Source organism: Sciurus carolinensis, chromosome 6, assembly GCF_902686445.1.
Source record: "Sciurus carolinensis chromosome 6, mSciCar1.2, whole genome shotgun sequence".
Taxonomy (NCBI): Eukaryota; Metazoa; Chordata; class Mammalia; order Rodentia; family Sciuridae; genus Sciurus; species Sciurus carolinensis.
This window is the reverse complement of record NC_062218.1, coordinates 52222445-52742836: the sequence shown is the minus strand read 5'-3', so window position 1 is coordinate 52742836 and position 520392 is coordinate 52222445. Positions and strand designations below refer to the sequence as shown.

Here is a 520392-nt window from a genome sequence, read left to right as displayed (position 1 = left end):
TCAGTCACTTTAAAAACCTCTAAACAAGTATGGGGTTTGGGGAGCTTCTACATTAGGGAAGACATCAGGTGCTGGGAGGGTGACATACCTAGAAAGGACATGGAAGCTCTGTGCATCCCACTCTCATACCTTGCCCTGTGAATCTCTCCTATTTGTTCCTGAGTATCCTTTAAAATCAACTTGTAATAGTAAGTAAAGTGCTTCCCCAAGTTCTATGAGTCGTTCTAGCAAATTATTTTTAGTCGTTCTAGCAAATTTTCCCAAGAGAAAAGGAGATTGGAATCCCTGAGTTTGTCACCCAAGTTGAACAGAAGAGTAGGTAACCTGGGGGCCTAACACTTTTGACTGGCCTCTGAAGTAAGGGCAGTTTTGTGGGAATGAGCCTTTAAATCTGTGGAATCTAATGTTAATTCCAGGTAGTTAGTGATGGAAATGAATTGAATTGTAGGGCACCTTGGTGTCAGAGAGTTGGTGGTATTGAAGAGACATCATGTATTTGGTTGGGGAGTAAAACAAAACCTAACAGGTGGATATTTGAATGGATATTCAGCTGCATTTGCATATTACTTCATAAAAGTTTAAGAGTCAGTTTTCTTTATCACAAACTAGGGGAGGGAGCCATCAGTTCTCTTCAGACCTCTACATACTGTTATCCTCTAGGGCTTTAGGTGACCCAAAGAGCAGTATGAAAGGGATCGTTCATTGGCTGAATCTCCTCAAATATAAGAAGGTCAAAGAGGTTAACCCTTAGCCTGACCATTCCTCTTTCCCTTGGTCTCAGTTTGTTCTCTACTGCATATGTGTAGGGATAAGAAGGGGCTAAGAGATATTAATACCAGTGCCTGGGATTTGGTGAGTGGTTAGCAAGAAGGACTTTAAAGAGAAATTGATGATACCTATTTGTAAATTCTTTAAGTCCTGTGATATAAATTCCTTTCATTATCATTAAATTGCTTCCCTCCTCCTCCCCCCACCAGAGAATCTGCTCTAGTCCGTGGTTGATGGGGTTTTAGAGAACGAAAGGAAAAGACACTACCTTTTACATGTGTGCAGACAGGATGGAGAGAATGAGGCACTGGAGCTCAATCTGCTGGAAGCCTTTTGCCACTATTCTGTTATTTCATCCCTTTTCACTGCAAGAAAATTGTGACTTACACCAGATCTGAAAATCTCAAAGCTCTGCAGTGGTAGATTTCTACTCTAGCTACAACCATCCAGTTCCTGCCCTCATCCCATTCTTCTGCTTAGAGATAATTTCAACAAATTAAAAGGGGAAAAAAGGCAGCAAAATTGCACTGCCCCGTTTCCATGCCATATTTCTTGTAGGAGTTGGGAGAGGGAAGAAAACCAAGGAATAAATGGGACAAATGCAGTGCCACATCTAAAGGACTATAGACTTGGACACCTCCTGGGGTATTAAGTGGAAATTGTCATTTGCAGGTGCCCCTTGGCCTTGACTGCCAAGAAGAAGGTTAAAATGCAGTTGGAAATCTCAAAAACAAGGGTACATTTGCTGGTTACCCAGACCCAATTTTTTTGGCATATCTCTGACAATAGGTTCCCTACAGGTATATGGCTTTGACAAGGGTCACAACCTTAGATTCACCCAATGTAAGATACACCTTACATTTCATGCTCTCTCTATGTAAATCTAAGAGAATTCATTTTAATTTGGAATTTTTAAAAAAGAATACCATGAGAGAAAATCAGTTTAGCGTGAACATGAACCATGGGCACTTTTCTTCACATTGGTGCAGTGAGGAATCATGTTGGGATCCAAGAATGAACAACTGAAACTGGTCAGGCCTCTTGTGAAAGGAGATACTGGGAGGCAGATTTCATTTAGAAATACAGTTCAAGGGGGTTAAAAATAATGAAAAAGGGCCTTATTTGAATTGGTCTGTGACACAGGCTGAGAAAAATATATTAAGATGCTGAGTTCCAGAAGCTGGGGAACATCTGAAGTGAATGATCAAGCTCTTTTCTATTAGTGTCAAAAGATAAGATATTAAGTTATTGGGAAAAATTTAGTGCATAAATTGTCTACTAAATGATTCATTTCTACTAAAAATAAGGAGGCCAATGTGTTGGGAACAATTATTTCTTAATTTCACAAATATTTGTGAGTGTTTTTAGTAGGGGCACATCCAGGTTTTAGTGTTACTGGAAGTTTTGCAATTTGTGGGCCTTTCTTTAAGAAAAAGATTTCAACGATTTAAATACCAGACTGGATACATGGTCTTAGAAGAAGCCTGTGCAAGTGAGGGTCCCTGAAGCTTAGGCGTCTACCTTTGGTATCTCACATATGCACACCATGTTCAGTTTTTCCCCTTTTTCTGATGATCACATTTCCTTTGAGAATTTAGTCTTTTCTCATTTTTTTTTTTTTTTTTTTTTTTTTGTCCACATGGCTCTGTGAGTGGGCATGTGACTTAGGTTTGGCCAATAAGAGCACTGCATCCCTATAGCCATGATGATTAGTTTAATAATGAATATGAAATCTAAAGTGGACCAATGAAATTTAACCTTGAGACTTTTTCCTGAGCTATCAGGTTGAAACATATGACACTGTCATTATTCATATGTTCATATGCATGGTTCCTACAATGCATCCATATCTTTTCCTTACTTTGAACTATAACACCTGAAATAGGTATTGACAGATATGTGTGGGAGCTTTTCAGAGGTTGACTAATAGCAGGAGCAAAGGCACAAGAGTGGAGGGCATGAGGAGTCTGACCTGAACTGAGGATCAGGAAGAGGGGCTCATGTAAACATGTTTTGGGTGAGGTCAAGCAAGTAGGATAAACAATCTGGTTCCTTTGGTTTAGGAAATAATGGAAGACAGTACCTGAGCAACAGAGAAAACCTAACAATTTTCTTTGGATGACAAAAATGTGACTCTGCATTGGGAAATATATACTCAAGCACTAATTTGATGTCTACCGTGATCTTCCTATACTTTTGCAGAAGTGGACTTTGAGTCTGAATTCCAGTGTTCTCAGGAATCAATGATACAACTATGGGCAGATGGGAGTTAATAGTAGCTAAGAATGGCATGGTTCACATTACTTAGAGTTTTTAGAACAAAACTGGTTTAGTCCTGATGCTGGATTGGGAGAAATCATGGGAAAAAAAAACAAGACAATTGCCATTTTTTGATTAAGCAAATTAACAAGAGGCAAGTGATGTTTTAAGAAAATTAATTTGGCAGTGATATGTGGCTTGGATTGGAATAAAGAGTAAAACCATTTATTAAACTATTATAATACACCAAGTAGAGGAGAAACCCTACTGTGCTGGTAAGAACCAGGGAGATACTTAAGAGGGTTTTAAGGTCAAAGAATTAACCCACAATGGGACTAACTGGAAAATATCTGAACTATTCAAGTTTAAAAAAAAATTAAAAAGAAAACAGCAACAGAAATTTCAATCTCTCATAGAAATAACAAAACTCATTGACAATTATCCCCGAATTTTGCATCTTGCTCTGGCTCAGTAGAGGTTTTTCTGCCTGATGTGTATCCAGTACAAGTACCCATCAGTTTATGCCTCCAGTCTGCCTCATCTGTGAATTTTACTGAAACTTGCCATTTGACTAGCTCTCTTTCTCCAACTGCAGCTCTGACTTAAACCTAATCTGTATCACACCATCCCAGACACATCATTCACTCTTTTGCTGAACCTATTTCCTTCTTTTGGCCTCACTAATCCTGTCTGCAGTGGTCACTCTTCCAGCAAAATCTGGTTCCTTTAAGGACACTTGTGGACCTGCCAAGTGTGCTGAAGCACACGTTGGAGGAACACTGCAGGGGACAGACTGTGTCTGTAGAACTAGCTCCTTAACTGTCCTTTGACCTATCTGTGTTCTGGCTCATTTTGGCCATTTCATTTCCTACCTTTGCTTCATTCTCTGGTTCATCTTTACTTCTTCTCTCTTTCATGGTTCCTACAATGCATCCATATCTTTTCCTTACTTTAAAAAATTACATTGCAGAAAAGAAGAAAGTCCTCTTTGACCATCATCCCAGTCTCATTCTTATCCTGCCTCCTCAGATATAATTCTTCTAATAAGTTACTATGTAAATATTCCAGATCTTCTATTAGGATGTATACACTTCTATCTTCCTGAGAAAACTGTATAGTATTTTGGTGTTGTTTATGTATGTCTATTTTTATAGAAATGATATATTCTATATCATTTTGCAACATACATTTTCTCTTTCTTCTCACCACTAGGCCTTTGGAGAGGTTTCTGTATTGGTGCACAACTACCTCAATCTTGAACTTCTGTACGATGTTCTAGACTAATAGATGCATTATAGTTTACTAAACCACTTCCCCTGTTGGCACATTTATATTATTTCCAGCATTTTAATATTATTAATAGGGCTCCAATGAAATTCTTAAGACCACCCTCTTCTTCATATAAGTATATACTTCAAAAGTATATGTGAAAAGTGAAAGTCTGGGTCATAGACTATGAGCATTTATATTTTAATGAGATACTTGAAATTTCTTCCCAAAGTGGTTGTACCAAATTACGTGCATGTTGGTTATTTATGAAAGTTCTTCTTTCCTCACAAACTGGCCAGTTTGATATCATTATACTTTTAAATGTGTTCCAACTTGACTTTCCTATTTCGATGCTGTATTCTTTCTCTTAGCTTTCCAGTTTCTCTTCCCAGGCTTTTGCTGATTTAGTAACTCGTAGCAGAGAATTTCTATGACTTTTAATTGGTAGTATCCCACCTGCACCCCCACAACCCTCTCATCCAGTATGGCCCTAAGACTCATGCTCACATAAATAGACATGATACAGATAGGTATAGCCTATCCTGGAAAGACTAGGATTTTAAATTGTTCACTTTTAGGGAATATAGGCATTTTCCTATTTTTAGGGATGAGAGAAAAAAATTAAAAGATGAATTCAAATTTCCTGATCTGAGAAATTATGAAGGTGGAATTTTCCCTGATAGCATTGGACAATTGAAAATACCAGACTAGGTTATAGATTTGAGCTAGGGATATAAAGTTATAAGTCAGAAATAAAATGTGGTCAAAGAAGTAGGAGAATGGATATGTTTACACAAAGAAACAAGTATAGGGAAGAAAAAAGGCAGAGACAAAGTCAGCAGAGGAATGAAGAAGGGACTGTCAGGACTTTTCAGGAAAAGTCACTAAATACAGTGTCCCAGAAGCAAAGGATGGAGTCATTTTCAAGGAGTGAGCTGTATGTTGCCCCAGAGGTTTCAAGGAGTAAAGGTCTTAGAAAACTACATCTGGGTAAGAGGAAGTTTTTATGAAAAATTGGATATTTACAGTTGAATAGAAGGAGCAAAACCCAAATTTTAAGTGAACCACAACCTTAAGGAAGTAGAAGAAGCAGGGCAAGGTCCACAGGTATAAGGGCAAGGGGACACAGGACAACAGGCAGGGAATGGAAGTTCTGACTAGTGTGCGTGTGTTTTAAAAGGATGTGTTTGCAAAAGAAGGGAAGGTCCAAAGGATAAGTAAAGATAGACATTGCTTTAATAGCAAGTCATAATTATCGGGGGGAAATGTGTCAGAAGACAAGAAAGAATATGGTCCAAGATACAAATGAATGGAAATCTACTATTTTTTAAATTTTTTGAAATAAGAAGAGTCTTGGACAATATTCCTGAGTCCTTAATAGGAATTCAGTGTTATTGATCTCAGTTTAATACTGATAATAAAAACATAAAGGGCTGTGAACCAACACTAGCAGCTGGGATTGGGAATTGAGGCATTAGAACTCTTGAATTTTCTTTTCTTTTTTAAAAAATTTGTTCTTTTTAATTATATGTGATGGTAGAGTATATTTTGATGTATTTATACAAACATGGAGTACATCTTCAAGAAGCATTAGAACTCTTATATTTTCAATCCAGTTACTGAAATTCTGGTGCATTAGAGGGAGGGTGATAAGGGAGATTCAGAGTCTTCTAAGGAGCCAGCTCAGTACCTGGCTTGTGTCTTTTCTCTTAAGCTGATTTCTAAAACTTCTTTCAACAACCTGTTCTAGCATCTAATAAACCTTGTTGTAAGGATATTCTTCTTCATGTGTATTTTAAATTTCTCCTTGGAGAATTTCCTTAGTAAATATAAGAAATTAAGAGTTGGACTTGAGATAGAGAGATGAGGTAATTTAAAAACTGTTTTCGAAATGATGGTGTAGCTGTCTTCTTTTTCATTTTTTGTTTGTTCTTTTTAGATATACATGAGAGTAGAGTATATTATACATACATGGAGTATAAATTTCCATTCTTGTGGTTGTACATAAAGTGAAGTTACACTTGTTATGTGTTCATATATAAACATAGGAAAGTTCTTTTCAATTCATTCTACTGTCTTTTCTATTCCCATCCCTCCTCCCTTCCCTTCATTTCCTTTGTCTAATCCAATGAACTTCTATTCTCCTCCCCTCCCTATTGTGTGTTAGCATCCTCATATCAGAGAGAACATTCAGCCTTTGGTTTTTGGGGATTGGCTTATTTCACTTAGCATGATAGTCTTCAATTCCATCCATTTACTGGCAAAAACCATGATTTTATTCATCTTTAGGGCTGAGGAATATTCCATTGTGTGTGTGTGTGTGTGTGTGTGTGTGTGTGTGTATCACATTTTCTTTATCCATTCATCTGTTGAAGGGCACCTAGGTTGGTTCCATAGCTTAGCTATTATGAATTGTAGGGGATGCACCCTCATGACAACCTCTTCCTCATACGTGGCACTGCCTGATCCACCAACAGTTTACCGGGACTTCTTTGTACTGCCACTCTCCCCCGGAAACTGAAAAATGTGTTCTTACCCAGCAACTCCCTGATTGGCCTGCTCATCTCCACCCCCTACTGTCTCGGATTGGTTAGCAGCAGTTCCGTGAATGTGATCAGCTCGTGCTTGCCATTTAGTCCTATGGAACTCTCTCCCTTGTGAATTCCCCGTGCCTTGCTGACCTTTAAGCTGATTGGTTCCCACCTAGCCCCCACCCTACATAAAAGTTGTGTAACTCCCTCAATAAACGAGTTCCTGCTGTGCTTCGTGAGCTAACAGACCTCCCGGCTCTGGTGGGTTTCCATTGCCGCTGACACTCATCATCCTGCTGGGCCCCATATTCTCCTCAGGCGGGCCCTGAGGAGGTACATTGGACCTTGTTGCTCGACAGGGAGCAACAATGAATTAACCTGTATATCTAAGTCTTTTAAACTCTGACAGAAATGGGAAGAAAACTCGGTTGGAGAGAGTGTCTCTTATCTCCAAGCATGGAGGATCTAGGGTCTCTCCTCCCTGAGAGAACTGGGAAATAAAAGAGGCCTTCTTGGGGACTGAGAGATGGAGGGTTCAGCATCAGGTTAGGATTGATTCCAGCCCCTTCTATAGACTCATTCTGTCCTCTCTCCATTTCTGGAAATTGGAAGGACTTATCTGATGTTTCTGTTCTGGTAGTCTGGCAGAAGTAGAGTGTGTTTGACTTCCAATTTGGCAGCAGCTGCAGCCACAGTACTTCTGGCTTCTTCAAAACTCCCAGTGCGGCGTCTACCAGCTCTACTGGTTTGTTACATGACCATAGGTAAAATGAGGCCACTGTCCTCTTCTTGATAGTAACACTTGCATCCTTAAAGATTCATATGATGTCACTTTTCAGGTTTTTTTCCTTCCAGGCAAAGATAAATAAGTTCCTTTCCCCTTCCTTGGAAATGAACACAATCATTTTCATTATTTCCAAATACTTGAAACTAACCTCTACTTTTGAGAAGGTTTCTAATAATACCATGATTGAAGTAAAAGTAATTTTTGTACCTTCATATTATATCTAATTAATACCTTGAGGTTCTGATTACTACTTTTAAAATTAAATGATTATTCCAATAATTTATGTTGACTTTCTGATCTGAGAGACAGATAAAATATTCTTGTTTTATATGACAACAGTAGTAAGAGAAAAGATGTAATAATATACATTTAGACCTGGTCTAAAAAGAGATATGAAATAAATAAAACAGAAATACCTATCAATTAATATAGAAATTTCAAAAGGAAAGACTTTTGTTATTACCTAATTATGTTTCGTGTGCATTTAAAGGAGCTAATAAATCCTCCTTTTATGAATATAAACTTTCTTGTTACACTATAGTTACAATTGCAATAAAAATTATGAAAAGTTCTTATATAAGTAGACTGAGAAGTACTAGACATCTGGAGGATGTTATGTGAATTTGGCACAGTCCAGGAATATATTGAATGATTGATAGATAAGTCTTCTTTATAAGGCTAAAAGACAATTGATTACAATGAATTCATTATAATGCTAAAACTTATTTTAGTGTTTTTACAATAAACTCAGATCATCATTAACAAAACTCGGTTGAATATCTGGTGTCTTCAGGACACTAGGATATCCAAGAAATGATGACTATTCCAATAATTTGTGTTGACTTTCTGATCTGAGAGACAGATATAAAATATTCTTGTTTTATATGACAACAGTAGTAAGAGAAATCCAAGAAATCAGATGACACAGTTCCCACTTTTAGAGTCATATGAACTGATATCTAAGATACAAATATTAAATGTCATAATTCATGCCTCCCTATGAGGCCTTATAATCCAGGTGAAGAAAGAAGTCCACATAGGACTGGGGCAAGGAGAATTGACCCTTGTTGGGGAACTGTCTTTTATGTTTTTTCCAGAGAGACAGGACAAAATTGACGTGATTCTTATCAGCTTGAATATCTAGGGAGGTGTCATCTTGTTGGAGATTTTTTTGTTGTTCAAAAAACATGACTCATGTTATCATAGGCTGTGTGTTGGAAGATGTTGGTCAAAAGATAAAAAATTTTAGTTAGGAGGAATAAATGCAAGAGATCCACTATAAGACATGGTGACTGCAGTTAATAATGTATTCTCAAAAATAACTAAGGGATTATATTTTAAGTATTCTCATGCAAAAATGATTTAAGTATGTGTGACACTGATGCTAATTAGTTTGATTTAACTATTCCACAATGTACATATATTCTGAAACATCATTTTATACTTGACAAAGTTATGCAATTTTTACTTGTCAATTAAGAAAAATAAATAAATTAGGGGAAAGAAAAAATTAAAATTGAGGAACACTCTACAAAAATCTGACTAATGTTTTCCAAAAGAGTCATGGTCACGAACAACAAGGAAAGAATGAGAAACTAAAAACAGACTGGAAGAGACTCATGAGACATCATGACCAAATCCAGTGTAGTATCCTTGATTGGATCCTAGATCAAGTAAAGGTCATTTATGAATAATTTATGAACTTTGGAATCTGTACTTTGGTTAATGGTGGCATACCAAAGTTAATTTCTTAATTTTTATAACTATACCATGGTTATGTAAGAGGCTAACATTGGGGGAAGTTGGGCAAAGGGCTTGCATGAACTTTCTGTGCTATTTTTGCAGATTTTCCATAGGTCTAAAATTATTCCAAAATAGAAAACATATACCTACTACATGTTAATTTCTGGGAATACAAAGAGAAATAAGAAAGATACCTGCCTATGAGGAACTTACAGTAACAGAAATAGAAATGGCAAGAAACATATGTAGGGTGACAGAATCATCTGTGAGAGGAGTCTGTTGGCAGTGAGTCTCCCAGGAGACAGGGGAGCAGGGCAGTAGGCTAACAAGAGCTCAGCAAGTTTCTTAGGCCACAGAGCCACAGGCTGGCATTTGAAGACAGCTGAGGTAAAATGCAAAGAGGAAGATCAGTGATGCCGACATTCTTAGGAACAGAAAAAAGTTGCAATTCAATGACCTCATTAATATACAAACTCATCCATTGCCAGGCTTCTAGCTTTTGGCAAAAAGACTGGTTTTATTATTTATTTATTTAAAAAAATTTTTAGTTGTCAATGGATCTTTCATTTTATTTATTTATATGTGGTGCTGAGTATTGAACCCAGGGCCTCCACACATGCCAGGCAAGTACTCTACCACTGAGTTACAACACCAGTCCTAACAAGACTGGTTTTAAATCTTGTGTATTCTTGTGTACCACCTGCCTCAGGAAAGGAGGGAGCTAGGAGTAGAGCTGAGTTGGCTCCTGACACACGGTGACTTAGTTGGTTGTGGTTGGAGAATGAAGAGCTTACACTTGGTTCCTAATGAGTGGTCAGAGTATGAAAGATTGGAGGAGGGAGTCAGAAGGTTAAGAAAAAAAGAAAAGATTTCCTGGACAGATAAAATTTCAAGTGAATCTGGAAGAAAAGAGGTGGAACTTAGATAAGGAAAAAGAGTGGGAAAGCAGTCAAAGTAGCTGGCAGGGGGTAGGAGGTGGGGCAGGGGGATTGGTATGAACAAAAAAGCACAAGAGGAGGATTCAATGCACATACTTATGGGGAAAGAAAAGTAGATCTTCTTTTTGGCTGGATCAAAGGGTTTATATAAGTAAATAATAATCAAGAAGATTGGAAAATGGTTTGGAGCCAGATTATGATAGATCTTAAAATATCAGGCTGTTTTGGATTTCATCCTATGAACAAAAGAGAAATTGATTTTTTTTATTATTTTGGAAGAGAAAGTCTAACAATGTTTTGAGAAATATCAATGTGTAGAATGGATGAGATCAGGGTGAGAAAGATTATTGCTGTAAAATAAGGGAATCTGGAATTAAAAAGCAGTGGGAAAAAAGGGCAGGGACTGAGAAAGACATTACAAAAGAAGACTTGCTAAGACTTTGAACTATCGGAAGTACGTATGTCTTCAGAGTTTCATATTTATGAAGCTGAATTTCTCCTGAAGTATCAAAATCCAATATTAGCTGGATATAAATGTGTTAAATTGACATAATAATGGACTTTTTAGGGAAATGGTCCTGCAGATAATTTTATTTACCCCATTTGAAATTCAGTAAAGAGGACTTGAAATGTATGTCTGAGGATCCTTCTGGTAGAAGTGAAAGTTTAAGTGCTTAACTTAATAGAAGATTCTTCAGGAGAATGTGAGGAATAGTGATTGTCAACCCAGGCTATATGTTAATGTCGTCGGTGCCGTGGGCAGCTGTTGCTTCTGCCTGCCTTCCCTGTTGTGGTAACAGAACACCTCCTTTCATTTTAAGAGCTGCCTCTCTTCCTTTCCATAAGATTTTGGCAAGAGGGTCTACAGTTATGGAGTCCTACTTCCCACACCATAAAGGAAGGCCTGTAACTCAGTCAGGACAATCATATCCCTTAGATCTGGAGACTAGTCCAAAGGTAGAGAAAAAACTGAGTGTCCTTTACTATTTAACATGTAGACCAAGGTAAGAGGACCTAACTCTTCTGTTGGGAATCACTTAGCTATGCAGATGATGGGAGGAAAAAACTGGCAGTCTCTCTTTTCCACAGTATGAAGAAAGTTTGCCTAATGACAAAGCCAAGGAACTCAGTGACATCCTTTGGATCCTAGAACCAGACATTCCCAAATTTGGTCCTATCACAGGTCTGTGAGCATGGCTAGCAAGACACTTCTAGGGCTTGGGAGAGGGGAGGAGCACTGAAAAAGGCTGCTGATTATCAGTTGATAGAGTCATCTTGTTCATTTGGTTGTTTAGATCTTAGTTCAGTACTACATTTGTGATCACATGACAAGGATAAACTACATTTGTGATCACATGACAAGGATAAACTACATATGGGATCACAAGGATCTTGCAAACACATTGTATCAATGTCAGTCTTCTGGTTTTGATATTGTTCTAAGATTATGTAAGATGTAACTTTTGGGGGGAAACTGGGAGAAGGGACACAGTCCCTTTCTGTACAATATGTTTAACTACCTGGAAATCAATGCTTTAAAACAATTTAAATTTTTATTTATAAGACATCTAAATGTAAAGACAGGCTGGAAGTTAAAGGATAATAAATATATTCCATGCATAGATGCATTCATATCAGACTTTAAAATAAAAGCATTAATATAAGATAATGAGAGTCACTCCATGGTGGTAAAAATTTGATTTTTGTAATGGATAGGATGCTATCTAATAACAAAATCTCAAAAACTGACTTAATTAAAAGGAGAAATAAATCCACAATTATAATATGAGATTTCACCACATAATTTTCAATAATTATAGACAAAATTGTTAAAAATTTAACAATGAAAATCTGAAGGACAATAAATTGACATATGCTCAGATTCTACAACTATAAAATGAGTATATTTAGGACAGTTAGCCCCAATCCTGGCCATAAAGCAATTCTCAACAATTTTCAAAACTCTAGAAAAATAAAAATTTCATTTCTTAACTACAAAACAGAAATTACAATAAAAAATAATTAAAAAATACCTTAAGTTTAGAAATTTTAAAATACATGAAGTATTAGATAACTTACAATGGAAATTTAAAAATATTTTTATTAAGTGATATGAAAATACTATATGTTATTTGATCCATCTAAAGTAGTAATTAGAGGGTGATTTAAAGCTGTAAGTGTTTAAATAAAACAGAAGGCCTAAATTAATGACCTAAGTATCCAACTCAAGATGTTGGAATAATAATAGCAGAGGGGAAAGAAACTCAAAGAAAATATTAGGAAGAAAATAATAAATATAAGAATAGTAGTAAAATGGTAAATAAACTGACAATAGAAAGGGTCAATAAGACAAAGTTGATTTTTGAAACTGATATATTTGACAAACCTGGCACACTTGAGAAGGCATGTAGAAACAACATTAGTGACTGAAAAAGTAGACCACCTTTGCAGATGTTAGATATAAAGACAATAAGAGTACTTTATGAAAAATATTTATGCCAATACAGTCCAAAATTAGATGACATGGACAAGTTCTTATAAAAATTTATTTTAAGAAATTTGAGGTCAGAGCTCAAAAGAAGAAAGTTATGATAGCAAACTTATATAATGATTTCATATTTATAAAGGAATGAGAACAGTGCTTGTCCACATAGTAAGAATTAAATGAGAAAAATTATTGTCATTGTTTTTATTGTTGTTGCTATTGTCATATGGGCAAGTGGTTTCACCTAGCATTCCTCTGGTCAAGTCTTGCTTTAGGTCTTGGTACCCTCATGTTAGCAAACCAACTTTGGGATCCGCCTCTCTCCCATTGGGAAAAGGCATCAGGAGTCTGTGTAGTATATCCAACAGATATATCTGTTTAATTCTGACACCTTCAACTATCCCTGCCTCCTCCCTACCACAGAAATTTTTGTCTTTGGAGAAATAGAATGGTTTTGTTAATATTGTCTGAGGAACAGAGACAAAAAAAAAAAAAATTAAGACAAAATTCTTTTCACAAAGAAAATACACAAATCCTAAATGACTTTAAAGGCAAGTTTTACCAAATAGTGAAGCAAAAAATAATTCCAACCTTACACAAACTATTCCAAAATATACAGAGGAAATTGTCCTGACTTAACTTATAACACTAGCATAATTTTGACAAGGATAGTACAGGAAAGAAAATTAAAGGTTACTTTCACTCATTAATATACACACAGGGGCTGGGGAGATAGCTCAGTCGGTAGAGTGCTTGCCTTGCAAGCATAAGGCCCTGGGTTCGATCCCCAGCACCCAAAAAAAAAAATATATATATATATGTACACGCAAAGATCCTAAACAAAATGTTAGCAATCAAAATCTGTATGTAAAAATACTAATATAACATTACCAATTTGGGTTTATTCCTTGTATAAAAAGTTAATTTAATAAGAAAAAACAATCTGTATCATTTTTCATATTATCAGCTTAAAGAAGAAAAATCATATGATAGTTTATCAGATAAAATCTTGACAAAAATCTGTAGTAATTCAATTTAAACACTCTGAACAACCTAGGAAATAGAAGAAAAATTACTGAATGGTATAAACAGTAACTACAAAATCTTAGAGCAAACCTCATCTACAGTGTTGAAACACTGAAAACATTATCTATAAAATTACAAGGGTTGCCTGCCATAACTACTTGCATTGTATTAGATATACTTACCTACTATGATAGTATAAGAAGAATAAGAATTGAGAAAGAATTATTCTATGTATACATTTGCATAATCTACAAATAAATTTTTAAAGGTAAAAGAAAAGACATGCTCATAGTTAACAAATTAGGAGAAAACAGAATAAAAAGAAAATAACCATCATAATCTTAACATCCAGAAGCAATGAGGCAGCATATTGGTATATTTTTTTTAAATTTTTTCTATGATTTTAAAAATCTTAGAAATGGTCTTTGATCTTAAAAACCATAGAAATGTTAATAAACTTAACATGTATTATATGTGTGCAGTTTTATAATCTTGCTTTTCACTCAATCTTGCATTTTTGCTTATCATTTAAAATTGTTTAGAAAGTCATTTTATTGACTGTGTAATATTCTCTTTCATGGTTGACAATAATAATTTATTTTACAGTTGTTTTGGGAGTTTTCAAACATTTCTACTGTAAATAACCTAGTAATAAAGGTCTTTGTCTTCATTTTAGAGTATGTCCACAGGAAGCATTTTTAAAATAGAACCTTTAAGAACACATGGATGTTCAAAAACTTGTAATATTCCCCAATTGATCTCCAAGCTGTATCAAATTAATTAAACTGGAAGCATCAGATTTGTTAGTTTTCAACTCATTAACCCTAACAATCACTTAATATATCATTTTAATTTATCTTGGCTAATGAGGGAGTTAAGAATATGCTGTCCCACAATATGCTGCTTTGGCATATCAACTATCTTGAATTAAAGGCACTTGAAAAAACAGCAGGTGCAAGATCATGCTGATTTTCATTTTGTTTCTTAAGAGAAGTAGATGAAATTTCCATGTGAAAGAAGTCCTCTCTATACCAAAAGGAAAATAATATTCTTATCATCATCAATGAAAGGTTGAAGACAGATATCTGTACAAATAAACCTTGTTAAACTCTTAATTTAGCCTGATCTCCTTTGCCTATCACATTTCACAGCCAAGTGCTCTCCATGCAATTCAGTATATAAATGATTGACTAACCACTCTTTGCATCTTCATGTCCTTATGAGGGTTCCCGTGTTACATAAAAACTATATTAAGTACATTTTGCATGCATTTCTTCTGCCATTCTATTTTTGATTTTCAGGGCTAGCCAGTAGCCTAGGAGGTTGGAGGTGGAGTTTTGCCTCCCCAATACTATTTTGACAATACAAATTTTTAAGTAGAGCAGATTTACAGAAAAATTAAAAAGAAGATACAGAGATTTTCCAAATATCCATTGTGTCCATATGTGTAATTTTCCCCATTATCAACTCTCCCATCAGAACGGTATATTGGCTACAACTGATGAACCTAAAAACTAAGAATTTTCATCCTACTTTACTTGGTATTTTATTGATTACTAGTGAAGATGAGTTTCATTTTTCATGTTTCTGATCCACTTGTGTATATTGTGTATGTTTTCTTTTCATTGTCTTTTCCTGTTTATATGGTAGTTCAATTATATTAATGATTTAAAAAATTGGTTAAGTTCTGATTATAGTAAGAAGATTATAATTTTTCTATATTTGCAGTAAACCATTTTCCTATTTTGATTTTTTGCTTTTCATGCACAAATAATAATTTTTCTTTGTTTTTTGAAAAATGTATAATAAGAAAAACTGGTCATCACATTTTATTTTGCATTTCTCTTTTTTTAGTGAAATTATTATTTTATTCCAGAGAAATTGAGAAATTTTATAGCATCATACATATACAGTAAGAGAGAAAAAGTAAAGGTAGGTTGAGTTGGCACAGTCTTTTTTAGTATTCTAGTCACTTGGTTAAATAAGGGATGAGAGAAGTGTCCACATTCCTGTGTTTAATCTTTTTAATCAGGTGCATTAATTATTACCAAATGGAAATGGCCAATTACATGTTCCTATTTCTGGGCAACGGCAGCAGTGATTTTCCTGAGGGCAGTATGAAGAGTATGTGTACATGAAGGAATAGAGAACATTTTTTTTTTCTTTTTCTTTTTGACTAAAGTTCTCATCTAGAAATTAAAAAGAACTTTATTCTCTTAACTAATGGGCTTAAAATAGTCCACTTGTTTATCAAAGACATAATTGTGTTTCTTTTAGAGAGATAGATTGAAGGATTACCAAGAATTCCTGTCCATATCTTTATATGTTGCTTTCTGTTTTTGTCACTATTCCTTCCTATTAAGAACTGTTCCCAAAATTTCTAAAATGATCAAAACCAATATAATACCCAAGAAATGTAGGCTTCTTACTTAAATACGAGGCCAAGAATCCAACTCCAATTCAACCTTCCATCTTTAATGTATTGTCATCTGTATTGTTTGACTGCCCTCAAAGATAAAAGAATATCACCAGAAAAAAAAGATAGAATGCAAATAATATAAAATTAATAACAGGAATATCCTGCAAATTAAAATGTAAACATATAAAGTCCTCCCTGTTATCAGATTCCCTTGGGGAAAGTTAAACTCCCATTCCATGTAAATGCTTGGAGTAATTAGAAGTAAATCCCTTCTAGTTTTTATTCTTCCTCTAAAATAGCTTTTTTATATCACTGACTCAAAGCTCTCATCTCTGTATACAGTACACTGGAAAAAGTCATTGTATTGCAGGTAAAAATAAATGAAAAGAGATCTACACTCACATACATGCTGGCAAAATTTTTCAAATATTAGGATAAAGAAAAAAGATCAAGTGCAAATGTAGGGAAAATAGATAAATTCCAAAATAACACTGAGTTATATAGTTTTTTTTTCACTGTCCATACACCTTCTTTTTATGTTTACATATAAGTCAATTCATGGTCACATATTAAAGACTAGGTTTTTTTTCCAGTTACTCTGGGAATTTAGTAGGGATTTCCTAACTATATTTTTCAAATACATACATTTTGTCATGACAATCCTTTCAGCATGAAGCAAGTAATATTTGACAAAATATGACCAGTGAATAAAGGGCATTCAAGTCAGTGAGCTAGCTACTTCAGAGTCAGTAAATCTGAGAACAACCATCTAACCATACACTTAAGTCAGTCATTTACTTTTACAACTAAGTAATAGATCTTCATAAGAATGCTTTTAGCTAAGCAATAGATGTGTTAAGTGTATTTACATATTCCAGACATCAGTTTACATTTTGTTCTGAGAATCTCATTCCACTGAACTAGGTTACAAAGCCCAGCATGTACTGGGTTTAACACCCTGTACTTCTCTAAGCATAGACGTTATTTTCACTATATTTAGTTTTTTTTAAATTTAATTTTATTGTAAACAAATGGGATACATGTTGTTTCTGTTTGTACATGGAGTAATGGCATACCATTTGTGTAATCATACATCTACATAGGGTAATAGTGTTTGATTCATTCTGTTATTTTTTCCTCCCCCCCACCCCTCCCACCCCTCTTTTCCCTCTATATAGTCCCTCCTTCCTCCATTCTTGCCCCCCTCCCACCCTCCATTAATGTGTCATCATCTGCTTATCAGCAAGATCATTTGTCCTTTGGTTTTTTGAGATTGGCTTATCTCACTTAGCATGATATTCTCCAATTTCATCCATTTGCCTGCAAATGCCATAATTTTATTATTCTTTATAGCTGAGTAATATTCCATTATATATATATATATATATATATATATATATATATATATATATATACCACAGTTTCTTTATTCATTCATCAATTGAAGGACATATCTAGGTTGGTTCCACAATCTGGCTATTGTGAATTGAGCAGCTATGAACATTGATGTGGCTGTATCTCTATAGTATGCTGATTTTAAGTCCTTTGGGTATAGACCAAGGAGTGGGATAGCTGGGTCAAATGGTGGTCCATTCCAAGCTTTCTGAGGAATCTCCACATTGCTTTCCAGAGTGACTGCACTAATTTGCAGCCCCACCAGCAATGTATGAGTGTAACTTTTTCCCCACATCCTCGCCAACACCTGTTGTTGCTTGTATTCTTGATAATCATCATTCTAATTGGGGTGAGATGGAATCTCAGGGTGGTTTTGATTTGCATTTCTCTTATTACTAGAGATGTTGAATATTTTTTCATATATCTGTTGATTGCTTGTAGATCTTCTTCTGTGAAGTGTCTATTCATTTCCTTAGCCCATTGGTTGATTGGGTTATTTGTATTCTTGGTGTAGAGTTTTTTGAGTTCCTTATATATTGTGGAAATTAGTGCTCTTTCTGAAGTATAAGTGGCAAAGATTTTCTCCCACTCTGTAGGTTCTTTCTTTGCATTGCTGATAGTTTCCTTTGTTGAGAGAAAGCTTTTTAGTTTGAAACTATCCCAGTTATTGATTCTTGCTTTTATTTCTCATGCTATGGGAGTCCTGTTAAGGAAGTCTAATCCCACCCAAGCCGACATGTTGAAGATCTGGACTTACTTTTTCTTCTATAAGATGCAGGGTCTCTGTTCTGATTCTGAGGTCCATGGTCCATTTTGAGTTGAGTTTTGTACAGGGTGAGAGGTAGGGGTTTAGTTTCATTCTGCTGCATATGGATTTCCAGTTTTCCCAGCACCATTTGTTGAAGAGGCTATCTTATCTCCATTGCATATTTTTGGCACCTTTGTCTAGTATGAGAGAATTATATTTATTTGGGTTCGTGTCCATGTCCTCTAATTCTGTACCATTGAACTACCTGTCTATTTTGGTACCAATACCATGCCATTTTTGTTACTATTGCTTTGTAGTGTAGTTGAAGTTCTGGTATTGCGATACCCCCTGCTTCATTCTTCCTGCGAAGGATTGCTTTAGCTATTCTGGATTTCTTATTCTTCCAGATGATTTTCATGATTGCTTGCTCTATTTCTGTAAGGTACATCATTGGGATTTTAGTTGGAATTGCATTGAATGTGTATAGCACTTTTGGTAGTATGGCCATTTTGACAATATTAATTCTGCCTATCCAAGTTATATAGTCTTGAAAGAGCCAATATGTGGTGTAAATATAACACAACAGAACTAATGCTGGAGATATAGCTTAGGGGTACAGAACCTAGAAGTCTTAAGGCCCTGGGTTAAATCCCCAGCAGTAAAAATGATCATCATCATCATCATCATCATCATCATCATCGTCGTCTAGATCTTAAGTCCTAGACTTCATTAATGAAAGGACTATGAATGTAAAAAGAATGGGTGTGAATCAGTTTATTGCAGCACAATTCACAATGGCCAAGCTATGAAACAAATACAGGTGCCCATTAATAGATGAATGGCTAAAGAAAATGTGGCATAGATATACAACGGAATATTACTCAGTCATAAAGAATAATGACATTATGGCATTTGCTGGTAAATGGATGGAGTGGAGACTATCACGCTAAGTAAATAACTGTCTCAAAAAGTCAAAGGTTGAATGTTTTCTCTGATATATGGAAGCTAGTCTAAAATAAGGGGGGGGGGGGATATAAAAAAGCAGAAGAAAGATTATTGGAGTTGATGAAAAGAAATGAAAAGAAGGGCGGAGGAAAGGGAGAAGGAAAGAACATCGGAATGAATATGACCTAAGTTTCCTATGTATGTATATGAATATACTACAATGAATTTCATCATCATGTATATCCACAAGACACTAATTTTTTAAAAATCTATAAGTAGCAGAAAGAGCAGGTGAGTAGAGTGAAGGAAAGGGGGAGTGAGGAGGGAAGAGAAGGGGGAAATACTGGGAACTGAATTAGAACAAATTATATTTCATGCTTTTATAATTTTGTCAAAATGAATTATAATGTTATGTATAATTAAAAAGAACAAGAAAAAAATGGGTGTGAGCATTGAAAACAGCCCAGACAAAGCTAGAGGTGAGCAAGAGTGGTACACCTGGTTTTTAACTTATCTTGAAAATGAAGTTATATGATATAAATAAAGCAACACAATGATAATCTAGACCTCAAATCTCAGACATTGTTATGAAAAACAGAAAATCAGGGGACAAGAGGGAATGGAATTAAAATTGCTACAATAATGGCATACCAAAAGAGGGAAGTAGTATTTAACCACTGATGTTGTTTAGAATTGCTGGTGCATGGTAATAATGAAAAACTGACCACTTTTAAGTTGGTTTTATGCTCATTTTTCAATTCTCTATATCATTTAAATTTCCTGGACCCACTCAGACTGCTCCCATTGACCATCCTCTACTCTTATGATATAGGTCCCAAATAGAGAATTTAGATATATTTCTTACTGTTAACTTAAGAAATATAAGTTAATATATTAACTTTAAATGGGATCACTAATGGAATTTAAAAGAATTTCCAAGCATGGAACTATTTAAAGAGGAGGAGGGTAATCTTCTAATAAGTGACTGGGCTGAAATAGTTCTGTGAATAATACCACAGATAGTAATTATAACTGGATATTTTAAAATATAATAAATTAAAGACATTGGAAAACTTCCGAATAGAAACCAGGGGGAAATTTTTCTCCAAAAACTGCAATAAGAAGGGTAAGAATTGCATAGTTGTAGACTGGTCTGAGAAGGGCTTGACCTAATGGTTCCTCCTAACCCCAATGACAGTGAGTTAGAAAACTAGAGATGTGAACCAGGGTCTTATCAATGTGAGGTGCCAGATCAGATTTCAGAGCTTGAAAAGTACTCAGAAATTTAAAGAGAAAATTCTTAATGGGATAATAACAAAAGATCAAGATCCGAAATCTGAGTATAAACCCTGCCTATATTTCTAAACTACTCACATGTGGAGTAAATTCCAAGGTAGACAGCAAAAATCAGGAAGAGATGTGAAAAGTATAGAGAAAAGTAAAGAGTGAGAGCTGTTAGTTTACTGTCTTTTTTTTTCTCTCTCTCTCTCTTAACTGAATGCATTCTCCCAATAGCATGAAGCGTAGGCAGATAAAGCTGAAAATTAAGGACTTGAAGCATCAAAGAACTGAGCCAGAGTATCTTAAAATTGGGGAGCAGGGGAATGGAATCCCTAGAAACCAGGAAAGTCTAGGATAAGCTCTCAAATATGAGAGCTGTCCAAATCCTTGGATGACTGTTATTTCACACAGGCACTGAGTATCACCAGTAGCCAGGCTAAGTAATCTGGCAATAACTACAAATCATAAGATTAGAAGTTGCCTAACACAGGGAAGACAATGTTCACAATCTGAATCCAAGCAAGTAGAGTACCCAGTAAAACAAACAAACAAAAGCAATGTTCTGAAGAAAAAAAAATAAATCCTTGACAGCTGTCAAAAAAAAAAAAAAAAACAGAAAAAGAAGAAAGAACAATGCCCAGATAAACAGAACAGAACTCCAAGACACCACAACATATTATTATATAATGTCTAGTTTCCAATCAAATATTATTCAACATACAAAGAAACAGGATGAGTGACCCATACTCAGAAAAAATAAGGGTCAAAGAAAACTGGCCAACTGAGCTCAGATGTTGATTTAGCAGAGAACAGGACTTAAAAGCAATTATTATAAATATTTTCATACAATTTAAGAAAATATGTTCAATAAACTAAATGAACTGGGTCAATATTTTTTGACAATTCTAATCCTTTCCTATTCCACATAAATTTTAGAATCAGTTTTTCGATTTCTGCACTAAAGACTGTGGGAATTTTGATAGGGATTGTGTTAAATTTATAGATCAATTTGGAGAGAACTGACACTCTACACCAAGTACTCAAATCCATGAATATAAAATATCTCTCCATTTAAAACTTCTCTAATTTTTCTTAGCAATGTTTTATAATTTTTGGAGTACAAGGCAGCCATTTCTTTTAAATTTATTACTAAGTATTTGTTCTTTTGTTGTTGTTGTGAGTAGAATTTTCTTAATTTCTTTTTCAGATAGGTCATTGGTAAAACAAAAATTAGTGATTTTTTAAAAATTGATCTTGTATCTCATGACTTTGCTGAATGCCTTTATTAGTTAAATTTTAACTTTAAAGATAGTTAATTTGAAAACAGTTTTAGATTTACAGAAATATTTTGAGGAGAGAGCATTTCAGTTTACCCCACTCAAACAAATGTTTTACATGACAGTTTATTTTGACATAATTGTAGAAGCATGAAATATAATTTGGTCCAATTCAGTCCCCAGTACTTCCCCTTCCTATCCCTTTCCTCCACCCCTCATTCCCTTCCCTCTACTCCACTGATCTTTCTGCTCTTTACTTTTAGTAGTTTTAAAAATTATTATCTTTTGGATGTACATGATGGTGAGATTCACTGTGGTGTATTCGTATATGCACATAAGAAAGTGAGGTCAGATTCATTCCACTGTCTTTCCCTAGGTTATCCCTCCTTCCTTTCCTTCATTCTCCTTTGTAGAACCCCCTGACAAAAATGTCAGTGTTTGGCCAACATTTTCTTCTAGCATGTGCAGGATTTCTTGTCTAATTCCTAGCTCTTCGATCCACTTTGAATTAAGTTTTGTGCAGGGTGATAGACAGTAGAATTTCATTCTACTATGCATAGATTTCCAGTTTTCCCAGAACTATTTGTTGAAGAGGTTATCTTTTTTCCAATGTATGTTTTTTGCACCTTTGTCTAATATGAGGTAACTATTTATCTAGGTTTGTCTCTGTGTCTTCTATTCTATTCCATTGGTCTTCATGACTCTACCATGCTGTTTTTATTATAGCTCTGTAGTATAATTTGAAGTCTGGTATTGTGATACCTCCTGCTTTTCTCACCAGGAATTGTTTTGGCTATTCTGGGTCTCTTATTTTTCCAAATGAATGTTTCTTTTTCTATTTATGTGAAGAACATAATTGGAATTTTGATGGGAATTGCATTGAATCTATATAGCACTTTTGGTAGTATGAACATTTTTGCAATATTAATTCTGCCTATGAACATGGGAGGTCTTTTCATCTTCTAAGGTCTTCTTCAATTTCTTTCTTTAGTATTCTATATTTTTCATTATAGAAGTCCTTCATCTCTTTTGTTAGTCAGATTCCCAGGTATTTTATTATAGATGCTATTGTGAATGGAATAGTTCCCCTAATTTCATTTTCAGCAGATTAATCCTTGGTTTATAGGAATGTGTTCAATTTATGAGTGTTGACTTTGTATCCTGCTGCTTTGATGAATACATTTTTGAGTTACAGAAGTCTTCTGGTGGAGTGTTTTGGGTCTTCTAAATATAGGATCAAATTGTTGGCAAACATAATTTGAGCTCTTCTTTTCCTTTTTGCATCCTTTTAATTTCCTTCCCTTCCCTAATTGCTCTGACTAGAGTTTCAAGGGCTATGTTGAATAGGAGTGGGCATCCCGGTCTTGTTCCAGTTTCTAGAGGGAATGCTTTCAGTTTTTTTCCATTTAGAATGATTTTGACCTGGGCTTTGCCATATACAGCCTATGCAATGTTGAGGTAAGTTCCTTCTAGCCCTAGTTTTTCCAGTGTTTTAAACATGAATGGGTGTGTCAAATGCTTTTCTGCACCTATTAAGATAATCATGTGATCCTTGCCTTTGAATCTGTTTACATGGTGAATTACAATTATTGATTTCCATGTGTTGGACCAACTTTGCATTCTGGGGATGAAACTCATTTGATCATGGTGCATTATCTTTTTTAATGTGCTTTTGCATGTAGTTTGCCAATATTTTATTAAGAATTTTTGCAAGTATGTTCATCAAGGACATTGGTCTGAAGTTTTCTTTCCCTGATGTGTCTTTGTCTGGTATTGGTATCAGGATGATACTGACTTTGTAGAATGTGTTTGGGAGAGTGCCCTCCCTTTCTATTTCATGGAATAATTTGAGAAGGATTGGTATTGGTTCTTTGAAATTCTGGTAGAACTCAGCTGAGACTCCATCTGGTCTTCAGTCCTTTTAATTTTAGTATTGGGGTATCTTAGAATTTTCTACATACAGAATAATTCACACGCAAATGAAGTTTTCCTCCTCCTCCTTCATATTTTAGTTTGGATGTCTTTTTACTTTTTTGCCTCATAAACTAACTGGGAACATCCAGTTTAATGCTGAATAGGAATGATGTGAGTAGACAGTCTTGCCTTATTTTTAATACAGTTGTAACTTATGAAGATGCCCCTCTGTCAGCTAGGAAGTTCATTTCTCATTTGTTGAGTGTTTAATCTTGAAAGGCCATGGGATTTTATCAAATGCTCTTTCTGTGTCTATTGAGGCAACCTGGTGATTTTCATCATTTATTCACTTAGTTTGGAGTATTACATGGTTGTCCCCTTGTATCTTTCTCCCCTTTCACCTTTTATTTTTCTTATAGTGTTTTCCAGGATGTCCAGTAATATGTTAAGTGGTGATGGTGATTGGGGTCAGTCTTGTCTTATTCCCGGTCCTATGGGGAATATGCTTAAAGAATTTCATTGTTGGCTTACCAAGATAAAACAGTCATTTGCTTCAATTGTTATGAATTTTTAATACTTAATTTTATCAAAGACTTTTTGCATCATTTGCCATAATCATTTATTTTTCTATTTCAATATATCAATATGGCATATTACATGAATAGATTTTCCTGTTGTTAAGCCATTAACATTCTTGGGATAAATGCTAAACAATGTCATTTTCAAATGTACTATTGGATTTACTTATTTTTAAAAAAGAATTTTATACCCACAGTTATAAGTAAAATGAGTTTATAAGTTTATCTTTCTGTGATCTGGTTTTAGAATCTTCTTAAAATTTTTTTTGTAGTCATAGATGGACAGCATGTCTTTATTTATTTTTATGTAGTGCTAAGGATAGAATCCAGTGCCTCACAAATGCTAGGTAAGTGCTCTGCCACTGAACTACAGCCCCAGTCCTGGTTTTGGAATCTTGATTACACTAATCTCATAAATTAGACTGAAAACTTTGTACAATTCACCGGCTAAACATTCTTGGCATTTGGGAAGGAGAAAGTTTCACCACCGTTTCAGTTGAATTTCACTTAATTGTTCAAGTTTTTCTTATTTTATCAAATTTGGCACCTTCTGTTCTTCTAGATGTGTCCATTTAATCAAAGTTCAATTGAGCAAATGACCAACTGGCAATATTTCAAGGGGTTGCAGCACTCTGTGGTATATTATTGATTGGATGGATCCCATGAGTCCAGAATAAGAAGTATAAAATGTAATTCAACTGAAGCATTAATTTTTTACTTGTTCTATTCTCACAAGCCATGTCAGAGCCCATACCACAACAGAAAACTGTATTTCAGAGTCATAATATTAGAGGTCATAGAAAACTACAGATGAAGAATCATGAGGTAAATAGAAAAGTCGTGAACTGCATGGATTTTTGAGTAAAAGTGACATAAGGAAAGGTCATTGGGATTATGGTAGAGGCAGAAAAGGGACCTCAGGGTTATAACAAAGAGTGAGATGATATAATCTTGAATGGTCTTCCTAAAGGCAGGTCTAGTTTGTTTTATAATGAGTCTCATGAACAAGTGCCTGGTATAAGGATATTTAATTATTTTAAATTAATGTATAAAACAAAGGACACACTCCAGAGACACAGGAAGAACTATGGATTTGGGTGAGAAAAAGTTTTACTTAAAGGTTTTATTTGAAGAATAGCCTCCTATGTCCCTGTCAGGAGGGAAGAATCTTTATAGGAATCAGAGTTAAAAATGTTTAGAGTACAAAATTTTAAAGAAATGAACTGAGACTACACTCCCAGAGCCATGAGTTCTGCTGGTGTGAATCCCCTTTGCTGCATCCTGAAAAAGGTTTCCGTCAGGTCCTCAACGGCCCGCGAGCCACAGGACAGCACTTCGGTGGCGCAAGGCCCGGTGTGGCTGGCGCAAAGGCCGCTGGCGCGCGACGCCACGCCCCGCCCCGCCCCGCCCCGCCCCGCCCCGCCCCGCCGGCGCCACGCCCCGCCACGCTGCGCCACGCCACGGGCACGCTACCGCACGCCACGTGCTGCCCACGCGCGGGACACCCGGGCCTTCTGGCTAGGGGCAGAGGAGGCTGAGAGAGCTGGTGTGGTTCTCTCCCCTGGGGAATGGAGGCCACGGAGGAGGCTCCCGTAGTGGCCCTGCTTCACTCCTCAGAGCTGTTTTCTTTCCCAGGAGACATCGGCCCCTGCGACTTGACCATCCTTCATTTCAACGACGTGTACGACGGAGACCTGAGGCCCGAGGAGCCTGTAGGAGACGCCTACAGGTGTGGCTGCCATCTCCCCACCAGATTCTGGAGGGGCAGTGCGGGGCGGGGGTGGCCTCTGAAACTCTCCAAGAATGTCTAGAAGCTGGCGGGGCTTCTCTGACAAAGACCTCTTGCATGGGCTTCAGCTCCCTGCTTGCTCTAGTTAGTAAATGGGGTGGTAGTGGCGGGTAGTGGCAGGGCTAAGGTGAAAGATTCTGGGATTAGTATCTTCACGTGCCACCAGGGGGATGAAAACCATTTCTTGAAATGTGCACTGTGGGAATGCCCTTGTTTAATCCAAACCTGGTTTCTGACCCAACTTTTCCACTATTTGTGTGATCTTGGAGAAGGACTTATTGAACCTATTTCATCATTTGTAGGGAGAGAATTGTTTTATTTCTCTTCACGACTTAGGTAATTTTTGGAAAGCAGCTAACACAGTGTTTAGTCTATTCTAAGCAATTAATAAGTGCCAGTTTTTAATTCCCCCCCTTGTCTGTATTATAGAATTGTCAGTTCTCAGTGAGATATCTGCTACTTGGGAGGGACCTATATTTTTTAAACACATATTTCCTTCCTCTTTTGCCAAGACAGCTACAGACTGGTGGCCCTAGAGTGAGCAAGACAGGAAGACATTTGACAGGAATTTAAAGACTGGTAGGATGTGAATTAGCTGAGAACAATTAGGAATTCCTCACAGTGATTCAAAGATGGAAAATATTGGGGAATGGGGAAATAAAATGGGTGCTAAGGTAAGGCAGTGTGGCACTAATGTAAAGGAACATAAAATTTGGGTCATAGAAAATGTTGAATGTTTGGTAAGTAGTTGGAGAACTAGTCTTGGTTTTTGCAGATGATCGAAAGTGTTAGTAACATGATCCAAGAGGTATTTTGGAAATAATAAGGGGAGTTTTGGATATAAAAGATTAGAATATCTATTAAGAGGAGAAATCACTGGGGCTCTTTGTGTGAATATAATTATAAGATTGGGCAGTAAGAACAAAAGGAACAAATCAATTTGGGAGACAGCAAATACAATAAAGAAGACATGACTAGTCAATGACTTGTGAAAGAATATATATAGGTACATGTATATACACCGAAAGGAAGAAGGAATGGAAGGGATCTACCATTGTTTTGTTGTTTAATATTGAGTAGCAAGAGTATTAAACTATTTCTGAAGGACTAGCTAGTTTGTTGAGAATTGGTGTTGGAAATGTTAATTTGAGATGATTATTGACTATGTAGGCAGAAGTGAATAGTAGTATTTCTCTTTCCACTATTTTAATCCCCACCCTCCAACTTATTTTTCACATGTGTGGCTCTTCTGTGTCTTGGGAAGAAAATCCTATTCTTTAAATTTAACATCTTCTCTATGGAGACGTTCACTTGTTGTATAAGCCATTTTGAGGGCTACTCAGTATCCCTTCATAGAGGTAGGCTAGTTTCTTCTTTCACTGGTGCTTACAGTCTGCCTGTGTTTTCAGTCAAGATTGTCTACTCCAAGTCACAATAGGATGTGTAATTGGAAACATTCTGAGGAACAGGTAGGAAGCTACATATACCCTGGTCTTTAAGATTTATGGATTAATATCAGAATGTGAACTACTCAGCAGGAACTTTGTTTTTATTATCATGTTTTTCTCAGCACCCACATTAGTGTCTGGTACAAATAAATACTTTTTAATGGAGGAGGATGGAGCATGCTGGTAAAGTTTAACCAATAGTATGGTTCTGAATAGTGACTGTAATTTAATCTGACTATGTTGGTGGTGGTGGTTGTGGTATAAATGAATTGAATTCTATTTATTCTTGATCATTTATTTTTAATAAATGTTTTAAGCTATTTTAGATTTACACAAAAATTATGAAGATGATACAAGAGTTTGCCTATTCCCCATTACTTACATTTTACATTAGTACAGCATATTTGTTATAATTAGTGAACCAAACTTGATAATTGTTACTAACTAGCATCCGTACTTTATTTGATATCTGTAATTTTCATGATGTCCTTTTTGTGTTTTAGGATCCCATCCAGGATACCACATTATATTTGTTGTTCCTGACTCCTTGGGCTCTTTTAGGCTATGGCAGTTTTACTAGACCCCCTTTGTTTATAATAACCTTGACAATTTTGAGGAATACTGATGAGGCATTTTGTAGTATATTCTTAATTTGAGATTTGTCTGGTATTTTTTCTTAAAAGATTAGACCAGGTTTATGGTTTGTTGTTGTTATTGTTGTTTTTAATGGGAAGACCATAGAAGTAAAGTCACATTTTCATCATTTTTTTCCAGGGGTACATATTACCAACATGATTTATGATTGTCAGTATAGATAGTATTGTCAGTGTTGATCTTTGTCAGGTTTCTCCACTTCAGAGTCATTCTTTGCCCTCACAATCTCCATGCTGTACATGAAAGAAGTGACTGTGCACAGCTCATATTTAAGGAATGAGGAGTTATCAAATTATTTGTAGTACTTCTTAATGGAAGATTTGTGTTTTCTGTATTTTTTACTTATTCAGTCATTTATTTATATCAGTATTTCATTAGTTTCCTATGATTGATGTAACAAAATACTACAAAATGGGTGGCTTTCAATAATAGAAGTTTTTTATCTCACTACTTTGGATGCTAGAAATCTGAAATCAAGGTGTTGGTAGAGTTGGTTCCTTTAAGGGCTCTGAAGGAGAATCTATTCCATGCTTTCACCTACCTTCTATTGAAGGCCAGGAATCATTGGTATTCCTTGGAATACAAATATATTACTCTAATCTCTGGTCTGTTTTCACATAGTATTCTCCCTTTATGTCCCTGTGCCCAAATTTCTCTTGTCTTGTAAGGACACTAGTCATTGAATTAGGGTCTACCCTAATCATCTCATCTTACCTTAATTACATCTGCAAAGAACCTGTTTGCAAATGAAGTCACACTACACTCATACATATGGGGGATTAGGACTTCAACATAAAAGGGAACATAATTTAACCTTTAATAAATACAGGTTCATGAAGGTTATTAGTTTTTAATAGGTTACCTTTCAATTTTTGTGGAAGCCCAAGGAAAAGCCATGGTTTGACTTTTGAGGGATTAAACACAATGTATGTCAGACACCAGAATTGGATTTGGAAAATGCATTCTTTGTATGTGTGGTGTAGTTCAGTACAAGCTCTTAGTAGTTTATTTATTTTATTTCATTCCATGCTTTTTATTTAAACCTATTATTCATATACATATTCATCATAGTAAGGAGATGGTTTTAGTGTCTTTGGTGGAGGTGAAGAGATCTGAAACAGCAGTATCTTTGCATTGTCAGAGGTATTGAGATACTAGTAAATAGAACACATTAGTGACTGCCTTTGAAGGAACAAATGAAAGTACTCATCTGATTTCTGGACTATTCTGATGATAAAAAGAAATGTGAACTCACTGAGTGAACACTCTTGTGTGGTTGGCATTCCTGGGAATATTCTGTTCATTATTGTGCTCGTGGGCTGCGTGGTGGGTGGACGCATTGCAGCAGGTCCCAGCTGCTGACGCAGGGCTCTGTCCTTGTGAACCCACTGGGTGTCGGCTCACTGGGGCAGGCAGCAGGTGGGCGCTGGGTTTGCCCTGCAATGTGGCCTTCGTCTGGGGCCTCGGGCTGCCTATGACCAGCACACCCTACTACCTTGTGGGGCGCCTTCCTGGGCAGTTGGGTGCAGGACACACCTGTGGGGGAAGGCAAGGGAGATGACAGCATCCCCAACTGTCAGTCTGTGATCCTAGCCAGCCAATGGTCTGCTCCTCAGCCTGTGCTCGGCAGCCATTGGCTTAATCCCTAGCCCTCAAATGTTAACTGCTCAGCAATTGGCCACATAGTCCTTAGCCCAGGAAATTCAACTACTTAAGCAAAGCTCCCTTGCCATGCTCTCTCTCAGTACACTCTCTCTCTCTTCAGGGCAGACACTGTTCATCTGCCTAATAAAAGCTCTTGCGTGAGTTCCCACGTTGGAGTGGTTTGTCTGGGTGCCTTTTCACTCTAAAAAATTGCAAAAAGAATCTGTGTATTTAGATTGATGGTATCTCTGGACCATTTTGACTTTGGTTATAAGATTAAAAAGATGTCATTACTCACATAAACTGCACTATATACAATGTTAGGGAATGTTTTAGGCAGTGGGGATATAGCAGGAAACAGAAGAGAAAAAAAATCCAGCTCTCATGAGTGCTTGTGTTTTAGTGGGAAGTAAGACAATAAAAAAGAAATCATGTATTGTATCAGATGGTAATAAATTATATGGAGGAAAATAATACAGGGTAAGCAGAATGGGAAGTATGAAAGTTGAGGTTGGGGATGGCTACTATTTTAAAAAAAATATTAATTAGATGAGACTTCACTGTTTGGGTGTTATTTGAGGTGAAATGTGAGTAAAATGAGGTACTATGAGACATTTGGTTGTGTATGAGGAGTGTTTGAGGTTGAAGAAATTGCAAGAGCAAAAATTCTGAGGTGGAAATGTGCTTAGAGGGTTTCATGACCATCAGGAGGCAACTGGCTGGAGCTGAGAAAGCAAAGGGGATCTTAGTAGAAGATGAGATCAGAGAGGTAGCAGAAACCGCATCACAGATGTATAGTCATATTGACAATATTGGTTACCTTAAATAAACTGGAAATCCACTGGAAGTTATAGGTAGAGGAATGGTATAAACTAAAAGGTATAAAGGAATGGTATAAATTAAAAAATCTTTGCTGTATTGCAAATGGACCTTATGGAGAGGGAGAGATGCTGGATATATAGCTATGGACAAAAGTGAGCACAGTTACCATAATCCTAGCCATCATGGAACATACTAGAATTAGGCAGATAAAAAAGAAACCCTCATAAATAAAAGTAAAATGGTCACATAATTAAGTGCAGTGATAATGCATAATAGGGCACCTCCTTAGTTGGAGAGGGGTTTGGGAATGTTTCTCTTGAGGGTGGGTTATAGGGTGAGTAGGAAGTAATTAGACAAAATATGTACTATTTAGAGCATGTGCTTGTTCACTTGGGAGGTTTGAGCTATCACCTATATTGCAGATATAAATAGGCAGTTCTCAAAACATAGTCCAGGGAGCCTTACAGATCTCTATGAGATCCTTTAATGTGAACCTCATAGCAAAAACTGTTTTCATAGTAGTCTTAATAGATGTTATTTGCCTTGTTCAACTCTCATTTTTTTATGAGATTGAAAAGTTTATTTATATGTGGTTTGAGATACTACCACATTGAAACCAATTGTTAATAAACTGTTTTACTAAGTTTTGGTGTAGTATCAAAGAAAAATACCTACAGTTTTCTGGAAAGTTTATTGAAATACTTTTCCAGTTACTTTTGTGAGACCAGGTTTCTTCATATGCTTCAACCAAAGCAACCCATTTCTGTAGATTGAATGCAGCAGTAGATATGAAACTCCAGCTGTCCCTGGAAGTTTGCAGAAGTTTCCTCTTTTCGTGTATGTGTTTGAAAATGTATTTGTTATAAAAGTACATGTACTGGGTTTATTGATATTTAAATAAATTAATAGGTATATATATGTATATTTCTGAGTTTTAGTTTTTGATATGGTCAATAACTGCAGCTATCACCCATATAAAAAGACTTTTGGGTCTCTTAACTATTTTTTTAAGTATGTAAAGGGGTCTTGACTGAAAAATTTGAGAACTTCTAATTTAGGTTGTAAAGTTTGCAGTGGCAGGGTCTATTTCTATTCAACTTTGTTCCCTAAAATCTAGTAATGTATAGCAGTTTGTAAACTCTGGCATTAACAACTTCATACATTCTGTTCCTAGATTTATAATCTAGCCCCAACCTCTTTTTCAGTCCTATATTTTTGTGTGCATGTTGAGAAAACCCATTTAATGTTTCCTTGAATAATACATTCTGTGTCTAAAATCAAAATCATCAGCTTTTCTCCAGAACACCTCTTATAACTTTGATCTCTTGTTTAATATATTGACCTTATCCCAAATAATTTACATGGCCTTTCCAAAGAGTAAAACCATAGTTATGACCTATTTCTATAGATTTTTTTTCTTTTTCTACTTCATTTTATAATGTTGGTTCACAAATTTTGCATGCACTAGAGTTGCCCAGAGGGCTTGTTAAAACACACTTTTCTGTGCCTGACCCCAGCATCTGAGAAGGGGGCACGAGAATTTGAATTTCTATTGTTTCCAAGTGATGCTGATGCTTCTGGTCTGAAGAAATACCTTAGGAACTGCTGATCTTTTCCATATTCGCTGAAACACTAACACTAATCATCACATATGGCTTGTATTTTTAAATTCTGTAATCTTGCTCATACTTTTACTCTTTTCTACTTATCTGATTCCTAAGATTTGGACCAAATCCTATGACTTTTACTTTCCATCTTAAATACAGCTGTCCTTAAGTTCATCTGGATTCTGGTATTGCTCAATTTTTGTACTCATAATTTTTTCTTTACTGCCTTGCATAGTGCATATGTATTATTTTCAGTTGTTTTTCCAATTTATAAAAAGGGAGATGGGGAGATCCAAGATGGTGGACTAGAGGGAGGCTGCGTTCCTTGTCGCTCTGTAACTCTGGTTTCCAGCAGAGGATATCTGTTTCTTGGTGAGGCAGTTTTTGCTGCTTATCAATCCCCTGCTGTTTACCCCATTTGTCTACTGTGATCACCTGCAGTCTGCCAGCATATCGACGCCTTTTTTGAGTGCAGATTGCTCACTGTCAGGCGCCTATCATCCACCATTTGCCTGCCTCTTGCCTGTCCATCACCTGTCTTTCACCTACCCATCACCCACCACCTGAGGTTCACCTCCCGATCGTCCGACAGCTGCCAGCAGACTGACTGCAGACTGCCAGTGGAGCGCCAGCTGTCTGCAGTTGCCTGGAAGTTCTCTGTCACAGTACCTACAGGTTTGGTTACACATGGCTGTTGCCATTTTGAGACAACAGCCAGGCCCTGTAGGACCCCTGGCCGGACTGACTGAGCCCCATCTTCAGGATCCCTCAGCCCGACCAATCACGCCCTGCCTCTGGGGCCCTCACATTGACTGACTGCTCCCTGCTTCCAGGACCCCCAGACCAACTGATTGCACCTGGCCTCCAGGATCCTGCAACCACAGCAAACACAGCTGACCTCCAGGACCCTTGCTGACCAACTGCACCTCGTCTCCAGGACCTCCAGTCGACCACGTCCACACCCCGAGCTGCACCTCCCCATTTGCCAATACATTTGGAAGCCAGAGTGGCCATCTTGGATAATCCTGGAAGCCATAGCTCCCATCTTTAGGTGGGCAAATCCCATCCTGAGATGCCTACTGGAGACTTGAAGCTCATTGTCAGGTACCATGCATCAGGCTACTGAAGACTGGGATGTTTGAATACTATATGACTGTTGCAGTGTAGGTTTTCTTTCTTCTCCTTATTGAACAATTTTAAGTTTTTATTTCTTTACTTTTTTTGGCTCTCTTTTCCTTTTGTTTACTTGTTCCCTTAGAATCTCTTTCTCCCTTTTTGCATGCTAACATCCAGTTTCTTTTGATTACACTCTCACCTTTTCTATTATCTAGAACTTCTGTGTATTCTTTTCTTATCCCATTAACAGCTATATCCTATATCCCTCTGCATCCTCTTTGTCCTCAATTAGAAACTGCAGACATTATTGCAAATCTGTTTGTTATACTGAAGATAATATTTGAACTCATTCTGCTTATTATGACAATTTTGTTATTGTCCTCATAGGGGCTATTTGGTCTCAGATTGCATAGTGTCTGAACTGGGCACTACTAATATTGATCTCCCCTTAAAGAAAGGGTTTTGGAAACCTATAGGGCCACTATAAGCCTATAGGGGGAAATCTGGAATACCCCAGATCTGCATTGCTAGAGGGGAAGATACATGAACAACATGAAAAAACAAGGGAAGAAAATGATCCAAACAAATCTAGATTCTATATTAATAGAATCCAATGACAGTATGGTAGAAGAAATGTCAGAAAAGGACTTCAGATTATATATGATTAAGATGATTCGTGAAGTAAAGGATGAGATAAGAGAGCAAATGCAGGCAATGAATGATAATACCAGTAAGCATTTGAAAGAGCAACTGCAGGAAGCAAAAGATCATTTCAACAAAGAGATAGAGATTCTAAAAAAAAAAAAAAAAAACAAAAAAAAACAAATGGAAAGCCTTGAAATGAAGGAAACAATAAACCAAATAAAAAAGTAAATGGAAAGCATCACCAAAAGACTAGACCACTTGGAAGATAGAACCTCAGACAATTAAGACAAATTATTTAATATTGAAAATAAAGTTGCCCAGAGAAGATGGTAAGAAATCATGAACAGAATCTCCAAGAACTATGGGACATCATGAAAAGACCAAATTTAAGAATTATTGGGATTGAGGAAGGCACAGAGATACAAACCAAAGGAATGAACAACCTATTCAATGAAATATTATCAGAAAATTTCCCAAACCTGAAGAATGGAAATGGAAAATCAAATACAAGAGGCTTACAGAACACCAAATGCACAGAATCACAACAGATCCACACCAAGGCACATTATAATGAAAATGCCTAACATTCAAAATAAAGATAGGATTTTTGAAGGCCGTGAGAGAAAAGCATCAGATTACATATAGGGGGAGACCAATACGGATAGCAGCAGACTTATCAACCCAGACCCTAAAAGCTAGAAGGGCCTGGAACACCATATTTCAAGCTCCGAAATAAAATGGTTGTCAACCAAGAATCCTATACCCAACAAAACTAACCTTCAGATTTGAAGATGAAATAAAATCCTTCCATGATAAACAAAAACTAAAAGAATTTACAAATAGAAAGCCTGCACTACAGAATGTTCTCAACAAAATATTCCATGAGGAGGAAATGAAAAACAACAATGTAGGTTGGCAAAGGGAGGAACTACCTTAGAGAAAAACCACTCAAAGGAGAAACCAAGCTAAGTTAAAAACCAAAAATTAGCCCAAATGACTGGGAATACAAATCATATCTCAATAATAACCCTGAATGTTAATGGCCTAAACTCATCAATCAAAAGACATAGACTGGCAGAATGGATTAAAAAGAAAGACCCAACAATATGCTACCTGCAAGAGACTCATCTCATAGAAAAAGGTATCCACAGAGTAAAAGTGAAAGGATGGGAAAAAACCTATGACACACATGGACTCAGTAAAAAAGTGGGGGTTTCCACCCTTATATCAGATAAAGTGGACTTCAAGCCAAAGTTAGAAGGGATAAAGAAGGACATTTCATACTGCTTAAGGGATCCATAAATCAGGAAGACATAACGATAGTAAATATTTATGCCCCAAATAATGGTGCATCCCTGTACATCAAACAAATCCTCAATTTCAGGAATCAAATAGACCACAGCACAATAATTCTGGGTGACTTTAACGTACTGCTGTCACCACTAGATGGATCTTCCAAACAAAAACCAACCAAAGAAACCATAGAACTCAATAACACAATCTATAACCTAGACTTAGTAGACATATATAGAATATTCCATCCATCAACGAGCAGATTCCCTTTCTTCTGAGCAGCACATGGAACCTTCTCGAAAATAGACCATATGTTATGCCACAAAGCATCCCTTAGGAAATGCAAAAAAATAGAGATACTGCCTTGTGTTCTATCAGATCAAAATGGGCTGAGAGTAGAAATCAATGACAAAATAAGAAACAAATTACTCCAACACCTGGAGACTAAATATTATGCTACTGAATGAAACATGGATAACAGAAAACATCAGGGAGGAGATTAAAAAAATTCTTAGAGGTCAATGAGAACGACAATACAACATATCAAAATCTCTGGGACACTATGAAAGTGGTACTAAGAGGAAAATTCATTGCATGGAGAGCATTCCAGAAAAGAATGAAAAGTCAGCAACTAAATGACCTAACATTACAGCTCAAAGCCCTAGAAAAAGAAGAACAGAATAACAGCAAAAGTTGTCTAAGACAGGAGATAATTAAAATCAGAGCTGAAATCAATGAAATTGAAACAAAAGAAACTATTCAAAAAATTGACAAAACAAAAAGTTGGTTCTTTGAGAAAGTAAACAAAATAGACAAACCCTTAGCCACACTAACAAAGAGGAGAGAGAAAACTCAAATTACTAAAATTCATGATGAAAAAGGAAATATTGTGACAGACACCACTGAGATACATAACATAATGAGAAGCTACTTCGAAAATCTGTATTCCCACAAAATAGAAACCACCATAGACATTGACATATTTCTAAAGACATGCTCCTCCCAAACTGAACCAGGAGGACATACACAATTTAAACAGATCAATATCAAGCAATGAAATAGAAGAAGCCATTAAAAGCCTACCATCCAAGAAAAGTCCAAGACCAGACGGATTCTCAGCCGAGTTCTACAAGACCTTCAAAGAAGAACTTATTCCAATACTTCTCAAAGTATTCCAGGAAATAGAAAAGGAGGTACCCTACCAAACTCATTCTATGAAGCTAATATCACCCTCATACCCAAACTAGGCAAAGACACATCGAGGAAAGAAAATTTTAGATCAAAATCTTTGATGAATATAGATGCAAAGATCCTTAACAAAATATTGGCAAACCATTTCCAAAAACATATTAAGAAAATCATGCACCACGATCAAGTGGGGTTCATCCCTGGAATGCAAGGATGGTTTAACATCCATAAATCAGTAAATGTAATTCATCATGTCAATAGACTTAAGGATAAGAATCATGTGGTTATTTCAATTGACACAGAAAAAGCGTTAGGCAAAATACAACACCCCTTCATGCTCAAAATACTGGAAAAAATAGGGATAGTAGGAACATAACTGAACATTGTAAAGGCTATTTATGCTAAGCCCATGGCCAACATCATTCTTAATGGAGAAAAACTGAAAGCATTCGCCCTAAAAACTGGAACAAGCCAGGGATGTCCTCTTTCACCACTTCTATTCAACATTGTCCTTGAAACTCTAGCCAGAGCAATTAGAGAGACTAAAGAAATTAAAGGGATACGAATAGGAAAAGAGGAACTTAAGCTGTCACTAATTGCTGATGACATGATTCTATATTTAGAGGATCCCAAAAACTCCTCCAGAAAACTTCTAGACCTCATCAATGAATTCAGCAAAATAACAGGTTATAAAATCAACACGCATAAATCTAAAGCATTTTTATATGCAAGCAATGAAACATCTGAAAGGGAAATGAGGAAAGCAACTCCATTTGCAATAGCCTCAAAAAAAAAAAAATACTTGGGAATCCATCTAACCAAAGAGGTAAAAGATCTCTACAATAAAAACTACAAAACATTGAAGAAAGAAATTGAGGAAGACCTTAGAAGATGGAAAGATCGCCGATGTTCTTGGATAGGCAGAACTAATATTGTCAAAATGGCCATACTACCAAAAGTGCTATACAGATTCAATGCAATTCCAATTAAAATCCCAATGATGTACTTTACAGAAATAGAGCAAGCAATCATGAAATTCATCTGGAAGAATAAGAAACCCAGAATAGCTAAAGCAATCCTTAGCAGGAAGAATGAAACAGGGGGTATCGCAATACCAGATCTTCACCTACACTACAAAGCAATAGTTACAAAAACAGCATGGTATTGTTACCAAAATAGGTAGATCAATGGTACAGAATAAAGGACATGGACACAAACCCAAATAAATATAATTCTCTCATACTAGACAAAGGTGCCAAAAATATGCAATGGAGAAAAGATAGCCTCTTCAACAAATGGTGCTGGGAAAACTGGAAATCCATATACAACAGAATGAAACTAAACTCCTATCTCTCACCCTGCACAAAAGTCATCTCAAAATGGACCATGGACCTCAGAATCAGACCAGGGACCCTGCATGTTATAGAAGAAAAAGTAGGTCCAAATCTTCAACATGTCGGCTTAGGATCAGACTTCCTTAACAGGACTCCCATAGCACGAGAAATAAAAGCAAGAATCAATAACTGGGATAGATTCAAACTAAAAAGTTTTCTCTCAGCAAAGGAAACTATCAGCAATGCAAAGAGAGAACCTATAGAGTGGGAGAAAATCTTTGTCACTTATACTTCAGATAGAGCACTAATTTCCACAATATATAAAGAACTCAAAAAACTCTATACCAAGAATACAAATAATCCAATCAACAAATGGGCTAAGGAAATGAACAGACACTTCACAGAAGAAGATCTATAAGCAATCAACAGATATATGAAAACATGTTCAACATCTCTAGTAATAAGAGAAATGCAAATCAAAACTACCCTAAGATTCCATCTCACCCCAATTAGAATTGATGAATGGATAAAGAAACTGTGGTATATATATACAATGGAATATTACTCAGTTATAAAGAATAATAAAATTATGGCATTTGCAGGCAAATGGATGAAATTGGAGAATATCATGCTAAGTGAGATAAGCCAATCTCAAAAAAACCATAGGACGAATGATCTCGCTGATAAGCGGATGATGACAGGTAATGGGGGATGGGAGGGGGGCAAGAATAGAGGAAGGAGGGACTGTATAGAGGGAAAGAGGGGTGGGAGGGGTGGGGGGAACAGAATGAATCAAACACCATTATCCTATGTAAATGTATGATTACACAAATGGTATGCTATTACTCCATGTACAAACGGAAACAGCATCTATCCTGTTTTTGTTTACAATAAAAATAAATTATAAAAAAAGGGAGGTATTAACTATACTGAAGAATACAAGTTCTTAAGTATAGAACTTACTTAATTTTAACTAATGTAATCACATAGATAAAAAGTATTTCTAGCATAGTACACTTCATGCCTTTCCAGTCACTACTCTTTTCTCTATGCCTTTAGATGGTATAGCATATAATCATTTGGTTGCTTTTTCTTAGCATTGAGATTGATATTGTATCTATCAGTAATTTGTTCCTTTTATTGTTGAGTTGTATTCTAATGTGTGAATATACCACAATTTATTTGTCTGTTATAATGTTGAAGGCCATTTGGATTGTTTTCTTAACATTTTCTTTTATGAAATCACTACTATCAACATTCTTGTATAATATTCTTGGTGGACAGAAGCATTCATTTCTGTTGGGCATATGCCCAGAAGTAGAATTTTAATGTCACATACAGACATATGTATAGTTTTAGTAGATACTGCCAAACATCTTCCCAAAATAGTTTTGCCAACTTATGTGTCCATCAGAAATGCACCAGAGTTTTAATTGCTCTGTATTTTTGCCATTTAGTATCATCTGCTTAATTTTACCATTGTTGTAGGTGTATAGTGATATACCATGTGGGCTTAATTTGCATTTCTTTTTAAGTGATGATATTGAGCATTTTTTCTTACGTTTATTGGCTAGGTCCATTAGTTCTTAAAGTTAAGGTTTAAAAAAAAACAATTTTTAAAAATAGAGTTGCCTGTCTTTTAAAAATCAACTTGTAAGAATTGTTATTATATTTTGGATATGACTCCATTGTTGAACATGCTTTAAATATATATTCTGTAGTCAGTATTTGTCTTTTTACTCTTCTAATGGTGTATTTTGATAAACATGTTCTTAATTTAAACTAAGTTAAATTTATCAATATATTCTTTAGTGATTTGTGTTTTCTTCTGAACTTCTTAAGAAGTCTTTAAAGTTATGAATTGTGATTTGTGTTTTTCTCTGAACTTCTTAAGAAGTCTTTGCTTTAAAGTTATGAAGGTGATGTTCTGTGATTTCTTCTAAGATTAGATCTCTGATTCACCTCGAAGTTATATTTATGTGTGGTTGAGTTAAGGGGTCAACTTTTTGCTTTTGTATCATGTATTTTTTAAAAAAAATTTAGTTGTAGATGGGCACAGTGCCTTTATTTTATTTATGTATTTATTTTTATGTGGTGCTGAGGATTGAACCCAGTCCCTCACATGTTTCTGGCAAGTGCTCTACCACTGAGCCAAGCCCCAGCCCCTCATATTTTTTTAAAAATATTTTTTAGTTGTAGGTGGACATAATATCTTTATTTATTTTTTATGTGGTACTGAGGATCAAACCCAGTGCCTGGCACATTCAAGGCAAGTGCTCTACCACTGAACACCTAGCCCTTGTATCATATATTTTTTACAATTACATTCATATATCTATAGTTGCACTATTAGTATATTTATCTTTTTTTTTAATTTATCTTTTTTTTAATTAAAAAAGCTGTCCTTTCCCACACTGAATTACAGAAGTTCTTCTGTAGTGTGTGTCTACTTTGTTCTCTTCCATTAGTTGATGATACTATACTATCTTAATTACCATAGCTTTATCGTATGTCTTGATGCTCAGCAGATGTATTTCAGTTTACTTGTTCTTCAGTATCCGCTTCTCTATTCTAGGACCTTTGAACTTTTATATAAATTTTATGTTGAAATTTATGTAGTCAATTCCTAACAAAAAAGTTTTCTGCCTAAAACATATTCTTAGTTTGATGATAATTTTTTGTCATGAATAGATTTTGAAATTTGATACCTTTTTGGATCTTTTTTAGATAGGTGCAGGAAAATCATGATTTTTATCCTTAATATAATACTTATTTTTTAATATTCAACTATTCTTGCATTCTTGGAATAAACCCTTCTTGGTTATGATGTCTTACTTTTTTTACATATTACTGAATTCAATTTACTAACATTTTAAGAATTATGTGACTGTATTCATAAGAGATATTGTCTTAAAATTCTATATCTTTCAGATTTTGGTATCAAGATGATGCTGACCCTATAAAATACGCTGGAAAAATCTTACTGCTTTTCTCTTCTCTGGAAGAATTTGTATAAGAGTAGTCTTTTTTCCTCTTAAAAATGTTTGGAAGAATTCTCCAATGAAGAAACAGGACTAGAGGAGTTTTGTTGATGAAAAATTCTAAATTAAGGTTTCAGTTTCTTTAAAAGAGACAGGAAAATTCAGATTTTTATATGTTTTGTGTCAGTTTTATTATATTTTTCAAGGAATTTGTTTTGTGTGAGTTTTCCAAGTAATTGACAGGAGGGTTGTGTGTATGTGTGTATGTGTGTGTGTGTGTGTGTGTGTGTGAGAGAGAGAGAGAGAGAGAGAGAGAGAGAGAGAGAATGTGCTGGTATAGAATCAGGGACTCATGCATGCCAGACAGATGCTCTATCACTGAGCCATATCCTAGTACCCCCCAGGGGTATTTTATCTTTTATTTTCTTAAAAATTGGAGAATCTATATTGATTTTTAAAAAATTTTTGTTCATAATAATTTTTTCTCAGTTTTGCTAGGGTGTATTTTATGAATTTTTTCAATGAATGAAATTCTAGCTTGACTGACTTTTTGTTTTATATTTTTATTTTCAATTTTTTCTTTATACTTTATTTCAGCTTAATTTGGTATTTGTTTTCTAACTTTCCTTGAGGTTTAAATTTGATTACTATTTACAATTTTTTTCTGCTTTTCTAGTATATACGTCTTACTATAAGTTATTATCTAAGTACTTCATCGCTCTATTTCACAAGCTGTAATGTGTCGTATTTTCGTTATTATTCATTTCCGAATTCCAGTGAGATTTTTTAATTTGATCCATAACTTATTTAGATTTGTGTTGCCTAATTTCTAAACATATAGAGTTTTTCTACTTATCTTTTATTATTGAGAGCTTTTTAAATTTCATTATGGTAAGGGAGAATACTGTACATTATAGAACTTGGATATTTGTTTAATGATCCAGCATATGTTTTTTTTTTTAATTCATATTCCCTGAAACAAGCACATTGTGTTATTGGATATAGTCTTCTGTATGTCAATTTTGTCAAATTGGTTAATCATGTTTTTCAAATATTTTGTATGTTTATCAGATTTTTTGTTTGCTTATTCTATCCAGTACTGAGAAAAGTATTTTTTAATTGACAAGATAATGAATTTCTTCATTTTTTCCTATCATCTTTGTCAGCTTTTGTTTTATCCTTCTTGAGACAGTGTTCTTGGGTGCCTACTAAAGTATTTTACATTTTTCTTTGTGTAAACACTTTAATAACAAAAAAGTAGTATACCTTTTTAATCTATAGTAGTATATTTCTTAAGTTCTTCTTCTTATTTTAATATAGCTACAGCAGTTTTCTTTTTATTAGTGTTTATATATTATATTCTTTACCATTTTTTCAACTTTCGGTATCTTTATATGTCAAATGCATCTCTTTTTTTTCTGCACCATGGTTTTACTTTTCCTGATTTTTACATTCACATTCCTTATTCTTTTTTAAAATTTGTTGTTTTTAGATATACATGACAATAAGGTGCATTTTGACATATACATGCATGGGGCACAACCCATTAAAATTTTGATCCCACTGTTGTACATGATGTGGAGTTACAATGGTTGTGAATTCGTATGAGCATAAGAAAGATATGTCTGATTCATTCTACTGTCTTTCCTTTTCTCATCCCCTCTTCCTTTCCTTCATCCCCCTTAGTCTAATCCAATGAACATCTGTATTTCCCCTATCTACCCTCCCTTGTTATGGGTTACCCTCCTGTATCAGAGAGAACATTTGACCTTTGGTTTTTTGGGACTGGCTTCTTTCACTTAATGTGATAGTCTCCAGTTCCATCCATGTACTGGCAAATGCCATAATTTTCATTCTCCTTTTTAGCTGAGTACTATTCCATTATATGTATATACAATGTTTTCTTTATCCATTCATCTGTTGAAGGGCACCTGGGTTGGTTCCAGACCTTGGCTATTGTGAATTGAGCTGCTATAAACATTGATGTGGCTGTGTCACTGTAGTATGCTGATTTTAAGTCCTTTGGATATAAAGCAAGGCGTGGGATAACTAGGTCAAATAGTGGTTCCATTCCATATTTTTGGAGGAATCTCCATACTGCTTTCTAGAGTGGTTGTACCGGTTTGCAGCCCTACCAGCAATGTATGAGTGAACCTTTTTCCCCACATTCTCACCAACATTTATTGTTCCTTGTATTCTTTGTAATTGCCATTCTGACTAGAGTGAGACCTCAGTATAGTTTTAATTTGCATTTATTTAATTGCTAGAGATGTTGAACATTTTTTCATATATTTTTTGATCATTAATATTTCTTCTGTGAAGTGTCAGTTCTGTTCCTTAGCCCATTTCTTGATCGAGTTATTTGTTGTTTTGGTGTTAATTTTTTTGAGTTCTTTATATATCCTGGAGATTAATGCTGTATCTGAGGTGCATGTGGTTAAGATTTTCTCCCATTCTGTAGGCTCTCTGTTCATATTTGTGATTGTTTCCTTTGCTGTGAAGAAGCTTTTTAATTTAATGCCATCCCATTTATTGATTCTTGGTTTTACTTCTTGTGCTTTAGGAGTCTTATTGAGGAAGTCTGTTCCTGAGCTGATATGATAGAGAGTTGGGCCTGTTCTTCCTTCTAGTATGTGCAAGGTCTCTGGTCTATGCCAAGGTCCTTGATCCACTTTGAATTGAGTTAAAATACATCTTTTGCAAGTAGATTATAGTAGGGTTTTATTTTTTTGCTTAATCTTTTTATCTCTTACTTAATGGGAGTATTTAGTCCCTTTACATTTAAATGTATATATTCTTCATTTGTTATAATCTAACTCGTTAGTCTTCTGTTACTTCCTGAATAGTGTATGAAACTTACAATACTTTACTTTCCTCCTAGCCTTTGTGTTCTGATTGTTATATAATTTACCTCTTTAAGTGTCATTCATACATGACATTATTAATTTTTTTCATTTAAATATTCAATTAAAAAGTTATAGCCAGTCCTAGTGGTGCACACCTATAATCCCAGTGACCCAGGGGGCTGACGTAGGAGGATCGCAAGTTTGAGTACAGCCTCAGCAACTTAGAGAGACCCTAAGCAATTTAGAGAGATCCTTTCTCAAAATAATAAATAGGAAGGGTTGGGGACATAGCTCAGAAGTAAAGTATCTCTGTCTCTGTGTTCAAGCCTTAGTACAAAAAAATAAATTACATATTTACCTTTTCCAGTGCTCTTCATTTCTATGTATAGTTCAGTTGCATTTACTTGGAATCATTTTTTCAACCTGAATAATTTTCCGTAATATTTCTGGAAATACAGATTCAATGACAATAAATTTTCTTTTTGTCTATAAATGACCATGTTTCACTTTCATTTTTAATAATTTCTTGTTGACCATAGAGTTTAGATTAGCAGGTATCTTTTTTTTTTCGAATACTTTTTCTAGTCTTCTGGGCTCCAAAGTTTACATTGTAATGCCAGCTATCAGTAATGTTGCACACCATCACCACAATCACCCAACTAACCCTGCTCTACTTTAAGTTTTTATCTTTGTTTTCTTAGCAGGTTGATTATGATGTGCCAAGGTAGTTTTTCTTTGTATTTATCTTTTCTTTGCCTCACTGAGGTTCTTGAACATGTGGATGGGTTCTTTTTTAATCAATCTTGGAGAATTACTGATCATAGCTCTTCAAATATTACTTCTGATTATAAACTCTTTTTCTTCCCCTCTTTGAATTCTAACTATTTGTATGTTGTGTATATTAGACTTTGTTTTCTGTTTAAGGCTTCTGCATCTTTTATATTCATAATCTCATTTATCCATAATTGACAGATATCCCCAAAACAGTCAGTGATGGATTGTCTACCTCTGAGAGGCTTTCAACTTTATGGAATTTCAGGTCATTTAATTCTTTCTACTTCCTTAGTTCTTTGATGTCTTAAAAACTTTTATTTGTTTGTCAAAATGGTAATGTAATCTGCCAAAATTCCTACTGGAGACCAGAAGTCCTACTTCATCCTTTTCTAGGTTGTTTAGTCTTAAATTTAGGTAGCATTCTTTATAGTTTTTGTAGCATAATACTTGGTGACTGGTCTGAGATTTTGATTTGGAAATCATAAAATATAGACTACAGTTGAGACCATGTGAGTGAATACTTTTTTTAACAGAGGAATGTATGCTAGTCTCCCCACCCCTGCCCAAGCATGATTTAGCTTTCCATGGTTCCAATTACCCATTCAACAGTGGTCTGAAAATATTAAGTAGAAGTGTCCAGGAATAAATTATTCATATTTTTAAATTGCATCCATTCTGTGTATCATGAAGAAATCTCTTACTGTTCTGCTTCATCCCCCCACGGGTTGAATCATCCCTTTGTCCTGCATATCCATGCTTTATGTGCTGCCTACCTGTTGATTGTTCAGTTGCCATTTTTTTTTTTTTTTTTTTTTTGGGTGCTGAGGATCGAACCCAGAGCCTTGTGCTTACAAGGCAAGCACTCTACCGACTGAGCTAACTCCCCAGCCCCTCAGTTGCCATCTTAATTCTCAGATAAACAATCATGGTATTGCAATACTCGTGTTCAAGTAACCTTTTTCAAAAATAAGTAAGTGCAAGAAAAATGATGCTGGCACTTGGGATATGCCAGAGAGAATTCCCAGAGCTTGCAAACCTTAAATTGAGTCTGAGGGAAGAAGGAATACTTTCCTGTATTTGGTTGGGAAAGAATTCTGGTTTTGAAGAAATAGTATGTATGAAATAAAAGTTTGAGGGAACTTTACTATAATTCCTGTGGCTAGAGGACATTTTGAAAGAGGGGAAAAAGCTGGAAAGACATGTAGGAATCAGGTAAATCTTTAAAAGGGTTTTTAAAATTGCAATTGGAGCCACAACAGTGAGTTGCTGGAGTGGATTGGAGATAGTCATTGAAATAGAAGAGCCTCTACAAGGTGTTAAAAGTCATAAAAAGGATGTCAGAAAAGTGGAGAAAAAAGGAAGGTAGAAACTACATAAATGTAGGGAGGTAAATTTTGGTTTTCATTACATAAAACAACAGATCAGAATCGTGCATAGATTTTTCAAAATCTATGGTCAGTTCTTGAAGTGAGTGTTCTTATTGGATATCAGGACTTGATGGCATGGCAAGCGGTAGATTTAGATAACATTGAGGCTTAAAAGGGAAACTTTGTCCAGCCTGAAATTAGTTTGGGAATGCCTCTTTTCTCTCTACTCTCCTCACTCCCTGTTCTGTTTATTGTGGAAATCAGAGAATGGGTAGTGGCCACTAGAGAGGGCTGGCTTAATAACTGCAGTCCTCAGGGGACGTTCAGATTTCAATGAAAGCAAAGGGATGCATTGGATGAAGGAAGTATACAGTAATTAGTCTTGAGAAATTTGTTTACCCTTGGAACATTAGATTATAAGGCTATAAAGAGGCATTCTCTTACATCAAACTCGATGCAATAAATTTAATTTTAAAAATTTAGTTAGACATCAGATAAACCTCCTTTCATCTGGTCCCCAGGAGACTTAATTTATATTTAAGGATTTGTATGTTTAGCACAGTTTGTTTTGCTGTGTACTTTAAAGTGTCTTCTTTTAATCCATGTCACATAATTTAATGGTATCTTTTATGGTATAATACATTTCATGTTTAAATGGAAAATTATTTAAGAAATTTGTTTTTTAACTTTTCAGAATGCAAGTATGCTAAGAGGTGAGGTTTGTTGGTTATAAGAAGTGATCTAATTAAAAATTTTTGTATGTTTTCATATTTTAGTTTTAATTTTAAGGAAGATCATTTTGCTGTTTAAGATGCTTTGTTTCTTTATGAGAAAGACATGAAATTATAACATATAACTTTTTTTTTTTTAGATTTGCAACAGCTGTGAAAATATTTGATTTCTTGAATCCACTCTTGATTTTTAGTGGTGACTGCTTAAATCCTTCAGTTTTAAGTACAATAACAAAAGGAAAGCATATGATGCCTATATTAAATGAATTGGGAGTATATTTTGCAGTTTTTGGTAAGTATTTATAAGATTTTTTTTTTACTCTTACTTGAAATTAGTTTACATTCTGCTTCTAGAATATTCTATGGACTAGGAATTAAATAACCCTGTTACAATTTATAGACACAAAGACAGAGCCAATTATCAGGATTGTTCAGTAAATCTGAAAATTTGTAATCAAACCTGGGTTTGACTATATGGTAATATTTTGGTAATACTATGGTAATACTGGGTAATACTATGTGGTAATTAAGTGTGCCTGTACAAAAGTGAAAATTGTTATCAGAGTAGTTAAGATCATGGTCTTTGAGTTAGCTGGGCCTGGGTTTGAATCCTGGTTCCACTATCCTCCAGTTAAGTGATTAAAAAAAAAAAGTGAGTAATCTCTCAAAGCCTTCATTTTATCATATGTAAAATAAGGAAAATAATGGTGCCTAGCCTAACAGTATTGTGAGGATTAAACAAGGTAATGTATATAAAGAAAATGGTATTTACCAGGTACATAGTAAGCATTCAGTACATTTTTTTTAAATGGACAGATAACAGGTAAGGAGCTGAAAGGTTATATTGGTGAAATTTGTTAGATTTTGATGAAAAGATAACAGTTTGGACATTATTTGGTCTTTGTTGAAATAATTAGGGAATTTAGGTAAAGGCAGAGATTTATAGGGATATATATATCTAACCTCCATCCCATTTTGGGAATGTGTAGTAGTTAATAGTGGTTATATTTGGAAGGTATAAGAGATTGTTTTTCATTTAGTGAGCTTTTCTAGATTTTTTAATAATGAATCAATGAGTTCATTGATTTCCACCTAATTTGAGCATTTGTTCTCATTGGTTCATCACACTATAATATTTTTACTTTAAGAAGAAAACATACATTATGAACATTTTTCCATGTTATGAAATAGTCTTTTATTATGGTGAAATACAACAAAATTTACCATTTTAACCACTTTAGTAGTATTAAGCACATTCACATTGTTGTGCATGAAATATTTTTTTGTAACATCAATGGATGTATTGTATTTCATTCAATGGATGTTGTTTCATTGTTCAACAAATTTATTCTTAGAGACTCAGGTTGTTTGTAATTATTATTATTTTTTTAAAATTTTTTTATTTTTTGGGTGCTGGGGATCGAACCCAGGGCCTTGTGCTTACAAGGCAAGCACTCTACCAACTGAGCTATCTCTCCAGCCCCTGTAATTTTTTTTTTTAAATATGTTTTTGGCTGCCACTGGACCTTTATTATATTTATATATACACTGTGCTAAGACTCAAACCCAGTGCCTCACATATGCTCTCTACCACTGTGCCACAACCCTAGTCCTCTAATTTTTTTGTATTTATAATAATACTGGGAGTTTGGAGAGGCCTATCTAGGAAATAAAAGGATATTGAATGTTTTAGATGGGTATTAGGGAATGTTCATTGTAAGACAGGTAGAATGACAAAGCCAAGTAGTTAACAAATGGTTGCATAGAATCCTTTCACTCACGGCATCCTTTTTAAACTCTTGAGTTTGGAAAGTTTTGTTTCTTTGGGTGTCAGAGAAGATAAGGAATCACAGAAAAAAGGCAGAATTGATTGTAATAGTAAACTGTTCTTTGTTTTGTCTGCCACAGATTGAGGGATATTTCTGGAACTCTATCGTATGACTTAAGAAGTCAGAATCTAGAATGTTCCATGTTTAAATCCAGTATATATTTGGTAATAATTTTAGTTCATACTTTGAATCTGATCGTAAGTTCTGACTTTCTTCTAATTACCTGTATTGTGAAAGAAGGAAACTATGATTGTTGAAAACCATTGTGCTAGCAGCATAGCGTGAGCTGTATATTGTTTGTTTGACTCCCCTTTCTGAAGAATGTACAGATTTTCCATAAGTGATGTTATTTTCAGTTTATTTGAATTGTTTGTAACAAATCTATATTTGTTTGTTTTCAGTATTCTTTTTATAGAGTTTCAGGTGGTTTCTATTCTAAGAAGGTGAGAAAAATCTCAGTTGGTTACATTCAGCTTATCAATTTTGCTAAGTATTATTATGTGTAGTTTGTTTTGATATTTTAAATTATTTTTAATGAACTCAGTGCAATTTTGAGAGTATAAAAAAGTACTAAGATATGGAAAATAATCACTCATAATGCCATCATTTTATGTTAACATTTTGTGATATTTCCCTAAGTGTGGCTAGTTCAAACTGAGGTGTACTGTAAGTTTAATATACGCACTGAAAACAGAAGAATGGAAAATATATCTAATCATTTTTTGTATTGATCACATGCTAAAATGATAATATTTTGTGATATTATGTTAAATAAATTCATATAAAATTACTTTTACCTATTTCTTTTTCAAATGTGGCTGCTAGAAAGCTTAAAATTAATGTACGTTGCTTACATTGTGTTTATGTTAGTGATAGTGTGGAGTATAGCATAGAGAGGTATATCTAAGGCTAAAAGGGGAAGGGAGGAGTCCTGTGGAAAGGTCAGCTGGTAGATTACATGACCTTCAGTAGACTGTTAACAGCTAGTCTACGATGACAGGAAAGGAAGGAGGAAATCTAGAGAATATATACTTTGACCCTCTTCACTTTCCTAATCAGTTCTTAAATTTCTGTCTGTGCCTTCCATTCATTTAATCTAATAGGAAGCTAGCACATAAAGATGAACCAGCTAATGAAGTCCACAGAAGCTGAACTACGTGAACCCAGAGCAGGATAGTAAAAGGTAGAGAGTAAATATGAAGGAATCTGCTGAATATTTCCAGCATAATCACCCCATTAAAATGTATTGTAAATATATTATTAAGGACTGTACATCCTATTTTATGTGTTACATTATATTGTGAATGTATTAGGAAAAGTTACAGGGTACTGTATGGGAATTATTCAGGATATATAGTTGTATTTGATATAAATTAAATGAAACAGAATTGTTGGTTGGAACAGCAAACAGTTAACTAACAGAATATTTTTAATGTGTGCACCCAGAATTTGAGAAACTGTTTATAGTTTTTTATTTGTATGACTTTAAAATTTTTTATTGCTGCAATATAATTATACATAATAGAGGAATTAATCATGCCATTTTTGTACCTGAACAAGATATATTTTGATTAATCTCATTTTTCAGCACCTCTTCGGAAGCTTTATCTCCCTTCCTCCTTCCCCTAACACTGTTCCTGTACCCTACCAATCTTCCTTCTCTTATTATTTTTTAAAATTCGTGCATTATAATTATATTCGAAAGCAGGATTCATTGTGGTATATTTATACATAGATGTAGAATAATTTGGTAGATTTTGTTCCCTAGTGCTTCACCATGCCCTCTACTCTTTCCTCTCTTGGGATGCCTCTCCTCTATGCTATTGGACCCCTTCTATTTTCATGAGATACCTTTTTTATTTATCCTTTTTTGTTTTCTCTCTAGCTTCCACATATGAGAGAAAACATTTGACCCTTGACTTTTAGAGTTTGGTTTATTTTACTTAGTATGATGTTCTCCAGTTTCATCCATTTACCAGCAAATAACACAATTTTGTTCTTTATGTATAAGTAAAGCTACATTGTATGTATAATACATTTTCATCTGTTGAGAGACACCTAGGCTGGTTCCATAAATTGGATATTGTGAATTGTGCTACTATAAACATAGGTATATATGTACCAATATAGTATGCTTTTAGTTCTTTTGGATAAATACCAAGGAGTGGGATAGTTGAGCTATATGGTGTTTTCATTCCTTGTCTTTTGGGGAACCTCCGTACTGCTTTTCAATGTGATTGTACTAATTCAGAGTCCCATCAACATCCTCACCAGCATTTATTATTTATATTCTTGGTGCCATTCTAACTAGAGTGAGGTGGAATCTCAGTGTAGTTTTGATTTGCATTTTTCAGAGTGCCAGGGATGTTGAACATTTTTTCATATATTTTTCTTCTTTTAAGAAATGTTTGTTTTGATCATTTGCCCATTTATTGATTGGGTTATTTGGTTTTCATTGTTATGTTTTTTGGGTTCTTTATGTAGTCTGGATATTAATTCCCTATTGGAATCAGTTATCATTTCCTCTTCTGTGTATTTACTCTCTTATGATGTGTTCTCATCATATTTCTGACTTCAGAATCTAATCACTCTGTCATTTCCCCTGTATCAACCTGCTTTAAGCATCTTTGTTTCTTCTCTGGATTATTACCAGAAAATAGTTTCCCAGATTCTGCTTTTGCCTTCCCATAGATAATCTCACCATACCATCCACCATCTGACATTTTGAAATGTCAGATAATGTTCTTTTTCTATTAAAAAACTCTAATGTCTCCTGAAGTTATTCAAAGTAAAACCAAGTCTTCATTGGATAATCAGACCTTATTATCTAGGATTCCGTTACTTTTTGGATTCATATAATATTGCCTTGTTACTCACTCACTTTGCTGGTGCTGTCAGTCTTCTATTTCTCAGTCACTAATGGTGTATTCTCAACTTGAAGTCTGTGTTTTTGCTGTTCCCTCTCTCTAGTAAACTCTTTCTCTCACATATTTACATGGCTGGATTTTCTTGTTTAATTGTGGACTCAGTGTGACCTCCTTTGAGGACCCTATTTCAAATTACACCCTTTTCTTTTGAATTCTATCTTCCTTTCTTGTTTTACTTTTTAAATTGTTATTGGCTTCTAATATTTTACTTAGTTATTCTTTGTCTGTCCCCCTCATTCAATGAGAGTAGAAACTTTTTTCTGCTTTTTTGCTGTATTTTTAACACCAAGAGTAGTGTCTGGCATGCAGGAGTTGCTCAGTAGTAGTTCTTGAGTATATGAATTATCATATCCATTTGCATGGTCTTCATTGTTTTTAAGGACATGAGACTACCCCAGGTTGCTTCATAAATTACAGTCTTATATAGTTCAGTATTAACTTATATTAATATAATATGGTTAAATACAATAAAAATCGTTCAGAATTATGTTATACAGTCTTAAATGGTTCAATGCAGTTTCAATATTTATGGCTTAAGTAAGAATGGGGATATTACATGCCACTATCTTAACTATCTTCTAAGTGAGGGTACTCATAATAAATGAAATCGTGATATTTATAGCAAACTGCTAGATATTACCTATTTTTACTGTATGTCTTGTTTTTTTAAAAAAATAGACTTTATTTTTTAGAGCAGTTTTAGGTTTGCAGCAAAATTGAGAAGAGTTTTACCATTTATCCCCTGCCCTGTATAATTTCTTCAGTTACCAGCATCCTTAATCAGAATGGTATATTTGTTATAGTTGATGAACCTACATTGACATATCTTTATCACCCAGAATCCATAGTTTACATTAGGGCTTATTCTTAGTGCTATATATTCTATGAGATTGGACAGATTTATAATGACATGTATATACCTTTATAATATCATAAAATAGTTTTGCTGCCTTAAAAATTTTCTGTGTTCTGCCTAATTCATCCTCCCTTCCCCTCTAACCCATGTTAATCATCAATATTTTTCCCTTCTCTGTAGTTTTGCGTTTTCTAGAGTGACAGATAGTTGGAACTGTACAGTATGTAACCTTTCTAGATAGGCATCTTTTGCTTAGTAATATGCATTTAAGTTTCCTGTTTTGCTCTCTCTCGCTCTCTCTCTTGGGTTTTTTTTTTTTGTATTGGGGATTGAATCCAGGAATATTTCATCACTGAGCTAAGTACCCAGCCCTTTCACTTTTTATTTGGAGACAAGGTCTTGCTAAGTTGCTTAGAGCTTTGCTAAGTTGCTGAGGTTGGCTTTGAACTTTCGATTTGCCTGCCTCAGCCTCCCAAATTGCTGGGATTACAGGCATGGGCCACCACACCCAACTCCCATATATTTTAATGTTTTGATGATTTAATAATCCATTGTCTGGATGCTTTATTTACTCTTTCACCTACTAAAGGACATCCTCTTTTCTTTTTATTATAATTAACACATTAATTGTAGGAATTAATGGGTTTCCCTGTGTCTTTTATACACATGCATATATTATGCATTGTTTATGTCTGTTCTCCCTTCCACCCTCTCTTACTCGCTCTTCTTTCCTCCATCTTCAAGACTTCCCCTCCCCAGAGTACTTTTTCCTGTGTCATTTTACTTTACATGTTATTCTCCTATTCCATTCATTTTCCTGCATATGACAGGATTTCCTTTTTCTTTATTGCCAAGTAATACTCCATCGTGTATATGTACGATATTATCTTTATTCATTCATCCATTGATGGGCGTATGGGTTGATCCCATATCTTGGCTATTTTGAGTAGTCTGTTAATAAACAGGATCATTGCACAGGTATATGTAGATATTTCTTTTGTATGCTGACTTTGTTTCATTCAGATATAGGCCCAGGTGTAGTATAGCTAGATCCTATGTTAGGTCTATCTTTAGGTTTTTTTTTTTTAGTTGTCATTGGATCTTTTTATTTAATTAATTAATTAATTTATTTATTTATATGTGGTGCTGAGGATGGAACCCAGGGCCTCACACATGCCAGGAAAGCGCACTAAGACTGAGCCACAACTCCAGCCCCTATTGTTAGCTTGTAAGGGAATCTTTGTACTCTTTTCATAGTGACTATACTAATTTATGTTTCTGCCAATTGTTGGGACTAATGACACGTTAACTAACTCAGGCTGACTCCTTACTTCCTGGTGAGTGAGCAAGATCAAGGCCTCAAAGGCGGTTTCAATAGTTAATGACGATAAATCGGACCACCATCAGGGATTGATTAACAACAGTTCCGCAAAGGTGATCAGCTTGTGCTTGCTATATAGTCCTATGGGACTCTCACCTGCGTGAACCTCCCATGCCTTGCTGACCTTTAAGCTGATTGGTTCCCACCTAGCCGCTGCCCTACATAAAAGCTGTGTGATTTCCTCAATAAACGAGATTCCTGCTGCTTGTCCTGTGCTGACAGACCTCCTGGCTCTGGTGTGTTTCCTTTGCCGCTGACACTCATCATCCTGCTCAGCCCCGTATTCTCCTCAGGCAGGCCCTGAGGAGGTACATCGGACCTTGTTGCCTGACAGGGAGCAACAGCCAATAGTTTATAAGAGTTCCTTTTTCTCCACATCCTTGTCGGCATTTATTTTTTGTTGTTTTGATAATAACCATTCTAACTGGGGTGAGATGGAATCTTAGTGTAGTTTTTTCATATATTTATTTATAAATTTCTTTCTTTATATTTATTTTGGCTATTTGTACTACTTCTTTTGAGAATGGTTATTTTCCCATTTTGTTTGAATTGTTTATTTTTTGTTAAGTTTTCTGAGTTCTTTATACATGCAGAACATCTTGATGGTTCTGTTTTGACAGTTATAAAATAGCTGTTTTTCAAGTGTTTATGTAGATATAAATTTTTAACTCTTTTGAGAAAGTATAGGGTATGATTGCTGGATTATATGGTGAAAATATGTTTAGTTTTGTGAAAAAAAACTGCAAAACTATCTTTAGAAATGGCCATATCATTTTGCATTCCCAACAGCAATGACTGAATTACTTTTGCTCCACATCTTTGTCAGAATTTGGTGCTATTATTAGTGTTCTGGATTTTGGTTATGCTAATAGTTGTGTAGTAAGACTGTCATAATTTGTATTTCTGTGATCACATATGATATATTGCATCTTATCATATGTTTTCTGACCTGTCAAAGGGTTTGGCTCATTTTTATTTAGGTTGTTTCTTTTCTTATTGATGAGATTTAAGAGGTCTTTATATGTTTTAGCTAGCAAACCTTTTTCAGATGTCTTTCACAGATTTTTTTCCCCTAATATTTGGGTTATCTTTTCATTGTTTTGACAATGTCTTTTTCAGAAGAGAAATGTTTATTTTAATGAAGTCCAGCTTCTCAGTCTGTTTTGTTTTTAATTTTATGTCTAAAGAGTCATGGTCATCTCGTTTACTTCTGTGTTAACTTAATTTTAAAAGCTTTATACTTTCTGCATTCCATTTTCATTAATCATAGTTAAGGATCTTTTCTAGACTCATTTTTGCAGGTGAATGTTCAGTTTTAGCACCATTTGTTGAAAAGACCATCTTCTCTGTTCTGCTGTCTTTGTTCCTTTCTTGAGGATCCATCTACTGTATTTATGTGAATCTTTTTTAGGGCTTTTATTTGTTGTATTGATCCATTTGTCTGTTTTTTCACCAATGACCTTGTCTTGAATACTGCATGTAATAAGTTTTTTTTTTTTTTTTTTTTTTTTTTAGTTGTAGGTGGACACATTACCTTTATTTTATTTAGTTTATTTTTATGTGGTGCTGAGGATCAAACCCAGTGCCTCACAAGTGCTAGGCAAGTGCTCTACCTCTGAGCTACAACCCCAGCCCCATTTAGTAAGTCTTGAAGTCAAGTTGTATCAGTCTTCTTCAATATTGTGTTGGCTATTCTGTGTCTTTTCATGCTCCATATGAACTTTAGAATAAATTTGCTGATATCCACAAAATAATTTCTTTTGATTGGGATTTTGATTAGAATCTTATTGAATCAATAGGTCAATTTGGGAACTAATATGTTGGCAATATTGAGTCCATACATGGATGTTCAGTATATCTCCATTTATTTCTTTCTCTGATTTCTTTCCTTATGAAGACTGTATACATATTTTATTAGATTTATATCTAAGTATTTCCTTTTGTGAGGTGCTAATTTAAATGGTATTATTTTAATTTTAAATTCTAGTTTTTCATAGCTGCAACATAAGAGAGTGATTTACTTTTTTTATTAACATTGTATCCTTTCACCTAGTCATAGTTTCTTGTTAGTTCCACTGTTACATCTTCATAAAATTTGTGAATACCAAAAGTGTTATTATAGGGAATTGTAAGTGGTTATTTAATTGTTACAGGTTGAGTGTCCTTATCTAAAAAAATGGTACCAGAAGTGTGTTGAATTTCAGAATTTTTTTGAATCTTGGAATTTTGGCACATACATAATGAGATATTTAAGCATTAAATTAATTTTTTTCATATATACCTTAAACACATAGACTGAAGATAATTTTATATAGTATTTTTCTACTGTGTTTTGACTGTCACCTGTCACATGAGGTCAGTTCTGTGATTATCCTTATTGTTCCCATCCAGATTTCTGACCTTAAATCCTATTTGTTTTCTGTCTCCAAAATCCTATGGCATCATGTTAGTGCTCAAGATATTTAAGATCCGGGAGAATTTTATATTTTCAGATTAGGGATGCTCAACCTGCTTATCATTACCCATAAAGACCCCAACAAAGACTTTTCCCAAGAAATGATGAGAGAAGAAAGAATTGTGTGAGAGGTATTGGTGGTAAAATTTTTCAGTTAATTAAATGATTACAAAATCCTCAAAGGTATAAAAAGGCAATATAATTCATAAACTTCTGTGGTTTTTTTTAAAAAAGTACAGATATATTGACATAATTTTCCAACACATTTTCAGAAGGAATGAAACCAACTTACATCTGATTTCCCTAAATAGTTGGTTTCACATATCATGCTACTTACTTAATTTAAAATACATATAAATGTTTTACTATATTTTTCAAACATCCTACTTTATGTAAATCTAATGTCTTAAAGTATTACATGATAAAAAGGTAACAGAAAATTGTTAATATTATTGGAGTTTTTTTTCCCATCCTATTTTTTTAATTTACAAAGGGATCTATTACAGAATTAGTTTTAGTAGTAATATATATTGGTGACTTCAAAAAAAATCACTGATTTTTATTTTCAAAATCACCACTTATTTATCCTCATAAGGAGCACAGCTATTTCAGGAAATGTAGTAGAGCTACATGAAGAATTCTCTTTATTTTTCACAGTGTGATGGATTTTTTAATAACAAATTCATTTTAGTTGGGATTAAAGATATCTTTATGAAGTAGGTAAGTGTATCTACACTCACTAAAAATAAACTTCAAATTTATATGTTATTAACCTAGGAGTAATTATATCATTGTATTTCCCCTATATTATAAGGTTTCTTTTCCTTCCTTCTTAATAGGAATAGGAAAAACATTGAAATGAATCTGACATAACTTTCTTATGTACATGTATGAATACACCACAGTGAATCTCAACACATACCTCCACAAGACTGGGATCCTAATTAGAATAAGATATATTCCATGTTCGTATAGATATATCAAGATAGATTTTACTATCATGTATAACTAAAAAGAACAAATAAAAATTAAAAAAAGAATTTTGATAATACAATGCTATCTGAATTACAAAATATTTCTGTAAAATGAAGGCCTCTAAAACTTTCATTTGTAAATGGAAGTTGGAGTAATTAAGTGTGTATGTGATAAAATGCTTGCTCTTAACACATAGTCTTGCAAGTGTTGAAAATTCTATCATTTGGAGAACTGCAATAATTAAACATGAAAATGAAATAACAAAAAAACTTTTGTTTTTTAATAGGAAACCATGGGTTTGATTTTGGAGTGGATATTTTGAAAGAATACATGAAACAAATGCAGTTTACATGGTTTCTCAGTAATGCCTATGACAGATTTACTTCTGAACCTTTTGGACATCATGCAGTGAAAAAAATCTTTCAGTGGAACAATATAAAAATTGGGTTGATGGGATTAGTTGAAGAAGATTGGCTAGATACCCTGGCTACTGTTAATAAGTCAAATGTAAACTATAAAGATTATGTCGAAGTTGCTAATGAAATAGCAATAGAACTTAGAGAAGAAGGAGCAGATCTTGTTATTGCAGTGACTCATATGAAGTGGGGAAATGATACCAGGTTTCCCCAATAAGCAGAAGGGGTCAGTTTGATTCTAGGAGGCCATGACCATGATTATGGAATCAAGAAGGTGAATGCAACTTGGATTGTCAAAAGTGAATCTAATTTTAAAACCTTGACAAAAATAAATGTGAGACTCTTTGGTACATGTTTTCAATATGTATTTGAAAAAGTGGACATTTTGAGTTACGTGGAAGAAGATTCATATATTAAAGCAATATTGTAAGAGATTTTACCTAAAACATACAGGTATATGAATTGATTATATTATTTAGGTACAGACTGATCACATGAACATTGATTGGACAGTAATGAAACATCATAGTATGTAATTTGTAAATAACCAATACCACAGATGGCACTTTCTTCACACTACTTAAATGTTTTTGCTGTATTAGATTTTGACTTTCATCTTCCACTTACATTTTATTTTGGTTTTATAAGTAACAGGAATTTAGATTGACTTCAGTATTTAGACTTATTTAACTGTCACTATGAAATCATTTTTCTGTACTTAAATTTTGCAAGAATTTATTCTTTAGTGAGGGGATTAGTACTCAAAGAAGCACTGGGTTAACAAAATTACAGGTGACTTTTATATCAGCTTATAATGAAAAACATTCTTTTCTCCCTTCTTTCTTCTTGAATACCTCAAACTTAAGAGTTAAACTTCTATAGGCATTTGAAAGTCTTGTCTTTTTTCAAGTACCCTGTACATATTGGACAAACCGTAGTTCCTTAGAGGTGTATGTGTGTGTTACATTTGTAAGAACTAATGGGAAATATAAACCAGGTTGTGTTTATGTCTTTGAATGTGTTGTTTCAAATAACCTTTAGTACCTGAATTGGTTCTGTGGGAATAGAGCTCCCTATTCTGATTTTGGTTGGAGTATTAATGGATGACTTTATTTTGGATGATCTTGGTGTCAGGAACTGCTTTTTTATAGCAGTTTTCTGTTTCTCTAATGTGTAGGTGGTACCTCTTAAAATTTACGATAACCTGACTCTTTAAATGACTTTGAAAAATGAATTATTGTTGGAATATGTATTATTTTGATATCTGTTTAGTACTATATTTGGAGAGGAAGAATTTATACATAGATTATCTGATTTTGGAGGTAAAGAAATGATTGAGTGGAGAAAAATTAATTTAAAAACTGAGAAATGTTTATTTTAGACATTTTTTTTCTTCTTTTAATATATGTTAGAAGAAGTTCTTCGCCCCATTGACATGGAATTAGATGGTCGTGAAATTACTGTGAGAAGATCTGAAAGCAATCTTGGGAATTTGGTAACTAATGCAATGATAGAAGCTACTCGTGCTGATGTAGCACTACTAATTCAGGTGATTTCATTATTTAATTTAAAAAATAAACACAGAATGACTAAAATTATATTTTTAAATGTATAATAACAGACCTTTTTGATACATACAAAGTCTTATTTCAAAATTCATTCCATTAACTTGATGAGATCAAGTTATGTTCAGGTACAGCATTTAGTGTTATGTATTCTATTTGAAAATCAAAGTGTCAATTTTTAAATTTTTGAATTTTAATGAGATTTGATGAAGATGTGTCCTCATCATTATCTCTTAAACTTGGTGTGCTATCAAGCCTTGATGATATGAGAAGCAGTGGACTGAAATCTTTCACCTAAGTTTTTGTTCTTTATTACTTTTCCCTTCCTACCTGAGCAATAAGAGGAAATGGTGAGGGAAATCTTGTAGGGTGAATGGGGAACCTGTCCCTAACCTAACCATTTTTTGTGCATTGTTAATTTGAAGTTGGCATATCTTGTGTTAAGAGATATATAAGAATCTCTGTAGAAAATTTCTACAACTTCTTTGAAACAAGCCTTGATCCATATACTATAATCCAGACACTGTATACTCACAGTTACTATTGGGTGGATGACTTCAGAAATGTAGAATGTAACATCATTTAACATCCTAGCTATAAATTTCTTTTAATGCCAATTCCACTGAAAATACGAGTATCTTAATCTTACATATGAATAAACAAGGTTAACTTGTGGAAATATTTCATAAGAGTAAAATTTGTTTAACTTTAAAATTATTAACAAAGTTTTTGTTGTTGCCAGCGGTGGAGATCTTTAAAAATAGATGGTCTTTGCTTTGGAATTTCTTAGGCATGGTCCTATCTGAAAGCAGGAAGTGAGGTAGTGGCTTTTCAATTGTCATATTCTGTAATTTAGGAGGAAGTGGTAGCTACCATGAAATTAATCTTTAAAAAATGAATATGCTAGACATAATGACATGATTAAGATAGAAGTAAACATGTGAAGGAATTGGAAAAATAATTAGGAACTTTTGTCAGTGTGGTATATAACACTGAACTTTTGAACTTAAGTCATCAAGGTGATATTTTTATGGAAGGAAATAAATCAAGATGCATATTACTTTTTTCTTTCAAATTACTGTAGGTACACTCAGATCTGATTGAATACATCCAGCAGGGAATTTCACTTTGTATGATCTTTTGGTTGTTCTTCCCATAGTGGACCCAGTTTTAGTTGTTTAGTTGTTAGAGTAACAGGTTCACAGCTGCTTGAAGCACTTGAAAATGGGGTGTACAAGAACCCAGCTCTTGATGGGAGGTATGTGTAAACATTTTTACTAAGTGACATACTCATTATTTTTTATAGAATGAAACTAAAAACACAGTTTCAATATGATTTAACATTTTTAAAATTTAAAGTTTAAATTTTACACTGGGTGGGTACCTCAGTGGTAGTGCCCTGGCCTAACATATGTGAGGCCCTTGAGTTCAATCCCTAGTACTACCAAAAAATAAAATGTATACTTGAGTAGTTTTAGTTTTAGTTGTACAATTATTTTCACAATTTTAGAGTGTTTCATCACCCTCAAAGCTTTGCTCACTCAAACCTCCCTGTACCAGGCAAATACTTTTCTACTTTACTATCTCTGTAGGTTTCCTATTCTGTACATTTCATATAAATGAAATTATATAATATGTGGCTATTTTACTGACTTCTTGCTGTTAGTATGTTTTCAGGGTTTATCCATGCTACAGCATGTGACAGAACCTTATTTCTTTTTGTTGCTGAGTAACCTTCCATTGTATGATAATAACAAATGCATCTATTCATCAGTTGACAAACATTTGGATTGTTTCTACTTTTTGGCTATTATGAATGACAGTTGATGCACAAGTGTTTAGACATATTTTCATGTCTTTTGGGTATATACTTAGGAATAGAATTTCTTGATCATATGGTTAGTCCAATTTTTTTTGAGAAACTGAGATTGTTTTCCAAAGTGGCTACATCATTTTACATTCTCTAGCATTGTATGAAGTTTTAGTGTCTCCATTTCCTTGCCAGTACTTTGTAACCTTTTTGATAATAGCAATCCTAGAGAAATGGTATCTCATTTTATTTAGATTTGCATTTCTCTGATGGCTATTGATGTTGAGGATCTTTTCATGTGTGTATTGGCCATTTGTATATCTTCTTTTGAGAACGTCTATTTTTATATTTTGCCCTTTCAAAAGTGGGTTGTTGGATTTTGCTATTGAGTTATATAAGAGTTCTTTTTATCTTTTAGACAAAAATATTTTCTCAGATGTGATTTGTAAACTAGAGCACAAAAGTTTTTTTTTAATTTTTGAGAAATAGTTATTTTTCTTTTGTTACTTGTCTTTTATTGCTGTTTTATGAAACCATTGCCTAATCCAAGATCACAGAAATTTATACCTGTTTCTTCCAAGACTTCTATAATTTTAGCTCTTTCCTTTGGGTCTTTGATCCATTTTGGGTTGATTTTTGTGTATGGTGTAAAATGGCGGTCCAACTTTTTTCTTTTACATGTAGATATGCAGTTGTTTGAGGTTATTTGTTGAAAAGTGTGTTTTTCTCCACTGTATTGTCTTATTACTCCTGTTACAAGAGTTTACTGTATGTGTCAGGGTTTATTTCTGGCTTTTCATTGGGTTCTATTGATCTATCATGTCTGTCTTTCTAGGTGATATCATACTATCTTGATTACCTTTGTAGTAAGTTTTAAAATCAGAAGCTATGAATCCTTCAACACTGTTCTTTCAGGATTATTTTGACTGTTTTTGGTTCCTTGTATTCTTAAATGAATTTTAGAAAATGGTTGTCAATTTCTGGGAAAAAAAAGGCAAATGGGCTTTTGGTATGAATAAAGTTGAATCTGTAGCCCAATTTGGGGAGTATTGTCATCTTAACAATGTTAAATCTTTCAATTCAGCAGTGCAGAATGTTTTAACAATTGTTTAGTTCTTTTAATTTCTTTATATAGTATTTTGTAGTTTTCATATTATAATTCTTATACTTCTTTTATTACATTTATTCCTAAGTATTTTATTTTCAGGTCTTTTGTAAATGGAATTGTTTTCTTAATTAATTTTTACTATTCATTGCTAATATATAGAAAGAAAATTGGTTTTTACATTGAGTTATTGAATCAGTTATGTTTTAACATCAACATTAACACTGTGTTGCTAATATGGTGAATAAACACAAGGAAAACTTGTACTATAAATGGTTTCTCTGTGTATAGTTTAGGTGAAGTGCTTAGGAAGCTCTGTAAGCATCTTTTTCAAAAGTAGAAATGCTTATTTTCCACATTTAGTGCAGTTAAGAAGACTACACAGCTAGTATCATTATTTTTCTAAGTAATCTCTTGATAATTAAGTGGAGGCATATATCCATCCCAAAGTGGGGCAGGGGTGGGTACCAGGGATTTAACTCAGGAGCACCCAACTACTGAGCCACATCCCCAGCCATATATATATATATATATTTATATATATATATATATATATTTTTTTTTTTTTTTTTTTTTTGTATTTTATTTAGAGGCAGGGTCTCACTGAGTTGCTTAGCTGAGGCTCACTTTTGCCGAGGCTGGCTTTGAACTTGTGATCCCTGTCTCAGCCTCCCAAGCTCTGGGATTAGAGGCATGCACCACCATGCCTGGCTTCAATCATGGTTTTTAACTGAGCCTAGTTTAGAGCCTAGCCTCTAAACTTTATTTAGATTGTTGACTTCCTTTCAACCTGTACTTAAATTATTTGATCTTATAGCTCCTTATCTTATGCCCTCCTTTCCAGTGTTATTTTCTCTAGGGAAGTTTTGGAGATGAGTAGAAATAGATTTTATGAGATTTGCATATATTCTGGTTCTGAGGCAGTTCTTTCTTTTGGAGTTCCACTGGTATAAATTTATTCTATATCATTTGATTTTTAAATTATCTACTGTACCAAAAATAGTATCTTGCATATAGTAAGGCATTTCTTAGACTGGTAACTGATTTTATAGGATTGCATGGAATTAGTGAAAGTACCCAGAAACCACTTCAGATGCGAAAACTCACACAAGAGATTTTATTAAGCAAACAGGCAGTGTCTCCCTGCAGGGTGGAGAGAGAAAAAATGAGAGGAAAAAAGAGAGAGAGCATGTGCATGTGATTGAGAGAGTGAAAGCCAGGAGGAGAGAGCATGAAAGCGAGGAGAGAGAGAGAAAATGGCAAGGGAGCTATTCATAAGTAGTTTGCAGGCTAATAACAGACCAATGACTGATAAGAATGTTCACAGGCTGAAAATCTGGACCAATGACTGCCAAGAATGTTCACAGGCTGATGAGTGGACCAGTGGCTGCTGAGAATGTTCACAGGCTGACAAGTGGACCAATAGCTGGCTGGGGTGTTCACAGACTGACAATCTGGATTGTAAAATGGTGTGGGGGAGGGAGAATAATAGCAGATCTGATGCCAACAATTAGGAGGAGGCAAATTAATATTTTGGCCTATTTTTCTGGAACAATGGCTAAGTGGGGAGGTCCTGTAGGAATATAAGGGATTTTTTTTTTTTTTGAGTTAAAACTTAAAAAGAAAAAAAAATTGAAAAACTCTATCCAGTAGCTCAGATTTTACCTTGGTCAAGTGGGTGTTAGCCAAATATTAAGATGCTAGTTTGGTAGGGTTAAGAGAATCCAACTATTATGTATAACTATAATGCACCAATAAAAATTTGGAAAAAAAAATGAGCTAAGAAGCTTTGAATGATTTAAAAAATGATATTCAGAACTATGCAGTAATAACAAAGAGATAATATGTCATCCACAGAGAAGTGATTTCTAGATCCTTATCAGTGATGGCTGATCTGAAATTGTTGACATGCTTTTATTTGCTTGGAGGTGGCCCTAACTTGCATTATTCTGTCTGTTGGCATTAGTTAGGTTGGGAAGGAGAAACTGACACAAATGCCAAAATCAAGCCAGGTTCAGGCACAAAAGTGTCTCAGGTTATCATAAATAATCATGAAAATTCTGTGTACATAAACTTTTATGTGTAGTCCTAATTACTAATATATATTGGCAGGAAAATACTCAGTGATTTTGACTCTGGGTCTGTTATTATGAAAAGCCATATTTTTCCATCTAAGGGTTAACTATTTTTTTTTATATATATATTTGTACCAGGGATTGAACCCAGGTATGCTTAACCACTGAGCCACATCCCCATCCCTTTTTTAATATATATTTTTATTTTGAGACAGGGTCTCATTGGGTTGTTAGGGCCTTGCTAATGTGCTGAGGCTGGCTTTGAACTCATGATCCTAGTGCCCCAGCCTCCTGAGCTGCTGGGATTACAGGTATACGCCACCACACCCGGCAAGGGTTTACTCTTTAAGTTCAGGATTTTAATTTTTTTCTTTTGATTGAAACGTATTAAGATATACTGTGTTCCTTTCTGCCTTCACATGTATCACTAAAGTTTATCCTCAGTAGTGACTCAAGGTCTTCATCATTAACCTTGTAATGTACTAAAGATTTAAGTATATGCATTATCAGTGATATAAGCTCTTACAGAAAGAAATCACTTAAGTTGGAAGAGTAGCCACTTGGATTTTGCTTTCTAGAAAAAGTTCCAAATGTCAGGGTTTTAGAATTTTAATACTTTATTGAGATATAATTCATATATCAATACCCATTTAAAGTATATAATTGAGTGATGTTTTTAGTGTATTCATGTTACATAAGCATTATCAGAGTCAATTTTGGAATATTTTCATCATCCCAAGAAGAACCCTATACTCATTAGTGGTCACTCCCCACTCCCCACCTCCCTCAGACTCCCCATAACTATGCAGTAATCACTCTACTTTCTGTATAGATTTGTCTATTCTGGACATTTCACATGAGTGTAATCATATAATATGTGGTATTGTGATTGGACAGACAACAAATTACCATTATTTAGACCACTCACGTTATGGTATATTGTAAACTAATACAGGCACTCCAAGAATCCCTTGTTGAAAACCATTTATATGGAATAATAAACTATGAATTTGAATTTAAATATGCATTTTATGTGATAGATTTTGTTATATCTTTGAAAATATTTTTTATATTTGAAATATTTATATCTTTGAAAAATTGTTTTTACTAACTTCTTTTATTTTTTTTTCTCTTTTTTTTATTTTTTATTTTTTTTACGTTTACATAGGGTAATGATGTTTATTTTATTTTTCCCCTCCCCTCCACCCCTCCCACCCCTCTTTTCCCTCTACACAGTCCTTCTTTCCTTCATTCTTACCGCTCTCCTTAGCCTAACTCTAAACCTAACCCTAAACCTAATGCTAGCCCCTCCCACCCCCCATTATATGTCCTCATCCGCTTATCAGCGAGATCATTCGTCCTTTAGTTTTTTGAGATTGGCTTATCTCACTTAGCATGATATTCTCCAATTTCGTCCATTTGCCTACAAATGCCATAATTTTATCTTTCTTCATTGCAGAGTAATATTCCATTGTATAAATATGCCACAGTTTCTTTATCCATTCATCAACTGAAGGGCATCTAGGTTGGTTCCACAATCTGGCTATGGTGAATTGAGCAGCAATGAACATTGATGTGGCTGTATCTCTGTAGTATGCTGATTTTAAGTCCTTTGGGTATAGGCCAAGGAGTGGGATAGCTGGGTCAAATGGTGTTTCCATTCCAAGCTTTCTGAGGAATCTCCACACTGCTTTCCAGAGTGGCTGCACTAATTTGCAACCCCACCAGCAATGTATGAATGTTCCTTTTTCACCACATCCTCGCCAACACCTATTGTTGCTTGTATTCTTGATAATCGCCATTCTAATTGGGGTGAGATGGAATCTTAGGGTAGTTTTGATTTGCATTTCCCTTATTAATAGGGATGTTGAACATTTTTTCATATATCTGTTGATTACTTGTACATCTTCTTCTGTGAAGTGTCTGTTCATTTCCTTAGCCCATTTGTTGATTGGATTATTTGTATTCTTCGTGTAGAGTTTTTTGAGTTCTTTATAGATTCTGGAAATTAGCACTCTATCTGAGGTATGGTTGGCAAAGATATTCTCCCACTCTGTAGGCTCTCTCTTCACATTGCTGATAGTTTCCTTTGCTGAGAGAAAGCTTTTTAGTTTGAATCTATCCCAGTTGTTGATTCTTGCTTTTATTTCTTGTGCGATGGGAGTCCTGTTAAGGAAGTCTGATCCTAAGCCAACAAGTTGAAGATTTGGACCTACTTTTTCTTCTATAAGATGCAGGGTCTCTGGTCTGATTCCGAGGTCCTTGATCCATTTTGAGTTGAGTTTTGTGTAGGGTGAGAGATAGGGGTTTAATTTCATTCTATTGCATATGGTTTTCCAGTTTTCCCAGCACCATTTGTTGAAGAGGCTATCTTTTCTCCATTGCATATTTTTGGCCCCTTTGTCTAGTATGAGAAAATTGTATTTATTTGGGTTTCTGTCCATGTCCTCTATTCTGTACCATTGATCTACCTGTCTATCTTGGTACCAATACCATGCTGTTTTTGTTACTATTGCTTTGTAGTAGAGTTGAAGATCTGGTATTGCAATACCCCCTGCTTCGCTCTTGCTACTGAGGATTGCTTTAGCTATTCTAGGTTTTTTATTCTTCCAGATGAATTTCATAATTGCTTGCTCTATTTCTGCAAGGTACATCATTGGGATTTTAATTGGAATTGCATTGAATCTGTATAGCACTTTAGGTAGTATGGCCATTTTGACAATATTAATTCTGCCTATCCAGGAACATGGGAGATCTTTCCATCTTCTAAGGTTTTCTTTAATTTCTTTCTTTAGTGTTCTGTAGTTCTCATTGTAGAGGTCTTTCACCTCTTTTGTGAGATTGATTCCCAAGTATTTTATTTTTTTCGATGCTATTGTGAATGGGGTAGTTTTCCTAATTTCTCTTTCTGAAGATTCATCACTTATGTATAAAAATGCATTGGATTTATGAGCATTGATCTTGTAACCTGCTACTTTACTGAATTCACTTATGAGTTCTAAAAGTTTTCTGGTGGAATTTCCAGGTTCCTCTAAATATATAATCATGTCATCAGCGAACAGGGATAGTTTGAGTTCTTCTTTTCCTATTCGTATCCCTTTAATTTCTTTGGTTTGTCTGATTGCTCTGGCTAGAGTCTCAAGGACGATGTTGAATAGAAGTGGTGAAAGAGGGCATCCCTGCCTTGTTCCAGTTTTTTGGGGGAACGCTTTCAGTTTTTCACCATTTAGAATGATATTAGCCATGGGCTTAGCGTAGATTGCCTTTATAATGTTTAGGAATGTTCCTACTACCCCAATTTTTTCTAGTGTTTTGAGCATGAAGGGATGCTGTATTTTATCAAATGCTTTTTCTGCATCTATTAAAATAATCATGTGATTCTTAACTTTAAGTCTGTTGATATGGTGAATGACATTTATTGATTTCCGAATGTTGAACCAACCTTGCATCCCTGGGATGAAACCCACTTGATCGTGGTGCACTATCTTTTTAATATATATTTGTATGCGATTTGCTAAAATTTTGTTGAGAATTTTTGCGTCGATGTTCATTAAGGATATTGGTCTGAAATTTTCTTTCCTCGATGTGTCTCTGTCTGGTTTAGGTATCAGGGTGATATTGGCTTCATAGAACGAGTTTGGTAGGGTTCCCTCCTCTTCTATTTCATGGAATAGTTTGAGGAGTATTGGAATGAGCTCTTCTTTAAAGGTTTTGTAGAACTCGGCTGAGAACCCATCTGGTCCTGGACTTTTCTTTGTTGGTAGACTTTTGATGACCTCTTCTATTTCATTGCTTGAAATTGGTTTATTTAAGTTGTGTATGTCCTCCTCGTTCAGTTTAGGTAGTTCATATGTCTCTAGAAATTTGTTGATGTCTTCGAGGTTTTCTGTTTTGTTGGAGTATAGATTTTCGAAATAGCTTCTAATTATGTTTTGTATTTCACTCGTGTCTGTTGTGATGTTTCCTTGTTCATTCCGAATTTTAGTAATTTGAGTTTTCTCCCTCTTTCTCTTTGTTAGTGTGGCTAAGGGTTTATCAATTTTATTTATTTTTTCAAAGAACCAACTATTTATTTTGTGAATTTTTCCGATTGTTTCTTTTGTTTCGATTTCGTTGATTTCGGCTCTGATTTTAACTATTTCCTGTCTTCTACTACTTTTGGTATTGGTCTGCTCTTCTTTTTCTAGTGCTTTGAGCTGTAGTGTTAAGTCGTTTATTTGTTGATTTCTACTTCTTTTTTTGAATGCACCCCATGAAATAAATCTTCCTCTAAGTACTGCTTTCATAGTGTCTCAGAGATTTTGATATGATGTGTCTTTGTTCTCGTTTACTTCTAAGAATTTTTTTATTTCCCTCCTGATGTCTTCTGTTATCCATTCATCATATAATAGTATATTATTTAGTCTCCAGGTATTGGAGAAGTTTCTGTTTTTTATTCTGTCATTTATTTCTAATTTCAATCCATTATGATCTGATAGAGTACAAGGTAGTATCTCTATCTTCTTGTATTTGCTAACAGTAGCTTTGTGGCATAAAATATGGTCTATTTTAGAGAAGGATCCATGTGCTGCTGAGAAGAAAGTATATTCGTTCTTTGTTGGATGGTATATTCTATATATGTCCGTTAAGTCTAAATTGCTGATTGTGTTGTTGAGATCTATAGTTTCTTTATTCAATTTTTGTTTGGAAGATCTATCCAGTGGTGAGAGAGGTGTGTTAAAATCGCCTAGTATTATTGTGTTGTGTTCTATTTGATTTCTGTAATTGAGAAGGATTTGTTTGACGTATGTGGATGAGCCAATGTTCGGGGCATAGATATTTATGATTGTTATGTCTTGCTGATTTATGCTTCCCTTAAGCAGCATGTAATGTCCTTCTTTATCTCTTCTGACTAGTTTTGGCTTGAAGTCCACATTATCTGAAATGAGGATGGATACTCCAGCTTTTTTGCTGTGTCCGTGTGCATGATATGTTTTTCCCCATCCTTTCACCTTTAGTCTATGGGTGTCTCTTTCTATGAGATGAGTCTCTTGCAGGCAGCATATTGTTGGATTTTTCTTTTTAATCCAATCTGCCAGTCTGTATCTTTTGATTGATGAATTCAGGCCATTAACATTCAGGGTTATTATTGTGATATGATTTGTATTCCCAGTCAATTGACTCATATTTGTTTTTGACATGATTTGGTTTCTCCTTTATTTGGCTATTTTTTTAGACTAGTTCCTCCCATTGCTGATTTGCATCGTTGTTCTTCTTCTCTTCCTCATAGAATATATTGCTGAGAATGTTCTGTAATGCTGGCTTTCTTTTTGTAAATTCCTTTAGCTTTTGTTCATCATGGAAGGATCTTATTTCATCGTCAAATTTGAAGGTAAGTTTTGCTGGGTATAAGATTCTTGGTTGGCATCCGTTTTCTTTCAGGGCTTGGTATATGTTGTTCCAGGCCCTTCTAGCTTTTAGTGTCTGGATTGAAAAATCTGCTGATATTCTTATTGGTTTCCCTCTGAATGTAATTTGATTCTTTCCTCTCGCGGCCTTTAAAATTCTGTCTTTATTTTGTATGTTAGGTATTTTCATAATAATGTGCCTTGGTGTGGGTCTGTTGTAATTTTGTATGTTTGGAGTTCTGTAAGCCTCTTGTACTTGGTTTTCCATTTCATTCTTCAGATTTGGGAAATTTTCTGATATTATTTCATTGAATAGATTGTTCATTCCTTTGGTTTGTTTCTCTAAGCCTTCCTCAATCCCAATAATTCTTAAATTTGGCCTTTTCATGATATCCCATAATTCTTGTAGATTCTGTTCATGATTTCTTACCATCTTTTCTGTTTGGCCAACTTTGCTTTCAAGTTTAAATAATTTGTCTTCAGTGTCTGAGGTTCTGTCTTCCAGGTGTTCTATCCTATTGGTTATGCTTTCTATGGAGTTTTTAACTTGGTTTATTGTTTCCTTCATTTCAAGTATTTCAGTTTGTTTTTTTTTCAGTATCTCTAACTCTTTATTGAAATGATCTCTTGCTTCCCGTATTTGGTCTTTTAACTGTTGATTGGTGCGATCATTTAATGCCTGCATTTGCTCTTTCATCTCCTCCTTCAAATCCTGCATTTGCTCTTTCATCTCCTCATTAGCTTCCCTGATCGTTTTAATTACGTACATTCTGAACTCCCTTTCTGACATTTCTTCTGCTGTGCTGTCATTGGGTTTTATTGATGTAGTATCTAGGTTTGTTTGGGACATTTTCTTCCCTTGTTTTCTCATATTGGTCAGTTGTCAGTGGGACCCTGAGATATTGCAGTTTTCCGCTATTGGCTTATAGTGTCCCGGTAGATTTCCAGTGTATCACCTCCCAGCCTTCAGTAGCCTGATGTCTTGGAGGAATCTGATAAAGCAGCTCATCCGAAGAAAACTGCCCTAGCCCCCTACTGGTTCCAAGGTTTGGAACTGGCTCTGTGCGGAAATGCTCTCACTGTGGGCCTGCACCGTGCAGCTGGCTGTGTGGGAGGAGCCCACTGCCGGAGTGTGGAAGGCTACCTTGGGAAGACTAGCTGCCCTGCCCGGCTCCAATAAGCCACCTCTATCTGGGCCTGCCACCCGGGCCGAGCTTTACCCAGTGGGCAGACTCACCTGTGGCTCTATTTCAGTCCGAGTCTCTCAATGCCTCCCCTTCTTACTTCCTGGGTTCTGGAGCGACTGGGGGTGCAGTCTCCCTCTAGGCCGCCATCTTGTATCGCCCTAATTTCTTAATAAATTGTAGTTTCACAGGAAGTTACAAAAATACTATAAGGGATCTTATGTGCCTTTTTCTCATTTTTTGCCATAATTGCCTCTTACATAGCTGTAGTATATAATCAAAGCCAGGAAACTGATAATGGTGCAATGTATTTGTATAATTATGTGTTATAATGTGCAGTCACCAGCACAATTGTGACACAGAACCAGTCATCACAAGTATCTCCCTATGTTGCCCCCTTTTTATTCACTCATTCTTTTCCCACTCACCATCCCTAATCTCTAGCAACCCCCATCCTATTCTCCATTTTATAATTATTTTCATTTTGAGAATATTTTATAAAAGAAATTGTAAGCAGTGTGACCTTTTATATTTGCTATTTTCATTCAGTGTCCTGCAGATCCATTCAAGTTACTGCATGTGTCTGTTTATTACTGAGTAGTATTACATGTTATAGATGTGCCGTGATTTAACCATTCATATGATATCGAGAAGTATTCCAGTTTTGGGCTACTCAGATAAAACTGCTATTATTATTTGTGGATAGGTGTTTGAATATAAGTTTTCATTTCTGTGATTAATACTCAGAAAATGTAATTGCTGGAGCATATGGTAAATATATGATTATTTTCTTAAGAAAATGCCAAACTGCTTTCTAAAGTAACTACACCATTCAACAGTATATGAAGATCCCTGTTGCTGTGTAATTTTGTATTATCATTATTTTAAAATTTAACTTTAAAATAGATATCCAGTCATATTGTGGTTTTAATTTCATATCCCCAGTGAATAATACGAACTTTTAAAGTGTTTATTACCAGGTTTATCCTATGGTGAAATGTCTATTCATATTTTTTTGGGTTGTTTTCTAATAGTTTTTGGTTTACTGTTGAGTTTTAAAGTTTCTTCATATATTCTTGATGAGAGTTGTTTGCAAGCTTATGTGGCTTGTAAATATTTTCTTCCAGTCTGTAGCTTGTATTTTCATCTTCTTAATAGGGTTTTTCCTATTGAGTTTTTTTTTCAATTTATTTTTATTGTAAACAAATGGGATACATCTTGTTTCTCTGTTTGTACATGAAGTAGAGGCATACCCATATATGTAATCATACATTTACCTAGGGTAATTGTTTTTGATTCATTCTGTTATTTTTTCTCCCTCCACCCTCCCACCCCTCTTTTCCCTTTATACAGTCACGCCTTTCTCCTTTCTTGCCTCCCCCGCCCCGTTATGTGTCATCATCCACTTATTACCCAGATCATTCGTCCTTTGATTGTTTGAGATTGGCTTATCTTACTTAGCATGATATTCTCCAATTTCATCCATTTCCCTCCAAATGCCATTATTTTATTATTCTTTATGACTGAGTGATATTCATATAAATATATATATATATGAATATTATATATATATATATATCTCACAGTTTATCCATTCATCAGTTGAAGGGCATCTAGGTTGGTTCCACAATCTGGCTATTGTGAATTGAGCAGCTATGAACATTGTTGTGGCTGCATCACTGTAGTATGATGATTTTAAGTCCTTTGGGCATAGGCCAAGGAGTGGGATAGCTGGGTCAAATGGTGGTTCCATTCCAAGCTTTCTGAGGAATCTCCACACTGCTTTCCAGAGTGGATGCACTAATGTGCAGCCCTACCAGCAGTGTATGAATGTACCTTTTTCCCCACATCCTCAACAACACCTGTTGTTGCTTGTATTCTTGATGATCACCATTCTAATTGGGGTGAGATGGAATCTAGGGTAGTTTTGATTTGCATTTCCCTTATTACTAGAGATGTTGAACATTTTTTCATATGTCTGTTGATTGCTTGTAGATCTTCTGTGAAGTGTCTGTCCATTTCCTTAGCCCATTTGTTGGTTGAATTATTTGTATTCTTGGTGTAGAGTTTCTTGAGTTCTTTATATATTCTGGAAATTAGTGCTCTATCTGAAGTATGGGTGGCAAAGATTTTCTCCCACTCTGTAGGTCCTCTCTTCACATTGCTGATAGTTTCCTTTGCTGAGAGAAAGCTTTTTAGTTTGAATCTATCCCAGTTATTGATTCTTGCTTTTATTTCTTGTGCAATGGGAGTCCTGTTAAGGAAGTCTGATCCTAAGCCGACATGTTGAAGATTTGGACCTACTTTTTCTTCTATAAGATGCAGGGTCTCTGGTCTGATTCCAAGGTCCTTGATCCATTTTGAGTTGACTTTTGTGCAGGGTGAGAAATAGGGGTTTAGTTTCATTATGTTGCCAATGGATTTCCAGTTTTCCCAGCACCATTTGTTGAAGAGGCTATCTTTTCTCTATTGCATATTTTTGGCCCCTTTGTCTAGTATGAGAAAATTGTATTTATTTGGGTTTGTGTCCATGTCCTCTATTCTGTATCATTCATCTACCTGTCTGTTTTGGTGCCAATATCATGCCGTTTTTGTTACTATTGCTTTTGTAGTGTAGGTGAAGTTCTGGTATTGCGATACCCCCTGTTTCATTCTTCCTGCTAAGGATTGCTTTAGCTATTTTGGGTTTCTTATTCTTCCAGATGAATTTCTTGATTGCTTGCTCTATTTCTTGTGAAGTATGTCATTGGGATTTTAATTGGAATTGCATTGAATGTGTATAGCACTTTTGGTAGTATGACCATTTTGACAATATAAGTTCTGCCTATCCAAGAACATGGGAGATCTTTCCATCTTCTAAGGTTTTCTTTAATTTCTTTCTTTAGTGTTCTGTAGTTCTCATTGTAGAGGTCTTTCACCTCTTTTGTGAGATTGATTCCCAAGTATTTTATTTTTTTCGAGGCTATTGTGAATGGGGTAGCTTTCCTAACTTCTCTTTCTGAAGATTCATTGCTATGTATAAAAATGCATTAGGTTTATGAGCATTGATCTTATATCCTGCTACTTTACTGATTTCACTTATGAGTTCTAAAAGTTTTCTGGTGGAATTTCCTGGTTCCTCTAAATATATAATCATGTCATCAGCAATAGGGATAGTTTGAGTTTTTCTTTTCCTATTCGTATCCCTTTAATTTTCTTGGTCTGTTTAATTGCTCTGGCTAGAGATTCAAGGACAGTGTTGAATAGAAGTGGTGAAAGAGGGCATCCCTGCTTTATTCCAGTTTTTTAGGGGGAATGCTTTCAGTTTTTCACCATTTAGAATGATATTGGCCATGGGCTTGGCATAGATGGCCTTTATAATGTTAAGGAATTTTCCTACTATCCTTATTTTTTCTAGTGTTTTGAGCATGAAGGGGTGCTATATTTTATCAACTGCTTTTTCTGCGTCTATCAAAATAATCATGTGATTCTCGACTTTAATGTCTTTTGATATAGTGAATTACATTTATTGATTTCCGGATGTTGAACCAACCTTGCATCCCTGGGATAAAACCCACTTGATCGTGGTGCGCTATCTTTTTAACATATTTTTGTATGCGATTTGCTAAAATTTTTGAGAATTTTTGCGTCGATGTTCATTAAGGATATTGGTCTAAAATTTTCTTTTCTCGATGTGTCTCTGTCTGGTTTAGGTATCAGGGTGACATTGGTTTCATAGAATGAGTTAGGGAGGGTTCCTCCTCTTCTATTTCATGAAATTCTTTGGGAAGTATTGGAATGAGCTCTTCTTTAAATGTTTTGTAGAACTTGGATGAGAACCCATGTGGTCCCGGACTTTTCTTTGTTGGTAGGCTTTTGATGACTTCTGTTTCATTACTTGAAATTGATCTCTTTAAATTTCGTATGTCCTCCTGGTTCAGTTTAGGTAATTCATATGTCTCTAGAAACCTGTTGATGTCTTTGAGATTTTTCTATTTTGTTGGAGTACAGATTTTCAAAATAGCTTCTAATTATGTTTTGTATTTCTCTCTTGTCTGTTGCGCTATTTCCTTGTTCATTCCACATTTTAGTAATTTGGGTTTTCTCTCTCTTTCTCTTTGTTAGTGTGACTAAGGGTTTATCAATTTTGTTTATTTTTTCAAAGAACCAACTATTTTGTCAATTTTTTGATTGTTTATTTTGTCTCAGTTTCATTGATTTCAGGTCTGATATTAACTATTTCCTGTCTTCTACTACTTTTGGTGTTGCTCTGTTCTTTTTCTAGGGCTTTGAGCTGTAGTATTAGGTCATTTATTTGTTGATTTTTTCTTCTTTTATTGAATGCACTCTGTGAAATAAATTTTCCTCTAAGAACTGCTTTCATAGTGTCCCAGAGATTTTGATATGATGTTTCTTTGTTCTCATTTACCTCTAAGAATTTTTACAATTTCCCTCCTGATGTTTTCTGTTATCCATTCATCTTACAATAGCATATTATTTATTCTCTAGGTGTTGGGGTAGTTTCTGTTTTTTATTCTGTCATTTATTTCTAATTTCAATTCATTATGATCTGATAGAACACAAGGTAGTATCTCTTTCTTCTTGTACTTGCTAACATTAGCTTTATGGCATAAAATATGGTCTATTTTAGAGAAGGATCCATGTGCTGCTGAGAAGAAAGTGTATTCGCTCTTTGTTGGATGGTATATTCTATAAATGTTGGTTAAGTCTAAATTATTAATTGTTTTATTGAGATCTATGGTTTCTTTCTTCAATTTTTGTTTGGAGGATCTGTCCAGGGGTGAGAGAGGTGTGTTAAAATTGCCTAGTATTTTGTGTTGTGGTCTGTTTGATTTCTGGAATTGAGAAGGTTTTGTTTGATGTATATGGATGAGCCACTGTTTGGGGCATAGATATTTATGATTGTTATGTTTTGCTGATTTATGGTTCCCTTAAGCAGTATGAAATGTCCTTCTTTATCCTTTCTAACTTTGACTTGAAGTCCACATTATGTGATATGAGGATGGATACTCCGACTTTTTTGCTATGTCCATGTGCATGGTATGTTTTTTCCCATCCTTTCACCTTTAGTCTGTGTGTATCACTTTCTGTGAGATGAGTCTCTTGCAGACAGTAAATTGTTGGATCTTTCTTTTTAATCCAATCCTCCAGTCTATGTGTTTTGATTGATGAATTCAGGCCATTAACATTCAGGGTTATTATTGAGATACGATTTATATTCCCAGTCATGGCTCATTTTTTTTTTTTTTTTTTTTGACACTTGGTTTCTCCTTTATTTTGGTGTTCCTTTAGGGTAGTTCCTCCCTTTGCTGATTTACATCGTTGTTCTTCATCTCTTCCTCATGGAATAGTTTGCTGAGAATGTTCTGCAATGCTGGCTTTCTTTTTGTAAATTCTTTTAGTTTTTGTTTATCATGGAAGGATTTTATTTCATCATCAAATCTGAAGGTTAGTTTTGCTGGGTATAAGATTCTTGGTTGGCATCCATTTTCTTTCAGGGCTTAAAAATGTTCTTCCAGGCCCTTCTTGCTTTTAGAGTCTGGATTGAAAAATCTGCTGATATCCATATTGGTTTCCCCCTGAATGTAATTTGATTCTCTCGCAGCCTTTAAAATTATCTTTATTTTGTATGTTAAGTATTTTCATTATAATGTGCCTTGGTGTGGGTCTTGTTGTAATTTTGTGTATTTGGAGTCCTGTAAGCCTCTTGTACTTGATTTTCCATTTCATTTTTCAGATTTGGGAAATTTTCTGATATTATTTCATTGAATAGATTGTTCATTCCTTTGGTTTTTTTTCTCTGAGCCTTCCTCAATCCCAATAATTCTTAAATTTGGCCTTTTCATGATATCCCATAATTCTTGTAGATTCTGTTCATGATTTCTTACCATCTTCTCTGTTTGTTCAACTTTGTTTTCAAGATTAAATATTTTCTCTTCAATGTCTGAGGTTCTGTATTCCAGGTGTTCTATCCTGTTGGTTATGTTTTCTGTGGAGTTTTTAATTCGGTTTATTGTTTCCTTCATTTCAAAGATTTCTGTTTGGTTTTTTTTCAATATCTCTATAACTCTTTATGAACTGATCTTTTGCCTCTTGTATTTGTTCTTTTAACTGTTGATTGGTGCGATCATTCAATGCCTGCATTTGCTCTTTCATCTCATCATTCAATTCCTGCATTTTGCTCTTTCATCTCCTTATTTGCTTCCCTGATTGTTTTAATTATGTACATTCTGAACTCTCTTTCTGACATTTTATGCCATGCTGTCATTGGATTTTATTGCTATACCATCTAGATTTGTTTGGGACATTTTCTTCCCTTGTTTTCTCATATTGCTCAGCTATGTACCCCTCTAGTAGTGAAACTCTGGGATATTGCAGATTTCCTCTATTGACTAATATTGTCTCTGTAGATTTCTAATAACTCACCTCTAGCCTTTAGTAGCCTGAAGTCTTGGAGGAACTTGATTCAGTGCTCCACTAGGAAGCTGCCCCTCTAGGGGTGGTGGCCTTCAGGATGGGGTATATTTCCTGGTGGGAAAGTTTTGCCTGGCAGCTGTCCTCTGAGAAGTTCCCTTCGGTCCAGAACTACCACCTGGACTGGGAAGTCCTCCTCTGTGATGTTCCCAGAGGTCCTGACCTACCGCCTGGGCTGGGGAGCCCGGCCCTGCGAGGGACTCCGTCACTGAGTGACCCTCCTCTGCTAGGTTCCCTGGGGACCGGAGCTACCACCTGGGCCTTAGACCCTCACTTTGTGTCGAAGCCTTTCACTGTATGGCCCTCCTGTGCAATGCTCCAGGTTGACTGGGTTCTCGGATCCAGCAGGGGAGTCTTACTGGGCCACTCTACTCCACAAAGTGCCTTTCGTTTTGGGATTCCCATCCAGGGAGCCCAACCAGTGGGAGAGACTCACCTGGTGGCTCTGACTTGGTCCCGAGTCTCTCAGTACCTCCTCTTTTTGACTCCTGGTTCTTGTCAAAGGTCCTCTAGCTTCCTGTAAGTGTCTCAGGAAGGGAGCTGCCCTTCCAATGATGATGGCCACGCCCTCAGGAATAATTCAAAATGCCTGCACCAGCCTATAAAGAAGCCTCTGGCTAGCTCCCTGATGCAGGTGGGCTACTTGTCTGCCGTTTTGCTCAGAGATGGTGACAGACCTCGGTGTGATGGTTGGGCGGGGTCGCTCAGTGATGGTGTCTGTCTTCGGCTTGGTGGTTGGGTGGGTTGGCTGCCCGCCGCCTAGCTCTGCAAGGCAGGCAGGTTGGGTGCCCACTGGCTACCTCCGAGATGCAGACGGCCTGACTCACCCACCAACTCGCTCCAAGACTGCGATTGATCAGTGATGGCGCCAGTCCTCGGACGCTTAGTGGATTTTTGATAAAGTTCAATTAATTGATTTTTTAATACATCTTACTTTTGGTTCATGTCTGTGAACTCTTCACCAAACCTTTGTTCTGAAGATATTCTCCTATGTTTTCTTCTAGAAGTTTTATAATATTATGTGTTAGGTTTAAATCTGTGATTCATTTAAAATGTTAAACATTTTATAAGGTGTGATAGTTCTATTGAGTTGGTTTTTTTGTTTGTTTTTGCCTGTGGATAACTTACTTTTCTGGTGTCATTTACTGTCTTTTCTTAATTGAATTACTTGTGTACTATTGCAAAAAATTAGTGATTATGTGGTCTTAATTTTGTGTTCTGTATCTATGTCCATTGATCAATGTGTTCTCTGTCAACACCACATAGACTTGATATATATTATATAAGTCTTAACACCATTTTATTTTTTCTCAAAATTGTTTTAATGATTTTAATTCATTCACCTTTCCATATTAATTGTAGAATGAATTGTCTACAGCAACAGAAGGTATTGCTGAGATTTTTAATAGGAATTATGTTAATCCTGTATCAGTTTGGGGAGAAATGACATCTTCATTGTCGTGAATCTTCCAGTCTACAATTGTGGTATGTCTCTACATTTTATTTAGTTTTTCTTTGATTGTATTTTGTAGTTTTCAGCATACAAGTCCTGTACATATTTTGTTAGGGTTACACCTGAGAATTTCATTATTATGCACTGTTGTAAAGAGTTTATATTTTAATTTTGGTTTCAGTTTGCCTATCGGTATATAGAAATATCATTGAATTTTGAATGATGATCTTATACCTTGCAAACTTACCAATTCCAGGAGCGTATTTGTATGCTCCTTCAGATATTCTTTGCTAACCATGTGTCATTATAATTTTGCTAATATGCAAAAATTTCTTCATTTACAGACTTTTCTTGTCTTGTTGCACTGGCTTAGATGACTAGCACTAATATTCAGTAGAGTTGGTGAGAGCAGATATCTTTGTCCTGATTTTAGGGAGGAAAAATACTCATACTTTCATCCTTAAATATCATGCTAGCTATACATTTCTTGCAGATGTCCTTTGTCAAGTTGAGCAAATTCTCATGTATTCCCAGTATTCTGAGATTTTTAAATTATGACTGTTAAATTTTTTCAGATTCTTTTTACGCATGAATTCATAGAATCATGTAACTTTGCCTCTGAAGCTGTTAATTTGCTAGATAATGTTAGTTGGTTTTTCAAATATTGAATCAGTTTTACAGCCGTGGAATAAACTGCACTTGGTAATGGTATATATTTATTTTTATATACTACTGAATTATAATATTTTGTTAAGGATTTTATGTAAGTATCTAATATGAAGCATAATAGTTTATAGCTTTTTGCATTATCTTTTTCTAATATGGAGAAATATTGACTGTATAATATGAAATGTGAAGTATTTGTCCTCATTTTATTAAAATTGTAGAAGTGTGTCAATCTTAAGCAGTTGGTATAATTTTTTAGTAAAATGCTTTGGGCTGATATATTTCTTGTATTTTTTGAAACTTATCTGTTGCAAGCATAATACAGTTCATTTATCCATTTACCTAATTGTGGGCATAGGAACTATTTTCAGTTTTTCCCTTTCAAGCAGCAATGCTGTAGTATGTCACACTCACACACAATATTGTTCTGTGTAAATGTGCTGACTTTTTCTAGGACCTACACCTGGAAATTAAATTACTGGGCATGTACATATTCAGATCTACAGAATTGTCCTCCATGGTGCACATAAAAATTAACTCTTCTTCAGTTTATGAGTTTCACATTTTCTCATTTGATATTGTCAGTTACTTTAATTTTTGCCAGGCTGATCATGAAGAATAACTCAATAATTGGCTTCTACATAAAATGTAATGAGAATTTTGGCACAGTTTCCAGAGCACTTGCTTTAACCCTTTTTGTTTTCTACTAGCTACACGATTTGTTCATTTTCTGTTACTATAATAAAATACCAAAGACTGGGTAACTTATAAAGAAAAAATGTTGAATATTTAACACAAAGGTTTGGTGGCTAAAAATCCAAAAAGCATGGTGACAGCTCAAACAAAAATATTTTCCCCATGTCCCTACATGTTAGGTCAGTTATGTTTTCTGCCACTGTATCACTTACAGTGGAAAATAGGTGTACTTTTCCTCATTGTGTGTAATCAGGACTTGTGTGGTGTGTGCTGGGGGTTAGGTATTATATTAGTGATCTAGAGACATAATGGAAGCCAGACATTGTGGGTAATTTAATTTTTGTTGTTTTTAAAGATTAAAACAAGCAGTAATAATTTTAAATTTCTTTATATTTTTAAATTTCTTTATATTATCTATGTGAATTTATCTTAATCTTAAAGCTGTATTTATTATTTACTATGTGATAAAGCTTAGAAGGAAGAACACTTTTAATTATTAGGATAGTTGTATCTAATCAGTACCAGTTAGGTAATACTGTAGTACTGAATATTCAGTTTATTAATTTGTTTTTTATGAATAAAATAATAATGATTGCCTAATACCTGCTGCAAATTGGTACCCAAACAGGCCAGATCCTTCTGGTTTGAAACCTCAAGGGGAATGGACAGGTACGGCAGGAATAGAAAAGAGAGCAGGCATTGGAATCTATATGAATAATCCTTGAAGAATGTCATACAAGACTAAGTTTATGAATGTAGAAAGCAAACTCTGCAAAGGAGTAAACACATTCTGCTTTTCCCATACTATCCTAGTAATGATCTGTCAATTTAGTAAAAATTTTTCTGGACATTTCTTAATGTCAAAGTAGTAATAGTAAGTAGAGCCAGATATTTCTTAAATTTAAAATGAACTCAATTAATAAATGGGCCAATAGTTTTAAGTTTTAATATGCTGTCTGCTCTATCACTGTATACCTTTAGTAACTTGAAGAAGGAATTCGAGACAACAGTGGTCTCAGAATAGTGTAGAGTTATTGGAAAATAGAATGCTTTTTTAAAAGATATGTTTTTTATTACTTTATTGCAGTTACACATAATAGTGGCATTCGTTTTGACATAATCACATATGCATGGAATATAATTTGCTCCGTTTTCAGTCTCTAGTACTTTTCTTTCCCTTCCCCACTCCTTCCTCCTTTGCTCCCTCTCCTCTACTCTACTGGCTTTCCTTCTGTTTATTTACTGTTTTTTAATTAGTGCTTTATAGATACACATAAAGGTGTGTTCCGTCCAGTGGAACCGGCACAGAGAAAGGAGACACCACCAATCTTTAGTTGACGAGATTTATTGCGTCCTCCCTGTTTTTCTGCCTCCTTTCTTCTGCCACTATCTCCCTTCTCCTACCCTCTCCCTCTCTCCTCTCCCAGGCTCCTAGCTTATCAGCCAATTATAGCAAAGCTTTCTCTCTCTCACGCAGGAGAGCATGCAGAGGAGTGTTAGCATAGCACTATATGGATCACGAGCTGTCCACGCGCAGCTTGATATTAGATAGCCAATCCTAGAGCTTGGCGTTAATACGTCATAAGTCTCCAAGGAACTAGTAAGCAAGCAACCTTTTTGGGTACTTCCTTATTTTGGTAGCCAGTGCCCTTTGGCTCACTGCCAGGCACCATCTTGTCCAAGACGGCCCTCAGCAAAGGTGAATTCACTTGGTATGTTCATACATGTATATAGCATAATGTGGTCAATTTCATTCTGCTGTTCTTCCTTTTTCCAGTTCCCTTCCTCCTACTCAATCCCCTTTCTCTATTCCACTGATCTCCCTTCTGTTTTCATGGGATTCTCCACCCCACCATATTTTCCTTATTTGGTTCTAGATTCCACATGTGACAGAAAATATTTAACCCTTGACTTTCTCAGTATAGCTTATATCACTTAGCATGATGTTCTCCAGTTCCATCCATTTACCAGCAAATATCATAATTTTATTCTTCTTTATGGTTGAGTAAAACTCTGTTGTGTATGTATACATATATAGTTTCTTTATTCCTATATTGAAAGGCACCTGGGCTGGTTCTATAACTTGGCTATTGTGAATTGTGCTTCTATAAATATTGATGTGCCTGTATCAGATTTTTATTTTTTTTGGATAAGTACCAAGGAATATGATAGTTTATCATATGGTGATTCCATTCCTAGTCTTTTGTGGAATTTCTATACTGCTTTTCAAAGTGGTTGTACTCATTTGCAGTCTCACCAACAATTTGAGTGTATCTTTTTACCCCACATCCTTAACTGGTTGCATGGACTACAACACCAGAGGAAGGTCTGGTACACTGTCTCACCACCACAACCCAGATGGAGGCCTGTACACCACAATCACAGGAAGGACTCAGTCTACACTCCGAGAACTGAGGAGAACATCTTTATTTGGGAGAAATGGAGCACTTTTCGCAGAGGAAGCTGCTTTGTCTTTACTGCATATAACATTGTCTTTTATATGCTTGTAGTTAAGCTTGCCATATATCTTAAAGATTAAGATATGAGTAAGCAGTTACTAGCCTATTTCTTAGCAGATTATATGTTGGTAACAGAAAGTAAAAAAACAACCATGTGAACACAGAAGGTGACAGTTTCACAGACCATATAAGAACTATCTTACCACAGAAGAACATCCTCTTCACAGAACACAGGAAAGGAGTATGGGGCCCTGAGCCAGGAGAAGGGGCCCACATCTCCCCACTCCTTATATCTCTATATTCTGGATGATCCTTGTTAACATTACAATTTTGTGATTTGAATTTTGTAACTTAGAAAAAATTTTACAGATAAAACTTTCCAAAGAATCCAAACATCTAACAGGAATAGGCTAACCATGACCAAATTTAACAGCATGTCAACAGAAAACAAATGCTGAACCTTATTCACTAGCAATCTACTTAAAAGATGAATTAAGAACGTAAGGGGCAACACGTGATTGATAGGAAATTGAACATCACAATTTCTAACATTTTCTCAAGGATGGCAACTCTTTTAATCAATAAGTCCTCTTTAGGATGATAATTTTCTCAGTAAGTTTAATAAGTCCGTTTGTTGATATTGGAGCAAAATGGCAGTTCAAGTCCATTGTAAGGCTTCTTTTGTCTGCTGAAAAGCTTGTGTTGAGGCGACTCTTCAGATGGGGTAATGCAGCATAACGCTAAAAGGAACTGTGACCTATATTTTTAGTACTTAATAAGACATTAATCATCATAAAAAACAACAAATTACCCCTAACAGGTTTATCACACTTAAATAATATAAGGCTAAAGCATTCTTTTATACCCAATTCCAGTAATTTGGGGCCATTGTATTCAGGCCTACAGAAAATAGTAAGGCAATTAATATTATTACTCCTAACATAACAAGGTGACATCGTGACCACTGGACTCCTTGGTTCCCTATTGAGTTTAATAGACAGGTTCAGTCTGAGTGGGTGTTTGGCTTCAGACCTCCAGGTGATGGATTTCTCAGTGGTGTCTGCTCTTTTTCTTATTCCTGTAACTTAAATGGCAGAGAGGGATCCTAATTTTTAATTTAAATAAAAATTTTGAAATAATTATGTTTGTGTTTTATTTCCCCTTCTTCCCCCCTCCTTAAGCAAACCATCCATGGCTTGCCTAATGGGGTTATAAAGAACATCAATAACAAGAATTAGCAACAGTAAAAATATAGATCTGAAATCATACCATACAAAATCAAAATTGAGCATTGTTTTATCAAAAGAAAACTAAAGAGTAGATCTGAATGTAAGTGCCACAGTCCTCAACATTTATAGATAGTTAATAACATTAACAACCTTAAATATTTAAGACACTATGTGTAGGATCGGTTTACAATGTATCTGAGATTATTAGTGCAATCTTAAGAGCAAAGTTTAGGCAACATTTTTACCATGTAAAAGACATTTATAAAAGTAGAGAACAATAACTTAGTTTAAAACACACTAAAAATGAGATTTTTAAAGCTCAAAGTTATTTAAAATTGTAACCAAGTCTGCATGATTTAAAAACAATTTTTTTGTGCCATGGCTAACTTTTGTTAAATATCATGTTTTTATATTTAGTCATACACTTGTAACATTGAGCTTTCTCCTAATTCAAATATAATGAATAGCTCAACCAAAAGTTAAGACAGCTACCACATTATATCTCCTGTTTGGGATCACAGTAATGTATAACAAAAACCAATCTTTGAATATAACTTTAAATGAGCTAAAGTTTGGCTTATTTTTTGAACCACTCTAACTTGTAGTAAGGTGGGGTCTTCACAAATCTTAAGTCAAATGTTCTAGTTCTGAAGCCGATTTTTGCCTTTTTTTTAAATGTAATTTTTTAAAGTTTACATATATTGTTTCCTGAATATGCATGACTATTAGCTAACATACTATAATATTTTTATTAATCTTTAGAAATATATTTCCTTTTACATCTAAAACATAAATCAAGTAGAGGCTGAGAGAGCTATTAACATCCCCTTTTTGTGGTAAAATGTTTTTACTCTTGATCTTTATACAGATTAGGCTCTCATCTTAGAAAGTACCTTTGCATATAAAACTTTCTTTTACCTCAGGGCATGAAGCAACATAAAATTTTTTTCATATATCCCATTGATAATAGGTTCTATTTAAATGATATGAATAAATCTCTGATAAAATTTTGCTATTATGAGCTTTAAAAGTATCATCGTAGATAAGATTAGTTTGGGTAAGAGCAACATGACAAATTCTGTGCTTTAAAAGCCTTATACCTTGGAATTATGAACATATCCAACATATAATAATACTATTACATTGATGTTCTTATATAAGCTGAGTTTAGTTTCTAAAGAAAAAGTTTAGACCCTGACATAGTAGAATGTTTTAACATTTGTTGCTTAACTGTAATTGTATAAACCCTAATTTTTGTTAAAACCAATTGTTCTAAAGAAATAAACTTAAAAGACAGTACTAAATGTAAATTAGCATTAAGACATTTTTAACAGTCTAACATATGAATTAAAACTTTTGTTTATATCAGCATGTTAGTATTTGACGCTAGGGAAGAAAACTCAGATAGCTCTGGTTGTCTCACATACATATAACCAATTTAGTCACACACAGACTTGCTGAAATTTTTCCTTTACTTATAGACTTACTTAGATCCTCATGTACTTCATCAGATAAGCACCCTCTTTACCCAGAAATGTTTTCTTCTGCCTTCTACCAAATATATTTTTGTATGTAGAACCTTACATTTTTTCTGTTTTCTGTTGATCCCTTTTTGTTCACATTTGAAACAACCTTTATGAAATTTTTTGATTTTGATAAATTACTCCATTTTAATAAGATGAAGTTTTATTATTTATAGTTCTCTTAAGCAAAACCCAGTTGAAACCTTTTGAACCCCTCATATATAGAATAACATCTGTTTACCAATTTATAAAAACACAATGTTTTAGTATATCATCCCATGGAATTTAAGGAGTTAAGATTACTTGGTTTTTTAATTAAAAGTTAGCATTTTAACTTTGTAAATTAATCAGATGTCTTTTGTATCAAACACATTTAAGTAATTTCAGGTATGTTAAATCTAATTTACTCATTTACTGTAAAAACTAAAGTATTAAGTGTATTGAGCAGCATATGTGTTGTCTCCCTGTTGAGGAAAAGTCCTAGAAACAATTGATTAGACATTTTAGACATCAACATTTTATTAGACCCATTTGGAGACCTGTGTAACAAAGACATTTTATTCTTATTAGTTTACCCAATTTAAATTAAACCTTTTTAAACCATGTGAACAAAAGATATTTGGATTAATTTTTTTTACATTTTTTACATTTTAATTCATGAGCACTCATATATTAATTTTGACATCATGTACATGATATTTGGATACACACATATAAATAGACAACATGTCATCAGACAACATGATATACACATAATACAAAGGTAAAGGCCGTATAGCTTCTGTAAGTAAATTTGCATTGCAATGTAACAGATATTCAAAAACTCCAGTTTAATAAAAATAGGACGGACCAAAAATTAATGTGATGAGCTCAAAAAACCATGGGAATTTATGAAACACAAAAATCTTGGAAAAATATGATACGGCCATTAATTATTTTTGTATAAGTATCACGAACATCCAGGGGGCCTGGTTGGGGGCCTCATGGGATGCCAGGGAGAAGTTAGGTCCTCTGGATTCTCATGCAAAAGCATAATAGGGTCAGGTATTTTTTCTCTTTTCTTGTTTATCTCCATATTATCTTTGCTGTCTTGCTTTGAATCTAGGGCTGATAGGATGGCCAAATAAATAGCTTGATCCTTTGGCATTAGTCCTCCCTTATCATGGGCATTTTGATTACTATTCTGGAGCACTCATTCCCAAAGTTCAGCAAACAACTTCTCTTTAGGGAACCAGGAATTATCCTTTAAAACTCTCATAAAAATTGAAACAGTCATCATGATTTATCTAAAGACCCTGAGATGTTAAAATTATCTTAAGGTTTTTAAATCAGGCTCCATCTTATCAGGGCTGTTTTCCATGTTGCTGAATTACCAGCAGTGTTGTTGAATGGGCCCAGTGCGACTTGCTGAATCACCACCCTGGCCAGGGAGTTTCCTTGAACCCAGGTCCTTACCTCCAATCCTCGGGAAAATGCCCCACGTTGGGTGCCAATTGCTGCATGGACTGCAATGCCAGAGGAAGGCCTGGTATACCAGCTCACCACCACAACCCAGATGGAGGCCTGAACACCACAATCATGGGAAGGACTCAGTCTACACTCCAAGATCTGAGGAGAACAGTTTTATTTGGGAGAAATGGAGCACTTGTCACAGAGGAAGCTGCTTTGTCTTTACTACATATAACACTGTCTTATATGCTTGTAGTTAAGCTTGCCATACATCTTAAAGGTTAAGCCTTGAGTAAGCAGTTACTAGCCTATTTCTTGGCAGATTATTTGTTGGTAACAGAAAGTAAAAAACAACCATGTGAACACAGAAGGTGACAGTTTCACAGATCATGTAAGAACTGTCTTACAGACCACAGAAGAACATCCTCTTCACAGAACACAGGAAAGGAGTATGGGGCCCTAGTCTCTGAGCCAGGAGAAGGGGCCTACACTTACAAGCATTTCTTATTTGTATTCTTGATTATAGCCATTCTAACTGGTATGAGATAAAATCTCAATGTAGCTTTGATTTATTTTTCCTTGTTTGGTAGGGATGTTGTACATTTTTCATTTATTTGTTGGCCATTTGTATTCCTCCTTTTAAGAAATTTCTGTTTTGATCTTTTGCCAATTTATTGAGTTATTTGTTCTTTTGGTATTAAATTTTTTGAGTTCTATATTCTAGATTTAATAACTTCAGAGGAGTAGCTGCCAAAGATTTTCTTTCTTTCTCTAGGCTGCTTCGCCACATTTTCTTTGCTATGTAGAAGCTTTTCATTTGGTCCCATCCCATTTATTTTTTCTTAGTTTTATTTCTTGAGTTTAAGGACTTATGGAAGTCAGTGCCTGCACCACTGTGTTGTAGTGTTTGATCCTATGTTTTCTCCTATAATTGTAAATTTTCTGGTATAGTTTCTAGGTCTTTGTTCCATTGAGTTGATTTGATTTTTGTACAGAGTGAAGGGTAGGAATCTAGTTAGATTCTTTTACATATGGATAACCAGTTTTTCCATTTAACATTCTTGCTTATCTTTTTTCCACCATGTTTTGGACACTTTTGTCAAATATTCAGTGACCTTATGTATGTGTGTTTGTCTGTGTTTTCTCTTTTATTCCATTGGTTTTCAAGTCTGTTTTTGTTACTATAGCTCTGTAGTATAATTTGAGATCAGTATTGTGATACCTCCAGCATCACTCTCCTTGCACAGGATTGCTTTGACTATTCTGAGGCTTTTATTTTTCCAAATGAATATAGGTCTGCCTTTTCTAGTTCTATGAAGAATGTTGGTGGGGATTACATTTAGTCTATGATCTTTTTGGCAATATGACCATTGACAATAGTAGTTCTACCCATCCAGGAACATGGGAGATCTTTCTTTATCTTGTAAGGTCTTCAAATTCTTTCTTCAGTGTCTACAGTGTTCACTGTAGAGGTCTTTCACCTCCTTGGGTAGATTTATTCCCAAATACCATCATCATCATCATCATCTTATTATTATTATTATTATTATTATTATTACAGTTCTCATGAACAGGATACTTTCCCATATTTTTTTTCTCAGCAGATTCATTATTGGAGTATAGGAAGACCATTGATTTTGTATGATAATCTTCTATCCTGCTACTTTGCTGAATTTGTTTATCAGCTCTAGAAATCTTGTGGAGAATTTTTGTTCTTCTAGATATAAGATTATGTCATCAGGAAACAGATAATTCAATTTCTTTTTCCTATTTGTATCCTTTTAATTGTCTTCTTTTGCCTGATAGCTCTGTCTAGAGTTTCAGGAACTATACTGAATAGGAATGGGGAGAGTGGACACCCTTGCCTTGTTCTGGAATTTAGAAGAAATGTTTTCAATTTTTTTTCATTCAGTATGATATTAGCTTTGGGTTTTCTGCATAGAGCCTTTATAATGTTGAGTAAGTTCCTTCTATCCCTAGTGTCTCTAGCATTTTTAACATGAATGGGTGCTGAATTTTGTGGACATTTTCTGAAGGTTCCAAATCCTGATGCAGTCCAAATCAGGAAGACTTAATAAGAGTCTCCCCATCTTGGCATGGAGTATCATAAATAACTGTCAGTTTTGGTCTAACATATTATTTTTCATATTGTATTGATAAATGTTCCATTATTATTCAGTATTTTAGATTTCAATAAGATTGATTATATTTCTTCTAATGTTGTAAGCATTAACTGGAATCATTCTTCTTTTGCTCTTTTTAGTCTCTGTTTTCCCTCATGTATTACCTGCTCCTACCTCAAATCCCCCACCCCTATTTTTTCTTCTTTTTATCCTAGTTTGTATTATTTTTTCTGTATTTCCTTTCTTTTTCTTTGCCCATTTTTCTTTATCCCCCTTTCAACTATACATAGTATAATAATATCTTTAATAGTTTCTCAATCTATTCAAATACATTATTGCAATTTTAGACTTGGATTAGAGGAACTGTGGAGAACATTTCAGTAAGTTTAATTTCCCTAAGGTTTATTGGCTTATGGCTTTCCTCTGAAGTAATTGCAGTTAATAGGGTTTAGTATTTTAAAGTGGTGCTGGATTGTGGGCATAGCAAAGAATACACATTGAGTAGGAGTTATCAATACTTGGATATTTGCCCAGCCTGCAGAACTTAAGAGAAAGAAACTCACTAAATAGTTCTTTGCATAAAAGTAGAAAAGATCATGATTCCAGCAGATGGGTAGACATACAAACAATATGAAGAAGCAGGGGAATTATCCACCTCAGATATTACATAACACTTCAACAACTGATCCATTGACACCACAGTGGAGTAAAGGTCAGATAAAGAATTTAGAAAGTTCTAGTTAAAAATGTTCAGTGAACTGAAAGAAGATGTAAGGAATGAACTAAAAAAATACAGGAAGTAAAAGACCATTTCAATAGAGGGCTAAGTTCTGAAAAAGATCCAAACAGATATCCTGGAAATGAAAGACTAAATAAATCAAATTAAAAATGAAGTTGAAAATATCACCAATAGATCATATCACATAGAAGAGAGGCTTAGGTCTTGAATACAAAGTATATAATCCTGAAAATAAAGTTGTCAATAGGGAAAGGTGTTAACAGACCATGACCAGAATGCTAAAAAATCTGGAATAACATTGAGAACAAATCTAAGAATCATTGGTGTAGAAAAAGGCATTAAAATGCAAACCAAAGAAATGCACAGCTCTTTCAATGAAATATCAGAAAATTTACCAAACCTTAGGAATGAGATGGAAATTCAAATACAAGAGGCATTTAGAACTCCAAATAGACAAGATTAAAAGATCCTTCTAAGATACATTGTAATGAAAATTCATAATGTAAAGAGCAAGGATAGACTTTTTATAACCACAAGAGAAAAATGACAGGTCACATTTATGGATAAACCAGTTAGACTTTCTGCTGATTTCTCAGCCAAGACCTTGAGGTTCTTCCCTGGCTGCTTGGGGTTATCACTCAGGTTATCTTACCCTCTGTAGGTCCATATATCTGAATGAGAATTGAAGTGGCAACTCTGAGACCCTCCTAGAGGTGCTGGGGTACAGGAACTGCTTGCTGGGTTGCTATGATTTTCTTGCCAGCTGATGCTTATTAGTCAAGAGGCCAAAGTCAGTGTTCTTGAAGGATGCTGTATCTGCTGTCTGTTTCTGTTGGGTGCAGGGCTCAGGGCTGTCATGCTAACTGCTGTGGAATGTTGAATGCTGACTCCTCTCTGCTGAGACTTGTTTGTTATGACCTTATCTAAGGACTCAGTAGTTGCCTGCAACTCTGGGGCCTGTGACTAAAGGCTTTCTGTTGGTGATTTTTGGCACAGAATCTTCAACCCTGGCTGCTGCAGATTACTGAGATTTTAATTGTCAGTTGGGCCATCTTCACCTGAGCTTCCATGAGGCTGGGTTGGACTTAGCAGTGATTCGTAAATAAGTAAGGCTCCATCTTGCTCCCCTTATCTTTGGTGAGGGGGAGGGAGTTTCAGTAATCATCAGCCTACAGGGATCTCTCTACAAGTTCCTTGTAAATGGATTACTGAGACAACCTGTTTCAGAGGCATTCTGTGTGATTTTATTTGTTATTCTCTGTAGGTGGGGAGGAAACTATATTAACTTAATTTCTTATAGGGAGGTTGACTTGCTGTGGACTCTACAGAATGGCTTCCCTGCCTAGCTTAACTTTCTGCCCACAATTTGGGTTGAACTTTGTGAACTCCTTCACTGTCTCTGTTGCACCTGTACTGTTGCTTTAACGGTTTGCTTTTCTTTCTGTTGTTAAAGAAGTAAGCCTATGGAATTTTCCTCTCCCTTTTTCTCTCTTTGTTCCCCCTCGCTCTAACCTCACTGTGGTCAAGGGGCAGAATCAAAGAATTCTTTCTTCATTTTCTATTCCAGTAACCAAATTCCAGGTCCCTCCAAGTCTCAAGTGTTCCAATATTGAGTGTTACTCTTGTCACCCACCTGTCTGGTCAGCTTTCTTTCACTGCTTTATTTCTGAGCTGTAGAGTTACAGGTTGCTGCCTAAATCCACTCTGCTATCCCCTGAGTCAGAATAAAATTCTTGGCATTCTTTTTAAATAGAAGAAACTAGAATTGCTATAGAAAATTCTATCATCCCCCCCGTTGTTTTTTTTTAATCTTATACATTTTGCAAGTTCTTCCCAATTGTATAATCTCTAACTTAAATACACATTGGCAGTTTCAGCAGCATAAAATGTGCTCACTTAAATGTTAATGATTTCTCTCACTTAGTATGTCTTTTACAAAATTCCAAGAATATATTTTAAATTACAGATTTCCTCAAGTTGCTGGAATACAGGTTGGATTTGATCCCAGATGCAGAACCAGAGGATCATAAGAGATACTGTAAAAGTTCAAGGACAATACTTACAGAAAAAAAAAAAATTACCCTCCTTTCTATTAAGGAATATATTGCAAATGTGAGATTAATTTCTTTTGAAAAGGTTTTAAATAAATGTATTATCTTATTACTACATATATTAATTTTCATGCATATAAATCAATTTTCTTTTGATGATTTCAGACCCTCTGTAATTCAAATAAATATTTTCCATTGTATTTATATAATTAATGAAATTTATTTTATTATATGTAGGTATGATTTCATTGTTTTTATTATCAGATTTAAAAATACAGAACATCTGAAATTCATGCTTATTCTCTAAATCATTGGCAAATATAGCTGAAAGTGCCTAAATAAAAAAATGCTGTAATAGGCTGTTGAACTTTAAATTTAATGATAGTGCTCGCTTCGGCAGCACATATACTAAAATTGGAACGATACAGAGAAGATTAGCATGGCCCCTGCGCAAGGATGACACGCAAATTCGTGAAGTGTTCCATATTTTTGGATGCCAACCAAGAATCTTATACCCAGCAAAACTTAACTTCAGATTTGATGACAAAATAAAATCCTTCCATGATAAACAAAAGCTAAAAGAATATACAAAAAGAAAGCCAGCATTACAGAACATTCTCAGCAAAATATTCCATGAAGAAGATATGAAAAACAAAGAAGCAAATCAGCAAAGGGAGGAGATATCCTAAAGGAACTCTCAAATAAAGAGGAACCAAGTCGTGTCAAAAATAAGCAAATAAATGAATAAAATGAGTCAAATGACCGGGAATACAAATCATATCTCAATAATAACCCTGAATATTAACGGCCTGAATTCATCAATCAAAAGACATAGACTGGCAGATTGGATAAAAAAGAAAGATCCAACAATATGTTGCCTGCAAGAGACTCATCTCTTAGAAAGAGATACCCAAAGACTAAAGGTGAAAGGATGGGAAAAAAACTTACCATGCACATGGACCCAGCAAAAAAGCTGGAGTATCCATCCTCATTTCAGATAATGTGAACTTCAAGCCAAAGTTAATCAGAAGGGATAAAGAAGGACATTTCATAATGCTTAAGGGAACCATAAATCAGCAAGACATAACAATCATAAATATCTATGCCCCAAACAGTGGCTCACCCATGTATGTCAAACAAATCCTTCTCAATCTCAGAAACCAAATAGACCACAATACAATAATACTAGGTGATTTTAACACGCCTCTCTCACCACTGGACAGATCTTCCAGACAAAAATTGAACAAAGAAACCATAGAACTCAATAACACAATCAATAATTTAGACTTAACAGACATTTATAGAATATACCATCCAACAAAGAGTGAATACACTTTCTTCTCAGCAGCACATGGATCCTTCTCTAAAATAGACCATATATTATGCCACAAAGCTAATGTTAGCAAATACAAGAAGATAGAGACACTTCCTTGTATTTTATCAGACCATAATGGATTGAAACTAGAAATAAATGAAAGAGTAAAAAACAGAAATTACTCCAATACCTGGAGATTAAACAATATGCTATTATATGAGGAATGGATAACAGAAGATATTAGGAAGGAAATTAAAAAATTCTTAGAGGTAAACGAGAACAAAGAAACATCATATCAAAATCTCTGGGACACTATGAAAGCGGTACTTAGAGGAAGATTTATTTCATGGAGCGCATTTAATAAAAGAAGTAAAACTCAAAAAATAAACGACCTAACACTACAGCTCAAAGAAAAAGAAGAACAGACCAACACCAAAAGTAGTAGAAGACAGGAAATAGTTAAACTGAGAGCTGAAATCAACGAAATTGAAACGAAAGAAACAATACAAAAAATTGACAAAATAAATAGTTGGTTCTTCGAAAAAATAAACAAAATTGATAAACCTTTAGCCACACTAACAAAGAGAAGACGAGAGAAAACCCAAATCAATAAAATTCGGAATGAACAAGGAAATATCACAACAGACACGATTGAAATACAAAACTTAATTAGAAGCTATTTTGAAAATCTATATTCCAACAAAATAGAAAATTTCGAAGATACCAACAAGTTTCTAGAGACCTATGAATTGCCTAAACTAAACGAGGAGGACATACACAATTTAAATAGACCAATTTCAAGTAATGAAATAGAAGAGGTCATCAAAAGCCTACCAACAAAGAAAAGTCCAGGACCAGATGGGTTCTCAGCCGAGTTCTACAAAACCTTTAAAGAAGAGCTCATTCCAATACTCCTCAAAGTATTCCATGAAATAGAAGAGGAGGGAACCCTCCCAAACTCATTCTATGAAGCCAATATCACCCTGATACCTAAACCAGACAGAGACACATCGAGGAAAGAAAATTTCAGACCAATATCCTTAATGAACATCGACGCAAAAATTCTCAACAAAATTTTAGCAAATCGTATACAAAAATGTATTAAAAAGATAGTGCAGCATGATCAAGTGGGTTTCATCCCAGGGATGCAAGGTTGGTTCAACATCAGGAAATCAATAAATGTAATTCACCATATCAACAGACTTAAAGTCAAGAATCACATGATTATTTCAATAGATGCAGAAAAAGCATTCGATAAAATACAGCACCCCTTCATGCTCAAAACACTAGAAAAAATAGGGATAATGGGAACATTCCTTAACATTGTAAAGGCCATCTATGCTAAGCCCATGGCTAATATTATTCTTAATGGTGAAAAAACTGAAAGCATTCCCCCTAAAATCTGGAACAAGGCAGGGATGCCCTCTCTCACCACTCCTATTCAATATCATCCTTGAAACTCTAGCCAGAGCAATTAGACAGACCAAGGAAATTAAAGGGATACGAATTGGAAAAGAAGAACTCAAACTATCCCTATTTGCTGATGATATGATTATATACTTAGAGGAACCAGAAAATTCCACCACAAAACTCTTAGAACTCATAAGTGAATTCAGTAAAGTAGCAGGATACAAGATCAATGCTCATAAATCCAATGCATTTTTATACATAAGTGATGAATCTTCAGAAAGTGAAGTTAGGAAAACTACCCCATTCACAATAGCCTCGAAAAAAATAAAATACTTGGGAATCAATCTCACAAAAGAGGTGAAAGACCTCTACAATGAGAACTACAGAACACTAAAGAAAGAAATTAAAGAACACCTTAGAAGATGGAAAGATCTCCCATGTTCCTGGATAGGCAGAATTAATATTGTCAAAATGGACATACTACCAAAAGTGCTATACAGATTCAACGCAATTCCAATTAAAATCCCAACGATGTACCTTACAGAAGTAGAACAAGCAATCATGAAATTCATCTGGAAGAATAAGAAACCCAGAATTGCTAAAGCAATCCTTCGCAGGAAAAATGAAGCAGGGGGGTATTGTAATACCTGAACTTCAACTCTACTACAAAGCAATAGTAACAAAAACGGCATGGTATTGGTACCAAAATAGACAGGTAGATCAATGGTACAGAATAGTGGACATGGACACAAACCCAAATAAATATAATTTCCTCATACTAGACAAAGGTTCCAAAAATATGCAATGGAGAAAAGATAGACTCTTCAACAAATGGTGCTGAGAAAATTGGAAATCCATATGCAACAAAATGAAACTAAACCCATATCTCTCACCGTGCACAAAACTAAACTCAAAATGGATTAAGGACCTCGGAATCAGACCAGAGACCCTGCATCTTATAGAAGAAAAAGTAGGCCCAGATCTTCAACATGTCGGCTTCGGACCAGACTTTCTCAACAGGACTCCCATAGCACAAGAAATAAAAGCAAGAATCAATAACTGGGATAGATTCAAACTCAAAAGCTTTCTCTCAGCAAAGGAAACTATCAGCGATGTGAAGAAAGAGCCTCTACAGAGTGGGAGAAAATCTTTGCCAATCATACTTCAGATAGAGCACTAATCTCCAGAATCTATAAAGAACTCAAAAAAACTCAACACCAAGACTACAAATAACCCAATCGACAAATGGTCTAAGGAAATGAACAGACACTTCACAGAAGAAGACCTACAAACAATCAACAAACATATGGAAAAATGTTCAACATCTCTAGTAATAAAAGAAATGCAAATCAAAACCACCCTAAGATTCCATCTCACCCCAATCAGAATGGCGATTATTAAGAACACAAGCAACAACAGGTGTTGGCGAGGATGTGGGGAAAAAGGTACACTCATACATTGCTGGTGGGGTTGCAAATTAGTGCAACCACTCTGGAAGGCAGTATGGAGATTCCTTAGAAAACTTGGAATGGAACTACCATTTGACCCAGCTATCCCACTCCTTGGCCTATACCCAAAGGACTTAAAATCAGCATACTACAGAGATACAGCCACATCAATGTTCATTGCTGCTCAATTCACCATAGCCAGATTGTGGAACCAACCTAGATGCCCTTCAGTTGATGAATGGATAAAGAAACTGTGGCATATATATACAATGGAATATTACTCAGCCATAAAGAATGATAAAATTATGGCATTTGCAAGCAAATGGATGAAATTGGAGAATATCATGCTAAGTGAGATAAGCCAATCTCAAAAAACCAAAGGAAGAATGATCTCGCTGATAAGTGGATGATGATACATAATGGGGCGTGGGAAGGGTTAGTTTTAGGGTTAGAGTGAGGGTTAGGGAGGGGGGCAAGAATGAGGGAAGGAAGGACTGTATAGAGGGAAAAGAGGGATGGGAGGGGTGGGGGGAAGGGGAAAAAATAACAGAATGAATCAACCAACATCACCCTATGTAAACGTATGATTACACAAATGGTATGCCTTTACTCTATGTACAAACAGAGAAAGAACATGTATCCCATTTGTTCACAATAAAAAAATAAAAAAAACAAGAAAAACAAACAAAAAAATTTAATGATAAATACATCTGACACAATTATATATTTTGTTTATGACATATTTAGTCATGTGGAATAAAACTTTGATGACTAATGTATAAGGACTTTGATTTACTGGGTTCTTCCGTATTTGAGTCTGGAACAGTGAATGTGATGGCAAGAAGCTTGTTAGAAATACAGATTCTGTATTACTAGTTATTTGATAGGTTTCAAATGGTTTCAGTAATCCAAGTCTCAGCATACCTCCCAGTTGATGGGAGGCTGTTTCACAGCTATATTTAGATATTTAGATATTTTTTGTAAGGTGGCCCATTCTCTTGAGGCTGCTAGGCAACAGAGCTAAGGACAAGTTCAGGGGGATCATGGTAGATCCCAGTAGTGAGTCAGGAAGAAGTGAGTCAGGAATTTAGAGTATTAATTTACCAAAAGGGAAATATGTGTCTTGGTATAAGTGTATGATATTCATTTCAGTCCCAACAGTTAATTTAAAATGGTTCATTTATTCATATTTTAGACTAAAAATTAAATGTTTTGATATTTCAGGGGAAGGTTGTCCTCGAATGTTTGACACAGAAACTGCACAAGTACTTTCTACAGTAGTCATGAATCACTTTGAGTCAATAAAAATTTTGCAGGGAAGAAGTGCCTTTCAGGTCATCGAATGAGTTTGATTACTACTACAAACAATCACCATCACTAACAGATAATATATAGATTTATTTTATTAGAAATACTTATTTTTGAGTAATTTTTTTGTTACCTCCTGGGCATGGAAAATAATGTTTGACTTTCTAACTTTAGTATGTTTTGGGAAATATGAATAAAATAAACCTGAGCTTTATTTGCCAAGGTAAAAGCTAGATCTGAGGAAATTATAAAGAGTTATCAGAAAGGCATAAACAAAAATTCAAGCCATGAAGCACAAATAAGTGAAAATTTATATATTTTTCAAATTCTACTTTTACAATCTTAACTGCTTTTTCCTTCTTCTCACTTATAATTAGTGAGATTGGCATTTTGTACAATATCTTATTTTTTTTCTACCTGATAAGCACTGTGTGTTGGCATATAGATTTATTTTATTGATTTGCTTTAGAGATTTTATTCTTTTAAAAATGTCAGTTAACTAATTCAAGACAAGAGTGGGCTAAACTCATAATGGGTTTTTATAATTGGTTAATTGATAAAATAAGTGTCTTACTAAATATACCCAGTTTCTGAAAGTTATTTTCATAGTTCTGAAAGTAAAATGCATCATTTTATTTTTAATGCAAGAAAATAAAGTTTTTAATGACCATACTTGGAAATAACCACACTTTGTTTCCATTTGGTTTCTTTGAAGCATGAAATATGAAGATAAAATTTAAAATATTGCATAATAAAATGTATAATCAGATACATCTTTGCACTTAAATAAAGTATACATTACACTGATAATCCTCTGTAGAACATATAGTAATACTTTGAGAGCTCTTTTAAAAAATTAACAAAATAATTTTACATATTTATGGAGTGACTTGGATGTTTCCATACATGGTGTAATGTTCAGATCGAGGTAAACATAATATGTCTCTTCAAACATTTATCATTTTTTTTGTGTACTCTTTTATGTAAAAATGAATAACATCCTTTTGATTATGTATACATGTAGTACATGATGAAATTTTATTCATGGTTATACAGTTGGTTGTAAAGAATGAATATTCAGAGAAATTTTGGTTAAATAAAATTTTTTATATAACTTCTAAGTATTTTTGTGGTCATTATGCATTTAAACTGGTTTTACTATACTTATAGCTTTTGAGGAAGAGTCAAATAAACCATCATCAATAATTGCAGCATGTGACATTGAAGGACGAATTTGCCATATTTCTCAGGACATGAAAAAACATTTGCGACAACTTAGAACTGCAAGAAAACAAGGCTTAAGAACTTTTCCCACTGTTAGTGATAATACATCTGAGAATTCTGATTCTGATTGAAATATATGGGTGGTGTATTGTTTTAGTCAATGCCAAAGTGAATCTGACCAATTAACATGTAATTTTAGCATTATTATGTAATTAGCATAGTAATGTAAGTGATTCTTTTATATTCTAGAATTGATATTAATTCAAGAAATATTGTTCTAATGTTCGTTTCATTTGATTCTCACCAAGTCATGTAACTTTTGACTTTTCTGTAGTTATGCAGGAAACTATATATGTACACTTGTGAAAAAGTTTGAGATTTAAGTATATTACATGCTGTTTCCAGATTAAATTACTTCCATGTTCACCTTTTACAGTATTTATTTATATTATCTTTTTTCTCTTAATCTTGCTTTGCTTATTTTTCTTCTAAAATAGTATCCTTTTCCTTCCACTTTCAGTTTAGGACCACTTTATTTTGCTATTATGACTCATTTAATCCAGATTTTAAAACATAAGGTAACACTGATTATTACTATTTGTGGTAACTAATGAAGTTGTAAAGTATAGTGGCAATGGGATAATAAATATTTTAGAAGTCCTGAGTTTTTCATCTTAAAGAAATAGACAACAGTGAGTATCAAGATGGTGGACCAGAGGGTGACTGCATCTCCTGGCTCTCTAGAACTCAGGGTTCAAGAAGGGGAGGTATTGAGAGACTCAGAAGAACTCAGAGACGCTGGGGTGAGTCGCTCCCACCAGTTGAAACTCGGCCTGGAAGCAAGCCGGGACAGTGGGCAGCTTCTTGGAGCAGGGCAGGGCGGCAGAGGTTTCACCAGCAGCCCGGCTCCATCTGGCAGCAGGCCCGTTCCATGGCCAACTTCTCAGAGCAGACCCGCCCAGTGAGAGGCGTTGCGGGGGCAACCAGCCCCAAGTGGCGAGCCCGGGTCCAGTCCTCAGACAGCTTCTCGGACCAGGCAGTGGGGCCTGAGGCTTTCCTGGGCAGCCTGGCTCCATCCGGTGGCAGGCCCGGTCCACAGCAGGCTTCTTGGAGTAGGCCCACCTAGTGAGAGGCTTTCTGAGCACACCCATCCCCAAATCCCACATCCAGCAGGGGAACAGGGTCAGCATTCTTCTGCATTATCAAGTTCCTCAAAAACTTCAGTCTCCTGAAGGTTAACAAGTGATATGCTAGAAATCTACAGGGACACTATAAGCCAATAGAGGAAATCTGCAATATCTCAGAGTCCCAGTGATATCTGACCATTATGAGAAAACAAGGAAGAAAATGTCCCAAACAAACCTAGATGCTATATGAGTAAAACCCAATGACAGCATGGCAGAAGAAATGTCAGAAAGAGAGTTCAGAATGTACATAATTAAAACAATCAGAAGCAAACGAGGAGATGAAAGATCAAATGCAGGCATTGAAGGATGAGATGAAACAGCAAATGCGCAAATACAGGCATTAAATGATCACACCAATCAACAGTTAAAAGAGGAAATATGGGAAGCAAAAGATCATCTCAATAAAGAGTTAGAGATACTGAAAAAAAAAACAAATCCTTGAAATGAAGGAAACAATAAACCAAATTAAAAACTCCATAGAGAGCATAACCAATACGATAGAACACCTGGAATACAGAACCTCAGACATTGAAGAGAAAATGTTTAATCTTGATAAAAAAGTTGACCAAACAGAGAAAATGGTAAGAAATCGTGAATAGAATCTACAAGAATTTTGGGATATCATAAAAAGGCCAAATTTGAGAATTATTGGGATAGAGGAGGGCACAGAGAAACAAACCAAAGGAATGAACAATCTATTCAATGAAATAATATCAGAAAATTTCTCATATCTGAAGAATGAAATAGAAAATCAAGTACAAGAGGCTTATAGGACTCCAAATACACAAAATTACAACAGACCCACACCAAGGCACATTATTATGAAAATACCTAACATACAAAATAAAGACAGATTTTAAAGGCTCAAGAGAAAGGAATCAAATTACATTCAGGGGGAAACCAATAAGGATATCAGCACATTTTACATACAGACTTTAAAAGCTAGAAGGGCCTGGAACAACATTTTTAAGACCTGAAAGAAAATGGATGCCAACCAAGAATTTTATACCCAGCAAAACTTACCTTCAGATTTGATGATGAAATAAAATCCTTCCATGATAAACAAAAACTAAAAGAATTTACAAAAAGAAAGCCGGCATTACAGAACATTCTCAGCAAAATATTCAATGAGGAAGAGATGAAAAAAGAATGATGCAAATAGGCAAAGGAAGAACTAGCCTAAGGGAATAGCCAAATAAAGGAAAAACCAAGTCGTGTCAAAAAACAAAAATGAGCCAAATGACTGGAAATACAAATCATATCTCAATAATAACCCTGAATGTTAATGGCCTAAATTCATCAATCAAAACACATAGACTGGCAGATTGGATTAAAAAGAAAATCCAACAATATGCTGCCTGCAAGAGACTCATCTCATAGAAAGAGATACCCACAGACTAAAGGTGAAAGGATGGGAAAAAAACATACCATGCACATGGACACAGCAAAACACCTGGAGTATCCATCCTCATTTCAGATAATGTGAACTTCTAGCCAAAGTTAGTCAGAAGGGATAAAGAAGGACATTTCATACTGCTTAAGGGAAGCATAAATCAGCAAGACATAACAATCATAATATCTATGCCCCAAACAGTGGCTCATCCATGTACGTCAAATAAATCCTTCTCAATCTCAGAAATCAAATAGACCACAACCACAATAATACTAGGTGATATTAACACACCTCTCTCACCACTGGACAGATCTTCCAAACAAAAACTGAATAAAGAAACCATAGATCTCTATAACACAATCAAGTATTTAGACTTAACAGACATATATAGAATATACCATCCAACAAAGAAGGAATATACCTTCTTTTCAGCAGCACATGGATCCTTCTCTAAAATAGACCATATTTTATACCTAAAGCTAATGTTAGCAAGTACAAGAAGATAGAGATACTACCTTGTACTCTATCAGATCATAATGGATTGAAATTAGAAATAAATGACAGAATAAAAACAGAAACTACTCCAACACCTGCAGATTAAATAATACGCTATTATATGATGAATGGATAACAGAAGACAATAGAGGGAAATAAAAAATTCATAGAAGTAACCGAGAACAAAGACACATCATATCAAAAACTCTGGGACAATATGAAAGCAGTACTTAGAGGAAGATTTATTTCATGGAGTGCATTCCATAAAAGAGGTAAAATCAACAAATGAACGACTTAACACTACAGCTTAAAGCCCTAGAAAAGAGGAACAGATCAACACCAAAAGTAGTAGAAGACAGGAAATAGTTAAAATCAGATCTGAAATCAATGAAATTGAAACAAAAGAAACAATAGAAAAAATTAACAAAATAAATAGTTGGTTCTTTGGAAAAATAAACAAAATTGATAAACCCTTAGCCACACTAACAACGAGAAGAAGAGAGAAAACTCAAATTACTAAAATTTGGAAAGAACAAGGAAATATCACGACAGACGTGAGTGAAATACAAAACATAATTAGAAGCTATTTTGAAAATTATACTCAAACAATCAGAAAATCTTGAAGACATCGACAGGTTTCTAGAGACATATGAATTACCTAAATTGAACCAGGAGGACATACACAATTTAAATAGATCAATTTCAAGTAATAAAATAGAAGAAGTCATCAAAGCCTACCAACAAAGAAAAGTCCGGACCAGATGGGTTCTCATCCAAGTTCTACAAAACCTTTAAAGAAGAGCTCATTCCAATACTTTTCAAAGTATTCCATGAAATAGAAGAGGAGGAACCCTCCCAAACTCATTCTATGAAGCCAATATCACCTTGATACCTAATCCAGACAGAGACACATCATGGAAAGAAAATTCAGACCAATATCCTTAATGAAATCAACGCAAAAATTCTCAACAAAATTTTAGAAAATTGCATACAAAAATATGTTAAAAAGATAGTGCAGCATGATCAAGTGGGTCTTCTCCCAGGGATGCAAGGTTGGATCAACATCTGGATATCAATAAATGTAATTCATCATATCAACAGACTTAAAGTCAAGAATCACATGATTATTTTGATAGATGCAGAAAAAGCATTTTATAAAATACAGCATCCCTTTACACTCAAAACACTAGAAAATAAAGGGATAGTAGGAACATTCCTTAACATTGTAAAGGCCATCTACGCTAAGCCCATGGCCAATATCATTCTAAATGGTGAAAAACTGAAAGCATTCCCCCTAAAAACTGGAACAGGGCAGGGATGCCCTCTTCCACCACTTCTATTCAACATTGTCCTTGAATCTCTAGCCAGAGCAATTAGACAGACCAAGGAAATTAAAGGGATATGAATAGGAAAAGAAAAACTCAAACTATCCCTATTTGCTGATGACATGATTATATATTTAGAGGAACCAGAAAATTCCACCAGAAAACTTTTAGAACTCATAAGTGAATTCAGTAAAGTAGCAGGATATAAGATCAATGCTCATAAATCCAATGCATTTTTATACATAAGTGATGAATCTTCAGAAAGAGAATTTAGGAAAACTACCCCATTCACAATAGCCTCGAAAAAAATAAATACTTGGGAATCAATCTAACAAAAGAGGTGAGAGACCTCTACAATGAGAACTACAGGACACTAAAGAAAGAAATTAAAGCAAACCTTAGAAGATGGAAAGATCTCCCATGTTCTTGGATAGACAGAACTTATATTGTCAAAATGGTCATACTACCAAAAGTGCTATACAAATTCAATGTAATTCCAATTAAAATACCACTGATGTACTTTATAGAAGTAGAACAAGCAATCATGAAATTCATCTGGAAGAATAAGAGACCCAAAATAGCTAAAGCAATCCTTCACAGGAAGAGTGAAGCAGGGGGTATTGCAATACCAGAACTTCAACTCTACTACAAAGCAATAGTAACAAAAATGGCATGTTATTGATACCAAAACAGACAGGTAGATGAATGGTACAGAATAGAGGACATGGACACAAACCCAAATAAATACAATTTTCTCATACTAGACAAAGGTGCCAAAAATACGCAATGGAGAAAAGATAGCCTCTTCAACAAATGGTGTTGGGAAAACTGGAAATCCATTGGCAACAGAATGAAACTAAACCCATATCTCTCACCCTGCACAAAAATCAACTCAAAATGGATCAAGGACCTCAGAATCAGACCAGAGACCCTGCATCTTCTAGAAGAAAAAGTAGGTCCAAATCTTCAACTTGTTGGCTTAGGATCAGACTTCCTTAACAGGACTCCCATTGCACAAGAAATAAAAGCAAGAATCAATAACTGGGATAGATTCAAACTCAAAAGCTTTCTCTCAGCAAAGGAACTATCAGCAATGCGAAGAGAGGACCTACAGAGTGGGAGAAAATCTTTGCCACTCATACTTCAGATAGAGCACTAATTTCCAGAATCTATAAAGAACTCAAAAAACTCTACACCAAGAATACAAATAATCCAATCAACAAATGGACTAAGGAAATGAACAGACACTTCACAGAAGAAGACCTACAAACAATCAACAAACATATGGAAAAATGTTCAACATCTCTAGTAATAAGGGAAATGCAAATCAAAACTACCCTAGATTCCATCTCACCTCAATCAGAATGGCGATTATCAAGAATACAAGGAACAACAGGTGTTGGCGAGGATGTGGGGAAAAAGGTACACTCATACATTGCTGGTGCAATTCCAAATTAGTGCAGCCAATCGGAAAGCAGTGTGGAGATTCCTCAGAAACCTTAGAATGGAACCATTTGACCCAGCTATCCCACTCCTTGGCCTATACCCAAAGAATTTAAAAGCAGAATAGTACAAAGATGCAGCCACATCAATGTTCATAGCTGCTCAATTCACAATAGCCAGATTGTGGAACCAACCTAGAATGCCCTTCAATTGATGAATGGATAAAGAAACTGTGGTATATTTATGCAGTGGAATATTACTCTGCCATAAAGAATAATAAGATTATTGCGTTTGGAGGCAAATGGATGACACTGGAGAATATTATGCTAAGTGAGATAAACCAATCTCAAGAAACCAAAGGAATAATGATCTTGCTGGTAAGTGGATGATGACACCTAATGAGGGGGAGGGGTCAAGAATGGAGGAAGTAGGGACTGTATAGAGTGAAAAGAGGGGTGGGAGGGTTGGGAGGTGTGGGAGGGTAGGGAGAAAAATAACGATGACTCAAACAACATTACCCTATGTAAATGTATGATTACACAAATGGTATGCCTTACTCCATGTACATACAGAGAATCAATATGTATCCCATTTGTTTGCAATAAAAATTAATTAAAAATATATAAAAAAATAGACAGCATACTTTTTCTAATGTAGTTTACTTATATTATCATTTCAATTAAAGCAAACTTTCCTATGAGGAAGCAATGAGAAGGAAATATGTAGTATTTAACAGTAAGCCATAATGAAAAAATTTACTTCATAATTATTTAAAACCAGATTGGACCAAATTAAAAATGAGAAATTGGTTAATTGATAAAATTATGGTCTTTTCTAAATATACCTTATCTCTGATAGTTTTAAGTTCATAATTTTTAAAGTAAGTCTTCCTGCCTTTTTTTAGTTAAGAGCTATGCATATAGTAATCAGGGAATGGGGCATTTTTATTTTAGGGAGGCTATCTGTACCTTTTTCTAATTTGTAGAAGGAAAAAGACATGCTGAATTAGTGTGTTAAGTTGTGAATAATAGTGATCATGTAGTAAATACATTAGCATAGTTAACATAAATGGGTTTTTCTGGTAGAACGAACTCTAGTGATTCAGTTTTCATTTAATTTCCTTTTATTTTTAGTTTATTAATCATATGCAGAAATGAATATGCTGAGATACGTACATACTCCTCATTATCTCTGATGAATCCCTGATAAGAGAAAGTAGACAAGAGTCTACTTTCTATTGTCTACTGTTTCCAACCGTAATTTTGAATTTCATTTGATATGATACCCAGTGGATTCTGAACTATATTTTAAAATTAGAATCATGAAGAAATCACAAGGACTTTGTCTGAAGTTCTTAGGATATGTGGTAGTCATTTACGTGGGGTTTAGTCATGGTCAAAACTCAAATTGATTTCTGGGATGTGGCTCAGTAGTCCAGTGCTTGCAAAGTTGCCTAGCATGCATGAGGTTCTGGGTTCAGTCCCTAGTAATGAAAAACCAAAACAACAACAAAAAACTTGAGCATTTATAAATGCTTTATAAATGTCCATATTTATAAAGTGCATTCATTCATTAAACAGATACTTACTGAATGCTCTACTGTTTTTATTCATTGAATGCATGAGCGGACTTTGTATGGATGTGTTATTGCGTTTTACTGTTTGCAGTATTATTTATTATAAAAGTTTCTGAATAGATAGAAAGGTAACCAAGGTTAAAACCCTTTATGGCACTAACACAGATGAAAAGTGAAATGAGCATTGGTAAGAATAAAAAGATAGTATATCTTTTAAAATAGGCTATTCATTGACTATGTTATAACAATATTAACTTTAGCAATTTCTTGTATTATTTCTGAACACATACATGTTACAGATTAAATAATTTTGCTTGGGAAAGATGACAAGTATAAAGTGGCTCTTCAGATTGTGCTAATCAAAGTAGGAATTTAAAGCTGTTTGCTCAGGAAACTAGCAATTATGGTGCTTTCAAAAGTCAATTTTAATTCATATTCAGAGAAAGCTGAGAATTTTTAACTTTCTTTGGAAATCCTTTCAGTATAACTATATAGTATAAAATGTTTGATAGTTTAAAACATCTAAGAGAATATTTTATGCAAACTTCTGAAACCATTTGTAATGGCATACTTATTATATATCTTTAATCCTTAAAGCAGAACTTTACTGAGGCCTCTTAAAGTTTTCCTCTAATTATCTTGAATTGACAAGATCTGCGGTAGTTTGTACTTTCCATAGCCATAGAAGTTATTACTCTATTTCCTGAAGTTTTCCATGTTTACTGTTTTTCTTCCAGCACTTTTTTTAACTTCTTTTCCATTTTATTTCTGGAAGTTATTATATATGCTGGCATTAAAATGGAAAAATTGCAAAAAAGTATGCAGAGAAAGAGGTTCATTTCATCCATAGATCCTTCTTTCCTCACTGTAGTAATATTTCATTACTTATGAGATATTCTGTATATATCATAGTGGTTTTTCTTCTGTTGTTCTTTTAAGATATACATGACAGAGTGTGTTTTGACATATTATACATACATGAAGTATAACTTATTCTATTTATGATCCCACCCTTGTGGTTGTACATGATGTGGAGTAACACTGGTCATGTATTCATATATGAACATAGGAAAGTACGTCCAATTCATTCTGTCTTTCCTATTCCCATCTCCTTTCCCTTCCCTTCAGTTTCCTTTGTCCATTTCAATGACTTCTGCACCCCACCACATGCATGTTAGTATCCATCTATCAGAGAGAACATTTGGCCTTTGGTTTTGGGGGGATTGCTTATTTCACTTAGCATCATAGTCTCCATATTCATCTATTTACTGGCAAATGTCATAATTTCATTCTTTATGGATGAGTAATATTCCATTGTGTATGTGTCCTTTATCTTTTCATCTGTTGCAGGGCACCTAGGTTAGTACCATAGCTTTGCTATTGTAACTTGAGCTGCTAAAAACATAGATGCTGATTTTAAATCCTTTGGGTACAAGCTGGAGTGAGATAACTGGCTCACAATGGTGTTTCCATTCCAAGTTTTCTGAGGAATCTCCATACTGCTTTCCATAGAGATTGCATCAATTTGCAGTCCCACCAGCAATGTTGAGTGAACCCTTTCCCCACATCCTTGCCAAAATTTATTGTTACTTACATTCTTAATAACTGCCATTCTGACTGGAATGAGATAGAATCTCAGGGTAGGTTTAATTTGTATTTCAAGGAATTAAACAGGCACTTCACAGAAGAAATATGAATGGTCACGTGCATGAAAAAAATGTTCAACATCTCTAGCAATTAGAGAAATGTAAATTTAGTCTTACAGCACTTTCTATTAGTCCTCAATTCAGTGTCAAGATGAATTTTTATTTACTGACCCAAGCTATCTGTTGGGATTAGGCTTCCTATTGGGAGCAGGGGTGCTGCTGCTCCCAGTTGATGAAAACTTCTAATTTTTGATTATTATTCTTTTAATTGTATTGTCTTTTTTATGGCAATGAAAAAGATATGTGTTAATCCAGTTAAAAGTACTGAAAAAGATTTAATGTCGAAAAAATATACAAATGGGTGGAAATAGGGTGATAGAGATCATTAGTTCTCAAACTTTAGTACATATCAGAATTAACATAGGAAGTTTTTAAGAATTCCTATACCAATTAAGTGAGAATATTTGGGGCAGAACTAAATATTGTGGAATCAAATAATAGTAGCCATTAGTATTTTAAGAACTACTCAGGTGATTCTATGCGGCCCATTTGAGAACCAGTAACAGATCTGTGGTTGGCAAACTTTGACCTCTGAGTCAGATCCAGCCAGTGACTTGATTTTTTTTTAAAGTATAAAAAAGTTATTTTAAATATAATAAGGTGGATTTAAAAATGTGATACATGCTGTATATGGCCCACAAAGCTAAAATATTTTTGATCTATAACTTTACAGAAAGTTTTTGGCTGGTAATGGAGATTATTGTGTTTTCTTAGACCAGCAACATTGGTAGAACCCAAGAGCTTTTTAAAAATACATAATTTCAGGCATTGTCCTAGACTTAATCAATCTGCATTGTGATTCACATATATGTTAAAATCTAAAATGACATCATTAAGTATTAAGATCCCTGATACAACCTTTATTGACATAGGTATTCCCTGCTTTTTGGACTGCTATAACAAACTACCTTAGATTGGGTAACAAGCAAATTTATTTCTTACAGTTTTAGAGGTTAGGAAGTTCAAGATCAAGGTGCCTGCTGATTTGGTACATACTGAGAGCTTGTATCTCTTCTCATTTGTAGTATACACAAACTTTCTTACCTGCCTTTTTCTGTGTCCTCAGTTGGTGGAAGAGGCAAACAAACTCCTTTGGGTCTCTTTTAACAGATGGATTAATACCATTCATGAGAATTCTGCTTTCGAAACCTAATCACCTTCCAAAGTCCCTACCTTGTCATGCTAACATACTAGGGATTAGGTGTCAATGTCTGAGTTTTGTAGGGACCCAAGCAGACTGCAGCAATAGGTAATTGATTACACAGATGAGACATTATTCAATTTGATGACACTTGTTACCAAGGATGATTATCATACTTCTTATACCACTACACAGTGATTTCTTAGAGTGATACATTAAAAAATGACCACCAAGTCTTTGCTACTCCCATTGAGAATCTCATTCCCCTTTCCTTGAATGTGGACTGCTCTTGATTGATAGAAAGCAGCAGAAATACCAGTACAGGATTTCTGAGGCTGGTCATAAGAAACTGCAACTTCTGCTTGGGTTACATGGATGCTCCTTCTGAGTCCTGAGCCACCAAATAAGATATCTGACTATCCAAGACTACCATGCTAGACAGGCCATTGGTTAGGTGCTCCATTTGAGTGTTTCAGCTGAGTCCAGCTTCTCATCTATCACTACCTAAGCCCCAGTCATGTGGGTGAGACTGTCTTAGATCTCCCAGGCCTTCTATCTGCCAGTTGAATACTACCAAGTGACTTTTGTTGATGTCCAGTGGAAGAGAAGAATCATCCAGCTGAGCCCTGTCAGATTCTGTTGTGGTTTGGATGTGAGGTGTCCCCGAAAAGCTTATGTATGAGACAATGCAAGAAGGTTCAGAGCAGAAATGATTGGGTTGTGAGAGTCTTAACCCTATCAGTGAATTAATCTCCTAATAGGGATTAACTGAGTGGTAACTGAAGGCTGGTAGGGCATGGCTGGAGGAGATGGGCATTAAGGGTGTGACTTACAGGTATATATTTGTATCTGGCAAGTGGAGATTTCTCTCTCCTCTCTGATCATCATTTGAGCTTCTTCCCTCTTCCACACTCTTCCACCATGTTGTTCTGCCTTACCTGGATGCCTGAGGAATGAAGCTGGCTGGCTGTGAATGGAGATCCCTGAAACCATGAGGCCCCAAACAAACTGTTCCTCTTCTATAATTGTTCTGGTCAGATCTTTTAGTCACAGCAGCAAAAAAGCTGACTAAAACAGATTCTGAGCCACAAAATTTTGAGAAATCACAAAAAAAATTTAAGCCATTAAATTTGGGCTATATTGTTAGCAGTAGGGCAAATACTCAAATGTACAATATCTCTGTAGTAAATCATTTTGGCTAGGTGAAACTTCATTCTCTGTAATTCCTTTTTCAGTATGTTTCTGGATAAGGAGATTTTCAGAGACATTCTCTCATAAGAATGGGAGGATGGAAGGCAAATAGCCATTCTGTAGTATACCTGAACCTTCCTCTGATTATTTGTTAATCTACCTGCTAATGTGAAGAAATTTTGCAGGTGTAATTAAAGTCCCTAACCTGTGAGATTTACCTGGCTGGGCCTGATTGACTTAATCAATTGAGAGTCTACAAAATAAACTTCTGCAGACTAATGGTGTTAGCCTTTCTCTAAGGCTCTAGCCTTGTGATCTTTCCATTCTGCTGTCTGGCTGTGGATTCTGGATTTACTTAACCAGTCCCAAAACTGTAAGCCACTTTATTATATGTATGTGTACACACATATATGTATATACACAGATATCTCCTGTTGGTTCTGCCTATCTGGTTGGACCCTGAGAAAGACTTTTAGCCCAGAAGTGGTTCAAGAGGAACAGATTTTAAGGATGAGTTTTCTGAATTGGTTCATTTTCTGGAATTGGTTCTCTAATCTGTTAAGATTTAAAAGCACTAATAAGTATATCCAGTAGAGAAAAAGACCCTTGTAGTCCACACATGATGGGCTGAGACATTTGCTCCAATTATCACCTTTGGATCCTGTGAGTGCCTATAGAAGGTAAGACTCAGGATACCTAAGTACAAGCTGCTTGAAAATATTTTAGACAAAATAAGGAGCTGAACAGAGTTTGTTGATTACTCGTAACCTATCCAAGGAAATAAAGCAAAGAAAAAGATGAGCTCAGGGCTTTAAATTCCTAGCTAATGATCTGAAAACATCTTTATCTGACCTTGAAGCAGTAACTATAAGGCTGGGGTTCCTGAAAATAAAAGCTAGAGTCTTCTCCTGTAATGGCAAACTGAATTCTTAACCACTCTTGTTAGTTTGGTCACTGATTGGGAAGCAACAGATTCCTACAAACAGGAGTGGGGAAATATGGGTAGCTAATGATAAAGTTGAGGTTCTCAACCACCCTAATGAAATCGTCTTTGCCAATAGAAGCAGTCCTTTCACCTCTGTCTGAGGAAGTGTGGCGGTTAAACATCCTGGGTGTTTCTGTGGGGGTGTTTTATGGGTGAGCTTCCTATTTAAATGTGAATGAGTAAAGTAGATTTCCCTCCATAATATAGGTGGGCCTCATTCATCAGTTGAAGGCCTAACTAAAACACAAGATGACTAAGAAATCTCCTGCCTAATTTCCTTTGAACTGGACCATCACCTGTTTCTGGTTCAACACTAACTTTTCAGCCTTCCACTTGAATTGGGTTATTGGCTCTTCTTTCTGGTTCTACAACAGCTGTTAGTCTTTGTACTTAAAATCATTTGACTATCTGTTAATTGGGTTATTTTATTTTGGTGTTGAAGTTCTTTATATATTCTGGATATTAATCTCTGTTAGAAGAGTAGCAAAGATGTCTCCCATTCTGTAGGTTCTCTCTTCACCTTCTTATTTCTTTTCCTGTGCAAAAGCCTTTTTAATATGATGCTATCCCACTTATAACTCTTGGCATATTCCCTGAGCTTGGGTCCTATTGAGAAAGTCATTGCCTGTGTCTTTTACTGGAGTGTTAACTCTACATTTTGTTCTATGAATTGCCTAGTTTCTGGTCTAAGTTCTAGGTCACTGAGTCATGTTGAGTTGTCTTCTGTGCAGGGTCAGTGATAAAGATCTAGTTTCATTCTACATATGGATAACCTGTTTTCCCAGCACCATTATTTAAAAAGTCATCATCTTCAAGTATGTTTTTGGCACCTTTATCAAGGATCAGATGAATGTATCTGTGTTCATTTGTATCTTCTATTCTGTACCATTGGTCTATGTGTCTGTTTTTATGCCAATACTGTGTAGTTTTGTTACTATAGTTCTATAGTATAATTTGAAGGCAGGTATTGTGAATTGTGATGCCTCTGTCATTGCTTTTTTGGCTTAGAATTGCTTGGTGAGTCTGTTAATTCTACCAATCCATGAATATGGCAGATCTTTCCATCTTTTTGTAGTCATCAGTTTCTTTCTTCAGTGTTCTATTGTTTTCATTGTAGATGGCACCTCCTTGGTTAGATTTACTTCACTTTGTTGTTATTTTGAGACCAGTGTGAATGGAATTTTATGTGAATGGAATTTTTCTTCATTTCTTTCTCAGTAGATTCATTATTAGATACAGGAAAAAATTTGTTTGTTGATCTCTCCTGCTACTTTGCTGAATTTATCAAATCTAGAAATTTTTTGTGTCTTCTAATATAGGATGTTATCAGCAAACCAAATTTAAAATTTTTTTATAGTTGTAGATGAACAGCTACATCTTATTTCATTTACAGCATGCCTTTATTTTGTTTATTTTTATGTGGTGCTAAGGGTCAAGCCCAGTGCCTCACATATGCTAGGCAAGCACTCTGCCTCTCAGCTGTAGCCCCAGACCCAGCAAACAGATAATTTGACTTTCTCTCTCTCTTTATTTGCATCCCTTTAATTTCTTTCTCTTGCCTGATTACTCTAGCTACATTTTCAGGAACTACATTGAACAGGAGTGATGATAGTGGACATCCTTGCCTTGTTTGACTTTTTAAAGGAAATGCTTTCATTTTTCCTCCATTTACTATGATGTTGGTTTTGGTTTATTAATATATAACCTTTATGATCTTGAGGTAGGTTCCTTTTATTCCTAGTTTATTTTATTCAGTGTTTTTACCATGAATGGGTGCTAAATTTGTCAAAGGTTTTCTTTACTTGTAAAAAAAAAAATGACTATTTGGTGAATTACATTTATTGATTTGCATGTTAAACATCCTTGCATCCCTGAGATAAAAAAAAAAAATTGGTCATGATGTAGAATCTCCTTAATGTGTTATTGATATGATTTGCTAATATTAAGGATTTTTGCATCTAAGTTCATCAGGGATATCAGTCTGTAGTTTTCTTTCCTTGATGTATCCTTATCTGATTTTGGTATCAGAGTGATACTGGCTTCATAGAATGAATTTAGAATCGTTTTCTCTCTTCCTATTTCATGTAATAATTTGAGGAACACTGGTATCAGTTCTTTAAAGATCTGGTAGAATTCAGCTGAGCATTTATATTAGGGTTTTCTAGAGGAACAGAATCAACAGGAAGTATGATTATAAAAAGGGGATTTATTAAATTGACTTATAGGACCAGAAGCTGGATAGTTCACAATGGCCGTCTGCAGCTGGAGAGCTGGAAGAACCAGCAACTATGCAGTCTAAGACACAGAAGCCCCAGAACAAGAAAGATCAACAGTGCTACCCTAGTCCGAGACCAAGGCTTCTGAAAACTACCTGGAGAATCGCTGGCAGAGTCTGCTTTGGAAGAGTGAAGAAGTGAGAGTCTGATATCCTCAGACAATATAAGCAGCAAACAAGAACCTGTTCAAGAAGAGTTGAGCTTGTATCTGCATCTGCTTTCTTGTTCTTCCAACTTTTATTCCATCCAAACCACCATCCTATTGGGTGGGGTGCTGCCCATGCCTAGGAAGTGTCTTCAGTTCGCTATCCCACATTCCAGTCATTCCTAGACACGCCCTCATTGACACACCCAGAAGCCTCTTAATCATTGGCATCTCTTAATCCAATCAAGTTTACAATTCAAATTAACCATTACAGCACCAATCTGGTCCTGGGATTTTTTGTTTTTGTTGTTGTTGGAAGGCACTTTATTACTGCTTCTAACTCATTGCTAGTTATGGATTTGGTTCAGTTTTCTACATCCTCTTGGTTCAATTTTGGCAGGTTGTGTGCATGTTGAAATGTATCCATATCTTCTAGGCTTTTCAACTTATTGGAGTATAAGTTTTTAAAATAGTACCTAATCTTCTGAATTTCAGAAGTGTCTGGTGATAACTCCTTTTCATCTCTAATTCTGGTGATTTGTGCCTTCTCTATCTCTTTTGGTTAGTGTGGCTAAAGGGTTCTCAATCTTGTTTATCTTTTTAAAGAACCAACTTTTCATTTCATTGATCATTTGTAGTGTGTTTTTATTCTTTATTTCATTGACTTTGGCTGTGATCTTTACTGTTTCCTTCCTTCTGTTGGTTTTGATTTGTTCTTGCTTTTCAAGGGCTTTGAGATGCATCATTAGGTTGTTTATTTGGGGTCATTTTGATTTTATTATGTAGATTATAAATTTTCCTCTTAGAACTGCCTTCCTAGTGTCCCAAACGTTCTGTTATGTTGTATCACTATACCCTTGATTCTAAGAATTTTAAAATTTCTCCCTGGTTTCTTTAATAGCCATCCATAATTCAAAAATGAATTGTCTGGTCTTCACATGGTTAGTTTCAGTAGTTTTATTTTATTTTTCTAATTCTGATTTTATTCCATTATGATTGGATAAGATGCAAGGAATTGTATTTGTTAAAGAGTTGCTTTGTGGCCTAAAATTTGGTCTCTTGGAGAAGCTACTCAGCAGCTGAGCAAAAAGTATATTCAACTGTTAATTAATTAATTAATTTAATTTCTAATATTTTTAGGTCTGAGTAGTCTTTATTGAGTTTACGTCTAGACAACCTACTACTGGTGACAGAATTGTGTTGAATCACCCAGTATATCATTCTGGGGTCTTCATGAGTTTTTAATTCAAGTAGTACCTGTTTTTTTGTAATTAGGTGCACTAATGTTTAGGGCATAGATATTCATTATTTTTTATTGTCTTGTGGATTGTTCCCTTTACCAGTATGAAGTGACCTTCTTTGTCTCTTCTGGTTAATTTTGACTTGAAGTCTGCTTTATTGGATATAACAGTAGTTACTCCTGCTTAATTTCAGGCTCCATTTGCATGGTATATCAATTTCCATGCTTTCACTTTCAACCTGTTGTCTTTTCCTATGAGGTGATTCTCTTGAAAACAGCAGAGTCAGGTTTTAGGTTTTAATCCATTTCACCAGCCTATGTCTTTTAATTGGAGAGTTGAGACCATTTACATTCAGTGTTGTTCTACAAAAATGTTTTTAATTCCTGCCATTATGGTTTATTTCTAATGTTCACTTGATCCTGCTTATCATCTGCTTAGCTACTACTGTTCAATGAGATTTGTCCATTTGAGAAAGCTCCTAGGTTTTTAATTTTTTCTTTGTAGTATGTCCTTCAGTATTTTCCATAGTGCCAGGTTAGATGTCATGAATTTTTTTAGTTTCTTTTATCTTGGAAGGTTTTTATTTTCTTTGATTCAGAAAGATAGCTTTGCTGGATATGGCGATCTTGGCTGACATTTTCTTTCAGAGCTTGAAATACATCATTCCAATCCTTCCTAATTTTAGACTGTGTGCTAAGAAATCATAAGTAATTTAGGGGGCAATTCTGACCTAACATGATGTTTTTCTTTTAAGACTTTTAAAAATTCTATCCCTGTTCTCTATTGGGCATTTTAATTATAATGTGTTGTGGTGAGGTTCTTTTTTTGATCTTGTCTATTTGGAGTTCTGAAAACATCCTGTATCTTGTTGTCTATCTTAAGGTTTGGAAAAATTTCTATTATTATTTTCCTGAAGAGCTTATCTATGCCATTAGCCTACATCTCACAACTGTCTTTAATTCTAACGATTATTCAATTTGGAATTAATGTTGTCCCAGACTTCTCATATATTCCTGTCATGGTTACTCACTTTTCTTTATTGTAATACAGTCTGAATGTTCAAAGCTTGCCACTTTGTCTTCCATCTCTGAGATTCTGTCTTTAGCATGATGTACTCTTTTGAGAGACTTTCAACTAAACATTTATTTGACTTATTATGCCTTTCATTTCCAGAATCTCTGTTTGGTTCTTATTGAATTTCTCATTCATATCCAGTACTGACTTCCTTGATTCATTCAGGTGTTTTTCTCTTAGAATTCATTGATCATCTTTATAATCATTCTTTCAAATTCTACATCTTATCTCTCTTATTCTTTGCATTAAAGTACTAGTGTAGTTTGTGCATGGTTAATTTGTGTGTGGAGTACATTGTACTGCCTATGGGCTGGTTTTAACTCAGCCACAAAGACTCCACCCTATGAACTTGCAGTGTACTAGTATTCAGAGCATCTCACAGAAAACGGAGAAACAGACAATAGCAACAATAGAAGTAAACAGTGTTCAGCCTTAAAATAAACACCCATGCTTGTAACAACATTTGTAACACTAAGTACTAGAAAACAGGAATAGTACAGTCAGCAATTGCTAACAGTAAAAATAATAAATAGCATCAACTAGCCTGGCATTAATAGCAGTGTCAACTATGTCATTCACAGTTCTAATAACTGAAAGAACATGAATGGGGAAGGCAAGAGTTGTATAAACCAAATAATTCTAAAAGATGGTAAAAATACAGTTAATTTAAAGGAAAGTAATAGGAAGGCAGAAGAAAGTTTAGAACATTCAGAATGTGAACATAGAGAAAGCAGAAGAGATGTAGCAAATGATGGTTATAAAGAAGAAAAGAAAAAATAAATTAGAAAAATTAAGTAATGGGAGAGAGAGACGAGAATTTGGCTGTTAGAGGAAGAAGAAAGAGAAACAAGAGAAACTATCAAACAGAAAAACCCCAACAAATAAAAAACCCTAACCCTCAAAAGACAAGGAAAATAATAATCATGAAAAAATGCAAAAAATGAGGAAAAAGCCAATGAGGAAAAAGCCATATATATATATACATACCATGAACTAATTAGCATGGCAAGAACACATACATGAAGGAGGAGGACCACTGAGGTGGTCAAAGCTGTCAGGATGGATGGTGACTGCCAATGCCCAACTGAGACAGGTGGGAGCGGGGTAGGAGAAGATGGGGAGTGTGAGAGAATACAAAAAGTCTGGGGTTAAATGTCTTCCTCTTTTTGTGTTGCTCACTGAGCTGCCAGCTAGAGTGGTCTAAATTGAAGCTGGTGGAAATAGTTTTCAACTTCCCTTCTCACCAGTATAAGGTAACATGGAATGGGAAGTATTTTGTGGAGTTTTGTCTGGACAGACAGACCAGATTGATGTACTTCCAGGTTGGGTGAATGCACAGTTCTATGTGGGGAGTTGCTGGGACTGGAACTTAGCTCCAGTCAGGCATTAGAGACATTTTTTGGGTGGTATCTGCTTTGGAGAGACTAGATCGACAAACCCTGAGGCCAGGGAGTCTGGTTCTTAGGAGAGTTCAGAGAATTATACTTGTGGGACAGAGAAGCCAATTCACCACAGGTCTCATACATCCCACTGCCTATGAATATGGCCTTTCCAGGCTTAATGCCTAAGAATAATCATGCCTGCTTGTTCAGTTCCCTCTCCTTCTTCAGCTGGTAAAATGAGCCGCCAGACTGAAAGGGAAAGTGAACTGTACTCCTCTCCATATCTCTTTGTTTGCATCCTCCTTGATACAATCTTCTCTATGCCTGTTTCGCTCAAGTTCTGCTCAGCACACTCTAGGCCATGTGGTAGGATCTTGCCAGGAGAGTATGGCAATATTTGCTATGTTTCCTCAGGTTCCTCAAGCTGCATCATGACCTTCTCAAGATGACTCCCTGCTTGTCATTACAGAGCACTTTTAAAACACCAGTTCACTGTGCCATCTCTGGATCAGCAAAATTGAAGCAGTTTTCTGTTCTACAGGTTTTTCCATGTCAAAGTTGACTGCTGTGTTTCTTTGTTATGGCTCCTGAGACGAGACAGCTCTGCTGCCACTGCCCCAGCCAACTTTGCTCCAATGTACTCTTTCTTGTTCATTGTTCAATGCAGCGAATTTGAGTCTATAAGAGACTCCCAACTATTCAATATTGAATTTCAGCGAATTCCCTATCACCCACCTTCCTGAGAAGTAGTACTCCTGCTGCTTGAATTCAGAGCCATGGAGCAACTGGAAATGCGGCCTTCCTCTAAACTGCCATCTTGAAACTCCTCACACTTTCTAAATTCTTTATTTGACATTTCCTCCACTGTGGTGTGAATGGGATCAATTGTTGAAGTGCTATGGGCTGTTTGGCTGGTTTATTTCCTTACTTGTTTGAATGTCCACCATCGTCTGGAAACCATAAAAACTAGATCCCTATATACAATTGAGATAATGGGATTTTGGGAATGAGGGGTCAAATGGTGGCACTCAATTGTAAAGATAAAATGGGCATTTTACCATAATGGACAAGAGCGGTAAAAATAGTAATCAGAATAGTTTGACTTATAGAAATTATGGCATTTATGAATTAAGATGTCCTCACAGTACAAACAGGTGGTCAGTCTATTCTTACTTGATGGGGTTCTAGGTTTAGATCTAGAACAAAGACCTTTTAAAAGTTAGTTTTTAATAACAGGAGGGAAAAGATACATATTTATGTGTGCTTGCTTTCACTAAGATATCCTTAACTAAGTAGTATTTTCATTTTTAGAAATGAAGAAACAGAAAATCACAGGGGTTAAATAACCTGCCCAACATCAAACAATCGGTAAGTTTTGACTAGTCTTTGCAAAAAACCTTTTCTTAAAGAACTTTTTATTTGTTCCCTAATTTTGCAAACTGAATTTGAGCCTGAGAGAATCCTGCCAATGTCTGTTTTGTTATGCATAGTTCTACAAGTAAGGGAAATAAGAAATGTTAAGCAAATTTTAGTCACATAACCCAGGGTGATAATGAGGTCTCTTGATTTTTTTTTAATTGTAAACAAATGGGATACATGTTGTTTCTCTATTTGTATATGGAGTCAAGGCATACCATTTGTGTAATCACAAATTTACATAGCGTAATGTTGTTTGATTCATTGTTATTTTTTTCCCTTCCCCCCACCCCTCCCACCCCTCTTTTCCCTCTATACAGTTCTTCCTTCCTCCATTCTTACCACCCTCCTTATCCCTAACCCTAAACCAAACCCTAACCCTATCGCTAACCGCTCCCACCCCCCATTTTATGTCCTCATCCGCTTATCATCGAGATGATTCGTCCATTAGTTTTTTGAGATTGGCTTATCTCACTTAGCATGATATTCTCCAATTTCATCCATTTGCCTGCAAATGCCATAATTTTATCATTCTTCATGGCAGAGTAATATTCCATTGTATATATATGCCACAGATTCTTTATCCATTCATCAACTGAAGGGCATCTAGGTTGGTTCCACAACCTGGCTACGGTGAATTGAGCAGCAATGAACATTGATGTGGCTGTATCTCTGTAGTATGCTGATTTTAAGTCCTTTGGGTATAGGCCAAGGAGTGGGATAGCTGGGTCCAATGGTGGGTCCATTTCAAGGTTTCTGAGGAATCTCCATACTGCTTTCCAGAATGGCTGCACTAATTTGCAACCCGACCAGCAATGTATGAGTGTACCTTTTTCTCCACATCCTCGCCAACACGTATTGTTGCTTGTGTTGTTGATAATCAACATTCTAATTGGGGTGAGATGGAATCTTAGGGTAATTTTGATTTCCATTTCTCTTATTACTAGAGATGTTGAACATTTTTTCATATGTCTGTTGATTGCAGGTACGTCTTCTGTGAAGTGTCTGTTCATTTCCTTAGCCCATTTGTTGATTGGATTATTGTATTCCTGGTGTAGAGTTTTTTGAGTTCTTTATATATTCTGGAAATTAGCGCTCTATATGAAGTATGAGTGGCAAAGATTTTCTCCCACTCTGTAGGCTTTCTCTTCACATTACTGATATTTCCTTTGCTGAGAGAAAGCTTTTGAGTTTGAATCTATCCCAGTTGTTGATTCTTGCTTTTATTTCTTGTGCTATGGGAGTCCTGTTGAGGAAGTCTGATCCTAAGCCGACATGTTGAAGATTTGGACCTACTTTTTCTTCTATAAGATGCAGGGTCTCTGGTCTGATTCCAAGGTCCTTGATCCATTTTGAGTTGAGTTTTGTGTAGGGTGAGAGATAGGGGCTTAATTTCATTCTGTTGCATATGGTTTTCCAGTTTTCCCAGCACCACTTGTTGAAGAGGCTATCTTTTCTCCATTGCATATTTTTGGCCCCTTTGTCTAGTATGAGAAAATTGTATTTATTTGAGTTTTGTCCATGTCCTCTATTCTGTACCATTGATCTATTTGTCTATTTTGGTAACAATACCATGCCGTTTTTGTTACTATTGCTTTGTAATAGAGTTGAAGATCTGGTATTGCGATACCCCCTGTTTCGTCTTTCTACTGAGGATTGCTTTAGCTATTCTGGGTATTTTATTCTTCCAGATGAATTTCATAATTGCTTGCTCTATTTCTGTAAGGTATGACATTGGGATTTTAATTGGAATTGCATTGAATCTGTATAGACTTTAGGTAGTATGGCCATTTTGACAATATTAATTCTGCCTATCCAAGGACATGGGAGATCTTTTCATCTTCTGAGGTTTTCTATAATTTCTTTCTTTAGTGTTCTGTAGTTCTCATTGTAGAGGTCTTTCACCTTTTTTTGTGAGATTGATTCCCAAGTATTTTATTTTTTTTGAGGCTATTGTGAATGGGGTAGTTTTCCTAATTTCTCTTTCTGAAGATTCATCACTTATGTATAAAAATGCATTGGATTTATGAGCATTGATCTTGTAACCTGCTACTTTACTGAATTCACTTATGAGTTCCAGAAGTTTTCTGGTGGAATTTCCGGTTCCTCTTAATATATAATCATGTCATCAGAGAACAGGGATAGTTTGAGTTCTTCTTTTCCTATTTGTATATCTTTAATTTCTTTGGTTTGTCTAATTGCTGTGGCTAGAGTTTCAAGGATGATGTTGAATAGAAGTGGTGAAAGAGGGCATCCCTGCCTTGTTCCAGTTTTAGGGGGAATGCTTTCAGTTTTTCACCATTTAGAATGATATTAGCCATGGGCTTAGCGTAGATGGCCTTTACAATGTTAAGGAATGTTCCCACTACCCCATTTTTTTCTAGTGTTTTGAGCATGAAGGGGTGCTGTATTTTATCGAATGCTTTTTCTGCATCTATTGAAATAATCATGTGATTCTTAACTTTAAGTCTGTTGATATGGTGAATGACATTTATTGATTTACGGATGTTGAGCCAACCTTGCATCCCTGGGATAAAACCCACTTGATCGTGGTGCACTATCTTTTTAATATATTTTTGTATGCGATTTGCTAAAATTTTGTTGAGAATTTTTGCATCGATGTTCATTAAGGATATTGGTCTGAAATTTTCTTTCCTTGATGTGTCTCTATCTGGTTTAGGTATCAAGGTGATATTGGCTTCATAGAATGAGTTTGGGAGGGTTCCCTCCTCTTCTATTTCATGGAATACTTTGAGGAGTATTGGAATGAGCTGGTCCTTAAAGGTTTTGCAGAACTCGGCTGAGAACCCATCTGGTCCCAGACTTTTCTTTGTTGGTAGGCTTTTGATGACCTCTTCTATTTCATTGCTTGAAATTGATTTATTTTAGTTGTGTATATCCTCTTCATTCAGATTAGGTAATTCATATGTCTCTAGAAAATTGTTGATGTCTTCAAGGTTTTCTGTTTTGTTGGAGTATAGATTTTCAAAATAGCTTCTAATTATGTTCTGTATTTCACTAGTGTCTGTTGTGATATTTCCTTGTTCATTCCGAATTTTAGTAATTTGAGTTTTCTCCCTCTTTCTCTTTGTTAGTGTTGCTAAGGGTTTATCAATTTTGTTTATTTTTTCAAAGAACCAACTATTTATTTTGTTAATTTTTCCAATTGTTCTTTTGTTTCAATTTCGTTGATTTTGGCTCTGATTTTAACTACTTCCTGTCTTCTACTACTTTTGGTGTTGGTCTGCTCTTATTTTTCTAGGGCTTTGAGCTGTAGTGTTAAGTCGTTTATTTTTTGATTTCTACTTTTTTTGTTGAATGCGCCCCATGAAATAAATCTTCCTCTGAGTACTGCTTTCATAGTGTCCCAGAGATTTTGATATGATGTGTCTTTGTTCTTGTTTACTTCTAAGAATTTTTTTATTTCCCTCCTGATGTCTTCTGTTATCCATTCATCATATAATAGTGTATTATTTAATCTCCAGGTGTTGGAGTAGTTTCTGTTTTTTACTCTTTCATTTATTTCTAATTTCAATCCATTATGATCTGATAGAGTACAAGGTAGTATCTCTATCTTCTTGTATTTGCTAACAGTAGCTTTGTGGCATAAAATATGGTTTGTTTTAGAGAAGGATTCATGTGGTGCTGAGAAGAAAGTGTATTCGTTCTTTGTTGGATGGTATATTGTCTATATGTTGGTTAAGTCTAAATTGTTGATTGTGTTATTGAGATCTATAGTTTCTTTATTCAATTTTTGTTTGGAAGATCTATCCAGTGGTGAGAGAGGTGTGTTAAAATCGCCTAGTATTATTGTGTTGTGGTCTATTTGATTTCTGGAATTGAGAAGGATTTGTTTGATGTACATGGATGAGCCAATGTTCGGGGCATAGATATTTATGATTGTTATGTCTTGCTGATTTATGGTTCCCTTAAGCAGTATGTAATGTCCTTCTTTATCCCTTCTGACTAGTTTGGCTTGAAGTCCACATTATCTGAAATGAGGATGGATACTCCAGCTTTTTTGCTGTGTCTGTGTGCATGGTATGTTTTTTCCCATCCTTTCACTTTTAGTCTATGGGTATCTCTTTCTATGAGATGAGTCTCTTGCAGGCAGCATATTGTTGGATTTTCTTTTTAATCCAATCTGCCAGTCTATATGTTTTGATTGATGAATTCAGGCCATTAACATTCAGGGTTATTATTGTGATATGATTTGTATTCCCAGTCATTTGACTCATTTTTGTTTTTCGACATGATTTGGTTTCTCCTTTATTTAGCTATTCCTTTAGACTAGTTCCTCCCATTGCTGATTTGCATCGTTGTTCTTCTTCTCTTCCTCATAGACTATTTTGCTGAGAATGTTGTGTAATGCCGGCTTTCTTTTTGTAAATTCCTTTAGCTTTTGTTTATCATGGAAGGATTTTATTTCTTCATCAAATCTGAAAGTAAGTTTTGCTGGGTATAAGATTCTTGGTTGGCATTCGTTTTATTTCAGGGCTTGGTAAATGTTGTTCCAGGCCCTTCTAGCTTTTATGGTCTGGATTGAAAAATCTGATATTCTTATTGGTTTCCCCCTGAATGTAATTTGATTCTTTTCTCTCACGGCCTTTAAAATCTGTCTTTATTTTGTATGTTAGGTATTTTCATAATAATGTGCCTTGGTTTGGGTCTGTTGTAATTTTGCATATTTGGAGTCCTATAAGCCTCTTGTACTTGGTTTTACATTTCATTCTTCAGATTTGGGAAATTTTCTGATATTATTTCATTGAATAGATTGTTCATTCCTAACCAAAGGAATGTTGTTTCTCTAAGCCTTCCTCAATCCCAATAATTCTTAAATTTGGCCTTTTCATGATATCCCAAAATTCTTGAGATTCTGTTCATGATTTCTTACCAACTTCTCTGTTTGGTCAACTTTGTTTTCAAGATTAAATAATTTGTCTTCAATGTCTGAGGTTCTGTCTTCCAGGAGTTCTATCCTATTGGTTATGCTTTCTATGGAGTTTTTAACTTGGTTTATTTTTTCCTTCATTTCAAGGATTTCTGTTTGGTTTTTTTTTTTTTTTTCAGTATCTCTAACTCTTTTTTGAAATGATCTCTTGCTTCCCGTGTTTGCTCTTTTAACTGTTGATTGGTGCAATCATTTAATGCCTGCATTTGCTCTTTCATCTCCTCCTTCAAATCCTGCATTTGCTCTTTCATCTCCTCGTTTGCTTCTCTGATTGTTTTAATTATGTACATTCTGAACTCCCTTTCTGATATTTCTTCTGCTGTGCTGTCATTGGGTTTTATTGATATAGTATCTAGGTTTGTTTGGGACATTTTCTTCCCTTGTTTTCTCATATTGGTCAGATATCAGTGGGACCCTGAGATATTGCAGATTTCCTCTGTTGGCTTATATTGTCCCTGTAGATTTCCGGTGTATCACCTCCCAGCCTTCAGTAGCCTGAAGTCTTGGAGGAACTTGATAATGCAGTGCTTCCGAAGAAAGCTGCCCCTAGCCCGCTACTAGTTCCAGGACTTGGAGCTGGCTCTGTGCAGAAAGGCTCTCACTGGGCGGTCTGCTCCGAGAAGCTTGCCGTGAAAGGAGCCTGCCGCCGGAGGGAGCCGGGCTTCCTATGGAAGTTCCTGGCTACCCTGTCCTGGTCTCTGAAGCTGCCTGCAGGCCGGAGTTCGCCGCTGGTGGGACTTGGAGCTGGTTCTGTGCAGAAAGGTCTCACTGGGGGGCCTGCTCCGAGAAGCTGGCCGTGTGGGAGGAGCCCACCCCGGAGTGAGCAGGCCTACCTGGGGAAGACTCTAGCTGCCCTGCCCTGCTCTGATAAGCCGCCCCTATCCGGCCCTGCTGCTCAGGCCGAGCTTCACCCGGTGTGGGAGAGTCACCCCATGGCTCTATTTTAGTCCAAGTCTCTCAATGCCTCCCCTTCTTGAATCCTGGGTTCTGGAGCGACTGGAGATGCAGTCACCCTCTAGTCCCCATCTTGGATCGCCACATGGAAAAAAAAGCAGGTCTCTTGATTTTTGCAATTATAATAAATAGTTAGAAATAAAGGTAAGGAGAAATGACATAGTATATTTTATTTTTTATTTCTTGATGTGGTTTTATTAGATGTATCATCTCACATTTGTTGTATTTGTATAGTCAGCATAAAGATTTGAAGGCCAGTGAGTAATCAAGAAAATAGGAAAAAAAATTTTGTTTTTACTGAAAAACAGGAAGAAATTTGAATTATGGGTTTTAAATAAACTCTATGGAGTTTGCCTGGGAAATCACTGCAATATATTTTAAAGTTCTTAAAATGTTGTTCATATTTTGTTGTAATTTTTTAATCCATTTAAAAATATCCATTTGTAAAGATTTATCTGTGCTTCTAAATTGTATTCAGTTGTCTGCTTTCCAGACTTGATGATTTCTAATTTATATTATTTTCTTTCACAGATGTTTTAGACATAGTAAGAATAGTATTAGCATAAAAGATAGAATAAAGATCTGTTCCACTCATCCACATTTCTGTATTTCTTTGAACATCACATACCATCAGTCAAGTGCTTTTATTCAAATACAGTCATTAATAATTTGGCCAAATTTTGACTTTTCTTAGACTTACCTAATGAAGTCCAATCTGTCCCCTTTTTATTTTATTTTTCTGAATGGTGGTAGTATTGTCGTGCCATGAAGATTCATCTATTTGTATAAAATATGCTTATATAACAATTAGATAAATGATGCCACACCACAGGAATGTTGGATTAGTAATTCATAATAAAAAATTTTGTCCTTGGTTTCTCAAAAACTACCTGAATAAATGAATAAACTTGAGTGCCCTTTTGTTTTACTTTTTTAATTTGTAAAGTTGGGATATCTGTCCAAATCCTTCCCATAGTGGAATAATTCAGATTTTTTTCTTATAATAATGAAAAATTAATTATAAAGATTACTGTAATACAAAGAAAAGTTTTTTCTATAAATCCATAAGTCTATTTCCAACAATTCTTTATTCAAGATATTAAATCAATTACAATAAAAAAATTTAAAAGCTAGTGTTTATTGCACATTTACAATATATTTGACAATCTCCTAAATAAATCACTAAATTAATTACATTTTGGACGTGCATTGCTCTTTTAGATTACTAAAAGTCAGTTATATTTTTTGCTTCTTTATGTGATTCATCCTGACATTGGAAGTGTTAATATGGCTTTCAAACTATCTATTGGTGGGGTTATTTTCATAGTTTGCTTGTATTTACTAATCTGTTGCTTATAATAATTAAAAATTCATATTGAAGCTATTATTAGGTCCATACAAAGTACAGTCAGTTTTTTTGGTAACAGAAGAGGGCATAAGTAGAGCTAATTGGAAACCAAACTGGAATATACCCTGTTAGATTAGTTCCCAGAGAATATGGTTTATCTTTGATGCATATCATTTGGCTAAGAATAAGTAGTCATTGATTAAATATCTTGTCAACAAAGATACTATCTACCCAGATTATCATTTCATTTTGTATTTTTACTATTTTTAAGTCGGGGGAAAACTCAGTCTTTACAATCAAAATAATATAAGCAATATTGTAAAATTAGACCATCAAATCCTAAAACCATGAACTATGAAATTAACAGTGCATTTTTGCTTAGTGCTGGATAGAAGTTTGCTACATGAAAAACATTAATAAATAAATCCATTATTTTCAAGCTTTCTATAAACACCAACAATTTATATAATGCAACATTATAAAAACTTCAAAGCACATTTTAAAATGTTTCAGCAATTATTGTTTACAACATTTATGATTGTTCCACTGAAGTAAGGTATGACAATTCCTAAAACGGAAAGAAAAAATAGCAAAGAAAGCAGAAAACAATGAATCCAATGACCCAGTTTACAGAATAAATATAGATGATCACCATATCCATATCAAACCACCATCCACGGCTGTCGTCCTCAAAGTGCAGGTAATCCATCCTGTGTGCACCATGTGGGAACTGCCTTCTTGTAACTGGAGCTGTGCGTCTGTGGAAACCTAGATTATGAACAAAGTATTTTAAACCTCATTTAATTCAGATAAGTGCTCAGAAAGGAAGCTGCATTATGAACACAGTATGATGAACAAAGCATATCTTGATTTCAATGAGTGATATGTTGTGTTCCTGGCAATTTTTTTTAAGGACAAGCAATTATCTGAAGTCTCTTCCAGATCAGGGTATTAAGGGAAGGAACAGCAGACTATTTGAGTTGTTACTTACTTGGACCAAATTATTCATACCTTTAGTCTCACATTTCTCATCTATACCATCTGAGCATGTCAAAACTTTGTGTGTAAAATGTCATTATTTTCACTTGAAAACATTATGAATTTCAGTTATTACAACTGCTATGATAACTTCTAATCATCAACTTAACCTGTGTTCTTATGCCTTGAGAACATCAGTCTGATTATTTGAGCAAAGTTCTATGAGAAAAATGTCTTTATTTTGTTTAGTATTGCATAAATGTACACTGTATGGCCCTCCAAAGAAATTTAGCTTTAATTTTCATCTCTGCATCCATGTAGGAGATTGGTTATTACATAAAATGCAAATATCAAACGTATAGTCCTTTCTTAAATTTCTGAGAAATGTTATATCTTGTGACATGTTGAACTTTTTTCCTCTGTATATTTAGATTTTAATTATTTAGAGCTTGCTCAGTGGTAAGCTGTTTTTGTTATTTGACCAATATATAATATCTAAGGCATTCAAAAGATAAAATTTAATTTTCTAGGGATTGCCTGATTATTATTATTATTATTATTATTAGGCTGCATTTAAAAAATTTTGTTATACAAAAATTTTGGCAGAATATACATGCAGTGTATAACTTACTCTATTTGGGATCCCACTCTTGTGTGATAACCTGATCATTAACTTTTTGTTATGGTTTGGATGTGAGGTGTCCCCCAAAAGCTCACATGTGAGACAATGCAAGAAGGTTCAGAGAAGAAATGATTGGGTTGTGTGAGTCTTGAACCAATCAGTTAGTTAATCCCCTAATAGGGATTAACAGTGGTACCTGAAGTGTTAGGGTGTGGCTGGAGGAGGTAGGAATTGGGGGCATGGCTTTGAGGTATATATTTGTATCTGGCAAGTGAAGTCCTCTCTCTCTGCTTTCTGATCATCATGTTAGCTGCTTCCCTTGGCTACACTGTTCTGCCATGATGTTCAGTCTTACCTCCAGACCTGAGGAATGGAGCCTGCTGTCCATGGAATGAGACCTCTGAAACTGTGAGCCCCCAAATAAACTCTTCCTCCTCTACAATTGTTCTGATTGGGTCCTTAAGTCACAGCAGTGAAAAAGCTGACCAACACCCCCCCCTTTTTTTTCTTATTTACTGCCTACTTTTAACAATTTCTGTGTTTATTAGTATAAGAATGAGATAATACAATAAACTGAACAGAAAAAAAAGTAATTCTGGTATATCCTAGCAACTCTGGTGGTAAAGGTTCTGTGAGGCTTTGGCTTGAAGGTAATTCTGTTTCTTTCATTTTAACAATTGACTAATGTTAAATGTTATGCTCTACATCAGGTAGCTTACTCAGACTCACCTGGGCATCAGTATGGATAAAAGTCTAACTTCCTTAATCAAGAACATTCCTATTTGTTGCTTATATGTTTAATTTTATTATACTCATTTGTATTATGTATATTTAAAACATGAAAGGATGAGATAAAATAAGTGAGTTTAGAATACATCATCAATTTCAAATAGTGTTGTGATCATTTCTAATTGGTTTTGTCTGACTTCCTAGCATATTTGATTTCTTTATTTTTTCCACATTTTTTAAATTGGTGCATTATAGTAGTACATAATAGTGGAATTTGTTGTTATATATTCACACACACGATATAACAATGTAATTTGGCCAATATCATTTTTCTTTATGGCTGAATAAAACTCCACTGTGTATATACCACATTTTCTTTATCCATTCATGCTCTTTGGTGGACACTAGGCTGATTTCATAGTTTGGTTATTGTGAATTGTGCTGCTATAAACATGGGTATGCATGTATCACTCTAGTATGATGACTTTAATTTTTAGGATAAATACCAAGGAGTAGTATAGATGGATCATATGATGGTTCCATTTCTAGTCTTCTGAGAAAGCTCCGTACTGATTTCCACAGTGGTTGTACTAATTACAATCCAACCAAGAGTATAAAAGTGTTCCTTTTTCTCCACATCCTCTCTAGCATTTATTATTGTTTGCATTCTTGATGACTGGCATTCTGACTGGAGAGAGATGAAATCTCAAGTGTACTTTTGATTTGCATTTCCCTGCTTGGTGGAGATAATGAACATTTTTTCAATATTTGTTGGTTATTTGTATTTCTTCTTTTGAAAATTGTCTAATTCATTTGCCTATTTGTTAATAGGGGGTGTTTTTGGTGTTAAGTTTTTGGAGTTCTTTTTATATTCTAGATATTAATCCTCTGTCAAAAGAGGAGCTGGCAAAGATTTTCTTACATTCTCCTGGTTCTTGCTTCACATTCTTGTTTCTTTTACTGTGCAGAAGTTTTTAAATTTGATGCCATCCTATTTTTTAACTCCTGGCATTTTTTACTGACTTTTAAGGGTCCTACTGAGAAAGTTGTTGCCTGTGCTTAGATGCTGAAGTGTTGATCTTACATTTTCTTCTGTGAATTGCCTAGTTTCTGGTCTAACTCTGAGATCTTTGATCCATTTTGAGTTGACTTTGGTGCAGGGTCAGAGATAGGGATCTAGTTTCATTCTTCTAGTAAGAGATAACCAGTTTTCCCAGCACCATTTAATAAAAAGGCTGTCTTTTTTTTCAATGTATGCTTTTGGCACCTTTGTCAAGGATCAGATGACTGTATCTGTGTGGGTTTGTTTCTGTGTCTTCTATTCTTTACCACTGAGCTATATGCCACTACCAAGTAGTTTTTGTTAGTATAGCTCTGTAGTATAATTTGAAGTCAGGTATTGTGATTCCTCTAGCATTGCTTTTTTTTAAAATTAGAATTGCTATGGCTATGCTGGGCATTTTATTCTTCTAAATGAATTTTAAGATTTTTTTCCAGTTCTGTGAAGAATGTCATTGATATTTTGATGGATATTTCATTGAATCTGTATATTGTTTTTGGTAGTCTGGCCATTTTAACAGTATTAATTCTGCTATCCATGAACATAGGAAGGCTTTCCATTTTTTTGTGTTGTCTTCAATTTCCTTCTTCAATGTTCTATAATTTTCATTGTAGGGGCTTTTCACTGCCTTGATTTAATTCCTAGGTTTTTTTTTAAATTTTTTTTTTTATAATATTATATATGGGACTATTGCCCGATTTCTTTCTCAGAAGATTCACTGGTGGTATATGGGGAAGCTACTGAGTTTTGTGGTTGATTTTTTTTAACCTACTATTTAGTTGAATTTATTAGCTCTAGTAGTCTTTTGATCTTTAAGTATAGGATCATATCATCTGTAAACAGTGATAATTTTGACTTCTTTCTTTCCTATTTTTATCCCTTTTCCCTAATTGCTTTGGCTAAAATTTCTAGCATCATATTAAAGGGGAGTGGTGAGAGTGGACCTCCTTGTCTTGTTACAGATTTTGAAAGATATGTTCAGTTTTTCCCCATTTACTCTAAGGTTGGCTTTGGGTTTTTTGCATATACCCTTTATGATGTTGAGGTAGGTTCCTTCTATCCCTAGTTTTTTCAGTATTGTTTTTTAAATCAAAAATGGGTTATGAATTTTGTCAAAGACTTTTCATTGATTTAATTTTTAATTACTAATGTTTATAGCTTACAAAAAAGCCAAATTACCTTTGTTTTCACGTTTTTGCTTTTGTTGGCTGGCATTATTTGTATTGTCTTCAAGCTGATTTCTTTATATGATTCTGACTGATCCTATTATGCTGGCAATATAGCTATAACTAGATAATATAATCCACTTAAGTGGGCATTTATAAAGTTCAATATATTGCAACATGTGGAAAATAAGCAAACTACTGAAGTCAGTCCTTCTGTGTTGTTGAATTTCCAGTTTCTCCTCAGCTAACATTACATACCAAGGTGACATGTAAGAATGTTAGTATCAAACTTCAGTAGATATTACAGAAACTTATATTTTTCTATTTATATACACAAAAATTTTAATGTTAAATTTCCACATTTCAATGAAACACCTTGCACCCAATCTTGGATATTCTATTTGGAAGAGCACCGGTTAAGAGAATTTCAATCCTGACAGAATTTGTATTTTATATCTAACTACTGTTTTCAAAACTACAGTTAATATTTGAAGAGGGAAGGGGAAAGGAGATGTGAGGAGAGTTTTTCCTCACATTTAAATGTTACTCTAATGTGTCAACACAAATATTCTCAAAGTAGTTTATATACCTTTTCAAAAGCTTCTTCACAAATATAGGCTAGAGATCAAATAACATTGTTATTGGAAATTATTATAAAATATATGATTTTTTTTCTGTGTACAGGGATTATTTATAGGCTTTAGCTTCTTCAGATTCAAAATCTCAGCTATTTTGATCATAGGAGTAATGATATGAATTGTATAGTTACAGAAAACAGTAGAGCTGAGAGTAGATAAGATACAAAAGATGAAACATTGTAAGCAGGATGATACACATGCTGGTTTCCCCAGGACAGCTCCATTATTCTCATATTCTCATTCTGTCAACTAATTTCAGGGTAAAAGTATCTTTTTTAGTGCCAATTTCCTTTCTTGGTGGAAGGAGGGAGGGAAAGAGAATGACACTGGAATAGAAAATCCCCAGATGTGAGGCCAGAAGGCAATGTTGTGTCATTCTGGTTTAGGCAACAGAAGTTTTTATATTTATTTTTCTTGCGGGGGGGATGCAGCAGTTGTGGGGACTAGAAACCAGGGTCTTGTGCATGCCAGGCAAGAGCTCCACAATGAGTCACACCCCAGCCCAGCAAAGAACTTTTTATAGTGAAGTGGATGATCATTGGCTAATTAATTTCATTTAATTTTTTTAAATGAAGAGGGAACAAATAGGTATTTATAATATGTTTTGGGATTTCAAAAGCTGTAAATTGCATGGAATGTTAGTCATTTATAAGTCAAAGTTAGACTGAAAGAAAACCACATCACAAATACTGTTATTTTTTGGGAATCAGATCAACTGTAATAATAGAAAAATTGTCACAATACCAACCACAGTGATTAATTGCAGGTTCCATTATAAAATGATAATGAAAATATTGAATTCATTGGGCTGTTATAAGGATGAAATGAATTAATACATGTTAAATACATAGTGAATGTTTAATAAATGTTAGATTTTCATTATTTTACTATAATTACTATTGTTACCTGTAGTTTCATTATAAGAAGAAAGTTACCTTTTCCTGCTGATACTTGCTTTTCATGCTATGGCTATCTTTTCTGAATTGGTAAGATATTTATTCTTTGTACAAAGAGGTACATAATTGTTTCCTTTAAATATGAGTTGATTTTTTAAGTTGTTAACTTTAAATAGAGATATCAGAATATCATATATTGAAACTACAGAATTTATTAAATATTTCAGTGAATGAAGACTTAAAAGATATTTTAAGACATGGTATTTTTTTAAAGAGTTCAGTCTAGCCAGGTGTGGTGGTACATGACTAATCCCAGTGACTGAGGAGGTTGAGGCAGGAGGATCACAAGTTTGAGGCCAGCCTCAGCAACTTAGGGAGGCTGTAAGTGACTTAGTGAGACCCTATCTCAAAATAAAAAAATAAAAAGGGGTATGGATGTGGCTCACTGGTTAAGAGATAAATTTGGCTATATTTATTTTGAATTATTTTAGTTTAAATTAAATAAATTTAAATTAAATTAAACTTAATTTCTTCTTAATAAAAGAAAGAAATAATAAGGGAAAGAATTTTGCTTGATAGGCTTGAATTTCTGAGGACTACAAACCACTGTAATGTCTAACGTTGTTTTTTTTTCTTTGGTCCTCCAAGAACCAAATTTTACCCCTATTTAAAATGCATGGTCTAGCCCTGCATGGTGGCGCAGGCCTGTAATCCCAGTGGCTGGGGAGGCCAAGGCAGGAGGATCAGGAGTTCAAAGCCAGCCTTAGTAAAAGCGAGGCATGAAGGAACTCGGTGAAACCACGTCTCTAAATAAAATATTAAATAGGACTGGGGATATGGCTCAGTGGTTGATTGCCCCTGAGTTCAATCCCCAAAACAAAAAGCCAAACACACAAAAAACCCCCAAGAAAATAAAAAAAAAAAAAAACATGATCTAGGAGACAGTATACCTAAAAACATTATGATAAGAGTCATTATATATATTTTAATATCTAGAAACATGTCATTCCAGAAAATGATGTAGACTGGAGTTAGTGAAGTGAGAAGTTTTGTACAAGGAATTCACTTCTATAGACTTCACATAATCTACTATTTGTGATAAGTTGATAATTATTTGGTACTAAGACCAGGTTTAAATAGTGCCTAATATTTTCAGTCTGTTTAAACTATCCTATTTTAAAGTTAAGAGCACAAAAAAGGCACATACCTCATATTTAATTTATTTATGCCATGCCTTGTTTTTTTCTGACATATATTCTATTGGGAAAAATATTGCAGTGAAAATTATACTTTTCAAGAAATGTAAAGATTTTGATTCAAATGCCAATATCCAACATACTCATTATTAAGTCAAAGTAATTTCTATCAGGATGTTCATATGGTTTTCTTCTTTAATTTGTAAATGTGATGAATTCAACTAGAATTTTCTAATATTGAATAATTTTTAAAAGTCTATTAAAATGATATTTTCTCATATTTCATCATTCCTTCATACCTAAGATAAATTCCATATGAATATACTGACATCTACACTGATTGACTCAGTCTGTTAATATTCTACATGGTATTTTATGTATGTGTAAAAGGCAGATTAGCCCAAATTATTGTTTTATGCTATTTTTGCATGATTTGTATATTATGATTTTATTGGCTTCATTAAACATGTTAAGCTATTAAGTGACAATTCCCCATGGATATGTGTGTGTCCACACATCTTACAAGGAGAGGTACTAACTGCCTTTGTCCTAGACTATCTTTTGAAGGTATATGTATAGCAAATTTTATAGAAAACAAAGGGTCTTCCTTCAGAACAGAGGACAGGTTTGTTCATAGTTTTGGAACATAGTACATTTAATGCCTATTATAAAAGATTTGAGTTTCAGAAGCTCAAGAGTTCTCTAATGTAACTCACCCACTGCATGTATAGATATAATCTAGTCCTATTTTTGATACCCTGTGGGAAATGGGGCTCTATCTATCACAAATGTTGCCAGTCTGGCTAATGCTGTGTGATAAAAATTACTTTGTCTCTGGCCCACGAGTCTTGTGTTTTCTGCCAGTACACATGAAACTGGCTGAATTATTTGCAAATGGGGTAAATTTCTGACATTTAGCAGTTTTTGACATTAGTAATTTATGGTATCTATAGTCTGAAATAGTTTGCATAGAAATAGAATCCTTGGAGGTTTGGAAAAATTTAACCTGAAAAAATGATTTGGTGTTTTTTTCCTTTTTTTTTTTTTTGGCGGGGTAGGGGTGGGGTGGTACTTGGGATTCAACCCAGAGCCTCACAAATGCTAGGCAAGTGCTTTACCTCTGAGTTAATCCCTAGCTCTGTAAAACCATTTGGGCCCATATTATACAGTCTTTTCAAGCACAGGGGCAGATTTTAATACCAGTTGATATCTTTAAGGGTTGTTGGGTTTGCTCATGTATTCTAGTTCGTGAGTCATTTTTGGTAATTTTATACAAAATTATCTTGTATATCCAATTTTTTCAAATGAATTAAACTAAAAATTTCATAGGTTTGATATACTTCAGAATCTTCACAAATACTCTAGTCTGAGTATGTGGTTTATTTGTATTTCCCTGCTCCTTAATCAGGCATGACCAGTGAAAATGACTGTCTAATGAACAATGTGTGTTGTTCATGGGTAGAAACATTTATCCGTTTAAGATGCTGCAGGGGTCCTTCTTCTACCACAACAACCAGCAATGCACTAGACAGAGGGTGCTCTGTCATTTTTGAGTCTCAAAAGTTTAGGATGATATGGAGCAGAGCACGAATCAGGTCAGGGAAAGTTTTTCAATGTTACTATAAATTTTGATTGAAAATAATAAAGTAACTTATAAATCTACTCAAGTAAAGGGTGACAAAAAATGAAGTTGAATCTGATTGGTTTCTTACATGACAGAAAAAAAAAACCCTTTGGAAAAATTAATTGTAATGAAATATAAGAACAAGAAAAGTCTGTTAAGAAAATCTCCAAGTTGCTATCAGTTTAGAAAAGACATAAAAAATTACTAGCATTCCAGAACCCAAAAGTTACTTCTGTTTCTTCTTAAAATTTATTTTGTGAAAAAATTTGACCTCAGAAAGATTTTTCTCTCATATTTTAGGAAAAAAAGTCTATGATTTTTTTTCTATGCATATGGAACAAATTTATCTTCTCAGAGACAGACTGTCAACAAGTTATTTTGCTAATTTTTTGCTATTTCTGCAGCTTGCCCTGTGCCTTCAGGGGATACTGAATATATTTGTTGGGTGGATAGACGAATGCTTACATATAAGGATAGACTTTAAAATAATAGAAGTAACTAGCATAGTTTTGGAGAATGTCTTAAATCAAGCCTCTGCAATGTATTTTTAACAGAAATTGAATATCATGATGAAAAAAAATGTGAAAGGTATCATAGAGGGAAAAAAATTCTTTACAGCTTAATTCTGGGAGCCCTGAAACCAGTATTAAAAAGGAGACACAGCCTCTTATTCATGTGTGCTGGAACAGACAAAAGGTAAAAAGCACAGTATTTTACCCTTCTGTATTCTTCATATTACATAAGAATTTTGTTGTGTCAAAAGTTGATTGACATAAGTAGGTCTTAGCAGGGGTGGAGTGATATATTTATAGTCACAAATAGGTATAGAGTTGCTGTGCTAATATAGTTGAAAAGTTAGCAAATAGATTTTAAATGTCATTTTCATCTTCTATGTCTTTAGGCCCTCGGAGTCAAATGTATTAACCCTGCAAAAATTACCCTTTTATACTGAAAAATTTAAGATTTATAGCAGATTACATTTAGCTCTAGATTACTCACTTAAACTTTAATATAATTTATAAAGTTTATATAAAAGCTAAATTATCATATTTAAAAATGTTTTGATTCTTTAATCAGATGAGAAGTACAATGTTTAAAAAAAAATCTTTTGTTGGGTTACATATATATAAAAGCTTCACATTTTAACCATGTAAGCATACCATTCAATCAGTGGCATTAATTACATTCACAAGATTGCACAACCATCATTACTGTATATTTCCAAAAATTACCTAAACAAAAACAACAGGCATTAAGCAATGACTCCCCATTCCCCTCTTTCCTGAGACCCTGGCAATCTCTAATCTTTCTGACTCTATGAATTTGCCTATTCTAGATACCCTCACCTCAGTGCAATCATAGGATACTTGTGCATTTGTGTCTGGCTTATTTCTCTTAACATAATGTTTTCAAGATTTGTCCATATTACAGAACTGCTTATGTTTTTATAGCTTTTGTTTCTTTTTCTCAATTTCTACACATGAATTCTGGCTTATATAATTCTATTTCTATTTGACTACAGAGATATGAATTAGACTAAGCATAATTTGCTTTTATTTATTTCTGTTGCTGCCAGAGTAGGCCCATAATAAACATGAAAAAGGTAATTAAATAGGCAAGCGCTCCACCACTGAGCCACAACCCCAGCCCACACTGGTAAAATCTTAATAGTAATCGTAGCCTCATGATTTAGCTGTTAAATCTAAACTAATTTCTAAAATATTATAAGTCTCTCTTGTCAGGAAATTATGCAAAAAACCCCCCTCATTTATGTTATAAAACCGAAACAAACTGTGTTGAATCCTTTTAATTATCAATAAGTCATTCAGCATAGATATGCTCTCCTATTTTACAGATTAAAAAACTCAAGAAAGAAGACCTAGTCAATGAGTTTAGATGGTATGTCATGGGTAACATATAAGTAAGTGACAGAGCTAAGTTGTTTGCTGTTTATTTATCTATGACAGTAGTGTAAATTTCAAATCTATAAGACAATTTAAAATTTTTCTCTCAGTAGCCTGACATTTTATACAAAAATATTTCAAATTTGTTTTTGAGAAGACAGTTGTAAAAATCATTAAATCTATTATCTGTGGATAAATATATTTACTTAAAGGTATTTAAAATCCTTTGACATTAACAATGAGGAATCTTATTAATGCTTTAACTTCTTTGTAACCTCACTTATTCTCAAGTGATGGTATGCAGACATTTGGAAATATACAGAGGCTTCTGGTCAGGCATAGTAATGTTCAGCATTGTGGGGTTAAAAATGATCAATAAATATCATTTTAGAAACACTGGAGGGGTCAGGGTTTTTTGACATATTTTTAAAACTAAGGAATTAAGAAGAAAATAATCCATGCACTGTTAAAATAATAACTAGACCTCCACGGCCATCTTCAGCTGCTGCCATCACCATCTTTAATTGGGGCAGCTTCCATCTTGGGACACTGACAGGGGCCTGAAAGCCCAACATCAAGGTACCTACAGGTTTATCGCTGCCATAGCCACCAACTTGACACATGGCTGCTTCCATCTAGGGACAACAGCCAGGGCCTGGAAGGTCCCTGTAGGCTTGGTTACACCTGATATCACCCTGCTAGATGTGCTAATAGCCACCATTTTGCTGCAGAGACAGGAGAGAGGTTGCAAGGGGTCAGTAGGTTGGAAGAGGATGTGAAGGCATCTTTATACCAGCTCGCCCAGGCAATTCTTTTAAGAATTGGTGCTGGGAAAACTGGAAATCCATATACAGCAAAATGAAATTAAATGCTTATCTCTCACCTTGCACAAACCTCAACTCAAAGTGGATCAAGGACCTTGGAATTAGACAAGAGACCCTGTGCCTAACATAAGAAAAAGTAGGCCCAAATCTTCATTGTGTCAGCCTAGGACATGACTTCCTTTACAAGACTCCTAAAACACAGGAAATAAAATCAAAAACCAATAAATGTGATTGATTCAAACTCAAAAGCTTCTTCTCAGTAAAGGAAACAATCAGTAACATGATCAGAGAGCCTAGAGAATGGGAGAAATCTTTACCACACACACATCAGATACAGCATTAATCTCCAGGATATATAAAGAACTCAAAAAACTTAACACAAAACAACAACCCAATCAACAAATGGGCTAAGGGGCTGAGCAGATACTTCACAGAAGATATACAATCCATCAACAAATACGTGAAAAAATGTTCAACATTTCTAGCTGTTAGAGAAATGGAAATCAAAACTACGCTAAGATTTCATCTCACTCCAGTCAGAATGACAATTATCAAGAATACATGGAACAATAAGTGTTGGTGAGGATGTGGGGAAAAAGGAACACTCATACTGCTCGTGGGACTGCAAATTGGTGCAGCCATTATGGAAAACAGTATGGAGATTCTTTAGAAAACTTAGAATGGAACCATCATTTGAGCCAGCTATCCCACTCCTCAGTCTATACCCAAAGTATTTAAAATCAGTATATTACAGTGATGCAAGCACATCAATGTTCATAGTAACTCAATTCACAATAGCTAAACTGTGGAACCAACGTAGGTGCCCTTCAGTAGATGAACGGATAAAGAAACTGTGGTATATATATACAATGGAATATTACTCAGCCTTAAAGGAGGATGAAATTATGGCATTTGCAGGTAAATGGATGTAGTTAGAGAATATCATGCTAAGTGAAATAAGCCAATCCCCAAAATCAAAGGACAAATGTTTTCTCTGATATGTGGATGCTGATCCATAATGGGGTGGGGGTGGGACCAAGGCAAGAATGGAGGAACTTTAGGTTGGGCAGAGGGGAGGGAGTAGAGGGGAGGGTGCATAGGGATGGCAAAGATGGAATGAAGCATACATTATTACCCTATGTTTACATGTAAGATTGCACAAATGGTGTGATTCTGCATTGTGTATAACCAGAGAAATGAAAAGTTGTGCTCCATTTGTGTACAATGAGTCAAAATGCATTCTTGTGTCATGTATAACTAATTGGAACAAATACAAAAAATAATAACTAAATCTTATTTGGATAAGTCTGTCTTACATAGCTGGCAAAGCATCATTTAAATAGTAATATACATATTAAACAAAAATTGTATAATAATTTATATATTAAAATGAATTGTTATCACTTAGAAATTAGTTTTATAAATAGTTGTTTAGTGAATTAGAATTTTTTACTTATTTAGGGTTTTTACATTACTAGTTGTTAAGTACTTTTGATATTATTCTAATAGGCAATGTTGTTTAGAAAAGTCAGATTCCACTAATTTAATGACAATTCAATTTAGGAAAAATCTTCTTTATATGCTTCAGAGATTATTTTCCATTTTAAAGGTTAAAAAAAAAGTATTATTGCTTCAGCTATGTCTTATCTTTTGCAATTCTACTAGTGTTCCTAATAGTCAATGCCCATTTAACAGGAAATCATATTATCAAATTCAGCTTGAAAACCTCATTAGAGATCTACCAGTTTTTATATAAATTTTTAAAAGTGACTTATTAACCTATTTGATACTCATGCACACACACACACACATACATGAAAATGCTTAGGACATACCATAAAAAAGAATGTAGAATGAAAAAACAAAAGTATTATGCCTATTTCAGAGTGAACTCAAAGTTTCAAGTCATTTAAATTCTCTCTTAAATTCTCATTGGAATATTTTGAGAAATTATCTGATGGCCTTTTTCTCATATTAGAAAAAAAGCATCAAAAGAAAACCAGCCTCTATGGTATATATTAATGTTCTCTCTTTGCTATGTTAGGAAAAAAGGATATTTAGATGTAGGATTGAAGGAAAAAAACTGAACAGAAACTAAATATTTACAGATTATAATATAAAATATAGTATTTATATGTAACCTTGCATTATTATACTCAATCTACCTATAATACATCAGCACACATGGGAAATCATAAGAATTTATATCTTAATTGATAATATAGTAGTACTAGTAATACTTTAATTATACTGGCAAAATAATGGTCTTTTCAAAACTAATATTTATTAATAAAACATTTATTATAATAAAATTTTAGAAAAGTTAAAATTAGCAGAAATATTAGCAGAAATATTCTGCTAATAAAAATCACTTAATTTCCAGTATAGTTATGAAGTTTTTTTGTAACCAATACTCTGTTTGAGTTCCTGAAATCTTAAGCTGCTTTGGTTAATTATAACACAAGCTTTATATTAGTGAGGTAAAGACTCCCAAGTTTTAAACTGGTTATTTGCAAGTTTCAATAGCAAATTACAAATACTAAAATGTTTCCATATTACCCTATTAATTTTAATGGGCTAATACTGTAATAACTGTTGAGATTTATGAGTATATATCTCATTTTATATTCCTTTGTTTTAAGCCATAAAAACCATGGCTTAAAAATCATGTATGTAAAATGCATCATGTATGTAAAAATGAAAGATGAAACTACAGCTGTGCTAGGGTAAAACATGTAGTAGCTCCACTAGCTGGCAGGAAAGGACGTAAACTTTCAAGCTTATCTTGAAATCATTAACAAATTCCTCATGTTCCCAAAGTTCCAAAGAGGAAAGAAGTTGGACCGTCCCTCTTTTCTTCTTCATATATTGTTGCTTTTCATTTTGGAACTTCTTTTCCTCTTCAAGAATTACCTTGATATTACATTTTAGCCACTTACTTTTTCTTTCTTTCTTTGCAGATTTCAAAATGTATTTTATGGATGGAAAGACAAGCAAATTTAATGTCTTAGATACAATATTGAAATACTGTGAATAATTATGGGCTCTCAAATCCCATGGCATTTTCCCCGGAATAGTGTTGCTTTCAGCATATTGACTAAATTCTAATTTGTGCAATTACTTGCAGATTTCTTCAATTTGTACTGTAGCTTCAATCAACATTATATTTGCTAAAATGAATGGACAATTGCCATGCACTATTAACTGTCAGTGTATTATGCCTGAGTTAACTGTGTTTTGGTATAAAACAAACAACTGTTCATCTTTTATTTTTAGCATTGCAATTCTTCAGATAAATTTAATTTTTCATAATAATTCAGTTATATCATGGCCTAGAAGTCAGAGAATAATTAAAAGGATCTTTCAAGGTACCTTTCCATTTTGAGTGTACCATTCTTTTTTGCCTTATGTTCACAAGTCCTATCAGCTTCTAGAACAGTGTATATTAATCCTGATAATTTGGCTGCACCCTGAAATTACCCAGGGAGTTTTAAATAATATTAATGTTTGGGATTCATCTCCAGAGATTCCAAATTAATTTGTCTGGGATATATCCAAGGCATTGGGATGCATTTAAGGTCACAACTGTGAAAGAATGGAAGCTCATACCCAGAATTATTTTGCTTCGAAAAACAAAACAAAATCTTAGCTCCTTTGTTCCCTCATCCAATAAATAAATGCAAATATTTATCTATTTACTATTAAATATTTATTAAAATTTATTTATAAGACATATTTATTTAAAATTTATAATAAATAAATATTTATTTAAGTATATTCTTTTCATCTGTTAAAGTTAACTGAGGGCTTTGGGATTTTCCAAGATGAGATGTAAAATTGTTTCACAACAGTGGTTTTATTTTGTAGTTGTTCCATTTTGGGGAGCCCAGTTTCTGAGGTTCAGGATTAAAATTATGATTGCTGGTGGTTCTCTCTTCTGGAAGTTCTTCACTTCTTTATTAATATCATCAAGCTAAATATTCACTTGAATGATTGAAATGAATTTGAGTAGCTTACATTTTACTTCCCCTAAGGAACAATTGCAAACTGTCAATATCTTAGAAATTGGTTATTAGGTATCATTTTGAAAAATATTTTAACTGTGCGAATATAATCATACCCTTACTAAAAAGTAGAACAAAAATTCCTTCTATGACTTCAGGATTTGGGGTTCTAAAATAAATTTATAAAATTTGTACATGTTCAGAATGACCTATGATCCATAATGGACTTTGGCTAGTAATATGAGCAATATCAAATTACTGCCCAATCTTTTTTCTTAATTTTTTTTAGTTGTAGATGAACACAATACCTTTATTTAATTAATTAATTTATTTTTATGTGCTGAGGATCAACCCAGTGCCTCACATGTGCTAAGCAAATGTTCTACCACTGAGCTACAACCCCAGCCCCCCAATCTTCAACATATATGCAGGAAAACAAATTGTGTATAATGCATACCTTTTCGTATGTGTTATGACAGGTGTTATGTTATTGGTAGGAAGTGACCCAGCCTTTAAAGAGAAATCTGTTTTCAAAGCATTTATATCTGAATGCTGAGGGAAACATCACTAAAAAATTACTTAGAAGAAATTATAGACTGTATCGCTTCAACCTATTAAAAAACTTATTTTAAATTCATTTTATTTAATGTGTAGCTCCCTATTGTTTGATTTTTCCCTTATATAAAATCTGAGGTTATTGTATTGCTTTGTGATAAACTTATGCATGGAGGCTAAGAAAGATCCCTGTGGAGGATAGTAATCTTTCCCAGTGGGGAGGTTGAGGATCAACCTAATAAAATATGTACAAGTCATATTTATCAAGAAAAAGGACTCACATAGTACAATATATGGATATTTCTGAAAACCAGAGAGCACACTTCATATACCCCAATGTCCAAGATCTTCCTTAGCTAGAGCAAAGTAAGAGAAGGAAGGTGATGGTGGTGTGTGTGTCAGGGGTGTTGGTATTGACATCATAAATATATGGGGAAAATCAGTGGCATAGAAGGAGAACAAGATGGAGGGAGGAAAGATGGGAAAGGGGGAGGGAATATGGAATGCATTTAACAAAATCATCTTATATGCATACATAAATGTACCAAAGGAAATTTCATTTTAATGTATATGTGGAAAGTACCAATTAAAAACAAACAAACAAACAAATAAATAAAGGAGTGATCCTAGAGAATGGCAAATAGAGGGAGGAAGAAGGGGAGGAAAAGAATGAGAAATGTGAATTTAAATCAGATTCCTTGCATGTATGATTTTGTCAAAATGAACGCAACTATTATGTGTACTTATACTGATCTAAAAAAAAAACCAGATGCTTCCCGGAGCTGGGCAGGATGGCACCCAGACTTCAAAGCTCACTGCTTTCCTCACATGAAAAGGAGGTAGGGGAACTCAGGTGGATAATGCACTATGATGATGCAGGCTAGAAGCCCATTAAGGGAGCTATAAACTATACCTTGAAAACTATAATCTGTATTTTAATGGATAGCTCACTAGCCAAATGAGAAACAAAAACTGCTTTTCAATACAGGCAATCATTGACAGTCCCAAAAATACAAGACTTGTGGTAAACTGGTCTGAAGAATGACGGTTCCTTATTTCCTCCATATTCTACATCTTAGGATCTACATCCAGAGTAAGAGGTAGAACTAAGTCTACACACTGAATCATTGGTCACTTATTCAATTAATCCAGCTGCATGGATAAAGAACTCAGAAGAATGTATAATTTCTGTCACTGAATCTATAATAGCTTATGCCAATGGGAAGTGAATTGGCCACAGATGGTCACTTTTGGGTTTAAGAGAGGAAGTACCAGGGCACCCACTGTGCTTCAGTATAAGAAATAAAATAAGTAAGAGGCAAAAAAGAGTGGGGCAGAGCCACTTGCTACTTGGTTGAATTCATTTATAAGTCCTAGAAGTTTTCTGGTGGAGTTTTTTTGGGTCTTCTAAATATAGAATCATGTTATCAGAAAACAGAGGTAGTTTGAGCTCTTCTTTTCCTATTTATATCCCTTTCTTTTGCCTAATTGCTTTGGCTAGAATTTCAAGAACTATGTTGAATAGAAGTAGTGAAAGTAGGCATCCCTGTCTTCCTGTTTTTAGAGGGAATACTTTGTTTTTCTCGATTTAGAATGATGTTGGCTTTGGGTTCATTGTGTGTCATTTTACAATGTTGAGGTATGTTCCTGCTATCCCTATTTTTGCTAGTGTTTTTAACATGAACAGATGCCATATTTTGTCAAATGCTTTTTCTGCATCTATTGAGATAACTATGTGATTCTTGTGTTTAACTATTTATGTGATGAATTACATTTATTTATTTCCATATGTTAAACCAACCTTGCATCCTTGGGATGAAATCCATTTGATCATGTTGCACTATCTCTTAAATATGTCTTTGTATGTGAATTGCTTGCATTTTATTAAGAATTTTTGCATGAGGATATTGGTCTGAAGTTTTCTTTCCTTGATATGTCTTTTCTGGTTTTAGTATCAGGGTGATACTGGCTACTTAGAATGTGTTTGGAAGAGTTCCCACCTTTTCTGTTTTGTAGAATAGTTTGAGGAATACTGGTATTAGTTCTTCTTTAAAGGTCTGGTAGAATTCAGCTGAGACTCCATCTGGTCCTGGGCTTTGAAAATGTTTTTAAGAAGCATGCACATTTATGGTTTTATGTTTTCTTGTTGAATTGTTCCTTTTATTACCTCCAAATGTTTCTTTTTATTTCTAGTAGTCCCTGTATAAAGTCTAATTTTTTATATTAACTGAGCAATACCTGCTTGGTTAGTATTTACAAGGTACTCTATATTTTTACTTTCAACTTTTTCAACTTTTCTATGTCTTTGTATTTAAATGTTGCCTCTTATAAAAAATATATTAGTTGGTTCTTATTTTCTTTCTTAATCCATCTGCCAGTCTCTTTCAGTCTGAATATTCACATTTATTTCATGTATCTCATCTTTGTTATTATTCTCTTATTACCTTACTATAGATTAGTTAGGTATTTTTATTCTATTTTCTCCACATTGGTTTTGTTTATTTTAGAATAGTTTTAGATTTACAAAAATGTTATATAGTAAAGGGAGATTTTATATAGTCCATGTTCCATTTTCTTCATTACTGACATCCTTTGTTAGTACAACACATGCTACAATTAATACACTGATAAATTATTATTAATCAAAGTCCTTATTCGGATTTTGCTAGTTTTTATCTAATGTCCTTTTTCTGTTCCATGATTCTATCTAAGATGCTACATTATATTTAGTTATCATGTTCCCTTACCTCTCCTAGCTATGACAGGTTCTCAAGACTTTCCATTTTTTTAAAGTTGGCAATGGACCTTTATTTTATTTATTTATTTATATGTGGTGCTGAGAATTGATCTCAGTACCTCACATGTGCTAGGTAAGTGCTCTGCCATTGAGCCATGACCCCAGCCCTTTCCATGTTTTAATAGTTCAGATATTTTGTAGAATGTACTTCACTTGGAATTTGTTTCCCCTATGATTAGCCTGAAGGTATGAGATTTTTAGGAGGAAGTCTGGAGAACTAGAATATCTAGTAATTCTTAAATTATATGTTCCTTCATTTTTCTTCCCACAGTTACTCCAGGGATTACATATACAATTGTAATTTATGTTGGTATATATTAAATTAGTACTTTTACTAAATGATATGAGACCCTTTCAAGTTTAACTTCATTTACTACCTTCACTGTTTTTGCTATTACTATCTTACATTTCATTTTCTATGTTCAAATTCATAAGATATGATTACTGTTGATTTATTTTTTAAAAGTTTTTTAGTTGTAAATGAACACAATGCCTTTATTTGTTTATTTTTATGTGGTGCTGAGGACTGAACCCAGTGCCTCACACGTGCTAGGCAAGTGCTCAACCACTGAGGCACAACCCCAGCCGCTACTGTTGATTTAAATAGATAACATTTATTCACATTTACTCATGTAATCACCCTTTCTGGTGTTCTTCCTTGTTGAGATCATTTTCCTTCACCCATTGGATGCCTGAACATGACTTTTATTTTTTTTCCTCATCTTTGTTTCTAAAGGAATTGTAGGTTACTAGATTTTTTTTTTTATTCAGCACATTAAAGATGTTATTCCACTGACTTCCAATTTTCCAATTCTGTTCAGAGACCAGTAATCCTTGCTTATTTCCTTGAAAGTAACATTATTTTTTTCCCTGTATGTTTTTAAGATTTCTCCTTTATCTTTGGGTTTCAGTAGTTTGTGATATCTCTAGATATGGTTTCTTTCTAATCATCCTAATTAGGTCATGCTGAAATTTATCAATAGATGATGATGTTTTTCAACAGTTTTGGATAATTCTTGACAACAATCTTTTCATTTATTATTTTATTCTCCCTTCTTTCTATTCCCTTTCAAGGACTTCAATTGTACATATTCAACAGACTGCATTCCACACAATCTGCTATGAAGTCTACCTAATACATTCTTAATGCAGATATTGTACTTCGTAGTTCCAGAATGTCTTTGTCATAGCTTCCATTTTAATTGACATTTTATGTCTCTTTTATGTATTCTGTTCATATTTTTCTTTATTTTCACTGACTTTTTTTTGAAAATTTTGCTTTAAATATTTCTTTGCAGAAGGGGAAGACCACACTTCTTCTCAATGAAGAAAAATATTTTTATAGTCAAGTAGGTTTTATTTTTTATATCTCTTATGATAGAATTCATAGTGAATAAACATCTCAGATTCCTTTCCACTAGTTCTTTCTGTTTTTCTGAATGGAGCACACTGATGCTTCAGTAGAACCCAGGGCCATTTTTTTGGCTTTTTTTTTTTAATTATTATTTTTCTTCCTGTATTTCAGGAAGCTATCTTGGTTATTATCAAGTACATAATTTGCTCAGTAGGTACATTTATTCTTTTAGCAAGAATCTTGCCCTTCTTTGTTTACAACAATGACAACAGCATGCAGGGTAACACTGTGTACACTTCCAGTTTTGTCATGGTGACACTGGTGAGGCATTTCTTTTTGAACAGTATGCATTCCCTTGATGTCGGAAGTATCACCTTTGTGGTAGATTCCCATGTATGTGGCTAAAGGAACAACTCCATGTTTTCTTTAAATTTTTTTTAGTTGTAGATGGACATAACACCTTTATTTTATTTATTGACTTTTACTTGGTGCTGAGGATTGAACCCAGCATCTCACATGTGTCAGGCAAGCACTCTATCACTAAACTACAACCCCAGCCCCAATTCCATGTTTTCTAAAAGGCCTAGAGAACATAATTTGTGACCTTTCCTCCTTCTCTTTGTGTTATTCATTTTAGCAAATTATTGGAAGATGGTGGTTCCAGCAGAAAGGAAGAATTTTTCCCCTAATAGTTACTTTAATGCGACATTTGATAATTCCACCATTTGATAATTCCAACATCTAGATAACCTAGGGATCTATTTCTATTTTGTGCTTTATCTCTTGATTGTTAGTCACATTTTCCTAATTTTTTGCATGTCTTAAATTTTACTGTATAAAGGGTCTGAGAGATTTAAGTTGGTATTATTTCTCTCCAGAGAGGGTTGAGTCTGTTTTTAAAATTATTTATTTATTTTAAAATTTTTTTAGAGACTGCATTTTGATTCATTGTACACAAATGGGGTACATCATTTTGTTTCTACGGTTGTACACGATGGAGATTCATACCATTCCTGTAATCATAAATGTACATAGGGTAATGATGTCTGTCTCATTCCACCATTTTTTCATTCCCCGCTCCCTCTCATTTCCTTCTATATAAATTTCCTCCATTCTTCTCTCACCGAGCCTTTCTTTTGTCAGGGTAAGAAGGCTTATTACCTTGATCCAATAATTAATAAGGTTTGGGGGACACAGCTTTCATTAGACTTAGTCAACTTTTGAGTTCAAATGCCTTAGGCATGTTCTATACTGTCTTTATTGCAGCCTCATTTCTTTAATGGAACTTTATCTCCAAAGCATTATGTAGTGCACTAGGGGGGACACTTGGAAACTTGTAGTGTTTTTCCATTTCATTGTCATTTGCATTTTTTTTTTCAGGTCTTGACTTTTACTTGAGCATGGTCCTCTGGGTTGTCTGGTTAACAGTTCAGCAGAGCTCTAGCTCCTCTAATATGAAAGTTCTATTTTTCAAAGATGGATTTTGTTCACTAGCCTTCCATCCTCCATGGCTTTAAAATACAACGAATGTCTTAAGGTGGACTTTTACTGTGAATTTGTTACAGGTCCCTCACTTAAGAAGAGTTTGATTCTTAAACTATGAGCCTGGAAAGACTTCATTCTGCCTTTGTGAGCCATCAACTTGGTCTTGTTACTGCCATAACTCTTAGCAAATATCTCATGGTGGCCGTATGGTTAGACTTCGTTTCCAATCTGAATGTCAGTCCACATGGTTATCAAAACCTCTGGTTATTTTTCTTCCCCCTATAGAGTTTTCTACCTATGATAGAACTGATCCTCAGATAATTCCAAGACTCAGAAAATATGTCCAGTGGGACAAACAGCTGGGAATATTTGTTTTCATAGGGGGCTCTTACCATACTGGAATTTTAATTCATCTGGTCTTGAACTTCACAGTTCTCTGATTTATTTATAAATATGACTTTTGGTAATTTATCATATTCTCTCAGATATTGCCATAGAGAATTATGGCTTGACATTACATGATTTACTACATCCTACTCTGAAGTAGAAATCTCCAGTGCTATTGACAGGAGCAATAAACTTTATAACTCCTACTCCTCAGGGTTCTATGGCTATTTTCTGTTATGCGCAGAATCTGGTCCCATGTATCCCTTTACTGTGGTCTTCTCATCTGGCAATGCCATTTCTATTGCTTTTGATCAAATGAGATAGCTACTTTTCCAGTGCTGAAGTAGGAGAGAACAGCCCTGAACTCATTTTTGCCACTGTTTCTCAAATATTTAACAAGCCTACAGGACAGAAGAAGCCCTCTATAGTTTTTCATAACATTTTCTGATAATTTGGGATAAAAGGTTAAGGACAAGAAGAATAACCTGCAGCCAATGCACAGACCCAGCTTCACCCTTACTGTACCTTTGCATGGCCTATTTCTATGTGCTAGGGCTGAGTATCCACTGTCACTCACAAGGGTACTCTACTCACCATGATTATAGAATAAGATGAAGTCACTTCAAGTGCTCCCAGAAACACAGTAGGTTTTCTATCATATCATTTAAGGCACTTAATACCCACCTCCTCTATCTTCATATTTTAGCCCAAGTCTGACCACAGTTTTCCACGATGCCTGCTACAACAAGGCAGTCACACAGTAGTCAAAATTTAGAATGTGTGAACATTTGTGAAGATTTTTGAAGAATTAAACAATACATTTATTAGATATCAATGATTCAGTGAGTCTGCCTATGGTGAGCTCCTTCACTTCCTTTCTAGCCTCTAGTCATCAAAAGGTTCAATAATCCAGTGAACAACATCAGTCACCTTATCACATATTTGAACGTTTAAACTTGTTGTCATCTAATTCTGCAGGATCATGAGAGAAAGCATTAGGACTAGGACAAAGCATTAAAATAGTGAACTTAGGGCTAAGGTCAGGATTATCCTTTCTCACAAGGAGAATTTGTTTTCTGTGTTAATCTCAGAGGTCCTGGGGTCAGTGGGTTGATTTTTAATGCATGTACACATGTGTGCATTTATGTTATATATGAAAGTGTTTTACAAGGCAGCATTTCCTACTGACATCCAACTTCATATGGAATTAATCAAATTCTACATATATGAAACAATGAAGAGAATGAACTTTGTGTCTGTATGTGTGAGTGAAAGAGGAAGAAGAAATGAAAGAGGAGGATCGAGAATAAAATACTGCTAGTAATTTTAAAAATAACTAATATTTATGAAGTGGTGATATTTGAGAATTATATTTTGCATTATAATTTGCATTATAATTCATTTGTATAAGCTTAATATAGAAGCAAATAAAGATACTTTGAGTCCACTGCTCAACTGAACAATAGTTCAGTTAGCCTTAGACAGATCATGAATTCAGTGACCCCAAACCAAAATAACACTGGGTAATGTGAAAAGAAATGGAAACCCAAATAAATGTGAGCTTTACAACCCTTACCAGGTGCTTGTTTCACTGATGACACTGTCAATCACAGTTCTTTACCTCGAAGTATTTATTTCCAGGCATTACATCCTCAGTTTATCAGTACCCAGAGGACATAATTTCTAGCCTGTTTTGTATCTCTGAAACCAGCCATAAGGTTCTTTGAATCCACTGGGAACAGCTGAGGGAATGTGGATTTAGTGTGCAGATTAAAGACTTGTGGGGGTGCTATTATGTGTCTGCATATGTGAAGTATAGTCAGTAGAGAAAGATTATATTAAAATAGACTTGAACCAATAAAAGAACATTGTGAGAAGACATTTCAATTCAACACAGAAATTTGTCTATTTGTTAAGATGATAAGCTTACTTTTTATGGTGGTGAACTCCCTGTCACTGCTTCTAATAAGAAGTGTAGAAGTCTGTCTTTGAATGTGATTGTTGAGGTTGTTCTTAAAGTGGCAGGGGAAGTTACACATGCATTCTTTCTGTCAGAATCAATGATTCACATTTTAGTGGAATAGCATATAATGATTTTTTTAAAAAGTAGCTTAGACAATGCAGATCTTGTTACAGTATTTGCTTCTGAAATAAATTTCAAACTCCTTAAGTGAATCTCAGCAAAAATAACCTGATTCTGCCACAATAAAAAGAAAGAAAAAGACACTTCAGAATTCATAGGCATTTTCAAAAACTTATGTGAAAAAATTGTTGCAGTTTCAGAGAAAGTGTAAAGGCTAATATACCTTCTGCTAACAGGCAGCACCAAGTTTACAGCACATTTTAAAATTCTCCAACTTACCTCTAACTTTCTGAGGAGGCATATTTCTGGTCTACAATCAAACTCCTATTTTTTGAGTATGTGCTGCTTTGTTTTCTATTGGAGTCTAGCACTCTCTTCCATGTAGATATTTTTTGATTTATACTGAACATGTTTAAACTTGCAAAACCAATCTAACACTTTCAGAAAAACTAATGACCAAATAAAACAATTCCCCTTGGCCTTCCTGAGAAATGGACGGGCTTGTCATAAATATATCTCAGACACCTGCATTTCAGCTGCATGTATTTGTTAACGGCCAGAAAAACTAGGACATGAATTTTTAAATCCTGATTTTCTTCTTTTGATTTCTTTGAGCTGAATTTAGAAAAAAACAGAAATCAACAATGTGGAATTCATCTTTTTTTTCCCCCCTTTCTGGCAAAAAGATTTTAATAAAACCTCTCAGCTAGTTTGCTTTGTTTATGTATCTGTGTATGTCACACAAACACACACACAAAATTCTGTACATAATGACATAGTACATTATACACACACACACACACACACACACACACACATATGGTTTCTTAGGGCATAAGTTCATAGGGCAGGACTGGAAACCACGACAATTGGTTAGTAATAAACAGGATGTAATGCATAGAAATAGTAGATACTCAGGGGCACGAACTAAGACTAACACAGTCATCAGTGCAACTAGACCTGATGTAAGATGGATAATGCTAGCTCACATTTTTTCAGAATATTTTTAATTCCTTTTTATACTACCCATTTTATGTGTAAATAATGAAATATGTATCTTTAAGATGAAAAGAATTAAAACATGTCTGCTTTCTCATTAGTGTATCAAGATAGTACTTCACAGGATGAAAAGGAATAGGACTATTACAGTTAAGTGTGAGCTAGTTTTGTGGGTGAGTTCAAGAAGAGTTTTATGTGAGTTTTACTGGTTAGGAAATCTACATTCAATTTGTGTGTGTGTGTGTGTGTGTGTGTGTGTGTGTGTGTATGGATAAAATTGTGGAGCCAAAGTAATTTATTGGAATGTTTTATTTTTTTAGAGATACCCTTTCCCACCTTATTTCTTCCCACCAACTGTAAAAAACTGAACTGAAAAATAAATTTCTTAGGTAACCTATTAACATAGTATAGATGGCATGGTTTGCTGAGTAGTGATAACTCACAGACCCTCATTTTCCAGTATGATCCTGATTTTGTATAATTACATTATTTTGAATCATGATGCCCCAATCATTGTGTAATTTAATATGACAAGAAAAATTAGAAATGAAGACTAACAAAAATATGTGATGGGAGGAAATGTTAATAGTGTTAAATAATGAAGATGGTAAAAAGGATAACAAGTTAATGACTTAGAAAATTATCTTAATATGGTACAAAAAGAACAATAATAAATCCAGAAAGTAAAGGTAAGCATTTGATTAAGAAGAGAAACTAATAAAATAGAACCATGAAGATATTAATAGTCAATTTTAAAAAATGATAATTTAAAAGGAAATAAAATCAATGAATATATGGCAAGACCAGGGCAGGGATGGCAGTGGGGTTGGGGGGAGGGAAAAAAATAGGGCATGTGTAAAAAAATAATAATACAAAGAGAGTGTAATAATAGCTGAAGAAGAGAGTAAAAGATATTAAATATATAAAAACATTATCCCAACAAAATTGAAAATAGAAAAAGACACATTTCTATTTAAAACAAAGATAGTATAAAAAGATACACTTTTATTCATAAATAAAAATGTAAAATTCTGAAACAAAATACTAGAAATCAAATCTAGCAGTGAATATAAATGACCAACCTGAGTTTATCCCAGAGATAGAGCAGGAATTCAACATAAGAAAATCAATTCTAATGCAGTAATATAATTTCAGTGCATTAATACAGTGTGGAAGTCAAGTCATATGCAGCATTCAAGCAATGCTAAAAAAATTCACTAATCTAAAATGTCATTCAAGAAAAAAATTAGTAAATTAGGAATAGATGAGAACTTTGTTAAAACCTAATACAGGGTATCTACCCCAAACACAGAAAAAATAATTATACTGAATGGTAAATATTAAAGCATTCCATTTAAAATTATGGCTGCTACTATTACTAATTTTGTTCAAAATAAAACAGAAATCCCAGCTCAAAAAGTTCATCAAGATAAAAGAGAAAAAAAAGCATATATGCATTAGATGTTTAATTGTTCAGTTTAAACATAGCTTAACAAAGATATTAAACTGTATTTATTTATATGATTATATTCACTGAAAGCACCTAAGACCATTTAAATATTAAACTTAATTAGATAATTTAGTATGGTTGTTAAATATGCGATCATAATCCCACATTAAACTATATTTCTATAAGACAATAGTAAGTAATTTTACAAATGTAACAATACTGTATAATAACTATTTGGGAAAATGGGCTTTTACTTGAAAAAAGATGTGAACCTTTTGTAACACAGTATAAGGGTAGACTCTAGACAAAGACCTACATGTGTAAGGTAAAACCATAATGTAAACATAGAAAAAGTCTAAGTGAAAACCTGTGTGGTCTGGGAGTGTTGAAGAACTTTTTAAAATGAAATTTTAAAACAAATTGTAAAGCAAGAATTTGATTCAGTTACATCAAAGTTAAGAATTTCTTACAATGTAGAACATGGTAGACAAATAACATAGCAAAGGGTCCCAAAATAGCTAAAATACTTATGAAACAAAACAAGCTAGAGGGAAGATTTAAAAACTTACAAAGGTTTGATATTTGATATAACAATAGGCAAATACACCAATGGAACCAAATGAAGACCTCAGATATAGAGCACATGGGAATTTAAATATGATAGATTGGCACCATACATCAATGGAGAAATGATTAATAAATGGTGGTAGAAAAAAATTAAATAGCAAAAAAACCACAAAGAAATTGGATATCTACATGCCACATAGCAAAAAAATAAGTTCGTAAAACAATATAACATGTCAATTCCAAAGACCTTTAAAACTATTTGAAAAATATATAGGAAATTATCTTTGTGACCCTGAGAATAGAAATTTTTTTAAACAGTACAAACTATAAAAATGAAGAAAATGAAGAACCATAATACATTAAAAGACATAATGAAATAAAAAGACTTCAAACAAAGAAGAGAGTGGCCATTCATATAATTAACAGAAAAAGTAATCACCAGATAAATATTTTAAGACTTTTAAAACTTAACAAAAATGTCATAGAAAAGTATAAAATTTGTTAACAGATATTTAAAAGGTGAAGAAACTAGATAAAGCCAGGTTCAATTCATATTAATAATCACAGTAATGGAAAGTAAAATCCCACTGTGATCCAAGATGGTGGACTAGAGGGAGACTGCATTCCTTGTCACTCTGTAACTTGGGTTTCAAGCAGAGGAAAATCTGTTTCTCTGTGAGGCAGTCTTTGCTACTTATCTATCCCCTGTTTTTTACCCCATTTGTCCACCTTTATCACCTGCAGTCTACCAGCATAGCGACTACTTTTTGAGTGTAGATTGCTCACTGACTGCTGCCTATCATCTGCCATTTGCCTGTTTGCCTGCCTCTTGCCTGCCCATCACCTGCCTTTCAACTATCCATCGCCCGCCACCCAAGGTACACCTGCCTATTGTTTGCTGGTAGCCTGCAGATTGCCCACAGATCGCCAGCAGATTGTCAGCTGACTGCTAGTCCACTGTCACAGTAACTGCAGGTTTGGTTACAAGTGGCTGCCACCATTTTGGAACAACAGCCAGGACTGTAGGACCCCCGCCCAACCAACCACACACCACATGGACTCAGCGCCCATGCCCCATGCTGTAGCTCCCCATTTGCCAACATGTTTGTAAGCCAGGGAAGCCGTCATGGATTATCCTGGAAGCAGAAGCTGCCATCTTTAAGTGGGGCCAGTTCCATCCTGAGACACCTGCTGGAGACTGGAAGCTCATTGTCAGGTACCTTTCATGAATCAGGCTTCTGAAGACTGGGAGGTTTGAATAGTGTATGACTGTTATAGTTTTAGATTTTTTCCTCCTTTTTGAAAACTTTTAAGTTTTTATTTCTTTATTTTTCTAACTCTATTTTTTTTTGTTTACCTGTTCTTTAGAGTGTTTTTCTCCTTTTTCTCATGCTAACAACCAACTTCTTTTGATTCTGCTTTCACTCTTCCTATGAACTAGTACTTCTATATATTCTTTTCTTATCCCATTAACATTACATCCTGCACCCCTCCCCATCCTCTTTGTCCACCATTAGAAACTGTAGACCTCATTGCAAATCTATTTGTTATACTGTAGATAATAATTGAACTCATCCTATGTTCATTATGACAGTATTGTTAACATCTTCACAGGGGCTATTTGGTTTAGGGCTGCATATTGTCTGTACAGGGTGCTGCTAATATTGGTCTCCCCCTTAAAGAAGAAGTTTTGGAAATCTGGAGGGTCACTATAAACCTATAGTGGGGAAACTGCAGTACCCCAGATCTGTACTGCTAGAGGGGAAGATACATGAACAACATGAAAAAACAAGGGAAGAAAATATTCCAAACAAACCAAGATTCTATATTAATAGAATCCAATGACAGCATGGTAGAAGAAATGTCAGAAAAAGAGTTCAGAATATACTTAATTAAAATGATTCATGAAGCAAAAAATGAGATGAGAGAGCAAATGCAGGCAGTGAACAATCACTTCAATAAACAGTTGAAAGAGTAATTACAGGAAGCAAAAGATCATTTCAACAAAGAGAGATTTGGGGGAAAACAAACAAACAGAAATCCTTGAAATGAAGGAAACAATAAACCAAATAAAAAATTTGATGGAAAGCATCACCAACAGACTAGCTCACTTGGAAGACAGAACCTCAGACAATGAAGACAGAATTTTTAAAAAATATTTATTTATTTTTATGTGGTGCTGACGATCAAATCCAGTGCCTTGCACACACAAGGCAAGCACTCTATTGCTGAGCTACAGCCCCAGCCCGACAAAATATATAATCTTGAAAATAAAGTTGACCAAACAGAGAAGATGGTAAGAAATCATGAATGAAACCTCCAAGAACTATGGGACAGTATGAAAAGACCAAATTTAAGAATTATCGGGATTGAGGAGGGCGGAGATACAAACCAAATGAATGAACAACCTATTCAATGAAATAATACCAGAAAAATTCCCAAACCTGAAGAATGAAATGGAAAATCAACTACAAGAGGCTTACAGAACACCAAATGCACAAAATTACAATAGATCCACAGCAAGGCACATTATAATGAAAATGCCCAACATCCAAAACTAAAGATAGAATTTTAAAGGCTGAAAGAGAAAAGCATCAGATTACATATAGGGGGAAACAAATATGGTATCAGCAGATTTCTCAGCCCAGACCCTAAAAGTTAGAAGGGCCTGGAACAACATATTTCGAGCTCTGAAGAACATGGTTGCCAAGCAAGAATCTTATACCCAGCAAAACTTACCTTCAGATTTGGAGATGAAATAAAAACCTTCCATGATAAACAAAAGTTAAAAGAACTTACAAAAAGAAAGCCTGCACTAAAGAACATTCTCAGCAAAATATTCTGTGAGGAAATGAAAAACAACACTGTAGGTCAGCAAAGGGAAGACCTACCCTAAAGGAAAAGCCAATCAAAGGAGAAACCAAGCTAAAACACAAAAATAAGCCAAAATGACTGGGAATACAAATCATATCTCAATAATTACCCTGAATGTTAATGGCCTGAATTCATCAATCAAAAGACATAGACTGGCAGATTGGATTAAAAAGAAAGATCCAACAATATGCTGCCTTCAAGAGACTCATCTCATAAAAGACAGCCACAGACTAAAGGTGAAAGGATGGAAAAAAACATATCAGGCACACAGACTCAGTAAAAAAGCAGGGGTTTCCATCCTTATATCAGATAAAGTGAACTTCAAACCAAAGTTAGTCAGAAGGGATAAAGAATGACATTTCATACTGCTTAAGGGAACCATAACTCAGGAAGACATAACAATTGTAAATATTTATGCCCCCCAAAACGGTGCATTCATGTACATCAAACATATCCTTCCCAATTCTAGGAATCAAACAGACCCACAACACAATAATTCTGGGTGACTTTAACACACGGCTCTCAGAATACATGATAAAATGCTTTCCCCTCCAGAGTCCTAACAATAGAGTATGTTAGCTAACTTTGGATTTTTGCCAGTGGAGAGAGAGAAAACAGTCTTTCAGCCACAGTTTTAATTTACATTTCTCTTCTTTAATGAGTGAAGTTAACTATCCTGTTGTTTATTAATAGCAAATTTTATTTCCTTTTTCTGTGTTTGAAAGGGTTATGATTTTGTCAATTTACATGTCAGGAAGGATAGTTCTTTGTGATATGAGCTGTAAATACCTCCCTTAGTTTTCTTTTATAAAAGTTTGTTTATGATGCTTCTTTCCATAAAAAAATGATTTTTATGTAACAAAAAGTACCAGTGAAATCATTAATGACTTAGGGATTTTGAATCATGAAAGGTTAGATAGTTCTTGCTAACTTCATCCAGATTTGTAAGGAAAAAAAATTTCAAGTTTTCTTCTCATTATTTAATGGTTGTGTTATTTAAAACAAATATCTTTGGTACATATGGAATTTATCATGGTATATGAGGTAAGGCAAGGATATTACTTTACTTATCTCTATAACATTTATTGACTACTTTTTTTTCCCAGTGATTTGAGATGATGTCCTCTTTATACATTCATATTGTTTTCAATTACATGACTTTTCAAAAAGAAAAAACCCACTGTGATATTGTTTTATAGCTATCAGACTTGCAAAATCTAAAAGATTGAAAAGATGAAATATGATAGAGAAAGGTACTGACAAATCAGTACAGTCATTTAGGGAAATAGTTTGGTTTAGGTAATCAGTTTAATGATGTACTTTTTCTATGACCTGGCAAGTTTCTATTGGCATTTATTCCATAGGAACTCTTACATTCCAGGAGATATGAAAATGTTTAGAACAGCATTGTTTACAATAATGAAAAGGTCAGACAATTCATTCACAGGAAAATGGATAAATTTTAGTATATTCATAGAATCGACTACAGTATAGCAGTAAAAAATAAATGAATGTGGCTCTATTTACTGAAATGAATAGATTTGAGAAACCTAATGCCGAGTGACAAAGCATATGTGGAATATGTACATTGTTACCACTGCAAAATTTCAAAAGAAGCAAAAAATAAATAATGTTGATTAAGCATATATGTGTATGTATAAAGAAATGATAAATAAACTTATAAATAATAAATTTACGGGGAGGCAAGAGGTAAACAAAGAAGTATAGAAGGTGCTTCAATAATACTGGTAATTGAGAGATCTGGTTCCCAATCCTGTGGTATGATTTTATAGGCCTACCCACAGACAGCGACAAAGAATGTAACTGATAGACCTCACAGCAGAAAGCTGCCCTTCCCATGCCAGACTTGGTGCACAAGCAGCATTTACAGTTTCCACAAGGAGTGGCGAAGCCAGTGAATGCTCTTTCACAGCATCTTCATTCCTCGGTTCTTTTATCTGAGACCTTGGGCAGAGGTCTTTTCAGTTGCCTCTGCTAAGGCCTCTTTAGGGGAATTAGAAGAGGATACCTTGAGGGTACTTTTCTCCACTGTGACTCCATACCTAGTTTTTTTCCCCAACTAGTGGCACTTCCTCCATATTACTCTCCCCTGACTCCAGGATCCATAAAACTGTTGGAAACTTAGTTTCTGTATAGTGAGTCAATCCCTATGTCTGCTCTGCTCTACCTGACCCTGGATCAATGTACTGTTCCATGGAGAAAATGGAAAAGGGGAATAGGCATTTCCTCTAGGTTTAGACTCCTGCTTATGCCATTGTAGTAGGTGATTTAAAGCTTAATTCTATCCTTTTTGGCCTATTGCTTTACTTGGCTACCTGACAGTTCAGTTCTTGCCCAGTTCAGCTGAGCTCGTGATACTAAAATACTTCTTAAATTGAATGATGTAATAAAGTTACTTTGAACCTCGCCATAAAAATGTATTATAAAATCAAGTTCTATGGCACTCTTCTATTCCACAAAGGACAAATAAGACAAAAATCACAAAGGAGCAATTGTTTGAATTGTTGCTTCAGTATTACTTCAGAATAGAAAAAGACAAAGTGTGGGATTATTGTATTTTAAAAAACTGAATATACTGCAGAAGACAGGATACAAAGAAACCTCTTAAAGAACAAAAACCAAATTGCAAATATTCTCCTTTTGGTATGAATTCTTTATGTAAGGCTGATATTTGATTTTCTATTATATTTTGGGCTATGTTTTAAACCTATTTATACCAAATCCTACCTAACATTTTTAGTTACTAACCACATTGTAAGGAGTTATGTGCTTAGAGAGTGTCCTTAAACTACTCTATGCATTCAAACCACTGTGCAAAGTTATAGTGGTCCTTAAATTATTTCCTTCAAACATAAGAGATTTAGTGTATCAATTTATTTTTTGCCTCCACCATACAGGCTCTGCATGTATCTGCTTTGGGTCTTTGTCATCACTGTATCATCTTGTTGTTTTCTTATGTAGAAGTTCTCCTGTTTCTGAAGATCATGAGTCCCCTATCTGGACTTTCCTTATCAGGTTCCATAATATCGCAAGTTGTAAATACTAAAACTGCACAATAGTTCATGCTCTTAAAAACCATGGATTTATAAAATATGACTTTATATTTTATATCCATGTGGTATGGTCATACAGTAACACATTCTTTAAGCTCAAAGAGGCATAAGACACTGCCTTATCCTTATTTTGATAATTTTATATATTTATGTAGTAAATTAATTACAAATTACAATGTGCTTTCCCATTAGTTCATTCACTCATTACAACTAGTATATTAATTAAGTGGGGCAGATAAAATTATTTACACTTTACAGGTCTGAGGACAAGAAACAGAATTTTCATGACATCCCTGAAATCATATAGCTACTTAGACCTGAACCTAGACACTTGTATTCCCAGACCATTGTACAGTTCTGTGACACCCTCTATATCAAGGCTCTGTCACTTTCTACTTGTCCTACAACTATAAGATATTAAAACTAAATAAATTTACCTTATGATAACTGCATTAATAAAAATTTTTAAGAGTGCTAGTGCTTTTGTCAAATACAGTTTTTATCAAATCTGATACTTTTGGGATACCTGTTTATCATCTATATATTAACTACTAATGGGTCAATTTATTTTTTATGAATTTTTAACTGATATACATATTAATGAGATATGATATTATGTTTTGGATACATGCATATATTGTATAATGTTTAAATCAGGTTAGATATATCTGTCTCCTCAAACATTTACCATTTCTTTATTGTGAAAACATGCAAAATCTTTTCTTCTAGCTTTCTGAATATACAGTATATTATAGTGTGAGTAATAGCATACCTGAACTGCTTACTTTTATCTAACTGTAACTTAGAACCTACTGATCAACCTTTCTCCATCCTCCTCCCCTGTTATTCTCCCCAAGAAAGTCAATTTAATCTTGGTTTATCTCAAATTTTTTTCAATGGATAGACTTCATTTTCTTTATATGTATATTTGTAACTTTTAGTAAGGAGATACTTGGCAAAATCATTACATAAATTAGATTAATACAGAAATGTATGTCAACTAACATTTCTAAGACAGGAAGAAATTAGGTATAAGAACAAATCGACGAAGTTACCAGAATTTTTTTTTGACAGGGGAGGGGTTAGGTATTAGTTTCCTTACCTCCAAAAAGATGGAAAGCTTTTCTGCAGCTTGGTAGAGGCCATTTTGCAGAGCTGGATTTCTGAAAGCTTTGTTTAATTTTCAAATATTCTTTCGTAAAAAATGTTTTTGTAGCATTGTTCAGTTCTAGAGTAAAGCAAAAGAAAACAGTATCTTAAATATTAATTGGAGTAAAATGGAAAGAACATGATAGGTGATTGCTACAGTTATTTTGATAATAAATTCAAATCTCTTTAAATCTATGAAGGCAAAAGTAGATTCAGAAAAAAATTCAAAAGGATTTTTAAAATTCTAAACAAATATAACTCACCCAAAGTCACATATGAAGAAACTTGGATATACTTATATACAAGGAACATGTTTACTGAGTAGCTTTGACATCAGGTACTATGCCAGGTATGCAGGATACAATGATAAGTAAACATAATCCCTGCCCTCCTTTTTAGAAAACTACAGACTAAAATATGTAAATAAGCAGGTGGATGATAAAAGGGAAGTCATTTGTAATAGGTGTAGCAATAGAATAGCTAGAATGAAAGCAGGGCTTGGGAGTGAGTAAGAACAAAAAAACATTTTATGTAGAACTTTTTACTTCATAATCTATTCTATTCTATATGTGAAGTACTGAGCATCTTACTGAGTCTAATGTTGCAGATTGGAAAGTTATAAAAATTTAAAAATAAATTCTCAACCTTTCAGAAGTTTTGCTAGTGATTTAAAAAGGGTATTCATCTGAAGTATACACAGATTGGTCAGAGACTACACATAATCTACTCTTGAGTGGAGTCTCTGAATAAAAGCCAAAGAAAGAAAGTCAAGATCAGTGTCACACCATTCAATAAAGTTCTTCGGTCAGTGCAGAGTTGGTAACTGACCTGAGAGTAAGTTAGGCTTTTCATCAGTCAACCCCTCTTACTTTCATCCCATAGTTATCTCCTGACACACCTCCTCAAGCTTGGCACTTCAGCATTACATTTTCTTATTTTTCCCAATCACTACCTTAGATTAATTCTTAAGAAATTCAAAGAGAAAACTAATTCACAGTTTACATTCAACAATAGGAACGATATAAAAAATGAACTACTCTAAGCAAGTTAAGGTTATGTTCTAAGATGAAGCTTCAAATACCTTGATGAGCCTACACCCATGAACGAATAATTCAGGCATATATAAGGTGGGGAAAAAAGTACTTGGGTATTCTGGGAAGATGGTGGAATAGAGGAGGTCACTTTTCTGGCTGCTCAGTGGTATGAAACCAAGAAAGCATATAGGCAGCTTCTCAGCAAGGTGTGTAAAAAAAATAAATAAAAAGGGGAAGTAATACTTCCCAGTAAACATTCAAAGCAGACTGGGGACTCAGGAGGCTGAATATAATAAACTAGGGAACAAATCCCCAGTGGCACCAGATGGGGTGGTCCCCTTGAGAGCAAAGTGGAAGGAATTAAAGGAACCTGCGTTTTTAGGAGGCCTATGGCATATTTGGGTATGGAGAGATCTGAGATCAAAGACACTGCCTGTGGGACTAACCTAAAAGGAATGCTACACACTATCCTTGTGTGGGAAAGCTGCCCACAGACAGAGAAAGGAATCATTTTGCAGTCACTTCATGGGGCTGGGTGGCTGTGTGGGCTGTGTCTTGGCAAACTTGGGCCTGGTGAACTCACATCACATGACACAGAGAGTGTCCAGGACAGGGTCAGATGCAGACAGGGGTTTAAATGACTCCCCTCTGCATTCAATTCAGCAGCTAACAGGACTGACTGGGAGGGATGCATTGGTTCTGTAATTTGAAAGGGAGGGGGTGGGAGTGATTGAGGTCGAGGATTTACTTGAAAGACAGAAACTCAGAGTGTGCAGGTGATAAAAGGGACAAAGGATTGGTTCCTTTGCGGGACAAGTAGAACCCAGGGTCACCCAGCACAAACAGGAGACTGCTGGACCCTGGAAGCACACTGAATTAAATTCTTCAGACCAATCACCACTTAAACGAAAAACCTGCAGCCTACCTAGACCTAAACCCCACCTCTAGGAACTCTCTCTAGGATTTGCTCTCACATTCCATTGACTTCATCCTGGGGGTGGAGCAGACATCATATTCCAGCCCACCCCACATAACACTGCTGAGAAGGGAAGCCAAGAATTTTTTGAACTCTAATAGAAACAATTATTTACCTTTCATCATGAACTTTCTTCTTCCTTCTTTTGTTTTTGAGCAGAATGGTTTGTAGACACGTGCGCACATACACACACATATGTTTGTCTCCTTTTTTTTTCATTCTAGCATTCTTTAAAAGCAGTTATCATCCATGATTCCAGTCTTTTGAGGGCTAGGATGTTTGATTAATATATTTTGGTTTTGTTTTGTATTATTTTATATATATATTCTTTTCTTTTTTTCTCACTTATCTGTTTCCTTGATTCTCTTTCTCTATTTTGTCTGTTAACAGTCAATCTGTATTGATTTCTCATTCACTCTTCCTTTAATATTTTACTTCTATATACTCTCCTCCTCTCAAATAACCATCACCATCTAACATTACTTCTGTTTTAACACTGTTCACCACTTCAAGTTATAAACCCTTTTGTAAACTGTTTTTACAGCGAGCAATAACTGATCACATGATTTCTGTTCATTGTGACAATTAAAATTGTAGATGTCATAGAAGGAACTACTTGGTTTAATGCTGTATATTATTTATACTGGTTGTTGTTATTATTTGTCTCTCCCAAATAGAAAACTTTAGGGACACTATAAACTACTGCCTCAGATCTATACCTATACTGGTAGATGGGGGAGACACACAAATAACATGAAAAAGTAAGGGAACAAACTACCCTGAAATCAAAATACTTCAATAAAAGAGTTCCACCCAGTGGAACAAATGTCAGAGAAGGAGTTTAGGAAGTTCATCATTAAACTGATCTGTGAGGTAAAGGATGAAGTAAGGAAAAAAAAAGTATTTTTTTCAGAGAGAAAATATGGGAAGTGAAAGATCACTTCAATAAAGAGATACAGATTCTGAAAAAAAAAGTCAAGTGGAAATCCTAGAAATGAAGGAATCAAAAATCCAAATTAAAAATTCAATGGAAAGCATCACCAGCAGATAAGGTCACATGAAATGGTTTCAGGCAATAAATAAAAAATATATAATCTTGAAAATAAAGTTGACCATGCAGAAAGATACTAAAAGACCATAAGCAGAACTTCCAAAAAATATGGGATAACATGAAAAGAACAAATGTAAGATTTATTGAGATAAATGAAGGCTTAGAGATACAAACCAAAGGAATGCACAATTTTTCAATGAAATAACATCAGAAATTTTCCCAAATCTTAAAAATGAAATAGAAAAATCAAATACAAGAGGTTTACAGGACCCCAAATATACAAAATTACAACAGACCCACAACAAGTCACATTACTATGAAAATGCCTAACATACTGAATAAGGATGGAATTTTAAAGCCTGCTAGACAGAAAGACAAGTCACTTTAGAGAGAAACCAATCTTGATCATGTTGATTTCTCAACCCAGACCCTCAAAGCTAGGTGGTCTTGGAATAATATATACAGAGCTCTAAAAGAAAATCAATGCCAGCCAAGAATACAATACCAGAAAAATTAAGCTCTAGAATTGATGATGAAATAAAAACCTTCCATGATAAACAATAGTTAAAAGAATTCACAACTAGAAAGCTTAGACTACAAAACATAAAATGAATAAAATATTTCATGAAGAAATGAAAAATAAAAATGAAACCATCAAAGGGAAGTACTGTACTAGAACAATGCTCAATCAAAGTAGAAACTAATTCCAATTAAAAACCAGAAATAAATTAAAATGATAGGGAATAAAAAAATCATATCTCAATAATAGCACTGAATGTAAATGGGCTAAACTCTTCAATCAAAAGACATAAAATGGCAGATTGGATTAAAAAACAAGAACCAACAATATGCTATCTCCAACCTCATAGGCAAAAAAATCCACAGACTGAAAGTAACAAGATGGGGAAAAGAGCATATCATTTACATGGCTCTTGTAAACAAGCAGGGGTTTCTATCCTCATATGAAATAACATGGACTTCAGGCCAAAGTTAATCAGAAGGGGCCAAGAAGTTCATTTCACTCTGCTTAAGGGAATTATACATCAATAAGATATAACAATTGTAAATGTTTATGCCCCAAACAATGGAGCATCTACATACATCAAACAAACCCTTCTCAATTTCAAGAATCAAATAGGCCACAACACAATAATACTGGGTGACAGTTACACATCTCTTTCATTACTAGATAGATCCACCAAATAAAAACTAAATAAAGAAGCTATTGAAGTAAAAACTACAATTAATATTTTAGAATTAACAGATACATAAAGAATATTTCATCCATCAATGTCTAAATACACTTTCTTCTTAGCAACATAAGAATCCTTCTCTAAAACAGACCATATCTTAGGCTTAAAAGTAACTCTTAGCAAACACAAAAAAAATAGAAACAATACCTTTCCTTCTATCAGATCATAATGGAATGAAATTAGAAATGAACAATAAAATAAAAACCAGAAGTTACACTAACACTTGGAGACTAAATAATATGATACAGAATGACAAATAGCAGAAATCAGGGGTAATAAAAAAAATACTTAGAGGTAAATGAGAATAACAATACACCTATATCTCTGGGACACTATGAAGGCAATTCTAAGAGGAAGGTTAATTGCAATGAGCTCATTAATTAAAAGAATAGAAAGTTACCAAATAAATGGCTAACATTACATCTCAAGCATAAAGCAAGAACAGCAAGTCAACCCCCAAAGCAGTAGATGACAGGAAATCATTAAAATCAGAGCCAAAATCAATGAAATAGAAATAAACAAAACAAAACAAAAAAATTAATAAAATAAAAAGTTGATTCTTTGAATAAATAATGAATTTGATAAACTGTTAGCCAAACTAATGAAGAGAAAGAGTAAAAAACTCAAATTATTGAAATTTGTAATGAAAAAGAAATAGCACCAAGGATACTACTGAAATACAGACAATAATCAGAAACTATTTTGAAAATTTATACTCCAATGAAATAGAAAATCTTGAAGACATCAAATTTCTAGACATATGACCTACCCAAATTGAATCAGGAGGACACAGAAAATATGAACAGATCAGTTTCAAACAATGAAACTAAAGACTCCATCAAAAGCCTGCCAACAAAGAAAAGCCTAAGACCAGATGGATTTTCAGGTGAGTTCCCCTAGACTGTCAAAGAAAAATTAACACTGTCCTCCTCAAATTATTCCATGAAATAGAAAAGGAGGGAACCCTTTCAAACTCATTCTATGAAGTAGTATCACCCTGATATCAAAACTAGACAAAGACACATCAAGGAAACAAAAGATCAGACTAATATCCTTGATGAACATAGATGCAAACATTCTTAAAATCCTGGCAAATTGCATACAAAAACATATTAAACAGAGAGTGCAAAGTGATCAAGTAGATTTCATCCCAGGGATGCAAGGTTGGTTCAATATACTGAAATCAATAAATGTAATTCACCACATAAATAGAGTTAAAGACAAGAATCACATGATTATCTCAACAGATGGAGAAAAAACATTTGACAAAATACAGCATCCATTCATGTTCAAAACACTAGAAAATCTAGGAATAGTAGGAACCCTCAACATTATATAAACTATATATTATGAACCCAAAGCCAACATTATTCTAAATCAGAAAAATTGAAAGGATTCCCTCTAAAAACTGGAATGAGACAGGGATACCTTCTTTCACCACTTCTATCAAACAGTCCTGGAAACTGTAGCCAGAGAAATTAGAAGAAAGCAACTAAACAGATACAAATAGGAAAAGAGCTCAAACTAACCCTATTTGATGACAACATGATCCTATATTGAAAAGACCCAAAAACCCATCAGAAATCTTCTAGAACTCATAAATTGAATTCAGCAATGTAGCAGGATACAAAATTGAACACCCTGAAATCAACTGTGTTCCTATACAACAATGATGAATCAGCAGAAAGAGAAATTAGGAAAACTGTCTCATTCACAATAGTCTCAAAAAACAAAACAAATCAAACAAACAAACAAAAATCCTTGTAAATTAATCTAATGAAAGAGGTGAAAGACTACAATGAAAACTATAGAACACTAAAGAAGGAAGACCTTAGAAGATGGAAAGATCACCCATGTCGTTCAAACTATCTGTTTCCTGATGATGTGATCCTATATTTAGAAGACCCAAAAAAAAACTCCACTGGAAATCTTCCCAGAACTTACAAATAAATTCAGCAAACTAGCAGGATACAAAATTAATATCCAGAAATAAATTGAATTCCTGTACTCCAATGACTAATCAACTGAAAGAGAAATTAAAAGAAACATTCCATTCACAATAGCTTCAAAAAATAAAATTCTTGGGAATCAATGTAACCAAAGAGGTGAAGGACCTCTACAATTATAACTACAGAACACTGAAGAAAGAAATAGAGGAAAACCTTAGAAGATGGAAAGACCTCCCATGTTCTTGGATAGGCAGAATTAATAATATCAAAATAGCCATACTACCAAAAGTGCTATACAGATTTAATGTAATTCCTATTAAAATTCCAATGATGTTCTTCTTAGAAATAGAAAAAGCAATCATGAAATTCATTTGGAAAAACAAGAGGCCCAGAATAGCCAAAGTAATCCTTTGCAAGAAAAGTGAAGCAGAAGGCATCACAATACCAGATCTTAATTTATATTACAGAGTTTAGTAACAGAATTGGCATGGTATTGGCACCAAAATAGTTAAGAAGACCCGTGGAACAGAATAGAAGACACAGGGACAAACCCACATGAATAGTTACCTTGTACTTGATAATGGCACCATAAACATACATTGGAGAAAAGATAGCCTCTTCAACAAATGGTGCTGGGAAAATGGGAAATCCATCTCTTATGGAATGAAATTTAACCCCTATTTCATACCCTGCACAAAATTCAAAGTGGATCAACGACCTAGGCATTAGAACAGAAACCCTGTGCCTACTAGAAAAAAAGTAGGCCCAATACTCAAACACACTCAGTAACTGACTTCATTAACAAGATGCATGAAGCACAAAAGTTAAAATCAATAGTCAATAAATGGAATGGCATGAAACTAAAGCACTTATTTGAACATGAACAGAGAGCCTACAGAATGGGAGAAAATCTTGGCCACCTGCACTTCACATGGAGCATTAATCTCCAGGATTTATAGTGAACTCAAAAAACTTAACACCAAAAAACCAAATAATCCAAACAAATGGGCAAAGGAACTGAACAGGTACTTCACAGAAGAAATACAAATGTTCAATATATGAAAAAAACGTTCAATACCTCTAGAAATTAGAGAGATGCAAATTAAAATGACACAGATTTCATCTCACTCTGGTCAGAATGGCAACAGTCAATAATACAAGTAACAATAAATGTTGGTGAGGAAGTGGTGAAAGGGGTACACTCATATATTGCTGGTTGGACTACAAATTGATCAAATAACTCTGGAAAGCAGTATGAAGATGCCTCAAAAAACTAGGAATGGTACATTATTTGCCCAGTGACAACACTCCTTGGTATATATCCAAAGGAGTAAAAATCAGCATACTACAGTGATGTGACCACATCAATGCTTATAGTAGTTCAACTCACAGTAGATCAGTTATGGAACCAACCAAGGGGCCATTCAAGAAATGAATGGAATAAAATGTGTGTGTGTGTGTATATATATGTGTGTATATATATATTTATGACTTTTGCTGGTAAATGGATGGGTCTGGAAACTATAATGCTAAGAGAAATACACTGGAGGTAGCTGCTTCAGATGCCCTGAGGTGTATTCTCTGGGTGCTGCTGCTGCTCACAGTACCCTGGATGCCCAGAGATCTTTTCCCCGGGTGTTGCTGTCACAGAAACCGCTGCCATCACCCAGAGGTTTTCACTTGGGGCACAGCTGCCTTTGACGCCACTTCTGCAGGTGCCCAGAGGTCTTTTCTCCGGACACTGCTGCTGCTGTTGATGCTGTTGCAGTGCCTGTCACCTGCAGGTCTGCTGCCCTTGATGCTGCCTTGGATGCCCAGCTGCCATCTACACTGCTGCTGCCACTGCTGCTGCTACTACCAACACCACTGTCACCAAAGCCACTGCCACTTCCTGGAGATCACCTGGAGATCTTCTCTCTGGGTGCTGCCATCTACACAGCTGCTGCTGCACCACTGCTACCTCAGTCACCCCACTGCCACTGATGACTATAGCTGCTGCTGACCCCCTGCCTTCTGCCACCAACCCCTGCTACTACTGCTTCTACCACTTCCCAGAGGTTCACTGCCAGGGAGACTCCTGGTTTGTTTGCATGCAGTCACATCCATTTTGAGACAGTCCAGAGTCTGGGGTTTGTTTGGGTTGCCAGTGGATTTGCTGCCACAGCCATCTCGGGGCACAGCCACCTCTTTGGACACTGGCCAGGACATTGGAGGTTCAGTGTCAGGGTGCCAATGGGTTTAGCTATAACTAGGGTCTTCATCCTGGGAGTGTGGGTTGGCGCCATCTATTTACTGTATCTCAGCATTACTCATCCCTGGTGGTCTCTCTCCAAATTCCAGTGGCACGAGATCTTGGGAATGCAATGTGGAGGAACCAAGGACATGTGAGGCCAAGATTGGTGAGGTAGTGCCTGGGTCTACCAGGGCCTATCTGGGTCATGCAGTCTTGTGGAAAGTCAGAGAGAGAGAGAGAGAGGGCTGAGAAGCTTTTGGATGCTGGCAGAGATAGTTGTTCAATTTTCCACCAAGATTTTTACTTTGATTTTTTTTTCTCTTCTCTGGGATCTCTCTCCACCATATTTGGAGCAGGGTGTTTTTTGTGCATCAGTTTATTGAAGACAGTGATATATGTATGGTGCTTTGCAGTTCTGCTATATATCCTTATATTTTTAATTTTTTCCCCCTCTTTATATGTATTCTTCCTCTTGCTTGTCTGCCTTCCTAGATTTCCTTTCTACCTTTTCTCCACCAAACAGCCAAACTCTGTTGGTTCCTCTTCCACTCATCCTGTGGATTTTGGCTTCTGGCTTCTCTCTTTTTCCCTCATGAACAACATGTCCTGCACTGTTTCTGTTCTTTTTTTGTCCACTATTTGAGGTTGTTAATCTGTTAGGCAAATTTTCTGTTTTTATTTTGGATAGTGATTGAACTCATCATTGCTGTTTATAGCAAGAGGGCAGTGGTCAACTTTGTGGAAGCTATTAGATTTAGGAATGTATATTGTTTGCACTGGGTGCTATTGATATTGGTCTCCCTCTTAAAGGCAGGATCCTCGAAATCTTCAGTGACAATATAGGTCTACAGGGTAGAATCTGTATTGCCTCAGATCCATACAACTAGATGGGAAAACACACAAGCAACGTGAAAAAAAAAAAAAAAAAGGAACAAAATGCCACAAACTAACCAAAATTCCCCAATAAAAGAAGCAACTGACAACACAATAGAAGAAATGTCCAAGAAGGAGTTTAGAATGTACATTGTTAAACTGATTTGTAAAGTAAAGAATGGTATAAAGAGTGAAATCAAAGAGAAAATACAAAAAGTGCAAGATTACTTCAATAAAGAGTTAGAAATTGTGATTAAAAACAAAAACCAAGCAGAAATCCATGAAATGTAGGAATCAATAAGTCAAACTATAAATTCAATGGAAAGCATCACCAAGAGACTAGACCATTTGGAAGACAGAACCTCAGACAAGGAAGACAAAATATTTAATATTGAAAACAAAGTTGACCATGCAGAGAAGATGGTAAGAATTCATGAACAGAACTTCCAAGAAAAGACAAAATTTTAAGTTATCAGAATAGAAGAAGGAGCAGAGATACAAACCAAAGGAATGAACAATCTTTTCAATGACACAGTATCAGAAAATTTCCCAAATCTAAAGAATGAAATGGAAAATCAAATACAGGAGACTTACAGGATCCCAAATGTACAAAACTAGAGCAGACGCACACCAAGACACATTATAATGAAAATGACTAAAATACAGAATAAGGATAAAATCAGAAAGGCCGTGGGGGGAAAAAAAAAAGCAAAATAGATACGGGGAAAACCAATTGAGATTTCAACTGATCTCTCACCCAGACCCTTAAGGAGGTCAAGAAACAACATTTCAAACTCTATAAGAAAATGGATGCCAACCAAGAATTTTATATCCAGCAAATTTAAGTTTCACATTTGAAGATGAAATAAAAATCTTCCATGATAAACAAAAGTTAAAAGAATTCACAATTAGAAAGCCTGCATGAAAGAACATTATCAACAGAATATTCCATGAGGATAAAGTGAAAACCAGGAAAGGGAGGATCTATAATAAAGGAATAGTCAAAATACAAACTAAATCAAAGTAAAAGCCAGAAAAAACTAAAAAGACCAGGAATACAAGCCATAGCTCAGTAATATCCTTGATTACTCTTATTTTTTTATTGTAAACAAATGGGATACATGTTGTTTCTCTGTACATGGAGTAAAGGCATACCATTTGTGTAATCATAAATTTACATAGGGTAATGTTGGTTGATTCATTCTGTTATTTTTTCCCTTCCCCCCACCCCTCCCATCCCTCTTTTCCCTCTATACAGTCCTTCCTTCCCCCATTCTTGCTGCCCTCCCTAATCCTAACTCTAACCCTAAAACTAACCCCTCCCACGCCCCATTATGTGTCATCATCCACTTATCAGCGAGATCATTCTTCCTTTGGTTTTTTGAGATTGGCTTATCTCACTTCAGCATGATATTCTCCAATTTCATCCATTTGCCTGCAAATGCCATAATTTTATCATTCTTTATGGTTGAGTAATATTCCATTGTATATATATGCCACAGATTCTTTATCCATTCATCAACTGAAGGGCATCTGGGTTGGTTCCACACTCTGGCTATTGTGAATTGAGCAGCTATGAACATTGATGTGGCTGTATCTCTGTAGTATGCTGATTTTAAGTGCTTTGGGTATAGGCCAAGGAGTGGGATAGTTGGGTCAAATGGTAGTTCCATTCCAAGTTTTCTAAGGAATCTCCATACTGCTTTCCAGAGTGGCTGCACTAATTTGCAGCACCACCAGCAATGTATGAGTGTACTTTTTTTGCCACATCCTCGCCAACACCTGTTGTTGCTTGTATTCTTGATAATCGCCATTCTAATTGGGGTGAGATGGAATCTTAGGGTGGTTTTGATTTGCATTTCTCTTATTACTAGAGATGTTGAACATTTTACCATATGTTTGTTGATTGCTTGTAGATCTTCTTCTGTAGATCTTCTGCTCATTTCCTTAGCCTATTTGTCAATTGGGTTGTATCCTTGGTGTTGAGTTTTTTGAGTTCTTCATAGATTCTGGAGATTAGTGCTCTATCTGAAGTATGATTGGCAAAGATTTTCTCCCACTCTGTAGGCTCTTTCTTCGCTTTGCTGTTAGTTTCCTTTGCTGAGAGAAAGCTTTTTAGTTTGAATCTATCCCAGTTATTGATGCTTGCTTTTATTTCTTGTGCTATGGGAGTCCTGTTGAGGAAGTCTGGTCCTAAGCCGACACATTGAAGATCTGGACCTACTTTTTCTTCTATAATCTGCAGGGCCTCTGGTCTGATTCCGAGGTCCTTAATCCACTTTGAGTTTACTTTCATGCACGGTGAAAGATATGGGTTTAGTTTCATTCTGTTGCATATGGATTTCCAATTTTCCCAGCACCATTTGTTGAAGAGGCTATCTTTTCTCCATTGCATATTTTTGGCACCTTTGTCTAGTATGAGAAAATTGTATTTATTTGGGTTTGGGTCCATGTCCTCTATTCTGTATTGATCTGTCTATTTTGTTCTCATTTACCTCTAAGAATTTTTTAATTTCCTTCCTAATATCTTCTGTTATCCATTCATCATATAATAGCATATTGTTTAATCTCCAGGTGTTGGAGTAATTTCTGTTTTTTACTCTTTCATTTATTTCTAATTTCAATCCATTATGATCTGATAGAATACAAGGTAGTGTCTCTATCTTCTTGTATTTGCTAACATTAGCTTAGTGGCATAATATATGGTCTATTTTAGAGAAGGATCCATGTGCTGCTGAGAAGAAAGTGTATTCACTCTTCGTTGGATGGTATATTCTATAAATGTCCGTTAAGTCTAAATTATTGATTCTGTTATTGAGTTCTATGGTTTCTTTGTTCAATTTTTGTCTGGAAGATCTGTCCAGTGGTGAGAGAGGCGTGTTAAAATCACCTAGTATTATTGTATTATGGTCTATTTGTTTTCTGAGATTGAGAAGGATTTGTTTGACATACATGGATGAGCCACTGTTTGGGGCACAGATATTTATGATTGTTATGTCTTGCTGATTTATGGTTCCCTTAAGCAGTATGAAATGTCCTTCTTTATCCCTTCTGACTAACTTTGGCTTCAAGTCCACATTATCTGAAATGAGGATGGATAACCCAGCTTTTTTGCTGAGTCCATGTGCATGGTAAGTTTTTTCCCATCCTTTCACCTTTAGTCTAGGGTATCTCTTTCTATGATATGAGTCTCTTGTAGGCAACATATTGTTGAATCTTTTTTTTTTGATCCAATCTGTCAGTCTATGTCTTTTGATTGATGAATTCAGGCCATTAACATTCAGGGTTATTATTGAGATATGATTTGTATTCCCAGTCATTTGACTCATTTTATTTATTTATTTATTTATTTATTTATTTATTTATTTATTTATTTTTGACACGACTTGGTTCTTCTTTATTTGAGAGTTCCTTTAGGATAGCTCCTCCCTTTGCTGATTTGCTTCTTTGTTTTTCATCTCTTCCTCATGGAATATTTTGCTGAGAATGTTCTATAATGCTGGCTTTCTTTTCCTATATTCTTTTAGCTTTTGTTTATCATGGAAGGATTTTATTTCATCCTCAAATCTGAAGGTAAGTTTTGCTGGGTATAAGATTCTTGGTTGGCATCCATTTTCTTTCAGGGCTTGAAAAATGTTGTTCCAGCCCTTCTAGCTTTTAAGGTCTGGATTGAAAAATCTGCTGATATCCGTATTGGTTTCCCCCTGAATGGAATTTGGTTCTTTTCTCTCACAGCCTTTAAAATTCTGTCTTTATTTTGTATGTTAGGTATTTTCATTACAATATGTCTTGGTGTGGGTCTGTTGTAATTTTGTGTATTTGGAGTCCTATAAGCCTCGTGAACTTGATTTTCCATTTCATTCTTCAGATTTGGGAAATTTTCTGAAATTACTTAATTGAATAGATTGTTCATTCCTTTGGTTTGTTTCTCTAAGCCTTCCTCAATCCCAGTAATTCTTAAATTTGGCCTTTTCATGATATCTCATAGTTCTTGGAGATCCTGTTCATGATTTCTTACCATCTTCTCTGTTTGTTCAACTTTGTTTTCAAGGTTAAATATTTTGTCTTCAATATCTGAGGTTCTGTTTTCCAGGTGTTCTATCCTATTGGTTGTGCTTTCTATGGAGTTCTTAATTTGGTTTATTGTTTCCTTCATTTCAAGGATTTCTGTTTGTTTTTTTTCAATATCTCTAACTCTTCATTGAAATGATCTTTTTGCTTCCTGTATTTGCTCTTTTAACTGTCGATTGGTGCGATCATTCAATGTCTGCATTTGCTCTTTCATTTCATCGTTTGCTTCTCTTATCATGTTAATTATGTACATTCTGAACTCCCTTTCTGACATTTCTTCTGCCATGCTGTCATTGGATTTTATTGATGTAACATCTAGATTTGTTTGAGGCATTTTCTTCCCTTGTTTTCTCATATTGTTTAGGTATCAGTGGACTGCGGAGATGTTGCAGATTTCCTCTATTGACTTATAATGTCCCTGAAGATTTCTAGTATATCCCCTCTTATCCTTCAGTAGCCTGAAGTCTTGGAGGAAGTTGATACTGCGGTGCTCCACAAGGAAGCTGCTTCTCTAGGGGTGGTGGCCTTCAGGTGGGGTATATTTCCTGCTTGTGGGCAGAGGTGCCTTCACTTGTTGACCAATGGTCAACCAAAGGGGAACTAGGCTGCGGGCTGAGGCAAGGCCCGTTTGTGCCTGTGTCTCTGGTTTTACCGTCCTTGTGTGAAAACCTCACCTGGCAGGGAAGACTCACCCGGTAGGGAGGTCTCGATGGTCAGTTCCCCTCCTAGAGGTTCCCCTCAGTCCACAACTACCGCCTGGGCAAGTCAGCCTTCCAGGCAACGTTCCCAGGGGTCCAGACCTACCTCCTGGTCCTGGGAGCCTTGCCTTTCGTAGACAAGTCTCCTTAGGCTGTCCCTCCTCAGAGAAGCTGCCCACAGTCCTGGAACCTTCGCTCTGCCCTTCAGGTTGTCTCTGTGCAGCTCTTCCACCAAGAAGCTGCCTAGGTCCCTGGACTGTGCTTTGCACCTAATTGCCTGGCTATGCGACCCGTCCTCTGAGCAGCCACCTGGAGCCTTGTACAGATGCTCCGAGCCCCAGCGACCCGCTGCTCGTCTCTTCCTCCAAGCAGCCACCCGGTGTTCTGTGTGGTTGTTTGGAGACCAAGGAACTCACTGTGCACCTCCTCCTCCTCAGGGCAGCCCCCACCCCTGTTGTTCAGGAGGTTGCTCTGAGTTCAAACAGCTCGCTGCCCAGCTCTTCCTCTGGGCATCTGCCGGAACCCCGGCAGGTTGCTCCGAAACCAAGCGTTGTGCTGAGTGGCCTCCTCTGCAAAGTTCCCAGCTGTCCATGTTCACTGCTCCAGCGGGGGGAGGCGTATCTTGCCACCTGGGCTGGGCAGTCTTCCTCTGAAATGTTCCCGGGGCCCGGACCTACCTCCTGGACCTGGGAGCCTCATCCTTCGCAGATGAGTCTCCTTAGGTTGCCTCTCCTCAGAGAATCTGCCCACAGTCCTGGAACCTTTGCTCCGCCCCTCAGCTTGTCTCTGCAGCTCTTCCACTGAGAAGCCACCTAGGTCATGGGACCCTGTTCTGCACCTAATCGCCTGCCTATGCGGGCCTTCCTCTGGGCAGCTGTCGAAGCCCGGCGGGTGACTCTGAAACCAAGCGCTGTGCTTATCCTTGATTATTAATGGCCTATGCTTATTAATCAAAAGAAACAGACTTCCAGATTGGATTAAAAAATAAGACTCAACAATAAGCTGTCTCCAAGAGACTCACCTCATAGGCAAAGACATCGACAGACTGAAGGTGAAAGGATGGAAAAAAACATCAGTCATATGGATTTCATAAACAAGCAGGGTTTTCCTTCCTCTATCAGATAAAGTAGACTTCAAGCCAAACTGAGTCAGAAGAGACAAATAAGGTCATTTCATTCTGAAGAAGGAAATTATAAAGTGGCAAGACATAACCATTGTAAATATTTATGCCCCACACAATGGAGCATCTATGTACATCAAACAAACCTTTCTCAATTTCAAGAATCAAATAGATAACAACACAATAGCACTGGGTGACTTCAACACATCTCTCTTACTACTTGACAGATCTCGTAAACAAAAACTAAATAAAGAAACAATAGAACTAAATAATATGATCAATAATTTAGACTTAACAGACATATATAGAATATTTCAACCATCAACAAGCAAATACACTTTTTTCTCCACAGTAAATAAATCCTTCTCTAAAATAGACCATACCTATGCCACTAAGAAACTCTTAGTAAATGCCAAAAAAAAAAGGGAGATAAAATCCTGCTTTCTATTGGATCATAATGAACTGAAATTAGTTCATTGATGGAATAAAAATAGAATAAAATAGATGGAATAAAAATCAATGATGGAATAAAAATAGAAGTTACTCTAACACATGGAGACTAAATAATACACTATTGAATGGTGAATGGATAGCATAAGAAATGAAGGATGAAATGAAAAAATATTTAGAGGTAAATGAGAATACCAGTACAACATACCAAAATCTCTGGGACACTATGAAGGTAGTACTAAGAGAAAAGTTCATTGCATTGATCTCATTTATTAAAAGAATAAAAAGCCAACAAATAAATGACCTACTATTATAACTGAAAGCCATAGAAAAAGAAAAATCAACACCAAAAGCAGAAGACAGGAAATAATTAAAATCAGAGCTGAAATCAATGAAATTGAAACAAAAGAAACAATTGAAAAAATTGACAATTTAACAAAAAGTTAGTTATTTGGAAAAAAAAAATCAAAACTGATAAACCCCTAACCACACTGAAGAAGAGAAAAAGAAAGAAAATTCAAATTATTAAACTACATGATGAAAAAGGAAATATCACAACAGACACAAGTGAAATACAGGACATAATAAGAAACTATTGTGAAAATTTATACTCCAATAAAACAGAAAATATTGAAGACATTGGCAAATTTCTAGAGACATATGACCTACATAAACTGAATCAGGAGGTCATACATGATTTACACAGAATAATTTCAAGTAATGAAATAGAAAATGACATTAAAATCTTAACAATTAAGGAAAGCTCAGGACCAGATGGATTCTCACCCAAGTTCTACAAGAACTTCAAAGAAGAATTAACACCAATATTCCTCAAATTATTCCATGAAGTAGCAAAGGAGGGAACCCTCCCAAACTCATTCTATGAGGCTAGTATCATCCTGATACCAAAACCAGACAAAGACACATCAAGGAAAGAAAACTTTAGACCAATATCCTTGATGAACACAGATGCAAATATTCTCAATAAAATTCTGGCAAATCACATATAAAAACATATTAAAAACCACACCATGATCAAGTGGGGTTCATCCCAGGGATGCAGGGTTGGTTCAACATACGGAAATCAATAAACAATTTATATCAATAGAGTTAAAAACAAGAATCATATGATCATCTCAATAGATGCAAAAAAAGGCATTTGACGAAGTACAGCACCCCTTCATGTTCAAGATACTAGAAAAACTAGGAATAGTAGGAACATAACTCAACATTGCAAAAGTCATATATGCTAAATCCAAGACCAATATAATTCTAAATGGGGAAAAATTGAAAGCATTCCCTCTTAAAACTGGAACAAGGATGCCCTCTTTCACCACTTTTATTGAATACTGCCCTTGAAACTCTAGCCAGAGCAATTAGACAGACCAAAGAAATTAAAGGGATACAAATAGGTAAATGATCACTATTTGCCAATAATATGATTCTATATTTGGAAGATCCAAAAAATTCCACCAAAAAACTTCTAGAAGTAATAAATGAATTCAGTAAAGTGGTGGGACATAAAATCAATACCCATAAATCAAATGCATTCCTACACACCGGTGATGCATCCACTGAAAGAGAAATAAAGAATACTATCCCATTCACAATTGTCTCAAAAAATTTTTGGGGAATCAATCTAATAAAAGAGGTGAAAAACCTCTACAATGAAAACTACAGAACACTAAACAAAGAAATTGAATTCGAAGACCTTAGAGGACTGAAAGACCTCCCATGCTCTTGGATAGGCAGTATTAATATTGTCAAAATGGCCATACTACCAAAAGTGTTATACAAATTTAATGCAATTCCTATTAAAATCCCAATGACATTTGTCACAGAACTAGAAAAAGCAATCAGAAATTCATTTGGAAAAATAAGTGACCCAGAATAGCCAAAGTAAATCTTAGGAAGAAAAGTGAAGCAGGATGCATCACAATTGGTACAGAATACAAAACACAGAGACAAACCCACATAAATACAGACATACTAGACCAAGGTGCCAAGAACATTCAGTGGAGAAAATATAGCTTATTCAACAAATGGTGCTGGGAAAAATGGAAGGTCACATGTAACAAAATGAAATTAAACCTATATCTTTACCCTGCATGAAACTCAACTCACTGTGGATCAAAGACTTGGGCACTAGAATAGAGACCCTGTGACTACTAGAAGAAAAAGTAGACCCAAATCTTCATTATGCCAGCCTAGGACCTGACTTCCTTAACAAGGCCCCTAAAGTGTAAGAAGTTAAATCAAGAATCAATAAATGAGTTGGACTCAAACTGAAAAGCTTCTTTTCAGCAAAAGAAACTATCAATAATGTGAAGAGAGAGCCTATAGATTGGGAGAACATATTTACCATATGCACCTCAGATAAAGCATTAATTTTTAGAATAAATAAAGAACTCAAAAAACTTAACACCCAAAAAACAAATAACCAAATCAATAAATGGGCTAAGGAACTGAACAGATACTTTACATCAGAAAATATAAAGTCAATTAACAAATATTTTTCAATATATGAAAAAATATTCAACATCTCTAGCAATTAGAGAAATGCAAATCAAAACTACTCTAAGATTTCACCTCACTCCAATCAGAATGGCAATTATCAAGAGCACAAGCAACCATAAATGTTGATGAGGATGTGGGGAAAAAGGTACACTCATACATTGTTGGCAGGAATGCAAATTGGTGCAACCATTATGGAAAGAAGTTTGGAAAGTCCTCAGAAAACTTGGAATGGAACCACCATTTGACCCAGCTATCCCACACCTCCATTTATATCCAAAGGACTTAAAATCAGTATATTACAGTGACAGAGTCACATCAATATTTATAGCAGCTCAAATCACAATAGCTAATCTATGTAACCAACCTAGATGCCCTTCAAGAGCTGAATGGATAAAGAAATATATGAAATATATATATAAATGGAATATTACTCAGCTTTCAAGAAGAATAAAATTCTGGCAATTGCTGCTAAATGGATAGAGTTGGAGAATATCATGCTAAGTGAAATAAGACAAACCCAAAAAAACAAAGGCTGAATGTTTTCTCTTGATATGCTGATGCTAGTTCCCAATAAGGGAGTTGGATATACAGAATAGTTACTTTAGTTTAGGTAGAGGGAAATGAAGGGAGAGGAAGAGGAATGGGGTAAGAGATGATAGAATAAAACAGACAGGGGCTGGGGAGATAGCTCAGTTGGTAGAGTGCTTGCCTTGTAAGCACAAGGCCCTGGGTTCGATCACCAGCACCCCCCAAAAAAAAAAAAAAAAAAACAGACATTATTACCTCATGTACATATATGACTGCATGACTGATGTGTCCTACAAAATGTATAATGAGAAAAATAAGATCATACTCCATTTATATATGATCTATCAACATGTATAAATGCATTTTACTGTCATGTACAACTAATTAAAACAAATTTAAAAAATTTTAAAAAGTAATACACTGATTCCCTAAAACTAAAGGTCGAATGTTCTCTCTGATACGTGGATGGTAACAGAAAACAAGGTGGGGAGTGAGGGAAAGAACAGAAGTTCAGTATATTAGAAAAAGGTGAATGAAAGGAAGGGAGGGGGAATAGGAGAGTGTGATGAATAAGACAGAACTTTCCTATATTCATATAGGTATATTTCATCAGCAAAACTCCACATCCTGTGCCACCACAAAACTGGGATCCTAATTAGAATAAGTTATAATTCATGTATGTATAATATGTTAAAATATACTCTACTGTCATGTATATTTAAAGAGAACAAACAAAAAATACATTTGCAAATGTATTTTAATAGTCTCTACACTTACTATGTATAATTGGATTGTAAGTTTACTACATTTTTTTTAATCTTGCATATTTGTAGAAGTTAAATCATTGCAGGTTGAATGGTTTCATGCAGCAACACACAGCTCTTTTATTCAAGTCTACTCTGCTCACTGCCCACAAAGAGTCCCTGTATTCAAAAGGATCCTGGTACTATCACCTGGCTAAAAGTAGTCACAAGTGCCTTTTACACTGATGAAGAGAATGAAGGGAATTACCAAATGATTCATTTACAACAATGATCTTACAGCACTCACCCTTAAGCACTGATGACTATAATTTGGGGAATCTTTTGAGAAATCAAAACCCCCATGAAATAAATTGTATTTTGTTAACAATTAACTATTGGGAAAACTGACTTAGAAATGAGACATTGTGGGAGTCAATAAAGATTTCATGTGAGAATATAAACCAAGGTGAATAGTTTGCAACTGAAGAATTGTTATTATTCCTCTTCTTTCCCTTCCTCTGCCCCCTTGTTCTGCTTTCCCTCCTTCACCTCCTGGGAATCTTGTAGTAAGATCCTAAAATGTTGCTGTAATAACCAGAGAATGCCATTGCACAAATATTCTCTTATACTGAAAACTTATTTATAAATGTAATCAAATTCTAGTACAATAGTTCAAAAGGACATTAGAAGAATCATCCAAAACCTATACTTTTGTAAGTGCCACAAACTTTTTGTAGGGAGCAGATAGAAAAAAGCAATGATGTCTATGACATTGTTTCCTGCTTCAAAGAATTATACAATGTATGTTTAAATTATTTAGCAAATCCACATATGAAAAAACTAGAGCTTGAAAAGGTTAAGAAATATCTTTATAATATGTAAGGAAACTATGATCAGAGAAATTATTAAGATTTATGAGATGGGAATAGTACCTTTATATATACCTGTATGCCCATAATATAATCTTATGAGATTGACAATTGTGGATGATTTATTTACTATATTTGATATGAATGAATGAACTTTGGAAAAGAAAGGATCTGAAGTTCTTATCCCACCACCGTTGGGCCAATTCAGAACTGGGTTCTAATGCTTTTCAAGGATGGTACATTCCATAAATCATGGAACTTTTTTTTTTTAACCCACGTTCTGCCCTGTCTTCTGCAAACATTTATTTTGTACCTGCCATGTACCTGGTACTTTTCTGATCTACCTAGAATTACAGAGATGAATTAAATGTAATTCCTGTGTGTAAGGCATTTCCTTACATTGGTGATTCCAAAACACCTGGCTATGCACCTAAAGTACTTTGTTAAAAAGAAAAATTTGAAGACTTCACCCAAATTGAAGCAGAATTGCTCTGCATGTGATATAGGACTGTATGCTTTCTAATGAGCTCCTTAAGTGATTCTGATGCATAGCTAGATTTGACAACCACTGATGAAATGATCTTAATCCCTTTTCTGTTCTAAAATTATCTGAATTTATTTAAATATTTTAAGCCTTATCTTATTCCTGTATAATAGGGTGTTTTTCTTTCCATAGCTTTGTGTTGCTCCATTTCAGTGGCATTTGAGATTGGAAACATAGGTTTTAGCAACAAATAGAACATTCAACACAACATTTCCTAAAATAATTGAAAAAAACATTAAGAAAAATCTGGAGGCAGTATAAAAGGTGATGCAAAACATCTGTATCCTCTTATCAGCTAAAGTTACCTATTAGGGAGTTTATGCATCTTATTAATATATGTGATCTTATTAGATATAATAAATATTTAATATTGTTGAATATGCTAGAAAAAGATAAAAAAACCAAGTGAATATCTTGGAAAACTCTTAAGTCTATTCAAATGATAACACTTTGCTAAATGTGGTGGCAGTAGAAGTGGAAACAGCAACATCTTTGTGCGATGCTATCATTAAAAAAGTATGTGATTGTGAGGATAAAAGAATTCTAGTCTTCTTGATGTGACTGAGTGTAAAAGTCAATTACCCATTACATACAAACAGAATGCACATTATTGCAGGGTGTGATTACATAAACTTTCATGGTATTATATCTAACAATAATGAAGGGACAACTAAGTAAGTATTATGATAATTTTGAACTATAGATTATACCAATAAAGTGTACAACTTTGATTTCAGCTTTATGTTTAAATGTTGTTAACTTTATTTTTAAACTAATAAAAAGGCAATCCAAAAGTTAGACAATAAGTGGCCTGATAATGTTAATTCAGGGGGACTTAAGAGTCTTATTCAGAAGGGGAATATGCTAAGATTATTATAAATATGACATAAGTGAACCCAATAGTATTATGTTCTTTTTTTTTATTGTAAACAAATGGGATACATGTTGTTTCTCTGTTTGTACATGGAGTAAAGGCATACCATTTGTGTAATCATAAATTTACATAGGGTAATGTTGTTTGATTCATTCTGTTATTTTTTCTCTTCCCCCCACCCCTCCCACCCTCTTTTCCCTCTATACAGTCCTTCATTCCTCCATTCTTGCCCCCCTCCCTAACCCTAACTCTAACCCTAAAACTAACCCCTCCCACGCCCCATTATGTATCATCATCCACTTATCAGCGAGATCATTCTTCCTTTGGTTTTTGAGATTGGCTTATCTCACTTCAGCATGATACTCTCCAATTTCATCCATTTGCCTACAGATGCATTAATTTTATCATTCTTTATGGCTGAGTAATATTCCATTGTATATATATACCAGTTTCTTTATCCATTCATCAGCTGAAGGGCATCTAGGTTGGTTCCACACTCTGGCTATTGTGAATTGAGCAGCTATGAACATTGATGTGGCTGTATCTCTGTAGTATGCTGATTTTAAGTGCTTTGGGTATAGGCCAAGGAGTGGGATAGCTGGGTCAAATGGTGGTTCCATTCCAAGTTTTCTAAGGAATCTCCATACTGCTTTCCAGAGTGGCTGCACTAATTTGCAGCACCACCAGCAATGTATGAGTGTACTTTTTTCGCCACATCCTCGCCAACACCTGTTGTTGCTTGTATTCTTGATAATCGCCATTCTAATTGGGGTGAGATGGAATCTTAGGGTGGTTTTGATTTGCATTTCTCTTATTACTAGAGATGTTGAACATTTTACCATATGTTTGTTGATTGCTTGTAGATCTTCTTCTGTAGATCTTCTTCTGCTCATTTCCTTAGCCTATTTGTCAACTGGGTTGTATCCTTGGTGTTGAGTTTTTTGAGTTCTTCATAGATTCTGGAGATTAGTGCTCTATCTGAAGTATGATTGGCAAAGATTTTCTCCCACTCTGTAGGCTCTTTCTTCACTTTGCTGTTAGTTTCCTTTGCTGAGAGAAAGCTTTTTAGTTTGAATCTATCCCAGTTATTGATGCTTGCTTTTATTTCTTGTGCTATGGGAGTCCTGTTGAGGAAGTCTGGTCCTAAGCCGACACATTGAAGATCTGGACCTACTTTTTCTTCTATAATCTGCAGGGCCTCTGGTCTGATTCCGAGGTCCTTAATCCACTTTGAGTTTACTTTCATGCACGGTGAAAGATATGGGTTTAGTTTCATTCTGTTGCATATGGATTTCCAATTTTCCCAGCACCATTTGTTGAAGAGGCTATCTTTTCTCCATTGCATATTTTTGGCACCTTTGTCTAGTATGAGAAAATTGTATTTATTTGGGTTTGGGTCCATGTCCTCTATTCTGTATTGATCTATTTTGGTACCAATACCATGCCATTTTTGTTACTATTGCTTTGTAGTAGAGTTGAAGTTCTGGTATTGTGATACCTCCTGCTTCATTTTTCCTGCGAAGGATTGCTTTAGCTATTCTGGGTTTCTTATTCTTCCAGATGAATTTCATGATTGCTTGTTCTATTTCTGTAAGGTACATCATTGGGATTTTAATTGGAATTGCATTGAATCTGTATAGCACTTTTGGTAGTATGTCCATTTTGACAATATTAATTCTGCCTATCCAAGAACATGGGAGATCTTTCCATCTTCTAAGGTTTTCTTTAATTTCTTTCTTTAGTGTTCTGTAGTTCTCATTGTAGAGGTCTTTCACCTTTTTTGTGAGATTGATTCCCAAGTATTTTATTTTTTTCTAAGCTATTGTGAATGGGGTAGTTTTCCTAATTTCTCTTTCTGAAGATTCATCACTTATGTATAAAAATGCATTAGATTTATGAGCATTGATCTTATATCCCACTACTTTACTGAATTCACTTATGAGTTCTAAAAGTTTTCTGGTGGAATTTCCTGGTTCCTCTAATATATAATCATATCATCAGCAAATAGGGATAGTTTGAGTTCTTCTTTTCCTATTTGTATCCCTTTAATTACTTTGGTCTAATTGCTCTGGCTAGAGTTTCAAGGACGATATTGAATAGGAGTGGTGAAAGAGGGCATCCCTGCCTTGTTCCAGATTTCAGGGGGAATGCTTTCAGTTTTTCACCATTTAGAATGATATTGGCCATGGGCTTAGCATAGATGGCCTTTACAATGTTAAGGAACGTTCCCACTATCCCTATTTTTTCTAGTGTTTTGAGCATGAAGGGGTGCTGTATTTTATCAAATGCTTTTTTCTGCATCTATTGAAATAATCATGTGATTCTTGACTTTAAGTCTGTTGATATGGTGAATTACATTTATTGATTTCCTGATGTTGAACCAACCTTGCATCCCTGGGATGAAACCTACTTGATCATGGTGCACTATCTTTTTAATATGTTTTTGTATGCCATTTGCTAAAATTTTGTTGAGAATTTTTGCATCGATGTTCATTAAGAATATTGGTCTAAAATTTTCTTTCCTCGATGTGTCTCTGTCTGGTTTAGGTATCAGGGTGATATTGGCTTCATAGAATGAGTTTGGGAGGGTTCCCTCCTCTTCTATTTTATGGAATACTTTGAGAAGTATTGGAATGAGCTCTTCTTTAAATATTTTGTAGAACTCGGATGAGAACCCATCTGGTCCCAGACTTTTCTTTTTGGTAGGCTTTTGATGACTTCTCCTATTTCATTATTTGAAATTGGTCTATTTAAATTGTGTATGTCGCATGGTGGCCTAGAGGGAGACTGCACCCCCAGTTGCTCCAGAACCCAGGAGTTCAGAAGGGGAGGCATTGAGAGACTCGGACTGAAATAGAGCCACAGGTGAGTCTGCCCACTGGGTAAAGCTCGGCCCGGGTGGCAGGCCCAGATAGAGGTGGCTTATCGGAGCCAGGCAGGGCAGCTAGAGTCATCCACAGGCAGCCCTGCGCACTCCGGTGGTGGGCCCCTCCCACACAGCCAGCTTCTCCAGGTTCTCGGAACGGAACTGGCCCGCTAGTGAGAGCCTTTCTGACCAGAACAAGCTCCGAGTCCCGGAGCTAGTGAAGCGCAACGTACTCCGGCACACAAGCAGCTTCAGGGACCAGTATAGGGCAGCCAGAGACCTCCCCAAGTAGCCTGGACCCCTGCGGTGGGAGGTGCCTTTCAAGTCTAGCTTCTCAGACCAGACCGCCCAGTGAGAGGTTTTCTACATAGAACCAGCCACAAGTCCCCAAACCAACGGAGAGCTTCAATCTGTAAGCAGCCTTTGGGTTCAGGGCAGGGCAGCCAGAGACCTCTTCAGGCGGCTCTGCCCACTCCGGCTGCAGGCTCTCTTCACGGGGCGATCCAAGATGGCGGCCTAGAGGGAGACTGCACCCCCAGTCGCTCCAGAACCCAGGAGTTTAGAAGGGGAGGCATTGAGAGACTCGGACTGAAATAGAGCCACAGGTGAGTCTGCCCACTGGGTAAAGCTCGGCCTGGGTGGCAGGCCCAGATAGAGGTGGCTTATCGGAGCCGGGCAGGGCAGCTAGAGTCTTCCCAAGGTAGCCTTCCACACTCCGGCAGTGGGCTCCTCCCACACGGCCAGCTGCACGGTGCAGGCCCACAGTGAGAGCATTTCCGCACAGAACCAGTTCCAAACCGTGGAACCAGTAGGGGGCTAGGGGCAGTTTTCTTCGGATGCGCTGCTTTATCAGATTCCTCCAAGACATCAGGCTACTGAAGGCTGGGAGGTGATACACTGGAAATCTACCGGGACACTATAAGCCAATAGCGGAAAACTGCAATATCTCAGGGTCCCACTGACAGCTGACCAATATGAGAAAACAAGGGAAGAAAATGTCGCAAACAAACCTAGATACTATATCAATAAAACCCAATGACAGCACAGCAGAAGAAATGTCAGAAAGGGAGTTCAGAATGTACGTAATTAAAACGATCAGGGAAGCTAATGAGGAGATGAAAGAGCAAATGCAGGCATTGAAGGAGGAGATGAAAGAGCAAATGCAGGCATTAAATGATCGCACAAATCAACAGTTAAAAGAGCAAATGCGGGAAGCAAGAGATCATTTCAATAAAGAGTTAGAGATACTGAAAAAAAAACAAACTGAAATACTTGAAATGAAGGAAACAATAAACCAAGTTAAAAACTCCATAGAAAGCATAACTAATAGGATAGAACACCTGGAAGACAGAACCTCAGACATTGAAGACAAATTATTTAATCTTGAAAGCAAAGTTGGCCAAACAGAAAAGATGGTAAGAAATCATGAACAGAATCTACAAGAATTATGGGATATCATGAAAAGGCCAAATTTAAGAATTATTGGGATTGAGGAAGGCTTAGAGAAACAAACCAAAGGAATGAACAATCTATTCAATGAAATAATAACAGAAAATTTCCCAAATCTGAAGAATGAAATGGAAAACCAAGTACAAGAGGCTTATAGAACTCCAAACATACAAAATTACAACAGACCCACACCAAGGCACATTGTTATCAAAATACCTAACATACAAAATAAAGACAGAATTTTAAAGGCTGCGAGAGAAAAGAATCAAATTACATTCAGAGGGAAACCAATAAGAATATCAGCAGATTTTTCAATCCAGACCCTAAAAGCTAGAAGGGCCTGAAACAACATATACCAAGCCCTGAAAGAAAACGGATGCCAACCAAGAATCTTATACCCAGCAAAACTTACCTTCAAATTTGACGATGAAATAAGATCCTTCCATGATAAACAAAAGCTAAAGGAATTTACAAAAAGAAAGCCAGCATTACAGAACATTCTCAGCAAAATATTCCATGAGGAAGAAATGAAAAACAACGATGCAAATCAGCAACAGGAGGCACTAGCCTAAAGGAATAGCCAAATAAAGGAGAAACCAAATCATGTCAAAAACAAATATGAGTCAATTGACTGGGAATACAAATCATATCACAATAATAACCCTGAATGTCAATGGCCTGAATTCATCAATCAAAAGACACAGACTGGCAGATTGGATTAAAAAGAAAAGTCCAACAATATGCTGCCTGCAAGAGACTCATCTCATAGAAAGAGACACCCATAGACTAAAGGTGAAAGGATGGGGAAAAACATACCATGCACACGGACACAGCAAAAAAGCTGGGTTATCCATCCTCATTTCAGATAATGTGGACTTCAAGCCAAAACTAGTCAGAAGGGATAAAGAAGGACATTACATGCTGCTTAAGGGAAGCATAAATCAGCAAGACTTAACAATCATAAATATCTATGCCCCGAACATTGCCTCATCCACGTACTTCAAACAAATCCTTCTCAATTCCAGAAATCAAATAGACCACAACACAATAATACTAGGCGATTTTAAGACACCTCTCCCACCACTGGATAGATCGTCCAAACAAAAATTGAATAAAGAAACTATAGATCTCAACAACACAATCAACAATTTAGACTTAACGGACATATATAGAATACACCATCCAACAAAGAACGAATACACTTTCTTCTCAGCAGCACATGGATCCTTCTCTAAAATAGACCATATTTTATGCCACAAAGCTACTGTTAGCAAATACAAGAAGATAGAGATACTACCTTGTACTCTATCAGATCATAATGGATTGAAATTAGAAATAAATGACAGAATAAAAAACAGAAACTTCTCCAATACCTGGAGACTAAATAATACACTATTATATGATGAATGGATAACAGAAAACATCAGGAGGGAAATAAAAAAATTCTTAGAAGTAAACGAGAACAAAGACACATCATATCAAAATCTCTGGGACACTATGAAAGCAGTACTTAGAGGAAGATTTATTTCATGGGGTGCATTCAAAAAAAGAAGTAGAAATCAACAAATAAACGACTTAACACTACAGCTCAAAGCACTAGAAAAAGAAGAGCAGACCAACACCAAAGTAGTAGAAGACAGGAAATAGTTAAAATCAGAGCCGAAATCAACGAAATCGAAACAAAAGAAACAATCGGAAAAATTAACAAAATAAATAGTATTGGTTCTTTGAAAAAATAAATAAAATTGATAAACCCTTAACCACACTAACAAAGAGAAAGAGGGAGAAAACTCAAATTACTAAAATTCGGAATGAACAAGGAAACATCACAACAGACACGAGTGAAATACAAAACATAATTAGAAGCTATTTCGAAAATCTATACTCCAACAAAACAGAAAACCTCGAAGACATCAACAAATTTCTAGAGACATATGAATTACCTAAACTGAACGAGGAGGACATACACAACTTAAATAAACCAATTTCAAGCAATGAAATAGAAGAGGTCATCAAAAGCCTACCAACAAAGAAAAGTCCAGGACCAGATGGGTTCTCAGCCGAGTTCTACAAAATCTTTAAAGAAGAGCTCATTCCAATACTCCTCAAAGTATTCCATGAATTAATAGAAGAGGAGGGAACCCTCCCTAACTCGTTCTATGAAGCCAATATCACCCTGATACCTAAAACAGACAGAGACACATCGAGAAAAGAAAATTTCAGACCAATATACTTAATGAACATCGACGCAAAAATTCTCAACAAAATCTTAGCAAATCGCATACAAAAATATACTGAAAGGTATGGCACCATGATCAAGTAGGTTTTATCCCAGGGATGCAAGGTTGGTTCAACATTCGGAAATCAATAAATGTCATTCACCATATCAACAGACTTAAAGTTAAGAATCACATGATTATTTCAATAGATGCAGAAAAAGCATTCGATAAAATACAGCATCCCTTCATGCTCAAAACACTAGAAAAAATTGGGGTAGTGGGAACATTCCTTAACATTATAAAGGCAATCTACGCTAAGCCCATGGCTAATATCATTCTAAATGGTGAAAAACTGAAAGCGTTCCCCCTAAAAACTGGAACAAGGCAGGGATGCCCTCTTTCACCACTTCTATTCAACATCATCCTTGAGACTCTAGCCAGAGCAATCAGACAAACCAAAGAAATTAAAGGGATACGAATAGGAAAAGAAGAACTCAAATTATCCCTGTTCGCTGATGACATGATTATATATTTAGAGGAACCTGGAAATTCCACCAGAAAACTTTTAGAACTCATAAGTGAATTCAGTAAAGTAGCAGGTTACAAGATCAATGCTCATAAATCTAATGCATTTTTATACATAAGTGATGAATCTTCAGAAAGAGAAATTAGGAAAACTACCCCATTCACAGTAGCCTCAAAAAAAATAAAATACTTGGGAATCAATCTCACAAAAGAGGTGAAAGACCTCTACAATGAGAACTACAGAACACTAAAGAAAGAAATTCAAGAATACCTTAGAAGATGGAAAGATCTCCCATGTTCCTTGATAGGCAGAATTAATATTGTCAAAATGGCTATACTACCTAAAGTGCTATACAGATTCAATGCAATTCCAATTAAAATCCCAATGATGTACCTTGCAGAAATAGAGCAAGCAATTATGAAATTCATCTGGAAGAATAAAAAACCTAGAATAGCTAAAGCAATCCTCAGTAGCAAGAGCGAAGCAGGGGGTATTGCAATACCAGATCTTCAACTCTACTACAAAGCAATAGTAACAAAAATGGCATGGTATTGGTACCAAAACAGACAGGTAGATCAATGGTACAGAATAGAGGACATGGACACAAACCCAAATAAATACAATTTTCTCATACTAGACAAAGGTTCCAAAAATATGCAATGGAGGAAAGACAGCCTCTTCAACAAATGGTGCTGGGAAAACTGGAAAACCATATGCAATAGAATGAAATTAAACCCCTATCTCTCACCCTACACAAAACTCAACTCAAAATGGGTCAAGGACCTCAGAATCAGACCAGAGACCCTGCATCTTATAGAAGAAAAGTAGGTCCAAATCTTCAACTTGTTGGCTTAGGATCAGACTTCCTTAACAGGACTCCCATAGCACAAGAAATAAAAGCAAGAATCAACAACTGGGATAGATTCAAACTAAAAAGCTTTCTCTCAGCAAAGGAAATTATCAGAAATGTGAAGAGAGAGCCTACGGAGTGGCTCTTTGCCAACCATACCTCAGATAGAGCGCTAATTTCCAGAATCTATAAAGAACTCAAAAAACTCTACACGAAGAATACAAATAATCCAATCAACAAATGGTCTAAGGAAATGAACAGACACTTCACAGAAGAAGATGTACAAGTAATCAACAGATATATGAAGAAATGTTCAACATCCCTAGTAATAAGGGAAATGCAAATCAAAACTACCCTAAGATTTCATCTCACCCCAATTAGAATGGCGATTATCAAGAATACAAGCAACAATAGGTGTTGGCGAGGATGTGGTGAAAAAGGAACACTCATACATTGCTGGTGGGGTTGCTTAGTGCAGCCACTCTGGAAAGCAGTGTGGAGATTCCTCAGAATACTTGGAATGGAACCACCATTTGACCCAGCTATCCCACTCCTTGGCCTATATCCAAAGGACTTACAATCAGCATACTACAGAGATACAGCCACATCAATGTTCATTGCTGCTCAATTCACCATAGCCAGATTGTGGAACCAACCTAGATGCCCTTCAGTTGATGAATGGATAAAGAAACTGTGGCATATTTATACAATGGAATATTACTCCGCAATGAAGAAAGATAAAATTATGGCATTTGTAGGCAAATGGACGAAATTTGAGAATATCATGCTAAGTGAGATAAGCCAATCTCAAAAAACTAAAGGACGAATGATCTCGCTGATAAGCGGATGAGGACATATAATGGGGGGTGGGAGGGGTTAGCATTAGGTTTAGGGTTAGGTTTAGGGTTAGAGATAAGGAGAGCGGTAAGAATGAAGGAAAGAAGGACTGTATAGAGGGAAAAGAGGGGTGGGAGGGGTGGGGGGAAGGGGAAAAAAAATAAACATCATTGCCCTATGTAAACGTATGATTACACAAATGGTATGCCTTGACTGTATGTACAAATAGAGAAACAACATGTATCCCATTTGTATACAATTAAAAAAAATAAATATTAAAAAAATAAATAAAAAAAAATAAAAAATAAATAAATAAATAAATTGTGTATGTCCTCCTTGTTCATTTTAGGCAATTCATATGTCTCTAGAAACTTGTTGATGTCTTCAAAATTTTCTAGTTTGTTGGAATATAGATTTTCAAAATAGCTTCTAATTATGTTTTGTATTTCAGTCGTGTGTTTTGTGATATTTCCTTGTTCATTCCGAATTTTATTGATTTGGGTTTTCTCTCGTCTTCTCTTTGTTAGTGTGGCCAAGGGTATATCAATTTTGTTTATTTTTTCGAAGAACCAAGTGTTTATTTTGTCAATTTTTTGTATTGTTTGTTTCAATTTCGTTGATTTGAGCTCTGAGTTTAACTATTTCCTGTCTTCTACTACTTTTGGTGTTGGTCTGTTCTTCTTTTTCTAGGGCTTTGAGCTGTAGTGTTAGGTCGTTTATTTTGTTGAGTTTTACTTCTTTTATTGAATGTGCTCCATGAAATAAATTTTCCTCTAAGTACTGCTTTCATAGTGTCCCAGAGATTTTGATATGATGTTTCTTTGTTCTCATTTACCTCTAAGAATTTTTAAATTTCCTTCCTAATATCTTCTGTTATCCATTCATCATATAATAGCATATTGTTTAATCTCCAGGTGTTGGAGTAATTTCTGTTTTTTACTCTTTCATTTATTTCTAATTTCAATCCATTATGATCTGATAGAATACAAGGTAGTGTCTCTATCTTCTTGTATTTGCTAACATTAGCTTCGTGGCATAATATATGGTCTATTTTAGAGAAGGATCCATGTGCTGCTGAGAAGAAAGTGTATTCACTCTTTGTTGGATGGTATATTCTATAAATGTCCGTTAAGTCTAAATTATTGATTCTGTTATTGAGTTCTATGGTTTCTTTGTTCAATTTTTGTCTGGAAGATCTGTCCAGTGGTGAGAGAGGCATGTTAAAATCACCTAGTATTATTGTATTATGGTCTATTTGTTTTCTGAGATTGAGAAGGATTTGTTTGACATACATGGATGAGCCACTGTTTGGGGCATAGATATTTATGATTGTTATGTCTTGCTGATTTATGGTTCCCTTAAGCAGTATGAAATGTCCTTCTTTATCCCTTCTGACTAACTTTGGCTTGAAGTCCACATTATCTGAAATGAGGATGGATAACCCAGCTTTTTTGCAGAGTCCATGTGCATGGTATGTTTTTTCCCATCCTTTCACCTTTAGTCTATGGGTATCTCATTCTATGAGGTGAGTCTCTTGCAGGCAACATATTGTTGGATCTTTCTTTTTGATCCAATCTGCCAGTCTATGTCTTTTGATTGATGAATTCTGGCCATTAACATTCAGGGTTATTATTGAGATATGCTTTGTATTCCTGGTCATTTGACTCATTTTATTTATTTATTCATTTATTTTTGACTCGACTTGGTTCCTCCTTTATTTGAGAGTTTCTTTAGGATAGCTCCTCTCTTTGCTGATTTGCTTCTTTGTTTTTCATCTCTTCCTCATGGAATATTTTGCTGAGAATGTTCTATAATGCTGGCTTTCTTTTCCTATATTCTTTTAGCTTTTGTTTATCATGGAAGGATTTTATTTCATCCTCAAATCTGAAGGTAAGTTTTGCTGGGTATAAGATTCTTGGTTGGCATCCATTTTCTTTCAGGACTTGAAAAATGTTATTCCAGGCCCTTCTAGCTTTTAAGGTCTGGATTGAAAAATCTGCTGATATCCGTATTGGTTTCCCCGTGCATGTAATTTGGTTCTTTTCTCTCACAGCCTTTAAAATTCTGTCTTTATTTTGTATGTTAGGTATTTTCATTACAATGTGTCTTGGTGTGGGTCTGTTGTAATTTTGTGTATTTGGAGTCCTATAAGCCTCATGAACTTGATTTTCCATTTCATTCTTCAGATTTGGGAAATTTTCTGAAATTATTTCATTGAATAGATTGTTCATTCCTTTGGTTTGTTTCTCTAAGCCTTCCTCAATCCCAATAATTCTTAAATTTGGCCTTTTCATGATATCCCATAGTTCTTGGAGATTCTGTTTATGATTTCTTACCATCTTCTCTGTTTGTTCAACTTTGTTTACAAGGTTAAATATTTTGTCTTCAATATCTGAGGTTCTGTCTTCCAGATGTTCTATCCTATTGGTTGTGCTTTCTATGGAGTTCTTAATTTGGTTTATTGTTTCCTTCATTTCAAGGATTTCTGTTTGTTTTTTTTTTTTTCAATATCTTTAACTCTTCATTGAAATGAGCTTTTGCTTCCTGTATTTGCTCTTTTAAACTGTTGATTGGTGCGATCATTCAATGCCTACATTTGCTTTCATTTCATCGTTTGCTTCTCTTATCATGTTAATTATGTACATTCTGAACTCCCTTTCTGTCATTGGATTTTATTGATGTAACATCTAGATTTGTTTGAGGCATTCTCTTCCCTTGTTTTCTCATATTGTTTAGGTATCAGTGGACTGCTGAGATGTTGCAGATTTCCTCTATTGACTTATAATTTCCCTGAAGATTTCCAGTATATCCCCTCTTATCCTTCAGTAGCCTGAAGTCTTGGAGGAGTTGATAATGCGGTGCTCCACAAGGAAGCTGCTTCTCTAGGGGTGGTGGCCTTCAGGTGGTGTATATTCCCTGATAGTGGGCAGAGGTGCCTCCACTTGTTGACCAATGGTCAACTAAAGGGAACTAGGATGCGGGCTGAGGCAAGGCCTGCTTGGGCCTGTGTCTCTGGTTTTACCATCCTTGTGGGAAAACCTCACCTGGCAGGGAAGACTCACCCGGTGGGGAGGTCTCACTGGTCAGTTCCCCTCCTGGCGGTTCCCCTCAATCCACAACTACCGCCTGTGCAGGGCAGTCTTCCTAGGCAACGTTCCCAGGGGCCCGGACCTACCTCCTCGGCCTGGGAGCCTCACCCTTCGCAGACGAGTCTCCTTAGGCTGCCTCTCCTCAGAGAAGCTGCACGCAGTCCTGGAACCTTCGCTCCGCCCCTCAGCTTGTCTCTGTGCAGCTCTTCCACTGAGAAGTCGCCTAGGCCCCAGGACCGTGCTTTGCACCTAATCACCTGGCTATGCGGCCCCTCCTCTGAGCAGCCACCTGGAGCTCCATACAGACGCTCAGATTCCCAGCGACCCGCTGCCTGCTTCTTCCTCCAGGCAGCCACCCGGTGTTCTGTGTGGTCGCTTCAAGACCAAGCAACTCACTGTGCACCTTCTCCTCCTTCAGGCAGCTTCAGGAGCAGTTGCTCTGAGTCCAAACAGCTTGCCAGCAGCTCCTCCTCTGGGTTTCTGGAGCCCCGGCGGGTTTCTCCGAAACCAAGAGTTGTGCTGAGTGGCCTCCTCTTTGATGCTCCCAGTTGTCCGTGTTCACTGCTCCAGCAGGGGGAGGCGTATCTTGCCACGTGGGCTGGGCAGTCTTCCTCTGCAATGTTCCCAGGGTCCCGGACCTACTTCCTGGGCCTGGGAGCCTTGCCCTTCGCAGACAAGTCTCCTTAGGTTGCCTCTCCTCAGAGAAGCTGCCCGCAGTCCTGGAACCTTCGCTCTGCCCTTCAGCTTGTCTCTGCAGCTCTTCCACCGAGAAGCCGCGTAGGTACTGGGACCCTGCTCTGTGCCTAATCGCCTGGCTATGCAGCCCCTCCTCTGGGCAGCCGCCAGAACCCCGGCGGGTTGCTCTGAAACCAAGCATTGTGCTGAGCGGCCTCCTCTACAAAGCTCCAAGTTGTTCGTGTTCACTGCTCCAGCGGGGGGAGGCGTGTGTTGCCGGGCAACTCTACTTCACAAAGTTCCCTGCATTCCGGGACTACCACCCCATCCGGGACGCCTGCCCAACAGGAGAGACTCACCCAGCGGCTTTGAGTTGGTCCCAAGTCTCTCAATATCTCCTCTTTTGAATCCTGAGTCCTGGAGCAACATTAAATGCAGCCACCCTCTAGTCCGCCATCTTGAAAAACCCTCAGTATTATGTTCTAATTTAAGAGGCTGGAGATATGTGTCCAGGCATCTCATTCAGATTATTAAATGTCTTGTTTACACAATTCAAATTATTTTTCATTATTATAAAAGCATTTTTTGCAATTCCTTTCTTATTTCTATGTTGTTTAATACATAATTTTTCACTTTTTCCAGAGAAGCAAAGTAGAAAAACATGATCTAAGGAAATTTGTAACATTATAATAATATTAATAACAACAAGGTTAACTTCCCAAGAGGTTTGAATTATAAATTTAGAAGGGGTCCTTATCCTGAGTATCCAATTCTCCCACATTTCAGTAGGTGCTGTATATGCTTGTTCATAGGCATTATTTGGTTCCAGAAAACAATGAGTAGTAAAATGCATTTGAGTCCCAGCTATGTAAAAAGGGAGAGTTATAAAAGAAACAATCTTTACCACCAGATGCTAAATTGTCGAAACATAGCTTTTGGTTTAATAATATCTTGTGAAGTGATCTTTAGAACTTTTTGAGTAGCCTCTTCTCACTCATCCCTTAATGTGCTGATTTTACTGTTTTCTAAGGTATATAATGTAACATAGTTTTCTTTGTAATGTTGAACAAATAAAGAGTAAGGTGAGTTAGGATGCTGTGTCAAGGACATCTTAGATGCTTCCTTTAGTGTTACTGTATCTGGCATAGAATGTACTTTGTTATTTTGAGATGAAAATCCACCAAACATCTCAAAGGTATTTTTAGGACTTCAGGGCAATACAAATGTGACTTCCTTGACCTTCTTGCAGAGGTACAAAGTAAGCATTGCCCCAGCATCCTAACTCACCTTACTCTTTTTTTTTTTTTTTTTTTTGGGGTGCTGGGGATTCAAACCCAGGGCCTTGTGCTTACAAGGCAAGTACTCTACCGACTGAGCTATCTCCCCAGCCCCTCACCTTACTCTTTATTTGTTCAACATTACAAAGAAAACTATGCATCCCTGCCCTATTGACTAAATGCCAGTAGCATCCTCCAGTTACTGTGATAGTCAAAATAGCCTGATAAAAAACACAGGCCTATTTAATGCTTAAAATTCCAGGTAAGTTTAAATATAATATCCTTAGTCTGTTTGGGATTTTTACAGAAAAGGTAGAAAATTAACTGTTTCCTTTTCCTTTTATCAATGGAGAGTTCCTCAGTATATCTGCTCATTGGCAAGTCCCAAAAGTGATGAAGCTGGAGGGTAGGGACATGGTCAAAATGGAATGGAAGGCTGAAGAGAAAAGAAATAATGGAATAAGGATGGGAATCTTCTTTGCTAAGGTTTAGGTGCATTGTGAAAGGGAATGGGGATGAAAAGCATGATTTCACAAGGAGTATATTTGTTTTACTGATCTTGTGGCTCCCCTAGCAACACTTGAAACACTTTCATCTTCTATGTAACTATGAGCTGGGGTCATTCCATATGGACTTTGGGTCTGAGTAAGAATGCTTACACGAGGATCCTCCAGAATAGTTCACATTGGAAGAAATGACAAGCATGGTATGAAGACTACAGTCAGTCAATTCAAGGAATTGAATTACCTCCCAAGACAACTATGATTTCCTTGGTTGAGGGACTCCTCCTTTTCACTTGGATGACCCCACTCCTCACAATGTTTGTTTATATTATGGTTTGTTTATGTGTTGCCAGCCTTTGAGGCTCACTCCACCTGAGGAAGGCTATTCTTCATGGTTTCTTTCCCCAATTATCTTTTAAAGTTCTAGTTTTGAACTGTTTTGCTTTATCCTACTAGAGTTATGGAAGTATCAACCTCTCAATGTTTACCACTAAGAAATCTATTGTTTTCAACAATATACTTTGGTATGAACTTTCTCACAGTCAGTCCTATTAGAGCTGCAGAGTTCTCTGTTCTTTTTGTCTGACCACCCTCTACCCTCACTTTACTGGTGCTGGGAACAGGGAAAGTGGTGAGTTTCTTCCAGAGTGACAACCCTGTTCTATGAAAGAGACATAAACAGGAATGGTAGCTCCTGATGTGTTTTTGGCTTGGCTTGGCTCTCCTGGCTTAGAATCTTTACCTGTGAGCAAATTGGGGTAAAGATTAGGGTTCAAAATACTTAGATTGCTGTGCCTAAAGTGGCATTTCCACCTGTATGTGGGGGAGAGGTGGAGAAAGGAGCTCCAGTCCTGTTTTTTGAGCCTATCTGCAATAGATCTTCTACAACACGAAGCTAGAAGGATGAAGTATGTCGGTGGTCTATTTCTCCTAGGGTGAAACTGGAGTCCTAAACACTATAGACTAGAGATGGGAGATTGAATGGAGGGAGCCCCATCTTTCTAGATATACCCACCTAGTGTAGAGTTTCTGTTACACTGAATTGGCAGTAAGGGGTTTGAAAGTCATTCCTGTCTCAAATGCTCCAGGCTATTTGTACTTAAGAGTGGTAGCTTTTAGTAGATATTTTTGAATAAATCCTTCTCCATTTGCTGTATGTTTTTAGGTTACTCTCCAGATACTGATTTTTTAAAATTCACTTTTATCAGCTAAATGGTTATGTTGGTGGGGTGTGGGGCTATATTGACTTCTCATACCACCATTCCAGAATATACTTCAGTAGTTCTTGACTTTTCAACTTTAAATTTTACTGACTTCCTTCTAAGAAGGTTGAAGTTTTTTTAAACTTCATCTTCCCTTCATTCCTGCCAAATTTTGTGAATTATATCATTGCTTCTAGTTTTTTTATGATTATCTGTATAATTAAGTATGCTTTTATCAGTTATGTTGCTCTTAGTTGAAACAAGAAATTTATCCAAATTGCACCAATAAGTAAACTTAATATTTTATATAACAGGAGATTCACAGCTAGGTTGAGCTCCAGACTTATCTGACTCAGTTCTTCAACAATGTAACCAAGATTCCATATTCATGTCTTTCCTCCATTCTGTCATCAAAAATAAAGGCTTCATACTAAGGCTGTTCTGTGCTTTCTCATAAGATATCTTTCAGCAAGTCTGTTACCTCTTACACATTTTTTGTCCATGTCCAAAGAATGGCTGTTCCATTAAATGTCCTAAACATAAAACCAAATTTTTTTCTCACCTGATTGGCCCAAACTGGGCACATTCCATTTGTGTACCAATTACTGGCAAAGAGGACAGATTACCAAGGAGTACAATGGGGTATGCTATCAGGAGCCACCTGGTCTATGTTGGCAGAGGTGAATATTCAAGGTTAAGTTAGGAAGAAAGAAGGAAGTTGTGGATACAAATTAGCAAACAACAGTGCCTATTATAAATTTGATTCTTTTTTCTATGAACTTTCAATAGTATATCTTGACCTCCATTTAAAAACCAGATATTCATACCTCTATCCTTTCCTCTACATATCTTATCCCACTTCAACTTCTCAAATTTAACAGCATTAACTACTTTATTGGTATACATTTAAGCAAGATTGCATAACTAGTAAATATTATAGATCAGGTTTAAATCATTTTGCTAAAGAACACTGAAAGAAATCTGGGATTAATTTCATTGTATTTCTATTCATTGAGTTACTATAGTAGAATTATGTTATAATGGACCCCTTATACATTGACAAAATCTTGAGTTCCTATCAAGAATGACAGTAACTGTTGACAATAACTATTCCCTGGTTTGCACACAATTAGAATGGTAGTTGAGATCACTCATCATTCAGTAAATAACTCTCAGGTTCAGTAAGGTGGTAGGTAACAGAAGAATCCAAGACTAGAAGACTAAGTTTCCCCAAATATCAATAAAAGCAGCCAAAATCAAACATTTAGTATATCAAGCAACAAATATATAGGCATAAAGAGGAAAAGAAATGTGCACTGTTGGTGGAAGGAAATTATAGAACTTTATTGAGAAATAATCACGCAATATTATTAAAATATCCATTAAAATGTCAATTATCCTCTTAAAATTAAGTTTAATTCACTTGTGAGTTATTAAAACATAATGCTAGAATAATTATGAGTGCTGTAATGGTATAGGACAAGAGAGAAAGAGGAATTGAAAGAACGGTTGCCAAGAAACACACACAATTTATTCATGGTTAGTATGCTTTCTAAACACAATTTACTCTCATAAAAAGAATGGATTGTTTAATGGATCTTGCTTGGATACAGGCTTAAGGAATGGAAAAAAAGTACTTTATTCTTTCTTTAATATAATTTTTTAGTTGTAGATGGATATAATACCTTTATTTTATTTATTTATTTTTTAAATGTCGTGCTGAGGATCGAACTCAGTGCTTCACATGTACTAAGTAAGTGCTCTACCACTGAGCTACAACTCCAGCTTCTCAAAAAGTACTTGATTCCTTTTTTGGGGGTGTGGGTACTGGGGATTGAACTCAGGGGCACTCAACCACTGAGTCACATCCTCAGCCCTGATTTATTTAGAGACAGGGTCTCACTGAGTTGCTTAGCGTCTTACCTTTGCTGAGGCTGGCTTTAAACTTGAGATCCTGCTGTCTTAGTCTCCCTAGCTGCTGGGATACAGATATGTGCCACAGCACCCAGCAGAAGCACTTGATTCTTGTAAGCAAACCATGCACCACAACAAATAGACTAGAGATAAATGTGAAGGAATGAGACAAAATGCCACCTAAAATAATTAGAGGTAAAGATTTAATACCTGACTTTGAAATGGGAAATAATAAAGACAAGGTCACTACATGGGATTACATAAAAATAAGTTCTGCACAGTCATGAAGTATCTGAAACAAAATCAAAATGCAAATGGCAAAAAGGGAAAATTATTTTCTGTGTATGACAAAAGTTGATACCAAATATTTAAAATTATTTGTGGTCAGGGATATAAAAAGGAAAACTGGGATGGCCAAGACTATAAAGACAACAAGCCCTTATGTACTGCTACTTAAAATAATTCAGGAGTATAATTTTGCAATAAATAGCCTTAATTTACCTACCATTTCAACTTCTTAAAATTTATCCCAAGGAAATACTCTGTGGTGAAATCAAATATTTATCCACAAATATCAGTAAATAAATCCATAAAGGAGAAATAAGAACATGATATAATCATAGAGCTTTAAATGAAGCAAATTAAAGATCATAGGTATAATGTGTGCTTTTTTGGAAACAACAAAACTGTAAATACACAAACATAAAATGTTTTGGAAGGGAACTCATTAATGCTGTCTTTAAACAGTAGAAATATGGGTGACTTTGAGCTTATAATTTACTTACAAAATTTAAAAAGTTCATTTTACAAGAAAACTGGACCATATTTTTTGGCTACTACTAATGTTTCCCTAATTTATACTAAGATATATCATTAGCTTTTATCAAAGAATATCATAAGAAACAATGTCAGACTGTATTTTCTCTGAGGATGTTTTTGAGGACATTGCCTACTCCATCTCTCAATATGCCCTAGAGAAATTACACAATAATTCCAAAATTAAAGCAGCAGGAAAAGGAATTTGAGGAACTAGTATTTTCTTTTAATGGAAGCATGAAAATTAATTAATTGTGAACCCATTTTTATTTTTCTTAGGTAGTCTGAGCATTTTACGCCAAACATTTCATCTAATTATAGATGTAATGCAACATAGCTTGTGTACATGCCCACCTATGCTCACCTTGTCTTTATATTCCCTTCCAATTCACGATTCTTTTGTCTTGCTATTTTAATGAATGTATTTTATACATCATCTCAAATTCTTCTGAGGTAGGGTGTAAATAATTAAGTATGATATTGCTGTTAACATTGTTATTAGTCTCTAAATGACAGTACACAACTGAACACAGTCTTCACTGGAAAAGACTAAGTATTTCTAATATGATTTATTTTAGAAGTACTATTTTGAAAAAAGGAAAATATGAAATTGCTGTTTCAATAAGTAACCAAGAGAGACTTTAGTCATTACTATTTTAAGACCTAAAGAGAAAAATATTTATGATCCCTGCCAGTGTTAAACCAGATTCTAGAAGGCAGACACAAGATCTGTTTCAATAGGGACACTAAGTCTAAACACCACCCAGCTGCTTCCAATCAAAACAAGTGTTTAGTAAATGTTCTCTTTTATAGCTGTCCTGAGATAACACTGAGAGTTATAACTGGTTTTTCTCTTTTGTTCAACCCAAAGCACCCTGCTAGGGACGTGGTATTAGAAAAGAAACTAAAATTTCAGTCACAGACCAGAGAAGAGGAACTTCCAGTAAACTTCTGCCTTTACATGGAAGGGTTTATTTCCTTTCTTCACCCTTTGCTTGGCCTTCTCCATAAGAGGAGTAAATGATGAAAGCCTAGTGTCCTGACCACACTGCTCTAAGTGGGTGAAGTCACTGTGCTTGGCATAATTATTTTGTTTCTAGATCTGCCTAAAGTTGGTGCACTGATTTTGTGCAGCAGTCTATATGCATAGGTAGATGAGAGATGTGTACCTTTAATTCCCCTTCATGGTTTGATTATTAGGCCACTAAAGCAGGTTTGCAAACTTGGATGCAGCTGAGTGAGTAAGGGCACCCAAAGTTTAACTTTAAAATAATTTGATTCTCCTTTGAATAGGTGGGGCCCGGAATTTCTTTCAGGAAAGAAAAAATGTACCATTTATTCTTTTTAGTTTTACTATTAGTGAAGTAATACTTTGATACCTATTAGGCTCCTTTTTGGTTGAAGTGAAAATCTGGATAGAAAATTCACCCCCTAATATTTAGCACACAGTAGTGTATTCTATCATTTTACCATAGTTCTCTGTGTTCCATAGTCATTAGTTTTTCTCTGTTCATTAATATGTTTGAAATATTGTATTATAGTCTATCTTCAAATGATAATTAGGTAAACAAATCGTTGTTCCAGTATTTTGCTTTTTAAGAAGAAAGACCCTAACATTAGGAAGGCTGAGAAGATCTATTGTTTGGGCTAACGGTTTAGTAATTGTCCTCAGATATTTACAGATTTATTCTCTGTGACTCCAGAGGAAATAATAAAGGCCACAGAATCAACAGTAGCAGAAGGCAGATATGAAGCATAAATAATCAGTCAACAGTGTTGTTCAAATGAAATTTCTTTGACACTGGAGATGTTCTTATTTTAAAGACCCAATAACAACTAGTTAAGATGTTTTAGAATCCGAGTGTGGACTTAGGACATTACACAGATGATCCATTCTCATCTGATTCTCACACTGTTCTGTGAGTTGGGTAATAAGCCTTGTTTTATAAACTAGACAGCAACAAATATATATGATATGTGCTGTAATAATTTTTTATAATTTATAAAATGCTTTAGAAGAACAAAAAGGAAGTTAGAAGAAATAATAATCATGTTAATAGAACAGAAGAGTTACCTGTCTGGAAAAACACTCTTGAAATAATTGTCCGACATAATGGGCAGGGAGTGCTTGCAGGATTGTCTTTGGCCAGAGTTCGTAAGCAGGGCTCACAGAAGATGTGGTGGCAAGGGTAACACATGTAAGGGTTGAAGTAAACATCCAGACATACTGCACAGATGTAGCTGTCCTTTTCTTCTGCATATTCATTGTCATCATCTGTACTCATCTCATTATTCAAAGTCTGCAAAACATAAGAAAAAAGTTTTTTTGAGTTCAGTTTAAGACAGGTTTTCTTGAGAGAGACTATATTTTTTGTTAATATATGTATAAGAAGCAAAAAATATCTCTTTTTGAGACATGTTCAAAATGATAGGAATGCTACATTTCAAGGTGGGAAGAAACTGAAAATAAGAAGCCTAATTATACTCTAGTATAATGCTAAAGTATACCTAAACACATAAGGTATATTTGTACTTCTTTTTAACCATTTAAGTAAGCATTAGGTATATCAGTCTCAGGATTAGAGAGTCTCCCTCTACATGCTTTTACCATGAAAAAAAGCTTATTTTCACAAGGTCTCAGAGCCTTAATATGGGCATCCACCCATGATGGAAAGTGAGGCTGGGAGGATACCTTACTTCATCCTCATACTATGCATGGAGAATGTTCTATCCTATCCTTTGCATCTTCTTGTACATCAAAGCCAAAAAAGAGCCAAAGCTGAGGGAATGTCAAGAGGTAGACATGGCCAGTAAACTTGGGGTAATTATGGGATTAGTTTTGTAGCTAGGAAATATATTGAACCCCTCCCATCTCCCAAACGAATAGTTAAGAGGTGGCTCAGAAATTAGTAGCACAAGATCTGGCAGGAGAATTCCTATTACTTAACCACATAATTTCCACATCTGTGAAACTGCTGAGAGCATTAAATGAGGCAATCCATTTAAAAGAATTTAGCATAATGTCTGGCACATAGTATATATTTAATAAACATTAACCACAGCCATTTTCCTCCCACTCTCCTCTATCCCTTCTCCCTTTTCACCATAAGTTCTGTAGTTTTTGTTAAAGCCTTAAGAACATTTTCCTCAAATTAGCCTGGCCTCAGTCCACTGAGGCATAATAGGAGTGTTATGGTTTAGATATGAGGTGTCCCCCAAAAGCTCCCATGTGAGATGATGTAAGGAAGTTCAGAGGTGAAATGATTGGGTTTTGAGAGCGTTAACCTAATCATTGTGTTAATCCACTTGAATAGATTAAGTGGGTAGTGACTGCAGGCAGGTAAGGTGTAGTTGGGAGGGAGCAGATCATTGAAGGCTTGCCTTTGGGGTATCTACTTTATCCACTGTGAGGGGAGGCTTTCTCTCTCTACTTTCTGGTTTCATGTCCCAAGCTGCTTTCCTCCTCCATACCTTTCTGCCATGTCTGGGCTCAGAACCATGCAGCTGGCCATCTATGTATTAAGACCTCTGAAACTCAATCTTAAACTTTGCTGCCTCTAATTGTTCTTGTCATGTCTTTTGGTTACAGCAGCAAAAAAGTCAACTAAAACAAGGAGTTTGCAGGGTATATTTATTTTCTCCTTACTTTGGGAAATCAATGATTAATATTTGAGTGGACCTTGGACTTAAAAAATATAAGTTACATGAAATATAAAGCTTATGTAAATGAGGTAAAAAACCGATGAGAATACAGAAAATCCTTCTGCTATGGCTTCAATGTTTGTCTCCTCCAAAATTTATGTTGAAACTTAAACTCCTAGTGCAACAGTATTAAGAGATGAGGTTTTTAGGAAGTGATTAAGTCATGAGCGCAGAACCCTCATAATGGGATTAGCAATCTACATAAGGGCCAAAGGGAACAGTATGCATCCCTTGCTTTTCTGTTTTTCTGTCATGTGAATACACAGTGTTCATCCCTTTCAAGGAAGAGACATTCAAGGTGCCATTATTATGAACAAAGACTGGGCCCTCACCACACATTGACCTTGCTAGGACCTTGATCTTAGACTTTGTAGCCTTTAAGAATGTGAAAAATAAATTTCTCTTCTTAAAAATTACCTAATTTGTGGTATTTGTGTGATAGTAACAAGTATCTTGGTCCATTGTGCTGTCATAACACTACTAGATAAACTATTATTTGATTTATCCCCATGGTTTTGCTCCCCCTTAGATTTTCTTTCTTTCAATTGTTGGCTGTAAAGGTTAATTAGGGTCCAGCTATAAAGGTTAGGGAAGAGCAATAAAGAGGCAAGCACACAGTATGGCGTGCAGCAAGAAGTGGCCCCTGTGGGGAAGTCGGTTCAGTTTTATTATCTATTCCAGGGTTATATCAAGTTACATTAGGTTACAGAGTGCAGTTAGCTTTACACATGTGCAGAACATATAACTTGCTTGCTTCTCAGAGTCCACTAGTACCAAATGTTTTTATAATAAGATAATGTCTCCAGGTCTCAAGGACAGAGAAGTTGCAGAATGTTTCTAAGCCAAACAGTGGGTGTTTACTGTCCAAGGAGTTTGCTCAATCAAGGACATCACTCCTCTGTACCCTGACTGGTCTGAAAGCCCAACAGTTGGTATTTTCTTTTATGAAGGATACATTTGGGTTGTTAGTCAGTTTATTTTTAATTGGACTGTCTGGTTTTTCTTATAGACATACAGGCATTCTGATTTAATCTATTTTTTTGTTGTTACTGATTACATGTGCAGAATTTTTTTTCCTTTTCACTGGTTTGCTTTTTCACTCTTTTCTTGGTGTCCTTTGATGATACCAAGTTCTTCATTTTAAAGTAATCTATTTAATCTCATTTTTTCCTTCATAGTTACTGCTTGCTGTGTTTTATTGAAGAATTCTTAAATCTTTAAATGCTAAGATAGCACTATTTTGCATTTCACAACATTTCATAGCCCTATATTATACCTAAAATTGATTTTTATGTGTGGTGTGCCTTATAGATAAATTTCACTTTTCTTCTTTATTATATAGCTATTAATTGACCTGGCCTATTTATTGCAAAGACTTTCCTTTCTTGTATTGCTCTATAGTGTCACTTTGTCAGTAAGAGGCCAAATAAGGTTGGGTGTGCTTTTGAGATTTTCATCCAGTTCCGTTAGTTTACTGTCTTTTCTATGTCATAATTTAGTAAGCCTCACTCTTTGGTTGAAGAATTTCTTTCATCTTATCCTTACTTTTCAAGAGTGCTTTGACTATTCCTGGCCTTTTCATGAGTATATAAAACTTAGAATTACCTTGTTGGACTTTTTTTTAAAGTTCAAATTTTTATTGGAACTATATTGAATCTACAAATAAACTCAGGAAGTGTTAGAAATCTTTATAATACACAGTACATGAGTCTAGTATATTTCTCCATTTATTAACAAAAGATTAAAAATGTTATCATGGTAGAAGTCTATCTCTATTTGAGTCAATATTTTCTCTCTGCCTTTACTACTTTTTATTGGCTAGTCTATTTATTTTTTAATTTGTTCAAATTTGTTGTACATGACAGAAAGTGTTTATACATTTTGATATCATGTTCTAATATCTTTCACATCAAAACAAACATGTAAAACAAAACAAAACCAAAAAACCCTTCTTAGTTCATGCTATATTCCTGCTCCCTTCCACAGCAAAGCTTCGCAAGTCTTGATTATACATGATTTCTGCTTCTTCATTTCCTATTTATCCATTCTTCAACCTACTCTAGTCTGTTTTTTATTCGTAATACTCTGCTAAAATTGTTTAGAACAAAAGTCTGGCTTTTGTACACTAACTAATCTCTGGTGTAGCTGAATCCAGGATACTTTCCTGATCTACCTTCCTCAATCTCTCAGCAGCAGTTCGTAAGTAGATAAGGGTCTCTTTCTTTAGACTTCTTACAATGATCTATAGCACTCTGAATGATCCAGCCTACTTTTTCATCTATCATACTGAGCTACTTTCAATCACTGCTGGTATTCTAACACTAACAAACACATCACTTTCCTGTCTTAGGACCTTGAGACATGATCCTTTTCTTACAATGATTTATAGCACTCTGAATGATCCAGCCTACTTTTTCATCTATCATACTGAGCTACTCTCAATCACTGCTGGTATTCTAACACTAACAAACACACCACTTTCTTGCCTTAGGACCTTGAGACATGATCCTTTTCTCCTTAAAAAAAATCATTCTCCATAAAATAGATTACAAACTAGAAAAAATCCTTCTTTGTTCCATGAGCATCCCTATTCATTTCCTCCATAAGGGCAGAACATTTTCCTACCTTCCAAATTTTAGTTCTTATGTGTGACTTGCTTTGACCAATTAATCATTAACAATGATGCAATTAAAAGCTTAAAAATGCTTATGAATTGGTGATGACCTTCCTTTGCTCTTCCTGGTAACCTTGAGGCCAATGCCATGTGAACAAAGCTAGGCTGCCTTGCTAGATAAGTGACGCTTGGTCCAGTTACTGCCATAGTGACTGCTGACAACAAGCCAACCATCAGACATGTGAATGGAGTCAAGATTTTCAGCTTATTACAAATGTATAAGTGAGACCAGATAACACCAGGAGACATGAGACAATTCATCACAGCTGGGCCTAACTCAAGTTGCCAACCCAGAAAACTCTTGATTGAAAATATGTGTTTTTCTAAAGCAACTGAATTTTAAATTTTAGAGTAATTTATTATAAAAATTCACCAACATATCCTTTTCTATACATAGCTAATATTACTGAGACCTTAAAATCTTAGCTTACATATCAAGTTTCCAAAGATGATTTCACTGGTTGTTTGATGTAAATTACTTCTCAAGTTGTCCTCTGTCACTGTTACTTGTCCCTGCTTTTTTTTTCCTTTATAACTCTAATTATTTTTCTTTATAGCTTTTAAGTTTTCCCCTTTATAAGCTCTTATTATCTTTATTTGCCTATTTTTATTTATCCCCCAATATATATGTATATTAATTGTTCTAAAATTGAAGTTATCACTCATTTGATACTGATTATGTATACTCTCATTTTCAAAATTCTCATTGGTTCAGTGTACAGTATTATGTTAATTTGTATCCTATTGAAGATACCTCTATTAAGTGTTCTTATGTATTCTTGTGGACCTTTAGGATATTTTCATTCAGATAATAAGCATTCTGTGAAATACAGTGCAGTGTATACAAAGTTCAAAACAAGAAGATATGAAATAAATGTCCATCATCAACAGAAAACTTATAGCTATAATTTGAACAATGATAAAGAAAAACCTAATGGAAAGGCAATTGGATTAGTAATTTTTGCTCATTGTTGACATAAGACTGTTTCTTCCTGAACATAAAAGACACTTGATAAATGAAAGTTGTGAGTGCATTGGTATTGAACTGGGGATCCTAGTAGCCTTTGAACCTACTTGCTTACTTACCTAAATTTTATTTCATAGTGCCAGTTTATTATGTTCCTATTAGAGCCTCAGGATTGTGCTTTGAGACTTGAACTAATTAACCTTGAAAAAAAAATCCATGTCATTAAAAAAAAGTATAAATTGAGAAAACTCATAATATTCCAAACTATGACACAAATATTTGAGTTTTATTTATATGAAGGATTTTCTATCTTACAAATACAAAATTCCACTAAAATATACTTAAAAAATAAATATTTTGCTTTTTAAATATTGACAATATTTTGAATATAAACTTAAAGGTAGAAGTTTGAAATAAGAAAATAAAGTAGAAATTATTCATTATTTGAAATAAATGAATCAATCAAGAAAATAGAAATACATAAAAAGACAATTAGGATCAATGTGTTTTAATGGATTAGATTTTAAAAGACTCAAAAGGTTTTTATTAATCAGGAAAATTGTACATTTCTGGTAAAAACAAAACAAAACAAAACAATGATAAATTGTTCTTCTTATTCAGAAGAACAAAAAAAGAAATCTCAAAAGTAGACTTTCACTGGTGTTTTATTCCCTGTGTTAAGGGAAATAGGTTTGTAAAATAAATTTGCTGTCTGATAGTTGTACATTTTTTAAAAAAAATTCACTCATTAATGGATCAACATTAACTTTTTTAATGAAAATTTTTATGGGTCTGCCTATGAACTCACTCTTATCTCCTCAACATTTTAATCTTGATTGATAGACATTCCAAAAATCCTAACCAGAATGTGGTGAGGAAATAAGATAGTTTGCTGGTTACTAACAATCAAAATCCTTTTTGGAACAAGCAATGATATTAACAAATAATATATAAAGATATAAATTAGGCTAAAGCAACTGACAGAGTCAAGATTTTTGACAAAGCCTGAATAGGTCCCTGGGCTAAAATTAAGATGGAATTTGTCAGGGATAAATATAAACCCCTCATATCAGACTGCACATATAGGAGATGAATGAAACCTTAGCTTAAAGAAGTTTTATGTAGGGCTGGGGAGATAGCTCAGCTGGTAGAGTGCTTGCCTCACAAGCACAAGGCCCTGAGTTTGATCCCCAGTACCACAAAAAAAAAAAAAAAAAACCAAAAAGTTTTATGTAAAGAAGATTTGAGGATTTTGACTGCCTAGAAGTTTAATAAGTTATGTGTTTACTTAAAAGGCAAATGAAACTTGAACTGCAGAGTAGTGTGGGTTTATATGCCTGTCATTATGTGATGATTGTGCAATATTTTGAGTGACACAGACTTTAGAGCCACTTTGAAAAACAAACTAGAATCATCTATAGAAATATTGAAGGCTGGGCAACATGAGTTCCTTCATGTGAAGCTTGCATTAAAGACTAAGGATATGTATTAAGTAAAACATTAAGAGAAGTTAAGATAAGCATGTTCAAGTATTTCTGTGTGAGACAGAATAAATTTCCTCTGTGTAGTTCTTGTGACTAGATCCAAAACCAAATGGATATTATAAGAAAACAGAATGAATAAAATAGCTTTAAAATAAATACCCATTCATAAACCAAAGGAATATGTACATGGCATAACATGCTTGTCCTTATAACGATACTGTTATAAGGACCAGAAAGTCAAATATTTATCTTGTATTTTCTTAACAAATACTTTGGGTTTTTGAAATAAGATGATGAAAGTTGTATAGTGGTTCCTTGGTATCTTTGAAGTGTCAGTTGCAGGACCTGTCTGTGGATACACAAATCTACAGATGTTCAAGTCTCTTATAGAAAGAGGTGTAATATTCCCTTCCTATGTACATCCTCCTATATACTTTAAATTATCTCTAGATTACTCACAACACCAAATACAATGTAAATGCTATGTAAATAGTTGTTACACTGTATTGTTTTAGGGTATGATGACAAGAAAAATGTATGTCATGTATGTAACTGAATATGTCTACATACTCAGTTCAGATGGAATTTTTTCAAATATTTTGAATCTGTGACTGATTGGATCTGGGGATCAGAACACAAGGATATAAAGGGCTGACTGTACATATTAATTCATTTCTTAAATTTGAAAACCCTATGAGGTACCATTCATTGTCATCAGGTTTTAGATAAAAGGATACTAAGAGATAAAAATGTCACTAGATGTAACTACTGGTGGTGAAGTTGGAATTTCAACCCCAAAAGTTGAGATCTCAAAAAACGTCCTTCACTACCACATTTTTAAGTGAGTTAACATGTAGTAGTCTATCCTCATTCATGGTTTCAGTTATTCAAGATCACATATAGTCTGAAAATACTAAGTAGAAAATTCCAGAAATAATTTGTAAATTTTCAACTGCAAACCATTTTGAGTAGTGTGATAAAATCGCATGCCATCTCAAACTATCCTTCCTTGTACATGAGTCATCCCTTTGTCTGGAATATCCATGCTGTGTACGCTAACTACCTGTTGTTCACTTATTAGCTCTCAGTTATCAGATTAACAGCCATGATACTGCAGTGCTTACACATTAGCCTAACACTAGTCACAATGGTGTTGTCATTCACCTTACTTTGCCTCTGCACAGAGGCTTCGTGTCATCTCAGATAATCACAAGAGTAAGATATTTGAGAGTGAGAGACCACATTCACATAACTTTTATTATTGTATATTATTATAATGTTCTATTTTATTATTAGTTACTGTTGTTAATCTCTTATTGTGCCTAATTTATAAATTAAACTTCATCATAAGTTATATGATACAGGAACCAACAGTGTTATGTAGGTTTTGGTATTATTCATAGTTTTAAGCATTCACTGGGAGTCCTGCAATATATCTCCCATGAACATTATTTACCATTATTGTTCAAAGTAAAGTACTAATATGTATTACTTTGAATAATACTGGCAAATAATTAATGTTCATTAAATGCTTTTTGATAATGATGTAGGTTAAAAGATGGAAGTACATTTAGAGAGGATCTACAGGGAAGTTAGAAATAGTAACACATCATTATCATTATTCAACAAATGAATGTAATGGGTGCTCAGTTGCTTGACCATTTATAGCCCCATGGATATTATGCTACAAAAGTCAACCAAACATGATCTTTTCAGCTCTTTTCTCAAGAATAACAAAGTAATAAATATTATAAGCAATTAAACTTTAAAATTAGTAAAAATTAGTATAAAATTTGATAAACTGAGTATTAACAAAAAGGACAACAAAGTAACAGTGACTTTTAACTCATTATAATACATGTGATTACTGTTATGTTTGGCCTTATTCCTTCATTTCCCCCACTCCAAAAGCAACACTACAGCAGATTAAGAGCAGATTGCTGGGTTAATCTGTCTGTGGTCTGCCACTAATGCCTGTGTGATATCATGTAAGTTGCTGAACTGCTTGGGTTACTTTCCTCATTTGGAAGGTGGCTATACTAACACTGGCTAGCTCATAGAGTGGTAAGAATTAAAACAGTCAATGTCTAAGAGGGATTCAGAACAGAGTCCAGAATATAAAAAGTACTGTAGGAATTTCTGTAGCTGTTACTATATCCTATTCTTCTAAAGATGACTTTCAGCATTAAGAGTTCAAGTTCAGTGCTCACCATCTCCCCTTCTAAACAACACAAAATGAATTTTCTTCTCAACCCCAAGTACAAAGACAGTCTTATGCCTGTACTTTAGGAATATTTTTTCTAAAACTGAATTAATCTATGTTAGTTTTAAATGTTTTATCCTTCTCCTTATTTAATACTGCTTTTTCAATATCCCATATGGTCCTTTCCTCTTATGTTTTACTCTAGTTTGTCCTTGAAACTCTTGTTCCAGGATATTCATGTGGGCAGCAAATTTTAATAGAGACTACTTTTACATGTTTGAAGTTCTCTTGTTCTTCACATTTGAATTCTATCCAAGTATACATTTCTAGATTGAGCCAGGTACAGTGGCGTACACCTATAAACTCAGTTACTCCGGAGCCTGAGGCAGGAGGACAGTGAGTTCAAGGCTAGTCTAGGCAACTTAGTGAGGCTGTCTCAAAATAGAAATAATAGGGAAAAAAGGGGCTAGGCTTATAGCTCAGTGGTAGAGATCCCCTGAGTTTAATATGCTGTACCATGAAAGAAAACAATTCTACACTAAAAAAATTTCACTCAAAGGCCTGGGGCGGTGGTACACATCTGTAATCCCAGCTATTTGGGAGGCTGAGGCAGGAGGATTGCAAGTTCGAAGCCAGCCTCAGCAACTTAGGAGGCCCTAAGCAACTCAGTGAGACCCTGTGTCTAAATAAAGCATTTTAAAAAGGGGCTGGGGAGATGGCTTAGTGGTTAAGTGCCCCTGGGTTCAATCCCCAGTCCCCTGCACACACACACAAAAAAAATTCACTTAGAACTTCAAAGATACTGATCCATTGTTCAGTAATGTGTATTCAGGACTGCATATAAAAAGTCTGGCATCAATCCTACTTTTGTTTCTCCTCAAAGTCTTTACGACTTTATCCTTGGATTTGAAGAATTTCATTAGATATATATTATCTATTCCCTCTGTTCCTATTTAATTTTCATGGTATACAGACACAAAATCATTCATTCTTTGATTCAGCAGATATTCATTGAGTGACAAGTACACACTGGATACCATTTCACGTGTTGGTGAAGAAGTAATGAAGAAAACATAAAATTCACTTCTTCAGAAAGCTTGTTTTTGAGCTTATATTTTGCCCCATCTGTCATACACCATGGTACTGTGTTTTTAATTTTATAAATCATGTTTTTAATTTTCACAAGTTCTTTTTTATACTTTAATTGATTTTTTAAAAATAGGACATTATTCATTCACTCCACATACAATATCCTCTAGAAATCTTGGATAATAATTAGAACTTTTTATACTATTCCTTTTGTCTTCAAGGTATGTTTCCCTTTAGATCAGTTTTTCTGTTTATCCTTTACCTTACTGGTTGGTGTTCCTCAGAAGTCTGATAATACTTAACTTCTTTATAGGTCAAAGTTTAGGTTTACTAATAAAGGTGACTGACACAGATTTCTTCAGTCATGTATGTCTGTTTCTGCAGAGATCACTACTCTGAACAGCAGAGCTGACTACAAACTCTGTCTAAATGGTTGAAATATGTCAACAAATATGCATGTTTCGGGTACCTGAGTGGATAGTAGGCATACAAGGCGAGAATCCACAGTATGACTAAAATGTAGACTGTTTTCCTATGGGGTGAAGAACTTATTTTATGTCACCCATGAGAAATGTTTTCCATATCAATCATAAGTCTATTTCCAGATTCTGCTTTGCTTCTTCCACCAACCCCATAATCCAGCATATCCTTGAGTTGATTTAGGAAGCATTGAAAGTATTATCCAGGGGTAAATGTCACAGAAAATTTTTCATTTTGAGAAAAGATGAATGGCAGGACCAATAGCACAACTATTCAAAAGGTAACGTAGTAATCAATTATTACAATGTTCATACTATGCCTCTAAAACTTTACCACCTGTCAAAATCACCTGGAAAGCTTGTTAAACCACATAGTACTGGGTCTAACCTCAGAGTTCCAGATTTAGTACCTGGGGTGGGCTGTGAAAATTTGCATTTGCATTTGTAATGCACATTACAAGGCTATGCTGATGCTGTTGATCAAAATCTGGGAATTAAACACTAACACAGTATTATCTCTAGTACATAAAAATTTGCCAGTTTTCATAAAGATGTCTTTTACAATAACCATCTTTTCCAGTTTAGGACTACACAGCGATTGCATTTCAGCAGCTTGGACTCTTATTTTTGACTTTTTTTATTTATTTATTTTTATTGTAAACAAATGGGATACATGTTGTTTCTCTGTTTGTACATGGAGTAAGGCATACCATTTGTATAATCATAAATTTACATAGGGTAATGCTGTTTGATTCATTCTGTTATTTTTTCCCTTCCCCCCACCCCTCCCATCCCTCTTTTCCCTCTATACAGTCCTTCCTTCCCCCATTCTTGCCCCCCTCTCTAACCCTCACTCTAACCCTAGAAACTAACCCCTCCCACGCCCCATTATGTATCATCATCCACTTATCAGCGAGATCATTCTTCCTTTGGTTTTTTGAGACTGGCTTATCTCACTTAGCATGATATTCTCCAATTTCGTCCATTTGCCTGCAAATGCCATAATTTTATCATTCTTTATGGCTGAGTAATATTCCATTGTATATATATGCCACAGTTTCTTTATCCATTCATCAATTGAAGGGCATCTAGGTTGGTTCCACAATCTGGCTATTGTGAATTGAGCAGCAATGAACATTGATGTGGCTGTATCTCTGTAGTATGCCGATTGTAAGTCCTCTGGGTATAGGCCAAGGAGTGGGATAGCTGGGTCAAATGGTAGTTCCATTCCAAGTTTTCTAAGGAATCTCTATACTGCTTTCCAGAGTGGCTGCACTAATTTGCAGCACCACCAGCAATGTATGAGTGTACTTTTTTCGCCACATCCTCGCCAACACCTGTTGTTGCTTGTATTCTTGATAATCGCCATTCTAATTGGGGTGAGATGGAATCTTAGGGTGGTTTTGATTTGCATTTCTCTTATTACTAGAGATGTTGAACATTTTACCATATGTTTGTTGATTGCTTGTAGATCTTCTTCTGTAGATCTTCTTCTGCTCATTTCCTTAGCCTATTTGTCAATTGGGTTGTATCCTTGGTGTTGAGTTTTTTGAGTTCTTCATAGATTCTGGAGATTAGTGCTCTATCTGAAGTATGATTGGCAAAGATTTTCTCCCACTCTGTAGGCTCTTTCTTCGCATTGCTGATAATTTCCTTTGCTGAGAGAAAGCTTTTTAGTTTGTATCTATCCCAGTAGTTGATTCTTGCTTTTATTTCTTGTGCTATGGGAGTCCTGTTGAGGAAGTCTGGTCCTAAGCCGACATGTTGAAGATCTGGACCTACTTTTTCTTCTTTAAGATGCAGGGTCTCTGGTCTGATTCTGAGGTCCTTAATCCATTTTGAGTTTAGTTTCGTGCATGGTGAAAGATATGGGTTTAGTTTCATTCTGTTGCATGTGGATTTCCAATTTTCCCAGCACCATTTGTTGAAGAGGCTATCTTTTCTCCATTGCATATTTTTGGCCCCTTTGTCTAGTATGAGAAAATTATATTTATTTGGGTTTGTGTCCATGTCCTCTATTCTGTATCATTGATCTACCTATCTATTTTGGTACCAATACCATGCCGTTTTTGTTACTATTGCTTTGTAGTACAGTTGAAGTTCTGGTATTGAAATACCCCCTGCTTCATTTTTCCTGCGAAGGATTGCTTTAGCTATTCTGGGTTTCTTATTTTCCAGATGAATTTCATGATTGCTTGTTCTATTTCTGTAAGGTACATCATTGGGATTTTAATTGGAATTGCATTGCATCTGTATAGCACTTTTGGTAGTATGTCCATTTTGACAATATTAATTCTGCCTATCCAGGAACATGGGAGATCTTTCCATCTTCTAAGGTGTTCTTTAATTTCTTTCTTTAGTGTTCTGTAGTTCTCATTGTAGAGGTCTTTCACCTCTTTTGTGAGATTGATTCCCAAGTATTTTATTTTTTTTGAGGCTATTGTGAATGGGGTAGTTTTTCTAACTTCTCTTTCTGAAGATTCATCACTTATGTATAAAAATGCATTCGATTTATGAGCATTGATCTTATATCCCGCTACTTTACTAAATTCACTTATGAGTTCTAAGAGTTTTCTGGTGGAATTTCCTGGTTCCTCTAAGTATATAATCATATCATCAGCAAATAGGGATAGTTTGAGTTCTTCTTTTCCTACTCGTATCCCTTTAATTTCTTTGGTCTGTCTAATTGCTCTGGCTAGAATTTCAAGGACGATATTGAATAGGAGTGGTGAGAGAGGGCATCCCTGCCTTGTTCCACATTTTAGGGGGAATGCTTTCAGTTTTCCACCATTAAGAATGATATTAGCCATGGGCTTAGCATAGATGGCCTTTACAATGTTAAGGAACGTTCCCACTATCCCTATTTTTTCTAGTGTTTTGAGCATGAAGGGGTGCTGTATTTTATCAAATGCTTTTTCTGCATCTATTGAAATAATCATGTGATTCTTAACTTTAAGTCTGTTGATATGGTGAATTACATTTATTGATTTCCTGATGTTGAACCAACCTTGCATCCCTGGGATGAAACCCACTTGATCATGGTGCACTATCTTTTTAATATGTTTTTGTATGCGATTTGCTAAAATTTTGTTGAGAATTTTTGTGTCGATGTTCATTAAGGATATTGGTCTGAAATTTTCTTTCCTCGATGTGTCTCTGTCTGGTTTAGGTATCAGGGTGATATTGGCTTCATAGAATGAGTTTGGGAGGGTTCCCTCCTCTTCTATTTCATGGAATACTTTGAAAAGTATTGGAATGAGCTCTTCTTTAAAGGTTTTGTAGAACTCGGCTGAGAAACCATCAGGTTCTGGACTTTTCTTTGTTAGTAGGCTTTTGATGACTTATTCTAATTCATTACTTGAAATTGGTCTATTTAAATTGTGTATGTCCTCCTCGTTCAGTTTAGGCAATTCATACGTCTCTAGAAACTTGTTGATATCTTCGAAATTTTCTATATTTTGGAGTATAGATTTTCAAAATAGCTTCTAATTATGTTTTGTATTTCAATCGTGTCTGTTGTGATGTTTCCTTGTTCATTTCGAATTTTGGTGATTTGGGTTCTCTCTCGTCTTCTCTTTGTTAGTGTGGCTAAAGGTTTATCAATTTTTTAAATTTTTTTCAAAGAACCAACTATTTATTTTGTCAATATTTTGTATTGCTTCTTTTGTTTCAATTTCGTTGATTTCAGCTCTGAGTTTAACTATTTCCTGTCTTCTACTACTTTTGGTGTTGGTCTATTCTTCTTTTTCTAGGGCTTTGAGCTGTAGTGTTAGGTCGTTTATTTGTTGAGTTTTGCTTCTTTTATTGAATGCGCTCCATGAAATAAATTTTCCTCTAAGTACTGCTTTCATAGTGTCCCAGAGATTTTGATATGATGTTTCTTTGTTCTCATTTACCTCTAAGAATTTTTTAATTTCCTTCCTAATATCTTCTGTTATCCATTCATCATATAATAGCATATTGTTTAATCTCCAGGTGTTGGAGTAATTTCTGTTTTTTACTCTTTCATTTATTTCTAATTTCAATCCATTATGATCTGATAAAATACAAGGAAGTGTCTCTATCTTCTTGTATTTGCTAACATTAGTTTTGTGGCATAATATATGGTCTATTTTAGAGAGGGATCCATGTGCTGCTGAGAAGAAAGTGTATTCACTCTTTGTTGGATGGTATATTCTATAAATGTCTGTTAAGTCTAAATTATTGATTGTGTTATTGAGATCTATGGTTTATTTGTTCAATTTTTGTTTGGAAGATCTGTCCAATGGTGAGAGAGGCATGTTAAAATCACCTAGTATTATTGTATTGTGGTCTATTTGGTTTCTGAGATTGAGAAGGATTTGTTTGACATACATGGGTGAGCCACTGTTTGGGGCATAGATATTTATGATTGTTATGTCTTGCTGATTTATGCTTCCCTTAAGCAGTATGAAATGTCCTTCTTTATCCCTTCTGACTAACTTTGGCTTGAAGTCCACATTATCTGAAATGAGGATGGATACCCCAGCTTTTTTGCTGGGTCCATGTGCATGGTAAGTTTTTTTCCCATCCTTTCACCTTTAGTCTTTGGGTATCTCTTTCTAAGAGATGAGTCTCTTGCAGGCAACATATTGTTGGATCTTTTTTTTTATCCAATCTGCCAGTCTATGTCTTTTGATTGATGAATTCAGGCCATTAATATTCAGGGTTATTATTGAGATATGATTTGTATTCCTGGTCATTTGACTCTTTTTATTCATTTATTTGTTTATTTTTGACACGACTTGGTTCCTCTTTATTTGAGAGTTCCTTTAGGATAGCTCCTCCCTTTGCTGATTTGCTTCTTTGTTTTTCATCTCTTCTTCATGGAATATTTTGCTGAGAATGTTCTATAATGCTGGCTTTCTTTTTGTATATTCTTTTAGCTTTTGTTTATCATGGAAGGATTTTATTTCGTCATCAAATCTGAAGGTAAGTTTTACTGGGTATAGGATTCTTGGTTGGCATCCATTTTCTTTAGGGCTTGAAAAATGTTATTCCAGGCCCTTCTAGCTTTTAAGTTCTTGTTTGAAAAATCTGCTGATATCCGTATTGGTTTCCCCCTGAATGTAATTTGGTTCTTTTCTCTCACAGCCTTAAGATTCTGTCTTTATTTTGTATGTTAGGTATTTTCATTATAATGTGTCTTGGTGTGGGTCTGTTGTAATTTTGTGTATTTGGAGTACTGTAAGCCTCTTGAACTTGATTTTCCATTTCATTCTTCAGATTTGGGAAATTTTCTGAAATTATCTCATTGAATAGGTTGTTCATTCCTTTGGTTTGTTTCTCTAAGCCTTCCTCAATCCCAATAATTCTCAAATTTGGCCTTTTCATGATATCTCATAGTTCATGGAGATTCTGTTCATGATTTCTTACCATCTTCTCTGTTTGTTCGACTTTGTTTTCGAGGTTAAATATTTTGTCTTCAATATCTGAGGTTCTGTCTTCTAGGTGTTCTATCCTATTGGTTGTGCTTTCTATGGAGTTCTTAATTTGGTTTATTGTTTTCTTCATTTCAAGGATTTCTGTTTGGTTTTTTTTTCAATATCTCTAACTCTTTATTGAAATGGTCTTTTGATTCCTGTATTTGCTCTTTTAACTGTTGATTGGTGCGTTCATTCAATGCCTGCATTTGCTCTTTCATTTCATCGTTTGCTTCCCTCATCATGTTAATTATGTACATTCTGAACTCCCTTTCTGACATTTCTTCTGCCATGCTGTCATTGGATTTTATTGATGTAACATCCAGATTTGTTTGAGGCATTTTCTTCCCTTGTTTTCTCATGTCGTTCAGGTATAAGTGGACTGCTGAGATGTTGCAGATTTCCTCTATTGACTTATAATGTCCCTGAAGATTGCTAGTGTATCTCCTCTTATCCTTCAGTAGCCTGAAGTCTTAGAGGAAGTTGATACTGCGGTGCTCCCCAAGGAAGCTGCCTCTCTAGGGGTGGTGGTCTTCAGGTGGGGTATATTCCCTGCTAGTGGGCAGAGGTGCCTTTACTTGTTGACCAATGGTCATCTAAAGGGGAACTAGGCTGCGGGCCAAGGCAAGGCCTGTTTGTGCCTGTGTCTCTGGTTTTACCGTCCTTGTGGGAAAACCTCACCCGGCGGGGAAGACTCACCCGGTGGGGAGGTCTCGCTGGTGAGTTCCCCTCCTAGAGGTTCCCCTCAGTCCACAACTACCGCCTGGGCAGGACAGCCTTCCCAGGCAACGTTCCCAGGGGCCTGGACCTACCTCCTGGGCCAGGGAGCCTCACCCTTCGCAGACCAGTCTCCTTAGGTAGCCCCTCCTCAGAGAAGCTGCCCGCAGTCCTGGAACCTTCGCTCCGCCCCTCAGCTTGTCTCTGTGTAGCTCTTTCAAGAAAAGGTGCCTAGGTCCCCGGACTGGACCGTGCTTTGCACCTAATCGCCTGGCTATGCGACCCGTCCTCTGAGCAGCCACCTGGAGCCTCGTACATATGCTCCAAGCCCCAGTGACCCGCTGCTCGTCTCTTCCTCCAGGCAGCCACCTGGTGTTCTGTGTGGGCGCTTGGAGACCAAGCTACTCACTGCGCATCTCCACCTCCTCAGGACAGCCCCCTCCCCGTTGTTCAGGCGGTTGCTGAGTCCAAATAGCTCGCCGCCCAACTCTTTCTCTGGCAGCCGCCGGAGCCCCGGCAGATTGCTCCAAAACCAAGCGGTGTGCTGAGCGGCCTCCTCTGCAAAGTTCCCCGCTGTCCGTGTTTACTGCTCCAGCGGGGGGAGGGGCGTCTCGCCGAGCCACTCTACTTCACGAAGTTCCCTGTGTTCCGGGGCTACCGCCCCATCCGGGACGCCTCCCCAATGGTAGAAACTCACCCGGCGGCTTTGCGTTGGTCCCAAGTCACTCGCTATCTCCTCTTTTGAATCTTGAGTCCTGGAGCAACATGAAATGCAGCTGCCCTCTAGTCCGCCATCTTGAAACCCCTCTATTTTTGACTTTTAATGAAACTACTTTTACTGTCCAAAATGTGGTTGGGATTATTGGTTGTGGTGTGCTTCAAAAGCATAAGATCAAGGTTTCAATCTCTATTTGACTTTTATACAGCTAGATTTTTTATTTTGAGAAAAGATTTGGGTTTACAGAAATTTATGCCAAAACTACAGGAAATTTCCACATAGCCCCCAAAATAGAGTTTTGCGTATTATTAATATCTTGCATTAGTGTGGTGCATTTATCACAACTGATGAACCAATATTGACACACAGTAACTGAAGTTCATAAGGTTCAATCTTTGTGTTGTAGAATTCTGTTGGTTTTGAAAAATATATAATGACATCTACTCCATGATAATATCCTTTAGAATAGTTTCACTGCCCTAAAAATCTTGTGTTCCACTTATTTATCCCTCTCATCCTCCTCCTCAATGGCTGTCAAATACTAGTTTTTCTTTTCTAGATTGTTATACAGTTGAAGTCACACAATATATAACCTTTTCAGAACTGCTTCTTTCACCTAGCAAAGTGCTTTAATTTAAGGTTTCTCCTAATCGGTTTTTGGTCTGAAAATTACTACAGGTCTCTAACAAAAACTACTCTCAGTTCTATAGCAGCTTTTTCTTTGGACCTTCAAGGAAAGAGAAATTAGTTTGCTTCATCTTCAGAAAAAATGCAAATCTGATTACATTCTACCTTCTAGAAATGACTGCTGCTTTGTTTACTAGCAGTGAATACACTTAAAAATGTCCCTTTTAATGTAAGTCTTTCTTTAAAACTATCAAATAAAAATATAAAATTCTGCTTTCATTTAAAGTTATCTCCAAGAATGAGGTGAATACAATTAAAATAAATTAAAACGTGCACCTATTATATAGTATGTTTGTATATGCATATGTATTTCAGTATAAAATTAATAGACTTTAATATTATTCTCTTGGGATATAAAATAGTCCAAAGAAATAAAGTCTAAGTAATTCAAATTGTCTTCTCCACCACTAATACATATACATTTCATATTTTAAAGATTATGTTGGGTTGAGAATTAAGTATGTCAGATTTATATGTTTTTATTTCTAATTTAACAATTAAATACAGAGGTAACCTTGGATATAGCTATGTCACCACTTTTTTGCCCTTTGAGGGAGGCAGAGACAATTTCACCAAAAAGTCACTATTGTAAACCCTAAATATTAGAGTGTCTTAGAGTATGTTCTGAACAAAATATGCATGCATGAATGAATATAACACTTGCCATAACTGTCCATTCTAGGCCTCTTACAAGAGAAACACTTTCAGGAAGGGGCACCTCACTATAGTATTTCTGTGTAAATTTATTAAGTCACATTCCTCTGGAACAAAATTAAAAGATAGGGGGGAAATGCTTAGGAAGTATAAAGAATCCTTTAGGAAAATGATTTTAAATGTGTGCTCCAAATCCTTTAGGGGATTCAGGAGGACAAAAATATTTGGATAACAACACTAAGATGTCATTTTCCCTCTTCACTGTATTGACAGTTGTACTGATGATGTAGTACAATAGTGAGTTAAATTGCTAGGGCCTTAGTGCAAATCAAAGCAGTGGAAAAACAACTAAGCTATCGTATTCTTTACTACCATGCACTTTCAGGGGGAAAAAAGCAAGTGTCCATAAGGAACAGCTTTGAATAATTCAGGAAAATACTAATTACATTAAGTTTTTACTCTTAAATCTACGTTTTTTAAAAATGGAGTATGACAAAAATAGAAGATGCACATAAAAATTTTCTGCTGCATCCCAAAGCATAATGATTATTTTGAAAAAGTATCTTTGTTATTGAGGTGAGCTGAATTAGCTAAAACCAGAATTTTAGAAAACTTTTATTTGCTTTTGGCTTCCCAATACTTAGAGACTTTTCTGAAGAGATAGTGATATTAAAAAATATTTTTGATATTTCATAATGAAGTATTTCAATATTTAGAATAGCTGTATAACTCGATGAAAGAGTATTCTCTTTCTCTCACTTTTTCTTTCCATTTTTTTTGTTGCAATTTATTATTTCTAACTAGTAGATATTGACTAGAATCTGCTTTTATAATATTTATTTTACATACATGTTACTATCTTCATAATGTCTGGTTACATCTTTTCATAGTATAATAAAGATATTTTATCTTTCTAAAGTTTATGAGATATGATTAGACAAGTCATACTTTGCCTACTGAAACACCAAACAGATGAGATGTGAGAATTCCACATACAGTGGAAAACCCTTTCCCATATATAATCTTTCCAAGAGAAGTATAGAAAATGGTATCTCCTGTTGTCTAAGTAGACAACATAGGTCTTAAGAGGAAGATTATAGCTCCAACTATACCTGGGACAGGAGACCACCAATTGCAAAAACATTACATGCACAACAGCACCTTTAACTCATTAACTCTTAATCATTTTCCTTTTCTTTTGCTTGTTTTTTCTCTCCAGGATCTTATAATAAAAGCTATGGCTCCTCTCCCCAGAAAAATTCACATACTTTTATATATGCTATTTTTCATGAACATTTAGGGGGGATAACAAAGACTTTGAAGTTTGAGCATGGACCTGATTTAGAACATCTTGTTTAGCACTTGGCTGTAATTGCAGTTTTGAGTCAATAAGATTTGCAACAACTACCTAAAAATATAAATGCTATTTGAGCATCTTTAAAAATATACCCCAGATATATTGGGTGAGCAAGATGGCAGCTCATAGGAGCTCTCCAAGAGTGAATTAAATCAGCAGATTTGCAGTGGTAAACAGAGTAATCTATCCTTTCAAAGAATCATTGGAGGCTGAATACTGAGAACATGCTGTGCCTTTGTATTGAAGCTAGGAAATACTGACAGCACAGGATTACAGCAAAAATATTCTCATATAAAAGAGGAAGAGAAATCCATCTCAATAGGTGCCCAAGTGTCATACCTCTCTGAAAACATGAGAAAACAGGTAAATAAGACTCCCTGCAAAGTTTACAATGCCCCAACAAAGGAACTCACAGATATTAAAGGGAATAAAATTGCATAGGAAGAATACAAAAATTGATTATTAAAATGATTAATGAGCTACAGGAAGGGTTAAGTAATGGATTAAGGGAGAAAAATGCCATTTCAATAAAGAAATAGAGATTCTGAGATGAACCAATTTGAACTCTTAGAAATGAAAGACACAATAAATCAAATAAAAACATCAGTTAAAATATCACCAGCAGATTTGATTATGCAGAAAGCACAACTTTAAACCTCCAAGAATAACTAGAATACTCAAAACCAGTGAAGAAAAATAAACGCATGAAAGATCATGATCAGAATATATAAGAACTCTGGGACAACACTGAGACCACACTTATAAAATCACTGAAATTGAAGAAGAGATGAAGATACAGGATAATGGCATAAAAACATTTTTAGTGAAATAGTAGCTAAAAATTTCCAAAGCTTAGGAATGAGAAAGATAGATATCCATCTATAGGATGCATACACAACCCCAAACAGACAATATCATAAACGAACTTCTCTAAGACATATCAGAATCAAGATGCTTAACATAGAGATTAAAAATATAATTTTAAAAGCTTCAGGAGAAAAACATCAGGTCACATGTAGAGGTAAACCAATAAGCCTTAATTCTGACTTCTCAGTTCAGACTCTAAAAAGAATGAACTTAAGACTCTGAAGAGAATTTGAGATGAAATAATTCAAACTCTAAACAAAAGAATTACCAACCAAGATTTCTGTATCCAGTAAACTATCATTCATAAGTGAAGAAGAAATCAGAAGATTCCAAGATGAGGATAAACTAAAAAAATTTAGACTACTAAGCCAGCACTACAAAAAATATTTTAAGCAATACTACATGTGTAAGAACCTAAAAGCCTAGAACTCCCAAATGGATGATCCTCACTAGAACAGTAGTTAAGCAAATGAAAATTAAGACTGAACTGAATATTTTTAAATATTTGAAACAAATCCAATGGCAAGATAATAAATCTGAATGTAAATGAATTCAACTCTCAATTAAAAGACAGAGTGGATTAAAAAATAAGGTCCAACTGTATTCTATTTACAAGAGATTCATCCTATAGGCAAAATACCCACAGACTGAAAGTAATAGGATGGAAAAAGATATTCCATGCAAATGGAGTCCAAACACAAGCAGGAGTAGCTAACTCATATTTGACAAAGCAGATTCCATGCAAAAATTAATCAGAAAAGACAAGGAAGGCCACCAGTATAGTGGTAAAGAAAAAAATCCAACGAGAAGACACAATGATAAATATTGATATCCCAAACATCAGTGCACCTAATTATATAACAGACATTTTTGACGTTAAGTCTAGACAGAACTCAAAACAATAATGCATAATGATTTCAACATACCCTGCTCACTGACAGAGTGGTCATTCAGCTACAAAATCAAAAAGACACTTCTGACCTAAATAATATCTATAAAAAATGTACCTAACAGGCATATATAGAATATATAATCTAACAATAGCTGAATTCCATTTCTTCTAAGTAGCTCATGTAAACTTCTTCAAAACAGACCATATTTTAAGTCATAAAGCAAGTCTTAGCAAACACACACACACAAATTGATATAATACCTTATATCTTATATTAGATCATAATAGAATAAAATTAAAAATCAGTATGAAATTATACAGGAAACACAAACACATTGAGATGGAACAATACTTTTGAATGAGGAGTGGATCATGGAAAAAAAAACAAAAGGAGAAATATAAACATTCCTAAAACAGGAATAGAGATACAATAGGCCAAAATCTCTAGGGCACTATAAAGGCAGTTTTAAGAGAAAAACTTACAGCATTAAGTGCCTACATTAAGAAAAAAAAACTGAAAGAACTAAAATAAACAATCTAGTGCATATCTGAAAGCCCTGGAAAAGAATGCACAAATTAATTACAAAACAAGAGGAAGACAGAAAATAAGATTAGAGCCAAAATTAATGAACCGGGAATAAAAAGCAATACAAAGGATAAATATAAGAAAGAGTTAGTTCTTTGAAAAGATAAGATTGAGAAACCCTTAGCCAAACTAACCAAAAGAAACAGAGAGAGAAGACCCAGTCAACAAATTAGAGATAAAGGGAGGGGAGGAGGTATAGGGGTAGGAAACATAATAGAATGAATTGGGCATTATGACCCTATGTACATACACAACCAGTGTAATCTGACACCATGAATGGGAAATTATACTCCAGAAGATAAGAAGTTACACTCCATTTATGTATGATGTGTCAAACTGCTTTGTATTGTCATGTATAACTAATTAGAACAAATTTTAAAAATTAAAGATAAAAAGGGAGTCTGGATATCACAGATATCCAGAGAATCATTAGGGTCTTTCAAAAATGTATATTCCAATACACTGGGAAACCCAGAAGAAATGGGTATGTTTCTAGACACATATAACTTGCCAAAAATAAATAAAGAGAATGTAGGAAATCTAAACAGAAAAATAACTGTGATGAAATAGAAGCAGTAATTTAAAAAAAAGTCTTTAAACAAAGAAAAGTCCAGGACCAGATGGATTCTCAGCTGAATTCTACCAGGCCTTTAAAGGAGAATTACTGCCAATCCTCGTCAAATTATTCTATGAAATATAAAGGGAGGGAACACAGCCAAATTCATTCTGTAAAGCCAGTATCATCCTGATACCAAAAACAGATAAAGACACATCAAGGAAAAGATCTACAAACTAATATCCATGAGGAATAATGATGCAAAAAGGCTTAATAAAATATTATCAATTCATACTTTAAAACACATGAAGAAGATTGTACATCATGATCAAGTTGAATTTATCCCAGGGATGCAAGATTGGTTCAACACATGAAATTCAATAAATGCTATTTATCATATAACTAGACTTAAAGACAAAAATCATGTGAAAATCCAAATAAATGCAGAAAAGACCTTTGACAAAATACAGCACCCATTCATGTTTAAAACACTGAACTCAGAATAGAAAGAACTTACCTCAACATAACAAATACTATATATGACAAAACCAAAGCCAATATCATGTGGAATGGAGAGAAACTGAAAGCATTTCCTGTAAAATCAAGAATAAGGCAAGGGGACTAACTACAGTTGTATCTCAGTGGTAGAGCACTTGCCTAGCATGTGAAACACACTGGGTTCAATCTTCAGCACCACATAAAAATAAGTAAAGGTACTGTGTCTATTTACAACTAAATTTTTTTTTTTAAAGAATAAGACAAGGATGTCCAATCTTACCACTCCTATAAAATATAGTTGTTGAAACTCTGGCCAAAGCAAACAGGCAAGAGGAGGATATTAAAGAATATGTAGAAAAAAAGAAGTCAAATTATCTGTTTGCTGATGACATGATCCTATAATCAGAAGACCCAAAAAATGTTACTGGAAGACTTCCAGAGCTGATAAACAAATTCAGCAAAGGAGCAGGATACAAGATCAACATGTAAAAATTAATAGCTTTCCTATACTCCAACAATGAATATACTGAAAAGGAAATTAGGGAAACAATTCCATTAATAAAAGTCTCAAACAAAAATAATATAAAATCAAATACCTGGGGATAAATCTAATTAAGGAAGTAAAAGACCTTTACAACAAAAACTACAGAATAATGAAGAAAGAACTGAAGAAGATGAAAAGACCTCCCATGATTTTGGATGACCATAATTAACACTGTCAAAATGTCCGTATTGCCAAGGTGTCATACAGATTCAGTGTAGTCCTCCATCAAAATACCAATGACATTCTTCACTGAATGAGAAAAAATAAAACAGCCTAAAATTTATATGAAAGAATAAGAGATGTACAATAGCCAAAGCAGTCCTCAGCAACAAGAGTGAAAGTGTCATATCAAAATACCAGATCTCAAATTATACTAGAGAGCTATCAGTAATAAGAAAAAGCTGAGTATTGCCATAAAAACAGACATGAAATCAATGGCATAAAGTAGAAGACACAAAGACAAATGCACACAGATACAGTTATTTGATTCCTGATAAAAGTACCAGAAACATATGATGGAGAAAAGATATAACTTTTTAACAAATAATATTGAGAAATGTGGATATTCATATGTAGAAAAATGAAACTCATCCCTATGTCTTACCCTGCACAAATGTCAAATCAAAGTGAATCAAAGATGCAAGAAATAGAACAGAAATTTTGCAATTGCTAGAAAAAAAAAAAACACAGGGTCAACACTCCAATATATTGGCAAAGGCACCCCAAAAGCTCATGAAATAAAACCTAGAAACAGTAAGTGGGATGGCATCAAATTAAAAACCTTCTGCATAGCAAAGGAAACAAGAGCATGAAGAGAGAGCCTACAGAATGGGAGAATGTGTTTGCCAGATACTTTTCTGACAAGGGATTAATATCCAGAATACAAAAGAACTAAAAAATGTTAAAACACACACACACACACACACACACACACACACACACACACACACAAACCCAACTAATCAATAAGTGGGCAAATGATCTAAACAGACATTTCTCAAAATAAAAAAAAAAAAGAAATACAGATAGCCAACAAAGATAAAAACATGTTCAACATCCTTAGCAATCAGTGAAATGCTAATCAAAACTATTCTGAGATTTTTATCTCACTTCAGTTACACTAACAATCATCAAGAATACTAATAACAGGTGCAGTGGCATATGTGCAATTCCAGTGGCTTGGGAGGCTGAGGCAGGAGGATTATAAATTCAAAGTCAACCTCAGCAGTGAGCCCCTAAGCAACTCACTGAGAGTCTGACTCTAAATAAAATATATATAAAAAAGGGATTGGGATATGGCTCAGTGGTTGAGTGCCCCTGGGTTCAATCCCCGGTACCCACTCCCCAAAAAATACAAATAATGATAATTGTTGTCAAGGATGTGGAGGAAAAGGTACAATCATACATTGTTGCTGGGACTAATTAGTACAACCACTTTAGAAAGTAGTTTGGAGATTCTGCAAAAGAGTAGGAATGTAGCCATGATATGACCCAGCTATTCCTCACTACTGGTATTTATCCAAAAGAACTAAAATTAACATCTTATAGTGATAAATACACACCAATATTTATAGCATGCAATTTACATAGCAAAGTTATAGAACCAGCCTAGATGACTGCATAAATAAAATGTTGTATACTCAGTCACAAAGACGAATGAAGTTGTGTCATCTGCTGATAAAAGGATGGAACTGGAGAACATCATGTTAACAGAAATAAGTCACTGAAAGTCAACGGCTGAATGTTTTCTGTCATATGTGAAAGGTAGAGAGAGGGGGAGAAAAAAGTAAAAAAGGGATTTTATGAAAATAGAAGAGAAACCAATAGATTAAAGGAAGGAAAGGGCATGCAGAAGTATTATGGAATTAAATCTACCAAATCATGCTATGTCCATGTGCAAAAATACCACAAGGAATCAAATATATGTATATGTATACATATATATATACACACACACACACACATATATGTATATATATATATTATAATGCTCTACTATAACTTCTACTATTGCTACTAATAATACTAAAAAATAGATGGGAGATGAGTAGACTAGAGCCAGTGTATCAGGGAGAAGAAGAAAGGAAGAAAAAAGGAAAGTAGTGGGATATGAGATTGATCAAGTTATGTGCATGTATGAATCCCACTATTAGGTATAATTATAACGTACCATAAAATTGTTTTAAAAAGCTGGGCATGGTAGCACATGTCTGTAATTCCAGCGGCTTGGTAGACTGAGGTAGGAGGATCTGTGAGTTCAAAGCCAGTCTCAGCAAAGGTTAGGTGCTAAGCAACTCAGCAAGACTCTGTCTCTAAATAAAATACGAAATAGGGCTGGGGATATGGTTCAGTGGTTGAGTGACCCAGAGTTCGATCCCCAGTACACCCCCAAAAAAATATTTAAAAAGACACCTCCAACTTACCCATATTTAACTATATGGTATTTTGAACTAAAACTATTTTCCACTCCCTGTTGTCTACTTCTTTAAGCAACCCAACACGTCACAAGTAACAGCAATGAATAATAGGAGGCCAGTTCTGATATGTCAGTTGCCCTATTTTAGAAACTGACCTGTCTGAATGTAAGTGCCCTCCACATTCTCTCTATAGCTGTCTTAAATAGCTTGTGGTCATATTAGGAGTAAAGGTATTTCATTCTAAATCTACTACAAATACACCAATATTCATAGTTCTAGAAGTGGTCGTATTTCTTTTTCAGGAAGAGTCAAGCAATGGAAGCAAGGGAAGAGAAGTAACTAGAAATGGTTACTAATAACCCTGCTATAATTTCTATGTAACTTTTGCCCATGAATCAAAAACCTTGAATACCATATTTAACCAGTATATTCCTATAATTTAGAAGAACACTTGGCACATAGAAGATGCACAGTAAATATGAGAGCACTTGCCAAGTATGTGTGAGGCCCTGAGTCCCATTTCCAGTAAGCAAAAAGAAAACAAAACCAAACCAAATACCTGGCAAGACCCTAGAGGAATACTTCAGGTAAGTAATATCTACATATATGATGTGTTAGTTGGGGATCCCCAGGAAGTAGAGGCAGAGGTAAAATTTTATCTGATACTACTTTATTGGGGGGGGTTTATGGGTGGAAAAAGGAAGAGGAACATGAGGACGTGGATTTTGGAGTAGGCCTTTAAATGGTATCAAGTACAGTCTGGAAGGGCCTATGAACTATGTACCAATGTAATGTATGACCTACAGTGTGTTGAGGGATGAAGGGAGAACAACTTATCTCTAGGTGTTTATCTGTTATTGGCTCAAGATTTCCTCATAGAGCATTACTACCTCATTACATACTGAGAACCAAGTGGGTGGGTCTCACGGCACCTCACACTTCAGTGGCAAAAGAGAAGCCCTGGGAGGTGAGCGCTGTTACTTTGATTTCTAGAGGAGTAGCTATACAGAGCCCACCCTGAATGGTATTCCAAGGAAGTTTCTAGAACAAGTGGTCACAGGCCTACAGACAGTTGAGACTAGAATTTTTAGAAGCACAAATAAATATACAGTGGCATATTTACATAATGAACTACTATTCAACCATGAAAAGAAGTTATGTGTATATCCACCATTATGGATAAATATCAAAAACATAACACTTAATGAAAGGAATACATCCTATTTCTGTAAAATTCTGTAAGTCAGATTAATTTACAGTTTAAAAGATCAGAATAATGGTTGCTTATAAGAGACGGAACAAAAACAATGGGAAGGAAAATAAAGAAATGTTCTGAAATGAGGGTAATACTTTATGTCTTGATGGGAACTAGGTTACATAAGCATGTACATGTGCTACAATTCATTGAATGAACATCTAAGATTTCTGTATTTCATGATAGGCAAAATTTATACCAAAAGAAAAATATAAATGAAAAGGTAACACATTCATACATGGAATAATTTATCAGAAATGAACTATGGCAGCACAATTAACATTTTTTTTGTAAAATTATGCAGAAAAAATAAGATATATTTTATATGAGAAGAAATTTTTTTTATTTAAAAGTCAAAAGGTGAAAATTTTGGCAATTCCTTCAATGGGAAGTAGGAAAGGATATAGATTGAAAGTATTGGTTAACTGGTCTTTAACTTTTAAAAGTTTTAAAAATAACATTCTAGATAACAGCCGTTCTAATTGGAGTGAGATGAAATCATAGGGTGGTTTTGATCTGCATTTCTCTAATTACTAGAGATGTTGAATACTTCTTCATATATTTGTTGATTGCTTGTTTATCTTCTGTGAAATGTCTGCCCAGTTCCTTAGCCCATTTATTGATTGGGTTCTTTGTATTTTTGGTATAAATTTTTTAAGTTCTTTATCAAGAATACAAGCAATAATAAGTGTTGGCATGCATATGGAGAAAAAGGCACACTCATACATTGCTAGTGGAGTTGCAAATTGGTGCAGCCACTCTGGAAAGTAGCATGGAGATTCCTCAGAAAACTTAGAATGGACCCACTATTTGATCCAGTTATCACACTCCTCTATTTATACCCAAAGGACTTAAAATCAGCATACTACAGTGATGAAGCCACATCAATGTTCATAGCAGCTCAATTCACAATAGCTAGATTGTGGAACCAACGTTGATGCCCTTCAATAGATGAATGTATAAAAAAACTGGTGTATACACACAATGGAATATTATTCAACCAAAAAGAAGAATAAAATTATGGCATTTGCAGGTAAGTGGTTGTAGTTGGAGACTATCATGCTAAGTGAAATAAGCCAATTCCAAAAAACCAAAGGCCGAATTTTTTTTCTGATAAGTGGATGATGATACATAATGAATGGAGGAATGTTGGGTTGTGTGGAGGGGTGGGGAGGTGGAGGGAATGAAAGATAATGGAATGAGACAAACATCATTACCCTAGGTACATGTATGATTACACAAACAGTGTGATTGTACATTGTGTACAGAGAAATGAAAAGCTGGACCCCATTTGTGTATAATGAATCAAAAAATAAAAGTAAAAAAAAAATCAACAAATCCTCCTGAAAAATTCTAATTTAAAAAATTATATTAACAATCATTTAAAAACAAAAATAAAACACATGGTTTCCATAGAAATTTTATAATTTATCTTAATATGTAAATAGATTGAAATGCATTTAGTATATAGTAATTGACTCCATCCTCCCAGATATTTTTTTCTTCTCTGTCTGAAACATAGAAAAAGACAAAGTCACTGGTTAAGAAACCAAAACTAAAATCAAAACTGGCAACTGGTTAGAAGAGAGAAGGCTATAATCTTTGAAGTTTTTTTTTTCTCAATTCCTCTAGGTTATGTCTAAGTACACAGGTCCATGCAGCATGCACACATAGCTACAAATACACGTTTAAAAATATATTTGTATTATAAAGTTCAAAGAATGCACTGATAATTATTTAGTAGCAATATTTTACTTCAACTTTCTACTACATATCACCTTTCCAAAAAAAAAAAAAAAACTCAGTACACACTAACATTTAACTGAATATTAGTATGTGGAATAATGCTGTATCTAGCAAAAGATGTTTGAGAACTTTCTTTGAAATGAAGCTGAGACTAAAGTGCAGAAAATGTAGAAAGTCATAGTAAGTAGATGACTAATAAATCACCTAGCCCCCATTTCCCAGAAAAAAATACCATGAAAAATAATATATATGTATTTTTGGTACTGGGCATTGAACCCAGGGGCACTTAACCACTGAGCCTTGTATTTTTACTTTGAGACAGGGTCTCACTAAGTTGCTTAGTGCCTCACTAATTTGCTGAGACTGGCTATGAATTTGCAATCCTGTTGCCTCAGCCTCCAGGGCTGCTGCTATTACAGGCATGTGCCACAGTGCTCAGCTATGTGAATATTTTGATACTCTGTCATTTTTTCTTTTAATTTAAAATACATGCAATTATAAGGCATTTAAATTTAAGATTCTATATTCTCATGAACTATGGTACATTAAGAAATACCCCCCACAATAAATAATATATATCATGGTTGTATAATGCAATTTTAGATTTTCTATGGTTTGCTTAAATATTAGCACTTATTAGTTATTCAGAATACTTGTCTTTTATCTTTTTAAGTATTCTATATAACTTTGTACCTGTTATTTCTTCTGTCTCAAATACTCTTCCTCTGTTTCTATGAATGGCTGGCTGATTTCTCACCCTTTAGATCTCATCTCAAATATCATTACCTTTAAGAGTCCTTTCTGGAAGGCCCTGCCTAAATTAAAACAGCATCTCCTGCCTCTCTACCCAAATAGCCAGATATCAAATTAACTGTCTCTGAGGGTAGAAAACAATAAGCAAGTCACTTGATCTATTTAAGTTCCATCTTTCCTGAATGTAAGTGATGATGTTTTTTTCTAATCTACTGTGCAATATTCTCATGGCTATTACAATCCCACATAATATGTAAAATGTTTTCTGATCTAAAGTTGCTACATCAATATAATATGCTATGATTTTTCTATTACAGGTAAAACACACACACACACCATTTGCCCAACAGGATAAGGACAAGAATACCTCTAACCCAAACTAAGTTTTCTGGTTCTTTTTGACTTCAGCATCTGTGGATAAATTTCTGCTGTTGCAATCAAAATATCCAGAGATTTCACCATGAAGAGGATCGTATGATTACAACAATGAAGGTATGAGACCAAGAGCTTGGCACAGGCTTTAGCTCAACAGAAAAGTTTATACCAATAAGGAAACACTTGTATTACAATTTAGAAATCTATTTCATGTATTCAATAGTTTGGTGGCATTAGGGGAGGGTTGTAAATTTCATAGCCCACTAAATTACAATTTAAATATAACATGAAGATCCAGTGTTCATATGATTTCTAAAATTATACCTACTTTCTAATTTGCTTAATGGCAAAATTTCTGAAAAATAATGGGTGAATGATATAATCAGAATAATATTCTCATGAGAAAGAAAGAAAAAGCAGGGGGTATTTTTTTTTTTTAAGTACTGAGAATTGAACCCAGAGCACTTTACTACTGAGCTACATTCCCAGCCCTTTTTATTTTTTATTTTGAAAAAGGGCTCACTAAGGTGCTCAGGCTGGCCTTGAAGTCCTGATCTGTCTACCTCAGTCTCCCAAGTAGATGGAATTACAGGTGTGCACCACAGCACCTAGCAGGGAGTAGGTTCTAACAGGATGTAAAGAGAATTTCCATCAAGTCTTTTTCTGTCATTTCAAGTTAATATAAATAGCAATAAAATGTTTGAGGCAAAAGTAGATTACACAATATGCTTATTCAAAACAAAACACTGAGTTTCCTGAGAAAGTTGGCTTCTAAAACCTACAATTATATCTGCATAAAAGTATAACTTTATCTTCTCCACCTTATTATGTTCATTGATGGTCTAGATTTAGCACTTCCTGTCGTCCTGAAGACTTTGTCCTGATTATGAATTTGTTTCCCAGAAAGGAAGCACATCCAGTATAAATAATTGTGTGCTTCTCAGTGTAGATGCTAACTTTTACTTTGATTCATTTGATAAAGTTTATTTGGTGAAGTACTATCATATTAACTATACTTAAGTTATAACTTAAAGTTAAAACCAAAGCACAAAACAAACAAAAAACATTTGGAAAACATACAGATTCAGAGTGTAATCTCAGAACACCTGAACAGGACCTAGAATCATCTTGCACCTGGAATGAAAAAAAGTTCAGTGAGAAGGAGGCATCTGGGGTGCCTGGGCCTGGAGAATACAGCTCCAGGCTTCTGTGGCAGCAGCCTCAGGGGCAGCTGTGCCCTGCTCCCCAGGGAAGACCTCAGGCGAAGACAGCATCTTTGGTGGAGTGACATAGCCACATAATGTTTATAGCAGCTCAATTCACAATAGCTAACCTATGGAACCAACCTACATGCCCTTCAACAGATGAATGGATAAAGAAAATGTGGTATATATATATCTGATGGAATATTACTCAGCTTTAAAGAAGAATGAAATTCTGGCATTTACTGGTATATGGACGAAGATAGAGAATATCATGCTAAGTGAAATAAGCCAAACCCAAAAAACCAAAGTCCAAATGTCATCTCTGATATTCCAAAGCTAATTCACAATAAGGGGTGGAGATAGCGAAGAAAAGAGTTACTTTATATTAGGTAGAGGGGAGTAAAAGGAGAAGAAGGGATATGGGGGAAGGAATGACGGTAGAGTGAAACAGACATTATTACCTTATGTACATGTATGACTGCATGACCAATGTGATCTTGCAATATGTATAATCAGAAAAATGAGAGGTTATACTGTATTTATGTATGATCTATCAAAATGTATAAATGCATTCTTCTGTCATGTACAACTAATTAGAACAAATGAAATTTAAAATTTAAAAATTTAAAAAGAGTCAATAAAAACTGTGAGCTTATAAAATATCACATAAATATCCAAAGTTGTGGTTGGTTTGAAAAAAAAAAGTGTGAGAAAGTTTACCCCCCTGTTTGCCCAGGAGCATTCAAGAAGTACCCTGACCCTGTCCGACCCCCGCCCCCAAATTTGCTAGGCAGTTTAAATCATATTATTCTGGTTATTCTGAATAAGGATATGTATTTTTCAAGGTATTAATATTTTTATCATGTTATTATAGACACTAAGTTAATTGCAGATACTGACAGGTAGGCAAACTCACCAGAGAACATCTGTGTTCTTTGATAACTCAGAAATAATAGAGAATCCTCCATTTGACACAGTTGGTTAACTAAATATTCTAGAAGTTGACTAGATATGAGCTCATTGTAAAAAATTACCCAAAGTAGAGGAATTTAGTAAGCCACTAATAACTACCACACTATTTGCACTAGGTTTCCCTTCTTCTGACTATAGAACCTGATTTTCAATTATTAGATTTACTAATATAAAAATAAATCTAGACTTTTTTTAGATTAGCCTTTGAGGCTTTCTATCTTCCTGCCCTAATTTCCATTTCCAGTGCTTCCTTTATTATTCTCCTACAGGTGATTGGCTCTGCAAGTCACAGGTCCTATGTTTTCAGAACTCTGTAACTTTCCTTGCCACCCCTGATCCTCCTTCAGAAACCCCATGACTCTTTGCTGTATGGTTTGTGAAATTCACACTTAGCTTCTCAGATATATAATAAGACCCTTTACTGGGTTGTACACTGAGAAGTGGGTGTGGTTTTCTTCTGTATTATCTTTAAGCCTCTAGAAGAGAGCGCTTTGCACATAACAGGAGTTGACGGTTACTGAATGAATAAGTCAAATACAGCTTAAATGGGAAAGATGAACATTCTAAGCAATTTGATAATTTGAAAAATTCAATGTGCCACACAAGAAAGTGAAAAGATTTAATAATTGAGGAGTTACTCAAACCTGAATTTTTCAGTTCTCATTCTGTTTCTTGGGCTTTTTGCCTTTTGACCATTCTGTAACTATTCGTATCTTTCTCTAATCTGATGAATACCCTGTTTTTTAATTTATGGTTAGTGTATTGGAAGTAAAGGCTCAGGTTTGTATAGCCTTCGAGTTCATGAATTATACAGGTTTAATCTTCATGTTTTCTGGCTACTGTGTGTTATCTGTTTGGAAAACTAAAGTCTTTGTATAGCTCATATCACAGAGCAATGGCTCTACTGCCTTTAGCCTGGGACCCGTAGGGTTCTCCACAATTCTGGTTATCAGGACCTCAAAGAGTGATGCCTTCCTAAATACATACTTGCTAATCAAAATGACATCGTATTGCTAAAAAACACATTTTTAAGGCTATATGTTATTGTTGAAAACTTTATGGATTAGAGAATTTCTTAATAATCTTGTCACTAATAACTATGTCTTGATGTTAAGTTACTTCACCAACTACCTTCATTTGCAAAATATTGAAGAAGAACAAAGTGTCATTTAAGCAACTCACAAGTTCTTATACCTAATGACTTAATGGTCTGGTTGTTAATTCATATAAAATTATGTTTATGAAGATAATTCAACATTTTAAAAAACACAGTTAACAGCACATTTATATTTATTTTACTATTTTATAGAATTTTATGAAAATGAGTAATTTTCTAGCTGTTTCACACTTGGTTTCTGTTTGTGAGTTTATCTTGCAAAATTTGTTACCAGTTTCCTTTTGTTTAGAAATGTTCCACATTATACAGATATAAAACATTTCTCTAATTAATGAGTATGTACAGGATGAATAATGCACTTACAACTCCCTTATTTCCGTCTCCAATTATTCAGGTCAAAAGCAGTTACCTCATTTTAGTAGAAACTAATTCAGGGAAGATTTCATATTATTCATTGCAATGGAATGGAAATTTTAACTACCTTTAATTGGACTGCCTGTTTAAAACATAGAGGACATGTATCATACTTTGTGGGAACTAGAAATTACATGAATAGATTATATTATAAAAATTTCCAAAATTTATACCTATAATGTCTTTGTATCAAAATCTTCCAAATGTCTAAGTTTTGAAGGAAAAAGGGCATTAAATAAAACTTACATAGCCCTGCAGAAAACATTATCATGGCAATAATAGTGTCACTTAAAAAATACTGAATGTATTTTATGATATCAGGATAAAAGTGGACTAGGTTACTATCTATCTGTTCTATGAATTGGCTTTCCCATTTTATGATGTTCAAATGAAATTACTTGAAAAATAAAATGTTTAAACAAAACTTGATAGGTATTATTCATAATGTTAAAAAATTACTCAAGATTTTTCAAGATGGCGGAATAGAGGAGGTCACTTTCCTGGCAGTTCTATGGATTGAAACCAAGAATGCAGACAGCTTCTCAGCAAGGTGGATGAACAAAAAAAAGTGGGGAAACTTCACTGGAATTTAAAACTGGACATTCATATCGAGGACTCAGAAGGTTGGATATAATAAGCCACTGTTGTGGTTGCATGGGAATCACCAACCACAGTGGTCCCTCCATGAACACAGTGAGGATAGAGAATTAAAGGAACTCACATTTTGGGAAGGCCCAAGGCATGTCTGGGTATGGAGTGTATAGAGATCAAGGACGTGGCCCGAAACCTGAAAGACATGCTGCACAATACCATGTATGGGGAAAGCAACTGCCATTATCATCAGGTAGTTTGTGGAAGGCAAAGGAAGGAAATATTTTGCAGCTGCTATGTGGGGAACAGCAGCTAAGGGGGCTGACTCCTGGCAAACCTGAGTTTGGCCTGAAATACAGGCCCAGTAAAAACACACTGCACAACACAGAATGTGCTTAAGCAACCAAGAGAAAATCAAACATTGAGAGAGGTTTATACAGGGAACAACTGGTCATGGAAACCCACCGGCTCTACCCCTTCCCCTCCAATCAGGCTGCTTACAGGACAGGCTGGCAGAGACACCTCTGGTCAGGAATTCAGAGGGTGGGGGTGGAGAGATTGAAGACTGAACCTGAGATCAGGAGACATGGAGTCCTAGGATGACTTAGGGGACTAATAATTGGGTCCCCCACCACACAAGTGGGACCCAGGAGAGATCCCTGGAATAGTCTTCCAGGGTGGACCAGGAAATACTGGGCACTGAGGTGCGCTGATTTAAAATCTCCAGACCAATTAGCATTCAGTGAAGAGCCTGGAGCCCACCTAAGACTAAATCCTGCCTCAGGAATTCCACCTACGGGATTACTTCTCTCATTCCAGCAGTCCAGAGTGTGGAGCATCACACTCCAGATGACCCCATATAAAACTGCTGAGAAGAGAAACTGAGAATCTTTTGAACTACAAAGGAAAGAATTCTTTGAATTTTTATCAAGATCTTTTTTTTTTTTTTTCTTAAATTCTTTTTCTCTGTTTAATTATGACCTTAATGGTACATGGACATTTAAATATATTCACATTTTTTTTCTAATTTCTAGCATTTTTGAAGCCAGTTATTTTTCATGGATTACTTTTTTGTGAACTATGATGTTTAATTAGTATATTTTAGTTTTTTCTTATTCTTTTAATTTATATATGTGTGTGTGTGTGTGTGTGTATACACACACACATATATTTTTTTCTCCTGTGTCCCTTGATTCTCCCTTTTCTTCTGCTAACAGCTAATCTCTATTATTCTTTCACTCTTCTTTAATTTTTTACTTCCTCTTCTCTCCTCCTCTCATAATCATCACATACTATATATTTCTGTACTGTCCTTGTCCACCATTTGTAATTATAAACCCTTTTGCAAACTTGCTGTTTTTATTGTAGGCAATAACCCATCATATAATTTCTGTTTGTTGTGACAAATATCACTGTAGACATCATTGTAGGAACTATTTGGTTTAATGCTGTATATTGTTTGCATCGGTTATTGTTCTTATTTGTCTCCCCCTAAACAACAAGGTACTGGAAACCTTCAGGAACACTATAAGTCCACAGGGTAGAAACTGTACTGCCTCAGATCCATACTGTTAGATGGGGAGACAAAAAAACAACATGAAAAATCGACGGAACAAATTGCCCCAAGATATTCCAATTATAGAATCTATCCACAACACAATGGAAGAAATATCAGAGAAAGAGTTTAGAATGTACATAGTTAAACTGATCTGTGAAGTAAAGGACAGTATAAGAAATGAAGCCAAAGGAGAAACTAATTCAAATTAAAAACTAGAAATAAACCCAAATGACCAGGAACACAAATCATATCTCAATAATCACCTTGAACATTAATGGCTTAAACTCATAATCAAAAGACAGACTGGATTAAAAACAAGAGCCAACAATATTCTCTCTCCAAGAGACTCACCTCATAGGCAGAGACATCCATGACTGAAGGTGAAAGGATGGGAAAAAACCTATCACTCCTATGGATCTCATAAACAAGCAGGAGTTTCTTTTCTCATATCAGATAAAGTAGACATTAAGCCAAAGTTAATCAGAAGAGACAAAGAAGGCCATTTCATACTGCTTAAGGGAATTACACATCATTAAGACATAACAATCATAAATATTTCTTCCCCAAACAATGAAGCATCTATGTACATCAAACAAACCCTTCTCAATTTTGAGAATCAAATAGACCACAACACAATAATCCTGGATAACTTTAACTTGTCTCTGTCACCACTCTGGATAGATCCTCCAAACAAAAACTAAATAAACTACAGAAGTAAAAAATACAATTGATAATTTAGATTTAACAGACATATATGGAACATTTTATCCATCAATGACTGAATACACTTTCTTCTCAGCAGCACACGGATCCTTCTCTAATGGAGACCATGTTATGTAAGCTATCACATGTTGGAATACAATTGTAATATGACCTTCATATATTTTTGGCATCAGTAGGGTTATTTTGATTACTCCCTTTCCAATGATATTAATTTCTTGCTATTTTCTTGATTAGACTTGTTTTATTTTTATCAAACTTTAGCTGTATTATTTCTTCTGTTTCATATACTTCTGCTTCTACTCTTACTTTCCCTTCATACTACATAGTTTGAAAATAATTTGTAATTGTAACTTCTTTCTGATACAAGTACCTTAAGTTTTATTTGTTCATCTGAGTACTGTTTCATGCCAGAGATCCTGATATTTTAAACTTTTATAACTACTTAATTCAAAGCACTTTTTATTTACTTCTCTTGCACTTTCTTCCCTGACCTTTGAGATATTTGTAAGTGTGCTATTTAATTTTGAAACACTTGACATGTGGGGATGGGGTTCAATATATCTTAAGGAGATTGATTTCTAATGTAATGAATCATGCAGGAAACACAGTCTGCATGATTTCAAATTCAAAAAAGAAATTCTTTTATACTAATGTATTGGTTACATACATGTCAAACTGATCAAATTGCATACTTCAAATATGTGCATTTATTGTACTTCAATTTTACCTCAATAAAGCTATGGAAAAACAAAAAGAAGTGAAGATTGTAAAGCAATGAGAGATTTCCCACCTATCATCTTAGTAAATAATAAAACATTTGAACTCTAATAAAAATTACTCAAACATATATTCTTTTGTCTCCCGGGGATTCCATGGAAGATGAAGTATAATACTTGATTCAGCAAGTGGAAAGTAATCTCATTTGTTCAATTATCCCCTGAGAATGGCTGGTTATCCAATCAATAGCAGGGACAAATGGTTTTAATTCATTCTAGGCTGGTATCAATGTTCAAAGGCCAGATAAGTGGCAACAAAGGTTCCATGGCAGTGATGATTATTATGGCATTTCAGGGATTCCATGTTCTGATGGCATGGATCATACCTGATAGAATCATTTCTCACCCCTCCTCTAGCAGAGATTAAGCACCTCATAGTTAAAAGGCGGAGCAAGGCTGGTACAGGCAATGATTTAAATTACCTACATTTATACCAAATAGAATTCCAAAGCAAAAAAGTCTAACTACATTTTCATGATTCAGTTTCTCCCAGAATTTTACCATTGCTGAAACTGGAAAATAATTTAACCAGATGTCTTAGTCTTTTGTCCTGCTTTATCAAAATACTATAGGGTAATTTATAAAGAAGAGGAATTAATTTCTTACAGATCTAGAGGTGGCAGATCCAAGATCAAGGTGCAGTCTGGTGTCTGGTGAGAACTTCCCTCTGCTTCTAAGATAGTACTTTGGTGTTACATCCTCACATGGTAGAAAGTAGACAGGCAAGAGGGGCAAACTCTCTAAAGCCTTTTTAAAAGGTATTACTTCATGAAGGAAGAGCCCTCATACTGTAAAATCACTCCTCAAATAGTTAATCTCTTAATGTAACATCACAATGGGGATTAAGGTTCAACATAAATTTTGGAGATGACACCACTTTCAAACCATAGTACCAGATATGTGTCTTTCATCAGAAAATCTTCCTTCCTCTCCCCTATCCCCAAAGACTTTAATGCTTAGATTGATGGTATCAATCTGTGGTATCTTTAAAGTGCAGGAAATATGATAAATTTGTCACTTAGCCAAAAGAACAAGCAGTTACTGTATAATGATAACATTTATTTAGTATCTCCTGTGTATTAGGCATAGTGTTAAATGATTTTATGTATAGTATCAAGTTTAATTCTCATGAAAACTACTATTATTCCTGTTATGGGCTAAATGTTTGTTTCCTCAAAAGTCTTAAGTTGAAGTTGTAAGCCCCAATGTGATGATACCTGGAAGTGAGGCCTCTGGGAGGTAATCAGGTTTATGTTAGGTTATGAAGGTAGGTATGTATGATGGGATTAGTGTCCTTATAAGAAGAGGAAGAAAGACATCCCTCTTAGTCTCCACAGAAATATATCAAGGAGGGGGCTGGGAGATAGCTCAGTCGGTAGAGTGCTTGCCTTGTAAGCACAAGGCCCTGGGTTCGATCCCTAGCACCCAAAAAAAAAAAAAAAAAAAGAAAAAAAAAATATATCAAGGAAAGATCATGTGAGCAAATAGTGAAAAGGCAGTTGTCTATAAGCCGGACCTCTTCAAGACCTATCTTTTGATACCTTGAGCTTAAACTTCCCAGTCTCCTCAACTATGAGAAATAAATACCAGTTATTTAAACCGACTTAGTGTATGGTATTTTATTATACCCACACAAGCAGATTGACAATCTCTATTTAATAGATTGGGAAATTGAGACCCAAATTGATTGATTAAGGATAAGATCAAAATACCTTATCTAAACCACAGCTCTGACTTCAAAGCTTAAACTCTAAACCACTTCTCCATAATAAATCCATGAAATTAGTACTAAGTTTTCAATGACATATTTTTTCTCTATCACCTTTTTCTATATACAACCTAAATTCATAATTCTGGCCCAAGGCACAATCACCTATTACTGAGATCACTGTAAGAGCCTCCTAACAGGACTCCCTGCTTCTACCTATTACTCACATTCTTTCTTCCCTCCATTTTCTCTATAGGCTATCCTTAGCATACAAACTAGCGGGACTTTTAAAAATTTTTTAGTTGTACATGACAGTAGAGTGCATTTATACATTTTGATAGATCATACATAAATACAGTGTATCTCACATTTTTCTGATTATACATATTGCAGGATCACATTGGTCATGCAGTCATACATGTACATAAGGTAATGTCTGATTCACTCTACTATCATTCCTTCCCCATACCCCAACCCCTCCCATTACTCCCTTCTACCTTATATAAAGTAACTCTATTCTTCCCTATCTCCACCCTCTATTGTGGATTAGCTTCTGCATATCAGAGAAAACATTTAGCCTTTGGGTTTTTGGGTTTGGCTTATTTCACTTAGCATGATATTCTTTAAGTCCATCCATTTACCAGCAAATGCCAGAATTTCATTCTTCTTTAAAGTTGAGTAATATTCCATTTTATATATATATATATATATATATATATATATATATATATTTACACACACACACAATTGATCAACAAATATATGAAAACATGTTCAACATCTCTAGCAATTAGAGAAATGCAGATCAAAATTACTAAGGTTTCATCCCACTCCAATCAGAATGGCAATTATCAAGAATACAAGTACCAATAAATGTTGTCGAGAATGTGGGGGAAAAGGTACACTCATACATTGTTGGTGGGAATCAAACTGGTGCAACCATTATGGAAAGCACTATGGAGATTCCTCAGAAAATCTGAAATGGAACTATCATTTGACGCAGTCATCCCACTCCTTGGTTTATACCCAAAGGACTTAAAAATCAACCTTTTAAATGTCATAACATAACATAGACTGCTAAAATCTACAAAGCAACAAAACCACTAGGAGTTTAAATAACCACAAACCATGTACAATACCTCCCAGCCACCATCTTCCTAATATTCTCCCATGTATAAACATAATATTTAAATAATTTTTTAAAATTAGGATTATTCTTTCTTGACATGTACTTTCTTAATAAGGAGATACACCATATATAAATCTCTTTCTTAAAAACCAAACTACTGGGGGAAAAAAAGAAAAAACCTTTCCTTGAATGCTGTATTTCCATCTAGGCACAATCATTTCCTTTCCATCAGTCAAGATCTGACTCATTTCTGTCTATTCTTTCCCACTACCCATTATTAAAATAAAATTGCTCTAGCCAAATATCTCTGATCCAATTGCCATAGTGGACTATTTTTAGTTCTCATTAATAATTCTTGATAATTCTGCAGGATTAACATTATTGGCCAATCTTAAGATTGTTCAACTCATGGACATCCCTAATATGAATCTTCTTAATTTCAAACTGTGTTTTCTTTTCTGTCTCTTCTTCCTTTGGCCAGTCATTAAATGTTGGTATTCAACCTTAGACCTCTTCCAACAATATGTGTTGTTCTTGAAAATCTTATCTTTGATTCCATGGTTTCAATCACTACCACTTATGCAAATGACTCAGTAATCTCTAGCTTGGCCCAGATCACTTTCCTGAACTCCTTAAACAATTAGTCCATCAGACAGTTACTTCTTTGTGGATTCTGCCACACAGAAAAGCATAACATGTTCCAAGGTAAATTAACTTTTCCTTTAAACTTGAACATCACCTAAAATCTTAGTGACTGTCAACCACAATCCAACTATTACACACCAAAGAAAGAAATTGAGCAACTGTTTTATATTTTTCCTTTATCCTCACTTCTCATATCATCAGCTATCAACCCATATATAAATTCCACTCATTTAAAAGTTCCTATATTTTACTACCTTTCTCTCTTAGCATTATAACTCCCTCAGGTTAGCCCTTAGAGTCTCTTGTCTGGATACCACAGCTCCTCCTCTTTCACAATATGTACAATCTGTACTCAAGATCACTGCAAATCTTTCAAACTGGAATCTGGAACACATGCTATCTATGTCTGTTAGAGGGAAGGGAAACTTTTACCCTCTTCTCCTAATCCAGAGAAACTTCCATTTAGCCTCAGATAAAGAATTTACAAGTCAGATAAATCAGTTTACAAGTCATCAACTGGTGGATGAATTCACTATGTTAAAAGTGTAGGCACAGTAACCATCTTCTCCTTTTTTTCTTTTCTTTTCTTTTTTTGCAGGTGACACTGATGCTCAGAAATCTCACACTTTAAGGCTGAGAGGTCAGCTGGTTAGCTGATAGCACTATTGATATTGGAACTTTATTTTCGAACTACAAAAGTCAAGTAAGTTTATGGCAACAAATGAAACAACACATCATAATAACTTGCAATGGCAAAGAAAACAGTTGCAGATACTATTGGTTGATTAACCTAATACCTTTCGTAATCATCTCCTCCTTTATAGAACCATTCTCCATTTCAGGACCCAGAAAGTCTAAATAATTAGTTAGGCTTTCTTACAGTTAGGGTTGGCCCATCGTTGGTTAATAAGACCAAAGGAAAACTACACTGGAAGTCCCTGAGAGAGAATTAAATTTCCTGATGAAAGGGAAGAAATTCTTGACACTATTCCTTTCCCGTCCTTGAACATGACCTGTTCTGACATCAGAATCTGTGTCAGCCACCTTGCAACACGAGGCATGAGAACAGAAGGAAAGTAGACATGAAGGTAGAGTCTGTATCCTTGACTATCTAGACAGACACTATCTCCAGACTTATTAGATGAGAAAAATAAACATTGACTTGCCAAGTTCCTGTCAATCATGTCTCTTGTTACTTGCAGCAAAATCACATTAACCATCTCCATCCTACCTTCCCAGAGGGAACCATCCTTGAGGCAACACTGGTGAATCTTTCATGTCTTTTTCTGACTAGTACAAAATATAACAAAATTCTGCTGCTACTTTTCTCCCTTACCAATATATCATATAATTTAAAATATACTGACCTATTTTCCCTTACTTTTAACCTATATACACATATGTTTTGTACACATAAAATTATCACATATCTATTTTTTATATTTCATCTTTTCTTTTCTTTTGCTTGCTTTTCCCTTCCCTGCTCTCTTGGTGTTACTTCTCCTGCTCTCTCCTGTCTTATTCCTTATAGTATTCCATCTTTCACCTTTTCATTTCTGATCACTCTCCTTTTACTACTCTACTCTTTAAAAACATTCCACTCATCCTTAATGACTCTACTATTCTTTTTGCACATCTACAGTGCATTATGTTTATTACCATGTTCCCTTCTATTACATTTATAAGACATAGGCATGAACTGTGTTTTATTTATTCTTCCTTAATTTCTGAACCTGGAGGAATAAATAGAAGTTGGAAAGAAGGCGAGAAATGGAGAAGAAACTTGAGGCAAGGGAAAAAACACGAAGTGTGTGGATGAGCACTTTTCCATCAAGAAGTGGAGGCAAAGATGAGTCAGTTCTTGGACAGCTAAGATGAGTCAGTGGCTAGTGGCCAGGGGTTGGCAAACTGTAACCTGTGTTCCAAATCCAGTCTGCCACCTGTTTTGTAAATATAATTTCACTGGAACACTGCCATGTTCATTTGTTTGCCATGATCATTTGATACTATGATCTACAAGCCTACAGAAGAGGCCATTACTTGTCAGTCTGAGGAGTCTCATCATGTACCCAAATGTAAAAGAGCCATGCTAATTTCCACAAATATTTATTGAGAAGTTAAGCATTATTGCAGACCTTGGGAATTATTCTTATTTGATCAGGCTTCCATAACAAGATAGCATAGACTGGGTGGTTTAAACAACAGAAATTTATTTCACACAGTTTTGGATATTGTAAGTCAGATCAAGATGACAGTATGGTCAGACTCTGGAAAGGGCTCTCTTCCTGATAGGCAGATGGTCACTTTCTGTGTTCATATGTGCATGCAAGGGGTATGAAAGAGAAAGAGACAAGACTGTTCTCGTCTCATCTTGCAAAGCCACCAATCCTAATGAACTTGGATTCTACCCTCACTGAACTTTTAACTTCTACACATCTTACCTACAAATATTAACACTGGGGTTTGGAGCTTAAACATATGAACATCGGGGAGATAAATCCACTCCATAGAAAAACGCTGGTAGAAGGCTGTAATGAAAACATCTAGTGAGTAAGACTTAACAACTAATTCTTTTAAAAAGGAGAAAAAAACAGAGAGACATTTTGAAGAACCTGAGTGCTAAGTGGCAGAAAGAGGTAGTAATTAAGACAAAGATATTGAGAACCTGAACTAAAGTGGTTGCATTGGGAATTTAAGATATTTTGAAAGCAAAATCAGCAGAATCTAATTTTCACTTCAGCAAATGAGGATACGTAGGTTTTATAATGAGCAATTTTGATTTTTTCTTTTAAGTCTTAATCCTATCTCCTGAGTTCACACTTTTATTTTGATTTACATTACCCTATTTCTTTTGAAGATTTTAAAAAAGAAGTCAAAGATCTCAATTTCTCACTTTTAGGCAGGTAAAAAGTCCCATTGGGATTTCCACTGAGAAAGAACACTACTCCATAACAAAAGTTATTTTTCGACCTCCAAAAATCCTTACACCTGTAAGCTGGTTCCAGATCCACTAAGTACAGCTATTCCTAAATCATGGCAAGTCACACATTATTCACAAATGGTAAAAAGGTCTGTTGGTCTTCTCTTCTGTATTAAATTTTTAGGTCCTCTTTTCCTGCCCTATTAATTTCCCCTTTATTATTTTTATTTATAGCAGAAAAACATTAATATATTAACCAGTGTATTTTTTGTTCCCATTTTTTGTTTATTCATTATCCTACTTCTCCATTCAGGCAAAAGTAGATAATGTTTTACTACTTAAAGGAAAGAATAACACAACAGTATGTAGATAACAAAGAAATTAAATAACTAAATTTTTGGTATGTGATTTTCAAAAGCCTAGCACAAATGATAGATTTAGATTTTTATTGCTCCTCCTATCCCCATCTGCTCATGTTCAACATATACTAGATAAAAATGTTCTGGGGTAGGGACAAGATACTGGTGTATCTTTGGGAAAATATTCCAAAACATTCATTTGCCTAGAGCAGGTGGGAGGATGGTGGTCAGGATAGAACATTTCATTAGGTTCAGAGTTTTGTCAGTAAGGGAAGCCCATGCTGCCATCTCCTGAATACAGTCTATGGAGAAAGTCTGACAGCTCAATAGGCATCAGTCAGGCCAAATATTCACCCCATTCCAAAATCCTGACACTTGAAAAGGCCCTAGAAATTAAGAAAACAGATCTATGGGAATAGGAGAGAAGAAAACCCTGTAACAAGATTTAGTTGCTAGTCCCCAATAAAAAGGAGCTCAAACAGAAGTTAAAAGAATTCAACAAATATCCATTATGTCCACTGTATTAAATATGAATCATTTTTATTTTAAAATAAGGAAAAAATACAATTCCTAAACATTTAACATTGTGGACTATAATTCATTCTCAAATTCTTTCCTCTTTTTTCATTTTACTATTTAACCTATTCACATAAACTTGAACTATGTCTACTTTTCTCTAAATCATTTTCTATTGCCTTTTTCATATGCCTGACACAAAGTTCATACTATCACAGAAAAAGCTTAGATATTAAAGTTACCCCAAAATAACGATGGAAGTTATTTTAAATATACAAATGTATATATTACAGAATCCTTTTAATTTCTAGTTCTTAAATGTAAATTATCATAAATTTCATTGTTGTGTCATAAGAATTTGTATTTCTAGTTCAGAATATAGTTTCAAATTTGCATAAATACATATTCCAACGTTGACAGTTTGGGATTTCTAACATATGCTAGCCTTCCATATTAATCATCAAAATATATATATATTTTAAGAAACAGAAAATTTTTATATAGCCAAAAAAAACCCTTTAATCAATATAGAGAACCAAGTCAATGCAGGAAGTCACCCTCTAGGGATAATTAATAAAAATGCTAGATGAACGATTTAAAAATGTGATATAATGTTGCAGAAATAGGTTGGGAGTCAAAACTCTAAGATCTATGTATAGTACCAAGCTAGAAAGGTTGTTGTTGACTCAGGAAGATGGCATAATAGCTGGTTACTTTGAAAAAAGATAGAATAGCAGTCAACAAAAGAATACCAGCCTCCAGCCCTATACTACTCAGAAGTGTGAAGCTGGCTTGGCACTGCTAAAGAGACTTGGAAATTCTGAACAGAAAAAAATAATATTAAAATAAGTCCGTAAGTCAAACACAAAACTGGTCCTCATGGACTTGACTCAGTTCAGAGCTTCTAAGATTCACACAGAAGCAACTTCCACTAAAGATAAGTTAAAGTTAAAAGTTAACTTATCTTTAAGTTAATAATTAAAAGTTTTGAAGTATGCCAGAAACAAACTGCCAATGAAAAAGTATAAGATGTCTGAATATAATTCACTTTTGAAGAATTACATATAACTGAGAAATATATTAAAAAAAAATATAAAACAGATGGTTAAATGAGAATTTAAAAGAGAATTTAATATAGTCAATTAGGCAAGAAAAGGATATAAGAGAAAAAAGACAAAAGTGGAGTTGATAAAATAAATACCTGAACACAGACTTTAAATATGAAAAGTAAAGTTAAAGATGACAGGATTGGTAAATTGGAAAATAAAGAAAACATGGAAAAAATGACCTTAAAATTCTTAGCTTAGAGAGACAGGTTTCCTTTAATCTCCTAAGCATGATATAGGACTATAAAGATTTTTATAAAATCTCTTAATTCAGAACTAAAATCATGGCTTCTCTGAAAATCTTTTTCTGCATATTTTTCTAATAAACTGTATTATACTCTTAGAGATTGGCAGTTTATAACTCTAGTGTCAATCTATGGAAGATTCTAATGTTTTCTCTGACCCCTATTAATTTACTGTCTCTCTGATATGAACTCTTTTATGAAACCATTCCAACTTCTTCCAAATTCTTCCTAGATCTATAGTTTCTCTCTCTCTCTCTAATGACTTCTCAAACAAAACAGAAAACAAATAGGATTCCTAGTCTTGTCTTTTCTTCTCCCAGCTATCTCCCTCTTCCTCCTTCCTGTCACAAAACTTCTCAAAGAACCCTCCATACTTTCAATTTTTCTTCCTTTTGCAAACATTCTTTAACTCTTTTCCTGGTGTTAGTAGACCCAACAGATAATTTTCAATCTTATCCTTTCTTGATCTCTTGGTGACATTCCCGATTGATAGGTCCCTTCTGAAACATTTTTAAATGCCTAAATATGTGTAACATCTCTTTGTCTTCATGATAAAATATCCCTTTTCTCTCCCTTTCTGCTTATTCCCCAAGCGCATTTTTCCTCTAATTTCCCATAAAGTTGGAGTCCCTTAATGCTTGGCCTTAAGCTACCGTTCCCCACACCTTTCTTCTCAATCTGTAATTTCCTCAGGTCATGGACCTATACAGTTTCTATCAGAACCTGTGAACAGATGATCTTTGGATTTGGGGCTGTGGTACTGATAGGACATTCTCTCTCTCTCTCAGTGTGTGGGTGTGGTGAGGTGTGGCAGGAGGTGGGCGGGGAATGCTGGGTATCAAACTCAGGGCCTGTGCATGGTAGGCATGTGCTTTCTACTGAGGTATACTCCCAGACCCATGATCCCTCTTTTTGACCTCTAAAATTATATACTGAAAACAGTTTTATTGTGGTGTCTTAAAGGCACCTTAATTCAATATGCCTATACTGAGTTCATTATTTCTCTCCATAACTGAGATACTTCCAATTCTCTTTAATTTATTAAATCTATCCAGTTCCACAAGCTATTGCCCTCAGTGTCATTCCTGATATATCTTCCAAATTCATCAGTAAACACTGCTCATTTTAGTCCCTGAATTTCTTGAGTCCATTTCTGTCGCTATGTCTTTACAATCACCACTCTCTCTCTCACTTGAATTATATAAATGAGCTGCTAACTGGTCCTTAACTCCCTTCTTGCACCATTCTAATTATTTTTTGCATACCTGCCAAAATATTCTTTTCAAACTGTTATTTTTTATAATGCCACTCTGTGATTTAAAAGTCTCCGCCACCTTCTACTGCCCTCAGGCTAAAATCAACATTTGTACCATGGTTTTTCTACCACCCCAACCAACTTCTTCTCACACCACCTATACCATTGCCCTCTAAACTCCAACATATCATTCTTTTACTTCCTTAAGTATGCCATTTTCCCTTAGGAAACAGACTAGGACATGTGTGGTCTGTTTATCTGAAAAGTTGATCCTCATAACTCTCCCTAGTTAACTCCTACTAATCTATTATATCTTGACAAACAAGACAATTTTTTCAAGACTTACTTGATTCCTCAATCTAAAATATGTCCCCTATTTATATTCTCATAGCAACATGTGCTTCTCTTTCACAGTGCTCAATCACAGTTTGACTTTTACCTATTTGTATATGACAGCATGATTAATGTGTCCACTCTCATGGTCTCAAAGCTCCATGCCTAATACATTTCCACTTATGTAGTGGCCCTCAACATTTGTTGAATGGATTGCAATAATATATTTTTAATAGTCACCAAGGTTTACAAATTATTTGACTTTTAAATTCCTTATTTTTAGTCTATATTTTTACATATTTAAATCTACTTGTATTCTGATTTTTCTTGATGAGGGAGTTATAGTAAGGGAGTTGGGAACTATGCAAAAACCTGGAGATATTCCTGAAAATGTGTGAAATCCTCCTTTATTAGAGTTACAGTGAGAATACAACAAAATAATAACTGATGCTTTAGTTTGCCAATAATAGCTTAGTTTTGTTTTTCTTTTATCAAACTGAACTTCTAAGCAAGTAGAAATAATCTTGAGACAAATTAAGATTCTAGGATACTCAGCAACATGTGACTGAGAAAGTCATGTGGTATTCCCTCTGTTGTATCCTCTATGTGGTGTCCCAGTTTTAATCTCCTCTCCAGGAATAAGCAAGGTTTTTTTTGGTAAGTAATTGTAACAGGCAGAAAGTAGAACAATCCAGTTTTCCAAAATAATTCTTCAAGTTTAGGAGATATTCTATTCCTAATATTGGGAGTTATATAAAAAAGAACATTAGACACATACATTATTCTAGTTTGATGGAAATCAATAAAAATAAATTCACATATATATTCACTTCAATCTTTCAAGAATGATGCAGTATATAATATTCTAAATTTTCCTAGATGCCCTTCAACAGATGAATGGATAAAGAAAATGTAGTATATATACACAATGGAATATTACCCAGCCTTAAAGAAGAATGAAATCATGGCATTTGCAGGTAAATGGATGGAGTTGGAGAAGATAAAAAAACCAAAGGCCAAATGTTTTCTCTGATATGCAGATGCTAATTCACAATAGGGGTTTGGCTGGGGAAGAACAGAGGTACTTCAGATTAGGCAGAGGGGTGTGAAGGGAGGGGAGGGGGTATAGGGTTAGGAAGGAGAGTAGAATGAGTCTCTTTTAATATTCCTAAAACTCTATGATTTATTCCTATTGAATAGCTTCTGAAAAACAATGAAAAATCCTGACACTGAATCTCTAAAAGTTCAGTTGTGAAAGTGTAAATTCTTAACTTCATATTCCAAACTTTTATAACACTGTGAATATCTTCTTCCTAGAATTTATTACAATGCAATTTTCTGTTGATTCATGTGTCTCCTTCACTAAATTATAACTTCTACAAGATCAACAATTATGTTCATCTTTTGTCATCTTTGTTTCCTAGCACAGGCCTTATGCACATAAGCACTTAAATTATTTATTAAATGAATGACTGAATAACATTAGTAACTGATGCAATAACATAATTACTTTTCAAATTTTGGTCACAAAATAAAAGTATAAATAAAATGAAAGTGATAATGTGTATTGTGTTTAATATTCAAAAATCAACATCTACATATATTGTATCATCTATTCAACATTAAAAGGAGGATTCGGCATAGTTAAATGAATATTCATACAGCCTTAACCATTGTGATTTAAGAAAAACTAATTTAATACAATAATCTGGGTTCAAAGCCAGTAGTGGTTTTTTTGTAATTTCTACAAGCACTAATTCACTTAGTTCAAAGGTACAGATTGATGATTTGATCCACATGAAATATCTGATTCTTTCAAATTAAGTGTTTTATTGCCCAACCCTGCTTTGTCTCTTTTAGCATTAGTAGCATTAATGTCTAAGAATTATATTTAAATAATTCAGAAGTAGTTATAAGACTATTAAGCTGATATCTCAATGGCAAGAAGTAAACAAAAATGCATCAGAGTTATCTTGTGGTCATAATTCAAGCACTTCTTTATTTTCATCAAAGTATCTGAATTTTCCTTCAGATAAATTTTTAGTATGAGCAAAGGAAGTTGAAATTATATCCGTTCCTTAGTAACTCAAAACTTAATTGGAAGAAATAGACAAATAGCTAACAAGTAAATTACAGGAAAGTTGTAGAAACAAAAATTTAAATTCTTTTTTGATCTTAAACAAATTATTTAATCTAAATCTGTTTGGGGAATAATACTACCTACCTCATAAAAGCTGCAAGAAATCAAATGATACCACATGTATAAACACCCTGACACAAGACCACATTAAATGACACCTTTAAGGTCATAGGCATATTAGCAAATCTGATCCAGAAGAATATGTTTTGCAATAGTATGATTACTGGTTAGATCGCTACAGAGAGAAGTGAACAGTGACATTACTCAATGAAGATCCCTTTTCCCAGCCCAGTTATTTACTGTCTAACTGAAAAGAGAAGATCTAGATGAACCCTGTTTTGACAGTGTAAAATTTGGTACCACTGAAGCCCACTATTTAATTTTGCCCTACTTGGGCAGGGCTGGTTATCAATAACAACGCTCCTCTCTAAAAATACAATTACAGTGGTTTTACCCATTTATTAGAAAGAGATCTTCTCATAAATCACTGTGAAATACACTAATTCTTTATAATCCTCCTTTAAAAGTAGATTTACTTCTTATTTTTGTTTGTTGCCCTTTTGTTTGTATGGTTGTACTGGGAAGAAGCGGGAGAGAGGAGGTAACTTAGCAAAAGACTGTAATACATAGGATTTACTTACACATGGATTTTAGCCAGAAAATGAAGGCCTGCATTGTTTGGTGTAGCAAATGTCTGTAATAACTAAAAATGGATGGCCACCTTTAAGTTCCAAACTAAACTTTTATAAGTAGGTCAACATTTCCTATATATACCAAAACCTCACATGTGTCATTGGAAAAATCAGTCCTTTTTCAAAACTAAACTTGAAGTTTGAAAATAAAGGCAGAGGTGAACAACTGTGGTACTAATGAAAATTTCCAAAGACACATGTGATTTACTCTGATGTTTCACAGCTTAGCTGGACAGTGGTTTATTAGAAGAGCAACTTGTCTCAACCTATCAAGGTTTTTCAGTATGGTATTTTGAGAATTATTTCCACTTCTACTAAGAAACAGGCAAATAAATTTTCAGGTTTTCTACCTGGGCACACAGAAATAGTAAAGAAGAGACTGCAGAGCTCTCTGATGCACATGAAAACACAGAAGTATCTTAAATTACTGCATGTGGGCTGCTGCTGCCCAATGACATCCCATCACAAGGGACATTTTAGAGAGAACAAAAACATCACACATTTCCTCTTTAAAATTATGACACAGAGGTGTGATAATTTTCAATGGGGGCTATATAGATGAAGAAAGCTAAAAAACTGTAAAAACATGTTTTAAAAAATGACTACAGAAGGATAGAGTTAATGTGACAATTGTCATTGGGTAGTCTGTTTGAAATCATTCCTCAGAGGAAGTGATGGATGAGGCTATTTAAAAGGAACAGAAAGAACACAACAGAGACAACAATTGGCATGAGCAAATGGGAGAGGCCCCTGGGTCATTCCCTAGTACTGGGGGAGGGTGATGGAATGGGGAAGAATGGTAAAGTAAGACTATGGATGTGGGAAGTGGCAATCTGCATACAGGGATCGATCATATGGTAGAAATATTAGAGAAAGTAATAATAGTAAATGTGAGTTGGCAGTTCCCCGATAGAAAATTTTATGTGTTATAAATCAGTGTACGTTTCTGGGAAAGGTTCCTGTAATGAAAGAAGTGTTTGAGTAAGAATGTTTAAGGAAGAGATGGCTAACTGCACATAACTGATAGAAGTTAAAAGGGACTAAATGCAGCACCCTGAGGCTTTTGCTATAGTCCAAATATTAAAATGACAAGGGGCTGGCCAAATTTTTGACTACAGTGATGTAAGAAATGAGCAAAGCAACAGCAAATTTTGCTTAGAAGGAAATTAGAATGCATTGGATGGTTTGAAATTAATCGCATGGTTCCTAGAAGTTGAATATTTTAAATCTTACTTTTGCAGTGTGTTAAGTCAGGATTTGAGCAGTTGCATGGGAGAGAGCAAAACAAACAGCAACCCACTGCAAGCATGGAGATCTGGGGGCATCATGCAGTCCCCGGGGGGCAAAGAACAATCAGATGCGGGCAGATAAACCTTAGCAGCATCTTGCACCCCACCATCAATCAACAGAGTCCCCAGCCAGCCACAGGGGGACACTAAACCCTAACTTTCTCCTACCTTTTCTGGCCTGTAAAGACCATGGGCAGCCCCAGTCACATGCGATTTTCTCCGGCTCTCCACCTTCACCTGTACCCGGAAGGCTGGCAATTTCACCTAGAGCCAAATTCCAATAAAGGTTGCTTTGGCCACTTCTGTTCCTATTTGGCCCTCACCCTCCAGCATACACTGTGTTCTCTTTTTCATGTATAAGAGATATTCTTACTTTTAAAAATTAAAGATTCAGTAGTAGAGAGCTTGCCTCACATGTATGAGGCCACTTGGTTTGATCCTCAGAACCACATTAAAATAATAAATAAAATAAAGATATGTGGTCATCTACAACTAAACATTTTTGAAAAAATTAAAGACTCGAGGCTCTTTCCACGGGGCGATCCAAGATGGCGGACTAGAGAGTAACTGCATCTCCTGTCGCTCCGGAACCCAGGATTCAAGAATGGGAGGCACTGAGACTTGGACTAAATAGAGCCACGGGGTGAGACTCCCCAACTGGGTGAAGTTGGACTGGGCGGCAGGCCCAGATGGGGTGGCTTCTCAGAGCAGGGCAGGGCAGCTAGAGTCTTCCCCAGGTAGCCCTGCTCCTCTGGCGGTGGGCTCCTCCCATAGGGGCAGCTTCTCGGAGCAGAGCCCCCAGTGAGAGCCTTTCCAGACAGAGTCAGCTCCAAGCCTGGAACCAGTAGTAGGCTAGGGGCAGCTTTCTTCTGAAGCACTGCATTATCAAGTTCCTCAAGACTTCAGGCTACTGAAGGCTGGAGGTGACTATACTGGAAAACTACAGGGACACTATAAGCCAATAGAGGAAATCTGCAATATCTCAGATTCCCACTGACATTGACCAATATGAGAAAACAAGGAAGAAAATGTCGCAAACAAACTAGATACTATATCAATAAAACCCAATGACAGCACAGCAGAAGAAATGTAACGAAAGGGAGTCAGAATGTACATAATTAAAACAATCAGGGAAGCAAACGAGGACATGAAAGAGCAAATGCAGGCATGAAGGAGGAGATGAAAGAGCAAATGCAGGCATTAAATGATCACACCAATCAATAGTTAAAAGAGCAATACGGGAAGCAAGAGATCATTTCAATAAAGACTTAGAGATACTGAAAAAAAAACAAACAAATCCTTGAAATGAAAGAAGAAACAATCAACCAAGTTAAAAACTCCATAGAGAGCAAAAGCAATAGGATAGAACACCTGGAAGACAGAACCTCAGACATGAAAACAAAATATTTAATCTTGAAAACAAAGTTCAACAAACAGAGAAGATGGTAAGAAATCATGAACAGAATCTCCAAGAACTATGGGATATCATGAAAAGGCCAAATTTAAGAACTTATTGGGATTGAGGAAGGCTTAGAGAAACAAACCAAAGGATATGAACAATCTATTCAATGAAATAATTTCAGAAAATTTCCCAAATCTGAAGAATGAATGGAAAACCAAGTACAAGATGCTATAGGACTCCCAAATATACAAAATTACAACAGACCCCACCAAGGCACATTATAATGAAAATACCTAACATACAAAATAAAGACAGAATTTTAAAGGCCACGAGAGGAAAACATTAGGGGGGAAAACAATAAGAATATCAGCAGATTTTTCAATCCAGACCCTAAAAGCTAGAAGGGCCTGGAACAACATTTACCAAGCCCTGAAAGGAAAATGGATGCCAACCAAGAATCTGATACCCAGCAAAACTTACTTTCAGATTTGACAATGAAATAAGATCCTTCGATGATAAACAAAAACTAAAGGAATTTACAAAAAGAAAGCCGGCATTACAGAACATTCTCAGGAAAATATTCCATGAGGAAGAGATGAAAAACAACTATTCAAATCAGCAATGGGAGGAACTAGCCTAAAGGAATAGCTAAATAAAGGAGAAACCAAATTATGTCAAAAAACAAAAATGAGTCAAATGACTGGGAATACAAATCAACATCACAATAATAACCTGAATGTTAATGGCCGAATTCATCAATCAAAAGACATAGACTGGCAGATTGGATTAAAAAGAAAAATCCAACAATAAGCTGCCTGCAAGAGACTCATCTCATAGAAAGAGATACCCATAGACTAAAGGTGAAAGGATGGGAAAAAACATACCATGCACACAGACACAGCAAAAGGTTGGAGTATCCATCCTCATTTCAGATAATGTGGACTTCAAGCAAAACTAGTCAGAAGGGATAAAGAAGGACATTACATACTGCTTAAGGGAACCATAACTCAGCAAGACATAACAATCATAAATATCTATGCCCCGAACATTGGCTCATCCATGTACATCAAACAAATCCTTCTCAATTCCAGAAATCAAATAGACCACAACACAATAATACTAGGTGATTTAAACCACCTCTCTCACCACTGGATAGATCTTCCAAACAAAAACTGAATAAACGAATCATAGATCTCAATAACACAATCAACAATTTAGACTTAACAGACATATATAGAATATACCATCCAACGAAGAGTGAATACACTTTCTTCTCAGCAGCACATGGATTTTTCTCTAAAACAGACCATATTTTATGCCACAAAGCTACTGTTAGCAAATACACGAAGATAGATGATACTACCTTATACTCTATCAGATCGTAATGGGTTGAAATTAGAAATAAATGACAGAATAAAAAACAGAAACTTCTCCAATACCTGGAGATTAAATAATACACTATTATATGATGAATGGATAACAGAAGCACATGAGGACGGAAATAAAAGAATTCTAAGAAGTAAATGAGAACAAAGACACATCATATCAAAATCTCTGGGACACTATAGTACTTAGAGGAAGATTTATTTCATGGGCGCATTCAACAAAGAAGTAGAAATCAACAAATAAACGACTTAACGCTACAGCTCAAAGCCCTAGAAAAAGAAGAGCAGACCAACACCAAAAGTAGGAGAAGACAGGAAGTAGTTAAAATCAGAGCTGAAATCAACAAAATTGAAACAAAAGAAACAATCGGAAAAATGAACAAAATATATAGTTGGTTCTTTGAAAAAATAAACAAAATTGATAAAACACTTAGCCCCACTAACAAAGAGAAAGAGGGAGAAAACTCAATTACTAAAATTCGGAATGAAAAAGGAAATATCACAACAGATACGAGTGAAATACAAAACATAATTAGAAGCTATTTTGAAAATCTATACTCCAACCAAATGGAAAACCTCGAAGACATCAACGAGTTTCTAGAGACATATGAATTACCTAAACTGAACGAGGAGGATATATACAACTTAAATAAATCAATTTCAAGCAATGAAATAGAAGCGGTCATCAAAAGCCTACCAACAAGAAAGTCTGGGACCAGATGGGTTCTCAGCCAAGTTCTACAAAACCTTTAAGATCAGCTCATTCCAATACTCCTCAAAGTATTCCATGAAATAGAAGAGGAGGGAACCCTCCCAAACTCATTCTGTGAGGCCAATATCACCCTGATACCTAAACCAGACAGAGACACATCAAGGAAAGAAAATTTTAGACCAATATCCTTAACGAACATTGACGCAAAAATTCTCGACAAAATTTTAGCAAATTGCATACAAAAATATATTAAAAAGATAGTGCACCACGATCAAGTGGGTTTTATCCCAGGGATGCAAGGTTGGTTCAACATCCGTAAATCAATAAATGTAATTCACCATATCAACAGACTTAAAGTTAAGAATCACATGATTATTTCAATAGATGCAGAAAAAGCATTCGATAAAATACAGCATCCCTTCATGCTCGAAAAAATAGAAAAAATTGGGGGTAGTGGGAACATTCTTTAACATTGTAAAGGCCATCTACACTAAGCCCATGGCCAATATCATTCTAAATGGTGAAAAACTGCAAAGCATTCCCCCTAAAAACTGGAACAAGGCAGGGATGCCCTCTTTCACCACTTCTATTCAATATCATCCTTGAAACTCTAGCCAGAGCAATTAGACAGACCAAAGAAATTAAAGGCATACGAATTGGAAAAGAAGAACTCAAACTATCCCTATTTGCTGATGACATGATTATATATTTAGAGGAACCGGGAAATTCCACCAGAAAACTTTTAGAACTCATAAGTGAATTCAGTAAAGTAGCAGGTTACAAGATCAATGCTCATAAATCCAATGCATTTTTATACATAAGTGATGAATCTTCAGAAAGAGAAATTAGGGAAAACTACCCCATTCATGATTAGCTTTACAAAAAATAAAATACTTGGGAATCAATCTAACAAAAGAGGTGAAAGACCTCTACAATGAGAATACAGAACACTAAAGAAGAATTAAAGAAAACCTTAGAAGATGGAAAGATCTCCCATGTTCTTGGATAGGAAGAATTAATATTGTCAAAATGGCCATACTACCAAAAGTGCTATACAGATTCAATGTAATTCCAATTAAAATCCCAATGACATACCTTACAGAAATAGAGCAAGCAATCATGAATTCATCTGGAAGAATAAGAAACCCAGAATAGCTAAGCAATCCTCAGTAGAAAGAGTTGAAGCAGGGGGTATCACAATACAGATCTTCAACTGTATACAAAGCAATAGTAACAAAACGGCTGCATGGTATTGGTACCAAAACAGACAGGTAGATCAATGGTACAGAATAGAGGACATGGACACAAACCCAAATAAATACAATTTTCTCATAATAGACAAAGGTTCCAAAATATGCAACGGAGGAAAAGATAGCCTCTTCAACAAATGGTGCTGGGAAAACTGGAAAACCATATGCAACAGAATGAAATTAAACCCCTATCTCTCACCCTGCACAAACCTCAATTCAAAATGGATCAAGGACCTCGGAATCAGACCAGAGACCCTACATCTTATAGAAGAAAAAGTAGGCCCAAATCTTCAACTTGTTGGCTTAGGATCAGACTTCCTTAACAGGAGTCCCATAGCACAAGAAATAAAAGCAAGAATCAACAACTGGGATAGATTCAAACTAGAAAGCTTTCTCTCAGCAAAGGAAACTATCCGTAATGTGAAGAGGAGAGCTTACAGAGTGGGAGAATATCTTTGCCACTCAGACTTCAGATAGAGCACTAATTTCCAGAATATATAAAGAACTCAAAAACCTCCTATACCAAGAATACAATAATCCAATCAACAAATGGGCTAAGGAAATGAACAGATTCTTCACAGAAGAAGATGTACAAGCAATCAACAGATATATGAAAGAATGTTCAACTTCTCTAGTATTAAGAGAAATGCAAATCAAAATTACCCTAAGATTCCATCTCACCCCAATTAGAATGGCGATTATCAAGAATACAAGCAACAATAGGTGTTGGCGAGGATGTGGGGAAAAAGGTACACTCATACATTGCTGGTGGGGTTGCAAATTCGTGCAGCCACTCTAGAAAGCAGTATGGAGATTCCTCAGAAAGCTTGGAATGGACCCCACCATTGGACCCAAGCTCTCCCACTCCTTGGCCTATACCCAAAGGACTTAAAATCAGCATACTACAGAGATACAGCCACATCAATGTTCATTGCTGCTCCATTCACCATTGCCAAATTGTGGAACCAACCTAGATATCCTTCAATTGATGAATGGATAAAGAATCTGTGGCATATATATACAATGGAATATTACTTCGCCATAAAGACTGATAAAATTATGTCACTTGCAGGCAAATGGATGAAATTGGAGAATATCATGCTAAGTGAGATAAGCCAATCTCAAAAAACTAAAGGACGAATGATCTCACTGATAAGCAGATGATGACACATAATGGGGGGGAGGGGGCAAGAATGGAGGAAGGGGTGACTGTATAGAGGGAAAAGAGGGTGGGAGGGGTGGAAGGGTAGGAAAAAAAATAACAGAATGAATCAATCAATATTACCCTATGTAAATTTATGATTACACAAATGGTATGCCTTTACTCCATGTACATACAGAGAATCAATATGTATCCCATTTGTTTACAATAAAAATAAATTAAAAACACACACACACACAAAATAAGCACATACTATAGCAATAATATATTATATATTTACCTATATTATCTAGAATATATTTTAATGTTTCGATACATTTTTCATGTAATTACTTCCTTATCATTGTGTTTTATTTTATGCTTTTAAAACATTTTTTAAAAATAAGTGCTAATAGGCTTACCAGTCTACCAAAGAGAACAATGGCACAAAATGGTCAAGAACACATGTTTAGGCAAACATTTGTTTTCTATAGTTCATAATCTTTTAAATAGGCTCTTAGGGTGAGTAGTGTATCAGAATTCAGAATTTAAAAATTTTAGACAGCTGGAGAAGTGGAATACTAACACCTTAACACAATCTATAGTAGTAGTCTAGAATTTAACATTTTAACAACTATTTAGCAAAACATGAAAATGCATATCAAGTTTTAAAAAAATGAGATCGATATACAGCTTTCCACTAGCTTACGTCAGGTTTTGCTGCCAAAGACATTCAGATCATGGCAAATTTTGAGATCCAATGAATTATGAAAAGAAAATTAAATTCATTTTCAGGTTTTTGAATTTTGTTTTGCCCCTATATTTTTTATTAGTGCATTATAGTTGTACATAATGGTGGGATTGTTTTTACATATTTGTACAAGTGTACTATTAAACAATATAATTTGGCCAATATCATTCCCATTTCTTCTTCCTCTCCTTTCATTCCTCACCCTGGTCCCTTTCTTCTATTCCACTGTTCTCACTTTGATTTTCATGAGATTCCCCACTATCTTCCTTTTCCTTTTTCCTCTTTAACTCAGAGACAAATGACCCTGATTTTCTGTGTTTAACTTAGTTTGTTTAACATAATGTTCTCAAGATCCATCAATTTTCCTGAAAATTACATAACTTCATTCTTCTTTATGACTGAATAAAACCCCAATGTATATATATACACCACATTTTTTTATTCATTCATCTGTTAACAGACATCTAGGCTGGTTCCATAGATTGGCTATTGTGAATTATGCTGCATAACATGGGTATGCATGTATTGATATAGTATGCTGATTTTAATTCTTTTGAATAAATGCTAAGGAATGGTGTAGCTGGTCCATTCCTAGTGTTCTGAGGAATCTCCCTACTGATTTCCATTGTAGTTTTACTAATTTACAATCCCCAAAATGTAAATGTCCTTCTTACCCATATCCTCTCCAGCGTTAATATTTTTTTCAATTTTTTTTTTGTGTGTGTGTGTGTGTTTGTGTGTGTGTGTGTGTGGTGCTGGGGATTGAACCCAGCCAGGGCCTTGTGCTTGCGAGGCAAGCACTCCACCAACTGAGCTATCTCTCCAGCCCCAATTATTATTTATATTCTTGATGACTGTCATTCTAACTGGAATGACATAAAATCTCAGTGTAGTTTTTACTTTTCATTTCCCTAATTGCTAACAATGTTCAGTGTTTTTCATGTATTTGTCGGCAATTTGTATTTCTTCTTTTGACAAGTTCTGTTTAGTTCATTTGCCCACTTATTAATGGATTATTTGGGTTTCTATCCTTCTTTTTCTTTCATTTTTGGTGTTCAAGTTTTTTTTGAGCTCTTTATACTGGATCTTTATCTTCTCTCAGAAAAGTAGCTAGAAATAATTTTTTTTCCCATTCTGTAGGCTCTCTATTCACATTTTAAATGATCTCCTTTGTGTGCAGAAGCCTTTTAACTTGATGCCATCCCACTTAATAACTCTTGGCATTATTTCCTGAGCTTTAGGGGTCCTATTGAGAAAGTTGTTGCCTGAGCCTATATATTGGAGTGTTGACTCTACATTTTCTCCAAGGAGTTGCATAGTTTCTGGTCTAATTCCTAGGTCTTTGATCCATTTTCAGTTGATTTTTGTGCAAGGTGAGAGATAAGGATCTAGTCTCCTTCTATATATGGCTAACCAGTTTTCCCAGCACTGTTTGTTAAAAAGGCTGCCTTTTCTCCAATGTATGTTTTTTACATCGTTGTCAAAGATCAGATGACTGCATGTGTGTGGGTTTGTCTCTGTGTCTTCTATTCTGTACCACTGGTCTATGAGTGTTTTTACACCAGTAACATGAATTTTTTGTTACTGAACCTCTTTAGTATATAATTTGAAGTCAGGTATTAGGATGTCTCCAGCTTTGCGTTTTAGCTTAGAATTGCTTTGGCTATTCTGGATATTTTACTCTTCCAAATGAATATTTGGACTGCTTTTCTAGTTCTGCAAAGAATGTCATTAGTATATTTAAGGGAACTGCATTGACTTTGTACATTGCTTTTGGTAATATGGTAATTTTAACAATATTAATTGTTTATCATGAATATGACAGGTATTCCATCTCCTTGTGTCTTCTTCAATTTCTTTATTTAATGTTCTATAATTTTCATTGTAGAGGTCTTTCACCTTCTTGGTTAGGTTTATTCTTAGGCATTATTTTAAGCTATTACGAATGGAATTGTTTTCCTGACTCCTTTCTCAGCAGATTCATTATTTATGAATGGGAAAACAATCAATTTTTGTGTATTGATATTGTAAACCGCTACTTTACTAAATTTGTTTATTAACTCAAGCATTTTTTATGGTGGAGCATTTTGGATCTTCTAAGTATAGGATCATGTCATTTGCAAACAGTGATAATTTGACTATTTCCTATTTTTATCCTTTTATTTCCTTTCCTTGACAAATGGCTCTAGCTAAACTTCTAGTACTGTATTAAATAAGGGTGGTGTGAGAGGACACCCTATCTTGTTCAGATTTTAAAGGAAATGCTTTTAGTTTTCTATATTCACTGTGATGTTGGCTTTGGGTTTTTCATATACAGCCTTTATGATGTAACATAGGTTTCTTCTATTAATGATAGTTTTATCATTAATGGGTGCTGAATTTTGTTGAAGGCTTTCTTTGCATCTATTGAGATGACTATGTGATTTTTAAATTTTATTTTATTCTACTTATGTGGTGAATTATATTTATTAAATGATTTGCATAGATTAAACCATCCTTGCATCCCTGGTATAAAACAAACTTGGTCATGATGTACAATCTTAGTATGTTGTTGAATATAATTTGCTAATATTTTATTAGGAATTTTTACATCTAAGTTTATCAGAGATATTGGTCTGTCCTTGATGTGTCCTTATTTGGTTTTAGTATGAGGATAATACTGGCTTTATATAAAGAATTTGGAAGTGTTCCCTTCCTTTTTATTTCATGGAATAATTTGAGGAAAACTGGCATTAGATCTTCTTTAAAAGTCTGTACAATTTAGCTGAGAATCCATTTGATCCTGGAATTTTTCTTTTTTTTTGGGGGGGGGGGAGGCTTTTTTATTACTGCTTCCATCTCATTGCTAGTTATTGGTCTGTTTAGGTGTTCTATGTTCTCTTGATTCTTTTTTGGCAGGTCACATGTGTCTAGAAATGTGTTTATTTCTTCTGTTTTCCAATTTATTGGAGCACAAGTTTTCAAAATAGTCCCTTGTGTTCCTCTGGATTTCTCTGATATTTGTAGTGATTTCTCTTTTTCACATCTAATTTGAATAATCTGAGTCTTTTTTACTTTTGGTTAGGTTGGCTAAGGATTTATCAATCTTATTTATCTTTTCAAAGAACAAGCTCTTCATTTCATTGATTCTTTGTATTAAATCTTAATTTCATCTCTAATCTTAAATTTCCTTCCTTCTACTAATTTTGAGTCTTCTATTGTGTATACCCCTGGTCTATGTGTCTGTTTTCATACCATAGCTCTGTAGTACAATTTAAAGTCAGGTATTGTGATGCCTCTAGCATTCCTTTATTTGACTTAGAATTGCTTGGACTGTTCTGGGTATTTTCTTCTTTCAAATACATTTTAGGACTATTTTTTTCTAGTTGTATAAAGGATGTCATTGATATTTTGGTGGGGATTGTATTGAATCTGTATATTGCTTTTGACAGTATGGCTATTTTAATAATATTAATTTTGCTTATCCACGAACATGGGAAGTCTTCCATCTTCTTGTGTCTTCAATTTCCTTCTTCAGTGTTCTATAGTTTTCACTATAGAGGTGTTTTCATTGCCTTGATTTATGCCTAGGTTTTTTTTTTTTTTTTTTTTTTTTGCCATTGTGAAAGTGATTATTTCTTTCTTTCTCAGCAGATTGATTATTAGAATATAGGAAAACTATTGAGTTTTGTATGTGGATTTTTGAATTAGCTGCCTCTCCAGAGGCGCATATTTTGCTGGTTTTTTGGTTGGGTAGAGACATCTTGTTCGTATACCATGAAGATACCTTTGGAGAACCTAGAGAGCATTAGAAGAAAAATAAAAAAGTATTTGCTGCTCACAAAAATGCTATAGGACTCCTTTTAAAGGCTTTAATTCTTTTTTTTTTATTATGATAGACATTTATTTAAAGTAATATATATGCAGACGAAATAACTTTTAAATTGTATGTTTCAAGTTTAACCAACTTCATAGAAATCTATGAGGACAATTATATCCACAGATTTCAATTACATGATTACTTCTTTTCCCATTCTTCTCTTTCTTTTCTTTCCTGAATAACCTCTTTGAGATACGGTTCAAGATAGAATTTATCCTCCTCATATTTGTCCACTGCTCTTTAGGCAAGATCTGTTGCCTCATGGTCAGGTCCAGGGCTCTCTTAATGCGAAACATCCTGTCATTATAAAGGTTCTCGGGAAGCCTTCTTATGGCTTCTTTCACATCTTCATTCTCATATATTGTATCATCTTGCATTAACCCTAGTTTATTGAATCCTGCAGCATTATAATACCATTTTCACATACCATCCAGCCACCGGCCTGATGCTGCAACAGCAGGCCTGGTCGCCATTTTTCAGCTTTAATTCTTAAATGAAGGCTAAAATAAACTTTCTGCATGAAAGCTAGAAAATAAAAATCCTCTGCAACTCATGGAAAGGTCTCTTAAAAGTGCATGTTTCTCATTCATCAATATCACTGTTTCTGAAAATTAATACTTCCTATATATTTTCCTACTTTTCAATATGAAACAATTGAGGCTATGTTCATGATTTAAAGATCTGTTTCTAGTAAACAATATATTTTGAATTCATGTTTACTGGTTGTTTGGACTTTGTGACAGGTAATGGGAATGATCAATTTCCCCGTAACAGGTTCAAAGGGTGAGGGAGAGGTGTTAATTCTGGTTGTTCAATTTTTAAACATGAGAAGAATAATGTACAGGTAAATGGGAATATTTACAGCATCCAGAACAGTACCCCCTACACAGCTGACACTTATAATTGATGATTCTGTCATTCTCCTGCTTTTACTTATCAATGTATGTAACAAAGGGAAGACAATAATCTTGAAGAGTAAATAATTCAACAACTTCATATTGAGTGTTTAAGATACATATATTATTTTTCCCTTTTCTCTTCATACTTATTTGATTAAAATAATTTGTATTCCTTTAGTAAGTTACCACTTAGTAAGGAAGATAATGGAGGAATACTACTTCAGATGTAAAATATGCCAAAGGTAATCTAAACATAGAAAATCATTTGGTAAGTATAATAATAAAATGGCAAATCGAATTCTCAAGACATGTTCTTAGAAACAGGAATAATATTGGCCAAGGTCAAGAATAATATAGCTTTGTTTTCTAGTCAGTAAGGGTCGCAAGTTGGGCTGGGGACCTAGCTCTGTGGTAGAGAGCTTAAGCTACCTAGCAGGTGAAGGTCCTGGGTTCCATCCCCAGAACAAGGGGAAAAAAGATTCTCAAGTTGCTTTAACTACACATGATGCCTATGCAACAACTCTACTTCTATTTTCATTTTAACTTTCTTTCACCTCAGTTTAGGTTCCAGAGCCAAGCTTCCTATGTTCACAGGTTTGTTCTATCACTGGTTGAACAACCTGGGACAAATGACTTAACTGTTTGGGTTCCCTCAACTATAAAACAGGAAAAACAGAAGTATCTTTTTCATTATCAATGATGGAATATATACTTTGCTAATTTATATTTTATTACATTAGTTGATTCTAAAATACATTTAAAAGTACAATTTGTAGTATAAAATATCAAGAATTTATTAACATAATTCATGACTTAAGATGATTTCTTTTCCTTAGTTATGTTGCTGTAGTACTTTCATGACTGGAAGGGAATAATAACTGAGATCAAACATATAAGTAGACAATGACCAGACTACATATAAAAATAGAACTCTGACCACAGCCTGTAGCAACCAGTCTAGGAAGTCAAACAATAATTCCTATAACAACTGCCCCTCCCCCTATGGTCATGACTTGACTAAAAACAGACAGTTTTTCTATCTTTTGGTCCCACTTCCAACTTAGGGTCAACCTACAACAGGAAAATACACACCCTTGTGATCAATCACATAGGATGCTCTGTTTCTAGTTAGCCCTCCTAGAGTTTCCCCATCACAACAGATTTGAATCAAGATATACCTGCAACCTTTCCTTTTTCCACTGTAATGATTTCCCATATATCTGCCTACCTTTAAGGGTCTGCCAAACACTAGGGATGATGGCTGACTCCCTAGCCACAGCAAATTCAGAATAAATTAACTTTGTTTGTTCCCATTTGAATGGTCTTATTTATTTCTATATAGTATTCACCTGTAAGAGATTAAAAAGAAATTGGTACTTATACCATATATTTATAAATATTCAATCAGATCATAATATTTTCAGCAACAGGACTGAAGGGACAGGGAAATCAATGGGTTTGTTGTGTCTGATTATGAGGTTTTTTAAGGGGGAAGGGGAAACATTCTATTATCTCACAGAATATATTAAAAATATTCTAAATCCAAATTAACAAAAAATACTGGTATTAGAGGTCTGTAGAAGAACACAATTGACAAACGAAGTCACTTCTGCCCAAGATTGTTGTTGTGGTCAGAAATATGGTATGCTAAGAGATCTCTGAAATGATTTCTGATCTTAGAACAACTAGAAAGTCAAAACTGTTAAATCTGCTATTTCTACATGTGCTTAAATAAATCTGTATGACATCAATTAAATATATCTACTTTGTGTTCTTTCCTCTTTGGAACTTTAGAATATTTATTTGCATTCAGTATGCATTCAGAATGAGCATGACTACTGAATTAAACTCAACCCATAATACAGTAATACAGAGGAGACTAAACCAATCTAAATAATTTGATCATGAGGGAAGACATATACAGTGATACAAACAACAATGCTTGCTACATGGAAATCATTGTGCTAAAGAATTGAATATATACCTTACACCCATCACATTTTACGTATGAGGAAACTGAAGCTCAGAGATGAGATGTTACATAAACCTGACCTAATCATACACCCAGTTATTTGTGGACCAGGATTCAATCTTAAACTGATCTGATTCCAAAGCCTTTGCTCTGTAACAATATATTGAACTACTACCCTAGAAGTAGTTCACAGGCTGGGGCTGGGGCTCAGTGGCAGAGCTCTTGCCTACCACATGTGAGGCACCATGTTCAATCCTTAGCACCACATGCAAAAATAAACAAATAAAGCCTGTTGTTCATCTATAACTAAAATAAAATTAAAAAGAAATAAGTAGCCATCAACAAAGGGAAACAGGCAAGTTCATATGATAAAACAGGGTCAACAATGAATAAAAATGATGGGTTGGTTATTTTCTGAGGACTCCTGGGTTTAAGTGACCCACCCACCTCAACCTGCCAAGTGCTAATATTAGGTAGCAGTTAGACATGGGCAGTGTCAGGAATTTAATATAATTCTTAGTACAGAAGAAATTAGTTAATCAACATCCCTGTCTCAGTGACACCCTAAAGTCTGACAAGATAGTTATTTCAGAATCCTTGTCTCAGTCCTAAAAAACTATTCCTTTTACAAGAGAACAGAGGTTAAGAATCAAAGGGTTTTGTAGTATAGTTGAAGATCTGGTATTGCGATACCTCCTGCTTCACTCTTCCTGCTAAGGATTGCTTTAGCTATTCTGGGTTTCTTATTCTTCCAGATGAATTTCATGATTGCTTGCTCTATTTCTGTAAAGTACGTCAGTGGTATTTTAATTGGAATTACATTGAATCGTATACCACTTTTGGTAGTATGTCCATTTGACAATATTAATTCTGCCTATCCAAGAACGTGGGAGATCTTTCCATCTTCTAAGGTGTTCTTTAATTTCTTTCTTTAGTGTTCTGTAGTTCTCATTGTAGAGGTCTTTCACCTCTTTTGTGAGATTGATTCCCAAGTATTTCTTTTTTGCAAAGCTATTGTGAATGGGGTAGTTGTCCTAACTACTCATTCTGAAGATTCATCACTTTTGTATAAAAATGCATTGGATTTATGAGCATTGATCTACATCCTGCTACTTTACTGAATTCACTTATTAGTTCTAAAAGTTTTCTAGTGGAATTTCCTGGTTCCTCTAAATATATAATCATGTCAGCAAATAGGGATAGTTTGAGTTCTTCTTTTCCTATTTGTATCCCTTTAATTTCTTTGGTCTGTCTAATTGCTCTGACTAGAGTTTCAAGGACAATGTTGAATAGAAGTGGTGAAAAAGGACATCCCTGGCTTGTTCCAGTTTTTAGGGGAATGCTTTCAGTTTTTCACCATTTAGAATGATACTGTCCATGGGCTTGGCATAGATGGTCTTTACAGTGCTAAGGAATGTTCCCACTACCCCAATTTTTTCTATTTTTTTGAGCATGAAGGAATGCTGTATTTTATCAAATGCTTTTTCTGCATCTATTGCAATAATCATGTGATTCTTGACTTTAAATCTGTTGATATGGTGAATGACATTTATTGATTTCTGGATGTTGAACCAACCTTGCATCCCTGGGATAAACCCCACTTGATTGTGGTGCACTCTCTTTTAATATATTTTTGTATGCGATTTGCTAAGATTTTGTTTAGAATTTTTGCATAGTAACAAAAACAGCATGGTATTGGCACCAAAATAGATAGGTAGATCAATGGTACAGAATAGAGGACATGGACACAAACCCAAATAAATACAATTTTCTCATACTAGACAAAGGTGCCAAAAATATGCAATGGAGAAAAGATAGCCTCTTCAATAAATGGTGCTGGGAAAACTGGAAATCCATATGCAACAGAATGAAATTAAACCCCTATCTCTCACCCTACACAAAACTCAACTCAAAATGGATCAAGGACCTTGAAATCAGACCAGAGACCCTGCATTTTATAGAAGAAAAGTAGGCCCAAATCTTCAACTGTTGGCTTAGGATCAGACTTCCTTAACAGGACTCCCATAGCACAAGAAATAAAAGCAAGAATCAATAACTGGGATAGATTCAAATTAAATAGCTTTCTCTCAACAAAGGAAACTATCAGCAATGCAAAGAGAAAGCCTACAGAGTGGGAGAAAATCTTTGCCACTCATACTTCAGATAGAGCGCTAATTTCCAGAATATATAAAGAACTCAAAAAACTCTACACCAAGAATACAAATAACCCAATCAACCAATGGGCTAAGGAAATGAACAGACAATTCACAGAAGAAGATCTACAAGCAATCAACAGACATATGAAAAATGTTCAACATCTTTAGTAATAAGAGAAATGCAAATCAAAACTACCCTAAGGTTCCATCTCACCCCAATTAGAATGGCGATTAACAAGAATACTAGCAACAATAGGTGTTGGCGAGGATGTGGGGAAAAAGGTACACTCATACATTGCTGGTGGGGCTGCAAATTAGTGCATCCATTCTGGAAAGCACTGTGGAGATTCCTTAGAAAACTTGGAATGAAACCACCATTTGACCCAGCTATCCCACTCCTTGGCCTATACCCAAAGGACTTAAAATCGGCATACTACAGAGATACAGTCACAACAATGTTCATAGCTGCTCAGTTCACAATAGCCAGATTGTGGAACCAACCTAGATGCCCTTCAATTGATGAATGAATAAAGAAACTGTGATATAATATATATAATGGAATATTACTCAGTCATAAAGAATAATAAAATTATGTCACTTGCAGGCAAATGGATGAAATTGGAGAATATCATGCTAAGTGAGATAAGCCAATCTCAAAAAACTAAAGGACGAATGATCTCGCTGATAAACGGATGTTGACACATAATGGGGGGAGGAGGGGCCAAGAATGGAGGAAGGAGGGACTGTATAGAGGGATAAGAGGGGCGGGAGGGGGGGGTGGGAGAAAAAAATAACAGAATGAATCAAAATTATTACCCTACATAAATGTATGATTACACAAATGGTATGCCTCTACTTCATGTACAAAGTGAGAAACAAGATATATCCCATTTGTTTACAATAAAATGAATTAAAAAAAAGAATCAAATGGCAAGTATATATTTGCTCAAAAGGTCTAATTGCTAAATATCTCAGGCAAGAACCCATATAAACAACACAGACCAGGATTCCCAGACCTAGGAAAGCTGGATGATTAAGATCGCAGTCTACCTACATGAATTCTGTAAAACCAGTCCAAATTAAGACCTGTCACTAAGGGCCAAGATGAACAAGAGTTGCCCTTAGATTGTTAACTTATGTAGTCTGTCAATTCAGATCCCAGAGGTAATATTTGGGTAGGATCGTCTAACAATCTTCCTCCTATCTCAATAAAAGCTGGGCCACGAAGAAAAGAATTGTAACTCTCCCCTCTAAGAGGGCCTCCTCTTTCCCTCGAGAGTATTTTTTCTCCTTTCTTCTTTTGCTTGAAATTCTCTTATGTAAGAACACAAAAATCCAGAACACAACACAATCCAGTGGTGTATTATCTAAGGTAAAATCTCATTTCTGGTATAATCTTCTTGCTTCCATGACTCAAATAAATAATAAGGTAAAACAACAGGTTTTCTACTCTTTGGTTAAGCACCTTTGGGTTTATGACTGTCAAGATTTCTTCACGTCACTCCCCCTGCTTTTTTCTCACTGCCAAACTTACTTGCTTTCCTTTGGTGAATGCTCATATCAGAGAAGTCACTCACCTGCCTCATTCATATGCCTTTTCCCTGGGTAGAATCTTGTCTATTCTCAATTAATCCCAAGTAAACCTCAGGATTTCCTTCTGGTAGATAATACCTATGAAGGTGGTTTTAATTCCTTTTTGCCCTTTCCTACACTTGACCTTTGCAATGTTGTCCCTATTTCTCTATCCTGCTTTCAGATCACTTATGGTGATACAGGCATTTGCCTTCCTCGGGCAATTCACCAATCTAATAGGAACCACCTCCTCCCTAATGTCAAATCTCCATCATCGTTGCTTCTAAGATCTTTTACATAGTTTTTTTCTGATCAACATCTGCATCCACCATAAAAGACTTCTCTATTGGGTTTTTGTCTCCCTAACCCCTCAGGAATTTTAAAAGTTTCATCCAATTTGTTTTCTAATACACTTATGAGGTCAGCATAATTCCCAAGAATCAGATTTCTTCCTTATTTTCAGCACCTTAAGTGGGGCCCTTCAATTTCTCTTCAGGATCAAGTCCTTAAGTCCCTTTGGCATAGAACATTTGTTTTCATTTTAAGTCCCTTTGGCATAGGTCTGGGTTGCCTTACTATACTTTTTTTTTTTTTTTTTTTTTACATACTCTCACAGGAAGGTACTCTGCTAGAGCTATTCTTTTCTGCCTCACCTGCTTAGTCAACTCTTGACTGCCCCCAAAATATTTCATGCTAGGATTCCCATGAGAAAATTCCTTCTGACCCTTTTTCTCCTGTAGAATTTGCTGTTCCTCCAATATCCTTCTTTGATACCATTGACCAAATTGTTCTTTCTAAATTGGTTCCTCTTAATTGTACATGACTGTTGTACTCATTTTATATAATTATAGAAGTATTGAATATCTTATTCTAGTCAATACTGCATTCATATAGATGTAGATGATGATGGGATTCACCAAAGGTGTATTCACATTACGTACACAGGAAAATTATTTTGGGTTCATTCCACTGTCTTTCCTTTTCCTATCCCTGCTCCCCTCCCTTCATTTCCCCTTTGTCTAATCTACTTAAGTTCTACTCTTCCCTTCACCCCGCTTATTGTGAGTTAGCTTCCACATATCAGCAAAAACATTCGACCTTTGGTTTTGGGGGCACTGACTTATTTCACCTAGCATCATAAACTCAAGGTCCACCTTACTTGCAAATGTCTTAAAGTCATTCTTTATGTCTGAAAATTATTGCATTGGGTATATATACCACATTTTCTTTACCCATTCATCTGTCGAAGGGCACGTAGGTTGAAACCATAGCTTAGCTATTGTGTATTGAGCTGCTATAACATTGATGTGGCTGTGTCACTGTAGCATGCTCATTTTAAATCTTTTTTGTTTTTTGTTTTTTGTTTTTTTGGCGGTGCTGGGGATCGAACCCAGGGCCTCATGCTTGCAAGGCAAACACTCTACCGACTGAGTTATCTCCCCAGTCCCTCATTTTAAATCTTTGGATGTAAACTAAGGAGTGGAACAGCTGGGTTAAATGGTGGTTCCATTCCTAGTTTTTTGAGGTATCTCCACATTGCCTTCCAGAGTGTGTGCACCAATTTGTAGTCCCACCAGCAATATGTAAGAGTACCTTTTTTTCCCCACATCCACACCAACATTTATTGTTACTTGTATTCTTGATACTTACTATTCTGAATGGAGTAAGATGAAATCTCAGTGTTGTTTTGTTTTGTTTTGCTTTGTTTTTGGTGGTGCTGGGGATTGAATCCAAGACCTTGTGCATGCTAGGCAAGCACTCTACCAACTGAGTTATATCCCCAGCCTGCCTCAGTGTAGTTTTAATCTGCATTTCTCTAATCACTAGAAATGTTGAACATATTTTCACATATTTGTTGACCATTTGTATTTCTTCTGAGAAGTACCTGTCCAGTTCATTTGTCCATTTATTAATTGGGTTATTTGGCTTTTGTTTGTCTCAGTGTTAAGTTTTTTTTGAGTTCTTTATATATCCTGGAGATTAATGCTCCATCTGAGGTGCAGGTGGCAAATGTTTTTTCCCATTTTGTAGACGCTCTCTTCACATTCTTGTTTCCTTTGCTGTGAAAAAGCTTTTTAGTTTGATATCATCCCATGTATTTTTCTTGATTTTAATTCTTGAGCTTTAGAAGTCTTGTTGATGAAGTCAGTTCCTAATTCAACATGATGGAGATTTGGCCCTACTTTTTCTTCTAGTAGGCATAGGGTCTCTGGTCTAATGCCTAGTTCTTTGATTAGGGTGAGAGAAAGGGATTTAATTTCATGTTGCTACATATGGATTTCCAGTTTCCCCAGCATCATTTATTGAAGAGACTATCTTTTCTCCAATATATGTCTTTGGTGCCTTTGTCTAGTATGAGAAAACTATATTTAGGTGGGTTTGTCTCTGTGTCTTCTATTCTGCACCATTAGTCTTCATATCTGTTTGGGGGCCTATACCATGCCAATTTTGTTACTATGGCTTTGGAGTATAATTTAAGGTCTGGTATTGAGATGCCTCCTGTTTCACTTTTCTTGCAAATGACTGCTTTGGTTATTCTGGGCCTCTTGTTTTTCCAAATGAATTTCATGACTGCTTTTTCTATTTCTAAGAAGAACATCACTGGAATTTAATAGGAATTGCATTAAATTTGTATAGCACTTTTTGTAGTATGGCTGTTTTGACAATATTAATTCTGCCTATCCAAGAACATGGGAAGTCTTTCCATCTTCTAAGTTCTTCCTCTATTTCTTTCTTCAGTGGTCTGTAGTCTTCACTGCAGAGGTCCTTCACCTCTTTTGTTAGATTGATTCCCCAAAATTTATTTTTTTGAGGCTATTGTGAATGGAATGTTTTTTCTAATTTCTCTTTTAGCTGATTAGTCATTGAAGTCCAGGAATACAATTCATTTCTGGGTGTTAATTTTGTATCCTGCTCCTTTGCTGAATTCATTTATAAGTTCTAGAAGATCTCCCATGGAGCGTTTTGGGTCTTCTAAATATAGGATCACATTGTCAGCAGATAGTTTGAGCTCTTCTTTTTCTATTTGTATCTGTTTAATTTTTTTCTTTTGCCTAATTGCTCTGGCTATAGTTTCCAGGACTATGTTGAACAGAAGTGAAAGAGGGCATCCTTGTCTTGTTCCTGTTTTTAAAAGGAATGCTTTCAAATTTCCTTTATTTAGAATGATGGTGGCCATGGGTGTGTCATGAATAGCTTCTAAAATATTGAGGTACATTCCTTCTATCCCTACTTTTTCTCCAAGGCCAAATTGTGATATCACTACTGCCTTTACACACATCTCAGCTATCAGACTGTGAGCTCCCAAGTATTATTTTCTTATTTTTTCCCAACCCTTGTTCACAGTGATCAATATACCTGAGAAGAACAACTTAGAGAAGGAAAAACTTAGAGGTTTCAGAGATTCAATTCATGGTTGGCTGAGTCTATAGCTCTGGACTCAAGGTGATGCAGGACATCATAGAAGGGTGTGGTGGAGGAAGGTAGCTCAGGACATCAAAACCAGAAAGAAGAGAGAACTCCACTCACCAAAAACAAAATATAAACCCCCAAAGCACACCCCAGGTGACGTACTAACTACAGCCATGTCCTACTTGTCTACAGGTAACCATACAGTTAATTCATCACAGAGGACATATCTAAACCACAACAGGAGTAACTTACACATAGTAAGTGTTTAGAAAATGCTGAATTACATAAATACTCAATACTCTTTTGTTTTTTAGATGAATAAGGTTTAAGGATATTTAAAAAATTAAAGATCCATAATTCACCTTATAGCTTATTAATATGGGAAAGATATTTTCAGAAAACTTAGTTTAAAACAATTGTGATCTTTAGAAATTTAGAGAACATGACTTATAGGAAAAATGTAGAAAGGTACATTTTTGGAGCTGACTTTTGAGATTGTGGGTTCTCCTTTCCTAAAGATTAAGAATTTAGATATAATTTTAAATGGTTCAGATATGTTGATCAAATGACTTTCTAAGGGTCTCCTATATGAACTTTAAATTCGTGAAATTACATTTAATTATTAATGGCTAGAGAAAAATATACAAATTAAAGTTTTCTTTACTGTTGTTCTTTTTCCCTCTCTCTCTATATATACACACAGATATACATATGTATTATATATGCATGTGTATACATATGCATTTATACATACACAGATATCTATCTACTTACCTACCTATCTGCACACAGTGGGGAGCAGGAGGTCCTGGGGGTCAAGGGCCTAGCACATGCTAAACACTGAAATATACCACAGTCCTGTTCTTTACATTTTCTTAGCTACTTCATTTTATGCAAGTTACTTTAAGCTTGCCATACTCTGTAATAAGTCCATTCGAGTATACAATATCCAAATGAAAAGATTACATAAAAAGAATTGATAATCTTAAGAGAATGTCCCTGTAATTTTACTATACATTGCTTTAATACTGTCATTTCAAAAGTCAATTTGATAAACCAATTTAAAAATTCATTTTCTCCAGCTCAACTCTCCTAAATGCCTTTTTAACATAACATATTATAAAAAGCATATTGCAAAATGCCAGAGGTTTTCTGATTTCCCCAAGGCATAAAATACATTTTGGCACTTAAGTAAATTGTTAACAATTCTTGTATGAAGATCCATATGTTACCAGAAACAGGGCACCAATATGGTTCTGCCAGTCCCTGAGGAGAAGGTATTATTAGATGACACATCACTTCCATAATTTTCTTTCATCTTCATCTTGTCATCAGGCCTTACTCATCATCATTCCAATATCTCTTCTTAAATAGCAACTTCCTTGAAAATGGATAGGTGATATTGAAAGGTCTGGCTCTCTACGGTACTTGTTCTCTTTAAACTTAAAAACAACTTGCCTTCTTAATCTTGATTTTTCAACCTTTTATATAACTGAACAACATTTACAAATATATACCATTTAGTGGTAGAATTTGGGCCTAGTTTTCAAGCTCAGAATACCCAATAATCCAACTTTACCCATAGGGTAATATTAGTATAATCATTAACCACATGTGAGGTTCTGGGAGTAGAAGGCCCACCCCTAGAAATAAGGATAAATTCAATATAAAAATAATTTTAACTTTGATAATAATCACTTGAATTTATCAAATGCTGCTATAGATAAGGAACTATCCTAAAATTAAAAGGTGTAATCTCATTTAATTCCTAAATAACCCTGGTGGGGGACACTACCATCTCTAATTTACAGATCAAGACATAGATACCCCAGGCATTGAATTAACTGACAACTAGTAACTGAAAGAGCCAGGACTCAACAGAATTGGTCTGATTTTAGAGTTCAGGTTCTCAGTTGCTAGGCTAAAGTGCTTGACCTCTTAGATTACCAACCATTTGATAACTAATTTATAGCACATTGAGATTTATAAAGTAGATAAATAACACTTCAAAAATGAACATTTGTTTTTGCTTACTGCTTTTGAAATGATTTAATTTATAAGAAGTCATTTACATAAATTTTCCTTTTTATTCATATAGGTATATGAATAAAACTCATATAATCAATACAACTCACTCAGTCAACTAGTATTTATTAAACTAGGCACTTTAATGGACCAGTGTGGGAAGCCATTCTTATTTAGCAGAATCAGACTAGGTTGAGGCATGTGAGGCAGAGGCCTGGCTTCTAGGAACTGCTGGGAAGCATGTGGCACTCCGTGGGATTGGTTCCTTATCTCCTTCTGAAATTTTCCCCCTAAGAGGATGGCTCCCTTAAATCCACACTATCCTGTTCATCACAGAAGAAGCTCCTCCCAGTCCTTGCTCCCTTTACCTGTATATTATAAATAAAGGAGAGTTGGGCGACTCCATGTTGTTGGAAGAGGCCAGAGCTGGTAAGGTCGGACCCATCACACCTCCTCTCTCATAAAAAGAATATTGGCTCTTGTGTGTTCAATGAGTAGATAAGTTTTTTTTGGGTAACAGAAAAATCACCAACAGAAAAATCACCATCCTCCTCCAGCAGTTAACTCTTTCCTCCTCCACGCAGGACGTGGCAGAGAGAACCCCCACAGACCAGGCATGGTTCTAAGTACTAGAGTTACAGGAAAAACTCCCATGGACCTTACCTTCTAGGATAATTTCAAGATAAGCGCTATGAAAAACAATAAAATAGGGATAGGCGAAAGCTAATGAGGAATCAAAAAGTCTCAGAAGATAGCATTTGATTAAAATCAAGAAAGTTACCGGGCACGATGGCGCATGCTTGTAATGCCAGTAGCTCAGGAGGCTGAGACAGGAGGATCACAAGTTCAAAGCCAGTCTCAGCAAAAGCGAGGCGTTAAGCAACTCAGGGAGACCCGGTCGCTAAATAAAATACAAAATTGGACTGGGGTTGTAGATCAGTGGTCAAGTGCCCCGAGTTCAATTCCTGAACCAAAAAAATAAAATAAAATAAAATTCAAAAAGTTAGCTATGCAGAGATTGGGAGAGGAGCAGAGCCAAAGGCCTAAAGGTAGAAATTACATTTGAATATAACTAGGAAATAGTGAGAGGGATAGAATACTCAAAATTAAATAAGCTAGTGAAGAATGGTGCAAAATGTTCAAGGAGACAGATAGCCAAGGTTACTGCGCAGATAATTACAGTTTCGAGACATATTAAGGAATTTTTTATTATTCTATGACACATACTTTACATGGCAATGGAAAGTCATCGGATATATTTGAGGTAGGATACAAGGCAGAAGGATAGGTAGAAAGGAGCATTTGGGACAAATCATAAGTGGCCATGGTTTAAAGTCCAGAGTTAAAGATTGCTTTCACATTAATAGTGCTGACTGATCACAAACAGCACTATTAAATCAACTGATAGCCCTTATTCATGGGTACACCAAAATAGTACTGTTTAAATTCACAATGCATCGAAAACAAAAAGAAAATTCATACTGTCCCAGTAATGATCAACATGTCATAACTCTAATATAAAGTAGAAAGAAAAATACCATCTTAGATCATATTCGTGTGATAAATTTTACATGAATAAATACACCCACACTTTGAGTATGTTTCTTTCTCTCCATAAAATTAATCTGTGCCTCACACTGACCTTTAAATTCCTTTCTGTGATGATGTCAAGCACCCTTGCAGCCTGAGTTAAGGTCCATCTGATTTTGAAGGATTTCTTTGGGATTGTGTTCCAATGACATATAGATAGAGGGGATAAACTGATATAATTTACTGCTTTAAAACTATCCTGATTACTATGGGATTGAAGTGGGGAGTGGAATGTGATGGGGCAAGAACAATAATAAGAAAATAAATTGAGCTAGTGCAGTGGTATAGGCAAGTGAGTAACGGTGACTTGATAAATAGAAGATGATCAAGAAAAACAAATGGATTCAGGACATCATTTTGAAGCTACAATCAACTATATTTGGTTGACATAAAAATGTATATTTTTGTCAGATTATAGGAATTTGCTATTTCAAGAATGCCTATGACAACTACTTGGAAATAATTATTTATCTTTATTTCAGCCATAATATAAATTCAGATTCTGACATATCAGGTTTGTTTAAAAGAATAATATACCTATATTATTTTAATGCAGGATTTTTTCCTACTTTTATGCTATATGAATACAGAAGTTATAAGGGCACTCCACTTACTAAAAGCACTTTCAGGATAAAGACTTGAGAGAAATGTGAAAGCTATTCTAGTACTAATTACATTATTTACCCTAAGCTCTTACAGATCTTCAGTTTTTACTTGTGCATAAAACACCCAGCACCCCACTGCCTTTACCAGGCTCACAGACAAATAAGGTAAAAAATGTAGATCTAGGGTCTCCAATCAGATACTATTTTCCTAGTCTAAAAAGTTACCTTAATAATATTTTGGTAATACAATATTAAAACCTAGGGAATATGATTTTAATCTTAACTCATTTCTTCTAAACTAGAAGAGATAGCTGTGAGAATGTCAAGTGTTAAATTAACCTATTTATTTATTTTTGGTCTTTGAAGAAAAAGAGGTATTAGAATTCTAGTTCACAGATAATTCTACATCAATTGTGATGGTTAAATGACAAAAGGGATATAAATGATGTGACATAGAAATGAAAAGCTGAGTTAACCTATTTCTCATGAAATATTCTACAGAAGATATAAACTCCATCATGTATTTTGGGCATTAAGGAAAAACTTATAGAATGGTTATAATTTCATAAGAGTTTATAATCTAGCAAGTATGAATTTCAAAGTTATCAAACTTAGATGTGGAAAATATAATGATCTCTCAACAAGTGAATCTAACTTGCCTCTTTAGCTCTCTTTTCCTCTCTGTATACTAAAGGGCAACCTTCAAGGTAAAATATTCTCTTCCAGTTTAAAGCTCAGTTTCTTTGTGGGAGTCAGTTTGAGAATTCTTTGAATCTCATCCTTTTCCTTCTCCCATCCTGATTCCTCAGAGGACTTGGGGAGGTACAGAACATTTATGAATGAGGTCATCTGAGGGGTGTGTGTGGGTGAAGTGGGGAGGACTGAGTAGGTTCTTATATGACTTCTGTCAGTATTGGCTCCGCTGAGAACTTGCTCTTCATTGTAATCATTAATATACCCCAGGATCTAGTGCTAAACCAAGTCTGTGTACCCACAAGTCCTCTAGCTACCATGCCCATCAGTTAACTATATTATGAAGCCCCTTTAGAGCCACCATCCTCTTCTCAGATATGTCTTTGTCATCTTTGAGGCATAGAAAACTTGCAAGTTTTTCCAACATCAGGACTAATCAACTGTGGTCACATGTCCTCATGCCCATTCATTTCTATATCTAATTCAATAGTGGTCACTGCAATAGACTGCTTTTCTATAAAAAGTAACCTCCCCAGGTCCTACTTTTTAAAAAGTCTATATATTTAATATATTTAATGACTAAATGTAGTTAATTAATGGTTGCATTGATTCACAGTTATCACTTTTGTGGTGAGAATTCTTGAGAACTCAGCATTTTTAAATAATATAGCATATTATTAACTATAGTCACAACATAGTACAATAGATCTCTTAAACTTAATTCTCCTAAATTCTGTATCCTTTATCAAACATATACTCTATATCAGTCTCCCAAAACAACCCAGCTTCAGGTAACCATTCTATTCTCTATGAGATCAACCTTTTTGGATTACACATGATTGAAATCATGCAATATTTGCCTTTCTCTTCCTGGCTTATTTCAATTACCCTAATAACATCGAGTCTCATGCACATTGTTGCAAATATTAGGATTTCCTTCTTTTATGGCTGAACAGTATTTCACTGTGTATATGCAACCTATTTTATTTATCCATTCATCTACCGATGAATATTTAGAGTGATTCCCTATCTTGATGAGTGTGAATATTATTTCATTTCCCTTGGATACATACCCAGTAGGGGGATTGCTGGATCATATTGTAATTCTATTTTTAATTTTTCAAGGAACCTGCACACTATTATAATGGCTATGTTAATTAATTCCCACCAGCAATCTGTAAGGGTTTCCTTTCGTCCACATCCTCACCAACATTTAATATTTTTCATGTATTTAATAACAGTCATTCTATATTTCCATGGTTTAATTTGTATTTCCCTGATAGTAACATTGAACATTTTTTCATGTACCTGTTGGCCATTTGTGTGTCTTTGAGAAATGTTCATTTTGCCCATTTTTAAACTGGGTTACTTATACTTTAATATTTACTTGTGAAAATTTCTTATATGTTTTAGATATTAACTCCTTATCAGAAGTATAGTCTGCAAATATTTCCTCCCATTATGTAGAATGTCTGTTCAGTTTGTGAACTGTTTCCTTGTGGTGCAGAAAGTTCTTTAGTTTGATATAATTCTATCTGTTTGCTTTTGCTTTTGTTGTATGCTTTTTGGGAGGGCTGTATTCAAAAATTCATGCAATATTTTTTGTGCTTTCCCCCACATTTTCTTTCAGCATTTTCATACTTTCAGGTTCTACATTTAGGACTTTAATTCATTTTGAGTTTATTTTGGTATATGATGTCATATAAAAGTCTAATTTCATTCTTCTGCAAATGGATATCCAGTTTTCCCAACACTATTTATGGAAAAACTGTCCTTTTTGCACTGTGTGTTCTTGGTACCTCTGCTGAAAATCAATTATAATTATAAATGCATAGATTTCAGGGCTATCTTATCACATTGATTTATGTGTCTGTTTTGATGGCAGTAGCAATCCGTTGCTATAATATATTTGAAGTCAGGTAATATCAAGCCTCTAGCTTTGTTCTTTTGCTCATGATTGCTTTAGTTATATGGAGTCATCTGTGGTTCCATATTTTATCTATTTCAATGAAAAATGTCACAGGAATTTGATAGAAATTGCATTGAATTTATAGATAACTCTGGGCAATATAGACCTTTCAACAATACTAATTCTTCTAATCCATGAACAGTGGATAACTTTGCATTTATTTGTATCTCCTTCAATTTCTTTCATCACTGTTTAACAATTTTCAGGGTAGTGCTCTCTCACCTCCTTGTTTAAATTTATTCCTAAGTATTTTATTTTGTAGTCTGTAGCTATTGGAAATAAGATTGTTTTCTTGATTTTGAGGGGTGGTGTTGGTAGTTTGCTATTAGTGTGTAGAAACACTACTGATTTTTGTATGTTGATTTATGTCCTGTAACTTCATTGAATTCATTCATTAGTTCCATTTCTTTTTCATTTTGTTTTGTTTGTGGAGTATTTAAGATTTTTAATACATTAGATCATGCATGCAAACCGGAACAAGCTAATTTCTTCATTTCAAATTTGTATGCCTTTAATTTCCTTATTTTCCTAGCTGCTGTGACTAAAACTGCTAGTGCTACTGAATAGGAATAGTGATAGTGAGTCTCCTTGTCTTGTTCTGGTTAGAAGGAAAGTTTTACACCTTTCCATGTTCAGTATGATGTCAGTTGTGGGCCTTTGTTGGGATAACATACCTTCCTCCCATACCTAATTTGTTGAGAGTTTTTATAATAAAATGATGTTGAATTTTGTCAAATGCTTTTTCTGCTCTACTGAAATGATCATGACTTTTCTTCATCATTATGTTATCATACTTATTCTTTTCTATATGTTGAGTAGTGATTACATTTTTGAGATTAATTCTATTTCATCAAGGTAAATAATCTTTTAAATGTGTTGTTAGATTTGGGTTGATAGTATTTTGTTAAGGATTTTTGCATCTAAGTTCATCAGGGATATTGGGCTATATTTTCTTTCTTTTCAGTTATTTTTCTTTCTTTTTCTGGCTTTGATATTAGCTGGTCTCATAAAAAAGTCTGGATATATTCCATCCTGTTAAATTATTTTGAAGATTTTGAGCTTAGTTTGACTTTAAATGCATGGTAGAATTTGGCAACAGAGCTATAAGGTTGTTGGTTTTTTTTTTAAAAAGATTTTTATTTGTTCTTTTTAGTTACACACTAAAATAGAATATACTATGTCAATTATAACAGCATGGAATGTTGTTATAATTATTAATTCATTCTAATTCATTCCCCAGTATTTCCCCTTCCTCTCCCTTTATCCCACCCCATTCCCTTTCCTCTAGTCTATTGATCTTTCTACTATTTAGTCATAGCTTTTTTAAAATATCAGTGTCTTATGGCTGTACATTGTGGTGAGATTCATGGTGGTGTATTTACATATGTACATAGGAAGTTAGGTCACATTCATTTCACTGACTTTCCCAGTTCCTCCCTTCTCCCTTCCTTTCATTCCCCTTTGCTGACTCCTCTGATCTTATATCTATGTTTTTATTCCCCCCTTATTTTGGATTAGCTTCCACATATCAGAGAAAACATTTGACCCTTGAATTTTGTGGGACTGGCTTATTTCACTTAGCATGACAGTCTGCAGTTCCATCTATTTCCATAAAGTCATTATTCTTTATAGCTAATACTCATTGTGTATATATACCACATTTTCTTTATCCATTCATCTTTTGAGTGGCACCTAGGTTGCATAGATTAGCTATTGTAAATTGTGCTGCTATAAACATTGATGTGGCTGTGGGACTGTAGTATTAGGCTTTTCTTTGATAAGAGAATTACCACTGATTTAATCTCCTTACACATTATGTCTCTTCAGATTTTCTATTTGTTCAATATTCAATCTTGGTACTCTGTATGCATCAAGGAATTCACTCACTTCTTTTATATAATCCAATTTGTTAGTATATAATTATAACAGTAATGCCTAATTCTTTTTATTATTTGAAGTGTGCAATTAGATCAGTTTTGATATATATGTAACCAATACAATAAGTATAAACAGAATTTCCATTATTTTTTTTAAATTGAAATCATGTAGACTGTTTCCTGCATGATTTATTACATTAGAAATCAATCACCTAAAGATATATGGAACCCCTCCCCCACATGTCAACTATTTCAAAATTAAATGGCACACTTATAAATATCTCAAAGGTCAGGGAATAAAGTACAAGGAAGTAAATAAAAAAGTGCTTTGAACTGAGTGGTTATAAAAGCTTAAAATATCAGGATCTCTGGCATGAAACAGTACTCAGATGAACAAATAAAACTTAAGGTACTTGTATCAGAAAGAAGTTACAATTACAAATTATTTTCAAACTATGTAGTATGAAGGGAAAGTAAGAAGAGGTGCAGACGTATATGAAACAGAGAAATAATACAGCTAAAATTTGATAAAAATAAAACAAGTCTAATCAAGAAAAAAGCAAGAAATTAGTATCAGTGGAAAGGGAGTAATCAAAATAACCCTATTGATGCCAAAAATATATGAAGGTCATATTACAATTGTATTCCAACATGTGATAGCTTACATAACATGGTCTCCATTAGAGAAGGATCCGTGTGCTGCTGAGAAGAAAGTGTATTCAGTCATTGATGGATAAAATGTTCCATATATGTCTGTTAAATCTAAATTATCAATTGTATTTTTTACTTCTGTAGTTTATTTAGTTTTTGTTTGGAGGATCTATCCAGAGTGGTGACAGAGGCAAGTTAAAGTTATCCAGGATTATTGTGTTGTGGTCTATTTGATTCTCAAAATTGAGAAGGGTTTGTTTGATGTACATAGATGCTTCATGTTTGGGGAAGAAATATTTATGATTGTTATGTCTTGTTGATGTGTAATTCCCTTAAGCAGTATGAAATGGCCTTCTTTGTCTCTTCTGATTAACTTTGGCTTAATGTCTACTTTATCTGATATGAGAAAAGAAACTCCTGATTGTTTATGAGATCCATAGGAGTGATAGGTTTTTTCCCATCCTTTCACCTTCAGTCATGGATGTCTCTGCCTATGAGGTGAGTCTCTTGAAGAGAGAATATTGTTGGCTCTTGTTTTTAATCCAGTCTGTCTTTTGATTGATGAGTTTAAGTCATTAATGTTCAAGGTGATTATTGAGATATGATTTGTGTTCCTGGTCATTTGGGTTTATTTCTAGTTTTTAATTTGAATTAGTTTCTCCTTTGGCTTCATTTCTTATACTGTCCTTTACTTCACAGATCAGTTTAACTATGTACATTCTAAACTCTTTCTCTGATATTTCTTCCATTGTGTTGTGGATAGATTCTATAATTGGAATATCTTGGGGCAATTTGTTCCGTCGATTTTTCATGTTGTTTTTTTGTCTCCCCATCTAACAGTATGGATCTGAGGCAGTACAGTTTCTACCCTGTGGACTTATAGTGTTCCTGAAGGTTTCCTGTACCTTGTCGTTTAGGGGGAGACAAATAAGAACAATAACCGATGCAAACAATATACAGCATTAAACCAAATAGTTCCTACAATGATGTCTACAGTGATATTTGTCACAACAAACAGAAATTATATGATAGGTTATTGCCTACAATAAAAACAGCAAGTTTGCAAAAGGGTTTATAATTACAAATGGTGGACAAGGACAGTACAGAAATATATAGTATGTGATGATTATGAGAGAGGAGGAGAGAAGAGGAAGTAAAAAATTAAAGAAGAGTGAAAGAGAGAATAATAGAGATTAGCTGTTAGCAGAAGAAAAGGGAGAATCAAAGGAAACCGGAGGGGAAAAAATATATATATAGTAAATATTAAAAAAAAAAAGAATACCAAAAAATTAAAATATACTATTCAAACAGCTTAGTTCACAAAAATAGTAATCAATGAAAAATAACTGGCTTCAAATTGCTAGAAATTAGGAAAAAAACAAATATGAATATATACAAATGTCCATGTACCATTAAGGTCACAATTAAACAGAAAAAGAATTTAAGTGAAAAAAAGAACTTGATGAAAAGTCAAAGAATTCTTTCCTTTGGAGTTCAAAAGATTCTCAGTTTCTCTTCTCAGCAGTTTTCAGTGGGGTCATCTGGAGCGTGATGCTTCCACACTCTGGACTGCTGGAATGAGAGAAGTAACCCTGTAGGTGGAATTCCTGGAGGCAGTGTTTAGGCTTAGGTGGGCTCTAGGCTCTTCACTGAATGCTAATTGGTCTGGAGATTTTATTTTTTTTTTATTTATTTTTTATTGTAAACAAATGGGATACATGTTTTTTCTCTGTCTGTACATGGCGTAAAGGTATACCATTTGTGTAATCATAAATTTACATAGGGTAATGTTGTTTGATTCATTCTGCCATTTTTTCCCTTCCCCCCCTCCCCTCCCACCCTTCCCCTCCATCTATATAGTCCTTTCTTCCTCCATTCCTGCCCCCCTCCCTAAACCCAACTCCAACCCCAACACTAACACTTCCCACCCCCCATTATGTGTCATCATCCACTTATTAGCGATATCATTCGTTCTTTGGTTTTTTGAGATTGGCTTATCTCACTTAGCATGATATTCTCCAGTTTCCTCCATTTGCCTGCAAATGTCATAATTTTATCATTCTTTATGGCTGAGTAATATTCCATTGTATATATATATACCACATTTTCTTTATCCATTCATCAATTGAAGGACATCTAGGTTGGTTCCACAATCTGGCTATTGTGAACTGAGCAGCTATGAACATTGATGTGGCTGTATCTCTGTAATATGCTGATTTTAAGTCCTTTGGGTATAGGCCAAGGAGTGGGATAGCTGGGTCAAATGGTGTTTCCATTCCAAGTTTTCTAAGGAATCTCCACACTGCTTTCCAGAGTGGCTGCACTAATTTGCAGCCCCACCAGCAATGTAAGAGTGTACCTTTCTCCCCACATCCTTGCCAACACCTGTTGTTGCTTGTATTCTTGATAATTGCCATTCTAATTGGTGTGAGGTGGAATCTTAGGGTGGTTTTGATTTGCATTTCTCTTATTACTAGAGATGTTGAACATGTTTCCATATGTTTGTTGATTGCTTGTAGATCTTCTTCTGTGAAGTGTCTATTCATTTCCTTAGACCATTTGTCAGTTGGATTATTTACATTCTTGGCGTAGAGTTTTTTGAGTTCTTTATAGATTCTGGAGATTAGCGCTCTATCTGAAGTATGATTGGCAAAGATTTTCTCCCACTCTGTAGGCTGTTTCTTTGCATTGCTGATAGTTTCCTTTGCTGAGAGAAAGCTTTTTAGTTTGAATCTATCCCAGTTGTTGATTCTTGCTTTTATTTCTTGTGCTATGGGAGTCCTGTTGAGGAAGTCTGGTCCTAAGCCGACATGTTGAAGCTCTGGACCTACTTTTTCTTCTATAAGATGCAAGGTCTCTGGTCTGATTCCGAGATCCTTAATCCATTTTGAGTTTAGTTTCGTGCATGGTGAGAGATATGGGTTTAGTTTCATTCTGTTGCATATGGATTTCCAATTCTCCCAGCACCATTTGTTGAAGAGGCTATCTTTTCTCCATTGCATATTGTTGGAACCTTTGTCTAGTATGAGAAAATTGTATTTATTTGGGTTTGTGTCCGTGTCCTCTATTCTGTACCATTGATCCACCTTTCTATTTTGGTACCAATACCATGCTGTTTTTGTTACTGTTGCTTTGTAGTAGAGTTGAAGTTCTGGTATTGCGATACCCCCTGCTTCACTCTTTCTGCCAAGGATTGCTTTAGCTATTCTGGGTTTTTTATTCTTCCAGATGAATTTCATAATTGCTTGCTCTATTTCTGTAAGGTACATCATTGGGATTTTCATTGGAATTGCATTAAATCTGTATAGCACTTTTGGTAGTATGGCCATTTTGACAATATTAATTCTTCCTATCCAAGAACATGGGAGATCTTTCCATCTTCTAAGGTTTTCTTTAATTTCTTTCTTTAGTGTTCTGTAGTTCTCATTGTAGAGGTCTTTCACCTCTTTTGTGAGATTGATTCCCAAATACTTTATTTTTTTCGAAGCTATTGTGAATGGGGTAGTTTTCCTAATTTCTCTTTCTGAAGATTCATCGCTTATATATAAAAATGCCTTAGATTTACGTGCATTGATCTTATATCCCGCTACTTTACTGAATTCACTTATGAGATCTAAAAGTTTTCTGGTGGAATTTCCTGGTTCCTCTAAGTATACCATCATATCATCAGCAAATAGGGATAGTTTGAGTTCTTCTTTTCCTATTCGTATCCCTTTAATTTCTTTGGTCTGTCTAATTGCTCTGGCTAGAGTTTCAAGGACGATATTGAATAGAAATGGTGAAAGAGGGAATCCCTGCCTTGTTCCAGTTTTTAGAGGGAATGCTTTCAGTGTTTCACCATTTAGAATGATATTAGCCATGGGTTTAGCGTAGATGGCCTTTATAATGTTAAGAAATGTTCCCACTATCCCTATTTTTTCTAGTGTTTTGAGCATGAAGGAGTGCTGTATTTTATCAAATGCTTTTTCTGCATCTATCGAAATAATCATGTGATTCTTGACTTTAAGTCTGTTGATATGGTGAATGACATTTATTGATTTCCTGATGTTGCATCCCTGGGATGAAACCCACTTGATCATGGTGCACTATCTTTTTAATATGTTTTTGTATGCGATTTGCTAAAATTTTGTTTAGAATTTTTGCGTCGATGTTCATTAAGGATATTGGTCTGAAATTTTCTTTCCTTGATGTGTCTCTGTCTGGTTTAGGAATCAGGGTAATATTGGCTTCATAGAATGAGTTTGGGAGGGTTCCCTCCTCTTCTATTTTATGGAATACTTTGAGAAGTATTGGAATGAGTTCTTCTTTAAAAGTTTTGTAGAACTCGGCTGAGAACCCATCTGGTCCTGGACTTTTCTTTGTTGGAAGGCTTTTGATGACTTCTTCTATTTCATTACTTGAAATTGGTCTATTTAAATTGTGTATGTCCTCCTCGTTCAGTTTAGGCAATTCATATGTCTCTAGAAACCTGTTGATGTCTTCGAAATTTTCTATTTTGTTGGAGTATAGATTTTCAAAATAGCTTCTAATTATGTTTTGTATTTCAGTCGTGTCTGTTGTGATATTTCCTTGTTCATTCCGAATTTTAGTGATTTGTGTTTTCTCTCGTCTTCTCTTTGTTAGTGTGGCTAAAGGTTTATCAATTTTGTTTATTTTTTCGAAGAACCGACTATTTATTTTGTCAATTTTTTGTATTGTTTCTTTCGTTTCGATTTCGTTGATTTCAGCTCTCAGTTTAACTATTTCCTGTCTTCTACTACTTTTGGTGTTGGTCTGTTCTTCTTTTTCTAGGGCTTTGAGCTGTAGTGTTAGGTCATTTATTTTTTGAGTTTTACTTCTTTTATTAAATGCGCTCCATGAAATAAATCTTCCTCTAAGTACCGCTTTCATAGTGTCCCAGAGATTTTGATATGATGTTTCTTTGTTCTCGTTTACCTCTAAGAATTTTTTAATTTCCTTCCTAATATCTTCTGTTATCCATTCATCATATAGTAGCATATTGTTTAATCTCCAGGTGTTGGAGTAGTTTCTGTTTTTTACTCTTTCATTAATTTGTAACTTCAATCCATTATGATCTGATAGAATACAAGGTAGTGTCTCTATCTTCTTGTATTTGCTGACATTAGCTTCGTGGCATAATATATGGTCTATTTTAGAGAAGGATCCATGTGCTATCCTATTGGTTATGCTTTCTATGGAGTTCTTAATTTGGTTTATTGTTTCCTTCATTTCAAGGATTTCTGTTTGGTTTTTTTTTCAATATCTCTAACTCTTTATTGAAATGATCTTTTGCTTCCTGAATTTGCTCTGTTAACTGTCGATTGGTGTGATCATTCAATGCCTGCATTTGCTCTTTCATCTCATTGTTTGCTTCCCTGATCATTTTAATTATGTACATTCTGAACTCCCTTTCTGTCATTTCTTCTGCCATGCTGTCGTTGGATTTTATTGATGTAACATCTAGATTTGTTTGGGGCATTTTCTTCCCTTGTTTTCTCATATTGTTCAGGGATCAGTGGGTCATTAAGATGTTGCAGATTTCCTCTATCAACATATAATGTCCCTGAAGATTGCTAGTATATCCCCTCTTATCCTTCAGTAGCCTGAAGTCTTGGAGGAGGTTGATAATGCAGAGCTCCACGAAGAAGCTGCCTCTCTAGGGGTGGTGACCCTCAGGTGGCGTATATTCCCTGCTAGTGAGCAGAGGTGCCTCCACTTGTTGACCAATGGTCATCCAATGGGGAACTAGACTGTGGGCTGAGGCAAGGCCTGTTTGTGCCTATGTCTCTGGCTTTACCGTCCCTGTGGGAAAACCTCCCCCGGCCGGGAAGAGTCACTCGGTGGGGACGTCTCGCTGGTCAGTTGCCCTCCTAGAGGTTCCCCTCAATCTACAACTATCACCTGGGCTGGGCTGCCTTCCTCTGCAACGATCCCAGGGGCCCGGACCTACGTCCTGGGCCTGGGAGCCTCACCCTTCGTAGGCAAGTCTCCTTAGGCTGCCTCTCCCAGAGAATCTGCCCGCAGCCCTGGAAACTTCGCTCCGCCCCTAGGCGTGTCTCTGTGCAGCTCTTCCAGCAAGAAGCCACCTAGCTCCTGGGACCCTGCTCTGCACCAATCGCCTGGCTATGCAGCCCCTCCCCTGAGTCACCACCTGGAGCCCCGTACAATCGCTCCGAGACCCAGAGACCCGCCACACACCTCCTCCTCCGGACAGCCGCCCGGTTTCCGATGCAGTCACTAGGAGTCCAAACAACTCACTTCAGGTCTCCTCCTCCCGCCAACCACCCGTAGCCCTAGGCAGTCACTCCAAGTCCAAGTGACCCGCCCTGTTCCTCCTCCTCCTCCTTGGGGTAGCTCCCCGGGTGTTCAGGAGCGGTGGCTCCGAGACCAGGTGACTCACCACGCTCCTCCTCCAGGCAGGCCACCGATGTTCAGGAGCGGTCGCTTTTAGTCCAATCAACTCACCACTCGCCTCCTCCTCTGGCAACCGCCTGTGGTTCTGATGCAGTCACTCCCAGGCTAAGCGTCCCACCGCTCTCCTCCTCCAGGCAGGCCACCAGTGTTCTGGAGCAGCTGCTCCAAGTTCAAACAGCTCATCACGCAGCTCCTCCTCCGGCAACCGCCGGCGGCTCTGATGCAGTCACTCCCAGGTCAAGTAACACGCCGCGCTCCTCCTCCTCCTCCGGGCAACCTCCCGGCACTCAGGAGCGCTCGCTCTGAGTTCAAACAGCTCACCACGCAGCTCCTCCTCTGGCAACCGCCCGTGGCTCTGATGCAGTCACTCCTAGACCAAGCGTCCCGCTGGGCCTCTCCTCCTCCTCCGGGCAACCCCCCGGTGTTCAGAAGCGGTTGTTCTGGGTCCAAACAGCTCGCCACGCAGCTCCTCCCCAGGCAGCCGCCCGGAGCCCCAGCGGCTGCTCGAGTCCAAGCACTATGCTGAGCCGCCTCCTCTACGATGATCCCAGTTGTCCGTGTTTACCGCTCCAGCGGGGGGAGGGGCGTCTCGCCGAGCAACTCCACTTCACAAATTCCCTGCGTTCCGGGGCTACCGCCCCATCCGGGACGCCTCCCCAACAGGAGAGACTCACCCGGCAGCTTTGAGTTGGTCCCAAGTCTCTCACTATCTCCTCTTTTGAATCTTGCGTCGTGGAGCAGCGTGAAATGCAGCCGACCTCTAGTCCGCCATCTTGGCCCGCCTCCCCTGGTCTGAAGATTTTAAATCAGCACACCTCAGTGCCCAGTATTTCCTGGTCCACACTGGGAAGACTGTATCCTAGGGATCTCCCCTGGGTTTTACTTGTGTGGTGAGGGACCCAATTCTGAGTCCCCTACGGCACCTTCAGACCCCATTTTTGCTAGTCTTGGGTTCAGTCTCCAATCTCTCCTGTCCTGCCCTTCTGCATTCCCCTCCAGTTAAGTCTCTCCCAGACAATATGGCAAGCTGCCAGACTGGAAGGAAGGGGTAGAGCTGGTAGAGGGGGTTTCCATGACCAGTTGTCCCTGTTTAAACCTCTCTCCTCATCTGATTTTCTACTGGTCACTTAAACACTTGCTATGTCATACAGTATGTGTTTATTTGACCTATATTTTGGGTGAAACTCAGGTTTGTCAGGAATCAGCCCCTTCAGTTGCTGGCCCCAGTGCAACAGATGCAAAATTATTCCTTCCTTTGTCCTCCACACATCACCTGGAAATACGATGGCTTCTTTCCCTGCACATGGATATTGTGCAGCAGGTCTTTCAGGTTTGCTGGGTCATGTCCTTGATCTCTATATGCTGTGTACCAAGACATATCTTGGACTTCCAAAATGTAAGTTCCTTTAATTCGCTTATCCCTCTACTATGCTCATGGAGGGACCACTCTGGCTGGTGCTTCCCAACCAGCCACAGCAGTGGCTGTGCCTCCGGGGATTTCTTCCTTATTTTATTATATTCAACCCCCTGAGTCCCCAGTCTGCTTTGAAATCCAGTTTTAAATTCCAGTAAAGCTGCCCTGCTTTTAGTTGTTCACCACTTGCTGAGAAGCTTCCCATCTGCTTTCTTGGTTTCATTCTATGGAGCAGCCAGGAAAGTGACCCCCTCTATTTCTGCAATCTTGCAAACCTCCTAATGTTTCCTTATTGAATTTCATTCTGAATGTGGAGTGTTGAAACTTCCTGCTGTTCTTGTATTATAGTCCACCTCTCTATTCAGATCTATTCATACTTGCCCTATATATTTAGGTGCTCTGATGATGGATGTATATATATTTATCATTATTATATTCTCTTGCTGAATAGACCCCTTTGTCATTATATAATGACTTTGTCTTTTTTTAGTTTTTGACTTAAAGTGTATTTTAGATCTGATATTAAGTATAGCTACTCCTATTCTTTTGGTTTCCCTTTTCATGAAATATCATTTCCATCTTTTTACTTTCAGCCTATGTTTATCTTTACATGTGAAGTGAGTCTCCTGTAAGCAACAGTTTTTTTTTTTAATCCATTCTTCTACTCAATGTCTGTTGATTCGAAAATTTAACTCATTTAACCCACTTAACCCATTTACATAAGGCAATTATTGATTAAAACCAATATGGCCATCTAGCAGTTTCATAGATCCCTTGTCCCTTTCTTCTTCTCTAGGTATCTTCCTTTGTTACTCATTATTCCTAGTGGTATATTTTGATCCCTATTATTTTTTGTGTATCTACCATAGGTTGTTGCTTCATAGTTACCATGAAGCTTACATCCTAAGTATCTAAACATCTTCCAAATATAACAGGCTATTTGAGGTTAAAATAAATGTGATCTGCACTTTTGAAATGGTTTGCATTTATCCTAGTCTTCACACACTAACATCTTCTGGGAAAGCCCTGTGGTAGGTGTAGCACTAGGTTGGGACAAAAACCAAGTTAAGACATGGCCTGCATAGTACTGGGATTACTGAGGGGAGTCCAGAGCCAAGATCAATTAAGTTGGTCTCGGTGGCAGGATGTTGGCTAGAGATTGAGTCTGTTATAACTACAGTTGTATGCTCCCACCTGCACCACAGGGTCTAGAGGCTTATGCTGTGGGTACCAGTCTGGAATATACAGCCATGTATATCTGACTAGCTCTTGGTATTGCCCCAATAGGTCCAGTGTCCAGAAATCTAATGTAATGTGTTATACTCACTTTCTTCTGTTTCCTGAAAGCAAATGTTCTCTCTCTCCATGCTATGCTGCCTAGAGCTGGGGGAGGGTGGGCACAGATATAACAGAAAGCAAGCACTGACCGCAGAATTAATAAAGAAGGAAAAATCTGAACTCGAAGACAAGTTATTTGAAAATATGCAATAATACAGGTAATGTAAAATGGTCCTTTGTATCTTCAATGAATCTTTTCTTTTTATTGTGCTACTATCAAGTAGTGTGATTGCTCACCTAATTTCTTTAGCTCTTGTGTAGGTAATTTTGTGTGGGGTAGTTGTAAAAAATGATGTTTCTGTGGGGAAGATGAAGATTACTGGGGTATTCTACTCTGCCATCTTGCTCAATTTCTCTTCTAACATCTTTATTTAAAGTGATCTTTTGCTATATACATACATAATAAATCCTGGACTGTCAATGACATAAATTTATGTTCCTTTGAAACTGAACTCGTTACATGATATAAGCAAACTTAATCTTTGTAATTCATGTGCTTAATGTTTGAGCCTTTGCTTTAGCAATTTCAAAACTATTCTCCTCTTTTGCTTTGTAATAAGGTAAAGCAAATTACTCTACTTCATGTTTAAATTGGCTCTTATTAGTATACTTAAAATTACTTCTTATGATGGAATGAGGGAGATGTGAAGGGAAATTCATTAGTATCTAACCATCCTATTGTTTAACTGCATTTTCTTTCTTACTCTCATCAATTATGGAGACTGAGTAATCCCACAATAGGTCATATGCAAGGCAGAGAAACATGGTAGCTGGCAGTCTGGCTCAGTTCAAGTCCAAAAGTCGTAGAACCAAGGAAGCTGATGATGGAACCATTAGTATGAGGCTGAAAGCCCAAAAGCTACTTACACAAGCCTCAGAGTCTAAAGGCCATAGAATGCAGAGTTCTGGATGTCCAAGGGCAGGATATGAAGGGTATCCCAGATTCAGAAGAGACAGAGCTCTGCTTTCAACAATTCTCATTGACCTTTCTGAATGTTCTATAATTCTTCTACTCTGTCCCATTCTTAATATCAATGCCCATAGTGACAAAGGTATGGGATCTTTTTCAGAAGGACCCACTACACCATTACTCATTGATTTGGCTTTTTTCTCCCAAATCTCAAGGTAAAGGGAGATGTGGAATTGATCTATTTACCCTATATAAAGATTATTCCTATCTGTCCTCTAAATGCAAGGAAAATGAGTTTCTACATCAACCAACAGGTCTTTTCCATTGCTTTTGGCATAAAGTTCTCATCTAACTTCTTCAGGGTTTAATCTTTGTATTTCATTCTCCCAATTTTTCTTCTCTCAAAAATCTCAGTTCTTATAAATCAAAAGCTTTTGCTTTTAAATATATAGGGAAGAACAGTGGAATAGAAGGAAAAACTGAACAAATTCCATGCATGTGTGATTTTGTCAGTATGAATCCAATTACTACATATAACCATAATGTTATAATTAACAAAAGTTTTTGCTTTTAAGAATATTGTTATTGCAGAGAATTAAAAATACCATCATCAATAAGAACAAAGCAATCAAGCAAAAAATAAAAAGCACTAAAAATTAAAATGGTAATTAAAATGAAAAGTTAATTAGAAATTCATTAGGTTGCTTGGATTGTTAAAAAACTAGAATGTGACTACTTCTTACTGTTTTAACAATCAAAGGCATAATTAATATAATAGTTACTACAATAGAAAAGAAATTTCTTCCACGTGCCAAGCTCTGAGTTGTGCGTTAAGCTTTCAAATGCAATAAATGGAATGATTGACTACTTGATGCCTAAACAAGTGGAGATTTATTTTCTCATGCACTGAAAGAATTCTGAACTCATAGGTTGCAAGATGGCTAGCATAGATTTAGGCATTGTGTTGTTTAAGACAGAAAGAAGAGCCTGAACCAAGAACATTTGTTCCTTTTGCATACAAGGAAAAACTTTCCCAAAAGGGCCTGAGATATACCTAATTTCTCATTGACCTGAATGATGCCATACAGCCAGTTCTAGCTATAAGGGGAGAGAGACAAAATGAGTAAAAATTTAAGGCTTATTTGTCTTTTGTGGGGGCAGGTCCTTTACAGTAGAAGCAAGCAAGATAGAATGATGCTGGAAATAAGTGTTAAGTTAGCAAACGGTATCTGCCTCAATACAATATCTGCCACAATTGATTTGATATAGGTTCAAAACTATGTATATGTTAAAAAAAACCACAATGGAAAGAGGCACAAATAGAAATCTAATTTACATCTATTTATAAAATATCATTCATTTTTACAAAACTCCTATTTGTAGAGTATTAATCACAACCCAAAAAGCCTTTTTTATTTTTTCTTGTGAAGTTTACAATCTAGTGGGGATAGAGAAATAATAAAATAAACATATATTTATTAGCATTAAGTACTATGAAAACTAAATAAATAAGGAAACAGAGAATGTATGTGAGTGTAGGCAGGTCACTGTTTTAGACAAGGTAGTCCAGTAATGTTTCTCCAAGGAAGTAACATTTGAGTAGAGATGTGAATGAGGTGACTCATGCAGATATCTGGACAGAGCACTGAGGGCAGAAGGAACAATAAGTGCTTAGGGTACTCAAGAAATGGAGAAGAGGCCAGTAGTAGGCCACTCTGTAGTTCAGCAGAGTGAATGAAGGGGTGAGTGATTAAGTAATATCAACAGAGAAGGCAAAATATTGAGGAAAGATATAATAAACATCACTTTTAGAAATACTCATTGGTGAAAAGTTCTAAAGTAGCTTTGTCACAATGTTTCTTTTGTGAAGTTAAAGCTGATGACTATCAGGTTTTCCAGTACATGTTAATATGTTTGACCCTGTTAACTCAGTTTAGAAATGAGGAATCTGAAATTCATACTAGTTAAGGCTCTTAGAGGCTCTATCATAAACACAGTGTGTCCTGATTATTAATAAAGCATTTGGCCTCATGGTACTTATCATATAATTTGCTAGAAATGCTGGATAAAGCAAAAATTATGAGTTTTACTTCATAGAGGATCCACCAGAGCCTTTGTTATTCTGATGTATATTTTAAGTCTCAAAAAATAAGAGTGTTGAGTATTTCTATATTCATCATACTATGGAAAAACTGATTAACATTCTGTAGAAAGTAAACTTGGAAATGTTGCTAAATATTATATAGTTCTATGTGTATATATTGTGCTGAAAATTAATATGGAAAAGAATACAAGTATCTCCTTCTACTCAAATCTACTTGGTTCCTGAGTACAGACAGTGAGGAGCAAGAATACACAGAGAAAATATGTATTTCCGAAAGTGCATTCAAATCTTTTTAGTTTACAGATTTCAGTATTGAAGGATACCTGTATATGGATGAGCTGTACTATCATCTAAGATTTGAAAAGGTAATATTTAAGAATATATTATATTATATTCCACAATTATAATCAAAGTGGAACTTTTATCATGTTTCTCATTTGAAATGCAGATGTGCTCTACTTAAAATGAGGAATTTTTTAAAAATCAGGAAGTTAAACGTAAGCATTTTCAAATGAAGATAATACCTGCTTTTAAGATTATAGTTACTTATTCATATCCAGGCAGGTACTTTATATAATATTCATTAGTATTAGCACATCTTTAAGAACAAGATACCAGATGTATGACAGAGCACCATATTTATAAGATCACTAATTTTAAAATATTCTATTTGCCAAATGAAGCCACATTAATAATTCAGATAGCTCTAAAATGCCACAATCAATACAACAGCTTTTAACTCAACTGAGGAACAATATTTTAAAAGACAATTGCCTCATACTGTAGACTACTCCATTCTTGCTTTGAATCAGACACATTAAAAAGAAAAAAAAACAAACTTTGCAAAGAAAGGGCAGTATTTACTGATAGGAAAATGTAATATACAGCAAAACTAAGCAATTACTATCAAGAACAAAGAAAGTTATCTATAAAGTTGTAACACCAGGGAACAAAAGTAATGATTCTCAAACATTAAAGAACATAGAAATCACCTGGAGAATGTATTAAGGTGCAGATTCTGATTCCACAGTCAGAAGAGAACCCAAGATAGTATACTTTTAACAAGTTGTTAAATAATGTTGATGACACTTATCTATGAACTCCACTTTGAGTAAGTCATAAAGTATACAATTAAAAAGTCTCTACAACTGGGATGCTATTGGGAGAATTATACTACATGGGTCAAAATTATACTCACTTTCCTTAAAAAAAAAATTATGTTTGATAGAAGTAGTAATGGTGAGCTTTCCAAAAACAAAATCAAACAAATAAAATCCCTGTAAAGTACTAATCCTCATAGTAAAATTAATCTCCAAAATTTTAAAAATTTCAACTAGCCAAGAATGGGGGAAAAAGACTAATTTGAATAATTGGAACATCAGGATCTCCTTGATAATGATTTGATGAATGTAACGGAAAAGCACGGGTAATAAAAACAGAAACAAGTAACTGGAATTTATCAAACTAAAAAACTTCTCCAGAACAAGTGAAATAGTCAACATTGTGAAAAGGCACAACCTACAGATTAGGAGAAAATATTTACAAACCATATACCTGATAAGGGGGTGATAGCCAAATTATATTAAAAACTCCTACAACTCAACAGTGAAAAATGAGTAAACCAATTAAACAGTTAGTACTAAAGAGACATTTCTTCATAGAAAAATAAAAAGACTAACAAGTACCAAAAGGATGCTCAATGTCAGTAATTATCAAGGAAATGTAAATGAAAACCACAATGAGATTTTATCTCATGGCTATTGGCATGGCTATTACCAAAAACTAAAAAGACTAGTGTTAGTTATGATGTGGAGGAAATGGAACCCTTGCACATTGTCAGAGGGAAAGCAAAATGACATACCTTCTATAGAAAGCAGTACAGGGAGGACAGCACTGAGCCCGCCCCCGCATCAAGGACAGAGGCCAGTAGCTGAGCCAGCCTGCCTGCCTGCCCCCCTACTCCTGAGGGACACTGTGCCTGCCTCCATGCTCACTCAGTGCACCCTTTCTGGGAATTCCCAGCTTCTTTGGAGGCTGGTGCAGGCATTTTGAATTATTCCTGAGGGTGTGGCCATCATCATTGAAAGGGTGGCTCTCTTCCTGAGAGACCTACAGGAGACTGGAGGCCCTTTGACAGGTACCTCCATTTACTCACTTACATCCTACACCCTTTACTATCCTCTTGTTCACAACTAGAAATACTGTAAATACTAATCAAACTGATCCTATTCATTATAATAATGTTAAACACTTTATAGGGGCTATCTGGTTCAGAGCTGCATTTTCTCTGTATTGGGTGCTACTGGTATTGATCTCCCCTTCAAAGGAAAGGTAGTGGAAAACTACAGGGTCATAATAAGCCTGCAAGGAGGGAACTTCAGTATCTCTGATCTTCACTGCTAGAGGGGAATATATAGAAAAAATATGAAAAAAAAAAACAGGGAAAGAAATTGTCCCTAACAAACCAAGATGCTACTGTGATAGAATCAAATGACTTTAAGGCAGTAGAAGTGACAGAAAAAGAGTTTAAAATCTGCATACTTTAAATGATCTGTGAAGCAAAAGACGAGATAAGAGAGCAAATGCAGGCAATGCATGACCATTCCAGTAAATACTTAAAAGAGCAAATGCAGGAAGCAAAAAAAACACTTCAATAAAGAGATAGAGATTCTGAAAACAAAAACAAACACAAATACTTGAAATGAAAGAAATGATAAACCAAATTAAAAACTCAATAGAAATCATTACCAACATAATAGATCTTGTGGAAGACAGAATCTCAGACAATGAAAGACAAAATATTTAATCTTGAAAATAAAGTTGAACAAACTGAGAAGATGTTAAGAAGTCATGAATGGAACCTCCAAGAATTATGGGATATCATGAAAGGACTGAATTTAAGAATTACTGGGATTGAGGAAGGCACAGAAACCCAAATCAAAGGCATGAACAACCTGTTCAATGAAAATAATATCAGAAAATTTCCCAAACTGAAAAATGAAATGGAAAATCAAATATAAGAGGCTTACAGAACACCAGGTGCACAAAATTACAACAGATCCACACCAAGACACATTATAAAGAAAATACCTCACATACAAAATAAAGAGGATTTTAAAAACTGAGAGAGAAAAGCATCATTTTACATATAAGGGGAAACCAATAGGGATATCAGCAGATTTCTCAGCCCAGACTCTAAAAGCAAGAAGGGCCTGGAACAATATATTTCAAGGTCTGAAAGAACACGAATGCCAACAAAGAATCCTATACCCAGCAAAACTAGCCTTCAGATTTGATGATGAAATAAAATCTTTCAATGATAAACAAAAGTTAAAAGAATTTACAAATAGAAAGCCTGCCCCACAGAACATTCTCAGCAAAATATTTCATGAGGAGGAAGTGAAAAGCAACAATACAAGTCAGCAAAGGGAGGAACTACCCTAAAGGAAAAGTCAATCAAAGGAGAAACCAAGTCAAGTTAAAAACCAAAATTAAGTCAAAATGACCAGGAATACAAATCATATCACAATAATAACACTGAATGTCACTGGTCTAAACTCATCAATCAAAAGACATAGACTGGCAGATTGGATTAAAAAGAAGGACCCAACAATACACTGCCTTCAAGAGACTCATCTCATAGAAAAACATCCACAGACTAAAGGTGAAAGGATGGGTAAAAACATACCAAGTACATGAACACATTAAAAAAGCAGGGTTCTCCATCCTCATATCAGATAAAGTGAACTTCAAACCAAAGTTAGAAGGGATAAAGAAGGACATTTCATACTGCTTAAGGGAAGCATAAAACAGCAAGATATAACACTTTTAAATATTTATGCCCCAAACAATGGAGCATCTATGTATATCAAACAAATCCTTCTCAATTTTAAAAATCAAATAGACCAAAACACATTAATAGTGGGGGACTACAACACACCGCTCTCACCACTGAATAGATCCTCCAAAGCAAAAACTGAACAAAGAAACAAGAGAACTAAATAATATAATCAATGATATAGACTTAATGGATATTTATGGAGTACTTCATACATCATCGAGCAAATATACTTTCTTCTCAGCAGCTCATGGATCCTTCTCCAAAATAGACCATATGCTATGCCACAAAAAAGTCATTAGTAAATACAAAAAAATACAGATCCTACTCTGTATCCTATCAGACCATAATGGAATGCAATTAGAAATCAACAATAAAATAACAAACACTACTCCTACACCTGGAGACTAAATAATATGCTATTGAATGATGCAATGATAACAGAAGACATCAGGGAAGAAATAAAAATATTCTTAGAGATACACGAGAACAATGACATAACATCAAAACCTCTGGAACACTCTGAAAGCAGCACTAAGAGGAAAGTTCATTGCATTGAGCTCATACATTAAAAAAATAAAAAGTCAACAACTAAATTACCTAACATTACATCTCAAAGCCCTAGAAAAAGAAGAACAGATCAACACTAAAAATAGTAGAAGACAGGAAATAATTAAAATCAGAGTTGAAATCAATGAAATTGAAACAAGAGAAACAATTCAAAAAATTGACAAAACAAAAAGTTGGTTCTTTGAAAAAGTAAACAAAAATGATAAACCCCTAGCCACACTAATGAAGAGAAGAAGAGAGAAAACTCAAATTACTAGAATTTGTGATGAAAAAGGAAAGATCACGACAGACACCATTGAAATACATAACATAATCAGAAGCTACTTTGAAAATCTATACTCCAACAAAATAGAAAATATCAAAGACACTGACAAATTTTTAGAGACATATGATCCTCCCAAACTGAATCAGGAATGTATACACAATCTAAACAGATCAATTTCAAGTACCGAAATAGAAGACGCCATAAAAAGCCTACCAACCCCGAAAAGTCCAGGACCAGATAGATTCTAAGCTGAATTCTACAAGACCTTTAAAGAAGAACTGATACCAATATTCCTCAAAGTATTCCAGGAAATAGAAAAGGAGGGAACCCTTCCAAATTCATTCTATGAGGCCAGTTATCACTCGTATACCAAAACCAAAGACACATCAGTGAAAGAAAACTTTAAACCAATATCCCTGATGAACATAGATGCAAAAATCCTTAACAAAATACTGGCAAATCACATACAAAAATATATTAAAGATAGTGCAGCATGATCAAGTGGGGTTTATCCCAGGGATGCAAGGTTGGTTCAACATCCGGAAATCAATAAATGTACTTCATCACATCAAAAGGCTTCAAGTTAAGAATCACATGATTATTTCAATAGATGCTGAAAAAGTGTTTGATAAAATACAGCACCCCTTCATTTTTAAAACACTAGAAAAAATAGGAATAGTAGGAACATACCTCAACATTGTAAAGGCTATCTATGCTAAGCCCACAGCCAACATCATTCTTAATGGAGAAAAACTGAAAGCATTCCCTCTAAAAACGGGAACAAGACAGGGATGCCCTCTTTCACTTCTATTCAACATCATTCTTGAAACACTTGCCAGAGCAATTAGACAGACCAAAGAAATTAAAGGGATACAAATAGGAAAAGAAGAACTAAAGCTGTCACTATTTGCTGATGACATGATCCTCTATTTAAAGATCCAAAAAATCTCCACTACAAAACTTCTAGAACTAATAAATGAATTCAGCAAAGTAGCAGGATATAAAATCAATACACGTAAATCTAATACATTTCTATTCATAAATGATGAATCCTCTGAAAGAGAAATTAGGAAAACCACTCCATTCACAGTAGCCTCAAAAAAATAAAATACTTCAGAAGTAATCTAACAAAAAAGGTGAAAGACCTCTACAATGAAAACTACAGAACATTAAAGAAAGAAATTGAAGAAAACCTTCGGAGATGGAAAGATCTCCCATGTTCTTGGATAGGCAGAATTAACATTGTCAAGATGGTCATTCTACCAAAGGTACTATATAGATTCAATGCGATTCCAATTAAAATCCCAATGACAATCCTCATAGAAATAGAGAAAGCAATCATGAACTTCTCTGGAAGAACAAGAGACCTCGAATAGCCAAAACAATCCTAAGTAGAAAAAGTGAACAGGAGGTATCACAATACCAGACATTTACTACACAGAGCAATAGTAACAAAAACAGCATGGTATTGGCACCAAAATAGACAGGCAGATCAATGGTACAGAATAGAAGACACAGAGACAAAACCACATAAATACACTCACCTCATACTAGATAAAGGAGTCAAAAACATACAATGGAGAAAAGATAGCCTGTTCAACAAATGGTGCTGGCAAAACTGGAAATCCATAAGCAGTAAAATGAAATTAAAACTCTATCTCTCATCCTGCACAAAACTCAACTCAAAATGGATCAAGGACATAAGAATTAGACCACAGACCCTGCACCTAATAGAAGACAAAGTAGGCCTGAATCTTCATCAAGTTGACTTAGGATCAGACTTCCTCAACAAGACTCCCAAAGCACAAGAAATCAAAGCAAGAATCAATCAATGGGATGGGCTCAAACTAAAAAGATTTTTCTCAGTAAAGGATACAATCAAGAATGTGAAGAGAGAGCCTACAGAGTGGGAGAAAATCTTTTCCACACACACTACAGATAGAGCACTTATCTCCAAAATTTATAAAGAACTTACAAAACTTTACACCAAAAATACAAAGAACCCAATCAATAAATGGGCCAAGGAACTGGACAGATGCTTTACAGAAGAAGACATACAGGCAATTAATAAATATATGAAAAAGTGTTCAACATCTCTAGTAATTAGAGAAAAGTGAATTAAAACAATGCTAAGATTTCATACTCCAATTAGAATGGCTATATTATCAAGAACACAAACAATGATAGATTTTGGTGTGGATGTGGGGAAAAAGGCACACTTTTACATTGCTGGTAGAGTTGCAAATTGGTGCAGCCACTCTGGAAAGCACTGGGGGGAATCCTCAGAAAAGTTGGAACGGACCCACCTTTTGACCCAGTTTTCCCAGTCTTTGGTTTATACCCAAATGACTTAAAATGAGCAAACTACAGTAACACAGCCACATCAATGTTTATAGCAGCTCAGTTCACAATAGCTAGATTGTGGAACCAAACTAGATGCTCTTCAACAGATGAATGGATAAAGAAACTGTGGTATATATGCATGGGATATTATTCAGTTGTAACGAATAATAATATTATGGCATTTGCAAATAAATGGATGGAATTGGAGAATATCATACTAAGTGAAATAAGCCAAGCCCAAAAAACCAAAGGTCAAATGTTTTCCCTGATAAGTGGAGAATGATATATAATGGGGGTGTGGGGGTGGGGAGGGAAAGAAGAATGGTGAATTTTAGATTGTGTAGAAGGAAACGAGGGGGGGTATAAAAATGGTGGAATGAGACAGATATCATTACCCTATTTACATGTATGATTACACGAATGGTATGAATCTACATCGTGTACACCTATAGAAATGAAACGATGTACCCCATTTGTGTACAATGAATCAAAATGCCGTGTGTAAAAAATTAAAAGATAAATAAAAAGAATAAGAAAGCAGTACAGAGGCCTTCAAAATCTTAAACATAAGACTTACAATATCCTACTTCTAGGTGTTTATATTTTTGAAAGAATTAAAATCAGGATCTCACAGAGATATTAACATTACTATGTTCACTGCAGCACTATTCACATTAGCCAATTATGGAAATAACAGAAATCTCAATCAACAGATGAATAGATAAAGAAAAGTTGGTATACAGATAGAATATCACACAGCTTTTAAGAAGAAAATTTTGCGATATACAAGTGTATAAACCTTAAGGACATTATGCTAAAGTGAAATAAGCTAGTCAAATACAGCATGATTCCACATATATGAAATTAAATTCAAGGAATCAGAGTGGAATGGTTATTTCTAGGAGCTTGGAGGAGAGGAAAATGTGGTGTTACTATTCTACTTTATGCCTATAAAGTTTCAGTTAAGTAAGATGAATAAGCTCTAAAGTTTCACTGTACAATGTTGTACTTTAAGTCAATAATGTACACTTAAAATTTTAAGAGAACAGATCTCATGTTAAATGTTCTTAGCAAAATAAAAACTGTTTAAAAGGACATAAAGGTCAATGAAAATATGAAAAGAAAACAAAACAGAAGAACATCAGGATCCCTTATTTGGGAAATGCTAACCTCTGTGGCCAAAAACTGGAGAGGGTCAGCTAAAAGGCATGTCAATTTTTGATGAAAGAATGATAGTATAGGAAAAGGATGGCATCAAGAGCATATTTCTATTTGTATGCCTCAAATTTCTCTAGAAATAAACCAGAAGGTGTAAACAGATGGTTAGTAAATAATATTAAACTAATTTAAAATTAGAATAACCTGTGGCTCAAACAATTCTAGAAAGGATGACCAACTTCCATTTCCTAGTAAATTTAATTAGTACTTTAGATAATTCAGGTTTGAAAAAAGTGTCTTTGTTAGGACATTGCTTAAATTCTACCTGGGTATAGCTCCTCTGCCATTCCTCTTAGGTTTCCCTTTTTCCCTTTAGATATCATATTATTTAAAACTCTCACCAGATTACTCTGATATTCTACTTTCTGGTTTCCTGGTCTCCAGACAACTGTCTATCTCTACAATGTGCCTCCCTGTTGCCTAAAAATCTCTTCAGCATAGCCTACAAATCTGACATTGAGTTGTCCTCCCCACACCCACACCTGTTTCTTACTCTTTAGTCTACTCATATTGAACTATGTGAAGTTCACAGAAAGAACCAGACTATTCATGCTGCTCTATTTTTCCTCACATTACTTTCACTACCTGGACTGCTCTTCCCTACTTTATCTAAGCAGCAACAACGTTTTTACCTTCCAGGAAAATATCTATATCTTATTAGGCAGTTCAAACATCAGGTCTCCTGTAACATTTTAAGTTCTTAGCAGATGGAACTGATTACTTACTCTTTTGTACCCTTACTGCATCTGATAAGATGTTCACTATTACACTTTATTTAAATTCTGCTTTACAATTGTCTTCCTTCATGAGTCTAGATTTTGTAATTAAAAAGGTCATACATAATTAATTCCCATATACAATCTAGCAGAGTGCTTGACACTGGCAAGGGCTTGATCAACAAATCTGCATTGAATTCCTCACCAGAACTATCCATTTTTCTCTGCCTAGCTCTTTGTGATGATTCTACTCAGAAGCACTATACAATGCTGGGATAAATGTACCAGCAGCACACAAACCAAATGCCTTTTAATACCTACAAACTGACTAATTTTGAGCACAGACATGAGTTGGGGGTGCCAAATTGAAGAGACACAGACAATCCATCAACAGCTTCTGAAGAGTGTTCCTTGAACTGTGGCTTCTGACACATAAGGGAGTCAAGAAATAAGTTTAGTGTGTCAAAAGAGTTTGGAAAGCTTTATATTAAAAAGCAACAAAAATTAAAAATAAAAAACTCTGAGAATGACCATGCATTCTCAAGGCAAACAAGACTATACCTTTTGTTTTTGCCAGTCTTCTACATGCAGAATGTACTATCACATTCACACCCTAAGGTCAGAGCAATGACATTTTATGACTTTGCAGCAAAAAGTGAATGAGATCAACATACTGGGTCCTCACATACACTCTAAGTATAATAGGGCCGTGATCTGTTTCTCTCCCACTACCATATGACCAGATTCCCTAATATGCTCCTTTGGCACATTGTTCTCCACAATATTCTTAGAATATGGAGTACTAAAAACCAGGGTCCCTCTTATAGGTCTCTGGTTCCTTCCCTGACCCTAACCTGCCTAACCATTGAGCAACCAGGTTTATTAGCCCACACATTCCTCATTACTACTATCCACCCTCCTTAACCATTTTATTATTTTCTTTCTAGATCTTTTTCACAATGAGCACATAATGGCTTGGCCTATATCTGGCCTTCAACTTAGTATTACCTACCAAAGAGATGGTCTATACAGCCTGGCAATTCCAAATGATTCTTCTGTTCCCTGCTTGGTGTGATATCCCAGCAACAGTGTGATATTGAGGTATGCCAACCTACTCCTTGGATGTACCTTTCTTCTTTTGTTCTTTTTAGATATACATGACAGTAGAGTGTATTTTGACATATTATACATACATGGAGTATAATTTATTCTAATTAGGATTTGGAAGCACTTTTCATCAAGTGTGCTTTAAATCTAGACTATTAAATTCCATAAATGTGAAGGACAAAGGTATTTGTTAATTTTGGTCCTCTGGAACTATCAAAAGATATGTAACTGTTTCAAATTTATAACTAAGTTAACAGCTATATAGAATAAAGTTGCACTTTAAAAACTACAATGAAGTTGATTTTTCTTTATAAAGCTCAGGGGTGGACAATAGTTCAAATTTCAAGTATCACTAAAGACAACTCATGGAAAATACTCTTTTGCATAAAAATAGCTTGTGTACAGAGACACATACATATTCACGTGTGTGTGTGTGTGTGTGTGTGTGTGTGTGTATCTTTAACTCCATAATAATTAACTGTCCCTTAATAGTACTTACAAGCTTCATTTAATTTTTATGCAGAATTTATCTTTTTGAGTCAGGTTTAATATTATACAACATCACTGAATATTTTTATTTCATTGAGCAGAAGTACTCTTTGTCAGTTTAACAATAATAAACAACTTACATCATTCCGTTATCTAAATATCACCTTTAATATCTGAAGCCAGCTTGAAGTTTTAACAGTCTTTCTATAGCCACTTTTCAGAAAGAATAGATTCAGTCCTGAGATAATGATAATAAATGAAAAAAACCCTTAAAAAGTTGTTCATATCTTAATAAAAGTCAGAGATATACTAAAGAAATTTTATTTTAAAGTAAAAATTTAATAGTACTTGCTTTTCGATATTTGCTTCTTTAGCAGTAATAAAAAAACATGCTTGATGAAAACTGAACAATATAAATTATGATTTACACAATGCCTAAAAAGTAAACATTTTATAAAATTAGAACATTAGAAACATGTGGGAAGACATTCAGAAACTCTAACATTTATGCACTGATCCATATATAAAGAAATGTAAATGAAAGAGTAACCTTGTAAAGAAAAACAAAGCAACAACACATAAGCATCTTCTATGAGACAGACTCAAAAGAAGACTCATACAAGCAATCCATAGATGGAAGACAGATCTCGCTAAATGAGGCTGATTGGCACTAATCTAAAGAGTTGCATTGGTAAGCATCAATTTTTATGTGAGCAGAGTGGTGACTGGATTAAAAAGAACATGATAATGTATTTAGAGATGAAAATCATTTACACACTTTTAATTTAAGATCAAAAGGTCTGCACTGCTTCAGAAAGCTCATTTGTAGATCGAGTCAACAATAATCCTTTGAATATGTCAAAGTTAAAATATTATTCAAATGCAACATAGTATTAGGTACATGATTTTGAAATATTAAAAAATGTTTCTTTGCATCTCAAAACTACCACTTGACTTGCTACCATGGCTTGGATTAGAGTAGTTTATCTCCCAAGGTCTTAGTTTTCTCATCTATAAAATAAGCATCACTATATGATAGTTATTTTACAAGATAGAAATAATGAATGTAAAAGGTCTTGCACTTTTCTGTCTTTAATCACACCACTAATAAACAGCAGGTTCAGAATTTAGGATGTGGGACTTAGTAAAACAATTACATATATATAATATATATTTATATGTAGTTCAATATATAATTTTACAATGTAATATAATTATATATATATAAAATTAGTGTAGTATGGAGATTCCTCAGAAAACTTGGAATGGAACCACCATTTGACCCACACCTCAGTTTATACCCAAAGGACTTAAAATCAATATATTATAGTGATACAGTCACATCAATGTTTATAGCAGCCCAACTCACAATTGCTAAATATGGAACCAACCTAGATGCCCTTCAACAGATGAATGGATAAAGAAAATGTGTATACATATGATGGAATATTACTCAGTTTTAAAGAAGAATGAAATTCTGGCATTTGCAGGTAAATGGATGGAGTTACAGAATATCATGCTAAGTGAAATAAGTCAATCCCAAAAAACCAAAGACCAAATGTTTTCTCTGATATGCAGATGCTAATTCACAATAAGGGTCAGGTAGGGAAGAATAGAGTTACTTTATATTAGGTAGAGGGAAGTGAAGGGAGGGGAAGGGGAAAGGGAAGGGACATGGGGGTAGGAAAAGAGTAGAGTAAAACAGACAGTAGTACCTCATGTACATACATGACTGCATGAACAATGTAATCATACAATATGTACAATCAGAAAAATGAGAAAGTACACTCCATTTATGTATATCAAAATGTATGAATACATTCTACTATCATGTAAAACAAATTAGAACAAATAAAAAAAATTTTAAAAATTAGCGCAAGTAACCTTGGCAGTATTAGCACTAGCATCGTTTTTTTTTTTTTTTTTTTTAACATTCTTGGGGAAACATATTTAACAAAATTATTCTTTTATAGTTCATTAAAATTTTTTTATCTTTAGTACTAGCTTTGAAATAAAAAACTTTATTATGTGTGATGTTTTTAGAACGATAAGAGTAAATAATTCCATTTGAGAAGATTCTGCCCCATACCCCAACACACATACCCTCAACTTGTTCTGAATTGTTATTTTTATTACTTGAGGATTTAAGATTCAGAGTGACCTTTAACAAAATCCTGGAACTCAGTTTTGAAAGAGAGAAGGAAAAGAGGATTAGAAACTACTTTGTATCCCACCCAACAAATGATTATTTACTACTTATTTTGTGGATGGGTCTATTAAATATTAAGATGAAAGACAGGCCCTGTGCCTGTGAGGCTCAACACAAATTTTATAATATGTTACATGTTATAATCAAGGGTACTGAGAAAAAGAAATAGCTAATTTGCGTAAGTTGATCAAAGTTTAATATCTGAACTGAGTCTTGAAATATGAACAACCCCGTAAATGGAAAACATAGTAGGAAAAAACTATTACTTTAATATACACCGTATCCATGAAGACTACCACATTAGTTATCTATTAGTATATGTTAAACAAAAACTTATGTATTTAAAACAACATCAATTTTACTTGTTCCCAATTCTGTTAGTGAGAAATTTGGGCTAGCATTTGCTATTGTTGTTCACCTGTGTTAATTAGATTCCCATCTCTATGACAATATACCTAAGAAAATGAACTTAAAGGAATAAAGATTTATTTTTCACAGTCTCAGAGGTTTTATTCCAAGGTAAAGACTAAAGATACATTGCTTTGGACCTAAGGCAAGGCAAAATATCATGGTGGTAAGAGCAAGGGAGATTTCTCTCCTCTAGGCATCCAGGAAGCAAAGACCAAGAGTGAGAGAGTAGAAGGTGATGAGAACAAGATACAACTTTCCAGGACACACCCCAGTGACCTATTTTCTCCAACTAAGCCCTACCTACTCAAGTTTACACCACCTCCCAATAGTGCCACACTGGGAACCAGGGCTTCAACACATGAGCCTTTGGGGGACACTGTTTTTCAAAAGATAACATTTATCATCATCATTATTATTATTGACATTCTTTGACTCCAGAGTAAAAGAACTAGCTCTTAAGTCAATTTTTAAGTATAGCATACCACTTATGTTTATTAATTTTCATTCATCAATTTTGATCTTATCAGGGAACATTTAGAAAAACACAAACTAAAATATCCTACTAATCCAATATACTATGTTTAAATTTTTTCTTCTCTTAATCTTGTTTTTATAAAATCATCCATAGAACTCTTCCTGCTAAATCCTATAGGGCCTATTTTATTTCTTTATTAAATGTGTGCATACATACACTATAAGGTGAGAAATTTAGTAAAAAGTACCAAGAATAATTTAAAATCACTCTTTTGCCCATAATTTTATGACTGTACATGTTATCATTTGGTTTCATGCCATCAGTGGTTTTCTTGTTCACTTTTATTTCACTGTATTCATATATATAATGTATTCATGCATATATATACACATATATGTACATATGTGACTTTCATATGTAACCTCAGCAACATAACACTTTAGTAGCAACAAAATATATCTGAGTTTGGACCATTTATGAAACCCTTCTGAAGTTGGATGTTGGGTTATTTCAGTGTATGTGCTTTATAAAAATGCTATCATAAACAAAAATTTTTTTTTTATCTTATAACCTTTGGCTGATATAGTCTATTAATATCAAGGACTAAATGATCTCTTAAGCTTTAAATCCAATTGACTTTAGAACATCTCAAAGTTAATAATCCTGGATTATTAGAAACAACACATTAGAAACAACTCTGGTGCTTTCAAAAATTGTCTAGTGTTCATCCCAGACTTATAACAGCACAATCACTGGGTATGTTATAAAAAGTTCCCTTGATGATTCTGATGCAGCTGCTTTACAGATGAGCATTTGAGATTATTTAAGGCATGAATAAACCAATTCAAACAGGTTAAAATCTCCATATCTTCCTTAAACATGTTTCAGAGGTCAAGTTATATCAAAAGGCTAGAAATAGTCAGGCACAGTGGCACATGCCTGTAATCCCAGCAGCTTGGGAGTCTGAGACAGGAGGGTCCCAAGTTCAAAGTCAGCCTCAGCAACATAGCGAGACCTTGTCTCAAAAAAAAAAAAAAGAAAAGAAAAGAAAAGAAAAAAGGGCTGGGGATATAGCTCAGAGGTTGGGTGCCCTAGGTTCAATTCCCTGTACAAAAAAAAAAAAAAAATAGGAAAACAAGGGCTACAAATATAAACCTCTTGCCTCTGGGATGCTTACGAAGAAGCCATTACATTCTCAATATTTATTAGCATCCAACAGACAGGAAATCTCAGGCATTCAGTATGACAATAATTACCTATTAGGGGCAAATCAAGCATATAAGCATGCACAAAGATTTTTTACTTCTCAAGTATGTAATTCTAAACTTTGATAAAAATCTATCATTGAAAAGCAATATATCCTAACAGATGAATCTTATAACATAAAGGAACATTCTCCTACAATTTTAAGGATGCTAAAATAAATACTGCTCTTTGACCTTACATACCCAGAATATAGGAACACCTTGGAGACTGCCAGTTTGGTTTCAGACTACCACAATAAAAACAACAATAAAGCTAGTCAAATGAATTTTGTTTTGGTTTCTTACTGCATATAAAATTATGCTTAACTATAGTCTATTATATGCACAACAGCATTATGTCTGAAAAAACAATATATCCACCTCTGAGGATATTAAGGAAAAACAAACTCACCTCAGTTTCTCTTTGTATATCCTCACAACACAGATCACTTCTGTGATCTCAAATTGTTTAAGTATTTCTTCCACCAGGAAGGAAGCAAGCAATTCTGCAATGAATACCACTTGGGCATTCTCAAATTAAATTCTCACACTATCTATCTAGAAATAGTGTCAGATCCCACAGATTGAGAACTCGGTCCCACCCACTTCAGATGCCACTTACAAAGTCCAGGCCTCTGAATCTTCTAACCCCTATTACAGGGGTTAGATTAATTTGCTACAATAGCTCACAGAATGCAGGAAAACAGTGTTTGCTGGTATATTATAAAGGATATTTTAAGCATTCAAATAAATAATAATAGATAATAATAAATAATAATAATAATAATAATAATAGATACATAGGGCGAGGTCTGAAAAGCCCTCAGCAATGGCACTTCTATGCCAACAAAGCCAGAATGCACCACCCTTCCAGCATGTAGGTGAGTTCTCTTTCACCTTCCTATAAGTCTCCATTTTTCATCTGTCCAGAAGCTCCCCAAAATCTTTTTTATTATTTTTAAAGAGACTTTATGGGCATAAGTGTGATTGAAGATTAGAAAACCGTGTCGAAATGCAGTTGAACAAAAAGGGTAATGATGTAATGCTAATGGACTGAAAGGGGAAACCAAGCAAGGGGTATCTGTTCAGATTCTTCTTAGCCTCTGTACAGAATTCCTTTCTCCTAGGTACAAGCAGGACCACTTCTAAAATGGAGAATATACTATCAGGTAAGACAGGTCAGAGAATTTATTTATGGTAAGCTCCAAGACAGAAAGACAGTACATCGGTACTTGCATATTTTTATTTTATATGACCTGTCTTAGTTAAGCAAAATTCTAGTTTCTATGGCTGCCTTGGAGAGAAAAAAAATTATATGAAAACAGGGTAGGAGAAGGTCAGAGAAAGACTTTGCTTTCTGAGGTCTAATGTGCTCCAACTTGATAGTTGTTTTAGTCAGCTTTTTTGTTGCTGTGACCAAAAGACCTGCAAGAACTGTTTTAGAGGAGGAAAAGTTTATTTGGGAGCTCATACTTTCAGAGTTCCCAGTCCACAGTCAGCCAGCTCCATTCCTCTGGGTCTGAGGTGAGGCAGAACATCATGGCAGAATAGTGGCAGAGGAAAAGCATCTGGGGGCATGGCACCCAGGAAGTCAGGAGAGAGCTCTGCTCAACAAAGATAAAATATTTATCCCAAAGGCATACCCCCAGGGACCCAAGTGCTTCAGCCACACCCTACTTGCCTACAGTTAACACTCAGTTAATCCCTACTAGGGGATTAATTCACAGATTGGGTTAAGGCTGTCATAACCCAATCATTCCACCTGTAAATGTTCTTGTGTTGTCTCACACATGAGCTTTTGGGGGACATCTCACATCCAAACCATAACAATATCAAAAAACTATCTTTTACCTTTACTTCTCTGAAACTGTTTCAAAGCTACTTCAGGAACCAAGAGCAAAAGGCCAATAAAAGACATGCTCATTTAAGAAATAATGACCATGAAAGTTATGAGGCAGGAACCATAAATAAAAACCAAAAAATATACATCATAATATCACAACACCTTAATTAAAAAATACTTAATGCTAATGCTTATGATCATGTGAGCCTTCAGTAAATCATAATCTTTCTGCTGATGGAGGATCTTGCCTCAATGTTGATGCCTGCTAACTGATCAGGGTGGTGGTTACTGAAGGCATGGTTGGCTGTAGTCATTTCTTAAAATAAGAAAACAAAGTTTTCCACATCTATTGACATTTCTTTTTCAAAAGATTTCTCAGTAGCATGTGATGCCATGCAATTCCTTACATAATTGAGTCAGTCCTCTCAAACCATGCCACTGCTTCATCAACTAAGTTTATGTGATAAGACTAAATTCTTTGCTGTCAGTAGATGGTGGAAGTAGATTCCATGACAAAAAAATGATGCTTCTTGCTCATCCATAAGATGCAACTCCTTATCCATTCAAGTCTTATCATGAGATTTCAGTAATTCATTTACACCTTCAGGCTTTACTTCTAAGTCTCATTCTCTTGCTATTTCTCTACCACACCTGACATTACTTCATCCAATTTCATCCTGATGGCTTCAAGGTCATCTATAAGGATTGGAATTAACTTCTTTCAAACTCCTATTAAAGTTGATTTTCTTTATATCCTCCCATGAATCATGGAATGTTCTTAATGGAATATAGAATGGCAAATCCTTTTAGAAAAGTTTTTAATTTACTTTTCCAAGATCCATCAGAGGAATCACTACTATGGCAGTTATAGTCTTACAAAACGCATTTCTTAAAGAAGATATGAAAGTCAAATTACTCCCTGATTCATGGGCTACAGAAAGGATGTAGTAGTAGCAGGCATGAAAACAACACAAATTTTTCTATATAACTCAATCAGAGCTAGAGCTCTTGGGTGACCAGACACACTGTTAATGAGCAGTAATATTTTGAAAGGAATATATTTTTTTCTAAGTAAGTCTCCATAGTGGGTTTAAAATATTTCAAAAATCAAGCTATAAACAGATGTGTTGTCATCTAGGCTTTATTGTTCCATTTATAGACCACAGGCAGAAGGAACATAGTAAAATTCTTAAGGGCCCTAGCATTTTTGGAACGGTCAACCTAAACTCACGAGGTGCATTGTAGAATCAGTCAGTCATTTGAAGCTAGGCTGTGAAATTCTCTGGTTATGAAAATCCTAGATGGGGAACAACATATACAAAGCTCTCTGAAAGAAAATGTATGCCAACCAAGAATCTTATATAAAGCAAAATTAAGCTTCAGATTTGAAGATGAAATAAAAACCTTCCATGATAAACAAAAGTTAAAAGATTTTACAAATAGAAACCCTGCACTACAGAACATTCTCAGTTCAATACTCCATGAGGAGCAGATGAAAAACAACAATCCAAGTTAGCAAAGGGAGAAACTACACTAAAGGAAAAGCCAATCAAAGAAGAAACCAAGTCAAGTCAAAAACCAAAAATAAACCAAAATGACTGGTAGTACAAATCATGTCTCAATAATAACTCTGAATGTTAATGGCCTAAACTCATTAATCAAAAGACATAGACTCAGTTGGTTCCACAATCTAGCTATTATGAATCGAGCAGCTATGAACATTGATGACTGTGGTATATATACACAATGCAATATTATTGAGCCATAAAAAAGAATAAAATTATGGCATTTGCTGGTAAATGGATGGAATTAGAGAATATCATGCTAAGTGAACTAGGCCAAGCCCAAAAAACCAAAGGCCAAACATTTTCTCTGATAAGTAGATGACGATATATAATGAGGGGGGTGGTGGCAGGGGGAAGAGAAGAATGAAGGAACTTTGGATGGTGTAAAGGAAAATGGAGTGGATGGTGGTGGGGGAAGGAAATATAGTAGGATGAGACAGACATACCCTATGTACATGTATGATTACATGAATGGTATGAATCCACATTGTGTACAACCATAGAAATGAAGTTATACCCCATTTGTGTACAATGAATCAAAATGCAGTCTGTAAAAATAAAAAAAAAAATTTTTAAAAAGAAGGAAAAAAAAGACATATACTGGCAAATTGGATTAAAGAAAAAGACCCAACAACATGCTGCCTTCAAGAGACTCATCTCATAGGAAAAGACATCCACAGACTAAAGGTGAAAGGTTGGGAAAAAATATACCACACACATGGACTCAGAAAAAAAGCAGGGGTTTCTATCATATCAGATAAAGTGGACGTCAAACCAAAGTTAGTCAGAAGAGATAAAGAAGACCATTTCATACCGCTTAAAGGAATCACACATCAACAAGATATAACAATCATAAATATATTTGCCCCAAACAACGGAGCATTTACATACATCAAATAAACTCTTCTCAATTTCAAGAATCAAATAGACCACAACACAGTAATAATGGGTGACTTTAACATACCTCTCTCACCACTGGATCTTCCAAACAGAAACTGAACAAAGAACCTACAGAATTCAATAATACAATCAATAATTTAGATTTAACAGACATACATAGAATATTTCATCCATCAACAAGCGAATAACCTTCTTCTCAGTCGCACATGGATCCTTCTCTAAAATGTTCATATGTTATGTCACAAAGCAACTCTTTGCAAATACAAAACAAAAGAGATACTACTCTGCATTCTATAGATCATAATGAAATGAAATTAGAAATAATGATAAAATAAAAAAATAGAAGCTACTTCAATACCTGGAGACTAAATAATATGCTATTGAATGAATAGACAGCAGAAGATATCAGGAAGGAGGTAATAAAATTCTTAGAGGTAAATGAGAACACTGATACAACATATAAAAATCTCTGGGACCCTATGAAGGCAGTGCTAAGAATAAAGTTCATTGCATTGAGTTCATTCATTAAAAGAATAAAAAGGCAAAAAATAAATGACCTAACTTTACATCTCAAAGCCCTAGAAAAAGAATAAATCAACACCAAGACAGGTCTAGTTTTTGGCCTAAGCTTTAAATATGCTCCCTAGGCTTGATCATTTCTAGCTTTTGATTTACAGTGAGAGATGTACAACTTTTCCTTTCACCTGAATAGTTAGAGGCCATTGTAGGGTTCTCAATAGACCTAATTTCAATATTTTTGTGTCTCAGGTAATAGAGAAGTCCAAGGACAGGGAGAGTGAAGGGGGAATGGTCAGTAGAGAAGTCAGAACACACTAATTATTAAGTTCACTGTTTTATATGGACATAGTTTATGATATCCCCAAAGAATTATGACAGTAATAGCAAAGAGCACAGATCACAATAACAGACATAATGATAATGAAAAACTCTTGACATGTTGCAAGAATTACCAAAATATGACAGAGACACAAGCAGGTCTATGGTTGGATAACATGACACAGAAAGACTTACACATGCAGGGCAACCACAAACCCTTTAACACATAAAGATGCAGTATCTATAAAGTGCAATAAAGCAAAGTGCAATAAAATGAGGTATTCCTTCAGTTGTAAAGGTTTTTGCTCTCTTGGAGAGCTGAGACATATTTTATTTTCTTTCCTCTTTAGATTTAACTCAAATAATGAACATATTCATCTAATCTAGGCTAGATTATGGCACTGCACAAAGGTAAGGAACTATAAAAAATGCTCCAGAGTCTGCTGGTAGACTAGAATTCAGCAATTCAATCCTGAGTAAGCAGAAACTCTTGAACATATTACAATATACACTATTTCCCCCAAAACTATTATTGATTAAAGGATAACTCAAAATTATAGTCTCTATACTTAGCATATGACTTTAGGACCTATAAAACTAATGACTGTAACTGAATGAGGATTCAACTGGTTATCAAACTCAGGCAAATGTATGAACTTTATAACATCTGAGAAGAAACAGTATCTTTCCTACTGCTCTTAGTTGACTCAAAGAATACAAGGAAAACTGGACTTTTAGGATACTTGGCTCATAAACAAGTACAAAGAATGAAACATACAGGCAGCACAGGTGAAAGCTATCATCCTTACCATTAATATTATTCTGGTCTATGGCTGTTATCATTTCTATGGAATGAAATGGACCCTACTAGTCTGAAGGTCTCAGTACAGCCTTGTGCTACTTGGGAGTTATTTATGTACCAATAAGAAGTGGTTTATTGTCTAAAGTGTCTTCACTCTGACTTCACTCCAGGCAACACTGAAAGGTAGGTTAATCTTGGCCATACCTTTTACCTAAGCAGCCTTGGCTTTCATGGGATTTTTCTGTTTGGGGCCCAATAAAGCTTTTCAAACAATGTCTATGCCTCTCACTTTTCCTGATCCAGCTCCCCCATTCAAACTTAACCACCGCAAGACTGTGAGCAATGAAAAAAAAAAAAATTTTTTTTTCTAGAAGCCATCAAGACCCATAGATAGTTACCTCTTCTATTTCAATGCTGGCCTGATTCAAAGATGCTAACAAAATCATCTGTGGTAAGCAGAATAATGCCCTCCCCCAAAATGCTCACATCCTAATAAATGAAACCTGTGATCATGTTCAATGGGAGTGGGGAATTAAGATTTAAGACAGAAACAAGGTTGATAATTAGCTGACCTTGAAGAGATTTTCATGGATTAATTGGGTGGACCTAATGTAATCACAGGGTCCTTGAACAAGGAAGAGATAGATAGAAGAGTCAGAACCTGAAAATGGTATCATGAGGAAGACTCCAGCAACAATTGCTGGCTGTGAAGATGGAAGGGTGAATGGTGGACCAACTCTAGAATGTAGAAAAGGCAAGAAAACAGATTCTTCCCAAAGCCTCCAGAAAGGAATGCAGCCTAAATAAACCTGATTTTAACCCAGTGATACCAATTTTGAGCCCACTGCTGACCTCCACAGTCAGAATAAATTAATGTTTTAAGCAATTAAATTTGTTACAGCAGCATAAGGAAACAAGTACACCATCTACACATACAGAGGAAGCTAGGACCTTCATTTTCTTAAAACACACACTTGATATTTGTCCTACTAGATTATGCTGCTGTTTTACAGTAGAAGTTGCCTCATTTGTATGTGCTAGTGTAATCTAAAAAGATTACAAATTGTTGTGGCTGGAAATAAAAGGGAGATCCAACAATCAGAAATAATTTAATGTACAATGTAAAAATATCTTTGAATGTTTAATTGGACAAAAAAGTATAGTAAATGAAAGGAAATCATTGACTGGTATACTGGTGACTGATCTAACCAGCCTTTTATTCAAGAAAGGAGGAAGAATGGTTTATCAAATGCAAGTTAATAAGCTCTGCTAAACATCAATGTATGAGTGATTCTCTGTGACTTACTGACTACACCATTATATTCTCAGTACTCTACAATGAAACAATACTTGTCACTGATTTTATCCTGAATTTCAGGAACATGCCTACTTCTAGAAAGTTACACATGACACTTGAAACTTAAAAATAGAATGAATAACATATTTACAGACCCATAAAAATGTTATCTCAAGTATTAACCAAGGGAGCTGTCTCATTTTCTCAAAACAAATATTCCTGAAAAACAGTGTAGCAAAAGTGCTAACGAATTCTTAGCTGATGGAAGGAAGAGCAAGCCTTACTATAATTCGGTAAACTCCTTCTCACAAGGCACAGAATCTCTTTTGTAATCTGTCAAGAAACTCAAAATACACCATTCTATATTCTACCCCTGTATATGAATTTCTCTGATGGAAAGAAATGGTTGTGATTATTTTCGTCCTAGAGGAAATTTGGTGCCCTCTGGTGTTGGAATAAAGATGATTCATTTAACCTTTACAAACAAGCACTTCAGAGATCATAAAAGCACAGAATTTAAGAGCTGATTATGATTAGCACTTTTAGCTTAGCACACATAATCATTGTTTAGTGGAAATCTGTGTTTACACATTATTAAATATTCATTTTTTATTCTGATGGCACATTAGAAAAACATTATTTAAAAGTTAAATTTCTTAGGTAAAATACTTGCCTATATTATTTATATTCCCCTCTAGCTTTATGCAAAGGAGAACAACAGTGAACCATCTAAGATTCTGTGGCAAAGTAATGGATAAAAAGGTCATGCATGTTGTTATTAGAGTGGTATAATTTATAACTGATTCTTCAATGTTTTATTACCTACTAGAGACATACAAAATGGGACAATAACATCTGTGATAACATTGCCCAGTTTAAGAAATAAAACATGACAGCACTGTAGCTTTCCATATAGCACCCCAGATCACATTCCTCTTCCCCTTAATAAGTAATCACTCTCTCTTAAAATTGGTATTTAAATGGTTGATTTTAAAAGATATTTTTTCAGTTTTCTGCAGTGTCTGTAACACTGCCACATTGTCTGTCATATTGCTTCTAAAATTGAAAATTAACTTTAAAATATTAGTTTGCAAAAGGAAGCCCAGGCAATACCAATTACAGTTGATCACATCAAACACAGGATTTGGGGCTGGGGCTACATGTAGCTCAGTGGCAGAGCACTTGCCTAGCATGTGTGAGGCATTGGATTCAATCTTTAGCACCACATTAAAAATAAACAAATAAAGGCATTCTGTCCATCTACAACTATTAAAAAATTAAAATTTTTTTTAAAAACACAAGATTCCAGGCACTACCCATTTTGGGGGTACATGGAAGCTGATATTGTCAGACTGCCATGTGTGAAAACAATAGGTGGGACTTTAAGGAGATTTGAACAGGACAAGGAGGAGCTTGTCAGTAAGTAAATGGTTTAAAAAATATACAAGAGCAGAAACAGCAATGAGGGAGAAAAAGAAATTTTTTTTTACTTGTTTGATTTGTAAATGAAGCTAAATGTGGAGATTTTGAATAAAACAAGAAAACAGTCTTCTTGGTGCACACAAGGTCAAAAGTGCTGAAGTTATCACCTAGTTCTGCTCATCAAACACAGCTGGCACTAAGATCTGTCCTGTAAGGATAAGTTTCAGCTTTCTGTATCATTCTGGGATTAGCTCACTGACAATTCTGATATTTTTCCAATCCCCAAACAAGTTATCCTTACACAAAACTTGGTGTCTTAGTCCATTTGTGCTGCTCTAACAGAATATCTGAAACTGTGACTTATAAAGAATAAAAATTCATTTTTCTTACAGTTCTGGAGGCTGGGAAGTACAAGAGCAAGACACTGGCATTTAGTCTGATAAGGGCCTTCCTTCTGTTGCTTCACATAGCAGATGGTGGAAGGTCAAGGGGAAAGCAAGTCAAAAGTTGCAAGAAGTCTTTTTATAAAGACCTTATTCCCATAAATGAGGAAGGAGCCCTCCTGGCCTAATCACCCCACCTCTTAACACTATCTCATTAGGAACAGCTGAAGTTTGAAGGCAACACGTTCAAACCACAGCACATGGGGAAGATAGTGTGCTTCTTTGTTGTTCTCCCTTTCCACCCCAGGGACTCAGGAAATCACAGTGCCTCTCCTCTCACAAAGCTTGCCCTTCTCAAAGTTTCTGTATGTTTTAGTGACCTAATATCTCATGTAAATCAGGTAATATCAGTAAAATACTTCATATTGTACCTAAAATACAGTAAAGCTCATCAAAGCTCACTCGCTATCATCACTCTTACCGCCATACCTTCTCCCTTCTGTTGCTCCTAATTAAAATTCTCATTTTCTCAATTCCATGCTAAGGAAAGTTATCTGAATATATAAAATGTTACTTGGACATAAATATTCATACTATCTCCAGTGCTGGCCAAAACACTAAGAGGATGTCCAGTACCAGCCCAAGTCCCATACAGATACCACTACACCCCAGAGGGCCTCTGCCAAGCTGTGGCTCCCCATCTACCAACATGTTGGGACACTTCTGCCACCATCTTGGATTATCCCCCACGATGTTACCACCATCTTTAGTTGAGGCAGCTTCCATCCTGGGACACCTGCAAGAGACTAGAAGCTCATTATCAAGTTACCTACAGGTTAGTCACTGCTGCTGCCACCAACTTGGGATATGGCCACTTATATCCAGGGATATCATCCAGGGCCTGAAAGATGATCACCAAGGGCCTGCACTTGGTTGCATCTAAGGTATCCTTGTCAGGTGTGCTAATAGCCACCATATTGCAGAAGCAAGAGGGAGCCTTGCAAGGGGTTGGTAGATGGGAAAAGAGTGTGAGAGTATCTTGATCCCAGCTCATCCAGCCAACCAGCCTGGCACCCACCAGGATCCCAGAAACAACTTGGGAGTACTTGCTGAAACCCAACATCAGGATGGTCCATGACTCTACCAAGCACCTGGTCCCACTGGTTTGGCAACCAACAGGGCCCTCTGGCTCCTCAATCCCCAGTCTCCCAACCACCCCTGGTCACCAACCGGCCCAGTGCCTGGAGCTACATGGCTGGCACACAGCTTTCAACACCTGGTGCTGATTTGACCAATACAGAACAATTTTCCAAGATAGGTGCACAGGTTCTGGCACTTAGTCCTCAGGTCCTTCAGAGAGAGAGGTTCCTGATTAGGACATCGAAAGAACAAGGACAGGAGGAAAAAAATTCAGACACTAAATTATAGACCAGAAATTATAGGGCCCACAAGTGAGGGAACTGGCTAAGACCAGGCTCCTGTGTCACAAGAGGGGACCCTAAAGGAGAGTCCTAGGATGCAGTCCTGCCTCCAGGAGTCCGTCTCCAACTCTAATCCTCCCACCTTAGTAACTGTCATCATCCTGAGAGTGGAGTTACCAGCAAACTCCAGACAACCCCAACTATCAGAAGAGAAGGGAGGCAGAGAAGATACTGAATTCCAATGGAAACAATTGTTCAATTTTCCTTCAAGCCTTTTTTTTTATTTTCCCCATTATTTTTTTCTTTTTTCTTTTTTAATTTCTGGCTCTCACATCCCCATCATCTTTGAAATCAAGTACCTTTCATGCATCAGGCTACTGAAGAATGGGAGAATTGAATAGTATATTATTGTAGATTTATTTTTCTAACTTTCTTTATTTTCCTCTTATTTATGTTTCCTCAGTCACTTTCTCCCTTTTCTCATGCTAAAACCAACTTCTTTTAATGCCACTTTCACTCTTTCTATGATCTAGTACCTCTATATTCTCACTTCTTACTTCATTAACATTACATCCTATACCCCTCCCCCATCCTCTCTGTCCACCATTAGAAATTGTAGACCTTGATAGTTTTCCAATCTTCTGTCTGTCCTACTCACTTTTCTCTATCCTCCCAGCTTTCCATTCTCTCTAGCATGCACCCTTTCTTTTCCTTTCTCTTTTCCTCTCATTTTCTCTCTTACCCTGCAGGGAGACACTGTTTGCTTAATAAATTCCCTTATGTGAAAAAAAAAAAAAAGAAGAAATTGTAGACCTCACTGCAAACCTATTGTTTATGCTATAGATAATAGTCAAACTCATCATCTCTGCTTATTACAACAATTCTATTAATATCTTAATAGGGGCTATCAGGTTTAAGGCTGCATATTATTTGCATTGGGTGGTTAATATTGATATCCCCCTTAAAGGTGAAGTATTGCAAACCTGCAGGAAAACTATAAACCTATAGGATGGAAACTGTAATACCTTGGATCTGCCCTGCTAGAGGGAAGATACATGAACAACATGAAAAAAACAAGGGAATAAAGTGCCCCAAACAAACCAAGATGCTATATTAATAGACTGCATTGACAGCACAGTAGAAGAAATGTCAGAAAAAGAGTTCAGAATGTACATAATTAAAATGATCCACGAAATAAAGGATGATATAAGAAACCAAATGCAAGCAACAAAAGATCACTTCAATAAAGAGAGATTCTGAAAAAAAAAAACCCGAAATCCTTAAAATGAAGGAAACAATAAAACAAATTAAAAACTCAATAGAAAGCATCACCAACAGACTAGATCACTTGGAAGACAGAACCTGAGATAAGACGAAATATTTAATCTTGAAAATAAAGTAGACCACACAGAGAAGATGATAAGAAATCATGAACAGAACTTCAAGAATTATGGGATAACATGAAAAGACCAAATTTAAGAATTACTGGAATTGAGAAAGTCTCAGAAATACAAACCAAAGAATAAACAATCTATTCAATGAAATAATACCAGAAAATTTCCCAAACCTGAAAATGAAATGGAAAATCAAATACAGGAGGCTTAGAGGACACCAAAATTACAAAATTACAATAAATTCACACCAACGCACATTATAATGAAGATGCCTAACAAACTAAAAAAAAGAATTTTAAAAGTCATGAGAGAAAAGTATCAGATTATATATAGGGGGAAACCAATACAGATATCAGCAGCCCATATCCTAAAAACTAGGAGGGCCTAGAACAACATATTTCAAGCTCTGAAAGAACATGGATGCCAACCAAGAATCTTATACCCAGCAAAACTAACTTTCGGATTTAATGATGAAATAAAATCCTTCCATAATAACCAAAGTTAAAAGAATTTACAAATAGAAGCCCTGCACTACAAAACATTCTCAGTAAAATATTCCATGAGGAGGAAATGAAAAACAACAATGAAAGTCAGCAAAGGGAGGAACTACACTAAAGGAAAAGCCAATCGAAGGAGAAATCAAGTCAACTCAGAAACCAAAAATAAACCAAAATGTCCAGGAATATAAAACATGTCTCAATAATAACCCTGAATGTTAATGACCTAAACTTACCAATCAAAAGACATAGACTGGCAGATTGGATTTAAAAAAAAAAAAAAAAAGAACCAGCAACATGCTGCCATCAAAAGACTCATCTCATAGGAAAAGACATCCACAGAATGAAGATGAAAGGATGGGGAAAAAAAAATTACACACACGGACTAGGAAAAAGAGCAGGGGTTTCCATCCCCACGTCAGACAAAGTGAACTTAAAGCCAAAGTTAATCAGAAGAGAAAAGGAAGGACATTTCATACTGCTTAAGGGAATATAAAGCAGCAAGACATAACAATCATAAATATTTATGCCCCAAACAATGGAGCATCTACGTATGTCAAACAAACCCTTCTCAATTTCAGGAATCAAACAGACCATGACAATAATACTGGGTAACTTTAACACACATCTCCCACCACTGGATGAATCTTCCAAACAAAAATGAACAAAGAAACCATAGAACTCAATAATACAATCAATAATTTAGACTTAACAGACATGTATAGAATATTTCATCCACCAACAAGCAAATATACTTTTTCTCATCAGTATATGCATCCTTCTCTAAAATAGACCATATGTTATACCACAAAGCAACTCTTAGCATATACAAAAAAATAGAGATATTACCTTGCATCCCATTAGATCATAATGGAATGAAATTAGAAATCAATGATAAAATAAAAAATAGAAACTACTCCAACACCTGGAGACTTAATAATACCCTATTGAATGAGGATGCATGGATAGCAGAAGACATCAGGGAGGATATAAAACAATTCTTAGAGGTAAATAAGAACATGGATACAACATATCAAAATCTCTGAGACACAATGAAAGCAGTACTAAGAGGAAAGTTCATTGCATCGAGCTCATTCATTAAAAGAATAAAAAGTCAACAAATAAATGACCTAACATTACATCTCAAAGTTCAAGAAAAAAGAACAGATCAACATCAAAAGTAGTACAAGATAGGAAATAATTGAAATCTGGGTTGAAATCAATGAAACTGAAACAAAAGAAACAATTGAAGAAAATGACATAACAAAAAGTTCGTTCTTTGAAAAAACAGACAAAATTGATAAACCTGTTGGGGGCTGTGCCATGCTCACATCGGCAGTGAGGAGGTTAATTAACATAAGCACACTCAGGTGATTTATCACTGGCCGTATTCAGTTAAGTTCACGAGCACAATGTGTGCACAGGTGTTCCCGAGCACGCCTGCTTGGGCCTGCTCGTTTTAACCCTTGCCGTGATAGGGCAGCTGGCTCCTCGCCTGATCGCAAGTGGCGTGGCCCCGCCCTCCGCCTCCTGGAGGGAATATAAGCGGGCAGTGGGCAGGGGCGCGACAGTAAGGAGCAGCAGCAGGCAGAGAAAAGTGGCAAGAAGAAAAGAAGCAGCGAGTAGGGGCAGCAGCAAGCAGAGAGAAGCAGTGCACCTTTAGCACATACTCCTAGCATGCACCTTTAGTTCACAGGATGCAGGACGCACCTTTAAGAAGAAGCAGCAGAACTAAGAAGAAATAGATCTCTGGTAAGCGTAGAAGCCTCTCTTTCTCTAAAACTTTCTCTCTAAGCAAAGTTTCTCTTTCTCTAAGCAATTCTCTTCCTCTAAGCAAAGTCTCTCTTCCTCTAAGCAAAGTCTCTCTTCCTGATAAGCAAAGTTTCTCTTCCTCTAAGCAAAGTCTCTCTTCCTCTAAGCAAAGTCTCTCTTCCTGATAAGCAAAGTTTCTCTTCCTCTAAGCAAAGCCTATCTTTCTCTCAAAGTCTCTCTTCCTCTATAAATTAGTGAATATAGGAAAAATAGTTTATTTCCAGGCCCCTCCGATAAATACCTGCGCAATTGTTGCCACGGGCGGCGACATAAACCCTTAGTCACACTAATGAAAAGGAGAAAGAAAACTCAAATTACTAAAATTCGTGATGAGAAAGGAAAAATCATAACAGACACTACTGAAATACAAAACATAATTAAAAGCTATTTTGAAAATCAATACTCTAACAAAATAGAAAATCTTGAAGATGTCAACAAATTTGTAGAGACATATGATTCACCCAAACTGAATCAGGAGGACATACACAACTTAAACAGATCAATTTTAAGCAATGAAATAGAAGACGTCATCAAAAGCCTACCAATCAAGAAAAGCCCAGGACCAGATGGATTCTTAGCTGAGTTCTACAGGACCTTCAAAGAAGAACTAACACTAATACGCCTTAAAGTATTTCATGAAATAGAAGAGAAGGGAAACCTTCCAAACTCATTCTAGGAGCTATTATCACCCTGATACCAAAATCAGACAAAGACACACATCAAGGAAAGAAAACTTCAGAAGAATATCCCTGATGAACACTGATGCAAAAATTCTTAACAAAATTCTGGTAAATCACATACAAAAACATATTAGTGCACCATGATCAAGTTGGATCCCAGGGATGCAAGGTTGGTTCAACATATAGAAATTAATAAACATAATTCATCACATCAACAGACTTAAAGTTAAGAATCATATGATTATTTTAATAGATACAGAAAAAGCATTTGATAAAATACAGCACCCCTTCATGCTCAATACACTTGAAAAAATAGCGATAGCAGGAATATACCTCAACATTGTAAAGGCTATCTATGCTAAGCCCAAGGCCAACATCATTCTAAATGGAGAAAAACTGAAAGCATTCCCTCTAAAAACTGGAATACAACAGGGATGCCCTCTTTTCATGACTTATATTCAACACTGTTCTTGAAATTCTAGCCACAGCAATTAGACAGACCAAAGAAATTAAAGGGGATAGGAATAGGAAAAGAAGAACTCGAACTATCACTATTTGCTGACAACATGATTCTATATTTAGAGGATCAAAAAAAAAAAAAAAAACCCACCAGATAGCTTCTAGAACTAATAAATGAATTCAACAAAGTAGCAGGATATAAAATCAACACTCATAAATCTAATGCATTTCTATTCATAAGTGATGAATTCTCATAAAGAGAAATGAGAAAAACTACCCCCTTCACACTAGCCTCAAAAAGATAAAGTACTTGAGAATCAATCTAACAAAAGAGGTGAAAGGCCTCTATAACTACAGAAAACTACAGAACACTAAAGAAAGAAATAAAAGAAAACCTTAGAAGATGGAAAGATTCCCATGTTGTTAGGTAGGCATAATTAAAAGTCAAAATGGCCATACCACCAAGAGCACTATACAGATTCAATGCAATTCCAATTAAAATTCCAATGATGTGCCTCATAAAAACAGTGAAAGTAATCATGAAATTCATTTGGAAGAATAAGAGACCCAGAATAGCCAAAACAATCCTTAGCAGGAAGAGCAAAGCAGGAGGTATCACAATATCGGACGTTAAACTATACTACAGAGCAACAGTAACAAAAATGGCATGGTATTGGCACCAAAGTATACAGGCAGAACAATGCTACAATATAGAAGACACAGAGACAAACCCACATAAATAGTTATCTCATACTAGACAAAGGCACCAGAAACATAATTGTAGAAAAGATAGCCTCTTCAACAAATGGTGCTGGGTAAACTGGAAATCCATATGCAGCAAAACAAAATTAAACCCATGTCTCTTACCCTGCACAAAACTCAACTCAAAGTGGATCAAGGACCTAGGAATTAGAACAGAGACCCTGCACCAAATAAAACAAGTAGGCCTAAATCTTCATCATGTTGGCGTAGGACCAGACTTCCTTAATAAGACTCCCAAAGCACAAGAAATAAAAGCAAGAATGGATTCAAAATAAAAAGTTTTTTCTCAGCAAAGGAAACAATCAATAATGTGAAGAGAGAGCCTACAGAGAGAATATCTTTACTACATGTACCTCAGATAAACATTAATCTCTAGGATATATAAAGAACTCAAAAAACTTAAGACAAAAAATACAAATTATCAATAAATGGGTTAAGGAACTGAGCCGAACTTCACATAATAAGACATACATTCACTCAACAAATTTATAAAAAGGGTTCAACATCTCTAATTAGAAAAATGCAAATCAAAACTAATATTACATCTCACTCCAATCAGAATGGTTATCATCAAGAATACAAGCAGTATAGAGGGAAAAGAGGGGTGGGAGGGGTGGGGGGAAGGGAAAAAATAACAGAATGAATCAAACAACATTACCCTATGTAAATGTATGATTACACAAATGGTATGTCTTTACTCCATGTACAAACAGAGAAACAACATGTATCCCATTTGTTTACAATAAAAAAAAATTTAAAACAAAACAAAAAAAGAATACAAGCAATAATAGGTGTGAGAAAAAAGGTACACTCATGCATTGCTGGTGGGATTGTAAATTGGTGCAGCCACTCTGGAAAGCAGTATGGAGATTCTTTAGAAAACTTGGAATGGAACCATCATTTGACCCAGCTCTACTCCTTGGTTTAGACACAAAGAATTTAAAATCAGCATACTACAGTGATGCAGCCACATCAATGTTTATAGCAGCTCAACTCACAATAGCTAGATTGTGGAACCAACCTAGATGCCCTTCAATAGATGAATAGATAAAGAAACTGTGGTATATATACACAATGGATATTACTCAACCATAAAGAAGAATAAATTTCTGGCATTTGCAGGTAAGTGGATGGAGCTGGAAAATATCATGCTAAGTGAAATAAGCCAATTCCAAAAAACCAAAGGCTAAAAGTGTTCTCTGATAAGTGGTTGCTGACACATAATGGGGGAGAGGAGAGTTAGGGGAGAATGGAGGAACGTTGGATTGTATAGAAGGAAATGAGGGAAGGGAAGGGGGCAGAGGAAAGGAAAGATGGTGGAATGAGACAAATATTACCCTAGGTACATGTATGATTACATGAATGGTATGATTCTACATCATGTACAACCAGAGACATGAAAAGTTGTACTCCATTTGTGTACAATGAATCAAATTGCAGTCTGCTGTCATGTATAACTAAATAGAACAAAAATATCATACTATCTCTATTGTATGTGTATATGTATAAATTGTGTATTGCTGTATGTGTATATTTGCTATATGTGTATATACATACATACACACAACCTAGACCAACTACAGCATAATCTCATATGGCTCAGAGAAATGGATTTCTTTTAAGCTCCTAAGGGATTTCTACTTGCAGTCAGGTTTAAGAACTACTTTGAGGCTTTGCTCTTAAATCATTCACCATGCCTGAAGCATTGACTACATCATTTATTTGTTTACTGATCTCCAACTGTGTTCTGGACTTGTTTCTTCTTAGAACTCTCCAGAAGTTACACAGCATCCTCAAAATCAAACATGAGTTTCTAACCACTGCATCATAATTCTTTCTAAGCTGACCATTTCCCTCTCCTTCTCTGTAATCAGTTTTCCCATTTCTGTATGTTTTCTCTCTCTCCTCTCCCAAACAATCTTAATCTTTTGTGACTGCTATAAAACTCTCAGTTACACCCCAAGGTCTTGGTCAAAGTAATCCAATATAAAGTAAACATCAGTCAAAATTCTCTGTAATATCACATTTATGCAAACACACAAGAAAATGATCACTGAAATTCATATGTGTCATCCTCCTTAACTCAAAGGTATGTGAAGGGAAGAATATTTCATTCACTGATGTATCCTCAACACTATGCACAGTTTCTAACAAAGAGTAAACTACCAAATGAGAATTAGTTAAATGAAAGAAAGGGTGAAAAAGAATAAAGGTACATGGCAGAATATGTTTTCTGAAACATCAAAGAATAATGAAATGGGGAAAGAAATTTCTTAAGAGGGATCAGATTAATGGTTAAGAGCATAAACCTTGGGACCTAGATGTGTTATCACATTATTCAAATTATTCAACCTCTCTGGGCCTCAATTTCTCCATTTATAAGATGGAGATAATAGCAGAAGTTATCTCATAAAATAGTGTCAGGATTAAATAAAATAAAGCCCTCAGAAAAATATCTGGCATATAATAAGGTGAGGTAAGCAGAATCATGACTCTAGCTACCATTGCTTAGATGTCTACAGCCTAATTCTTGGAACCTGTAATAATGTTACCTTACAATGGCCAATGGAACTTGACAGTCAGGGTTAAATTAAGGGTCTCAAATCAGGAGATTACTTTGGATTATCCAGGTGGGTCCAATGTCATGATAAAGGTCCTTAAATGTCAGAAAGAAGATTTGACAAAAGAAATCAGGAGTTGGAGTAAAAGTAATGCCATGGCTAAAAGGAGGTCACAAGTCAAGGAATGAGGTCAGAGTTTAGAAGTTGGAAAAAGCAAAGAACAGATTCTACCCTACAGCCTCCAGAAGGAACACAGCCCTGCCAACACCTCAATTTTAGTTCTGAACAGTCCATTTTCAGACTTGTGACCTCCCAACTATAATATGATAAAATACGTTGTTTTAGTTACTATGTTTATGGTAATTTGTTACTGCAGCAATAGGAAACTAATTAGCATTTTTCCTGTTATAAAACATTTCTGAGTTAACATCAACAGTGCTAAGTCATGTTGAAGTATGAGTTCTTGAAATATAATGACAACAGCATTTTATCTCAGTGGTCTTCCTCCTAAAATTCTATATTCAGAGAAGAGTTAATATAGCAGGTCTTTCTGCACTTATCAGGTTAGCCCTTAATTCAGGACCTTAAATTTGGGGAGGGTTGCCACCATCCTAAATGATAAGAGAGGTTCAATGCACGTAATTTGCTTATACAAACAATGTAGTTTATACTGAATACCTATTTTCCTTTCAAGAATCTGAATTTTTGTATTAGCTAGGCAGAAGGTGCCTACAGAACCAGCCGTCAATAAAAACCTCAGGTGCTAAATCTATGAACTTCCTGGTATTTCACACAGGTGAAATACCAATTTATTGCTGGAGTACTTAAGCACATTTCTTTGTGACTCCACAGGGAGAGGACTTGTGAAATCTTGTGCTTGCTTTTCTGCAGATTTTGCACCATGTACTTTTTCCTTTAGCTGATAATAGTCTATATCCTTTCAATAGTCTATATCCTTCAATAAAACACAACTGTGTGACTATATGCTCATCCTCTTGGCAAAACACCAAATGTGGGATGGTGAGGGGAACCAATGACACAAACCATTACCCCAATCTAAATATAGAAAAATCCTCTGACAAATCCCAGGTAAGGGGCATTCTATAAAATACCAGTCTGTCTCAAAACTGTTAAGATCATCAAAAACAAGAAAAGTCTGAAAAATTGTAAGAGTCAAGAAAAACCTAGAGACATGACAACTTAAATGTAACATGATATCCTGAATGAGATCCTGAATCAAACAAAAAGACAACATTAGGTAAAACCTAAGAAAATCTGAATAATAATAAATTATAATAACATATCAATATTGGCTCATTAGTTGTGACAAATGAACCCTATTAATGTTTGATATTAATTAAAGTAGGGGAGAGTATGTGTGGGGCATATGGTAACTTTTTGCATTATCTTCAAAACATTTCTATCAACCTAAAACCATTCAAAAAAAATTTTTTTTTTTGGCGGTGCTAGGGATCGAACCCAGGGCCTCATGCTTGCAAGGCACTCTACCAACTGAGCTATCTCCCCAGTCCCAAAATATTTTTTAAATTATTTTTAAAATTTGAGTATTATTACAGATGGTACTATGCTAAGCATTAGAAGATTTAGATCTATGTAATTAAAGGCATCGATTCTATGTAACTTTACTCCACACCAATTCATCCATTCATTTTGAAATGACTTGAAATAGCAGGAAGGCAAAATTAAGACATTTACTATGTATTAAAATAAATTTATACTTTATTGGTATCTATTCACTAGATGGTGACTTCCTGAAAAGTTGAAGCAAATTAACAGTATCAACCTACGGAGCAATCTCTAAATATTCCTGCATTCATAAATGAGGATACCCACAAACATACACTGAAATAATAATTAGTTACAAAGTACAGTAAGTAACAAATGTAGACTGTCTCGACACATGATGAAGGTCATGATGTTCTTCCAACTTATTAATCGCAGTCTTTCCAAAAAACTATTTCAAGATTATATTTGTCTTTAATGAAACCATAGAAAATCTGTATTATCTAATTAAAACTGTCACATTTTCATTACTGAAGCTGTTTACTTCAGTAAACCATTAACTGTCTGTTTGAGGTGAAGGAAAATGAATAGGAAATAACTACACAATATTTGACCATTTTAATTATGAGGCCCAAATAACCAAATATATACTTAGTACAATTTATATGTGATTTGAATACAATGAATTGAGTGATAAAAGACTAAATGACCTCTTTTAAAAACTGAGAAAAGTTTAAAATGATTCCTATGTCCAAATCTATAAAAATGAAACTCAGTGTCTTTGTAGAAGATATGTATCTTTTACAGATAAACCTGATTAAAATGGTCTTGAATATGATTTACTGACTTCTATTCTCCCCAGTCTAAATCACATCCTATTGATAATACAAGTTGCCTTGACTCATTTATTTCACTAAAAAAAATTACAATTATTATAGGGATTCAATGATTTATTAGAAACTATTATATGTGTATGGTCAGTTATTTATAATTTTCATGTACAATATTTCAAAGAAACATAAGGCACTTTTCACAATTGCTTCCTGTAGTCTTTAAAGAGATATTTTCTTTTATTCATATTAAATAGGCCCATGTTAAGAAATACAAGCATAATAGAAGGAAATATTGTTTAAATAGAATTATTTAGAAATATTATGCTACCATACAAGTGGCACCTTTAATTTCTCTCAATGTAGAGAAGAAAATATTTTGCCTAAGGATTAAGGTTTTGCTTGATTTCCTCAAACTGCTGATAGCTTAGCTTTTTAATATTAATACTAACAACTTAGGCAAAGTAGGTGGGTCAAGGAAATCACAAAGAAAATTAGAAAGTAATTTGAACTGAATTAAAAATAAAACCAAGATAAAGTAATTAAAATGATATTTATAGCATTAGATGCTTAGGTGAGAAAAAAGGATCTCAAACCAACAACACTAGTTTCTATCATTTAGCAACTTAGAAGAGAAAAACTTCAAAACAAAAGAAAGTAAATAATAAAGAGCAGACATGAATGACTTAGAAACAGTAAAATGATAAATAAAAACAATTAAAACCTAGAGCTGTTTCTTTGAAAAGATCAATAAAACTAATAAACATCAAACTAGATGAAAGAGGTAAAAGGGTGGGGCATAAATTGCTATTACAAGACTGAAAAGGGCTTATCATTACAGACCCAAAAGACATTAAAAGGATAAATAAGAAATACTATAATGGTGCCACAAACATAATCTTGTCAATTAGATCTAATTCCTTGAAAACAATTTGCTACCAATATAACCTGAATTGTCCTATAACTATTAAAAAATTGAATTTATAGTTAAGTGGCTTCTAACAAAGAAATCTCTTGGTCCAGGTAGTTTCACTACTAAATATTTAAGTAAAAATAATATTAATTCTCTACAATATTTTCCAGAAAACAGAAGAGGAGAGACATTAATAGGCTAGCATTAGATGCTACTCTAATACCAAAAAGAGACAATAATAGAAGAAAATAAGAAAATTTCAGGCCAATATTCTTTATGAGCAGAGGCAGAAAGAAGAAAGAAAGAGAGAGAGAAAGGAAGGAAGGAAGGAAGGAAGGAAGGAAGGAAGGAAGAAAGGAAGGAAGGAAGGAAGGAAAGAAAAAAAAATCTCAGAAACTATTATCAAATCATATCCAATAGTATCTAGCAATAGGAAGAATAATACAACATAACAAAATGAGGTTTACTGTGGATCGACAGGATTGGTTCAATAACTGATAATCAGTTGATACTAAACATTTAAAACACATGATCATATCAACTAATGCAGAAAAAGCATTTGATAAAATTCAACAAATTAGAAATAAATGGAAAATTCTTCAATAAAAATGCTACCTCTATCATCACACAAGTGAAAGATTGAATGCTTTTCTGCTAACCCATGCAATATAAGAAGCAGAAAAAGAAAAATATCCAGATTAAAAAGGAAGACTGTTTTATCTGCAGATAAAATGACCATCTAAGTAGAAAATTCAGTGACAACTACAAAAAAACCTATTTAGTAGTATTACTAGTAGATGACAGTAAAGATTGTAAGCAGGTAAGATCATACAAAATTCAATTATATTAAAAATATGAATACATAGGGATAAAATGACAAAAGATATCAAAGACTTGTACTGCCAACACCAGAAGATACAAAATCAAAACGAAAATAGTACTTTTAAACACTAACAATGTAAGATTTTAAGTAAAGATGTTCAAAACAACAATAACTTCTCCCCCAAAAGAAAAAATACTTAGGTAGAAATCTAAATAAACATACATGTTTTGAATGTCAAATCTGCAAAACACTGATGAGAAATCAAAAACCTAAATAAAAGGAAAGATACTTCATGTTTATAGTCTGGGAAAATTAGCATAGTAAAGTTTTCAATTCCTTCCAAGTATCTATAGATTTAACATGATTCCAATCAAAATCCCAATAGAATTTTTGTAAACACAAACAGGTTAATTCTAAATTTTGTATGGAAAATCAAAACTACAATAGATAAAACAATTTTGAAAAATGACAATAAAGTTGGAGAATTCACAGTATCCTATTTTATGATTTACTATAAAACTCCAACAAACAAGAAAAAGAGCTAATGGTAAAAGAGCAGAAATGAAGAACTGAACAAAAGATTCAAAACTAGATCCACAGATAAATATCCAATTAATTTTTGACAAAATTGCAAAAGTATTTCAATAGAGAAAGGACACAGTTTTCAACAAAATGTACTTGAAACTTTGGACCTCTGTGCAAAACAACGGGACTTGACTTAAACTTCACGCTTTATTTAAAAAAATCAAGGTACATAATTTTCAATGTAAAACATAATATTATAAAACTTTTAGAAGAAACCATAGGAGAAAATCTATAACCTAGGGTAAGGCAGAGTTCTTCAATATGACATGCTTTTAGAAACATGATCTATTAAACAATTTTTTGAAAAAGTGGACATAATCAAAATTAAACATGTTTGCTATGCAGGAAAAAAACTGTTAAGAGAATGAAACACAAGCTATAGATTGAGAGGAAATATTTACAAATCATATATCCAATGCGGAACTTGTATCCAAAATATATAAAGAACTTTCAAAACTGTATAGAAAGAAAATAACCATTCTGGAAAACAATTTGAGAGTTTTTTTATATATTTAAATAGACACTTACCATATGATCCAGTAATCCCACTCCTGAGAATTTACCCTAGAAAAATAAAAAATTAGGTTCACAAAAAAATATGCCCATAAATGTTTATAATGTCTCTTTTCGTAATTGTCAAAACCTGAACAACCTACCTGTCCTTATATAGCTGAATAATAAAAAACTGTGGTTCATTCATACAATGCAATACTAATGAGCAATGAAAAAGAACAAACTGTAGACATATGCAAAAACTTGGATGAATTTTGCTTAGTAAATGAAGTCAATCTCAAGATTACTATATGGTTCTATGATAACATTATGTTATTTTATAACTATCAGTTTGACAAAACTATAGTAATAGAGAATAGAGCAATTGTTTTCAAGGATTAAGGATAAATGAAGGTATGAGTTTAAAGGTGATTAACACAAAGTAGTTTTGGGGATGATGCACAGTTCTGTATCCCCACTGGGATTATCTTTATATAAACCTACAGCTATATACTTGGAATAAATGTTACCACATGGTAATTATGAAAAGAAGAACTATGCTGGATATAAAAGAAGTTTTGTGGTTTAAATACAGCTCAGCACTATGTCTTTCCCCAAAATTGATGCTCAGTTAACTTTTGCTGAAGAAAAACAAAACTGGCTGTAGTTTCTGCTTCAACATCAATCTCATTCCTATTTCTAAGCTTTAAATGTTTAAATAATTTTGTAGTGAAATGAACACTTTATATCATGGTATATGCCACTGAAAGATTTCCAACTTAAAAAATAATACATTAAAAATGTCAAATGATAGTCAGAAATACAGATTTCCTTGTCAATTAAAAATTTTTAAAATATGCAAATAAGATCTCTTCAATGAAAACTACAAGACACTGATTTAAAAAACTGAAGAACACACACACAACAGAAAGACATCCTATGTTCATGAATTGGAAGGATAAACATTATTAAAATGTCCCTATCACACAAACACAATGCAATCCCTATCAAAGTACCAATGACTTTCTTCACAGAAAAAGAAAATCCTAAAATGTATATAGAACCACAAAAAATAAAATAAACAAAGCAATCTTTAGCAAAAAGAACAAAATGGGAGGAATTATGCTACCTGACTTCAAAATATACTATAAAGTTATAGTAATCAAAACAGATTGGTATTGGTATAAAAACAGACACATAGACAAATGTACAAAAGAACACAAGGTCAAGAAGTATATCCACCAGCTATCCCACTCCTTGGCCTATACCCAAAGGACTTAAAATCAGCATATTACAGAGATACAGCCACATCAATGTTCATAACTGCTCAGTTCACAATAGCCAGATTGTGGAACCAACCTAGATGTCCTTCAATTGATGAATGGATAAAGAAAATGTGGTATATATATATACAATGGAATATAACTCAGCCATAAAGAATGATAAAATTATGGCATTTGCAGGCAAATGGATGAAACTGGAGAATATCATGCTAAGTGAGATAAGCCAATCTCAAAAAACCAATGGACGAATGATATCGCTAATAAGTGGATGATGACACATAATGGGGGGTGGGAGGGATTAGTGTTAGGGTTAGAGTTAGGGTTAGGGAGGGGGGCAAGAATGGAGGAAGGAAGGACTGTATAGAGGGAAAAGAGGGATGGGAGGGGTGGGGGGAAGGGGAAAAAAATAACAGAATGAATCAAACAACATTACCCTATGTAAATTTATGATTACACAAATGGTATGCCTTTACGCCATGTACAGAGAAACAACATGTATCCCATTTGTTTACAATTAAAAAAAAAAAAGAAGTATATCCATGCATCTACACCCAACTAATCTTCAATAAACGTGCTAAAAACATACACTGAGGGAAGATCAGTCCCTCCAAAAAATGGTGCTAGAAAAATTGGATATCCATATGAAGAAGAATGAAACTAGATCCCTCTTTCTTACCACATACAATAATAAACTAAAAAGGAATTAAAGACTTTTAAAGTAAGACTAAAACATAGAAACTACTAGAAGAAAAGATGGGGTAAATATTTCAGAACATTGGAATGGGCAAATGTTTTTTGGTTAAGACCCCAAAAGCACAGAAAACAAAAGCAAAAGTAGAATTACATCAAACTAGAAAGCATCTGCACAGAAAAAAAAAAAAAAAAAAAAAAAAAGAATAAAGGGAGGACCTACAGAATGGAAGAAAGTATTTGCAAACCATACATCTAACAAGGGGTCAATATACAGAATATATAAGGAACTCCAAAAGTTCAATTGCAAAACTAAATAAATAACCATTTAAAAAACCTGGCAATCAATTTAAACAGACATTCCTCAAAAGAAGACAAACACATGGCAAAAAGGTATATGAAAACAGCATTCAGCATCCCTAATCATTAGGGAAAAGTAAATCAAAACCACAGTAAGACATCATACCTATTAGAATGGCTATTATCAAACAAACAAAAGATAAGTGTTGGTAAGGAAATGGAGAAAAGGGAACCCTTACATACCACTAATGAAAATATAAATTAGTAGTCATTATGGAAAACAGTATGGAGATTTCTCAGAAACTTAAAAATAGAACCACCATACTATCCAGCAATCTCACTAATTGGTCTATATCCAAAGGCGATAGAATCAGTGTGTTGAAGAGACTTCTGTACTTCCACGTTTATTAAGGCACTATTCACAATAGCCAAAATGGAAACAAGCTGAGTGTCCATCAACAGATGAATGAATAAAGAAAATGTCATATAAAAATACATGTGATAGAATATTATTGAATCAACAAAAGGATAAAATTCTGTCATGTAGGACAACAGGGATGAAACTAGCAGTCATTATATTAAGTGAAATAAGTCAGGTAGAGAAAGAAAATACCATATGATTCCACTTATATACAGAATATTAAAAACTGATCTCAGTCTCGCTGATAAGCAGATGATGACACATAATGGAGGGTGGGGGGGCAAGAATGGAGGAAGGAGGGACTGTATAGAGGGAAAAGAGGGGTGGGAGGAGTGGGGGGGAAGGGAAAAATAACAGAATGAATCAAACATCATTACCCTATGTAAATGTATGATTACGCAAATGGTATGCTGTTACTCCATGTACAAACAGAAACAACATGTATCCCATTTGTTTACACACAAAAAAACTGATCTCAGAAGTTGAGAGTAGAAGAGTTTTAACTGGAGGCTGGGAAGGGAAAGAGGGGAGTGATAAAAGTTGACTAATGGGTACTAACAGGAGAAATAAGTTCAGTGTTCTATTGCACAACAGGATGGCAATAGATAATGATAATGTACTATATATTTCAAAAAAGGTAGAAGAGGAATTTTGAATCCTTTTTATTTTTGGTCTGTGTGTGTATATTAGTCAGGATTAAACCCAGGACCTCACACATGCTAGGCAAACATTCTACCACTGATCTATATTCCTAGTTCAAAAGAGGGATTTTGAATGCTTTCATCATAAATAACTTTAAGACAGATATGCTTACCCTTATTTAAATATTATACAATGTATACATGTATCAAAACATCACATGGTACCCCATAAATGTGGAAAATTTCACTTAAATTAAAAAACATATAAAACATTTTAAGAAAATATTAACAGTAGTAACTAGTGCTTTTATATCTTTTATGTTTACCTTCCTCATATAAAAGGACAGTATCTGGACCAAAGTCATTACCCAAAAGCATGGTATCCAAAATGAGCATTTGGTGAATGTTTACAGAGTTAATCTTTATTAAACATGTAATGAGCTAAATAAGTGTGCCATTAATTTATCCCAGATATTAATCTGCTAGAATTTGTATTTTTGCTTGAATTAACATGATTGACTTTAAAAAAAAATTTTTCTGGCTTTAACAATGGAGTATATTTATATTGCCAACTCACAAAATTTCTATGTTGCTCTACCCTTTTAAATTTTCTGCTCCAGAGACATTGGGCATTTGTTTGCTTGTAGCTCTTGTGCAACCAATCAAATCTACTAGGATTCTGCTGTGCCATTCCCTACACTGTCCTTGTCACAGGTCTAATATTCACTAATTCTGATTAATTAGATAAGCAAATCGGTCAAATATATGTGTGTCAATGAAAAAAAAAAGTAACTTCATCTATATAAAAACAAACACAAAAAACGAACTTTGCCCTTGTTTTGCTCTAAACTGTATTAAAATAGAGCATTTCTATGCTGGAAAATGATTAATAATATCACTGATGTTTTCAGAAGTGCCTACCCCCAAAACTAAACACTTACAAAGAATTGCAAATATTTATTAACAGAATGAAGTAAATACAATCTTCATACTTCTTTTAAATTTCTATTTGCTAGAAAATCATTTCAGAGATTTCCACATTGTTTTTAAAGTATTCTTTTTGAACAAAAACTTAACATAGGATCATCTCCAATTTATCTAAGCATGAGTCAAATTTCTCAATAAACATTTTGAATCTTGCAGCTTCAGTAAATTATGCTTTGAAGTATATTATAATAATGATAAATATATTAATTTTTTACATCCTATAAAGTTTATTTTGATATCATATCATCACTTGCAAATAAACCAAACTTAAATGTTCTTATTAGCAACCAGTCAAAAAATAATTATCTATAATTATAATTATATTATGTAACTGAAAGATGAAAAAAATCACCTAATCTGGTTGAAGCACTCATTGGAATTTTATTGAGTCTATGACTAGGATAACAAGCCATACTGGGCTCACTTAACTGTCTTTAAAAGAATGAACTATTATATGAAGTTGTAGCTTTCTATATTTTGGTTCTGTGGACAGTGTTAATATTCAACAGATTAATTAATTAGAACTAATAACCATACTACAGAGCAAATAATACAGGCAATTTACAATAAAAGTTCATACAGAAATATATTAGTTATCAAACCTCTAAATTTTCATAGCACCTCATTAATAGGCTTTAATTGGTTTTCACAGCACCTAATATTTATCGTGCAGTCCTTTTACACACCTCACCCTGGAGCATATTATTATGGGGCACACAAGAAGTTCAAATCACAGAGAAGCAAACTATCCTACAAAATTATAGTAAGGAAAATTATCATTTAGATAACATTTAGATAATGTTCACCAGTTAGCACAATTAATCATATATGGATCATGTGAGCACATAATTAAGGTTTTTAGAAAATTTAAATGATGTGATGAAAAGTGAATAAATTCATTACCTGATTTGGATTTAGGGAAACTTTTTTTCAACTTAACCTGAAATAGAATTATTGCAAAACAATCCTAACACATAATAAATTTAAAATGTTTGTGATAAACAATTCAGTTTCAATATAATGAAATTAATCCTCCTTTAAACTATTAGCTAGAACTGGGAAAAAGTGCACAGAAGCAGCTTTTCCTAAACATAGGTAAAACACAGAAACATGATTTACATGTCAGTTATAATAGGGCTACATAATTATTAAGTATACCAAGAGAGAAATGTCATTTCAAAAATTAAAACTCAGTTTTTGTGGGCTGGGGCTATAGCTCAGTGGCAGAGCACTTCCCTAGCACATGTGAGGCACTGGGTTCCATCCTCAGCAGCACCACATAAAAATAAATAAAATAAAAGTATTCTGTCCATCTACAAAAAGAAATAAAATAAATAAAAACTCAGTGTTTGTAATATAAATATTCAAAGTTAGCTTTACTCCCCAAATTCCAATACTTGGAAATTCAGAATTTTTAGTAGACTCTTATTTTAAAAATTACCTGCTTCTGTAGCCATCTTTCATGCCTTCGTTGTTTCCTTCTTAGATTCCTCAATTTGCTCCTTTCTCTCTTATTCAGCCTCTGATTAATGGTGCCCAGTGAAAAACTGGCTGAGCGCAGGAAATCCAGAGGGGAAAGGTGTTCTTCTTGGTCTGAGGCCTCCAGCATGCTCCTGCTGGCTGAGGGCAGGTCCATCAGGAAAGACAGGTTGTTAGTGTTAGTGTGATCAGAATACACTGAAGAAGCTTCTAGACCACACTGAAATTCTCCTCCTCTTTGTGTCTGGGTCTCACGGGGAGTCACTGAAAATCTTTGCAGCAGCATATCAGGATCAAAACTGGATGGATTCTGAAAAGAACAGCTATTTTTATTGGACTGTAAAGGCAAGCCTGCAAGGGCAACAGGCCGTGTTTCATTTAGCCTGGGATAGGCAGTAGTCTTACTACGTATTTCATATAAAGTGGGTAATAAAGTCAGCTTCTCATTGATGTTCAGATCCAAACTATGTGATTTTCTATGAATAGCTCTTGAAGTGCACCTGCCAGACATAAGCTGGGGAACAAAAAGCTGGTATTTTGGATCTGATGTTTTGAAGAGCAATTTTTCATTCTTCATCTCAAAATATGTTGGTCGCACCTCCAGGCAGAGTGCTTCTGTTAATCTTCCAAGGCCATTATTATTTTGGGCCATGTTTAAAACCCTGTGATTTCTGTTTTTGGAGCCACCACCTGTCAGCAGAGTTTCCTTGTCACAACCTGACTGAACTCTAGGATGTGACAAGTATTTCAGCGATGGTCTCATTAGTCTGCCTGCCTCTGTTGGTTGATAATCAGTCCGGCTCTTGGAAAGATGTACAGCTGCAAGCTGGCCACAGGAACATTTTGGAGTGCTGACAAAATTAAAGCCCCCTAAACGGGCCCCACAGAAAGGGCAATTCAGTTTTCCAACTGTCCACTGGGCCTACAGGTAATAAAAGAAAATAAAAACAATGCTTCATTGTAAAGTAACTGAAGAGAATGTAAGTTTTGTTTTTTTTTTTTTTAAAGAAAGAAAGAAAAAGTCAACCACATGAAAGTTTTCTATGCTACAGAAAAGGCTAGCTTTCTCTTTTCTGATTAGTAGACAGAACAGCAAATGGAAACAAGCCTTCCAATAAATAGAGATAAGCAGCTACAAAGTTCTAGAATGATAACATATTGCAAATCATGCCCATCCAAACAATACGTCTAAGAATCCCAAAAGAGAGTCTCTTAAACAATAGGTTGAATATGGATACAGTGTGAACTAATGAAAAGAAAAATATTCTATGGAACCAGGAAGCAAATCAGTCTACAGAGCTTAATTTGCAAGTAAAATCTCACAGAAAAGTGTCTGTTTTGATACACTTCTTGCATACTAAGCACCAGGGGAGGGAATTTTACCCAACCAACAGAATAAAGCTTTTCCTGGCTTTTTACGTTCAACCAAAAGATACTGATTGCTTATTTTAGAAAATGCATTTTCTATACTCAGTTTAGAAATTAATAATAAACTGGGTTAAAATGATCATTTCAACAAAGATAGTGGAACATCTGTAGTGTCCTAATATATTTTGTAAAGTTCAGGACACTTACAATGCCGCTTACACTGGCATTCTCCCATGAAATCATTACAATGCTAAGAAGATTCAAGAGATGTCTACCAAATGTTATTTTTTTTTTTTAACAACAACAAAAAAATAAACTTCTCAATGGAGAAACGCAATTGTATTTTTCCAAAAATCATACTACTTATGCTTTACTAAGACAGGTATTTTACATTGTGAAAAATTAGCATGCTATTCACAAGGTGAGTAGTTGATCATAATATTACATTAAGGATCCTTTAAAATCCAGCATTTTCATTTTGATTATACCATTAAGAGTCATTAATTATCCAGTTTATTTTATACATATGTATATATGCATGCGTATATATACATAAATGATACACACAAGATATTTCATTCATTTAACAGGTTCTATTTTAGGTGCTTAGGATGTAGCAATGACCAAAATGTAAAAATCCCTGACTTCATGGAGCTTATACTCTAATGGGATAGGCTAGGCAATTAACAAGCTAAATATTCTATCTGTGTATGGGCAAATGTGTATATATGTATGTATAGGATTACACATGTTACATATACACTTCAATATATTTATATTACTTATAGTGTGTATGAGTCTATAAAATATAGGTAGGTACATAAAGCAGACAAAGGAGAACGGCAGTGTTAAGAAGGGTAATAAGGGGAAGGGATAACTGTAAACTGACAGGTTGGCCAAACAATTTCTCATTGAAAATAAAGAACTATGGAAATGCGGGAACAAACCCCGCAGTTTTTCTGATTATTTGTGAGAACATTCAAAGAAGGGGAAATATCAAGGGTAAAGTCCAAAACAGAGAAGCACCTGGAGCACTCCAATAATAATGAGGAGGACCATAAGTGAAATATGGAACAAACCTAAGTACCCTTCCACACCCTTCAACAAATGAATAGATAAAGAAATTGTAGGATATATAAGAAAATGGAATATTACTCAGGCACAAAAAAGAATGACTATGACTTTTGTTGCTAAATGGATGGATCTGGAGACAATGATGCTAAATGAAATAAACCAATCTCCAACAAACAAAGGTTGAATGTTCTCTCTGATATACAGATGCTACCACAAAACAAAGGGTGGGGGAGGGGAAGAATAGAAGTGCAATAGATTAGACAAAAGAGAATGAAGAGAAGAGAGGGGGGATAGAAGTAGGAAAGACAGTGCAATGAATCAGATATAACTTTCCTATATTCATATATTAATAGACAACCAGTGAAACTCCACATCATGTACAACCACAAGAATGGGATCATAATTAGAATAAGCTATACTCCATGTATGTATAATATGTCAAAATACATTTTACTGTCATTTATATCTAAAAAGAATTTTCAAAATGAAGAAAAGAGTAACACAACATTTCACATGTCTTAAAACAATGCAGCTAAGAAAAACAGTTCTAAAAGTATGACAATAATATTCTGAAGGTTTTATTCAGAAACTAAGAAACTTACTTTTTGTATTAGGCAGTTTATCCATTCTGGAAGGGCTTCTATATTCATGTGCCACACATGGCAAATACTTGGAGCATCAGCTGAATCATGTCTATCCTGTTGTATAAAAATGAACAATATTAGTAATTACCAGTTTGGAATTTATTTCACAAATTTCATATTTAAATAAAATTCAAAAGTATAAATTCAACTTCAGTTAGAGAGCAGATATACACTGTCCTCCTCCTTTTGTTCCCATCATCAGAAATAAATCTACAAAGAGAAAAAAAATATTTTTTCAGGAAATAATTTAAGACAAAATCAAAACCCCCTCCACTTTATTGAATTCATCAAATAAAATTTAAAATTCAGTCATAAATTATGGAATGGACAAATCTAGTATCTTAATGTTTTTCCCTGTGGGTGAAATAAAATAATACAACTCATGGTAACTTTCCTCTGGCCTTCAATCTCTGATTCTATTTGTTTCTACTACTGACATAATAAAGATGGTATATTGTCTATCAGGATGCTCAATAAGCATTTGGGAGGATTAGGGGAGAGGAATGATAGGATTCAGGGCATACTACCCCCAAACATGCCACCTTAACATACTGAAAAACAGCAGAAGCAAAAAGATTTCTCTGTTTCCTCCTCCCCATTTCCCCTGAAGTGGTAAACAACTTAAGGATTTTCTGACCTCCTCTGCAGTAGGTCTTAGCAACTCTCAATTGAGAAGTACCTTCCTATATAAGAGGGAAAGAAACATCCTTATCATTGAACATGAAGGATCCAGAGAAGAATATAAACAAACAGGTCATGCTGTTTCCCTAATTTGTTACCATTAGATCATATCTCTTTGCCCTATCCTATTTCTCCATGACTCTGTAGTCTTCCCTCTAACATAACATAAAAATACCCATTTATTCCTTCAGTTCTTCATGTCTTCTGTTACAATAGCTTTGGCCAGGAACCTAGATTGGGAGAGAAAAAATAATTTCCCTCCCCTGTAGGAACAATCGTATAGGTAGCCCAAAAAGTCCAGACTAACTTCAGCTGTACAAGACCAACAAAGATGTAAAGAGAGAGGTGTTTGACTTTCTAAAGTAGATTTTTAGAACTAAATGGTATATAATTGAGACAAAATGGCTTCCCAACATGTCAGAAAAGTGCTGGGCAATGCTGGGGCAGGTGGTACACACCTGTAATCCCAGCTGCTCAGGAGGCTAAAGCAGGAGGATTCCAAGTTCAAAGCCAATGTCAGTAAATTAGCAAGGCTCTGAGCAATTTAGCAAGATCCTGCCTCTAGATAAAAATAAAAAAAGGGCTGGGGATGTGGCTCAGTGGAAAAGCAGTCGTGGGTTCAAAACCTGATTCAAGTTTGCTATGTATGTATGTATGTCACCTTACATCAGCTAATTTACCTCTCTGGGTCCCAGTTTCTCCACCTGTAAATTACTGCTGCATTAATTGTTAAGGTCCATGCTGGGATGACAAAGTTTCACTCTATGAAATGACATGAAAGTGTTGTTGAGAGGAATATGCAAAGAAAAAGGGTCATGGGGATTGAACCCTGGGCCTTGTACTTGTGAGGCAAGCACTCTACCAACTGAGCTAGATCCTTAGGCCCCCTCCACATTGTATTTTTAAGAATCAGATTCTACGATGAATAGCTCTACAAGGTACAAAAGCACAATACCTTCTCACATCCCAAGCAGATGTACTATAATCAGTAAAACAAAATAACAAACAACAGGGACATTTCTGGAGATACCTTTTAAGCCTGTGTTCACAGTGATATAAAAGGAGCAGGGCTGATTTTAAGAATCCTTCACTGAATAATCTATCTTAGGCTATGACTTGGAGCCAAGATCATCCAGAACTTCTAGGTTTAATTTCCCAGACTGGTCCCTCCTGAGCTATTTTTCTCTTCCATCGTTACATCTGACATGCTAAAAGGGGACCAGATATAGGAAAAAAGTTTCAGTGTGATTTATTTACATTTTGGTAATATTTATAAAGAAGGTATCTTGATCTAAATTCCTTTAGCCCCACCCCCAAATCATAATATAAATTAAAAGGGAAAGGGGACTTCAGCTATTGTTACATGTTGAGGCCATATTTCATTATTTTGAATATTGTACACAATAATATTTCATATACAATGAAAAATTATCAGTGCTAATGCCTGATCAATGCATACCAAGTCACACTTGGATATGAATAAGAAGTTCTGGTGGATCCTCTTAGGCCAGACTCTATAGAAAATGTATTTTTTTAAAAAAGGAACTAATAGCTGAAGTAGAAAATACAAATGGGCAACTTCCAATGGACCAGAAATTGGGAGGAACTTCTAAGAGATTAATGAGGGGACAAACAAAAACAAAAACAAAAACAAAAACCCTAGCACAGTATATTCAAGTACACAACAGATGAAAAATCACCAAAAGTGCTATAAGCCACAGTGGTAGTAACCAGAAGCAAATGGGGATCCTGGGGAAACTGTTAGGAATTCAACTGAAGTTTGTCTGTCTCTAGGCAAGAGTAGTACTTGGATCAGAAAGAAATAGGGTAACAAGCTAGGGTGGCTAGAAATGCCTAGAAGAAATGGAGAATACCTGTAGTGAAGTTTAGAGATGAGCTGCTGAGGACCAAACTGCTCTCACTGAAAACAGTACCACAGCAACAAGTGAGAATGAAGTAGATTTGTTAGCGCCAATAAAATGTGTCTAATGTTGTTTGCTTAAAGGAAAGTGAGAGCTTCTCAGAGGAGGGGCCGCCCACGAGACCACTCAGCGCAGAGTGAGGGTCCCACAACCTGGTGGCAGGACCTGACCACAGACAGCTTCTCGGAGGAGGGGCCGCCCAGCAAGAGGCTTCCATGCAGGGCGAGGTTCCACAGCCTAGGCGGGAGTTCCGGACCCCAGGGAACACAGCAGAGGAGGGCTGCCCAACCCAGGTGGTAGTTCTGCACCTAAGGAAACTTCTCAGAGGAGAGTTGCCCAGCGAGACTCCCCACTGGGTGAGCCTTCCCCACCAGCAGAGGCTTTCCCACCAGTGTGGTAGAACCAGAGACACAGGCCCAGATCAGCCATGCCCCAGCTTGCAGTCTAGTTCCCCTTTTGACTGACCATCGGTCAATAAATGGAGGTGCCTCTGCCCACTAGCAGGGAATATAGGGAATATACCCCACTGAAGGCCACCACCCCTAGCAGGACTGCTTCCTTGTGGAGCACTGCATTAACAAGTTCCTCCAAGAATTCAGGCTACTGAAGGCTAGGAGGTGAGTTATTAGAAATCTAAAGAAACAATATTAGTCAATAGAGGAAATCTGCAATATCTCATAGTTTCATACTAGAGGGGTAGATACCTGAGCAATATGAGAAAACAGGGGAAGAAACTATCCCAAACAAACCTAGATGCTACATCAATAAAACCCAATGACAGCATGGCAGAAGAAATGTCAGAAAGGGAGTTCAGAATGTACATAATTAAAATGATAAGAGAAGCAAACGATAAGATAAAAGAGAAAATACAGGCTTTGAATGATCACACCAATCAACAGTTAAAAGAGCAAATGTGGGAAGCAAAAGATCATTTCAATAAATAGAAATACTGAAGAAAAAAAAACACACAGAAATCTTTGAAATGAAGGAAACAATAAGCCAAATTAAAAACTCCACAGAAAACATGACCAATAGGATAGAACACATGGAATACAGAACCTCAGACTTGAAGACAAAATATTTAATCTTGAAAACAAAGTTGACCAGAGAAAATGGTAAGAAATTTTGAACAGAATCTACAAGAATTATGGGATATCATGAAAAGGCCAAATTTAAGAATTATTGGGATTGAGGAAGTCTCAGAGAAACAAACCAAAGGAATGAACAATCGATTCAATGATATAATATCAGAAAATTTCCCAAATGTGAAGAATGAAATGGAAAATCAAGTACAAGAGGCTTACAGGACTGCAAATATGCAAAATTATAACAGACCCACACCAAGACACATTATAACGAAAATACCTAACATACAAAATAAAAATAGAATCTTAAAGGCTGCGACAGAAAAAAATCAAATGACATTAAGGGGAAAGCAATACGGATATCAGCAGATTTTTCAACCCAGACCCTAAAAGCTAGAAGGGCCGGGAACAACATTTTACAAGCTCTGAAAGAAAATGGATGCCAACCAAGAATCTTATACCCAGCAAAACTCTCATTCAGATTTGATGATGAAATAAAATCTTTCCATGATAAATGAAAGCTAAAAGAATTTACAAAAAGAAAGCCGGCACTAAAGAACATTCTCAGCAAAATATTCCATGAAGAAATGAAAAACAATGAAGTAAATCAGCAAAGGGAAGAACTACCCTAAAGGAACAGCCAAATAAAGGAGAAACCAAGTCATGTTAAAAAACAAAACTGAGCCAAATAACCAGGAATACAAATCATATCACATAATAACCCTGAATGTTAATGGCCTGAATTCATCAATAGAAAGACATACACTGGCAGACTGGATTAAAAAGAAAGATCCAACAATATGCTGCCTGAAGAGACTCATGTCATAGAGATACATACAGACTAAAGGTGAAAGGATGGGAAAAAACATACCATACACATAGACTCAGCAAAAAAGCCGGAGTATCCATCCTCATATCACATAATGTGGACTTCAAGCCAAAGTTAGTCAGAAGGCATAAAGAAGGACATTTCATACTGCTTAAGGGAAGCACAAATCAGCAAGACATATCATAAATATCTATGCCCCAAACAGTGGCTCTTCCATGTATGTCAAACAAATCCTTCTCAATTCCAGGAACCAAATAGACCACAACACAAAAATACTAGGTGACTTTAACACATCTCTCTCCCAACTGGACAGATCTTCCAAACAAAAATTGAACCAAGAAACCATAGATCTTAATAACACAATCAATAATTTACACTTAACAGACATTTATAGAACGTACCATCCAACAAAGAGCGAATACACTTTCTTCTCAGCAACACATGGATTCTTCTCTACAATAGACCATATATTATGCCACAAAGCTACTGTTAGCAAATACAAGAAGATAGAGATACTACCTTGTACTCTATCAGATCATATGCATTGAAATTAGAAATAAATGACAGAATAAAAAACAGAAACTACTCCAACATCTGAGATTAAATAATACACTATTGAATGATGAATAGGTAACAGAAGACATCAGGGGGGAAACAAAAAAATTCTTAGAGGTAAATGAAAACAAAGATACATCATATCAAAATCACTGAGACCCTATGAAAGGAGTACTTTGAGGAAAATTTATTTCATGGAGCACATTTAATAAAAGAAGAAAAAATCAACAAATAAACAACCTAATACTACAGCTCAAAGCTCTAGAAAAAGAAGAACAGATCAACACCAAAAGTAGTAGAAGATAGGAAACAGTTAAAATCAGAGCTGAAATCAATGAAATTAAAACAAAAGAAACAATAAAATAATTGACAAAATAAATAGTTGGTTCTTCGAAAAAATAAACAAAATTGATAAACCCTTAGCCACACTAACAAAGAGGAGAGAGAAAACTCAAATTACTAAAATTCAGAAAGAACAAGGAAATATCACAATAGACACGAGTGAAATACAAAACATAATTAGAAGCTATTTTGAAAATCTATACTCCAACAAAATAGAAAATCGCAAAGACATCAACAGGTTTCTAGAGACATATGAATTACCTAAACTGAACCAGAAGGACATACACAATTTAAATAGATCAATTTCAAGTAATGAAATAGAAGAAGTCATCAAAAGCCTACCAACAAAGAAAAGTCCGGCACCAGATGGGTTCTCAGCTGAGTTCTACAAAACCTTTAAAGAAGAGCTCATTCCAATACTTCTCAAAGTATTCCATGAAGTAGAAGAGGAGGGAACCCTTCCAAACTCATTCTATGAAGCCAGTATCTCCCTGATACCTAAACCAGACAGAGACACATCGAGGAAAGAAATTTCAGACTAATATCCTTAATGATCATTGACGCAAAAATTCTCAACAAAATTTTAGCAAATCGCATACAAAAATATATAAAAAGATAGTGCACCATGATCAAGTGGGTTTTATCCCAGGGATGCAAGGTTGGTTCAACACCTGGAATCCATAAATGTAATTCACCATATCAACAGACTTAAAGTCAGGAATCACATGATTATTGCAATAGATGCAGAAAAAGCATTTGATAAAATACAGCACCCCTTCATGCTCAAAACACTAGGAAAAGAGGGATAGTGGGAACATTCCTTAACATTGTAAAGGCCATCTATGCCAAGCCCATGGCCAATATCATTCTAAATGGTGAAAAACTGAAAGCGTTCCCCCTAAAAACTGGAACAAGCCAGGGATGCTCTCTTCCACCACTTCTATTCAATATTGTCCTCGAAACTCTGGTCAGAGCAATTAGACAAACCAAAGAAATTAAAGGGATACGAATAGGAAAAGAAGAACTCAAACTATCCCTATTTGCTGATGACATGATTATACATTTAGAGGAACTGGGAAATTCCACCAGAAAACTTTTAGAACTCATAAGTGAATTCAGTAAAGCAGCAGGATGTAAGATCAATGCTCATAAATCTAATGCATTTTTATACATAAGTGATGAATCTTCAGAAAGAGAAGGTAGAAAAACTACCCCATTCACAATAGCCTTGAAAAAAATAAAATACTTGGGAATCAATCTAACAAAAGAGGTGAAAGATCTCTACAATGAGAACTACAGAACACTAAAGAAAGAAATTTAAAAAACCTTAGAGGATGGAAAGATCTCCCATGTTCTTGGATAGGCAGAATTAATATTGTCAAAATGGCCATACTACCAAAAGTGCTATACAGATTCAGTGCAATTCCAGTTAAAATCCCAATGACATACTTCACAGAAATAGAGCAAGCAATTGTGAAATTCACCTGGAAGAATTAGCAACCCAGAATAGCTAAAGCAATCCTTAGCAGGAAGAGTGAAGCAGCGGGTATCGCAATACCAGAACTTCACCTACACTACAAAGCAATAGTAACAAAAACGGCATGGTATTGGTACCAAAACAGACAGGTAGATGAATGGTACAGAATAGAGGACATGGACACAAACCCAAATAAACGCAATTTTCTCATACTAGACAAAGGTGCCAAAAATATGCAGTGGAAAAAAGACAGCCTCTTCCACAAATGGTGCTGGGAAAACTGGATATCCATATGCAGCAGAATGAAACTAAACCTCTATCTCTCACCCTGCACAAAACTCAACTCAAAATGGATCAAGGACCTTGGAATCAGACTAGAGACCCTGCATTATAGAAGAAAAAGTAGGTCCAAATCTTCAACATGTCGGCTTAGGATCAGACTTCCTTAACAGAACTCCCATAGCACATGAAATAAAAACAAGGATCAATAACTGGGATAGATTCAAACTAAAAAGCTTTCTCTCCACCAAGGAAACTATCAGCAATGTGACGAGAGAGCCTACAGAGTGGGAGAAAATCTTTGCCACTCATACTTCAGATAGAGCACTAATTTCCACAATCTATAAAGAACTCAAAAAACTCTACACCAAGAATATAAATAATCCAATCAACAAATGGGCTAAGGAAATGAACAGACACTTCACAGAAGAAGATCTACGAGCAATCAACAGACATATGAAAAAATGTTCAACTTCTCTAGTAATAAGAGAAATGCAAATCAAAACTACCCTCAGGTTCCATCTCACCCCAATTAGAATGGTGATTATCAAGAATACTAGCAACAATAGTTGTTGGCGAGGATGTGGGGAAAAAGGTACACTCATTCTTTGCTGGTGGGGTTGCAAATTAGTGCAGCCACTCTGGAAAGCACTGTGGAGATTCCTTAGAAAACTTGGAATGGAACCACCATTTGACCCAGCTATCCCACTCCTTGGCCTGTACTCCAAGGACTTAAAATCAGCATACTACAGTGATGCAGCCACATCAATGTTCATAGCTGCTCAATTCACAATAGCGAGATTGTGGAACCAACTTAGATGCCCTTCAATTGATGACTAGATAAAGAAACTGTGGTATATATATACAATGGAATATTACTCAGCCATGAAGAATAATAAAATTATGGCATTTGCAGACAAATGGGTGAAATTGGAGAATATCATGTTAAGTGAGACAAGCCAATCTCAAAAAACCAAAGGGTGGATGATCTCACTGATAAGCGGATGATGACACATAATGGGGGGTGGGAGGGGGACAAGAATGCATGAATGGAGGAAAGAGGGACTGTATAGAGGGAAAATAGGGGTGTGAGGGGTGGGAGGAAGGAAAAAACAACAGAATGAATCAAACACCATTACCCTATGTAAATGTATGATTATACAAATGGCATGCTTCTACTTCATGTACAGAGAAACAAGATGTACCATTTGTTTACAATAAAAATAAATTAGAAAAAAAGGAATAAACAGAATAATGATTTGAAAAGAAAAAAAGGAAAGTGCAGTTGAAACGCATAAGGCTATAAGCTTATAAAGATGACGGTTATATAATTATATACACATTGTTCAAAACTCATTACAATGCGTATTTTGTTATATGTAAACTGTACTCTAATAAAACTTATCAAAACCAAAAATAATAGATAAAAATGTACTTAATGAAAGCTGGTTAAGAAAAACCGGAATAATCATAAAATTTTGTTCTCTCCTCCTCCATTAGCAAAAAGTAAAGCTGACTACTTGACACATACAACAAATAATTATGTTAGCAAGAGATCATCTCATTTCTATATACTCACCTTGGAGAATCATGGTGCAATATGAATTATCCAGATTAAATTAAATAATAAACAGACTTTTTAGAAACAGTTTATTTTTTCCTAATATTCGTAGAATTTAAGTTCTTTGGGGAATTTTATCAAAATTGCACTTTAAGCTGGATCTCTAAGTAAAATTTTATCAAAATTGTACTTTAAACTGGACAGGAGGGAGTGCACATCAGTACAGGTCTATTCATAGATAAGCACATGACAGAATAACAGATCTTTTGAAAAGTATACCCACTAATGACTTGACCTAAACTAGAGGTTTTAGATTTTAAAACTTCCTTTTAATTTGAAAAAACTGATGGATAAAATTAAAAAGTTTCAAAGTAACTGAGCATTAGACTAATAAAGAGGGGGGAAACTACAAAGTAATGAAACTGGAGCCAAGGACCAATGTGAGCTGTGGAACTAAATGGAAAAGCAAGATTTTTTTTGCCAGCAGTGGTTGTGATTGTTTTAGATGTATTTCCTGATTTGGTCACCATAACCTCATGAAGTAGTTAATATTACTAACCCAGTCTGACAAAATAGAAAATTGGACCCTAAGGGAGACAATTCAGTTGATAGCTGACAGGTGGCAAGTTCACATAGGTACTCTAGAGGAGTACCCTGTCCTTCCATCACCAGACTCCAGTCATAAGCTGAAATTATTCTGATCAGAAAGCCCTCTAACCTCTTTCAAATATCTCAAGAAAATGTATCTTTCAATTTTATCAAGAAAAGAAGCACTTCAAGCTACAATAGGTCTCCATGTGCTTGTTCCGCAGTAAGAAAATAACATGAAAACAAGGAAACTCCCTTGGATCCTTTTCCTTAAATCTACAACATAATACAAATGTTTAGAGATGTTACCCGACTTGCCCCTTACAGGGAGAAACCTTGCATTGTTTAGTCCCTGGTAATTCTAGGGCTCTGAACTTTATTCTAAGACATCTGTGGATGCCGATTTCTACAGAGTTTCATATGAGCAGCAATATTCTGGCAAGACTCCTTTGATTAGCACTAAAGAAAAGTCATCCAGATCAAGATCACAAGCTCTGTAAAGCACCATCTTAGAACAGTGTGTCCCAAAATGTAGTCCCCAGAGACACTTAGTAAAAGTTTATACTCAATACACACCCAGAGTGACTGCACTCTAAATAAACTACTTATGATTTTCATAAAAAGTTAAGAAACTTGAGACATCTTTAGAATTTGATTTTCTGTGCTTTTACCATCTGCTTTTTCCAAAATATTAAATTCTAGTACTGATTAATCTACAATGACAGTTCAATCATTACCAGCCTATCTCTGGTACTCATAAATTATATTTAGGTAACTTAGAAAAAGCACTAAACTGAAGATCCTAACTCCAATCTACTTTATCAAATAGTTTGAGAAAGGTAGAGTACATAGGCAAAAGATGGAAGAATCTGCAGCCATTTAATTTAAAAATATATTTAAATATTTTATATATTTATATTATATATTTATAACATTAAATTATATTACAATGTATTAAATTATATATTTATATATTACATTATATTTCTATATATTTTATATATTATATTATGTGTCATATTTAAATATTTTTTTCTAAATGCTTCATGTTGCTCCAGATTTTAAATACTTTCACTATATTTCATGTTACTATTTTTAGGATTATTATGGTTACCAATACATTCTTTCAGGGAGAAAAATTATTTTCCAAATACATTATTCTCTGCATCTGTGAGTTCCACATTCATAGATTTATCCTACTACAGATAAAGAAAAAATCAGGAAAAAAACCTATCTGTAATGAACACATATAAACATTTTTTCTTGTCATTATGCCTAAACAATACAACCTGATAACTACTTTCATAGTATTTAAATTTTAATAGGTATTATAAGTAATCTAGAGATGACTTAAAGTATACAGGAGGATGTACGTAAGTTACATGAAAATAAACCATTTTTAAAGTAAGGGACCTAAGTATCTACAGATTTTGGTGTCTGTAGGGGATCTTCAACCAGTCCCCCACAGATACTAAGGAATGACTGTAATTTAACTTTCTACATACTCTAACAATTAAAATATAATTGTTTTGGTTATTTTTATAACATATGACACAGATTTTCATGCTGAGAATAATTATTTTATCTCCTGAAAATAACTTAATAGTAGAGGCCTTTTTTGTTTCATTCCCAGGTGCAAACCCCATTAGTTGGTAAGCTTCATGGAGCATGCATTTACCCTCTTTTTACCCTCATCTCTTAAGACAGTACCTGAAATATGATAAGCATTTAACAAATGCTGGATGCCTATTCTGTATACAATTTTTTAAATTCTGCACTGTAATCTTTGTCTTCTTTAATCCTTTTATTTTTAAAGTACTGTTTTCTAACTATTAAAACTATCAAAATGTGCATTGATAACAGTATGCCTGTTTTTACTTTCTATATTGTTAGAATTTTTTATTTGAAAATATGAATTCTCAACAATTTGGTTCTACATGGGCCAAGATCCCTTATTAAAAATTCAATGGGGGCTCAGTTGGTAGAGTGCTTGCCTTGCAAGCACAAGGCCCTGGGTTCGATCCCCAGTACTGAAAAAAAAAAAAAAATTCAATGGGGTCTGGGGTTGTAGCTTGGTGGTAGAACACTTGCCTAGCACATATGAGGCACTAAATTTAATCCTCAGCACCAGATAGAAATAAATAAATAAAATAAAGGTACTGTGTCCATCTATAACTAAAAGTATTTTTAAAAATTCAAATGGGTTATACAAATCTATATTTTAAAGAACCTTGGAAAACTTATTGGGAGTGACTCAATAAAAATAAACAGTGTAGCTTTACCTCAATAGGTTGCCTGAGAAACTAGTGAATATATGGATAAAGTCTGTGAAGAATAGAATTAATCTTGTGAAACATCTATATTATATATTGACTCCTTCCATTACAAGGTGACAGTTATACAAATTAGTACAACTCTAATAAATTCTTAAAAGGGCTCTTATAGATAATACAAACTGGAATTGACATATAAAGCCATCTCTTCATTATTAGGTCCAGAATTTTTTCTGGCTTTTCAAGAATGGCTAAATATGAGCAGGAAGAATGAAAAGCAGAGGAGGGAACATAGAAAAGAAAAATTTCCACATTGGCAAAAAGAATAGATAGTAATGGGAAAATAAGTTAATGGTAGTCAACCTAACAATATTTATTGAGAGATGACTAGAGACAGTGTCAACAATACAAAGCAAGTAAAGAACCTTATTAATATGCCAGGGGCTGTGATGGATACCTTATATGTATTATTTTACTATGCACATTTAATTTTTTAATCATGTAAGTTGATAATGATATTTATTATGGTTTGGATGTGGACTATCCCCCAAAAACTCATGTATAGAAGAAGGCTTGGTCCCCAATAAAAAAAGTTTCAAAGTGGGGCTTTTGGGAAGTGATTGGTTCATGAGGGATCTAACTTTTTCCGTAGATTAATCCATTGATGGATTCATGATTTGATGGCATTACTGGGTGGGGTAGAACCTGTAGAAGATGGGATCTAGTTGGAGGAAGAAGGTCACTGGGGACATGTTCTTGAAGAGTATATCTTGTCCCTGGCCTCTTTCTTCCTCTTCCTCCTACCTCCTGGCCCTCTGCTTTCTTCTCAGCAGTCATTAGATGAGCAGCTCTGTGCCACCACTCTCCCTGTGCTATGATAGTCATCAAAGGCACACAGCAGTGAAGCTAGATAACCATGAACTGAAACTATGAACCAAAATATCTTTCCTCTAAGTTGATTTGTTCAAGTATTTTGTCACAGTAATGAAAAGCTAACATAATATTTAATCATATAACATTGATCATAACAGTAAGAAGCCACTATATACCATAAATTCTTGAAATGTTTCATAAACATTCCTATGTGAATAAACATTATAGTCACAGTTGTAGAGATGGAAAGGAAGTTTGACAATACTTCTTTTGATTTTTACTAAATAACAAATTTTTATATTGTCTTAACTATGCCCCATGCAATGCTTTAACATTTTTTTTCTATCTTACAGATAGGGGCATTGATACAAAAGAAATTCAACTTTTAGATAACTTGTCAAGGTCACAAAGTAAGAAACACAGCAAAGATTTTCACTCAATTAGTCTGGCTTCAGAATTCATGAACTCACCCAATAAGCTCCCATTGTTACCTCCTATACCAAATAAATATTATAGTTTTTAGAGCAAAAAACTTTCTTATATCTCTGGCCTTAGTATGTCTTAAGGCATGATACGGCTATTTTTCCCTAAGGTTAAAAAAAAATCTAAAACTAAGGCATAACTTATTTGTAAATTAAACAAAAATAATGCATTTACTTGAGCTGGGAAAGATAGCTCAAGGAAAAAAAATCAGAATATTAGTTAATTTTAAAAATATAAATTTGATGCTTTGTTTTTTATCATTATGTGATCTTCAAGATTTTAAATGAGACAGGTTAAAAGGTTGAAACAATAATAACTTGACATCCTGACCTGACCTTCATTTGAAGAACTATTAACATAGAGAGAGAACCCCAATGTTCTCTGAACGGTTAAAAGTCAAAGTGCCCTTCCATCCCCCCAAAATATAAATAAATAAGATTTAAAAGGAGAGAAATCAGTTTCAGCAATTGATACAGATAAGAGAAGCATAAAAGGCTGAGTTGAATATATAGTATTCTGTTTCCTTTTCTGAAAATTGAGATACAGTGGGCGAAAAGAAAAAACAGGGTAAACACAGAGGCCTCAATTATAAATGAAACTTATAGAACTTCACCTATATTTACATATACACCTTCTTAGAAAAAAACTATGTATTATACTTGTGATATTTACTTCCAATATAATTTTTCAGGTAAAATGACACATGGCAACCATTATAAATACAGTTTATAAGTCTTAAGTCACTTAATTTTTAAAAAATCACACAAATGTGGTGTTGAGGATTGAATCCATTGCCTTGTACATACTAGGCAACTGCTACAACTGAGCTATACCCAATACCTAAACCAAGTTTTAATGGAAATATTTTTTAAAGGGAATATCATGCTCCAAATATTCTTTATTTTATTTAGTTGTTTCCATGTGGTGCTGAGGATTGAACCCAGTGCCTCACACAAGCTAGGCAAGCACTCTACCACTGAGCTACAACCCCAGTCCTTACTGAAAATGTTTTAAGATGAATGATGAAACTGGAAACAACCTAATTTGAGAAATTGAAAGTGTTTAAAGTAGTGGCAAAATTTAAATGAACTTTGGAATATGTCACGAGGAGTTAAAAAAAATTAATAGATTTTCACATCTCAAATTTATTATGTGGGGAAAAGAGGAGAAAGAAACTAATAGTCAATTCACAATGATGCTGCCCGGAAAATGCTGCCAAAATGTTTGTAAATGAAATAATTTGTTCAAGCAGCAGGGGGTGCTAATGTATAACTATATTACTTTTTCTTTAAGGGTAGGGAATATCTTCAGTTGCTGAGTAAAATCAGAATATTAGTTAATTTTAAAAATATAAATTTGATGCTTTGTTTTTTATCATTATGTGATCTTCAAGATTTTAAATGAGACAGGTTAAAAGGTTGAAACAATAATAACTTATGGCTTAAAAGCTCATGTGACACAAAGCAAGAAGGTTCAGAGGTGAAGTTTTCAGATTATGAGAACTGTAATTAAGTACATCAATCCACGATGGATTAACTGGATGGTAACTGTAGGTAGGGTGTGCCTGGGAGGAAGTAGGTCACCGGTGGCGTGACTTTGGGGTTTATGCTTTGTCTCTAGTGAGAAGAGCTCTCTCTGCTTCCTGATTGCTGTATCCTGAGCTGCCTTTTTCTACCATGCCCTTCTTCCATGATGTCCTGCCTCACCTCAGGCCCAGAGCTATGAAGTCAGCTGATCACGAACTGAACCTTTCAAACCATGAGCGAAAATAAACTTTCCTTCCTCCTTAAGTTGTTCCTTATAGGAATATAAGGTGTATTTGGTCACAGTGATGAAAAAGTTGATTAAAACAATAACATTTTAAAAGATATTTAACACTTGGAATTTCCAAGAAAACAATAATATTTCCTTAGCTAATTCATTAAAAGTGAGCCAACTATATTATTTAACTACTGCAGCTACATATACCACAGGGAAAATATTATATAACAAGAATGTCATTCAGTTTAGCAATTTTTTTTTTTGGTATTGAGGGATTAAACTCAGGGTGCTTTACTACTGAGCCACATCCTAGGCCTTTTTTAGACAGGGTCTCACTAAGTTGCCCAGACTAGCCTTAAATTTGCAATTTTTTTTTACCTCGGCCTTTCTGAGTTGCTGGGATTAAAAGCATGTATCACTGTGTCTGGTGGTGTTAATTAATTATTTTTAATTAAATCTTTAAAGTGTAAAGAAACTAAAATTCTATTGAACTACCTGATTTTTCTATTTGTTCTTCAAGAAGTTACTTCAAGGGTAAAAATTTTTTTAAATCAAAAGCTCAGAATGAATTTAGGAAAGAAAGAAACCAATCCTCACTTATGAGTAAATAAGTCAATCCCCAAAAAACAAAGACCAAATGTTTTCTCTGATAGGTGGATGCTGATACATAACAGGGGGTGGGGGGTGGGGGGGAGGTAAGTGAAGAATGGAGGAATGTTGGATTGTGTAGAGAGAAATGAGGGGAGGGGAGGGGAGGGGGAAGGAAAGATGGTGGAATGAGACAAACATCCTTACCCTATGTACATGTATGATTACACGAATAGTGTGACTCTATGTTAATATAATAATATTAAACTATATGTAAACTGAAAAGACAAGGACAGATAATTTCTCTTTTGCTCTCTCTGAATTTTCTGTGCCTATAATGGAACACATGGTGGTGGTGTAGTTTGCTCAGGCTGCCAAAATAAAATTCCATAGACTGAAGAACTTGAACAGTAGAAATTTATTTTTTTACTGTTCTAGAGGCTAACTCTGCAATCAGAGCACTGGCATATTCAGGTTCTTTGTATCTTATAGATAGCTACTTTCTCATTATGTCCTCACATGATCTCACTCTACTTCTTATAAGGCCACAGTATTATTGGATTATAGCCTTATCTTTATGACTCATTTAACCTTAATTACCTTCTAAAAACCCTATCTCCAAATACAACTGTACTGCTGCTTCAACATATGCATTTGTAGGGGCATACAAATCAGTCCACAGCATGTCATAAGACTAACTATGAAACTGATAAACACAGAATATTAAAAATGTAATAGTAATAAAATATTTTCTTTGAGGGGCTGGGGAGATAGTTCAGTCGGTAGAGTGCTTGCCCTTGTAAGCACGAGGCCCTGGGTTCGATCCAGCGCCCAAAAAAAAAAAAAAAAAATTTACTTTGAGATCATAGCCAATGAAGAAAAAAATACTACCAGAATAATAAAGTCAAAGAGAAAATGAGCAAATTACCTAAAAAACAGTAAAGGAGGTATATAATTTCATAATCAATTCAATATTCTTTGATTATATTCATGGCAACCAATGCAATAGCAATGGTTATTATAAGGATGAAGCACTTCATAGCCTGGTGAAGTAAATCATTTCAAGAGTCATAACCCAATAATTATAGTGCTTTACAGTAAGTGTTGGACTATTCCTCAGTTCTTAGTTTCCTCATCCCACTGGAATCTGGTTCTTGTCCCTACAATTCTTACAACTACAATAAGCTTTGATGAGTGATCTCTTTTTCTAAAACCAATGCCCACTTTTAACTCTCATTCATGGTCTTTTTGCATGGTTATACAGTTTGTATGCCACCTCTGCATTAACGTAGGGGGAACATTTCACAGACGAGCATCCTCTAGAGTCCACACTGAAGGCAGTGTATCATCTTCTAGATCTCCCAATAACATTCAACACTAATAACCAATCCTTGTTTCTGGAAGATGTTCATCCCTTGACTTCCATGAAACTTCATTCTGTCTTTTGTTCACTGCTCTATTCCTTCTTTGTGATGTTCTATTTTTCTGTCTATCCTAGAAATGTTCCTAGGCCTTCTCTCTCAGTCCATTTACATACTGGCTTGGTGATCTCATCTACTTTCACAGCTTCCCTCACGACTTACATGCTAAAGACTCCCAAATCTACTCTTATTTCATATTTCTAACATATTTGAATGTTTTACAGGCCACGTTAACTTGACAAGTCTGAACTATAACAAAACTAAAACTGAGGGCACCATCACTGATGGAACAAATGGAGATAATTTCTATCATTTTATTTTTAAATTTTTTAGGAATTTTGCTGTGATTTTGCTTTTGCTTTTGCTTCTGGCTCACACTTCGTATAACTCAGGCCTAAAGACAGAGTAGAAGTCCCCTTTTATCTCTATGGACATTGTAACATTGTAGATTACCCAAAATTCCATTCTAAATCCCCTGTCTCATGCCTTACTGCATGCTAGGGGTTGGAAAGTTAAAGCTCAAATGTCCCAGATACCTTTATAGCTCAATTTCCACATATGACCTGATAAAGCTCAACATGCACATGGCCTATGATGCCACAACTCCACTTCTAGTAATATAGTCCTGCCATGTGTGCCATGGTATGTACTAGAAAGCTCAGAGTAGCACTGGTTTTAAGCACAAAACAACTAGATGTAACTCAAATGTCTACCAATAGTAGAATGAATTATAAAGTAACCTATATAATATCCTGGAATACTATACAAATGTGAAAATAAACTAAAGTCACACTTCAACATGGTGATACTGAGTTAATAGTAAGTTCCAGAAGAACATCTACCCACAGTGTGATTTCATTTATAGAAAATTCAGAAATAAAACCCTTATTTTATGTATTTAATTGTATAGGTTAGTAGATAATAAATGTAAATATTTAGGTCACTAATTCAGTATCTTTTCAGTATAACTTCTGGCAAACTTACTTTTAGATTGCAAAAATTCATTCTATAATTTCCTATAATTAGAATACATCTTTTTATGTTTATCTTTCATATTTTTATAATATATATGCTTATAAAATGTAAAACACATTTTTATAATTTAAAGAAGGACTTAAGGGAAAGCAAACACCAACATACCCACTACCCTGATTAAGAAATACAACACAGGGACTCTAGATGTAGCCTGGCATGCATTAAGGTACTCGGTTCAACTGCCAGCACCACAAAAAAAAATTAGGAAAAGAAAATCAACATTATTTTAGAAGGCCACCTTAGTCCTTCTCTGATTATATACTATTGCTTCTCCAGACTCAACCACGACAATGAATTACTACTTTGACTTTGTTTTTATATACATTTTATTCTATATATATATATATCACTATATATTTTTATTTATAAGTTCAGATTATAATTTGTATAAATACTTTCATAAGATAGTTTAAATAGTTTACATACATTTTATAATATAAAATTGTATGTACAAATCTATAAAGACATCAAAACCGTGGTTGTCTAGGGACAAGAACAGAACAAATGGGTACTAAGGAAATTTTTTAGGGTAATGAAAATGTTTCTAAAATGTATTGTTGTGATAGTTGCACAAGTAAAAATCATTGAATTATATTTCTACAATGGATAGATTTTATCAAATTAAATTTTACAAATTAAATTTTTAATCTTATGAATTAAATTTTAAAAGCTATAAAACATATGCACATGAATTTGCCTATGTGTGTATGTAAGTGTGTATGTGTGTGTTCACATATTTCATCTTTTGGGATGTATTCTGTAACTAGTTCAAGCAAAGTTTGTTTGCATTCCTGCTATAGTACTCAACAAATTAGGTTATACTAGGTTGGCCTATTTTCTGCTAAAGTGAAAAGCTCCTACAGGACTGGAGTATGTTTTTTATTCTGTATTACCCTCTTTTACTACCCATCCTAAAGCAGTGCTTGAACTGCTATTGCTCATTAAATACTTGTTTAATGAATGAATAAGAATTCTTCAAGTAAATAGGACCAGCCACTCTATGGAGAGGATATGAAATTCCATGATATACTTATGGAAGGCCAAAGGCAACAAAAATTGTGTTGAGGTTAAGGGGACTGGACCTTAAGCCTCAATGCCCAGTCCCATTGCAGACGCATTACCTAGTAGCAGTGTGATCTGGGCAAATTATCTAGCTTTCTGTGCCTCAGTTTCCTTATCTGTCATGTAGAAATGATAGATTATCTTCCTCTAAGAGCTACTACAGGGAATAAATTATATATAAGTACAGCATATAAAACAGTGCCTAACCAATGAGCACATTAGAAGTACCTCATTAGTAATCAGGGAAATGCAAATTAAAACTATAGTTGTATGCCACTATTCCTCTTATCAGAATGGCTAAACTTATAAAGACTGAAAATACCAAGTGTTGACAAGGATATAAAGCAACTGGAATTCTCATACACTGCTATTGGAATGAGTGTTCACTCTGGAAAGCTATTATCAATTTCTAAAACAAATAATACATCTACACTGTGATGTATTCATATACGTATCAAAAAGAAATAACAAAATATAACCACAGAAAGACATCTGTGAGAATTTTAGAGCCTAAAACTGGAATAAGTCCATATAATCTAAAACTGGAATGAGCACAAATGGCCATTGGCAGAAAAAATGTTAATTGTGATATATTCATAAATGGTAGACTACTCAGCAAATTACTGATACACTGGACACATAAATGAATCTCTGGAACATTATGTTGAAAATAAGTCAGACACAAAGAACGCATACTATATTATTCTATTTGAATGAAGGGCAAGAATAGGCAAAACAAGTCTACGGTGTTAGATATAAGCATAATAGCTATCTTGTAAGAGGGAGTATTGCCTGGAAAAGGGCAAGACAAATTTATGGGGTTATGGAAATGCTTATATCTTGATCTGATTCATATCAGACTGATAAAATTCAGCAAGTTGTGTACAATTTTTTGCTCTATGTAAATTATAACCAATAAAAATAATCCCAGCATGTGTTATGGTTTGGATATGAAGTAGCCCCCACAGCTTCATGTCTTTTTCTTTTTTAATATTTTTTTAGTTGTCAATGGACATTTATTTATTTATTTTTATGTGGTGCTGAAAATCGAACACAGTGCCCCACACATGCTAGGCAAGCGCTCTACCACTGAGTCACAACCCCAACCCAGCTTCATGTCTTGAAGGCTTCATCCCCAATACAGCAATGTTCAGAGGCAGTGCTATTTGGAAATGATTGGATTGTAAGAGTGCTAACATAATCAGTGGATCAACCTATTAATAAGTTAATTGCTAAATGGGTTATTAGGAAGTGGAGCCAAGTTGGTGGAAGTACTCCCTGAGGGTATGCCTTTGAAGAATATATCTTGTCCCTGGCCTTTCCTCTCTCTCCCTCTTTGTTTCCCAACTACCATGAGGTGAGCAGCTTTTTTCCACGATATTCTTCCACCATGATGTTATGCCTTGCTTCAGGCCCTAAGCAATGGAGATAGGTAACCAAGGTCTAAAACCTCTAAAATCATGAGCCCAAATAAATCTTTCCTCTTTTAAGATGATTTTCTTAGGTATTTTGTCACAGCACCAAAGAGATAAGTTAACATAGGATGAAAATTTGGGGGTTTTTAGTCCAATGAAAAAATGTTCTGTTTTTAAAAAGCATGTGGCATACAGTAACTATGTGGTCAGTTATCTATTCTTCTCAGAGTTCAGGTTGGTTAATCTGTTAAAGTAGAGAAGAAATAATCATGTTCAAGTATGGCTAAGACAAAAAAACAAAACAAACAATAAGAAGACAAAAAAATTGAGTGTGTGTCTCCTTAAAGCAGGCAAGAAAATATGATAGGTGATAACAGTCATGCTCTTTTGAATTTAGAATTCCCCATAAACTCCACAAATTACTTCCTAGTTTGCACCTATTTAGTATTGCCTCTATTACTCTAAGAGAAGGTCAAGGAATTTCAAGGGCATGTAACATTAGTAGCTAATGCTAAAACTATTTGTAACTATGGAATATAAAGGATGTCTTTTGCCTTTTTAAAAATATTTTTATTAGTTATAGGTGGACACAATACCTTTATTTTATTTTATTTTTTTTTAATGTGGTGCTGAGAATTGAACCCTGTCCCTTACACATGCTAGGCAAACACTATACCACTGAGCCACAACCTAGCCCGCCTTTGAATAAGACTCTGGAATGCTTTCACTGGGCCAGAAAAAAACAGGTAAAAGTTAAGTCAAGTATGGAGAGGTAAGAATATGTTTCATGCTATGCTCACAACATTCCTATACTAGAAAAATGTTCAAAGACCAAAGTCAGCAATACTCACCTTAATCTCTTGATTTTCAAGATAATTCATGAAGCAACCAGAATTTGCTATACATTTTCTACATTTCCAACAACGAAGAATACTTATTTCTTCTTGATTATGATTTTTAGTTATCAATTCGTCACTTTTTTTCATCTGTAGGAACATTAAAACAGTTTTAGAATGTTAAACTGTGTCACATCAACTTGATCTTTGAATAATACAGCAATGGTTACAAGTACAATACAAGTACAAGTACAATAAAAACAACTATCACTTATTGAAGGGCTGTAGAGTCCCCCAGTTTCTTTCACTTTCTGTGTCCTGAACAAAAACTCACTGAGCACCTTGATTGTTTTGTAACAGGTTTTTCCCAGTAGGCTTGAACCTAAGCAAGGGCTCTGAATACTTCCAAGCACTGATAAAGGTGTTGAAACATACTGAAAGAAACTGGCTCTGAGTAAAAATTCCTTAAACCCTAAAATAAACTCCATACTTTGACCCCTTGTTGTGGACATACCTAGGTAAACTATCCCTTTTCTGCCATTGTCCATTGTGAGGACAAGCTACAGTAGTTAATAAGTTCTCTTAAAAATATCTTAGACCTATCACCCTGGAGTTCAGTGTTTTTCTTTAGAATCTCAACTGGCCCTATCTCTGGATACTCATCCCTTGGAGAACTTCTCTGCCACCACATTTTTTTGTTTTGTTTTATTTTGTTTTGGTGCTGTGGATTGAACCAGGGATACTTTACCACAGAGGTATATACCCAGCGCTTTTTATTTTTTATTTTGAGACAGTGTCTAAGTTGCTGGGACTGGCCTCAAACTTGCCTCAACCTCTCAAGTCACTGGGATCACCACACCTGGTTCTGCAACCACTTTGGGGGCAACTCCAGCACCAGGTTTGGTAAGATGAAAGAGATACCTACCAGTTACCAGGTCTTAGGCTAGGAATACTCTATAAACTATGTCTGAGATTACAAATGCCATTTAATTATAATGATGATGACAGATATTCGTCATGCATGTTGCTTTCCATTCACCTCTCACTTAAAGTAGTGAAAAGCAACTGTTGAAGAGTCCCTTCAATATGTTGCTTTAGTTGTTTTAAGAGTCATGACAAAGAACTATAAATATTCTAATAAACAAGGTGTTTTGAATAGCTACATCATTGAATTCAAATATAAAAATATTTAGTTAATTCTGTGAAAACTGGAAGTACTAAATTTAAACTGATGGTAAAAAATCCTTTATCCTTAATAACTTCTCCTTTATATTGTACTCAGTGGAAGAGTTTAATACATCTGGTGATGTATAAAGTCAAACAATAAGATTCAGAATATCTCCACCATTTTTGATCTAGTTTTATACCTGAAATCTTATATCAGTACTTTCATTTAGACCAACTGAGTTAATAGTTGCACACTACTATATAAGAATTTCAAAATAGGTGTAGTATATTTAATAACTTACCTGGTAATTATTCAAGGCAATAGGTAGGTAGCATTGTTAATTTATGAGGCTACCCATCAGGGTCCAACTATTTCGCTGGTCAAATTTCCTCATTTGTTTACCCTTTCATTTTTCTTCATACATTTACTGAAAGCTGACTATATGCTGGACAATGAGTCAAACTCAGGAAAAATAAAGATGATTAAACCTTGTGCCTTAGAGGTGTTCACTATACTATGTATAAGTACCCTAGAACACCAGAATCTCTTCAGAAACTTTAAAAACTAGTGATATCTAGATCCTACTCCTAGAAATTTTGATTTATTTTGAGATAGGAAAGTGGGTAGAAATAAGCACTTTAAAAACAAACAACAAAAACCTCCATAAGTAAATCTATAGTGTGGTTAGGACAAAGATGGAAGTGATATACATAGTTAATTAAAATACAATAGCTACCAGGACTGTGAAGGAACATAACCCATAACCAAGTTTAAAGAATTTAAGAATCTCTGGCTGGGAGGGCACAACAAGTCCCTCTTGTAGTCAATTTAGCTTTGATCTTCCAGCAGCTAAGCTGCAGTTCTTTCTTCATTGACCCAACTTCAGAACCCATATTAGCCCAGTTGACCTCTCTATTTAAATTACAATCTCAATGTTTATCAAAAATTTTAACCTGCAAATATCCTGCCCTCTTCTCCTGCCATCGTTAAAGCACCTTTTCCCTTTACTTAACTTCTTAAGCATTCCTCCTTTATTTTTCTTTTATCCTTCTTAGCCTCTTTTATCCTCAGTTCCCTTTTAACCAGTGGTTCTCAGCCAGAAAGGAGACTGAAAGGAGTGATCTATCATGTCAGAATTCACTATGAAAAACTTCATATCTGCCTAGCTCCCCCAACATCAAGATACCTGGCCCCTGAGATTCTTCCATGCTCTCTTATGTACAACTATGTATAAGGAAAAAGAGGAAAAAAAAAAACCTATACGTGATTCCATTATATCTTTACTGAAAACTATACTCTGTCTGACACCTCTTCCATATCAATGTTTTTTTTTGGGGGGGCGGGGGGCGGTGATACCAGGGATTGAAACCAGGAGTACTTAACCACTGCGCCACATCCACAGTCCTTTTTATATTTTATTTAGAGACAGGGTCTTGCTGAGTTGCTTAGAGACTCGCTGAGTTGCTTAGAGACTCGCTAAGTTGCTGAGGCTGGCTTTGAACTCCTCCTGCCTCAGCCTCCTGAGCTGCTGGGATTACAGGCAGACCCAGCCATGTCAATGATTTTTAAATCTATATTTTTTGATTGCGTATACAACCAGACCCAGCCATGTCAATGATTTTTAAATCTGTATTTCTAGTTTTGATATTGTTCCAAAGATATAGATCAATATGGTCCACTACCAAATGCCAAATGCACATCTCTGCATGAATCTCTTTCAGGGTTTTTGAACTGGCTAGTCATCCAGTACAGATTTATACAAATCTATAGGTGACCACTAGCCAGATGTAGATACTGAATGCCTGAAATATAGTTAATCTTAAATAAGAATGTATAGTAAGCATAAAACATACACTGGATTCTGAAGAAAAAGAATGCAAAATAGCACAATAATTTTTATATTAAATACATTTTGAAATGATAACATTTCATATACTAGCAAAATAAATTATAAAATTAATTTCACCTGCTTCTTTTTGCTTTTTTAATGTGGCTTTACAGATATGGGTTGCATTATATACCAAGTAGGCAGCTCTATTTAAGACCTACTTGTCCCAGGTCCTTGTATTATGAGTTCCTTTCTCTTCACTGAGATCTCAGGTCAATGTCACTACCTCAAAGATAAGAGTACAAGAAGCTCCTGGTGAGTTTATTTAAATGCAAGTGACTGGGACACAATCCAAGAGATTCTAATTCAATGTTTCTAAGGTAAGACTCAGAAATATGCATATATAACAAGCACACTAGGTGATTCTGTTAAAGGTGATCTAATGACTACATGCTGAATACAATCTAAGCTCCTTACTATGCCAAAAAAGCAGCAGGAGGGATCCTTGTGATACAACTGTTCCATATCTGATTGTGACAAAGGTAACATTTATCAATACATTACAGAGAATGAAATACACATGCAAGTAAATGCATGTAACTGGGGCAATTCAAATAAAGAAAAAAATTAAAGGTATACAGGAACTGTCTATAAATCTATAGTTTACAATTAATACTTGAATCTAAAATTATCTTAAAATGTTTAAAAAGCTATAAATATATTACAAATTCAAAATTATAAAGTCATAAAAATTTTACCAATTAATTCTCCTAACATGTGTATATAATCTTCTTACTTTTTTCCTTTTGTTTATCATGGAATGATTTTATTTCATCGTCAAATTTGAAGGTAAGTTTTGCTGGGTATAAGATTCTTGGTTGGCATCCATTTTCTTTCAGAGCTTGCAAAATGTTGTTCCAAGCCCTTCTAGCTTTTAGGGTCTGGATTGAAAAATCTGCTGATATCCATACTGGTTTCCCCCTGAATGTAATTTGGTTCTTTTCTCTCACAGCCTTTAAAATTCTGTCTTTACTTTGTATGTTAGGTATTTTCATTATAATGTGCCTTGGTGTGGGTCTGTTGTAATTTTGTATATTGGAGTCCTATAAGCCTCTTGAACTTGATTTTCCATTTCATTCTTCAGATTTGGGAAATTTTCTGATATTATTTCATTGAATCGATTGTTCATTCCTTTGGTTTGTTTCTCTAAGCCTTCCTCAATCCCAATAATTCTCAAATTTGGTCTTTTCATGGTATCCCATAGTTCTTGGAGATTCTGTTCATGATTTCTTACCATCTTCTCTGTTTGTTCAACTTTGTTTTCAAGGTTAAATATTTTGTCTTCAATATCTGAGGTTCTGTCTTCCAGGTGTTCTATCCTATTGGTTATGCTTTCTATGGAGTTCTTAATTTGGTTTATTGTTTCCTTCATTTCAAGGATTTCTGTTTGGTTTTTTTTCAATATCTCTAACTCTTTATTGAAATGATCTTTTGCTTCCTGTATTTGTTCTGTTAACTGTCGATTGGTGCGATCATTCAATGCCTGCATTTGCTCTTTCATCTCATCGTTTGCTTCCCTGATCATTTTAATTATGTACATTCTGAACTCCCTTTCTGTCATTTCTTCTGCCATGCTGTCGTTGGATTTTATTGATGTAACATCTAGATTTGTTTGGGGCATTTTCTTCCCTTGTTTTCTCATACTGTTCAGGAATCAGTGGGTCATTAAGATATTGCAGATTTCCTCTATCAACTTATAATGTCCCTGAAGATTGCTAGTATATCCCCTCTTATCCTTCAGTAGCCTGAAGTCTTGGAGGAAGTTGATAATGCAGAGCTCCACAAAGAAGCTGCCTCTCTAGGGGTGGTGACCCTCAGGTGGGATATATTCCCTGCTAGTGGGCAGAGGTGCCTCCACTTGTTGACCAATGGTCATCCAATGGGGAACTAGGCTGCGGGCTGAGGCAAGGCCTGTTTGTGCCTGTGTCTCTGGTTTTACCGTCCCTGTGGGAAAACCTCACCCGGCAGGGAAGACTCACCTGGTGGGAGGTCTCGCTGGTCAGTTCCCCTCCTAGAGGTTCCCCTCAATCTACAACTACCACCTGGGCTGGGCTGCCTTCCTCTGCAACGTTCCCAGGGGCCGGACCTACCTCCTGGGCCTGGGAGCCTCACCCTTCATAGGCGAGTCTCCTTAGGCTGCCTCTCCTCAGAGAATCTACCCGCAGTCCTGGAAACTTCGCTCTGCCCCTAGGCGTGTCTCTGTGTGGCTCTTCCAGCAAGAAGCCAGTCCTGGGACCCTGCTCTGCACCTAATCGCCTGGCTATGCGGCCCTTCCTCTGAGTCGCCACTTGGAGCCCCGTACAATAGCTCCGAGACCCAGAGACCCGCCACACACCTCTTCCTCCGGACAGCCGCCCAGTGTTCCGACGCAGTCACTAGGAGTCCAAGCAACTCACTTCGCGTCTCCTCCTCCCGCCAACCGCCCGTAGCCCTAGGCAGTCACTCCGAGTCCAAGTGACCCGCCCTTTTCCTCCTCCTCCTCGGGGTAGCCCCCCAGGTGTTCAGGAGCGGTCGCTTGGAGACCAAGTGACCCACCACGCTCCTCCTCCAGGCAGGCCACCAGTGTTCAGGAGCGGTCGCTTTGAGTCCAATCAACTCACCACTCGCCTCCTCCTCTGGCAACCTCCTGTGGCTCTGATGCAGTCACTACTAGACCAAGCGACCCGCCGCGCTCCTCCTCTTCCTCCGGGCAACCCCCTGGTGTTCAGAAGCGGTCGTTCTGAGTCCAAACAGCTTGCCATGCAGCTCCTCCTCAGGCAGCCGCCTAGAGCCCCAGTGGTCACTCCAAGTCCAAGCGTTGTGCTGAGCCACCTCCTCTATGATGATCCCAGTTGTCCGTGTTTACCGCTCCAGCAGGGGGAGGGGTGTCTCGCCGGGCAACTCTACTTCACAAAGTTCCCTGCGTTCCGGGGCTACCACCCCATCCGGGACGCCTCCCCAATGGGAGAGGCTCACCCGGCGGCTTTGAGTTGGTCCCAAGTCTCTCACTATCTCCTCTTTTGAATCCTGCATCCTGGAGCAACATGAAATGCAGCTGCCCTCTAGTCCGCCATCTTGAAAACCCCACTTTTTTCCTGCTTTTGTGATTGCATGATTTTTTATTACCTCTTCATATAATAACATTATAATATTTTCTAAAGAGAATAAAGATAATTTGGCATTTAGCATTTCTTCTTTGGAAAACAAAAATTTTAAAAACCCCACTGCAGCCTTTAACGTCTGATTCTTGAGACTTGGTGCACCTCCAAGAATATTTAACATGTAAATCTTTGCATAATTCCCAAAAAATAACCTTTTCTGCTTTTTTTATCTTCAAGTTTGTTGGTCTCTCTTCTTATCATTTTCCTTTCCCCTGAATTTCTGTTAATCAACAGTTCTCATCCTTTAAGACTGAGGTCAAACTGTTCTTTTGCAATTGCTTCCCAGGAAAATCCAATTTACTCTTTCCTCTGTTCCCAGAACACTTTGCACACACGTCAATAGTAGCACTAGTCACGCTGTATCATATTTCCCTCTGTATGCCTGTCTTATCAATTCAGTTGTGAGTTCCTAAAAAGTGACATGACCTGTTCATTCAATATTCTATCAAACATGATACCTGGAACCAAAAAAGACCCACTACAAATGTTTACTGCAGTCAAATGAACAAGATATGGTAATATTAATTGTTAATTACTAGGCATTAACTTTCCAATACCAAATGGCCAATTACTGAGATGAAACAAACAGGAAACCTTTGGCAGAAGACAAGAGAAGACTACTGAAAAAGGCATAGAGCTGTCTTTATATATATTTAAGCAAGAAAGAAGAATTGGATGCTATCCAATAGTGATCTACTTCTATGAGGACTGAAATAGCTCTGTCAGAGAATTTATGCTGAAAGAAGAAGTCAAGCACGGTAATCCAACCTATTAACAAAATGGCAGTCTTTGAACAGCATGTTTGTGGACTGCAAACTCAAATCCATCCCCTACTCAGCACCTTAGACAATAGTATTAGTCTAAGGAAGAGAGGGAACTACATAAGATATACAGGATTTAACAAAGTTTAGATAGCATATGCCACATGGTTTCAATGATATGATGAGTTTAATCAGGAACAAAAGAACTATTGAAGAAAATAGAGAAGTAGCAAAAACAAGGTAATCTTGGAAAACAATACAATATAAAAATGAACTTATTACTGAACACATTTGAGATGCCACACAATGCTCAGACATACTTGAACCTATTTGCAGGACCTCTGGCTTTTTAGTCAACAGATGAGGATAACAAACAGTGAGACTGATATTAATGTTCATACAACTGCAACAGAACATACAGAATGAAAAGGCCTAAGAAATTCAGGCACCCTAGTGTACAATCCTCCCAGATCTTTTGACTCATCTCTTATTGCAGTACTGATCATCAAGTTGGATACAAGTTATTTTTCTAAGATAGCCCCCACCTCAATCCTTGGAGGTGAGCTCTTCCTACCTATGTCATAGTCTTTATCATGAAAAACCTGACCTTCTTTATCACATGTTCTATACTTTAACCAAGTGATCTGCAAATAACCATTTAATTTTCTTAATCTTGCTTGCATATATATTTCCTCATACTGTACTTCCCTACCTACCAATCCTGATGTTCCTGTTACTTTCTGGCATTTCATTTCCTGTATGCACTGGGATATATCTCTCAAACACTGAAACATGCCATTAGTATAATACTGAAGAAAAATGAGATTTAAGATGGCAGATTAGAGGAAGGATGCATTTCCAGTTGCTCCATGACTCAGGATTCAATCACTGCAAATACTGCTTCTCAGTAAGGTGCTGGAAATCTACTGGGATACGGTAAGTTCACTGGGTAGAGACCACTGCTGAGTCTCTACTTGACTTGCTCCAGACCTTGCTCCAGACACAAATTAACCAAACTTAAACTTCAGCAATAATTAATACAAACAATAGAAAAGACAAACCCCAGAATAATGACCAGGTCTCAAGAAGGAATGGTTAAGAGGGGTCTTTAAGGTCCCACTAATGGGCATCCACTCCTACAGCAAAAACATAATTAATACAAAAGCTATGAATACCACAACTAGGAGGGGTCTTAATCTAGATCAACCTCATACCACTTGAGCATTACAGAGCTGTTAAGAAGAGCAATGGAAGGTGAACCCCACACAACCTACTATATTCAATATAACTGCCAGATCTACTAGATGAACCCCACTCTTTTGAGACCTACAAGAAAAGCAGAATTCCTCAAGCTCTGACACAACATACACTGTATCAAAATACAGTTATCATCACCAAAGAATTAGCAAGAGAACTATACTATAAACCCAACTTGGAAATATATTGAAAAATTCACAAAAACCTGATAGCCCTGAACACTCTGGCAAGAGAATATTGTGCCCTAGAAAGTCTCACACTTAAAAGAGTGGAAGAGAAATCCAATCCAAGAGATGTACACATTAGGCAAAGTAGCAGGTTACAAAATCAACACATGAAAATCAATAGCTTTCCAATACACCAATTATGAATCTGTTGAGAAAGAAATTAGGAGACAATCCCATTCACAATAGCCTCATAAAATACCTAGGAATAAATCTAACCAAGGTAATGAAGGATGTATACAATAAAAACTACAGAACACTGCAGAAAATTTATGAAGATAAAAAAGGATGGAAAAACCTTCCATGTTCATGGATAGGCAGAATTAATAGTCAAAACGGTCATATTACTAAAAGTAATATATGCATTCAATACAATCCCCTTCAAAATACCAATGACATTCTTCACAGAAGTAGAAAAAACAATCCCAAATTTCATCTGGAAGAATAAAAAACCCAGAACAGCCAAAAAAGCAATACTAGAGTCATAATACCTGACTTCAAATTATACTACAAAAAGAGCATGGTGCTGGAATAAAATCAGATACATGGCCATTGAAACAGAAAAGACACAGAGACAAAAACACACAGATAAAATCATATGAACCTTGACAAAGATGCCAAAAAAATACACTGACAAAATGATAATCTTTTTAACAAATGGTACTGGGAAAAACAGGTTATCCATATGTAGAAGAAAGAGATTAGATTCTTGACTCTTGCCCTGAACAAAAGTCAACTTAAAATGGATCAAAGACCTAGAAATTAGATCATGCAAATCCTGGAAGAAAATGTAGGGTTAACACAGGTGCAGGTAATGACTTTCTCAATAGGACCCCTAAAGTTCAGGAAATACCAAGAAGGAATAACTAGAATGGCAGCAAATTTAAAGACTTCTGCAAAACCTAGGAAACAATTAAGAATATGAAGCAAGAGTGTACCAAATGGAAAAAAAATCTTTGCTAGCCACTCTTCTGACCGAGGATTAAGATTCAGAATATACAAAGAACTCAAAAAACACACATTAAAAAAAAGTTAAATACCCCAATTAATAAGTGGGCAAATGAACTAAAGATACTTCTCAAAAAAAAAAAAAAAATACAAATGGCCAACAAATAGATGAAAAAATGTTGAACATCCTTAGCAATTAGAGAAAGCAAACTCAAAACTACACTGGATTTCATCTCACTAATTAGAATGGCACCCATTGAGAATACAAACAATAATAAATGCTGGAGAGGAAAAGGAACACTTTTATACTGTTGGTGGGATTGTTAATTAGTATAACCACTATGGAAATCAGTATGTAGTATCCTCATAAGACTAGGGATGGAATCACCATATGGCCCAACTATGTCATTCCTTGGCACTTATCCTAAAGAATTAAAACCAGCATACTATATAACAATACATGCATGCCCATGTATATAGCAGAACAATTCACAACAGTCAAACTATGGAAGCAGTTTAGGAATGTCAATGGATGAATGGATAAAGAAAATGTGGTGTATATACAAATGACTCCAAGCAATAAAAAAGAATGAAATTTTGTTATTTGCAGGAAAATGGATAGAACTTGAGAACATTTTGTTAAGTGAAATAAGTCAAACTCTCAAAGTCTGGAGTCACATGCTTTCTCTCATATGTGGAAGCTAGAGAGGAAAAAGGAAAAGGAATATAGGGTCAGTGAATCTCATGATACCCTCGGAATAAAGAAAAGAGACCAGGGGAAAGAAAGGAAGAGAAAGAAGAAAATACTGGAAAATTATATTGGCCAGATTATATTGTTAAATTGTGTACATTTATGAATATGTAACAACAAAACTTCCCATTATATACACTTACAATGCACCAATAAAAAATATGGGGAAGATTAGAAAAAAAATCACATTTGTAAATATTACCACCAACCTGAGAAAAGTTCTTTAATTATTGGACAATAGCCAAGGTCAAAGTGGTAAATACAAGATTCCCAAAACATTAATTTTCTTCTTTTTTAATTTATTTGTATTGTAAACAAATGGGATACATCTTGTTTCTCTGTACATGAAGTAGAAACATACCATCTGTGTAATCATACATTTACATAGAGTAATGGTGTTTGATTCATTCTGTTGTTTTTTCCTTCCTCCCACCCCTCACACCCCTATTTTCCCTCTATACAGTCCCTCTTTCCTCCATTCTTGCATTCTTGTCCCCCTCCCACCCCCCATTATGTGTCATCATCCGCTTATCAGCGAGATCATCCACCCTTTGGTTTTTTGAGATTGGCTTGTCTCACTTAACATGATATTCTCCAATTTCACCCATTTGCCTGCAAATGCCATAATCTTATTATTCTTCATGGCTGAGTAATATTCCATTGTATATATATACCACAGTTTCTTTATCCAGTCATCAATTGAAGGGCATCTAAGCTGGTTCCACAATCTCGCTATTGTGAATTGAGCAGCTATGAACATTGATGTGGCTGCATCACTGTAGTATGCTGATTTTAAGTCCTTTGGGTACAGGCCAAGGAGTGGGATAGCTGGGTCAAATGGTGGTTCCATTCCAAGTTTTCTAAGGAATCTCCACAGTGCTTTCCAGAGTGGCTGCACTAATTTGCAACCCCACCAGCAAAGAATGAGTGTACCTTTTTCCCCACATCCTCGCCAACAACTATTGTTGCTAGTATTCTTGATAATCACCATTCTAATTGGGGTGAGATGGAACCTGAGGGTAGTTTTGATTTGCATTTCTCTTATTACTAGAGAAGTTGAACATTTTTTCATTTGTCTGTTGATTGCTCGTAGATCTTCTTCTGTGAAATGTCTGTTCATTTCCTTAGCCCATTTGTTGATTGGATTATTTATATTCTTGGTGTAGAGTTTTTTGAGTTCTTTATAGATTGTGGAAATTAGTGCTCTATCTGAAGTATGAGTGGCAAAGATTTTCTACCACTCTGTAGGCTCTCTCTTCACATTGCTGATAGTTTCCTTGGTGGAGAGAAAGCTTTTTAGTTTGAATCTATCCCAGTTGTTGTTTCTTGCTTTTATTTCTTGTGCTATGGGAGTCCTGTTAAGGAAGTCTGATCCTAAGCCGACATGTTGAAGATTTGGACCTACTTTTTCTTCTATAAGATGCAGGGTCTCTAGTCTGATTCCAAGGTCCTTAATCCATTTTGAGTTGAGTTTTGTGCAGGGTGAGAGATAGAGGTTTAGTTTCATTCTGCTGCATATGGATATCCAGTTTTCCCAGCACCATTTGTGGAAGAGGCTATCTTTTCTCCATTGCATATTTTTGGCACCTTTGTCTAGTATGAGAAAATTGCGTTTATTTGGGTTTGTGTCCATGTCCTCTATTCTGTACCATTCATTTACCTGTCTGTTTTGGTACCAATACCATGCCGTTTTTGTTACTATTGCTTTGTAGTGTAGGTGAAGTTCTGGTATTGCGATACCCCCTGCTTCACTCTTCCTGCTAAGGATTGCTTTAGCTATTCTGGGTTGCTAATTCTTCCAGGTGAATTTCACAATTGCTTGCTCCATTTCTGTGAAGTATGTCATTGGGATTTTAACTGGAATTGCACTGAATCTGTATAGCACTTTTGGTAGTATGGCCATTTTGACAATATTAGTTCTGCCTATCCAAGAACATGGGAGATCTTTCCATCCTCTAAGGTTTTTTAAATTTCTTTCTTTAGTGTTCTGTAGTTCTCATTGTAGAGATCTTTCACCTCTTTTATTAGATTGATTCCCAAGTATTTTATTTTTTTCAAGGCTATTGTGAATGGGGTAGTTTTTCTAACTTCTCTTTCTAAAGATTCATCACTTATGTATAAAAATGCATTAGATTTATGAGCATTGATCTTACATCCTGCTGCTTTACTGAATTCACTTATGAGTTCTAAAAGATTTCTGGTGGAATTTCCCGGTTCCTCTAAATATATAATCATGTCATCAGCAAATAGGGATAGTTTGAGTTCTTCTTTTCCTATTCGTATCCCTTTAATTTCTTTGGTTTGTCTAATTGCTCTGACTAGAGTTTTGAGGACAATGGTGAATAGAAGTGGTGGAAGAGGACATCCCTGGCTTGTTCCAGTTTTTAGGGGGAACGCTTTCAGTTTTTCACCATTTAGAATGATATTGGCCATGGGCTTGGCATAGATGGCCTTTACAATGTTAAGGAATGTTCCCACTATCCCTCTTTTCCTAGTGTTTTGAGCATGAAGGGGTGCTGTATTTTATCAAATGCTTTTTCTGCATCTATTGCAATAATCATGTGATTCCTGACTTTAAGTCTGTTGATATGGTGAATTACATCTATGGATTTCCAGATGCTGAACCAACCTAATTTTCATTTAAAATTCAAATTTTATCACTTGTAAAAGTACTATGAAATATCCATGTAGGAATACATATCATTTGTCAATCTTTCAAGTAAAAATGACTTACAACAGAAAGTTGCCACAGTAGTTCAGCTGTCAACTAAAACAACTGAACAGGGCTTTTCCTCAAGACTCATCAGCCTTTGGCATATTGTAGAGGTACTTTATATGTTCCTGCCATTAAAAAAAAAAAACAAAAAAACTAAAAGACATATATCGAAGAAGTAAGATTTAACAAAATCTATAATATTTGTTTCAATAAATGTTGTTTCAACAATTTCTTAACTGAATGTGTATAGCACTAAAGAATAAAATGATTAGTAGTGTAGTTAATTGCCACTCTCTTGATTTAACTAAGGGACCAGCAGCTTCTCCCATTACTGTTTTAATATTATTAGTAAAAATGTCACCACAGTGAAAAAGACAAATAATATCCTGGTATTACCAGAAGAATAGTCCTGATTTTTTAAAGTGTCTTGGAAACACCAGGATCCACAGACCACATTTTGAAAACAGTTACTTATTGCAAAAAAGTGTTCAACCTATGCAAGTCTATTGCTAAATAACATTCTTTAAAATATTTAAGGACAGATGATCCATCTGAAGAAACATATTTATAATAGACTAAGTTGAAATTTTTTATAACACTAAGCCATGGACTTACAATCTCCAAAAGAAGCTGCATTCCTTTGCCTACCTTTCACTCTTTGCAACTCTTGACAGTAAAATACCAGCATTTTGCATGGGTATAACTCCATACTCCTGGATCCTCAATCTTTGTTGTTTTTATTTTCATTCATGGACTTAAGATGAAGTGGACAAAATTATAATTTATTAAAATTAACCTAAAGTTAGAAAACATAAATAAAAAAACAATTTTTTTTTGGTACTGGGGATTGAACCCAGGGATGCTTTAAAACTGAGCTATATCCCTAGTCCTTTTGATTTTGAGATAAGGTCTCACTAAATTGCTGAGGCTGGCCTCAAATTTGTGATCTTCCTGCCTCAGCTTCCTCAATCACTGGGATTACAGGCATGCACCAATGCACCCAACTAAACCAAAACAATTTAAAAAACTAAAATACAATTCAAATAATTTCTTCAAACTCCTGCCCAAAATGGGAAGACATATGGGCACGAATGGTATAATGGAAAATTTTGCCAAGAATTAACACTCCTGAAATAATTTTATAAAGTGAATATGACTTTGACATAGCAAATACATAAAAACATATAACTTGACAAGCAAATATAAAACCAGACAAGGAGAATATAAAAAATTATAGACCTATTTATCAACATAGATGCTAAAATCTTAAATAATATATTAGCCATCAGACTCTATCAATGAATTAAAATAATATTGCATTTTGAACAAGAAAATTATATTCAGGAATTCAAAGATGATTCAAAAATGGAAAAGAAATCTATTTAATATATTCACACACTATAAAAACTCATGCTCATCCTTAAAGATGCAATGGTAATATTCTATGCTTAATCATGAGTAAAACACAAGAACATTTAAATACTCTAGAAAAGAAGGAAATGTTCTTAACCTGATAAAGAGGGAGTTTATCAAAAACTCTAGCAATTGTAATACTGAATGGTGAAACTCTGAAAGCATTCCATGAAAATCGGGAAGAAACAATGACGCTTAGTATTTCTGCCCTATTATCTAGTTGTGTCAGAACTCCTAGCTAATGTATGGAAGAAAAGTAAGTGAGAGGTATAAGGAGTAGAAAGGTTATTCAGTGGAAAACAAACTAACAGCCTGTTATAACATGACACCATTTTTCTTTCTTAGGCTGCTGATGTTTCCATCTTGTTATAAATCATGATGGTTAACAAGTCTGTTCCCCCATGCTGAGGCACTGGTGAGAAAATGGATAAACAATACTTACATAATACTGCGCGTGCACCTGCACAAACACACACACACCCTTTTGATGTAGAATTTATTTTTCCCTTACTACACAGAAGATAATTAATAACTATTTGATCACTATGATGATTTTTATTTCAATTATGTTATTTTCCTACATTAAAAATATGCATGGTATAAAATGCTTAAATTCAACTTTGGGGCTTACATTCAATACTTTCAGTATCACTAATCGGCCAAAAGACACCCACCCTTAATGTAATTTCCTACTAGATTATATGGTAAAAATAAAATCAAAGAGGGGCTGGAGAGATAGCTCAGTAGGCGGAGTGCTTGCCTTGCAAGCACAAGGCCCTGGGTTCGATCCCCAGCATGCCAAAAATAAATAAATAAATAAATAAAATAAAATCAAAGAAAACATTTTCCTATGTGGCTCTCCTTAGCTGAGGAAGAAATTGTCCTGCTCCTAGAAATCTGCCAGCAAACAATGTTAAATTAAAAAGTAAATATGATAAGATTCTGTGGTACTAGAAATACCCTAATTCTCAGTCACTGGAGTAGCTGGGATTACAGGTGTGTGCAACAGTACCCAGTTAGAAATACCCTAATTTCTAACATACTATTAGTTTTTTGTTCTGTGTTATGGTTATATGGGTGTGTTCACTGAAAATTCATTGTGCTATATATTTATGATCTGCTTATTTGTCTGTATACATAAATATATATATGTACACATACACACACACACACACATACATATATATATAGTTCAATATGAAAATTACGTCAGGTGCTGGGGTGTAACTCAGTGGTAGAATGCTTGCCTAGCATGGGAAAGGTCCTCTGTGGAGGAGGGGAAGGAGGAGGGGGAAAAAGAGAGGAAAGAGAAAGAAGAAAAGGTAAAAGCACAAAAATAAAGAAAATTTTACTTTAAAATATATTTTTTTCTTTTTTGGTACTGGGATTGAACCCAGGGGTGCTGATCTACTGAGACACATCCCCAACCCTTTTTGAATACTTTATTTAGAGACAAGGTTTTGCTAAATTGCTTAGGGCCTTGCTAAGTTGCAGAGGCTGGCTTTGAACTCTTGATCTTCCTGCCTTAGCCTCTCCAGAGACTGGGATTACAGGCATGGGCCACCATACGTGACTTAAAAGTTTGTAGTAACTTTAAAGTAGGTCACTCCTCCTCTCCCTCTTCCCCTTCCAATAATGCAGTCTCATGCTTGCCTTTGTGATCAGTGGATAAAGAATTCAATATGGACAAATATCTGTGATGACAACTCGACCGTATAAAATATCTGTGTTTTATCATAGGTGGAAGTTAAGTACTTCTGATGGGAAATGGAATACCTATGTATTTTCCTATCCCTGCCCATATGAAGATTACTTACCTATCATCAAGAAAAGAGCTGGAGAATGAGGACATATGTAAACGTGTCCAGGCTGCTCTTGTTATAAAAGTGATGCAGTATATGACAGAGATTAGTTTATACAGATGAATAATCCCCAGTCCATTTCACCCCGAGAGAATTGGTTAAATGCAAAAGAAGACTTGAATCCTGAACAATTGGCAATGGACCAAGATAAGATACTTTTTTCGAGGAATCTCCACACTGTTTTTCATAATGGTTGCCCATTCCACATTACCACCAACAGCATAGAAATGTTCTTATTTCTCCATACTCTTAATGTTACTCATCATTTTTTGTTTGTTTTTCCTAACAGGTATGAGGTTATCCCCATTATGGTTTTAATCTGCATTTCCTTGATGATGAGGGATGTCAAGAACCTTTCATACCCGATGGCTATTTGTATATCTTCTTTGGAAAAATGTCTATTCAAGACACATACCCATTTTTTAATAAGCCTGGATTTTTTTCCTAACCAGAAATTCAGTCAGATATATATAGTCAACTGATCTCAATGAAAGTGTCAAGAACATACAACAGGGAAAGGACTGCCTCTTCAATAAATGGTGCTGGAAAAAATTGGATACCAATATGCAAAAGAATGAAATTGGACCCCTATCTTACACCACATACAAAAATCAACTTGAAATGGATAAAACATTTAAATATAAGACCTGAATCTATAAAACTCAGAAGAAAACTGGAAAAGTTCCTTCTGAACATTAATTTTGGCAAGGAATTTTTGGATTCAACACTAAACTCCCAAGTAAAAACAAACAAAAATAGACATGCCAGAATACATTAAATTAAAAAGTTCTGCACAGCAAACAATCCTTAGAGTAATATTTTAAAAATTACATAATGGGAAAAAATATTTACAAACCATCTATATGAAAAAAGAGTTAGTAAAAATATAGAACAATTTCCTAAAACTCAATTTGAATAAAAAAACCAATTAGAACCTGACATATTTTAAATGAAGATAACAGAAGACATTTTTGTATTTTACACATAAAATTTGTGAAGTATCAAATGGATGAAACTGGAGAATATCATGCTAAGTGAGATAAACCAATCTCAAAAACCCAAAGGATGAATGATCTCGCTGATAAGCGGATGATGACACATAATAGGGGGTGTGAGGGGTTAATGTTAGGGTTAGGTTTAGGGTTAGGGTTAAGGAGGGTGGCAAGGAAGGACTGTATAGAGGGAAAAGAGGGGTGGGGGGTGGGGGAAGGGAAAAAATAACAGAATGAATCAAACAACATTACCCTATGTAAATTTATGATTACACAAATGGTATGCCTTTACTCCATGTACAGAGAAACAAACAAACAAAAAAAAAAAGAATGAACATAGGGGAGGATCTTGGGAATGAAACTGACCAAATTATGTTATGTGCATGTACAAATGTATTACAATGTATCCCACGATCATGTGTAAATATAATGCATCAAAATTTTTTTTAAAAGTGAATATAAAAAATTTAACAGTGGCAGTTCTTTGTGGAGCAAATGATATGAATTTCTGCATTTCTTTTAAAACAAGAAATAGAAAGGGACCGCATATTTTTTTGCTTTATTGTGGTTTAAGCTCTGGTAAAAAAAAAAAGTGGAGTCATGGATGATTTCTTTCACAGGATTATATAATAAAAAAATTCTAGAGTGGGAAAGAATGAGTAAAACTAGTCATTAAAAGTATGTCATTGGTTAGTGGCAAAATGATATCTATAAAATGGTTTAGAATTTTATTCAGGGTTTATTTCCACATGTAACTCAACTAAAAAATGGTCTAAAGTAAGTAAAGTAAGTTTAACAGATATAAAATTATCTTTAAGAGTGTCAAATAAAGAACATGTACACAGTCAAAAAAAAAAAAAAACTTGTGAAGTATTATAAATGTTCTTGTAAAATAGTAAAGAAAGAAATTCCAAATTAGTCCCTCCTAGTATTGCATTACTTTTTTTTATTAACATCTAATTTGTAGAAGAAGGGAGAATGTTTAATCAATGAAACTATACTGTACAACACTGTAATGATGGATACATGACATTGTACATTTGTCAAAGCCCAAAGAACTTTTACAACACAAAGTAAATCCTAATGTAAAATATGAACTTTAGTTCATAATAATGACTCAATAATCATTCATCAAATATAACAAGGGTATCACACTAATACAAAATGTTAATAACAGAAATTCTACAGGGGATGAGGGAGAGTTCTGTACTTTCTGTACAGAGTAAAAATGGGAGATTTTTATGCTCAATTTTTCTGTTATCCTGAAACTTCTAAAAATAGTCTTAGAAACTTAGAAATCTAATTATTTAATTGTGTAATGACTGCATCATATGCTCAAAGTTATTACTATTATTAACAAAAAAGGGAAGTTACTTTTATTTTGGATACTTAAATAATTCAAAATAGCTTCCTTTGAAATTCTGATATCAACATTGGTTTTCTAAATGTAAGAAATTTTCTATCTTGCCAAGTATAGTATCTGTACTAGTCTGGCTGGGCTGCAATATTAATGGAACACCACAAACTAGGTGGTTTAAACATTAGAGATATATTTTTTTTTCTCACAGTTCTGAAGGCTGAAAGTCCAAAACCAAAATGTCAGCAAGGTTGCTTTCTGGTGAGGCCTCTCTTGTAGACAGTCACATTTCCACTGTTTCCTCACACAGTCTTTTTTTTCTCTCTGTGCATGTAAACTTCTAATGTTTCTTTTTCTTCTTATAACAGGAGTCCTATCATATTAAAACCTCTCCTTTTGACCCCATTTAACCTTAATTACCTCCTTAAGGGTCTATCTCCAAATACAGTCGCATCGAGAGTTAGGACTGCAACATATGAAAGAGGGAGGATAATCAATCACATTCTTTCCTCTGGTCTCTAAAATTCATGTCCTTTTCACATACAAAAACATTCACCACATCCCAATAGCCCCGTAAGTCTTAACCTATGCCAGCATCAACTCCAAGCCCAAAGTCTCATCTAAATATCTAAATTAGGTATGAGTGAGACTTGCGGTATGATTAATTCTGAGGCAAAATTCCTCTCCAGCTATGAAACTCTGAAAAACATACTAGTCAAGTGCTTCTAAAATACAATAGTTATACATGCATTATATAGCCTATTACAAAAAGGAAAGAAGGAAGGAAGGAAGGAATCAAAAAGAATAAAGGGGTGACACATCTTAGGCAAGTCCAAAACCCAGCAAGGAAAATTTCATAAGATCTTAAGGCTCAATGATGCTCTGCCCTATGAGCCCATTGTGACAACAGCCTTGCATCTGCACACACTAGGATGGCAGCCCAGATTTCTTAGCTCCAGGCAGTTGCTTTGTGGTATGGTCACAGATAGATGCAAACTGGTCTCCTGAAAATGAGGAGGTGGACCCACACTCTGAAACTAAGGAGACAGCCCTCTGAGCCTGTGGAAGCAGTGGTAGTTCTGCCAATCTCTGAATCATCCTCAGGATTGTTCTTTCCTTTTCTTGAAGGATATGACATGTTTGCAGCCAGATAGGTCTATTGTCCTATTCTGTAGAACCTCAGAAGTCTGAAAGCCTTTCTTTATTTTGTTTCATGTGTCCTCTTTAATCCAAACTGATTAGTAGCTCTGTTAGTATAATACTGAAGCCAGAATTAAGGACAGGAAGTTAGTGTAGAAATAGGGAATCGGGTCAATTCGAGGAAATGGAGGCCATAAAGTCATCTGCCTCTGGAAGTTGGAGACTGCCCCTGGAAGAATGGAATGTCAAGGATCTCCAGAGCCCATTGATTACCAAAATTACCTGCCTTTATCAAGGACTGCAAACAAGGGGCTGCTAATTAATGCCCCCTGGGCCCTTGCCTGCCTGAATCACCTGGGCCCTCCCCCTGCCCATGGCTTCTCACTTAATGCAAAACCAGGCCTAGTCACAGTAGGCTGGAAGGAGAGATAAGGGGGAGAGAACTGGAGAACAAAAGAGACTTTAACCTATTAAAGATGTAGGGTGCGATCACTTCTGGGGACTTTTAGAACATCAGCCATGGCCCCCTTCTTCCTGCCGGGAGAAATCTGTATTATTACCTTTAAATAAAACCTGCTTAATATGCTTGCCTTGGCATGCTTCTCTAGTGTTCAATCTTCAACATTAGAAGGAGCAGAACTCGTTACCGGTAAACGGCGGTATCAATATCATCTCTATTCCTGGTTTCTGCTGATAAGGCTGATTAAACTATGTGTCATCTCTTCTTGGAGGGATTGCCCAACCACACACTGTGTTCTTTACAGAACAAGTTTTCCAATATTTTACAGAGAATTTTCTAAATCCTAATTTTGGATTATTTTCTGCTTAATTCCTTCTTCAATTCATCTTCATCTTCTCACATTTCACCATGCACAGTGAGAGAAATCATGTCATAACTTCAACACTTTGCTTAGAAATGTTTGCTAAAGCTGGGACTAGGGGCATACACCTATAATTCCAGCAACTCAGGAGGCCAAAGCAGGATCACAAGTTTGATTCCAGCCTGGGAAACATAAGAGACTCCATCTCAAATAAAAAATAAAAAAGGCTGGGGATGTAGCTCAGTGGTAGAGTACCCCTGGGTTCAATCTGTACCACATACACAAACAAACAAAAACAAACAAAAAGAACCTGCTAACAATCCAATGTCATTACTCACAAGTTCTACCTTACACAAAACACTAGAACACCATTCTGCCAAATATTTTGGCAGTTTATAACAAGTACTGTCTTTTTTCCAAATTTCCAAAGCACATTCTTCATTTCATCTGAAGACTTGACTAGAATCACTTTTAACATCCTTATTTCTACCAAAACATTCCCTCAAAGCAATCTAAATTTTTTCTTAACAAACATGTCAAAATTCTTCCAGCCTCCACACTTCAGTTAATTCTAAAGACATTTCCACATTTTTATGTACCTCGTTACAGTAGAATCCCAGTTCACAGTACCAAAATCTGTTTTATTGTGCTCAGGCTGCAATAACCCAAAACCACAGACTGAGATGATTATTAAAAAAAAAAAAAAAAAAAAAAATTCTCACAGTCTGAAGTATGAAAGTTCAAGATCAAGCTACTGACAGGATTTATTTCTGATGAGGTATCTCTTCCTGCCCTGGAATTGGCTGCCTTCTTGTTGAGTGAGACCACACATGGCTTTTCCTTGTACATCTGTACTTCTGGCATATTATCATCTTATTATTATGATGCTAGTCCTGCTGGATAATAGTCCACTTTTAAAAACTCAATTTAACTTTAATTATCCCTTTAAAGGCTTAATCTTCAAATACAATAACATTGGGCATTAGGACTTTAACATACAGATTTGGGGGTGTGTGTGTGTGTGTGCGCGCGCACAATTCAATCCATAATGGTACATGCAGAACCCACACAAGTTCTCTCAATTATGATATTATTAGAGTTTTGTTGTTGTTGTGTGTCTTTTCTGTTAAACTTAGTGTTAAAAATAAAGTCAGGTCAGAAAAGATAAAAATATTAAATTTGGAATTTCTCAAAAGGTAAAAGTCACCTGTGAAAAATGACCAAAAAAAAAAAAAAAAATCAAAACATGAAATGACCAAAGAATTTGGAATTCCCTCATCACTTATCAGTATATTTCTTTAAAATTGGGATAAGATAAAAAGCCAAGTGAGATGAAAGTAGTAAATGTATGAAAAAAGCAATGCATATCTTATGGAAAATAAAATGCTTAAATGATTTGGTCAATTCAGACCATCTCAGAGCAATGTTATTTCTAAATTTTGGTCTTTTTCTTTTTCTTTTTCAGTGCAGGGGATTAAACCCGGGGTCTCACATGTGCCAGGCAAGCACTCCACCACTGAGTTACATTCCCCACTACCTTTTTTATTTTTGAGACAATGTCTCACTAAGTTCCTCAAGCTGGCTTTGAATTTGTGATCCTCCTGCCTCACCCTCTTGAGTCATTATGCACACCACTGTGTCCAGCTTCATTCTTTTTTCTTTTAGACTGCCCATACCATCTTAAATTAAAAATGTGTATCTACTTTTTTTTTTACTTATAAGCACCATTATATATTGTAGGCATTAGACTGTGGCATATTCAGTCACCTAGAGATTGTATTACTGGAAGTGCTTCAGTAAGTTGTCTCCAAGAAATATCCTTTTGTAAATATCGGCAAATAGCATTTTCTTAATGTAAGAGAAATCTTATTATTATATAGTACACAGGAACCTCTGAAGTAATCCATAACTGCTTTGTAGAAGTGGACTTAGGAACCAGTGACAGTTCACATGGACATAAGATCATACATAACTGCTGGGAATGAGCTGCACAGACATTGATTATTTTGCAAAACTGACAATATGTCAGTATTCCTTGCTAACATTGAATCCTCCTGATATCTACCGTGAGCACAGAAGAACTGAAATAAAAAGCACCCAAATCCAAGCAAGTACTAACAACTTTGCAATCAGGGTTCTGTGAAGCAGATACAAATGACTGAGTTTTAAAAATGACAATCTCGTAGATTTGTTTTTGAATTATTTAATAATGCATCAAGACAAAAAAAGTAATCCTATGTTAAGTAGAAATGAAAATAGATTTTTAGAGTTAAAACTAGATTCCTGTGGAATTTACGTGCCTTCCTAAGTTCAATAGATATTTCTAGTACATGTATTATTTAGTGAAAGTTAGCTTGTAATCCAGGGTTCCTTTTATATTAGCTTTCAGTCTTTGTCAAGGATATAAGATACTTTATCTGTACAAATAGGAGATTGTATCAGGTTATTTCCAAAATTTCAGTTCTATAATACTAGTCTTAGCAGCAGCCATAAGTAAAATCACATTGGAAGTCTCTAATTTACTAACCCTAAAAATAAGTTATGAATTACAAAGACCTCAACCTTCAATAATAGTTGCTGTTATATAGTTCTGAGTTTGAAAATGATAAAGTCTACTTCGATGTTTAAATAGGTTCACATACTTTGGTGTTCACATTCATAATCATTGTTCTTTAAAGTACCCAATTTTTGTGGATTAAAACAATTTCAATATCAGAACTACTTTATCCCCATCTAGATACCTCTCACCGTTCTTACTTCTATGTCTACCTTCCCTGGTATTGATGGGTTCTTAGGCATTATGCAACTGATACCCAGAAAAGAAAAATTAATAAATGACTCTGACATTGTAGTAATCATCAGATACTTAAGTTACTGAGGTTGGGTATGAACTTACAATCCTCCCTCAGACTCCTGAGCCCCTGGAATGAGTACCACTTCTTAAATTGACTACTTCTCTCCCTCTCTTTCCCCCACACACCTCAAACACATTTTAACTGCTACCATCCTTGGTAAAAGAAGGAATAAATTTTAAAGATCAGAGAAACCAACAACTCACTTCTCACATGCTACTTTTTACATGGAAAATAAAAGGTAGAAATCACATAATAAAATATACTGAACTATACCTTTCAAAAAGTATGTGTATTTGTATTTATATACAACTCATAAATCACATCATATGATGATTCTACATGTTTTTGTTCCAAGGAATAGGTCTAGTCATTTTTGAAAATTCTTTTTTTTTTTTTTTTTTTTTAATTAAATAGGATCTTGCCATGTTGCCTAAATTGGTCTCAAACAATACTCCCACTTCAGCCTCCAAAGTAGTTGAGACAACAGGAATGCATCCACCATGCCTTGCTATTTTTGGAAATTCTTAATCATCTAGGACATATCTAAATATCACTTTAATAAAGATGACAATAATATATCTGATTAGACCAAACAGATAAGACTAGAGAATAAGGAAAATCAAATCAGGTGATTTTTTTTCCAGTTAATTTTTTAAAAATGTTTTTAGTTAAAGATGGACACAATGACTTTATTTTATTTCATTTTTATATGATGCTAAGGATTGAACCCAGTGCCTCACATGTGCTAGGCAAGAGCTCTACCACTGAGCCACAACCCCACCTTTCCAGTTTAGTTTAAATTGTGTTTTAAGTTTACAAATATTGATTCAGCCAGTAAATTTTCTAAGCAACTACTATTTTGTCAGTGAATGCAAAGAATAATATAGATATGTATTATGAAAGCACATAAGTGGATAAGGAAGGTTCTAAGACAAGTTGGGTGGAAGAGAGTAGAAGAAAACTGTCAGGGCAATCAAATGGAAACATCTAAGAGAAGACTTGAGCCTGGGGCCAAAAGAAGCCTTTTTTTCCACAACTACTTCTCAAGTTGACTGCTTTAAAGGGAACATAAAGGCTAAAACATATTTAAGTGAAATTTGTTTAAGTAAATATTATTAATATTATTGAAGTGAAATAATACAATAGGAAACACGATTTTAAACAAAGGCTAATAAGTACTGTCTTACTTTTATTACATGGATATATTGTTTTTGATGTGTCAAAAGAAGATGCAGAATCAGAAAAGATGCAGATCAGATAATAGCAGAAATAAGCACAATGACTTGGCTTCAAAATGTTTTTTTCTTCAGGGCAAAGGAATAATTACACAGAGTGATTCTTTCTGAATATAGAGCAGTTATGCTAGGTTATGGCAAAAAGATTTTTGGCTCCCAAAATATTGCTAAATAATAGAGACAAAAAAGAGACAGGTATCTCCCAATACAAAAAGCAATGACTATGAAACAAGAGACTTGGTCCAGTTTACTCATTTATCCTACCAACTTCCCCAAAAGCGGTTTTAAAGCTACTAGCACTTTTACTGTTTGTTCTGTTTTTCCTCAATGGTCTTTACCTTTGAGTTCATCTGTTATCTAAGCTTCCTTTAGTACTCATGTCACTGAGCCACTATGTACCAAACCAATGTATATCTATTTCTTCCTCTACTTGTATACTCCCAGAAAAGGGAGTATCTCGAGTCTTTATGATCCCTTGCAATACCACAGGATGCCTTGTATGTGACTATACATGTTGCTGAATTGAATTAGAGGTAACTAGAGCTACCATTCTTTCTTTGGGCACTGAAAGGAATCTCAAGCATATCAGGTATAAACCACTTTCTCCATTTCATTTAAATTCAACTACGAGTCAAATGGAAGTACATCAAGCTGAATTACATAAGGAAAAGGTCCAATTCAGAGACTAAATTATGATTTATATTGTCATATAATTCTGGTGTAATCAAAATGCTTGTCCTAGTTACTGTGTGCTTTTAAAGATTCTGGCCCCTCCCTAGTCAACCCTTCACTTACTCATTATTACTTAATATTAGAAAGGAAAATGGAATATGGTAACACTTCCAAAATGGATTACTAGATTTTTTAAAATAAAATGCTGAATAAAATGGTAATGAAAACTACTAACTATTTCATCAGACACACTCCACTACAATGGAAAATCATTGCTGCAGAAAAACAACCAAGACAAGACTTTGAACAGGGTGATAGTAGTGAAGGTGGTAAATATCAGTCAAATTCTGGATATATATAAAAGGTATATCAAACAGGATTTCTAGATCAAGGGGATGTGGAATATAAAAGAAGTCAAAGAGGGCACAATTTTTTTTTTTTTTTTTTTTTTTTAATCATGAACCAACTGAAAGGATGGAATGGCCATTGACTGATACAGAGAAAGCTGTGGGTAGAACAGAAGGGGCAGATCAAGAGTTTAGTTTTTAGATGTATTAAAGTTTGAAATGTCTGATCGGGGGATTTAAATATGGGATAGCTTGCTAACGTCATGCAAATGGATCCAATTTATAAAGTTGTAAGTACAGAGAGAGAAGTTCACATAAATTTTCTAAGGATATAAATTTCCTCTCAGTTGTGTCCATCATCACACTCAATCATTTCCTCATGGACTTTGTAATTTTGGATATGAACTCATCTGTACCATAAGTGTAGTATGAGACTTTTTTTTTTTTTTTGAGGACAAGTACTTCCTTGTCAGTTCTTTCAAAAAGGTAAAATATAGGAGAATTTCTGTTACAAAATTTCTATTATATATATTATAAACAATAAGCAAATATGAGACTTCAAAAATTCTAGGTCAGAAATTGTGGGTCTAGTCATCAAGGTTTTACTTTATGAAAATTTGAAGCATTTTATTCCCTACACTGAAAGTACAAACCTTGAAAATATAAAATAGATCATATTTTTCCCCTGCTCCCTTTAGGAGCTTACTGTCCTCTGCTGACTAGGCAGTTGCCCATGATCTGCCCTAATCTATTCTACAGTTCAACAATCCAGACTTCTTTCACTTCCTTCATCCCACCAGCTGCTACCTCCTGCCTGGATCTCTGGAAAGCTTGTCTCTAGCCTCTAGGGAGTACTGCTATATCCTGTGGGTCTCAGTTTAGATGCCCCTTTCCAGTGGTGGTATGTGGGGGGAGGGGGGGACGCGGTGTCTTCCTTAACCTGGGTAACCTTAACCTCTTATTTCCTTCCAGAGGTTTTTTTTAGTTTTCTTTCAGAACATTCATCACACTATTCATTACTTCTTTCACGTCTGCTTTTTTTTGCTGAATTGCAAACTCCTTAACAATTTTATCCTTGATAATCTCGAATCCACAGGAGATTGGTTCCAGGGCCTCCAGCAGGCACCAAAATACTCAGATGTTCAAGTCCCTTACATAACATATCATCATATTTGCATATAATATACACACATCCTCCTATATTTTTTAATCTGTAGTTTACTTATAATACTGCAACAATGTAAATCCTATATAAATAGTCATCATACTATAGTGTTCAGGGAATAATGACAAGAAAAAAGTTTGGATATGTTCAGTAGAGACACAATTTTTTTCTCCAATACTTGTAAAGCAAGGTTGATTGTGGGAACAGAACGCACAGATGCAGAAGACTGATGGTACTATAGTGCTAGTATAGTGCTGGACACTTATCAGCAGAGTGAATGGGTGAATAAGCAAGGCAAAGGAAAAAAAAAAAAGGCATTCTATCCTTACCTGCTTAAAATCAGGGCACAATTTATTGGCATCACCAAGATATTTGTTTGAATAAACACCACCAAATGATGTTTTTCTCATTAGTCTCATAAGCTATCAGAGACTGACTTTTCAGAGATACCATTACAAAACAGAGTCTGGGTTTCATGACATCAAATGTTTTGATGACTAGATGTTACTGGATGTATTAAAATTATTTATAATTCTTCTTATTAAACTATCCATGAAAAAATACAAACTTTCTCCCTTTTTAACTAGCAGTGAACCAGAAATTAGTATACCTTCCATATTTTTAAAGTAAAATCTCCACATATAAACATGAAGCCAAGAGGTTGATATTATTTAAACGAACTACTATTTTTGAGTATAGTACTTATTAGTTAGCATTAGCTTCTTTAATCATCAGGACATTCCTATGAGGTAGAGATTGCTAACTCCATTTTATAAATGAAAAAACTGAAGCTTACAAAGATTAAGGAACTTCTTGAATTATCCCCAACATTTTTTGAGGAGAATGTTATTACATTCTGGAGTCTTGAGATTTCCAAGAATGAGAGGGGTGAGGTGGGTTGAAGTTCTGACAGAGTTCTAAGTTGGCATGGGGGAAGCACTGTTTCTTAAGTCACTCAATGGAATAGAGGAGGCGACCAACATCATTGTCTGTTCTCCCTACCTGCTGGTATTCTAGCTGGCCACAATAAGAAAAGCAGAATATGGAAGCAGCAAATAGTTCCAAGGAGAAACTTCATGATCTATATTCAGCCTTGATCAGCTTTCATATAATAGCAGATGTACTCTCCTTTAGCCATTCTAAAAATAAAAGTGTCCAATAAATTCAGAGTTCACAAAACTGCATACATTGCTATCTTATCATATGAATACTGGTGGCCTTTTTCACTTTTAACCTTTGTTTTGCTTTTCTGTACTTTCCCTCTTTTCTTTTGAAATCCATATCAAGACATATATAATATTCTATCATTTTTTCTTTGTTTTTATAAATTTCTCACTGTTTGCCAGAAACTGCCTCTGCAAATAGCTACTCTAAAGAGTCCTTTAGCATAGATCTCCCTGAAAGTCAGTGAATACCATTAGATGGTTACTGAAAGATAAAAATTTGGCTTACATATAAAACATTTCATCTGTACTGGTTGTTTCTTCTGTCTTCTCATTAAGTGAAGCCCTCAGAGATCACTGAAGTATGTAGGGCTCAACTTGCCTTCTTTAAATGTTTCCAGACATTAAAATTTTCTACATTGTGAACAGTTAGTCATGACGCTATAAATCTAACACCCAAAGTTTTACAATAAAACTTTCTAAGGTGATTGGAGAAGATCCCCTCATAAAAATTATTCTGTGAAATTTCTTTAAAGTCACTTTTTTGAAAATCACATTCTTTAACAAAGAAGCAATTGTACTTCCCTCACATAAAATCTTATAAGGAACCCCAAAATGTCCACCAGAAAAAAAGCAATGGAGTGGTTAAATACTCCACTATTTGCAGAAACTCTGAAGCAGACATGAATTATTCATGAAACTACTACCAATCAGGTTATGAAATTAATGTAATATTATAATTCCTTTCAATAATAAATCTTCCTTTGTTCTACAGCATTACAGAAGTTTCATTTGACATTACCTTACTTCTTTTTCTTCCTATACAAGTTTAATCACAGGGAGATCTACCCAGAATTGCTGCTGGACAGGATGAGGAAATTACCCATGTCACTTTTCTATCCACCTGCTTAGAACTATGATGTCAAAACTTGCTTATATAGAGAGGCTTTAGTCCACTTCCCCTAACAGGTCATCATGACCTGATTTTTCCCTCTCTTCTCTATTCTTCAGAGGGGCATCTTGTACTTCATTTATTGCCTACCTGTTTCCCTGAGAGAGAAACTGATATAACACATGATAAAAAGCTAATTGTAATTGTTCGTGTATCATCACTCAGGTCTCCAGATGGTCTGTAGTACATACCACAAATGCCCCTACTGCTAGTGGCATCCTGGAATTTTCTGGACTCACAGGAAGTAAAAGATAATCCACCAGTTCCTGCCTTACAGAGTAGTTATCTGAGAGGTAGAAAGGAATGTCTGTCCAATTTGCTGGTTGGTAGAGGTCCTATGCATGAGGGAACTGACTACAGTGACCGAATTAAGCCTCTTAGCCAATATTTATCAAGCAGTCTGCATTACAAGGAAAGGATGGGCTATGCAGATGCACTGATACAGAGAAATTCCTTTCAACCTAGGGCCATCTGCTTCTCAATTAAGATCATTTCCTTCTGAATATATAAATTCAAAAATGAAGATAAATGAATATGTAATGTATATCTACATATGTGTGTATATATATGCATATATTTGTGTATATCTATTCAGAAGATACATATATCTTCTAAGACACAATTACATAAATATATATTTTATATGTAAGTATATATATTTATATATAAATATTTTTATATTACTCATAAAACACATTTTACAAATATAATGATGAGTTTTCATTTTATTCTACATCTGTATAAGAATTTAATGATAAATGAGAAAAGACTATACTGGAGGCTACTAGTTAAAAGCCAGGTTTGAACTGGGAGATTTTTTTTTTTTTTAATTGGTAACTGAGAGACATATATATTTTTAAAAATTAATAACTTTATGTATTCTCAAGAGAAAGTAGGTGGCATTTTTATTTCTTTACTTACTCATTTATGCTCTACTTTATCTAGAAAGAAGTTTTGAAAGGTAGAAAACTGCAAACCTAGGGAAGATCAAGGTTGTGACTGCATGCTGGGTCATAAAACTGTTTCAAAAAACAGAATGATTGATAAACTGAAATATTGATATTTTTAATTTCAGTATAAGAAGAGACAAAACTAAGAGATCACTCAAAAACTGGAAGAAACTATGAGCAAATGGTTAAGATGTGCAATTAATCCTACAACATAAATTGTTTTAATAGACAAATATCCAACAAGAAAATGAATAAAGGATATGAAAATGCAATGGCCAACAAACACATGAAAGGCACTGACCTTCTCCAGAAATCAAGAAAATGAAAATTAAAACAAGATAATACTTCACACTGAAAGGTTATAACTAAGTATGAGTATTTTATAAAACAGTTTGTATAGATTCGTTAAGAGAAGGGATTTGCGGTTCTACTTATAGGTGTATAGGAATATAAGGAAACAATATATCATATAGGAATGTTCATTTTAGCAACTTTGCAGTAATAGCAAAGAACTGGAAACAATGAAAGTGGGCATCAATATGTTTGATAGGTTATTTTTGTTCATCCATAAAATGTAATAAATATAGCAATAAAAATTAATAAAGTCATGAGTATCTATAAAATACCTGAAATTATTTTGAGCAAGTAAAAAAAGATGCAGAAACATACACCTAAAGTTTGAATACAGTATAGTAACAGTTATCAACATTTTAAAGTATGTGAAACAATGTCATATTTTGTTCAGTGATACATGCATATGTAGTAAAAATATAAAAACATGCATGGGAAGAATGGACCTGAGGGGACTTTCACTTGGTCTATTTCTCTTAAAAAGTCAGAATAAATTGTAAAATGTTAATGATTTTAAAGCTAAGCGGCAGATATGAGTATTTAGTATATCATGCTCTACATATATTTGAAATAGTTCATAATTTATTTTAAAAACTTAAAATTTATCCTATTGGAAATATAGAAACTATGTTGTATATCTTTTTGTGGCTTTGCAGAAGATAATCCAACGTTTTCCAACATTTGTTGTTTAACTAAGGCATTTGTTAATGTGAAAAATATAAAATATTTATTTTGCTTTCAAGAGTAATAAAGCAGGGGCTGGAGTGCTCATGGGTAGAGTACTTGCCTACCGTGTGGTGAGGCACTGGATTCCATCCTCAGTACCACAGAAATAAAAAATTAATAAATAAATAAAATAAAGACAAAAAAGAGTAATAAAGCAGCCTTAGATTTCCATTTAATTCTGAAATGCTAAAGAATAACAGATACAGTGAAGGTAAGGAGTTGCCACCAGAACACCTGGTTCAAAATAACTACCTGTGTAAGGAGTTTTCATTGTACATTGCAACACCTGAAAGTTTTTAAAAGAAAGTCCAGATGCTCAGGATTTATCCTAAACCTGCTTGAATTAGAATTCTGCACTGAGACAGCACACACCAAGACTATAAAAATGGCACAAAGAGAAAAGTGAGCAACTCCGACTGATTCAGACAAATCATGTAGTTGGAATACCAAAGGGATAGTTTTGTTAGTGTCCATGTGGCTCATTCTAAGTTCTATGTAGCCTACCAATGCACAGTACAAACGATAGGTGGAAAAAAAAAATCTCTGAGAAAACATTTAATAATACTGTACCAGCTACTGTCACAAAAAATGGGGATAGTAGTTGCAATTCATATGACAAGAATCAATCATAAAATAAAGTGTTCTTGGATGTTAGTAATGAAATTATGCTAGAGGAAAAAAACAGGCTTATCTTTTACAAAATAAAAACAGCACCAAAAAGTTTACATAACTATAATCAACACACATTCTGGATGATGTGATAACAGTGCTGGATATCATTTTTTTTCCTGGCTGAATATACTGTCCAGATCTTCTACCTTGCCCTAATTTCCAGGAGAGTGATTTTTGGAAGGCAATAATAGGGCTCCCTTGCTGTTATGGTTTGGATATGTGGTGTCCCTCCCCTATACCACTACCAAAGCTCCTGTTTTAATGGAGGAATGAATGAGAAGGTGAAATAATTGGATTGAGAAAGCTTTTACCTAATCAGTCCGTTTTAGTTTGAATGTACTGAATAGTAAGTCTAGGCAGGTGGGATGTAGCTGGAGGTCACTTGAGGTGGGTCACTTGGGGCATGTCCTGGAAAGGTGCATCTTCAGAGTACCTCCCGTCCCTGCTTCCTGGCTGCCATGTCCAGAGCAGCTTCCCTCCATCATGCCCTTTCTCCAGGAATGTGCTGCCTCATCATGGGTTTAGAGCAATGGACTTGCCAACCATAGGCTTCTGAACCATGAAAGAAAATAAACTTTTCCTCCTCTAAGTTATTTTTGTCAGGTATTTTGGTCACAGTCATGAAAAGTTGACTAACACATTTGCCTTCAGGTTCCAAATTCGATTTGCTAGTGGGAAACACCTGCAGTAAATCAGAAGAAAGCAAAACTGCCAGAACACAGGCCAGAATTCTAGGGAGGCAGTGTTCTACACAGAGCTACCTTTTCTGGGTTTCAATAAGGATCCCCATCTCTTGCCCCTTCAGGCCTCGAGATAAAATTGTTCCCATGATTTCTAGACTCAGGGGCTTCACCATCCACTGTTGGTTTATTTTCATCTATATAGACCTTTTTAAATTAAACTCATCTCAAGTACCTCACTTGAGCATGCCATCTATTTTTCTATCTGAACAGTCTGAAATAATTTAAGTATAAATTACACTTCATACATGATAATCTGAGTACCAAATTTCTTCTGTAGATCTAACTGTATAAGCTGATAAGTACAGCTGATATATCTCCTATTCTAGGTGCTGTATGTGATACAGGGAGGAAATATGGGGGGGCATGATTTGTGCTTTTTGTGGGGAAAATGTGTGTAGAGATCAAGTTCAAAATCAAAATAAATGAAATAATCAAGATCACATAAAGTAAATAACAAATAGAACTACTGGGTAAATTGAAAACAAGAAGTAGGGAGTTAGGGAAGGCTTTGTGGAGAATGGTACTTTCAGCAAGGTTGCAAAAGATAAAGAGGATTCAGATAACACTAGTCAGGTAGAGTAGAGAGGAAAGGGTATTTTGAGGAAGGAAAATAAACCAAAACACTTAGATGGTTGCTTGGTTAGCAGTAAGTATAATTCTTGACTTCAGCAGGGGAAGCCTTATTTCTGACTACAATTTCATGAGTTCTAAGTCCAAGAGGTTCAGCTATATAAACATTTAGTATACAACTTGTGTATATACCAGAAGACAAATGGTCTGGGAAACAACAGATTCTATCTCAAAACCAAAAATTTGAGCAGAATTTGGTTAAAAAGATATACTTTAGTTTTAATTTCAATGTCCATTGAAAGCACAGTCCCCAATTTACCCATATTATTGACCCAGATGTCTATATTATCCATTTAAAACTGTCTTAAATTGGTATCCATATATCAGTTTTGGCCCCTCAGATAATATTTTTCCCACAGGTTTCTGAATAGGCCATGCAACTCTCATTCAGAATTAGCATCATGTAATTTATGAAGAATGTTTTGAAGCTGCTTTTAACATCAGTGTTAATGGTCTATTAGTGAACTAATCAAGTAAAGGGATTATAGAACAGGAGGGTGGTTCTAATACTAAAAGAATATTCCCTAATATTTCTGCTTGTTACAGAGAAATTTTGTCAAGACCAAAAAACAAAAAAACAAAACAATAACAACAACAACAAAACAGCTCCAGTTTCCTCAGTTAGCTTTTTAAAGGGATTCAATCATTCATTTCTCAAAAATTTTCTAAAATCAAGAAAGTAAGTTACCTTGGTAATTAATATGGCTAATGTTTATAAAAGTAAGGATCCTTTTGATTAATATGATTCTATTTTTGTGTACTTTATTGCATACTTAGTCCAAAACAAAACATTTAAATGTAGGCAATTTTATGGGCTGTTGTGATGAGGGAAAATTTTGAGAACAATTTAAAAATGTAGTATTAAATTTCTAGATTGAGAAAAAAATTGACATTATATGTAAAACATATATCCACACCCCCTCTCTGGACCTTACTTCACCTCCAAACGTGGCAAAGAAGCATATTTGATGAATGGGATGAGATGGTGGGGGAGACTACCCAGGAGGCAAACCATTTATGTGACTAGAAAATATTTACCACCACACTTTCTCTTATTTCTGTTCTGTGGGAGAAGCATCATTTTCATTGTGATACTGAAGAGTGAAGAACTTTGGGGAAGTGATTATCACAAGTGTTCTCACTTCATGAAGAGATTAGTATTTTCTAAAAAGGCTAGAGGTAACTAGTTTAGGTTCTTCTATACCCTTCTATGTGAGGATACACTATTCATCTAGGAAGCAGAAACCAGGGCTCTCACTAGACATTAAACCTGCCAACACCTTTATCATGAACTTTCCAGTCTCTAGAACTAGAAATAATGGATTCTTATTCTTTATAAATTATTCAGTCTCAGGTATTTTGTTGTAGTACCAAAAATAGACAAAAACAATATATATGCAAAATATGTTAAGTTTTTTAGGTACAAAAATGAATAAAGAAAACTAATGTCTCTGGTAAGTGGTATTAAATACAATTTATAGGCACCACTGTTTTGGACTGAGTTCCTGAACAAGGCCTCAACAGATCAAACCAAAATGAAGTCAGTTAGGCTAAGTGCTACATAATCAAAAGAAAAATTTCTAGAAGTAGGTAAAACTCAAACAGATCAGTTTTGCCTGAAAACAGAGATGTATAGCAATAAATACAAAAGAGTCCCATCAACCTGAGCTGGCATGATAAGGAAGTCCCCTCTACCTTAACTCTTACAAGAAAAGTAAGGTGATTGACTTTTAAAAATTATTGTTTCCTTCTTCTCACCTTATAAAAACCTACTCTTCTGCCATCCCAGAGAAAAACTCATTCTGTTTTATAGAATGAGAGGTTGACTGATTCTAGAATCACTAATAAAAGTGAATTAAATCTTTAAACTATATTTATTGAATTTTGTCTTTTTACAATGGTGTGATCAGGAAAATTTGTTGCATACACAGCTTGTTAATAATTATGTTTTGAAATGACAATTCCATAAATTGATGAGGCCCCAGCTGTATTACACTCAAAACATATAATATAGAACCAAATTTTATGACTCAAAATTATTACAAAGATTTATACTTGCATTTATGTGAAGTTCAAACTTCTGTACAAACATACTACCAACCTAATACTGTACCAGTAAGATAGGTGATTTACTTAATGTATTCTATGTTACAAATATGTGAAATATCTAATTATTAAAAAATAAATGTGAGGCTAGGAATGGTGGTACATGCCTGTAATCCCAGTGACTTCAGAGGCTGAGACAGGGAATGGCAAGTTTAAGGCCAGCCTAGGAAAGTTAGCAAGACACTCAGCAACATAGCAATACCAGGTCACAAAAAAAAAAAAAAAAAAATTAGTTTTAATTTAAAAAATTTGGGGATGTAGTTCAGTGGTAAAGTATCCCTGGATTCAATATGACTAGTACAAAAAAAAAAAAAAAAAAAGGATAAAAAGTGATAAATGATAGATTAGAATACAAATTATTCGTTTCAAAATGTCTAACATGTCAAGTACACGTAGGCATAGAACTTCAGCATACAAGTAAATAGTGCCCTTTTCAGAGTAGTTCCATGGGAAATACATTTTAAAAATGTTATCATTATAAACTATTTTTAAACTGCCCTTTTGAAATTGCCTTCAGTTGTCATGATAATCTTTTAAATATCCTTAATAGCGGTAGAATTTTAAAGATAGAACTAAGTTTGGCAACCATGCAGAATCACTCTGCCAAGCTTAGCAAAAGCTTAGCTTGAAGTTATATAGTTCTTTAAAAAAAAAAAATACAAACAAGTGCTTATAAAAGTAATTATAATGTTTTCAAGTTGCTTGTAAATTGATTTGGATTTTCAAAAGATTCAGAATAATTATGACTACTGGAGTAGGTGTTTAGCTTCCTATGGTAACTACTTGAAATGACTCTCTCTCTCTCTCTCTCTCCTAGTTATAGATAGACACAATACCATTATTTTATTTATTTATTTTATGTGGTGCTGAGGATCAAACCCAGCACCTCAAACGTGTAGGCAAAGGCACTATCAATGAGTCACAGCCCCAGTCCCCAGAATGACCATCTCTTTAAAAACATAAATGACATATTTAGGGAGGTAAAGCATGACTATATGGTCACACTTTGAAGACACAAAGCAGCTTTCTTCCATGGAGTTCAAACTATTTTCTAGACATTAATTCTTCACATATCCCTATGAAGGAAAAGATAGGTATCATTCATTTTTCAGATGGCCAAGTAGAGGTGATATAAGGGAAAAATAACTGTTTATTCCATGAGGCAACAACAAAGTCTAGGTACAAGGTCCCCTAAAATTTGTGGTAGGGTAGTTAGCAAAATTAAAGTGAAAAATTTTAGTTCTTTGATATAAAGGCATATATATGTACAAACTACTACTATTATTCAGGTAGGTGTGTCATAAAATAGTACAGAGGTCTATTAAAATGATTATTAATTCACTGCATACTTGCCTGGAAGAATTCCTGTTTGATGTATGAAAATTACTTATTAAAGAGACTGGGGTCTGTCTTCAAATACACTCATAAGTGTAACTGTATTTTACAAAAAAAAAAAAAAAAAAAAAACTTTTAATTTTAGAATAAGACTCTTCACCATGAAAAGCTAAATACATAAAAGTGTCAGAGTGGAAGAAAAATGGGACTATAAAAGATCCATTGGCAAAACAATTTAAGTGCAAACCCTAGGGAAACTGGTAAATTGCTAATATCTCTAGGGGAATAAAAAAGCACAACAGTGTAATATGCATGCAATTACTGTACAATTTAATTTTCACTAAAATAACTAAAATGACTATTCTCCTATATGTCCAATTCTTTATGAGAAAAGTGAACTTGCTTAATATTCAGAGATATTTAGCAGTTCATTTCTTCCATTCTACTTATTTATGAATATTTAGTATCTCCGCTGTGATCGCCATCAAGAATCTTTGGGCTTCCGGTGGCTCTACATTTATTCAGGAAATAAAAGATTTAACAAGAGAAAGAAAGGAGTTTTACTCCCTATTTCAACTCTAGTGATACTATTCAATAACTGAAAATGATTCTGATCTATTAAGTATCACTTTAGCGCTACTATGGCAGGAGTCTGAAAACATTCAACTCCATTTTTTTTAAATAAAAATTTTAATAAATAATGAGTAGACTTGAATAAAATGGGTACCTGACTGACACTTTTTGAGGGTTAAATTTTGCTTGAGGCTGAGAAAGCCACTGGACCAAGGACAACTCTCAGTCAGACAAGTGCTAATCACAGCTTCCTCCTTAGTTTTGATATAATCACTTTTCTACCTGGGTGCCCCAGCTGTCTGGTCTATAAAATGGGGTAATAAGTAACCTGCCTACACAATGCTCCTTTGAAGTTAACTAATAAATGCTCTCATGAATGCACTTAAAACTATTAGATGCTACAAAAATACTGAGTAGTATCTAGGAAAGAACACGGTTATATCCACGCGTTAGGCTAATTACGGCATTATCCCCCAAAGGGCCCCTCTGCCACCTCCGTCCCGATGCATGTCAGAGCTTCCTTAAGACTGCTGCCCAGCAGAAGTCTGTACACTCTGGACCCAAGGCTGCAACAAAAGCAGCTGAAACACCAATACTGAAATGGACCACACAAAAGAAAGTGGATCTGAGCAGAGGGCACCGGACCTGGAGGGCTGTATGCCGGCTCTCCCCAAGAGCTCTGACCTTAGGCAGGACGCTCCTCAGCTCGGACCTGAAGGGCGCTCCACACAGCCCGCGCTCACCACCCTACCCTCCGGGCCTCCTCACCACGCCCCCGGCACCCCGCCGCCAGGGCTCGGGTTTCAGACCCCATGTAATTCCAGCCTGCAGGCGGGGCGCGCCGGAGGCCGCCTCCGACGCCTCAGGTGTGAAAGTTAAACCGCGCCGCGCCACCTGAGGCCGGGGCGCGAGGCCGGTCCGGCCCCGACCCGTCCCAGCCCAGTCCCTCGGCGCGTCCTCACCTGGGCCAGCCTGGGGGCCCGAGCCGCCGGGCCGCGCCGAGGCCGAGACCCTCGGGAGGCGCTGCCGCCGCGCCCCGCCCCGCTCCCAGACACCGGCCCTTACCTGCGTCCGCTTCCCGGAGCCTCCGGCTCCGCGCCCCCCTCAGGCTCGCCCGCAGCCCGGCTTGACTCCCGGTGGCGGCCGCGGCAGCTCCGGCGGCGGCGATGCCGGTTCGGGGAGACGGGAAGCGACAGGAGCCAAACCCCGCGGAAAGCGCGCGGGCTGTGCAGGCAGCTCGACCCCGCGGCCTCGGACTCGGCGCCCCTGGGCCGCCTGCCCGGTTCACCCCACTTCTGCGGGTTCCCACCCAAGCCCTGCGTGGGCGGCGCCGGGCCCTGACTCTGCCTGGACCCACCAGAGGCGCGGGCCGCGCTGGGCCAAGCGGAACCGTGGGAAAGTTCCCCTTTCCTCACCGCCTTACCGGAGCAAGGAAAGTCTGCGCCGTCTCCTGTGTCTTCAGCCAGCCCTTACGGGAGTTCCGAGCTCCAGGCCCACCTGCTGGGTCCATTACCGGCTAAAATCAGCCGGCCTCCCAGCCACCCATCCCCATACCCAAGAATCCAAAAGTGGCACCACTATCTGGGTTTAGTCTTAGCTTCTGATATCACTACATACGTAGCTTACCTTCTTGTGCCTAAGGCTGCACCCAAGCATGACCGAGAATAATCACCGAAGATACCAGACTCCACTCCTGGCAAATTACAATTGTGAAGTGAGTTGGTGACTGGAGTCAAAAGTGCCTGTTCGAGGAGTGAGTGCCGCTTGGAGTAAATGTTGACTTGCCAGAGAGTCATAAAACTTGATGCAGAGCAATGAAAATAGATGATCAAAACACTATAAATGAGATTTAGAATATGAAAAAAAGTTTTATTATTTGGCTTGAGGAATGGGGAATAAAGCTACAAGAGAACCCCAAAGGATTACATAGCTTTCTTTCTCTGCTAGGTAAGAGAAATTTTCATTCGCCTGAGGTGGCTTAATTGGAGTCTTTCCCAAGACTGGGACTGTATGGGATGATCCCCCTACCCCCAAAAAACAATGAAAAGGATAACAAAGACATCACAAAAAAAAAAAAACTACAGATCAATATACCTTATGAATATTAAAGCAAAATTCCTCAACACACCAAATCCATCAACATAGAAAAAAGATTATGCAACATGACCAAGTGGGATTTATTTTAGGAATGCAAGGTTGGTGTAATACACAAAATTTATCAACATAACATTCCATTTTAATAGATTAAAGGACAAAAACTACATGATTTTCTCAACAGATGAAGAAAAGCATTTGACAAAAACCAACACCTTTCATGATAACACACACACACACACACACACACACACACTTAAACTTGGCAGAGTAACTTCCAAGTACCTAATAAAAGGCATCTATGAAAACCTAGTTAACATCATACTTAATCATGAAAGAATGAACATTTTCAACTACAGCTAGGAATAATATAAGGGGGTCAGTTCTTGCACTGCCATTCAATATCATACTGTAGGTTCTAACCAGGGCAATTAGGCAAGTCAAGTTTGAATATCTAACAGCTAATAAAGCAAACAAAGCAAAAAAGTATCAAAGAAAACCTGGGCAATAGGTCTCAAAACTGAAGGACAATATCACAAAAGTTTTCCACTCAATGGCTAGAAAATAACCAAACCAAAGTGTATTTTGTGAAATATCAAATAATATGGGCCAAAATGTCCTGAACTGCTTCCAGAGAGAGAGAGACAGAGAGAGAGAGAGAGAGAGAGAGAGAGAGATGAGAGAGAGAATAGTTCATTTATGAAGATTCAGCAATCAACACTGTATTTCTGAAAAGAAACAAATTTAAAAAAGACATTCTGAGAGAAAATGATTTCCAATCTTGAAATTGGTGAAGTATGAGGTTAAAAAAAAAAAAAAAAAAAAAAAAAAAAACTTTTTCAAATATGTAAAGTTTTAAGTATTCTTTTCATGCCTCCTTTCTCAGGAACCCAGTTGGAGGATGCATTCTCCTATAACAAAGTAATGGGTGGGAGATGGTTCTGATGGAGGAAAGTAGTATAAATTACTGTGGCAGGCAGAGCAACCCTCCAAAATTTCCACCTCTAAAGTCCTAGAACCTGAAACCTTTATGTTACATCATAAAGAAAAAGAGACTTCTGCTGATTTAATCAAGGTTAGGAACCCAAATAGGAAGATGATCTAGGATTATCTAGGTAGGCCCAATCCAATCACATGTGCCTTTAAAAGCAGAAAACATTTTCCAGCTAGTATCAGAAAGATGAGACAGAAGGAGATGTCAGAGAGATTTGAAGCCTGAAAGGGACTTTACTTTCCACTGATGGAAGCAACCACATGGAAAACAGGAGGGAGGGTATGATCAACTTCTAGAGGGAAAGATCAGCCATCTCGCAGTGCTTTCTTTAGAAAAGAAAGATAGAAAAAAAGAACCTTTAGAGGTATAAGGTTTCTCACAAACAGTCCTGAAAGAAGAGGGGCAAGACAAAAAGTCTTGATGCTTTCCGATTAAGGAATATAATTGAACCTTTTATTTCCTATGAAGTCATAGAATAGTCAGAGAAGTGATACATTGACAATTTGGCAAATAAAAACACAAGATGCCCAGTTAAAATTGAATTTGGGGGGGCTAGGGATAAATGGCTTAGTAGGTCCAGAGCTTAACAGGGCATGTGCAAACCCCGTTTCTATTCCAATATCACAGATGCTCATTTGAGACTGCCCTTTGCTCATTCCTCCCCTCCCTTTTTCCTTCTGTCCTTCCTAATCCTTTCTTTTTTTTTTTTTTTAATTTTAAAAGAAGTTCACTGTGGTGTTCCCCACTAAAGAGGAACAAGGACACACACCTGGATGATAAAGACCCTGCCTAACTCTTAGCCTTCCATTTCACTGTGTCCCTTTTTCTCCTATAAAAGCCCTTTGCTGGGTGGGAGCAGGTGGGGGAGTAGGGAAAGACAGTGGAATGAGACAAACAGCATTACTCCATGTACATGTCTGAGAATGGTGTGACTCTACATGGTGTACAACCAGAGAAATGAGAAGTTGTACTCCATTTGTGTACAATGAATCAAAATACATTCTGCTGTATTTAACTAAATAGAACAAACTAAATAGAACAAACAATGTTTAACTAAATAGAACAAACAATTTAAAAAAAAAAAGTCCTTTGCACTCTGAAACCCTTTAAGATAGGGATTTGGGAACAAACCCTTCTGTCTTCTTCAGGGTTGACTTTGGCTGAAGCCTGATTCCTTTCACCACTTTGACTTCCAAGAGATAGACATTGTGGGCATTTGATTCTAGTAACACTAGCACTGTGCTGATGGTTTGATAAAAAGGGAACATAATTTTAGAGTAAACATACTTATACTAAAAAATACTTGTTTGTTAGAAATTAAAATTTAAATTTGTGCCGTATTTATCTAGCAACTCTAGAAACTGTATCCTCTGAACAATTGTTTTCAACCTTGGATTTTAATTTTGGAAACATACAGGAATTATATGGAGTTCTTGTGAAAATGCCAATGAATTTACTCTTGGTTTGGCCAAAACAAGGAAGACAGCTAATCTGGAAATTTATCCTTTTCTGTACTGACAACAGTTTCAAGATTCTATAGTGGAAGAAAGAAAGTGGAGAGCCAAGAGACATGCATATGCATTTGCTGTCTGCTCAGGCCCTGTGGGGTTTGCAAATCAGGTTTTGCAGGTTCTGTTTGTGTCCTCCTGGTGCCAGGGCTTGGGGCCCCAGCTGAGGGAGGGGGGCAGTTTCCTTTCAGCTTCCATTCTTCGCTTGAGCTGATTGCCTATAGGAAACTGGAACACAGAAATAACTTAAAAGAACAAGTTAGATGAACGAAATTAATTAGGATAATGGTTAGGTCTTTTTAAGTTTTCCAATTTTTAAGGAAGCCCTTGTTACAAAGGGACTCCAGTTAATGGTCAAGTTTGAGAACTAGCCCTGGAGAGGAGTTAATTGGTACTTATCTAGTGAACGAATGAACTAAAGCAGCTTCTCTGGCCAGTTTACAAACTGAAGTGTAGAAACACAGGTTTTTGTTTTATTTTGTTTTCAATAAACATCTTAACAAAGTCACAAATGAAAAGTCTAATTTTCAGTATTTCAGGGAAGTATTTCACTTTTTATTAGACAGGCCTAAACTCAACTTTATGATAATATTCAAATAAGTACTTTTTTGTTTACCTACTAGGAAATTATTATCTAAATATTTATTAACATTATCACTCGTCTCATCAGACATAATGCCTATCTAAAGTCTTGTCATTGCAAAGCATTCATGTCAATAATCTTTGTATAGCTGTCATCCATATCTATGAGGGATTAGTTCCAGGACCCTTCTCAGACCTCAAAATCTGTGGATGCTCAAGTCCCTTAAATAAAATTGTGTTGTGTATGCATATACTCTACATGCATCCTCCTAAATACTTTAAATAATCTCTAGATTATTTACAGTGCCTAATGCAATGTAAATGCAATGTGAACTGTTGTATTATTAGTTGTCATTTGTTCTGTTTTGTTTTGTTTTGTTTTTTTTAGGGAATAATGACAAGAAAAAAGGTTTCTTAAAGCCAGACAGAACTAAATAATATAAAAATTATATTTTCTATAAACACTGTTTTATGCCACAATTCCTGCCATCTGAGGCCTCAACAGGACATTTAGGTGATTTGGGGAGAGCAAGCAATTCAAAATAAGATGTTTGATTTAATAGAATTGATGTGAATACAATACAATTTTACCTCAACCCTAAGTTTGTAGTTGGGACAGATTCTAGCAACAAAAAATAGATTAACAAGAGAAAAAAGAAGCAAGATCATTAATGGGTGCAGTGCACATCACAAAGGAGAAAAGAAGTTCAAGGGCATTGGCTTAAGTGTGGGTTTTCTTTGTCATTGTTTTGTGGTACTGGGGATTGAAGGCAGGGGAGCTCTACCACTTAACTCTATCCCAAACCTTTTTGGTTTTTTCTTTTGATACAGGGTCTTGCTAAATTGCCAAAGCTGGCCTCAAACTTAGGATCCTCCTGCCTCAACCTCCTGAGTCAGTAATCTGCATTCAACAAAGAACAATATGTTTTAAAGAAGTGACATTGAAGCCAGAATTAAGGACAGGTAGTGTAGAAACAGAGGATCAGGTCAAATTGAGGAAATGAAGCCATGAAGCCATCTGCCTCTGGAAGTTGGAGATTGTTCCTGGAAGAATGGATTGTCAAGGATCTCCAGAGCCCATTAATTACCAAATTTACCTGCCTTTATCAAGGACTGCAAGCATGGAGCTGCTAATTAATACCCCCTGGGCCCTTATCTGCCTGAATCACCTTGGCCCTCCCCCTGCCCATGGCTTCTCAATTAATGCAAAACCAGGCCTAGTCACATAGGCAGGAAGGAGAGATAAGCGGGGAGAGAACTGGAGAACAAAAGAGACTTTAACCTATAAAAGATGTAGGGTGCGCTCACTTCTGGGGACTTTAGAACATCAGCCATGGCCCCCTTCTTCCTCCCGGGAGAAGTCTGCATTATTACCTTTAAATAAAACCTGCTTAATATGCTTGCCTTGGCGTGCTTCTCTAGTGTTCAATCTTCAACATTAGAAGGAGCAGAACTCGTCACCGGTAAACGGCGGTATCAACATGACAGACAAAAGCAGTCCCAGACTTCAAAGGTGGCAAAAGTATGGAAAGGTAAATCTATGGGAAGAAAGTCTGCTGGCAGATTCCTCTGATGCTGCCATCTTTGAGCTGATAAATAGGCATTATAAAGAAGAATCTGCATCCTGTTTTTAGGGGGTTAGAAAGGAATCTCAGTCCTGATTGTGGAGAGCAGATGAGGAGTTCCACTGCATTACGATTGTCTTCGGTTCAACAATACTTCTTATTAAGGAGGACACAGTTTTGAGGAAAGGAAAAAGAAGTTTTATTGCTTTGCTAGCAAAAGAGAAACACAGGGGACTCCTGTCCCAGAGGCTATGATTCTGCCCATCAGGAGGAAAAGGGGGCTTTTAAAGGAGCTCTTCAGAGGCTATATTCCAGGTGTGCCCTCACAGGGGGGTCCCAGGACGCCCTGATGGTGTGTTAACATTCACTTGTTAATTTGGGAGATATTCATTTCCTAGACCCCCAGGCAGACATCTTCTCCCTGTGGAGCACAGATAACTCAAGGTAATCTTGTTCCCCAACTCCAGGTTAGGGTGGGGAAGAGGGAGAAGAGGAAAAGGAACACATGTCCTTTTAAAAAATAAGCCTCAGAGCTATATTCAAAAGGTAAAGTGGACCACTGTTACACTTTGGGGAGAAATATTTTTGTTTCCCTCAGTATCGTTTGTACAGAGGTAACATATGAAATGATGAGATTATCAAGGGAAGAGTAGAGAGTCTTTAGGAAAATTCTAGATTTAGAAGGTAGGGAAGAAGAAAGGCTAAAAACATTCCTGTTAGAATGATTGGAAAGCAAAACTTTCTGTGAGTTTGAAGAACAAATAGTGTCTAATGTATCTAAGAGGCTAATGAGAAAGAGAAAAGGCCCCTGGAATTGCTTACTCCTGAGGCAGCATACAACAGTATAGATGTGGGTCTCTAGGGCCAGAGTGGCTTTGCTTGAATCCCAGCTCTACCACTTACAAGTGTATGACCTTACAGCAAGTTTCTTCCTCTCTCTGTGCCTCAGTTTCTTCATCTGTAAATAGAAAACCATAGTAGGATTAATAGGGTTACTGGGAAATGTTAATGATTTTATCCAAGAAAGTGCTGAAAATTATATCTGGCATATAGTAAGCACTCAATAAATATCAGTTATTACTGGGTAGTAATGACAACCTTTAAAACACTTATTTAGAGTAGTGCATTACTTGGGACCATTTCAGTAAGTGACAGAAACCCACGGAAAATATTATTAACTTATAGGAGTATGTCCATGATAGTTTCAGGAATATTTGGATCTAGGTGCTTAAATAATACAAGTACATTTTGTATCTTTGAACCATATTTTTCTTTGTCAGCTTCTTTTTTAGACAGCTTCTTCTTTAGTCAATGTGATGGCCAAATTGGCCACTTAGCCACAGGCTTAAGTTCAACCAGTCTAGCACATCCAGTGAAGAAAGAATGCCTCTTTCTCAGTATTGCCAGTAAAGTTCTGGAACTGAATCTGACTTGGATCACATGCTCACTGCCCTGGAGGGAGAGAACTAGTAAGTCGCCCAGTTGAGTATTGTTTGCTCATCTATAAAACTGTGTGTGTGTGTGTGTGTGTGTGTGTGTGTGTGTGTACTTAGATCATGTAAGTTGAAAGCAAGAAAGGTATAGCTCCCCAAAGTAATAATGGGGTTCTATTATCAGAACAAACAAATGGATATTTGGGCAGGCAAATATAAAACATGCCCAGTACATGTGTAGTCAGCCAAGCTCAAAGTAAAAGATTACTAAACATCAGAGAGGTTTAAACAATGACAGAAATTTGTATGTAGACTTTAAGACTTTCTTCAAAGTATTCAGCAGCCCAAGAAGAGAAACAGAGAAAGTACAATGGTGTGATCCACAGGAGGCAGGTAATTTATTCCTTCTTACTCTTTTCAGTAAGTGTAAGACTAAGTGGACATATGCCAAATTGAACTGAGGTCACATAACATCCAAAAAAGAAGAAAAGTTCTGATGTTGTATTTACAGTTAACCAAGATGTGCAAATTTTTATTTCATTACTACTGGAACAAATAAATTCTATTCAAAATATTCTAATGACAGTAAATAAGAAGTTTATTAATGTATTATATGTAAAAAAAGTAGTATAATTATATATAATTAATATGTTTTATTAATAATTGATATTAGTATTAATAAAATTCTAAAATTATGAAATTTTTACCAGGAATCATCATTCTTCAATCCTTAAGACGTAACATAGAAAAAAAAAAAAGAAAATCATTATACTGTAAAACTACCAAACAAGGCTTGAGATTCATGATTTTCCAGTCACACAATTTTGGGTAAATTATATAACTTTGACTCCGAGTTTCCTTAGCTATAAAAATTGTTGATCTTAATGGTATGTTTTAATCAGTTGCTATGATTAAATGGGCACAGTATGTGAAAGTGGTTTTTAAGCAACAAAATCACTTTTAAATGTTATTTTCTATTAACAACTATTGATTATTATAATATGATGATTATTTTACTATAATAATTATTAGGTTGAATTAACATTAGTTAGCTAATATACTTTTAAAGGATATACATTTTTTTCTTTATCTGGCAATACTGGGGATTAAGCCAGGGCTTGCACATGATAGGCAAGAGTGCTAATACTGAGCTACATTCCCAACTATTTTCTATTTTTTTTTTTTTTTTTTGAGACAGGGTCTCACCAAGTTGCTGAGGCTGGCCTTGAATTTATGATCCTCCTGCTTCAGCCTCCCAAGTAGCTGGAGTATAGGTGTGTACTATAAGTTCAGGGGCACGGTTAGTGGCCAAATAAAATTGGACAGAAAGTGGATGAAGCAAGCTTTATTGGAATTTGGCGAAATTCCCAGACCCCCGGGGTACAGCTCAAGTAGGGACCGGAGAAAATTTCGTGTGGCCCTGGCTGCCCAGGGTTTTTATAGACTGGAATGGTAGGGGGTCCTGCTCAGTGACAGATAGATGTTAAGGGTCAGTGGAATTTTCTAGCCCACTTGATTGGTCACCATTTGGCGGACTGGCCTTTGTCTCAGCTGCTCTGCTCTGCCCCCTACAGTTGCCTAAATTCCCAACTAACATATACCACCATGTCTGGCTAAGGTATAAATTTTTTAGCACAAACTTTTTATTTAAGTAGTTTTTCTCAGATAATTTCCCAAAGATTAGTCTGAATCTGCTATCTCTAAATTTAGATATGTGCTTACTAAGTTAGTAATTCAAAGCAATCTTGTACAACCAGTTCATTTATCTAATGCTGAGAATATTGCTAGTTTCAAACAGGTCACATATCCCTTTCATCTTAAAATGTTATGGGCTTCTTTCCAAATGTTGGTTGGTTAGTTTCAGAATTAAAAGATACTGGCTTGTAGAAGGAATTGTTTTATCAGAAAATCAGAAAAAGGGAGGGGAGAGGAAAACAAAACAACACAATGTGATTTATATGTGCTGTCTTTCCAAAGCACATATATCTGAGCAAATACAATCAAATATTGTGATACTCTCTTTCTAGCTTACTCTCTGGCAGTGGTGAAGTCTGAATCCCCCAAGTAAGGTATTGCTTTCACTGCAGAAGACTGCAGTGTGCCCTAATATTTAAAGCTTATAATCTTGGGCATCATGAGAATGAAATTTACAAATTTACCAAAATAGCCTTTATAGTGGTGCATATTGTTTCACATAGCTCTCTGCCCAAATTCTTTAATCTTATGAGTGGCTATTAAAAAAAATCACGTTTTCATTCCAATAGTTTCACTTGCTAACTTTACTGTTAGCTCCTCAGTAAGAAAAGAAATCTGTTAGTAATTATTAAAAAAAAAAAAAAAAAAGGTTAGGTTCTGAGAGTGGATTTGACAGAGTACTTCTTGCATGGCAAAGTTCTGGATATGTTGCATCCACGAAATTGAACATTTATCTATTTAACAGTGATATCTAGGGAATATGGACAATGAATCTACCCTGACCAACAACCTCAGACTGATTCTTTCACTAACTACCTGTGCTGCTTTGGGACAAATCACTTAACCTGCATGAACCCTAGTTTCCTTATCTGTAAAATAACAGAATCATAGAATTTTAGTGCGGGAAGGAACTCTAGGAAGAAGTATGCACACAAATTTAACTCTAACTTATCCAGCCAGAATCTATAGTCTGAAGACTGTTCATGAGTTCAATTTTAGCTTCTTAAAGGGCCAAGACCATAGTGTGTTATTATTATCATTTTTATTTTGAAAACAAATTATATTACTATCTAATTATATTTCTAGATCCAAGGCTTAAGGGAAAAAAATTCTCTAAAATGACTGCATGAAGATATGAACGATGAATGAATTGGAATGGACTGTGACAGTGAAGGAAATAAACAATGCAAAAAAAAATGGAGAGGTACCATATTAAGTCTGAAAAATTCTGTTCAGTCAGGGTTTGAAGCTTTGGTGTTTGGGATCATCAGTAAAATTGCATCCATCACCAATACCAAGTAGTGATAACCCATGTGGAAACATGGAGGTGTGAGCAGTCCAGGAGCAGCAAGTACTAAGCTACATTGCTGCAGACAGTTTGGCAATGCAAAGCACAGAGGAATATTCACTTCCCTTGACCATTACCTGCATATCCATTAGCATAATCAAAGACTCCAGAAGCTTTCTCATAACAGGTATCATCTTTGTACATACAGGCTTATTATCAACTCAAATTCAATTCTTCTGAATTGCTAAGAGCTGGGAGCAAAACGACATTTTACATTAATCCCCATTAACATTTATCCTTTTGTCATTAAATGTTTAATAGACAACTACTTTATGTCAAAAATTGTGCTAGATTTTGGAAATCCAGTGGTAAATAAAACAAGAATGTTTTCTACCCAAATGAAGATTTCAGTGTAAGGTAGGAGGCAAATAATCACACAAATAAAAGTAAAATTAAAGTCATAGGAGCAGCATAAGCAAGGTGCAAGGTAGTAGGAGAGAATGCACTTGGAAGATTTGACTAGGGGAGGCTCCTTGAGGAAATAATGGTTAAGATATACCATTATAAGATACCATTATTAAGATATACCTGAAAAGTAGTATGGGCAGTTTGGTCAAATAGGAGAGTCTTTTAAAAAAGTGTTACAGAGAAGTCTGTGCAATGGGGCTGGGGTTGTGGCTCAGAGGTAGTGTGCTTGCCTAGCCTTGGTTCAATCCTCAGCACCACATAAAAACAAAATAAAGGTATTGTGTCCACCTACAACTAAAAAATATTTTTTAAAAAGTCTGTGCAAAGATTCTGGATTTGTATCACAAATCATAAGTTCAATAAAGTAAAAAGAAGCCCCTAGGATTCATCCACAGACAAAAGTGAGTTTGTAATATAACATGAGATTGGCAAGGTAAGAAAGGGTTAGATCATGCAGGTCTTCACTGGCTATGCTAAATATTTTGTTTTCTATCCCTAAAGTAGTAAGAATCAGTTGAGTTGTTTAAGCAACTGGGTGGATTCTGTCAGGCTTATGTGGAGAATAAGTTAAAGTTAAGAATAGATCCAAGAACACCAAGTAGGTGGCTACTATAGTAGTAGAGAAAATGTTTGGGTGTTGGCAGAAAGGAGTAACAGGAGTAAGTCTCATATTTGAGAGACCTAAGAACAGAAATAGAAGATAAAGGGAAATTGGTGCCTGTGATGTCTATGCTGTTTCTGGTTTGCATAATTGACTAGATGGTATTAACATTCAAAGTACACAATGACACTGAAAGAACTATGTTTTAGAAAGGAAGATCAAGTATTCAAAGAAGATATCCAAATGAGTTTAAATAAGCTGATGGTAATGTAGGTCTGGAGTTCAAAGACAGGTTTTTACTTAACTGACAATCTAATTAGCTGGTAACAATCATAGTGTTTTGTATTTTATACAATCTGTCAATATTTGAAAATATAAATTCTATTATTTGGAGTATTAGCTACCTACCAGTTTTACTGGTAGCTACTACATCTGTGCTCTCTGAAATTCGATAACATGCTTCCCATGTATTTATCTCAATTGGTGGACAGTAATAAACTCTAATCAAGAGCTGGGTTTGGAAGTCTTGAGTAATAAGTAGGTACCCATGGGATTTGAAACAGAACTTTCCAAGTCGCAATTGTTCTCTGGGCTGTTAGGACATTTCATGTTTTTGGCCACCCTTTTTGTGCCTTCTTTACTTTATATTGGTATATGTGTCTTTCTTATTTCTTCTGTGCACTTTTATTGTGACAGAACTGTAAGATGAAATTTTGGAGCTGAAAATGTAGGGGAAAACAAAGAAATAACACATTTTTTAAGGCACCAAATGCTTTACATGCTTACTTTCAAAATACTTAAGGAAGAAGATTTTGTACCAACTGCATGTTCTCATCACTCTTTGGCAAAACTAGGTAACTCCTGCAAGAGAGCGAAACTAGGTAGCTCCTGCTATTGTATGTTATGTGCCTGCTTTTGTACATAGTATGAAGTTAGCAGGAAGAGCGAGCTGCACAACCCTTAGCATATACAGATATGGCTCCATCTCCTCCATTTTCCTACACCATGTTTCAAGTCTCACCTTCCCACTCAGAGCTGGATACATGTACATACCAACCCAGAGGTCAACTATCCTTTTTCTCCTCATTTAGCCCTTTTCTCTATTTCCAAAAGACATCAACTACATCAAGCATATTGCTATCTTTGTAGTTTTAGTATCCAAGAATAATCACATTGCCTCTCACACGACATAAGGTTTTCAAAAATTGTTGTCTCTTCTCAAGTCTTTACTCCTGGCCACATATCACTATATTTTTCTTTCTGCCCTCCCTCTCATAGGCCTCATCCCAGCATCTCTGGTTGTGTTCCTAGCCCATTCTCCCTGTGGTCTTCCAATCTTTTCTATCTTTATTTTCTTTCTGTAGAGCAATATAGTGTTTTTCTAGTTTCTATTTGAAACTTTCACACCTTACATTGTTCACCAACAAAGAACTCTCCAGGTGTTGGGCAGGGCCTGTTCTCCTAGGAGAGTGGGAGACTGTAAATCACAAGAAATACTTCTACTCTGTGATATTTACATTTTCTCATTCCTTCCAAATAGAAGAAAAATCAAGTCATTTTCTCAGCATCACAGTGCCGCCCCCGGGAAGAGAATAGTATAGAGGTGTACATAAAATTTGGTTTCCAGAGAGGCTATTTCCTAAAACATTCAAAGATCAGGTAGGAGTAGGGAATGGGATAAGAAAGCTAGGAAATCAAGAGAGGTGGAGAAGAGGAATTAGTTTTAGAGGCTGTGAGTAGACATGTTCTGTCTCGAAGATATTTAATTTCATAACAACCAAGTATGGGAAAAGGGTAAAGTGAAGAGCAATTCAGTAACTCAGTAAGAGCTATTAATCTGCAAGGAGAGAAACAGTATATTAATTATGTATATTTATATGTTTTAGTATGTTTTCTGTTGCTATAACTGAATACCACAGATTGGATAATTCATAAAGATTAAGTTTATTTAGTTAATGATTCTGAAAGCTGGTAGGTCCAAGAGCATTGTGCTGGCATATACTCAGCATCTGGTGAGGGCGTTCCTGTTGGTCATGACAGAGCAAAGGGGCATAATCACATCATGAGACAGAGCAAGCATGCCAGAGAGAACTTGATTTTATAACAAAGCCACTCCTGCAATAAACCACTAATCCATGAATGGGTTAATCTAGTCACAAGGGCTGAGCCTTTGGACCTATTTACCTTTTATAGATACCACTTTTCAAATATCATTAACACATGACTGGAGATTAAGTTTCCAACATATGAAAGTTGGGGAACACGTGAACCTTAGCAATTACTTTCTATCTATATCCTAGGACAGTTGATTAATAGTTGAAATAATTAATGAGTAATCTATATCCAGAAGTGTTTAGTTAGAAATATCATCTAGAATGACTAGCTACTGATCAACACTGAAGGATTTGACAATTAGTATATGGATGTTAGCAACAAATTCTTCACTGGTGTTAGCACTGGTGTTCAAACTATGCAGATTGGCAAAAGGCACTGCACAGTACTCTGCATGAATAAGTAATGAGAACCTAACAATTCCAGGAGGCTGTGCTCTTGAGAGTAGCATGCCCTAGGCCTGAACACTCCATCAGGTTCCACGTCTCGACATTGTTGGTGTCTGCTGTCTCGAATTATAAGAAGGTTGGCAGAATCCTGAAACTAGAATATTGTTTCATCTGCCTTAAATAAATATTTCTTATAAAGTGCTTGGAAGAACAACGAACACAGATGTTATTGAATTTACAGCATAGGTTAGTCAATATTTTTTCCTACCTATTTTTTCTCTCTATGGATAAAGGTGGTAGATTTTGGTGTGAATCTGACCTTCACTATAATATTCCACCTACTATTAAAACTTGTGAGAAGAGATCTGTAGCCCTCATATGCCTGTTTTGAACCAGGAGAGTGCCGTTTACCAAAAAGTATCTAATAATTATGAATGACTCATTATTAACATCTGGTTTATCATCTTTGTCATCATCATCTTTAAGAATTTATTTATTAAATCTAGAATTATAAACCAATACTCTGAAAAATAAAATATGCTCACATTTTGTGAGCAATTGTTTTATGTTAAAAGTAAGCAAATTTTTAGTATGATAGAACGCTTAATTATTTAATTATTGGTTTTGTTCTTTCATTTGAAGGCCTTTTATCAAATAAAGTAGTTCTAAATAATTCTGTAGAGCTTGAGTTTTGATTCCTAAATGACTTCAGAATTGAAATTCAGCTTCTTAGGAACCTGACTGATAAAGACTTTCTGGTTTTCAAATTAATTTTTTACAGTAGTTCTCATAGCTTAAGGCACAGGCTACAAAGGAGATATTCCCTTATAAATCCTGGGCATGTTATGATGTTCCCCTATGACAGAAACTTTACATTTCTGCATTAGCATTGCAATTGAGAAAGAATCCAAGGAGGACTCAAGGAGAACAAAGAGACAAGGAGTTAAAAAGAAATCATATAGAGAATTTTGCCAAAAGGAAGCAAACATAATAGGAATTGGGGACAAAAGAAAATGATCAAAACCAGACTGATAAATCAGTGTTCAATGTGGGCTATATCTGGTGTGTAAGCATAAAAAAATGTAATTTTGAAAAGGGAAATTAAATGATTTAAGTTAAAACATTTACTAAATGGAAGGTAAACTAAAATATATTGATTGTATTTACCAAGCATTACCATATGCCCTGTCAACAAATGGTATCTTATTCTTTAACTCCTTAATTTTAGCTCAACATTAAGGTATGCATGCATGAGGGTCATCATGGAATGATATTGTGACTCACAGAAAGAAAATAAGCACAATGTAGATTTTCTCTAGTGGCAAAGGAGAGAGGGAAAATAGGAACTAACATAAGAGTCCACCTTGATGGAGCAACAGCTTCCCACATACCCAAAGAGAGCTTGTGGGTATCTCCCATGGAGATTTTAGCTGTAGGTGATGTCACTGTGTACAGTAAGGATTCCTCCAGGTGTGAAAACTAGTCTTTGTTCCAGACTTATCAAGAGGAGGTAACTGGTGGAAAACAACCAAAACAAGTTCCTATGTATTTGTTGCAAATAATGTGAAGATCAGTTTTCCAAGAGCATCCCTCAGCAGGATAGGATGTTGTTTGAGGTCATTTCTGTAATGCACTAGAGAAAACAGAACCTCTGTCATAAACTAGCAAAATCAAAGGACTTTAAATGATCTCAGGGTCAGGTCTAATATAAGGATACAGAAAATAATAGAAGGAAATTGTATAATAATATGTATGCAAAATCACTATGCAAATATGTGTGCATATTATTTTAAAAGAGGATTATCTTTACCGACAATTGAGCCCTTTGGACGCTTAAAGTTTCTAATTTGGTATTTGATATTATGCTTGCTTCCTGACTATGTGTTATTTTTAGATAATCAAAGCTTATTATGCCAGAACTAAAGCAATTTTTCCTGGACCTCGAATCATCATTCTCAAAGTACTGCTGATACCATTCCCAACTCCACAATGTCTGTTAAAAATGGATAGTTGTTATTATGGCTTGGATGTGAGATGTCCCCTCAAAACTCCTGTGTTAATGTAGGAATATTGAGAGGTGAAATGATTAAATTGCAAGAGCTGTAACTTAATTAGTCTATCCTAATCTGAATGACTACTTAGGTGCTGACTGTAGGCAGGTGGGGTGTGGCTGGAGGAGGTGGGTCCCTAGGGGTGTGCCCTGGAAGGGTGTTTCTTCTCTGGGGTCCCTTCCCTCTTCTCTGCTTCCTGGCTGCCATGAGCTGATCAATGCTCTTCTGCCACACCTTTTTGCCATGATGTTCTACCTCAGTTTGGGCCCAGAGCAATGGAGTGGCAACCATGAATTTAACCTCTAAAACCGTGAAACAAAATAAAATTGTCCTCCTTTATGTTGTTCTTGTCAGGTATTTTGGTCACAGAGACAGAAAACTAAGTTGTTTACTTTGAGGTCAAATGTCAAATTAGAAGCTTGAGGTCAAATATCAGATTAGATGCCAGAGGACTCAATTGTCGGTGAAGATAATGATATTTTTAAATTATATTGTTTTCTTTCTGTCTTTCCCTACTGATTTCTAAAGCACAAAGTTAACACCCAAAGCCCATTTAAAAAGACTAGTCAGTATCCTTTCATTACAAAAATAATCAACACAGAGTAAAATCTGAACAACTTTCTAAAACCCAAAGCCTCCTTGTCTTATGTCAGTACCTACATTATTATATTACGGAAAGCACTAATAATGAGAACACAGGGATTTAAACTTTTAGGCATTCTTAAACCATTCTAGGGGCTGGGGATATAGCTCAGTTGGTAGAGTGCTTGACTCACAAGCACAAGGCCCAGGGTTCAAATCCCCAGCACCACCAAAAAAAAAAAAAAAAAAGAAATTCTAAACTTGTGAACTTTAATTCATACTTTAGAGACCCCTAATAAAAAAAGTAAAAAATCTTAAAGTCTGTGCCTTTAGTTTAAAAAAAAGGCATTTCCAAGCCCTGATTAGATTTTTTAATTTAAATTTTTTTTAGCTGTCAATGAACCATTTACTTATTTATATGTAGTGCTGAGAATCAAACCCAGTGTGTTAAGCATACTAAGCAAATACTCTACCACTGAGCTACAATACCAGCCCCTGACTAGATTTTAATGTTTATTCTTTCATCTAATCTCAGTAGCATAATACCTTCCATCTAAATGTAACTTCATGGTTATTTTAAAATTGTAAGCAGTAGTATTAAAGTTAAAAATTTTTAACTTAAAAAATTTAAGGAGCACTCTACCACTGAGGTACATCCCCGGCCTTTAAAAAAAAAAAATTATTTTGAGAAAGGTCTTGCTAAATTGCCAAGGCTGGCCTCCAATTTAAGATTCTCCTGCCTCAGCATCTCAAGTCAGGTACATGCTACCACACCTGGCCAAAATCAAACAAATAAATAAATAAATAAATAAATATTATGGTTTGGATGTGAGATGTCCCCCAAAAGCTCATGTGCAAGATGATGCAAGAAGTTTTAGAGGAGAAATTATCAGGTTATGAGAGTCTTAACCCAATCAGTGAATCAATCCATTGATGGGATTAACTGAGTGGTAACTGTAGGTAGGTAGGGTGTGGCTGGAGGAGGTGGGTACTGGGGGCACGCCTTTGGGGTATATATTTTGTATTTGGTGAGTGGAGTCTCTTTCTCTGCTTTTGGATCATCATGTGAGCTGCTTCCCTCCACCACACTCTTCCACCATGATGTTTGGCCTTACCTTAAGCCCCGAAGAATGATTATGGATTGAGACCTCTGAAACCATGAGCCCTCAAATAATCTTTTCCTCCTCTAAAGTTGTTCTTGTCAGGTTGTCTAGTTACAGCAGTAAAAAATGCTGACTAAAACAATAAATAAATTAATATATGTATGTATGTGTGTATATACACACAAACACACACATAGGTAAATTGATAGAGAAAAGAGAATAATCTGGCTATGACTTTAATACATCTGTGAACTTATGCAACTAGGAGCTATCAGAGAAATCTTGTTGCTTCAATACCTCATGTGCACATAAAATATCATGAAAATTTTCACCCAAAATTTTGGTGTTTAAAACTTTGGGTTGTCTGACCATCTCATTCTGTTCCAACTTACCATATATACTTTGGACAAATCTCATAAATTATTTGGGTCTTAACTAATCTGTCAACCTCCTTCGATTATATGCAAAAATTTGTATGCACGTCTACTTTTATATGGAGAGAGTTCACAATTTTGAATGACTGTTCAAAGAAATAATACAAAAAGGAAAAATAGTTTAAAATTTACTGAGTTAGATAATCTTTAAGGCCTTGTAATACATGCTGTTGGTGCCTACCCAGATCCCTGTATTTACAGGTGTTCTCATCTCTAAACCGTTGTCAGTAATGGCAGCCCGAGTTGACATCTGCCCTCTTCTCTAGAGGAGAACCGTCAGCAAAACAGGATCCTCCCACCTTCCTGGAAGGCTAAGCACATACACTCCATTTCCCATTCCCCAGTCCAGGGCAGAGCAGACCTTGAACAATGACTGATTGTCATATGACACAAAAGGTTAAGCCCCTTATCTCAAGGTGAGAACAATTCTGTGTTGCTATTTGACTTCCAGAACTTCCCTATGGTATCAATTAACGTGAGTCATTAGTGGAGGCCATATTCTGGAGGAGGTTTTTTTCTCCCAGCATTATCCTGTTCCCCTCTCTCCCTTGCTCTCAGAGCACTCACAAGAAATCACTTGAACAAGACTGCCTGTCTCATGTAGTGCCTCCAGGGAAATGAAATAAGACATGCATCTTTGATACCTAACATTGCATGAATCTGGTAAGTGGTTTTAGGGTGCTGTTGTAAGGATGAGTTTCTGGAGTTAGGCCATTCTCATGACAACTCTCAGTTTTGATTAGTATATGTCATTTATGACCTGCAACAATTCTGACACACAATTCCCTTCCTCTGTTTAGAACACCCAGTACTATTCTAGTCAGAACAGGCTGATATTTGATTTTCAGGTGGCCAAGATGGGAAGTGGGACAGATTCTGAGGAAGGTAGACATTGGTCTATAAGTTACTTGCCTCATTTGAAGCATCTGCATAGCCTCAAGCCCAAACAGCAGCTGAGACTGTTTTATTCACTAATCCTCATTTTGTAAGATTTTCCAGACGTTGTGTTCAGTTAGAACCTGGGAGAAGCTATATTTGGATGGAATAAACGTCATATAAAAAAGAAAGTGAATATAGGAGGTGCAGTGGGTTTGACTACAGTTGATGCTATTATGCTCACCCCAATTCCCTTTAGCGGCAGGTGTATCCTTCATTCAGCTGCTGAGTTTGTTGTTAATAGCTCACAACTTCCCTCTTCTACAGAGAGCTTCTCTCAGCTGACAGGAAGCCACCTTGCATGAAGGCTGTGCATTGGCCTCCAGCTTCAAATAACAACTGACTAGTGTGAAGGTATCAAGGAGCCACCCTGTCTTAAGGTCTTTAGGTGTGAACAAAACTAGTGAAATTTGGGCTCCAGATGACCCCGGCAGAATGAGGATAAAGCTGGTCTCCAAAAAAGCCCATATCTTTGCTTAGCGCATTGTTCTCCTTAAACTATTTTGCCTCCTACACTCATCTTTTTCTGAGATCACTCCTAGAATAAATCACTTGAATATATATCCATTTCAGGCTCTGCTTCTAGGAAAACGGGCTAAGAGAGCCACTGTCTAGTTCTGGCATTCTATGAGTCTATGATTGTCATATGTGGAGGAAAGGCAATCAGGACTAGGTTATGGATAGCTAAAGGGGAAGAAAAGTCTGGGACAGTGGCAGGCATTTCTTTAGAACATCGCTGTTGAGCAGATAGCTTGGTCAGGGTCAAGAAAGCTAGTCATTGTAGGGTGGTGGCAAGTGTGTAATGAGAAACTGAAAAATTGTTTTAAAATTAATTACTACTGTTGTGCTAGAGATACAGAGAATGGGTAAGTCATGACTATTGGTTGCAGTTTCGATTGCATCTCAAACTGTAATACGTAAACAAATCACCTACATTAAAAATGTAGATTCTTAGTCATCTCTAAGAAATTTCCAGGTGACCCTTATCCTGCTGATGCACAGACCACAGTTTGGATATTAAGGCTCTGGGCCAGATTGGTACAATAGAAATGATATGTAAGATTTGTGTAGTCCTAAATTTTCTATCCAGTCACATTAAAAAAGTTAAAATTTAAAATTAATTGTATGCGGGGCGCAGTAATACACACCTGTAATTCTAGTGGCTCAGGAGGCTGAATTAAGGGGATCATGAGTTCAAAGTCAGTCTCAGCAAAAGCAAGGCACTAAGCAACTCAGTGAGACCCTGTCTCTAAATAAAACACAAAATAGGGCTAGGGAAGTTGCTCAGTGGTCAAGTGCCCCTGAAATCAATCCCTGGTACCACCCCCAAAAATTAATTGTATAATATAGTTTGTTCTAACCAATATACCCCAAATCTTACAATTTGAGCATATAATCAATATAAACATTATTAATAAGATATTTATATTCTTTCCTTATACCAAGTCTTCAATATCCACTGTTTTGAACTCTTAAAGAATATCCCAATTCAGATGTTAATTTTTCATTGGAGATATATATATAATATTTCATAATTAAGTTGAAAGTACATTCTTGTACCCAAGTTTTTTCCAAAATGTTTAAGTTTTCCCCCAAATATTTAAGTTTTCCAGTAACTGACTCAGGTATGAACTTTTAAATGTAAATTATTAAAATTAAATCAAATTTAAAATTCAAATCCTGTCACATATACTAGCCAACATCTGCAATGCCCAGGAACCACATGTGGCCAATGACTACCATCGTAAACAGAGCAGCTCTAAATCACATAAGAACAGTAAGACAGATACTTGGAACATGAGGAAAAAGGAACCTGGGAAGTTGACTTAGAGAAATAAAAAACAGGGTTGAAAAAACTATGGTGTAATTGTTATATTTTAAAATTTATATTAATATTTTAATTTAGGGAATGATGATTTCTTTGGGAGTAAATGACAAAATCTGAATGAATAACAAAATTATTTGAACTAGTCTTGATGATTCAGAGGTACTGATATTTGTTTTCATTCTGCAACAACCTGGACCTAAACTCTAGTCACTTTATTTTCACTTAACAATTTTGAGATGTGGAACATTTCAATGATTAAAAGACACACAGGGAAGAGGAACCACTTATTGGGACCTACATAATTCCCTACCTGTCTTAAAGGTAGGTACATTTTGACTCCCAGATTCTGACTACAATGATAAATAGTCTTTGTTATCTGAGAAGGAGATCAATGGGTAGCCATGACTAATGGAGGTAATTTGCCAAATTCTCTGGCACCTGATTAGGTTCCCTGACAACCCACCTGTTCATTTTGTGAACCCCTCCTGTGGGTCTCTGGCTCCTGGGACAAACCTTGTCACTCTCTCCTCTCTGCTTCTGGTCTCAAGGCAGTCCTGGTTCTGCAGTCCTCAAGGGCTCTCTGGCCTTACTTCTTTCAGTTCAGACTCACTCAATTTGATTGCCCTAATCTTCCCTTAGCTGCCCCTCTGAATCGTCGACCTAGCATGATGGCTGCTGAAACTTTGCTGCCCCCTTCTGGCTTAAACGTTCAATGAATATTTGTTTAATGAATTTTGTAAATACATCTACAATTGTATACCTTTCCAGAAGTTAGAATGTAAAGAAAAACTGTGTTTAAAAAAAAATTAAATACTATGTACTGAGCAGATTCTGTGTGCCAGAGATACTAGGCCCTCAGACAAAGCAGTGAGGGCAACAGACAAAAATCTGTGCCATCTTCTTTTTTTGGGTACCAGTGATTGAACCCAGAGGTGCTTTACTACGGAGCCACCTCCTCAGGTACCCACCTCCACCTTTTTAAAAAATTTGAGATAGAATCTCACTAAGTTGCTTCGGGCCTTTCTAAGTTGCTGAGGCTGACTTTGAACTTGTGCTCCTCTTGCCCCAGCCTCCCCAGCCACTGGAATTACAGGCATGCTCCCTTTTCAAATAGGAAGAAGCAGACAAGAAATACATAAGAAAATGTGAAAAATCAGGGGTTATAGGAAAAATAAAGTGTGTAATGGAAATAGGCAGCCAGAGAGGCATTTAAATTTTAGATAAGATCCAGGAAGATCTTCTAAAGACATTAAAGGGCAGCAATGACAACAGTGATGCCAAGGCAGATGGCTTTTTAGTATGCTTGAGAAAAGAACATCAAGGAGGCCAGAGTGGCTGAAGCACTGAAGCAGAGTGACTGAGAGTGTTAGTCAGCTTTTTGTCATTGTAACAAATACCTGAGACAAATCAACTTATAAGGAGGACAGGTTTATTTGGGCTCATAGTTTGAGAGGTTTCAGTTCATGGTTACTTGACCTTGTTGCTTTTGGACCTGTGGCAAAGCAATTTATCATAGCAGGAACATGGAGTGGAGGAAGCTGCCCACCTTATGGTGACTGGGAATCAAAGAGAGAAAGGGGAAGGGGTCGGGGTCCTGGTACCCATTTAAGTGCACATCCTCAGCATCCTAACTTCCTTTTATTAGGCCCCACCTCCTAAAGTTTCCACCACTTCTCAATAGCATCACAGTCTGGCAACCAAGTCTTTAATGCATGGGACTTTAGGGGTCATTTCAGATCCAAATTATAGCTAAGAGGGAGAGTGGGACATAGGTCAGAGACTAAATGTGGAAGGGGAGAAGGAAAAAATCACGCAGAAACTTACAAGGCAATCTGATACACACACACATAGATATATGCACCTCTATCAGATTGGAAGCTATTAGAGAGTTTTGCATAGATGACATATTTAAATAGATTTCTTTGAGGATTGCACAAATAATAAATTGTAGGGTGGCAAGGGACAGCAAAGACCTCGTAGGAGGCAAGGAATAGTGGTGACTTGAACCAGCATGGTAGAATGGAGCTAGAATGGTTGAGTTCTGGGTATATTTTGAGGGCAAAAGATTTGCAATGAATTGAATGAGAAGCATAAAAAAGAGGGCTAAAGGAAGATTGGTTGGCCAACCTGGACAGCTGGCGTTCCCATTTATTGAGATGGAGAAGTCTGTAGGAAGGGCAGGTTGGAAGATAGGAGAACAACAGTTTTTATTTTGGAATATTTAATTTGAGATGTATATTGAATAAACACCAAAGAAGTGATCAGAAGAGAAATCTAGGATAGTGATGAAATTTTGGGTGATATATCTTATAGATGGTATTTAAATCATAAAACTGGGTAAGATCAAATTAAGACCATTAATTCAATATGGCAAAAGTTGTGACTAAAATTGAATTATGACTTGTGATATGAACTTGGTTCTAACTTTACTGGCCCATTTTGCCCTGTGATATGTGATGACTACTTTTATCTACTTGAACTATAGTTTACATGGAATGACTGTATCCTTTAGATTAATTCCATCTCTGTCTTTTCCTCCTGAGTTTACAACTAAAATAGCTGCTAGCAGCCACAGAATTATAAACACAAGTGCAAATACCAGCAGTGTTATTGAATACTTACCTTGTCTTCCCCATTCCCCATCCTCAGGTTCAACTGAAAAACTTCTATACATTCTTTAAGACACTGTAAATATCATATCATCTGAGAAGCCCTTCTTGATGTCTCTGAGCAAGACCTTTGGTTCCTTCTTCTGTGTTTCCATAATACCTTGTTTATACCTTTGTAACAGCCCTTGTCATGAAACTAACTCCCATATCCTTTCTGCCCTGTGACTGTCATATCCTAGAGGTCAGGGATTAACTTTACTCATTTTTATATGCTTGGTGACACAGTTACTGGCACATAGTAAGTGCTCAATAAATATTCAGTGAATAAATACCATTTATGCTAAACACAGGGATGAGTTTGTCATTTGGGCCACTTTTATGTTGAATAAATTAAAACTGTATAATTTCTTATGCTATTTAATGTTTAGGAACCTTCAAATAAAAGAGGAAAAGTGTTCTTTATTCCTTTTGGGATTATAAAATAGCTGCCTGGGCTTTTATTTCATTTGACATTATTTCAGTTGGCCAAAGCAGATTCTATCTGAAGAGCTGTCAGACTTCATTCTTCACCACTGCTCTTTGGCAAGACTCACATCAAAGGGCTGGTTGGAAGTTTATTCATGTTGAGGTTTTCTGGCTCCTCATGCTAGTTTGGGATGAAAATACATTTGGGAGATTAACTGTGTGGCTCCCTGGTGTTGGTGGAATCTTTTTATTAAGAATCATAGCAGTGATTTTCCTTGGCTTAACCCCATGCCTGTTTCTAGGCAAACACTAGCCCAGGAATTTGGTCCTTTGTATGTTTTATTCTAATCCAGTTTAAATATTACTCCCATTAGCTATTTTTTTTGGCAAGCAGTTACCTAGACATTAAATAATTTTCCACATAAGAAAGTACTTTAAAGCCTCCCTATTCCAAGAAATTCAGATTCAAACTTGTACTCAGGCAAACAATCTTTAAAGAAATCTCTATGGAATACTACCTATGCGCCAGGAATTGTTTTGAGTGCTAGAGACACAGCAGCAAGTGAGATAGACAAAGTCCCTTGCTCCATGATGCATATATTCTAATGGATAGATGATAGGTGATAACAAATAAACAAGTACAATAATTTCAGGTAATGATATGCTATGAAATGTGAAAGGTATGAGAGGGTAACTTGTAACTGAGTGTGTGGGTATTGAAGCATTGTGCATACTTAATGAACCAGCACAGACAACTGTCACCTACTGTTGGTTGGTTCCTTCTCTGAGATCCTAGTGTTTTAATTCTTCTCTGGTTACCATTATACTATCCCTGAATTCATTCTCTTTTTGGTATCATATCCTGTGAGGCTGACTTCCAGAGATCATTATCTGTGTTTCCTGTCTTATGGTTTTTAGTTGTGTGTTGTAAGCATTGGCTGATGATCAGAGGGTGGAAGGAAAAAAAGTCTAAGATATGTATTCCATCTCTCCCTCTGTGATAAGCAGCATGATTCTGGCAGTCCTGCATTACTCTGTGGACACAACTCCATGATTCTGGCACATTTTCTGTGAGTCCAGCTCTTGCCATCTCTGATCTTTTCATTGCCCCTTCAAGCCTAAAGGTGGTAACAGCTTTAGGCTATAATCACACTGCACACATTTCTATAAATAAGACCTTCACCTAATTCTCTTTAATGCTTTGGGGCATGCCTTCTGCTTCCTATCAGGACCATGGATGACACAGTAGGGAGTTAAAGAATAATCACCTACATAAGTAGATCCTCCCTCTATCCATTTCTATAAATGAAACAATTCCCCAAATATTTTATCCCTAAATCTTACACTTTAGTGGTACTTACATATATTTGTTACAAATGATGAAAAATAACTAGAAAGATCTATTCTGAGGGCCCCAGTACCTTTGGAAAATGAGACCTCATCCCTACTTAAAGATTGGTTTTAAGTATAATTTGGGCTCATAATCCTACCATGTTGCTATGCATAACATTTCTTCGGATGATACTGCAACAACTAGATTGAAAGGCTTATACTTCAAAAGACTATACATCTCTTCCTATTGAATAGAGGATTAATATTTTGTGAAGGAAATAGAAGCTTACCGATTTTTAACAATATGAATTTTACTATAACTTGAAAGTATATTTATAACATGATTTACATTGTAGGGTGAGAGTTTGTCTAATTTATATTTTTTATCTTCAACTATTTTAAACTCTAGCTCATTTCTATGGCTATGAAAAATGTATTCTCTGATATCAAAGAATCTAAAAGTAATCTAACAATAGCATGATGTTTTAAGTAATAAAATTAATTTCTACCACAAAATCTTCAAGGAATGGTTTTTCAGTTTTGCCATAATATTTTTAGTTTGAGAGATATCATCATATATACTACCTTGAAAGATAATCTACTTCATTTGTGATAATGCTAAGTATTAGAATGCACTACTGACTTCAAGTCAGGTTTTTTGCAAGTTCCTTTATTTTTTAACACATAAAAAGAATCCAGCAAAAGAATGATAACTAACAGATAGAAATTTGGATGTACATAACAAATGAAGGCTTTCACAATTGGTAACAACATTTGTTTTTCTTAATATTAAAAATTTTAAAAATATAAGTGACATAGCAAAATATTAACATGTGTAGATTCATAGCACATCTAAATGAAAGCAACAAAATAGTACAAAGATCAAGGAGGAAGAAATGGAAGTATACTACTGTAACATTCTTATAGTTTATATGAAATGTAATAATAGCAATTGAAAGCAGACTATAGCCAGTTAAATATGTGCAGTATAAGCTCTCATGTACTTAAATAATAAGACAAAGAATCACAGAGTCACGGATCCAAGAAAGTCAATAAGTTCCAAGCACAAAAGTTATGAAGAAACTAAACCAAAAAATATCATAAATTGTTTAGAGCCAATAATAAAGTGACAATTTAAAAAGTAACCAGAGTAAACCAAAGCTAGATGGGATCAGTGGTACATGCCTGTAATCCCAGCAACTTGTGAGGCTGAGGCAGGAGGATTGCAAGTTTGAGGCCAACCTTGGCAACTTAGCAAGATCCTGCCTCAAAACAAAACAAAACAAAACAAGGGCTGGGGAGATAGCTCAGCTGGTAGAGTGCTTGCCTCACAAGCACAAGGCCCTGAGTTCGATCCCCAGTACCAAAAAAAAAAAAAAAAAAAAAAACCAACAACAAAACAAAACAAAACAAAAAAGCTGAGGATGCAGTTCAATGAGTAGAGCCCTTGCCTAGCTTGAGTGAGGTTCTCGATTTAATCAAAACAAAAATTATAAAGGGCTGAAGATGTAGTCAGTGGTAGAACCTAAGGGGTTCTACCCCCAAGGGGTTCTACCAGTACTACAAGAAAGGAAGGAAAAAAAAAAAAAAAAGAAAGAAAGAAAGAAAGAGAAAGAAGCAAGAAAGAAAAAATCTTGCAAGAGAAATAAAAGAGAATCATGAAATAAACTCAATAATACAAAAATAGGCAGAAAAATAGAGAAAGGAAAACAAAGAACAGATGGGACAAGTAAAAACATATAGCAAGAGAATAAATTTAAATCTAATTACATCAATAATCATATTAAATATAAATGGTATAAATACTGCAATTGAAAGGCAGAAATTACCATACTGCAGTCACAGACATGATAACTATGAGAAATGTGCTTTAATATACAAACACAAATAGAATAGAAAGTAAGGGAATAATAAAACACATATTATAGAAAACTAATAAAATGAAAGCTGGCTTTCTATAGCATTTTTAGAAAATATTTCAGATTACAGACTATTACCAGGAATAACAATGATTATTTCAGAATGATTAAGGGGTCAGTTAATGAAGAAAGCACAGGACAATTCTGAATATTTATGTAACTAACAGTACGTGTTTAAAATATATAAAGCAAAAACTGAAGAACTGCAGTGACAAATAGTAACGCATAATCATAGACATTTCTTTTTTTTTTTTCCCTTGGTGGTGGTGCTGGGGATTGAACCCAGGGCCTTGTACATGCCAGGCAAGCACTCTACCAACTAAGCTATATCCCCAGCCCCAATTATAGACATTTCTATACTTCTTTTCATGACAGGTAAGATGAGGAGACAAAACCAGTAAAGTTATGTAAAATTTGAGCAACAGTACTCACCAACTTGACCTAAATGACATGAGAGAGCATTTCACCAAACAGAAAAATTCATCCTCTTTTAAGTGCATGAAATACGTACTGAGATGCACCCTAATCTGATTCATAAAAACGTCTCAACAAACTAAAAATAATTCATGTCATATCAATTATGTTTTTTTCCCCCAAAATAGGATTAAATTACAAATCAAAACAAACAAAAAAATCTCTGGAAAAAATGACCAACCTACTTGGAAACTAAAATACCTCTAAATTGTCTGTGAGTCAAAAATAAATCAAATCAGAAATTTGAAAGCATTTTGAATTGAATGAATATGAAAACACAACATAACAGATTCATGGTATGCTACTAACTATGAAAATGGTATACTACTAGGAAAAAGTTTATAGCACTAATAAATTCCTATATTAGAAAAGAAAGTTCTCAAGTTAATGACCTCATCTACCACCTTAAGGCATAAAAATGAGAGCAAATTAAACCAAGGAAGAGAAATAATAGATTACAGCAGAGATTGATGAAATAGAAAACAGCAAAACAGTATTGAAAATCCAATGAAACTAGAAACTGATCCCTTTATGAAAAATTAAAATTAATAATTTGTAGCCAGACTGATCAGACAGACAAAATAAGAGATAAGACAGAAGGTACCAATATCTGGAATAAGGAAATTATACCACTAGTTTCTATAGGTATGAAAAGGATGTTAAGGGAAAGTTATAAACAATTTTGTGTTAATAAATTTGACAGCCTGGGTGAACTGGACAAATTCCTTGAAAAATACAGACTACCAAAGTGCACACACAAATACACATAATATATATAGCCCTAATAACCTATGTTTATTAAAGGAGTAGAATATGTATTTAAAAAACATTAGAACAACATCAACAACAAAAACCCAGGTCTGAATGGCCTCATTAATGATTTATACTAAACATTTATATCTCAAGCCATCTATGACATCAGCTTTATCCTCATACCCAAATTAGAGGTACTACAAAAAATAAAACCCCAGACCAATATCTCTTATTAATACAGTTGAAAAATTCAGAATGGAATTTTAGTGACTTGAATTCAACAACATATTAACTCCAAGTGGGGTTTATCCTAGGAATACAGGCTTATTTTTAAATTCTAAAGTCAATGTAATTCACTATACTAACAAACCAAAAAAGAAAAAATAGTGATCATCTCAATAGACCAAGAAAATATAGTTGACAAATTCCAATATCCATTCTTCATAAAAACACTCAGCAAGCTAGAATTGAAGGGACTTCCTCAACATAATAAAGGACATCTATGAAAAATGCAGCTTATCTCATATATAATGATAAATTATTGACTATTTTCCCTCTAAGATTAGAAATGATGAGGATATTTTCTCTTTACTTTCATTTAGCATTGTACCAGAATTTCCAGAAGTATGATGTAAGAAAAATCAAAAGAAGCAGCAAAACTGTTTTGATTCATACAGAACATGATTATTTATACAGTATATAAGTGTAACTTAGGCAATTATTTTATTCTATCTTTGTATCATTTTTATAAACTCCCAAAGATAGAATTTATTTCCATATCAGTTGGGTGCTCCCACAACATTTGGTTTGTGTTTATTCTGTTAGTTTTCCAAAAATGTCTGTTATTATGTTTGTACTTAGGAGTTTATTGATTTTCTGTCAAGTGTATGATCTTCTGATAAAAATGCTTTTAAATCCCTTTATAATTAAAATTGCAGTTCATTTTTAATGAACAAATAGTAATTATATATATTTATGAAGTATAATGATTTTTGATATATTTATATATTCTATAATGATAAAATTGGGCTAATTAACATATCTGATCTCACTGTGCTAGTCAGCTTTCTGCTACTATAACAATGTACTTGAGATAAACAACTTAAAAGAAAGATTTACTTTGATTCACAGTTTGAAATATTTCAGTCCATATTCAAAGATTTTTAGTCTGTGCTTTTGGGTCACTGGGGAGGCAGAACATCACAGTGAAGAATGCATGGTAGAACAAAGTTGCTAACCTCATGGCAGCTGGAAAGCAAAGAGTGAGAGAGGAAGGGACTGGAGTTCTATTATTCCTGTGAAGGGATCTCCCCCAGTGACCTAACTTTCTCTTACTTGGCTCCACCTCTTAAAGGTTTAGTCACTTTTCAATAGCATCACAGGCTGAAGACCAAATCTTAACACATGTCTTTTGAAAATAATAGCACATCTTTATCCTTTCTTTGGAGTGAGAACATTTAAAAAATTTTGCCCCCTTTCTAATAAGATCATTTCAACTGTACAATGTATATCATATTGTAAACATAAGAACAATCCACAAGTTATGTGATGATAAAAATTTATAGTTATGTTTTGATTAAATTCCAACTGAATGTGACAATTGACATATATTCTATAAATTGAAGTCATTTTCAAAAGTGCTTTTTTTATTGTAAACAAATGGGATACATGTTGTTTCTCTGTTTGTACATGGAGTAAAGGCATACCATTTGTGTAATCATAAATATAAATAGGGTAATGTTGTTTGATTCATTCTGTTATTTTTCCCTTCCCCCCACCTCTCCGACCCCTCTTTTCCCTCTATACAGTCCTTCCTTCCTCCATTCTTGCCCCCCTCCCTAACCCTAACTCTAACCCTAACACTAACCCCTCTCACCCCCCATTATGTGTCATCATCCACTTATTAGCGATATCATTCGTCCTTTGGTTTTTTGAGATTGGCTTATCTCACTTAGTATGATATTCTCCAGTTTCATCCATTTGCCTGCAAATGCCATGATTTTATCATTCTTTATGGCTGAATAATATTCCATTGTATATATATACCACAATTTCTTTATCCATTCATCTATTGAAGGACATCTAGGTTGGTTCCACAATCTGGTTATTGTGAACTGAGCAGCTATGAACATTGATGTGGCTGTATCTCTGTAGTATGCTGATTTTAAGTCCTTTGGGTATAGGCCAAGGAGTGGGATAGCTGGGTCAAATGGTGGTTCCATTCCAAGTTTTCTAAGGAGTCTCCACACTGCTTTCCAGAGTGGCTGCACTAATTTGCAGCCCCACCAGCAATGCATGAGTGTACCTTTCTCCCCACATCCTCGCCAACACCTGTTGTTGCTTGTATTCTTGATAATTGCCATTCTAATTGGGGTGAGGTGGAATCTTAGGGTGGTTTTGATTTGCATTTCTCTTATTACTAGAGATGTTGAACATTTTACCATATGTTTGTTGATTGCTTGTAGATCTTCTTCTGTGAAGTGTCTACTCATTTCCTTAGCCTATTTGTCGATTGGATTATTTGCATTCTTGGTGTAGAGTTTTTTGATTTCTTTGTAGATTCTGGAGATTAGTGCTCTATCTGAAGTATGATTGGCAAAGATTTTCTCCCACTCTGTAGGCTCTTTCTTCGCATTGCTGATAATTTCCTTTGCTGAGAGAAAACTTTTTAGTTTGAATCTATCCCAGTTATTGATGCTTGCTTTTATTTCTTGTGCTATGGGAGTCCTGTTGAGGAACTCTGGTCCTAAGCCAACATGTTGAAGCTCTGGACCTACTTTTTCTTCTATAAGATGCAAGGTCTCTGGTCTGATTCCGAGATCCTTGATCCATTTTGAGTTTAGTTTCGTGCATGATGAGAGATATGGGTTTAGTTTCAATCTGTTGCATATGGATTTCCAATTCTCCCAGCACCATTTGTTGAAGAGGCTATCTTTTCTCCATTGCATATTTTTGGAACCTTTGTCTAGTATGAGAAAATTGCGTTTATTTGGGTTTGTGTCCATGTCCTCTATTCTGTACCATTGATCCACCTTTCTATTTTGGTACCAATACCATGCCGTTTTTGTTACTATTGCTTTGTAATAGAGTTGAAGATCTGGTATTGCAATACCCTCTGCTCCACTCTTTCTGCCAAGGATTGCTTTAGCTATTCTGGGTTTTTTATTCTTCCAGATGAATTTCATAATTGCTTGCTCTATTTCTGTAAGGTACATCATTGGGATTTTAATTGGAATTGCATTGAATCTGTATAGCACTTTTGGTAGTATAGCCATTTTGACAATATTAATTCTTCCTATCCAAGAACATGGGAGATCTTTCCATCTTCTAAGGTTTTCTTTAAGTTCTTTCTTTAGTGTTCTGTAGTTCTCATTGTAGAGGTCTTTCACCTCTTTTGTGAGATTGATTCCCAAGTATTTTATTTTTTTTGAGGCTATTGTGAATGGGGTAGTTTTCCTGATTTCTCTTTCTGAAGATTCATCGCTTATATATAAAAATGCATTAGATTTATGTGCATTGATCTTATATCCCTACTACTTTACTGAATTCACTTATGAGTTCTAAAAGTTTTCTGGTGGAATTTCCTGGTTCCTCTAAGTATATAATCATATCATCAGCAAATAGGGATATTTTGAGTTCTTCTTTTCCTATTCATATCCCTTTAATTTCCTTGGTTTGTCTAATTGCTCTGGCTAGAATTTCAAGGACAATATTGAATAGAAGTGGTGAAAGAGGGCATCCCTGCCTTGTTCCAGTTTTTAGGGGGAATGCTTTCAGTTTTTCACCATTTAGAATGATATTAGCCATGGGCTTAGCATAGATGGCCTTTATAATGTTAAGGAATGTTCCCACTATCCCTATTTTTTTTAGTGTTTTGAGCATGAAGGGGTGCTGTATTTTATCAAATGCTTTTTCTGCATCTATCGAAATAATCATGTGATTCTTGACTTTAAATCTATTGATATGGTGATTGACATTTATTAATTTCCTGATGTTGAACCAACCTTGCATTCCTGGGATGAAACCCACTTGATCATGGTGCACTATCTTTTTAATATGTTTTTGTATGCGATTTGCTAAAATTTTGTTGAGAATTTTTGCGACGATGTTCATTAAGGATATTGGTCTGAAATTTTCTTTCCTCGATGTGTCTCTGTCTGGTTTAGGTATCAGGGTGATATTGGCTTCATAGAATGAGTTTGGGAGGGTTCCCTCCTCTTCTATTTTATGGAATACTTTGAGAAGTACTGGGTGTTCTATCCTACTTACAATGGGGTTCTTAATTTGGTTTATTGTTTCCTTCATTTCAAGGATTTCTGTTTGGTTTTTTTTCAATATCTCTAACTCTTTATTGAAATGATCTTTTGTTTCCTGTATTTGCTCTTTTAACTGTCAATTGGTGTGATCATTCAATGCCTGCATTTGCTCTTTCATCTCATCATTCAATGCCTGCATTTGCTCTTTCATCTCATGGTTTGCTTCTCCGATCATTTTAATTATGTACATTCTGAACTCCCTTTCTGTCATTTCTTCTGCCATGCTGTTGTTGGATTTTATTGATGTAACATCTAGATTTGTTTGGGACTTTTTCTTCCCTTGTTTTCTCATACTGTTCAGGAATCAGTGGATCATTAAGATATTGCAGATTTCCTCTATCAACTTATAATGTCCCTGAAGATTGCTAGTATATCCCCTCTTATCCTTCAGTAGCCTGAAGTCTTGGAGGAAGTTGATAATGCGGTGCTCCACAAGGAAGCTGCCTCTCTAGGGGTGGTGACCCTCAGGTGGGGTATATTCCCTGATAGTGGGCAGAGGTGCCTCTACTTGTTGACCAATGGTCATCCAAAGGGGAATTAGGCTGCAGGCTGAGGCAAGGCCTGTTTGTGCCTGTGTCTCTGGTTTTACCATCCCTGTGGGAAAACCTCACCCGGCAGGGAAGACTCACCCGGTGGGGAGGTCACGCTGGTTAGTTCCCCTCCTAGAGGTTCCCCTCAATCTACAACTACCACCTGGGCTGGGCTGCCTTCCTCTGCAACGTTCCCAGGGGCCCGAACCTACCTCCTGGGCCTGGGAGCCTCACCCTTCGCAGGCGAGTCTCCTTAGGCTGCCTCTCCCAGAGACTCTGCCCGCAGTCCTGGAAACTTCACTCTGCCTCTAGGCGTGTCTCTGTGCAGCTCTTCCACCAAGAAGCCGCCTAGGTCCTGGGACCCTGCTCTGCACCTAATCACCTGGCTATATGGCCCCTCCTCTGAGCCGCCACCTGGAGCCCCGTACAATAGCTCTGAGTCCCAGAGACCCGCCACACACCTCTTCCTCCGGACAGCTGCCCAGTGTTCCGACGCAGTCACTAGGAGTCCAAGCAACTCACTTTGCGTCTCCTCCTCCCGCCAACCGCCCGTAGCCCTAGGCAGTCACTCCGAGTCCAAGTGACCCGCCCTGTTCCTCCTCCTCCTCGGGGTAGCCCCCCAGGTGTTCAGGAGCGGTCGCTCGGAGACCAAGTGACCCACCCCGCTCCTCCTCTGGGCAGGCCACCGGTGTTCAGGAGCGGTTGCTCTGAGTCCAAACAACTCACTACTCGCCTCCTCCTCTGAGCAGCCACCCGGAACTCTGATGCAGTCACTCCTAGACCAAGTGACCCGCCGCGCTCCTCCTCTTCCTCCGCCAGCCCCCCCCGGTGTTCAGAAGCGGTAGCTCTGAATCTAAACAGCTCATCATGCAGGTCCTCCTCTTGCAACCACCTGTAGCTCTGATGCAGTCACTCCTAGACCAAGTGACCCGCCGCGCTCCCCCTCTTCCTCTGGGCAGCCCCCCGGTGTTCAGAAGCGGTCGTTCTGAGTCCAAACAGCTCGCCATGCAGCTCCTCCTCAGGCAGCTGCCCGGAGCCCCAGTGTTTGCTCCGAGTCCAAGCGCTGTGCTGAGCAGCCAACTCTACAATGTTCCCAGTTGTTCGTGTTTACCGCTCCACCCAGGGGAGGGGCATCTCGCCGAGCAACTCTACTTCACAAAGTTCCCTGCGTTCCGGGGCTACCGCCCCATCCGGGACGCCTCCCCAACGGGAGAGACTCACCCGGCGGCTTTGAGTTGGTCCCAAGTCTCTCACTATCTCCTCTTTTGAATCCTGCATCCTAGAGCAACATGAAATGCAGCCACCCTCTAGTTCACCATCTTGAAACCCCCGTGCTTTTGTTTTTGAGACAGTCTTTTTTATAGGCAGGGTGGTGGTGTCATACTGGGGATTGAATTCAGGGACACTGGACCACTGAGCCACATTCCCAGTCCTATTTTGTATTTTATTTAGAGACAGGGTCTCACTGAGTTGCTTAGCACCTCACTTTTGCTGAGGTTGGCTTTGAACTCACGATCCTTCTGCCTCCGGCCTCTGGAGCTGCTAGGATTATAGGTGTGCACCAATGTGCCTGCTTGAGATGGTCTTGCTATATTTCCCAGTCTGGTCTCAAACTCTGGGACTCAAGTGATCCTCCTGTCTCAGCCTCCTGAGTAGTAGGATTATAGGAACAGATTATCATGCCTGAATGAAACCATTTATTAAGCCCCTAATAAAGACCATTATACAAATAAAATGGCCCACCTGTTCAAATAGAGACAAGCTGTAGAAGTGAGTTATTACATGCTACATGGTAGTGCACTTGTGACATTCAATATTACTTTTACTGCCATTCTAGATCTTTTGCACTAGTGTTTTCAAATTTGCATAGATATTTGTTTTCAATATTTGAGAAAAATATTTCAGAATTCTTAGAAATTTTTAAAATCACAATTATTTTTAAAGTATATCTTCGTACTGTTTGTTCATTTTTATAGATACCTAAAAATGTGGATTAATGAATAAGAAACATTAAGCTTATGGCATTTACAAAGATATGGTTCTAATTATGAATATTCATATTCTCAGAAATATACCAACAAATATTGGTTAGCAATTGAATAATTAAAATTTTGGATTTCCTAGCAAAATTAATAGCTCTACACAGAACTGAATGCCAAAATTGCAATTTTAAGACTTATTTGCTTCCAGATTTATTTGTTGGAACACTGCTATTAGGATTTTATAATGTCTATATGGTTGTATATCTATTAATATTCATTTCATTTGTAGCATACAGAATGATAATTATACACCTCTAACACAACAACTACATCAAGATTGATTAGATCATGACTGCTTTTTCCTCTGTGTTTCTTCTTGATTTCCTGGATACATTTGGGCTATGCATGTCAGCATTTCTCGCTTATGCTTTTGACTTAAGTAGATTCTTTCTAACCAGTGGTGTCTCTATGTTAAATCCTAAGATTTAATTCTTGAAAGAGACCATAACACTTTCTTTTTCATTTTGTTAATCTATAAATTCTGAGATTCAAGAAATTCTAGGACAGATTTTCTATATGAAAAAGCAATTTTTCCCCACTAGTTGCTGAATATTCCAAGATTGGATAAGCCAAATGTTTTCACGCTTCATAATAGGAATCTTTTCTTTCAACTTTAAACATTTTTGGTCAGATCAAGTCATTTGACACATATATTCCTTGAGAAATCATGTTTCTAACAATCCATCATTAAAGAACCTTAAACTATGTTCTACAGATTCAAACCCCATTCTTTGATATCACTTATGTATGTAGTCAGTAACTTACCCGTAGATTATATTTTCTTCTAAAATACCAATCTTTAGCTGGAAGACTAGATTGAAGTCCATCAATGTCTCAAGCCACAAGGGCTTCATAATCACTAGAGAAGATTTCCAGTTTGTTTCCATGGGAGTAAAATATCTCTATGGAGACTCAAAAGAGGAATGAGGCTCAGCATATTCTCAATGATTTCTCAGTAACTCTGAACTAAATTTCCTTCATATTCTCTTTGTCAGAGGACTGCTGGTAATTAAAGGTATGTGCATATGTACATAGCTATGTACATAATAGAAGATGTCAATAAATGACCACTATTTGTTAGCAACAGGAGTCCTCACTTTTTTTGTTTGCCAGATATTATTATTTTATGGTCATAAGTGATAATACTTCTATTCCATAAAATCTTCATTTGCCACCTGTCATAAAAACCAAAGCTGATACCTGATGAAATTCTGATTGCTCAGATTTTCTCCTTCCTTTATTTTCTTAACATTTTCTTGTCCTCCTCATTGTCTGCATCACTTGCCAGGTGAGTTTTTGGATAAGTTAACAAATCTCTTGGAGTCCTAGTTTGTGTACCTGAAAAATGGGAAAAACAATAACATTTATACTTGTTAAGTGGGGCTTAAAGAGGAGAATCTAAGTACATAACGTATTTAAAACAATCTGGCACTGCTCAAAAGTGTTAGTTGATACTTATTATTATCAATTCTGATTTTAATAAATTAAATTAATTTTTATAATTTATTATGAATTATGGAAATTAATGTATTAATGTTATTTGGATTTTTCAGATTCCTTAAATTCTTATATTATCTTGAGAAGAAGTCTTAACTTCTACCTCAACATTTTTTATCCTTTCTGATGTGGCAAAACTTAGAAAGGGGTTCCTCGAGTTCTTTATGTTTATTTGTACTGGAAGACTTATAATTAAGACACAGTGAATTAAAAAAAAAAAAAAAAAAGACACAGTGAGCCTATCCTGTAGGGCGCTTGCTTTGCAGGTGGAAAGACTGCGACTCAAATCCCCAGCATGGCGGGATGGGGGAAAAAAAAACAAAACAAAACAAGACACAGTGGATGAGTCCTCTGGCAGGAGGACAGAGAGGACAGAAACCTCTATCTCTACGTTCATTCTCAGGAGCAGATGCTGCCTTCTGTGCTCCTCCTGTCAGAGAACCTGCGCCCTAGACTAGAAAAAAAGACACGTCTCTCTTATCTGTTCTTACCTGAGAAATTCTTTTTTCTAGTCATCTAGAACTTTCTCTTCTTATTAGCTCCCAATTTGAACGAACAATTTTGTTCTGTATTAGCATCATGAGACTCATTTTCCGTGGTAGCATCATTGGACTCTTCCTTTTGGAAAAGGAAAACTTATGTGAATATATTCAGTCTATTTTTTTTTTTTTTAGTTAAAAATCTTTATTTTGCTGTTATATCTCACTTGTAATTGAATTGAAATTGCCATCTTGAAATCCACAATATAAAGCAAATTGGTAAGTATTCTAAAAGTAATACTAGCTGTTATTTCAGCTATATCCTGCTTTGAGATGGGTTGTACTAGAAAACTCTTTTTGGGCCCAATTATACTTTCCAAGAATTTTATGAGAATTTTATGAGTGAATCCACATTCCTGGGATTGTCTTCATAGGGAAAGGTTACATGATTGCAAAGTATTAATCCTCAGTCAGAACTTAGGAGAATGCATAGATTAATTCATTAGGGTGGTCTATTGACCCATCTGCCAAAATATATATGAAGGTATGTGTACTGTGCTCCCAACAATATTATGTGTCCTACCAACCTATATCAGAAGGAGTTTGTTATGCCTTTTAATTAAGCCCTCTTAACACTATTACTATTTCTTGTTCCACCCTACAGATATATAAAATAGTTCCCTGATTATCCTAAGCAAGACTAAATAACCAGTCTCTTACCTCTATTGATTAAAGAGACAAAGTCCTGAACCTAATAGCCACAAACAGTCAGGATATTGTCTATGTAAACCCTGGATAACCAACTTTCATGACTTTTGTGGGAAGAGAAGAGAGGAGAGGAGAGAATTACAGGGGCTAATGGTGAGAAGAGAATAAAACAATGGAGTCTCACTGATTTCCTCCTTATATAATTGCACATAGAGTTCACATACTATGATCCATCTCTCTTCTATTAGACGACCATCATCTACAGTGTAACTTTGTTCATGAAGTATCTGTTCTCAGTGTATTGTGGCCAGGATTGGATGCAGGTAAAAAAATCTACTCTAGTGATTTACTTTTTAAGAGACTTCATCCTGATCTTCAGTCTCATGTGAAACCTTCTGTTTATTTCAGTTTCTAAACACATTTTAGTTTATCACATAAGTCCCTACTTCCTTCTCATTGAATGTCTTTAAAATCAAATGCTTTACCTCTTGTGATAAGCCACAGAATCAAAGAATTCTATTTAAAAAAACCTCAGAGATCAAACTGTAAAGTGGCCCCAATGTTTCCCAAATATTGGTTCAAGTTGATTCTCATTCTGAGATTTTTCGCATTTAATTGACATGAATATGACCTTGTCAATGAGACTTATACAAACTCCTCAAGTGATTGAAAGGTGCAACCAACTTGGAAACCACTGACATAGTGCTCATCTCTACCTTAGGGTATATAGCTAGTAGATGTCTAAGTCAAGAACTGAATAACAGTCAGCTCTTATTTGGGCCAGTTCACTTTCCATTGTCCCAATGCATTTCTTGTGAAGGAAATAGTATCAAGCAATGGTAAAGATAAAATATCAGAACAACGTTTGAGGTTTTATTAAGGTATGAAATATGCTTAGCACTAAAGAGTAAAGGTTAAGATGGGCTTTTCAAAAGGAAAAAGCTTAGTGACAGTGTGCTATTATACTATTATAGGACATAAATGACTTTATCTGATTAATATCAATAAAATACTAGTGAATAGGGAGTGAGTCTTTAAGCAGTCAAATATGCAATTCTTCATATTAGATTATTAAAAGGTGGGTTGGAATTTTTCTTTTTTTAGGATGATCAATTTTTTAAGATTATTTTGTAAACTATAAAGAAAATCATGGTTTCACAGGTACCTGATTAAAGTTTCCTCCATTCTGTTGATCAGAAAATAATTCTTTAGAAATGCTTGAATATTTAGCATTCCCAAAATAGTAATAGGAAGGTCATAAGCAAGCAACACAAAAGTAATTTGGGAAAACAGAACACCAAATGAAATTTAATAATGGAGAAGACATTTTACGACCCTTGGTCTCAGTGCTACCATTAGTTCTTGACTATCTGACCTTATTTGTTGAACATGTCAATGTAATGAATGTGCAGTTGGCCTGCACTGTCCTTGTGGTCACCATATTTTGTCAGCACCTCCTAGGTAGCCATCAATTCTCTCAGTGTTTTCCTCCTCTTGTTTTTATTATTTTTATCAATAATAAATATGCAGCAAGATATCTTTTGCAGTTCTGATTTAAAGATAAAACTTTGGCTGTCAGTGGAGACATCAAACTATACATATACATACATACGCATACACATATAATATATCTGTATGTATGTTACTACCCACCATCTTTATTAATATTGCTTTCATATTAAGAGGTATATAATTTTATTTTATTTATATATATGTTTTTTGTAGTTGTAGATGAACACGATACCTTCATTTTATTATTTATCTTTATGTGGTGCTAAGGATAGAACCCAGGGCCTCACAAGTGCTAGACGAGCACCCCAACACTGAGCTACAACCCTGCCCCAAGATATATAATTTTAAAAAATGTTCTGGTATTAGTTTCTAATATATTCTTCTAGAAATATACCACATGTGCTAAGTTTGGGTCAAGAAAATGTAATGGCAGTTTTATACCACTAAATTTAGGTTGGTTTGTTACCCTGCAATAGTAAGTAGAATAATAATGGGCACATTGTTTTGTTTGCTTGGGAAAATATCCCTTTTCTTTGACTTTTCTGCCAGCATAACCAGGAAGCCTCCAATCAAGGCACTTCCTGTTTGGATACCTCAACCACAATAAGTGTGGTATGTGGCCTAGATTAGGTTGATGATAATACTGTGTCCCTTTTGCTGGAGTACTTGGTCAAGGGTATGACACATGTCCCAACCAGAGCCGCTATGGGTCCATTCCTAGAAGATTATTAATTTAGCACTGGAGGAAAAAAACCACTTTTGCTTATAGTCTTCCCATAGTAGTCTTCCCATAGTATAGAAAAAGTTCTGCAGCATGAAAGAATGAAGCTGCACAGAGTGATCCCAGGGAGGAGAGGAAGGTGGAGAGAACTGCAGGAGCTTGTGTCTCTGGTTCCAGTCACCTAGTTCCTACTTCTCTGGGGCCTTCAGCTCTTGCTTCATTTCTGAGAGCTATCTTACTGTCCTTTCAATAAATTGTTCTATTTTGTATGACCTAGGTTGAGCTAAGATTTTGTTACTTGTAATCTGTAGGAACCTTCACAAAAAGATTAAACTTCACCCTCATCATCAGATATCCTCAAGAGTATGTGAATTTGAAAAGGGCAGTCATGTGTGGGCCAAAGGGAAAATAATAAGGGAACACTGAGGGAAGTCTTAGAAAATAACAAAGACTTCTTGTTAAATAAAGGGGACAAATTAAAGGCATGTTTAAACCATAAACATAAAAAAATCAATTCACATGTCTTTTTTCACTGTCAGAGAAATGGATACTTTCTGAAGATGTGAGTTTTTAGTCTCAATTTTAATGCCTCATTTTTTGAGTCACTGACCCATCCTTTGTCCCCCAACTATACCCCCCGCCCATTACTAATTTCTTACAATTTTAGAGCTGTGATAAAGTTAATATCACTTGTTTACAACCTAGATGTCAATTTGATATGAACAACACAGATAATTATGAAAATATGAATTTATATAAAGAAAAATGAGAATGTAATAAGATTTTCATTTTAAGACAATTACTTGGAGTGCTCTCAGAGGTTTCCAAGAGCAGATGTTAGGTAACCAGTTAGGAAACTTTGGGGGTAATTTAGGGAACAGATGATGGTAGCTGGGACTTCTCTTGGTGGTAGTGGAAACAGAGAAGGGATGAATTTACAAGAGTTTTAGGGCTTGTTGATGGCTGGATGGGGGGTGGTGAGAGAGAAGGAAGTGTTAAGGGTGACCCCAAAACTTGTTTGCATAACTAGTGTGTTCAGTCTCTTAGATGGTGGGTAGCGGAAGATCGGTTTTGGGGAGAAAGTTATGGACATCAGAAATTTGAGACGATGTCAAGAGAGGCAGTCAAACTCACAGGGAAATCAGGGATGAACATAAAAACTGGGAGTCATTGTTCAAAGGTGATCTTGGTGAGTCAGGTTTTGCTGGATTAGTAGGGATGAAAGATACTTTGTAATGAGTGGTGAGATAAAAGTGAGGAAGTAGAAAGAGGAAGATTTGTTAAGAGTCTTTAAGACATGAGAATGTGAAAGGTAGGGGAGTTGCTGGAATGGGGAGTGCAGAAGCTGATAAGGATGGGGAAAGGAGGAAGGTGTATACAGGATAGTGATGACTGGCAGTAAGGTTCTGGAAAGAGCAGATAGGGATGGAATCCAGAGCTACACAAAGGAATTAACTTCAAGTAGAAGTTGGGACAGCACCTCTGTTTATTACTACACCGCTTGGGGAGGTTTAGTAAATTTGGTAATCAAAGAGTTGGGTTGATTGACTTCCTTTCTGGAAGTGTATAGGCTCTTTGTAAAGTTAAAGGCTCAAACATCTGCTGATGCTGAAGGGTCTTGCAAACCTCCATTCTGCATTACAGGTGTCACCAGGGGGCTTCAGATTAGTTCCCTATATTACGAAGAGATGCCTAGGGCAGTGAACAATGCAGTGTGAACATGGGATTTTTCCTCAGTGAATTTGAATTTGAATTTCATCTCTGCCCTTAAGAACTCCTGGATCTTGATCAGCTTCCTCAATCTTATCTAGCTCAGTTGTGTTTTCTCACTAATAAATCAAAGAAGACAGGTCTTAACCTCACAGGATTGTTGGAAGGAATAATTGCAAACTGCACAAATGTTAGTTATTTTAGAATAACAGGGTCTGGGGTTGTGGACTTTTAGACTTGAAGTTCCTTTATGGATTCCTAGCAGAACAACAATCCTCTGATAATGGGTTTGGGGATACTGGGGCCCAGGGCAGCAGGGTTAGTATGGAAACTAATGATTCCATCCATTATATGTATTTTTTTATTATTTCATGTTGTTCAGTGTAGCTCTTGGAAGAACTAGATTATGTAGTTATTTTTGTCATGTTTTTCCAACCTTTCCTTGTTATTATTTTTTGTCATGAATATTTTCAAAACAGGAATCAGAATAATTTATAATAAACATGCATGTTTTATTTTATTCTGGGTAAGTGTAGGTTTTAAGTCCATGTCTAGTAACCAAATATATTGACTCTATTAGTTATACCTGTCAGATGTACACTACTAAATAAGGGAAATGTGTATCTCAATCCCTATGTACTACTGAAGTATAACAAGTTTATTATGGACATTGAATATTTGGGTACCTCTTTAAGATGTCTTTAAGAGGATGATCAATAAAACCAGATATAACTGTTAATCTCCTTTACTTTCCACTATATATTCACCCACAGCAATGGAAAGCAACCATTCAATTAGTTCTCCTGGATCATTTCTGCAACTTCTGATTTGAACATCATCCTTATCATCTTCTTTTCCCATCAATACTCTCTGTTCTGCTTATGAATATTCCTATTCCTATTGTTTGCTTTATTTTGAGGGTCATGAGACCTTTTTTTCTTTACTGTTTCTTTGATATGTTATTCTCTTTAGAGTGGAAGGATAGAGTTTAATAGATTTTTTTTGAACTAACTCTAAGATTTCTAAAACTTCTAAAATTTTCTACTTTTTCAGAATTTGTGATTTGTAAAATCTGGGTACAATAAACAAGAACAAAATCATGTCAGTTTGGAAAATGGAAAGAACTGGAAGTTCTAATGTTCAGTGAAATTAGACACAGATAAATATCACATAATTTTTCTCCTTTATTAAAGCAAATAAAAAAAGATGGAATGAAGGGGAGATGTAATTGAGTAGATAGGAAGGAAGAAGAGTAGGGAAGGTGGATATGATCACAGCACAGATATATGCAATTATGGAAATACTGCAGTGGAACCCTTTAATTTGTACAATTATTATGACTGAATAATTATAACAAAAACAAACAAACAAAAAACAGGCTAAGAGCTTTGAGAGATGTATTTACGAGATAGATATTGATTTGAAGTCAGTAATTTTTTATTGTGGGGATAGGGTAGAAAAATAAAATATTAAATTTGAAAAAATTCTTGGAAATTTTAGTAAGCTAAAATATGTTCTCCAATTTCAACAATTTTAGAAAACTGACAAAAACAACAACAACAACAAATTCCTATAAAACTAGGCCATTGAATGAAACCTGAGGAAGTCTATAATATCCCATTTTATTAGAATAAGAAAATACAGTTACTCTCAAGAATTACTGGATAAATGTCTAGTGATCCTCTGAACACACTAAAGGAGAAATTATAGTTGAAACTTGTCAAGAAAGTGAGTCTGTTGATCAGAACCATTTTTTCTTTCCTAAGTGCTCGGTTGTACTTTCTAGTAGTGAGTCCATTTGCATCCGTAGGATGGTTCTGGAGCAGGATCATGTGGCATTGACCTCGAGTTGCATACTGAGATTGCTTTATATATAAGAACCTGTTACACTGTAATATTTTTGACCTGTCAATAATCAAGCACTCTTTGGATAGGATATAAGACAGATTGGCTTCTTATTGAAAATGATTCAGTAGTAAATGATTTCAGACACAGGTTTCACTCTGTTTGCTTTTGACAGTTGAACAAATTATTTGCCAGTGAATTTCTTGATGTGAAAAGAAAAACAATGACAATAAAACCATACTGTTAGCAGAATGTCAGCGAGGTCAAATCTCATTGATGTGTGGGATCTGGTTTAGGTACCTCCTTAGGCATTCAGAAATGATGAACATCCATAGTTGATAAGAATCTCCTATTTTCTACCATCCTTCAGGTAGCTCATTTAAACATGTAGCAAACCTTGATCAATCAATCCTATTATGCTTTAAAGCTGCCTTCAGAATTCTATCGTCTGGAAAAAAATCAGCTGGTTGCTGTTTTCTTTTTACTTATTGATGCTAAAATCCTTATTACCATTTCTCTTCTCAGCAGATCCACCAAATTTATATAACCTTTTCACATAGGACTTGATTTTCTCACCCCTGGTTTTACCTAATGATCTCCCTGAAACTCTCTTCAGGTTCTTCCTGTCCTTAGATGTAATAACTTAATGAGGTTGTCCCGAAACTGCAAGAGCCCTGGCTGCCCCTTGTCCCTCAGCTTCCTACTGCTCAACTTCCTAACACTGCTGTTCTCCGATCTCTGTTCACACACACATGGAAAGCAATGTACCTAACTGTTCCCAGCAGGGCTGCCTTGTGAGTGGGGCAGAGATGTGATTCCAGGGTTAACAAGAAGCCCTCCCAATGTCTACCTCCTCCCTGGAGTTTGCTCTTCCTTACATCCACAAAGGCTTACATCCAAAATTAGATAAAACTTGTAATGCAAATATACTCCACAAGAGATAATAAAACAATTTAACTTTATTTTTATAATAGATAAAATTATAAATATGTAATATAAGTCCCAGAAATTATGCTACATAATAGGAAGAAGTATGAAGACACTGATGGAGTTCAATAGCAAAAGACAAAGTGCCAAATTTGACTTTGCTTATTTCACCCCACTATCACTTTTTATTAGAAGTGGTAATGGTCCCTGAAAGTACTTGGTACTGAAGAGATGTCTCTTAACTGCAAGAATGGGTTCTTAATTAGAATAAATTATACTCTCTATATGTATAATATATCAAAATACACTCAACTGTCATATATATCAAAAAAGAACAGGTTAAAAAAAAAAAAGAGAGAGAGAGAGAAACCCAATGCTGTGAGTTCGCCCCTTGGCAAGTACAAAGTCCAAAGGGACAAGCAAGTCTAAAGAAGAAAGTTTTATTACTTACAGTAAGTAAGGAGAACTCCAGAGAACTCAAGGTACTCTTCCCACCCGACAAAGAAAGCAGGGACTTTTTTGGAGAAATTTGATTATATAGGAAAGATTCATCATCACGTGTAGAGGTAGGCACATTCCTGAGCATGCCCAATTTGATATAATACTTCCACATGCAAAAATGGTAGCCAGAAACGCTTTCTGGGAAAAGAATTTAGTATCATAATGCACAGAGTTTATTCTAGGGTCATTAAAAGGAGTGAGTCAGAGTGAATTGGTGATTTTGATGGATTGCTTGTAAGTTTTTCTAGATGGCCTTCTCTGAGACCAAAAATAAACAAACAAATAAATAAAACCAAACACCCTCCCCCACAAAATTTGGAAGGTTTGAAGGCATGTTAACAGTTATTTAGATGGGGAAGCAGCCCCTCCCCACTCCTCTAAGTCTTGAATTTTGTCCTTTTAGTACCTGCCTAGGGGTTAACTCTTTCAATAGGAATTGAACTATGCATTACTGATACCTAGACTTGAGTGTATTACCTCTTGATTAATCTTTGAGCTCACTGATTCTTTTCCTGGTCTTATCTGGTCTACCCTCCTATCAAAGGTCTTCTTCACTGCTATTACAATAATTTTAATTTCTATCATTTCCTTTTGATTTTAAGAGTTTTTGCCTATTTACTTACATTACTCATCTGCTCTTGCAGATTGTCTAGTTTTTCCAGTAGAACCCTTAACATGTACCTCGGAGTCATTAAGTTCCCTTTCTCATCATTCCAACGTCTCCTATCTGAGCTGGATTTCGATGTTTGCTTTATCTCTTCAGATTGTGCTTCTCCCTTGCTTTCTAGCATGCCATGTACCTTTTGTTGAAAGATTGAAGTTCCTGTAGGGAATAGGAGCTGAGGTAAACAGGCCTTTACTAGGAGGGTTTATAACAATCTGGCTAGGAATCAGGCTGTGTTTAACATTTGCTGTTGCTACAGGTTTTAGGATCTTCAAATTCCTCTGGTGTTCTCGTATTGTCTCCTTCTTGACTTTGTGTACTTTTCCTGAGAAAATGTCTGTTCTACAACTCTTCTGTGGTAATAATCTGTTGTTATACTGGGGAGCCCTGTTGATGTGGTAGTAAGAGATGGGGAAGAGGAAAGCAGCCTGTAATGTAATTAGTGGGCCTGTGTCTCATCTGTGACCTTCTCAATTATTTTTCCATATTATAGATTTTATTTCTCCCATTGGATGAGACAGGAAGGCTACAGGGGCAGGAAGGGAAGGAGTGTTCTTCCCTCAGTTGGGAAAAGGCTCTAGTACCTTTTCCTTTGTTATGGACAGCACTCTGGGCCCTTTCCACATTTGCTACTCTTTCCCTCCCCAAGTGCATATCTTTCTCAGATCTTTACTGTGAGAATCTGTTGAGTGTATTACCTTACAAAAGTAAACCATAAAAATGTGGATCTGCTTGGACACTATGACCTCGAGCAGTTTCTGACTCTGTCTATATTCAGCTCCCAGAAAGTCATCAAAATTAATCGTTGAAGTGTTCCAACCTGTTTATGATGCCAGTAGCTTCTTCTCTAGGTGAGCAGATGTTTGTGGTAGCATTTTGGGTTCATTTCTTTGTCCCTAGATTTTGGCTTGTAGTTGACCTTGTAATCCTGGGTCCCTGATGTGCCCAGGAAAAATTATTGATTTCCAGTTTGTTCAACTTTTCCATTGCATAGTCCCTAAAGAAAAAGGGGATAGGAAATCACCATGTCCCTGAATGTCCCCTTTTGTTCCCCCAAACCTAGCTAAGTTAGGGGAACAATGAGCTGGAAAGTCCAGATACCAATTATTTTGCAGGCCACAGACTTCTCTATACACACTGGGAACTAGGGCAGGGTAGTGTTATCTGAGGAAAGCTACTTGCTTGCATGTACACCAGAACATTTCTCCCTGTGGTGCTGGTTGTTCTAGGAAAACTAAGCAAGCTAATGTTGATGATGTCATTGCGTGTACAGTCTAAGATATAAAACTCCTTTCAGTGAGACCAGATGTGGATAGTGGGAGCCCTGTGAAAAAGATAAGTGTCACTTGCCCAGCCTCCACTGGACAAAACACTGAGGGAGAGGAGACACTACTTGGCAAAGCACCATGAGCGACAGGTGCTTTCTGTCAGCCTCTCATCACTGAACTCTTGGAGCAGTCACTGATTTCTTGAAAGCTTTCCCATGAACCATATGTCTCCCATGCTGTCTTTGGGCACTTTCTTTGGCCTGTCTAAACCTATCCTGCTGCCCTGGCACAACTAGACTGTGGATAACACATTCATGTTGTAATGAAACTGGAGGTCTGTGTTACTTATTTACATAAACTTCTTTGATGTTTCCATTGGCATACCTTCTAGCTATTTCTCCTAATTCATCCTTCCCAAGGCAATAGGATTATTTGTTTTAAAAAATCGAAGTGGCCATTGTTCATAGTTACACACAGTTTAGGTCTAACATTAGAGAAGTTGAAAGAGTAAAACATACTTTTTTTGGGGAAATAGAGCATTAGACTAGAATTCTAAATTCTATCTATGAGATCCTAAGAATAAAGAAATCTTCTTCACCACTATAACCACTCCTCCTCCATGTCGAACTACCCTGATGGGGCTTAATTTTATATCTAAAATAGCTCTCATTTTTCTAACTCTGATTCTTTGATCTGCCTCTGTTTACTTTTTTATTCTACTATGCATAAAACAATTTTCAAATATTCTATCTATCCTTTAAACACCAGATCATACACCACTTCTGAGCACCTCAAATGGAAGTAACTACTCCCACCTTATCTTTCATTATTATAGTATGTACTACAGATAATTATACTGATTCATAATAGCTTGATGTGTAGGTGCATCTATTCCTGATTTTTCATTCAGGGACACCACAGTGCTAGACTGAAATCAGCTATTTTGTGAGTACTTACACCATGGAAAGTTGAAACACCACAAATCAGGACTTTTTACTTTCCAGAAAGCAAGTTAAACATTTAATGTCATACCTGTCATGTGAGAAAGAAAAAGAGAGAGGGAGTACTTGTTTACATATTTGTTTTATTATAATCTGCAGTTTCTTGAGTGTAAATGTGGTGGGCAAGTGTAATATTTCATTGTACGTATTCATTTCTTCTTTTTAACTAGTGAACCATTGGTCCACAATTTCAGTACTGGTTATTTGAATAAGGCCTTATTCTATCTTGGTTTCTTGATTCCAGGGTCAGTTGTACATTTGAAAATTCAGCATATTGTCTCTCTCAGTTCACAGTGATTGATTCAGGGATGGTCACATGATACAGATTGAGTTAATCAAAGTTGATGAATACCAGCTCTGGGACTTCAGCTGGAACTGTGGGAAAAGTACTCCTTTCCCACTAAGATTTCTAGTTGAAAAATAGTGACCATTCAACAGAGGTAATGGTAGAACCTGTGTAAAAATAAAATCAACCTAAAGAGAAAAATCGACAGATACAGAGAGAACAATCTGAATAGTATCAAATATCTGAAGTTATCCTAAACTCGCATGCTTTTCCTAGTATGGTAACCAGTATACTTTTTACACTGACTAGTTTAAATTGGTTTCCCATTACTATAATGTACTGAGATAGTAAATAAAATACAATGTATTTTTTAAAAATCATATAGCTTCACAGCTACATAATAAAACCCTGTTTTAAAGGGAATCAATAATTATTCCTTGAATGAAGGACTGGATCTTGTGAAATACAAATGCAAAGCTTATTCTTGGTGTGGGGTATATTTATTTCCTTCTAAAAATCTATTAAATATCTGAATGGTTTATTCATGTTAGATTACATGTTAGATTGTCTTCCTCTTTGGTGTCTTATGTCTTCCTTTTTGGAAATGGATTCGACTTAACATGAATTGTTAGAAATTGTTAGAATTGTTTGTTCAGAGGGATTCAAGATGGCTGAATAGAGGTCCCCAGCTGTGAGAACCAGCACAGCCAAACTCACAGTTCCAGCAAGGGGCAAAGGAGGATTAGAAAAGTAAGGACTCACAAACACAGATTTTTGACGATTAAGCTGGGATCAGGTGGAACTCTGCTCTGTGATGGAGATGCAGATCTAAAGAGTTAAGCCAGCAATATTTATTTGTATATATCTCATTATGAGGTTAAAGACTATGCAAGCATTATTCTTTGTATTCAGGAAAGTTAGAAATAGCATTTCCACAGTCGCAATCCACAGTTGCAAAGTACAATGTTAGGAGCTTTGTGTAGCTCTCAAGAAAGCCCATTGTTAAAAGTTACTGTTAATCTGGCAGGAACAGAAGTGGAGCTGGTGAAACATTGTGGTTGTCTAGCATAAGAATTCCTCTATTTCCAGGAGCTATGTATGTGCCTGAGATCGAGGTCAGAGCTGATACGACTCTTGCACAGAGCCTCCTTATGCAGGGCATTGCCAGAGCAACTGAGCATCCTGTGCCCTTGTAGAGAAACATGAGGTCATCAGAGACCCCCAATCTCAGTCAGTACTCTTCCATTCTCTGTCACTGCCTTCACATCCAGCATTCACCTCCTCCACTACAAGGAACTAAATAGCAGGTGTATAGCAACATTCTGAGGTGAGTGATCATAGGAGAACACTGAAAGTCAGTGAGAGAGACTGGAGCCTGGTAAGATTAGAGTCATGGGATGACAGCATAGAAAGATAAACACACAGCCTGGCAACTACTACCCTGGCTTCCCAGTTGGAGGAAGCGGGTAACTCCCTTTTGCAGGGTAAGAGTGAAAGGGAGAGCTCCAGCAAACTATTAGCACAGATGCCAGCAAGTCTAGCTACCAGAAAGTTTCACAATACTCCGGGGCTTGCTGCCCAGTTAGACAAGCAACCTGAAATCTTCAAGGTACTGTTGCTTTGCAAAAGGTTCTCACAATATCTCCCAGTGAACCTCCAAGCTGCTGAAGCTAAGAGCCATTTTGAGAAGTAAAATATCTCCTGGTTTTGAGCTTCTGTAGGGATCAGAAAACCCTGATTATTGCCATTTCAGAAAACTCACAGACATTCCACTGCACTGAATTGGGGCATAACTGCCTTGAAAACTCAACTTAACCCAGCAGAGTAACTGTGACAAAAGTCTACTAGGTGTTGTGTACTATAAGCGACAGGTATTGTGATACAGAGAACTGGAGGGCACTGGTCTGGAGAACCAGGAGATCAGGGTGCTTGTCTTCTGAGATCAAGGGTGTGGAAATGACATATGATCTTGTGCTAGATCCAGGACTGAAGGCAGGTACCCATGTAGTTCCTGCTAACCTTACTCCTGCATCATGCTTAGGCCCAGCTACTAACAGGTCTGGGAGAGAAGCCTTTATTTGAGCTGCTACCTTGCCTTTGGAGATGCACTGAGGAGTGGTTTTGAGAAACTCTGTAGCTACAACTATTTTCTTGTTCCAAGGAGATGAAAGGAATGTTGCTGTGGCTCCAGATTCCACTCCATTCCATGTGCTCACTTCAGCTGAAGGGGTTACGAGAAAAGACTTGGTTTGAGCTGCTGCCCCACTCCAAGGCATGCATAACTACAAATGCAGCAGAGTAGAACACCCTGGTTCCTGCTTTGTCCACACCTGCGTTATCTTCTGCCCTGCCTCTGCACCACAACTGATGCTGGGTGTCAGTGTCATGGAGGGTGTGCTGTGGTTCCCACCATTGCCCCTCTCCATGTAGTATCTAGGACTGTACCACTGCCTGTCTAGAGAAGAAGTGCTCCAGACATCTCACCACTGCTTGGATTACCAGTACCAGAACTCCTTGTTAGTAGCAGAGCTAGCATCAACAGTGTCTGAGGAAATCCACCTGATTGGAGTCACCACTCCCATTGCAGTAGTCACACAGTGAACACCCCACATTTACTGCTATCTGTACCATACTTTCCTGAGCCAGTAGAGTATTACCCCGCTTGCACAGGCAGCGGATCTATTCAAGTCTACTCCAGTATGCACTGTGCTCTGTCATTAATCACCATCAAGGAAGAAATAAAGAGACTATTCTATGGTACCCAGATAGTAACAAAATCAACATTGCATAACAACCAGATACCCTAGGACACATCTTCAGAAGAAAGCTACCTATTAAGAAGAATACCTTATAAAAGTAGTCAAGATAACTGATCTACCAGACATGCAAATCTCAATGTAGAAGCACAAGAAACATGAAAACCACAAGGCAACATGATACCTCCAGAAGAACATGATAACTTGCTAGCAATAGATCACAAAGAAATTGGTGTGGATGAAATGCCTGATAGAGAATTTAGAATAATTATACAAAGGCAATGAGATAAAATAGAATACAGATAAATGGTTAAATGAAATCAAGAAGAATACAGGATATAAGTGAGAAATTCAGCAAAGGGAGAGAAATTTTTAAAAATAGCCAAACAGAAATCTTAGAAGTTGAGAGCTAAATGAAATAATATCTGAGCTTGAACTTGAAAACAAGCCTTTTGAAATATCAAAAACCAAACCAAAACAAAACAAAAAAAGAATGAATGAAGAGAGCATTCAAGACTTTTAGGATAAACAAATATCCACATTTTAAGAGAACCTGAAGAGAGAGAAAAGGTAAAAAGGTAGAAAATTTATTTGATAAAATTAATAGCAAAAACTTTTTCAACCTTGGGAAAGATATGAATATCCATGTGTAGGAGACCTTTAGGATCCAAATATAAGTGGCCGTAAAAGATGTTCACTATGGCATATTGTAATCAAACAGTCAAAATACAATAAACAGAATTCTAAAATCTGCAAAAGAAAAAACTGTTTAGTCATATTAAATGTTATTCTTATTATATTAACTACAGTTTTTTTTTTTTTTAGAAGAACTCCTACAGGCAAGGAATGATTGGAATGATATATTTCCAGTCCTGAAATAAAGCAACTTCAGTCAAGAATGCTATAGCCAGCAAGGCTATCCTCCTAACATAGAGAATAAATACCTTCCAAGATAAGAAAAACTGAGGAAATTCATGACCACCAATTCCACCTTACAAAAAATGCTTAAGGAAATCCTACATAAAGAAGTGGAAAGAAGATAACTATCATCACAAAAGCATGTGAAAGTATAAATCCAACTGGAAGAGCACATACACAATAGAGAAAAGAATTGAATGCTACATCAAACCACAAAGATAAGGTAAAGAGAAGAAAGAAGAACAAAGAATATCCAAAACACTTAAAATAAAATCAACAAAATGATAAGGGTAAGTTCTTACCCAGAAATGACCTTGAATTTAAGCAGACTGAATTCTCCAATTAACAGATACAGACTGACTGAATGGATTAAATAAAATAATACCCAACAAAGCACTGTAACCAAGAAACTCACTTCACTAGTAAAGATGCACATAGACTAAAAGTGAAAGAATGGAAAAAAATATTCCCAGCAAATGGAAGCCTAAATCAAGTAAAAATAGCTTACTTATATCTGAAAAAAAAAAAAAAAAACCAGATATTAGGGCAAAAATAGTAAGAAGAAACAAAGAAGATCACTATAAAATGATCAAGCAATCAAATCAACATAAAGATATAATTGTACAACTATATGCACCCAATGTTGGAGCATCCAAATTTATAAAACAAACACTATTGGAACTAAAGGGAAAAACAACCTCCAATATAATAACAGGATGTTGATGGTCCTCTTTCATCATTGGACTGATCATCCAAACAAAATATTTAAAAAGGAACACCAGAGTTAAACTATATTAAAGATAAAATGGACTCAATAGGCATTTGGAACATTTTTCCAACAGCTATAGAAATTCCATTCCTTAGCACATGGAACTTTCTCTAGAACGAACTATATAGTAGGCCACAAAAGAAGTCTTAACAAATTCAGAACAATTGAAATCATATGTAGAATCTTTTCTGAGCACAATGGAATAAAACTAGAAGTCAACAATGAAAGAGACTTTAGAAATTATAAAAATTAGCAGAAAATGAACATTATAGTTTTGAATGAACATTGAGTCACTGGAAAAGACAAAATAAATGAAAATGGAAATAGCATACCAAAACTTACAGGATGCAGTAAAAGCAGTACTGAGATGGTTGTCTCTACCAAAAAGCCTTAAAACATGCCTACATTAAAAAATAAGAGTTTTAAACAATCTAATAATGATCTCAAAAATCTATGAAAGCAAGAACAAACTGAATCCCAAATTAGAAGGAAAAAACTAATGATCAAAGCAGAAATAAAATATCAACTAGCAAAACTTACAAAAGATCAATGAAACAAAGAATTGATTTTTTTGAAAAGATAAAATCAACACACCTTTTGCCAGTTAACCAAGGAAAAAAGGGAGAAGACCCAAATAATTAAAATTAGAGATGAAAAAGGAGACATTAAAACTGATACCAAAGAAATACAAAGGTTCATTAGGGATTATCATGATAAACTTCAACAATTTGGAAATACTAGAAGTGGATAAATTTCTGGACCCCTATAACCTACCAAAATTGAAATGTGAGGACATAAAAGTTTTGAGAAGATTAGTAAGAAGTAATGACAGTGAATCAGTAATAAAATGTCTCCCAACAAGAAAAAATTCAGGACCAGATGGCTTCACTACTGAATTTTACTGAACTTTTAAAGAACTAATGCCAATTCTTCTCAAACGATTTCAAAGAATTGAGAGGGAGGGAACCCTTCTAAACTCATTTATTGTGGTCAGCATTCATTGTAACTAAAAGTTCACAAGGGCACAATAAAAATGAAAACTACAGACCAATATCCCTGATGAACACACATGCAAAAACTCAAAAAATGCCAGCAAATTGAGTTGCATAGCACATTAAAAAGACCATTCACAACAGTTACAAAGTATGTAAATTGATAAATGTAATATATAACAGCAACAGAATAAAAGAAAAGAATATGATCATAGCAAGAGGCAGGAAAAGTATTGGATAAAATTCAACATCCCTTCATGAAAGCCCTGAACAAATTAGACATAGAAGGATTTTATACCTCAATATAATAAAGACTGTCTATGACAAACCCATAGCCAACACCATACTGAATGGGTAAAAGATGAAAACATTTCCTCTAAGATCAGAAATAAGATAAGCGTATTTACTCACACTGCTTATATTCAATATAGTGCTATAACTTTTAGCAAGAGAAATAAATAAAAGACAGGTAAATGGGAATAGAGGAAGTCAAATTATCTCTGTTTTTATATGTAGAAAAATCTAAATACTCTACCAAAGAAAAATTAGAATTGATAGATGAATTCAGTAAAACTGTGATATACAAACTCAACATACAAAAAATAAGTAGCCTTTTTAGACACTGGTGTTAGTCAGCCTTCTATCACTGTGACAAAAATACCTGAGAAAATCAACTTAAAGGAGGAAATATTCATTTTATTTGCAGCTTCAGAGGTTTCAGACCATGGTCACTCAGTTCCATTTTTTCTGGGCCTGTGTTGAGGCAGAACATCATGGCAGGGAGCAGATGGTGGAGCAAAGCTTTTTACTTTATGATAGCCAGGAGAGAGAAGTGGGGGTAGAAAGGGCCACAGACAAAAATCTACTTTTTAAGGGTACTCCCCCAGTGACTTACTTCTTTCAACTAGGCCCCTACTTCCTAACATCTTCATCACCCAGGTAACATGTTAAGTTATAAATCCATACATGGATTAATCCACTCATGAAATCACAATCCAATCACCTTCCAAAGGCCTCACCCCAAATACCTCGCAGCAGGGACCAAGTCTTCCAACACATTCCTTTGATGAATATTCCTGACTCAAACCATAACAATTTTAATAACAAATTTTCTGAGAAAGAAATCATGAAGGTCATTCTATTCATGATAGCTACAAAAAACAAAGCAAAACAAATTATTTTAATAAATTCAACCAAGTAAAAGACCTCTAAACTGGAAGTTATAAAACACTGATGAAAGAAACTATAGAAGACACAAGAAAAGGAGGTACAGACTGGAAGAATTAATGATTAAAGTGTTTATATCATTTGCCCCAAATGATTTTAAGATTCAATATAATCCTCATGAATATGTCAAGGATCTTCCTCACAGAATTAAAGAAAAAAAACATGCTTAACATTCATATGGAAGCACAAAATATCCCAAATAGCCAAAGGAATCTTGAACAAAAAGAACAAATCTAGAGGCAGTGCAATATCTGATCTCACAACATACTACAGGACCTTAGTAACCAAAACAGTGAGTTACTGGCATAAAAAGAGATGCTCAAACCAATGGAACAGAATAGAGATCCCAGAAACAATGCATCTATAGTCAACTGGTTCTTTACAAAAGTGCCAAAAATATACATCTGGGGAAAGGACAGCCCCTTCAACAAATGGTGCTGGGAAAACCAGATATCCATATGTATAAGAGAGAAACTTGACTCCCTTCTCTCATTCTGTACAAATATAAACTCAAAATGGGTCAAAGACCTGAATGTAAGACCTAAAACTCTGAAACCACTAGAAGAGAACATAGGAGAAACATTTCAAGACATTGGTTCAGGCAATGCTTTCTGGATAGGAGACAAATGCATGGGCACCAAAACTAAAAGTGACAAATAGGGATTACATCAAACTAAAAACCTTCTTCAGAGCATAGGAAATAGAAGGAAGAGACAACCTACAGAGTGGAAGAAAATATTGGCCAACTATTCATCTGACAGAGGATTAAAACCTTAAAAAATAAGTAATCCAATTAGATGGGTAAATAAACTGAACTGGCATTTCTCAAAAGAAGAAACACAAATGACCAACAAATATATGAAAAAATGTTCAATATCATTAGCCATCAGAGGAAGTGCAAATCAAAACCACAGCAAGATAGCATTTCACCCCAGTTATGATGACCATTATCAAAAATAAGACAAAGGAGAAAAGGAGAAAAGAACAAATATTGGTGAGAAAAAGGAAATGCAAGTTAGTTCAGCCACTATGGAAGACAAATGGAATTTCATCAAAAACTCAAAATAGACTTATCACATTATGATCCAGCTGTCCCACTTCTGGGTATATATTCAAAGGAAATGAAGTCATCATACCAAAGAAATACCTACATGCCCATGTTTATTGTGGCGCTATTCACAATAACTAAGATATGGAATCAACCTAGGTGTCCATCAACAGATGAATGGGAAAGAAAATATCAAAAACAATATCATGTCATTTTTCAGCAAAATAGATGGAACTGAGGACAGTATGTGAAGTGAAATAATCAGAATCAAAAAGACAAGTACTGCCTGTTCTCTCTCATATGGGAGCTAAAAAAAGGTGACCTGAAAGTAGAATAGTGATTAATAGAGATTGGGAAAAGAACATGGAAGGAGCAGTGATAAAGTAATTTGGATTTGGTCAGCGCACAGTGTGTGCATGTAGAAAAATATCACACTGAATCCCATTAATATATGTATGTTAATAAAAAATAAAACTGTCATCCCAGCGACTGAGGAGGAGTGCAAGCTCAAGACCAGCCTCAGCGACTCAGCGAGGCCCTCAGCAATGTAGCATGGCCCTGTCTCAAAAGGAAAAAACAAAAAGGGCTGGGGGATGTGGCTCTGTGGTTGAGCACTCCTGGGTTAAATCTTCAGTACCAACAATAAATAAACGTACAAATAAATAAGAAAAAGAAGAAAAAAGAAAATTATTTCTTCATATAATTGAGATATAATGAGTACTTTGGTATTGGTCTTTCGGTATTATGATTTTTATTCTTTAAAACCTAAAATGAATTATAAAGCCCATATGATTCAATAAATGAACTATTTGGACAAAAATTTTTAGGCATAAAAGAGAACATTAATCTAGAATGATAAGTTTCAAGAGTATGAAATAGTTTAAAATGATAACAATTACCAAAGGATAGAAAAAAGTAAAATGATTTTGAAATTAAGAAATGGCCCAATAAATCTCTGTAGTAATTCTTTTTCTTTTAGTTTACTTTATTTTTATTTGTTCTTTTTGGATATACATGACAGTAGAGTATATTTTGACACTTTATACGTATACAACTTATTCAAATTAGAATCCCATTCTTGTGGTTGTACACGATGTGGAATTTCACTGGCTGTGTACTCATATGTGAACACAGGAAAGTTATGTCAGATTCATTCCACTGTCTTACCTATTCTTATCCCCTCCCTTTCCCTTCATTCCCCTTTGGCTAATCCACAGAACTTCTATTATCCCCCTCCTCATTGTGTAGTATCTGCATATCAAAAAGAACATTGGACCTTTGGTTTTTTTGGGGATTGGTTTATTTCAATAGTCTCCAGATCCATCCATTTACCCACAAATAGGTTTGTTCCTTAGCTTTGCAATTGTGAGTTGAGCTGCTATAAATATTGATGTGGCTGAGTTATTGTAGTATGCTGATTTTAAGTCCTTTGGGTATATACTGAGAAGTGGGAAAACTGGGTCCTAAGTCTTCTGAGGAATCTCCACACTGCTTTCCAGAGTGGTTGTACCAATTTACATTCCCACGAACAATTATGAGTGTACCACATCCTGGTCAACATTTATTTTTACTTGTATTCTTGATAATTGCTATTCTGACTGGAATGAGATGGAATCTCAGTGTAATTTGTTTTTCTTTAATTGCTAGAGATGGTGAACATTTTTCATATATTTGTTGATCATTAAAATAATTCTTTTTCTATTTGCATACTCATTGGTTGCCTTTTGACATGAGAATATTTTGTGATACTTTCTGCACATAAAATAGAAGAATAATCCAGTCTTTCCTCTGGAATCATTCTCCTTTTTGAGGTCATCCTCAAAATAGCCTTTCCTTCATGAAACCAGACAAAACCTAGGTCTTTCGCTGTTATTATGTTCTTCTGTTTTTTTTTTTTTTTTTCTTTCTTTCTTTTTAGGCTAAATGTGCTTGACTTTTAAACAATTAAGGAAGAAAAGTTTTCAAGCTTGATCCATAAGTGCTTTCAGTTAAGGGATATGCAGAGAGGTCCTTTTTCTTTCCTCAGTAACTAATGGAAATTCATTATTACAAAACTGGAAGTGACAGTGCATTTATTTCATTTGTAGGAGTTTGAAAAATTAAGTGGAGATGCTGACAGCAGTTTTCTTTTCATTACTTCATATTAAATGAATTTAGCCTATCCTTCTTTACACTTTCAGGTTTTAGTTATTTCGCAGGGTAATTCAGAAGACAGTTAACTTTTTCCTTGTCATTTCATGTAAGTTACCAATTGCTATTTCAGATAATAACAAAAGACCCCAAAGGAAGACATGCCATCCAGAGGTAGTCTACAAGTTGTGACCCAAGAGCATTCAAATGCCCAGAGTATCAATTCCAAGGACAATCCTGGAAACCGAGACAGGTAGTGGACTTACTATGGCATTTTACGTAACGCAATATTTTACCCCATGGCTAGATCAAGGAACAATAAAGTGATATTCAATCTTTTTTATTTTTGGTTACTGGGGTTTGAACGCAGGGTCACTCAACCACTGAACCACATCCCCAGCTCTATTTTGTGTTTTATTTAGAGACAGGGTCTCACTGAGTTGCTTAGTGCCTATTGCCATTGCTGAGGCTGACTTTGAACTTGGATCCTCCTGCCTCAGCCTCCCACGCTGCTGGGATTATAGGCATGTGCCACCATGCCTGGCTCATCCTTATTTAAAAATAGGTAGGGACTGGGGATATAGCTCAATTGGTAGAGTGCTTGCCTAGTAAGCACAAGGCCCTGGGTTCAATCCCCAGTACTGCAAAAAAAAAAAGGTAGAAGGGCTTGGAGGTGTAGGTCAGTGGTAGAATATGTGCTTAAGTTTCTGGATTCAAACACCGGCACCAAAAGCAAAAGTAAAATAAAAACAGATACAGGCCTGCAAAGAGAAAGGCATACATATACAATAGTACATAAGCGCTGGTATGTATGGCTTTAATTGATCTGAAAGATTGGGAGTTAAAAGATGATTTAGAACTCCAATGGAACTAGTGCAAAGCATCGCCATGGGGCAGTGAAGTTCTGACTATGCGGAAACAGCAAATTGATGTTATGATGGAAATCGTTAACCCAGCCTCTCAATAACCTGCTTCACTTTCACATTTGTATGCGTCATTATTTAGTATCTAACTAATCCTAGTTACCACTTTCTTTTCTTACTTATAAAATGGGAATGACATAGTACTTACCTCAAATTTGATTTGCTTATTGCACATTTTACAAAGGTGACATTATTGTATGTTGGAGCTGTGCTCACTCAGGGGTAGGGAGGGGCTGGGATTTTCATGGTCCAAATCTAAAAGTAAAGTCTTTGTTGCTGGAGGAGTCCCTGGGGCAGACGACGGGAAAGAGGGTATTGATGCTGGCGCCCCCTCTTTTGCCTTCCTTGCTGAGGCTGTTGGCAAACCAGAGAAGTTAACAATGGCAACTGTCTTGGACATGTTCCAAGGAAAGCCTTGAGATAGAATGAAAGAACAATTTTTATTTCTTGGTGACAGTTTCCGTAGGTCACAGAAATTATTACTGACAAAAATTTTTAAGGGCAAAGAATTAAAGAGCATGACATCTCTTTCCTTTGTCACCTACAGGGTGCTTCCTGACCTCAATTTCCAGTCACTAGCTTTATGGTTTCTTTTCTCTCAAACCTTCAGTTAATTAGATATAGCTTTCCTGGCCACTACAGTTGGGTGCTGTGTGAGCTACTTGTGCGAGATACACAGAGCTGCAGAAAGTGTGGTCCCTGCTTACAAGAAAGCCAGGACCAAGTAGAAGAGTCTTTTCTCAAATGACAGAGTTGTAAGTATTGGGCATGAGGCACAAACCAAATGCCATTGAAATCTAGGGGAAGGAGAGAGTAAATTCACTTGCAGAATCAAGATCTCAAAGGAAAGAGAGAATTCTAGAAACTGAATGTTAGATTAGGTTTTCTTGTTCTCTCTGAATTTCAGTGAAAATCTCTTGAGTAGGAAATAGACACAAAGATCCTAAAGAAAATGGTAAGGAGTTAACAGGAACTATGGATTACCAAGAGTTGGCCAAACTGGAATTGAGACCCTTATTTCTTGTACCCACTTGGTGGTGATGTGAAAATTTCTTTTCCTCACTAAGAATAAGGTAAAAGGAGTTATGAACTAAATTATGTCCTCTCAAAACATGACTACATGTGGAGATAGGGCATTTAGAGAGGAAATAAAAGTTAAATGAGGTCATAAGGGTGGGGCTCTAATCCAACAGGTTTTGTGTCCTTTTAAGAAAAGCGACAGAGACTCAGGGATGCATTTCCACAGAGAAAAGTCCATGTGACAACATGGTGGAAAATGCAGTCATCTGTAAGCCAAAGATGAAAGAAATCAACTGTGTCACCACCTTGATCTTGGACTTAAGCCTCCCAAACTGTGAGAAAATAAATTTCTGTTGTTTAACCCACCCAGTCTGTGGAATTTTGTTATAGCAACGCTGGCAAATTAATACAGATTTTCCTAGAATTGTACCAATCCAGAGAAGTTCCAAAACACCCCTCTCAGGATTGTAAATAACTGTTAGGTGAGACTGACATCTTAAGTTCCCGTGAGTTCGTTAGTATATCTGAAATTAAAGACCATATGAAGTTGGTTTGATTTTGACTGATAAATTTTTTTAAATACCTAAAGCTGAATTGTCCCTATTAATATGAGAATATACTTCCAGTGTCTTAAGTAAATATGAAAGGTAGATCTCATAGACCTTTTTTGTAAGGAGCAGTTGGTGGAACATGAACCTTTCTTTTTCGAATTATTCAATGAATGTGTGACACATGTAAAACTTGGACCCTGTGCATTACAAATGTCTACAGGGGTCAGCAATCTCACTGAATTTGCTCTAATACAGGTGGGCAGTTGTTTTATTTTATGGCTTTAGTATTTTTTAAAAAATTAAAAAATTATTTTTAGATATACATAACAGTAGAGTGTATTTTGACATATTATACATACATGGAGTGTAACTTATTCTAATTAGGATCCCATTCTTGTGGTGGTACATGATTTGGAGTTTCATTGGTCATATATTCATATATGAACATAGGAAAGTTATATCTGATTTATTCTACTGTCTTTCCTATTCCTATCCCCATCATTTTAGTATTTTTTTAAGTGTTTAGTTTTTGACTCAGAATACATTTCTCAGTAATCAGATTTATGGATTAGTGGAAGACTTTAGTTATCTTAGGTATCTGCTCTAACAGTTATAACAGATTACCATAGACTGGGTAGTTTAAATAACAGAAATTTATTTCTCACAGTTTCAGTGATTGGGAAGTCCAAGTTCAAGGCCATGGTGAATTGAATTCTGAGGAGTATACTTTTTCTGGTTTGCAGAGCTGTCTTCTCACTGTGTCCTCAAATGGCAGAAAGCAGAGCAGACAGCAAGCTCTCTTGACTTTTCTTATAAGGGCACTAGTTCTACTCAGAACCTAATCATCTCCCAGAGATCTTGCCTCCAAATACCATCAAACTGGACTTTAGCATTTCAAAAGAATATTTTTTTGGAGGAAGGGCACAAATATTTAGTCCATGGCAGTAGTATAAGAAATATTGTCTATATTTTTATTTTTCCTTTATCTCCAAGTCTAGATAAGGGCAGAATTTTCTAAATTCTGACATGTCTTACTTTCTGTGGTACATTTAAAAAAAAGACTATAGCTACTCTCTCTCTCTCTCTGTAAGCATGTGTGCATGTGTGTGTGTGTGTGTGTGTGTGTGTGTGTGTGTGAGAGAGAGAGAGAGAGAGAGAGAGAGAGAGAGAGAGAGAGAAAGAGAGAGCATGTGAAGGAAGGAGAGAAAATTTAAATGTTAGAATTTTAAAACCAACAATTTTGACCAGTGGAAGTATTAATAGATTTTATGGATACCTCAGCAGAGGGAGTTCATTATCTGTTTATTCTTGGCTCAGATATTGTATGATTTAAATCAATGGTGACTGAATCTACAAGTCATAAATATCTGATAGCAATACAATTGCCAAAATTAACTGATTTGGATGTCTCAGTATATTTTCCAGCAGACATCACACCACCTGCCAATACTATTGGCATATTTAGTTGGTGTCTCACTAGACTAGTTCTTACACTTCTTAGTGAGAGATTTTGAGCTGTGAATCTTCTCCTTTAGATACTGTAAGGTGAGTAAAGAAGTTTTGATTTCTTTTCATACTAGATAGTACTGAAACAATGCAGAGAAAAAATTCAAAATTCAAGTAAAGGAAATAAGCAATATATTTATGGTAATTGTATGAGGTTGATAAAGCCAGAAAATGACTGAAAATTAACATGTAGTCAGTATAAGCAATTTGCCAGAGAATTCCAAAGCAGTGTAATTGTCACCCTTCATTGTTAGACAAAGTTAATCCAATCAATATACATGCAATCCTTAATTGAACTTGATTAGAATTCATTGCAAATACTCATTCAACCTACATATCTCTCATGTTCATATGTAGCCAAAGAGTATCTCAAACTTGATCATTAATCCTATGGAAAGAACTCACACTGTAGTACAAAATACCATCTGTTTTTAAGTTCTCTGTAGTGTACTGACCTACTTGCTTTATAATGATCAGCTTTATTTACCTCTTCTGAAACCTTGGGATGACAGGGGCTCCATTTGCCTGCTCCTTTTCTCACACCAATTGTGGAAGGCAAAAATATGCACCTCTCCCCACAAAAATCATCTATGTCAAATCTCTGGAGCTGAGGATGTTACCTTACTTGGAAAAAGGGTCTTTGCAGATGTGTGTGAGTTAAGGATCTTGAGATGAGGAGGTAATCTGGATTCTGTGGGTGGGGGGGCAGGTGGGAGAGGGAGAGAGAAAGAGGGAGAGGAGAAGACATAGAGAAGAGAAGGCAACACAAAGACTGAGGCAGAGATAAGAGTGGTGAAGCCACAAGTCAAGGAAGTAAAAAAATTCAGATAGTCACCAGAATCTGGAAGAGGCAAGGAGGCAAGGAACTTCCTTAGAACCTTTGGAGGAAGCATGGCCCTGTTCATGCACGTCTCAATTTCAGACTTATGGACTACAGAACTGTGAGACAATAAATTTCTATTGTTTTAAACCACCAGGTTTGTAGAAATTCATTACAATAGTCTCAGGGAATTAACACATTTGTCAACACACACACACACACACACACACACACACACACACTTTTATATATATACTGTTTGGACCAGTATTATTAACTCAATTTACCTTTAATCTTAAAGTTATTTGGACTTTCTTGTATGTTTTCCCAAGTTACCATTGAAATGCCTTAAAGTTAGTACCACAGGATCTGGTTTTATATTTTATAGTGTTCTTCTTACCTCTTGTTTAACAAATTACCTCAAACCTTAGTGGCTGAAAACAAAATTATGTTCTTTTGTGGTTTTGTGGGTTGACTGAGTTCAACTGGGTTGTTCTTACTTTGGTCTTTTTTATAATTGAAGTCACATGACTCCGGGGGCATAAGTGATCTGAAAGTTTAACTGGGCTGAATATTTTATATTCACTCACATGGTCAATGGTCAATTCTATCTATACTCTGAAAGCTCAACTGGGGCTTTTGCCTTGGGACACCTATACATTGACTCGTCTGGTAACTTGGGCTTTTTGTAGGGTGGCATCTAGGTTCTCAGAGTCAGTATCCCAAGAGAAAGCTCTCTAGTTAAAAAGAAGGGAAAGTGCCAGGCCAGAAAGACCATGCCATAACAGAGTCACTCTACTGTGCCTTATTGATCAAGGAATACACATCTGACCCAAATTCAAAAGGTTGGAGAAATTGACTCCTCCATTTCTTGATGAGGGAATATCAAGGTCAAGTTGTAGAAGAGCATATGAGATGTTTTTGTGGTCATCTTTGGAAACTATAATCTGCTGTATATAATAATCAGGTCTGTGAAAGACACCAAATTTAGAAAAATTACTTGTGCTCGAGAAAAAGGATTAAAATTTAAAGACACTTTGAGAAGATACTTTTCTTCCCAATTACAGTCCTTCTCCATTGCTCCTAACTTTCCATTAAAAGAAACAAGAGGAAGGGTGTATTTACATTGCCTCTAAAAATGAAGACCAATGAACAATATAATGTCAAGAGTTCTTTTCATGGCATGTCTAGGCTCTGATTTATGAAATAGAATACATCTGAAAAAGTAAATTGGAGCCGGGCATGGTGGCGCATGTCTGTAATCCCAGTGACTTGGGAGGCTGAGGCAGTTCAAAGCCAGCCTTGGTAATGGCAAGGTACTAAGCAACTCAGTGAAACCCTATCTCTAAATAAAGTACAAAATAGGGCTGGGAATGTGGCTCAGTGGTCAAGTGCTGAATGTAAGGAATATGATACTAAAAATTATAATGCTTTGAGACAGGAGAGTCTTTTTTGAAGTTGAGGTTCAGAGTAACACAGCTCCAGGAAATAGAGGTAAATTGCTGTTTCAGGAGAGTAAAGGTGAACAAAGAGACTTCAAGAACCTGGGAGATCATTTGAAAGAGGCACTCGCCAGTCTGCTCTCCAGCTATGTGTGTGAGAAGAGGAATGAAACTTCTCCTGAGTTAGACAGAGAGCAGGCTAAATATCAGAGATCTGTGAACAAACATTACATATAAACAGAACTTTTCTTGTACAAACTGAATAATAGGATCTGGAAGAAGTTCCACTGAAAATGATCTATACCAAAGTATTAGTGAGTAGAGGCTTCCTCAGTTCTTATGTTCTCAAAGAAAAGATTTCTGTGGAGTCACAGAAGTAGTATGTGTGTGTACAAGAAGGGAAAGTACACTCCTAAGATGTGAGAGCAGATGGTCCTGAGGGGGAGAAACTCTGGATTTCAGTCAGGAGACACACAGCAGATACAGTAAACAAGTACAATAGGTTTACTTAATGAAACAAAAGTCCACTCCAAGAATAGGGAGTTGGCTGTCTCAAGAGAGAGGACAGCCCTGGTGTTTGGGTTCATTTTGTTTGTATGTCCTGATTTGCTTTGAGTTTAGTTTCTTTTCTGTCCCTGCACCACAAAATTGGCTGACATGTTTGATAGGTGTTGGTGTCTATTTCTGGGTAAAGGTTCTGAACTGTCCTAGTTTTGCTTGGGAAAGCCCACAAAGGTGGGGCTGTGTGAGTCAAAACCACAATTCTAATGATTGTTACAACAATATGGTAATTGGCCAAAGGTTACCTTCAGACATATTGCAGCTAACTGCACAAGCTGCTTGCCTAGGGGACAGGTTTGACTAAATGGGTATGCTGTCTCTAGATAGAACCTGCAGTTCTAACTGTAGCTGGGCATGGTCTTCCTGTCACTCAGTCTTGGGACCCCTCCCCTCAGTTCACCCCTAATTTCCCTCTCCCTTCCTGTGGCCTTGCTCTTGTCTATAGAACTAACCCCTTGTTCTTCACATCTCATGTCTAGCACACTTGTCTCCCTGATACCTATCATGAAGTATAGGAGGACATTTCAAGAAGTTGTGTGACATTTTCATCAGAATACAAAAATATATAATTACTATAATATTGGGATTAGAAAAAATGCAAAGAGAGGTAAATAAGATAAAAAAATATGGAGAGAACACATTATTTTATTTTTCTCCCCTAAAATATATAGACTTAGGTCCATTGACCCATTTAGACAATTGATTAGATTAAGTCATGTTTTATCTTGGTTAATATCTGTGCTTGGCTAAGCTAGACTGCCCAATCGCCAGCTGGATAGGTGATTGTATGGTTGGGAGGGAGTAAACTTCCATTCATGCAGTATCTTCCAGGACGTCATATTTGTATTTCTGAATCATTCCTGAGAATATACTCAATGCATTTAAATACACATTTTATTGGAAATTAAAGATGCTGTTTGTGAATCAGTGTGTTTAAAAAATCATGCTTATTGATTCAAAGCAACTTCCTTTAACAACCCGAACCATAATCTTGCACTAATACCTATTCATAGTACTTTGCATTTTCCCTCCTTTTGTTTAGGTAGGCATTTATATTTGAAATTTCAGTCATATTTTGTGTTTATATATCCCATCCTGATGTTTCCTCTTAAAGTGATGGGTCAGAACCGCTGATCTTCTGGTACTGTTATTACATGCTATCAGCTTTCTCCTCATTTGTAGCAATCGCTATTTAAGAACTCTCTAATCACTAGCCAATCTGTTCTGCTATGTCCCTTTCTCTGGTTACCATAACAACTGAAGAGCTGGTCAGAAATTCATATCAATTCTCCTTATGTGCCAGACAGAGGCCTTTCAGAGATATCAGTACCTTTAAAGGAACAACAGCAACAGATGATTTTTTGCTGGACTGTTTATCCATGTATCACATTTGGAAAGGGCCTTAGGTTTCATCTAGTACTTCCTGCATAATTCAAGAAATCCCCTGTTATACACTGGCAAGTGGCCACCTAACACTGTAAACTTCATGATAGGATATCTTCACTTTCTGATACAGCCTATTTATAATTGACCATTTTAATGGTTATGATATTCTTCCTAGTGTTGATCAGGAATGCTACCCAGTAACTTCTACCCATTAATTCCTGTTTTGTCATTGAGATTTTACAAAATAAGCTGGGTTTATTTTAATTTGTTAAATGTTAAAATATCTGAAGACAGATATTATATATGCAATCATCTCAATTTTGCCTGCCCTGAATCCATTTCCCTTTCTTCCCATTGTAAGTCAATTTCCCATTGGGAAATTGTCTTAATCCTATTTCACAGAGAAGGAAACTGAGTCACCAAGAAAGTAAAACTCGCTTGCTTAGGGCGGTGCAACTGGCAAATTAAGGTAATGGGATTCAGATCTATCTTCATGCATTGCCTACTAATGGGTACCACCACACATGAACAGAACAATTATAGAAATGGTCATGATTATAACCTAGAAATATAGCCAATATCTAAAATCCTCTCTCTTTCCTCTCTTTCTTGAATATACATCTGCCTGCTTCCCAACTTTTCAATGTTATACATTTTAGAATGTTTGAAAAATTGCATAACAAGCTAAGGTACATTGAGTATAATTTATTCTATTTAGGATTCCACTCTCGTGGTTGTACATGATATGGAATTACCCTGGTCATGTATACAAATACAAGGCTAGGAAAGTTATGACCAATCAATCCTACTGTCTTTCCTATTCCCCTTCCCCTCCTGACTGAATAGGGTCAAAATGATGAATAACAGAGCTGTTGTATATAGAAAAGTGCATTTTAATATTTTATTGATTATTTAACATTTTTGCAAACATTGAGAGTAAAAATATCTGTACACGTTTGCAACAGCTTTTGTATAGTTTCACAATGGATTGAAATTGGAGCAAAATAGTAATAGGTGACAACTGTGGAAACAGAAATTGACATTACATTAATTAAGTTCAATATCTAAACATTCTGCCATGATTCTGCCCTGTTCATTATAAACAAGTAATGTTCTCATCATTATTCTTTAAATTCTGGTGAAATAAAATGTTCTTTATTTGAAAATAGGGACAGATTTCTGCGTAATTGGAGTTCCTTGGTTCTGTATTGATAGTTTTATGTGTTTGCTCTTTAATTGAGCTAATTTTTATCTCGTGATCACTACTAGGTGATTCTTTGTGACTTTTCTGGGAGACTTGCAACCTCAGGGAGGAAAACTAGTCAGTCAGCACTTTGCAAACTTCCCAGATCTACCTGGCCGTGAATTTTAGTAAATCTAGGGCAGGTTGGCAGAGGATTAGGCCTGGCTCTGGCTGTCATTTCTATTTCTCTGTCACATTGCGTTAGGTCTGTTGCACCAGCAGGTGTCATACTGGGCTGCACTTTTCCACAGAAATACATCAGGTAAAAATTCAGAATCGTTTCCTGTTTCATAAACTCAGAAAATAGAACACTAGCCTCAAGCATTCTACTATACAAAGGTGGTAAGTTGCACCATCTTAATTACAAATGCATCAAATATGAAGGCCTTTTCCCCACCTTCTCAGTCTCTTATGGAAAATGCACACAGTATTAGGGTTGTAGGTATAGGTAGCTGGTCTGTCTTCTTTAAAGGGGTCAGGGATATAGGTATTTAATGAGTTTCCCTTTGCTGTGCTAGGGTTGAGATTGCCTTCCCAAGGGACATGCATTTAATTCACTGGTTCTCCATCTTGTTTGTATATCAGAATCACTTGGAAAGCTGGTTATTGCAGGAACTGCCAAGCCCAAACCCCAGAGTTTACACATTTGTATTTCTTTTTTAAAAATTTTAAAAGTTATACATGACAGTAGAATGAATTTTGGCAGATTATACATACACAGAGTATAACTTATTCTACTTAAGATCCCACTCTTGTGGTCATAAATGATGTGGAGTTACCCTGGTTGTGTATACAAATACAAGGCTAGGAAAGTTATAACCAATTAATTCTACTGTCTTTCCTATTCCTCTCCCGCTCCCTTCCTTTTGTTTCCTTTTGTATAATTCAATGTATTTCTATTATTGCCCTCCCCAGTCTCCCTTGTTTTGGGTTAGCATCCACAAATCAGAGAGAACATTCAGCCTTTGTTTTTTTGGGATTGGTTTATTTCCCTTAACCTGATAGTCTCCAGTTCCATTCATTTACCAGAAAATGACATAATTTCATTCTTCTTTATGGTTGAGTAATATTCCATTGTGTATATATACCACATTTTCTTTAACATTTGTATTTCTAACAGGTTTCTAGATATTGCTGATGTTGCTGATTCTGGGATCGGGTTTTGAGAGTTCCATAATCAAGAGCTCAGTGCTGCTTTAGGGAATAGCTTTAGGAAATCTTCTTAAAAATAAGGGTATGAGATAAAGTCACGTTTCAGCTGTTCTGTTACACATAAAAGCTTGTGGATGTATGCAACAGAAGTGATTAAGCTAACTTAGCACAGCAGATGCTGTGGGGTTTCCACTTGGATCCCTTCTCCAGCCGAATGCATTTACTTCCTAATAGCGGAAAGTGCTGTTGATAGTGGCTTATTGACATTGTAAAGCCCAATCCTTACAGCATTTCTTTGAGACACATTCCTCTTTTTATAGATAATGACATTGAGGCTATGAAGTATTAAGTGCCTGGATAGAAGCAGTGGAGTTTATTAGCCTGTTTTTAAATCTAGTCTTTCTGCCAGGGTATCATGCTCTTTATTATGTTGTCTATGAGAGAGGCATCACATTTCAGAATAAAAATTAGACATATAAAAAAATAATTGACTTTGACTGGTAAGAGCTGCTCTCCTAGAGATGTCTTGGAATTTTCACACCCAACTTCCTCTCTAAGAGTAGACTCTGACTGAATGAAATGGAAGTGCTGAAGCATCCTTGACTAAAAGTGGGACATTCTGCAGTGCAATTTGTACCCGACATTGTGTTGTCTAATAGTGTTAGCCACATGTGGCTACTGAGTCTTTGGCTAGTCTGAACTGAGATGTGCTAAAACTTAAAATATACATCAACTTAAATACTTACTAAGAAGAATGTAAAATGTTTCATTAATCATTTAAAAATATTGATTATAGGTTGCCATGACAATATTTTACCTATTTTAGGGTTGAATAAAATATATAGAAAACAATTACCTGTTTATTTTAGATGGGTGGCTCACATTATATTTCTATTGGGCATTTCCTGTTTAATGAGTCTCCACAGTTACATGAGTGAGGCCAAACCTACACTTCCTATGTTCGATTTCTTCTGGAAATAGATATGGTCTCAAATAAAGTCTAGCAGGAAAGGCCAAGTAGAATCCTCAAAGTTGTCCTCTTCCTATCACTATGAATTCAGTAAGTCAAATTATAATGTACCGTAGGAAAAATGAGAAATTAGTCCCATACCCCAAACTTAAAAGATGCAGGGATGGTGGTCTCCATCATATCTCTATTTAATTTAATGGTCTGAAAACTTGCTTGGATTATGACATATTGTAGTGAAGTACTAACAGCTAACCAACAAGGGGTTGATTAATGAAACAGTGTACATTCTTTTCTTCTCTAATCCATAGTTTGTAACTACTTATCTTGTTAATGCATTCTTTCCATACCAAGGAAGAATAAGTGATTTGTTAAGTTTGTCTCCAGGTCAATATTAACTCTTTCACAGGCTGCACAACATAATTTGAAGGGGACTGGAGAGGTTGGAAGTTCTTTTGAATAATACTTTCATCAAATATATTGTTGGAACTAGGTTAAACAGACCTGATAAAAAATAAGCTGGACATCCTCAGAATGCACTGGTAAACTTTTGTACACAGAAGGTGGGAGATAAATCCTACAAAAATTCAGGGAGTTGTCACATTAGTGGCAATATTAGAGGTCCAGTGAGTTGAAGCATGTAAAGACATCCACTCATATGCAAATGCTGTATCCTGGACTTGATAATATTGTTCGAGTTGAATTATCTGGTTACTGAACACCATTGTCAAAAGCAGAAGACATTTAAAAAGAACATAGAAAACCAAATTTAGAATCAATGCGAAGCATTAGCCATGTCATGTATTTTTGAGGGTAAATTTAAATTTGTTGATGGAAGGAAAAAAAAATCAGTGAATGTCTTATAAGTAATAAAGTAATGTAAATATAGAATCTTCTAGTGCTGCAAGTGAAGGAACTCAAGGTCTATTGCACAGCAAATTGACTATAGATAACAATTATGTATTGTATATTTCAAAGTAAAGGAAAAGATTTTCAAAATTTTCACCATTATTTAATTAGATTATGGATAACTTTTCTTGTTAGATATGTATGCAAATATGTATGAAGTTATGAAGTTATACAGTTTATAATGCTTTTCATTGTAAATTTTGTCTTCCAACATTGTTTTAAAATTCACTTATTAAATAAGTTTGTAGTTAAAAAAACAAAAAAAAGTTCATCATTAAAGAAATGAGAAATGTTTGAAGAGACAGAAAAAAAAAAAAAAAAAAACAAGCACAGAGCATGATGTACGTTATACCTCCTATCAGTAAGAGAGAAGAAAAACTATTTGGTAGTCTTCTTTGGTGTTTTGAAGAAACACTTGCAAGTACTGCTCTAACTGTTGGGTAAGGTAAATATCTGCTGGTTTTGAGTGAGATTCAGAGCAAGCAAATATTGTGTACAAGTCCAAGATACAGTATAAACAGTTCTGCCACTTAGGTCACATGTAGAAATACCTGGGGTAGAAAAAGATGCCACTAGGAAAAAACCCAATAGGAGAGTGGCAAGGCAGAACCCTAGAATTCTGACACGAGGCCCTTCAATCTTCTGTGAAGAACTGTATACCATTTCTAGGACACTCAGAATGCTCCTGAGTTAGAGGCAAGACTGAGCAGCTAAGCATGAGGACATCTAGAGTGGTCTAAGTGGCCCATCTCCCTTGGGAGATTGTCAAGTCCTCCTAATCCCAAAATTAGCCCAGCCCAGAATCAATCTATTAAGAGTCATTTTAAGATGAAAGCAGCACTTTTGAGAGTCTTGAACAATCAAGAGGCATAATCAAGCTGAATGCAGAAGTGGTGGACTCCCACTATTATCTAAATTGCTCAGGTGCTTATCCCTTAGGTCAAACCTATGACTTAGGATGGACATTCCCTAAGGCCTGTGCACTGAGGAGTTAAAAACTAACAAACTACAAACAAACAAGCAAAAACAGAGCCTTGGTTCAGGGATCAGTTGACTTGTTATGGTGGTGTAAGTAAAAAACTGACTGATTCTGAGCTATAGTTGCATTCAGGGATGGCCCAGGACAAACATTCCCAAAGGGTTGAATTTCAGTTAGTGAACATCATCATCTCCATGAAGAAAGAGGAACCGAAGGTGAGATACAGAAAATGGCAAATGGATTGGCTGGCAGGGGCCTGGAAGGAACAAGATTGGAATATTAGGGGTAAGGAAATAAAGAAAAGAGCTGTTTGCATAGACATATCAGCACGGGTACAATATATGAAGATTTTCATATGCATACCAGAGAGAATCTACTCCAGAAGTGACAGTAAAACTCTACTTAGGCAGGTTAGCTTTAAAAAAATGAGTTTCTTTTTGAAAAATAAAGGAACTGTACATTCAATGTCTAAACTATTTTGATAGATATGTATATTTAGAGAATGCAGTGGGAGAAATAAAAATATTAGGTGCAGCAATTAGGATGCAGAGACAAGAAAACAGTTTTATTTTGGTTAAAACAGTGAAATTAAGTACTATGAGTTTTATTATTTTAGACACTAAATTGGAGTATGACTTGGAAAAAAACTTATAATTATATTTTTCATTTTGCTGACATGACAGAAGACCTCAAGAGATATTTAGGTTGATTTTTCTGGCTTCCAAATTCAGAGGATACTTAAAAAAAATGTTACCATATTGTTAGTTATTTGAGTGGTATTGAAGAGGAGATTTAAAAATCTTACTTTAGAATCTTTTCTAACTCTTGTAATTTTGGGCCCTGGAAGGAAAATGTGGAGAACTGAATTAGCCTTTATTCAATGTAGTAGTCAGAATAATGGTTCCTCCAAAGAAGTCCATGCTCTAATCCCCAGAATCTGTGACTATGTTATATTACATGGCAGAAGGGAATTTGGAGTTGTGATTAAGTTAAAGGCATTGAGATGAGGAGAGTAGTCCCTATTATCCAGATGGGTTCAGTCTAATAACATGGGCCCTTAAAAGCAGAAAATGTTTCCTAACTGTGGTTATAGAGATGAGATGGTAGAAGAAGGAGGAGGGATTTAGACTGTGATAGGATAAATCCTGTTGCTGACTTTGAAGAAGGAGGAAGGGATCATGAGCCGAGGAGTGAGATTGGCTTCTAGGAGCCAGGAATAGTCCCTCTGATGACAGTCAGCAAGAAAATGAGGATCATAGTTGGACAAGTCACTCCTGACACTCTGGGTGAGTAAGGAAACAAGTTTTGCCTTTGACCCTCCCAAAGGGAACACAGCCTTGCCAACGGTTTAATTTTAGCCTGGTGAGACCATGTTGGACTTGTGGCCTGCGCAAACGCAATATAATACATTCTTTGACCACAAACACTGTGGTAATTCATTACTGCAGTTGATAGATAACAGTTCACTGCTTTATTCTGACCTTTATCTCTTGCTCTGCAAATAGGGATAATGCTTTCTCCCTCTCCTACTGAAGACAGAATGAGATGCTACATGTGACAGTGGCTGGAATACTTCAAAGTGCTGAGTGAACAGTTAAGATAATAGATTTAGAATCAGTTGATGTGGTAGTCCTAGGGGAGGTCTTGTAGGTGCAAATAACCAATTAACACTCCTTATATCCAGTGTTGGAAATGCAATAAGGAAACAAAAATAAATTACTTCAAATTCTGTTTTTGTACATTAACATTTGACAATATCTAGGCCTAATGAAGTCACAAGAGTATAAACATAGTAGTCCCCCTTAGTGAAGATTATACACTTTTCACACTAGGACTACAAGACAGCAAAACAGAGCCATTGTTATTTTAATATTAACTCTTGGCCCAACAGAAAGAAAAGTTAATTAACGGCTACTCAAGAACCAAACAGCAGATTCCCCTTTATTTTAGTTTACTGAGTTTGATTTAGTATGCTGATTTTTAAGTACCAATAGCTACTTCATATTATCAGACTCCGGGTTCAATTTCCTTTTTTTTTTTCATATTTTTTACTGGTGCATTATATGCATGATAGTTGTTACAGATTCATATGTGTGCATGATATAGTAAAATAATTTGGCCAGTATCCTATCCCAGTATTTTCCCTTTCCCTTCCCTCCTCCCTCCTCCTGGCCCATTTCCTCTATTTACTGATCTTTCTTGGCTTTGTATGACTCACCTCCCCGCCCACCTTTCTTTTTCTTATTTCCTCTCTAGCTTCCACATGTACAAGAAAACATATGACCCTTGACTTTTGAGTTTGGCTTATTTTGCTTAACATAATGTTCACAGGTTCTATCAATTTTTCTTCAAATGACATAATTTCATTTTTCTTTATGGCTCAAATAAAACTCCATTGTGTACATATGCCACATTTTATTTATCCATTCATCTATTGACAGGCACCTAGGATGGTCTCATAATTTGGTTATTGTGAACTGTGCTGCTATAAAAATGGGTATGCATGTATAGCACGCTGACTTTAATTCTTTAGGACAAAAACAGAGGAGTGTTATAACTGAGTCATATGGTGGTTCTAATCTATACTGATTTCCATAGTGACTGTATTAATCTGCAATACCACAAACTGTGTAAAAATATTCCTTTTCCCTCACATCCTCTACAGCATTTGTTATTGTTTGTATTCTTGATGGATGCTATTCTAATTGGAGTGAGATGCAATCTTAGTCTAATTTTGATTTGCATTTTCCTAATTGCTAAAGATGTTGAACATTTTTTCATATATTTGTTGGTCCCTGTTTCCTAATCAGTGAAGCAATACAAAATACCTGCTCATGTCTTGCTCATGATCAGTTATGTTGGATAATATTACTTAAGATTTAGGTCAGTTTGTTCTGAGGGTTTGTTTGGCTTTTTTTTTTTTTTTTTTTTTTTTTTTTTTTTTTAGTTTTGTGTTTTGGTTAAAGGACAACAAGAATTAGGTAGTTATATGCATCTTAGGAAATATTTATTGCAAGGGAATTCTTCAAGCTAGTTCCAGGGAAGGGAGATTCATTTAAAGAATTCAACAGGCAGTCAAGAGTATAAAAATGGAAATACCTGTGGGCTTATGAAATTAGGAACCAAAAACCAGAGATGAAGGTTTTCTTGTTCACCTTTTATGGAGCGTTTGGTCTTCTCTTTTTGCTTATTTGTAAGTGCTTGCTCCATCTTCCTGCTTCTCACCACAGACCACATGCTTATTTGTTGGATGCAGTTACAAATATTTTAGGCCTCTTACATGTACATTGAATTGTACATTTCATCCCCCTCACTCCTGCCATACCAGTGACTCTAAGCTTAAATTCAGGATAGAAAACATGATTGATTACTAGTTGGGAAAAGCACTGGATACTTTCAGTTCAATGAATACGCTTAGTTTAATTAGCTGTACAGTTGTGGTTATAAGGTACAGATTTCAACAGACAGGTCCCAGAGAAGAGGGCTATGAGGAAACAGACCCCTTTAGAACATACTTCTTTTATTTATTCATACTTAAAGATTCCTTTCCCCTAAAGACTGAATCAATTTTCTGTTTTATGTTTATACTTTGGACTAAGGTTTTCACTATTTAGCATTAAAGCATTGCATAGTTCCTCTCTTCACATAAAGTAATGAATAAAGTAAGTGAGCAAAATATCTTGTCTGTCATATATATCATAAACATTATTCAACACAATAAAATTTGTGTTCTTTGTGAGATTATAGTCATAATTTTTCTACAATCATTCTCATTAAGATTAGGAATAGTATGTGTTCCTAGTTGGAATTACACCAGAGTTTTTTCTCTTTAGGAAAGGACTGATATAATGTGCATTACCTTGGGTTATCTTTTTTTAAAAAATCTCTTTTGTTCTAATTAGTTATACATGACAGTTGAATACACTTTGATATATCACACATAAATGGGGTATAATTTCTCATTTTTCTGACTGTACATGTTGTAGAATCACAGTAGTTATATAGTCATATAGGTACATAAAGTAATAATGTCTCTTTGATTCTACTATCCTTCCTATCCTCATATTCCCTCCCCTCTCTTCACTCCTGTCTACCTAATCTATACTAACTCTATTCTTCCCTAGTCCCACCCCTTATTGGAAATTAGCATCTGCATATCAGAGAAAACATTCCACCTTTGGTTTTGTTGGGTTTGGCTTATTTCACTTAGCATGATATTCTCCAATTCCATCTGTTTACTGGCAAATGCCATAATTTCAATCTTCTTTAAAGCTGAGTAATTTTACATTGTGTGTGTGTATGTGTATCTCACATTTTCTTTATCCATTCATCTGTTGAAGGGCATATAGGTTGCTTTCATAGCTTAGCTATTGTGAATTGAGCAGCTATAAACATTGCCATGGCTGTGTCACTGTAGTATGCTGATCTTAAGTCCTTTGGGTATAAACTGAGGAGTGGGATAGCTGGGTCAAATGGTGATTTCATTCCAGGTTTACTAAGGAGTCCCCATACTTCTTTCCATAGTGGAAATTTGCAGTCCCACCAGCAAGGTATGAGTGTTTCCTTTTCTCTACATCCTTGCCAGCATTTATTGTTGCCTGTATTTTTGATGATTGCCATTCTGACTGGAGGGAGATGACATCTTGGAGTAGTTTTGATTTGCAATTCTCTAATTGCTAGAGATGTTGAACATTTTTTTATGTATTTGTCAATCAATTGTATTTCTTCTTCTGGGAAGCGTCTATTCAGTTACTTAGCCCATTTATAGATTGGGTTATTTGTTTTTTTGGTGTTCTTTATATATCCTAGAGATTAATGCTTTATCTGAAGTGCATGTGGTAAAGATTTTCTCCCACTCAGTAGGTTCTATCTTCACATTATTGGTTGTTTCTTTTGCTGAGAAGAAGCTTTTTAGTTTGAATTCATACCACTTATTGATTCTTGATTAAACTTCTTACACTTTAGGGATCTTGTTAAGGAAGTCGGATCCTAGGCCAACATGGTGCAGATTAGAGTCTACTTTTTCTTAGGTTCAGAGTCTCTGTTCTAGTGCCTAAGTCTTTGATCCACTTAGAGTTGAGTTTCATGCAGGGTGAGAGATAGAGGTGTAATTTCATTTCGTTACATGTGGCTTTCCATTTTTCTCAGTGTCATTTGTTGAATAGGCTCTTTTCTCCAGTGAATGTTTCTCTAGTATGAGATAATTGTATTTGTGTGAGTTTGTCTCTGTGTTTTCTATTCTGTATCATTGGTTTACATGTCTGTTTTTGTCGGGGTTTCGGCTGGACCCCTGGCCCTAGGTGTGGCAAGGCTAAGATGGCGCCTGGCAGTGAGCCAGAGCAGTTAACTTTTGCACAAACAACTGACATTATTTTGAGGAAGTTCCAGGGATTGGCTAAGCTCCCTGATGGACAGTACAGGTCCACTATATGCCTGCCTTCGCTGCCTGTATCTGTTAATGCTCTCCCCTCGTGCGAAAATGCTGATTGGTTACAAGTACTGTATATATTGGAGTGTAAGTTCCTCAAAGAAAGGAACAAAGGAAGAACTGGGAGGATGGGGGTGCGCGCAATAAAAGGGCCGAAAAGAACCAGGTGTCGTGTCTCTCTGCGGGCAGGGAGCGCGACATGTTTTGGTGACAATACTATACTATTTTATTACTATGGTTCTGTAGTATAGTTTAAATTCTGGTATTATGATGGCTCCTGCTTCATTTTTCTTGCTAAGAATTGCTTTGGCTCTTCTGGATCTCTTATTTTCCCCAATGAATTTCATGACTGCTTTTTCTATTTATATGAAGAATGTCATTGGGAGTTTAATAGGAATTGCAATAAATCTATATGATGCTTTTGGTAATATGATCATTTTGACCATATTAATTCTGCCTCTCCAGGAGCATGGGAGGTCTTTTCATCTTCTAAGTTCTTCTTCAATTTCTTCCTTTAGCGTTCTGTAGTTTTCATTGTGGAGGTCTTTCACCTCTTTTATTAGATTGATTTCCAAGTATTTTTTTTTTTGAGGCTATTGTGAATGGGGTAGTTTTTCTAATTTCCCTTTCAGTGGATTCATCACAGATGTATAGAAATACATTTGATTTATGAGTGTTGATTTTATATCCTGCATCTGTGTTGAATTCATTTATTAGTTCTTGAAGTTTTCTGGTGGAATTTTTTGGGTGTTCTAAATGTAGAAATATGTCATTAGAAAATAGTGATAATTTGAGTTCTTCTTTACCTATTTGTATCCCTTTCTTTCTTCTGTCCAATTGCTCTGACTGGAGTTTCAAGAACGATGTTGAATAAAGGTGGTCAAAGAGGACATTATTGTCTTGTTCCAGTTTTTAAAGGGAATACTTTCAATTTTTCTCTGTTTAGAATTATGCTGGCCTTGGGTTTAGCATATATCTTAAAGACTGTGTGGAAGTTTTTTTCAGCTTCCTAAGGGTAGCTTCTGAGACAAGTCTTCAAGTAATGGATTTATAACTAGTAAAGCAAAGAAACAACTTTCAATTTAGCAACAAAAATCTGAGTTCACAGAATCTAAAAATGTAAGATGAAATGAACATCTAAATTCCCTATGACAGAGGAAACATCCTATTTTACTTGTGTTGTTTAATTAAAAGGATATTAAGTGGTATTGTGCATCATGCGACTAGAAATTTTTCTGAGTCTAGAAATAGTTTAAAAAGTATCTCCAAGGTTCTTTATGTTATAGAATTTGAATTAATTTGATGTTTGTGGGGGAATTGATTGCCAAAAGATTTAATACTATAATTTTAGTCTATGTGCATTAGACAAGACCAGGGTAAGTGACTGACAAAATGGACAACACTAAAATGCCTAAAGTTTATTTGTAGACCTTTTAACAGGATAGGTGACATCAAGGATACAAGTAAAAGAGATCTAGAGATGACACATATTTTTAAGTTCAGATACCAGGACTTGAAAACAGCAATTAAAATTTGATGATTTAAAAGAAAATATGTGCCTATGAAGGAGTACATAGGAAATCTATCAGAGAAATAAAAGATATAGAGTAAACCAAATGGCCCTTACTAAAAGAAAAATTTGAAATGGGAAATCCAAATTTCTCCAAATGTACTTTTAATGATATGCCAGACATTATAGATGAAAGGATAAGGAAACTCTATAGAAACTATTCAAACTGAAGTACAGAAGACATCAAAAGAAATGACAAAAAGTGAAAAGAGACCTACAGGAAAAAAAACTAGGTGGTCTAACATACATGGAATTTGAGTCCTAGAAGAAGGAGAGACATCGAGGCTGCGAAAACTTTAAAATAATGATTAAAATTCTCCAAATTTGACGGAAAGTAGCAACCCACAGATCCAGGAGAACTTTAATAAATCCCAAGTGGGATAAACATAAGGAAATCCCACTTAGGCATATCACATAGAAAATGCTGAAAATCAAAGATAATGGGGAGAACTTGAAGAAAGTTATAGCAAAAGATACATATTGGAAAACAACAAAAAGAATGAGTTCTATTTCTCCTAAAAACAATTCAAATCAGAAGACAGTGGAACTACATCATTAAAATTCCTTAAAGAAAAATAATACTATCATAGAATAAAGATATACAAGTAGATTAAAATAACAGAGCAGAAAATCCAGGAGACTTACACCTCAGTTAAATTGTGAGTTTATTTTGACAAAGGCTTGAAAACAATTCAATGGAGGAAAGAAAGTTCTTCCTTTCCTGAATGATGCGAGAACAATTGAATGTCTACATAGATAAGAAAAGAATATTGACACTGACTGGACACCCTACACAGAAAAGAAAAAATAAGTTGAGATTGATCATAATCCAAAACATAAATGTGAAATCTACAAAAAATCTAGAACAAAAGATAGGAGGATATCTTTATAATTTTGGTATAGACAATGTTTTATTATATAGGACACTGAAAACATTCATCAAGAAAAATGAATAATTAATCAATCAATAAATAGGTAAAGGAACTGAACAGACACTTCACAGAAGAAAAAATATGATTGGTTAACAAATGTACAAAAAATGTTCAACATTTCAAGCAATTAGAGAAATGCAAATTAAAACTACACTGAAATTCCATCTCATTCCAGTCAGAATAGCAATTATGAAGAATGCAGTTAATAATAAATTTGGCAAGGATGTGGGGAATAAGGTACACTCATACATGGTGGGACTGCAAATTGTTGCAAACACTGTGAAAAGCACTATGGAGACTCCTCAGAAAACTTGGAATGAAACCACCATTTGAAGTAGTTATCCCACTCCTCAGTTTATACCCAAAGGACTCAAATCAGCACAGTCAATGATGCAGCCACATCAATGGTTATAGCAGCTCAATTCATAATAGCCAAGCTACGGAATCAGGTGCCCTTCAGCAGCTGAATGGATAAAGAAAATGTGGCATATAAACACAGTGGAATATTACTCAGTCATAAAGAAGGATGAAATTATGGCATTTTCCAGTAAATGAATGGAACTGGAAAATATCATGCTAAGTGAAATAAGCTAATCCCAAAACACCAAAGGTGGAATGTTCTATCTCAAAGAGGAATGAGGGAAAGGAGCGGGGATGGGAATAGGAAAGAAAACAGGATGAATCAGACATAACTTTCCTATGCTCATACATGAATTCATGACCAGTATAATTCCACATCATGTACAACCACAAGAATAGAAACCTTATTGGAATGGGTTGTATTCCATGTATGTATAATATGTCAAAATATACTCTATTGTCATGTATATCTAAAAATAACAAATAAAATTAAAAAACTGGTTAATTGGACCCTATCAAAATTAAAAACTTACACTCATTAAATATTCCATTAAGGTGATGAATATCTGAGCCACATTTAAGAAGGAAATATTCACATTACATATTCTGACAAAGAACTTATATCCATAATACAGAAATAACTGTCATCATTTAATAATAATGATAAAACCAACAGTCTCAATTATAAATAGACAAAGGAACTTTAACAGACATTTCCAAATGGAAGAATACTCCAAATGGTCAGTAAGCAAATCAACGTACTTTCAATATCACTGTTCATAAGGGAAATATAAATTAAAACAGAAGTGATATACCACTACAAACCCTCTAGAATGAATTAATTTTAAAATATTGACAAAACCAAATGTCAATGAAGATATGAAGCAACTAGAATTCTCACACATTGTTGGAGGGAATGTTAAATGACAGGACCATTTTGGGAAAATGTCTTAGTTTCCTAGAATAGAAAACAAACACCTAAACAATGGCAGAATGTTTTTAATCCCAGATCAAGAGAAATGAAATCATATGCCCACAAAAATATTTGAGCAAGAATATTGGCATCAGTTTAACTTGTGACAGCTCAAAACTGGAAATAACACAACCATCAAGAGGAAAACGGGAAAACAAATTGTGGTATATTCATATAATATTAGTCTTAAAAATTAATTTGAGTAAAAGGAGACAAATACAAAAGAAAACATGATATATGGTTCTATTTATATGAATCTGTAAAAAGATAAACCAAAGTCTGGTGATAGAAATCAGAACAATGGTTATGTCTGAAGATGGTTCAGGAACGACGTCTCTAGGAAGGAGCCTAAGGAACTGTTCTGTCTTGTAGTCACTTATTTAAATTTATTTTTCTGCAAATACATCCAACCTCAAATTTAAAAAAGAAAGAAATCAAGATAACAATAGCAATTATTTTATGAGTGGGAATTAAATGAACATATATATATATGTATATGGAATATACATATGTATACTTATGTAAATACACTTTAAATATATGTTTACAATAGTGCCTGACAAATCTTTGGTATAGGCTTAGAAATTACTATTACAGGACAAAGAAAATGTAGATATGTACCACATAGGTAGGGCATATATGTGTACCACATGTGCGCCACATACATAGGCAATACTATCCAGCCACAAGAAAAATGAAATCCTGTCATTTGGGATGTAGATTGACCTGGAAGTCGTTTTGTTAACTGAAATAAGTCAGGTGCTGAAAGTCAAGTACCACATAATCTCACTTTTATCTGGAATCTAGAAAAGCTGACCTCATGGTCGTGGCGAGAAGACCAGTGGTGACCAGAGGCCTGGCAGAGTGGGAATGGTGTGCAATAGGTACTAAGTTGAACTTAGGAGCAAAAAGTTCCCTGTGCTTTTGCACAGTAGGGTGACTATAGGTGACAATAATGTACTGTATATATCAAACAGCCAGAAGAAAAGATTTTGAAATCAGAAATGATAAATGATCGAGGAGATGGATATGTTTAACCTGATTTAAACATTGCACGATGTATACATGTGTCAAAGCATCCCAAAGTACCCTTTAATATGTACAATTTTTATGTTTTTATGTATCAGTTAAAAAACAAATTCAGTTTAAAAAAATTACTATTATAGTTCATACTGTCATTTCTAATGCTCCATTCGTGTAAGTTTCTACTATGTGGCTATACACAAATATTCTAGCCATGGAATATATTTCAGAATGCAGAAATGATATCTCATGGCATAGAGTCATTCCTGGTATTATTTGGTTTCTGCTGTTTAAAAGGCATTGCAGCTGTTTCTACTCAAGAAACCTCTTGATACTCCCCAAATCCCCCATCTGTGGTTTCCCTGCCAGCTGACTTCTAAATGGCTGCAAGTTTTCCTTTCCATTCAATTATCTAGAATTTTAAATACAAGTAATTAATCCCTTGATCAAATGGTATAGAATTAGACTGCTTTGATTATTCTCTCCCCTCAAGGGATCTTAAGCTTCCACAGAATATAACACTGAAAGCACATTTAAATAGAACAGAAGGTGGTTTAGAAAATGGTTTTGTGGTAATATCCTCGAAATACATAGCTCAAAGCATTCATCTGATGAAATCAAACAAAAATGATGTTTTTTCTGAATTTTGGAGGAAATGGCTTCATCTACTCAGTGTGTAAGTGCCAATGTTTTAGCTAAATGGTGGGGCGAAAATACCAGAGAATTATCTTCAGATGACAAATAGAAACCAAACACCACAGTGGTGATCATACTGAATACCAGGGGATTAAAAGGAATTTTACTCCTCTGCCTCAGGGAGAAGACAGTCACTGACAGATGCCAAAGAGTGAAAAATAAATGGTAAAATTGCAGAGTTGAAGATGGCTTATTTTCAACCTATCTTTGACAATAAGTCGGCCTCAGCCTAACATCACATCTTGGGTATGAATCTATTTTCATAAATGTTTCAAAGTTGAAACATCCTATTGACAGTACAAAGCACAAGTACCATTTCTGGAGCAGTGCTTATAAAGTAGACAGTTCAGAATAAAAATCACAGGAGGCTAAAAGGCCAAAATAATTTCTTAAATAGACAAAAATAAAGCCACATTCTCTAATTTGCTCTGGTATAAAAATTCCACCTTCTTTGAAAACTAAATGTAATAAAATGTCCTCCAGTTGGTTGGCAGCAGCCTCATTACCCCAATTCCACATAATTGCTATGTGTGATCAAGCAAGGCTGAACAACAGCTGGCCCAGAGATTAGTCTGTGCTCCTGTTTTAGACAGAGAAGTTTGCACAATGCCCAAGCAATTTTTTTTTTTCACTGGCACTCTCTTCCTCCTGTCTTTTAAGTCTCTTTCTGCCAGGTGTCTCTTAGAGTTATTTTTTTTTTTTTTTTTGAGTTTTCTGACCTCATCCTCCAGCCCTGGTACTTTATACATCTTTCTCAGGAAATATTACTTCTATGTGTTTGCATACCGAATGTTTCCAAATCTGAAGTTCTAGTTCAGTTTTCCTTCCTGAGTTATAGACATTTTTATTTAAATGTTTCATAAACCAATCAAATCTACCACATCCAAAATGGAACATGCTATCTTCTCTTGAAAATATCCTCCATATGCTTCATCTCAGTGGATGGTTTATCCATTCCTTTTCCACACCATCCTATTCAACCAATGATTAAATCATTTCCCAATCCTATCTCCATCCATCATTTTCTGTCCTTACTGGTACTCTCTTGTTATGGTACCGTCCTCTTTTGAATGAATTTTTGTTCTCAGGCTTGATCCCTCTAATCCATCCAAAAACTGTTGTCAAGGCAATTTTCAAAAGGAAAAATATGACTATATCACTACTGTGTTTAAGATTCTTTGAAGTTTTATTCCACCCTTAGGATAAAGATCTAAAATCTTTAACAAGTTTACCAAAGTCTGAATTACTTTCCAACCTTAACTTAGCATTTCTTCCAGCACATTCCATGCTCCCAACCACACTGTGACTGACCTTTCTGCAATTGGGCTATGTTTTGTAACCTCCAATAGTTTGCACATGCTGACCCCTGCTCCCAGAGGACACTTCCCTGCAATGTATCGCCATTCATTTGCTTATCTTCTCTATATTTTTGAGTTTCAGGTTAGATGTTTCTTGACTGTTCTCCTATCTCCTCCTCCAGTCCTTCATGGCTTAACAATGGAGGATTTATTCCAAGAAATGCATTCTTAGGCACCTTTCTCCTTCTGTGGACACCATAGCATGTACCTACACAAACACAGATGGTATAGCCTAGGGTATACAGTATAGCCCATTGCTCCTAGGCTACAAACCTGTACAGCATGTTACTGCACTGAATATTGTAGACAATTGTAACACAAAAATATCTGTGGATCTAAATGTATATAAGGTGCAATGAAAATACTAAGCAATAGGAATTCTTCAGCTCCATTTTAATCTTGTGGGGACCACCATCGTATATGTAGTCTGTCAATGACTGAAATGTGTATGCAGTGCATGCCTCTATTCTGATCCCTGCCACAGCACTGCTTATGTTCTTCCCGAGGCTGTAAACTCCTGAAGGGAAAGAACAAAGACTACATCTTGTTTATTGTTAAGCCTTGAGCACAGTACCTGCATAGAAAGGGTACATATTAAACAGTTGTCTCCAGCTGAGCATAATAATCTTTAAGTTAATCATAAAGTAATAATAACATTTTTGTGATGCTGAACATAAAGAATCATTGTTTCTTATATAAGCTGAAATGGTTTAGGAACTCATGTCTCATGTAAAGTTCTTAATGAGAATTTTTGAATCAAGTCAAAAGCAACATATGCTCATTGAGGGAAGTAAAAACAATCAAATATGTATACATAAGTAAATTCTGCTTGTATCTCATCTCTAGATGCACTACTTTGAAGCCTTAACTGCAGTGTGATCTGTGGTCCTTCCTTGACATTCACCATGTTCAGTAAAACATTATAAAAACTATATATGCTAACTCCAAGGTCAACATCATTCTAAATGGAGAAAAATGGAAAGCATTCCCTCTAAAAACTGGAACAAGACAAGAATGCCCTCTTTCATCACTTCATAACATTGTCCTTGAAATTCTAGCCAGACCAATTAGACAGAAGAAAGAAATTAAAGGGATACAAATAGGAAAAGAACTCAAACTATCACTATTTACAGATGACATGTTTCTGTACTTGGAAGACCCAAAAAATTCCACCACAAAACTTCTAGAGCTCATAAATGAATTCAACAAAGTAGCAGGATATAAAATTAACACCCAGAAATTAATTGTGATCCTATACATCAGTGATGAATCAACTGAAAGAGAAATTAAGGAAACTACTCCTTTCATGATAGCTTAAAAAAATTGGAATCAATCTGACAAAAGACGTCAAAGATTCTACAATGAAAACTACAGAACACTAAAGAATTAAGTTGAAGAAGACCTTAGAAGATGGAAGGATCTCCCATATTCTTGTATAGGCAGAATTAACATTGTCAAAATGGCCATAGGACCAAAAATGCTATATACATTTATTGCAATTCCTATTAAAATCCCAATGGCATTCTTCATAGAAATAGAAAAAGCAGTCATGAAATTCATTTGGGAAAATAAGAGACCCAGAATAGAGACCCTGTGCCTAATCGAAGAAAAAGTAGACCCAAATCTACCTCATGTCAGCTTAGGAACTGACTTCCTTAACAAGATCCCTAAAGCAAAAGAAGTAAAATCAAGAATCAACAAATGGAACAGAATCAAACTAAGAAACTTCTTCACAGCAAAGGAAACAATCAAGAATGTGAAGAAAGTGGCTACAGAATGGGAAAAATCTGTGCCACTTGCTCCTCAGAGCATTAATCTCCAGGATAATAAAGAACTCAAACAGCACCACCCACCCCAAACCAAAAAACAAAAAGCCAAAAAAACACCACCACCATCAAAGAACCCAATCAAAAAATGGGCTAAGGAACTGAATAGACACTTCACAGAAGAAATATGATCAGTCAATAAATCTATGAAAAAATGTTCAACATCTCTAGCAATTAGAGAAATGCAAATTAAAACTACACTGAGATTCCATCTCACTCCAACTAGAATGGCAATTACTTTCCTATGTGTGTGTATGAATATACAACCAATGTAATTCTACATCATGTGCAATCAGAAGAATGGGAAGTTACAAGTAACAATAAATGCTGGCAAGGATGTGGGGAAAAGGTACACTCAGACATTGATGGTAGGACTGCAAATTGGTGCAACCACTGTGGAAAGCAGTATGGAGATTCCTCAGAAAACTTGAAATGGAATCACTCTTTGACCCAGTTATTCTACTCCTCAGTTCACACCCAAAGGACTTATATCAGCATACTATGGTGACACTGCCAAATCAATATTTGTAGCAGCTCAATAGCTAAATTCACAATAGCTAAAAACTATGGAATCCACCTAGTTGCCCTTCAACAGAAGAATGGATGAAGTGTTATGACTGATTTAAAGATTGAGCTAAGTTAACTCCATTTTGTTCAGACATTTCAAAAAAATCAGTCTCTCTTTTCTTTGTGAGCCCACTTGCATAGCAGCTAACACCTCTACCTTCCCCCACTCACAACCTGACCACAATATCCTGAACTTGTAGAATATAAGTTTGCCCCTCTGAGCATGTACTGATTAATTCTGTTTATGTAACCTGTGGTTGTAACTGCCACCCTCTCTCCCCCTTTCCTTGTAGTTTTTCAGCTTTTAAGCATCAATTGACCCCCAGGTGGGTGTCAGAGATGGCAGAATTGTTTGCCTTCTGCTTCCCCCAGCCCTGGCCAGAATAAATCCTTTGTCTTTTGCTTCAGAAGGACCCAGAATTTGTATTTGGGATATTGGAATAGCGCCTTAACAAAAGAAAATGTAGTACACTTACACATTTGTACTACTCAGCCATAAAAAGAAACGAGATTATGGCATTTACCAGTAAATGCATGGAACTGGATACTCTCATGCTAAGTGAAATAAACCAATCCAAAAGAACCAAAGGTAAAATGTTTCCTCTGTTATGCAAATGCTACATCACAATAAGGAGGTGGGAGCAGGGAAGATTAGAAGTATTTTGAATTAAACAATGAGGAATGAAGGGAAGGGAAAGAGAATGAGAATAGGAAAGAAAGTAAAATGAACTGGACATTACTTTCCTATGTGTGTATGTGAATATACAACCAATGTAATTCTACATCATGTGCAATCAGAAGAATGGGAAGTTAGATTCCTTATATGCATAATATGTCAAAATACAGTTTATTTATATAATGTATATAAATGTATAACCAATAAGAACAAACTAAAAATACACCAAAAGAAAGTGGGATGATTTTTTTCTTCCTTACTGTTTTTAACCACACTGACAATAGTTTATTTATATCTTACCCTGACTTATTTTTCAATCCAATACATATTTTTCCATGGTATTATGAAATATGGAAGTAATGGATTTTATTTAATAATTTCCCAATTAACATTCACATTATTTCCAATTTTTGGCATGATGACCCACACTGTTATTGCTGTGTGTTATCTTTTAACATGTAGGTTTCCAAAAGTGGCATACTTGGTCAAATGGTTTATGTATGCTAAATTTTGATTGATTTTTCTATATTACTTTTCAAAAGACACAAGATTTTCATTCCACCAACTATTTTTAGGATGCCCTTGCCTCAACAATACTAAGTGGTTTTCCATTCTCTAATTAGGTTTGATATGGGCGGAGGGATAGAAGATGTATCTCATCTCTTTAATTTTCATTTTCCTGATATGCAGTTTTGGTTAGGATTTCTTTTATAATGTATTTATTGGTTACTTGGACTTTCTTATCTATGAATTGCCTGTTTTTAATCCTTTGCTTATTTTTATATGGAATTGTTTGGGATTTAAAAATTATTTGTAGGACTTTGGGTATGTTAGGAGTACTACTAACCCTTTGGTTCTCACAGGTGCCACAGATATTTTTCTCAAATCTATTGCTTACCTTTGGAGTTTGACTATGGCCTCATTTGTCATGTAAACTTTTCATTTTCATGTGGTCATATTGCGTGGAGCTCAAATTCCCTGTTCTGACTGGTGAGGTTTTCCCACCCTAAAGTTATTTATTTTTAAATTTTCTTCATGTTTATTTTTACATTTAAAACTCAAATCTGTTAGTAATTTATTTTTATATGTTTTGTAAGTTGGATATTTAACTTTTCTTCCTCCAGATTGAGAGGTAATTATGGAAACACCATTTATATATTAAATAAAACATCTTTTCCCATTGAACTGACATATAATATCTTATTGTACTTTTATTCCTATATATACTTACATATCTTTCAAAACTCCTTCTCTGTTGAACCCAGCCATTTCTCTGTTGCTAGCTAATACCATGCTATATTTGTTACCTTGTACTAGCAAGCAGACTTCTTGTCGCCCACCCAACGTCTTGTGTTCCTTTTTTTTTTTACCAACAGAATCCCAGTTTTACCTGGGCTAGCAGTGAGCTCAGGTATAAAAATATATTTTTTTCCTTTCAATTTAGATAGATATAGATAAATGACGAAGATTTAGTCAATGAAATGCACATGGAAATTGTTGGGTGGGACATATAGAGTTCTTTAAAGTGGGGACATATAGCTGAGGAAGTCCCCTTTTGTCCTGTACTCTCCTCAGGGTGTTATGGAGCTAGCATATCAACTTAGGATCATCTACTTTGCAAATCTTTTAGGTGAGAGAGCAGATCTCTAAATCAACTGCCCCAAATTGCCTTACAATTTCTAAGAGACACATACGATATTAATTTTTTTTTATTGTGAACAAAACACATAACATGAAATTTACCATTTTAACCAGTTTGAAAGTGTATATTCTAAAAGTTGAATTAAGTTTTAATATCTAGAAAAGCAAACACCTTTCTCATTATTCTCCTGTTTCATAAATTTCTCAATGATTTCAGGAAATTTTTTGCTTCCATAATCCTTCACAGTGATCCTAAAAGCTGTATAGCTAGCTGGCTGAGGGCTATGATCTGATTGTGAAATTTTAGACTACTGAGGCCCTACCTGTGGTTAGCTGTTCCTGGTGGTGATTGACCATTATATTCTGGGTCACAGGGCTGACAGAATCCTGTAAACCCTTGGTCAGTTGTTTGTACCTGTTTCATCATTATGTTCTCAGGAAGTATGTCAGAGAGAACACTGAGAATGTGGGGTTCTCATCCTCCAACTCTACAGGTAGGGCTTCAGAATAGGAGAGACTGAGCCTGTCATCAACTGCATTAAAATTTTAAGTGGTTACTGTTAGTATAGAATGAATCTACTGATTTTTGTTTAATTATGTAGCTTATATTCAGCTAACTGATCAAACTGTTAAAATTGTAGTAGTTTATGATTATAAGAAGTGCTTTTGTGTATAGCATTTATAGTGCCATCTGTAATAGATGTACATTTATTTTTTTCCTTTCTTGTATAAATTATTTCAGTTTCGGTCTTCTTGTTTTAGCTTTAAATAACCAACACTGTTGAAAACAGTGGCAGTGAGGTTATTCTTGATTCATTCTTTAACATTGTGTTTTTAACATCTTGGGATTTGGTAAATATATATTTCAAAACAATATTTTGGAGGAGTAAACAGCTTTTTAAAGAAATATATTTAAGTTGTTATTCTATCTTATTTAGTCTTTGAATATCATCAAATACCTTTCAACATATAATCATACAGATGTAAAGAATTATGTTACTAGGTTTCCTGCTCTTGATTCAACTTCAGATTACTGCAATGAATCCTCCTTGGTTGTGGCTCATTTTTATTTTAATGCACAGCTACATGTTGCTGTTGTTACTCCAATCAAATGTCCTGGCTGCTCACTGCCCAAGTATTAATATTCAGGGGGTGATTGTTGGTAGGAAGGAATCAGGTTTAAAGCTGGCCCTGAAGAAGATAGAGGGGATATCTCCTGTAAAGGGAGGGCTGGAAATACAAAAGGTAAGGGGAGAAAAAGAACAATTTCAAGGGAGACTGTGTTCATAATATTTTGAATTATACTGATGAATATAATAAAACTATTTTCATGGTTTATTATTCTTTTTATATATTCATGGACTTGATAATATTTTATTTAGAATACTTTTTCAATGTTGATAGATCTTTATTTTATTCATTTATTTATATGTGGTGCTGAGATTTGAACCCAATGTCTCACACATGCTAGGCAAGTGCTCTACCACTGAGCCACAACCCCCACTCCTATTTAGAACTTTTTGCATCAAAATTTATAAGTGAAATTGGTGTCACTTTGTATACTGAAAAAATGTAGGAAATAATTATTTAACAACCACATAACTGCCACCTCCCTTAAAAATAAATCAATGCACCTTCAAATGAAGTTCTTAATATATCATCAACCACATTCTCCTACCTCTTTCAGAGGTAATCACCATCCTGAAGTTGATGTTTTTAACTTCTATGCGTATATTTATGTAATCAAAATATAAAATTGTCTTGGATGTTTTAGGATGTCATGGACATGGTCTTGTACTATACATATCATTCTGCAATTACTGTAGTTTAACATTGATTTTGAGATGTTGATTATATCAACATGTAGTTCTAATTCATTCAGTTTTCAATGTTTTATAGTATTCTTTTGTCTGAATTATCAGATTGTCTGGAGGAACAGAACAAATAAGATACACAATTATATGAGAAAGGATTTATCATGGGAATTGGCTTATGTGATTATGGGGACTGTAAGGTCCCTGGTACACTATCTACAGCTGGAGAACTGGGAAAGCTGGTGGTGTAATTGAGTCCCAGTTCAAAGTCTTGAGAACCAGAGGAGCTGTCCACTTGTGGAGTCTAAAAATCCGAGAACCAGGAGTTCTGATGTTTGAGGGCAAGAGAAGAGGCATGTCTCTGCTCAAGAAGAGAGAAAATCTGCCTTTCCTTCATCTTTTTATTGTCTTTCTGTGGACACTCAGTGGATTGGATGATGCTCACCCATAATGGTTAGGGCAGTTCTTTACTGAGCTACTGATTGAAATGCTAATTTCTTCCAGAAATAGCTTCATAAACACACCTGAAAATAAATTTTTAGCATCTAACTGAGCATCCCTTAGCCTAGGCAAGTCTACAGAAAAAATTGACCGTCACAGATAGTAAAAAGGTAATGGGAAAATCACAGATTCCTCCTAGAGCCTCAATCTTATAGGGACTTTCCTTAACCCCTTTGCTGTCCTTGAAGAGTTTCTTTGGGAACATTTTTCGCCCAGATTCTTTGTATTGTTACAGGAGTTTGACTGCTGGAGGCATGGGGGTGGGAAGCTAGTAAAATCTGCTCTATCAGTTATTCTTTGTGTTGGATTTTTCTCCCAAATATGCTTGCTCTTATTTACTTTTCAGAGCCTTGACTTAGTCCCTTTATGCTTCTTGTCCAAGGGTTTTAGTTGTACTCAGTGGGAGAGAGGGAATGGGGTGTGCTTACTCCATCCTAGCTGGAGGTGGACTCCACACTGAAGCACCTCCTCAAGACTGGGAGGCAACAGCACAGTCTCAATCATTAGGTTCCCCAGGTTCTAAGAGACCTGTGGCTTGCAGAATTTTTATTTATTTATTTTTTAAATTATTACTTTCTCATCTACTTTCCTTTTTCCTTCTGGATCTTTTCTTTTTTTCCCATGTATCTTTCCAGTATATTGCATCTTTCTTCATAATTTATATGTCTTATTATCTTCAGAGATTTATTTTTCACTTTGTCTTCCAGAGTACTAATTTTTTTATTAAAATCTTTTTTACAGACATATTTTGATTCATTGTACACAAATGGGGTACACCTTTTCATTTCTATGGTTGTACACAATGTAGATTCACACCATTCATGTAATCATACATGTACATAGGGTAATACTGTCTGTTTCATTCTACTATCTTTCCATCCCCCACCCCTTCCACCCCATTTTCCTCTATACCATCCAAAGTTCCTTCATTCTTCTCTTCCCCCATTACCCTCCCTCATTATATATTGTCATGCACTTATCAGAGAAAACATTCTGGCCTTTGGTTTCTCATTAGTGAATATCCTCTTTATGTCTAATTACTTTAAAAATTAAAATATCATAATTAAAATATTTTTTTAATTGGAGATGGACACACTACCTCTATTTATTTTTATGTGTTGCTGAGGCTTGAACCCAGTGCCTCACATGTTCTAGGCAAGTGTTCTACCACTGAGCCACAACTCCAGCCCTAAAATATCATAATTTTAACATTTAGAATGTCTTTGTGTTCTAAATTATCTTTTTGAGTGTTCTTATTTTAAAATGAAAGTTCTCCTATGTCTTCAGTGGAATTTACCTATTCTAGATGTTTAGTTTGGTCTTTCTCCATTGGGTTTTTTCAGTGAATTTAAATTTTCATTAACTGCTCATGATTTTCTGAAGGTGGTTTAGGCTAATAGTGTCTCTACAGTCAAGAAAAATAACATCCTAATGAGGAGAGTGTGAAGAGGAGGACAACATTCAGCCCTTCCCACAACACTGAGCCTGAAAGCAATTCTCCCCCTTGTAGACATCCTTCAGGTCCTCTAGGTTTGGTTTTCCAGGACAATACGCAGGCAGCAGTGGTTAGAGATGCAACTTGTTTCTGCAGGGACTCATAGGCTTCTATCAAACCAATGGCCCAGGGGAACCATGAAATGCTTTTCTTCCTTTTTGCCACTTCTCCTCTTCTGCTGCTCTTTCTCAGTAGTTTCTATGCTCTATCTTCCCCCAATGCCTCAAAATTGCACTTTCATTCCTCAATCCCTCTTGAAAGTCATTGCATGCCTAGTGGATTTTGTTGTCATCAATTGAAAGTTAACAAACCTGGTTTATTTCATTCTACCTATGATTATCTTATTGTAATTACTTTTTTGCTTGGTGTCATGGTCTCCTAGTAAGAATTAATGACGTGTTAACCCTTAAAGTTTTACCCTTTTATGGTCTGAAAAAATAATTTAGACACATAAATGAGTACATACTTATTTTCATTTCAAATGCTCTCGTTTGTTATATTGTTTTGTTTCTAAGAGTGCCTTAGGAAAATTTTAAATGAAGCAAGTTTTTGAAAAGCAAAATTAAAAAAATCTCATATACATGGCTAGTAGGTAAATCTCATACTTTTCTATTCCAAAAGAGTGGTGATTATTTTTTTTCTCTGATAAAAACAAAACTTTTCCTTTATGAATAAAACACTGATGCCACAGAAGGACAAGAATTTGCTTAGACTAACCTTATGGGGATAAGGGTGGAACCCAGATCTGCATGCTAGTCTTCCTGCATCTTCACACTGGAACAAAGAAATTATTTAGGGATAGATGTAGTCATTAGTTTTAGACAATGTACGTTTTGAAGAACATGGTTCTTCTCATATGTGTTCAGTTTGTGTATACATATTTTTGAGAAATGGAATCTTAAGAGCTGGCAACGTTGAAATTATGTCTAATTTTATTATTTCAGACAGCATACTCACCAAACAGCAAGTAGAGTTTCAAGGCACTAAGAGAAAGGAACAATCTTATTTAAGAATAAGTGAGCATGACAGCAACAAGATGGTGGGATATGAAGTCCTGGACTTTCCTTCCCACTAGAGACACATCAATTTAACAACTACATGCAGATCAATTCCATTTATGAAAATCTAGAAAATAGTTCAAAGAAGTTGTACACCGGGCAAATGAAAAACAAGCTAAGTTAGAATTAATAGGAAAGCAAAGACATTCCCTCCCCATAATCCCTCCTGCAGGCACAGCTCCATGTAATTGAGAAGGAAAACCCAGTCATCACTGTCTCCCTGAGGAGTGAAGGAGTTGGACCACATAGCTAGTGTCCCCCAACTGTTCTGGGGGTTACCTGAGGGACTGGCTTCTGTCCTGCCTGTCTGGTAGTGGTGACAGGGCCTGGCAAGCAGCGGAAACTTACAGGAAGTAGCAGAAACTTGAACTGGAGTGAGAATATTGAACACGCTCCTTTTCCCAGCTCAGTTCAGAAAGAACAGGTGACAATACCTAGCTCCAAACTTCTTCCCAAGGAGGAAAAACACTGAACCACATGCCAAATACCCCAGTTTTTCCAGGGTCTGACCAAAGGAGTAGATTCAGTCTTTCCTGTCTTGGTGTGCTAAGGGACCTCTAGTCCTTAGTTGGGAGCCAGTGAGGACAAAGATAGTGCTTTGATCTACCATATAATTAGTCATCATAACTTCTCCCCCTGGCTCAAGGCAAAGGTAACTGGCAAAACCTCCCAGATCCCAACTTATCCCCAGGAAGAGAAGGAATTGGGCAGAGTGTCTACTGATCCAATTTCTCTGGGGACTGTTTGTGGAACTGGCTCAGTCTCACTTATTTTGGAGCAATGAGGTGACCTGGCTTACTTTAGAATCTTGGGGGCTCCTAAGGACAATGAAAGTGGGCTGACCTAGTATAAACATTTGAGAAGCACTTAGCATCTCTGACCAGAATGATTAGTGAGGGTTCTACCCAGTATAAGACTAGTCACTGAAGACTGGAAGAGGGGATTGCTTTGTCTAATATGCAGACACCAACACTAAGAATCTGGAAAATATGCCCCACACCAAGGAACAAGATACATTTCTGGAAACAAATACCAATAAATGGAGATAAATTATTTATCTGACAGAGAATTCAAAATAGTCATCATAAAGATGCTGGCAAAGCTCAGGAGAAAAATTCATGAACAAAGAAAAGCATTTCAATAAAGAGATAAAATTATTAAAAGATAATAAACAGAAAACATGGAATTGAAGAATATAATAATTGAAATGAAAAATTCACTAGAAGTGTTCAACTATGAACCAGATGAATAATAAGAAGCAAACAATGAAATAAAACCCAAGTCATTGGATGTTATTTAGGCAGAGAACCAAAAAGAAAAAAAGAATGAACTGAGATTAAGGGACTTATGGAACACCTGCAAGTAGACAAATATATGCATTATGAGAGTTCTAGAAAAAGATATAAAAGAACAGAAAACTTATTCAAAGAAATAATGGCTGAAACTTCCCACCTCTGGGAAGGGAATAAGCATACAGATCTAGGAGTCTGAAAAACTCCCAAAGAAACACACTAAAACCTATTCAAAAATTTCATCAGAAATTAAAAGAAAATTTTGAAAGAAGTGGGGAGAAATAACTTCAAGGTAACCTTCATAATACTGTCAGTGGATTTTACAGAATATTTTTCAGGATAGAAGGAAGTAAAATGGTGTATTCAAAGTACTGAAGGAAAAAACCTGTTAATAAGTAATACTATATCTGACAAACCCTTCAAAAATGAAGGAGTGATAAAGAATTTCCAAGACACACAAAAATGAATTTCATTACCTCTAGAACTTCCTTGCAAGAAATGGTACAGGAAATTCCTCAATGGGAAATAAAAGGATACTAAACAGCAACATGATAGTGTAAGAAAGTATTAAGCACATTGTTAGAGGTAAGTACATAGACAAATACAGAATATGGTATTACTATCACAGTGGTGGATTTATCATTATTAATGCTAGAATAAAAGACAAATGTAGGGCTGGGGATATAGCTCAGTTCAAAGAGTGCTTGCCTGTTAACCACAAGGCCCTGGGTTCAATTAAAAAAAAAAAAAGACAAATGTATTGGGCTGGGGTTGTATCTCATTGGTAGAGGGCTTTGCCTAGTACATGTGAGGCACTGGGTTTGATCCTCAACACCATATAAAAATAAACAAATAAAATAAAGGTATTGTGCCTATCTACAACTAAAAAAAAACTTTAAAAAGACAAATGTATTAAAATAACTAAAACTAAAATTTACTAACAGATACACAATATAAATATGACATCAATAATGTGTATTGGAGGAGAGACAAAAGTATAGAATTTTTGTATGCAAATGAAGTTGTTATCAGATTCAAAAACACTGCTTTAGTTACATTTAATGCATGCCTCATCATATCTACAAATAAAATACCTAAAGAAGATACAAAAAAAAAAAAAAAAAAGAAAGAATGGAATCAAAGCAATAAATTCAAAAAGTTCACAGGGAGAACAAAAAGGGGAAGAGTGAAAAAAGAATGGCAAAACAGACAGAAAACAACTAAAAAAGGAGTAGTAGTAAGTTTTTACTCATCAATGATCACATTAAATGCAAATGGATTAAATCCTCAGTCAAAAGACATGGAGTGAATGGATAAGATTCAACTATATGCTATCTACAGAGGGTTCAGGTTTAAGGTCACATATTGGATGAAAGTGCAAGGATAAAAAAAGGTGTTCCATGGAAATGGTAGTCAGAAGAGAGTAACAGTGGCAGCCCTTACATCAGACACAATAGACTTAACACTGTTATAGGAGCCAAGGAATATCATAATAAAATGATAAATATATAAACATTTATACACCCAAAGTCAGAGCACCTAAACACATAAAGCAATAATAATAGGAAGGAACTTTAGCACTTCATTTAATAATGGATAGAACAGGAAGATAGAAAATCATTGAGGAAACAGAAGAACAGCATTGTACGTCAAATAAACCTAACAAACATATGCAGAACATTTTGTTTGATAGCAGAATTCACGTTCTTCTTGAACACAGGCAGCATTCTCCAGATAGATCACAATCTGGGTCACAAAGCAAATCTTTATGAATTTAAGAAGACTAAAATCATTCCAAGTATCTTTTCCAAAGATGATAGAATGAAACCAGAAATCAATACTGGAAGGAAAACTGGAAAATTTATAAATATTTGGAATTAAACTAGAAATCAGTACTGGAAGGAAATCTGGAAAATTTATAAATATTTGGAATTAAACAATATACTTTTAAAAAAATTTACTTTAGTTTTTTAATTGCTATATCATTTTGCACATATTTATCAGATGTATAAGATGATAATTTGATTCATGTATGCAATGTATAATGATAAAATCAGGATAATTAGCATTCCCATGTCCTTATATATTTTTCATTTCTGTTGGGAACCTTTGGACTCTTATAGGTATTTTAAAATATATCATAATTTATTGCAGACAATAGTTCTCTTATTGGGCTACAGATGAATACCAGAATGAATTCCTCATATTTAATTATATTTTGTATTTATTATCTACTTCTTTCCATTTCTTCTTTCTGCTACCCTCTACTATCTTTTCCTGAGATTGATTTTTTAAAATTATTCCACTTGACTGGGATTGTGTAGAATTTGTCTTTCTGTGTTTCTGTGCCTGGCTTTTCACTTAACATGACATCTTCCAGTTCCGTCCACATTGCCACAATTTCAAGAATTTAATTCTTTTTAATTCCTGAATGATATTCCATTATGATGTATATGTCATTTTCTTTATTCATAGTTTGAAAATATTTTTACTAATCCTGTAGGTTGTCTCTTTACTGTGTTGTTGATTTCTTTTGCTGTGCAGAAGCTTCTTAGTTTAATATAATGCCATTTATCTGTTTTTATTTTTGTTGCCTGTGCTTTTGGAGTCTTACCCAACATACCTTTGCCTACATCAATGACTTGAAGTATTTCCCCTATGTTTTCTCCTAGTAGTTTTATATTTTCAGGTCCTACACTTTTGAAGAAAAAATGGGTCAAAGAAAATATCAAAATAACAAATATTAAAAATATTTAATTTTTATTTTAATTAAATGAAAATATATATGCCAAAATTTGCGATATGCTGCAAAAGCAATACTAAGAAGGAATTCTATGGAGATAAGTACTTACATTAAAAAAGAAAGATTCAAAATAAACAATCTAACTTTGTTTCAAGGAACCAGAAAAAAAGTAAATGCAAAGTTAGCAGAAGAAAGTAATTAATAAAGACTGGAAATAAATGAAATAAATGAAACAAGATAATAACAGCAAAAAAACCAATAAAATTGAGTTGGTGTTTTGAAAAGATGAGATTGACAAATCTTTTTCCAGACCAACTAAGAAAAAGAGAAGTTTAAATAAAATCAGAAATTAAAGAGAACACATTATAAACAATGTCACAGAAATACAAAGGATTGGGTTGGGGTTATTGCTCAATGGTAGAGTACTTACCTGGCATGTGTGAGGCACTGGGTTCCATTCTCAGCACCACATAAAAATAAACAAAATAAAGGTATCATGTCCATCTATAACTAAAAATATAAAAAAAAGTAATGCAAAGGATCATAAAAGACAACTATGAACAGTTCTGAATCCAAAAAAATGGATAACCTATGAGAAATGAATAAATTCCCAGAAACATACAACCTATCAAGAATGAATCATGAAGAAATATGAAGTCTAAACAGACTTATAACTACTAATGAGATTGAATCAATAATCAAAAACCTCCCTGACAAAGAAAAGCTCAGTACCAGATGGCTTTATTGGCATATTCTACCAAACATTCAAAGTAGAATTAATTCCAATCCTTCTCAAATTCTTCCCAGAAAATCAAGAGGAGGAACACTTCCAAACTCATTTTATGAAGCCAATATTACCCTGGTACCAAGACCAAAGACATCACAAGAAAACTCTAGGTCAATATCCCTGATGAAAACTAGTGGAAAAAAATCCTCAATGAAACAGTAGCACACAAAATTTAATAGAACATTCAAAGAATCATACAACATTGTCAGAAGGCATTAATTTATTGGATACAAAGGTGGTTCAATGAACACAAATCAATTAATGTGATAAACCACATAAGCAGAATGAAGGATAAAAATCACAAGAGCTTCTCAATAATTAAAGAAAAAGCATTTGATAAAATTCAACATCTTTTCATAATAAAAATGCTCAACAAACTAGGAATAAAAGGAAAGTATCTTGACATAACAAAGCCCCAAATATGAAAAGCCCACAGGTAACATCATGCTCAGTGGTTCAGTGGTGACAAACTAAAAGCTTTTCCTCTGATATCAGAACAAGACAAGGATGCTCACTCTCACAGCTTCTCTTCAAGTTAGAACTGGAAGTCCAAGCAAAACAATTAGGAAGAAGACATACAAGGCATTCAAAAGGAAAGGAAGAAGTAAAATTGTCTCTATTTGTAGATGACATGTTTTATATGTAGAAAACCCTAGAAATGCCATCAAAAAACCTGCTATAAATAAAACATGAATCCAATAAAGTTGCAGGCTACAAAATCAACATATAAATAACATTTGCTTTTCTTAATAATAAACTTTTTAATAACAAACTTGAAAAGAAATTTAGAAAAAATCCCAGTAACTTCAAAAAGAAAAATACTTGAGAATAAACCATGGAGGCATGTGTGGTAGGTGCATACCTGTAATCCCAGTGACTCAGGAGGCTGAGGCAGGAGAATTGCAAGTTCAAAGCCAGCCTCAGCAACTTATTGAGGTTCTAAGCAACTTAGCAAGATTCTGTCTCAAAATAAAACACAAAAAGGGCGGGGATGTGGCTCAGTGATAAGTGTCCCTGGTTTCAATCCCTGGAACCTCCCCCCACCAAAAAAAAAAAAAAAAAAAAAAAAAAAAAGAACCCACTGTGGAAGTGAGACTTTTAGAAAAACACAAAACTTTGATGAAAGAAAGTCAACATGATATAAGTGAATAGAAAGACTTCAGTTTTTGTAGAAGATTTAGTACAATTAAAATACTCCAACTATCTAAAGTAATCTATAGATTCAGTGTAACCCCTATCACAATTTCAAAGGCAATTTTTACAGAAATAGAAAAAACCCAATAATTCACATGGAACCACAAAAGAATTCAAATAGCCCAAAACAATCTTGGGCAAGATAACAAAGCTGGAAGCATCATACTTCCTAATTTAAAAAATATATTACAAATTTACAGTAATTAAAACAGTATGGTATTGGCATGTGTGGGCTGGCAGGGAGCCAAAGGGTGTGCTTGGTATGCCTGGAGAAAAACAGAAAGCTATTACAATTGGCTACATGTATGCTTGAGCTCATGAATGCTTGACCTTTAACAGGATCGGGTGGACATATCTGATCGAAATTGCTTATGCATGAGACTGCTTATATAGAGGGTGTTATCCAAATAAAAAAAAAGCTCCTTCATGACAATCTGAGGTGTACGTGTCTTTATGTCCGCTGGACGGCGACATTTGGTGGCCTGTACAGGGAACGGTGAGCACTCAGGTAAGTAATAAAAGAGAAAATTTTTCACTAGCACAGTCAACTAGCAGTCAACTAGCAGGTTTCTCTATTCGAGGACATAGTGGCCTTAAGGTACTAACGGAAGGCTCCCCTAGTGAGGGAACTTCACAGAAGACTGTCCCAAGAGACAGCAAAGGACATCCTGTAGTAAATGAATGTGTGTAAAGTGTCAGTTGTGTTAATATTTTTGTTACTTTTTCTTGTTTGGTTTCTGTTTGTTGTTGTTGTGGTGATCAGAGAGGCCATATTATAGCCATGGAATCGGAAATTTCATGGATTCGCATGGAAGGCTCTCTTAAGGCATTGTTAAGAGAAAATGGAACTCTGTTAAAGTCTAAAACTGTGCCAACATTCCTTAAAACTATAGAAGAAGCCTGTCCTTGGTTCTTAGAAGAAGGGCTCCTTACTGTCCCTCAGTGGGAGCGTTTGGGAAAAGGACCTCCATAAACAAAATGAAAAAACGCCTCTCCCTCTTGGTACTTGCCTATATGGACATTAGTTCGTTTCTGTCTGACTTCCAAAAAACCAAAATTTCAAGAACAGCTAAGAGAAGGGGAAGAGATATTAGAAACTGTAAAAGAAGAACAATGAAGTCGAGCTTCTGAAAGAGAAAGTAGATGTTCAGACTCAGAACAGGGATGTGACTCTGAAGAACAGGAACTATCTGAGACAGAGCTAGAAAAGAAATTCTCTCAGTGGCATTTAGCCCCTACTGCGCCGTGCCCTCCAGCATAAAATCCAGGTCACCACTCTTTTCCAAGTTGTAGGGGCGCGTGTACTTGCTGCACAGGGGCGGCCCCCAGACAGTGGGCTGATGTAGAATCTCGATCAGTGTTCCCAATATTCCTGGGATTTGAAGATCAAAACAATCAGAGGTATCATCAAATATTAGATATAAAATTAGTGAAACAGTTAAAAGAGGCAGTTATGTCCTATGGAGTACAAGCTGCATTTACCATTTCTTTATTAGAGAATGTTGCAAGTCAAAATCTTACTCCGACTGATTGGGGTAATTTAGCAAAAGCATGTTTATCTGGGAGACAATATCTTATGTGGAAGGTGGCCAGCCAGGAGTTATGGTCTGATACTGCCTGACGTAATGCAGTTGCGGGCAATCCTCAATGGAATCTAGACATGCTGACAGGCCAAGGACCATATGAAGGGCAAGGTAATCAGATTAATTTCCACCCCGGTGTGTATCAACAAATTAGTGCTGCTGCCACTAAAGCTTGGAAAACGCTTTCAGGTGCTGGCGATCTTCAAGGACAGTTATCTAAGGTTATTCAAGGCAACAATGAACCCTATGCCGATTTTGTAGACAGATTGATTCAAACAGCAAGACGTATATTTGGAGATGTAGACCACGCTATGCCTTTAGTCAAACAGCTTGCATATGAGCAAGCAAATAAATGGTATAAAGAAGCAATAAGACCTTGGGAAAAAAAAAAGACCTTGGAGCCTATTTAAAGGCTTGTAGGGATATTAATGAGGCTTTTATTCAAGGTCAGGTGATGGTTGCAGCACTTGCACAGCGTCTTAGAGGCAGTGCCAACTCCCACCCAGGCCAACAGTGTTATCAGTGTAAACAATATGGACACATGAAAAAGGACTGCCCCCAGGGTCCTGTGCCAAAACTATGTCCCCGATGTAAAAAAGGGAAACACTGGGCAAGTGACTGTAAATCAACTAGAGACAAAGATGGTAACACTTTACCTCCAAAAAATGGGAATCAGGGCCCCCGGCCTCGGGGCCCACAAATATACGGGACTATCCAGTCCGTACCTCGGACCCATTACCCCTTGACTCCCCAACTAGACAAACAAGAGGAAGCACAGGATTGGACCTCTGTGCCTCTGCCAGAGCAGTATTAACTCCAGAGATGGGAGTATAACCAATACCAACTTCAGTTGTCGGCCCATTACCTAAAGGAACAGTGGGACTAGTTCTGGGGAGGAGTTCTTCTGCTTTAAAAGGATTAAATATTGTCCCTGGAGTTATAGAACCTGATTTTACAGGAGAAATAAAAATCCTTGCTTCTTCACCAAGAGGTGTAGCAATAATAGCTCAGGACGATCACATAGCACAATTGTTGGTCTTACCTAGCTGCCATGATCAATATCCATCAAAGAATATTATTAGGGGAAATAAAGGATTAGGTTCTACTGGCCAAAATATGGTCATGTTAACATTGGATTTAAAAGATAGACCTATGACAAAGTTAGTGATAGAAGGCAAAAGTTTTGAGGACTTATTAGATACTGGGGCTGATAAAAGTATTATCAAAATTACAGAATGACCCAAAACCTGGCCACTTCAACAGGCAGATCAGACTTTAAGGGGATTGGGTATAGCTTCCGATCCTAACTAAAGCACAGCCATATTAAAATGGAAGGATGAAGAAGGTCATAGTGGTAGCGTCCAACCTTACATCCTTGAACATCTCCCGGTAAACTTGTGGGGGAGAGATAGCATGGAACAGATGGATTTACATCTCACATCCGAGATCCCATACAGTAATCTAAAAGCTAATCAAATGATGTTAGCCCAAGACATACATGGGGAAAAGGTCTTGGGAAAAATAGTCAAGGACCTACTTCATCCATTTTAGTTACTCCAAAACAAGATAGAAAGGGATTGGATTTTCATTAGGGGCCACTGAAGCAATTAAAATAACATGGAAATCTGATAAACCTGTCTGGGTCCCTCAGTGGCCCCTCTTAAAAGACAAATGAGAAGCAGCCCAACAATTGGTTAAAGAACAACTAGAGACTGGACACATCAAACCATCCACCTCTCCTTTCAACACATCAATATTCATAATAAAAAAGAAATCAGGAAAATGGAGGCTATTACATGACCTGAGAGCAGTAAATTCTATAATGGAGCCCATGGGACCTATTCAATTAGGATTACCTACTTTATCAACTATTCCAGTTAATTGGCCCTCCATTGTAATTGACATAAAAGATTGCTTCTTTTTCATTCCGTTACATCCCTCATACACCAAAAGGTTCACATTTACTGTGCCCTCACTTAATAACAGTTCTCCTGATAAAAGATATGAATGTATAGTTCTCCCACAAGGCATGGCCAATAGCCCCACTATGTTTCAAATATATGTAAACAAGGCCATTGAACCCATACGCCTAGCAAACCCTCAACTTTTAATCTATCATTATATGGATGATATTTTGTTAGCTCATAAAGAAAAAACTGTCTTGGAAAATTGTTATAGTTCCTTAATAAAGTCACAAAAAAGGTGGGGCTTACATATTGCCATTGATAAGGCACAAATGATGGACACCAAAAACTTCCTGGGATCTATCATAAATGCAACTATGGTTAAACCCATAAAAATTAGTATTCGAGTAGACCAACTTAAGACTTTGAATGACTTTCAAAAGCTATTAGGTGACATTAACTGGATTAGACCTTACCTTCACTTACCCACCTCAAGTTTGGGCCCCCTGTTTGACACTCTTAAAGGTGATTCTGATCCCCTTTCTAAGCAGGTGCTTACCCCTAAGGCTCGAACAGCTCTCAAGTTTGTTGAAACAGCTATGGAAAAGGTTCATCTTGATCGTATTGACCTAGCTAAGCCTTTATCATTCTTTGTCTTGGCCACAAATAAGTTACCCACAGGAGTGTTTGGCAAAAGGGTCCTATTCTATGGGTTCACATGAATTATGCCCCTAACAAGGTCTTATCCTTGTTTACTGAATCTGTGGCAGAATTAATCCTTAGGGTGTTACATTATCCCTTTCCACCTTTGGATCACATCCCTCGACAATAACTACTTCTTATACTACTGATCAGATACAATATCTTATTAATAATTCAAATTCATGGGCTATAGTCTTTACTAGTACTTCTGCTGTGTTTGACAATCATTTGCCATCTGATCCTCTTCTCCAATTTTGGAGTCAACATCCTATAATTTTCCCCAAAGTCACCCAAAAAGAACCTATTATAGGAGCTATCCTTATATTTACTGATGGATCAAAAAATGGTATGGGTGCTATTACTGTAAATAATGTTACAGAAACATTGCTGTTTAATACTCTATCTGCACAACAAACAGAACTATTAGTAGCTATAGAAGTATTCAGAACCCACCATGAGCCCTTTAACCTAGTCTCTGATAGCAAATACGTTGTTAATGCTATTCAAAATTTAGAATTAACTGGTCTGCTCTCCCTCACTTCCACCATCACTAAGTATTTACAATCTTTACAAAAACTTATTTGAGATAGAAAAAGCCCTTTTTTTATTGGGCATGTTCGGGCTCATACTGGCCTTCCAGGTCCTCTAAGTTTACACAATGATTTAACAGACATGGCCACCAGAGACCCACATATCTTTGATGTACTTGAAAATGCAAAAATTTTCATTCCAAATTTCACATAAATGCTTCTACTCTACGTTTATGCTATCATATTACTAAGGCAACAGCTCGGGACATAGTCAAGTCTTGTGCTAAATGTGCTACACTTATTCCTAACCCTTCGTTAGGAGTAAATCCAAAAGGGCTTCAGCCCAATCATATTTGGCAAATGGATGTAACTCATTATTCAGAATTTGGAAAACTACAATTCATCCATGTGTCAATAGATACCTTTTCAGGATTTATTATGGCCTCTGCTCATGCTGGAGAAAAAACCAAAGATGTAATAACACACTGTTTACATTCTTTCTCTATCCTAGGGGTCCCCAAACAAATTAAAACAGATAATGGTCCTGGATATACGTCCCAGACCTTTAAACAATTTTGTTCCACCTTTGGTATTCAACATGTCACAGGAATTCCCTATAATCCTACTGGACAAAGCATTGTTGACCATGCCCATTTAACACTTAAAAACATGCTTTATAAACAAAAAGGGGGAATAGGGGCATCATACAGATCCCCAAAAGACAAATTATCTGTTGCCTTGTTCATTTTAAATTTTTAAAATCTCGATTCTGAGGGCCGATCGGCTGCTGACCGTCATTCAGAGCCTAATAAAAAACATCTACCTCAAGTGCTCTGGAAGGACATTCTATTGGGACAATGGAAAGGCCCAGATCTGGTATTAATCTGGACCCGAGGATCTGTTTGTGTTTTCCCGCAGGATGCACAATCGCCAATTTGGGTGCCTGAAAGATTGGTCAAGGCTTCCTCAATAGAAAACCAAGAACAACAAGAAGATGTGGAAGTTCCTCCAACTGCTGTTGTTGATGATCCCTCACCATGTTAATGGAGGAGCCGTGCGTTACCTATGGGGGATAGTAAAGGTGTGGCCTTGCCCTTTGCCCCTTACTAACTCTTCTAATCTATGTCCTCCTATTCTTACCACTAATTCCACATTAGGGTTACCTACTGTACCCTTTTCTCCTGACTTAGCACCCTTCCCAAATGGCTCCTACGACTTAGCAGGTTATGTGGGAACCTCCCACCAAGTTTGGCTATGCTAGACCGGTAGTCAGAGACGGGTAAGATTCGTGAAGAGCTCATACCAACCTAAGACAGGGAATGAAGATATAAGCTTCATTTTCTGATGACAGGTAAGGATGTTGCTCTGTCATGGACAACCTAAGACAGGCACGGTCTTTTTATAAACAGGGGAAGAAGTGGGCTGGCAGGGAGCCAAAGGGCGTGCTTGGTATGCCTGAAGAAAAACAGGAAGCTATTACAATTGGCTACATGTATGCTTGAGCTCGTGATTGCTTGACCTTTAACATGATTGGGTGGATATATCTGATCGAAATTGCTTATGCATGAGACTGCTTATATATAGAGGATGTTATCCGAATTAAAAAAAAAAAAAGCTCCTTCATGACAATCTGAGGGGTACGTGTCTTTATGTCCCACTGGACGATGACAGGCATGAAGAAAGACAAATTAACCAATGGAACAGAGTGGGCTCCACTTATATAAGTCAACTCATCCTTTGATAAGGGTGCCAGGAACATATAATGAGAAGGATGGTTTCTTTAACAAATGCTTTTGGGAAAACTGGATACCTACATGCAGAAGAGAGAAATTTGTCCCTTATTCTATGCACAAAAATCAACTCAAAATGGATTATGCACATAAAATATAAAAGTATAAAATTCCTAGAAGAAGCCATGGGAAAATCTTCATGATATTGATCATGGCAATGATTTCTTTTTCTTTTCTTTCTTTTTTTTTTTTTTTTTTTTGGTACCAGGGATTGAACTCAGGGGCACTTTACCACTGAGCCACATCCCCATTCCTATTTTGTATTTTATTTAGAGACAGGGTCTCACTGAGTTGCTTAGCACCTCACCATTGCTGAGGCTAGTTTGAGCTCACAATCCTCCTGTCTCAGCCTCCCGAACCGCTGGGATTACAAGGGTGTGCTGCTGCACCCAGCAGCAATGATTTCTTGAATAAGATACCAAAAATGTAGGCAAGAAAAGGAAAAATAGACAAATAGGAGCACATCAAATTAAAAGCCTCTGCACAGCACAGGTAACAATAGAATGGAAAAAGCATCCATTGGGATAAGAGGAAATGTTTGTAAATCATATATCTGATAATTTAATATCTAAATTATGTAAGGAACTCCCACAACTCAATAGGAAAAAAACCTAACAACCTGATTTAAAAATGATCTAAAACTATGTATTTCTCCAAAGAAGAGAAAAAAAATGGCCAATAGGAATATGAAAAAATGCTTAAGATCACTGATCTGCAAAATGCAAACAAAAACCATGGTGAAATTATCACTTCACCCAAAACAAAAACAAGATAGTGATTTTAAGGATGTGGAGAGGGAACGGAACTGGCCCGCTAGGGAGAGCCTTTCTGACCAGAACAAGCTCTGAGTCCCGGAGCCAGCGCATCGCAGCGTACTCCGGCACGCAAGCAGATTCAGGGACCAGATAGGGCAGCCAGAGACTTCCCCAAGTAGTCTGGACCCCTGCGGTGGGAGGTGCCGTTCAAGGCTAGTTTCTCGGAGCTGACCGCCCAGTGAGAGACTTTCTACATAGAACCAGCCACAAGCCCCCGAACCAACGGAGAGCCTCGATCCACAAGCAGCCTCTGGGATCAGGGCAGGGCAGCCAGAGACCTCTTCAGGCGGCTCTGCCCACTCCGGCTGCAGGCTCTCTTCTCGGGGCGATCCAAGATGGCGGCCTAGAGGGAGACTGCACCCCCTGTCGCTCCAGAACCCAGGAGTTAAGAAGGGGAGGCATTGAGAGACTGGGACTGAAATAGAGCCACAGGTGAGTCTGCCCACTGGGTAAAGCTCAGCCTGGGTGGCAGGCCCAGATAGAGGTGGCTTATCGGAGCCAGGCAGGGCAGCTAGAGTCTTCCCAAGGTAGCCTTCCACACTCCGGCAGTGAGCTCCTCCCACACGGCCAGCTGCACGGTGCAGGCCCACAGTGAGAGCATTTCAGCACAGAGCCAGTTCCAAACCGTGGAACCAGTAGGGGGCTAGGGGCAGTTTTCTTCGGATGCGCTGCTTTATCAGATTCCTCCAAGACATCAGGCTACTGAAGGCTGGGAGGTGATACACTGGAAATCTACCGGGACGCTATAAGCCAATAGCGGAAAACTGCAATATCTCAGGGTCCCACTGACAGCTGACCAATATGAGAAAACAAGGGAAGAAAATGTCCCAAACAAACCTAGATATTACATCAATAAAACCCAATGACAGCACAGCAGAAGAAATGTCAGAAAGGGAGTTCAGAATGTACGTAATTAAAACGATCAGGGAAGCTAATGAGGAGATGAAAGAGCAAATGCAGGCATTGCAGGAGGAGATGAAAGAGCAAATGCAGGCATTACATGATCGCTCCAATCAACAGTTAAAAGACCAAATACGGGAAGCAAGAGATCATTTCAATAAAGAGTTAGAGATACTGAAAAAAAACCAAACTGAAATACTTGAAATGAAGGAAACAATAAACCAAGTTAAAAACTCCATAGAAAGCATAACCAATAGGATAGAACACCTAGAAGACAGAACCTCAGACATTGAAGACAAATTATTTAATCTTGAAAGCAAAGTTGGCCAAAGAGAAAAGATGGTAAGAAATCATGAACAGAATCTACAAGAATTATGGGATATCATGAAAAGGCCAAATTTAAGAATTATTGGGATTGAGGAAGGCTTAGAGAAACAAACCAAAGGAATGAACAATCTATTCAATGAAATAATAACAGAAAATTTCCCAAATCTGAAGAATGAAATGGAAAACCAAGTAAAAGAGGCTTATAGAACTCCAAACATACAAAATTACAACAGACCCACACCAAGGCACATTATTATGAAAATACCTAACATACAAAATAAAGACAGAATTTTAAAGGCTGCGAGAGAAAAGAATCAAATTACATTCAGAGGGAAACCAATAAGAATATCAGCAGATTTTTCAATCCAGACCCTAAAAGCTAGAAGGGACTGGAACAACATATACCAAGCCCTGAAAGAAAATGGATGCCAACCAAGAATCTTATACCCAGCAAAACTTACCTTCAAATTTGACGATGAAATAAGATCCTTCCATGATAAACAAAAGCTAAAGAAATTTACAAAAAGAAAGCCAGCATTACAGAACATTCTCAGCAAAATATTCCATGAGGAAGAGATGAAAAACAACGATGCAAATCAGCAACAGGAGGCGCTAGCCTAAAGGAATAGCCAAATAAAGGAGAAACCAAATCATGTCAAAAACAAATATGAGTCAATTGACTGGGAACACAAATCATATCACAATAATAACCCTGAATGTCAATGGCCTGAATTCATCAATCAAAAGACACAGACTGGCAGATTGGATTAAAAAGAAAAATCCAACAATATGCTGCCTGCAAGAGACTCACCTCATAGAAAGAGACACCCATAGACTAAAGGTGAAAGGATGGGGAAAAACATACCATGCACACGGACACAGCAAAAAAGCTGGAGTATCCATCCTCATCTCAGATAATGTGGACTTCAAACCAAAACTAGTCAGAAGGGATAAAGAAGGACATTACATGCTGCTTAAGGGAAGCATAAATCAGCAAGACATAACAATCATAAATATCTATGCCCCGAACATTGGCTCATCCACGTACATCAAACAAATCCTTCTCAATTCCAGAAATCAAATAGACCACAACACAATAATACTAGGCGATTTTAACACACCTCTCTCACCACTGGATAGATCGTCCAAACAAAAATTGAATAAAGAAACTATAGATCTCAACAACACAATCAACAATTTAGACTTAACGGACATATATAGAATATACCATCCAACAAAGAACAAATACACTTTCTTCTCAGCAGCACATGGATCCTTCTCTAAAATAGACCATATTTTATGCCACAAAGCTACTGTTAGCAAATACAAGAAGATAGAGATATTACCTTGTACTCTATCAGATCATAATGGATTGAAATTAGAAATAAATGACAGAATAAAAAACAGAAACTTCTCCAATACTTGGAGACTAAATAATACACTATTATACGATGAATGGATAACAGAAGACATCAGGAGGGAAATAAAAAAATTCTTAGAAGTAAACGAGAACAAAGACTCATCATATCAAAATCTCTGGGACACTATGAAAGCAGTACTTAGAGGAAGATTTATTTCATGGGGTGCATTCAAAAAAAGAAGTAGAAATCAACAAATAAACGACTTAACACTACAGCTCAAAGTGCTAGAAAAAGAAGAGCAGACCAATACCAAAAGTAGTAGAAGACAGGAAATAGTTAAAATCAGAGCCGAAATCAACGAAATTGAAACAAAAGAAACAATTGGAAAAATTAACAAAATAAATAGTTGGTTCTTTGAAAAAATAAATAAAATTGATAAACCCTTAGCCACACTAACAAAGAGAAAGAGGGAGAAAACTCAAATTACTAAAATTCGGAATGAACAAGGAAACATCACAACAGACACGAGTGAAATACAAAACATAATTAGAAGCTATTTCGAAAATCTATACTCCAACAAAACAGAAAACCTCGAAGACATCAACAAATTTCTAGAGACATATGAATTACCTAAACTGAACGAGGAGGACATATACAACTTAAGTATATCAATTTCAAGCAATGAAATAGAAGAGGTCATCAAAAGCCTACCAACAAAGAAAAGTCCAGGACCAGATGGGTTCTCAGCCGAGTTCTACAAAACCTTTAAAGAAGAGCTCATTCCAATACTCCTCAAACTATTCCATGAAATAGAAGAGGAGGGAACCCTCCCAAACTCGTTCTATGAAGCCAATATCACCCTGATACCTAAGCCAGACAGAGACACATCGAGGAAAGAAAATTTCAGACCAATATCCTTAATGAACATCGACGCAAAAATTCTCAACAAAATTTTAGCAAATCGCATACAAATATATATTAAAAAGATAGTGCACCACGATCAAGTGGGTTTTATCCCAGGGATGCAAGGTTGGTTCAACATTTGGAAATCAATAAATGTCATTCACCATATCAACAGACTTAAAGTTAAGAATCACATGATTATTTCAATAGATGCAGAAAAAGCATTCGATAAAATACAGCATCCCTTCATGCTCAAAACACTAGAAAAAATTGGGGTAGTGGGAACATTCCTAAACATTATAAAGGCAATCTACGCTAAGCCCATGGCTAATATCATTCTAAATGGTGAAAAACTGAAAGCGTTCCCCCTAAAAACTGGAACAAGGCAGGGATGCCCTCTTTCACCGCTTCTATTCAACATCGTACTTGAGACTCTAGCCAGAGCAATCAGACAAACCAAAGAAATTAAACGGATACGAATAGGAAAAGAAGAACTCAAACTATCCCTGTTCGCTGATGACATGATTATATATTTAGAGGAACTGGGAAATTCCACCAGAAAACTTTTAGAACTCATAAGTGAATTCAGTAAAGTAGCAGGTTACAAGATCAATGCTCATAAATCCAATGCACTTTTATACATAAGTGATGAATCTTCAGAAAGAGAAATTAGGAAAACTACCCCATTCACAATAGCATCGATAAAAATAAAATACTTGGGAATCAATCTCACAAAAGAGGTGAAAGACCTCTACAATGAGAACTACAGAACACTAAAGAAAGAAATTCAAGAAAACCTTAGAAGATGGAAAGATCTCCCATGTTCCTGGATAGGCAGAATTAATATTATCAAAATGGCTATACTACCTAAAGTGCTATACAGATTCAATGCAATTCCAATTAAAATCCCAATGATGTACCTTGCAGAAATAGAGCAAGCAATTATGAAATTCATCTGGAAGAATAAAAAACCTAGAATAGCTAAAGCAATCCTCTGTAGCAAGAGCGAAGCAGGGGGTATTGCAATACCAGATCTTCAACTCTACTACAAAGCAATAGTAACAAAAACGGCATGGTATTGGTACCAAAATAGACAGGTAGATCAATGGTACAGAATAGAGGACATGGACACAAACCCAAATAAATACAATTTTCTCATACTAGACAAAGGTTCCAAAAATATGCAATGGAGGAAAGATAGCCTCTTCAACAAATGGTGCTGGGAAAACTGGAAAACCATATGCAATAGAATGAAATTAAACCCCTATCTCTCACCCTACACAAAACTCAACTCAAAATGGATCAAGGACCTCGGAATCAGACCAGAGACCCTGCATCTTATAGAAGAAAAAGTAGGTCCAAATCTTCAACTTGTTGGCTTAGGATCATACTTCCTTAACAGGACTCCCATAGCACAAGAAATAAAAGCAAGAATCAACAACTGGGATAGATTCAAACTAAAAAGCTTTCTCTCAGCAAAGGAAACTATCAGAAATGTGAAGAGAGAGCCTACGGAGTGGGAGAATATTTTTGCCAACCATACCTCAGATAGAGCGCTAATTTCCAGAATCTATAAAGAACTCAAAAACTCTACACCAAGAATACAAATAATCCAATCAACAAATGGGCTAAGGAAATGAACAGACACTTCACAGAAGAAGATGTACAAGTAATCAACAGATATATGAAAAAATGTTCAACATCCCTAGTAATAAGGGAAATGCAAATCAAAACTACCCTAAGGTTTCATCTCACCCCAATTAGAATGGCGATTATCAAGAACACAAGCAACAATAGGTGTTGGCGAAGATGTGGTGAAAAAGGAACACTCATACATTGCTGGTGGGGTTGCAAATTAGTGCAGCCACTCTGGAAAGCAGTGTGGAGATTCCTCAGAAAGCTTGGAATGGAAACACCATTTGACCCAGCCATCCCACTCCTTGGCCTATACCCAAAGGACTTAAAATCAGCATACTACAGAGATACAGCCACATCAATGTTCATTGCTGCTCAATTCACCATAGCCAGATTGTGGAACCAACCTAGATGCCCTTCAGTTGATGAATGGATAAAGAAACTGTGGCATATTTATACAATGGAATATTACTCCGCAATGAAGAATGATAAAATTATGGCATTTGTAGGCAAATGGACGAAATTGGAGAATATCATGCTAAGTGAGATAAGCCAATCTCAAAAAACTAAAGGATGAATGATCTCGCTGATAAGCGGATGAGGACATATAATGGGGGTTGGGAGGGGTTAGCATTAGGTTTAGGGTTAGGTTTAGAGTTAGGCTAAGGAGAGCGGTACGAATGAAGAAAGAAGGACTCTATAGAGGGAAAAGAGGGGTGGGAGGGGTGGGGGGGAAGGGAAAAAAAATAAACATCATTACCCTATGTAAACGTTAAAAATAAACAAACAAACAAACAAACAAACAAACAAAAAAGGATGTGGAGACACTGAAATGCTTGTACACTGTGGGAATCCACAATCATGCAGCTGATAAAGGAAGAAAAATATGCAGATTCCTCAAAAAATTAAAAATTGGAACCACTTTATGATCCAGCTGAATTACTTCTGGGCATTTATCCAAAAGAACTGAAGTCAGTATCTCAAAGAGATATTAGTATACCCCTGTTCACTGTAGTGCTATTCACAATAGCTAAGGAGTTTAAACAACCTAAATGTCTATTGACAGATTAATGAATTAGAAAAAATATGGTATATCCATACAGTGGAATATTCAGATTTTGCAATATGGGACAACATGGGTGTAACTTACGGACATTATGCTAAGTGAAATAAGTCAGTCACAGAAGCACTTGTAGTACTGCATGCTTCTACCTGTATGAAGTAACTAAAATAGTTAAATTCACAGAAACTAAGAATAGAGTATTATTGCCAGGGGTTGGGGGCGGAGACAGGGAGTTGCTAATCAGTTGGTAAAAAATTTCAATCATGCAGGGTAAACAAATTCTAGGGCTCTGCCATACAAGAGTTGGCTTATAGAGAATACTGTATTGTACACTTAAAAACTGTTATTGATCTCATGTTGTGTTTTTACCACAATAATAATTAAAAGAATAAGTGAAGTTAATGAAGTTTCTCTTTAACTTTGCCAAGTCTTCCTTTTAAGCTTAAAATATTACTTCTTTACACATCTGTTTATACTTTTTTAAAAATTTCATGTTTATTCATATTTTTCAAAATATATGTACATAAAAAAAGGAAGATTTACAACGGGAAAGATTGCCTTACATGCAACACAAATTCCAATGAATGCATGATGGGATCACACATGATTCTAATCTGTTTCAAGTCTATCTTCTCAAGTCCATTTCCTAGTCATACTTAAGCTGCAGAAGGGATCCCAGGAGACAATGCAAGTGGAATGAATATAAAACAAACACCTTTTTCTTCTGGTCAGCTCTCAAGAGGCCAGAAGATATACACCAAAAAGTTTAAGACAATTAAAATGTCAAGTGCCATAGTGAAGATAAATGATAACCAGAAATCGGTATTTCTCAAGTAGAAAGCTAGTGCTATTTAACACAACTTCACAACACTAAAACAAATACAAGTAAAAAAGGGTTAGGTAATAGGGTTCATTTGCTTTCTTTCTTTTGTTTTTTTTTTAATATCTCAAAAAGGAAGCCACTTGCTTAATATCAAAAGTGCTATGGAAAGAAAGGAGGGGGAAAATACCCACAGATGAATCTGGAACCTAGTTTATTTGAGGAAATTGTATGTTTTTCCACTTAACATTTCTACATTAGCACTGTTGTAATTCTCCAAATCTTCCTTATAAAAAAGGCAAACAGGAAGTGACAACTCATGCTCCAAATATTCAAAAGTATATTTTAACATTTGATCAAGATTTTATATATTTTAGTTTTTGGTAACACAGGTGACATCAGAAATTAAATTCAATATATTCCTATACTTCTCCTTTAGTCAAAAACTAAGTGGTACAGAGAACTTGTGCTTGTCGTTAAAAGAGAATGCAATGCTCTCTGGGCCAGTGGAAAACACCTAGAAATCGATCAATGTGAGAAGTGGCCCGAAGAAATCATGTATTTTCAGATTCTAATGAGTTCACACTCTTGGGCTTATTTCCAAAGCTAAGTTGTCTCTGTGTTTATAGTTGGAGAGAAAGGGTTAGTGGAGTGATTCGATTAAATAATTAATTTTTATAACCATAGTTGACATCTCCAGGTAGGAGGCTTTACAATGAAGTCAGTGCTACACTGCCTCCTTTCTCCTTCCAGCAGGGACCAATTCTAACTATCAGATGCATTTACTGAAGAAAACACTACAGAAATGTGAAAAGAATGGGCGGATGGAGCAGACCTCTGGTAAAGTATTCAGTGGCACGATTCCAACTCTGTTTTCCATATTACCCCAGCCCAGGAGTTCTGTTTCCAAAGAAAGAGCCAGATGATTTTAAAGACGAGGATGAAGATGAAGATGAATCATCAGAAGACAACTCTGAGGATGAAGAGCCACCTCCTAAGAGAAGGTTGCAGAAGAAAACCCCAACCAAGTCCCCAGGGAAGGCTGTATCTGTGAAGCAGAGAGGGTCCAAGCCTACACCTAAAGTTCTAGCTGCCCAGAGGGGAAAAGCTAGGCCCCTGCCCAAGAAAGCCCCTCCTAAAGCCAAAACTCCTGCCAAGAAAGCCAGACCCTCACCCTCAGTCATCAAGAAACCTAGTGGCAACCCCTCGAAGAAGCCTGCAGTCAATTCAAGAAAGGAAGTGAAATTGCCGGGCAAGGGTAAATCTACCATGAAGAAGCTTTCAAAGCAAAAAAGTAAATTTTATAGGAAAAAAGGGTATCATGATGAAATTGAGAATCTTATTTTATAAGGTCAGTGTGCATTTGTTTTAGTTTTGATGCTCATAAAATTACACTTTTTTCCTCCTGTATGAACATTGTGGGGAGGGAACATAATAAACCAATATAGGCATTGTTAGCTATAGGTGCTGTTCTTGGTGCCTGCCCCTTCCCTCAGTCATTTTAATTTCTGAAATAATCCTGAACTTGCCTAAACTATATAATCTATACTTGTCCTTTTTGCTTCCCTACCCAACTCCTATTGTTATTTTTTTCTCCTCCCAGTTTTATCTAAACAGTTGCAAAGATTTTTGTATTTGTGGAAAGCATCAAGAACAGGATGCTGGTCGGGTGCTAGAAGGAGAAAGGAGGCATCTGTTTATATTTTACAAAGTACTTATTCATGCATGATCTTATTTAATTTTATCCTTGTATTTTCTATCAATTTCCACTAATAGCTAGGATCACACACACAAAAAGTTCACAATAGTTTCTCTCCCTCTCAGCAAAAAAAAAAAAAAAAAAAAAAAAAAAAAATCCTGCATTTTTATTTGACTAATAATAACAATCACAGAAACCAGACATTAAAAGACAGTGACAGTAAGAAGAATGAATGGAGAGTTCCTCTTTATACTCTTCATTATCAAAACAAGTTCTAAGAAGTTGATCTGATATCAATCATTACTTAAATTTAAATTTAAATCACTTTTCTCAAGGATATTTTCTGAAAATCCTTATTCTTGATTGTGAAAGAAAGAATTTGTCTCTATTAATGGAATTTGTGACACAAACCAAAATGCTGAGCAGTTATTTTGGGAATACCTGGAAGATTGATTATATTTTCCTCTCTTACATTAACCTGGAGGAAAGATAAGAGAGAGTTTATCTGTCTGTAGGTAGTACAGATAAACTGGAGGTATGATTGGGTATATTCTTTAAGTGTAGGATCCTTGTAGACTCATGCTTTGATTACTAAACTAGCCATGAATGAAGCAGTAACCTACCATGAACAATGACTATTTCATAGCAGTGACCTAAAGTCAAATATATTTATGTTTTCCCTTAAGATGCTTGCTCTTAACAGTATAAATAAAATGTTTAGAATAATGGTCATCATTGTTGATGAAAGTCTGTCTCATCATAAATTGCATAGTCTTATTTTACTGGGCAGTACTGATAATATGCTTTATGGCCAATTTAATGCTTCACTATAAATATGATTTTTCTGTCTGCAATTACTCATGAAAAATGACAACTCTGTTATCTGGAACTCAAGGGATCTTAAGAGAGTTGGACTAGTTGGGTAGCTTGTATTTCATTACAGTCATAATTCGAGGGCTGTGTGGTATAGTTTTACTTTGACCTACTTGGGCAAAATATACATGTGTCTATACAAGGACTCTTCCTTATAATGGCTTTGTTGTGTGGTGCAAATTGGACAAATCATATTGACATCCCAGGCAGGTTTCAAAATAAGTACTTCCTGGTGTTTGAGGAACAAGGAGGAGTCGATAGTCCTTTTTCAAGGAAATATTTGGAGTTCTTGAACCACTGTTTCTGGATAGTTTTAGATCAGGCTGGAAGTACTTCCATTAAGATTTTTCTATTTGTAGGTGTCTATATTATCTATTCACTCACTAAACAAAAATTTATTGAATGCATATAATGTGCCAAACTATGTTCTAGTTCCTGAGGCTACAGCAGTGGATACAACAGGCAAAAAACCTGCCTTTAAGAAGCCTATTTTTAGCAGAGAGTAGATATGAGCAAAGTAAACAGCACAGTAGATACAGACCAAGAGCTAAGAAGGACAGTAAGGATAGGAAATGTTGGGGGAGGGTTGTAATTTATATAATGTGACCAGGGGAGGCCACCCTGGAGAAGGTGATGTTTGCACAAAGACTTAACAAAAGTGACATAAAAACCTTATGGCTAGTTATGGGAGAATAATTCCTGGCAGAGGAAACAGCAAGCAAGAAGAGCAGGAGCCTGTCTGGTGTGTCCCAGGAACAGTGAAGATAAGACCAGGGCTCTGGACAAAGAAAGGGAACAAGAGGAGGAGACAAGGCCACCATGGGGGCTAGAGAGAGTTGGTAGGTTCAGCCTCCTTTTTTGTTGGGGGTGGTTACTGGGAATTGAACTCAGGGTCACTCAACAACTGAACCACATCCCCAGCACTATTTTGTATTTTATTTAGAGACAGGGTCACACTGAGTTGCTTGGCAGCTTGCTTTTTCTGAGACTGGCTTTGAACTCTCGATCCTCCTGTCTCAGCCTCCTCAGCTACTGGGATTACAGGCATGCACCACTGTCCCCTGGCTTCAGCCTCCTTTTTAATCCAGGAGAAACATTATGGTGAATAACAAGTTCAATTTCCAATTTCAAGAGATAGTACTGATGCTAGGAATGTTCCCTGCTCACCAGGAGCCAGAACATACTTCTTTCCATTAGCACTGTGGGATACCTTGCTTTTTTTTTTCTAAATGGAAACAAAT

General features: G+C 35.6%; 1 protein-coding gene, 2 non-coding genes and 1 pseudogene across 4 annotated transcripts; 2 read left to right on the top strand and 2 right to left on the bottom strand.

Moving 5' to 3' along the window:
* Positions 1 to 91813: 91813 nt before the first annotated feature.
* Positions 91814 to 91920, top strand: LOC124987762 (U6 spliceosomal RNA). Its single transcript, XR_007109272.1, has one exon. It is a non-coding gene; the product is annotated as a U6 spliceosomal RNA (small nuclear RNA).
* A 32308-nt stretch (positions 91921 to 124228) lies between these two features.
* On the bottom strand, positions 124229 to 403376 carry Rnf180 (ring finger protein 180). Of its 2 annotated transcripts, none has more exons than XM_047554697.1 (8): positions 403215 to 403376; positions 364894 to 365028; positions 343771 to 343866; positions 340689 to 341648; positions 334962 to 334997; positions 201859 to 202084; positions 159732 to 159857; positions 124229 to 126131 (listed from the first exon to the last, which is right to left on the bottom strand). In XM_047554697.1, the coding sequence occupies exons 1-8, from the start codon at positions 403299 to 403301 to the stop codon at positions 125932 to 125934; spliced, it is 1866 nt and encodes a 621-aa protein (XP_047410653.1). In that variant the 5' UTR covers positions 403302 to 403376; the 3' UTR covers positions 124229 to 125931. The 2 variants fall into 2 exon arrangements, with proteins under 2 accessions (XP_047410653.1, XP_047410654.1); XM_047554698.1 differs by lacking the exon at positions 403215 to 403376 and adding an exon at positions 402857 to 402981.
* Positions 264649 to 265111, bottom strand: LOC124986278 (cytochrome b-c1 complex subunit 7-like; annotated as a pseudogene).
* Positions 403377 to 461426: 58050 nt separating the features above from the next.
* On the top strand, positions 461427 to 461500 carry Trnat-agu (transfer RNA threonine (anticodon AGU)). Its single transcript has one exon. It is a non-coding gene; the product is annotated as a tRNA-Thr (tRNA).
* The last annotated feature ends 58892 nt before the right edge of the window (positions 461501 to 520392 follow it).

What these genes read in the sequence shown, in the direction of transcription:
- Rnf180 (XM_047554697.1), bottom strand. Translation starts at nt 403,301, where the DNA reads ATGGACCCAGCAGGTGGGCCTGGAGCTCGGAACTCCCGTAAGGGCTGG. An exon ending in AAGAGTGTTTTTCCAGACAG is followed by an intron (nt 159,858 to 201,858) that starts GTAACTCTTCTG and finishes GCTTTACTCTAG; the next exon opens with AACTGAACAATGCTACAAAA. An exon ending in AGCTTTCCATCTTTTTGGAG is followed by an intron (nt 126,132 to 159,731) that starts GTAAGGAAACTA and finishes TTCATAATCTAG; the next exon opens with GTTTCCACAGACGCACAGCT.